Raw genomic sequence first — 576716 nt, forward strand, 5'->3', positions numbered from 1 at the left:
AAGAGACTGGATGAGGTCACTTGGGGACTGAGCCTGGTGGCCACCGGCATGCTCACAATCAGCCTATGAGGAGGAACCCGCCAAAGAAATGGAAAAGGATTTGGCCATAACAAGGGATGAAGTCCTGAAACATGCTGTACTATGGATGAACCTTGAAACATTATGCTACGTGAAAAAAGCCAGACACAAAAGGAAACATGGTATGATTTCATTTCCCTGAGATGTCCAGAATAGACAAATCCATAGAGACGGAAAGTAGATTAGTGGGTGCTAGGACTGGGGGTGGGGTGGGGGTGGGAGGCACTGCAAATGGGTAAGGGGTTTCTATTGGGGGGATGGAAATGTTCTAAAGTTGATTGTGGTGATAACTGTCCAACTCTGTGAAGATAGTAAAACCACGGAAGTGTAGGTACACTTTAAGTGGGTGAATTTTATGGTACGTGAATTATCTCTCAATAAAGATTTAAAACAAAACAAAAAAAACGAAGAAACTGGGAAGTGGACAGAAATGTAGAAAGATGTCTTTGAATGCGGCCCCGGGAAGTCCGTCCCACCGCAGTTCACCGCTGCCGACCACGCGGGGAGTCTCCGGTTCTCACCTTTACTGGCAAAGTGGAGGGACAGTCATCTGGGACTACAGCAATTGGTGAAAAGCCAATTCTTGGACGTCAATCTTGGGTGCTGGAGGTAGTTCCGACCTGGCAGCCACCAAGAGGGTGCGTTTTGGAGGGAAAAGGTTTACAAGCAGAAAGTGACAAAGGGTAACGGCGGATCAGTCCATAGACCCCAACCCAAATCTGACATCAGGAAGACCCTGGCTGGGGAGGGACGATGACTGCGGCTGACCCTGGCACGGCAAGGCACGAGCAGACAGAAGGGCTGGACGAGGGGGGCCTGGGATTTGCCTCCGAGGAAACTCAGGGAGCCAGCGGGCAGGTTTAAGACGCCGGAACGGATGAGGTGTCTGTCATTTGCGGAGGTCAGGGGAAGGGCACGGACAAGGTCGTGGAAACCTAGCCCAGCCGGGGGGTACTCGCAGGGAAAGCTCTGCGGGTAAAGCGCCGAGCGCACACCTGGCCCGCAACTGGTCCTCCCCGGAGGCTGCGCATGCTCAGGTCACCCGGGGGGCGTGCCGGAAGTGCGGCGCGGAAGCGGAGGGACCGCGCGTCTGGAGGGCGGCTGGGGCTGGGTGTCCTCTGGGGAGGAGGCAGGGTTTAATGAGGACGGTGGGAGGCTGTCCCTGAGTTGGAGGTTTGCGCTGCCAAAGTGATGTAGAAGCCACTGATGTAGGGCTCCAGCCTTTGGTGCAGTGGAGGTGTAAATAGCTGAGGATACTGGGAGAAGGCGACTTGGTGGGGCCATCCACAGGAGCAGGTATTAGTTACTCAGGTGCTGCGGAGGCATGGGTGGGCAGGTGCTGCAGACGGGATGTGAAGAGTGGGAGACAGATGGGACACTGGAGAGAAAGTGAACAGTGACCAGCTCTGTTTTGATTGGCATTTGTCTAATGGCTAATGATACTGAGTATCTTTTTATGTTATTTATTGGCCACTTGTATATCTTCTAGGGAGAAATACTTATTCAAATCCCTGGTCTGCTTTAAAATTGGGTTGTTTGTCTTTTTGTTGTTGAGTTGTAGGACTTCTTTATATATTCTGGATATTAAACCCTCATCAAATATATGGGTTCCAAATATTTTCTTCCATTTGAAGGTTGTCTTTTCATCATCTTGATAATATCCTTTGATGTACAAAAGTCTTTAACTTTGAGGAAGTGCATTTTGTCTATTTTTTTCTTTTGGGGTAAAATTTAAAAATCCATTGCCTACTACAAGAACCTGAAGATATTCTCCTATGTTTTCTTGTAACAGTTATATAGTATTTGCTTTTGTATATGTCATTGATCTACTTTGAATTAAGTTTATTTTTATATGGTGAGAGGTAGGAGTCCACATTCACTTTTGCATGTGAATTTCTAGTTGTTCCAGCACCATGTGTTGAAGAGACTATTCTTTTCCCCATTGAATGGACTTGGCTCCCTTCTGGAAAATCACCGGGCTATGTATGTGTGGATTTGTCTCTGGACTCTCAATTTTATTCCACTGGGCCATATGTCTATTCTTATGCCAGTAACACACTTCTAATTATTGTGGTCTGAAGTCAGGAAGTGTGAGTCCTCTAACTTTGTTCTATTTCTTCAAGATGTTTTGGCTGCATGGGGCCCCTTGCAATTCTGTATGAATTTAGGGATCAGCTTTTACATTTGTGCAAAAAAAAAAAAAAAAAGCCTGCTGGAATTTTTATGGGGATTGCATTGAATTTGTAGATTGCCTTAGGCAGTATTGACATACTGACATATTAATAATACGTCTTAAAATCCATGAACATGGGATATCTTTCCATTTATTTAGGTCACCTTATTATCTATTCAGAATGTTCTGTAATTTTCAGTGGTTAAATTGATTCCTAGGTATTTTATTCTTTTAGGATGCTATTGCTATTATAAATAGGATTGTTTTCTTAATCTCCTTTTTGGAATGTTCATTACTGGTGCATAGAAATCTAGCTGATCTGTGTGTGTTTACCTTGTATCCCACAACTTTGCCAAATTTGTTTATCAATTCTAGTAGCTTTCTTGTGGATTCTTTGGGATTTATTTATTTATTTGTATTATGTATGGTGGCAGTCACATTTCATTCTTATTCCATGTGATTATCCCATTATTGCAGCAACATTTGTTGAATTCTTTTCTTCTTTTTCTTTTTGGAAGTGCATGGGCCAGGAATCAAACCCAGGTCTCCCTCATGGCAGGTGAGAAATCTACCACTGAACTACCCTTGCAAACCCTCTTTGGGATTTTTTATATATAGGATCATATTATCTGCGACTAGGGATAATTTGTCTGTTTCCTTTCCAATTTGGATACCTATTTTTTTTTCTCTTTTTCTTGCATGATTGCTCTGGCTACGATATCCAGTATATTACTGAATAACAGTGGTGACAGTGAGCATCCTTGTCTTGTTCTGGATCTTAAAAGTTGGAAAGCTTTTAGTCGTTCACTGTTGAGAATATATACTGTGAGTTTTCATGAATGCCCTTTATCATATTGAGATGAGTTCCTTTCTATTCTTTGTTTTCTGAGTGTCTTTATCATGAAAGGGTGCTGGGTTTGTCACATGCCTTTTCTGCATTAATTGAGATGATTGTGTGATTTTTTTTCTTCATTCTTACTGTGGTGTATTACATTGATTGATTTTCTTATGTTGAACCAACCTTGCAATCCTGCAATAAATCCCACTTGGTCATGAAAGTGGTGTATTGGAGTCTCCAACTATTACTGAAGAACTATCTATTTCTTCCTTCATGTCTGTCAATTTTTGTGGCTCTATTATTCGGTGGATATATGTTTATAATGGTTATATCTTCTTGTTGGATTGAACCTTTTATCAATATAATATCCTCCTTTGTCTCTTGTAATCTTTTTTTTTTATTTTATTTAAAGGCAACTTTGTTTGACAGTAATGTAGCCACTCAGCTCTCTTTTGGTTATTGTTTCCATGGAATATCTTTTTTCCACCCTTTTATTTTCAGCTTCTTTGTCTCTTTGTACCTAAAGTGAGTTTCTTGTAGACAGCACATAGATGGACCCTGCCTTTTCATCCAGTCTGCCCATCTTTGCCTTTAAATGGGGGAGTCCAATCCCTTGATCTCTTGGCACTTAAAATAATTACTGAAAAGGAAGGATTTGCTTCTACTTTTTAGCTATTTGTTTTCTGTCTATCTTGTATATTTTTTGTTCTTCAATTATTCCATTACTTCCCTTTTTTTTTAAATTTAGTGTTTTTGTAGTGTACTCTTTTGATTCCCTTCATCATTCCTTTTCTCTACATTTTTTAGTTATTTTCTTAGTGGTTACCTTTGTAATTACCATTAAAATCCTAAACTAAGAACTACCTAGTTTGCTAGTACCAATCTAGTTTCAGTAGTATACGAACACTCTATTCCTGTATATTTCCAACCCCCACCCCTTCATATTGTGTTTGACTCAAATTACTTCTTAGTACATTGCATGCTTATTAACATAGATTTTAAATATTTTATTATGCATTTGCCTAAGTCATATGGGAGGGGAAAAAAAAAGCAGTTCCAAAACCAAAATACAATGTACTGGTTTGAAAGGAAGTATGCCCCCTAGAAAATCCATGTTTTAACCAATATCCCACTTCATAAAGGTAGAGTAATCCCTGTTCAATACTGTATGTTTGAAACTGTGATTGGATCGTCTCCCTGGATGATGTGATTTAGTCAAGAGTGGTTGTTAAACTGGATTAGGTGATGACATGTCTCCACCCATTTGGGTGGGTCTTGATTGGTTTACTGGAGTCCTATAAAAGAGGAAACATTTTAGAGAAAGAGATTCAGACAGAGCAGAGAATGCTGCAGCACCACGAAGCAGAGAGTCCACCAGCCAGCAACCTTTGGAGGTGAAGAAGGAAAACACCTCCTGGGGAGCTTCATGAAACAGGAAGCTGGGAGAGAAAGCTAGCAGATGATGCTGTGCTTGCCATGTGCCCTTCCAGCAGAGGGAGAAACCCTGACCGTGTTCACCATGTGCCTTCTCACTTGAGAGAGAGACCCTGAACTTCATCAGCCTTCTTGAACCAAGGTATCTTTCCCTGGATGCCTTTGATTGGACATTTCTATTGACTTGTTTTAATTGGGACATTTTCTCAGCCTTAGAACTGTAAACTAGTAACACGTTAAATTCCTCTTTTTAAAAGCCATTCTGTTTCTGGTATATTGCAGTCCGGCAGCTAGCAAACTAGAACATACAATAATACAAGATTTTGTATTTATCTACACTATTACCTTTATTAATGTTCTTTATTTATTTCTGTGACTGAGTTACTGTCATGAATCCTTGTATTTCAGCCTGAAGGACTCCCTTTAGCATTTCTTGTGGGGCAGATATTCTGGTAATGAACTCTTTAAGCTTTTATTTATCTGTAATGTCTTAATTTCATCTTCACTTTTTTTTTTTGGCATGGGCAGGCCCTGGGAATTGAACCCTGGTCTCCGGCATGGCAGGCGAGAACTCTGCCTGTTGAGCCACTGTGGCCTGCCCACACCTCCACTTTTGAAGGATACTTTTGCCAGACATAGATTTTTTTTCTGTAAGGACTTTAAATAAGTCATCCCACTGTCCTCCATGGTTTCTAATGAGAAGTACACTATTCTTCTTCTTAGAGATCCCTTGTATGTGACAAGTCTTTTCTCTCTTGCTGCTTTCAATATCCTCTGCCTTTGGATTTTGACAATTTTGCTATAATGTGTCTTGGTTTAGATCACAGTCTATTCTGCTTGGAGTTCGTTGAGGTTCCTGGATATGTATATACATGCTTTTCATCAGATGTAAGAAGTTTTCAGCCATTATTTCTTCAAATATTTTTTCTGCCCCCTTCTGTCTTGTTCTCTGGGACTGCATATGTTGGTATGCTTGATGGTGTTCCACAGGCCCCTCTGATGCTGTGCGTTTTCTTCATTATTTTTCCTTTCTGCTCCCCACACTGCCTAACTTCAATCGCCTGTGTCCAGGCTCACTGATCTTTCCTCTGACTGTTCACCTCTGCTGTTGAATCCATCTAATGAGTTCTTCATTTCAAGTACAGCTCTGCAACTCCATTAATTGGTTCTTTTTTAAATTTTTATTTCAATTTTAATTAAAAATTTTTTTTTTCTATTTTTGGCATGTGCAGACTCTGGGAATCAAACCTGGGTCTCCCACATGGCGGGTGAGAATTCTACCACTGAGCGACTCCTGCACTGCCCTCTTTTATTTTTATTATTATTATTTTTTTTACAATTTCTATCTCCTTATTTTGTTCAAAGTTTTCCTAGTTTCATTTAGCTCATTGAAGTCTTAAGACAGTTGATTTAAGGTCTTTGACTAATAGTTCCAATATCTTAGCTTCCTCAGGGATGTTTTTGGCAAATTCCTTTTTTTTCCCCTGTGAATTGACCATAATTTCCTTTTCTTTGTGTATTTAAAATTTTTTGCTGTGAACTGGAGATTCTTGTTATAGCTCTGAAAATGTCGTTTTGCCATGCCTATGTTATTATTGTCACTGTGGTGCGTTGGAGCCATCAGTTTGTGACTTTTCCAAATTATTTTTGCTCCCAAAAGGGGAATGGAAAGAGAAAAGCAGGAGAAGAAATAGGTACTGCCTCTTTAAGACTCATCTGCTGCTTTCAAATGAATTGGTTTGGAACAATGGTTTCCCTCAGAGCCTGTCTCCCACTTATCTGAAGTAGCTGAGCAAAAGCTGTGATCAGCCATCAGACCAAGCACCCCCGCACACCCCTCCCCCACTGGATTTTGGAGGACTATATTTTTATAGATTACCCTGGCTCCAGCAAGCTGCACCAGGAGCTGGAGATGCAGTACTCACTGCTGCCTGCCATGTAGTTGGGGATGGGGGATGGCAGCTACTGCACAGAGGACATAACTCACCAATATTTAACTCAGTGTAATAGGTTCAGGTGTCAATTTGTCCAGATGATGGTGGACATAAGTCATTCAGCATGTGAATTTCATCTATGGCTGATTATATCTGTAGTGGGCTAAGGAGGATGCCTTCCACAATGAATGAGTAGCTCAGAGGCAGCACAGAATCAGACGGCTGGAGACAGAGAACGGACACCCCTGAGGAAAGCCGTTTGAACCCAGAAGCCTGGAAAGAGGGCCAGCAGATGTTGCTGTGTCCCTTTCCATGTGACAGAGGAATTCAGATGAAAGCTACCTGCCTTTCCTCTGAAGAACTGTAAATTTGTAACTAAATAAATCCCCTTTATAAAAGCCAGTCCATTAGTGGTGTATTGCATTCTGGCAGCATTAGCAAACTAAAACACTCAATTTACCAGCCTCTTTCTCCATCTCTTCCACTAGACATCAGAATTCCAAAATAGTTGATTGAGACAGTTCCTGCCAGTCCCAAAGTTGTTTTGGAGGCGGGACTGATCCCTGGAACTTCCTACTCCACCATCTTCCCATCGATGTCTCACTTGCCCTTTTTGACTTTGTTACCAATTGTCTAATAATTTTTAATGTGGCTCTTGGGAAATTTTAAATTACACATGTGCTTGCATTTGTGGTTTGCATCATTTTGTTTCTGTTGAACAGCAGTGCTCTAGAAGTCAGGCTCTGGGCAAGGCATGAGGAAAGTGGGAGGAGGTATATCCCTGGTGTGCCCCAGTGTAGTGTGGGGCCATGTGGGGACAGCCACATTTTATTAAGGGGAGGTGGTGGGTCAGGGTGAGGGGAGATGTGCTGACAGGGAAGGCTTCTGTAGGAATGGGTGGCTGGAGGTGGTGGTGGGGTTTGGGGGAGAAGTGAGATTGCTGGTTTGGGAGCAGCTGTGAGAGGCTGCAGAGCAACGCAGATTTCACGAAGCAGGAGGTTACGGAGCAAATGGCAGAGGTCCTGCCCTGAGAAGTTTCCATCTCTCAACCCATCTGCATGAGAAGACCCTATGTACTTGTCTGCCATTCTAAGCTTAGGCCATGCCCCCTGTTTGGATAAGTGGTTCCATAAGTTCACTGGCAGAATGTGGAAATAGAATGTTAAAGATGCAGCTTCAGCCCAAGAATCCTTCCTTCGCACAGCAGGAGAAGGCTTCTGGCTGCTTTCCCTGTGAGGACTGGAAACTCTTTCGTCAACCAGCAGCCTCCGCTCCCCTGCCTGGTGTGGCCCGGTGCTAGGAACAGACACAGCAGCTGGAGCTGCGGCTCTGAGCACTTGCTGCTCACACCCACGCAGCCCGCTTTGCCTTCCCAGGATGGTGGCAGAACCTAACTGTCCTGCGGAGGGAGAAGGGGGCTGGGCAGGTGCCCTAGGAGAGGGTACTATGTACAGCTTCCTGTTTCTCAGCTTTTGGGAAAAATGCTGGGTTTCTGTATCCATAGCTCTGTGGTCTTTCACACTCAACCCTTGGGAGGATGCAGACTTCAGCTTACCTCTTTCTTTTTTCCCTCCATCTGATCAGACTAAAATGTCTGTGCCTTGGAGGAGCAGCTGGAGGTGCTACAAGGATACTGAGCAGGAGTCTGGAGCCTGACCTGGGCAAGTTATTCACCACCTTCTCTGTCCTCCAATTTCTCTTCTGTTGCTGAGGTGTTTGGACTTGATGGCTGAAATCATATCATCTCTTGACCCTTTTCTAACCATTAGGAACTAATGTAGCCAAAGAAATGGATGAGACAGACTGTTGCTAGAGGCAGTCAGTGTCACCCCCTGCCTTCCTGCCAGGCCTGGTATGCAAACCCCCCACGTGTGGTTCTGGTCCAACTTGCCAGCCTTATGGCCATCCTGATCCCCTCCTTGTAGTCGATGTCCTAACCCTGTATGGACACAAAGTCCTGCCAACGGCCTCCTTGATAGCTCTCATCTGCCTTCCTTTCTGTCCCCTTACTTGGCCTATTGCTGAAGCAGTAGTCAGTGACTTCCTGCTTCCCGTGAGGTAAATCTGGACCCTTTATCATGGTGTCTGCGGTAGCTCGGAGCCATGTAACCCAGAAAAGCATGTTCTTAAACTTAATCCATTCTCGGCTTGTGGACCTGTTGTAATTTGGATCTCTTTGAGATGTTAATTCAGGTAAAGTGTGGCTCAGCTCAATCAAATTGGGCTTTAATCCTGATTACTGACGTCCTTTATAAAGCAGAGTGAAGGTCAGAAAGGAAAAAAGCCACAGGAAGGAGCCAGAAGTAACCAGAACCCAGAGAATCTAGGAAAGGCCACCATGTATACTGGCCTGTGACAGAAAAGCCAGGAACCAAGGATCACCAGCGTCAGCCCCAGGATGCTACTGTCTTTGGGGAGAAAGCATCACCTTGATGACAACTTGATTTTGGATTTCTGGCCTTCAAACCATGAGCCAATGAATTCCCATTGTTTAAACCAACCTACTGCATTTTTTTTTTTTTTTTTGCCTTAGCAGCCAAGAAACTAAAAGAGTATGTTAACCCCCTGCATAACTGGACAGTCTCAGTTTTCCTCTATCTTATGGAACTTCTTGCAGTTCTCCGAACAGCCTAGGTTTTGCTCAGTTGGCTTCTTCTGCTGGACCCCCACCCCCAACCCATCCCTGCTTCCCTCTGTCCTGCCTGGGTAACTAACTGCCTTTCTGCTTTATGACACAACCTCAGTGTCTTCTCCTTTGGGAAGCTTGTCCTCTCCTGCCTACCTCCCAGTTTACCTTGGTGTCCCTCCTGAGCAATTTTTATCTTCTGCAGTTGAACATTCATGTCACCCCATGGCCAGTGTTCTGTTTGTCATCTGCAGCTGACTCAGTCCTGGGGCAGGGGCTGCCTATGATGACGCATGCCAGGGGGTCACCCAGAACCGGCACTGGGAGAAGTTCATTGAAAGACTGACTGACTGAATGCTCTCCTCTAATATCTCCCCTCAGTGTCACAAATACACAGTTACCCAAAGCGGTGCTGGAAACTAAATCTAAACAAAAGAGCCTCCCGAGGCTGGTCTTTTTAGGGGGCACAGCTGCCTCTCAGCGGGGAGATGGGCATTTCCCAATTTCAAAGTTTTTTTTAACCCCCAACCTGCAGCACTGGTTCCTAAGATCTGGCCTTGTCCCGATGCATGGTGTCTGGAATTCATTATAAAAGTGAGATTCCACCTCTGTGGGGCCAGGGAACCGGAATTTTAATAGCTCTGCAGGGGCCTGGGAATGTAACAAGTTCTCAAAGCTTTAAAGGAGGATTCTGAAGGCAGACTGGGATGCTGCTGAGCTCCTGAGGAAAGTGGTGGGAAAATTAAGGTTTTGTATGTGATCACATATTCCACGGAGGTCTGATTCCAGAAGGGTTTTCAAGGCATTTCTGATTGGCCTCTTGTGGTTTCAAGTCTGCCTGTGAGACTCAAGAGGGCTGCAGGCTGCTGCCTTAAGGGTGCGACCTCAACGAGAGGGGTGACCGGGTGGCACAGCATCTCACAATTTCCCAAGTCTGTTTTTTTTTTTCCTTTACTGCACGTACTGGAAATTGAACCCGGGTCTCCAGCATGGCTGGTCAGAATTTTACCACTGAACCACCTGTGCACCCCTTTCCAAGTTTGTTCTGAGGATTCTATCAGAGACATGTTAGGGGAGCCTAGTAGATTAAGGAATCTTTCCTTAGATGCTTCTATTGGTAATTGTGGTTATTGGAATTTGTAGCAGCTCTAGTCTGCCCCTCTTCCGTGCCAGGCACAATGCTGAATGCTTTACATCCATCCCCTCTGAGCTTTGCAGGAGTGCTCAAGGGGTAAGCTTTGACATCGCTATTCTAAGTATGAAGAAGCCGAGTTTCATGGAGGTTTAGTTAGGAATTGACATCTCCGATGCTTTCAGATGATGACAATGATTTTGGTGGGTTTGGGCGTCAGACAGAAGAACAAGCTGGAGGCTAGGGAGAGCTGGATGGCACTCCATCTAACGATTTTCCAGAACTAACTGGAAACATAACTCTTTATGGAAGAATCGTCATTTGTAAATCTTGGCAAATAGTTTTTTTTAAATGTTCCAAGCATGTGCAGGGCAAGGAAGCATGTCTGAGAGTCAGATTCGACCCATGAGGGACCTGTTTGTAACCCTGGGTTAGGAGGTATTTTACTCTTTCTGAAAGTATTGGAGAGATTGGGATGAAGGAAACAGAACTGGTGCCTGTATCTCATGGAGCCCACGGTGAATGTCAATATAGTGTCCTGCCATGCCCTTCCCTTGGGACATGGCAGGACACTTCCTAGAGGAAGCAGAAGCCTGGTGGATGGGTAGCAGGGGCAGGTGGAATTCAAGGTAAAGGGAACATCAGATACATTTGCATGGAGGCAAGGAGTTAGTGAGTTCCAGGAAATGAAAGAAATCAGGCATGGCCAGCGTGGAGAGTATGAGACGTGGCTAGTTCATGCCCAGCTTTGGCTTCCCAGGCTGTGTGGAATATTCTTGCAAAGCTAGGCTGTAACTACAGATAAGTCACCAAATCTCAGCAGCTCGACACAATACAGGTTCACGTCTCCCTGATGACAGGTCTGACATGGATTGAATAGCTCTCTACAAGATAGTGCTTCCATGCATAATACATGGACCCTGGGTGTCAGGGCAGGGAAAGAGAGGCCTGGAAGAGGCCCCCAGTATTAACTGCCCAGGCCTGGATGTGATGCTTCCACTGAGAGACCACACAGCAAGGGAGGCTGGAAAGTGGGAAGGAGCCCACGGATTGCTGAGAGCCCCGACTGTGTCTGTCCCCCTATTCACCAAGTAGGGTTTCACTCTCAGAGCAGTAGACAGCTGAGGTTTTCACATGAAGTAGTGACGAGATCAGACTTGTTTTAGAAAAATTCTTCTGGCTGTAGACAGAGTTGGCCTCCAAGGCAGGGAGCTGGAACCCCATCTGGCAGAGTATGGGAAGTGACGGGAGTGGGAGTCGAGTGTGCTACAGCTGAGGCACAGTGTATTTTTAGTTAACATGCAGTGTCCACCTTGCAGGCTCAGCCCAAAAAAGGGAACGAGGAGAAAATTAGACTCATGTAATTAAAGTAAGTGGTCAAAGTGCATTTTGTGCGTGCCATCTTTATCCGCGAAGGTGCACATCCCACACATATCGCTGTACAGCCTGAGTCCCCAGTCAGGGGCACAGTTCTCTGTGGACTTCAGGGATTTTCAGGGGTGACTTGAGAACCTCATTGCCAGGGGAGATGCTCTCCCCTCCGGGTCTGTAACCAGGACAAGAATGGTGAATCCTTGCATGAATGGGACTTCCTGCTGCATCCAAATAGCCTAACGCCCCACTTCTATCAGAAACACCCTTTGGTGCAATAGAAAGCATTCTGTGCTGAGACTGATCCCCAACCGCCTGCAGTTCTTTATAGTTTACAGTGTTTTCTAAGCCATTGCCTCATTTACGCCCCAAAATATTTTAATCAGATATGAGATATTCTATATTCAACCAAGGGACCAAAGCTTAGAGACACCGTGCCCCACAGTAGCCAGGAGCCCTAGGAATGATTTAATCTGGAACTGAAAGTACTGGTTTTGCAGCCACAGAACAAGTGTTCTTGTGTATAACATATGGATAACTGCATAAAGCTGTTTGGAAGCACCAATGAAGCGATGCAGGGAAAAAATTTGCAAAATGTGAAGCACTGTCCAAATGTTGTTATCCTCAGACTGGACATGTCATTGAAAGCGTTTGCCCCAGTTGTGCTAAAGAAATCTACATGCATGATGGTGGAAGATGAAGGGAATCTATGCCCTCTGTTGTTATGTCTTGGGACTGCACATGCATGATTTGACTTTGAACTTCACTGCCTGAAATCACATCGATTTCTTGAGAGCTGTGTCCCTCATCTCCTATGGGTAATATCCCTGCCCCTCATTTCTGGGGTTGGGCAAGGGCTGGGGGTGCAGGTGTCGTTTGCCAGAGACTTCCCCATTAGCCCCATCACCAGATTTCAAGGCGATGGCATGTCTAGGGTTTTATGGAATAAAACTAGTCACGGAATCAAGCCTGAAAGTGAAGAAGTCACCTGGGCTCTGGGGTGAACCAGGTGCTTTTGCCCATCTAGGAATGGACAGTGCAGTTCTGGTTGACTGTTGCCTTGGGGGAATGCTGCTCAGGTGGCCAAACCTTCAGATTTTTGTAGGGAAGTCCAAAATTTGGATATATCCCTGCCCCCTACCCCCATCATCAAAATTTTCAGCCTCACATTTCACAGGCCAGCTGAATTAGGGCACAAGTTGCCTCCCAGGCTTTGGGCCACAGCTCCGGACTTCGGTGTTCTTACTTACAAAGAAAAAGTGAGGGTGATGCTACTGTCCTCCACCCGGATATCAGGAGACCACATAAAATTAAATGCTCAGCCCACCATTCCAGGCCTGGCTGTAAGAATCCAGGGAAACATTACCTACTTGTTTTCTGTTGCTATTTGGAATCCTTAAGCTTTCGAGGTTGTAATCCTGGTCCATTTGGGGCCTGTAACCTTTATGATTAAAAGGAACCAACAGGTAAGGGCGGTGCAAGGGTAGTTCAGTAGGAATTCTCCGTCTGCCATGCAGGAGACCCAGTTTGATTCTTGGTCCACGCACGGCGCAAGCACAAGCAGGGCAGTCAACAAATGGTGCTGCAATAATGGGATACTCACATAGAAAAATAATGAAATGTGACTCCACCATACAGCAAACAAACAAACAAACAAAAAGGTATCACAGAATTACCCAGGTTTTTTTAAAGCGTTGGGGTCAAGGAGAATACATGAAGGGGGTTGGTATTTTTGTGCATTAGAAAGAGATATCTAGTCCTCCCCAATTTCACTAGTTCGCGGAAATGTTTTCAAAAAAAAAATTCAGCAAAAATAAATGAATTAATTTAAAGGAAAAATTTAAAATAAGCAAAAGCACAAGCGACGCTAATCATCTGGATGGCGCTGGGCGAGCGAGGATCGGGGCCACACCGGGGTCCCACCGCCCTTCCCGCCACCTCCTCGCTGAGCGCCACAGGTCGCCAGCGGATCTCCTGGGTCCCCCCTTCCCAGCGCGGACAGTGGGGAGGTGGTAAAGGCCGGAGCGCGCGGCCGCGAGGGGCACTCGGGCCGGCTCCGTCTCAGTACCTCGAGCCGCGCCGAGGGCCTGGGAGGGTCCCACCCGCCCAAACCCGAAAGCCCGGCTTCGGGGCCCGGTCCTGTCATTTCCAGCTTGGAGACCTTTATCTGCGAGACTTACTCGCGCTGTTCCCTCTTTGGGAGATCGGGGTGGCCGAGGCTGCCAGTGGCGGGTCAGGGAGGAAGGGAAGGAGGATGCGAGGCGCCCGGAACACCGCGTAACCAGAAAGGGGCTCACGACCCCTCCGCAAGGCCCTGGTCGCGCGGGTTCTAAGAAGAGAACAAAGCCCGCCCGCGCGCGCGCCGTCGCGGCCAATGGGGCGCCGGCGTCAGGCTGAGTGACGGGCAGGCGGAACCAATGGGCACGCGTTTTGTTGCGAGGTGGCGCCGGCTCCGGCATTATAAAGAGCGCCACGAGTCGGCATTGTCAGGCGGCGGTACCGCGCGGGCCGTAGTGGGGTTGTAGGTCGCCGCGTTTCGGGCACCGTCGCCGAGGAGGAGGCGGAGGAGGTGGAGGAGGAGGGAAGGAGGAGGGGAGCGGCTCCGTCGACGGACGGAAGCTAGGCCTCGCAGCGCGAGCGTGAGCTCGGCCAAGCCGGCGGCGCCTTTCCCGGCGGGTGGGGACGACCGGGCCCCGCGGCGTCATCGGCGGCGAGGTGAGCTAGCGGCCGGGGCCGGGCTGGCGGGCGGGCGGTCGGGACAGGGGGTTCGGGCCCGTCTGACGCGCTGTCCGTGCGGACAACTGCTCGTTGCAGGAGCCGCCGCGCAGCGGCCTAGGATGTCGGAAACGGGCGAGGAGCAGCCCATGGAGACCACGGGCGCCACCGAGAACGGACACGAGGCCGCCCCCGAGGGCGAATCGCCGGCCGGGGCTGGCACCGGGACCGCGGCAGGGTCTGGCGCCGGGAGCACGGCGCCCCCCACCGGGAACCAGAACGGCGCCGAGGGCGACCAGATCAACGCCAGCAAGAACGAGGAGGATGCGGGGTAGGTGCGGCGGCGGCGGGCGGACGGGGGCGCCGCCTTTGTTCCGGGGCGGCCTTTTGTTGGCGCCACGCGGCGGGGGGAGGGGCGGCCGGGCCGGGGCTGGTGGCGGCCCGGGGATCTCCCTGCCCCGGCCGCGCGGCGCTCGGGAGTTTGCAGGAGTTTGTTGGGGCGACTTTAGCTCCGCCCCGTAGCTTTTCGCGCAGAGCCGGGGGCTGGGGTGGGTGGGGGAGGAGGGGCGGGCTGCCGGCCCGGGAGAGGGAAGCTGCTCGGACCCCGGGCCGAGGCCGGCCCCGGGACTGCGTGGGCGGAGTTGGCGCGCGCCCGGGGGTGTAGGGAGGACGGCCTCCCTCTCCCTCCTTCCTCTCCTCCCGCCGAGGGCGGAGTCACCGGCTGAAAGTGGTGTCTGCTGCAGGAAGCCGCGAGTTCCTTGAGAGTGAAATCTTAGGGGGAGGGGAAGACAGGGCGAGACTGTAGCTGTTTTATAAGTGGTTTTTAGGCACGTGAATTTCTAGTTTGTGAACCCTCGGGGCTTTAGACTCCCTGGCGAGGTTGTCCTTATTTTTCCTGTTGGAAAGAGGGACCTGGAAGTGCGGTCTTTTTTTAAGCTTGGTTAATATGAAGGTGGAGTTTGAATTTGGAGGGTAGTGGAGATTTATTTGTTAAGACCCTTCTAAGGTTGAATCCTTACAGGTTTTTAAGGTTGCTTTAGATCCTGGTAGGAAGTGAAGATCTCAGTGAAAGATTTTTAGAGCGCCACCTCTTCTTAAAAGTTATAGCTTATTTGTAAGACTTGTTGCCGTTGGTCTCACTCTACCATTTCAGAAAAATGTTTGTGGGCGGCCTGAGCTGGGATACCAGCAAAAAGGACCTGAAGGACTATTTTACCAAGTTTGGAGAGGTTGTTGACTGTACGATAAAAATGGACCCCAACACTGGACGGTCAAGAGGGTTTGGGTTTATCCTTTTCAAAGATGCAGCCAGTGTGGAGAAGGTAAGTTGGGTTTTTATATCAGCTGGCTTGGAATAGGGTTTGGAGTCATGAGGTGGTGGCATATCATGTGACTAAGTGTTTTGGGAAAGGCCAGGGAGGTTAGGGACTTGGGTTCCTGTTTTTGAAGACTCGTAAGCCCCGTGTGGGAAATATGGGCTGAAGGTGGTCCAGGAAGATGATAGTTAACATTACTTGTTCTGAATACTGCTGACCATTTTACACTGAGGATTAGAAGAGCGTATGATAGTTGTTGTGAGTTAGGTTTATTTTTAGCCCCATTTTATAGAGAAAAACACTGTGGCTCAAGAAAGTTTTCTCTGAGAAGAAATCAGGCAGCTAGTGTGGGATGGGGTGAGGATTACAACCCCAGCAGCCCAGCCTCCTGGCTGTGCTCTCTGTCGTGGTTGCTCTGCCTGGACAGGAAGAAGGGTGTATAGCATTACTAAAGCATCAAGGGGGAAGACTGATTTCTAGGTGTTGTAAACCGGCAGTTATTCAGGTGTGAAGAAAATTGGGTTGGAAAGTCCAGCTGGGTTCGTGTTTGGGGGGGGGAATGCGATGTTTTATGTACCTGCTTTGGAGCCTTGTGGTTCAGAGAGAAGGGCCATGCTGAGTTGGAACCCAACCCCCTTCCATTGGAATAGGTCCTAGACCAGAAGGAGCACAGACTGGATGGCCGTGTCATTGATCCCAAAAAGGCCATGGCCATGAAGAAGGATCCAGTGAAGAAAATCTTTGTGGGGGGTCTGAATCCTGAAGCCACTGAGGAGAAGATCAGGGAGTACTTTGGCGAGTTTGGGGAGGTGAGTGTGTGGCCCTGGGAGTGGTCTGCCAGCTACCACTGGTCTTTTGCTGTTTTTGCTGGTCAGGTTTCTCCTCAACGGGTCTTCATTTTCCTTCCTGGCCTCTGTGGGCCTTATCTCCTGTGATTTTCCTCCAGCCCCTGGTGCAGGGGGAGGCAGTGGCCCTAAACTTTTCTTGTGTTTACAGATCGAGGCCATTGAGCTTCCCATGGATCCAAAGTCGAACAAAAGACGGGGCTTTGTTTTCATCACCTTTAAAGAAGAGGAACCTGTGAAGAAAGTTCTGGAGAAAAAGTTCCATACTGTCAGTGGAAGCAAGGTAAGGTGACCTTTGTGCCTGGCCTCTTAGGGACTGGGGATTTATGGGAACCCAGTGGGCTCTTTAAGATCCTGACCTCAGGGAGCCCCCAGGCTGGTAGATAGGGCTGGCCTAAACACAGGAAATGAGAGGGGTCAGAGGAAGGGTGACTTCTGAGGGATAGAGCATGCTTCTTTGTTTACTGATTGAAAGCTAGAGTGAAAGGTATTCCAGATGTAGAGTCCAAGGTATTTGAGGCGTGCAGTTCAGATTTTAGAAGACTCTCAGACTTCTGCCACTCCCTTCTGCAATCAAATCGCATTTATCCACCTTCTTCCCCTTTGGGCACTGTCTGTTCTCCTGCCCCTAAGCAAAGGTCCTTCCCAGTGATCTCCCAGGGTCATGGTCAGTTTTGCCTTGCTTGTGGGGTCCTGTGCAGTAAGAGGTGCACTGTTCTAAGCTCTGGTGGAGTTGGGTGGTTTGGACTTCAAGGATTCCTTCAGGTGGCTGTGGAGGCAGTTGGTAGTTGGGTGTGACTTGGCTGTGGCAGGGTGTGTCTGAGCAGGAGTGGCTGTAAGATAAGGTGGGACAGGTAGGGTGGGGCTCTTGGAAGTCTGCATTCTGGCTGGCAGTTTGGAAAGGCTGGGATAGGGAGTGAGCCTTCAATTTTCTGTAAGGTGAAGTCGGACCCCAGGGCTCTGGAACAGGGATCCACAGAGGCCCTTGTTTTCTGTGCGTGATGTGAAATAGGGTGAGGAGAACATTGGGGTGCACTGTCAAACTGCTGAAAGTGGGTCTTGAAATAAGTGCTGCACTCACCAACTGAATCACCTGTTACAGCAGTTGCCCAGTTTATAGGAGGATGCTTGTGCAGATGCACTGTAAGTGGTTTGTGCTGTTAATATGGAGGGGGGAGGATTTAATCAGGAGCAATTTGAAGGTTCCTCCACCCTGCTCTTCGACGGGAGATTTTTTTTTCCTCTTTGAGTAAAACGGAGTTTGATTCTTTGGGCCCTGAGGATACAGGTGCTGGCTCATCCCAACAACAACCAGTGGTTGGAGTGGGGAGGGTAAGGCCCTGGGCTTTGGTGGGTTTCTTCATTCTTTAGAAAGGAGAATTTGAGTGGGATGCTTTGTTTCTTTTCTATAAATACAAAACAACCTCCTTGTTCTCTAAGGCACCTCATCTGGAAGCGTGCTGTCTGCTTACACTGGGCCAGGATTGGCACAGTTGCTGTTCTTGTTAGTTGTGGTGCTGCTACAGGGCTGAGACGAGACAGATCCATGGTTGTTCCTGTGTTTTCTGTGGGAAAAGGCTCAAGCCTGAAAAGGCCCTAGGGCTGATCTTGGTCTGTCTTAAGTTGGCTCAAGAGCTCCTAGCCCAGATGTGGCTTCTGGATCCCCCTAATGTTTGGCCCATCTCTGCCAGATGGTTTGTTCAAGAGAAAGTGTGTGTGCACCAGCCCTGTCATGACCTTGTCCCTGGCCTGACTTACTGTCTCCCCTTGGCTTTTAGTGTGAAATAAAGGTGGCCCAGCCCAAAGAAGTCTACCAGCAGCAGCAGTATGGCTCTGGGGGTCGCGGAAACCGCAACAGAGGGAACCGAGGCAGTGGCGGTGGTGGAGGAAGTGGAGGTGAGTGGAGACTGAAAGAAGATGGGTCCTGTTTCCCTGACTGGATGGAGCCTTCTGCAGCTGTCTTGGGGGCTCACTCTGTCTGGCCTCTGGTGCTGTGTGTGCAGGGATGGGGATAGGAGTGCTCTTCTGGGTCGTGTGTGTGTGTGTGTGTGTGTGTGTGTGTGTGTGTGTGTGTGTGTGTGAGAGAGAGCACTGCTGCAGTCTGGCCTGGAAGAGTCTTGGCTTAAGCTGGATGGGGATAGGAGTGCTCTTCTGGGTCGTGTGTGTGTGTGTGTGTGAGAGAGAGAGAGAGAGAGAGAGCACTGCTGCAGACTGGCCTGGAAGAGTCTTGGCTTAAGCTGCCTGGGTCCCAGGGCAGAGAACATCGATATCCGGGGTGTGCTTGGCTCTGGCTGTCCTCTGAGTCTTGGTATACCTGTGGGTAGCGGGCAGAAGGGTAGGGGGAGGGCTGTGCCAGGTGCTTCACCTCCTTTTAACCCAGGCTTTTCTGACTCCAAAGCTTGGGCTCTGTCCTTTTTGAAGCCAAGCTGCCAGGATGGGTGGGGGTGATTCTGAGTGAGCGAGCTCTTGCTTCATTTGCCCCCAGTGAAGTCAGTGTCCCAGCTTTCCAACATGCTGCTTGGGTCACTCAGGTGTTGGGCCAGGTCCAGGGTCCCTCCACCAGCCTAGCAGTCCCTTGGCTTCTGCCTCCGAGTTGCCATAGTGAGCCCTGCCATTCAAAGGGCAGGATTTCCTCCATCCTAGCTCCTGCGTGTGCTAAATGGTCCATGGGCCCCTGTGCCCTGCTCCCCCCACAGGTCAGAGTCAGAGTTGGAATCAGGGCTACGGCAGCTACTGGAACCAGGGCTACGGCTACCAGCAGGGCTACGGGCCCGGCTATGGCGGCTACGACTACTCGCCCTATGGCTATTACGGCTACGGCCCCGGCTACGACTACAGTAAGTAGGAGAGAGGGAGGCCCCATCTACTCCCATCCAGGGGAGGCAGGACAGACAGCACAGGGACCACTGGCAGCAGGGGCTTTGGAGTCAGACAGGCCTGGGCTGGTGGCCTGGCTCTGCCACTTCAGCTCCCTGGCTTTGAGCTTGAGCTTCAAGGCCTGGTTTTTTCTGTAAAGTAGGGAAGACACTCCCTACCTTGCAGGATAGAGTAGCTGCTGAGTATGTGAGTGCCTGGTACAGGGTGAACACTCACTCAGTAGCTGCCACTGTCATTGTCCTTCTTGTCCCCAGGTCAGGGTAGTACAAATTACGGGAAGAGCCAGAGACGCGGTGGCCATCAGAATAACTACAAGCCATACTGAGGCTGCGGCAGGACGACGGGCTGACCGCACACGCTTTGTTTGGATATCGAGTGAACACAATTATGTACCAAATTTAACTTGGCAAACTTTCTATGGCCTGTCCCATGTGCATCTTATTTAAAAATTTCCCCCTGGAAATCACTCTCCTGTTTACTATTTCCAGAGCTCTAGTTGTGTTAGGCAGCGTGTGGTGTATCTGCGGCCAGAGCGGCAGTACGGGCTGATCGTACCGCGTTCCCCAGAGCGGGTGGGAGGGTCTGCTTCCAGCTGCTGCTCTGCAGCCTGGACCTGTGGACCCTGGTGGTAAAGAGTCACCTGTATCTTAGGAAACCGATGTCACCTTTTTTCACCTTTTAATTTTATATTATTTGTGTCATACATTTCCTGTAATGGAAGTGTTAATTTTACTGTACTTTTTGGTACCTTTTGGGAATCTAATGTATTGTAAGGTATTTTACACGTGTCCTGATTTTTGCCACGACCTGGATATTGAAGCTATCCAAGCTTTTGAAATAAAAATTTAAAAACCCCCAACTTGGGTGAGTGTGGGATGCGCTGCGTGAGACCTAGCCCAGAGCGGTGGGGTGCCAGGTGGTGCCCTTCCCAGCCCAACACCCTCCATCCCCCCACCCCAGCACCTTATTCAGCTGCTGAGTCCACCTTCAAAGTGGAATGTGGGAGAGGACCTGGTTGTTGCCCTCTGTGCTCCTGTGTCTTAGTCTGGGTCCATCTGCCGTCATCTAATGATATCCTGCCAGGCAAAACCACATACTTCATAACCTTGGGGTAAGACAGGTTTCCTTTAATGATTCTAAAGGATGTCCCCTTTAAAGAAAGGAATTGGCCAGTTTTGAGGCAGCTGTTGCAGGGGATGGAGATGGTGCCCGAGGACTGCCCCCTTGCACGAATATGGTCTCCAGGGCAGCAGAACACAGGTCTTGGGCCTCAGTCTTCGGCTGCTTGGGACAGTCAATGAAGAGGTGGTATGAACCTACACATAAAGGGGTAGTATTGTGGGAGCTAGCATGTACTAGTTTATTCTGGCAGAAGTATCTGCTGGCTGGGAGGAACACCCCAAGACATCCCAAGTCTGGAGTTAAGGCCCAAGTCTAAGTGTAGCTGGGAGCAAGAGGCAACGGGGGAGGGGTTCCATGTAGACAAGGCTTGCTGAGCAATGAAGGAGCCATGGATGGCTAGAAAGGTGCCTAGTTCAGAGAGGCCCTGCCCACTCACCTGGAAGGGCAAACACCTCATGGAGCAGGGCAGGGCTGGGGCTGAAGCTGGAGCGTTTCACAGCTTCTCACCACCTCTTCCATATCTGAAAAAGACCATGGCCACCTGAACCATTTTTCTCATCTGCTTTTATGGTTCAGTCGTCTTGGGTAATAATTGAGCATGTGCGCTGTGCTCTCACATTTTACCCCTCATGTGGCTGAGCACTTAGCCACAGGATTTGTAGCAATTTTGTCAAACCACTAAGCCCTCTCCTTATCTCAACTGAAGCTCCTCTGCCCCTAACCCAGTTCTGTGGCCACCTACCCTCAAACTCTGCAGATACACCCCCTTTTCACCATCAGTTGGAAAGAAAACCTGGAGGTAAAGATAGGGGAGGGGTGGGTCCTCTGTTGGGGCTGTTCTGATCTCCACCCTGACACCGGAGTTTGTCTGAGTCCCTTCACTGAGCTTACTCTACACACACCACAGCCCAGCACATAGTCACGGATTAGTAACTTTCAGTTAATTGTGTGAATGGATTCCAGAGAGACCTTTGGCTGACTTTGACCCCCAGAGGTGATTTGGAATGTGGGAGAGATTTCATTTTGGATGAGTCAGTCCTGGGTTCAAGTCCCTCAGCAGACCCCTCCCCAGGGTCAGCCAAGGGCACATACATGGCCTCAGTTCCCCATTTAGTTCTGTAGGGCTCAGCCTCAGCCCACATGGCCCTTCTTTCTTTGCCTTGTATTCCACAGACAGGCATCTATCCTGGATGCCAGGATGGGTGGTGGCTCAGCACCACCTACTAGGTCAGCTGGTGGGCTCTGCCACCCTTCTTGCTGTATGCTGGGAGATCCCAGCTCCTGGCCCCAGGTTGACTTCTGGAGATGGGCCACTCAGGCTCCAGGCTCACCAGTAAGAACGGCATCCAGCTTTGCCACCACATGTCGTGCATTGTCCATACTGAAGCACATCGGGGGCTTGAACTTCAAGACATTCTTCCCAGGGCCATCAGTGCTCAGCAAAATACAGTTCTCTTTCAGCCTGGAGGGGCAGGACACGAGCAGAAACCCTGCTGCCTCCCAGCTAAAGACCCAAATCCCTTCCCGTGGCCTTGGCCTCAGGGTCTGGATCCCAGCCACACTGCCCTCAGAGCCTTCCAGACACCAGCTTCTGCAGGACACTGCCCTTGCAGCCCCCTACCAATTTCCCATTCATTCTCATGGCTTGTGCTCTTGGCCCTCAGCTTGCTGCACCCTGGCAGAGGCTTCCCTTCTCTGCCTGGAACCCCTGCCTCAGCCAAGGCCAGAATAGGACTACATGGCTGCAGAAACTGCCTTTCTCCTGCCTGTGGCTACAATTTCTAGGTGTGGCTAGGTCTTGTTTCTCTCAGTTCCTTTTTTCCCTCTCCCCCCAGATTATCCTGCAAGTCCAGGCAGATGACTCTGCATTTTTTTTTTTAACTCATAAAAATATTTTTATGTATCTGCTCTGATTTTGACATTGATGGTGGGGCTGGGGAAGGCCATTGCTTTTTAAAAGAAGTCTTTCAAATCTTTGAGATCTCAACAAGAAAAATTTGTGGATGAGCCTATTGGTCTCCGAGAAAGGAGTTCCTATCAGAAAATTAACAACATTCTCTTTTCTCTGGCAGGACTCTGCATTTTTAACTTCCAATTCTTTTTAGGAAGATGACTTTATCTCCCCAACCTCCTTAACTTGGTCATTTGTGTCCAAGAATCATGTAATATTCAATAGTTAGACTTTTTTTTCAGTAGTTAGACTTTTAGTAAGATAGTTTTACCACCAAGAGGGGTCTAACAGGATTTACTCTGGCTTTTACAATTTTATTTATTCCTTTTATTGCTAAAGGGAATACATAAATTGTCTGCAGTGGGGGAGTATCTGCCTTTTAAATCCTCTTTCCCTTCTATTTTTTCCAGTACTGACAGCAGCCATTCTACTAAGGACAAGGTTTGGACTTTGGAGTCAGTCAGCCCTGGGTTCATATTCCTTCCCAAAGGGAGGGAAGATTGCAGGTCAGACAACTGCCCCTTGAGCCCCAGGGCAGTTGTGAGGGGAATGAAATCAGACTTGGCCTACAGTCAGGCTGTGCCCCGGGGACACTGGTGGAGAAAGGGGAGAAGGGTGGGTAGTGGAGATAAAAGGAAGCAATTACACAGGAAAACGGGAAGGATGTCTGAGGTTCCACGTGGAGTTCAAACAAAAGAACATACAAACGCAGGATTGGGGTACATGGATTCTAAGTCTTTGAGAAGCTTATTCATCCAGACAGACCTGATCCTGCCCCCCTGATGACCCACTCCTCTGGGAATGATTAGTCTGGTTTCTGCCCCTGCCCTCTTTCTCCAGAGCCACTTCTCTGGTCTGAAATGTCATTTTAAGAACTGGCTATAGTCTTGGCTCAGAGCACAGGCCACTCTGGGCTGGGAAAACCTCTGCACCTTCATGTCTTTGCTGCTAGGTGCTGGGTACAGAGCTGAACACACCCGCCTCTCTCCTGGAGCCCAGGCAAGTGGGTGCAGATGGGCCACTTGCCTCCCACCCCCCAGAGGCTTGGGTGCTGCACTCCTTCAGCTGATCATCCATAGGCCCAGGCTGCCAGAAACAGGATGGGAGAATGGAGAGGCAAGAGGGAAGCTCCTTTCTCATCAGGCTCCCACTATTTCCTACTCTGGAAGGCAACTTTTTTCAAGGAAAAAATACCTGGATACCAAGTAGTCAGCCTCTTCAGTGGCTGGAGTTCTTGTAGCCTCATCTTTAATCAGATCCACGCCAATGAAGAGCCCAACGCCCCTGGAGCACAAGGTGGCAATTCAGAAGGCTGGGCCCGAGGACCCTCAGTCCTAGCTCTCGCCCTCTGCTGGGAAGGGTGGCTTCAGTGTGGACAGAGGCAAGAAGTTTGGGGGTTTGAAATCCTGAGTTCAGTTTGAATCCTGGCCCTTCCCCTCCCTAGAAGTGCTATGTGGGGCAATTGTGCTGTAGTGCCTCAGTTTCCCCCTCTGTAAAGTAGAGATAAAAATACCCGCCAGCCCAGATTGCTGTGAGGTTAAACAGGAAACAGCTGCTTAGTAAGCGGATGGTGACCACTGCCCTCAGAGCCTCACCTGATGTCCCCAATGATGGGATGCTTGGCTTTCTGCTGCCTGAGAAGCTCCATCAGGAAGCTGCCCACGCTGGCGGCATGAGCCTGGAGCTGCTCCTTCTCCAAAACATCCAGGACGGCTAGCCCCACAGCACAGGAAACAGGGCTGCCCCCAAACTGAGCCAGGGGACAAAGGGCAGGTCAGGCCCCAGGAGAGGGCTATGCCCCAGGGAGATGAGGACAGCAGGACCACCACCCACATTCCAAGGTACGGACCATGGAACTCCTTGGAGCTTGGAGTCCTTGGTAAGAAATGGAATTCTGAGGGCTCCTCTGGGCTGCGCAGCTGCTAATGTGGCTGTAACCCAGCTCAGGTACACGCAGGCTACTGCAGCAGAGCCCAGAGGTGCAGGATGGGAGGAGAGAAGGTGAGCTGTGCGTTCCCACGGAGCTGGGTTTTGCTAAGGGAGGCCTTAGGGCTGTGGCCTCAGGCTGTTTCCTATGCTGCCTTCAAGGTGATTAATGGTGGGCCAAAGTCATACCCAGGTACAGCTACTGTGTGTGGTTGGTTCCCCAGAGCAGACTTGACCTGGCAAGTGCATTATGAAAAGTTCGGAATGAGGTCCTGATATTTTAAAATATAAAAGACTTCACCCCAAACTCTCAACTTCTGACAAAACAAAATAGGCACACCCAGCCACACTGGGCCTGGCAGCAGCAACTCCCTTCAAGCACCTGGAAGATGGTGATTGATTTCTCTCTCCTGCCTAGTCCTGAAGGCATCTCCTGCAGACCAGCTATATATGTTATAAATTACTGCCTTTAAAACTCTTTATTAAGGCATAATTTATACATTAAACTGCACATGTTGAAGGTGTAGTTCGATGAGATTTGACAAATGCATACACTGAGGAATCCACCACTACAATGAAGAGACAAAATATTTCCTTCAATCCCCGAAGTTCCTCATCCCACCCCGGCAACCATGAATCTACTTTCTGTCACTACAGTTTGCCTTTTTTTAGCTTCTCCTCTAAATGAAATCATATAGTATGTACCCCTTTCCCTTTGTGCTTGTCTTCTGATCAACATAATGCTTTTGAAATTCATCTACACTGTTGTGTGGGTCTGTAGTTCACTGCTCTTTATTGCTGCATGGTATTCCATTTTATAGACATACAGTTTGTTTATCCAATCTCTCTAATGACAGTCTTTTGGGATGGTTTGAATTTTTGGCTATTATGAATAAAATTGCTATGAACCTTCACGCACATGTTTTTGTGAAAACAAATGTTCTAATTTCTCTCGGGTACATACCTAAGAGTGGAACTGCAAGGTTATATGATAAAGTATGTTTCATTAGAAAAAACTAAATGCAGAACTTTTCAAAAGTGGTTGTATCATCTTACATTCCCACCATCAATGGATGAGAATTCCAGTTACTCCATATACTCACCAATACTGGGAATGGTCAGTCTTTTTAATTTTTGCCATCCTAATGGGTACATCCTGGTATCTTGAGACCGTCTTGAAAACTTGCAGGCAGAGCCCCATGCCTGAGACCATAGTTTCCCAGGTATGAAGCCGCTTCCTGATATGTTCAAGACAAATTACTTACGGAATGTACTCAGGGAATGAACTGAGTTTACTTACTATATACAGTAGTGAACTAGGTAAAAGGTAGGGGTGTTGGTCTACCAATAACAACTTTGGTTTAGAATCAGGACCTGCCCCAAGTGTTGAACCAGCAAGACTGATGTTTCCTTCCCCCATGATCCTCCCTCCTTCCTCCAACTCCTCAGCTTGCTGCTGTTTGTCTGGCCTTCTCTCAAGGCAGTCTTCACAGAGGAATCTACGACCCAGAAAAATTAGCTCACAGGGCAAGACATTTGAGGAATATAATTATTTTAAAAGAAAATTTACAGCATACTGAATAATGGATTTAGCAGAAGCAGATATGTAAGTAAAGGGTAATCAAGTATTAAAGGAGCTTAATATACTATAAGAAATACAGAAGATATTAAAAATTGAAATGAACACAAAAACATAAGCAGATAAATGAGATTTGAAAAATACTATAGTGGAAATAAAAGTGCATTAGATGGGGTAAACGCAGAATGGACACTGCTGAGGAATTGTGAACTTACAGACCAGAGTGAGAAAATTCCCAGAAGGAAGGAGGATGAACAAAAACATGTGAAATATAAAATAAAAGCAAAGAAATAGGGAAGACAAGCAGAATTACTAATATCTGGATAGCAGGAATCCTAGGAGTAGAAAATAAAGCGGAAAGATGCAGATATCTGAAGAAATACTGCAAACAAATTTGCTGGAATTAAAAAGATGAACTACCTCAATTGTAAGAGTTCATAATGCGCCCGAGAGAAAGAGAAATCCACAGCTGGCTACATTAAAAGAAAATTTAAATTATCAAAGACATAAAGAAAATTCTACAAGCCTACAAAGAGAGAGAAAGAGAGTGTGTCCAGATCATGCACAAAGGAACAAGAATCAGTGATTCAGGGTGATGCCAGGAAAAATGGTGGAGTGAGGCCCTTCCAAATATTATGATAATGCTAACTAAAATAGTCAAAATAAACTTTTTTAGAACTCTGGAAATTAAAGACTTGCATTAATCTGGGAGACATTTATTCAAGAAGAGCTGATGTCTACAAAAGCAGTGAACTCTGGGGTATTTTAACTCCCCCTATTCCATGTGGGAGCCCTGAAAACCTGCAATCACAGTGAATACCAATAGCCTGGCAGCCACAGGAAGGGGGTGGGGAATGGCACTGAAGCAACTTCAAAACCCCACTCCCAGAGAACTGTCATTATTTGACCTCTCTGATAGTTCCCCAGATGACCCTGCATGCAAGGCTGTCTATTTGATTTAGAAGTCACCCAGTGAGACCAGCCCTTTCCCTGTTGTGGGGGATTGTTGAATATCATGGCTGTTTGAAGAGATGGATAATAGTTGGGGCAAACAATAGGCTAACCAAAAAAAAGTTTAAAGGGAAAAGCTGAGGAATAAGACATTCATTGGGGACTTGAAAAGCTCTGCTATCTTTCTGGGAATCTAGAAGGCCATACGTATGTGTCAGGCTGGCTTGTGCCCCATACTATGTGTGAGCTCAGAAGAGATCAGAACTCTAATCTGTCTGATAGTGACCTAGGGACCTGCTGTCCTAGAACTTGCTTTGTATGTAGAATGAGGCTCACCAAGCTCTCCTACAGAAAACTCTGGGAGAGCAGTTAAGTGGCTGTCTGGGGCAAGGGATTGCTGGCTGTAGGATATACAGTGCAGTGCCTGGTGTCATGAAGAAACTGTTTCCTAGGGAAGAGGGGACAATCAAATCTGTGTAAATGGAATTCCCAGGGTAACATGCACATGCCCAAGACAAGAAACATGTGCAGAAAGGATCGAGGAGGCCCCTATGCTTTGGTCTGGGGCTATTTTCTAACTCACAGATAAGCTTTGAAGAAAACCCCTCACATAGGTCAATCTAAAAAATCTGGGGAAGGAGTTCTCTCTTTTTTTTTGTTACTTCCTGGCACTCAAGGAATGCTGTAACATAACACTAGCTGGACACCAGCTTAAGAAATAGATGCTTCAGAACCTAAATTCCAGCAACAGCACATAATTAAAATATCAAAATGTCCAGGCTTCAACAAAATATTGCAAAACATACAAAGAAACAGGAAGTGATGGCTCAAAGAGCTAAAGGAAATTAGGAAAATGAAAGATGAACACAATATCAGTAGAGAGATGGAAATTATGAAAAAGAATTAAAAAGCTGAAGACCAAGGTAAGAGAAATATTAAAAACTACCTATAGTGGTGGAGCTGGCAGCAGAATCAGAGAAGCTGAAGGTAAGATAATTTGAAATCATTCAGTCTGAGGAGTAGAAAGAAGAAAGATGAACAAAAGTGAACAGAGGCTGAGGAACCTGTTGGACACCATTAAACATACCAGTATATAATATACACTAGAAGGAAAAATCTGAGAGGACTGCATGGTAGCCATGACAAACTCTGGGATCTGTCCTATAACTTACTTGTTGAAGAGTGCTTTGAAAACTATTGCTTTTTTCTTACTTTGCTTTGTATATATGTTATATATACAATGAGGGAGGAGAAAAAACAAAAAACGCAACAAAAATAAGGGAGAGAGTAAGACATTCCAAGATAAACAAAAGCTGAGGGAGTTTGTTATCACTAGATTGGCCCTATACATGCTAAACAGAGTTCTGTAGGTTGAAAAGAAAAGCTACTAGAAAATATATCAAAGCTGCATGAAGAAATAAAGATTTCTGGTAAGGTAATGGCATGGTAAATATAAATACCAGTACTATTGTATTTTTGGTTTGTAACTCCATTTTTTTTACTCCTACAGGATCCGAAAGGCACACACATAAAATGTAGTGATAAATCAGTGGTTTTGGACTCAGTGTATGAACATGTAATTTGTGAGAAGACTACATAAAGGTTCGGGGATGGAGGGATATAGGCATACAGTTGATGTACACTATTAAAGTTAAGTTGATATCAAAGCAAATGAGATTGTTGCAGATTTCAGCTGTTAAATGTAAGCCCCATGATAACTACAAAGAAAACAATCAGAGAATATGCAAGCTCATAGAGAAATTGAAGTACCTGTTTGTGAAGGGTTGGGGATACAGGGGGAATTGGGAGTTAATAAATAATGGGTGTGCTGATTAGAAACTTTTGAAAAGCCATGTTCTTTTTCCTAATCCAGTCTTGTGGGGCTGACCTGTTGTTGGGTAGGATCTTTCTGATTAAGTTGTTTCCAAGTATGGGTGTTTAGGTGGTTTCCATGAAGATGTGTCTCTGCCCATTCAAAGTGGTCTTAATCTGCTTACTGGAGTCCTTTAAAAGGGAACCAGTTTAGAAAAAGCTCAGAGCTGACATAGAGACATTTGGAGATGCAGAAAGAAAATGCCTTCATGGAAGCTGTTTGAAACCAGAAGTCAAAGGACCAGCAGACATCAGCCACATGCCTTCCCAGCTGACAGGTGTTTTGGATGCCACTAGCATTTCTTGATTCAAGGCATTTTTATCTGGATGCCTATAGTTTGGACATTTTTATGGCCTCAGAACTATAAACTTGTAACTTAATAAATCCCTTTATAAAAGCCAACCCATTTCTGGTATATTGCATTCTGGCAGTATCAGCAAACTAAAACAAGGGGTGTAGGGTTTCTGTTTGGGTAGACAGGAAAGTTCTAGTAATGGAAGCTGGTGAGAATACCACAACATCATGAATGTGATTAATCCCACTGAATGGTGTGCATGGAAGCAGTTGAGATGGGAAAGTTTATGTTGTATATATGTTTCAACAACAACAACAAAAACCAGAGCAACTAAGGAGACAATGACAATTAAATGCAACACATAATCCTGGACAGGGTCTAACAAGGGAAGAGAGAAGGCTCAAGAGGACATTATTGGGACATACAGAAAAATTGCAATGCAGAATATAAGATATGTATCCTGCAACATTAAATTTCTTGAACTTTCTAGCTGTACTTCAAGGATTTACCTAAGTGAATATTCTTGTTCTTAGAAAATGTACATGGTAGTATTAAGTGTTCAAGGAGCATGATGTATACAACCTACACTCAAGTGTTCAGAAAATGAATTGATAAAGAGACAGATGTGTGTGTATATATATATATATACACACACACACACACACACACACACACACATATATACAGAGATCTATTTATCTACCTATATAAAGATATACTTATGGAATAATATGGTAAATGTTGCAAAATGTTAAAATTGGTGGGTATGGGTATCTGGTGGGACAGGGTTAGGCTGGAGCTCTCTGTATGGGGTTTGCATTATTTTTGCAACTGCCTTGTAAGCTTGAATGTATCTGAAATAAAATCATATGGAAAAGAAAAAAGAAAAAAGAATATTTGAAGAAATAATAGTTAAAACCTTTCCAAATTTGATTTTAAAAAAAAACAACAAAACTACGAAGCCACACATATAAGAAACTCAACAAATTCCAAGGGGAATCAACTAATGAGATCCACGCCAAGATACATCATAATCAAAATATGAAAAGCCAAAGATCAAGTCTTGAAAGTTCCAACAAATAGGTGACTCATTATGTACAATGAATCCTCAATAAGATGAATAGCTGATTTCTCATCAGAATCCATGGCGTTTAGCAGGCAGTGGGATAACATATTCAAAACAATGAAAGAAAAAGTGTTTCCTATATTCAGGAAAACTATCCTTCAAAAATAAAGGTGGGGAAATACATAAGACTTCCGGGTCAAGATGGCGGCTTAACAATGTGCACATTTTAGTTCGTCCTCCACTCCAGAACAACTACTAAATAACCAGAAACAGTACAGAACAGCTCCTGGGGCCACATCAGTGACCAGACACACAGTGTACCCCAGCCTGAACCAGCTGGACCAGCTGTGAGCCCCCACAGAACCGTGAGTTCCCAAAGCTGTGGCGGCCAGTGCCCCTCCCCCACAAGCTGCTTCCCAGAGAGGAAAGGAAAGGGGCTTTACCAGCAGCAGGGACTGAGCACAATCAAATGCCAATCGTGGAACTAATTAACAAATTCTGACTACTAAAAATAGGCCCCAAGCTTAGGTGAACCTGGTCAAAGCGGAGGTTGCTCATTTTTGCCCTGGCGCCAAGGGGGCAGGGCTGACGGAAAAGGGGGGGAAAAAAAGAAGGAAACAGAGGTTTTTGTGGCTGTGTATCTACAAAGGCTTGACTACCTTTGGATATAGCAGCAGGACTTTTCAGGCTGCAACTGCCCCAGGAACAGGCAGAAGTGAACTCTTTTGGGGGCTTGTCTGGAGCCTGTGCCTCACCCTGGGGAGGGGTGAAGCCCAACTCAGGTGGAATCCCTCCCTCAAGGAATTCAGACCCCAGGGCTTGGTAATTTGAAGCCATTAAAACCAGCCTACAACCTCTCCTCTGTCTCCACCACACCCCCAGCAGGGAGAGTGTGCCAAAGTTAAAGGTACCGCATCATCTTATGCTGGTGGGACCTGCAGGCAGACAAGCACCACATACTGGGCAGGATAAGAAAAACAGAGCCCAGAGACTTCACAGGAAAGTCTTTCAACCTGCTGGGTCTCACCCTCAGGGAAAACCGATGCAGGTGACTCTTCCCTCCTGATGGGAGGCCAGTTTGGTCTGGAAAAATCTGGCTGGGGTCTATAATATCTAAGTAGACCCTCCTAAGTGTGTGTGTGGGAAAGGCACCACACAAGCAGGGCAAGAAACAAGAAAACAAGAACTGAAAAATTCTCCTCTGTTAAACAAAACTTAAGCTAAAGGTTCAGGTAAAGCTGAACTGAATGTCAAAGAACAGATAGACAACAAATTCATCCAGCAAGAAAATCCTAGGTAAAAGAAGTGAAAGCAATCTCCAGAATAAACTAATTAAGGCAATTAAATGCCTAGGCGCCAGCAAAAAAATAACAAATCACACTAGAAAAATTGAAGATATGGTCCAGTCAAAGGAACAAACCAACAATTCAAATGACATACAGGAGCTGAAACAATTAATTCAGAATGTATGAACAGACATGGAAAACCTCATCAAAAACCAAATCAATGAATTGAGGGAGGATATAAAGAAGGCAAGGGAAGAACAAAAAGAAGAAACTGAAAGTCTGAAAAAACAAATCACAGAACTAATGGGAATGAAAGACACAGTAGAAGAGATGAAAAAAACAATGAAAACCTACAATGGTAGATTTTGAGAGACAGAACATAGGATTTCTGAACTGGAGGATGGAACATCTGAAATCTGACAAGAAACAGAAACTATAGGGAAAAAAATGGAAAAATATGAGCAGGGACTCACGGTATTGAAAGAAAATATGAAGTGCATGAATATACATGTTGTGGGTGTCCCAGAAGGAGAAAAGAAGGGAAAAAGAGGGGAAAAACTAATGGAGGAAATTATCACTGAAAATTTCCCAACTCTTATGAAAGATCCAAGAAGTGCAGCGTACCCCAAAGAGAATAAATCCAAATAGACATACTCCAAGACATTTAATAATCAGAATGTCAGAGGTCAAAGAGAGAGAATCTTGAAAGTAGCAAGAGAAAAGCAATACATCACGTACAAGGGAAGCCCAATAAGACTATGCATAGATCTCTCAGCAGAAACCATGGAGGCGAGAAGACAGTGGGATTGTATATTTGAATTATTAAAAGAGAAAAACTGCCAACCAAGAATTCTATATCCAGCAAAATTGTCCTTCAAAAATGAGGGAGAAATTAAAACACTGTCAGACAAAAAAATCACTGAGAGAATTTGTGACCAAGAGACCAGCTCTGCATGAAATACTAAAGGGAACACTAGAGACATATATGAAGACAGAAGAGAGAAGGGTGGAGAAGAGTGTAGAAAGGAAGACTAGGAGTAGGTAAAAAGAAGGAAAATTAGATATGACATATAAAATCCAGAAGGCAAAATAGTAGAAGAAAGTACTACCCATGCAGTAGTAACACTGAATGTTAATGGATTAAACTCTCCAATCAAAAGACATAGTCTGGCAGAATGGATTAAAAAACAGGACCCATCTATATGCTGTCTCTACTCAAAGGACACGAGGCCAAGGACACAAACGGACATTTACACACCAATGTTTATAGCAGCATTATTAACAATTACCAAGAGATGGAAGCAGCCAAAACATCCATCAACAGATGGTTGGCTAAATAAACTGTGACATTTACATAAGATGGAATATTATGCATCTGTAAGACAGAATAAAGTTATGAAGTATGTAACAACATGAATGGACCTTAAGGACATTATGCTGAGTGTGATTAGCCAGAAACAAAAGGACAAGTACTGCATGGTCTCACTGATATGAACTGACATTAGTGAATAAACTTGGAGTATTTCCTTGGTAACAGAGACCATCAGGAGATAGAAATAGGGTAAGATAATTGGTAATTGGAGCTGAAGGGATACAGATTGTGCAACAGGACTGAATATAAAAACTCAGAAACGGACAGCACAATATTACCTAACTGTAATACAATTATGTTAAAACACTGAATGAAGCTGCATATGAGAATGATAGAGGGAGGAGGGCTGGGGCATAAATGAAATCACAAAGAAAGATAGACGATAAAGATTGAGACGGTGTAATCTAGGAATGCCTAGAATGTATAATGATAGTGACTAAATGTACACATTTTTAAAATGTTTTTGCATGAGGAAGAACAAAAGAATGTCATTACTGCAGTGTGCTGAAAATAATGGTACTTAATATTTTAAAATTTCAACTAATGTGTGAGACTAAAGCAAAAAATGTTTATTTGGTCCAAATCTATACTTTGACTAGTGCATCTCCTAATATAATTTATGTAGATAGTTGATTGAACACCTTAAGTACATGGAACTTTGTATAGGACATGAGATTTTGTTGGTTTGTCCAGGTGATGCCCTGATGAATCCCAGAGTGATTTGATCAATGAGTGGAAAAGTATTTGCAAAGTCCCCTTCGGGGAATGGTGATAACGGGGGAAAACTCAACTTTCCCAAGTTGAATTCTTGATATTCTCACAAGCAGTGTGGACAACCAAAGCTATAGGCTGAACCCCCAGTCTTGGGGTTTGTTCATATGCAACTTAACCCCACAAAGGATAGGTCAAGCCTACTTAAAATTAAGCCTAAGAGTCACCCCCAAGAGAACCTCTTTTGTTGCTCAGATGTGGCCTCTCTCTCCAGCCAACACAGCAAACAGACTCACCACCCTCCCCCTGTCTATGCGGGACATGACTACCAGGGGTGTGGATCTTCCTGGCAGCGTGGGACAGAAATCCCAGAATGAGCTGAGATTCAGCATCAAGGGATTGAGAAAAACTCTAGGATGAGCTGAGACCCAGCATCAAGGGATTGAGAAAAACTCTAGAATGAGCTGAGACCCAGCATCAAGGGATTGAGAAAACCTTCTCAACCAAAAGGGGGAAGAGTGAAATGAGACAAAGTGTCAATGGCTGAGAGATTCCAAACAGAGTCGGGAGGTTATCCTGGAGGTTATTCTTATGCATTAAGTAGATATCACCTTGTTATCCAAGATGTAATGGAGAGGCTGGAGGGAACTGCCTGAAAATGTAGAGCTGTGTTCCAGTAGCCATGTTTCTTGAGGATGATTGAATAATGATACAGCTGTCACAATGTGACTGTGTGATTGTGAAAACTTTGTGTCTGATGCGCCTTTTATCTACCTGGTCAACAGATAAGAGGAACATATGGAATAAAAATAAATAATAGGGGGAACAAATGTTAAAACAGATTTAGTTTGAAATGCTAGTGATCAATGAAAGGGATCAGTAGAGGGTATGGCCTGTAAAATTTTTTTTTTCTGTTTGTTATATTTTTCTGTTGTCTTTTTATTTCTTTTTCTGAATTGATGCTAATGTTCTGGGAAATGATCATGATGATGAATATGCAACTATGTGATGATATTGTGAATTGCTGAGTGTATGTGTTGGGAATGTTTGCTTCTTGTAATTTTTTTTAATTAATAAAAAATTTTTAAAAAAAGACTGTAAATGCCTAGATTATTAAAGAAAGATCTCAAATCAATAATCTAAACTTCTACCTTAATAAACTACAAGATCAAGAACAAGCCAAACCCAAGGAAAGCAGAAGGAAGGAAATAATACAGATTGGAGTGGAAATAAATCAAATAGAGAATACCAAAGCAATAGGGAAGATCAATAAAGTTGATTCTTTGAAAAGATCAATAAAATTGACAAACCTTTATTAGATTGACCAAGAAAAAAAGATTTGAATGACTAAAATCAGCAGTAAAAAGGAGATATCATTCCTGACATGTTTTTAATGTAAATGAAAGCAGAGGGATTAGAAAGGAATACTATGAACAACTATATGCCAATTAATTAAGATAAGCTAGGCGAACTGGGCAAATTCCTAGAAAGACAAAATTTGCCAAACTGACTCAGGAAGAAATAGAAAACGTGAGTAGATATATAACAAAAAAGAGGTTGGAACAGTAATCAAAAAAACTTCCCATAAGGAAAAGCCTAGAGCCAGATGGCTTTACTGATAAACTCTAACAAATATTTTTAAAAAGAATTACAAAAAAATAGAAGGAAGAATGCTTCCGACCTTATTTTAGAAGGTATGTATTCCCCTGACATCTAAACCAGACAAAGACATCACAAGAAAACTACATATCCCTTATGAACACAGAGGCAAAAAATCCTCAAAAAAAAAAATATATATATATATAATTATACACACACACACAGGTAGACAAATTCGCAGCATATCAAAAGAAATATACAGCTTGATCAAACAGGGCTCACCCCAGGAATGCAAGGCTAGTTTAACATCTGAAATCAATCAATGTAATACACTATAATAATAGAATCAGGGGCAACCCCCACATGATTATATCAATAGACACGACAAAACATCTAACAATATCCAACAACTTTTCATAATAAAAAAATTTCAATATACAGGAACATCTGGGGAAGAGGCACAGCAGGAAGCTCTGGGACCCAGTCCTTGTACCAAGGCAACTAATGGACAGGTAGGAACTGTCTGAACTAACTGCTTTGAGACTCCAGAGGCCAGAAGAGCGCTGTGCAGCATCCAGGGAAGAGTGGGAGAGAGAGGCTGAAAAATTAGTCGAGACTGTAAATTGCTCTTTCCACAGTGTAGCTACTAGGACCCATCCCCCACTCTTGTGGCAGGCCATTGTGGGGTCCAGTCCCTGCCAGCTGTTGGTGACAGGAAGGGCCAGAAAATTCTTCTCCAAGAACAGGGGTAGGCATGACCAATGACAGAACATGCCTCTGGATTAGTGAATTTGGATTGCAGGGTCCTGGCTCTGAGAGCAGTTATTGTTTCAACCTGCCCTGGACAAAGGTGGCAGCAGCTATTGCTTCAACTCTCCCCAGACAGGGATGGAAGTAGTGAAGATTTAAAGACACAGCGTTTCCTCAAGGCTGCAGGGGGGAGTTCGCTGAAGGGCAAATCTGCCAGGCTGGCCAGGGGAGCTCAGGTTTGGGGAGCTGTTGGATAAGTTTTTGGTGCCCTTCCTGACCTCCTCCACAGGGCACTTTGGAAACAATCTGTGCCCCCTTCATGAATCACTAGTCCTGTTTTGTCTGGAAAAGACCAAAGTGGGAAAGTCCTCCCCTGGCTGACTCTTCTTCCAAAATTTTGGTTTTTACTGATCTTCTCTATTGTTTTGCTACTCTCTATTTCATTTATTCCCACTCCAATCTGTATTATTTCCTTCTTTCTGCTTTCCTTGGGTTTAGTTTGCTCTTAATTTTATAGTTTATTAAGATGGAAGTTTAGATTATTGATTTAAAACCTTTCTTTACTAGTCCAGGACAAGACAGAAGCTCAGTAACACAGGGAAAACCCTGGATGCTGTGTTCGCCTTGGTCAGACCTTCCTGACAGGAGAGTTGAAGCTTAAGAAAATTTCTGTCTTATCACAAGCTGGTTACAAAATGAAGAAATAGACACCCCAGTGAGTAAATCCCAGAGTTAAATGTAGAGAATGCAATAAAAGACTACAAGACCAAGAAATAGAAAATGATGGCTCATCCAAAGGAAGAGAACAAAAATACAGCAAACACCAATGAAGAAGGTGAGAATGTGAACACACTGAAATAAGTCTTTAAAAAGATGATTTAAAAACGCTTAGGAGAGGGTGCACAGGTGGTTCAGTGGTAGAATGCTTGCCTTCCATGCAGGAGACCCAGGTTCGGTTCCCAGACCATGCACCCACCACCCCACACCAAAAAAAAAGGCAAGCTTAAGGGCATGAAGGAAAGTACACAGTAAGATCTACAGGATATCATGAAAGCAATGAATGAATAATATGAGAGTCTAAGTAAAGAGATAGAAATTTTAGAAAGGAACCAAATAGAACTACTGCAGTTGAAGACCACAATAACTGAAATGAAAAATGCCCAGAGGGTTTCAAAAGCAGTTTGGAGCTGGCAGAAGAAAGAATCAGTGACGACGACGAGATACTTGAGATGACTCAGGCTGAGAAGCAGAAAAACGAAGAACTATCAGAAGTGAAAATAGCCTAAGATACCTTTGGGACAGCATCAAGCACACCAACACACACCTTATGGAAGTTCCAGAGGAGAAAAAGAGAGAAAGAGGCAGAAGGAATAGTCAAAGAAATAACGGCAGAGAACTTCCACAACTTAGCAAAAGATGTGAATATGCACATCAAGAAGCTCAAAGAACACTAAACAGAACAAACATGAAGAAAAATACACCATCATATATTGATTACACTACCAAATGCAAAAGACAAGGAGGGAGTTCTGAAAGCTGCCAGAGAAAAGTAATGTGTTATATATAAGGGAGTCCAAATTAGGCTGAGTGCCGATCTCTCACCAGAAACCATGGAGGCAAGAAGGAAAATAGCAGCCAGCCAAAATTTTATATCCAACAAGATTCTCTTTCAAAAATGAGGGAGAGAGATGGGTTTGAGCCCTGATGCCTGCCCATGTGAGGAAAAAAAAAAAGAGGGAGAGAGGGTGCATAGGTGGTTCAGTGATAGAATGCTTGTCTTCCATGTGGGAGAACCAGATTCAATTCGCGGACCATGCATCACCTCCCCACAAAAGAAAAATGAGGGAGAGATTAAGAAAGCTCAGATAAACAAACGATGATGGTGTTCATGATCACTAGACCTACCCTACAAGCAATGCTAAAAGTCAGTCATAGAATTTATATGGAAGGATAAGGCAGACCAAATAGCTAAAGCCATCTTGAAAAAGAAGAATGAAGTTGGAGGACTCATATTTCTGATCTTAAAACTTATTACAGGGTGGGCCATGTTGGCTCAGCAGGCAGAGCCTGCTGGAGACCCGGGCTCAATTCCTGGTGCCTACCCACGCAAAAAACAAAAACAAAACAAAACAAAAAGAACTTATTACAAAGCAGTAATAAAAACAGCATGGTACTGGCACAGAGACAGACATAAACCAATGGAATGGAATTGAGAGCACAGAAATCAACCCTTACATTTATTCCCAACTGATTTTTGACAAGATGGCAAAGACTACTCATTTGGGAAGAAAGTTTCTTCAATAAATGGTGCTAGGAAAATTGGATCCCCATTTGCAAAAAAAAAAAAAAAGAAAAAAGAAAAAGGATCCCTACCTCTTACCATATAGAGAAATCAACTCAAAGTGGATCAAAGACGTAATACAAGAGCGAGAATAATCAAACTGCTAGAAGAGAATTTAGGGAAGCATCTTCAGGACCTTGTGTTAGGCAATGGTTTCTTAGACTTTACACCCAAAGCACAAGCAACAACAAAAAGAGTAGGTAAATGGGACCTCATCAAAATCAAAAGCTTTTGTTTCTCAAAGGACTTTATCATGAAAGGAAAGAGATACCTATAAATTGTGGAATTGTAACCCATTGTAACTCTGAGATCTATTCTACAACTAATTGTTGAGATGTACTTTGAAATTTATCGCTTTTATGTATATAAGTTACTGGAAGAGAGGGAGGAATGTAACAGAGAAGGAGACAGGATTTAACAGATGAGTATGACTGCTGAATCATTATATTGATATTTCTATTGGTCTCCAGTGTCTTGGAGCAGCTAGAAGAAAAAATGAGGAATCGTGGCATTGTAGCCCATACCAAACTTTTAAAAATCTCTTCTATGGCTTCGTGTTGAAATGTACTTGGCAATCTATTGCTTTTTTGTATATATGTTATATTTCACACACACACACACATACACACATAAACACACACACAAACATTAAAAAAAAAAGACAACCTATGCAATGGGAGAAAATATTTGGAAACCACATATCTGATAAAGGATTACTATCCACTACATTTAAGGAAATTCTTCAACTTAACAATAAAAAACCAAACAACCCAATTAAAAAAATGGGCAAAAGATTCAAACAGACATCTCTCCAAAGATATACAAATGCCAGAAACACAAGAATATCATCAGCCCTTAGGGAAATGCAAATCAAACCATAATGAGATACCATTTCACACTCATTAGAATGGCTACTATTAAAAAAAAACAACAGAAAATAACAAGTCTTGGAGAGGATGTGGAGAAATAGGAACACTCATTCATTGTTGGTGGCAGTGTAAAATGGTGCAGTCGCCGTGGAACACAGTTTGTCATTTCCTAAAATGCTAAGTATAGAACTACCATATGACCTAACAATCCACTTTTAGGTATATACCAAAAAAAAAACTGAAAGCAGGGTCTCAAACAGGTATTTGCACACTGATGTTCATAGCAACATTATTCACAATTGCCAAAATATGGAAGCAATCCAAGGGTCAGTCAACTGATGAATGGATAAATAAAATGTGGTATATGCATACAATGGAATATTATTCAGCTGTAAAAAGAACGAAGTCCTGATACACGGACAATATGGATGAACCCGGAAGATGTCATGTTGAGTGATACAACTGAGACAGAAAAGGACAGATATTGTATGATCTCACTGATTTGAAGCAACTAGAATAAGCAAGCTCATAGAGCCAGAATCTAGAATATAGGTTACCAAGGGATAGGGTGGGGAGAGAGAATAGGAAGTTAAGGCTTAAAATATACAGGGTTTCTATTTGAAATGATGGAAATGTTTTGGTAATGGAAAATGATGATGGCAGCACAATAATGTGAACACAAGTAATAGCACTGAAATATACATCCAAAATATGTTTAAAGGGGGAAATGTTAGATTGCATATGTCGTAGGTTAAAAAAATTAAAAAAGACCCATGGAACTATACTATACAAACAATGAACCCTAAATTAAACCATGGACTTTAATTAATAGTACAATTATAAAAGTGTGCTATTATCAATTGTAACAAATGTTCCATACCAAGGCAGGGTGCTGGTGGTGGGAAGGTATATGAGAATCCTGTATTTTATGCATGATTGTTCTGTAAACCCAGCTTCTCTATTAAAGGAAAAAAATTTTTTTTCAACATACGGTTCTCAATTACTAAAAGGTTAAGTAGAAAAGAAAAGAAAAAAAAAATAGGAAAAACACTAGGAAGAATATAGAAGATTCAAACAACACAAATAACAAGTGTGACCTAACAGATACTTATAGAGTTCTGCCACCAACATTTAGAGAACAAATTTTCATCATAAAAATGGATCTAGTATCAGATCACAAGGATAGCCTCATCACATTTTCCAGAATAAGTTTCAAAAGTATCATAGAAGACACAGCCTCTGACCTCAAGGCAGTTATGTCATAATAATAATAATATTTGGAAAATTTAAAATTGAATGGTGATGCAGCAGTCCTCAAGCTTCAGAATGGCTTTATGCCCTTAAAAATTATGGAGGACCCTAAAGAGTTTTTGTTTATGTGGGCTATAGCTAGCAATATTTACTGTATAAAGAAATAAAACTGAGAAATTTATAAAACATTTATACACTCATTCATTTAGAAATAATAAAGTATGTCATTTAAAATTAACAATAAACATGTTATAAATAATATATTTTTATGATAAGTAAGTTATATTTTCAAAAAAATAATTTAGTGAGAAAGTTGGCCTGGTTTTACCATGTTGCAAATCTCCTTAATGTCTGGCTTAAGAGAAGACAGCTAGATTCTCATCTCTGCTTCAGCATTCAAGCTGCTGTGATCTTACACATCATGTAGCCTCTGGAACACTCCAGTGTACACTTGTGAGAGAATGAGAGTGAAAAAGGCAAATAAACTGTTAGAATGATTATAGAAAATAGTTAGTAAATTGCGGACCTCTGAAAGGGTTTTGTGGACTATCAGAAACCATATTTTCAGTACTTCTGCAATAATGAAATATTATCACTTAAAATTTGTATGGTACAGCAAAAGCTGTGCTTTGAGGAAACTGGTAGCTGTAAATATTTATATTAACGAAGAATAAAGTCTCTGTTATAAGAAATGAGAAAAAATAAGAGAACAGATCAAAGAAAATAGAAGGAAAAAAAAAAAGGGAGAAGACATAAACAAACACCACCATGAACGAAAAGAAGGACATAATGGTAAAGATGAAAAAGATATTTAGAAAATACAATGATAACCATACGTCAACAATTCTGAACACTTGGAGAGATGAAAGAAATAAACTCTCAGGAAATATAATTTTTCAGAACTAACCAAGAAGAAATGAATAGCTTGAAGAATCCTATATAATTTTTACAGAAATTGAATCAGCAAGTAAATACCTTTCCACAAAGAATACTCAAGACCTAAATGGTTTTACAGACAAGTTTCATGAAACTTTCAAGGAAACAGATCATCATTCTAATTTCAAGTAAAAGGAAAAGAGGAAATACTCCCCAACTCATTCCACAAGACAAGAATGACCTGGCTACCAAAACTCAAGATATTATGAGAAAAAAATTCAAATCACACTTTACTTCTGAAAACAAATGCCAAATTCATTAATGAGATATCAGCAAGTAGAACCTAACAGTGTAAAAAAATAATATTCCATGTCCAAGGTGGATGTTTTCCTAGGTATGCGAAAATTATTTAATACTATAAAATTCACAAATATACTTCACCATTTTAACAGATAAAGAGAGAAAGAAATTACCTAAATAGATACATTTTAAAAAGGATAAAGTTTAACACCTATTCATAGTAAAATCCTTAGTAAATTAGGAATAGAAGATTTCCTAACTTGTGAAAGAATATTTATTAAAAATTAACAGCAAACATCATCATTCTAAATGGAAAAATATTATAAACATTCCTATTAATTTAGGACTAAGACAAGTGTGCCCTCTGTCACCATTTCTATTCAATATGTATTGGAATTTTTCACATTGTGATAATACAACTATCATTATTTGGAGATGATGTGATTGTTTATATAGAAACAAACAAATAAAAACCCACCTACAAATTATTAGAAATAACAGAGAAGAGTTTAGCAAAGGAATTAATGTAAGACTAAAATACAAAAGTCAGTACTTCATATACCAGCAGCAAACAGACACAAAAAGAGAAGATACCATTTGTGATAGAAAGTATCATTTATCTAGGAATTAAATCTAATGATATGTAAGATCTCCACAGGAGAAATTGTAAAACATGGAGACTTATACCACATTCATGGATAGGAAGTTTTCAATATTGTAAAAAAAATCCTCTATAGATTCAATGCAATTTCCCAATCAAAATCCCAATAGGCTTTTTCATAAAATGTTTAAAGATGGGGAAAAACTGAAAACTTTCCCCCTAAGATCAGGAACAAGACAAGGAACAGATCAGGGAGAAGACAAGGATGTCCATACTGTTATTCAACATTGTGTTGGAAGTTCTAGCCAGAGCAATTAGACAAGAAAAAGAAATACAAGGCATCAAAATTGGAAGGAAGAAGTAAAACTCTCACTGAGTCTGCAGATGATATGATATGTTGAAAACCCTGAAAAATCCACAGCAAAACTATACAGCTAATAAACGAGTACAGCAAACTGGCAGGTTACAAGATCAACACTCAAAGATCTGTGGTGTTTCTATACACTAGTAATGAACGCTCTGAGGGGAAAAATCAAGAAAAATATTCCATTTACAACTGCAACCAAAAGAATAAAATATTTAGGAATAAATTTGACTTAAGAGACAAAAGACATACAAAGAAAACTACAATAAATTGTTAAAAGAAATGACAGAAGACCTAAATAAAAGAAAGGGCATACTGTGTTCATGGACTGGAAGACTAAATATAGTTAAAGATGTCAATTCTACCTAAATTGCTTTACAGATTCAATGCAATACCAATTAAAATCCCAAAAACTTACTTTTCAAAAATAGAAAAACCAATAACCAAATTTATCTGGAAGGGCAGGGTGCCCCAAATAGCTAAAAGTATCCTGAGGAAGAAAAACGAAGTTGGAGGTCTCACACTACCTGACTTTAAGGCTTATTATGAAGCTACAGTGGTCAAAACAGCATGGTACTGGCACAAAGATAGATATACTGACCAATGGAATTGAATAGAGTGTTCAGATATAGACCCTCTCATCTATGGACAATTGATCTTTGATAAGGCAGTCAAACCAACTCACCTGGGACAGAACAGTCTCTTCAATAAATGGTGCCTAGAGAACTGGATATCCATATGCAAAAGAATGAAAGAGGATCCATATCTCACACCCTACACAAAAATTAACTCAAAATGGATCAAAGACCTAAACATTAGATCTAAGACCATAAAACTGTTAGAAGAAAATGTAGGGAAATATCTTATAAATCTTATACTAGGAGGCGGTTTCCTAGACCTTACACCCAAAGCATGAGCATTGAAGAAAGAAAGAAAGAAATGGGAACTCCTCAAAATTAAACCCTTTTGTGCATCAAAGAACTTCATCAAGGAAGTAAAATACAGCCTACACAATGGGAGACAATATTTGGAAATGATACATCAGATAAAGGTCTAGTATCCAGAATATATGAAGAAATTGTTCAATTCAACAACAATAAGACAGACAAACCCAATTACAAAATGTGCAAGAGACTTGAACAGATACTTTTCAAAAGAGGAAATACAAATGGCCAAAAGGCACATGAAAAGATGCTCAATTTCCCTGGCTATTAAAGAAATGCAAATCAAAAGCACAATGAGGTATCATTCACACCCACCAGAATGGCCATTATCAATAAAACAGAAATTGACAAGTGCTAGAGAGGATGCGGAGAAAGAGGCATACTTATCCACTGTCGGTGGGAATGTCAAATGGTACGACCACTGTGATAGGCAGTTTGGCGGTTCCTCAAAAAGCTGAATATAGAATTGCCATACGACCCAGCAATACCATTGCTAGGTATCTACTCAAAGGACTTAAGGGCAAAGACACAAATGGACATTTGCACACCAATGTTTATAGCAGCATTATTTACAACTACGAAGAGATGGAAACAGCCAAAATGTCCATCAACAGATGAGTGGCAAAACAAACTGTGGTATATACATACTATGGAATATTATGCAGCTGTAAGACAGAATAAAGTTATGAGTATGTAACAACATGGATGGACCTTAAGGACATTATGCTGAGTGAGATTAGCCAGAAACAAAAGGACAAATACCGTATGGTCTCACTGATATGAACTGACATTAGTGAATAAACTTGGAAAATGTCATTGGTAACAGAGACCATCAGGAGACAGAAATAGGTAAGATATTGGGTAATTGGAGCTGAAGAGATACAGATTGTGCAACAGGATTGATAATAAAAACCCAGAAATGGACAGCAGAATATTACCTAACTGTAATACAATTATGTTAAAACACTGAATGAAGCTGAATGTGAGAATGATAGAGGGAGGAGGGCTGGGGGCACAAATGAAATCAGAAACAAAGACAGACGATAAAGACTGACGGTATAATCCAGGAATGCCTAGAGTGTATAATGATAGTGACTAAATGTACACATTTAAAAAATGTTTTTGCATGGGAAGAACAAAGGAATGTCATTATTGCAGGTGCTGAAAATAGATGGTAATTAATATTTTAAAATTTTAACTTATGTGTGAGACTAAAGCAAAAAATATTTATTTGGTACAAAATTTATATTTCGACTAGTGCAGTTCCTAATGAAACTTACGCAGACAGCTTAACTGAACACCACAAGTACATGGAACCTTGAGTAGGGCATGAGAGTTTTTGTTGGTTTGTCCAGAGTGATGCCCCGATAAATTGCAGAGCGATTTGAACAGTGAATAAAAAAGTATTTGCAAAGTCCCCTTCAGGGAATGGTAAGAAAGGGGGAAAATTCAACTTCCCCAAGTTGAGTTTTTGATATTCTCACAAGCAGTGGGGACAACCAAAGCAACAGGCTGAGCCCCCAATCTTGATGTTTGTTCATACAAAACTTAACCCCACAAAGGATAGGTCAAGCCTACTTAAAATTAGGCCTAAGAGTCACCCCCAAGAGAGCCTCTTTTGTTGCTTAGATGTGGCCTCTCTCTCCAGCCAACACAACAAGCAAACTCACCACCCTTCCCCTGTCTACGTGGGACATGACTACAAGGGGTGTGGACCTTCTTGGCAACGTGGGACAGAAATCCCAGAATGAGCTGAGATTCAGCATCAAGGGATTGAGAAAACCTTCTCGACCAAAAGGGGGAAGAGTGAAATGAGACAGTGTCAATGGCTGAGAGATTCCAGAGTCGAGAGGTTATCCTGGAGGTTACTCTTACGCATTAAGTAGATATCACCTTGTTAACCAAGATGTAATGAAGAGGCTGGAGGGAACTGCCTGAAAATGTAGAGCTGTGTTCCAGTAGCCATGTTTCTTGATTGAATAAGATATAGCTTTCACAATGTGACCATGTGATTGTGAAAACTTTGTGTCTGATGCTCCTTTTATCTACCTGGTCAACAGATGAGAGGAACATATGGAATAAAAATAAATAATAGGGGGAACAAATGTTAAATTTAGTTTGAAATGCTAGTGATAAATGAAAGCGAGGGGTAAGGGGTATGGTATGTATAATCTTTTTTTTTTCTCTGTTTTCATTTTATTTCTTTTTCTGTTGTCTTTTTATTTCTTTTTCTGAACTGATGCAAATGTTCTAAGAAATGATGAATATGCAACTATGTGATGATATTGAGGATTACTGATTATATATGTAGAACGGAATGATATGTTAATGTTTTTGTTTGTTCTTAATTTTTTAAATTAATAAATAAATTTTAAAATAAATAAATAAATAAATAAATAAATAAGGGTATGACCCCGCATGGAGAAATGCAACCAGTGAAGGTTAAGCCACTGAGGCAGGACAGAGGGATGTTTGCTAGACTAGGTTCCTGTTTTCCTGTGCATCACTATTCTTACTCATCTAAGTTCTTTCCCCTGCCTCTCTCTATACCTAGTTGTTACCTAGTAGCTGTAGTAGGCATTGTTGCAAAAAGGAAAAGAAAAAGAAAAAAAGAGTATTGTTACTAAATTAGATGGCACAGGGAATGGAAAGATCCGGGCCACTGAAAACCAAGAAGTGGTTTTCACCACCTGAGTGATGTGGCCACCAGAATACTGAGCGTGGTCTGCTTAAGACCCTGCCACATCCTCTCCGGTTCACAGCAGTGACCTCCAAACTGCTCCCCTCTCCAAGTGGTGGCATATGAAATGCAGGGATGGGAGTAGCTGAAAATGGGTAAATTCTGGTTTGTGGAGATAACTCATCAATAAAAACTGTATACTGTGGTGGAAAAAAAAAGTTAAAACACTTAATAAAAGATACAGTAACTTTTAGACCTTGGAGTAGGGAGAGATTTCTTAAACAAGACACAAAAAGCACTGTCTATAAAATAAAAGATTGATATGGTTGACTATGTTAAGAACTTTTGGACGGTACAATGGTGGCTCAGTGGCAGAATTCCTGCCTGCCATGGCAAAAAAAAAAAAAAAAATTAAGAACTTCGGTTCATCAAAAATACTTAAAAGAGGCGTTAATACAGGTTATAAATTGGATGAACCCATTCACAATAAAAACAATTGACAAAGGATTAGTATCATGAATACACAGATATTTGTGTGTGTATATACTATGTGTGTGTATACATACAAATCCACAAATCAGACAAGCATTAAGAACAATCGAAATCTGGGCAAAAGACACAAGCATTTCACAGAAGAGGAACTATATGAAAGACATACAAAAATAGATTGCTCCACATAATTTGAAATTAGGGAATGGCATTTTAAGACTACAATGAAGCACCATTTTATACCCACTTGACTGGCAAAAATAAAAAGTTGTTGAAGAGTTTCTGAACCAACAGAATCTCTCTTACGCTGCTGGGATGGGCTCGTAAACTACTTTAGAAAACTGATAACATGACCTCTTACGATGGAGGGTGAATACAAACACTATGACCCAGAAATTCCATTTAAGCATATACCTAAGAAAAACTCTGGCACCCACACAACAAAGACTTGTAAAAACTGTTTCTAGTAGCAATGTTCCTGATAGCAAAAATCAAGAAACAAAACCAAAGCACATCAACTGGAATGGATGAATAAATCATGTGCATTTACACAGTGGAATATTATAAAGCCATCAAAACAAATGCACTTCCATGACACAGAATGTGGGTGGCTACAGAACATCTGTGTTGCCTAGACTGAGCCCCATACACATCTTAATCGGCTCTTTAGCTCCAGCACTTGGAAGACAGCAGGCCTCATACTGTGTGCAACATAGACTTCCAGATGCTGACCTCAGGGAGCTTGCAGTCAGGTCAGAGAAAGTAACAAAACATTTAAAAAGCTAGCATCTATCCAAAGGCTGTCAAAAGGAACCAGTCCGATGAGAAATATAGAGAGAGAATGCAAAAGTCCCTCAGCCAAAATTCCAGCAGAAGCTGCCTACTCTCTGCTCCCCAAGGACACGCTGACTGCCTGATTCTGCAGAGCTCAGTGCTGCTCCCCTGCCCTGCAGCTGTCACTCACCGTGTTGAAGTACTCGACGCCAGTGGCTTCAAATGCCCTTGCCACAGCTTGTGTCGTTGCCACACAGGCGAGAGGGTGGCCGTTGCCAATGGGTTTGCCCATGGTGACGATGTCAGGGACAAAGCCCCCCCCTTGCAGTTGGAAAGCCCAGAAGTGCTTGCCTACTCGGCCAAAGCCAACTTGAATCTCATCTGCAACAAAGACCCCGCCAGCCCCGCGGATATGCCTGTGTAGAGGACAGAGGGCAGAGGGGGGGCTATAGTGAGAGTGGGCAAACAGGAGTAAGGAGAACTTGCTGGAGTAAGGTTGGGGGCTTCTGGCAAATAGCTGACCTTCTTGGGGCCAGTAGTCTGCAGGGTATGGGTCTCAAACTTTTGGCACGCAGGCCAGGCTGAAGCTGGAGTTTGGAGCAAAGCTTGGGAAACCCCACCACTGTTCTGCCTTCCTTGGGGCAGATACCCTCCCACCCACTCACTCTGCCACTTGCAGGAAGTATCCGGCAGGGGGGATGATCTGTCCTCCCACGCTGGGCAGGGACTCCGCGAAGAACGCTGCAATCTGTGCACAAGACAGGACGTCTGGGACGCTTCCATAGAAGTGCCAGGTGGTGGCAAAGCTCATCCTGCCAATGCTGGCTCCGGGCTGGCTCGCGGCAGGATGGGTTATGGCCATCACGGTACTTCTGCTTTGGCCTTCATATCACATCTGAGGGGTCTGTGACTCTGTTTTCTTTGAGGCCTCGAACCAACTTTCACCACCCAAAGCCCAGACCCCTTGGACTCAGCATGCCCCCAAACTAAACTCCCTGCTTTCTCCCTGGTAAATCTGTACCTTCCCTTTGTCCCCTATCCGGTAACTTGCTCCTGTTCACTCTCAACCCAGGCCCAAATTCAGCCCCCATCCTGGACCCCCTGCCTCCCTCATCAGTCCCCACAGCCCACAACTCGACCTCCGTAACGTTTCTGGAGTCCACCCCTCCCCCTCCACTAGCAGACCTGCCTGCTTCTAACCTGGACTCGCTGCAGCCCCTTCCTGGACACACTGCTTCCCGTCTGCCCTCCAATGGACCACCTGAGTGATGTGGCCACCAGAATACTGAGCGTGGCCTGCTTAAGACCCTGCCACATCCTCTCCGGTTCACAGCAGTGACCTCCAAACTGTGTTCTGCCTTGGAGGAGCTTTGGAGTCCACTGTGGAATGAGGGAAGAGTGAGGGGTCAGGGAACTGGCACCCACTCCTGCTGCCAGTGGGACTAAAACTTCTCTAGCCATGTTTAAGAGCTGGGTGACGAGCCCCTGAAATGCACAGGCCTGGGGGACCCAGGTTGGGCTTCCCAGTTCTGGCCCCTGCCAACCTTTCTGGCCTTCCAACTCGCCTTGCTTTGCCAGGTTCTATGCTCAGCTTCAGTGAAGCCTTCAGAGAAGCCTTCCCCACCCTCCCCTGGTCTCCCCTCTACCTTCTCCAGGGATAGCCCCCTTCTGGGTGGGACATACTGCTTCTGTCTCGGTTCCTCCACACCACCCACCTCTGCCCTGGACCTCCCCACCACTCACTTGGGCCGTAACAGACTTATGGCTGTCCTCTGCCCCCAGGCTAGCCCAACTCAAATCCATATTCCACAGAGCTTGAAGGGAGCTCTCCGGAGAACAGCCCCTGATCTTATTTATTACCCCTCCTTCCCACACCTTCTGATGGTCCCCACAGCCTCCATGGTGGAATGCTAGCCCCACCCCCTGCACAGCACTCTGAGCCTCTGGAGTATATGTGCCCTGCGTGCCTCTCTCGGGCTCGTCTCCTGACATGCTCAGCCTTGCCCCACACCCACGTGGTTCCTGGCCTCTGCACAAGCTGCCTTCGGTTTGGGATCCCTTCTTCCTCTGTGGCCTACCCTACCCTGTGTGGCTCAATCCTGACTCACCTGTTACTACCTAAACCCAGGGTCCCTATTCACCCTCATACCAGCCCAGCCTGGGTTAGGAACCCCTGCTCTACTACAACGCCCAAGACATAGCATGTGCCTGCCCTGCTCTCCTCGGTGCATTAAGAGAGCTCTCTCCTGAGCATTTAATGCCATCACTAGCTTCCCAGAGGGCAGGGCCTGGCTCTGACTTCTCCCTGGGTTGTCCCAGCACCTGGTGAGGGGCTGTAAAGTGAAGTCTGCTGGACCGGCAGGAGCCCGGGCAGTTACCTTCCTGCCCTTCTCCTGCACACTGCTGACGATGCGTTTCACCTCGTCGGCATAGGCCGTGGCGGGGTCGGGGTGGTCCTCCCGATAGAGGCCGCGGTACGTGTCTGGCAGTGGTGCCTGTGAGTGGGTAACAGCACCAGGTCACCCAGGCCCGGGGTGAGTCCCAACCTGTGGTCAACCTGGGCAGTGCCTACCACGTCCCTACCACGTGGACCCACTCCTTCTGGCCATCCAGGTCCCGGAACTTGTAGGGACTGATGTCAATCAGGGAGCTCAAGTGGCCATGATAAGCACTGGGGGAAGAAAAAGGGGTGGGTGTGGGCTTAGAAGATGCACAGGGAGGGCCTGCCTTTCTGATCCCTGAACCCTGGGCCGGGAGAGCACAGGACATACCACTTCCCAGCTACGCCATAATGGCTCACCACCTAGCCTCTCTCTGTTCAGTTTTCTTCCCCGTAAAATGAGGGAGGCAAGCTGTCATACATATGAAATGTGGTGACGCTCTAGGGCTGGCCTGACGTCTTGTGCAGTAGGGAGCTGCTGTCGGAACGTTTTAAATATCTCATTGCATGGAAGAAGCTATCACCTTTTCACAAAGCACTATGCTCCCCAGAAGCTGCCCTCCCAGAACAGGGTCCTGTGGGTAGGCAGCTCCTGTGGGGGTCTCTGAGGCCCTAGCCTCTTCCTGTTGTGCTCCCCCCGTTGAATAAGCCCTCACACTTCCTGGCCGAAGGCACCCAGAAACAGTCCCACCGATCCCCCATGCGTCTGCAGGCCCCAGGCTTCTGGAAGCAGCAGGGCTCTGAGATACACTTACTGGTCTATGACCACCACATCCTGGTGTCCTGTGAACTGGCGGGCCAGCCGCAGGGCCAGGTCATTGGCTTCTGACCTACGACAGAAAAGGTGGGTCCTGCCAATCCGCCTCGGGGCAGCCCCGCTCAGAGCTGCAGCTCTGCTTTCCACCCTGGATGACTGCTTCCCAGAGAGAGACTCTTCAGGATGGAGGAAGCCTGCCTGTCCACCAGCAAGACGATCATCCCATCTGTCATCCACTCACTCACTCAGGAAACAGTTATCAAATGCTCTCTGTGCTAGGCTCGATGGTAGGAGAGGGAGCTTAAAACAATCAGCACAACGGGCCCTGACCCCAATGGAACCGACATTCTGATATACCACAGAGGCCAAAAGCCAAAGAAAGACAATAACAACCAGTTTGATTGATACTACAATGGAAACAGGGTATTGAGGGAGAGCACCAGCGAGAGGCACTTCTTTAAATGCAGGGGCCTGAGAAGGTCTCTGGGAGGAAGTCCTGAGGGGTAAGTTTCCAGGCCAAGGAAGCAGCACATGCTAAGGACCCATGAAGGAAAAGACAGCGAGAGAAGACAAGGGACGCCAGAGGCAGGGCGAGAGTCAGGAGATGGAGGGGGCACATAGAGGCTGGGCTTCTGGGCCTTGGAAGGACGGTGGATTTTATTCTTAGTGCTATGAGAAGCTGCTAAAGGGTTTTAATCTGTGAAGGGTCATGACTCAGCTCCCATTTTTGGAGGAAGCCATTGGCTGTGCATGTCTAATGGAGGAGGAGAAGGGAATGCAAGTGGAAGTGGGGGGATCTGGGAGAAGGACGGTGGCTGTCCAGGGAGAAGGGTGGTGGCCATGGAAATGGAGAGAGGTGGATGGATCTGGGGACAGGCTAGGCAGAGCCTGACATGGGACTGGGAGGGGTGGGGATGGGGTTTGGCCTTGAGCAACCAGTAAATAGCGGTGCTGTTTATAAGGCAAGACAGGGTGAGGTGCGTGGAGATGGTCTTCTTAGTAAGGTCTTGGGAAGGCACCCGGGAGTGTCAGGGGGACAGCCAGTGCCATGTTCCCACACCAAGTATTGGTGGAAGATAGTCAGACATGAGGCACGGGAGATATTTGTCAGATGTGCGGTGGGCAGTTAGAAACTGGAGTCTGGAGCACAGGGGAGACATCTGGGCTCGAGACATACATCTGGGAGTCATTGGCCTATAGAGGATATTTAAAACCATGGGAATGGATGGGATCACGTAAGGAGAGGGTTCACGGGGAAAATGGCCCAGGACCTACCCTGCAGGCTAGGGGAGGAGGGATTGGCTGAGGAGATAGTGAAGGAGCAGCCAGAGAAGCTGGTGGAACACCAGAAGAGCACTGGACTCTGGAAGCCAGAGAAAGAATTTCCAGAGAAAGAGGTTAACTCTGCTAAATGTTGCTGAGAGACAGGGTGAGACAAGGGCAGCAAAGAGGCCACTGGATGCAACGTGGAAGTTTCTGGAATCTACCCAAGAGTAATTTTGGTGTGGAAGCCAGTGAGGATATTCCTTCCTCCCCTGCTGAGGAAGCACTGGGCCCAGCTCCAGTGCTGTTTGTGGTCCCAGAGAACCGGACCAGGAGTCTGACACCTTGGATTCCACTTCTGGTTCAATGGACAATCCCGAACAAGTGAGTTTCTTTCCTCATCTGTAAAATGAAGACTGGAGTACTTCTGGGAGTAATTCCCACCTCCCAGAAACCACTGGCAGGGAGGGAGAGGGGGATATTAATAGAGGTACTATGGAAATGGCAATGATTATGGTAATAATCATTAGTATAATCCAAACACTATTACCTAAGATTTGTGGAGATGCTCTCTCTCAGGGGTGCTATACTGAACCTGCGTCACGTTACCTGCTAGTTCCATCTTCACTGTCACTCCTGAGTCCAAGCCACCATCAGCTGGCTACTGAACTGGCTCCTAACGGTGTCTGCTTTTGTTCTCCCTACCCCTGATTATATCACTTCCCTGATGGCTTCCCCATGCTTTTTTAGAATAAAACAGATTGCTCATTCGGCAATAGGGCTATAGGTGACCGGGTCCTGACTCCATCTCCAGCAAAAGCCTGAGCCCTCTTTCCTCCCTCACTGGCCTTCTTTCCTTTCCTATAATGTGCTAGCATGCTGTGCCCCTTCCTGCCACAGGGCCTTTGCACAGACTGTTCCCCAAATTGACCAACCGGAAAGAACACTTTGGATGGGTGGTCAGCATCCTTCCTTTCCTTCCTCACCTAGTTCTCTCCTGATCATTCTTCAGCTCTCAGCTTTATGCCACTCATTCAGGAAAGACTTCTCTGAACAGCTCAAGTTCCCCCCACCACTTTATGTCTCACTATGTCCTATGCTTTTCCTCTAGGCTATGAGTCCTGTTTGTAATTCTGCATTTCTTTGAAGAAATCACTAGATATTTCTGCTACTTACTGAGCAAGCTGAAGGCAGGGATTTTGGCTTTATCCCTCAGCCCTGGGCCTGTATAATTATGAGGTGGAAATATAAATACATGATCTCACTCAACCCCAACAACCATACTGCAAGGGAGGGAGTGGCCTCCCTGATGAAGAGACCAGGAGACTGGAGCCGACACAGTAAATCGCCGGGATCTACCACTGGGATGTGCAGGAGCTGCAGCCATCTCACTCTCCGGGGGCTGGCCGCCATCCACTTACCCAGAATTCAGGAAATAAAACACACAGAGTGTCTCTGGCAGGGTCCTGGACAGCCTCTGTGCATAATCCACAAGGTGGTCGTGCAGGTATCGGCTGTTGGTGTTGAGTACCTGGTTCTGTTCGTGCGCCGCCTGCACCACGAGAGGGTGGCAGTGCCCAACTGGAAGAGGCCCACTTCCGTCACCCAGCCGGGTCCTGACCAGCCCCAGCGCACCTCCCCCAGCCCAATCCATAACACGGACACGGACACGAAGAACCACAGTTAGTGAGCAAGAGGTGAAGTGGAAAGGGGCAGAGGGGTGGTGCTGAAGATGGTAGGGGCAAGAGAGAGATAGATACAGGTTTTGGAGAGGGAGACCTAAAAAGGAGTCCCTGAGATTCTGCCAGAAAACATCTGGCAGAAAACTCATCTTCCCGAGGCCCCCTGGTAGACAAGGGCAGGCATGGGAGTGGCAATGGGTGGCGGGGTGGTGGGGAAGGGGGTCTGTTAGTGGGCTTGACCTTTCCAGTCGCTGGGGGTTGGAGGTGATCTTGATTGCCAGAGGCCAAGGATAACAGTTACAATGAACATGTACTGGGAGGTAGGATGGGCCAGGCACATTCAAAGCAAGATATGTGAATTATCTCATCTCACTTCATCCTCCAAAACACAGGAGGCTTAGAGAGCTATTATTTTCATGTCTGTTTTGCAGATGAGCAAACCAAGATGATGAAATTAAGGAATGTGCCCAAATCACAAAGCTAGTAAGTGAAGAACAGGGATTTGAACCCAGATAGTCCCAGTCTCAAGCCTCTGCTGTTAACCAATATGCCTGCTAAGTCAAGGGTCCTCTTACTTCAGTTAGCTACGGTGCTTCCATCCGGATCACTGAATTCCTATTTTGTTTTCCTTGCCCAGCATCTGAGCCGGTCACTGGGGCTGAAGCCCTGCTACGACCCCCTGCACTTGGACAGGGTCCTGCAGAGCACCTGGGGCTGGGCCATCTCTTGCAACCCAAGCTGGACTGGACCCCCAGACCTAAATCTCTGACTCCTGCCTGGGTCAGCATGGCTACTACTCAGAAACGTCTAGAGCTATGCCATAAAGACTACACCTTTTTTGGACAAGGATGCTGGCCCAGCTCTACTCAGGACACTCCCGAGCAAGGTTCAAAGTCTTAGCCTGCACCCAGTCCCCCACCCCAGCCTGTGGGCCCATACCAACCGTGAGCCACATTGTTGATGCAGTCGAGGTACTCAGCCCCCTGCTCATCGTACATGTACTGTCCCTGGCCCCGGACAATCTTAACAGGATCCTCAGGAAAAAAGAGTCTGCAGGAAGAGCTGTGGGGACAGGCAAAGGGTGGTCAACCAGGTCTGAAGACCAGAAGGGAAAAGTCTACTTATCACAGGCCCCCCCATCCCTTCCACCTTTCCGGAAAGGAGAAGAGCTTGCAGACCTATGTGGTGCTTCTCTACCTCTGGCCTCCTTACTCTACAGGTGGCTGGACAAAGTTCCCGAGAAAAGGATGGAGCAAAAAATTGCTAACAATTAAATAGTTTCTTCAGTCAATTTCAAGGCAAAGTGGTCACCGTCATTTCTGCACGTGCTCCAGACTCACGGGGCCTTCTGTGAGCTTCTGCTTCCTTCCTAAGATGGGGATGGGGGCAGGTACCCACATTACGTGGCCAGCTCTCAGCCCTCAACTTGCCCTGCCAGCCAGGGGCCCGGCAGCCCTGCAACGTGCCAAACCCTTGCTCTACCCGGAGGCTACTCTAAGGCCACTCCCCACCGCCACCTTTCGGCCCCTCCCTGGGTCACTGTCAAGCCGGGCCGAGGCCCTGCAGACCAGCTCTCAGGAGGTTTGGGGGGGAATCCTCCAGGGTGCCAGGGCAAAGGCCTTCTTCCGGGGGCAAAGGCTTCCCAGCGAGGATGCCAAGAGCCCGGGCAGAGTCAGCGGGTGGGGATGGTCCGGAGAGGACACTGAGGGGGCCCGCGTCAGAGGTCGCTCGACCCGGACGCGTGGGGAGCCGGCTTAAAGCCAGCCGAAAGCAGCCGGGGTGAGGCAGGGCGGGGCGGGGAAGCCCAGCGCCTCGGGCCATACGCGCGCGCCCCCGAGTGCGCCGTGCGCGCGCGCCTCTTGTGCGCCGTGCGCGCGCACCTCTTGTGCGCCGTGCGCGCGCGCCTCTTGTGCGCCGTGCGTGCGCGCCTCTTGTGCGCCGTGCGTGCGCGCCTCTTGTGCGCGCCGCCCGCGCCGCCCGCGCCGCCCGCCGCGTACCCGATGAACCGCCGCCTCAAGCCCAGCGTGTCCGCCTTTGCGCGCCCGTCGGCGGCCATGGCGGGGCGGCTGCGAGGGCGGGGAGCGGCAGTCCGCGCAGAGACGCGGCCGAAGAGAGGTCTCGCCGCGCGGCCGCCGTCCCAAGGCCCCGCCCGCCCTAGCACCGCCCCCCGCCGCTCCCGACGGAGGCCGTCGGCGCCTTGGGCCCCGCCCCCGAAGCCGCGGGCCGCGCTGACTTGGTTCGTTCATGCGGCGAGCGGGCCTGGCGCCCCCGCCCCCGAGGCGGTCCTTGGTTTCCGTCGCGCGGGACCCGAGCTTTCGCCCGCCTTGCCGACGGCTGCTCCGGCCTGGCTCCCTGGGCCGCGCCCCGGGTTGCCCGCCAGCCCCGCCGGCCGGCCTCGTCCGCGGCCTCGGGCCCAGCGTCTCAGTCGGCAGACCCCGGCCCCCGGGCTGCCGCGCACGGCGAGGGGAGCGGCTGCCTCCTTCGAGGAGGATATGACATGCCTAGAGAGTCCCCCCTTTGGGCAGGAGGAGAGTTGAGCGGACGACTGAAGGCTCCCTGACTCGGATAATGCGTGCGAGCAGACCGAGACCAGGCAAGGCGAAGGGTTGTGCCCCTAGGCGCGCGCCGAGCCTGCGGCAGAGGCTGGGCGCAGCTCGGGCCTCCTTGACTCCCAGCCCGGTAAGTCGGGGGAGGCCGCGAAGGGGCGAGGAAGCTAGGAGAGCAGAGCTGGACCTTCGCCCGGGGTGGGCCGCTGAGACTTCTGCGCTGATGAACCCTAGGAGGGGAGACCCTGCCTGCCTGCGCTTCCTGTTCTGCGCCTCTCCGTGGTTCCCAGCCCGCGGCTTTGCTCCCTCATCGCTCCTCTTCCCCCACCAGAAGCTTGTAAAATGCTTACGATGTTGACTAAGGAACGTTTTGAGTTTCTTACTGTTAAATGTAAAGCAGAATCGAACTCTTTACATGATTCTTGAAAAAAAAATTACTCCCAAATTAACAGAGAGTTTGTTTGTGGCTTGTACTTCTTTTGAGGGGCACCCTCTCCTGTGTGTGTGTGTGTGTGTGTGTGTGTGTGTGTGTGTGTGTGTGAAGTGTGAGTGGGACCCGGGTCACTGGTTTTCTTGCAGTATCTCCTCCTCTTTGGTGAAGAGACCCATCAGCACTCCATGCCTTCCAGGTCCAGCTTTGAATGTAGTGTGTGTGTCTGAGAGCCCTCTTTGGGAGTCCTCTGTTTCAGTTTATGGCACAAACTGCAGCCACAGCTGAGGCCCAGGGCAGCTCAGAGAAGGCAGGCTGGCTCAGGGGCTTTTCCTGCCCCAGGGTAGAGGGTGAGAAGGCTGCGGTTGGGTTGGCCCACATCTCACATGTCCAGGGTCAGGAGGAGGCCACAGTAGACCCGGCCATTTCCGGGGCCAAGATCAGGAAGCAGCATTCACGAAAAACTTACCTGGTCTTGGTCCCAAATTCTGGAGCGGTAACCCTCACACCTTTGGAATTTGCACAGATAGGAGTGCCTTTTGTTTGTCATGCTCGGACCACACCTGATAGTTCATATGCAAAGGAGATGGCAGGGTGGGGCCAGCCACACCTGTGGTTTTAGGTGGGGGTGGGGACCTGGCCACAATGGAAAGACCAGGTGATTAGGGGGGTGGGGCTTTGAGCCTCATCCTCTCAGCCCCGCTCCCTAATCTCTGGAGTCAGAATTGAATTGAGTGTGTTACCACACTGTTGGTGGTTGGTGCCAGAACTGGTGAAAGTTTTTGATACTGATAGAACCAGGGTATCTCCCCTTCTCCCTGCTCAGGAAAGCCAAATCCTACCTGCCCCTGGCCCTATGCTCAGCCTGCCTTGCTCCATTATCTTATGCCCAGCCTTTGAGACAGCATTGGATGTCAAGAGGGCAGGGGAAGGGAAGAAGTGACTGAACCAAGATTTGAGCCCAGGGGCAGCGTTGGCATTCTCGGTGAGTTGATTTGTCATTGGAGAGGACTGTGCCATGCGTTTCAGATGTTTGCTAACCCTGGCCTTGCCTGCCAAATGCCAGTAGTGACCCCCGCATCGTGTGACAACCAGAAGCATCCCGTGAGGTTCCTGGAGTATCCTAAGGATCTGGGGGAAGGAGATCTGGGTGAGCCTACCCCTCCCGGGCTTCAGCTTCATGTGCAAAAATGGGATAGTGATCTTTGTGCTTAGTTCAGCTTCCCTGGCTCTCAGGAGGGCTGGATAAATGTGCTTCCCTCTCTTCCTTTGTGTCAGGGAGGCCCAGGGCCCCTCAGCCACTAAGGTTCAGCTCTGAGGCAGGGTGCTCTCCAGTGTCTCCATTGGGACCTTGAGCAAGTCACTCATGCTTCTATAGTCTTGCTGCTTCCAGGGGCCTGGGGGTCTCCAAACTGTCTGAGACCTTACTAGGCTCTAAACTCTGAATTAGTTTGCAGGCCTGGGGATACAAAGTATGAGGCCAGCAGGTTGCGGCAGTGGGCCAAGGAGGGGCCCACCCGGTCCCAAGATGTGGGAAAGGGACCCCCTTGGGGGTGTGGGGAAGGAGGAGCAACTTGTTTCCACCCACCTGATGGCCTGCCTGCCCACCCAGCATTGTGAGTTTGCCTAGCAGACTCCATGCCCTGCCAAGCAATTTTGGAAAGACAAGTCAGTGGGCGTTTTGAAGATCAGTCCTAAGCCTCCTACCACTTACTGGCTGTGCAGCCCCTCAGAGAGAGGCCCTCTCTGAGCCTCAGTTTTCCTAAATGTAAAGTGGAACTAGTGACACCTACCACACTGGCCTCCGTCATGGGGCTGGTGAGGGATTCCATGAGGTAACCTGGGAGAGGGAGATTTGCAAACTGTAAAGTGCAGTGAACAGGTGCGGGTCCTGCCAGAGCCCAAAGAAGGCTTTGATGTCCATGATGTGCATTAGCCATCACAGCCTGTGATGGTTTGATACTGTATGCGCCCCGGAAAATCATGTTCTTAAGGCTAATCTACTCCTGTGGGCCTGGACCTGTCTCATTAGGACCTTTTGAATAATTTACTTCAGTCAAGGTGTGGCACAGGGTGGGTCTTAAATCTCCTTCAGAAATGGAATGAATACAGAGAAAAAGAAAGAGAAAGCCACGGAAGCAAGAAGGTGAAAGCAGCAAAACTCGGAAGAAATGGGCGAGACCAGCAGACGCCGCCATGTGGCTGAGGAACCCCAGGCCTTGCCTTAATGATGACTTGGACACTTTTCTCAGCCTCAAGACTGTAATCTCATAAACTGATAAATTCCCATTGTTAACAAGCCAAACGTATTTTATGGTATCAGCTTTGAGCAGCTTAGCAAACTCAAACAGCCCTGCTGTGTGTCCTCTTTTCTTTCATTTTATTGCCCTCCCTGATGACAGAGAGCACTGACCCAGCAGCACAGCCTGCCACTTACTGCCAGCTCCTTAGGGAGACAGTCTTCTTTTATTTAGTGAGGAGGCCATATAGCTGGGGTCTGGGAAGGGGATGGCCCATACCATGACCCTCTTTGGCCCGAGTCCTTGGAGAGCGAAGGCCCGAGACCCTGTCACTGCAGACCACTCCTTGGCCACATCACCCTGAATGTCCTTGATTTTGCCATCTGTGAATTGGGCACATTTGCTGGGTCCATTTCTCAGGGTTGTCAGAATGACCAGCTGGGACGAGAGAGAGGAGGCAGTGTTCTGGAGTGGGGCGGCGGGGGGTGAGAGGAAGCTCACAATCACGGGCGCTCCCGTGGGGGCCTGACCTGGCCTGGTTCCTGGCACATTCTACCCCTGTGATCCTCCCTAAACTGCAATCTAACTGGCAAAGATCACCATCCCAACTTAAAGGTGAGGAGGCCAAATGAATCTTCTAAGACAGCTGCTGCAAGACACACCATCCCACATTTTCTCCTTTAAAAAATGAGGTGGACACAGTTGCCACCAAGAGGTGAGGTCTGTGTCCCTCCCCTTGGGTCTGCCTGAACTTCTGACTCTGGCAGGTAGTGGCTTTTGAGGTTTGGCCATAAAAGGTGATATAACTTCCTTCTGGTCCACGTGGAGCCTTCCCCCTTGGAATCAAGTCACCATTCTGTGAGCAAGCCCAGGCTGCCTGGAGAGGCCTTGGGTAGGTGATCTGGCCAGCTGAGGTCTCAGCTGGCAGCCAGCACTGCTGGACGTGGGAGACAGGAGGTCTCAAGTCAACCCCAGCCCTAGCCATCTGCCTGCTGTCAGCTGGGAGGGCTTGAGTGTGAACCTCAGTGGAGCCCATGCAGTCCCAGAATGAGAAAGGCAGAATTGAAATGACTGTGGTTTTCAGGCAACAAGTTTTGGGAGTGATTTGTTATGCGGCAGTTCACTGATGACTGGAGCAGATGAGCACGTGAGCCTGGTGATGTGACGTGACTGGCCAGGAAGCTCAGCTGGTATGTGGCTGAGCCAGGGCCAGAGTCTGTCTCTTTCTAACTCCAACCCCCCATATTTGCCCTGATCCTGAACTATCTTCTGAGTTCAGGAGTGGCCTCAGACTCAGGGAGGTTCCCCCTTACCAGTGGTGCCGCAGGGGCTGTTGCATGGACAGGCACACACAGACACACATTTGTGGTTTATTACACACAGCGATATCCATTTACACAGAAAGGGGAGGCGAGGAGCAGGGGTGGAGCTGGTGGCTGGGAACCCTTGTGAGAGTGGGTAAGCCCCTCATCAGAGCAGGGCCTGGTCCCACTGCAGACACCCTGTTCAGGCCTCCTGGGAACAGCCCGGAGTTTGCTTTGTAACAACTCACTGGCAACACCCTTTTCAGCAGGGTGACCACAGTTCTCTGGGCTGGAGACTTGGGGCCAGTGAGACCCAGAGTGCCGAGCCAGACCATCTCCTCAGGCTGGCAAAGCTCCATCATGTCCGTGTTCTGGATGGTGAGGAGACAAAGGCAGGGACCAGGAACTTGCTGTCCTCTGCACATGGGGACCCCTGGGCTCCCTGCAGCTGGGCCCATATCTCGGTGCTCGCAGCACATGGCCACTCCTGACCGGAGGACACATCGTTACAACAGGCCAATCTCAGGCCTGGTCACCTGGTGGGAGCAGCCTCTGCTTGGGGCTGTTTTCCACAGCTACCAGTAGTAGGTTGTAAGCGCCAGGTGGAAGTCCTGTCCTGCCTTGGCAAACCCAGGGCACCCCAAGGGGTGCAACTGGTTGGAGCTGAATCCATAGGCTGGAGAAACCAGAACCAGATGCAGCTGCTGTCCAAACCCAGGTTCTCTTGGACAGGGTGGGCCCTGGGGCTCTGGAGCTTCCAGCTCTCGCAGTGCAGTGGGGCAGCGGTGACTGCTCATCAGGTGACTGGAGTGTCAACCCCAGCGTCTTCCCAGCCTCACCTGAACCAGGCACGGTCCACCATCACCTCGTCTCCTTTCCAGGAAAGCCACATCCCACGGGTGCCCGTCAAGGACACAAACGCCCCCGGGGTGGCCGTCCACATTCCTGCCAGCTCTGCATGCTGATCCCACTGTGGCTGGGCTGGATGCTCTCAAACGTTAAAAGGCCACAGGGAGCCGCGTTCCATGAGAACAGATATTCAATATATTACTGTTTTGTTTTTACGAAAGTTAAAAACGTCCACATGGATCTGTACAGGTTGTGTGCTGGGTGCTGGGGATCACTGGAAAGGGACAGAAAGACTGGAGCTGAGCAGGGGGACATTTAGGGCCCTGGGGTCCTCCCCCCCACACTCCACCTGGCTGCCCATTTCCCTGTGAGCAGCTGTGGCCCCCAACCTCCCGCACCCTGGGCCCCAGAGTGCCACTCCCTTTTTGGTGGTGCATTCTGGACAAAGTCCACGGAAGCACTGTCGGCTCTGCACAGCCAGGCAGCCCGGACTCAGCCCTGCATGACCAACAGGGTGGGTCAAGTGCAAACTCCCAGCATCAGAGCCCTGAACCTCAGCCCATGAAACAGACAGTGGAAGCCAGGCTGACGCCGGGAAACCCAGAACTCTGCGTGTTGGTGCCCAGCCCCCAGGCATCCATCCACCTGTCCGCCCCCCCTTCCATCTGCCCCGGAGACTCCGCCCTGTGAGGTACCTTATGCCAGCAGCCTGGCACTGGCAGCCCGTCGGGGCCCTGAAAAGGAAGAAAGCTTCAGGGACTGGGGGCCAGGGTCCGCCCAGTTCTACACCCAGCACATGCCTCCCCCAGGTTGGTGGGAGGTGCGGCCCCAGGTTGCTGCTGGAGGAGGTCTGATCCCATTCACCAGCTCCCAGGAACCCTACGGCCCTCACGGCCTGTGCCCAGGGCGTTCCCTTCCCACAGCGCTTTCCTGGTCTTTTCTCTTTCAAGACACTATCCAGTGATCAGAGGCAGGAGGACACCTTGGAGCATCGGGCATCACTCTGGACATTCTCTGGCCGGGAGGAGGGCCTGGGCCCTCCCCCTGGGACCCAGGAGCTTACGTCTCGAGGACGATCCAGGTGGTGAGACCCCCGTCCAGCCTGTCCTGAACCTGGGATCTGTGTGGGGACAGAGCGGGCTCAGGCCGTCAGGGCAATCGAACACATGTCCTCTGACAGCCTGGTGGGTGGGTGTTGAAGTGACAAGGGACCAGGACTGACTCATCGGCCTAGGGTCCCTGGGAGATCTAGAGTGGGAAATATTTCACTCCATTGCAAAGTATGCATCACGGGCCTTCAACACACAGTCCTGTGCGTGAAGCCGGGGACACAGGCTGACACCAAAGGGGGGGTGGGCAGGGGAAGGCAGAAGGAAAGGGAGGCAGAGAAGCAAGGCAGGGTGGGGGCAAAGGAGTGGTACAGGCAGCCCAGCCAGCACAGCACACAGCAGTCCAGATACAGTACCGCAGGGCAGGGCCCGCTGCCCCGCGAGCCCGCCGCCCCTCGCTGGCCTCGGCATTTCGGATTCTCCTGTTTCAAAGACAAAGGCTTCCTGACTCAGAAGGAAGTCTAGGCCCCGGGCCTGGGATGGTGAGGCCAGGCTTTTTGTGTGTGCGTTTTGTTTTTAGACCCCTTCCTCCTCGAATCCCATGGGACGCAGGGATTGCCCCACCCACTGTACAGATGGAGAGACCAAGGAACAGAGGTCAGAGGTCAAAGCCCCTTTGGGATTCTCCCGCACACCCACAGGCGAAGGCCGGCCGGACCCACCCTCTCCCTGCCCCTCTAGTTGGGGTGGCTGGGTACGAGTATTTGGTCAGTTTTACTGTGGAAACTCAGCTGTTTTGTTTGTCCCCTATTTTCTGTGCTCCACTAGAAGAGTCTGAGCTGTCAACCCTCTCTGCTTTCTGGAACAGGGGCCTGATTTTGGTTGTTTCAGATGCTGTGTCTGGAGTGGGGGTTGGGGGGCCATGCAGACCTATTATGGAAGAATGAAAAGGGGAAAATTTTGTGGAGGAGGAGGAGGGAAGGTGATTCTGTAGAGGGAAGAAGGAGGCATCCCAAACCCCAGACTGGATGAAGATTGTTCTGGAAGGAAAGGAAAGACCTGAGAGGGGTGGTACCGCCCCACTTTGGGGGCGGATGAGGAAACTGAGGTTCAGCCCAGCCTTATTTCAAGCCCAGTGGGAGTCAGTCCCAGATTGGGGCCCCAGGCACCAGGGCATTGGGGACCGAGCATCCCCTGAACTTCCCCCGTCACTGCCGGGGCCGCCTTCCCAGGTCTGAGCCCCCTCCCAGGGAGCCCCTGGTTTCCCTGAAAACTCCATGGAAGGTGATCTCTACACCAGGTCGAGCCCTTCTCCACCCTCAGCCCAAGGTGGGTCCCCACTCATGCCAGTCTGCCCTGGGTTTGGGACCCTGATAAGCAGATCGAACCCTGGACTGGCCTCTGCCTCTATGAAGGGGGGTTGGGTACCCCCCAAACCAAGCCCATGGGGTGCGAGGTGGTCAAGAGCAGAGTGAGCAGAAGCCACCGTGACGGCAGCTGTAGCAGAAATGGCTCCAGCAGTGTGGGCGTCCGATCCAGGGCCAACATGAACTTGAGGCCAAGAATGACCTTGGCCTGACCTTGGCTGCAGGTGGCAGTGGCCTGGCTGGGCTCCCTGCCCTGTTCGAACACCTACCACAGGACACGGCTGGTCCAGGCCCGGCGGTCCCGGTTCACCCTTCTGGCCCTTCACTCCTTTCCGGCCAGGGATCCCGCGCTCCCCCTGCACAGAAAGGGAGGTGGAGGGACGGCTACGGCAGCCAGGCTCAGGACCCCCCGCCCTGCTGCCCTCCATGCCAGCTCTGTCCGCCCCGTCTTCTCTGCCTGCTTGTTCTCACCACCCACTTCCTTTCTGCCTATCCTCTCTTTTCTCCCCCTGCCCACATCTCCTCTTTTGCCTGCCGCCCCCCACCCCCATTTTCTTGCACTTTCTCTCCACCTGCCCCCACCTTCTCTCCACGTTCACTCCGGTCGCCCTTCTCTCCTCGGGGTCCGGGGAAACCCTGACAAAGGATTAAAGGTTAAGCCCACAAATGAGGTTTAATCTCCTGTTCACCTCGGCTCCTGGCTCATCCATCCTTCCCCCCCACGCCACCCACAGTCAGGGTATGAGCTGGCCCAGCCTCAGTTGTCAGGTGGCTCATGTAGTGTGAACAAGGATGACTTGGATTGGTGGGGGGGCTCGCATGCAGGACACCTGTGCTGCTCCCTCCAAAGAAGAATATTGTAAGTGTCTCTGGGCAGAAGCCCCTTGGGTCAATGTGTGGGCAATGGGCTTTCTCTCAAGTCACAGCCAGCTGCAGCAGACGCTGCCCAGGCCTGGCTGGGAACTGAGACCCTGGAAACCCATGGAAGTTTGTCACTGTCCTGGGTAGACTGAGAAATGGTGACCTTTGTTCACCTACTCTTGACCCCCCCCACCCCCCCCCACAGCCACCACTCATCCATCTAACCCAGGTTACTAAGCATCCACTAGGAATTGGATGCTGGACCCTGGCCTCCCTGCTCTTGCAGTCACGTAGGGCAGGCACTAAGGGACAGATGATGACAATCAATGCTCAGTGACAGAGGAACTAATTGGAGGATCCCAGTGAAGATGGGGCTGCTCTGTGCAGGTGTAGGGGTCAGGGGAAGCTTCTGAGTGGAATTCCCATTTCAGCTGGCCCTGGTGGGGAGGGGAGGGCACCAGGAGGTTTCCAGATGGAGCAGTGGGCATGGCCGTGAGATGCCACCCTGACCTCCAGGCCTCCCAGGAGGCAGCAGGGGGTCTCTTTAGCTCCATCCCAACTGTCTCCCCAGCTCTAAGCCTGAATTGACTTCACCATCGTCTTCTTCCCTGCCCCTTCTCACTGCGCCTCTTCCTTGTCCACAATTCTGCAGGTCTCAGGTGGCTACCAGAGTCCTTGCAGCCCTGCTCTGGGCCACCATCTCCCTCACAAAGGCAGCCTGATCTTCCTGAAACCTTCCTCCCTTCTTCCAATCCACTGCTTCACCCAGCTCCAGGCCCAAGCACGTGACTGGGACTGGCCAACCTGGGCACTGCATTCCCACACCCAAGTGACTGGTTCAGGGTTGACTGAACTGGGGCCAATGACAATCAATGAGACTTCTTCCAGAGCCGTAGGGACTGAGACAAATATCCTTCTTCTGGGTTTGGACCTGGGAGGCTTGACCTCACTACCAGGCAGGGATTGGGAATGGTGCCCACACAGGGGAGGTAGAGGCAAGTGAGGCGGGCTGGGTTCTGGTGATGTGGTTGAACCCTGGATCCATGTGCTGTACCCCTGGACCTTTCAGTTACAGAGCAGTTTAAACCACTTTACATTGTAATTTCTATCACTTACACCAAAAAGAGACTTGATCTAATCAACCTCAGGCTAATACCTCCCCTCCTCTCCTTCCCACAACATTGCCCTAGTTGAGGCCTCATCATCTTTCATTAGGTTACTGCAACAGCCCCCTCACTGCTCTCTCTACCTCGCTGCTCCAATTCATCATGCATCCTTCTGTCTGCCTGTCCATCCATCCAACCATCCATCATCCATCTGTTCATCCATCTATCCATCCATCCATCCATCCATCCAACCATCCATCTGTTGATCCATCTATCTATTCATCTATCCATCAATCATCCATCTGTTGATCCATCCATCCATCCATCCATCCCTCCATCCCTCCATGTATAAAGCACTATTCTGGACTATGCACTGGACCTGGCCCTGGTAACACACAGGGGAAATTGGTTAAGTATAGCCCCAGCCCTGGGGAAGGGAGTCACAACTGAGTCAGCCAAATCAGGTTCCTGTCTGGACAGCACAGGGGAGGAAGATACACACAGTGGGGGAACCCAAGACAGTAAACAATGAAATACTTACATCTAGTCCTGGCTCCCCTGGCCTGCCCTGAAGAAAGACAAAGAGGGGATTGGAGAGGGTTGGGGAGTGAGGTGCTGGGAGCACTTCTCTTGGCAAGTTCAGCACTGTGGTTTGGCTGGCAGACATGGGGGAGGTGGCAGGTATGGATAAAGGCCAGGGGAGATGTGGGTGGAGCCTCAGCTGTGGGGTGCAGGGACTGAGACCCCAGGGCTGAGTGATAACCACGGACTGATATGATGCAGGGGCAGGAACGGGTTCCAAGGAGGGCAGTTACCTTTTCTCCTTTGGTTCCTGGCAGCCCAATAAGGCCCGGTGGGCCGGCTGGCCCCTAGATGAAGAAGGACGGGGTGGGGAGTGGGGTGTCAAGAGGCACGAAGGTTACAGGAATCAGTCACTTTAAGGACAAAGGCTTATGACACTCACAGGTGGGCCACTGGGGCCTCTCTCGCCCAAGGCACCCTTCTCTCCCTTTGCTCCATCCAAGCCCTGGAAGTGAAGGGGAAATCGGTCAGGGGAAAGGGTTGGACGGGTGGCAGGACAGGGGAGCTGGGGGCCTGTGTGGGAGTGGGAGGAGCGGCCTCTAGGCTCTGACAGACCTGGCTCACTCCGTGTGGCAAATAAGCAGGCAGAGCTGTGGGGCAGGAAGGACTTTAACACACGGGGGCTCCCCAGTTCTTGGGGAAGGCAGAGTGGCCATGCCCGGTCTACAGCAGGAGAAAGGGAGGCTCAGGGAGGGCAGGGATGAGGCAGTCACTTGGCCAAGAAGTGGCAGAGCTGGGTATCCCACAAGGATCCGAGCTCCTCCTTGGGCCCTGTCCCTAGAAAGCAACTGCCTCTTCTCTGCATGATCTGGGAAAAGCCTTGGGACAAGTAATAACCATAAGCAGCACATCCAGTTGGGCCAAAGGCAGGCCCCACTCAGGTCTGGGATTTCATGATTCTGAGTCTCCCACACGTGGCCTGGGAGCTGGGGAAGCAGGAATGTGTCCTCCCCAGCAGCGGGGGGGGCGGGGGGGGGGGTCCCCTCTCCTTCTGTTCTTGTTTCCCTGGGGCAGAATGGCACTTATGATCTTAATTTAAGAGCTGAGGACCCGACACTATATAATGCACACCAAACCTGAAGCTTTGTGTTCAGGTCATGAGCAGTTGAGAAGGAGTATTTGTGGATGGGGTTGGGGGGGAGGGGAGGGCCAGGCACAGGGAAAGATGGAGGATGGGGCAAGTGAGAGGAGGAGAGGGAGAGAGGGAAAGAGGGAGTCCACAGCAGGGGGTGGGAGTGCCAGTTCCCATGACAGCGGCGAAGTCATATTCTAGACAATTCAGCAGGTTTGATTCCTGGGGAAGATGCAGGCGGGGCTCGGGGGTCCTTGATGTGGGAACTCCCTGTGGCCTATTAGCAAGGCTTCCTGGGATCGCTCCAGGCTGAGCAGGTGGAGGGCTTTCCACCCGCTCCACGGCACTCACCTTGGGGCCCTGGATTCCCTGCAGACCCTGGAGGAGGACGGGAGGGCAGATCAGAAGGGTCTTTCCAGTTGGGTATAGATCCCAGCTCCAGGTCAGGGCCCTCTGGTAGCTGCCACACCACAGCTTTTGCCCCTTCCCACCCCATGGCCCTGACCCCCAGGGGTCCCCTTGCCCATTTCGTGCCCTCCTTGCCTAGACGAGCTCCCGCCCTTTGGTCATAGCTCCAGCCCCGGGCCCATCACCTCCTTTGTCTCCTAGCTGCTTCAAAGCCAAACAGTCCTTACCATGGGCCCTGGGGGGCCAGGGGGGCCAGGGGGCCCTGGTTCCACTATGATCTGGGCCTAGGAAGGGGTTAGAGACAGCTTGGTCACCCACTGCCCGGCCATCCCTCACCCACTCACACATTTAAATTGTCAGGCATTGGAGGGTCACTCCCTGGGCACCAGTCCCTAGTGGGTGGCGTGAGGCTTCCTCCTGCCCTCCCAGGCTGGCCTGGGGGTTCTCAGAAGAGCATCAGATGGAGAACTCGGTTCCAGTGCTCCCTCGCGTCCCGCTCCCCTGGGTGTGGTCAGGTCAGGGGGCTCCTCTGTCCCAAGGTTCAGGTCCCAGCCAGCCCAGGCTGGGTCAGAGAAACCCTGACCTCCGCACCCTTCCTTACCAGGCGGTCCTGCAGGCTGTCAGACGCTGACTCTCCCTTCTCCCCCTTGGGGCCGTCGATGCCCTGCAGGTTGGGATGTCCCGTGAGCTCTTTTATGCATCACCCAAATCACCACTCCCAGTGCTTGGCTACCACCACTTTCCTCCCCATTAAGCTTCCGGGCAGCAGTGTTCAGCTTGGCTTATTTTTCGTACATGATACACATATAGAAGTACTTTATGTGTAATTCTAGAACTATTTCATTGGATACAATATTCTAGACAGAATTAATCACTTCTTTCTTGAACTAAACATGTATCTTTTATAGCAATCATTATTCTATTTTAATTATCTTATTATACATTTGACACTCCTTCTAGAATGTTCTTCATGGGTGCTAAGACTTGTCTTGGTTGATTTTTTTTTTTTAATTTAATTTTTTATTAATTTTTTTTAAAATACCAAAAAAAAAAAACCCAAACAAATGCAAACATTCTAACTTTTGATCATTCTGTTTTACATATATAATCAGTAATTCACAGTATCATCACATAGTTGCATGTTCATCATCATGATCATTTCTTGGAACATTTTCAGCTTAGCTTTCGTGGCTTGAAAAAGTTTTCCCTCAAATCAGCATGGCATGCCCTGGGTGCCGAACCCGGTAGAGAGTCAGAGAGTACATGGACAGCTTTAATCCGGTTTCCTGGGGGCCGGGGAGCAGCCAGGGCTTCAGGAAGCCAAGATCTAGGGTCGAGACCCAGAGTCACCCTCTCGCAGAATGAGCCTGGGCAAGTCAAGTCTCGGCCCTGAGCCATGTTCAGTTGTCATGAAGAGAGGGGCACCCAGTAGCTGCTTAAAACCTGGCCACTCTTCCAGCCCAGCCACAATCAAAGCGATGAGAAAAATGATCACGACGATGACTGCAGATATTTATTGCGTGCCAGCCGCCCTTCTAGACCTTGTCCATGCCTTCACTTGAGGGACAGCAAACTGTCACACCCATTTTAGAGATAGGAAAACTGAGGCCTGAGGAGCTTAGTTCATTTGTCCAGCCTTCCACAGTCAATAAGAGGGGGAGCTGCATGCATGCACACACAGGCAGCTTAGGTCTGGGCTTGCAGTCTGACTATCTCGCCCCCGGGGCCTTATGTCATCTTTATGGCAGAGGAGGCAATGACAGCCTTGCTCTAGGTGCCCAGCAATTCCCAAAAGAGTTGGCCCAGTGGTCCTGGCTGTGCTGGATGCAGGAGATGGCAGGGCCTGCCTCTGGGGGGTAAGTGGTGGGGTGGGGTAAGCCTGGCATCCCCTGACCTAGTTCCCCACAGCCTCCAGCTCATCTGAGCTCCAGTTAGGGGGCCCTGCCTAGCTACATACCGGGGGGCCAGACAAGCCCATCTCGCCTGCTTCCCCTTTGGGTCCAGCTGGCCCTGGCTCGCCTTGGTCTCCTTTCGATCCTTTGGGACCCTGAAAGTCACAAGAACAAGGGATTTGTGGGTTCAGCGGGGTGCTCTCCTCCCAGAGCTTAGTCCCCACCAGGCCAGGTCAGACCCACCTCCTCCTGTGCGTCCCTGCCTCTGGGTCAGGCAGCTGGGAGCTGCACCCCGGTGAGCCATGCCCCGGGGGTGGGGGGATGTGCCCTGGCCCCTCCTCACTGCATGTAGGGTGGGGCAGGGAAGAGAGGGGGAGCTGGGGTGGGGTTTAGGGGGCCTGGGGCAGCCACCGGCAGGGGCGGGCTATATCCAGGGGCCTCAGTGTCAACCCTGCTCTCACATGCAGGAGCCCCCGCCCCCCACGTACCACCAGCCACCATTTACCTTGCACCCCTTGCCTTCCTTCCCTCAGCCAATGACTGACTACCCAAGATGTGCCCTGTGCTGGGGCCCCAGCAGTAAAAACCCCATGCTCAAGAATGTCATCCTACAGCCAGGGATGCTCCCATGTCAGGCAGGACCACGCACAATTATAAACTGAGCAGTACTTGTTGGATATCTGTTAAAATGGGCCAGGTATGCTCAAAGGGTTTCGCACACAGAGGCAGATTGAATCTCCGCGGCAGCCCTAACACCCTCCTCTTCGTCTTGGGGAGGGGGGGACCCCAGGCTCCTCCTAGGAGCAGGGTCACCAGGGTCTGCACATGTGCCAGCCTGGCTCAGGTCCCTGCTGGGGGCCCCCAGTCTCACAAAGATGGTTTATACAAACACACACAGGGCTCGACCCCAGGCACCACCAGCATCCCCGGGGGACGCGAAGGGCCCAGCCAGAGACCTGCTCTCCATCGATTCCAGGGGCGCCGGGCAATCCGAGCTCTCCCTGGAGGGGAACAGAGGGGAGGAGTGATGACCGCTGCAGGGCCCCAGGAAAGGGTTTGCGGTCTGAGGGATGGGGCTGCGTCCCTGGGGGCAGAAGCTGTGAGCGGACCTGCACTGGTGCCCCCTCCACGTCCTCAGCCACCTGCTGGGCAGAGGCAGGTGCCGTCTACAGGCTGGCATGCTACAGAGGTGGAGACTGAGGCTCGGGGTTCAATAGCTGCTCAAGGCCACACAGCCTAGGCCAGACCCTGCCTGCAAAGTCTTGGGCTCCTTAGTCCCAAGAAAGGGGTACAGAAAACGACTAATGGGAAGCGGAAGCAAAAAATGATGGCCCTGTTATGACATCACGAGGGTTCAATTTCTGGTTTCTAAATGTGGGAACGAGGCTCGCCAGGGAGGCGCTAGGGCCCAGGACGAAGGCCCTTGGCTTGGTTAGGAACGAGCAGGGGCCTCCTTTCTCTGAGACCCCCCCAGAAGCCAAGGTAGGACAGCAGGAGAGAGAGAGAAGCAGAGGGTGACACAGTAGTGAGGAGAGGGGAGGCGGGGCCACAGAGCTGCATCTGCACTGACCTTGGCTCCAGGGATCCCTGGTGGCCCTGGGGGTCCCTGTGTGAAAAAGTCAAGCCAGTGAGGGTGTCGGCCGGGGTCTCCTCCCCCATCACTGTCCACCCCCTCATCCCCCACCCTGGGGGCCAATCCCCAGTCCAGCTGGGCCAGGCCACACTGCACCTCCACCTCGTCTGGCCCCATGGAGGTAGCACTAGCCCTTGGCTGCCCATGCAGGACCCAGAGCACATCTGCCCTCCAGCTAGTTTGCCCTGAATGTAGATTTCTTCACAACACTCTCCTCCTCAAGATCCAACAATGGGTCCCTACTGCCTCTCAAAGCAAGCTAAAATATGCTTTGAGGCCAGCCAAAAATTTCATCCCCCAATCTGCTGTCTCTGCTCCATTGTGAACTCTCTGTCCACTCCTGCTCCACTTCCTGCTGTCTGTTGGCCCCTGGGGAGCTCCACCGTCTCTCCGGTAGGGGATGGTGTCCTCGGTGTCTCTAGGACTGACTCCTCTCCCAAGCTCCTGTCCTGATCCTGGTTTCCTGCAGGCCTGCTCTGCACTCCTATTGCTTATCAACACCAAGAGGGCCCAGCATCCCCCAAACTCACACACCCCTCCTAGCCTGACAGCCACTGCACCTCTCCCTTCCACCTCCTCTCACCAAGCTGTCCCCTTGCTGGCATTTCCACTGAGATATACCCAGCTTCACAATGTTTTCCCCATCCCCTCAGCCCTCTTCCGAGCCCAGGCCTGGCTCCTTCCTCCAAGGGGCCTCCTGTTCCAGCTCCCCTCCATGTCCACTTTTGTTCACCTTCTACACCAGTCCCTAGGTAGGGCCCCCAATATGATTTTTTTTTAAACTTTTTGTTTTGAAATAATTTTATACTTATACGACAGTTGCAAAAATAATATAAAACCCATGCAGAGAGCTCCAACATACTCCCCCTGGCCGATACCCAGATTTTTCAACATTTTGACACCTTTGTTGTATCATTCTATCCATCCATCCATCCATCCATCCATCCATCCATCCATCCATCTACCCATTCATCCATCCATCCATCCATCCATCCATCCATCTACCCATTCATCCATCCATCCATCCATCCATCCATCCATCCATCCATCCATCCATCCACCCACCCACCCATCCATCCATCCACCTACCCACCCATCCATCCATCCATCCATCCATCTACTTATTTCCTAAACATTTGAGTAGGTTGTATATCTCATGCTCCTTAAACACTTAGTACTTCCATGTACATTTCTTAAGAAGAAGGTTATTCACTTATGTAATCACCTGAAGTGCAGTTATCAATTCAAGAAGTTTAACACTGATACCAAGTTTACAGTCTACATTCCAATTTTCATCTGTTCCAATAATGTCCTCCAGCATGTTTCTTTTTAATTTAGAGAAGTTAAATTAAAATCACGTAAAAAAAAATAGAGTTCCCATACACCCCCCCCTCCATTACTAACACCTTGCATCAGTGCAGTACTTTCATGACAATTGAAGAAAGAATATTATTATAATTGTACCATAGGGTTCTCTTTAGGGTTTACAGTTTGTGTTGCACAGTCCTATGTTTTTTAAAAAATTTTTATTCTAGTAACCTATACACAACCTAAATTTCCCCTTTTAACCACATTCAAAATATAACTCAGTGCTGTTAATTAACCATCCAGGATATTTTTTTAATGTCACCCCTCTGCCCCAAGAGCCAACTAGGGCTGTCACTGCCCATCCAATCGAGTCATCGTCCCAGCCTGGCAGCTGTAACCTGCCTCCCTGAAATCCAGGAGCTTTTCCCTCATGGCTACCAGTTGGCCTGGGACATGTCATGCTCTGTCATGAACTTGGGGCCATGTCACACCATGCAGGCTGGGCATGGACTGTCATTACCATCAACCTGTAATTCCCTGAAGCCTGCAGGAGAGAACTGGAATTGAAGCTTAAGTGGGATCATAGGCAAATGCCCTGGCTGCTCTCTGATAATCACTCCTCCCTGATTCCAGCTCCGGCCTGGGCCTCACCACTGAGGATGGGTCCTAAGGTGGCCAATTGCTGGCAGCCCTCACAGTTCACACCTCTCTGGAGGCTCCTGGACAGGCCTTGCCACACTCATCCATACTCCAGTGGTCAAGAGGAGACCCAGCCTCCTGGGAGGGACACCAGGGGGTGCTCTTCTCTTACCCCAAGGGGCCAGCTTCTGCTGTGGCCTTGGGGAGCTCAGGGCCACAGGAGCTGCTGGTTCACAGCAGCCCTTTTAGCATCATGTGGTCTCAACACAGCCTCAAATCCTGCTGCCAGGTCAGGCAACTAGTGAAGGTGGGGACCTTGTACTAACCTGCCTCTTGTAAAGGAGGGCTCATTGGTACACAAAGTAGACGGTCATTTCCTAAGGAAACGAGCAACAAGGGGCATATTCCAGTCTTGCCAGGGACACTACCTTGAAGGCATCCAAGATCCGGCCACCGTAATCAATCACCAGGGTGTCTCCTTGCTCACCCTTGAGGCCCGCTGGACCCTGTGGCAGGGAGAAAAGCAAGAGTGTCAAGGAGGGGCTAGCTTGGCATGGGGAAGCAGGAGGAGGTCACAGAGGAGGGCAAACAGGAGAGCGTCACCCATCCCCAGGCCTGAGTGCCGGTCGCCAGTGTGTGCTGGCTTGCAGGGGTCACCCGGCCCAGTTGGCCTCACCCGCTTGTGTGCACGCATGGTACTTGCCCTCAGGCTTCCTAAACTGCACCCAGGGACAAGGCAGGGGCACATGGGAAGGGGTGGGTGGGCAGGGTGCCAGGAAGTCCCCTCCAGGTGAGAATTCAATCCCACCGGGACCTGATCCTTGACCTTTCAGGAAATCCTGATTTTTCACGCAAAGCTCTGCGGAGCCTCAAACGTGGGCAAAAACGAAACCCGAAGCCCGCTAAACCTCTGCGTGGGCCTGCTAGAAGACATTTCTAGGCCGGATCTGGCTCTCAGGCCTCTGTTTCACAAGCTTGGGAAGAGGCTGGCACATGCCAAGCACTAATGTCCGCGTTCATTCCTGGTCACAGACGTAGCCCCACAGGCACACGCCCGTGCCCAAGTCCACACCCAGCCACCGTCAGGCCTGGGGCTGCCCACACTTGTCCAGGCTCACTGGGGCATGCAGCCCAGGAAAACGTGTTCTTAACCTTAACCCATCCCTGTGGGTGTGACCCCAGTGTAAGTGGGACCTTTGGATGAGGTCACTTCAGTTACCGTGTGGCCCAGCCCATCAGGATGGGGCTTAATCCCATGACCAGAGCCCTTAAAAACAGAAGCAGAGACAAAGAGAGGAAGTCACAGAAGCGTGAAGCTGAAGGTCATCAGAATCCAGAAGAGAAGGGAGAGGCCAGGAGAGGCTACCACGTGCACTGCTGTGGGACAGAGGAGCCCAGGAGCAAAGCTCCCCTGCAGCCAGCCCCAGAATGCCACAGTCTTTGGAGAGAAAGTATTGCCTTCATGATACCTTGAGCTGGACTTTCTCCAGGCCTTAAAACTGTAGAGCCATTAAATCCCGTAGGCTTTTTTTTTTTGGTTTCCAAATATATATATATTTTATTTATTAAACATAACAACATACGAACTCAAACATGCTTACCATATGATCGTTCCATTCTTGATATATAATCAATAACTCACAATTTCATCACATAGTTGCATATTCATCATCATGATCATTTCATAGAACATTTGCATCAATTCAGAAAAAGAAATAAAAGAAAAAAAATTCATACATACCATACCCCCTACCCTTTCATTGATCACTAGCATTTCAATCTACTAAATTTATTTTAACATTTGTTCCCTCATTTATTTATTTATTTTTAATCTACATGTTTTACTTGTCTGTCCATAAGGTAGATAAAAGGAGCATCAGACACAAGGTTTTCACAATCACACAGTCGCATTGTGAAAGCTGTATCATTATACAATCATCTTCACGATACATGGCTACTGGAACACAGCTCTACATTTTCAGGCACTTCCCTACAGCCTCTCTGTTATACCTTAACTAAAAAGGTGTTATCTATTTAATGTGTAAGAATAACCTCCAGGATAACCTCTCGATTCCAGAATCTTCCAGCCTAAATCCCGTAATTTAAGCCAGCCCATTATATGGGATTTGCTTGAGGAGCCAAGGAAATGGAAACACCCACACACTGATGTCTGCACATACCCACGGCCCCATGCTCATGCCCACTCAGCCGTCCACCCATGGATGCCCACACATTTATCTGCTCACTCCCACTCATGTCCACTCCCACTCATGCCCACTCCCAGCCCTTCCTTTCCGAGCCTCACTTTAGCACTAAGGCTGCTCTTTGATGGGAAGAAAGGAAGGGGCCGTGGGCCTTTTGGACAGGCCTGGGGGCGGCGGAGAGACCCAGCCTGAGCCTCCTTTGCCAGCTGCCCACGTGGTCCCTGCCGCCCGATGGGGCTGCGTAGTTTCCATGGATCTCCCACTCTCTTATGAAATCTGGTCCCCCAGCTGCCTCTGCACGGGCTGAGGAGGGAACCCAGCCTCTCAGCACTAGAAGGGGATGCAAATTGCTCGAGGTGCCTGAGCAGGGGCCAGGATCTCAGATGTCGCCCTAAAGGTTATGTTAACCCTAAAGGTTAGACACGACCCAGGACCAGCACCACGATGGCACCCGGGTGGCTGTCAGAGAGAGCGAGGCGGCTGTGCGCCGAGCGACAGGGACGTCACTTCCAAATGGGGCTGTGAGAGGGGCACACCTGCCGCCCCTGGCGTGGGCCGTCTAGGACAAACCAAGGATCCATGCTTGAATGTGCAAAGAGAAGAGTCCAGAAGGGCCTCTGCTCCCCCCAGGGAGGGAGGGAGGAAGGGGAGAAGTGGAGGGCTCTCTTATTTTCACACGTCCGTATTTGCACATTTCACAGAAAGCACATATTATGAAATGAAATGAAAAATAAAACAAATCACTAATGAATTGTTAAAGAACAACAAAAAAAGCTACTCCCAGTTCCAGAAGCTCCCACGGCTGTAGGTAGGCTCCCCCTACTCCCCTCCTCTGAGGGAACAGGGGCTTCGGAAGCTATGGGGCCCCCTGGGGAGGGGGTGCTGCTTACCCGGGGTCCCGGGGCTCCATTCACACCTCGGAGGCCGGGCTCCCCCTGTGGAGACAAATGGTTATGGGCAGGTGTGCAGGCTCCGTCCTCCTCCTTCCTAAGGGTCTTTACATGTCAGTAACGCCCAAGAGATGGGACTCCTGGAGCTCCGGAGTTGAGTTGGAGGAACGGTCCCAGGAAGCCTCTCCTGGCCCCCTGTTATATGGAGGTAGGAACCCCGAGGCCCTTCCCAGGTTCCTGGGGAGCCGGCAGCCAATCCGGGGCCCACTGGAGGGCTTCCCCTCTGCAGAGGCGCTGCCACCCAACTCCACGCCCACCCCTGATGGTGAATCCAAGGAGCCCCCTGGGGCCCTCCCGGGGCTCCCCACTTCTCAGGGTCTAATGGGTGTGTGCAGGGCCCGCAGGCGCCGAGGGGTGGCCTCTTACATCACCTTTGGCCCGGGGACACCGTCCACGCCGCTCTCTCCTTGAGGTCCTTCACTCCCCGGCTCGCCCTGCAACAGGGAGACATGCTCAGAGGGGGACTCAGGAGTGGGCCAACGGGGAACGGGTCTGAGCCCACCCAGGGTGGGAGGGGGGCACCCTTGGGGACTCGGTCACCGGTTTGGGTGTAAGCAGATAGCTGGGGCAGCTTATTTCAGAGGGAGGCTGGCCAGGATGTGGTGACCACTGCAAGGGGTGGGGGTGGGGTGAAGTGCAAGGATGACACCCCAGTTCCTGACTTGGGGAAGGGGAGAGAGTGGGGCCACCTCGGGTGGGACCGGAAGGACCTCAGGGCGGGAGGGGAGGTAAGTGGCCGGGCTGTGGGTGAGGGGATCCCGGGCCTTCCTGCTGCTTCTCTCTGGGCCCCCAGCACTCAAAAGGGGTGTAACCAGGTGGATGGGAGCCCTGGGAGGTGAGAGGCAGGGGGTCTGCTGGGGGGAGGGCATGTGCCTACCTTGGGCCCTGGGGGTCCAGGGGGCCCTGGCTGGCCCGGCATCCCGCCATCCCCCTGAGGAGAGAACTGCTGAGGCCACGGCCCCCAGACCTGGGACACAGCCCCTTTCTGGGATCACCCCAGGCCTCCCCCACGTGGTTTTCAGGAAAGTTCAATGTGAGAAGCAGGGGGTGGGGTGGGGTGGGCGAGTGGGAAATTCCTTCCTGAACAAAGTTTATTCTCTTGATGGTGACTGTTCTCCTCAAAAACCTTCTGTGGCTCCCCAGTGCCCAAGGTCCTTGAGCTGGTGTTCAGAGCCTTTGCGATCTGGGCCCCAGGAGCTCGCTGACTTTACGTTCTGTCTCACCCTCTCACACGCCAGAATCCTCCGGTACCTGGCTGCTCACTGCTCTGCCAATGGCCTGGAGCAATGGCGGGGTAGTGTGGGGAGGGGAATGGTTACACCCTTGCATGAGCTGCTTCTGTGTTTGTGCTGTCCACCCTATCCATAAAAGGCTCAGCCGAAATGCCTCCTATTTTGCGGAGCTTTCCTAGACCTTCTGACGGTGGGTTGGTGGACCCCCTTCTCTGGACTCTCCAGCACCCTAGCCCACTCCTACACCAGCATTGATGACACTGGGTGGGGAGAGGAATCAGCTCCCTTCTCTCCTGAATGCATGGTTGGGGGGGTGGGGTGGGGAACAGTCTGGTCTATCTCTGTCCTCTGCTCCCACAAACCCAGGGCAAGCCTTAGCAGATGTGATGGTTAAAATGTGTCATCTTGGCTTGGTCAAGGCCTGATTGTTATCATGAGGCTATTTCTAGGATTTAAATTATTAGTCAGTTGATTGCATCTATAGCTGACTGCATCTACAATCAACAAAGGGGACTGCCTTCAACAATGAGAGAAATCTCATCTATGATTTCAGTCTCATCCATGATTTCAGCAGTTAGAAAGGAGAATTTCTACTTCTATTTTATGAGCCAGTTCCCATAATAAGTCTCATAATATTTGTATGTATATAGGTATGTATATCATAATATATATTGCCCTGTCAGTGCAATTTCCCTGGAGAACCCTGACTAATACCATGGGTGAATGAGAGAGTGAATCCATTCATTTGGTTAGCAAATATATTGTGAGCATCTCCTGTGGGCAAGACAGAAGAGATCCCTGCTCAGATGGAGCTGATATTTGGGTCAGAAGAGGCCAAAAGAAAATAAACATTCAAATACATTTCAAGCACACTGTTAGGAAGGAGAGTAAGCATTGGGAAGAGAAAGTAAGGGGAGAGAACGAGAGAAAGGGACTGGGTGAAGAGGATTTGTTTCAGGAGGTGGCCGGGAAGGTCTCCCTGGGGAGGGGGGCAGTTTGGTTAAGACCAGACTGAGGAGGGGGCTGCAGGCCATGGGCCTCCCTGGAGGTCCTGTAAACAGATTGCTGGGTCCCCCCTCGAGTCCTGATTCGGTGGGTCTGGGGTACGGGTGGAGAATCTGCATTTCTAGCAAGTTCCCACGTGTGCTGGTTTGAAAGGATAGTGTGCCCTAGGAAAAGCCATGCCTTAATCTGGAGACAATCCATCTCTTTTAAACCCTATTCAGCACCGTATGTTAGAAGCTGGATTAGAGTATCTCTACAGAGATGTGACTCGTCCAATTGTGGGTATTAAGTTTTGATTAGAGGGAGATGTGACTCCACCCATTCCACGTGGGTCTTGATTAGTTTACTGGCATCCTTCAAATGAGGAAACATTTTGGAGAGAGTCCCTTTTTTGAGAATGACAAGAGAGCCACGAGGCCGAGAGCCCATGCAGCCAGAGACCTTTGGAGATGAAGAAGGGAAGAAGGAAAACGTCTCCAGGGGAGCTTCATGAAACAAGAAGCCCGGAGAGAAAGCTAGCAGACATTGCTATGTTTGCCATATGCCTGGAAAGGAGATAAACCTTGAACTTCATTGGCCTTCCTCGAGTGAAGGTAACCTCTTGTTACCTTGTGCCTTCATTTGGACATTTTATAGACTTGCTTTAATTGGGACATTTTCACGGCTTTAGAACTGTCAACAAGCAACTTAGAAAATTCCTATCTTTAAAAAGCTGTTCTGTTTCTGCTCTACCACATTCTGGCAGCTAGCAAACTAGAGCACCAGGTGAAGCTGATGCCGCTGGAAGGGGTGGGGGCCCCCACTTTAAGAACCACTGTCTCAGGTCCTGACGTGGGAACAGATTGGATTTGTTTGAGGAGGGGAACGAATGAATGAATGAGTGAATAAATGAATGCGTTCCCAGCCTCCCCAGAACAGGGCCGCCACCCACAGGGGGCGCCCTTTGCACATCTGGGAAGAGAACAGACCCTTCCCCATGGTGCAGCCCCTCCTCAGCCCCTCCCCAGACCCCACCTATCCTCCCCACCACTTCCTGCCACCCCAACCGAGAAGCTTCTCCCCAGGGACCCCTCACCTTCTTCCCTGGAATGCCGAGGTCACCCTGCGGGGAGCACGGGGAGAGGTTAGAGTCGCTGGGGCAGGGCCTGACCTCGCCTTCCCCTGGCAGAAGTGGCATCAAGTCTCCATGCCCCGCGTTGGCCCAGAGACCCCGGAGCCCCTCAGAGATGGGCTGTGGGGCTGGTGGTCTTGGATGCCGCTCCTGAACTGGTCACACCCAAGTGGAATGACCCTGGACAAGTCATTTCTCCTCTTGCAGTGTTGGAGGTTCATGGTGAGGATTACAGAAGTAAAGCATAAAAGGCCCGTGGCTCACGGGAGGCGCTAGCTACGTGGAGCTGTCTCTCTCCTGCTATTCAGTCCAGGGGCTCTGCTTCCCAACCCAACAGGTGTTGCTCAACGGGGGGCCAGGAGACAGCTGGAGGGGCTTTCTGAGGGACCTGTTTCGTGATGCCGGCCCCACAGCCCTGTGGGCAGATAAGGCAGGAAAGATTTATCACGTCCCCACTTAACAGATGGGCAAACTGGGGCCCAGAGAGACAAAGCAGCTGGCTCAGCGTCCCAGGTAATGATGGAGCTGAGCCTGGAACTGGGTCTCCTCATTCCGCTGCCTCAGCCTTAATGGGTGTTGACGAGGGAGCCCCTCGCCCTCTGCAAGGAGAAAGGGAGTGATGGCCACTGACCTTGGGCCCCGCAGGTCCCTTCGGGCCCTGGAACAAGAGAAGAGAAGGGGTTAAGCGTCATCCTCGGGGCTTCTCTGGGACCTGTGTTCTTTATCAGTCTCATCTTATGGAAGGGGAAACTGAGTCACAGAGGGGAAGGGAGTGGGCAGGAGACTGGGCTTGACTCCGTGAGTCTGGAATGGCTTCCACGTTAGCGCTCCAGCAGTGGGATCAGGACGGAAAGTGGGGCTACCTGGGTTCTGCTGGGGCTGGCTCCCCCTGACCCCCGCTTGCTGCTCACGGGGGATTGGGGAACACAGGTGCGCACACACACACACACACACACACACACATCAGCACGTGTGTGCTCGTGCCCTCACAGTCCTGCCCGCACAGGTCCCCGAAACGTGCTGGGTACTGACCATTGCACCATCTTGCCCGGGCTCTCCTTTGGGACCCTGAGGAGGCAGAAAAGGTTAGCAGTGAGGGCCACAGGGACTTCACACTCCACTGACCCTGGGCTGGGGCTCTAAGTGCATCACCTCATTTCATCCTTGCCCCAAACCCTGAAAAGCGGGCATTGATTATCCCCACTTCACAGATGAGAAAGTTGAGGCTCAAGCGACATGGTGGTGCCCCAAGTGACGTGGGATGGATGTGCCGGCAGAGTGGGTGCTCTGAGGGGGCCCCTTGGCGGCAGTTTGGTGGAGGTGCCGGCTCCAAGGGGAGTCCTGGGCTAAGAAAAGGGGTTGGGTTAGTCTGTGCTATGGGGTTTGGGTTAGGGATACGGGAGGCAAACCAGTGCGAACTGGTAAGTATTTGAGCAGGAATGAGATGGGGGAAGAGAGAGAGAGAGAGACAGAGAGACAGAGAGACACAGGAACAGGGGTTGGTGAAGATCAGTGGAAATGCCCGGGTATGGGTCTCAGGGACAGGACTGGGCCTGAGATTGCCAGGAAGGTTGAGGATAGAGTCTGTGCAGGGTTACGGTGCTGGGATTAGAGCTGGGTTTGGGATCAGGGTCGGAGTCTAACACTCTGCATGTGGAGTTGGGATCAGGATTTGAGACTGAGTTTGGGGCTAAGGGCTCAGCTGGGGTTACAGTTAGGGTCCGGGTGGGGGCTGGGGTTAGGGACCTGGTTAGTGGGAGATTTAAGGTTTGACTGGGGAACAGTCTGGGGTGTGGTTTGGTCTGGGTCAGAGGTAGGATCTGAGTTGGGATTAGGGGCGGGTCCGGACTGAGGTAGCGCTGGGGTTAGAGCCGGTTCCAGGGCAGGGTCTGGGCTTTTGGTAGGTGCAGGACCAGGTCACACCCTCTCTTACCACTGGGCCTTGTGACCCCCTAGGGCCATCTTTCCCAGTGTCACCAGGAGGGCCCCGGGCTCCAGGGGGCCCAGGCGGCCCTGGAGGTCCAGCGGATCCATCTTGGCCTTGGTCTCCCTGAAAGACAGTGAGGCTGGCGTGACTCTGAGGGCAAGGGAACGGGGCTCCAGCCTTCAGGGAGAGGCTTTTCCAGCTGGGCAGCCCCTATGCCTTTTCCTTCCCCAGCCTTTGGGGCAGGTTAAAGGGAAGAACTTCAGCACTGGGTCTCTTACTAACGCTCAGCAAGCCCATCAAAGGGCAGGTGCTTGTACCTTTCCCTCTCCAAGGAATGGCCCGATTCTCCAGCTCTCTTGTGCCTGGAGCTGCAGACACGGAATTCAGGTGAGCGATGACACCAACTGGATGCGGGAAGTCTCACGTGCCCAGCCAGCCCCCTTCTTTCCGGAAAGGTGACTGTCCTCTTCCCGAAAGATCTTCCTGACTACTCACCTCCCACCTCATCAAAAGTGCTGGTGGGGGTCACTCTTGGACATTTATCCAAGAGGATGAGAACTTACATTGGCAGGAAAGCCTGTACACATGGATGTCACAGCAGCTTCATTACTGATGGCCAACACGCGGAAACCACCCGCACGTCCTTCCGGGGGTGGACGGTGACCCAACTCTGGTTCATTCAGACCATGGGATACTAACCAAACAAACTACCGAGACACGCAACTACTTGGATGGATCTCAAGAGAATTATTAGGCTGGGTGAGAAAAAGGCAATGACAAAGGTCAAATACCATATGAGCCCATCTACCTAACGTTCTTGAAACCACAAAATTATAGTGATGGGGAATGGATTAGGGGTTGCCAGGGGCTAGGGTTGAGGGCAGGGAGGGAGGTGCCTGGGACTCTAAAAAGGGAAATGGGGGACCCTTGGGCTGGAACCGTTCTCTGTCTTGACTGGGGTGGTGAGTACACGAATCCACACGTGATAAGATTGTATGGAACTAAATACACACACACCCACATATACACAAATGAATGTGTGTGAAACGGGAAATCCGAATAAAGGTTGATGGATCGTATCAATGTCAGTTTGTTGTGAGACTATCACAGCCATGCAAGATGTTACCATTGGGAAAAGGGAACATGGGGTATTATTTCTTTCAATTGCATGTGAGTCTGCAACTGCTTCAAAATGCAAAATAAAACGAAAGCCTGGAGGTCCACACAGGTCCTGTCTCATGCAGCAGCAAAGCTCTTCTCCTCCCATCCAGGGTTAGTACTGGGTCAAACCTCAGACAGCCAGAGCCCTCACCTGCCATGAGGGGAGTCCAGTGTGGCTGACCCCTCACTGCTGCCCGGCAGTGCCCTCCCAGGGGTGGCACAGGCTACACAACGGGCACCTCCAGGGCACAGAACCAGCAGCCCCCCTTTTTGGAACTAATACAGGAAGTAGCCTTTTGTGGACTTGCACCCGCTGTGCACACTCAGCACTGAGAGAGCAAGAACTCCCGGGGGTATCTCATCAACCCTCGTGATGACCTGCTGGGGCGCTGGTATTGTCCCATTTTACAGCTGGGGTAGTGGGGTTCAGACAGGGTTGGCCTTTAAGGCACAGGGCCACTTTAAGACCATTTTTTCCCCTTATTCCTGCACCCCATGATGTGAAAGAGCTCACCTCTCTAGCGAACTGCACTTAAGAAATAGTTCTTTTTTTTTGTATGCTGTATGGCAGGGGTCACATTTCATTCTTTTTCCATGTGAGTATCCCGTTATTGCAGCACTGTTTGTTGAATTTTGGGGGGGTGGGGTGGGGTGGGGAGTGCATGGGCTGGGAATTGAACCCAGGCCCCCTGCACGGCAGGCAAGAATTCTACCACTGAACTACCCTTGCACACCTCCAAATAATTAATTCCTGCTTTCAGAATCTCAAAAAATGAACTGAAGTTCTAAAGAGCCACTGTCAGAATCGGATCAGTTTGAAATGGCCAGGGTCCTGATCAACAGACTCTAATAACTCTAAGCCAAAGTAAAAGAAAATGGACAGTTTGGTCAAGCCATGCAGCCTTGGGTGGTGGCAGGAGATAATTCTTATTTCACTTTATGCAGTATCAGGAATAATTTGAAGACATGCCCCTCACCCTTCCCTTCACACCCTTCCTTTCCAAGTAACCAGGGACCCCCAGTTTGGGAACCACTGACCCGGGCTCTACTTATTAAGGCAGAAAATGGGTTTGGACACTTGAGCAGGTCTTGGAGAGGTTCTTGGGTTCTTCCCCCGAGTTACTTGGAAAATGAGGCAGGACATCCCGTCTCCTCTTCCCTGGGGATCGGATGGCTGAAGCATAACCCTGAACACGTGCGGGTGAGTTGAGGGGCAGGGAGCACGGCAAACCAGCAGGCGTGGACACACCACTAGGCCAGTATACCTTGAGGATGCGGAGATTGTACAAGTAACGGTCTCTACTCATAAATCCCGGACTGAGCCGCGGGAAAACCATCTATTCAGACAAACAGTTTGTCAGAAGGCAGGAGGGTGAGCTGGAAAACCACAAGGCTATGTCTGGAGGCAAAGCCGCTTAACCCAGCTGAGACAGAGATGAAGTTTGCTGGTTGTGTGCAGCTGACTCTATTCTCCAAAGACGGCCAAGACGTTGGCTTCAAACCCATCCCATCCCATGGAGATCTGGCCACATGCCATCAAGAGCTGGGGTCTGCCCTCCTCCCCCTTCAACTCTGGGTGGGTCCCTGAACTGATTTCTGTAAAAGGACACAGTAGAAATGGTGCTGCTCCACTCTGGCTGTCACTGTTACGTGGCCTGGCGGCTCCTGCTCCGTTCTCTTGGAAGGATGCTCTGGAGATGCCTTCTCTAGGACCAAGGCACTGAGCTGGGCGACGCCCAAGCTGCCTGGAGAACCACATGGGGGCGCTCCCGAGCTGAGCACTCAGCCAGCAGCCACATCACCTGCCTGCCAGGTAAGGGTGCCATCCTTCTTAAGTCTAGCAGGTCTCCAGTCCCGGCTGCGTCCACCTGCAACCCCCTGAGAGACCCCCGTTGCCCCAGCTGACCATGAGACATCACTAGACTTCTGGGAAAAGGAGAGTGGCTTCACAGATAACTAGAATTGTTGGGGGTATCAGTGAAGTGGGTGAGGGGCTTCGGAGGGGATGTCTTCCTCCATGAATCATGGGCTGGAAAATGCTAGTCCATTGAGGGGCGGGCACCCCCCTTTTGGAAGCTCAGCTTCCATATGTCCACCAGGAAGCGAGCCAAAGGATTTTTCTTTTAGCCACGAAACTCAACAAGGCCTCCCTCTCTTTGACTTCAGGTAAAATCTCACCAGCTTTATGGGGCTCTGTCCCCTGCCCTTTTGAGCCAAAGCCCAGAACAAAACAACTCTGTCTTTGGGGACTCAGACTTCCCTTTCCTGCTCCGGGCTCATGCTCATAAAAACCCTGTGAAGTGGGCTCCCATATCGTCCTCATTTCACGAAACACAGCTCCCTAGAGAGCGGAAGGTCTGCCTGGGCTCTGGCTGTGAATTATGACATTACAGAGTGGGACAGGCACCCAGCCCAGCCCGACCACCAACCCGAAGCCCGTGCCCTCTGCACTGTAGCCCCCCTTTTCCTTTTCATTCCCCGAGACACCCTCCTCAGGGCTCTGACTGCTCCAGGCCAGGACCACCCAGAGACATCCAAGCAGCTCACTCAACATTCCACTTCCATTCCTGCCTCCAACCTTCACAGATACTCGCCCCGGGGGCCTAGCCCATGGGTTACAGTTTCCATCTACAACCTTCTGCCTTTTTGCAGCTGGTTTCCACCTCTCAACTTCAGCGGCCAGTTGGACCTCCCAAGTTCCCCTGTCTGGGCTGACGTGGAAATGGCCAGGACCCCATTTCTAAGGTCACTGAAGCAACCCTCTGCCGAAACCTGCTTTGTTGGGGCTCACTCTCATCTGGGGTTCTCCATTCCCCCTGGGATGAGGGGACCCCAGGTTCAACCTGAGTAACTGTTATATTCCTGGGTTGAAGGTAAAGGGCTCCCCAATGCCCAGTGAGCCACTGAGGGGCAGTGGGTGGGCTGACAGGAGACCCTAATCTACAGTTCCCAGGCTGGGCGCTCACTTAGGTGATTGCAACGAATCTTTGCAACAATTATTTGGAGTAGGGGCTGCCACCCCTATTTGCAGTTGGAGAAACTGAGTCTCAGAGGGGAAGGTGACTTGTCCAAGGTTGCTTGGCTGGTGAGCAGTAGAGCTGAGCATTGGGCTGAGGTCTGCGGACCCCAGTGCTTTCTTTTTTCCTAGGGTGCCAGCTGTCCTTAGGTCAGGGACCTACGTCAGGACCACTGTCCACTCATCCGTGGTGGTTAAGTGTGACTGGGATGTCCACCCAGAGATTTCTCATCTGCAGAGGGGACAGCAGCCTCGGCCAGACTGAGATGTCTGGCATTACCACACAGTGACATTTAGCTGAAAACCCACAGTGGGAAAGAACTTGGGTGGGGGCAGGAGGCTGCTCAGTCACCTCTTTCTGCAACAAGATACAGGCAAGCTGGGATCCAGAAGAAATACTAGATATGCTTATTGTAATATAAAAGACAAACTGTGTAGGGTGGGTGAGGGGGTCGCACTCAGTTCTTACCCGAGGGCCAAAGTCTCCTGGTACACCCTGGGAACATAAAAACAGGGAAATATATCACTGCTACTATTATGATTTTGTAACATGAACTGAGCACTGATTCTGTGCTCAGGGTTTCTCACACAGTCTCACATCATTCTAAAAAAAGGGCAGGTAGGCTCTAGATCTATTTTTATCTTCATTTTAGAATGTCGAAATTGGAGCTCAGAGAGGTTCAGTAACCTGTCCAAGGTCACACAGCTAGCAGGTCCAGGATTTGAAACCAGGTGTCCCATTAACTATTGCCAGCCCTTTGAGGCCCCAGATGTCATGGAGCAGAGATGAGCTGCTCCCACTGGGTCCTTTCTGAATGCCTGAGCCATGGAAGAGTGAGAGAGAATAATAATTAATGGATGTTTTAAGTCACGAAGTTTGGGGCCAGTGAGTGTGCTATGCAGCAACAGATACCAAGACACAGGTTCTTTCTGGTATTAAAGGCCACATCTTATTCATCTCTGTGACTCAGGGGCATTAGCCAGGACAAGTAGGAAGGTAATCATTACATCTCCTAATTGCACAGGTGTTTCATAATCTGCAAAGAACATCCAGGCCACTGTCTTATGGTAATCTTCCCCATGGCTCTGTGAGGTTGGTTTTAATTGACAGATGGGGAAACTGAGGCGACCTGTCCAAGGCCACCCAGTTTGTTGGTGGCAGAGCCGGGATGCAAACCTGAGGTCTGAACACCGAATCCTGTGCTTTGCTCACTGCTCCTCAACCCAGAAGGTGCACTGGAACCCTCTCCGGCTCCTGCCCAATTGGGTCATGTCAGGCTCTCCCAGTACCCCCATGTCTTGATTAATTCCTTTGGAAGCTCGTCATTCTGGGCAGACTGTGCCTGTTGGATTTTGTTATACTCTGGTGCCAGGGGAACTCAGATTCAGTACTCTGGGCCCTTTATATTATCAAATGTAAACCTTATAATCATTTTCACAAGGAGTGATCACACTTTACCCATCCTAAGATGGGGAAACTGAGGCCCTGGGGAAGGGGATGTGAGTTGTCCAAGGTCACATTCAGAAGTGGGATTTGAAGGCAAGTTTCCAGCATCCTTCATCAGCCTGCTGCATCTGAACAGACTCCAGCCTCACTTACCTTTTCCCCTTTAGGGCCTGGAAGTCCCTGGAGAATGAAGGTGGAGAAAGAACAGGCATGAGTGGGGAGAACTTCCAGCTTCCCTGAGGCTTGGAGGTCAGAAGGGCCCATGATGCTGAGCAAAGCTGTGGGCAGCTGAGTGGAGAATAAAAAAACTACACCCAAGCCTGCCAGCCCTTCGCAGGAGCAGCTCTTGCTGCCCCAGGGAAGTCCCAACCTCAGCCCCTCCTTCCCTCTATGAAGGGCAGCAGTGCCTTGGAGACTGGGCATGTGTATGCGAGCATGGGGGTGGCTGCCAGGAGATGTGTCTCCTTGAATCCTGCTAAGATACTTGGGCTTCTAGGGAAGAAGGTCAGGCCACAGGGCATTGACTGAAGGGCTCAGAGAGCCCAGGATGGAGGCCAGGCTTAGTCAGTGGCTGCTTGCTGGCCTCCATTCCTTCCTAAACCATCCCCTCGCTCTTCGGCCAGTGACTGACCCACTTGTTCTTTCATCCGCCCATATAATCCAGTCCTTTCCCTCTCTCCTTGAGTAATTCACCTATCACCAGCCAATTCTTCATTTGTCAATTCACTCATTCCTTCTTTCCCTTATCTGCTCAATCACCATGTACTTAGCACCCACTAACTCTCCCACTTCTGTACATCCGATTGTCTTTATAATGATTAACACACTATCTCATCCAACCCACTGTCTCTCCACCCACCCATCACCCACCCACCTACATTCAGCTATTGATTTAATTATGCTCTTTCTCCCTGGGTGTCTTCTTCATTCTGCTGAGGATGCTTGTGGCTCACAGGCCCCTAGCCCAGGTGTTGCAAAATGTACCAACGGACACTCCAACTGGGGACAGCCGGGCAGGGCTCACCTGATTTGAGGGCCAACCATGTGCCAGCCAGACATCTAGTGCGCCTTGTGCTCCAAAAAGGCCACAGCAGCCCTGTGAGGATGGTGCTGAGACCCCCACTTCACAGATGTGAAACCTCAGGCTCAGAGAGGTTAAGAGGCAGACCCAAAGACACACAGCCACGGGTGGAGGAGGCTGCTCCCCGTTCCCAGGGCCCCCTTGGTCAGTCCCAACACCAGAGTGGCTACCCCTCCTGGACCTCCTGGGACCACCCTGGGATCACTTACAGGTTTGCCATCCAGACCCAGCGGCCCCTGGAAGGTAAGAGAGAGCAAAGGTTACACACGGGAAGAGAATAACATTTTCTCTGCATTTTATGATCCAGAAGCATTTTTGTTAGAGAGAAAAGAAGACTGAGTGGGAATCTCCCAATTCTTCTCTAAAGACCACCCCCTCATCTTGACCCTGGGGTTTGGGTGGGGCTGACCCACCTACGGCCCCAGGCGTGGGCCTGAGACTGCATTCCCTTGGCCAGCTGGGGTGGCCGATTCAGGGATGAGAGTGGGTCCCAGGCTAAGCCATGCCTGGGACTCCTGACATTCTCCTGATGGGGTGAGCGTGGAGCTCACAGGGCCAAGGTGGGGAACCAACAGATAGGGAAGACAGAGCTGACAGAGAGAACTGAGAGACAAAGCAAATAGCCTAAATCGGTAACCACCCCTGCATCCTCCAGTGTGTGAGGTAACCCCGCCCTCTTTTTCCCCATCAGTCAGCTCGAATTGAGTTTTGAGTTTCTCATCCTTGCAACTGCAAGAGTTGGGAGGACACAGGCACTTGCAGTTTCCTGCCCTGCTTGCAGCCTTCGCAGGCTTAGGCTTTGAGAAGCCAAATCACAGGAGGGCAGGTCCTGAGAGCCTGGGCATTCTCTGCGGCTTCTGTGGTGTCTGCAGACTGCCGGTGACCACTGCACAGCAGCCCCCGCTGGGCACACCTGCCCAGCCAGCACAGCCTTGCTGAGCTCTGCCTCTGCCTGGTGGTCCCTGCCAACCCCTCTGCCCTTCCTCCCTGCCATCCTCCCCTCACCCTCCATGTACACGTTCCCTTGACGCCAGTGAACGTCCCATGTAGCTCTACATTTATGAGCATTGGCACACCCTGCCCGCCTTGGCACACCCTGCCCACTGGCTTGGTCCACCTTCACGCCTTTGGGCAGCTTCAGTTCGGCTGCCTCCTCTTCCATGCAGCCCTCAAGGATTCCTCAGTTCTCAGAGCCAGCCCATTCGTCCCTGTGCCCAGCACGAGTATTCTTAATTCTCGCATGTAACACCACGTATTGTAACTTGAGGTCTTCCCCAGTGGACTCAGGAAGAAGGTCCAAACCTCTGGGGTTCCAGCACTTGGAGGAGCATTGTGCCAGGTCACAGCAAGGAAATAGAGCAAGAAAGATGAAATATGTGCAAATACATGGAATACAGAGTGAAAAGGTAGGAACGGATAAGGGGGTCTGAAGATTTAGAGCAGGGAGGGAGCATGTCCAGCTTTGGGGGATGAAATGGGGACTGTTAAAGACAAGAGAGCCAGCCTGAGAAATAACAGTGGAGGATCTGGACATAAAAAGTGGGTGTGGGGTGGGCCATGGTGGCTCAGCAGGCAGAGTTCTTGCCTGCCATGTCAAGAGACCGGGGTTCGGGTGCCTGCTATGCAGGTGGGGGGGGGAATGGGCGTGTGGGTGGGTGGGCCCTGAGGGCAGAGGGAACCCTCAGGCCTCAGCATCTCACACGGAGCCGCCTGTGGTCTCTCTCCCACACTGTTCACACGGGTTTGTCCCCAACCTTCCCTGAGGCTCCGCTGGCCGAGCATCGGCCTCTGCTGTCCCGTGGCTCCTGCGCTCTCTCCTTCTTTCCCACCTTCATGTAGCAGGCAGGCCGCCCCCTCTTTCCATTTAGCTGTGCTCTGTGGAAAATCCCGCAACTCCCTCCCCCAGTCTTCAGGAGCTAGTGAAAATGCACATAGGCAAGATAAGCTATTCCTGGGGTGGGGGCCCCTCAACAGTCTATAGGCCCTGGGCCATTCTCAAATCCGCCAATTGTTTATCTTGTCTTTAACATATTGTAGTCTATAAAAGCTAAGGTTGCCTTTTGTTTGGGGCTCAGACTTTCGAGGTGACTTGGCTGGGCCCCATGCTCACGAGCTGATAAATCACTTGCTTCCCGAAACTGCGGTCCCTTAGTCTCAGCCTGTTCTAATTTCGCGGAGCGTTCCTGGAGGCCTGCGGCCTCAATCCTGGTTTTTGCGCTACATTCATGCCTTAGCTTGGGCTGTTCCCTCTGCTTGAAATGCCCTTCCCTGCCTTTCACACCTGGGGAAACTCAACTCATCCTTGGAGACAGTCGCCTGGCCCCGGAAGCCTTTCTGGTCCCAGGCGGGGCTGGTCTCTCCTTGCAGGCTCTGGACACAGGCTGGGAGCCGGTGACTCCGGTTCAACTGGCTCGGCCTCCAGGCTGCCGGGAGCGGAGATTTCCCCCAGATGCTCTTGAGAGGCCACTGTGCACGGTGGGGTAGGGGAGGGGGTGGGACGCGGCCAGGGCCTCTCTGCAGGAAACCGGGCAATTCTTGAAAATTGGTCTTTAAGTGCTTCCTGCCAGCAGCCCCGAGGTCCAGGTGGGCCAGCCGAGGGTTTAACGGAGGGGTGGGACAATGGCCTGGGGGCAGCCGGGATAGCCCAGGAGAGGAAGAGTGGAGCCATTCCACAGTATGGGGGTGGGGGGTGCCTAGGTCCTGGGACATTGTGGTCAGGGCCTCAACCCTGCTAGGTGGTGCATCATCTGAGGGTTGCCAGGAGCTGGCTGGCCCCCTCTGTCCTGACCTCTGGCTCCACGTACCATGTGTCCTCCCTTGGCAGTGCTCCCCTACCTCTCTCAGGCCCTACTGGACCTCCTCAGGGCCAGTCCACACCACGCCTTCCTGGGGCCCCTTACCCAGTCTCTCCCCTCTCAGCTGCCATGACCCGGTAGCCTGGTCTCGTCCCTCAGTCTTTAATCACCACAACGACCCTTAAGGTAGATGTAATCATTCCCATTTTACAGAGGAGAAGACTAAGGTCCAAGAAGGGGGAGACGCTGCTAACAGGCTGGGGGTGCTGGAGCCTGGGCTGTGCTTCGGTTCTATGTATCCTTTGTACAAAATCGCTCTGCAGTGGCCTCGGCCCAGCTTCCTAGTCCACTCTCATCCTCTTTAGTCTGTCCCCCCCGGCCCACCTCGCCTGCTCCCCAGGCCCCAGCCGCCAACGCCCTCGTCCGCAGAAGCAGCCATCCAGACGGTACTGTGCCCGGTCCCTGCCAACTGTGCATCCGAGGCCCGGCTCAACTGAGCCAAAATGCAGTGCCAACTGCATCCCGTCCACAAATCTGCATGGATTAACTAAGCTCCATGATGCAAGCCAAGCTCACAAAGAGATGAAAGCATGGCTTAGAACTAAATAAAGAGCTTTCCTCTGGATGAGCCAGGTGGAAGCACACAAGTAGGCCCTGCAGCTAAATGACCCACAGCAGCTGGGAAGGAGAACTGGCTGCAGGATGTGGACGGCTTACCCAGGTCAAAGGTGACTGCATTAAAGCTGGGGCATAGACAAGGGCTGCGCCTGAGCAAGACTGCGTCTGCCCCTGGGATCACAGAAGGGAGGGCCTCCAGGGCAGGCCCATGAGGACTTGTTGTTTTGGACTTAACCAGGCCCTACTGTCGCCCTGGAAGGCAGACCCCAAGGCCCCATTGTGCAGATGAAAAAGCCGAGCCAATGTGATTGTCTGAGGACTCTCCGTGCAGTGCTCCCCCACCTGCAGCACAGGGGAGCAGGTGTGGCAGATGGCTTTCTCTGGGGCCTGGGGTGGAATCCCCCCAGACTTTGCTTTTCTTCTGTGATTCCTGGTATCTCTGTCTCCCTCACTGAGCAGACCCTTTTTGGGGCAGGACTCTATGGGCTCCTTCTCACCCCTACTTTGTGCCAGAGTCACTTGTAGAAAGAGTGCTGGGTCAGGTGGACAAATTTGCTGTGTGACCCTGGGTGAGTCAGTCAATCTCTCTGAGCCTCAGCTTCTTCAGGGGTAAAGCAGGGTTGTCGTGGGGATTGATGAGACCCACCTTCGAGCTCAGTAAATAGTCATGTTGTTCCTCTCACCATATAAGACTAAGTTCCCCATTCCCAGAGCTGGGTCCAGCCATCGACTTTAATGTGTGTTTGCTGTATGGACAAAGGAGTCAGACTCCTCCATCCCTACCCCACTGCAAGAGATAAAAGCCCCTGTGCATTGTCATCCAACACTCTGTTTTCAGTGTGCCCCGCCTAAAATGGAAAACTCATGTACATTCATCAAAGCCCAGCTCAAATGGCCCCTCTTCAGAGAGACTCTTGAGGTTGTCTGCCACAGAGCTGGGTCCCCATTCTTCTGAAGAAAAGCCCCGTGGCTGTGCTCTAGGGGGCAGGCTCTGGATTCAGACCTAGGACCAAATCCTGGCTTAGCCAGGTGAGGCTGAGACTCTGATTTGGTTTCTTCATTTGCAGCTGGGAGATGGCCCTCCCTGGCTTGCTGATTTTGGTGTGTGTTTTGTTGCAAAGGTGCTACCTGAATGGAGTCCAAAGCATAAATGGTACAGGAGACACGGTACAAAGCAAGCCTCCTTCTCCGGCCCTAGCTCCTCTCCCAGGAAGGAGCTATGGTACTGGTTTCTGCTTGATCCTTCTAGAGCAAGTCCATGCTTAGAGAAGCATATATAGAGAGCCCTACTCCATGCTCTATTTTTAAATTTCTTCAGGGGCTGAACAATAGATGTATTTGGGTCCATCTGCCATTAGGGCATGGGAAATTCTGGTGCATAGCTCTAGCTGGCACATCATAGCTCTCCTTACTTTGGGTTCCAGGAATGGGCCCCCATCTTGCATGCAGGGATCCAGGGTGACCCCCACGCCCCACCCTGGGCCGCATACTGCCCTGGAGGACTTTCTTTTTTTTTTTATATTAAAAAAAAATTTATTGATAAAACAACATGCAAGCACATACATTCTCTCTCTCTCTCTCTTTTTTTTTTGGGTGCATGGTCCGGGAATCGAACCCAGGTTTCCCCACATGAAAGGTGGGCATTCTAACCACTAAACTACCCGTCACATACATTCTTTTTTTTTTTTTTTTCACATGGGCAGGCACTGGGAATCGAACCCGGGTCCTCTGGCATGGCAGGCAAGCGTCCTTGCCTGCTGAGCCACCGTGGCCCACCCCCCGTCACATACATTCTTAACATACAAACATCCCATACATGGTGTATGATCAGTGGCTCCCGATATCATCACATAGTTGTATATTCCTCACCGCAATCATTTGTGGAGGACTTTTCTGAAATGCGGATCTGACTGTGCTTCTCTCCTGCTTAGGGCCTCTGTCCTGCAGGACGGAGCCCAGACCTCATCTTGCACCCACAGCCCCAGCCCCAGACCCGATCGCCCTCTATCTCCGGCACAACTCTCCACTGACCACACGTCCCGCTCGGCCCCTCCCAGGGCCGGGGCTGCCTCTGCTCTGCTGTTAGGTCTCCAGGGCCGGGTCCAGGGCCCCTGCTGGGTCGATGCGAAGCGTGCAGAGCCCCTGGCACCCAGCTTTCCTACAAGTTTCTCTCCAGGAGGAAATCCAGGATCTTTTCTTGGCTTTGACCCTGGAGGGGGAAACAGTGCAATCAGCTGTCTTTAAAAGTGTTCTGACTGCCAGGCCTTGGCTGTCCCTTCCCGATGGTGAAGTGGAGCCTCCTGTCTCCTGGGCCGGACACTGCCTTCTGCCAACCCCGAGATTGTCCCTGGTGGGGCAAATCATAACTGGCAGAAAAACCAATGTTCCCGTGAAAGCCTCTACTTATCTTCAGGATCACAGAGCTCTTGGCTTTCGGGACTCAGCGTTTCAAACAAGTGAATGAGGTTTGTAGCTTCCAAACAACGGCCGAGGGTCTCTTCCAATTTCCCCCGGGAAACCGGAGCCCAGAGCCGCGTGTGGTTGGTTGCATCTGATGCCGGACAGATTCTCACAGCAAGCACCGAACTTCCACAATAAATATTTACACGGGGCAGGTGCCAGGGGGCCTGGCCCTCGGACAGAGCAGAGCCCAAGCTGTGGCCTTCTCACCTGTGGCATGGAGGCGACATTGGACTCACCTTTAATGGCAGCTGTGCAAGAAAGTGGTTCCCAGACCCACCGGATCCTCTGGATAAATGGCTGACACTCAGGGAGGACAGATGAGAGCGGGTGCTGGGTAGTCACTGGAAGGGGCTGAGGGGATCCCCAGAGGAGGGTGGAGTAGAGGAGAGAAGCAGCCTGGCTTCGCAGCCAGCCAGCCAGGCCTTCCCACCTGGGGGGCACGATTTGCCTGCCCACAGGTACCTCTGTACCACGTTTCCCAAATTAGGGTCCCGTGGAGCCCTGTTCTGCAGTGGGGAGGAGAGGGAGGGGCGGAAGGCGTACTCTGGTCAAGGAAGTTGGAGAAACCCTGAGTTAACACCTTTGTTATGCTTTATGGCTCTCCAGGAGGGCAGTGGATCCCAGGCTCCTTTGGCCCCACATCCCAGGGCCTGGAGAATTTTGAGCAAAGAAACTGAAGTGTGAGGCTAAGTGGAAAAATCTACTATAGACGAGGCATGTCCATGGGCTGGAAGGAGGACTGAGCCTGGCGCTTGAGAGAAGAAACATCTCAGGGAAAGCCCGGGAGCTGGTCAGGCTGGGTATCTGGGTTGAGAAGCTGGTTCACAGCAGAGTGGGGTCTAGAGGAGAAGCTGGTGAGCTGGGAGGAAAGGGCTCCAGGCAGGGCAGAGGTGAGCCCTTGAGGGTAGTGGAGGGAGGTCTCTCCTTTAAAGGCAGCTCTTCTCTGCCTTGGACAGTGGGGTACCACGCATCAGCTGCCCCCCTGCTCTTCCCCCTGAAACTCCCAGCAAGGTGAGCACGAAGGAAAGTGGCTCACAGCAGGCCTTCTCATAGAGCACAGAGGGGAGGCCAGGGCTCAGGCCTTGGCCGTGCTGCGTTCAGTCCCATCCTTGAGCCTCAGCGTCCTCATCCACAGAATGGAGAGAACAATCTGCCCCTCCCAGGATGATCCGAGGGTCAGACCCACAGCCCCATCTTTGCAGGAGGCTCAATACCCACCATCTCCCTTCCTTGCCTGATCAAAGCTGAGGAATTCTCCAGAGGTTTTCAATGCCTTCTGCTCTCTAGGAAAACCCAACAGCTGCGTACAAGCCTTGGTTCTGCTTTAAATCTCTTTTTCCCTGTGGAGATCAGCTAAACTCTGGGGTGTCTCCAGAAATGCGAGAAGGAAACAAAGCCCTTGACTGCACATGAGAAGCAGAGAGGGTGGGCGATTGCCTGGGGACCCTGGACAAGGAGAATTCCTAGCTCTGCCTCTTGGACCTGCATGCTGGTTCAGTCCCTTGCCTAGGTCAGGGACCTAGGGGTCCCAGAGCAGCATTTTCCTCACCCATAAGTTGGAGACCACGCTGTCTTCCTCTCAAATGACCAGTTCAAGATGGATCTTGGGGACCAGTCCCTTTGTCCCCTTCTCTCCCAGACAAATCCAAGACACGAGACTCTACAGGCAAGCAGACACAGTGGTGGAATTGAGGTCTCCTCTCCTTTTGTGTGGCCTCAGAGTGGCCAGAGTGAACCACTGCTGACACCTCTTACCTTCGTGAGTTTGCTTGCTCCCTCAATCACCCCTTGGAGTATTTCCTAAGCAGGATTCCATCCTAAGACATGTGTGATATGATGATTAAGTTTACATGTCAGCTTGGCTGGGTTATAGCATCCAGTTGTTTGGTCAAGCCAGCGCTGGTCTGATTATTGCTGGGAGGGTATTTCATAGATGGATTCAAATCATTAGCCAGTTGATTTGCATCTACAGCTGACTGCATCTATAATCAACAAAGGAGATTGTCCTCAGTAATGAGGGATGTCTCCTCATCAGATCAGTTGGAGGCCTTAAAGCGAGAACTGAGGAATTCAGCTGCCAGAAAGAAGAATGTCTCTACTTCAACTAGCCAGGGTCTCTTGGGGAATTCAATGTCACCGTCTTCGAGGTTCCCAATTTGCAGCCTGCCCTACAGAATTCTGACCTGCCAATCGCCCTGGTCATGTGAGCTAACTCCTATAGTAAATATCTTAATACTTACATATCTTCTGGAGAACCCTGACAAATCCATGTGGTGCCAAAAGTGGGGGAGGTTTCTTGGTGAAATCAGTTTGAGGTGTGGGATATGCAGGATCCATCTTTGGAGATTCTCGATGTTTGTCAGCAAACATCTGTCTTTCTCTGCAGCAAAAAGCTATGCTGACCCATTTTCTTTATGCCAGGAAAGCATTCTTTGGGTCTGGTGGCTTCGTTCCTTCCTGTCAGCTCTGGGGCTGCCCCTCCACTAACTGGGGCCCCCTAACCAGCTCAAGCACCTGCTGAACCAAGCTAAATCAATAAACGGGGCTGTGCTTTGTTGCAGATGGAGTCAACGCTCAAGCCTGCAGGAGACGGGAGACTGCCTTGGTTTCTGGTTGTAATTCATGCTGACAGCTCCCGTTGGGGTATGAGCTCTTAGAATGCAAGGAGCCTGGGCTGCTGGGTGGAGGGCAGGACTATCAGGCCAGGTCTTTATTCCACAGATGTTGATGATTCATCAAATTACAAGGCTGGTGGGGTCAAATATCCTACCCTGGGAAGTGTGCATTCTCTCATGAAGGCTCCTCGAGCTCTCGTCACAGCCCTAATGAGAGCTGTGTAGCGGGTGACTGGGTGGGCAGGCAGCCCCTTCCCCGGGTCGGGTCAGCACCATCTGGTTCTGATTTCTCAGTTCTGGGCCATCAGCACACACGTGGGCCAGGAGAGGGTCCCTAACCCCAAACTCCTGACTCCAGGACCAGGCAACTCAGGTCTTAGTGCATCCCAGCTGTAGCTCATGTCCCTGTGGTGGCACCGAGTTCCTCCTGGTTCCCTCTTCCCTGGATAGGGGCACTTTGCAGAGTGGGCTCTGCAGTCCCCAATTGCACCCCAACTCATGAGTTGAGGGGTGTTAGTTGGGTGCGGTCTGAAAAGCCTGCCTCTGTCTTGCATCTTGGCTTTGGCAGGCTACCCATGTTGCTGCTCTTTGTCTATAAAATGAGGGCCCTGGCTCCGGAGCCAGGTTTTGTCTGGTCCTTGCCGAGTTAAGCAAGCAAACAAACAAAACCTGAATTAGGTTCAGCATTAAAAAATTCCGGAATGGCAGATTTTTCTTGAAATATTGGATGATCTTGGATTGCTAGGCTCACCCTTCCTGCTGGACAGTGGCTGGGGGTGGGGTGGGGTGGGGTGTCCACAGCTCTTCAGCTGGGTAAAGCCCCCAGGAGCTCCAGGCTCTGCCCCCTCCCATCTGTCCCACACCTGGCCGAAGTGACCTGTCAGGTCGACAAGGGCATCTGAGTATTTAACCCTTGGCCTGGACAATCTTCCGGTCCTTTCCGGCTCTACTCTTCTGTGCGGCTGAGAAACCAGATGGCTTCTATTTTGGGGTGAGGGTCTGCTGGGCGAATAGCCTTGTGCGCTGGAAGCAATTATACGTGTGTCCACATTGCACATCACGGCTAGAATGAAGTGGTGTTTATGGGTGATGTCTTTGAACCTATCCCCAAATACTTGCTTAAATGACCCATTCAACCATCACTGATATTTGGTGGAGAGAAGGACAGTCACCCTGTTGAGTGTCAGCAGGAATTGTTGCCAGCAGGAGTGGAGTGGAAAAGGAGGCCTTTGACTTCCACTGGGTGTGGGAGGGTAGAAGGTGGGATTGGGGAGACACTTCTGGGCTGGTGCTGTCAGCTCCAGGCACGTGGGGCTGGTCTGGCGGGAGGCGCTGGAAGCAGGAGGCAGGCCTGGCTTCAACCATCAGCTCCTTTTAGTGCTGGCCTCAGCTGGAGTGGGGAACAAGCAGAACGGAGCAGCAGGGGACCAGAGGGGTGCCAGCCATGGGGTGACTTGAGCTACATGAGGCAGACAGTTTAGCGGAGGCAGGGTGCTTGGCACACAATCCCTGGGGGCATGAGGGAGACACTGGCAGGAATCACTGAGGCTTCAGGGCTTGGCCCCACCCTGTCCACCATCAGAGTCCCCGAGGGTTCCAGGCTCAAATCCAGGCCAAGTACTCCACACGCCACCCCTCCCCCTTCTTCCCCCTTCTCTGTCTGTCGGGGCTACTTCCTCTCCAGACTCACTCATAGGTGCTTTTCCAGCTGTCCTGAGAGCTGCTCCCTGGGCAGTGGCATGGACTGTCCTTGGTTTCTATGGACAACAGATGCTGGACAACTTCACCCACAGACACTGAGCTGGTAGAAAGTCTTAAGAATCTAAACATTTCAGGTATACTGTGAGCTTTCAGCTTCTCTTGCAATACTGGAAGCTGCAGTAATGGCAGCCCCCTAGGTGGGGGCACACTCCCAGCTCCCCCGTCCCCACCCCTTAGATGGGGTGCATGCTCCCAGTTTACCCCAGTGCCTGCCATCCCCTATGCTCTCCTCACCTAGCAGCCTTGCACACTTCCTCACCCAGCTGGCCCCCGTAGCATCAATAAGTACGAGCCCCTGCAATTCTCGCGCTGAACCATCTCTCCAAACTGCATCCCCTTTTCCAGGCCCCTCACACGGCACCTGCCCAGGACTTGGCCTCTGTGCCTTTACCAGCCTCCCCCCAGGCCCCTCACTGCTCTGTCTTTCCTCCACAGGGAAGGAGCCAGGAGAACTACAACCTGCCCATCTTGTAGAAGTTGGAGGGAGTTGTGTCCCTTCCCTGCGGCTCGCTTTCCTCACCTGCAGAGTGGGTGGGGTGTGGATGGAATGGCTTCATGGACCCTGAGCTTGACATCAGGGGAGGGTGGGTTGAGAGTAACTCTAGGGCATTGGGTGTGAATGAATCCAGGAAATGTGGTGGAGCTGAAGTGACGCATGCCCTCGGCTTCAGGTCTGGCCATCACAGGTCCCTTCCAGGCAGGGACCACCATCGCCCCCACCTTTTATAGATGATGGGACAGGAGCTCAGAGAAGCCAGGTATGCTCCAATTGGCCCGGGATGTGAGTCTGCACCTGTGCTGGAATCCAGTGCTCTTCCCACCTCACGGTCCCACCTCTTGCTTCAGAAGCACTTAGCACCCTGTTGCCCCCACCTCCCAAAAGCCTCTTTCTAGACTTAAAAGCCACCTTCTCTGAGAATTCCTGCCACCCTGCAGGTTCTCGATTACTGACTTTCTCATGTCTTCCCGCCTCCTGTCCTCTGCAGGGTGACCATCTCCAGGGCTCTGCTGCCCCTCACGGGCCTGGCTCTGAGGGACGTCTGTGGGTCTTTGAAGGGTCCCTGCTCCAGGCCCTCCAAACTGTGCCTGCCGCACCCCGTGCCACTGCATCTGAATCTGAAAAGTCCAAAAGGGAGGGTCCCATCCAAGGAACAACCTGAATTGACCCATCCAGGCCAACCCCTGCCCAGAAGCCCTACCCGGCAGGGGGAGGCACAGCCTGGCTTGCACACTTCAGTGAGGGGAGCTCATGGCTTCCTGGGCAGCCTGGCGGCTTTGCAAAGGTTTTGTTCCAACCCTGCACTATCCAGGATAGATGACACCGTACGTTTCCTCCACCTTCTGGCTGCTGGCTCAGATGTGTCCATTGCCCTGGCATGGCCTGCCAGGAGGGAGGGTGGGGTGCTCCCACCCCCAGGCTCCAGCTCAGAGGAGTGGTCCAGGCTAGGCTGGCTGAGGCCGTGGAGCTCTCTGTGTACTGTTCCCTCAGGGGGACAGGGGATGCGAGCGTTCCTGGAATGAGCTCAGGAGCCTCAGCCCTGGATCCCAGAGCAGACAGCAAGTAGCCAACTCGCTGCACAAGGCTCTGTGTTCTCTTCCCACCCAGCCTCTCCGGACTTCCTTCCCCTCTTCCTGCACGGTTGCTTGCCTGGTCTTCTTCAGGGGCACCATGCTCGCTCCTGCCTCGGGGCTCACTGTCTCTTCCATCTGGACGCCCCCCCTGCAGCTCCCCACTTGTCCACGTCTCCATCCTACCGCAGCCTGCACTCCCCCGGGATGGCGCTCTTGGCCCTGCACCAGGCCAGGTGCCTCTGACAGCAGCTCATTCCCGTGCCTTTAAATCTTCTCTCTCCCTCTGCAGCCACAGGCTCCAAGAGGGTAGGGACCCCTGGATGTTTTCTTCCCTATTGTATCCCAGACACCAAAGTGCCTTGTGTAAGTGCAAACACAGTCTTTGTTGAATGAACAAACCTTCCGATGAGCGGTTCTGTGTGAACAGCCCATTTCCTGCTGGGGAGCACTAGAGGGCGCTCCTGACCTGCGGAGATGGCCCTTGGCTGTCCCTAACGGAGGAAGCGGCTGAGGTGCCGAGGGGTTAGGGACATGCCTGATGGGGTCCAGTCCTGGATTTCCGGAGACGCTGGGTGAGCCAGCTTCATGCCCCAAGTCACTGCCTGCTTTGTCCTAGATTTCATTGACTGGGGAGACCCGGGTTTGGCTAACTGAGCTTGGGCGGGTCAGCGAATGTTTTTCAATGCAAAGGGTGTGCGGAGGTTGTGGGCAGTTGTTTTGCTTCTTGGGGTACTGGGAAGAGATTCCAGCCAGTCCAGAGAGCCCAGCTCTGCAGAGATACTCTCATGACACAGGCGAAGGACAAGAGAGAGCTACTGGCTGCGAAGCCCCCAGCTACTGCTGCTGCCCCAGAAGCAGAGGCGTGCTAAGTGCTCCCAGGGCTAGACTTGCAGAGGAGATGCCTCGGGGCTGGCACCCTGGGACTGGGTTCTTTCCCAGCGCCATAAGCCAGGGGAAGCTACAGCTGGTGCACAAGGCATTTGGAAGCCCAGGGTGGGGATGCTGGGGACACAAGGGCTGCACCAAGGCAGGGGGCCCAACTCAGGGAGAAACCACTGGGCACTGAGTATCCTCCTCCCGCAGACCCAGCCACCCCCCTGGAAGTTCCAATATGGGGCCGTTACAGCAGGGCTTGGAAATCTGCTTTCCTGCCCGGGCCCTGCTCCATCTGCAACCCGGGAAGCCGCAGGCAGTGTTGCAGGGGTCAGAGGAAAACGAGACAGGGAATCTTAAAGTCGAAAAACAGATGAATTTGGGGTATTACAGATGAATCATTTAACTAATTGCATTTTTACAATCAAAGCTGTTTTTGAACTATGAGAGCGCAAAGCACATGAGTCTGTGGTGCTCTGGGGACCTTTTTTGTTGTTATTGTTCGTTTGATTGATTCCACACAGGCCAATCGAGTTCTTCCTTTCCAAATTGGTCCCAGGCTGAGACCTGTCTCCGATGCCATGTCTCAGCCTGAAGTTCAGGAGGGTCCCCAGGACCCAGGCTGTCGAAGCTCCCATGACTGATTCTGGAGGAAACCTGCAGCGTGTTCCTTCTGCGGACGCCTGTGTGGGCTTAGCCGGATGGACTGCTGGGTTCTCCAGTCCAAGGGTGTTGGTTGTGGTCCCTTCCCCGTCACGCTCGCCTTCAGCTGCTGCCAAGCCCACACTTCTCCAGTCTGTCCTCTTTCACTCCGGCCTCACTGGGGCATACAGCCTTCATCTGCGAATCACTGCCACCACCTGCTACCTGGTCCTCTGCCCCAGGTCTCCGCGTGTAGCCAGCGATGCCTTTTCCACAGGCAAATCTGCCCACCTCACCCAGGGCTTCCCGTGGGCTCCGAGTTCTACTGCTGGGTGGGTATGGAGGTCCCTTGTCTTAATACCATGTTCCTGTCCTTCTCTTGCTCAGCCCTCGGATTCTCTATCCCGGGTGACAGTGCACCCAGGCAGTGCTGGGTGGGCATGGAGGCCCCTTGTCTTAATACCATGCTCCTGTCCTTCTCTTGCTCAGCCCTCGGATTCTCTATCCGGGCGACAGTGCACCCAGGCAGTGCCACCCTCCACGCCAAAGTCACGGGGCTCTGTCTATCCCCGCTTGACTTCTTCGCCCCTCCAGGCACACCTCAAAGGCCCCCTTTTCCCTGAACCCCCATCCCTTTGCCTCAGGCAGTGTTATCACTTCTCCCTCAGGTGACCTGAAGCCTCGGAGATGAAAGGAGATTTCAATGCCCAGTGGCAAGTTCGTTTTTCTTCCTAATTCCTAACAATGGTGATGACAAAGATATATGAGGAAAAAGAGAGGAGATGGGACAGAGAAATGCAGTGTTTTGTATTCCTTAAACTTTTTGGTGGTAGTTTTTTTTTTTTAACTGATTTTTAAAAAATCAATGAAAAAACTTTTAAAACATAACAAACACAAACATTCTTACTATATGATGATTCTATTCTACATATATAATCAGTAATTCACAATATCCTCACTTAGTTGCATATTCATCATCATGATCCTTTCTTAGAACATTTGTATCAATTCAGAAAAAGAAATAAAAAGAAAACAGAAAAAAATTCATATATACCATACCCCTTACCCCTCCCTTTCATTGATCATTAGCATTTCAATGTACTAAATTTATTTTAACATTTGTTCCCCCTATTATTTATTTTAAATCCATTATGTTTTTAAATACCAAAAAACACCAAACAAATGCAAACATTCTTAACTTTTGATCATTCCATTCTACATACATAATCAGTAATTCACAATATCCTCACTTAGTTGCATATTCATCATCATGATCATTTCTTAGAACATCTGTATCAATTTAGAAAAAGAAATAAAAATAAAACAGGAAAAAAATTCATACTACCATACTGCTTACCCCTCCCTTTCATTGACCACTAGCATTTCAATCTACTAAATTTATTTTAGCATTTGTTCCCCCTATTATTTACTTTTAATCTGTTATATTTTACTCATCTGTCAAAAAGGTAGATAAAAAGAGCATCAGACACAAGGTTTTCACAATCACACGGTCACACTGTGAAAGCTTTATCATTATACGATCATCTTCAAGAAACATGGCTACTGGAACACAGCTCTACATTTTCAGGCAGTGTGGTGGTTGTTTTTTGAAAAGCAGGAAAGGGGCTTAAGAATTTGATGATAGAATTCAATACATGGTCAGAGAGTTACTGGATAAAAACAGGGATGAAGAGGAGAAATCAAAAGTTCATCTTAAAATATGTTTCTCTGAGTGGGGAGAGAAGGATCCCCCAACCCCTCTGTCCCAAAGCATAGGGAGTCCTTGAGCTCCTGCCTGGCTGCCACAACCAGCTTACTGATAGACCTGGACAGGCTGGTGTAATGGAGTGGGAGTCCCGCAGCCTAAGTTCTACTGCAGAATATAGATAGACCCGGACTGGCTGGTGTAATGGAGTGGGAGCCCCGCAGCCTAAGTTCTACTGCAGATTACAGACAGACCCGGACAGGCTGGTGTAATGGAGTGGGAGCCCTGCAGCCTAAATTCTACTCCAGATTACAGACAGACCTGGACTGGCTGGTGTAATGGAGTGGGAGCCCCACAGCCTAGGTTCTTCCCCAGGGTTTGTCACGTGGGCCACATGTCTCAGAGAAATCCTGTCACTCTCTGAACTTAATTTCCTCACCTGTCAAGTAGTGCTGGGACCACTGACCTCCTAGGGTGAGATACCCTGTGGGAGCACGCACTCAGAAAGGGCTCAATATATGCATTTACTTTTCCAGCACACTGGAAGAGCTTGGGGACTCTCAGGCCCTTGGCAGGGAGTCAAGTGGTGTGTATAAACACAGCAGGCAGAGTGATCCTTTAAAAAGACAGCCAGTCCGTTACCAGGTTTCAATGGCCTCCTGCTACAGTCAGCCTCTCCCTGTAGCCTACAATCCTCAATTTGATGCAGCCCTTGGAGACGTCTCTGGCATCACCTTCCACCATTTCTCCACCTCTTGCTCTCTCGCGCCACCACCCTGGCCTTGGGTGTCCACTGAACACAGCAAGCCAGTTCCAGTTTCGTTCTTTTGCACTTGCTTTCTCTTCTGCCAACAATACTTTCTCCCCAGGATCTCTGCATTCTTTCATCATTTAAGTCTCAACGCGGATGTCCTCTTCCTCAAGAACCTTCTGATTATTTAATCCAAATGATACCTCTCCATCCACCCAGCCATCACTTTCAATCACATCACCTTGCTTTATTTTCTTTCTAACCCATTTCACTATCTGAGGCTACCTTGTTGGTTTACTGTTTCTCTCTCCACATAGAGGAAGAGGCCTCATCTCTCTTGTTCAGTGCTGGCCCAAAGACCCAGGAAAGCATCGAGGACAGAGTGAAGGACCAATGGGTACACTGCAGAGGGGCATGCTCGCCCACCCCAGGGCCTCTGCACCCTGGCACTCCCTGGATTTTGTCATCTCCCTGTGCCTCTGGTCTCACATACAGCATGATGCTCTCCTCGTATTTTTCAATGCACAGAAATCCTATGCCTTTGAAGATGTCACTCAAAACACAACCTTCAAGACATGTTTAAATTACATTCTGAAGGTATCATATAAACCCCAACATCATTAAAATGCAACATTAAGAATCAAGAAAGTCAAAATACCACAGAAGAGGAAAAGCGAGGATTTTGATGCTTTGAAGAGAAGGTAATGAGAAATTCCAACGTCTTCTGGACAAAATTCACACTGTAGGTAAGATTGAGCCCTGCATGAGAGATGAGCCATTTTGTCTTAGACAGAAGCTACAGTTGGGAGAGGGGTAAAAGGAGGTGGGATAACTTTAACTCTAACTCTAACCCGAAACCTCCAGAAAGGCTACACTGAGCCCCAATGGCAAATTGGCTGTATAGTTTCCCCTCCTCACAACCCCCAAAGACCAGGATAAGAGCAGATCCATTTTTTGTGCCACCCTAGTCCCCAGCACAGGGCATGACACCCCATCCAGATCTGTTGGAAAGAGCCAAGCCCCCTATTTATGAGTCAGCAAAACCACTTTATCTACATAAATGCTGATTACTACACAAAAAATGCAAAAGCGCAGTGCCCAGGGCTCCCTGGCAGATCTCACCTTTGACCCATAATATGTTGCGCTTCAGAATTTCCCCTGTGCTGCTGATCCCATGATATCTGCTGTCCTTAGAAAAACTGACTGCTCTCCAATGTTGGCAATGTCTTTAAAATTTTTACCTGCAATTCTAGGCCCTACCACCAGGTGGCAGTCGGTGTTACACAACCTTTATCAAAACTTCAGTTAATTTTTAGAACTATACTTCTAATTAAAGCACACCCCAAATTAAAACAAGACACACACACACACGTACACATATATATTTTTAACTTTTCATATTGGCAGTGATTTAAAAGTATGATAATATCCACAGCTGGCCAGGCTTTGGGGAAACCCAGCATTCATACGCTGTTGGTGGGAATGTAAATTTAGTACCACCTCCTCAGGGCAATCTGGCAATATACATCAAAAGCCTCCAACATGTGCAAATCCTTTGGTCCAGTAATTTGACTGCTAGACATTTATTCTAAGGAGATAATCATGGAAATAAGCCTAAATTTATTCCCGGGATATCGACCATAATGGTGAAAAATTATAAATAATATAATTTGGAGACTGTTAAATAAATTGGACATATGACCAAACAGTGTGTAGCCATCAACAATTACATTCTATAAGAATTTCTAATGATGTGGGAAAACCTCAGGGTATATTAAGTGGAAACAAAAAGTAGCTTAAAAAAAATGTAGAAGTGACATGTTTATGGCGCAATAAAATAAAAAAAAAGCCTTCCTGAGGCTGATTCTGAACTTTACTAAGCTGCCGAAAAGAACCTTTTTCTAAAACTGACCGTTCGCGACGCCTTTTTCCTCTCCAAATACTCCAAAGGTATGTCGAGTAGAACTTAGAATTATTATTATTTTTGAGCCTGTCTTTTTTGGGATGAGGCTTCTGGCAATGGAGAGAAAAAGTGACATTTACTGAGTGACTGCTGCACAATGCCCTTGAACGTGAATTTCTCAGCGCGTGATCTTTAACCCTCCAACGTGGGAGCTGTGATTATGCACAGGTTCTGAGAGGGGCAGGAGCTTCTCCAACCCCCCACAGCTGAGCCAGGGTTTGGACCTGGGATGGACAACTGGAAGCTCACCGCAGTGTCTTCCGCATTAGACGCCTCTTAGCGTGAGCGCCGAGGCAGCGGCCCTGACTTCTGGGATCACTGTACGGAGCTGTTTGTAAAATAAATTCCGGATGTAAGCCGGGAGGAGCTCACTTGTATGCCACAGGCCAAGAGAGCTGAAGGTCAGCTCCAAACACACGGACCCCCGGGCCCGACAGAAGCTCTTCCCGCATCACGGGAAGCCAAGCACGGTCGCTCCCACCGCGTGCGTCTCCCGCCAGGGACAGCCGCGCGGCAGGAACAGGACAGGGGTGCCTGGAGGCTCACAGCAGGGCCAGCAGCTGTGCTCCAAGAGCTGGCCACACGCGCCGCCCCCCCAAACCCGGCCACAGGCCGGTCCAGCCAGGGAAGACGCCCCGATCTTGCTGGAAACGAGGTCTGCAGGCATGTCCCGGCCGGATGCCTCAGAACAAGGGGCTGAGTTGTTGCTGGGGAAATCGCGGGTTGTGAAATCAGTTTCCTGGAGATGTTGAAAGGGTCTGCTCTCCTCCAGAAGCTCCTGCTGACAAGGCTTTCGAGCCCAGTGGACGCTTGGATTTCATGCATACTCAGCCCTCGGAGTCTCCATCCCAGTACTTAAGAGCTGGTTCTCTGGACCAGGCTTGGAGTGAAACATCTCACACACGTGGCCTCACATTTAATTCCTCGATACCCCGGGACAGCGGCCACCACCCAAACCACAGCTCTCTGAGGAGGGCGCCAAGTGGCTTGCCCAAGCATTCCCCGCTAGTAGGTGTCACAAATGGGATTCAAAGCCCCACACATGATCCAGCTCCTGCCTCCACCCATCTAGCCAGCTGGCCGGGTCCTCACCCGGGGCCAGGGAAGACCGTCACAGGTGGGGGCAGAGGCTGGAGAGAAGGTCACTGTGGGAGGTAGACCCCTCCTGGGGGCTGGTCTGGAGCAGCCGGGGGCAAGACCCTTGTTCCCCAGCCCGGGGAAAAATGATTTCTACCATCAGCCCAGGTCCTCTTTGATGCTTGTGGCCAGAGGGAAAGGACTCCAGGTCAGTTGTTTCCTGGAGGAAACAATGATGGGGGAAGAGGGGAAGAAACTTCCTTCCCCAGCCACCTCCCCCTGGCCTTCAGTCATGCAGATAAAAGCCACACTGGAGTGTAAAAGTGAACTGGAACATCCCAGGAGCTGTTCTGCCAGAAAGTTTCCAGCCCTCCCCAGCTGGTGAGACAAATCGTCCTTCCCAATATGTCACTGAAAATAGCCCAGTGACAGCCTGTAGTTCTGCAAGGCCATTGAGACAGAAAGGCTCTCCCTGCCACATCCAGAACGTGCATCCTGGAGAAGTTCCTGGGAACGGAGTGGGGCCCGTTTGCAGGTGGGATGAAGATACACCGTGGCTGGATTTCAGTCTTATCTCAAGCCTTTCTCTCACTGTGTGGCAGTGGCCTCCATCTACAGAGACCCGCTGCCTGCTACCTGGGGAGCTGCCTCGATTCCCTGAAGACCCCAAACTCTCCTCTGGGCTGGCATGGGGAAGCTCTGGGAATGAGGTAATTTCCACCGAGTCCTGGAGGGCCAGTTTGTCATGCATTTTGTGCTTTGCCTGTAGCGGTCACCCTCTCAGTCTCATTCAATCCCAACTGCAACCCCACAAGGAAGACACTCCTCATCCCGTTTTACACTGCAGTGGACTGAGGCTCAGAGAGGGCAAGCGACTCACCCAAGGTCACCCAGAAGAGGCAGCAGAGTTGGAATCCCAGCCTGGGTCTCCCTGATGCTCGGGGCTGGGTTTCTCTCCAGACCCTCCAGGGAGAGCAGGTCCTGCCAGGCCTGGAGACCACCCTCCTCTATCACGAGCCCACCTCGATTCTGGACAGACCTGGTCACTGGAGAGGCCTCTTGGTACACCCACACCCCCCTCCCAGCATCTTCCCAATGAAGTCACAGAACAAATCTTTCCCCGAATATGGTGGTCCGGCCACGCCCCCATTCCACCTGGTGACCCACTCCCATCCCCCACCACTTCTGATGTCTCGGGACCTCTAGATGTTGCTCAAGTCACACTTTGTTGCTCATCAGGCGCTGGGAACATCTTTTTTCTGAGTATAAGTTGACTTTTGGGTTTATTTGTGAAAGATGTAAGAAGCGATGACTTCCCCCAAATGCCAAACTGGGACCAACCTGTCTCCCCTTCCTGGTGAGCTGGAGCGGTGGGTGGCATGGAGAATCCCTGCCCACCGGGAAGAGGTTGGAGGGAGGTCACTTTGCACCGGGGGCTGGGCCCTCTGCTCGGGCTGAGCTGCAGGGCAGGAGGAAGCCGAGTCTGGTGGATTCAGAACACCCACGAGACACCTTTTTTGCAGCCTCTCTGCTTTGCCCCCAGGGTGGCAGGCACTGTGGACAGCTCCCGCCCAGTGGGGGCCCTGCAGGCACGCACAGCCCGAGCTCCTCCCTCTGCAGAGTGGCCACCAGTTCCCCTGCTCTCCATGGGGAGAGCATTTCTACTTGGAGGAAGAGAGTTGCAGAGACAGAGTGAAGTGAAGGCTCAGGGAAAAAATAGGGGCTTGAGAGAAGGAGGCAAAGAGAACAAAAAATAAAGGGCCAATTACCGGGTAGCCATCTCGTCCTGATTGCCCCTGTGGTAATTAATACATCATTAATAATCCGACTTGCAGCAGAAAATCAAATGGCAACACTTAAAATTCAGATCAAATGCCCAGGTCACTGACCTCCCCCCCCGACCCCCCACCCCAGCCACTGTGTAGGCTGCTGAGCCGTAGCTCACTCCTGGCAGCAAGGACACGAGGGTTCCTATGGGTCAGGTGGAGTGATTGCCCTTTCCTGGCCTCCCAGGCCCGGCTGCAGGGGCTGTATTAGAGCCCCGAGGACAAACAGCCACATGTGTTCTACCCATATCAGGCGTATGGTGATAAGCACCTGGGAACATGGGGGCTCTGGAGGGAGCGTCATACCCACCACGACCCCATACCAGGAACGGAAAAGGCATGGAACGGAAAAGGCTGCTAAAACCAAAGTCTGCTCAGGGGAATACGCAGAGCAGAAACTCATTTCCTTACAGTGTCGCTGGACCTGGGTGAGCCGTGATCAGGGACCACGTCTATTTTCCCCCCACCCCATGCTACCTCCGCTCCCCTCTGGGAGCCTGCAGGTCGCAGCTTGAGCTTTCTGCATTCGTTTAATACATTTACCATTTTAGCAGCCAAATAAAAAACAACAACAACAACAACACATTATGCACTTCAGCGAGTTCACACAAGCTAGCTTCCATGTGACGGCCAGGAATAACTCAACAGTGAAAAACTGCTGGTGGCCGGTGAATCCACACATTTTTGTTGGCTCCTTTTTTTTTTGCCTGGAATCAGAGCCCCATGCACCCAGAAGCCCAAATTCCGAAAGGTGCCCAGTGAGAAATGTATCCCGTTAAGTGGAAGTCAGAAATGAAATTGCTCATTGGGAAAGAATTCCTTTGCAAGGTTCGTTTTGGTTCCAGCCGACCGTCAACGTGCTTCTTGAATTGATTCGTCAGGATATATCGGGCTCCGAAAGCTTGCCAAAACGCATCCAAGTCAGACGCATCCCATGCCTTGGAAACTGAATGTGATTTTGAGGGTTGCTGACAATTCCCTGCATTCGATGGGGCCTCGGGGGGCCAGCCAAGGGAAGTTCAGGGGAGCAAGCTTGCTCCCCACCCCCCATCCCCTTCTCAGAGGAGTCTTGGTTCTGTAGCCTTCTAAACACCCTCCCTGGCTGGCTGTGCTTGCAAGGATTGAGGTGTTCAATTCACGGAGTACAAAATCCTTTGGCAACACAGAAAAATGGACCCTAACACGGAGTGATCAAGCCCAACTTATTCCTGGAATCACTGCCCTATGCAGAGCCCTTCTGACAATGCAAGTGAGACAAATGCTTGAAAATACAAATACTGTGGCACAGCATTTAAATGACATGGGCCACAGTGGCTCAGCAGGTAGAGTTCTCACCTGCCATGCCAGAGGACCTGGGTTTGATTCCCGGTGCCTGCCCATGTCAAAAAAAAAAAAAAAAAAAGGACATGGGCAAGTTGCTTGGATTTCTATGTGCCAAGTTGAGCCAAAGATTTGGTGAAAGGCAGCCAGCTTTGAGCCAGCTCTCAGGGAAGGAAAATCAGGTTGCAGAAAGCTTTAGGGGGGAGCACAATAAGGGCACAGAAATCTGAGCTTACGTTCACTTATAGCTTTACCAAGCCATGGCAATGCCATGATATTTCAACATGGAAGGTGACTTCAGACTGGAGGCAGGGCTAAAGCTTTCTTTAAAACATAATCTTGGAGTGAAACTATTCTGTGTGATCCTGTAATGGCAGATGCATGATATTTTGCCTTTGTCAAAACCCACAGAACTGTATGACACAGACACTGAGCGTAAACTATGGGCTTCCGTTAATAAAAAGTACCAATATTGATTCATCAATTTTAACAAACCTATCACATCAATGCAAGATGTTAATAATAGGGGAAAATGTGTTGGGGGAGGTGTCGGGGAGGGGAGTATATAGGATCCCTCTATACTTTCTGCAAACCATAAACAGCACGCCCCCCTGCTCCAAAGAAAAAAAAAACCTATTAATTAAAACCAACCAACCAAACAAACTATGACCCCTAGCTGGGACTAATTTTTTTTTTTTAAGGACACACCTCTCTAACCAAAATTATTTTCATGGAAGAGATACAGAGAGAGAACAAAATGTCTTATCTTTCAGGAGCGGAGAATAGAATCCAGGACACTTACTGGAGGACCTGCAAGACACAAGCAGAGAAGCTGCAGTCAGAACCCAAGGAGAGAGGGTCTCTCACCCAGGCCGGCCCCTCCTTCAGCCCAAGGGTCCGATGCCCTCATGTCGTTTGCCTCAGCCTTGCAAATAACTGTTGGCCCCGAAGCCAACTGGCATAATGCAAGGAGCCACTGTGGCCCTCGGAGGGGTCAGGATGGGTCTGAGGACAGACCCCACGTTTATTGGTTCATTCACTCATTTGACGAGGTGGCTGAGCCCTGCTTGATGGTTGCCCGTGTTGAGTTCCGGCAACCTTGGTGGGACTCAGACCTTGTTCCTGCAAGAAGCAAAAGTTCTGCTGTTGGGGGCGGTGGTGTGAGGGTAGTTCAGTGGTAGAATTCTCAGCTGCCGTTGGGGAGACCCAGGTTTGGTTCCTGGCCCATGCACAACCCCCCGCCCCCAAGGGTTGGTTCCTTTTCTTGCTGGGGAGGAGACTGTGAATGGGCCGAGGATGTGTGTGGATGAAGCAGGCATGTGTGGGAGACCACAGCCCAGCCCTGGGGTTAGGTGCGGCTGAGCCTGGGTGTGTACTTGGGTATCAAAGGGGACAAGTCTGGAGGCACAAGTGGATACTGGAGCAAGGGCTGGTGCAGGAGCAGCCGCACTGCTGGCAGTGCCTTCTGTCTCAAAGTACCTTCTTTCCTTGGCTTCTGTTTTAATTTGTTAAATGCTATTGGAATGCAATATACCAGAAATGGGTTGGCTTTTTACAAAAGGAATTTATTAAGTTACAAGTTTACAGTCCTAAGGGCATAAAAATGTCAAAATGAAGGCATCAGGAGAAAGATACCTTGACTCAAAAAAAAGGGCTGATAACATTTAGGGTTTTCCTCTCAGCTGGGAAGGCACATCCTCTCGTTTCAAAAGGCTTCTCTGGGGGCATTTTCCTTCTGCATCTCCAAAAGTTGTCCGCATCAGCTCTGAAGCTTCTTCCAAAATGATTCCCTCTTAAAGGGCTCCAGTAAACAACCCCACCTTGAATGGGTAGAGACACATCTCCATGGAAACCATCCGATCAAAAGGTCCCACCCACAGTTGGTTGGGTCACATCTCCATGGAAACAACTTGATAAAAAAGATACCACCAGACAATATTGAATCAGGATTAAAGGGCACGGATTTTCTGGGGTACACACAGCTTCAAACTGGCACAGCTTCCAACTGTCATGTACCTCCCACCACCCTGGAGGGTTGGACTCTTTAGCTGACCCCATCTCCTCTACTCAGCCTTGAATGTTAAAGTCCCTCAAGGCTCAAGTCTTGCCATCTGTCTCTTCAAATCTCTTCTCTTCCCATTCCGTCTCTTCTCTCCCTTCCCGCCCAGGCTCATGACCGCAAGATTCAGTGAGTCCTAAATGTATATCTGCAGCCTCAACCATGCATCTGAGTTCCAGAACGAATTCCTCTTGAATAATTCAAAGATTCAGAAATGAATGTCAAAAACCACACTCCTGGTCTGCTCATAGACTTGTTTATCTTCCTGGTTGAGCCTGGCCTCAGGAAATGACCTCACCTCCCACCCACCTATGTGAACTGGAAACTGGTTGTTCCTCTGGAATCCATCCACTCATTTCTCACCCCAATACTACAACCCTAATCCATTTTACCTCGTTGTTGATGACTGCAATAACTTCCTAACTGGACTCCCTCTTCATTCATTCCTTAGGTATTAATTGAGTGCATGCTCTCTGCCAGATATGGTTCTAGCACTTAGGCTGCATCAGCAAAAATAGAAAAGGACACACAGATTGCAGGGGGGGCCAAGATGGTGGCTTAGCAATGTGCATGTTTTAGTTTGTCCTCCAGAACAACTACTAAATAACCAGAAACGGTACAGAACAGCTCCCGGAGCCACATCAGTGACTGGACACACAGTGTACCCCAGTCTGGACCAGCTGAACTGACTGCGAGCCACCCCAGAACCGTGAGTTCCCCAAGGCATGGCAGCTGGCGCCCCTCCCTCACAGGCAGCTTCCCAGAGGGAAAGGAAAGAGACTATAAACCTGGTCAAGGTGGAGATCGCTCATTGGGCTAATGGAAAAAGAGGAAAGGGGGAGGAAATGGAGGTTTTAGTGGCTGTGTTTCTGTGGAGACCTGGCTGCCTCTGGATTCAGTGGCCGGACTTCTCGGGCTACAACTGCCCCAGGCATAGGCAGAAACAGGCTGCTTTCAGGGCTGTCTCCCGCCTGTGCTTTCCCCAGGGGAGGGGTGAAGCCCAACTCAGGTGGAATCCCTCCCTAAGGAATTCAGACCCCAGGGCTTGGCAATTTGAAGCCATTAAAACCAGCCTACAATCTCTCCTCTGTCTCCACCATGCCCCCAGCAGGGAGAGTCTTCCAAAGTTAAAGGAACCACAACATCTTTTGCTGGTGGGACGTGCAGGCAGACAAGCACCACATACTGGGCAGGATAAGAAAAACAGAGCCCAGAGACTTCACAGGAAAGTCTTTTAACCTGCTGGGTCTCACTCTCAGGGAAAACTGAGGCAGGTGACTCCTTCCCCCTGATAGGAGGCCAGTTTAGTCTGGGAAAATCTGGCTGGAGTTCATAATACCTGCGTAGACCCTCCTAAGGGTGGGGAGGGAAAAGGCATCATACAAGCAGGGCAAGATACAAGAAAACAAGAACTGAAAAATTCTCCTCTGTTAAACAAAACCTAAGCTAGAGGTCCAGAAAAAGCTGAACTGACAATCAAAGAACACATAGACAACAAATTCACGTAGCAAAAAAACCCTAGGTAAGAGAAGTGAAAGCAATCTCCAGAATAAACTAATTAAGGTAATTAAATGTCTAGACACCAGCAAAAAATAACAAATCACACCAGGAAAATTGAAGATATGGCCCAGTCAAAGGAATAAACCAACAATTCAAATGACATATAGGAGCTGAAACAATTAATTCAGAATATATGAATAAACATGGAAAACCTCATCAAAAACCAAATCAATGAATTGAGGGAGGATATGAAGAAGGCAAGGAAAGAACAAAAAGAAGAAATGGAAAGTCTGAAAAAACAAATCACAGAACTTATGGGAATGAAAGGTATAGTAGAAGAGATGAAAAAAACAATGGAAACCTACAATGGTAGATTTCAAGAGACAGAGGTTAGGATTAGTGAACTGGAGGATGGAACATCTGAAATCTGACAAGAAACAGAAACTATGGGGAAAAAAATGGAAAAATATGAGCAGGGACTCAGGGAATTGAATGATAATATGAAGTGTAAAAATATACGTGTTGTGGGTGTCCCGGAAGGAGAAGAGAAGGGAAAAAGAGGAGAAAAACTAATGGAAGAAATTATCACTGAAAATTTCCCAACTCTTATGAAAGACTTAAAATTACAGATCTAAGAACTGCAGCATACCCCAAAGAGAATAGACCCAAATAGGCGTTCTCCAAGACACTTACTAGTCAGAATGTCAGAGGTCAAAGAGAAAGAGAAGATCTTGAAAGCAGCAAGAGAAAAGGAATCCATCACATACAAGGGAAACCCAATAAGACTATGTGTAGATTTCTCAGCAGAAACCATGGAGGCAAGAAGACAGTGGGATGATATATTTAAATTACTAAAAGAGAAACACTGCCAACCAAGAATTCTATACCCAGCAAAATTGTCCTTCAAAAATGAGGGAAAAATTAAAACATTTTAAGACAAAAAATCACTGAGAGAATTTGTGACCAAGAAACCAGCTCTGCAAGAAATACTAAAGGGAGCACTAGAGACAGATACAAAAAGACCAAAGAGAGAGGTGTGGAGAAGAGTGTAGAAAGAAGGAAAATTAGATACGACATATAAAATACAAAAGGCAAAATGGTAGAAGAAAGTACTACCCATACAGTAATATCACTAAATGTTAATGAATTGAACTCCCCAATCAAAAGACATAGACTTGCAGAATGGATTAAAAAACAGGATCCTTCTATATGCTGTCTACAGGAAACACATCTTAGACCCAAAGATAAACATAGGTTGAAAGTGAAAGGTTGGGAAAAGATATTTCATGCAAATAACAACCAGAAAAGAGCAGGAGTAGCTATACTAATATCCAACAAATTAGACTTCAAATGTAAAACAGTTAAAAGAGACAAAGAAGGATACTATGTACTAATAAAAGGAACAATTCAACATGAAGACATAACATCAGAAATATTTATGCACTGAACCAGAATGCCCCAAAACATGTGAGGCAAACACTGCAAACACTGAAGAGGGAAATACACACATCTACCATAATAGTTGGAGACTTCAATTCCCCACTCTCATCAATGGACAGAACATCTAAACAGAGGATCAATAAAGAAACAGAATTTGAATATTATAATAGATGAGCTAGACTTAACAGACATTTATAGGACATTACACCCCACAACAGCAGGATACACCTTTTTCTCAAGTGCTCATGGATCATTCTCAAAGATAGACCATATGCTGGGTCACAAAGCAAGTCTCAACAAATTTAAAAAGTTTGAAATCATACAAAACACTTTCTCAGATCATAAAGGAATGAAGTTGGAAATCAATAATAGGCAGAGCACCAGAAAATTCACAAATATGTGGAGGCTCAACAACACACTCTTAAAAATAGAAAAGATCCCTTTCCTTTTGGAGCTTACCCTATAGTGAGGGAGAAAGAGGAGATTTATTAAGCATAATCAATAAAGATATTACCTAAAAGGTGATGATTGCATGGAACAAAAGAGGCAGTGGATCCAGAGAAGGGGGAGCTGGAAGTGCTGAAGAGTAGTAGGTTGATGTGTTCAGTCGGGTACTCAGGGGAGGCTTCCTGAGATGACATTGGAGAGACGGCATGAAGAAGGTGTAGGGTTTGGCCAAGCAGATTTCTTTCTTTCTTTTTTTTTTTTTTTTTAAATATTTTTATTGACAAAACAACATACAAACACAAACATTTTTTTCCTTTTCTTTTCTTCTTTTTTTTTAACCTTTTTTTAAAAAATTGACAATTAAAAAACAACACACAAACAGGAGCGGTCTTAACATACAAACATTCCATACTTGGCGTACAATCAATGACTCACAATATCATCACATAGTTGCATAATCATCACCATGATCATTTCTTAGAACATTTGCACCACTCCAGAGAAAGAAATAAAAAGAAAAAAGAAAAATTCGTGTATCCCATAACCCTTACCCCTCCCTCTCATTGACTACATGTCCATCTACCCAATGTATTTTAACCTTTGTCTCCCTATTTTTTTTCTATACCCTTTACCACTCCCATTCTTTGATCACTAGTATTTCAATCTACTCAATTTATTTTAACATTTGTTCCCCCTATTATTTGTTTATTTTTTATCCATATTTTTTACTCATCTATCATACCATAGACAAAAGGAGCATCAGACACAAGGTTTTCACAATCACACAGTCACATTATACAATCATCTTCAAGAAACAAGGCTACCAGAACACAGCTCTACAGTTTCAGGCACTTCCGTCCAGCCTCTCTAATACACCTTAAACTAAAAAGGGGATATCTATATAATGTGTAAGAACAACCTCCAGGATGACCTCTCAACTCTGTTTGAAATCTCTGAGCCAGTGACACTTACTTTATTTTGTCTCATTTCTCACTTCCGTCTTTCACTGGAGAAGGTTTTCTCAATCCCTTGATGCTGAGTCTCAGCTAATTCTAGGATTTCTGTCCCACATTGCCAGGAAGGTCCACACCCCTGGGAGACATGTCCCACGTAGAGAGGGGGAGGGCGGTGAATTTGGGCCAAGCAGATTTCTGGGAAATATCCATACCAGGCTGAGAACTCCTGAGCTAAGGTGCCTGTTGTGTTTAAGGAACAGCAGGGCAGCCGATGAGGTCTGAGTAGGTTCAAAGTTTGGCGCAGTGGGAGGTAGGATTCAAGAGGCCGTGGAACAAAGGGGGCAGATGAGGCCTATTGGCCTTTTCCAGGACCTTGTTTTTCTCTGAGATGGGAGCCCTTGTAGAGTTTTATTTATTCTTTCCTTTAAACTTTTTTTATTTTGAAGTATTTTCCAACTTATGGGACAGTTGTGAAATAATACAAACCCAGGCAGAGAACTCCAACAGACCCCTATTCCCTCTAGATAGATACCCAGGGCCATCAATTTCAACATTTCCTTGAAAGAGTTCTGAGCAGAGAATGGACCTATGTGGATTCTGTTTTAAAAGGATCTCCCGGGTGAATGACCTTACCTCAGGTCCAGCTATGTGAACTGGACAATGAGATTCCCCTTTGGCAGTTGGGGGGTGGTGGTGAGAGGGTGGATCAGGGGCTACTGCAGGGGAGAGATGAAGGTAGAGGTGATGAGAAGTGGTGGATTCTGGATCTATCTCCTGGGAGAGCCAAGAGAGCTTCCCGACAGACCGAATGTAGAGCACGAGAAAGATGAGTCCAAGGAAAATGCCACGACTGTGGCTTGAGCAACTGAGAAGCTGGAGGTGCCATCAGTGGTGATGGACAGTCTGCGGGGGTGGAGGCATGTTCGGCCAGGGTGCTTGGGGGCCATGCCAGTATTTACAGGCTGGAGGAGAAGTCCTGGAAACGGAGCGGAGCAGGTGCATCAAGGAGGAAATGAAGACTGAGCAACAAACCATGGGTCTTGGCAATGCAAAGAACAGAGAGGTGGAGGGATGGTGGTGAAAGTGTCCAGGGAGGGTTTAAGGGGAAGGGAAGAGAACTAGGGGCAGTGAGAGTTTCAGGGGGTTCTGCTACAAGGTGGCACAAAGAAATACACCTTTGGGGGAGGGGGACCTCGACACAGGATCTAGGGAAGGGGCTTAACTTTTTTTTTATAATCCCCAAGTATTTTATTTTTCACACCTCTTATGCCAGAATTCATAGGGAATAGGCTCCAGAAGCTCGGGCTCCTTCCCATTGGTTCTCACAGGGTGTGCCTCTCTGTGTGGAGCAGGCTGGCACTTCAGCTGAACCTGGGTATCTCTTTCTTTGGTTTCCTTTTTTTTTTTCTGATCATTTTCCTTTACACACTTCAGGAAGCTGTCTAGGCTCTGAGAATGCTTAAGATGCTCAATAAGCACATTAATTCTCTTACCAAGAATCTTGCCCTTCACCTGTTTGTTTACAATGCCAACAGCGTGCTGGGTAACACTGTAGATCCTTCCCGTTTTGCCATGGTGACATTTCTCTTTGAACAGCACCCATTCCCTTGATGTCTACACTATCACCTTTACTGTAGACTCACATGTATATGGTCAGGGGAACAACTCCATGTTTTCTGAAAGGACTGGAAAATACATAGCGGGAGCCTCTCCTTTTTACCTTTGTGTTCCTCATTTTGGCGAATTACTGCAAGATGGCCTGGGGCTTTCCTTTTTTAAGTGAGAGTAAGAGCGGCATGAAGGGAAGCATCCAGCAGAGAGGGAAAGATTCAAGATGGCGGAGGAGGCGTGAGGGGCTGGCCCTGGGGCATGGACGAGGATTGGCAATAGGGGGAGCCTGGACAGCTGCCCAGTGAGGAGAGGCAGGTTCTCTGCAGCACTGCTAGGTGTGTGGGGTGTGGAGGGGGGTTGTTTGTGGTGGTCTGATTGCTCCAACTCTTTCAGTGATGGTGGTGGAGGAGGTGTTGGGACCTGAACAGGGAGGAGAAAGGGTGAAGTGGGAGCATGAGAGGCTGAATAGCAGGGGCCACTGGCCCGACCGCTAGGGGCCACTCGGGGCCCCCTGGGGCTTATGGTCTTGGAGTTAAAATGAGACGGGTCAGCATGGGTGTGTGGTTTTTTGCAGCCACATCAGCTGCTGGGGTGCTGGAGTGGAGGGCTGGGTTTCACTAGGGTTGGACTTCTGCTGAGTGAGAATGAGGCATGAGAGGGGGCCCAGGGGTGTCAGGCAGATGACTGTCAGAGGAACTGAGGGGAGCCAGGGGCGAGGGGCAGCAAAGGGGTGGCAGGGTCCATGGATTTGAAGAGCTGGTAGGATGAAAGGATTGTGGGGATTGGGGAACTGAGATAATAAGTTGCAATGTGTGAACTGAAACGTCACAAAAGTTGTGTTTTTTGGTATCAGGTAAGACTACTGGATGAATATGAGGCCATGAACCAAGGGGCCAGGGTGTGTGAAGGGGCTTCGCTGTGGATATCAAAATCCATCAAGCTTGATCCAGAAGCGGTGGTGGAGAGGTGGCTGGTGACCCCGGAGCTGTAGCTGAATAGAAATGGGGTTGCTATTCCTGGGATCAGAGATGGCCTGACCTCTCTCCACTGGAGTTTACATAGTGGGGGCGAGAGTGATGTTTTTAGAATGCAAATCTGATGAGGATACCCCCACTTCCACCCAGAAATCAAAGCCTCACTTTCTCATTTGTTATTAGGACACAGGCAGAATCCCAAAGATGGCTTTCTTCCCTCCTCTGTCAGGCTGCCTCCCGATCTGAGCAGTGGGGACAGATGTGTTACTCAGCAGAGGTGATGGGAAAACTGAGAGCTTATCTGGAAAAAAAAAAAAAAGGCTTGGCTCCATGCCTCAGCGTACACCAGGACAAATTCTGAAAGGATCAAATATTTACACGTTGAAAAGAAAATCTTTAAAAATCTTGCAGGAAAATGTGGGAAAGTTCCTTTATAATCTCGGAGAATAGAAAGCTTTTCTAGCACCAGTTCATAATCCAGAGGCCATAAAAGAAAAGCCTGATCCAACCCCAAAAACATCTGGAAGGCAAAAAACACTTAGGCAAAGTAAAAAGCCAAGCTGGAAAAAATACTTCTAACCCATGTCACAAAGTTTAGATACCTTGACATAAAAATGCTTCTATGAATTGATTCTAAAAATATCAACAGCCTAATAGAAAAATGGTCAAGAGCTATGAATGGAGAGTTCCTAGAAAATAAAATGTAAACAGTTTGCAAACGTATGAAATAAAAGCTAATCTTCATTCACAATAAGAGAAAACAAGATTAAATCTGCAATCATATCAGATTGGAAAAATCTGATGGAGGAAAATGAGGACAGTCACTTAACACAGTGGTAGAGGGAAGACAAACTGGTACATCCTCTATAGAGGGTGATTTATTTGCCAGTTGACACAGAAATTATCCTCCTAGAAATTAATTTATTCTGCAGCTTCGCTAATATATACATTTGATGCTTGCTATTCCTGGATCCATATTTGATAATTTGCCTACGTGGTAGATTGGAGCATGTACCTCGACAAAAGACATGTCCTTAATCTTAACCCAAGTCCCTGTGGGTGTGAATAGGACCCTTTGAAGATGCGTTATTAGTTAAGATGTGGACTCATTCATGAGGAAGATCGTCTAAGATCCTATTTAGTTGCGGTCCAATTAGGGCAGGCCTTAATCTGTATTATTGGACTGCAGAAGAAAACAGAAGCAAAAAGTCAGAGAAAGCCACAGGAGATGAAGGACATCAGATGGGAGGCAAGTCAAGGGACCCCAAGGATGGTGGTACAGACTTTGGGGAGAAAGCTAGGCCTTGAAACACCTTGATTTTAGACTTTTAGCCTTCAAAACCACGAGACAATAAATGCTCATTGTTTAAGTGAACTCACTGTGTGGTTTTGCATAGCAGCCTGGGAAACTAAGACATCCTACTGGCTGAAATTTATTTGTAACCCCCAAATCAACACTCATGGTGCTTTTGTGGTCATTTGTGGACATGCACAGAGCAGTGAAAAATTTGAGTTGCCTGGTGTACCTATTCCCAGCTGAGGCTGAGCACAGCATACTCTGTCTTCCTGTTTCAGCCCTCATACTCTAAAGAAGAGTCCAATTTAGTGCTTTTTTTCCCCCTTCATTTTTGTGCTTTTGTCGGTGATTTTGCTATGTAAAATGGCCTCCAAGCGTAGTGCTGAAGTACTGTCTAGTATTTCTGAGCACAAGAAGGCTGTGAGGTGCCATATGGAGAAAATAAATGTGTTAGGTAAGCTTCATTCAGGCATGAGTTACAGTGCTGTTGGCCATGATTTCAATGCTAGTGAATCAACAATATATTAAATAAGGTGTCTTCCAACAGAAACACTAAAAAAATAAGGTTATGCACTGATCTGTTGATAAAAATGTGAACAGAGGTTCATGGGAACCTAACCTTGTCTTTCCCTAGGAGCAATGGTTTGGTATTTGCTAATTCAGTGTTTATGGTGACTTTATAGAACATAACTACCAGCAAATATGAGAATCAACTGTATATAAACAGACAGGTGTATGAGAATATTCATTGCAGAACTGCTTGAGATAGCCAAACATTAGAAACCACACAAATGGGACTCATTGAATAAATGATGGTAGCTCTCTGAATGGAATACTATACAGTTGAGAAAAAGACTGTGGAAGTTGTACGTACACTGATACAGGATGATTCCCAAGGCGTATTGTTAAGTTGAAGAAAAGGCACAGAAGAAAAGGTATACCTAATACTTAGCAGTGTGTACTAAAAAAAGTGCGTCTGTACGCTTCTCTTTGTATAAACATGGGCCATCTCCTGATGTGGACAGAAGGAAGTGCTCACCAGGGGTCATCTCTGAGGAGGGGAACCGAGTGGCTGGAGGGCAGGAGTGGCAAGGATTTCTGTCATGGACTCTCTAATATCACTGGAGACACGTGTGTATATTTCCAATTTAGGAAAACAAATACACTTGAATTTTAAAATGGTTGGAGGAACCTGGATCTTTGTTGGTTCTCCTCCCAGCCTCTGTTCTTTCTTCACACTCACCTCCAGGCTCCCTTCAAGAATGCTTAGACTGGGCTTCACGTTCTGAGCTGCTGGAGCAGGTGAAAGGGGGGTCGAAGAGAAACTGATTTGGTTCTCACTGAGCACTCTTCTCGTGCTGGGAACTCTACTCTCTGTTTTTCCAGAGAATCTCCTCGAATGCTGCTGCAACTTTACAAGGTGTATTTTATAGAGGAGGGCGCTGAGGCTCAGAGAAGTTGACACGCCCAGGGTCGTGGCTCCTGCTGACCTGGACAGAACCCACGCGGTTTGACCTCGAGCCTGGCGGAGAGCCTAGCAGGGGACGGTACTGAGCATCCCCCGAGGTCCCCATGAGGTGGTGACCTGCCTCAGCCGGCCACTGTTAGAAGGGACTGAAGCCTTTAGCACCATCCTTGGTCCCCGGGGGCTGGGGGTGGGTGAGGGAGTGGTGACCAGGGTGATTGAGCCTCGTCCTGTCACTGGGTGGGAAAGGCCACACCTGGCTCATCTCAAGACTCCAAGATGTTGCAAGGTCACTTCGGGAAGACCCTGCTAGAAAAAAAAAAGACTCCAAGATGCACCCAAACCAACTCCTTCCCTTTGTAACCAGACTGCTATTAATCCCCACCGGCAGCACTGCCCCAGCCTCCTAACCAGACTCCTTCTTCCAAGCTCTCCACCCCAACAGCCAAGAGACTTGTAAAAATGCCCACCTTGTTCCCCAGACTTCCCATTTGCACTTGGAATGAAATCCAGATTCACAGCACAGCTTTCCAGCACCACTACTACTCATCTCTCACCAACCTTCCATACCTCCTTGTTCCTGGATCCCCATCTCCCCTCAGTTCCCCAAAGGTGCCCACTTTCTTTGGCCATAGACATTCATTTATCTGCTTCCTGTGCAGCCCTGGTGGGCCTCAGCTGAAATGTCACCACCTTGGACAAGCCTTCCAAAAACATGAAGTCCTAAGATGCCGCCTCTCCCTTCGACCCAGCTGTGCTTCCCTAATGTAGCTCCCTGATCATTTCCTTCTGAGCACTTATCGAAATCTGTCGTTATTAGATTCATTTGTTTGCATGTCATTTATTGTCTCTTGGCCCCACCACTAAGTTGGCCCCTGGAGAATAGGGACCACAGCTGTCTGCTTCCTGGCATGTCCCCGCTGCCTGGAATGGCGGCTGGCTGGCATGAAGTGCTGCAGCAGTATCTGCTGAGTGGTAGAGGTGTGAGTAGGACAGGAGTGCCAAGCTGTTGGGCAGGCCATGGCCTCTCCCAAGCCCTCCCACCTGACTCCCTTGTTCTCCACAGCTTCTGGAGATGGAACCAACAGCCTGCAGCAAGTGGGGCCTCCAAGCACGATGCGAGGGGGTGGAGTGCCTGGTTCAAGCTATCCAGGGGTCCCTGTTTAGAAAATGCAGCTGGCCGCCTGGCATTCAGCTGACCACGTGGTGGTCTCTCTATAGGTTCAGCCTCTCGCGCACGGCTTTCAAACATGTGCTTCAGGCATCGGCTGGCTCAGTTTACTGATGCAAGAGTGTGGAAGCAGTTAAATAAAAAGAAAAAAAAGGGAAATAAATAAAATGGATCCAAGGGAATAGATGGTTCAGTGATTCTCTGGCCTCATTAACTGAACTGATATGGCCTGACAGATTTTCCCAAACCTGGAGCCATGCCCACTCACCCTTCGAGGTTAGGAGAGGGAGCACGGGTGGACAAGCTGCTTATTTAGTGTGGACAGGTAAGCAGACAGGAAGTAGTAGGTCTGAAGCTCATGATGCCCACCTTGAGCTCTTAAACCCCCTGGGACCAATCACTTCTGTGGTGTTTCCTACAGGGTGTGTTTTGGCTTCCCTGAAAAGGAAACTGGGAGGAATACATTTCCAAATGCTGGCAGGTGGCTGGCAGCTTCCAGCCTTCGCAGCAGGTCTGCTCCATGCACCAGGAGGTGAGGGCTAGCCCCGGTGGCCTGAGGCCATTGGGGGCCTTGACCCTGCCCACAGTTGCCTTTCTCTGTTCCTCCTGAACTCCTGATTCCTCCCTACGTGCTCTGCCCACAGGCCTTGGTCTGGCTGAGCCCTCTGCCTCTCCGCATTCAGGCTGCACACTATCTACCCTTGGAAACCCAAACCCAGCCCCCTCACGAGGACTACTATCACACATGTTCTTCTACGGCATTTCCCCAAAAGAGCAGAGGGGGCCAAAGGCTTTTACACCCAGCTTGCAGGTAGATGAAATGAGGCTTGGAGGTTGGAAAATCCAGAGTCAATCATGAGTTAGTGAGCCAAGCAGTTGGATCTGCTGTAACTTTGCAATGCGGTAAAAGAGGTGTAGAGGCCTTAGAACCCTGGTCTACACCTGACATGAGGAATAACCATCCCTGTCTCTTGGGACTGCCGTGAGAATTAAATGAACTATCATGTACAAGGTGCTCAGGACATCGTTACGTCATTCTCTCTTTCTCTAACACATACATCTTAGATCTTAGGGAGAAGAGGAAACAGAGCTGGTTATTTTCCTTTGCTTGGCTTCTTTTTGCAGAACAAACCCTAAATGCAAGACAGGTTTGGGCCTCTTCCTTGTGCCAGGATTGTCAGAACTAAGGCTATTTCCCTGGAATCCAGGGTCAAGGGGGCTAGCCTGGGACTGGAGGTCGGCTCTGAGCAATTACTTTGCTTTGGCACTGCAGGTCAGGCAGTGGTGCTGAAGCCTTGGTGGAAGGCATAGGGAACACTGAATTGAAAAAAAAGAAAAAAAAAAAGCTAACAGCTTTAGTGAGATACAATTCGCATGCCATAACATTCACCCTCTGAAAAGTGTATAACTCAGTGTCTTTTTAAGTATATATACCGAGCTGGGCAACCATCCCTGCTATTTAATTTTATTTCTCCTTCATCTTGAAAGAGAGTTCAGCTGGATAGAAGATTCTTAGTTGATGTTTTTTTCTTTTAATACTTTGAATATGTCGTCCCACCACACTCCAGTCTACATTGTTTCTGATGGGAAGTCGGCTGCTGCTTTCATTGGGGTCCCCATGTGTGTGGTAAATCACTTTTCTCTGGCTGCTTTCAAGACTTTCTCTTTGTCTTTGACTTTTAGCATTTTTACAATGCTATGGTTGGGTATGACTTTCCATTTTTCCTACTTGGAGTTCACTAAGCTTCTTGGATATGTAGATGGTTTTCAGCAAATTTGGGGAGTATTCAGCCATGATTTCTTCAAGTATTTTTTTCTGCTCCTTTCTCTTTTTCCTTTTCTGTTGGTACTCATATTATGTGTATGCGGATGCACTTACTAGTATCGCAAATTTCTCTGAGGTTTAGTTCATTTTTCCTTGTTCTATTTTCCCCCCTTTTTTTGGATTGCATGATCTTGATTGATTATTCTGCAAATCTGCTGATTCTTTCTTCTGCCTTTTCAAACCTACTCTTGAGCCCCTCTAAAAAATTTTTATTTTGTTACTGTACTTTCCATGTCCAGAGTTTCAATTTGGTTCTTTTTTCATAGTTTCTATCTTTTTATTGATATTCTTTACTCACTGAGACAGTCTTTATAACTTGCTTCTTGAAGCACGGTTTCCTTTAGTACTTTGGAAATATTTACACAGCTCCTTTGAAGTCTTTGTTAATTCTGATATCGGGTCCCTCTCACAGGCAGTTTCCACTGAGTGCTTTTATTTTCTTGTGTATGGGTAAGATGTTTTTGTTTCTTTGCATGTTTCATAATTTGTTGTTGAAACGAGAACATTGAAAATAATACACTGTACCAACTCCGGATGCTGAATCCCCGTCCCACTCTCTGGAGCAAGTCTTTGCTGCTGTTGGATGTGTGCTTTACGATTTGGCGGGGCATCCTTCCTCAGAAGTTCAATGGCCTTAGGGTGACAGAAGGGTTGAGACTCTTTCCTGGTTAAGCTGCGTGCCTCATTTGGAATTTAACTCCACCATTTAGGTTTCCTTCATTACTGCCTGACTGCTCTATTGTTTCCGACAGGGCTCAGCAGTCCGATGCAATTAAATTCAGCAGGGGTAGCTTTTGAGGCTCCTCTTTGAGGTTTGTTCAGATCCCCGGGAGGGCTCTTCTTAGCTGTCTCTGATGAACTAGCTGGCCCGGGGTTTAGTTTATTGCTCTTAATTAGGAGGCACTATTGTTTTCAGGAGTGCCCTTAGGTTTAGACTTCCCCACTCTCTGGCCGCAAACAAATGAGTTCCTTCGGGAGTTCTGGAGCTCTCTTTTCTTACGAAATGCATCGTCCCTTGGACAAACACTCTGAACCACTATTTTGGGCTCTGGGTGGGATGGCGGGGGTGGGGTGGGGGGGCAAGTGCAAGGAGGACCTCAGTATTATAAGCCCACCATGCCTAAGGGGGGGCCTCAGTTCTATCGGTGGGGCTGGGTGGGGGAAGGGCACCCCTGAACTCTCAGCTGCCCTTATCAGGAATCTAGCTTCTTCAGCTAGGAGTTGGGGACGGCCTGAGGAGTGCTGGTGGCGCCCCCTGCCCCCAATCTGTTGAGATACACTAACCCTTGATTGGGAGCTGAAGGGGGAGGGGACCCTGTTTTCTTGGATCTGCACACTTCCAGCAAGTTGAGCTGGAATAGAGGGAGGGAGGAAGTGGGTTGTGGCTTACATGCCACACACGGTCACTGTTCCTATCAAGTTTTACTAGATTTTCTTGAATAAATATTTCTTTATTTGCTGTATGCCCTTAGGACAATTTCCAGAGATTTAAAATGCTTGTGGTTTTTGTCTTGTTTTTTTTAAATAGGTTTCAACAGCTTTGCTTGTTTTGCTGGGAAGTGAGTCCACGGAGCTGCTCACATTACCATCTTGAAAATGGAACCACTACTAATTTTTTTTTACTTTAAAAATTATTGTAGTAAAATATATATAACATACAACTTGCATTTGAACCAATTTTTTTTGGTATGCCATTCAGTGTGCCATTACTTTAAAAAATCATATGGACTATATGTATAAATTTCCCACTTTACTTTCATGTGCAAAATTCAATAAAGTTAATTACATTCACAATTTGTGCTATCATCTCTCATCCATTATTAAAACTTTCTCATCACCCCAAACAGAAACTCTGAACCCACGAAGCAGTAACTTGTCGTCCTCCCACTTCCTGGCCTCTAGTAACCTGTAACCTACTTTCTTGTTCCAGGCATTTCACATAAGTGAAATCATATAAAAGGTGTCCATTTGTTTCTGGCTTATTTCACACAACCTGGCGTCTTGTCTTCACACTTCGTCCTACTTGTATGTTTCTCATAGTTGCTCCTTATCAAGATAAGGAAGCTAGCTCCCTTCTATTCTTAATTTGTTGAGCTTTATTTTTCAATCATGAAACGCTGTGAGATTTTGTTGAATGATTTTTCTGCATTTACTGAGGTGATCATGTGGCTTTTGCCCTCTATTCAATAATATATTTATGTTAGTCAGGGTTCTCTAGAGAAAAAAGAACCAAAAGGAAATATTTGCAAATATGAGATTTATAAATGTGTCTCACTCAACCGTGGGGATGCAAGAGTCTGAAATCCACAGGGCAGGCTGTGAAGCCAGAGACACTTCATCAGGAGAGGTTTGCTGACTGAAGAAACAGCTAAAAATTCTCTCTTCCCCCTTAAAAGTCTCCAACTGATTGAATCCAATCCAATGGATCAGATTATTAGCCATTGATTGTATACCATGTATGGAATGTATGTATGTGAAGATGTCTCAATAAAAACACTTAAAAAAAAAAGCCACAATGCCTGGGGCATAATAAATCACAGGACTTGGGAGGTATTCGTGAAATATGCATAACCTTTCTCATCATTCTATCCCAGGGTCTTTCCATGGTTTTAACATTTTTCCCAAGGTCACAAGATTGGGATTTTACATCTAATACGCTCTGATAATAATCTTTGCTCTGTACCTGTTTCTTTCTGTATTAGCCCTGTGTACCAATTGTGCTCTATGACCTCAAAACTCCCTGTTCAAAGATTAATGCTGGGTTAGGCATTTCTTTGTTCCCATGGGAACGAAGGGAGAAATAAGTCATATCAGGTAAGGGCGGCAAGGTTTCAACAAATGAAATTATTCATCCTACACAGCAGTCATTGTAATTGGTGTGAAATTGTATCTTATCATGGTTTTGATTTGCATTTCCCTGATGGCTAATGATGTTGAGCATCTTTTCATGGGCTCTTTGGCCATTCATTTATCTTCTTTGGAGAGATGTCTATTAAAGTCTTTTCCCATTTTTAAATGTCAATTTTTGTCTTTTTGTGGTTAAGTTGAAGGATTTCTTTATAGATTCTGGATATTAAAACCTTATCAGATATGTGGTTTCCAAATATTTTCTCCATTTGTGTAGGTTGTCATTTTACTTTCATGATGCAGTCCTTTGAGGACCAAAAGTGTTTAACTTGCATGAGGTCCCATTTATTGATTTTTTTCTTTTGTTGCTTGTGCTTTGGGTGTGAAGTCTAAGAAACCATTGCCTAACATAACATCCTGAAGATGTTTCCCTGTTTTCTGGAGTTTGATAGTTTTCTAGGGGTTTGATAGTTCTGGCTCTTACATTTATGTCTTCAATCCATTTACACTGGTTTTTGTGTAAGGTATGAGGTAGGTGTCTTCCTTTTTTTTTGCAGACGGAGATCCAGTTTTCCCAGCATCATTTCTTGAAGAGACTATTCTTTTTCCTCAGTTGCGTAGTGTTTGCCTCCTTGTCAAAAATCAATGGGTTGTTAATGTGAGTGTTGATTTCTGAACTCTCAATTCAATTCCATTGATCTATATATCTGTCCCTGTACCAGTAGCCTGCTTTATTTATTTATTTATTTATTTATTTATTTATTTATTTATTTATTTCATGGGCAGGCACGGGGAATCGAACCCAGGTCTCTGGCATGGCATTGAGCCACTGTTGCACTGCCCCCTGCTGTTTTGATTACTGGGGTTTTCTTATTTTTAAGATCAGAAACTGAATCCTTCAACTTCTTTCATTGTTTCCAAGGTGGCTTTGCTTTTCAGAGTCCCATAACCTTCCATATAAATATGATGGTCGACTTTTACATTTCTGAAAAGAAGACTGTTGGGATTTTGATTGGGATTGGTTGAATCTATAAATTGCTTTAGATAGGATTGATAACTTAATAATATTTAGTCTTTCAATCCATGAACATGGAATATCCTCCCAATTAGTTAGATCATTTAAACTTCTTTTAGCAATGTTCTGTAGTTTCTTTTGTGTATAAATCCTTTGTATTCTTCATTAGATTTATTCTCAGATATTTGATTCTTTTAGTGGCTATTGGGAATGGAATTTTTTTCTCGATTTCTTCTTCTGATTGTTCGTTGTTCATGTAACACTGCTGATTTTTGGGTGTTGATCTTGTACCCCACCAATTTACTGCATTCATTTATTAGCTCTAGGAGCTTTGTTGTGTATTTTTCAGGATTTTCTGTCTATCGATCATGTCATCTGCCCATAGGGAAAGTTTTGCTTCTTTCTTTCTAGTCTGGACACCTTTTTTTCTTTTTCTTGCCTAATTGCTCTGTCTGGAACTTCTAGTACAATCTTGACTAACAATGGTGACAGTGGGCTTCCTTCTTTTTTCTTGATCTTTGAAGGAAAACTTTCAGTCTTTCACCATTGAGTTGGATGTTAGCTGTGGTATTTTCATATATTTTCTTCATCATGTTGAGGAAATTTCCTTGTATTTCTAGTGTTCTAAGTGTTTTTCTCTTGTTTGTTTTAAAATATTTTTATAGAGACATCTTTACACACATACAGCCCATACATGGTCTATAATCAATGGTTCACAATATCATCACATAGTTGTGTATTCATCACCATGATCATTTTTTACAACATATCACTCCAGAAAAAGAAATAAAAAGAAAAAATGAAAAGCTCATACATGCTGTACACCTTACCCATCCCTCCCATTGACCCCCAATATTTCAATCTACCCAATTTTTTACCCTCTAACACCCCCATTATTTATTTATTTTTTATCCTTATATTTCAACTCATCTGTCCATACCCTGGATAAAAGGAACATCAGCCATAAGATTTTCACAATCACATGCTCACATTGTGTAAGCTTTATCATTATACAATCATCTTCAAGAATCAAGGCTACTGGAACACAAGTCAGCAGTTTCAGGTTCTTCCCTCTAGCCTCTCTAATAGCAGAAACTAAAAAGGAATAGCTACATAATACATAAGAATAACTTTCAGGATACGGCCAGACTCTGTTTCAAATCTTTCAGCTGCTGAAACTATTTTGGTCTCATTTCTCTCTTTCCCCCTTTGGTCAAGAAGACTTTTTCAATCCCGTGATGCTCAACCCAGGAGTCCTGTCCCATGCTGCCAGGGAGATTTACACCCCTGGGAATCATGTCTCACATGGGGAGGGGGGAGAGCAGTGAGTTCATCCGCTGAGTTGGCTTAGAGAGAGGCCACATCTGAGCAACAAAAGAGGTTCTCTGGGGGTGACTCTTAGGCATAATTATAAGTAGGCTTAGCTTCTCCTTTGTAGGAATAAGTTTCATAGTGGTGAGCCCCAAGATTGAGGGCTCAGCCTATTGAATTGGTTGTCCTCGCTGCTTGTGAGAATATCAGAATTCCCCAGATGGGGAAGTTGAATATTTCCTATATTCTCCCCAGTCCCCCAAGGGACTTTGTAAATACTTTTTTATTCTCTGCCCAAACTACTCTGGGGTATATCAGGGCATCACACTAACCTGTAGAAACCAACGAGATCTCACACCCTCGTCAAGATTCCACATAATTACAGTGTTCAAATAAACTGACCATACAAGTTAAATTAGATAATGCGCTACCCAAAATATAAATTTTGCACCAAATAAACATCCCTTCCTTCAGTCTCACATAGAAGTTGAAGTTTTAAAATATGGACCATATCATCCTTTACCCTGTATTCTGATTTACCTGCATAAATAAGCTTCATTCATATCTCTAGTTGAAGTCTGATCACTTTTTCAACTTTTTAAACTTCCTGTATGGGGTACTGCTGACTTTCATAGCTTCAGAGCTCTAACTCAGAGTTTCAGGTGTCTTATACATACCTGACGTTTCTGGGAGACCAAGTTATACACAAATATCTCAGTATCTCAGAATTTAGAAATAACAGTTACAACTCCTGAATATATGTGACTGCTGTAAGACTTTACAATCCAGAACCCTTTACAATAGGCCCCAATCTGATGACCCATGCTCTCAACTTCAATTCTCCGAATTGGTATATTATAGCTAGTCCATATGAGTGAGGCATGATAATAGTTGTCTCTTTATTTCTATTTCATTCAACACACTGTCCTTAAGTCTCATTTACCTAGTTGTATACCTCACAACTTCATCCCTTCTTGCAGCTGCTCAGTAGTCCAATAACTTATTGTTTTGTTTTGTTTTTTTTGCATGGGTAGGCTCCAGGAATTGAACCTGGGTCTCCTGCATGACAGGTGAGAATTCTGCCACTGAGCCACTATTGCCCACCCAACTTACTTCTTTTTTATTCAACATAACAACATACAAGCATAAACATTCTTACCATATGATCATTCCATTCTTGTTATATAATCAATAACTTACAATATCATCACATAGTTTTATATTCATCATCATGATCATTTCCCAACTTAGTTTCAATGATAAAAAAAGTTTCCTTCACTGTAGCTCTATTCCCTACCCCTTTCTCTGTATTATTACTGACATTCAAATGATATTTTTATACATTATAAGCCCATTAACACAGTTTTATCATTACGCAGTTGTTTTTTTTTAAATAAAAATGATGAAAAGAGTCACAAACAAAAACACTTTTATATTGTCTTTCATATTTACCTGTGTCGTTCCCTCCACTGGTGCTCTTTATTTCTTTGTGTGGATTTAAGTTACTTTTTTTTTTCTCCTTTTGCTTTTAAGAACATTTTCATGATTTGATTGTATAATGAAACACTGAAATAGCTGCACAAATCAGTATCTGGGCAGTGAGGCAGCTGCTTTCAATTCTTTGGGTTATTAGAGCAACTTGTCAGTTTATTAAAAAACAACAACATTCTGCATTATAGTCCTTAGGTCTATCCAAGGCACACAATAGGACGGCACAAATGTCTTCCATCAGATGCATCTAGTCTAGTGTCCAAACACCATTCACAGCACTTCTATGGCAGCAGCGCCCTGCACCCATCCCCACTGCAGACCTGCTCACTTGTGTGTGATATTTGAAGTGTCTGAAGGAGGGTGAATTATATTAAGAAGAAGAGGAAGGAGGAAATAGTAGGAGTGTCTGGCTGAGAGGAGGTCAGCCAGAGTTGGTCAGGGGAAGCGTGAACATGTCATTGGTGCAAACCCAATCACTGTTGATGTTCTTTCACAGGAACATCTGATGGGACTCCACGATGGGTGTCTTCACTGGCCTTGAACTGTCTCAACAACCATGCGATGATGTAGCTATTCTGGCACGGTTTGATCAAAATGATGTGCTAGATTTTCTGGAATTGAAACTTCTCCAAAATGACAGCTTTCCTCCTGGAACTTCTGTCCTTCACAAATAAGGCATGATGTGTCAATGGAAATTGAGCCTAGCTGGGTTCTGTGGGTTATCAAATAGCTGGTAGTAATGTCGAATGAAGCTGGACCCAATCTGCTCCCAAACTGGCTTGTCTTCCATTCTGAAGCATCACTTGGCCCCACTGGGATCATCATGATGGCTTCTTCTACATCTTTTCCAAAAAGATCTCTAACTCACTATCTACCACTTCACCTCAACAGTCCACAAGTTGATCAGGACCAGACTCCATGAGGAGCAGAAAATACTTCAGTGACCTCTGTCCCACTAAGCATTAGCCATCACTGACTTAGATCTCTAGTAGATACTGGAACTGGATTGAACCAAGTTTTGCAGACTCCAGAGTCAGGCCCTTGGTGACAACTTGGTCATAACAGAGAGACTGCCATATGCCTGTCCCTTTCATTTCTGAAGGACAGTTTTGCTTTACATAGAATTCTTGGTTGACATTATTTTCTTTCATCACTTTGAATATGTCTTATCACTATCTTCTGGTCCTAACGACTTCTGATAAGAAATCAGTTGTTAATCTTACTGAGGATATCTTTTATATAGATAAATATATATAGCTATGAGAAGTTTTTCTTGCGGCTTTTAAGATTCTCCCTTTATTTTTGTCTTTTGGCAGTGTTCCTATGATGACTCTAGGTATTAATCTCTTCGAGTTCATTCTGTTTGGAGTTTATTGAGTTTTTTGGATGTGTAGATTAATGTTTTTCATCAAATTGGGGAAATTACTGGCCATTATTTCTTCAAATATTCTTTTTTACCCTTTTTTCTCTCTCGTCTCCTTCTGGTACATTTATTTATGATGCCCCACATGTCTCTGAAGCTCTGTTCATTTTTAATTCATTCTTTTTTCTTTCTGCTCCTCAGATTGGATAGCTTCAATTGACCTATCTTCAAGATCGCTGTTTCTTTCTTCCACCAGCCTAAATCTGCTGTTGAGTCCTGTGCTGGTTTGGTAGGATTTATGAACCTTAGAAAAGCCATGTTTTTAATCCAATCTCGTGGGAACAACCATTTCTTCTAATCCCTATCCAGTATAGGTTGGAGACTTGATTACATTATCTCCAGGGATGTGACTCACCCAATTGTGAGTATTAACCTTGGATTAGATGGAGACGTGACTCCACCCAATCCAGGTTGGTCTTGATTACTTAACCGGAATCCTTTAAAAGAGGAAATATCTTGGAGAACGATGAGAGAGCCAGAGCCACAAGAATCACAGAGCCCACACAGTCAGAGACCTGTGGAAATGAAGAAGGAAAATGTCCGTGGGGGAGCCTCATGAAACAAGAAGCCTGGAGGTAAAGCTAGCAGATGTCACCATGTTCACCCATGTAACTTTCCAGTTGAGAGAGAAACCCTGAACCTCATCAGCCTTTCTTGAGTGAAGGTAACCTCTTGTTAGTGCCTTAATTTGGATATTTTTAATAGACTTGCTTTAATTGGGGCAGTTCATGGCCTCAAAACTGTAAACTTGCAAATCAATAAATTCCCCCTTTTAAAAGCCACATTGCATTCCAGTAGCCAGCAAACTAGAACAAGTCCTTCTAGTGAAAATTTCATTTAAGTTATTATATTTTTCAGCTCCAGAATTTCTGCTTGTTGCTTTTTGTACTTTCTATCTCTTTTCTGATATTCTCGAGTTGGTGGAACTTCATTCTCATGCTTTCTTTAGTTCTTTAGCCATTGTTTCCTTTAGTTCTTTGAACATATTTATAAAATCTGATTTAAAATCTTTGCCTAATAAGTCTATCATCTGGGCTTCTTCAGGGACAGTTTCCACTGGCCATATTTTCCTGCACCTTTGCATGTCTCACTTCTTTTGTTGTTGTTGAAATCTAGGCATTTTAAATAATAAAATGTGGCAATACTGAAAATAAGATTTCCCTCTATCTTCCCAGGATTTGTTGTCATTGTTGCTGCTTGTTGTTGCTCAGTGGCTTTCCTCGATGCTTCTTCTAAATATGTATTCTTTGTCATTTAGTATGACCACTGGAGTTTCTGCTTGGTTAGCTTAGTGGTCCCTAAGACAGAGATTTTCTTTAATGCTACAATCCAATAAGTCTTTGACAAAGGGCTCTTTGTGTGTGTTGGTGCCAACTTCAGTGCTCTGGTAATTTACAGCTCTGTCTCAGCCTTCATTTCCTGCTTGAGCCAAGCCCCAAGGTCAGCCAGAGGTGAAAGATTGGAGTCCATTTGGAAATTCCTGGGCATGTGCACAGCCCTGAACATGTGTGTGCCTTAGAGATCCCCAGGTACATGTTGGAGTTTTTCAAAGCTTCTTTATACATCTCATTACTTAGATTTTTCTTTAAGTTTTTGAGTCAGCTTCTTGCTTTCTTCAACTTGTATTGCTACCTTGGTCAGCTGTAGTGTTAAACAGTTGCTGCTGATTGTTTTTGACAAAAGCCCTGGGGATAAGCGCTTTTCCCACTAAGTGAGTGCTGTACTAGATCAGATAAAGGCACACCCTGTGAATGGGACTTTACGAGGGAGCAGTAACACAGGTTGAGTAGGGATAATTCTCTGGGGATGGGCATTTGGGGAGCTCTAAACCTGTTTTGACACCTCCAGTGGCTGCTAGTCTGCTGTTTTCAGTTCATGTAGTTGTAAGGCTGCTAATTTTCAAGGCTACCATGGAGCTGGGAGAGGGCAAGCTAAAATATTGCAAAGTTCACTGTTTCTTTTCTTGTGTTTTGTTTTTACCAAGATTCACCATTTTCCTTGAATAAATGCTCTTCAGTTTGCTTCAAGCCTTTTGTTAATTTCCAGAGTTCTGAAAAAGTCAAATTTTCCCAATATTCTCATTGTTTTTATGGCAGAGCAGATTTTCTGAGGCTCTTACACCATTCCAGAAGTACTTTTTCCCTCAATTTTAAAACTATTTTCTTAAAGCTGGTGGTGGTGGGGGGGCAGGGTGCGGGGTTAAGAAGAAACTACTAGCACTTAAACTGTGTCTTTAAGACTAGGAGCTGCAGAGATCTGGTTAGGGTGTCTCAATTTGTCTCTGTAGATTTAGCACAGGCTTTACAACCAGCATTTGATTGCTTGCTCCTCCAGCCTCTTAACCCTCCCTTTGTGCTTCATTTGCCCATCTTGCCCCTTTCTCTCTCCTTCATCCATTTCCTCCCATCCTCCCTCTCAACAAGCATTTATGGAGCATCTCCTGGATGTCCCAGACCCAGCCCCAGCCTCTGCCCTGAGGGGCTCATGCTCTGTTGGAGGAGAAGGATAAGTCTGCAGATAACTACCAGGCGTGGGAGGCACTGGGACAAACGAAGGTATCCAGGGCTGTGGGAGCCAGAAGAGAGGATTTGGGAGAAGGAGCACCTAGGAGAAGAAAGGATATTGCCCAATACACCTAGGAAGAGGACTTCACAGTTCAGGAGCAGTACTGAGCTCCCCCGACCCAGCCACAAGCCATCCCCAGCTGAGACATGGGCCAGAGTAGATGAGAAATACATTCTATTACAGATAGAGATGCAGACACAGAGCAGGGCCATGACAGCATTTTTCCAAGCAAAGCTTCCCACTGGAGCTTTGAAAGGACCCAGCCCCTGAGGCAGGCAGGGTCAGCCAGATCTGCAGGTCTGGAGTGGCAGCATCACAGCCAGATACTATCCCATCAGGCAAAAAGAGCCTTTCTCCCTGGGCTCAGCTGGGGCACAGGAAAAGGCCTGGTTTGCACAAGGGAAGGAAGGAAAGCGAGGATGTGCACGTGTGGGAGGCTATCTAGAAACAAACAGCGAACCCAGCCAAAGCCAACCGGGGAGAGACGTCTGCTCTGTGCTGCCCACACCACTCTTTGACAGGCGGAACAATCAGGACCCTGCGTGGGAAAGGGAGTGACGGGAAGAGGTGCTGATTCTCCCCTCGGAGCCTCCATTTCCTTCTCTGCAAAATGGGGCTAACAACACATTCTTATGCAGCAGCATCTTGTGAGGATCTTATGAGATGAGGGATGGCAAGGAGCCCATCGCGGTTCTAGGGGCCCAGTAAATCCTTGTTTCCTTTGACCTTTAGATTACTGTAAGCTGGAGTCATAATTTTAATGGGTTTTGAGTAAACGGAATAATTTCATACACTTTTCTAAAAAAAGTTACCATGTAGTCCTCATCTCCTTCCAAAAGGGACATCAGGAGCTTCCAATAAAAGGCAATAAAACTCTTCATGAGGGTGGAAAGCAAACACTAAGTGATGAAGTGTGCATCTGGCGGATGCAAAATCCAGGCTAAAGGAAGCTATGGGAATTGGACACAAAACAGCTGTCGGATTCTGGAAGTCAAAGCAAAGAGTGAAGTATGAGAATTTGCTACCAACGAACTCTAAGGAGTTTGTTTGGAGGGCCTCATATGAGGAACTAGATATTGCAAGCACACAGATGAGCAAAGAAGTAAGAAGCCCATGTCTGGCTTTTTCCACCTTCTGGGGAGAAGGGTCAGAGTCTCAGAGAGAACTAGCCCAGCTTCTGCTGGGCACAGAGGCCTGGGGTCCTCGTGGTGGTGAGAACATCTGGCATCATCATCATCCTCTCCTCGTGAAGCTGCCTAGGGACCAAACGTTCATTCATTCATTAACTGTTTCATGCATTTATTCCACAAACATTCTCGAGCAAGGGCTCTGTCTCAAACTGTGTGCTGGGAGCTGGACACTCGGGGGTGATAGCACCAGATGGAGAGCTTTGAGAAGGCTTTTTCAGGGAGATACTTGAGCCACACTTGAAGGAAGTGTGGCTGAGAGAGCAGCCTCCTTGGCAGGAGTGTAGGTGCCTGTGGTAGTTAGATTCATTTGTCAACTTGGCTAGGTGAGGGCACCTAGTTCTGTTGCTGTGGACGTGAGCCAATGGTACGTGAATCTCATCTGTTGTTCATTACATCTGCAGTTGGCTAGGAGGCGTTTCTGCTGCAATGAATGATGTTTGATTTAATTGGCTGGTGCTTAAACTGGAGAGCACAAGATAGCACAGCCCAAGCAGCTTGGCATACCTCATGTCAGCACTCGCAGCTCAGCCCAGGCCTTTGGAGATGCAGAAAGGAATCACCCTGGGGAAAGTTGTTGGAACCCAGAGGTCTGGAGAGAAGGCCAGCAGAGATCACCCTGAGCCTTCCCACGTAAGAAAGAACCTCAGATGAAAGTTAGCTGCCTTTCCTCTGAAGAACTAATGAAATAAATCCCCTGTTATTAAAAGCCAGTCCGTCTCTGGTGTGTGCATCCCGGCAGCTAGCCAACCAGAACAGGGCCTCTTCATCATGCAGATACGGGAAGGGGTGGTGGGTGCAGGTGAGTCTGCAGGTTGGAAGGAGAACAAACCAAGTATGGGCAGGAAGGGCAGACACAAAGAAGAGCCATTATGTTGTGCTGAGGGACCCAGGGGTGGGTGGGGTCATTCTTAGTTCCCACTGAGGGGAGGCGTTTTGCAGTGGGAGACTAGGGGTAGAAATTTCCAAGACTAATGATAAGATGTAGGGAGTGGTTGAGGGCAGAGAGAGGACAGTCACTGAATTATGGATGTCAAGGAACCACGAAAGGGCTGGTGCTGGAGGCTAGTGCCTCTGAGAACAATGGCTGGAATGGGGGGGGGGAGAGAGGAAGGCCTTGAGCCCAGGCTCCCAGGTTGGTGGTGGGTTTCTAGGCCTATGCTTAGAGAATAAGAAGACCTGAGACTCACCGGGGTCGCCTCTTCTTCCAGCCTTGCCTCGCCGTCCAGGGGGCCCTAGACAGAAAAACAAAGAGGATGGATTCATTGAGAAGCAAAGCCCTGGACTGGCAGTGTTTACCTGGCTCTCCCATCTACCTGCCCCCTGCACTGGGCAGGTCTGCTGCCACCCCTGCACCAGTCACCCAGGCCCTCCCCTCATGCTGCCTTCCCCATCCCTCCCTCCCTCGTTCAGTTTTTCAATGATCTGCTCATTTATTCATTCCCAAGGACACCCACCACCATTCTTATAGCAACCCTTACCCAATCAAAAGCTCTTTTTAAAAAATTATATTATAATTTTATTATATTATAATTTTTAATTGAGAGATAATTCATATATCATAAAAACACCCCTTTAAAGTGCCCAATTTACTCATTTTTAGTGTATTCATAAGGCTATGCAACCAGTACCACTTTCTAATTCCAGAACATTTCATCACCCCCAAAAGAAACCCCATCAGTAGTCACTTCCCATTTCCCCTCACCCCAACCCCTGGCAACCACTCATTTGCTTTCTGTCTCTGGTTTTGCCTATTGCTGGACATTGCATATGAATGGAATCGTATGATCTGTGGCCTTTTGAGACTCCCTCCTTTCACCTAGCATCATGCTTGTGAGGTTTATCTGGGTTCTAACATGTCATAGAACTACCTTTTTCCTGATCAAAAGGTTTTGCTGGAAACTCTTGAGGCAGACGGGTTTGCAGCTGAGAAACTTCAGACTTAGGAGAAAGTAAGGTGAAAAGGACTGAGGGTGGGAATTACATTATAAAAGGCCGGCCCAATACTCATCACTATGTAAATTTGCTTAATTTGGATCCTTTAAAATTAAACGACTAAGACAAATACACCAAATAAAGACAATATCCTGGTGTTTCATACTCGACTTACATTTCGTATTTACAGGCACTATCCTTTCCAACCACCACACTTCTTCGGTCACTAGAACCTTTGGTACCTCTCTTCCTGGTACTTTGTCCATGTCTGGGCTCCAGAAGGCCCCAGAGACTCTGTCTTGATCACAAGGGAGAGGACAGGTCTTGCCAAAGGATGCAGAGTTTATTCCTGATGAAACTGTTTTGTACCAGCAGGAGAGTCTGTGGGTGAGGATTGGGGGCTTGGGGTTGGGGAGGGGTCCGTTTGTTCTGCCTCCATGGGACCCTCTTAGCTCTGGGTTGGGGACTGTGTCTGGCATCTGTGAGGCCCGAGCAGGAGAGCAAAAGATATGACTGATAGGGGAAGCTGTTCACCTTGGGCAAGTGACTCAGCCTCTCTGAGCCTTCGGTTCTCAATCCATGAGGATCAAAGTTTGGAGATGCTGGTGATTCTACATGCCTTGCAGGATTGTTAGACTAGCTGGCAGCAGTTTGCGGGCGTAAAAGGGGGTGCCCATTTGGAACACCAAGAAATAACTGGCCAGAGGAGGCTCCAGGCTGTGAGAAGCTGGGGCTTTGATGAAAACAGGTTCTTATAAGCAGGTAAATCCTGGGGTGCAGCAGCTTCCCATCTGTAACCAAAGGCAGATTAGAACCAAAAGCGAGCCGCTGTCTGAGACTCCCGATTACCTCGTGATCTTGAGGCCACAGTGCAAGGCCAACGTGGAGGATTTCCCCTTCCCTAATCACTGTCTGTCTGCAGATCTAGAGATCAAGTGCACACACTTGATCCGGGTGGTCCGGAAGTGGGGATTTCTTAAAGAAACCCTGAGGCTGCAGACCTGGCATGGGGTGGCCAGGGCTCCAGCTTGCTCCTGGATGTCCCCGGATACTTGTGGCCACCAACTGCCCATTCAGAAACTCCAAAGACGATCACGGGTTTCTCAGGTACTGTTCGAGGCTGGATGGAATATAGCCATTTCTAACTCACAAAAATCCGATCACTGGAGAACTCATACCACTGGCCAGTGACAAAGGTGGTGATGGCTCTGAAACCTGACAGCCTCCCTCTGAGGCCTGAGCATGAGATCTGGCTTCCAAATCCATGGTCTCCCCCCACCCCCAAGCCCTCCTGGTAAATCCTTCACCTGTGAAGCCCCCCTCCCCAGCCACACTTCCCTCAATGCTGACCCCCCGCAGCCCTGGAGCCACCCTCCCTTCCCTCCCCATAGCCAGATGATACAGGGACAGCTTGCCCGGGACCACCCCTCCCCTTGCTTTAACTGACCCCAGCTGCTCCCCATGGGGCTCCCCCACTTCCACCACCCAGCCCGTTTCCACTCCTCCCTCCTGCCACCCCCAGTGGGCAGGGGCTTTTGTGCAGTTTATCTAACTGGATCTGTGCAACAGTTCTATAATGTAGTTCCATCCCTCTCCACTCTCTTCTCCCTATAGACTGGGGAAACTGAGACCCAGAGAAGTAAAAAAAAAAAAAAATGCTCCCAGAGTTCTCAGCTCTCAGCTTCCAGGAGTCAGAGCTACAGTATGAACAGGTCATTCTGGGAATGCCGTGGGTCTTGGCCAAGGACCAGCGAGGCGCCTGGAGCTGTGCAGTCAGAGGGGGCAGCAGCGCCCCCAAGGTCACACAGCAAGGAAACGGCAGAACTGGGATTCGAACCCAAGTCTGTGTGAGACTAGGACCCACACTCGGAACTTCTCTGCTCCTGTAACCAAAGGCAGATGCTTTTTACCCCAGGATATGTCTACTGCAGACCTGGTCCTCCCTCAGGGCAATGCAAGGCCTCTTTATCTCACCCTCTTCCTGGAGCTCGGGGAATGGCGTGGGGGAGGAGCGGCTCCAAATCCTCGGAACCCTCAGCTTGGAGCGTCCGTAGAGGGGTGAGCCTTGGGCAGGAAAGGCAGGGAGGTCCCTGGATTTGAGCCCCCCAGATGAGGTCATTAAAGCATCACACCAGATCATTTTATGTTATGAGTTTCAGGCCACCCTCCCCGACAGGCCCCCAGTACCCAGGAGAAGTGGAGAAGCCCAGGCAGGTGCAGCAGGATGATGCCACCCTGGGAAAGGCTCCAAGCTGGGCCGTGGGGATTTGGTGTCTGGGGGGCGGGGGACTGGGGGCGGGGCAGGGCGCCACTTCCTGGGCTCAGCCAGTGCTGCAGGCAGTGTCGGCCTCAGTAATTGAATTTGCAGCCTCTTTTCAGTAAATTCAGTTCATTCCAGAGCCGTTCTGTCCAGGCAGAACTGCCCAGCGGTCTGTGGGGAGCCAGGAGCGGCTGGGTCTCACTCAGCTGCTGGCTGGAGGGTCCTGAAAGTTTGGGAAACCAATCCCACTGGTTGCTGGTTCGTTTATATATATATATATATATATATGTTTTGATATTTTTACTGAGAAATCCTCACACACATACAGTCCATCCATGATGTGCAATCAATGGCTCACAATATCATCACGTAGTTGTATGTTCATCACCATGATCATTTTTAAAGCATTTGCATCACTCCAGAAAAAGAAATAAAAAGAAAAAACTCATACATACCATACCTCTCCCTCTCATTGAGCACTGGTATTTCAACCTATCCCATTTTTTACCCTTTACCCAGCCCCTACTGCTGGGGTTTTAAGGCAAGCATTTGTTTGAGACCAGGGTTGCTCATTCAGGCCAGCTGACGGGCTTCTACTGTCCCCACGCCCACACCCGGGCACAGGTGCAAGAGGTGTGCCTTGGTGAGCAAACAGGCAGGGTTCCTCTTGGGGGTGGGGTGAGGGTGGGGGGTGTTCAGGCGGCGGGGCCTGAACCTCACATTCACGAAAGGTCTACCTGTTATGGTTGTAAACGGCAGCCGACTGAAAAACCAGAGGAACTGAGTCCGAGTTTAAAAAGTTCATCGTCCCGGGGCGAGGTTCCCGGGGCCAGGTGCTCAGGGTGCGGCTGGGGAAGTTGCATCCCCGTAGGGGCAGTGGGGCTAGCTATAGGCTAGCTAGTGGGGGTGCCGACGATGCCCACGGGGCCTCCTGTGGTAGGTTAGGAGTTTCACCCGCTTTGGGGCCAGGGGCACAGCTACGGGCCGTGTGCAGTGGGCACAGCTACGGGCCGTGTGCAGTGGGCATAACTATGGGCCGTGTGCAGTGGGCACAGCTACGGGCCATGTGCAGTGGGAATAGCTATAGGCCGTGTGCAGTGGGCACAGCTACGGGCCGTGTGCAGTGGGCATAGCTATGGGCCGTGTGCAGTGGGCACAGCTACGGGCCGTGTGCAGTGGGCACAGCTACGGGCCGTGTGCAGTGGGCACAGCTACGGGCCGTGTGCAGTGGGGTCCTTTGTTTGTCAGGCCAGTTCCTGACTGGCTGAGTGTGGACAGCTGTGTGCCCCGATGTGCACTAGTTTTAGTTCGGGTGGGGGCCTTCCAGCCAGAGGCTACCCGGCAGGCCTTACACTACCTGTCGGCACGGATGCTCCCACCAAAACCAGTTATGGTACATGACTTCCTAACAGAGTCTAATAATTATGGCAGTTGCGGATCTAAAATTAACTCACTTATGCCTCACATCAAACCTGCGTGAATACAAATTCTCCATATCCATCCCAAACACAAAAAACAAAACAAAATTCTAAAAAAAAAAAAGTTCGTTGAAAAGACAAAAAAACCAAGACTACGAGGAAGGTTACTGTTATCCCCACTTTACAGTTGGGCAAACCGAGGCACAAGGAGCCGCTCTCTTTGCGGTCATATGACTAGTACAGGTGGATAGAGCCACGTGGTCTAGCTCCTGAGCTGCAGCTTCAAAACACTGCCCGAAACCCTGCCTCCCACAAAGGAAAAGTCTTATGAAAAGGTTAAGTGGTTAAAATGGTCCACAATTTTTATAACCATGTCTTGACTTTCTTTCGAATACATTGGGGACCACTCAAAATGGAAATGGCTCAGGGATCTTTCTTGAAGCCCCGTGAATTAAATACCTAAGGCCACCCACTGCCTGACACCAGCTCTATCATGGATGAACCTAGACAACATGAGGCTGAGTGAAATAAGCCAGGCACAAAAAAGACAAAATTTGTGTGATTCCACTTATACGAAAAATCTAGACTAGACAAACTCTTAGAGACAAAGAAAGTAGATTAGAGGTTGCCAGGAGCCTGGGGTGGGGGGCTGGGGGAGTGTTAGGAAGAACGGGGAGTTGAAGCTGATGGGGCGGAGGTCTTTTGGCGGTGGGCATGGATTTTGGAAGCAGAGTTTCTGTTTGAGGTGATGGAAAAGTTTTGGCCATAGAGAGTGGTGAGAGGAGGCAGCACACGATGAACGTAAATAATGCCACTGAGTTGTAGGCTTAAGGAAGTGTTAAAATGGCAAATTTTATGTTATGTAAACATTACGATAATACAATTTTTTTTTTTTTTTTTTTGCATGGGCAGGCACTGGGAATCGAACCCGGGTCTCTGATGACATGGCAGGCAAGAACTCTGCCTGCCGAGCCACCATGGCCCACCCTCGACAATATAATTTAAAAGAAAAGCAAATGCAGTAGTTAAACTAAAGCGTCCCCCCTGCCCCGTGCTGGCTGGCAGCAGGGGGTGGAGGCGGTGGGGAGGGTCTGGAATGGCTGCAGCCCCTTTTGATGTGCCCTTCTCATGGCCCCATCCTAAATGCCTGCAGTCTATGGCTGGTGCTCCCCCTTGTCAAGCCAGGAGTGGCTTTAATAAAGCGTTTAAAATGGTAATAAGGAGTCCAGATCCATTATCCTCCCCAGTGACACACCAGCTTTGTTCTAACTCAACCACATGGCGTTTTTTGGGGACCCAAGAACCATTTACCCCAGGATCTTGGCATGGGGGTGGGGTGGGCAGTGTCCATTGAGCCTGGGGATGGGGAGGTGAGTTGGTGCTCACGGACATGTGCTGGGCACTTTTGTTATCTCTTTTAATTCTCCTGGAAACTCTCATGTTGCTGAGTGAGTGAGGTTAAGGGTCCATGTGGGGGAGCCCAAGGAGACAGGACCTCAGCCTTTTGGGCAGATGCACCACTTTTTTTGCAAGCCCCAGCCCTTCTGTGTCTCATGGTGGAGATATGAAAGGAGAGGGGGCCCTTGAGGTCCTTTTGAGTGACAGATGCAAGGCATTCACTCCAATGGGGGAGAAGGATATTCTTGGGCTCTCAAAGGGTGGGGGCAAAGAGTTACATTACCTGAATAGCCAAAGGAACTTGCAGTCAGGGTAGGAAAGGCCCTGGGTGCGAGGAAATGGTCCTGATGCTGAGAGCAGGACAGGTGGTAGGTGTGCTTGTGGTTAGATCATGCATCATTCTGCTCTTGGGGGGGTGGGGGCAGGGGTCTTGGGGTTTGGGTTGGTGGCCTATGAGTTTGGGGTTCGTTCAGACCCAGATTTTTGTCGGCACAAATGAGCTTCTCCCCAGAGCCCATATCTCCTGGGATCCTGTTTCCTGCCGGCAGACAGGCTCCGGAAAAGCACATAAACCAGCACACCCCAAAGATGCCAAATTCCTAAACTCTCCATTCACCCCAAAGCCTTAATCACTGACACATGGTCCCGTGGAGTTCTCCAGACTCAGCTAAGGCCAGGACTCATTGCTTTCAGAGAATGCAACTTTTTTTTTTCTTTTTGAACTTAAAAGGCCGTTCATGTGAACTTTGATTTTCCTGAGAAAGCCTCCTCACCTGCATGCTAAAAAGCCCTGCCCTGTGCACCAGATCACTCCGAAGCTTCTAGAAAAGGGCAAGCGAGGCTGGGCGGCTGGAGGTCTTTGGTAGCGGGCATGGATTTTGGAAGTCACACGCAGGAAAATGCTGGCTACTCGGCAGGGAACAGGCATTCCAGTTGGCCAGCCCTAGTGCTGGCCCTGGACCTGGGATTCCCAGCTCTTGGGACAGACAGACAGAAGCTCTCCAGGGTGAAGGGTGAATCATCCCCAAGGAGGGTCTCACTAGATGCTCTAACCTCCACATCTCAGGGAGCATGGGGAGCTTAAGTGGGTACTTGTGACCCACCTAAGGGATTTCCTGGGGCTTTCAATCCTGCAACTGGGACAGCCCCAGGCATAATGGGATACTGAATCACCAAGGGGCAGCCTGGGACGCAGGAGGTTCTCTGCTCCAGCACGTTACCCTGAATAGCCAAAGGACCTTGTAGTCAGGGTAGGGAGGGTGCTGGGTGCAAGGAAATGGTCCTGATGCTGAGAGCAGGACAGGGGGCACGTGGCTTGACTTCTTGTCACTTCCTCAGAGAAGACTTCCCTGACCACGGGATCTTTTTTCAAAAATACTTTTATTGATAAATCTTAATATACAAACACTCCATACCTGGTGTACAATCAGTGGCTCACAATATCATCACATAGTTGTATGTATTCAGCACCATGATCATTTTTTAGAAATTTGCATCACTCCAGAAAAAGAAATAAAAAGAAAAAACTCATATATGCCATACCTCTTTACCTCTCCCTCTCATTGACCACTAGTATTTTGATCTACCCAATATATTTTAACCTTTGCCCCCCAATTATTTGTTTATTTTTTTTATCTATATTTTTAACTCATCTGTCCATACCGTAGATACGGAGCATGAGATAAAGGTTTTCACAATCACACAGTCACACCGTAAAAGCTATATCATTATACAATCATCTTCAACAATCAAGGCTACTGGAACACAGTTCAACAGCTTTGGGTACTTCCCTCCAGCCACTCCAAAACACCATAAACTAAAAAGGGATATCTATATAGTGCATAAGAATAACCTCCAGGATAACTCTCAACTCAATTTGAATTCTCTCAGCTACTGAAACTTTATTTTGTCTCATTTCTCTCTTCTCCCTTTTAGCCAACAAAGCTTTCTCAATCCTTTGATGCTGGGTCTCAGCTCATCCTAGGATTTCTGTCCCATGTTACTAGGGAGATTTACACCCCTGGGAGTCATGTCCCACATAGGGGGTGGGGAGGGCAGTGAATTCACTTGCTGCATTGGCTTAGAGAGAGCGGCCACACCTGAGCAACAAAAGAGGTTCTCTGGAGGCGACTCTTAGGCTTAATTTGAAGTAGGTTTAGCCTATCCTTTGCAGGAATAAGTTTCATAGGGGTGAACCCCAAGATTGAGGGCTCAGCCTATTGATCTGGTTGTCTCCACCACCTGTGAGAATATCAGGAATTTTCCAAATGGGGAAGTTGGATATTTCCTCCTTTCTCCCTAGTCCCACAAGGGTACTTTGCAAATACTTATTTACTCACTGCCCAAATTGCTCTGGGGCATCACACTAACCTGGACAAACCAATAAGGTCTCAGGCTATTCAAGATTCCCTGTACTTATGGTGTTCAACTAAACTGACCATACAAGTTAAATCAGGAAATGAACTACCTAAAATATAAATTTTGCGCCAAATAAACATCTTTCCCTTTTGACCATCGGATCTTAAAATTCCTTGCCCTCAGGAACTCAAGGTCACATTTTCCTGTTTTATTTTATTCTAGGAACTCATCTCTATCAAAATTAAACTCATTTTTTTTTTCACTTGCTCTTTGTTGTTTACAGCTTGTCTCTCCTCCCTGAGAGTGGAACTCCCATCACTGCTTCTCATGGCAGTACCCCCACAATAGGACTTGGTGCACAGCTGGTGCTAAACAGAGGTTCAGAGCACATGTGAACTCTGTCCTGAGTGTGATGGGGCCCCGAGGCTCTGGGACCCCAAGGGCAGGCCAGTAACCAGGTCTGTGCACCAGTGGTCTGCCTCAAAAAGATGGAAGCAGATATCAAAGAGGCTCCAGCCTCCCTTCCCTGGGCTTTCCTGTTTTGTTTGTGATAACAAACACATTACCTGATAAGTTTCTATCATTACAATTACAGTTATAACTGATAAAACTACATAATCATATAATTAATAACTACATGTTGTCGTTAGTACTTACTAAAACTATAAATGTCATTATGGTTTCCATGATTATAACAAGAAAATATTACTCCATAATAAGAAACATTTTCTAAATGGGGGTGAGTGGAGTGGGGGGGTCTCTGCTCCGCCGAAGGGACATAAAGGGATACCTAGGGCCCAGTGGGGTGGGGTCTGCCACCTGACCTGGGCTCCTGCAGTGGGGGCAGCTCGCCTCGGGCCACCTGGGAGCAGACTCCAGGCCTGGCCGTGACCATGGCCCTAGTGCCCTGGTCCAGGGAAGAGCAGAGCCCCCTGCAGATCTGGCTCCCCTTGAGTGGCCCTTCTGTGACCCTTTAATTGTATTTCCTGTAGATGTCCAGAAAACGAGTGGTAATCGTGCTGACTCATGGGAAGAACAAGTTTTCTGTCCGCCAGCACCAGTCATTGGCAGAATGATGCCTCTTAACAAACATTCTCCATCCCAGCGCCAGATGCTATGAGGACAGCAGGTCATGGGCTCCCATTTTTATTTCTAGCAGGAAAAAAGCTCTCCCTGTCCCTGGAGACCCATTTTATTGCTGGTCCCCATTTGGAGGGACACTGGCCCACCACTCCCTCCCTCTCAGTATTTCTGGGATGATGAGTCTCACCCCGCCAGGTCATTCTTTCCGAGCAGCTGTGGAAGCCCATAAATGTGCAAAGGATTCCTTTTTAATTGCCCCCTTGTGAACAAGGGAGACAGAATCCACAGTGTCCTAAAGCGTGGCACCTGAAGACGAAAGATGCCCAATACGTGCAGGAAATTCCACTGTTATTAACACTGGCCCTGAGCAAGCCACTTCCGCTCTCCAAGCTTCCGTTTCTTCCCTGCGTTTCGAATGGAGATACCGGCCGCGTTTGGGTTGGTGGAGGTGGGAATGGAATTTTAACAGTCTCTTCCACAAATGGTGCAGGGGGAAAACTGGATACCTACATGCAAAAGAATGAAAGGGAACCCCGACCTCACATCATACCCCAAAATGAGCTCAAAATGGATCAATGCTCGCAATAGAGAGCTAAAACGATAAGACTCTTAGAAGCATACAAAGGGCAACAAATATCTGCAGGACTTGATAGTAGGCCAGAGATTTTCTTGACTTTACCCTGAAAGCATGAGCAACAAAAGAAAAAAAAAAGATCAACTGGACTTCACTGAAATCAAAATGGGGAACTTTAATTCCTAACCCCAGGGTTTGTCCCTCATTCATTTGTTCCTGCAGGTCCAGAGGTGGGCCAGGCACGGGTCCTGCCCGCGGACTCCCTGCAGATGTGGCCAGCAACACCCACTGACACTAAGCATGATGCAGAGAGAAGGGTGAGGATGGGCTGGGCCCCCAGTGGGACCACGAAGATGTCAGGTGGGTTTCTGGGTGCAGGTGCTTGAAAATAGTCTCCTCAAGCCCCTGCTCGAATATCCAGCCCTCTCCAGAGGTGTCTGCAATGCGGGGAGGCTGGGTAGGGTCGGGGACAGCTCCTTAGCTGGATGGGGTGTGGTGCTCCTTAGTGGGGGATGGGCCCTGGGACCTGCAGTCTGGGGCAGCTGGAAGGTCTGGGTGCAGGCAGGCCAGCTGCATGGGGCACCAGGATCCCTAGACTTAGCCAGTTCTCCCCAGGCCCTGAGGTTCCAAAGGGCAGGGCACTGCTAGGCTGTATTGGAGGCTTGGAACTTGGCAAACCGTGAATGCTCAGGGGAAATTCCTGTGGTCTGGATTTGTAGCCTACTGGGCGTACTTCACTTCCCACCAGGAACCCCATGGGGGTGGCACGAGCTCTGAGCCCCAGGCTGCCATGCCCCCTGCTCCAGCTGCTGTGGCTGACATTGGGCCCCTCCCCCATCCATGCAGATGGCACAGTCTGGTCCCAGATGCCCAGTGTCCCCAGACACAAGCAGCACCTTTTCTCCCCCTTCCGAGGTGCCGTGCCACTCTGGAGCAGGGTTAGTGGCTGCAGGAGAGCTGGGAAGCCGGGGGCCCACCGCCGAGAGGCAGCTCCCTTATGGGCACCACTACAGGCCAGGCTTCTGCAGCAGGGGGAAGTCACCCCAACTCTAGCCATTGCCAGAGGGTCCTGAAACTGCTCTGCTTGGAACAGGGTGCTGGAATGCTGCAGGAAGCAGGGAAGGTGGCACCCACAGCAGACCCACTAGTGCACCGGGGCCTTTAGACGTGTGCTTGTTTCACCGGGCTTCGACCCTGCTTCCTAGATGACGTGAAAGAGCCTCAGAGAAAGGCAGCGGCCGGCACAAAGTCACACAGCTGGAGGGTGGCAGAGCCGTGGTCCAAACCCAACTCTGTCCAGTGCCAAAGCACTTTGCCTTTTTCTTTCAGAGCAATAAGTGGGGACTGCCTGGGGCCGGGTCCTGTCTGCTCAGGGGCCAACGGCTGGTCAGGGACCCCTGGTATCCCCAGACCCCAGCAGCTCCTTTCCCTTGCTAGGGCTTGTGCAGCTCTGGGTGGGGCCTGGGGCCCTGTGGGGACACAAGGGCTAGAATGAGTCTGCATAGACTGGGGGGTGGGGACTTGGCCCCACGCCTGATGGCAGACTCCGTGGGGCTAGCTGGCCTGACCCAAGGATGTGCATTTTAACAAGGAGACATGCTTGGAAAACCTCTACTTTAAGGGCTCTCTCTCTCTGCCCCCCCCCCCAAATACTATTTTCTTTCATACAAAGTATTTCAAGCCTCAAGAACTTTTTACTGTGCCAGGCTTCCGGGATGGGAAGCTGGAGCCAAGTCATGAGTTTACAAAACACAGGTTCTGGGTTCATAAACCACCAGCAATTACTTCTACTTCTATTATCACCACCACCGACCACTCATACTACCAGCAGCTCTAACTCTACCACCACCGCTACTGTCCCTCTCCTACTATCACTGCGACGATGACAGCGATGACAGCGACTGCTACTGCTGCTATTACTTCTGCTACTCTTACTACTATTATTACTGCTGCTAGTACTGGTACTACTAAATGCAGTTCGACTACTGCTACTATTACTACTAATTTCTACTACCTGCTGCAATTACTACTGCTATTACTACTACTACTGTTATTACTAGTATTACTACTTCTGCTATGGCTACTACTACTTGCTAGGTCGGGGGAACGGGGAAGAGCACTGCAGCTTGAGCTGCCGAGGCTGTGTCGGCGCTCCCAACATGTCTTCCGGAACTAATGAACTGCCCCTTCCAGACGTCACCTGGCCTCCATCCTCAAAAGCTGCCCGCGCCGGGACTCACCACTCTCCATCTTGGGTGCTGTGATCTCTGCCTGGGAGTGCAGAAATAAACCCGCCCACTTTAAATTTCCTGGTCTACCTTCCTTCTTTCTCACCATTTCGCCTCCTAAACCTTTCATACCAATGTTACTTATTCTACCACTATGGTTACTGCTGCTATTACTACAACTATTACTCTTACGACTTTTGCTACTGCTATTGTTACTGCTACTAGTACTACTTCTATTACTGCTGCTGCTGTTACTACTACTGCTGCTATTATTACTGCATTATACACATACCAAGCATTTCTGTGTGCCAGACGCTGTTCTGAACACTGCCATGTGGATAACACTTAATTTTCACAACCCCAGGAGGGTGATGCTTCTACCATCTCATTTCATTTTTTTAAATGTTTTTAAAAAAATTGTTAAATGTAGCATATATACAAAAAAGCAAGAAATGTCTAAGTACATTTTAACAAGTACTTATAGTACAGATTTTAAACTTTGGTAAGGGTTGCAGTTTCATGATTTTTCATTTTTTCTTCTAGCTGCTCCAAGACACTGGAGACCAACAGAAATATCAATAAAATGATTCAGCAGTCAGACTCACTTGTTAAATCCCATCTCTGATATACTCCTACTTCTCTTTAAATAACATATATACATAAAAGCAATAACTTTCCAAGTACATCACCTCAGCCACCATCTCATTTTATAGGGGAGCAAGAGACTCAGAGAGGGCAGGTCACTTGCTCGAGGTCACACAACTACGGTGCGGCAAAGGCAGGATTCAACCCGAGGCGGTCCAGCGCCAGAGTTCATGCTTGCATCCCCCCAACCCTGACCCCCACTGTTCTGCCTGGGGGATTAGACAAGATGGGAAGGAGCTTCTGGCTGATTTTAGGTGGAAATTGGCTGGATGGCCTTAATACAAGTCCAAATCCTGGCACTCGCGCCAATCCTTCTGCACTAACCACCCCCCTCCCAAAATGTCTCCATCTGAGTTCCCAATTTTTGTGAATAGCTCTGTTATCTGCCCAGTGTCCCAGGCTGGGATTGTGGTGGTGGCTCCATCCCACCCCTAACTCCCACCCACACACTTCCAAATATGCATGGTAACACAGCTGTCATTGTACGTCATTGACAATGTGCCCCGAAGTCACTTGCTCAAAGCCACCTGGCCAGTGAGAGACAGAACCAGAGTCTGCCCTTCTCTGAACCCATTGGGTCTGCTGCCTCCATCTCTCTGAGGGTTGATGGCCATAGCTTCTCCTTGGCCTTCCTGTTTCCTCTTGTGCCTTCTTCCTCTCATTCTCTATTCCGTAGTCAGGGCGTTCCTCTACACTGCAGATCTGACCATGCCACTCCCCTTTAAAGCCAGTCACAGACTCGCCCCACCCTTCAGACACAGGTTAAGTGCATTCCTTGGTCAAGCCCCTTCACAGCTGGCCTAAGCTTCCTTTTCAGGCTTGCTCTGCCTACCCTCTACTGTCCCTTATGCACACCTAGCCCACCTTTTGGCAGAACCCCTGGTCCAGAACATACCATGCCTATTGAGCTGTTTTACTTATGTGTCCAACATCCTTTCTCTGATTTCTTGCCAGGAAAACTCCTACTCATGCTTCAAAACCCAGCTAAGACATGCACCCTCCTTTGGGAAGCCCTTATGGCTGCCCACTCTTTGGCTACGTTATAGTACTTAGTGCACAGGGATGCAGCTGTCTGCCCATCTGTGTCTCTGCTAGACCATGCACCCCAAAGAGCAGAGATGATGTCAGATTTGCCCACAGAGGCCCAGGCAGAATCCAACTAAACATGTCTAAGGTGGTGGAAGGCCACCAATGGCCATCCAGAGACTATGGATTCCAGTGTGTCCATCAAGCAGCTTGTTTCTGGATCTGATATTTTCTGGGCTTTGGGAAAGGAAAAGATGTGTTTTTTCCACCTTTTATTGCTTAGCACCTGTGCTTGCCTCCCTCTGCCTACTGGAGTGGAAATATGCCAGTTAATGAACTAAGAGCAAACTCCTGTGGTCTTTTTAGCTCATACCACTCGGGGTGACTCCAACCCCAGTAACCATGCTTAACCACTCCCTGGGGAGAGCCCTGCACCCCCAGATAATTAGCTGCATGTGCGGGGGAGACAGGCCTGTTTTTTTTCCTAAGGATTTATGGGAAGGGTGAATAGAATCCCTGACCTTCGTTACAGGAAAGGCCTCTTTCTGGAACACTTGCTGACTGTTCCATCAACAGTAAAGCACATGTGCTCGCTATAAGCCTGGCTTGACATTGTCATACTGGCATATGTTTCTTGTCTCATGTGCATTTTAGCACCCGCTCTGGGGAATGCATACAATTCTGAAGGCCCCTACGCACAGCTCTGAATGAAGCACTTAAAGCAGACTCTTTATGAAAGCCATCACTGCTCTTTCCAAACAGTCTTGGAAGTGGATTCAAAGTTTATTTAGATTTTTTTTTTTTTAATGTAGGGAAAGAAAGTACTTGTGGATTCTTTATCTGAAGCCCAGCTCACTGGGACGTTGGGAACTCCTTCACCCATAGATACTGAAAGCCTTTGAAGAGGCTGTGAATGTGTGAACACTGGCTTGTCCTTCTACTCAGGCATCTCTCCAGATCCTCCTCTCTTTATTTATTAATCTGTTTCTCTCTCCATTCCACCTTTTCTTTCTTTTCCTTCTACTCATGCACTCTTGCCTCATCACTATTTATCTGCCCATTTATCCTGCTTTAGAAAAGTTACTTAATAAATATTTTTGGGTGAATGAATGAATGAATGAATTCAATGAGTGACTAGCATGATTTAAGTCATTCAATCAAGTGCCATCTGCATATTCATTCATCCATTCATTATGTTGTTCCTCAGTCTCTGTTCATTCATCCTTTTGGCCATCCATTTCTCCATCTATCCTCTACTTACCCATCCACTCTCCACCTATCCACCCTCTGTCTATATATTCATCTACTCTCCATCCTTCCTTCATCCAATCTTCCATGTGTTCAACCAGTCATCCATTCTCCATCTATCCTCCTTCCATCCCAAATAGATGCACTAATAACCCACTCTGTGCCAGGATCTGTACCAGGCACTGAAAATACCTAAATGAATGAATCCCAGGTTTTGGGGGATACAAAATGCCAGTATGCCATACATATGCCAATATGAGAACGTCAAGCCAGGCTGGAGTAGCTCCTAAGGTGCTGGGAGATAACACACAGCAGTCAGTTATACAAGAGTGCAGGAAACGATATTAGAAAGAGATGGACAAGCATTGTGGGGGGCCTGGGGAAATCGGGACTGATTCCTGGCAAAGGTTCAGGGGAAGGAAGGAGAGACAGAGCCATTCATAGATTCCTCCTTGTCTCCCAGGACTCAACGGGAGCTACTTTGAACAGAATGGACTCAATGCCAAGAACTGAAAATTCTGACTGTGCCCTGGGGAGACACACTTTCTATTAGGAAAAAAAACCTTCTGGACTGGGTAGGATCAGATATATCACTCTTTGCGAGAAGCTACCATGGGCCGAGGCATTCCCTCACAAATATTTGTTCTTTTAATCCTTATAGCAATCCTGTGAAGTCTGTATTCTCCTCTCTATTCTGCAGAGGAGGAAGCTGAGCTCAGAAAAGTGGTCAGACAGGCAGCGGCAGAGCCCACATATCCAAGTTTGGGCACTGGAGATGAGTTCATCTGGTCTGGTGTGAAGCTCCACTCTCTGCTGGGAGTCTTCAGGACACCACCAGCCTCTGGCCTGCCTGCTCCCCCTTGGAAGGCTTTTCCTGGGTCCTCGGGACCTGGGCCCAATTGCTTGGGGTTAGGGTTCTCCCTACACCCCTAAAGATTCCAGAGCTAATTGAACACTGCTGGCAGACAAGAGGCTGCTTTCCATTTGTGAGAAGCTGAGTGCAGCATTGACCCCACTGGGTTTTAGCACCTCATGTCTCATGGCCCTGGGATGAGGGGCGAGAAGGAGGACATTGCAAAAAAAGCGGGACCACACATGCCAAATCCCAGGCTCTGGTCTGATCCCTGGGCTCAGGATCCTGCAGAGAGATGGACCATGGGTCCAGCCAAGAATCCTGGGGAGCTGGCCTTACCAGTCGTGCCCTCGCCAAGGACCTTCTGTGGGGTCGGGCAGCCCATCTGTCCCCTCTGGCCTCAGGTTTCTCCTCTGTCTCAGGAAGGGTCTGGGGCCTCCTCATGGGCCTCCCTTCCTTTAGGCTCTGCTCCTCCTCTCCAACCTCTCTCCTGATCCCCATCCAAAGGACCTTTCTAAAATCTGGCCAGGTCATCACTCTCCCACTTAAAAGAACAAAACCAAAGCTCCATGGCCACCTCCTTAGCACAGAAGCAGGACAGCAAAGACCCAGATTTGAAGCCTGGCGTTCTTACATATTATCTATGTGAACATAGGTAATGCAACCACTCTGGGCCTCGGTTTCCCCATCTGTAAGATGGGTATATGCATACCTCTCTCACTGAGCAGTTGTTGTTGTTGGAATTATGGCTGAATATAAAGCAAGGTTCCCCCCAAAACAATGCCTCAGGAAGAAAGGAGACGACATCTTATCTTCAAATTCTTATAAAAGTCTTTCATATTATGTGATGTATGCCCAACTAATGTATTTAAAAAAGCAAAACAAAACATAAAAACAACAAAGTACTGTTTGGTGAAGACACAAACTAAATCAGCCCCAATCAAGCTCTGGTAACTCAAGGGATCTGTTTAAAAGCCAAAGGACCCTGGTGGTTACGGATGGGAAATTGAATATATACATTTATTTCGACTACTTCCAGAACACTGGGGTCCAAGGACAAAGATGACAGGAGAATAAATGCCAGAGACAATATTTTGAAAGTGTATGTAAGCAAACGAGGGATAACTCTGTATGTAGAACTAGAGCAGCTCAAACTTGAAGCTATTGGTGGAGAAACCCAGGAGCAACCCAATGTGCAATGCAGAACACCCAAAGAGCTCAGGGAATTGGTTGCACCCATTACCTAATAGGTGAGAATCTAAACTAGGGGTTTCAAACTATGGCCCATGGCCCAAATCTGGCCCACTACTGACTTTTGTAAATAAAGTGTTATTGGAACACAGCCATGCTCATTTGTTTCTGCGTCATTGACAGCTGCTGTGGTGCTACAATGGCAAACTTGTTGCAATAAAATGGTATAGTAGTTGTGATAAAAATGTTATGGCTGGGTTCCTGTTTTGGTGCTTCCTGATTGCGGCCGCGGCAAATAAAGACTTCTGACTTTTCATGATGTTTGGTGGTTATGAGACTGTAGAAGCATATGAAGATAACCTTTACCGTGAAGAGTCATCTAGTGAACTGAGTGTTGATAGTGAGGTGGAATTTCAACTCTACAGCCAAGTTCATTATGCCCAAGATCTTGGTAATGCCATCAGGGATGAAGAATATGAAGAAAAGAACTCTGAAAATTCCAAATCACTGAGTAGTAAACCAAATCAGAAGAGTCTAATTGTCCTTTCAGATAGTGAGGTCATCCAGCTATCTGATGGATCAGAGGTCATCACTTGATCTGATGAAGATAGTATTTATAGATGTAAAAGAAAGAATATTAGAGTCCAAGCACAAGAGAAGACCCGAGGTCCTCCTGCTTCTCTTTGTTCTGAGTTGGCTGATAAGAAATGTAAGAGGGGCATTGAGAAACCTAAAGCTAAAGAGAAATCAGCTGTGCTCCGGGAGGTCATGATTTTAGAGGTCAGTTCAAGTGAAGAGGAAGAGAGCACCATTTCAGAAAGTGATAATGTGGAAAGCTGGATGCTTCTGGGATGTGAAGTAGATGATAAAGATGATGATATCCTTCTCAACCTTGTCGGATGTGAAAACTCAGTTAATGAAGGAGAAGATGGTCTAAATTGGTTCATCAGTGACAAAGATGTTGAGGCCCAGATAGGTAATAATAGATCATCTGGAAGATGGACCCGCCGGTACTATTCAGCCAACAAAAACGTTACCTGTAGAAATTGTGATAAATGTGGCCATTTGTCAAAAAATTGCCCCTTCCCACAAAAAGTCCGTCCCTGCTGCCTCTGCTCCAAGAGAGGACACCTCCAGTATGCCTGCCCAGCCCGCTTCTGCTTAGACTGTTCTTTGCCTGTGTCGTCTACTCACAGATGTCTTCAAAGACCTTCCTGGAGAAAACGATGTGATCGATGTGATATGATAGACCACTATGCTGATGCTTGCCCAGAAATCTGGAGGCAGTATCACCTAACTACCAAACCTGGGCCACCCAAAAAACCGAAGACCCCTTCCGGACAATCAGCTTTAGTGTATTGCTACAACTGCGCACAAAAAGGCCATTATGGGCATGAATGCACAGACAGACGAATGTTTAACCAGACATTTCCAACATCTCCATTCATCTACTACTATGATGACAAATATGAAATTCGGGAGAGAGAACAGAGAATAAAACGAAAAATAAAAGAACTTCAGAAAAATGGGAATTTTCCAAGGCAGTTCAAGAAACCTCTTATGGAAACATGAGATAAGAGACCCCACCATGAAATGAGAAAGAACTATCCCTCATGGAAGAACAACAGGTGGCCTCAAAAAAAGAAAGAAACTCAAAAAGAAACAATGAACAGGAACAGTAGAGATCGTGAAAAGCACAGGAAGGCTGATAGGTATCATGAGGTGGATGAGGACTTCCCTAGAGGCCCCAAAGTCTACTCTTCTACTAGCAGTAAAACCCAGAAGGCTCACAAGTCCTCTCACCACTCATCACACTGCCACAAGCCAAGAGAAAAAACATTTCCCAAAGAGAGCAAGTGGGTCAAACATAAGAAAAAGGAAAGGCACTTGGAAGATGATGACAATGATAATTTATTTTTTATTAAGCAGAGGAAAAAAAAATCTAAGCTGTGAAACAGCATCTGATTTAGCTTTCCAGTGTTCATTTGGTCTTCATATCTATAACATTCTGGCAATATTTTTAAATCATCTATAATTAAATAAAATGAATTTTTTTCTTTTGTTTTTATTTTTGAAGTCTCAGCTATATTTGGAGTTGCTGAACAAAGAACACGGAGATCTCAGTTCTCGGTGTCCAACAGGTTATTAGGTAAGAAAACAGAAAGATAAACTTGAATTTCCCCTGTTCTAGTGTATCATTTTTACTCACAGTCCTCATAATAGAAAGGATTAATTTTTTCAAGAAAACTTTTAAAAAAGCTTTTTGTAATTTCTCTGCAATGGGAGTATGAAGATTAAATTCTTGCAGGAAGAGAAATTTACACTAAAATGAAAAATTCATCAATCCTTTTTAAGAAGTATTACTTTTTATCTTAACATGGAAAGGATAGTAACTATAAATCTAAATCCAGCTTTTCTTGTTTCCAAAACTGGTGTCAGACTCTTCCTTGAATCAGAGCATCAAAAACTGTCAGGTGAAGGTGATGTCACTGAAGGCCTGAGGCAGCAGGGAATTAAGCTGTAATAAAATACAAATAAGGAGTCCATCCAATAGAAATGTTGCAAGACAAAGTTCCTGAAACAGGTATAAAAGAGTTGTCAAACATTTTAATGTAATCCCAGTTTACAATCCAATTACAATCCAATGTAATGTTTACCATTTTACAGTCACACTTCAAGAAGATATTATTCATAAATCTAGAAATGAATATTTCCCACCTTAAAAAAAATGTTTGTTTTCATGGTTTTTTAATTCCCACAAAGCAATACAGAAATTTTTGTACTTATGAACCTTTTGTACTTATCAGAATCTGATATTAGAATAATAAAAATAAAATTTCTGAAATAAAAAAAAAACCGTTATGGCTCACAGAGGGTCGAATATTTACTATCTGGCTTTTTACAGAAGAAATTTACTGACCTCTGGTCTAGACAATTGTCCTTCCCCAAGCTGGGCATAAGCCTGAAGTACAACATATGCTTTAGAGAGAGGAAAATAGAGGGTTTCTAGGCTGCACAGCATCAGAGGCAGCTGAGGGAGGGACACCACTAAGAGAAAGTTTACGTATGGGATGTGGAAGTCTCTAGATGTATCCTTCCCCAATGTGGCAGACAACTGGGCCTTTGCTTCCAGGAGGGAGATGGGAAGGCTCTTTTCCAGGAAATCAGATAAGCCCAAGAGAAAAGACCCAACCAGATCACGCTCCTGTGAATGCAGAGTTGAGAAACCCATTCATGCATGCGTTTTAGGCTTCCACTCTGAAAAATGAGCAACAGTGCTGGACATTTGAGGAAGTCTCTAACGTGAAAGATAGAGGGCAAAACAGACAGGCAGAAGGAACTTGGAGGAGGCAAACCTTTTCAAAAAGAGAAAACTTTAAAGAAAAACTCACAATAAAATTCTCATAGATAAGATGTCACATCCATGAAACAAGATCAGGGTGTTATTAAAAAGGAATATGCAGAGGACATTTCCACAAAATCTCTTGAAAGTTAAAAACATGATAACAAAGATTAAAATGTTATCTGAAATTGTGTTGCCAGATAAGAAAGTAGGGCTGCAAGACAAACAGATGCAGAAAATAGGAAATAGAAATAAGACGGAAAAGATAAGAAAATCAGTCCAGGAAGTCAGAATCAGTCCAGGAAACCCCCCACAAGTAACAGAAGTTTCAGAAAACAAGAACAGGAAAAGCTTGGAGGGGAAATCATTAAAGAAACAGTGCAAAAAGATTTCCCAGAACTAAAAAGAGTGAGTTTCTAAATTTAAAGGATTGTTTGAGAGTCTAGCTTCATGAAAGAAAACTGACCCTGCAAAGCACATCATCTTGCAATTTTAGAACAGTGGGGGCAAAGAGAGGCTCCCCAAAACTTTCAGAGAGAATAGAGCAGGTTTCATACAAAGGACTGAGAAAAAAAAGAAAGGTGTTTGGATTTCTCAATAGGTAATACACAAAATTGAAAATGCAAGAAGTCACATGATAGTCATGTTATTTAGAGGAAAGTGATTTTTTACCAACAGAACACCCACTATTTTTCAGGTGCTGTGCCAGAGACTGGGGAGATAATGGGACTAAGAGAGGCTGTGCCCCTTACTGTCACGGAGATTCCAGAGTGGTGGAAGAGGCAGGCATTGACTCAATGATGTGCCACAATTCAAAGTGCTGAGTGCTACAAAAGAAAAGTGCTACAGGGGGAGCTTTTATAGCACAGGAAAGCTGAACAGGACTGGGTCTGGAAGATTAGGGCTTCCCTGAGACACTTATGCTTGCAATGAGGCCAAGCAGATGGCAGGTACTGATCAGGTGAAAGAGAGAAGCGCTGTTCCAGGTGGAAGGAATAATAGCAGGTGCAAAGGCTCTGTGGCAAGAGGTGGCAGGGACCCAAACTGGGGCATGCACTGGGATCACCTGAAGAGATGCTCAAACAGATCCCTGGGCCTTACCCCCAGAGCTTCTGATTCAGCTTGAATTTGGGGGAGGGCTTGAGAATTTTGCAATTGTAACGGTTCCCACATGACAGTGATGTGGTTGGTCCCTGGACTTGGAGAAGCCCTGCATTGCCTGCTTGCAAAGTCCAAGCCTAAGGAATTGGTTTTGGATCCTTTAGGCTGGAGATTCTCAAACATCAGAATCATCTGTGAGCTTGTTAAATATGCAAATTCCCAGGCCACCCCCAGGGATGCTGAGTCGCTGGACTGGGCTGGGCCTGACAGTGTGACTAGGAGGCTCTGGTTCCAGAGGGTGCTTGAGGGTTAGGAACCGGGGACCACAGCTGGTGGCTCTTGCGGTCCTGCAGGGGGGAGATGATAGGGATCATCACCAAAGGTAGGAAAGGCAGACTGGACTGGGTGGGGGGACTGAAGGTGGCTTGAGGAGTGATGCAAACAGAAGCGTGGGTAGGAACATGGCCAGCTCGGCAGGCTCTGTCCTCCAAGCTCCACTATCCCACAAGGACTATCAGGTCGGGCTGCTCAAAGCCCCTTTGTTAGGCATAAAATCTTCCTCCAGGTGGCCAATGTCAGGTTTCAAGTGTCAGCTGGATTTTCTGCTCACAGGCACCCCCCTACCCCCACCCCACACCCCCCTGAAACCTGCCAGAAAGTTTACTGCCAAATTGAGTTCCAAATGTTGTGAAATGAATTTATTCCCGGGAGAAAACTCCTGTCTCCGATTTCTCGTGTGGATGCCTTAGCCAAGATGAAATCTGCTGCATCTGGCTTTAGAATTTACCACAGTCAGTTTCCACTACTGAGACCGACTGGATGAAGCCTCGATCCCAGCTGAGTCTTGCTCAGATGAGCCACCAGCTGCCAGTGCCAGAGTCTCCAAGCACCTGCCAGCCACTGTGGAGTCAGTCCACATTCACCCTAAGGGCTCTCAGGCCTCCCCGCCCCCCACGAGGAGAGACCCACTGTTTCTTGGCCAGAACAGAGGCCAACAAAAGTCCAAAAAGGATCCACAGTCATCAGGCTTTTCATGATATTGTGCTAAACTCACCCCCTCTGCATCCTCCCTGGGCCATCTCGGTCCATCCGGGTTTGGATGGAGGATGAAGGATTCAAATGACAGCCCTTGGACAGTTCTTCAACAACATCCACTAGTAAAAAGTTCCAGAAAGCTGTCCCTGTGCAGCTTTCTCCAACTAGACAGTCCGGGAGGTCGTGTGTTCAGAATGGATACTTGGGGTGCTTGCACTGGCCCTAGTGAGGCCAGGGGAATCTTGCCTTCCTGCCTGCTTTGAAAAGCGACTTAGGAAGTACCAACTAGACTTCTGTAGCTCTGACCTCCTTCAGTTTATTCAGTCCTTTAATCCTCACAATCACCCTGTTCAGTAATTAGTAGCTCCATAAATCAGAGCACATCCTTATCTGGCTTAAAACCCACCAGTGGCTCCCGCTACACTTAGGGAAATTGCAGCATCCTCTCCTAGGCCTGTAAGACCCTGTGTGATCTATCCCTTGGCTATGTCTCTAAGCTTATTTCAAATCCTCCCTCCTCTCCCCTGTTAAACCACATGGGCCTTCCTTCTTCTCTCCTCCAATGCTCTACCCACTCTTTTAGTTTTCTAGGCTGCTTAAGCACCTACTATGCAAAGGGTGGGCTTAAACAATGGGAATTTAATGGCTCGTGGTTTTGAGGTCCAGAAAAAATCCAAATCAAGGCGTCTTCAAGGAGACACCTTCTTCTGGGACTGGCTGCCGGTGATCCTTGCTCCTGGACTCCTCTGTCCCATGACAATGCTCATGGCAACTTCTCCTGGCCTCCCCTTCTCCTCCAGGTCCTGTTGAACTTCAGCTTCTTGCTTCCCATGGTTTGCTCTCTGTCTGTCTGAATTTCACGCCACTCACATTGGATTACAGGAATAAGATCAAGACCATCCTGAACACGGTGGGCCACACCTTAACTGAACGAACCTCATCAAGAAGTCCTACTTAACACTGGGTTCACCCAGAGGGCAGGTTAAGTTTAAGAACATGTTTTTCTAGTGTACGTAGCTCCAAGCCATCACAAGCCTCCCACGAGGAGATGGGCTCCCTGCCTGGAAAGCCCTACCACCTCTCCTGGCTGGCTCCTTCTCATCATTTAGATCTCTGCTCAAATGTCAGCTCCTGAGATAGGTGCTCGCTCTGACAGTGCTACCCAAACAGGCTCCTTGGTACCTTTATCATATCGTTTGTAATTTGCCCATTGCACGCCTTCTTCTTGCTGCAATGTAACCTTCTCCACAGGAGGATAAGATCTTCACTATCTTATTTCCTAGCATCTGGCACATAGTAGGAGCTCATAAGTACTGGCTTACTAAATGAAATGAGAAGACTGAGACCCATAGAGGGAAAGCGACTTGCCCAAAGGCACTGCTCCAGAGGCTGTGTTACTGCCTGTCCCTCCCCATTTCCCAGCTGGGGTACTGGCCTCTTGTGTACCTGTCCTGGGCAGCTGCGGGTAACTCAGAGCGGTGGTCATTTACTCAGAGGAATACCTCCTGCTCAAAGGAAGCCTCTAGAAGGTCAAACAGCTGCTTCTGGGTTTATTTTAAAGAGCTGGCTGCAGAACCTGCAAACCGGGCAATGATGGGCAGTGGCTGAGAGCAGCCAGGCAGGCCCGAGGGGAATCCCAGCTCTGCCATTTGCTAGCCCTGCGGCCCTGGCAGGTCACTTAATCTCACGGAGCTTGGTTTCCTGGTCTGTAAACTGGGGCAGTAATGGCACTTCCCTTCTTGAGTTGTAGCGAGGCTTAAGTGAGATCAGACGTACCAAGCACTCAGTCTATTAGTAACATTAAAGCAAAAATTAAAGTGGCACCTGCTTCAAGGCTTACCATAGAGTTATAGTGATCCAAACAGTGCAATACAGGCGAAAGAGTACACACATGCATCACTGGAACTGACTAGAGAGCCCAGAAATAGATCCACACAAATACAGCTAAATACAACTGGTTTTTGGCAAAGGAGCAAAAGCAATTTGATGGGCAAAGACCTGTATTTTCAACAAACTGAACTGGAACAATTGGACATGCACATGCAAACACCTCAATCTAAACACCGGTCTCATACCTTTCACAAAAATCAGTGCAAAATGGATCATGGACCTAAAGGTAAAACACAATACTATATAACAGAGGAGAATATCGAGGTGGCCTTGGGCTTGATGAAGGCTTCTTAGATACAACCTCAAAAGCACTTATCCATGAAAAGAAAGAACTGATAATTTGAACATCATTAAAATGGAAAACTTCTGCTCTGCAAAAGAAACTGTCAGTGTGGGAAAAGCCCCAGATTGGGAGAAAATACGTTAAAACACATATTTGACAAAAGTCCTGTATCCAAAAAACACAAAGGACTTTTAAAGCTCAACAATCAGAAAACAATCTAATTGAAAATGGGCAAAAGATTTGAACAGACATTTCACCAAAGATTACAGGTGCAAATAGCATAGGAAAAGATCCTTAATCTCACATGTCATTAGGGAACTGAAAATTAAAACAATTAACAGATACCCCGTATGCTCTTATTAGAAGGGCTGAAATCCAATACGCAGACAGCACTGAATGCTGCTGAGAATATGGAGCAACAGGTGGGAATGCAAAGTGGTACAGCCGCTTTGGAAGACAGCAGTTTCCTACAAAGCTAAACATAAGCTAATGATATGATCCAGCAACCATACTCCTAAGTGTTTACCCAAGTAAGCTGAAAACTTATATCCATTCAAAAACCTGTACACAAGTGTTTACAGCAGCTTTATTCATAATTGCCAAAAAACTAGAAGCAAAAAAACAAACAAAAAAACTATAGCTCAGATGCAGCTTCATTCAGTGTTTTAACATAATTACATTACAATTAGGTAGTATTGTGCTGTCCATTTTTGAGTTTTTTTTGTTTTTTGTTTTTTGTTTTGTTTTATATATATATATATATATTATTTTTTCTCTCTATTATCATTTTATTTCTTTTTCTGTTGTCTTGCTATTTCTTTTTCTAAATCGATGCAAATGTACTAAGAAATGATGATTATACATCTATGAGATGATATTAAGAATTACTGATTGTATATGTAGAATGGAATGATTTCTAAATGTTGTGTTAGTTAATTTCTTTTTTTAAATTAATAATAAAAAAAAAAACTAGAAGCAAGATGTCCTTCAATAGGCGAATGGGTAAACAAACTGTGGAACATTTATACAACATATTATTCGGCCATAAAAATAAATGAGCTATCAAACCGCAAAAAGACATGGAGGAAACTTAAATGCATACTGTTAAGTGAAAGAAGCCAGTCTGTTTCCAACTATGGTGGCTTGGAGTTATGTACTCCCCGAAAAACATGTTCTTAGTCTTGATCCATTCCTATGGGTGGAACCCACTGTCAACAGGACCTTTTGATGAGGTTAGTCCAGTTAAGATGTGGCTCAACTGAATCAAGACGGGTCTTACTCCTGTTACTGGGGCCCTTTATAAGCAGAATGAAATTTAGGCAGAGGAAGGGAAAGCCATGGGATGAAGCCAGAAGCCAACAGAAACTAGAGAAGCTAGGAGAGAAGCCATGTGACAGAGACACCAAGGACGAGGACGGCGGGCAGCCAGCCCTAGAACAGTGCCCACAGCCTTCGGGACAGAGCCTCCCATTGATGATGTCTCAATTTGGGACTTCTTAGCCTTAGAACCAGGAGCCAAGACACTCCTACTGTTTAAGCCAACCCATTGCATGGTATTTGTTTTAGCAACCAGGAAACGGAAACACTGACGATAATGCCATTCTAGACACCACGGAAACTATAGAGGCTGGAAAAAGATCAGTCGTTGGGAGGGGTTCTGGGGGAAAGGCGAAGGGTGAATAGGTGGAGCAAGGGGCATTTTTAGTGCAGTGAAACGATTCTGTACGATATCATAACGGTGGAATACATGACATTATGCGTGTGTCAAATCCCATAGAACTGTATAACCCAGAGAGGGAACCCTAACCTAAACCATGGGCATGAACGAATAATAATGTATCAATATTGTTTCCCCAATTGTGACAAATGTAACACAATCATGCAAGATGTTAATAATCAGAGAAATTGTGTAAGTCTGGGGCGGAGGGCAGAATAAGAGTTTGTGGGAACTCTTTGTACTTTCTGGCCAATTTTCCCATAAATCTAAACTGTTCTTAAAAAAAAAAGTCCATTATAAATAAAGAAAAGGAAAGAAAGTGGCCCCTCTGCCTGTCAGGGGCCATCTTTCTGCTTTAGGATTCTGGATGTGCAGAGCCTGAGTTCTGCCTTGATCAGCTCCTGCGCGGGGCACAGAGCTTGGCAATGGTCCCCAGAGAATAAGTGGCCCTTCAGGGCAGGGCAGAGCGCCCCTCCTTGGCCAGGAGCTCAGGAGGAGGAGAGGGTGGGGCTCTGAACAGAGTCAGCCACATCCTGGAGGGTGGGGCGGGTACCAGCGCCCCAGGCACAGGAGTTTGAACACATGCAATTGACTTCTCGATTTCAGAGCTGGGACATCTGCACCATTTTTCATTTTCTAATCCCAGCTGTTATCAGCTGCTGGGAAATAGCCGAGCCCAGCCTCCAAACACAGAGCCTTCCTGTAAATTCCACAAAGAGAACAAAGAGTTCTAAAATAGGGACCCAGCTGCCTAGAGGGGCAGCCCAGGAGGAAGGCATGCAGCCAATGGGCAAAGACGGTTGGTGAGAAGGGTGGGCATGGATGCCACAAGAGCCCAGCTGATGAGCTGGCCTGCCAGGGACCACTCCAGGCTCGGCGACTGTCTGGGGGTGGGCATGGCTTCTCTTTGAGTGTGCTTTTTCCTCTTTGGGGACTCCTGGTGGTACAAAGTTTCTGGTCCAAGACCAGATGCAAAGGTGGGTTCTTGGCAAGGAACTCTGGAGTGCACAATGGCCATTGGTGGCTGGCCCAAACTTTTTTACCACCCTCTTCACATTTGGATGGTTTCCCATAGCTTAAATCCTCCTTTCCCAAGACAATATCCAAATTTCCCTGCTTTTCTGGCTACTAGGATGTAGAAGTGATTAATATTTCATCTGCCAGACATAGCTGAGGGGGAGATTCTGATTTGGAGGTGTTTGTGGGGACAGAGGCAGGGCTCAGGACATCCATTTTGCTGGTAGAAGCAGGGTGATCTTGGAGTAGGCAGCCGCGTGGGAGCTTCCTGCTGGGGAAGGGGTGCTCTCCTTCCCCAGGTGGGGTACAGAGAGCTATTCCTGGACGCTCTTGTCCTCCGAGAGCGCCTTATCCCGTAGCAAATTCTTTTATTCTTAAACTAATGGGGTGGATTCTGTTGCTTCCAACCATGAATCCAGACTAAGTCCCTGTGCCAAGGCCTATGGGGATAAGCAGGTAACATGGATGAATGAACGAAACTCAGCAAAAATTCACAAAGTGGCCCACATGGTCTACGTCTGATTTTCGATAGAGATGTGGTTCAAAGAAGTCTTTCTTTACTAGGAGAAAGATCGATGCAAGGCCCGTGGTAAATTGTGCCTGATATTCCATTTCAGGGTCAGAGAGACATTAAGGAGTAGTGGGGACTGCAGCCAGAGGACACTATGTAGTTACAAGGAACTGTTTCCAGAGCTTTCAATTTTTCAAGAGAAGTCAGAAATCAGAATTTATGAAATGTCCCATATCTTAAAGGCCTCACATCTGAAAGCCTGGGTTTGGCCTGCAGGTGCCTCTGTGAGGCAAGTTCCAGTTCTTTACTGTGGCATTTAAAGCCCTTTGCATGGCTCCAGCCTCCTTTCCTTCTCCTTCTCCTTTTCTTCCTCCCCACCCCCAATGCATGCCACACACCCCTTTCTCCCTCCGCCTTTTCCAGGCTGCTTTGCTGCCCAGGCCACACCCCTTCATTTCTGCATTCTCCTACCTAGAAGGACTTTCTTGCATTTTCTGCTTGGTAAAAGGCCTCTGTGTGCTTTAAGATTGGCTAAGCCATCAGGTCCTTTGTGAAATGCATTTCGTTTCTCCTGGAGCCGAGGCCTTCAGTTTTGGGAAGCCCACAGCCCCCCCCACCCCATATGTCCCTCCAAATGGTGCTTTTCACTGTGTGTTGCGGCCATCGGAACCTCTGTGTCCCCAGCCCAGGGCAGGCAGATGTCCATCCTGATGCAAAGGTACTGGGGAGGCAGGGGGTGAGTTTAGGGAATTCAACCCAGGGAAGGCAGACCTGCCGCTGGTTTTTGCAGCCTCAGAGAACAGGGATCCCCGAGAACATGGGTGGAGGCCTCTGTGACGTCACACAGCCCTAGGGCAGTGTGACTTCACAGACTAAGGAGCAAGATACCTTGGCCAGCTCTCTTTCCAGGGCTTGGTTTCCCCTTCCTCTTATCCACTGTAGTCCGTCCCAGTGCCTGGGGGACAGTTTGCTTGGAGGCTCAGGAGTTGGCTTGTCCCTTCCTTGTCCTGCAGATTTGCCTCCCTCCTGTTCTCTCTAGGGGGGCTGCGATCTGTTTCAGTTCCTCCCAACTCTAATTTGGGTTGCCCCATTTATTAAGCTCCTCCTAAGGTGACAGAGCCTGGGTGTGTCCCGCGTTGCTGGCACGTATCTGAACGGAGGCCAGGCCCCCAGGCCCATTCTGCCCTCTTTGCAAAAGAGAGACTCTGTCTGCAGGGCAGTAAGGGAGCCGGGCCACCTCTCCCAGCCTCCTGCTCCCCAGTTGAAATGGGCTCATGAGACCATGTCCCCGTGAGGATTTCAAAGAGGCCCATGACTCACTGACCACCCCTTGAACCTATCAAAGCTTCCCACCAGGGGGTGGCATGGCTAAGTAGCACCCGATCTTCCCAAGCTGTCTTTTTTGTTTGTTTGTTTACATGAAGGACATCGCAAGGTAGAGACATTTCCTGGAAAATCACTTCATTGTGCCTTGTCATTTACCTCCTATCCACACTTAAAAACAGTAACAATAAAACCTTAATAGATGGTGCTAACAAGCATTGTTTGCAGTCTGCGTGCGTTCACTTGGGTTGTCTTGCATTGTTTTATGAGTTAGAAGGCGGGGATATTATTATGAAATTTTCCAGAAATTTTCTCCAGAAGTCAAAAGAGTGCTTTTCTTGAGTTCACATGTCCAGTAACAGATGGAGCTGGGACTCAAACCCAGGGCAGCGGACCTCAAAGCTTGCACCCTCTCCACACTACAGACTCGGGATGGGCTGGGCAAGTCCTTACATTGCCTTTGAGGCAAGAAGGGTTTCCTCAGTATTGGAAAGGGCAGGTGGCCCCCAAGGACAGCCCTGGCGCATGGGAGTCAAGTCACAAGGCGCAAGCTGGGAAGGTGAGGATTTTTACTTCCTGGGGGCTACCTGTTGTGCAGCAGCCCAGAGGGGCTGTTTTTTATTTTTTTTCAATTGTGAAAAAAACATATATACAAAACAGCAACCAACTTCAAAGTATACAGGAACAATTACTTATAGAACAGATTTCAGTGTTTGGTATGGGTTACAGTTCCACAATTTTTGGTTTTTCTTTCTAGTTGCTCCAAGACACTGGAGACTAAAAGAAATACCAATATAATGGTTCAGCAGTTTTAATCATTTGTCAAATCCTATCTTCTGTTATAACTCCTTCTCCTTTGGTCTTTCCCCCATCCTTTAGGAGTATTTGGGCTATGCCTATTTTAACTTTTTCATGTTGGAAAGGGCTGTCGATAATATGGGGTAGGGAGATGGTGCTAGCTGATGTTGTGGAGAGGCTGGGCCTTCTGGGTTGCAGGATTTATCTGGCCTAAGAACCAACTGGAGGTTGTAGGTTTCTGGAAAGTAATCATAGTACATGTGAGGTAGTTCTTAAGAGTGACTCCAGTGTTACTGCTGTATTTCCTTACTAAAAAAGCCTTATGAATTTGTGTACTCTCAAGAATGTGTAAAAACATGCTTTCTGATAGAGGTAGTAAAACAAAATGTCTGCTGCGTCTATCTGTTCCCATGGTAACTCCCACCCTGCAAGATAGCCTATATAATCTGGAGACAGAGGATATTTGGGGCTCAGACTTTGGACAGAAGTCCTCTGAGTCTGCCAGCAATAAAAGCTTGCTCACTTCTCAGGGGCTCTGCTGCTTTCTTGTGTGGTGTTCAGAGTTTTCCCTACTACACATGGAGCCTTCGTAGAATCTCAGATAAAGCCCTCGGTGTTCTTTAGGGTTGGCAGGAATGGTTTTGGTTGGGTTTTGGTAAACCATGGTATACTAGTTTGCTGGCTGCTGGAATGGACTGGCTTTTAATAAAAGGGGATTTATTTTGTTAGTTCTTCAGAGGACAGGCAGCTAACTTTCCACTGAGGTTCTTTCTTATGTGGAAGGTACAGGATGGTCTCTGCTGGTCTTCTCTCCAGGCCCCTAGGTTCCAACAACTTTCCCCAGAGTGACTTCTTTCTGCATCTCCAAAGGCCTGGGCTGAGCTGCAAGTGCTAAGATGAGGAATGCCGAGCTGCTTAGATTGTGCTACATTGCGGTCTCTCATTTAAGCACCAGCCAACTAAGTTAAATGTCCCTCATTGCAGTAGGCACGCCTCCTATCCTACTGTAGATGTAAATCAGCAACAGATGAGGTTCACGTACCATTGGCTCATGTCCGCAGCAACAAAACTAGGTATGCTCACCTGGCCAAGTTGACAACTGAATCTAACTACCACACATGGTAAACAGCAATATCTAGCTGAAGTTTGCATAAGAGTAGCCTCCAGAATAGCATCTCAACTCTATTTGAAATCTCTCAGTCACTGATACTTTATTTGTTATAATTCTTTTCCCCTGTTTGGTCAGGAAGACATTGTTGATCCCATGGTGCCAGGGCCAGGCTCAATCCTGAGAGTCATATCCCATGTTCCCAGGGAGCCAGAGGGATTTTTGGAGGCAAAAATTTTCCTAATTTAAAGAAAGGTGGAATTTCACAGGAATGCCATGTCTTCAATGTTCTTTCCACTCATATCTAAGCAATTCCCTTTCCAGCGGGTTGCTGGGTGGTAGGAGCACAAGGAGCCTGTGGAGTTGGAGAGCATCAGGTCAGGTCTGGGCTTCCAGCCTCTGAGGGGGTCCCAGGTCCAGTGTGTCCCTACCACCTCCTTGCCTTGGAAGAGTAGCATCTTGGTTTCCTGGCTGCTAAAACAAATACCATGCAATGGGTTGGCGGTTGGCTTAAACCATGGGAATTTACTGACCTACAGTTGAGGCTCGGAGAAGTCCCAAACTGAAGCATCAGCAAGGCGATGTTTTTCTCCCCAAAGACAGTGGCATTCTGGGGCTGGCTGCCAGTGGTCTTAGGTCCTCGGGTTTTCTGATACATGGCAATGCATCTGCCAGCGTCTTCTCCTTTCCTTCCGGGTCCTGTTGGCTTCAGCTTTAGGCTTGCTGCCTGTGGCTTCTCTCTCTGTCTGAATGTCATTCTGCCTACAAAGGGCTCCAGTAGTCTGGATTAAAACCTGATTCAGCTGGGCCACAACTTAATGGATATCACATCCGAAGAGATCTTAGACCAAGAACATGTCCAGGTCGGGGGTCATTTGCCTAGCCCGATCCCGGTCTAGGATGTGGGGAACGTGGCCCCCTCACCTGTAAAATGGAGAACATCCATCTCATGGGCTGATTAATTGTGATCTTCCATGAGAAAAGTACCTGGCTGCATAGAGCAGGGGCTCAGAGAATGCAGGTTTCCTTTCTCCCTCTCTTTCACCCTCTTCCCTCCCTGCACAGAAATGACTGGCAGAGATCCCTGGGAATCTACTTTCAGGCATACCCAGGGCTGTTTTCTGTCCAGCACATTGGCAATCCCATCCTAGCAATGGCCAGACACTGCCCCTGGGGCCCATCTGCCATGGGATTCAGTGGTAGAATGCTCGCCTTCCATGCGGGAGACCCGGGTTCAATTCCCAGACCATGCACCCAAAAAATAAAAAGAAAAAAAAAAAGGTACTTGTGGTAGTTAGGTTCAGGTGTCAACTTGGCAAGGTGAAGGTGCTTAGTTTTATTGCTGTGGACATGAGTCAACAGCATGTGAACCTCATCTGTTGCTGATTATATCTGCAGTCGGCTAGAAGGTGTGCTTGCTGCAATGAATGATGTTTGATTTAATCGGCTGGTGCTTAAATGAAAGAGCTCAACATAGCACAACCCAAGCAGCTCAGCATACCTCATCTCAGCACTTGCAGCTCAGCCCAGGCTGTGGAGATGCAAAAAGGAATCACCCCGGTGAAAGTTGTTGGAACCCAGAGGCCTGGAGAGAAGGCCAGCAGAGATCACCCTGTGCCTTTCCAGGTAAGAAAGAACCTCAGATAAAAGTTAGCTGACTTTCCTCTGAAGAACTAATGAAATAAATCCCCTTTTCCCCTTTTATTAAAAGCCAATCCATCTGTGGTGTTGGCAGTGAGCAAACTAGAACAGCACTCATCTGCTGTAGGAGCCCTTCCTGCCTTGAAGAGACAGTAGGTACAAGCCAAGCCTCATTGGCCTCAACATCCTCCATCATGGAAGTGTGGAAAACCGTGGCTGAGCCTCGTTTGATCCCTGCCCTATGGCACCTAGCAGTAGTTACATTAGATCAGTTGTGTCTCACACCAATGGAATCACCAATTCCATCACCAGAGAAGATGCCAGCAGGGTCTGGGAACCATCAACCTACCTACCATGGCCCCAGGAAGCTGGATCCAGTTTCTACAGAGTTCGGGAACAGGAGCTGGACAACCTCACTGGACCCGTATCCTAGGCATGCTGAGTCACCGGCCCCTCCCTCAACCACCACAGTCTCCAACCCAGCCTTGGCCCCGCATGCCTGCCTTTTCTCCAGGCCGATGCCTGTGACATGGACACTACCGCCAGGGGCATGGAAAGGAGAAGCAGTGTTTGTTCCAGTTGTAAATGACCACAACACTAAGTGACCCCAGGAATGTTCCTCTCTCCTTGGAGCATTTGTAGACATAGGGCTCGGATGTGGGAACAAGCAGCCCAGTGGGGTAGTTCAGCCTGGGTGGCTCTAGTCTGACCCAAAGCTCCCTCTCCTCCCTGGAATCCTGCACTCTGGTTCCCAACCCAGCCTGCCTCCATCTGGCTTGGAGGCATCTTCCCACATGCAAGTCCCTTGGTTAAAACCCGTTGGAGATCCCTGCCTGCTTCCTGACTGCAGGATAGTATCCAAAATTTTTAGACTCAAAGTCCTGTAAGGTCTGAGCCCAGACCCTCTTTTTTAGCCTCCTTTCAGGCCTTTGTCCCTTACATACTTAAAATAGTCTCAGAACATGGTACTTTTTGCCTTTGTCCATATAGCTGCCTTTTCTAGGAATGCCCTTCTAGTCTGGTAAACTCTTAGTTATCCTTCAGAACCCTAGTCTAAGGTGCCCAGTTTGTCTAAGCTATCCTTGACTGTTCAGGCAGAGCTAACTATCCTTCCACTGGGCTCCTGGCAAACCTAGTTATGGGCCTTTGGAGCTGGGACTAGATGTCATCATCTATTCTCCCATCAAAGAGGACCCTGTCTGTAGCACAGCTGGCTGCCTCCTGTCCTGTCCAGGCTCACTGGGGCCACTTCTGATCCTGGTGGAAGGAATAGGCCCAGGCTCCCTGACACATGGCCAGGTCTTCCCTGCCTGCCTCTGCTAGGACAGAAGTGGACTGAGATCTCCCTGGTGCTAAACAAATCACACAGCCCTAACTTCAGGGCCCAGGCCCACCTTCAATGAGAATGAAAAGCTTTTGCCCAGCCCTGGAATCCCAGCCTCTATCACACCTGGGGTCAACTCAGCTGCAGCATCTCACTGACGCAGACACCCTGGGTGACCTCTTTGAAGGCAGGCTCCAGGCTGCCAGGGCCGTCTGGGAACTCGGCCTGTCAAGCCCCACATCTGGCATTTGATAGGTGGGAGCCCAAACCTCAGGCAGGGGAGAGAAGGACCAGGAGCACACTCACGTCACACTGGTGGCAGATGGAGAACCAGCATCCGGGCCTCAGTGGTCTCTGCCACAGCTCAGCCACCGCCCCGGAGGGTGTTAGCCCCAAGCCCAGGCAATGCCACCTTTCCACGAAGACTTTCCTGAAGCCTCCAACCAGATGGGTGCTCATCGTCACAGGGTCCCCCAGCTTCACAGCCATACCTCTCTTTCACCCTCAGGACTGGCACAGACTCTCTGTTTCAGGTGAGAGCAAAAGTACCAAGCAGGTAATAGGAGTGAGTTACACAGGAATAAGCTCTCCCTCCCCTCTTTGCTTGCACATAGGCCCACAGAAATTGTCTTCCTTTCCTTAAAGACAACATGTGCTCTCATTTGTGATAAAGACATGGATGCAGGACATATTTCACTTTCCTCTTACAACTAAGAAAAACAATAGCATGAGTGCAGAAGTTAACGGCAACTGACACTCAGCCCTAGATTTAGGGTGCACTGGGAAGCGTGGGGACCGTGAAGAGTCCATGCCCCAGTAAAGGAAGTGTGTGCCAGCCACCTCCAGCCCACTGGCGCCACATGGAAGGGGGCCACGGTGTTGGCAGATCATCTGATTTTTCAAGAGAGGCCAGAAATCCAGAGTTTTCTGTGAAATGTCCTAATTTTTAAAGTTGCAAAAAAAATAAAAATAAAAATAATAAATAACCAGCATGCTGTGTAGGCCAATGCCAAATGTGTGGTGTGAATGATACGGCATCTCTGAGCTGAATTTGGTCTGGGGGCAGCAGGCGGGTGGTCTCCCTTGGCCCTTGGAGCATTTCACAGAGTCGTATTCACAGCCGCCCAGCCTGGCCACTCTGCGTCTCTACTGGCTACCCCTGTAACAGACCACGAAACCGGATGCTTCCACGGAAGCCCTGACACCTAACATGCCAGACCACGACCCGCGCTTCTCCAGGGAAATGTCCTGGGGTTTAGCTCATGACTCATGACTCTCGGGTCCTAGACTGGCCTCGACTGAGGATGTGGTAGGGGCAAGAGGGTGGACTAAGGGAGATCGTAGAATATTTTTGGAAGACGTATGTGATAAACCCGTTTTTTCCCCACTCCCAAAGGGATAGCAGTCTATGGGGAGGGGGCACCACCTCATGTATTAGGAGAGGGGCTTGACAGTGGACATCACTGAATCTAAGACATCACAGGCATCTTAAGGTACACCCCAATATCAGAGATGTTAAAATGCAAAGAAACCTGCCTCTTGGAAATGATAAAATATGGTATATATGTATATACATACATGCTCTGTGCTTGGGGAGAGGGGACCACCCAGGCCTGGGGTCTGCCTGAGAAAGTTCTAGAGGCTCATGGAAATAGACGATGGGCTGGCTCTGGGAAGCCACCCTTTCCTTTCCACTGCTGGGCAAGGATTGGTGGAACTTGGGGTTTCAGATGTGGAACTGCAGTAGGAATGCCAGCTGGGGTCATTGTGGAAGGGGCCAGCCCCAAAGCTGGGCTTCAGAGGGAGGCACCCCGGTAGTAAGGGCTGGGAGATTCAGGAGTCGCCAGGGGTGGGGGCCGAGGGGAGTCAAGAGTGGCCGGAATAGGGCGAGTCTTGTCTGCAACTCTGGAGCAGCAGCTGGTGGGGCCCAGAGAGTCCCTTGAGAACCCACTGAAAAGGCAGCTGTGAGGCGAGTGTGCCCAGAAGGCAACCCAAAGCACTGGGCCCAGGAGGAACTCTCCTTTCCTGCTCCCTCTCCCCCTCTCCCCTGCGTTCAGAGCCAGGGCAGAGCTGGCAGATGTGAAAGGGAAGACACGAGGGACAAGCCGACAGCTCCTTCTAGGTAAAGCCAGAAACTGGTGCCCACGAGATGGTGGAAGGCAAGACCTTTGAATGAAAACGATGCGTTCATAATTAGTTTGCAGTAGATGACATTAATTCCCCACAGAAACCAGGTTTTGTGATTTAAAGCGGTGGAAGGGCTTTGTGTTTCCTCTTGGTGATGAGGAATTTTACGGGGCATCGCTGAGTTTTCACCCAGTGCCATGAGAAGAACTTCCCCCAGTCAAGGATAAGGAACAGAGAAAGACGAAAATAGACACTTTCTGCTTAGATCGCCTGATACATGGGTATACATGGGCACACACTGGTTATTCCTTTCCCAAAATCTGAGCAAGGGGAAACGGCTTGGTCCTTGCATTGGCTCTGGGAACCCTCATGCTAGAATCTGCTAATCCTTCCACGATAGGTTGATCCTCTGGGATTCTTTGCACAGGCATGGTAGATTAACTGTAGCTCAAATATAAGGAGCAAATGGCATTTTCTCTCTTTTTAAAATTAATTAAAAAAATATATATAACAACAAACAAGCGCAAACATTCTTAACCGATGATCATTCCGTTCTACATATATAATCAGTAATTCACAATATCATCACATAGAGCAAATGGCATTTTGCCGTAACTTTGGACATTATCCACAAAGAGGTATATATCTGTTTCATTATCTTCCCTAGAGGGGGCAAGAGTGATCAAAAAGGGGTTTTAGCCTGGTCTGTTGTCAGCACGCACAGACAATCCAAGGCGAGGGGTAGGGTGGGGAGTCTCCCATAAGCCCAGAGAACTCGGAACTACCATTTGAACGCTGCAGATAATTTGCAAAACTATTGCAAGATGCCATTTGCTTACTATATTTGCAAAGAATTCCAAATGATCTACAGTATGAAAAGAACTCAGCTCTAATAATCTGCTCAGAGGCTCGGTTTGGGGCATGGTTCTCAGCTTTGTCTTGCCCTGTGTGGGCTGGCAGTCTAACTGGAGGAAAAGGGAATCCTCTGTGGCATTAGCAGAGTGTGCCATGTGCCCAAGAGAGGACAGAGTTTTGGGGCTCAGAGGGGGGTGAGGTGAAGTTGGGACCTGATACAGGCTGCCACATACAGTTCAATAACATCTGAAACAACACAGCTATTCCTTAAAGCGTCAGACAAAGTTACTCTATGACCCAGCAATTCCATGCTTAGATACTCCAACATCTACTTATACTTGACTGTTTTTAGAGCATTATTCACAAGAGCCCAAGGGTGGAAATAATCTAAATGTCCTTTGGGGGTGACTGGATCACCAAATAAGGTCTACCCACATGATGGAATATTATTCAGCTTTAAAAGGGACAGAGTTCTGCTCCATACTACCACAGGAACGAATCATGAAAATATGCTACATGAAAGAAACCAAACCCCAAAGGTCACATATTGTATATTTCCATTTATATGAAGCATCCAGAATAGGTAAATCCAGAGACAGAAAGCAGATTGGAGTTTGCTAGGGGCTGGGGAGGGGGGAGTGAATGCAATGGGGTACCGGGTTTTCTTTTGGGGGTGGTGAAAAGGCTTGCTAGCTAAGGGTGGTGTTTACGCTCCACTGCAAATGTACTCTAAATGCCACTTAATCGCATACTCTAAAACGGTTAATTTTGTGTTATGTAAATTTCACCTAAAATCCAGCTCATAAATCACGTTGTTGCTGGCAGAGCAGCCTTTGTTTCATCTCTGACTTAATGGAGCTTTTAAAAATAGACAAAAAGTAATACGGAGGAAAACTGGCTATCGTAAAAAGAAAGAAGAGGGCAAAAAAGGCAAAAACTAAAAAAAAAAAAAAAAGTACAGCTTTCGTGCAGCTGGCTCTCCCAGCTCTCTGCTTTATAGAGGCAAGGCTTTCTCTTATAAAGAATAAAAATATTTTTCTGGCCAAGGCAGAAAACAGGAGTCAGGCAGCTCTTTTCCTTCTGGGCCCCACCATGGGAATTCAATTTCCCAGCAAGAGGGAGGACCCCCCCGCCCCCCGGGGAAGGAAATGAGGCCATGGGCAGCCTCCAGGGAGTAGCTTGTGGGAGGGACAAGTCATGCCAGGGTCGGGGTGCTAACCCCTCCTCGGAGCTGTCTGTGTGCAGGAGGGAATGGGTGTGTCTCTGGGGTGAAGCCCCTCCGCCGCCCGTGCTCAGTCCTGAGGCTGGAGCGAAGCAATGAGTGGGAAAGTGGGGACAGAGGGATAAGTTTCCGCCATCGGTGGGTGAAAGCGTGGTCCCAGCAGGCAGGAGAGGCGACTCCTGCTGGAAACTGCCCATTCTCTGCACCAACGTGTCTCCTCCACTCTCTTTGCAGGCTCTCACGGCCAAGTCCAGCCATGGCCTCACCCCGATTTTAGTATTACTTCCATCAAATGGAGTGAATTCGAATGCACGAAACCCTTATGTAAACCGGGGCAGGCTGCCCGGCTTTCTGGAGCTCCGGAGCCCGGGGAGAGGCAGAGCCAGGAGTGAGCAGTGGGGTCAGGGGGCCACGTCCTTCCTGCTTCCTGTGTGTCCCCACTCTGGGCGCTCGGAGGGCGCTCCGGCTCCCCACCTGGCACCCCAGGACTGGAGGCTCTGGAGAACCCCTTCTTCTGGGCACAGTCATTGTCTGCCTTGTGTTTTTGGTGATGAACATGGGTTCACAGTTCACGGAGGAGTCAAATAATGATGATGCAGATGGTAAAGATGTATCATTGTTAATGCATAATATAATTAATATCAAATATTATCTTTATCATTTTCATCGTTACAGTACCTGACATTTATTATGCAGTTATGTGGGCCAGGCCGGAGCTAAGTGCCTCACCCGGCTGCAGGCTCTAGGATGCTCCTAGGAAGCAGGGGACACTCTTCCACCCCACCATTGCGACCGAGGCTAGTGCGGGGAGTGGGGAAAGTACTCAGGGTCACCCGCCCAGGCAGAAAGAGCTCCCGTCCAGGTAGTCTGGCTTCAGAGCCTACATCTTCTGCTCTGACTTTTTAAAAAGAAATATTTTTATTGACCAAACAACATATAAACACACACATTCTTAACATCCAAACATTCCATACTTGGTGTCCAATCAGCGGCTCACAGTATCATCACACGGTTGTGTATTCACCACCATGATCATTTTTTAGAGCATTTGCATCACTCCAGAAGAAGAAATAAAAAGGAAAAAGAAAAAACTCATACATCCCATACCCCTTACCCCTCCCTCTCATTGACCACTAGTATTTTCATCTACCCATCTGTCCAAACCCTAGATAAAAGGAACATCAGACACAGGTTCTCACAATCACAGTCACATTGCAAACATTATATCTTCATACGATCGTCTTCGAGAAATAAGGCTACGGGAACACAGCTCTACAGTGTCAGGTACTTCCCTTTCTGCTCTGACTTTTTACACCCAGGGTCAGGTGCTCCTGAAGCTTCTCTGAGCCCCTCTGGAAGGCAGCAGAGAGAGGGTACAGAGGGCACAGATCCCCTCAGAGCTCCATCACACTTCCTCTCTGAGCCTCCCCTTCTATGGAGTCCTGCAGTGAGATGACAAAGGCCCATCAAGGATTCAGAATGTTGCCTGAGCCACAGAAGTTGCCCCCACCCCCACCCCAAGTCATTGCAGGAGCCAGGGTGGAGCAGTGGCTTAGGTTCAGAATTAGCATGCCAGGCAAAAACCATGTAAGGCTGAAAACCATCCAGGGAAGTCCTTGAGGGAGGTGCCACACAGGAAGTGACTCCATTGGCAGGTGGCTCCTCCCAGAGCTGGGCTGCTCCAGGGGCTGCTGGTGGAAACCATATGTCTGAACCCACGTATGCTCTCACGAGGGGGCTGCCGGGAATGGAGTCCAATTGAGGACATGTAGTTCCAGGGTGCCTGCGTGTAGAGGGGACCAGAGGGTGGCCGTGGCCGTGTGACAGGGGACTCTGTCTCTTTCTCCCTCTCGCTGAGTGTGAATTTGCCTCAGTGATCTATATACATCTGATGCAACTGTATGATCTTTTGCGGGGGATGGGCTGTTGTAGCAGGGAGTCCATAGACCTGAGGTGGATGGCGGGTCTCTCAACAAAGTGTCTTATGACTTGGAAACAGGACCTCAGAGGGTGCAGGAGTCTAAGGGTAATGAATCAGCAGCTCCCAATTTTGGCAGGAATTCCTTCCTCACCTCCGGAGGAGTGCTCATTCATCCTGCACTTGGGTACCTCCTCTGATAGGCAGCTCACTACTTTCAAAGTGATCAATTCCATCTTTGGACAACTGTATTAAAAAACTCCTCTTTAAGCCAAACCAAAGCCTGCTCCTTGAAGACCCACAGGCTGTATGGGATCATTCAGAACAAATCAAACCGCTCCTCAAAAAGGTTCCTAAGAGATGGACAAGCAACAGCATCACTCCCAGTTTCTAGAAGCATCTCTGTGGGATGTGTGTGCCTCAATTCTTTGCATTCCTGAAAGCTTCCCCTAGCCCCATTCCATCTAACAAGTTCCCTCCCTCTACACCGTGCTTCCCAGAATTGAGTCCATTAAGGTGAGCCTCGGAGCAGAGCAGGCTAATCACCTCCCTTGTTCAAGGCAACATACTCCTGTTAATACAGCCTCAGATCCTGCACAGGCATATAGGCAGCCAATGCCAAGATGGGTTTTTCTCCCCAAAGCTTCCTCGCTGGCCTTAGCTTGTCTCCAGGTAAAGTGTGTACGCTTGGAGAGCGTGACTTATTGTAGTCCTGCTGGTCTGGTGTGGTGTGTTTGGGGGGACACGCTGGACGTGGGAGTGAGTCCCTTGGTAGTCTCCTGGTGGAGGTGTCATCACACCCACTCACAATCAACAATACCCATTTGAGGGGAAAACAAGAAAAAAAATGATCTAAAACCAAGGATATTGTCACTTAGGCGCTGGAGTAAATATGAGATGGGGATGTGAATCTGCTGGTGCTTTGGTTCTCACAGGCCTCGGGTGGGGTGAGAGCCTCCAGCCCGTGTCAGCTTCTGGAGGTCACTGGTAGCACCTCCTGGTGTTCCAGGGCTCCCACATGCTGGTCCACAGCTGCTATTCCCAGCACTGGTGAAAACACTGGCTCTGTGTGGCCAACAGAAAGATGGCATGTTCCTGCCCTTTATGGATGACCTGAAAGATTTCTAGGAGTAATTTGGACCATGTGAAATTTTTGCTTTATGCAATCACATTTTTGGGAGGGGCAGGTACATGAGCTGGGAATTGCATAATTATTTTTGAATAAAAATCCCACTTCAAATGGGACTCTATGGTGATTATTTAGTATCTGCCTTCCCTCTTAGACCATGAGCTCTTGGAGGGCAGGGGTCATGTCTCTTTTGTTTATGCATTGTGCTGGTTTGAAAGTATTATGCACCCAGAAAAGCCATGCCTTAATCCTGATCCAATCTTGTGGGTGCAGCCTTTCTTTTAATCCTGATTCAGCATCATAGGGTGGAAAATCTGATCAAGGCAAAAATAGCCTGGGTGCTAAGCAAGGACTCATGAAACAGAACCTGAAGAGAGGGAATCTCTGGCCCCTGCAGATGCTTAAGCTAAGTGATGAAATGCAGAGTTTTGTCCCGGAGCAGCTAATGAGGGCTCATGGATGCTTAGAGAGGAAGCCACTGGCCTCAGTAGCTGGAAGCAACAGAACCAGGAACAACGACCAGGGGAGGCCAGCGGCGTGCCTTCCCAGATCACCCTTTGTTCTACTTTGCTAGCTTCTGGAATGCAACATACCAGAGATGGACTGACTTTTAATAAAAGGGGAGTTATTTAGTTAAAAACATACAGTTCTTCAGAGGAAAGGCAGCTAACTTTCATCTGAAGTTCTTTCTTACGTGGGAAGGCACAGGATGGTCTCTGCAGGCCTTCTCTCCAGGCCTCTGGCTTCCAACAACTTTCCCCGGGTGATTCCTTTCTGCATCTCCAAAGGACTGGGCTGAACTGATGAGGTTCACGTACCATTGGCTCATGTCCACAGCAACAGAACTAGGCACCTTCACCTGGCCAAGTTGACACCTGAACTAACTACCACACCCTTCCTCGAGCCAAGGTATCTTTCTTTGGATGTCTTAGTTAGGTCATATTTATGGCCTTAGACCTGTAAACTTGTAACTTATTAAATTCCCTTTTTAAAAGCTGTTCCATTTCTGGTATATTGCTTTCTGGCAGCTTAACAAACTAATACACCCATGCATTCTCAGTGCACAGTACAGCCACTGGGGCATCGCAGGGGGAGGGATTGATGGGCAGGGAGATGGATGATGGCGGGCTGGGTGGACGAATAGTGGGTGGGTAGAGGGATGGGTGGGTGGATGGGTGGGTTGGGGGATGGACAGATGGGTGGGTGGGTAGAGAGGGTGGTTACATGGCAGGATGGGTAGCTGAGGGGTGGATGAATGGATGAATGGAAGGTGGGGGGCGGGATGGAATTCTGGCATTACCTACCATGGCCGTTTGACCTTGGGCATACCTGCCTTTGGCTGTAAAATGGGGATTCCCTCCTTGCAGCTTGAGGCAAGGAGGGTCTGCCTGAGAGCCAGGACAACCTCACGACTTGTAATAAGCATCTAAAGGGCATGTGTCCGAACAGTTTTTATTGGAGTCTCCAAAGCAGAAGTGATCAAAGGGTAGTAAAAGCGGGTTTGCTTTGCAATTAACTTTCACCCCTGCTTTGGCCTCTGGGGCAGTCAATAGCCCGACTTCAGCTGCAATCCAGACTTTAAGGCCACAGCAGGGCTTCTCCTCCTCGGCTGCCACATCCCCCTAGGCCAGGGCTTCTCAAATTTCATGTGCATTTGAATCAACTGCGGAGCTCCTTCATATACAGGGTCTGGTTCAGAGCCTGGGGTGTGGCCTGACATTTTTGCAGATGAAGCTGATGCCCTGGTCCACAGCCACACACGGGAGACTCTAGGCTGCTTTGCTGAGGGCAAGCAGGACACCGCAACCAGGAAAACAAGGATTTAAGGGGTGATTTTGATTACTGAATCATTATATAGCTATTTTTGCTTTCTGGGATATTGGCATAGACAGGGAAATACCTGAAATCCCGAAACTGTAATTCAGCTGCCCTGATATCTGAAACGATTGTAAGAGCCCTTATCTCCTGCCTTTCCGACTGTCAGGGCTGTTAGTCCTTTTATCTGGTCAGCTTCTTGCAGGGCAGAGGCCCTGATGCTAATGTAGAATGCGAAGTCAGCCATTAACTCATTTCAGCTCAGGACATTTGTAAATCCTATCAGCTAGACTCTGCTCTTGAAAGGTAACTTCCTTTTAGCTTGTACCTTTGGTATTGAAGGGATAGCTCTGCCTCTCCTCCTTTCAGCTTATGCTCTCCTGTTAAAATGGTAATGATAACACTATCTCCTTTCCTGCTTTGAATTTGCTATTCGATAATGATCTCACCTCTCCTTGCTAAAACCCTTAAAAATCTTGAACCCCTTAAACTTGGGAGACAGATTTTGGGCCGCTAAGCCATCTGCTCAGCTACTACATGCCTAGTCATCAATGCTTTCTCTCTTTGAAACCCGGGTGTCTCAGGAATTGGTTATTGAGCGTGTCTGACTACAGAATTCATGGTCTTTGCCCGGTAACGACACTGGCAGGGGCTGTTCCTTGGCCTTCCCAGGTAAAAGGCGCCAGTCCAGTCACTGGAAAGAAGGTAGAAAGGGCAATGGCACAGCTTTCCTCCAGTTCCTAACCGCACCGTCATGGTTCCTTTCGCAACATTAGAAACTGTGAGATGAAGCAGCCATAGCTGATGAGCAGGGTTGGGGAGGTCAAAAGGGTTGTTTGGACTCAAAGCTGGACTCCACGCTGGGCCTTGCCGAGGAGAATGGTCAACCATGGCTGCCGAACCAAAGGCAGTTCCTGGATCATTGCTTCCTTCCCAAACAAACCCCAACCATCCTGCACCAAGACCTCCTGGCCACCCCCCCTCCATGCTCCTGCTCAGAACGGGTGCCACAGAACACTTAAAAGAGCCCACACTGTCCTGTCTCATTCTCTCTGGGTGCCATTTTCAAAATCTACCAGTAAACACAAGCAGCTGACAAGAAGAGGAGGCAAAGGTTCTTCCATGTAAGGCTTAGCCCTGGGAGAGGCCGGCTGGGACTGGGGGAGGTGGAGGAGCGAGCCCCACACCGTGAGACTGGACCCAGGGTCCCAGGAGTGGCTTATCTGCAGGATCACAGGCAGGTCCCTTTTGGTCTGAGCCCCTGTGAGGCTGTCCGCACACCTCTGGGAGCCAGGATGGGTGAAGACAAGCAGAAAACAGAGTCAGGATGAGAAAAATGTAGAAGGTGAAGGATTCAGGAGAACACGCTCGGTGGCTACAGAGTCAACAGAATGGGCTGTAACCTGGACAGAGGGCAGTCCTTATCCTGCACCTGCTGGGACGCCAGGTGAGGGATGCTGCTCCAAGTGCAAAAGCCCCTCGGTCCTGGGCCAGGTAGGAATCACAGCAACATCCAGAAGCTCTCAGCACAAGTGCTAAGGAAAGGAATGGGACAACTGAGGAAAGAAAGGCTTCCCCTGGTTGGATTCTTGCTGGTTAGAGAACTCAGCTGATGAGGTCAGGGGGACAGACATGCAAGCCCCATCACTGCCCCTAGCCAGCTGAGACCCTGGACAGGTGACCTCACCTCCCCGTGCAATAGAATCCTCACCTGCAAAGTCAGACCTACTGTGAAGGGCCGATGTGAACGTTAAAGAGAAAGTCCACACATCAGGGTCAGCACGGGGCAGAAGTCGCAGCCAGGCTTTCGGTAATATCTATTTACTTAAAAGTGAGGGGATGGCTTGTGGTATGCCAATAATTCTAAATCCCTTTTTTCCACAAGCCTTGCCCCCCCTTGTTTTTTCTATTAATATGCATTTCAAGCAAATAAGAAATCAGTCTTCATTAGTATTTAATATATAGACTGCATGTAGGAGAAAATGATAAAAATGGAGGGGAAATGATAGCAATAGATTTCCAGATTTAAGACCTCCGATTGAAAAGGTCCATAGAATACCAAAGAGAGTGAAGTCAAAACCCACACTTAAACAGAATATAGTGAAATTGAAGACTCTCAGAGAGAGAGAGAAGTCTCCAAGTTTTCAGAGAGAGCAGACAATATCACAGAGAAGCAAGAATCAGATTAACATCAGACTTTTCAACAGCAACACTGATGGCAGGAAGCCGATGGTACAATATTTTCGAGCACCGCACTGAGTATTGCAGGGAAGTATCTTTGAACCTTAATTATTACATCCAGCCTACTGTCATCCAAGTGTGAGGCATGGCCAAGATCTTTTGAAACATGGAAGGTCCCAGAAAGTCCACCATGCAGAGACCCATGTGGGAAACACGCCTGAAGGAAGATCTCCAATGAAAGGAGAAACAAACTCAGGAGACATCACAAGTTAATGTGTAAATCAAAGGGTGATGGAATATTGAAGGGAACACTGTGGCTGCCCCCTTCTAGCTCCCCCATCCTTCCTCTCCCAAATTAGCTAAGCCTAAACAAAAGAGATAGAGGAAGTCTGTCTGTGATGTGACGGGAGTTGGGTGGAACGGAGATCAAAGGACATGAGGATGAAGCTCTTGTCCTGATAGAGGGGCATATGGACAGCAATTTTATTTATAAAAAGAAAGGATCCAAAAAGAAGAACAGACAAAGTAGGGGACAAGTTGAAAGCAAAAACTTGTCAGTGAAAAGGGTTAGGGTGGATAAAAAACAAAATCTAGCCGTATACAATTAGTAAGAAATATACCTAAATCATCAATCAATATGATTGGAAAGAGGGTGTGGATGGGGTATATATGGAAATTTTTGAAGCTGAAAGTGGGTGCAAAGGAGGTCATTATACTATTGGGTTTACTTTTGCAAGTGTCTAAAAATTTCCACTACAAAATCCTTTAAACAAAAGCCTATTTTTGATCAAGCTGTTGTAAGAAATTGCTAATTTTTACATTGTGCCCATCACTTGAACTTCCAAAAGGAAAATGGCTAAAGAGAAAGGAGCAGGTAGAAACCTGTTTATTCAGTTGTGATAGAATTCTACCCATCGTCTCTGGAAATATCCCAAATTTTTTTTTTTTAGGAAGATCATTGTAAACTGTCAGGGATGAAAGGAAAATCATATATTTAAACTGATCTTTTGAAATTAAACATAAGTATATATAGTCATCCCTTCCATAGCATGACTTTCCCTGTTGCGGTTTTGGTATATGGTGGGTTGGCGTAAGAAATCAAATGGGAGTTTTGTGGAAGCTGCAGATGACACACAGAAGGCCAACGGACAACACAAAAAAAGTTTGAAAACTCAGAAATTCATAAAATATATGCATCAATAACTCAAATTTTACAATAAGTTACTGTAAACACCCCATAAAAGAAGCAGAAAAAATTCAGACTTCTCTAGTACAAAAAATCTTCCACGGATTTTCCAGATCACCCCTCACCCCCGTGATGTGGAAGGGATAACTGTATATATATTTGAATATCATACTTAGATGCACATTTCCATGTGTGTGTGCTCACATGGCTCCCCCAAATCTTAATCTTGAAGGCTATAAATAAGAATGTGCATAATGGAAGCTTCGAGATGGTAAAAAAATCACACAAGGGCCCTTTTCATTATTTTTCTTTCCTCCGACAAAGATCGTGTGTCCCAAGCTGCATTTATGTAGTAATAGCTAACTTGTTTTCCCATCATTATTAATCAAAGTCATCTGCAGAGGCGGGTTGGAGCTGCTGATGGCTGGAGATAGGCAGCAGACCCACACTGGGCTGAGAGAATTCAGCTGAAAGCAAAGAAACCCATTTGAGGTGGTCTGGGAGGCAGATTCCTTGGAAATGTGGGCTTTGCATCAAGAGCTTTTCTTTCTTTTTTTTTTTTCGGGGGGGCGGTGGTGGTGCATGGTCTGGGAATCGAACCTGGGTCTCCTGCATGGAGCTCCCTGCTTCAAGAGCTTTTGAAATAGCAAAAATTGATGGTGGATCTCATTATGACCTCTAGGTAATAAGGGTGACCCCAAGGTGCAAGGCGGGGGGGGGGGGGGCGGCAGGGTGTGCCCCAGGACAGCTGGCTCCTCAGACCAGCCAGCTCCATGCTCACCAATTCCCTCTCTGCCTCAACGTACGCTGAAGTCATCCTAGAGCTGAACCGCCCAAAGAACTTTCTGTGTCGATGGAAACGTTCTCCGCACTGCCCAATATGGAAGCGAAACACTACTTCTGAACACCTGAAGTGTGCCTAGTGCGACTGAAGGATTGACATTTAAGTTTAAATTTAATTTTAAATTACCAGGGTGAACCTTGAAAACATGATTTTATGTGAAAGAAGCCAATCACGACAGGCCACATATTGTTATGACTTCATTGAGAAGAAATGTCCAAACGGGGAAATCCATACAGACAGAAGGTAGATTTGTGCCTGGAGCTGGAAGAGGTGGAAATGGGGCAGGGGGAGACTACTAACGGGTAAGGGGCCTCTTTATGGGGTGCGGGAAATGTGCCGGAATTAGACAGCGGCGATGGTTGCATGATGCAGAGAATATTTTTAAACTGACCGAATTGCACATTTAAAAATGGCAAATTTTATGTTATGTGAATTATGTCAATTAAAAATAATACCGAAAAACCTCAATAGCCCCAAGGGCCGCACAGTTCTAGAAGCTTTTGAACAGGGGTCCAGGCCTTTGGTAATTCCTTCCTCCCAGACCCAGCCGTGCCCCTCAGGGGATTTCCTTGTCCTTGGCATCTGTCCCCACCATGCCTGGAGCTCCCACCGGGCTCCAGCCATACAGACCCGCACCCAGTGTTGCCTCTGGGCCTCCCTCCACGCTGCCCCTCCCACCAGATCTGCCTCACCTCAGAGCCAGGTGCAGGGACATCTGCTCTGCAGCCCTTAGCTCTACCTCCAGGAGCCATCACTTCCCAAGCTCTTTTAATTAATTTGCTCAGAACATCCCAACCTTCCTTTTCACTTTCCCTCATGTGAATGGCATTTCCCCTTTGGCTTTATCTTGGAAGGGAAAGCCTCAGGCAGGAAGCCACCCAAACTGGCCTGGCTGGTCAAGGCCCCCATCTGTCCCACACCTCCCCCATACCCTGCTCTATCCCCCCCAAGGTCCTGGTCTTGCTGCATTCTGATGCCCTGTCCCCTGTTTCCATGTCGGTTTGTCTGGGATCTCAGGGTTCTGCTGGGGCTGGGCCAGACCGGAAGCAACATGAGCCTGCTGAACGGACAAACGGACAACAGTGATGATATCTTCGCAGGGTGGCTTCACCCGTTCATTACTGGGCTCTTGGGCTGAGCTCCCTGCCTGGGTGCCCTGGCAATGGAAAGAGGGAGGGTCGCAGGGGTCCCTGGCCAGGACCAGCCCCTGGGGCGGGGGTGAGGTTTCTGGTGGCTCTTGCTTTCCTAAGCCCGATTTAAGGAGGGGCTTCCAGGAGGTCCTTGCTCGCCATCTGCTCCAAAACCCACACTTTCCGATGAGAAGACAGCCCTTCCCATCCAAGACCTCCAGCCTTGCCCTCCACGCCACCCGGAGGGAGGCCTGGGGCAGTGACACCCCCCCACCCCCGGCCAACCTGGTGGGAAGCGAGGTGCAGCCCATGGCTTGCAGCTCTTCCCGCTGCAGAGGGTCAGCCTCCCAGGTGGCCCCCAGATCCTACCCCCATCCTAGGAGGGGCATGAGGACGTGCACAAAGCTGCCGCAGAGATGCTTTTCCAAACACACAGAGGGCGGCATTGTTTCCCGGCATCTCGATGGACACATTCTGGAAGGGATTCTTGGAGCAGAGACGAGGCCTTCCCCAATTCTCAGCACAGCAAGAACCAAGGTGATTGATGCGGAGAAAAACAGTTTCCACCAGCCCCCTCATCTGGTTTGTATTAAGAGATTTCCATGCTTGGCTTTTTTTTTCCCCCCAAGGTGAAAACCGAAAACCACTGGGACAGAGTGGGGGGATGTGGGGGGACAGGCAGCCGGGCAGGGGCAAGGGTGTGTGTTTGGGGTCTGAAAGATGTGATCGAGGTGGGAGGTGAAGAGCCCTTGGTTCTTTAGGGCCAGTGGGAGATAGAGGCAGTGGGAGAAGACGGCCGGTCCCTACCAGTCCTCCCTCCGCTAGGGTAACCTCCACGCCCTCACTCTTAGGCCTGCCCTGCCACGTCCTCTCTCCTTCCCGCCTTAGCTTTCTCCCCAGCACTGTCGCCCGCCTGATGGAACTGGATACTTGACTTTGTTTGTCCTGGCTTCCTGCTGGAGCGTGGGGCCCTAGGAGGACCCGGCTCAATATCTGATTGTTGGTTCAGGAATGAAGGACTGACCAGGCCCTACTCTTGCTTTCCTCACCCCCTATCTGGGCATCTCTCACCAGGGTGGGGTGTCTGTGTGACTTCAGCTCTGCTAGGGGATGAGGGGGGCAGGGGCAGGCCCCTGCAGCAGCCCCTGCTGGAGGAGAACCTCTGACTTCTCTCTGGAATCTTCTCCCACTCCCAGGCCTAGAGAGGGTGGGCAAGAGTTGGGAAGAGATCCACCATGCCAGTGATCCCCTCTAGGCTCCCACAGGATCTCAGCAACCCTTGAAACCCAGGCAGGCTCCCACAGAGACTTGGCACCCCAATAAGGTCTGTGCAGGCTTCCAGAGTCCGAATCATGCCTCTCTGGCCTCCAAGATCCTTTTCAGGCTCTCTGACCCACCTCTCCAGGCATCCTTCAATCAAATTATAAAGATGAACTGACCATGCCCTAGACTCAGGGACGGTCTCATGCTGTTCTCCCAGCCTAGAATGACTTTGATCACTTCCCCACTTAGCCAGCTTCTACTTACAACTCAGGACTGAGTGCCCAAGTCACCTCCTCCAGGAAGTCTTCCTGTCCTGTTCATATGTTCTTCCTTGCCCAGTAGAGCCGGCCCTGCCTGGCTTTAAAGCCTGTGTCTTTTCTTCCATCACAGCCGTTTGTACTTGGGCATCCTGAAGTTCATCTGGTGATAGATCCTTTTGGGTCCTCAGCTCCCATGATAGTGGCTGGTATGCAGGTGCTCCCTGAGGGTCTGCTGGGAGGATGCATGAATATAGGGAGTACAGTGCCCAAGCACCCCCCACATGGGGCCCGAGCCAGAGCAGGAAAGAAACATAGAGCTGGATGAAGGGAGAGGGGTGGATGTCCAGGCACCATGTCAGGACTCATCGAAGTAGGAAAGGCCAGACACAGGCTGCTCCTAGCTGCCCCAAGGACACGGTTGAGGGCAGCAGGTAGAGCTGCAGCAGATAATTATAACCTGGGCTTTCAAGAGTCACAGAGAAAGTGTGGGTACACTGCAATGACAGCGTTGAAGGTGGAGTGATTAATTCTGCCTGGGGGTCAACTGTTTAAAGAACAGTCCTGCTTCAGACTCTGAGCAGCCCAGGCCAAATAGCCTGGACTCTAGCTGGTCCCTTCAAGCCTGCTCCTAGAAGCTCCCAACCCACTGCTCCCCACCACCGATGGCAGCTCAATTCTTGTCCAAGGGCATCTGTCCAGGGCTCAGGCTTTTCCCTCCAGTGCTCAAGATTCTCCACCATGGTCACTGGCGCAGCTGTGTTGATCTCCCACTTCTAACAAAGTGGGGTGCAGGAGGGCACAGCTACAGCTAAATAGTAACACTCATTCTCTGCTGTTTGCAAAATGAAATGGTGCAGCTGCTGTAGAAGATGTTTTGGCGGTTCCTCAGAAAGCTAAGTAGAGAACTTCCACATGACTCAGCAATCCCACTACCAAGACATACTGCAAAGAACTGAAAGCAGGGATTCAAACACTGCTGTTCCAAACTGAAGTTCATAGCAGCCTTATTCACAACAGTCACAATATGGAACTAATGCAGTATCCATCAACCAATGAATGGTTAAATAAAATGTCATATATACATACAATGGAATATAATATTCAGCCTAAAAAGGAATGAAGCCATTGGCTCAGCTGTGTTGACCTCCCACTTTTAACAAAGTGGGGTGCAGGAGGGCACAGCTACAGCTGTTCCCTGAGCTGGGAGGACTTTCCGACCAGTGGGGCAATCTCCTGGGGCACGAGGAGATTCTGCAGGCTCTGGGAGGACGAGAGCCCAAAGGCTACTCAGTCAAGAAAGCTGGGCTCCCAGATTCCTACCTGACACCATGGCATGAGACTGATCTCCAGTGTTATGGGTTGAATCACATCCCCTATGAAGATGTGGTTGAATCTTAACCCTTGGCTCTGTGGGTGTGAACCCATTTGCCACTAGGATCTTCGAAGATGTGATTAGTTAAGGTGAGGCCAAACCGAATCTATGTGGGCCTTAAAACAATAAGCAGAGGGAACTGGACACAGCGAGGAAGAGAGAAATGGGGAGACAGGTGGCCATGAGTCGGAGGCTGGGATGGAATTATGGATGGTCGGCAAATTGCCACAATACTGTGACAGCGTTCAGAGAAAGCCCGATCCTGCCGATACCTTGAATTTGGACTTCTGTCCTCCAAAACCATGAGACAATAGATTCCTGTTGCTTAAGCCAGCTGGTCAGTGCTATCTGTTATAGTGGCCCTGGGCAACTGAGATGTCCAGCCACATGGACAATCAGTAACCTTCCTTGAAGAACATGAATGCTTATTAATGAGCAAGGAGACAACTGCATAGCTCGCTCGGGTGGCCAACACTAGCAGGATTCTTTCTCTAGATAAGAAGCTAGGGGGAGAGAAATAAAGCAAGAAAAGGATTGGAGGAGGACAGGTTCTTGGCTCTTGTGCCAACAGTTAAGCAGCCGGGTTGAGACAAGGAGGCAGGAACTACATTTTCTTCCATCCTGTACACAACACCTTTAAATGAGCGATAAGTGGGTATGTTCACAGCGTCTTAGGTCAGTCAGCATTTCCTGGGCACCTATATGTGTTGGCCCTGGGTGAGGTGCCAAGGACACAGCCTGACAGCTCTCTGTCCAGGGAGCTTACAGCTCAGTGGAAAGAGCCAAGATCATGGGCGATGGTGGGGCCCAGGAGGAAGTGGCTGGGTACCCAGGGCCTGACTTGGCCTTGGAGGTCCACAAGTGATAGGTTGGGATCTGAAGGCCTTGCAAATGTTGGAGGGGGGAGAAGGTGTGCTGGTGGAGGGGATGGGCTTGAGCCTAAAGGCAGAGGAGGGTAGAGCTTATGGGAAGATCTGGAAGAAAGGAGGGTCTCTGGATGTGGGGGAGGCACGAAGCTAGCAGTACAAGGAGGAGCCAGATTTGGGGGGCCCTGGAGGCCATGTTGGGGACTTTGAACTACTTTATCCTGAGCCTATATGCTGTTGGACCAGTGCTGATGCTCAGCCTTTGGGCTGTATCCTGTGTCCTGAAGCTAGACTTCCCATTCACGCTTTTCTGTTCAATTTTCAGGAACTCTATGAGGTGGGCATTGTGCCCATCCTGCAAAGAAGCAAACAGATTTTGAAAGATTCAGTGATTTGATCAAGTGCATGGAGCTAGAGGCAGAGCTGTGAAAACACCTGAGTGTGATGTGCATTTTCTCTCTTAAAAGAAGAGAGAGATGACAGTACCACTCTTTAAATCAGCAGGATGGAAATGCTAATAAACACACTGGAAACCTAAAATTTACTTCAGCTAATGTGGCAAGAAATGCTGCTAAAGAGGGTGAGATGGGGGAGTAGGGAGAGCTGGAGACAACACCTCACTGGCCTCAGTTATGTAGAATGAGTGCTCTTAAAATTTTTAGAAAGGGTAATGCTTCCTTATAGAGAAGGGTTTCAATTAATAGGTAAGACATGGAAGCATAGATCATCTCAAAGTCCTCTCTCATATATAATGAGTTTAGTCTCTTAAATTTTTCATCCAGAAAGAGATGAGTCCTGCATCACAGTAAAAGGGAGAAGGGTAACTGATTTCTTGTGACCCAAAGACAACTTCTGCTAAAACTGTTTATAACATTTTATTTTGAAATAATTTCAAACTTTGAAAGGAGGTTCAAATATAATATAAAGCCCATATAAAGAACTCCAACATATTCCTACCCAGATTTAACATTTTGTTCACATTTGCTGTATCATTTCCACCCATCATCTGTCTGTCCATCTGTCCTTTCCTTTTCTCCTTCCTTCCTTCCTTTTCTCCTTCCTTCCTTCCTTCCAGTCAGCCAGCCAGCCATCTGTCCATCCATCTATTCATTTATTTTTCTAAACATTTGAGAGTGGGTTGTATACATCCTGCTCTATGAACACTGAATACTTCAATGTACATTTCCTGACAACAAAGATATTCACTTATGTCACCTCCTTAAGTACAGTTTCTGCTAAAATGTTTTAAAGGCATGTTATGTTCTTAAAATGTCCCTCTGAAAGTGGCTGGTTTGATACTCACCAGTGGTCAGGATGAAATAAGCATAATAACTGTTCCAGACTGCTGAGGGTGAGATATCTACCCCTAACCTTCATGCAGAATTAGATCCAGCAGATTTGCTTATCCATCCACCTTTTCCTTTGAGAGGAAAATCAAGGAAGACGTTTTTCATTTGGAAAAAAGGGGGCAAGGCTATGAGGGAAAGGTACTCTCATACACCACTGATAGCAGTGAATAGAGGATAGAGGATAGCCTGATTGGAAAGTAATTTGGCAATAAATTTCAAGATTTAAGATGCTTATATCCTTTGATCTAGCAATTTCCATGCTTAGGAATTTCTCCTCGGAATTTGTCCTGTCACATGTGCATAAAAATATGCTGTGCAAGAGGATTTAGTTTAGATCACATTTAATAGAAAAAGACTGAAAACAACCCAAATGTCCAATAATTGAAGATTGGTTAAGTAAATTATGACATCCTCATGAAATGAAATTCTATGCAACCTTTAAAAAGAATGAAGCAAAATAAAGCCATAAAAGTACTAAAAGGAACCATCCATTCCTTTTATAATCTCTGATTTGAGAAGGTCCTTCTATAAATGACATAAAACATAAAGCCATAAAATGAAAGACTGATAAATGTGACTACATTAAAATTTTTTGTATGAACCCCAAAACCCACAACAAAACCAAACCCAATAAAAAAAAAATACACCCACCAACAAAAAGCAATCCAAAGAAAAATGTCACACTGTGAGAAAACATTTCCAACTCAGATAAGTTCCTTAAAGGCTCTCTACAAGTCAATGGGAAAAAGTGGTACAGAAGAATGGACCAAGGATATGACCGGGCAGTTCTCTGAAAAGGGAAATACAGGTTTTCCTGAAACATGAAAAACTGCTCAACCTGCCATAAGAGAACTGCAAATTAAAAGTCCCCCATAATACTGTTTCTTGCCTTTTAGACCAGTAATGAAATGGTTAGTTACACTGGCTTAGCCAGGATGTGGTGAAGCATGTTCTCTCCTGTATGGTCCAGGAGAGGGTACATGGGTACAATCTCCACAGACGGTAATTGGCACATCTCATCCCAAATGCTCTGACATAGCAATTCCACTTCTAAAAACTTATCCCTTAGGTGTACTCACACAGAGGTCACTTAGTGCAGCCATGCAAAAGAATGAGGAAGCTCTGTCTGAGAGACAAAAGCCTCTCAGATACTCTATTAAGTAGAAACAAAGGGCAGAACAGAGTGTGTTATGTTTCCACTGAGTTTTAAAAAGGGGGGAGAAAAATAATATGTTTTGCATGTATTTGCTTGCATGTGACAAAAAACTCATAAAAGGCTACAATGCTCCCCGATACTTATTGTGTGCTAAGTACTTGGCACCCAGTGCCTCATTTAATCTTCAAGAGATTCCCCCCAAGCCTCAAACAGAGCTCTAAATGTTCTGAACAGTCTGTACATACAAATAGAAATCAAGGTTTCCAATGAAAATTCCACTTCATGAGGATGAGATTAGAGAGGAACTCTGAGAGTAGTAAGGGACTCAGGGCATCTCAGGCAGAGGAGGATCTTCATGGACAACTAGTGCAACCTTCTACCTACTGTGGAAGTTTGTCCATCCATTCATGTACCCATCTATCCATCCATTCACCCACTCACCCATCTGTCCATCCATTCATCCATCCATCCACATACATGCCCGTTCACCCATCCAACTTATCTGTCCCCTCATCCATCCTTCCATCCAACCATTCCTCTGTCCATTCGTACATACATCCATCTGTCTACCCATTCATCCATCTATCCATCCACTCATCCATCCAACCATCCATCATCCATCCATCCATCCCTTCATCCATCTGTCTACTCATTAATCCATCACTCATCTTTCCATCCATCTGTCCGTTCATCTGTCTGTCTATCCAGCCATTCTTCTATCCATCTACTCATTCATCCACCCACTTATCCATTCATCCATCCCTCTACTCACCCGCCTGTTCATCCATCCATACATCCACCCATCCATCCATCCGTGATTCAGACTTGGCCCCATTCATGAAGACCTTACGGTCTAGGGAGAGCCCCAATTTGGCATTCTTGCCATAATGGCCTTTCTGCCTATTCTTGGTTACTTCTTATGCTGGGGGACTCATCACATGCCTAGGAATCTCATTCTATCCCCATGGAACACTTGAGCACTCAACTTCTTTATTTTATCGGTGAGGGAACTGAAGCCCAGGGAGGAGCAAGACACAGCTGAGCTCACACTGCGAGCCAAGGCACAGACCTGGATATCAGACTCAGGGCTGCTCCTTGTAGCACAGAGCTCTTTGCAGTGTGTCAAGTTGCCTATTGGTGCTGCTTCAGATGCTAAAAAAGTTTAAGATCTAAGTTTAGATTGGTATCCAAAACTTCTATTTGACATCTGAAATGCACAGAATGGAATAAAATAGTGATGGCTGATCTTGTAAGTCAAATGTCAGATAACACCAATTTCTCTTTTGGTCTTACTTTTTCCCTAAGATTGCTTTTTCCCGGGAAGGCAGAACTGTAACAGACCATGAGCTTAGTGTATAATGATCACCTCATTCATCTTGCGATACTGGCTTCCAGTACAGGGCCTGTACACAGAGTGGCTTTGGAGCAGGAGAAAGTCCTTGGGCCTCAAGTCTCAGGAGACTTGGATCTGGTCCTGACTGCATCCCTGGTGATCTATCCCCTCAGACTCTCTGAGCCTCTGTTCCCAAACCAGGACACTCATACCCATCTATCCAGATAATTTGAGAAACTGGTCCAAGAGGTTTAAGATACATTCTAGATCGCACTATCACTGTTATGTCCTAGTATAGCTTCCTTTCTAGATCATAAGTTCCACCAGAAAAGCAGGATAGTCAGTCAGTCCAGAACTTTGAGCACCAGGCTTTGCAGCACAGTAGACATTAAACAAATATGCTGACCAAATGCGTCAAACACATCCAAAGTCTGACCACGTTTCAAATAAACTTTTGCAATTGTTTCTCTCTCATGCACGCACACGCACGGACACACATGCATGCACAGACAGATGCATACATAGAGCCTGGTACTAGTAAGTACCCAACAAAAGTCAGGCTGGATTTTTAAAAAGGTCCATTGAATTAAATAAATTATTGTCTGAATTCTGCTAAAGATAGAACTCCCTTACCACCATGCTGAACTGTTTCCCAGATCCCTCTGTTCTTTCAGTCCCTAATTGCATTAAGCAGTGGTTTCCCTCCCTGGTGACCTCAAGGTTCCCAGCAGGAAGTGACTCTGAGGCCTGCCTGCCCAGCGACCTGTTCTCTGAAGTTCCCTCCAACTGTGACCTTTCCTTTCGAGGGGCCTCCCGGCTGCGGCCCCTGCCCAGGGGAGAAAGCCTCTTCTGTGCTGGTATAAAAGCTCCACTTTTTTTTTTTCATTTTATTTTTTTAAGTACCAAAAAACACCAAACAAACGCAAACATTTCTATTTTGATCATTCCGTTCTACATATATAATCAGTAATTCACAATATCATCACATAGTTGCATATTCATCGTCATGATCATTTCTTAGAATATTTGCATCTATTCAGAAAAAGAAATAAAACAAAAACAGAAGAAAAATTTGTACATACCATATCTCTTACCCTTCTCTTTCATTGATCACTAGCATTTCAAACTAAATTTATTTTAACATTTGTTCCCCCTATTATTTATTTTTATTCCATGTGTTCTACTCTTCTGTTGACAAGGTAGATAAAAGGAGCATCAGACACAAGGTTTTCACAATCACAGTCACACTGTGAAAGCTGTATCATTATACAATTATCTTCAAGAAACATGGCTACTGGAACACAGCTCCACATTTTCAGGCAGTTCCTTCCAGCCTCTGCATTACATCCTGGATAACAAGTCAGGCTGGATTTTTAAAAAGGTCCATTGAATTAAATAAATTATTGTCTGAATTCTGCTAAAGATAGAACTCCCTTACCACCATGCTGAACTGTTTCCCAGATCCCTCTGTTCTTTCAGTCCCTAACTGCATTAAGCAGTGGTTGGATAACAAGGTGATATCTACTTAATGCATAAGAATAACCTCCAGGATAACCTCTCGACTCTGCTTGGAATCTCTCAGCCATTGACACTTTGTCTCATTCCACTCTTCCCCCTTTTGGTCGAGAAGGTTTTCTCAATCCCTTGATGCTGAGTCTCAGCTCATTCTACAGTTTTTCTCAATTCCTTGATGCTGAGTCTCAGCTCATTCAGGATTTCTGTCCCACATTGCCAGGAAGGTCCACACCCCTGGGAGTCATGTCCCACGTACACAGGGGGAGGGTGGTGAGTTTGAAAAGCTCCACCACTTCTGAGCTCTGAATGGGCAGGGGCAGGTCTCTGCCCTCAGGAGCTGAGCAGCTTGGCCATAGGATGGTGGCCCGGCAGCCTCATCTCCAAGGGCACTTCAGATGGAATGAGGTTAGGCAGGGTCAGAGCAGAGGGAGATGCGGGGTCTTTCTGGGAATAACACACACACTGGGGAATTGTGAACCTCTGAGCTTTTAACGGTCTGCTTGGGTAACTCGTTAGTGAGCTCTTTAAAAGAAAACAGAGCTTGGAATTTGTTCTGAGTGATACCACAAGGAGCCTTTGACTCCAGGCTACAAGTCATGCTCAAGTTGGCCAGCCCCCCCCAATTTTAAAACTCCATCTCCTCAAATATAAGGGAATTCACTTATCAGATGAAATGTCCAGTTCTTACTTTGCTTAAAGTCATGCCAAACATAAAATATGTGTATAGAAACGTGAAACACTCATGTCCGATTGAAATATATGTGTATAAATGTGTGCACATAAATGCGTGTATAAAGATACACACATATATAATACAGTCACAGATACGATATATAAAAAATACCAAATTTAGAACAGAATATAACCAGATTTTTTTTTAAGTAAAAAATAAAGGGGGAAAAATGATCCACGATTTCATTATCTTTATCTGACTATTGTTAAAATTCAGTGCGCTTTTTTTTTTTTTTTTGCCAGGTCAGATGTCTTATCTGCCTGATTAAAAAAAGACTTCTAATTCAGTGTGGAAGGGTCAAGGGTGATGGAGAGAGGTGGAGCCCGCCCAGGGCTGTAGGATGGCTCTCACGTGCACAAGACTTGGGTTTCACAGAGGGTCAGCCCCGGCTTTGACTCCAGCTCTGCACCAAAGACAGTGTGACCTCTGGCAGGCCATTTAAACTTCATGAGCCTCCATTTCCACCACCTCCCTTCCCGACTATTGCCAGGATGAAATAAGAATGAAGGGCCTGGCATGGCTCCTTTCAGAGTGTCGGACCCTCATCGTCTTACATTTTCCTTGTTTGGTTTGATAGAAACATTCCTTGGCAGGGGCACAAGGTTTTGTGCTTACATCAGCTAAAACCTGTTTATGTCTCTCTCTTGCTCTACCCTGGCTTTGTAGATCTAAAAAACCATCATTTACTGAGGCAGAGCTGTGATGCACGGGTCTTGTGCATAGAGCCCAAGCTGGGAGAGGTCCCAAGTGGTTCTCTAAAGAGAAAAGGGGATGGATGGGACATCAGAGTTCCAGAGAACTGGGGAGAAGTCAGAGCAGGGCTGTGATGATTCCCAGAAGCCAAGCCTTGGATGGAGGGAAGGTAAAGAAGGAGAGGAAGGGAGCAGGAGAGAAGGAGAAAGGGACTCAGGCTGCAAAGTGGGGCCTCGGGAAGCAGGGGTGGGGTTGAGGAGAGGGTGAGCCTATGGAAGCAGAAAAGCGTCTCCTGAAGCCAGGGCCTCATGCGAGACACGCAGCCACCCCACGTCACAGGACTTTGGAGACAGCTCCAATCCCACAGCTCTGCTCTGCGGTCCCATAAACCACCCAAATGTCCCGGGGCACAAGCCCTCTGACATGCAAACCACATTTCCCAGAGACAGCCTCTCCTGCCCATAAATGGCCCCAAATTCTTTGTCAGGCCATGCACATGGATTTTTGGTTGGGAAAATGTAGTCACTAGGCATTTCACGGAAGGCAGAATAAGAATAGAAACTGCTAAATTATTTTCAAGGAACCATAAGGTTCTTTTTCTGAATGCAAAATCTTTTCCCAATGGGGATGCGTGGATTTTGAATGGTGCTAGCTATGAAGGGGTGATGGACATAGCCAGGGGGAAGCTGTCATGTATACCACACACTCCAGGGGAAGCTAGCTGGGCCCCATGTGGGCAGGAGACTTAGGGATGGAGGTGGAGGAGTGGGCCAGGTGCAGGAGCCAACACAGGCCGCTGTTTGGGTGGAGGCCATACATTGCCAAATAAAGAGCAAGAACCTGGGTAGGAAGCAGATCTGGATTCAAATCCCTCACATGGTGCCCTGGCTGTGTAAGCATCTTTAGGTAAGCATCTCTCCGAGCCTCAGTTTCCCAACTCGTGAAATGGGCAGTAGAGAGGATCAAAGGAGAAACATATTAGATACTCACATGGAATGCCTGGCTTCTGGAGGTGATCAGGAGTGGACAGTCCCTGTCCTACCGAGGCCAGGCAATATCACCTGCTGCTGGGTTTCGGCAGCAAAATCCTTCAGGGACCCAGTGTCTCTCAAAGAGGCATGGCTAGTCCAGGCCCCAGGGCTGGAATGTGGCCAGTTATGCAAATATGACGGGAGTGAAAATATTATGCACTCGGGGGCTTAAAAATGAACAAGTTCTGGGATCTTCATTAAGTCCACGGGATAGCTATGACAATGTTTAACTTTGCCCAACCCCTGTGTTTCTGGAAAGCAGCATAGTTTAAGAAATCCCCGCCGCTCTTTGTGTTCTTGACGAAGGCTTGCTGCAAAAACCCAGCCTTCCCCATAGGACTTAGACAAGTCTCATGGCTGCCCCTTGGCGTACCTGTGGCAAGGCTGGACTCAGACGCTCCAAATTCCCACTCTTTGTCTCGTAAATATTAAGCTGAACTGTTTGCCCCCATTGGTCAAGTGAAACCAAACGCTTGTTAACCAAACTTTGGTTCAGCTTCTCTTCTTCCGCCAGACCCTTGAACTTGAAGTGGACTGTTCAGAAAACAGGCTGCTTCAGCATAAAATATTCTCAAATCTATCATCTGATCATGTCACCCTTTCATCCCATTTTCCTATGCTCGGTTCTTTCTTTTCTAGAAAAGAAAATCCCCTTTTGCCTAGAAACTAGCAGACCTTAAGGTCAAAGTGTTCCCTCTAATGCAATAGCCCCTTTGCCCCTTAAAATAATTCTTTTGAATAAAGTCTTTTCTGAACAGCTCCAGACTTTTTTTATTTGACAATTAAGAATGATTGAAGAGTCAGCAAAAAGGACTGGCCTGAACTTCTCTTAAGGATGTACTACAGTTCGTCTTTGCTACACCCACACAAAAGCTTTCCAGAGCTATTATCAGAATCTTTTCCTGCACCATTTTTGTTAACTTTTTTCTTTAAATTAGCTTTTCTTACTTAAATAAATATATTTGAAAACTGAACTTATACTACTACCACAAAAGGAAAACAAACCTTCCATGCAATAAAGTTTGCTAATGTAAAAACAATACACAATGAAAGCCAAATGATGTAATGAAACTCTAGCTAAAGTTCCTGCCTGAAAGTTGTCAGCCTAAAATCTGTTCTTTTTGTAACACTTTAACAAGGGTTAAAGACACACTAGGACCAGATCTAGATGATCTCTTGAACCAACTGGAAGGACTGAAAGAGATTTTTTAAAGATTGTTTCGTGTGGAGTCAATGTGCTTGAACATCAAATGTGCGTTATTCTGTCCCCCTGTGTGGGAAACTCTGCCCTGCTGTAAACAGTAGGTACACATGGTCTGAAGAGGACCACATGTACTGGTTTAAAAGGAATATGTCCCCTAGAAAAGCCATGTTTTAATCTAAATCCCATTTCATTAAGGTAGAATAATCCCTATTCAATATTGTAAGTTTGAAACTGTAATCAGATCATCTCCCTGGATGATGTGATTTAGTCAGGCTTGGTTGTTAAACTGGATTAGGTGACGACATGTCTCCACCCATTTGGATGGGTCTTGATTGGTTTACTGGAGTCCTATAAAAGAGGAAACATTTTGGAGAAGTGGAGATTCAGAGAGAGCAGGGCAGAACGACATAGCCACGAGAAACAGAGTCCACCAGCCAGCACCTTTGGAAATGAAGGAAAATGCTTCCTGGGGAGCTTCATGAAACAGGAAGCCAGGAGAGGAAGCCAGCAGATGATGCCATGTGCTCTTCCAGCTGAGAGAGAAACCACGACCGTGTTCACTATGTGCCTTCTCGAATGAGAGAGAAACCCTGAATTTCATCAACATTCTTGAACCAAGGTATCTTTCCTTGGATGCCTTAGATTGGACATTTCTATAGACTTGTTTTAATTAGGACATTTTCTAGGCCTTGGAACTGTAAACTAGCAACTTATTAAATTCCCCTTTTTTGAAAGCCATTCCCTTTCTGTATGTTGCATTCTGGCAGCTAGCAAACTAGAACACCACATAAGTCGATATTCTTGGGGCCTTCCTCATACCTTCTCACCACTTCTCAATGGCCTCCATCTCCTTCACTGGCTCTTCTTCCAACCCTTTTGTCCCTCAGTTCAAACCTCAGTGCACTGTCCGAATCTCCCCTGCTGCCTGCCCATGGAGTTCACCTCGTTAACTGGGACCTCTAAGCTGAGCATCCCTGTTCCCCTACATCTGCAATGCCGAACATCCCCAACTCCACTCCTGACGTCTCACTCCATGCTGGAACATCATCCCCTTCGTGAGCCAAAGACAGAAGATTTGTGGCTCCTGGTAGGCTTTCACCTGTGTGCTTCTGCCCCGTGCACTCTAGCTATTACTGTGCCCTTCTACAGTCAAGGAAAGGGAAATCCAGAGAGATTAGCTGACTGCCCTGGGTCAGTGTTCAGATAGGCTCCCCATCCTGACTTTCCTGCCCCTCCTCCAGGAATCTCTCCACCTATCCCTTCTGAAATGCATTCTGCAGAAACAAAACAAAAATTGCACACTGAAATAACACAGGGACCCATAGGCATTGACTAGTTCCTAGGGGACCAGGATATAGTGAGTGTGTGATAAAGGAGTGTTCATATTTACACACAGGTTTTCCTCCTTCTCCCCTGCAATGCCAGGCTGTTATTACAGGCAGCAGGAGACTTCCTAAGTCCAAGTTCTAGTTGCAGTCAGTGGTGGGAAGCAGCATGTTGGGGCTCTCCTTTCTCCATCTGACAGCTAGCTTACTCAGGCCAAGTCTTCAGAGTGGTCCCTCCATTCCCTGCCTGGAAGCAGTTAGATGGAGATTCCATTTCCTTCCACCCAGAGCCTGAAGGAATGCAGGGACCCTGGGTTTGGAACCAAATGGATGTGGGTTTGAATCATAACTTCACCATGGACCCAGAGACAGCTTATAGGGCCAGGGAAGGGGGGAAAACAGGAGCCTCTAAGATGATGTTTGCTGTCTGCACAGTGGGAGGGATGTGTCCTACTGAGCCCTGAGTTAGTTCTGCTTTTGAATGGGTTCTCACCTCTGGGGCCATGTGATGGTTTGAAGCTGAATGTACCCCAGAAAAGACCAAAAAAAATATTTTAATCCATTCTTTTGAGTGCAGCCCTATTGTCTCATTCAAGATGGGTCTTAACCCTCCAACTGGAGTCCTTTATAAGAGGATGAAACACAGAAAAAAGCCAGAGAAGCTGGGAGACAAGGACATACAGAGAAGCTGAGAGAGGAAGCCACTGAAGCCAGAAGTGGATGAACCAAAACCCAGGAGAGAAGGACCATCAGACACCACCATGTGCCATATGACAGAGATGAGGATCACTGGTATGGTTGGTCTGTGGAAGAAGGTATTGTCCTGTTGATGCCTTAATCTGGACATTTTTTATGGCCTCAGAAACTTGTAAGTTAATAAATCCTCAATGTAAAAGCCAACTCATTTCTGTTATACTGCATTTCGGCAGCCTTAGCAAACCAAAACAGGCTTAGACCCCAAAACCACAGTAAGCTACCTGTTTAACCTCACCTGGGGGACATCTGTAGTCTACTGAGTATCCATGTGCTCGACTTTTCCCATCAGCACCTCAGTTTTCCTTTGGAGAACCATCCCTCCCCACTTTGTTTGCACTGATAAGTCTGAACACCTCGTACAACCCTAGCTGAAGGCATGTGACTTTGGCTCATCAGCACAGCCCATTCTTCTGGCCCTGGTGCTTGGTGCAGAGATGGACATGTCACCAAACAGCCTCAATCAGGTGACTTCTGTTGAAACTCTTGGGAAAGAGAGGCTCTCTTCTGTTGAGCTAAAAACCAGCAGAAGAAAAAAGAGGAAAGCAGACTCAAGCCCAAGGAAGAGACAGGCTCCCAGGCTCTGGATGAGCCTCTTGATCCATTCTCTGGACATTACATGCGTCCATTATCACCCACCTTTTTGTTTTTCTTCTATGTTGCTTAAGCCAGATGAAGTTGAGTTTGCTGCCACATACAAGAGAAGCATCCTAAAAAGTGGCCAACCCCATGACTCTGCCCATGAGCCTGCTGGGATCCTCCTCACCTGTGGGGAAGCCCATCCCTGGTGCAAAGTATGGACCCTTTGTGTTCCAGATAAACAGGACCCAGGCTCCCATGTTCTCGGGACCACATTCCTTCTACCATGCGCTGAGCATGGCCATGGGAGCTGGGACTCGGGCTGCTTATTTTCCCAACTCTCATAAATAGAGCCAGGGCCTGTTAAGTAATGGGAGACCATCCAGTCAGGCCAATAAACAGACGCACAAGCAGATAAATCAATCAGGAAACAAACCCTGGGTTCTTAACTGCCTAGTAGGGACAGTAACAATGCCTTTACAATTTCTCTTTGGGGGTGGGATTTATGATAGAGTTTTTTTTTTTTTTTAAATAAGCACAATTGTTTTCTTGGGATCTCATCCAAGAACATTAGATACATAACTGGGATCCAGGTCTCAGCTGCAAACAGGAAACCCATTAGGGCAGAGGGTGGAGAGGCGGGGACTATTCTTTGATGCAGAGTGTGGAGGTATCCTGGGTGGGGGGTGTGCACACTCAGAAATTGTGAAAGCCTCAGGCTGCACCATCCCTGAATATGACTCTTGGCCTGGTCGAGGTTTAGCTTCCCAACTGGCCTCCTTCTTCCTGCACAGCCTCCACTGATGCTAGTAGTCCTTCCTGAATAGAGATGTGATCCTCCTGTGTGTGGTATTACAGGGGGTCAGATGTAAGCCACTCTGGCCGGTACCAAAGGCCATTGGCTCTGGCACAGACCACCTCATTGCTTCCTACCTCTGCACATGCCCCACCAACCCTACAACCTCCTCCCAGATGCATGATGCCCCTCCCCCCTTCCTCAATATCTATGGGTCCTGCCTGTTTTTTTTCCGGAAGGCCCTTGTGGTTTGTTAGTTTCTCAGCTATGACAAATACTACATACAACAGGTTGGCATAAACAGCTGGAATTTTTCAGCTCAGAGTTTTGAGGCTAGAAGAAATCCCAAAATCGAGGCATCAGCAAGGTGATGCTTTCTCCCCAAAGTCTGTAAGATTCTGGTGTTGGCTGCTGGCGATCCTTGGGTCCTTTGGCTTGTATCTCTGCCTCCTGTCATTACATGGTGATGTCTTCTCCTTTCTCTTCCGGGTTCCCTTGACTTCCTGTTTCATGGCTTCTCCCTGTGGCCTTTTCTCTATAAAGCCTCTGGTAATCCTAATAAGACCGACCCCACCCTCATTCAGTTGGGTCATATCTCAACTGAAAATAACATCTTCAAGAGGTCCTGTTTACAGTGGGTTCCCACCCACAGGGGCATGAATTGAGATTAAGAACATGTGCTTGTTGGGATATAGAATTCAACCTACCACACTGCGTCCCCTCTCCTCTGCCTGGAGACCCAGGCCTCATTCTCCAAGCCCAGCTCTGATGTCATCATTCCCCCACCTGGAGATGTTCCCTGACCCAAGCTGGGGGGTTCTATAGGCGAGGCTCTTATGGTTTCCCATGACTCCTGCTTGGCACTTGGCACTGCCAATGTACTCCCTCCCGCCAGGAACTCATCAAGGGCAGAGCTGGGTGGCCTTGAGCTGGGCAAGCAGATGGCTGAGCAGATTGGCAAAGCAGGTACATGTATGATCAAAGTCACCAAACACTTTGGGTTTAGACACACTGCAGTGGTTTCCAAATCCTGCTCAACCTCTCACTGGGATGGGTCACTCCTTACCTAGGATCTCCAAACCTCATTTTCCCATGAATACCCCCTGTGTTCCCCAAGCTCAGCCCAGATGCTGTCCCCTCAGTGATGGTCAGTCAGCTATGGCTGGGTGTCCACAGCAGCACATCCATCCGTCCATCAGAGCAGGTACCACATCTGTTAAAGATCTGCCTCTTACCCGTCCATGAGTCCCTAAGGGTCCCTCAGGAGCTCTTGGCTGGTTGAAGAGTCTTTTCTGTCCAGCCCAGCTCTATGTTCCAGGATGGAGGTGAGAGCCTGTCTGTGCCTGGGGTTTCCTCTGCACCTTTAGGATGGGTATCACCTCTCCATCCTCGGGGTACTGGGTCTTGAGACCCGACCTTCACTGAGCATCCTCTGCTCATTTCAGCAGCACCTCGTTGCTGAAATCAACCTCCCCAAAGAACTTCCTCTGTTCCCTCTCTAACCTTACAACCACCTCCTGGGTGGCTTTATCTTTTCATGTAGGCTTCTCCTCCCGGCTACCTCTGGCTCCACACTCCATCTGACCCTTCCTGCTGACCTTCTATCCTACCTCAAGGAGAATGCTTGCAGGTTACCCCTTTTTCAAAACCCTATCATTTGAACCAGAACAAGTTTCAAAGGCCTCTCTATCTGACCCCAACCCACTTTCCAGTTTCATCTCAAACTGAAATAGAACCTGCTCTGACCCCATACCACCACTATTCCAAGCTACTCAAGCTGTACTGGAAACACATTCCCACCTCCTTGTTGTCTTGTGCTTGTCAAAATCCGATTTATCAGATGTCCTCTTTTCCTCGAAGACTTTTCTATCTTCTTTACCTGGTGAGCAAGGGTCTTGCCTTCCTCCACAGCCCTAAGTAGCCCTGTTTCTGCCCCGTGGTTGGTTTGTCAACCTTCCCAGCTATGCCAGCTGGGTTGAGCTTTCTTCCCCTCTGTGTTCCAGGCACCTCGTGCAAGGGATTTGGTGAGTGTTTGCTGAAATTGCATTTTACACGGTATGTCTCTAAGACTTCTGGGATTGGGATCTGGTCTGACTGTTGAGCTGTCCATTGCTATCAGATAAAATGCAGTTGTTGTCAGGCCAAAGTTTTTCCTATGACACACCAAGCCAATATGAAGGCACTGCTGGGGTACAAATGAGCACTCTCTCGATCTGCTTGAGAACAAGTCATTTTATGATGTGCAAATGTGGGGGGTGCTGCACTAGAGGGCTTCTATAATGAAACTGACAGAAGCTTCAAGATTGACAAGGTCACCCCTCTCTGTGGGCCCAACCCCGTTTCTCCTCTGTAGTAAGGAAGGAGCCCCAGCTGCCTTATCAGGAAGCTCCCATAAAAGGTGAAACGACCCTATTTGTTTTCTGACACTGTGCACACTTGGAAATTGAATATACTGCACATTTGCTGGAGATCTGGGGATCTTGTCTTCTGGGCTACAGCCTCTGGTCCACAGAGATCCCCTTCTGCTGAATAAGCCAGGAGCGTCAATGGGGGCTGGGAAGTATATATGGAGTAAACTCTGCATGGGTTTTGTATTAGTTTTTGCAACTCACTTAAAATTTGAAATCATTTCAAAATAAAATTTTTATTAAGAGTAAAAGTTATTTATGGCCATTGTTCTAGTTTGCTAGCTGCTGGAATGCAATATACATAGAAATGGAATGGCTTTTAAAAAGGAGAATTTAATAAGTTGTAAGGTTTACAGTTCTAAGGCTGAGAAAACGTCCCAAGTAAAGCAAGTCTATAGAATGTCCAAGCTAAGGCATCCAGGGAAAGATACCTTGATTCAAGAAGGCTGATGAAGTTCAAGGTTTCTCTCTCATCTGGAAAAGCACATGGCAAACACGGTCAGGGTTTTTCACTCATCTGAAAAGACATGTGGCAAACACGGCATCATCTGCTAGCTTTCTCTCCAGGCTTCCTGTTTCATGAAGCTCCCCAGGAGGCGTTTTCCTTCTTCATCTCCAGAAGTCGCTGGCCGGTGGACTCTGCTTCTCATGGCTATGTCGTTCTGCAGCATTCTGTCATCCTTCTCTACTCTCTCCGAATCTCTCCCTTTCCCCAAAATGTTTGCTCTTTTATAGGACTCCAGTAAAGTAATCAAGACCCACCTGGAATGGGTGGAGACATGCCTCCACCTAATCAGGTTTAATAGCCACACTGATGGAGTCACATCTCCATGGAGATAAGTTAATTAGAGTTTCCAACATACAGTACTGCATAGGGATTAGAAGAAATGGCTGCCTTTAGGAAATGAGATTAGGATTAAAACATGACTTTTCTAGGGGACATAAATCCTTTCAAACCAGCACAGCCATCTTCTTGACCAAGGCGAGATGAAAATAGCAGGTTGGGTCTGTCATGCCATTCTGTCCCTAGGAGCCAGGGGGGTTGGTTTAGCCTGTTCACTACAGTTGAGGAAAGCTTTGGTCAGGGGAGCACACCAGGCAAGTGTGAGAAATGGGTTCAGTGAGCATGTATCTCATCTTGTCCGGGGCAGGAGGGGTGAGCAGTAATTCGGGGGAACTAGCCCCCGATCTCTAGAGAGATGACATATCCTACCATCTCACCCTCCTCCCCTTGTGCAGACTCCTTGCTCTAGCCTCCAGGTAACAAAGGCTGGATGTGGCACAGACCAAAAGGGAAGTTTCATCTTAATTTCTTCTGTTCAGCAAGAATTTCAGACAAATTACAAAAAACACATGGACCTCAACAGGGTCAAATGAAAAGGTAGTGTGAAAACAAAGGCAGAAATGAACGAGCATGCCAAGAGCAAGATAAATATTTCAAACGTAAGACATGAGGTTTTGGACCTTTCTAGATGTAGACCCCAAACTTTCTGAGTCAAGACAATAATGGAGCCCAGTCATTTAAACCAGTCAAAGCATAACAGAGGATGAAAACCAAGCAGTACCTCAGAAAAAGTACAGGCAGTCCCAGAACTGAAGCCAGAACAAAATCTATGCCAAGCGTCCCCACAAAAGGCTTCCATAAACAGCATTTCCTTAATGAACATGACATCCCTGGTGCATGGTCCTTGTGAGAAGGGCATGAGAAGACTCCCATGCGGCATAGGGGGACTCTGACAAAGGAAAACGCTAGTGAGAATGCACCGAGTCAAGCTGCTGACCTGCAGACCCTACGCAATGCATTTTTATCCCAGTGTTTAAAATGCCAAAGGATTGGTCAGAACGTGGAGAAACTGCAACCTTGTATGCTGGTGGTGACATGTAAAATGGGGCAAATGGAAAATGGTTTGGTGGTTTCTCAAAGTTAAGCATAGAATTATTATGTGACCTGCTAATTCCCCTCCTCGGTATATATTCGAAAGAACTGAAGGCAGGGACTTGAACTGATACTTATATACCAGGGTTCCAAAGCATTATTCCTAGTGGCCAAAAGGTGGAAGCAGCCCAAGTGTCTGTCAACAGATGATGGAATAAACAAAATGTGGCATACCCATACAATGAGATATCAGCCATGAAAAGGAATGAAGTTCTGGGTCAGGCTACCACATGGGTGAAGCTTGAAGATATCCTGTTCTACGAAATAAGCCAGACACAAAAGGACACATATTGTATGACTCCACTTATACAAAATACCTAGAATACGCAAATTCATAGAGACAAACGGTAGATTAGAGGTCACCAGGGGCCGGCAGGCGGGGGTGGGGGGTGAGGGAGGGGATTAATGCATGATGGGTACAGACTTTCTGTGCCGGTAATAGATGGTAGAACAACAGTGTAAATGCGGTTAATGCCACTGGATCATGCACTTAAAAAAACCAGCTAAAATGGCAAACTTTATTTTCTACAGATGTTACCACAATTCTAAAAAAAAGCCAAAGGAAACACTGCAGAATTGTGCAAGAGGCCAAACCTGAAACTCACCTGTCACGTATTTGTGACTTATCCTAATAGTATTTGCACTTATCCTAAATAGGTTCCAGAACCATCACCGGGCAGCACCCCAAAAACGAAGGCAGGTGCCGCCACCCCCTATTTACAGGTCAAGAGGGGCAAAGCTGTATGCTCACGCCTACACCACCAATCCATTTACTGTCACATCTTTATAGTGAGAGATGCCACCAAGAAGCGGGATAGATCATCGCGACGGGAGGACAGCTGAGAGAGGAAACAGCCGGGGGAGGGGGCCTCTCATGGCCTGAGAGACACTCCCATTAGATGGGCTCCAAGGGCTTTGCTCTGAGACTCCCTTCCTCAAAATCCCCAGCTCTGGGCGGTGCAATGGTGCCTCAGGGGCAGAATTCTCGCCTGTCACGCTGGAGACCCTGGTTCGAGTCCTGGAGTGTGCCCATGCCAAATACAAACAAAGAAACCCCCCAAAACCCACAACTCCTCTGGCTGAGCCAGCTGCCCTTAAGCTCGGTCCACGACACTGGGCAGCCAAGATTGGGGTGCCTCCCTTTGAGGCACTGCTGCTAGATCCTAGGACTGAAAGATTTCTGCTGCCCACATGCCCTGAGCCCAGGAGGGGTCCCTGTGACTGGGTCTTACATGGTCTGTTCCTGCCCTGAGAGCGGAACCCCTGATTCCTCTGGGCTCCTCAGATGTGGATTTCCTACCAACATGGAAACACCTTTCTCTCTTCTCACCACCTCCTGGACATGCAGCTGAGCCTCTATTGTCCCCTCGAATGCCCCTACCCCCTTACAAGTCTCACTGTAACTATGAAAGTGAGTGTTCCCAAGCATTGTCACAGCTATTACCAAGCAGAGGTAAATCCTTCAGCTTTAGCTTAAACTCAAAAACAATACCTCTGAGAGTCTAGTGAATTGATTACAGAGGGATCTTAGAAAACAAATATCAAACCCTGATCAACTCTACGATAGGAAATCCAGTATAGTTTTTAGACTGGCACTTTTGCAATGTCCACTGCGGGCCAGAGGTTACCCACAGACTTGTCTGTCTGAAAAGTGTTTTTAATGATGTGAATTGGTCGCCCAGGGCTAAAATTAGGTGGTTTTACAGGAGGCTCCAGATTTCTGGCTTCTCTTTAAGAAATGACGGACTTCAGCAGATGGGGGGCTGTCCATGCGCAGGGCTTTTGCAGGAACTGGGCTCCACCCCTCTGAAGTGGGGACTCTCCTAGTGAGCTTAGGGTGGCAGGGCCAGGCCCTAGGGGACAGCGTCCACCGAGAGGGAGGACCCCAGAGAGAAGGGCTTCTAAACACTCCAGGTTCCGAAGCCAGCCCCGCGCTCCAGCCCCTCCTTGGCCGGTCGTGCTGTTGTAATTTACTGACTTGGCAAGAGAACCGTTTCCTCTGTTGTTCTCTGTTTCTCATTAAGGCTTATAGGCAAAGGGCTTAGTTGCTGATTCTGGTGCAGGAGCTAGTCATGGCCTTATTAAACCGAAATCTGCAGCCAAGAGGAAATGAAGAAGGAAGGCCAAACGATGCCAAAAGAGGGGGAAATGGTCTTAAAAAAAAAAAAAGGAAGGACAAGCAATGCCAAAAGGGGAGAAAACGGGGCTATAAGGCCAGAGTGGCATGTGTGGGAGTGAAACATAAAGGGGGAGGGGGAAGCATGCCTCCCTCCCCCTACCCCCCGGGGCAGAGAAGCAGGGCCAGGCCACAGCGATACAACTTCAGAATTCCTAGGAGAAATGGATGAATCCTGTGGGAGCTAGAAATCAACCTCCCATAATGGAAAAATAAAATGAATGAATGAATGAATGAATGAATGACAGAAAGAGAGGCTTAAAAAAAAATCCCAGCAACAAAAACCAACCAGTTTTTGATGGTGTGGTGTAGACCCTGAAGATGAGGGTTTGACTGCGCTCTGAGCCTGCAGTGGGTTTGGCATCTCCCCTGGAATTGTTATGATTTTCTAGAAGAAAATGGGGGCAACGCTAATAAAACACGGTTGCCGTGGTGACCAGATGACCCTACAGGGGAAAACCCTTTCCGCATCATAGTCTGAAGAGGCCAGTCTGGACAAGCCTATTTGCTGGCATAAATCTTCAAGTTTCTCTCACCCTTTCTTCTACCCTTTGTATTCTGGTGGGGTTGTCTCCCACGGGCCGGGTGAGCTGTAAAATCATCGCAGGGGGTGTTGGGGATTGAATCTTCCCCAAAAGGCCTGTGCAGATTCCATCCCCTGTTCCTGTGGGTGTGAGCCCACCTGTAAACAGGCCCTTTGAAGAGGTTACTAGTGAAGGTGTGCCCAACTAATAATGAGGGTGGACCTTAATGCAACGTAGCTGAGGTCCTCATAAGCAAAGGAAATTGGGAGACCAGAGAAAGCCACCGGGAGCAGCTAGAAACTGGAAGTCAACAGAACCAGGAGGAGAAAGGAAACGGTATCACCGTGTGCACTGCCGTGTGACAGAAAAGCCAAAGATGAAGACACACCCTCCGCTGGTTACAGAACAGTCTTTCGGGAGAAAGCATCGCCTTGTTGACATCTTGGGTTTGGGCTTCTCTTTGCCTCAAAATCGTGAGCCAATAAATTTAAGCCAATCCACTGAACAGTGTTTGTTCTAGGAGCTGGGAAACTAAAGCAGCAGGTGACACTGTCTTCCTATAAACTGAGCAGGACCCTCTCTGGAGGAGAGAGACAGCAGGGCTTGGGGGCTGGTCCACTGCTTAGGTAGGTGCCAACCCATCCCCTTACTCCTTGGGGTAGGAGATTAGGTGGAGCTGCCAGCATTAGATAGCTCCTCTCTGTAGTGTCTCTGTTGTTATGGGTTGAATTGTCTTCCCCAAAAGATAGGTTCAAGTCTGAACCCCTGAACCCGTGACTGTGATCTTAAATGCTAAAAGGGTCTTTGAAGATGTGATTAGCTATGATGAGAGTGTTAAGGTGGAGTAGGGTGGGCTCTAATGCCACGCGACTGGCGTTCTGATAAGAAGCAGAAAATTTGGACGTTGAGACAGACAGACAAGGGAACAAGACCGCGTGGTGATGGAGAAGGTCAGAGTGACAAGCCCAGCAACATCCAGCATTGCTGGCAAACCAGCAGAAGCTGGGGGAGGGCAAGGAAGATGCAATACACACAAGTTTCATAGGGAGTGTGGCCCTAATGACACCTTAATTTTGGACTTCTGGACCCCAAAATGGTGAGACAACAGATTTCTGTTAAGTCCCCCAGTTTGTGATACTTTAAGGCAGCCCTAGAAAACTGAGACATCTGTCAATTGCTTGTGGGTGAGTTCTGTAAGTTAATGGATGTCTGCCTCCTCCACAGGCCAAAAGACCTTCCAATAACTTGTTTCCTGGTTTTTAATCAAGTGGACCCCCAAGGGTATAATTTCCAGCACAATCTGGCTTCTCCCAAAACTGAAATATCTGATCTAAAAATATTCTGCTGATGTAGATAAATGGCAAGTGATTCAAAGGAAGATGTGGCATTGGTATGGCTGGTTTTCGTTATGGGAAGCTGAACCAGCTCCTGTTCTTTCCAGCCTGTGCAATGCCCTTCCACCCTACCGCTCTCCACTCGACAAACTCCTACTCATCCTTCCACGTCCCATTCAACTGTCACCCCTTTCTTCTCTGATACGTCATAGTCACCACTGACCTTTTTGTCCACCTCTGCTCATGATACAGACCCCATCATGTTCTCCTGTGGATAGCGGCTTACGTGTGTGTCTCCCCACATCTCTGTAAGAATTTTAAGCATGACTAAAATCATGGATGCAACTCTGCTACCTCTGACCTCTCTATGCCTTGGTTTCCTCCTATAAAATGGGGGTGATAGTATTTGTCTGCTTTGTTCATTTCATGCACCCCAATGTTGTATTTGTAAGTACTTGCTTTAGCTTTCTAGGCTGCTCCAGCAAATACTATAAAATGGCTCAGATTAAATAATGGGAATTTGTAACTTGCAGTTTCGAGGCCAAGAAAATGTCCAATCAAGGCATCATCAAGGCAAGGTTTTTTCCCAAAAACTGGCTGCCAGTGATCCTCGGCTCCTCTGCCACATGGCAAGGCACACAGCGGCGACGGCTGGTTTCTCCCTTCTCTTCCAAATATTTTGTTTCAACTTCATGCTTCTGTGGCTTCTTCTCTCTGTCTTGCTTTCGTTTTGAAAGGACTCCAGTGAAAGGATTAAGACCCATCCTGATGAGGCTGGGCCACACCTTAACTGAAGTAACCTCATCCAAAGGTCCCGCTTACGTTGGGGTCACACCCACAGGAACTGAGAAACTTTAAGAACGTGCTTTTCTGGGATTCCTACACACCACAGCGCCCCATAAAATTTGTTGAGGAACAACTCTGCAAAGTAGGTGTCCTTATTCCCACTTCTCAGATGAGGAAACAAAAGCTCAAAGGGGGGCATTTACCTGCCCCAGGTCTCGCGGCTGGTAATGAGAGTTGGAAGGGAAACCCAAGCTTGCCAGGTCCCAGTGCATCCCTGACCCTGGGGCTCCGAAAAGCCAGGCACTGAAGGCCGGCTTTAAATACAACCCCTCTAATTCTTAAGCAATCCTGCAAGGCAGGCATTTTATTTCCATTTCATGGAAGAAGAAACCGAAGCCCAGAAAGGCTAAGGGAATCCCCCAAGGGAGTAGATGGCAGAGCTGAATGCTTATTGGTAGAGAGGGGTGACAAGCCTTCTAGATGCGAGAGACCCCTCCTCTCGCTGGCCAGTGTATGAGCTGTGTCCTGTTTACTTCTGTGAGATAAGCACTGTTGGATGAAAAGAGTACTCCGGAAGCCAAATCAGGACTTCAGCGGGATCAGGAGTGGGAGGAAAGCATCGACACAGACCATCATGACATCATCAAAGCAAACACTGGCCACTTTTATCTCTGGCTTGTGCTCCATTTGGCACAGCAAGAGCTGCAGTAATTTGATTATCTAATTGAGCCCCTCTGACCCGGCCACCCGTTCGAGGATGTCTCAAGGACAAATGTGACCGCCCGGCAGCCTGTCTTACGGGGTCTGACAGGAAGCTGGCTGCATGAGATCGATGGTGGCACAGACTGTGTTCACAGGGAAACATCTGAGTCAGCGTCAGGCTGTCAAGCAGAGCTATTATGAACGTAATTCGAACACATACTCTCCCGTAATGGGCTGATGTTTTGCATCTGTCAGACACGAAGCTGCCTCCCCCGAGATGGAATGCCTTTCTTTCCTGGCTCCCTGTGCCAACGGGAGCCCCTTTGTCATTACATCTGCTGGAGGAGAGCGATGGATTGCAGTGTGTTCAGAAGTGAAACGCGGTTTCCTCCCATTTCCAAGCCCTGTCTTAGGGTGGGTGCCCGGCGGCCAGAGAAGGAGACCCAAAGCCATCGGCTGGCAGTCCCGGTACTGCTTTAACCAAGTTTGCTTGCATTAAGTCACAGTGAAGCAAGCCAGAAATCTGTCATAGTAGACTCCTTCTTTTTCTTCCCCCTCTCCCACCAGCCATCTGCTCTGATGATTCTACTGACTAACTCGTCTGGGTGCCTTTCCCCAATCAGGTGGCCTCACCTTTGCCCTGTGCCACGCCACCAGCCTCCTGACTTCCAATGCCTCCAGCGCTCATTTCCATCCTGACGGTGGGGTGGGGTAAGTCACTGAGACTTTTCAAAGGGGGAAGACCCAGAATCATAATTATAGCTCATCCGGGGGATGTGGAGAGAGTTGGAGGGCAGAGAGGAAACAATTCATGGCGGGGGTTCCCTAAGCAGAGCAGAGCAGAGGAAGAGAGGGTCACCCTGAGGAAGCTGCACGTGCAAAGGGAGAGGTGAGGAGATGGTTTTAGGGGACAGTAGGAAGTTCTGTGAACATGCAGGAGTCTGGGAGCACATGACACAGGTCAGAGAAGATGCTGGAGAGGCAGGCAGGGGTCAGACAGGAAAGAACTCTACCCGAGTCACAAGTCTGAACCTGTTCAAAGGGTTAGCACACTCCATGGGACCTATCCATTGGAAAATGCACATGTGCCCAAGCCCCTCGTCTGCTCCACTTCAAGCACCCTCAAAAAGCCGCAAAACATCACGGTCAGACCTGTGCTTTGGAAGGTTGTGGAAGATGGATTGACTGGAAAAAGAGTCGAGAAGGGAGGGGGTAGGGAAAACATAATTTGGCCGTAATGCAAACCTTTTTGGTAAATCCAGCAAGATCAAAATGGGAAAAACATTGCAAAAGTGAGGGTTAGACCCATGTGCATTGCTGGTGGGAATGTAAAGTGGTGCAGCCGCGGTAGGAAAGGGTTTGGCAGTTCCTCAAAAAATTAAACACTGAATTACCATATGAGTCGGCAACTCTACTCCAAGGTATATATACCCAGCAGAATTGAAAGCAGGAACTCAAACAGATACGTGTGCAGTAATGTTCACAGCAGCATTATGCACAATTCCCCAAAGATGGAAGCAACCCAAGCGTCTATCAACAGATGAGTGGATAAATGAAATATGGTACTGTGAGTGAAGGGAGAAACAGAAATCCCCCTAAAGTGGGGCGGCTTGGAGGGGGAGCTTCCAAATATATACACCTCAGAGCAGCTTCAAGTGCCAGAAAGGTTTTGGAGCTCTGGGGCACAGCTACTCTTCTCGGTCCCTGCTCCCCACCCCCTGAACCTCCTGCGCCCCTCCACTCACCAAATCTCAAGGGTAGGGAGGATGCCAGTGGATGTAGGGAAACTGAGGCCCAGGAAGGGGGCCCCAGTGCCTCCCTGTTTACCCAACAGTTCTGAACGTGTGAGAGGTCTTCCGACATAGACCTAAAACCTTTCCACTTATTCTGAATCCAAAGAGCTCTAAGCACCGAGAGTTTATCTTAAATTCTGGCAAGCTCATCGAGTGGCAAACCTGATCTAACCCGATGGGAGGCTATTACTGGACCTTATTTATCCCATGTAAAGGTCATACTTATACATTTCACTGCAAAAATAATAGTGTGCTTGGTTACAGCAGCAGCCTGCACATGTATGCACCATATCAGTTTTCTAAAATGGGACAATTTTGAATTATGCACACCTCAAGGGTTTGGATAATGGATTGTGGACCTTTATTAGGAAGCTCTCATTAAATTATCATCCATCTATGCGGCAATTAAAAACAAACACAGAGACCACGGGTGGTTCAGTGGCGGAAGGCTTGCCTTCCATGCGGGAGACCCGGGTATGATTCCCGGACCATGCACCACCCCAAAAAAACAAAAACAAACACAGTGAGAGCTCCGAGACAGAGTATTAAGACAAAAAAAAGTGTTCATTTAACTGTGCAACAAACATTTGTAAGTATCTAGTGAGTCTGACGAGCTTCAGGCTCGTCAGACTCACTATTCTAGGCACTGGAATTAGAAAAGGGAAAAAACTGAAAAATTTTACAAAACATTTTTTTTGCGCAATTATGTGGGTCCCCCCCCCAAAAAAAAACTATATGTTTAAAGGAACAAAGACCTGATACATGCTACAACACAGATGAACCCTGACAACATCACGTTGAGTGAAATAAGCCAGACCCAAATGGATAAATATTGCATGATCTCACCCACATGAAATATCTGGAATATGTAAATTCATGGAGACAGAAAGCAGAATACAGGTTACCAGGGGCCGAGGTGAGGGTGGGGCATGGGGAGACAAGGCTTAATTGGTAGAGAACTTCTGTTTGGGGTGATGGGAAAAGTTTTGGTCGTGGGTGATGATGATGATGGTGCTGCAACACTGTGAATGAAGTTAACACCCCTGGACTGGACATTTAGAAGTGGTTAAAATGACTGATGTTAGGTGGTAGATGTTACCAGAATAGAACGATGCAACACAAAGCGTAAGCCGCAAAGTAGACGATGGACTATAGTTCATAGTATAATTATAATAATATTGTTTCATCAATATTGTGTTTTAGGTGCCACACTAAAGCAAAATGTTAATAAAAGGGAAAACTGCATGCATCGGGCATGGGGGGCGATATATGGGAACTCTGTACTTTCTGCATGATTTTTCTATAAATATACAACTCCTCTTAAGGAAAATTAAAAACCTCTTTATGTGCATTGTGCACATACGGGTATGTAAATGTACAGAAAAAAACTCCTGGGTGGATGCACACTACTCTGTTTAATAGCAGCACAAGTGGGAGAGGATCTCTTAGGGATAAAGATACACGGTTTGATATTATTTATAATTTTTATAATAAGCAAGATTCATATATTACTTCATTAACACAGATAAAAGGGGGAAAAGAAACCACCCATCTAGTCCCACCCGTTCATTTTACTGATGAAGAAACTGAAGTCCAAGGAGGCCCCATAGCCTCAGGTTGGATATGGAACCCAGTGCCACAGAGGCTGGCGCAGGGCTTGCTCCTGAATCCAAACTGCCTCTCACATGACTCCACTAGAGGCATGTGGAGAGGGAAAGTCTGGGGTCGAATGTGAGTCTGAATCCCAACCCTGAGTGTTGAGGGAAATTTGCCTCCCCTCTCTGGAGCTGTGAGTATTCAGTAATTCAAGTGATGTGAAGAGGCTTTGGAAACCATGATAAGCTACATGCCCCCACCAAGATCTGGCGGCTGTAACATTTTATACTTCTGCCAAAGCCAGGCACCTTCTACCCTTTTGACCACTGGGGAACCACTCTGTTTGCTATTTGTAGATGCCAAGGAAAGGAAGCATTCTGAGTGTGTTCCTCATGGGAAAAAAGCGTTGCCACCCATAGGATCAGATCATAAGTTTTAAGTTTTGATTTTGCCATTGCAGTTGATTTTATCCATTATTATTTTTAAGGCAATGGAGTAAGCTTTAAAAATCGAAATGTTTTCAGCCTTTCGAAAACGGGGAACGAATGGATGAAGAGTAACATTTGAGCTGGATCTTAAAGGAAGTTCTGGGGGAAGGAGGCAGGTGCAGGCAGAGGGAACAGCCTGGGGCAAGTCTGGGGATTGATGGGGTAGCTGCTGGAGGGAAAGACTGGAAGCTTTGAAAGCAGAGGGGTGGTCTCCCCCTGTTGCTGAATGTCATGCAATGGGAGGCAATAAAAGTGCAGGGGAGAAGGTGTCTTTATAGAAAGCCCCTTCTAGACAAGCTGGGCCTGGAAATGGGATCAGGAAAAAGGGGGGGGGAAGAGTCAGGGAGAAAGACGGCATGGCGGGGTGGGGTAGTGTTAGAACACAGAGAGGTCACCTTGAAGTTCAGATTTCCCACTGTCAAAATCAGAGGCTCTGAGAAGGTGGAAGCAACCCAAATGTTCATGGACAGATGAATGGATGGATGAAATGCGGTATATCCATTCGATGGAATAGTATTCAGCCACAAAAAATCACTGACATTCTGATGCATGCTACTACACGGGTGAACCTTGACGATGTCATGTTGAGTGAAATAAGCCAGGCACAACAGGGTGGATGTTGTATGATCTCACTTTCATGAAATAAGCAGAACTTGAAAATTCAGAGTCAGAAGCTAAAATAGAGGTTACCAGGGGCTGAGGCTGGGGAGGGTGGGGGAAGGGATAATTACTGCTTCAGGGGTACAGAGTTTCCTTTTGGGGTGATAAAGCTTTGGTAATGGATGGTGGTGATGGTAGCACAACGTTATAAATGTAATTAGTGCCGCTTGATTGCATGCGTAAAAATGGTTACTATGGCAATTTTCATTTAAAAGCAATGCAATAAAAACAATTGATATTAATTAATATATGAAATAAATGTGCATTAAAAATGAAAATGAAAAACATGGTTAAAATTTTTTTAAAAACAGAAAAGAAAAACCAGAGCATCTGGCCTCCCTGGGCAAGCAGTCCCACATGGCAACAGCAGCTGGTGGGGACACTGATCTGTCCCCTCCCAGCCCCCTCTGAGTTGGTGACGTCTGCCTCCAAGAGATAATTAGGAAGTGGCTTTCACAGGCCCTTTTTGACTAGAGAGGGAAAAACCGGTCACCAGCTGAGGAGGTTCACAGTGCTGGCAACCAGCTCGCTTCAGGATTCGGAGAAGTGGGGGAGCTGCATGAGCCAAGGTGGGGGCTCCATCAGTTGCCTCAGTCCCTACCTTCCACCAGGGAGAGGTGGGAAGGGGCCCAGAGCAGGCTGCCCCCACGATGTGCCCCCCAAATCCATTCAGTGAAGTCCTGTCTTCCTTGGAGATTAGGATCTAAAGGGGGTTTGTGAAGGCGGTGCCTGGGTTTAAAATGACCCCCTGCAAAACCTCTGTAGTTGCCCACAGGGTGGACTTGGGTCTTGTGTGAAGAGGAGAAGCGTGGCTGTGGGCTTAAGAGAGGAAACCGAAGGCTCTTCCCTGTGCAGGGACACCACGGCAGGGCTGGGGGGCCTTGACACAAGCTGGCCACCCCAGCAGAGATGCCTGCAGCTGGCATCCTATCCTGCAGACGAACTCCTCTCTGCTTTTACCTTAGCTTCTGTGACCTGACCATTTATTAGTGGATTTGTTTTAATGAGGACCCAATGATACAAAAGCAGCAGACCATGATTCCACTGTAATTCTCTCTCTCTGAATCTGGCCCCTAAAAACCAAAGGATGCTCTGGCCTGGGTTTCTTTGATTAAATTGACATGTTCCCTTTCCCATGGGAAATCCAGGGGTTTCCCTGAGTGGCACAGTCTTTACCCTGAGTTTTTCTGATCAACCCAGAACATTTCAACCCAGAGGTGCTTAGTTCAGTGTACCAGTTCCTTGCACAGCACTCTGAACTTCCTGGAGGAAAACACGGAGGGAGCTTCCTGGCACTCTGAGCTCTTTCCGCATTTATTCTTCACAAAATCCCTGTGGAGTGGGGGTGGCAGTGGAGTTTCTAAGCCGAGAGGCTTGAAGCTCAGAGAGGTTGGGTCATCTACCCCAGGACACACAGCTGGTGGGGGCAGAAGCCCAATTGCAGCTGTTTGGCGCCAGCATGCACAGTGCCCCCTCCCATCAGAAGCACCTGCCTTGCCTGCGGGGAAGATGTGGTTGTCACATGGGAATGAAAAGCTGCAGGGATGGTCCGCTGCCAGGTTCTTTGGTTTCTGAATGAAAGGCTTTGAGAATCAAATGCAGGCCTAGAGTTTATGTCAAAGCAATAGAAAGAGAACAAAGTCGGGTACCTGACCCCTCCCCTCCTCTTGATGTGTCGGGGGAGCAGAGGATGGCAATCATTAATGGAGACGGGGGTGGGGAGGATGTGACCCTGCAGGACGTGGGAGCTGCGGGGCACAGGATGGACTCGAGTGGGCAAAAAGGATACTCCACTGGTGGCCAGAGGCAAGGGGAACTGGGGGGGGGGTCACAACCCCCACCCCCACCCCACCCCTCGCTCAGCTCAGAAACTTAGTAGGCCTCAGTGGGACTCTAGGAGCAGCTTGTGCTCCTGGGTCTTTTTTGCTGAGTCTTTGGAATGGTGTTCTCTGCACCTGCGACGTATCTTTCTATTCTTAAGCTCCCTGCACCCCCAGGAAGTGGCCAATGGGGGCTTTGACAGCCCCTGTCCTCAGGGGCATATGGCTTGGGAAAGTAAGCCCCAGACCCAGGACTTAAGGACTGAAAATGGAGAAGCACAGCCGCGGAAGGGCTTGTACCACTGGGACAAAATCCCCCTTCCCACACCTCTGAGGCCTCTTAGGCCAAAGGACCCCAGGAGTGGGGAGAGTCGTTAAGCTGAATGTCAGCTGTGATTTAAGGCCACCTGGCTCCTGGGTTGGCCAGGAAATAAAGTGGCTCCAGCTGGCAACCCTGGGCCTGCAACCCGGAGGTGGGCAGAGAGGAGGGAGGGGCAGAAGGCTAGGTACTTGCCAGTGCAGACCTGAGTGGGAGAGAGTTCCCAGCCAGAATCCTGGCCTGGTTCAGCCTCTGACTTGGGTCCTGATTGGGACAGGAGCCTGGGGTGGGTGGTGGGTGGGGAGTGTCTCTGGAATCAGTATAGTCTGCCTCTGCTACACTGGTTCTCAAACTGCAGCATGTTTAAGGATCACCTGGCAGACCCCCTAGCTCCTTGACTCTCTCCCCCAGGTTCTGAGTCCTTGGGCTGGGGGGAGCCTGAGAATCTGCATTTCTAACAGGCTCCCAGGTGATGTTGCTGACCTGGGGGCCACACTTGGAGAAGCACTGCTCTAAGTCAAGGGCTCTACTTTGGTGGAATCCAGCTCCTCTCACATGCACGGGTCCCACCTTGGCCCCTGCCCCACCTGATGGAAACGGTACAGGCAAGGGGCCAGCAGTGACCCCGTCTGCACCAGGAGCCCCAGGACAGCCCCTGCCTCAGCCAGGCTTGTTCTCCAGCAAGGACCTGGCTGTCTCCCTTCTCTGTCTCTGGGGAAAGTTTGGCTCAGGCCTCCGTGTCTCTGATCTGCAGGCCGAGGGCTCCACACGGGCTGCTGAGGACCTCATCCTTTGGGGACTCTGTTGGCCCTCAAAGAACGTTCCATTGTTTCTTGGGAAGGTGGGCTGAGGGTTGAAGAGGGCCCCGCTCAGCTGCCCCTTGATCTTCTCAGGAAACCTGGGGGCCAGAACATCACCTTTGCATGGAAGCCTGACCGGGGTGAGGGTGGTATGCCACAGCTGTGGGGACTCTCTCCGGAAGCTTCTCCAGTAGGGTCTTCAACACCCTGGGCTCCCCTGTCGGGTCAGGATGAGGTATGGTGGGGCCTCTTCCTCCAGGCTCAGGGCCACAGCTGGCAGCTTGGTAGAAACCCATGGATAAAAGGCCTGGATGGTATTTGGCGTTAGGACCAATATTATTTCAGTACAGACAGAACTGAGATGTAGGTTCCACCCGCCAGCTGTGTGGCCTTGGGCCACTTTAACTTCTTGGTGCCTTGGTTTTCCCATCTGTACAATGGGAAGCATTATAGGACCTACCTCATAGGGCTCCCTGGAGATGAAATGAGCTAAACCATTCAGTGCAAATCCACATGAGGTCAATCCATCCAGGGCTCAAAAAGCACGAAATAAACGGTATCATAATTAAAAAAATAAGCCAAGATGACATCCGCATGAATAAGTCCTTAAGCGAGTTAGCCTGGGGTGTCCCCTGGACAAAGTTTTTTATTTTTAATTAGGGGTGGTGGTGGTGGAGGTTGTCCATCCTTGAACGGCCTGTGAGAATCCCTGGGAAAACCAAGACAATGGCGTCAAGCACTCATCCATCTGTGAGGGTTTCCTGTGTTTCCTCTGGCCGCGATAAAAGCAAATGTTAAGAAAAATATATAAAAGAAAAAAAAAAGGGCAGAAAAAGAGACAATGAATGGACGGAAGGTTAAAAGAAGATTAAATGGAAAACGATTGATGGGGCAATTCAAGGACGGTCCTCCATCCTGTTAGCAGAGAGTCCGGTCCCACAGGGAGCAGGGTGCCTGTGCAATCCTTGGCTGCACGAGGAGCCACGCAGCGTCCCCGGCAAGCTTCTCTGTCCTCACCTCTACAAAGGGGACAATCAGAATATGCAGCTGCCCGGTGACGAGACCCAGAGAGACAGCGTCAGGGGAAGGCATATATATATTTTTTTTGGAAAGAAAAGTTGCTAACAACGAGCAGAGCAGCGTCATCCCCAGGCACGGCACACTTAGCATGGGGAAAACATGTACCATCATCAGTGCCTCCACCTGCATTGACCCGCTTTCCCATAAAACGCTCTTTGCGAGGTGTTGGCGAATCGGTCCTGACGTGAGACGACACCTCAGGAAATCCAGGAGATGTTCCTCCGAGTGGTCAGCAAGGCCACAGCATTTTCAAGGCTGGTTTCCCAATGCGGCATGCCTCTGAGCTACACGCATTATGGATAAAACATGGCTGGCTCTGCGTGTGGAGTCTCCCTGGGCGTTGGGGGTGCGGGTGGGGGTAGGGGTGGGGGTGGGCCGATCGGCCTGCAGCCCCCACTTCCCTGGGCCCTGCGCAGGCCCAGCTGCCTCCACCTCCCTCCCCTCTGCTGAGCTGAGTCTACCCATCAACCCCTGCAGTCAAGGTTTATAGCTCCCCACCTTGCAGATGGGAACGTGAAGGCTTAGAGGTGGAAGGCAGAGCTGGGGTTTGGGCTCAGGTGTGTCCATTTCAGAGCTTGGGAGCTTCTGGGGGCTGGGAACCATAGCTAAGGGGCTTTTGTGGCTCTGGGTTGCAGAGTGGATGTTCAGGGAGTACAGTGGGAGATACTCTTGTGCCAGTCTGACTGTGGAAAGGGGGAACATTCCAGAGCCTGGGCTTGGAGGCTCCCAGGTGAGGGACATCTGTGCCTTGTCCTCACAAGCAATCCCCCAACAGACAACCAGTTAAAAACCTGTTAGGAGGAAGAAACTGGATGGAGGCTTACATTCTTGGGGTGTATCCAGCCTTCCCTGCCCACCTAAGGGGCTTCTGACACAAGCATGATTTCGGTGGCAGACCCACTGGAGCTTGGACTTAGGCTGCTGCAGTCAAGGTACCAAATATAGGAAGTGTGGGAGCTTCCTAGAGACTGTCACACCAGCAGGGTCCTGCCTCAGTTTCCCCACCACTTATTCCTCCCAACCCAGCCCCAGGTTCTCGGGCATCCAGGAGTCTTGCCCCCAGCTCCTCCCCATGGGTGGACGGACACACGGAACCTGGAATGTCCCGCTCTTCCTGCCATTCTTGAGAACAGGGCAGGCCACCCCAGCAAAGCACACATGATGAAATTATCTTCATGTCCTGCCTCTGAAACATTTCACAAATGGGTGATTTGCAATCTATTGACTCTAACCAAATAACCTGCCACAACCTGTTGGTTTGAGGTTGACTCACACCTAGGTGTGTGGAGTGAACTGACTTAGGAAACACTAAACCCAATGTGGCCACTCCCCAGTCCCCAGAGCCCAGATCTAAGCTCACCCCCACCCACGTTCAAAGGCATCTCATTATAAAACCAGGACTGTGGGGGGGATCGGAAAATGCCCGCACTGGCTGCCAGGATTTTCAAGAGAAGCATTCAATCCATTTGAGCCTGGAGTGCACATAATATTTTATCCATTTTCTCTACATTCATAATAAACATGACATTTCTTGGGAAGTGAAAATTCCCGTGTCCTGAGTATCTAGTATCAAAGCAGACAGAAGGGAGATGCATGGAATTCACAAGTTCACAGCTGCATTAATTAGCAGCTGGGAAATGAAAGCTTGCATCGCAGGTTATAATACAGCACTCGCGTCCAACCAGAGTTGTGTGTGTATGTGTATGTTTTCAGTATTACTACTGAAAATTTCCTAATCTAGGAAATTTTAGGAATAAGACCCACCCACAATCCCACTGACCGAGCACCAGTATTTCCATGTTTGGACATTTGCTCCAGCCTATTGATATGCAGACATGCAAACAGATATGTATGTGGAAGGATGATGTTGGATCAAGCAGGGTGGCAGTTTCCCTCCCTGAACTTTCTGTCCCCATGGGGTCACGAGACCTGAGGTGCCCATGCTTCGGGGGGCAGGGCAGAGGTCTCTTTGGCACTGTGGCTGACCCTTATCTCCTCCCCCTGCCCAGACAAGAGAAGAATCTGGGAGGAAACCGTAGGTTCCAAGAGCAGAAGGGACCCCTGGGTTGAGAGAGCCCCCAGACTCAATATGGCTGTGTGTGGGACAGACTTCTTTTGTCATATGTTAATGGCTCTATACTCTGCCACTAAATCGACGCCCTGTGATTGACTCAGTGATCCCCCTTATCATCAGACATTTGACTTGCTTCTGTTATTTGGCTATTAAATGAGTGCAATTGATGTCCACACTCCATCCCAACCAGTCTGGGGTGATGTGCTGTGGGGACCAGAGACTTTCCATGTGCCGCCTGTGCACACACAGGGCTTTCCCTTCTCTGACACTGGCTCCTTAACAATTAATTTCCAGGACTGGTGGAACAGGAGTGTGAACGTTTCTGCCCTTGCTGTGTGTTGAGCTGGTCTCCTAGCAGTGATACTGAGAAGTGATACTGGCTGCCCCTTGCTGCTGCCTCCCACCCGCCAAGCCCTGGAACACACACCTCTTCTCTGGACCTCCTCTTGCCTCCAACCGCTGTCTGTACTTGGACCACAGCTCCGGCTCTCATCTCTGCTTGATGTCTTCTACTTCCTGACCCCCATTAGCACTTCAACTTTTCCTCTCACTGTGGTGGCTGCTCTGTACCCTGGAAACTGACATCACTCCAGTGCCTTTTTTTCTTTTATTATACCCATCTGCGTGCTGACAGCTGAGTGACCCTGTCTGAGTACCTTCAGTGGCTCCCCAAATTCAGCGTCCTGGAGAAAAGTCACACTCTTTAGCCTGGGTCCCCAACCCTGGGCTCTGGTTCCCCATCTCTCCACCTCCTCTCCTTCTACATGTCCTTCAAATTTCAAATTCTGGTCAAACCACACTACTCACAGCTCCCTAAGACACTGGGATCTCATGAACTCCATGCACCTGTGCACGCTGGTCCCTCCACCTGGAGCACACCTACACATTTCTATGTCTTTTGTTAAAGCCCAACACAAGCATCCCCTGCTCTGTCTCCTGCCCTAACCTCTCCAGGCAAGGTCCCTGTCCTTTGCATCTCATTTCCTGAAGACACAGTTCAGCCACATTGCTTTTCACAGTGGACTGCATTTTGAGTTTGCTTATCAGCCTCTCCTCCTAGACTGGGGAACTCATAGAGACCTGTGTCTTTTATCCCCAGCAGTAACATAAAGCTCAGCTTAAAGAAAATGATGAATGAATGCATGGATGAACGAGTGAGTGAATCAGGGTTCTCCCCACCGCCACTGAAGACCTGTTCCAGCTCTGTGGCATCCCAGGTGACTGTCCCATTCCTTTCTCTTCCAGCTTTCACACCCAGAAGAAGATGATTCCCGTGGCCCTTAGTGGCCTTAAAGAGAACCAAAGGCTAGGGAATGATGGGCTGTACGTAGTAGCTATAATGCCTGCAAAACCTTCTTCCGGGACTTTCCAGCTAAGGACAGTGTTGACAGGAATGGCCCTATGAAGAATCAAAGCAATAAACAGAAGCAGAATGATGCAGAAAGCTACCTCCTCCTCGGCCCTCTATGATGGTAAGTTCAAGAGTCAACTTGGCTGGGTGACGGTGTCCAGCTGTTTAGGCTTACCTGGTTGTTATTTTGTAGATGGATTTACATGATCAATCACTTGATTGCATCTACTGTTGACTGCATCTACAATAACCATAGGAAACTGCCCTTAGCAATGAAGGGTAGTTTCCTTATCCAGTCCATTAGAGGTCTTAAAGCAAAACTGAAGATTTAAGAAATCAGGAAAAATAACTTCTGCCTCTACTTCAGCTAGCTAGCTTCCTCTGGGGAATTCAACTGTAACTTCATCAGAATTTCCAGTTTGTAGCCTGCCCTAATGGAACTCAGACTTGCTAAACCTCATGGTTGTATGAGCCAATTCTTATAATCTCTGTCTTTCTCCCTCGTTCTCTCTCTCTCTATATATATATACACACAAAGACACATATATGTACTGTGCTGGTTTGAAAAGATGCACGTACCCTAGAAAAGCCATGTTTTAATCCTGATCCCATTTTGTAAAGGCAGCTGTTTCTTCTAATCCCTATTCAGTACTGTATGTTTGAAACTGTAATTAGATCACTTCCCTGGAGATGTGACTAAGTGAAGAGTGGTTATTAAACTGGATTAGGTGGAGACGTGTCTCCACCCACTTTGGTGGGTTTTAATTAGTTTACTGGAATCCTATAAAAGAGGAAACATTTTGGAGAAAGGGAGATTCTGAGAGAGCAGAACGACATAGCCACAAGAATCAGAGAGTCCACCAGCCAGTGACCTTTGGAGATGAAGAAGGAAAACACCTGCCGGGGAGCTTCATGAAACAGGAAGCCAGGAGAGAAAGCTAGCAGATGATGCCGTGTTCACCATGTGCCCTTCCAGCTGAGAGAGAAACTGTGATTGTGCTCACCATGCACCATCTCACTTGAGAGAGAAACCCTGAACTTCATTGGCCTTCTTGAATTAAGTATGTTTCCCTGGATGCCATAGATTGGACATTTCTATAGACTTGCTTTACTTGGGACATTTTCTTGGCCTTAGAACTGTACACTAGCAACTTATTAAATTCCCCTTTTAAAAAGCCATTCTGTTTCTGGTATGTTGCATTCCAGCAGCTAGCAAACTAGAAAATGGACATATACATACATATATATATATATATATATGCATATACATATACATAATATGCATATATATATAGAGAGAGTTCTGTTTCTCTGGAGAATGCTAATACACCCTCCCAGAGTAAAATACCTTAACTCTGTATATTTCATCGAATTCATTCCCTTCATGACTTTAATCTTTCTGTTAGGTTCACCTGCAAGAGTCCTTAACTTATAGTTGGATCTAAAGTTCCCTCTCTTGGGAGTCTCATGTGCTCTCTGGCCTGAAATATATTTCATAGACATTTATTCAGAGACTCCTGAAGTATAAACTTCCCTCTTGATGAGAAGACAGATCCATTTAAAATACAAGAAATATTTTTAGTGTTAGTTCTGATAATCCCACAGGAGATTCAGTTCTCCACTCTGCTTAAGGATTTAGGGGCTGGGATGGTATGGGGATATACTGGATTTAATCTAACGTTTTCCCTCTGCTCAAAAGGGAAGAAAGACAAGACGGGCCCTCTTGGAAGCAGGTGTCCAGATGTTCCTGGAGTCTTCATGGGAACAGCTCATGAGTTTGATTTGTGCTTACTGAATATCAACACATTCTGAGTGAGAAACCCTCCATCTGCTGGGGCTGTGGTTGCTGATGGCTGAAAAGGAAGGAGGTCTCTGAGCTGTAGCATCCGCAGAGCCCGCAGGTGGCTACTGCTTTCTTGCTTCTCTCTCACTCTCCATGATTGGCTCCTTCATCTTCTGGAGATTTTACTGGGCCCTTCCCAGACATCAGGTAGCTGTCCAGATGGACTCTCTGACTTAGTCAATGAGTATTCACTAGGGGTCCCTCCACCTTCAGCACATCCCAGCCATCCCATCCCCTATCCCACCTCTGATCCTGTTACTGTCTTGCTCTGAAACCTGCTGTGGCTCCCTATTGCCTGAGCCATGCTTTCCTTGGAGCACAATGGCTACAGGATGGTTTAAAGGAAGCCCTGAGTAATCAGAGTCAAAAGAGACACTCACTGCAGGACTTCTCAGGGCCCTTAATAGGAGAATACACCTTACAACTCTCTAAGGTGGGGGATGGAAAGAACTGTACATGAGGTTTCCCCAACTTCTCTGGGTAGACCTTTATTCCAGGAGCATCTCATGAGTCAAGGACAACTAGGACACTGGTTTGCAAATCACTACATAAAGACTAAAATTCACATTTCTCACCAAGGCAGTTGAAACTTCCATAATTCAGCCTCAACTTATTTTCCAAGCCCCATCTTTATACTCCCCACACCATATGCTCCACGCTGCTTTATGAAGTTTCTGCTGTCTGGAGACCCTCTCTTCCAGAAAAGTCTCATGCTTCCTTCAAACACAGTTCCCTGGTCACATCCTCCAGGAAGCCTTCCTCCACTCCTCTTCTGAACAGGGATTTTTGCTACACTCTCCCCAATCTGCGACAGTTACACAAAAAGTCAGAGCATCTGGCGACATGTGCATTTAGTGAAAGTGTTTTTCTGGTTTGCATTTAAAAGGTAAACCGTTTGGAAAATTCAGACCTCCCTCAGATGGCCAGACATTCACATAAGGTCTGCAGGAGAGAACTGCAGATTCTCATCTCTCCTCACCTGCTCACCCAGGGCCTAAGCCCTGAGGGGACCCACTGGCAACTGCTGAAGTTAGTTCTCTCTCTTTTTTGCTCCACACCACTCTGCCTGGGTTTCTTTTTTTTCCTGCCAAGTGTGTAGCTGGATTTGCATCATTTCAATTTTTGTGTGTGTGTGTGGCGGGGGGCGCGAGGTGCATGCATGGTGCAGGAACTGAACCCAGGTCTCCCACATGGCAGGTGAGCACGGTACCACTGAACCACCCGTGCATACCTGAATTTGCATCATTTAATATTATTCCCTCATGTAGGTGTGTCTGTTTCTTCTTTTGTTGGTGGGTCCCTCTGGAGGTTTTTATCATCATTTTATGACAGGTAAGTGGCGACCACATCATATGGCTTCTTCTCACGGCTTTGGGGAGACCCGAGGGGGTGTGAGAACACAGAGCTGGCAGGACCCTGAGTGTGAGGACAGGCACCCACAGCTGTGTGTGGAGACAGCCACGACCAGCCCTCTTAAACCTTGCTGAAGGGCTGTCGAGGTACCCTGGCCAGAAGCAGGCACCGGTAAAGTATGTTCTCCATCAGTGCTAGGATCAAAGGTTTCCAGGCAAACAGGAGACGTGCAACCAATGTGAGCAGAGGCTGCAATCCTGCCAACCCTGCAGTGCTCACAGGAAGATTTCCTGGATGCATATTGCATCTGCTGAGACTTGGAGAACTTGGTTGTGAGAGCTCAGTTCTCCCTCTTATTACAACAAGAGGGCACGAAGGCTGGGCTCTGATTCAGAGTACCTGGTTTCATCCCCACCGACGATCACACCCCAACTCTTGCCCTGTGACAAGGGTGACTGCATAATTTATCACCCAAACCAAGACATTTTTATGAGAGAAAGGGGTCAAACAGGCATAGATGGGGACTGTCCCAGTAAAGTGGAACACCAATTCAAGGAGGGCAGTGAGGAGTAGGGAGGCATGCTATTTTGCAGCAGGCCACCTGTTTGTCTGGGCTTTGGGCACAGTGCACTGTTCCCAGGCCAGACACATTTTTGTCCAAGGCACAAAGGCATCTTCCTTTAGGAAGAGTTGACACCATCAATTCTAACCAGCTGTCTTCCCAAGGTCCCCTGGCCCAGACCCTTACCCCACCCCCATTCCAAAGGGCCCAGGACACTGTAGGGCTGAGACAGCTCCCCAGAGAGCCCTGCAAGGTCTCCTCATGCTATGGGCACTCCATGTCACCAGCCAGCTGAGCCTCGGTGGCTGCTGCCGTGCATACCAGAAGGTTGTTAAAACTTGTCCAACCAGGGTGCAAGACAATTCAATGGGGAAAGAAAACTTTTCACCAAATGGCTTTGGGAAAACTGGACAGCCACTTGTAAGAGAATGAAGTTTGACCCTACTTCATACCATATACAAAGAATAACTCAAAAAATGACTCAAAGGCCTAAAGTTAAAACTATAAAACTCAGAAGAAAACACAGGGGTGAATACACATGACCTCGTATTAGGCAATGGTTTCTTAGATATGATGCCAAAATAAGCAAGAAAAGAAAAGATTGGTATGATGGACTTCAGGAGAATTAAAACAAAAACAAAACCAAAAAACCTTTGTGCTTCAAAGGACACAATCCAAAGAAGTGAAAAGATAATCCACAGAATGGAAGAAAATATTTTCAAATCTGATAAAGGTCTAGTACCCAGAATATGTACGAAATTCATACAGCTCAGTAATAAAGAGATGAATAACCCAATTTAAAAATGAGCAAAGAACTTGAATAGACAGTTCTCCAAAGAAAATATACAAATGGTCAATTAGCATATGAAAAGCTGCTTAAAATCATTAGTCATCAGGGAAATGTGAATCAAAATCACAATGAGGGTGGTGTGATGGTGGCTCAGCGGCAGAACTCTTGCCTGCCATGCCAGAGACCCAGGTTAGATTTCTGGAGCCTGTCCATGCAAAAAAAAAAAAAAAAAAAAAATCACAATGAGATACCACTTCACACCACTAGAATGGCTATATATAGAGAGATAGATAAATAAAATCTATTGCTTCTATTGTATCTATAAATCTCTCTCTCTATATATAGATGTATAAAATATATATATATAATAGATGTTAAAAAGTGTTAGCCAGGATGTGGAGAAATTAAAACTCTCATTCTTTCCTGGTGGGATTGTAAAATGGTTCACCACTTTGGAAAACAGTCTGGCAGTTTCTAAAATAGTTGATTATCACGTGACCCAGAAATTCACTCCTAAAGAATGTACCTGTGATAGTTTTGAGCTAGGCACCCAAGGAAACCATGTTCTTAAACTTAATCGATTCCTGTACATGTGGCTCCATTGTAAGTAGGACTTTTGATGAGGTTACTTCAATTAGGTGTGGCCCACCTCAATCGGGATGAATCTTAATTCTATTACTAATCCTTTATAAGCAGGATGAAATTCAGACAAATGAGAGAACAAGCACAGAGGGAGCAGTCAGAAGCTCAGTGGACCCTGAAAGACACGGGAGAGGCCAGGAGAGGCCGCCATATGCATTGCATGTGACTGAGGAGCCCAGGACTAAGGATGACCGGCAGCCAGCCCCTGAATGCTCGTCTTTGAGAAGAAAGCATTGACTTGATGACACTTTGATTCGGATTTCTCCTGGCCTAAAAACTGGAAGCCAATAAATTTCCATTGGTTAAGCCAGTACATTGCATGGTATTGTTTTAGCAATGGGAAACTAAAACAGTACCCCACAGAAGTGAAAGCATTGTTCACATAAAAATTTGCACGCAAGTGTTCATAGCAGCATATTCAGAGCAGCCCAAAAGGTGGAAACAACTCAAATGTCCATTAACTAATGAATGAATAAACAAAGTATAGCATATCCATACAATGGCATAATATTCAGCCGTAGAAAGGAATGAAATACTGATACATGCTACAATACGGATGAACCTTGAAAACATGATGCTAAGTGAAAGAAACCAGCAACAAAGGATCATATGTTGTATGATTTCACTTATATGAAATGTGCAGAATAGCAAATTTACAGAAGGCAGATCAGTGGCTGTCTATGGTTGAAGAGGCATGGGGTAGGGGGGCGATCAGATGATGACAGCTAAAGAGCATGGGGTTTCTTTTCGGGATAATGAAAATGTCCTAAAGTTGGTTGTTGTGATGGATGTGCAATTCCGTGAAAAAGGAACAAAAATGGATAAGTCGTATGGTATGTGAATCATATCTTAATGATGCTGCTACAAAATAAAATTAAAATGGTATATGTGAATTATATCCCAGTAAGGCTCCTACGAAAAAATAAAATTAAAAACATCATCTGAACAGCTGAGTCACGATTCATGTGGCATCACAATCTGTCCCTTAGGAGTCTCATAGCATACTCATCTGGTATCTTTCCAAAAACACAAGCACCACATTTCCACCGTTCTCCAAAAATGGTAAGGAAATGGCATCTAAGGAACATACCTTCTAAAAGATAGGCCCGCACACTAATCCATATCCTCAGCAGAAACTCTAGTGAATCATCATAGCCAGCAGGCAGAGCAATTTCTATTATAGGCAGAAGCATGGGTGAACAGAAACTACAAGTTCTTTGCGTTCTTACTACGATATGAGGCCACAGGATGTCAGGCCATGAGTCAGAGCAGCATTACGGATGCTTAGCTAGTAGGAGGATTTCTAAAAATGAGTAAGGTCCGGGATACAGTTCTAGATCTCAATGCACCCTAAACCTCACCTGTTGCTGGAACCAGATCAGTTGTCTGATAAGAGGATGACTGCCAAGACGTGGCACTGGGTGGGTCTGAGGAACTACTACCCCCAGGGAGAGGTGGCTGGTCCCACAGAGATCTGCCATCTGCATGGGAGTTGGAGGCTGAGAGCTGGCTCATGTGGCTTCTCTTTTATTTCAGGAAGGTCAGTCTGAACCTTAACAATCTGTCTAAAGTTTTCTGCCCTTTATGAACAAGTTTTAGGAAAAGCATTGCATCAGGAGAGCTTCTGTCTCAAAGTATGAACATAATATTGATTTGGAAAATTGAAGCCCCCCCTGGCCCAATGTGGCATGGCCATGGCATGTTTCAAATCTAGGCATGCAAACTCAGAAGTTAAGACAGCAGTGAGTTGCAATAAATGAGGCTTGAAGTCAGTTGCCTGGAGCACTGGTCAAAAAACATGCCAGCTGAGGATTAGCTGTAACAAATGGAACTGGACCACATGGGGGTAAACCCAGGGCCCTGCAATCGCAGCACCTCTCTCCCAGATACACATGCAATGAAGCACGGGCTCTGCTCTCTCTCAGACTTGCTGTGTGCTGGGCTCAGCCACTCTGCCCTCTAACCTGCTGCCACTCTCTGCCTCAGGCCACCAGAACACAAACCAGGACCTCCATGAGATGGCCCTTCATTAACACTAGGAAGGCTGTGATAGACACCCACACACACCAGAAAACAACAAGTGTTGACAAGGCTGTGGAGAGGTAGGAACCCCTGTGCATTGCTGGTGGGAAAGTAAAATGGTAGAACAGTTTGGCAGTTCCTCAAAACATGAAACATAGAACTACCATAGGAGCAGGCAATTTTACTCCTAGGTGTATATCCCAGAGACAGGGGTTCAAACAGACTTGCTTATAGCTGACAGATGAATGGACAAACAAAATGTAGATATATGCATACAATGGAATCTTAAGCAGCCAGAACAAGAAATGACTTACTGATACATGCTACAACATGGATGTACCTAGTAAATTTTATGCTAAATGAGCTAAACCAGACACAAAAGGCCACATATTGTAGGATTCCATTTATATAAAATGTCCAGACAGGCAAATCTATAGAGACAGAGAGTAGATCGGACGTAACCAGGGACCAGGTAGAGGGGGCAAAGGGGAGTTATGGCTTCACGGTAATTGAGTTTTTGTTTTGGGCGATGCAAAAGAATTGGTGATGGCTACCGAACATTGTGGGTGCAATTAATGCCACTGAACTAGACACATAAAAGTGGTTAAAATGGCAAACTTTGTTATACAAATGTTACCACAATAAAATTCAAATGGAAAAAAACAAGCGGCTCCCAGGCTATAACATGGCTACATGCCAGCCGGCTTGGTTTTGCACCCCGTCTTAGTGAAGCCCCCCCACAAAATAGCCACATTCTTACCTGAAGGTTGACGTCCAGTAGAAGTCGACACATTAGAAGAGGATTAAGACCCAACAACGACGGATTAAGATTAAGACCCAGCGAAGTATCCATGCAAAAAAAAGGAAGGGGGAAAAAAAGATGCAAAGTAAGTGTGTATCAGCGATGTCTGAGCATGATAGCAACACTTCAGGAATCTGAGAACAACACTGCCATGGTGACAATCCCTTGTACTGCACCGAATATTTTCATGTGTTTTACCGGGCATTATTTCATTTGGTGCTGCAATACACCAAGGGAGGCATCTGCATTTTGCAGAAAGACATCAGAGGCTCAGAGACTAAGGGCCCACAAACAGTATGTGATGGAAAAGCAGCACAAACTCAGGTCGTCCAGCTCCAAACCCTGCATTTTTGTCAAGTCAATGGATTCATCAAATGTGCATAAAACATTTGGGTCAACAGATGTCCCTGATACCAATCAGCAGGTGTGGGACTAGCACAGATGCGTGGGGAGAGGAGTTGATAAAAGATGCTCTTTCTCTTTTCAACTCTAGTTTGCAGGGGGATGGAGGAGTGAGGAAGATGCACCACTCTGCTTGCCACGGTTAGTCAGGAAGGAAGGACAGGCTGTAACCCCTATGTCCCGGGTCAGCAAGTGCTTGCGCGTGGAGCTGGGGAGCACACACCAGCAATACTTGGAGTGAAAGACGTGCAAGGTCAAGAGGAAGAGGAAGCTTCAGAGGTGGAGGTAGGAGGGCTGGACCTGACTGAGGAGAAGCAGACTGGGATGGTGTTATAGGGTGGATCATGTGCCCCCCAAAGGCATGTCAAGTCATAAGCTCTGGTCCTACAGATGTTTCCTTATTTGGAAATAGGGTCTTTGGAGATGGGATTAGTTGAGGACAAAGTACTGTAGGGTGGACCCTTAATCCAACTGACTGGTGTCCTTATCAGAAGAAATCTGAACACGGAGGCAGGCAGACAAGAGAAGAGGGCCATGTGTGATGGAGGCAGGGATTGGAGTGATGCAACTACAAGTCAAGGAACACCAAGCATTGCTGGTAAACCCCAGCTAGAGGAGGCCAAGAAGGGGTCACCCTGACAGGTTTCAGAAGGAGCGGAACCTGCTGACATTTAGTTTTTGACTTGTAGCCTCCAGAACTGTGACACCATAGATTCCCGTTGTGTGAAGCCATCCAGTTCATGGTATTTTGTTACGGTGGCCACGGGACACCAAGACAGACAGAAGGAGGACAACAGAGGCTTTGACAGGCAGAGTGAATGGTAATTATCTGCTCGAGTCCACATGTCCTGTGAGGCTTGGAGCTTTGCAAGAGCAAGATCTGTGCAGGTTTCAGCCATACCTGGACCCGGCAGGTGAGGGTGCCAACCCCCGCCCCCCAGGAGCACTAGAGGCAGGTTTCCACCATCCTCCCAAAGGTCTCCAAGTAGTAAATCTACATTTATAAGAAATTAAGTCATTTCAAAAGCCATGGCATTCTGGCCTAAACATGATGTCCAGGGCTCTTCAAAGAACCCTGTGACCTGAAGGTCCACATTTCTGGAGAAAAAAGAAATAAACTTTAACTAGCATTTCTTGTTTCACGCTCCCCAGTTTCTGTACCCTTTTGCTTTTTAGTTAGAGAAGTTGTGGGTTTACAGAACAATCACGCATGAAATGAAAGACCCCCATATACCATTCCCATTATGAACACTTTGCATAGGTGCAGAACATTTGTTACAATTGATGAAAGTGCGTTTTTATACTATTAACTACAGTTCATGGCTTACCTTAGGGCTCATAGTTTGTGTTGTACAGTCCTATGGATTTTTAAAAAGTTTTTATTCTAATAATATACAAGCAACCTAAAATTTCTCCTTTTAACCACATTGAAATATATAATTCAGTGCTGTTAATTACACTCACAGTGTTGCCTGCACCCACCTTGACAGGGAGACGGAACTGTTGGTAGCCTAACCCTGCATGCTACAAATGGGGAAACTGAGGTCTGGAGAGATGAAATGACTCCCTGTGGTGACAGGTTAGTCAGTAACAGGCCTGGAATTACAAAGCTCCGGGTCTCACATGAAGGCTGAGGAGGATTAATTAAGTTGAAGCCATGTTAAGCTGCATTCTGTTCTCAAGGCCGGAAATCCAGGCTGTGGCAATCTTCCATGAAGGTTTCTTCACTTGCCAGCCAGGGTACTGGACTCCTGCCCATATCTGCCTGGCATGGACCTCAAAGGAATGGGACAGCTGAGCATCTGGGGCTTCCCTGGTGTCCACTGAATGACCAACTGTGGGCCCAAAGGCCACCTGTTGCACAGGGAGAGGCTCTGGGACATGGCCTGCCCTGGAGCTCCTGGTCAGCTGTACCACTAGGCCCTGTGCCAGGCTGTACCCACAGTATCAGCAAGGGATGTGCAAGCTTCAGCAATAGTATGACCAGGATTGAGGGACCATGGGGCGGCCCATGCCTGGAGCCCAGCAGGTCTGAGTTCAAGCTCCATTTCCAGAACATGAACCTTGGCAAGGTCAACTAATATCTCTAGTGGTAACAGAAGTGAATATCCTTGTTCTTAGGAAATGTGCATGGTAGTATTGAGTGTTCAAGGAGCATGACATATGCAAACCATATTCAAATGTTCAAGAAATGGACTGATAGAGATAGGTAGATAGATGGACAGATGAAAGATGGATTGATGGAGGGATAGATAGATGATTGATGGGTGGATAGATAGATGATTGATAGATGACAAATGGAGTAGTTGATGGATGGACGGAGAGATGATAGATGGATTGAAGGAAGGATTGATGATTGATAGATGGATAGATGGATTGACAGATGACAAATGAGTAGTTGATGGATGGACAGACAGATGATAGGTTGATGAATGAATAGATGATAGATGATTGATGGATAGATAGAATGATACAGAAAATGTTGCAAAATATTAAAATTGGTGGATCTCGGTATCTGGGGTGGGGAGTATGTTGGAGTTCTCTGTGTGGGGTTTGTATTATTTTTGAAATTATCCTACCAGCTTAAAATGATTTCAAAATAAATAAAGCTAAAAAATGAATATCTTTTAGCCTCAGTCCCCTCAGATGTACAATGGAGCTGACAATACTGACATTTCAGGGCCTGTGTGAAATATTACATAAGGTGACACTCATGAAAGTGCCTGGAAGGAATGTGATGCTCCACCCAGGCCACGTCCCTTCCTCCACTAGCTGCTTTGTGCATTGGGGCCAAGTTTTCCCTTTTTGGTCTGTTAAGGAAGTTGTGGTGCAAGAACTGTGTGCTGAGCTGGGGTCAGAGAGGCATTGGGAGTTGGGCGCACACTAACTCCCAGAGGGAGGAAGGTCTTTGGGGCCAAGTGTAGCCCTCGGACCAAATGTGAGTCTGAACACAGTTGGTCCCAGAGATGCAGCTGGGCTGGGGCGTGAACACCATGGGGCTTAGTGTCAGAAAGCCTGGGTCCAAGTCCCAGCTCCGCTCTTTACCAGCTGCGGGACCTCAGACAAGTAGGTTCCTGTCTTAGTTCTCTGGGCTGCTCACACAAAAGCCAATGCAATGGGTGGGCTCAAACAATGGGAATTTACTCGCTCACGAGTTCGAGGCTAAAAGGAAATCCAAATCAAGGTGTCATCAAGGCGACACTTTCTTCCCAAAGACTGGCATTCTGGGACTGGCTGCTGGCAATCCTCAGTCCTGGGCTCTTCTGACAACATGGCGATGCACATAGCGCCTCTCGTTTCTCCTCCTGCTCAGTTGAATTTCAGCTTCTGGCTTTCGTTCTCTCTGAATTTCATTCCACTTAGAAAGGGCTCCAGTAACAGGATTAACATCATCCTGAATGAGGTGGGCCGCACCTTAACTGAAGTAACCTTATCAAAAGGTCCTATTTACAATGGGTGCACACCCACAGGAAAGGATTAGATTTAACTTAGACACATAAGTTAAACTAATCTTTAAAATTTTTGGTTTCAGCTTTCAAGATTTGGTCCCGATGAATCCTTTGGTGGCTATTTCCTATCAAACTAAAAGGCCTTTTTTTGCGGATGTATTGTTCTTACATAAAAGGGATCTCATGAGCACATCTTTTTTGCAAATCTCTCTTCCTAAGTTTTTTTTTTTTTAAACATTTTTATTTAATTATTTATTTATTTTAGAGAGTTTGTAGGTTTACATCAATATCATGAAGAAAAGACAGAGGTCCCATATACCTGCCTACACACATGTAGTTTTCCTTATTAACACAATGCATCAGTGTGGCACCTTTATTAAAACTGATGAAAACAATTATCATAATTATATTTTATCTAGAGTGCATAGTTAATGTTAGAATTCACTGTTTGTGTTGTATAGTCCTATGGGTTTTCTAAAAAAATTTTTTTTACATACCAAAAAATTCAATAAATAGTACCAGCATTTATAATTACCTATATGGTTAGCTTTTCTGGAGGTATTTATTTCTTTATGCATTTCAATCTACTGTCTCTTATTTTCAGTCTGAAATTCAGGATTGCTTGCAAGGTAGTGTAGTGGTGGCAGATGCCCTCAGCTTTCATTTATCTGAAAATGTCATTTTTGAAATGATGATCATTTTTTTCTTTTTTTAAAAGTCTTTTTCTTTTTTTTTTTGTGAAAAGTAAAACATATTTACAAAAAAGCAATACATTTCAAAGCACATCCAACAATTTTAGTTGTAGGGCAGATTTCAGAGTTTGGTATGGGTTACAATTGCACAATTTTAGGTGTTTACTTTTAGCTGTTCTAAAATACAGGAAACTAAAACAGATATCAATATAATGATTCAGCAATCACACTCATCTGTTAAACCCTACTTTTTGTATAACTCCACCATCACCTTTGATCTTTCTCCCACCTTTTAGGGGTATTTGAGCTATGGCTATTCTAAGTTTTTCATGTTGGAAGTGGCTGCTGATAATATGGAATGGGGGATGGAAATAGTTGATATTCTAGAGAGTCTGGTTCCTCTGCATTTCGCTTATCTAGTCCAGGGACCCATCTGGAGGCTGTAGGTTTCTGGAAAGTTATGGAACCTTTGTAGAATCTTATATAATGCCCTAGGTATTCTTTAGGATTGGCAGGACTGGTTTTGGTTGGGGTTTGGCAAGTTATGGTAGGTAGCAATGTCTAACTAAAGCTTGTGTAAGAGTGACCTCCAGAGTAGCCTCTTGACTCTACTTGAACGCTCTTGGTCACTGATACTTTATTTGTTATACTTCATTTCCCCCTTGTTGATCCCATAGTGCCAGGGCCAGGCTCATACCTGGGAGTCATCTCCCACATCACCAGGGAGACTTTCATCCCTGGATGTCGAAATTATGGTCATTTTTGAAACCAGTATCACCAAGTATAAAATTCCTGGTGGGAAACTGCTTTCTTTCAGCACTTTAAAATATTTTGTTCTACCGCTTTCTTGCCTATGTGCTTTTTTATGAGTAATTTGCACTGAATCTTGTTGGGACTGACTTACAGAAAAACATGTTGCTTTTTCTTGCCACTTTCAGAACTCTTTTTGTCCTTGGCTTATGATGGTTTGGCTACTATGTGTCTGGTTGTAGTTCTCTTCAAATTTATCCTGTTTAGGATTTGCTGGGTTTCTTCATTGTGCATATTCATATTTTTCATTAAATTTGGGAATTTTCTGCCATCATTTCCTTGGATATTCCTTCTGCCCCTTTCTTCTCCTTTGGGGTGTCCATAATGCACATAATAGTATATTTGATGGTGTCCCACAGGCCTCTTAGGCTCTGTTCATTGTTTCTCATTCTTTTTTCTTCCTGCTCCTCAGCCTGAATCATTTCAAAGCCTTGTCTTCAAGTTCACTGGTTCTTTCCTCTTCCAGCTCCAGTCTGCTGTTGAAACATTCTAGGGAATTTTTCATTTTAGTTATTATGGACTTCAACTCCAGTATTTTTGTTTGGTTCCTTTTTTTTTCTTTGTATTCTATATGGCTGTTCGGTTCCTTTTGAAATTTCTATTTCTTGGTTGAAATTCTCATATTCTTCATTCATTGTTTCCATGATATCCTTTAGTTCTTTGTGTTTTACTATATCTCTCAAGCAGATTGAGTGAGGATCATTTTTCAAAATTGTTGTCTCATATGTCCAAAGTCTGGTCTTCTTCATTGATAGCTTCTGGATTTTTACCTTTTGTGGTTGGCCATCATTTCCTGTTTCTTTGTTTGCCCTGTAATCTTCTGTTGTACATTATACATTATAACAATTTAGTGTGTTAGATTTAGTCTCTGAGCTATCCTTTCCTTAAGTTTGTGTCCAACTAGTGATATGATAGAGATTTCCTTGAGTGCCAGGAGCTAATAAAAACAAATAAACAAAAGTAAACACGCCCGTGCGCGTGCGCACACACACACACAAAACACCTTTTATAGTCTTCAAATTGTCTCTGCATTGGTTGGCCCTTTTCTTCAGAATTTATTCTTTCTGTCAAGTCTGATGGTTTGACTACTATGTGTCTGGTTGTAGTTCTCTTCAAATTTATCCTGTTTAGGATTTGCTGAGTTTCTATGTTGTAATGCAGTGTAGAATCTTCTGTGTCTTTTTTGAGTCTGTGTCTTGTCCTGGGCTTGTGGCTTTAAGAATTCCTCCCTTTACAGGAATTCAGATGCTACCTTAATAGACTCCACCTCTGCTCCCCTCCCACTGTAGGTTACTGTATTGTATTATTTAAAGCAGGTAATCCTTTGCCTCAGGCTACTTTGACCTAATTGTTTCTTATAGCAATTAGGTCAAAGTACTTTAGCAATCTGCAAGGTACTTTTGCAGGGCAAGTTCTGGGAGGTCTAGGCAGAAATTGCCTGGCTCAGTCTTTCAGTTGCTATCTGATAGATCAGCACCAGCATACAGGTGCTATCAATATGCAGTGTGAACAGAAGGGTTTCTTTGCTCCTTCAGGAAAAGGGCTAAAAATCTGCAACTGGAGCACAGGCAGGCCCCATGCTGGCAAGCTGGGGAGGGAATGGGAGAGGGTCCAACAAGGTCACCATGAGCTTCTCCTACTGTTTTTTTTTTTTTTTTTTTTAAAGGAAAGACAGAGAGAAGGAAGGAAGGAAGGAAGAAAGGGAAACATCTTTAAACATTTTCTGGTTTTATTGTATTCTGTTTCTCCGTTTTTGTTACATGGGCTGGGGCCGGGAATCGAACCGAGGTCCTCCGGCATAGCAGGCAAGCACTTTGCCCGCTGAGCCACCGCGGCCCGCCCCTCCTACTGTTTTTTAAAGCCCCACTTTCTTTTTTTATTTTTTAAGTGGTATGATATATATATATTTAATTTTTTAAATTAATTTAAAAATTGAAAAAAATGACAACAAAGAAACACAAACATTCTTAGCATATGATCATTCTGTTCTACATATATAATCAGTAGTTCAAAATATCATCACATAGTTGCATATTCATTATCATGATCATTTGTTAGAACATTTGCATCAATTCAGAAAAAGAAATAAAAAGACAACAGAAAAAAATTCATACATACGATATCCCTTACCCCTCCCTTTCTTTTTTTAAATTTATTTATTTTTTATTTATGATACATAACCACATACAAACACAAACATTCTCATCATATGATCACTCCATTCTTGTTATATAATTAATAATTCACACTAGCATCACATAGTTGTATATTCATCATCATGATCATTTCCTAGAACATCTGCATCAATTCAGAAAAAGCAATAAAAAGAAGACAGAGAAAAATTCATACATACCATACCCTTTACCCCTCCCCTTCACCAATCACCAGCATTTCAATCTACTAAATTTATTTTAACATTTGTTCCCCTTATTATTTATTTTTAATCCAAATGTTTTACTTTTCCATCGATAAGGTAGACTAAAGAAGCATCAGACACAAGGCTCTCACAACCACACAGTCACACTGCGACAGCCATATCATCATACAATTATCTTCAAGAAACATAAGCCCTCCTTTCTTGATTCAACATTTGTCCAGTTACTGCAACCCTGTAACTGTTTTTCTGGAGTTCTGAGGAAGATGGCTCTGCCAATTTTTGCTAGTTGTTCAGATTCTGTGGGGGAACAGCACCCCGGAGCATCACTCACTGCCATCTTGGTCAACCGGACCCTAATCTCTCATTAGACCACAAGTTCTCAAGAGCAGGAAAGAATATTTCATCTTTGTATCCCTGGCAACCAGACAGCCCAGTACAAAGTAGAATCTCTGCCACGGTCTGTTAAACAGATGAATGAAGAAACAACTGCAGTTTTGTATCACTCAGAGGAATTTTTGCTTAGGGGGTCCCAAGGCAGAGCAGGGTGGGCTCTTGGTCCTGTGGATTTCAACGGCACTGGGGTTGATGGAGAGCTTGATGGTGCAATCCCACACAGGCAGGAAGTGAGCGGAACACCCAGGCATGGGTTGGGTGGAAGGGGCCTTCTCACATTTCCTGCACATGGATGTTGGCATCTAAATAAGACTCTGTCAAATAGCTACTCACGAGGAAAACAATGAAAAGAAAATGCTGAAGTGGAGTGTGGTGTTTCTAAGCAGGGAGTATGGCTTCTGCCACCAGGTGTCACGTTCACGCACTGTGGAACGGCAGCCGTGAACATCCAACACAGAGGAAAGAGGGCCGGGAGTTAAAGAGAGAGCCGGGGACTGGAAGGGAGAGGGAGGAAAAGATAAAGATAGAAAGATAGACAGAGACAGCATTCATTGGATATTGGTGATTGGACCCAGCTGTGCCTGAAGCTGGCCTAGTTCAGGTCTCTCAAGTTTTGTGACCCAACACATTCCTTTTTTTGAAGCTGCTCTCACTTATAACTGAAATGGTATCTTTAAGCTGTCACCCCAAACCTGGGAAGGAACAGACTGAACATACTGTCCAGGAGGGACAAGACCCCAGTCCCTGTGCTGGGTGAGGGAGAAATGCCCAGAAACATGTGCCATTTTTTTTTTCTAGTTTTAAAATACCCCTGATTGAAGGAGCGGAGATGGAGCAACAAAACAAGCAGGCAAAAACTAAAGCCAAATATGGGTTTTAAACCAGAGCATCAGAGGTAGGCAGATGTGCAGGGCACATACTGTACAACCACACATCCTAAAAGATTATTGGAGCAGGTGTTAAAGCATCCAAAGATTTCAGAGTTCACCTCTAAGGAAAAACTTACGGATGGAATTTTTATCTCAATTACAACTACAGTGGCCACCCTGTTTTCCTCTTCTTTCGCCCACCTGCCACACAGCCTTCCACTCCTTGCCCATTCCTAGGGCTCCTGGGGACATGTTGGGTAAATGGAGTTGATAAATATTTGTTGGGTAAATAGATGAAGCAGCAAGAAAAGTTAGAGCTCAGTTGGAATGCCTCTCTTTAAAAAAAAACATTAAAAAATTCATTCTTTTTGGTGTAGAGTTCTCTGTATTTTGACAAATGAATAGCCAAGTAAATACCACCAGAATCAAGATGCAAAACTGTTCCATCCTCCCTAGATATTCCATTGTCTTATCCCATTGTAGTCAAATCCTAACCCTCATCCTTAATTCCCGGCAATCACTGATCTGTACTCTGCCCCGATAGTTTTGCTCTTTACAGAATGTCATAAAAATGGAAGCAACAGGGTGTAATGTGATTTTTCTGTCTTGAGTCTGACTTCTTTCTTTTAGCATTGGGCATTTGAGGTTCACCCACGTTGTTGCGTGTATTGATTGCTGTTCCTTTTCATGGCTGAGTGGTATTTCTTTGCATGGTTATGCCACAATTTGTTTATCCATTCTCTAATTGAAGGGCATTTGGGTTATTTGCAGTTTCCAGTGATCATGAATAAAGCTGCGATAAACATTCACAGATAGGCTTTTTTTTTTTTTTTTTTTTTTTGGCATGGGCAGGAGCTGGGAATTGAACCCGGGTCCCCAGAATGGCCGGCAAGAATTCTGCCACTGAGCCACCATCACACTGCCCCTATAGATATGCATTTTATGTGAACATAAGCTTTCATTCTCCTTGGGTAACCAGCTATGTGTGCTTGTATGATAAGTGTATATTTGACTTTATAAAAAACTTTTCCAAAGTGGCGGTAGCATTTTGCATTCCCACCAACAACACCTGAGAGTTTAGTCACTCTGCATACTTGTGATACTCAGTATTATCAGTAGCCTCTGTCTTTTTTAAGCCCCCAAAGTATCCACTAATTGCCAGATGTAAATAATATAACATAGAGGTAAGAAGTGAATGAGGAAATGAACACAATTTAATGAGCTCTTACACTAGTTAGATACACATCAAACTATGGCTGGGTACTGCAAGACATGGTGCCTACAGTTTTTCATGTATCATCTCATTTAATTCATTCATTATTCCCAATTTACTGATGAGGATACTTAGACACAGAGAGGAGAAATAACCTGCTCAAAGTCACTCAGCTAGTAAATGACCGAGCCAGACTCGAGCCCAGCACTCTGGATGTACCAAATCTTGTTCCCCAACCTCACATACAAGCAGGTGCTCAGTACAGGTTATGTTCCCGTCCTCCCTTTGGAGAGTTTCAATTGCAATATCTCAATTGTTGCAAAACCCTTGGAGGTAGGACTATCCTTTCCACTTTATAGGTGACATTCACTTAGGGAGATGCAGAGAGGCCCTGGAGCTTGGTTCCATGTGCCTTTCCAGATCAAATCCCTTCCATCATGTTGAAGATCTCATGATGTGCATGGAGCTGCAATTTTAAAATAAAAGGGCCAAGCATAGTTAGGTCTGCACACCAGAAACACAGGCAGAGACCCTTCAGGTGTCTGAAGACTTAGTGCCCTAAATGGTCCTTAAAATCCCTGTCCAGGATACCTCGTAAATGTCCAACCATTGCTTGAAAGTCATTCCCCTGTGCTCAAACTGTGCACAACATCTGCAAAGTTTTCCAAGAAAGACAATGGGAAGCGAAGGGGATGGGGTGGGGGTGGGTGGGGGGAAACAGTTTTGTGAAATAACCCACAGATCTGAAGGTACTGCCAAGCCTTTTGGGGCAACCTAAAAAGGGGCAGACGTGGGGTGGGTGGGGGGCTGCCACCAAGGACTTGTCCAACTGCTCTGCTCTTTTCTAAAGGAAAGTTCAAAGAGTCTCTTCTTGCCCTGGGGGCGATTCTTGGGAACAGAAAGGCAGAGAAGATGGAGACTCAGATTGGGGTATCATGTGCCCTTTGCCTCTCCTTGGTCCCCCACCCACCCTGCTTCTATTCCCATGGTGAATAGTCAGAGCCAGAAGATACAGCAGCTATTGTGTGTCTACGGTGTGCTAGGTGCTGCTGGACTCCAACTTGGGTGTTCTCTTCCCAGAATGGAGTGTCCTGCTGGTTGTTGGTATATAGTAATGCAGTCAGTCATAGCAATTGTCTATGCCTGGGAAACGATGCTGAATAAGCCACAGCTCTGCTCCACTCCAAGGTCAGCTCCGTTCATTCACTCATTCATGTCATTTAGCAGTTGTATCATTTTGCCCAGCTATTATGACAGATAATACACAGCAGGCTGGTTTAACAACAGAGATTTATTGTCTCATGGTTTCAGATCTTAGAAGTCCAAAATCAAGATGTCTGCAAGGCTCATACGCTTTCTCTTGGGGTCAGCTGCATTCTAGTGCTGGCTTGCCATCATCCTCAGAGTCCCTCGGCTTGTATCTCTGCCTCTTGTCATGCAGCGCTCTCTCTTCTTGTGTCTACTCTTCCAGTTTTCACTGACTTCCAGCTTCTGGCTCCTTTCATGTTCCTCTGACTTCTGGCTTCTGTTTTTCTCTCTTTACAAGGGTCTACAGTTGTATGGATTAAGACCCATCCTTATTCAGTTGGGTCACCCCTTAACTAAAAATAACACCTTCAAAGTGGTTCGTTTATAATGGGTTCCCACCCCCCCAAAATGAGGATTAAGAATATTCCTTTGAAGGACACATGATTCAATCTACTGTAGCAACAAAGGACCAATGAAGGGGCATGGATCCGGAGGCAATGTGGTCAGCGAGTCAAGGCAGGTGCCAGGTTTGCAGTGGCACTAGGAGGGGGAATCAACTCTGCTTCATGGAAGAAAAGACTTCTGAGCTGTGTCTGGAAAGAGGAGGAGTGTGCCAGGAAGAAAAGGGGTAAGGGCATTCCAGGTAGAAAGGACAACATATACAAAGGCACTGAGATGTGACATGACATGAGACACTTTGGGGAGATACTTCTAGCCTTAGGCTAGAAGTTCAGGGTGAGGGTTAGAGCCTGGGCCAGCTCTTTATGGACTCCTGCAACCTTTACACCACCTCACACAACAGGTGCTCCATCAACCTAGGCTTCTGGGCAGTGGCCAATGGTCCTTCAAGGACACAAAGACGCTGATAATCAGATGCCTCATCTCCTCCATCCCTGGAGGCTCAGACCCCACACAGTATTGAAGATGGGGAGGGCATGGGAGTTTACTCAGAGTCCTGGGTCCGTACCCCTTGGGCATTGAGAGGGGGCACCAGCTATGACTCTTGCTCTTCCTTTTTCTCTTTTTCTCTCTCTCTCCCACTTAGGGAAACATCTCAGGACACTGGTATCAGAGCAAAGTCACCATACTGATGACCTTGATTGTGCTTTAATTTATAAAAGAAAAGGAAATCATTCGTATGCCCTGGTTCTTTTTACTATTACTGATAATGCATCACCAGTGATGCCCCTTGTACTGGTGTGTTTCTGTATAGTAGTCTTGCCCAGTTCTTAAACTCCTGAACATTCTTTTTCTTTGTTTTAATTTTTATTAATAAAATCAATCAGCATACAACAAGAACATTTTTAATGTATGAACATTCCATACTTGTTGTGCATTCAGTGGTTCCCAATATCATCACCTAGTCATATATTCATCACCATGATCATTTTTAGGACATTTACATCACTCCAGAAAAAGAAATAAAAAGAAAAAAGAAAAAACCTCATACATACCATACCCCTTACCCCTCCCTCTCATTGATCACTAGTATTTCCCTCTACCCAATTTATTTTAACATTTGTTCCCCCTATTGTTTATTTATTTTTAATACATATTTTTTACTCATCTGTCCATACCATAGATAAAAGAAGCATCAGACACAGGGTTTTCACAATCACACAGTTACATTGTGAAACATGTGTCATTACACAATCATCTTCAAGAAACATGGCTACTGGAACACAGCTCTACATTTTCAGGCACTTCCCTCCAGCGTCTCTAATACACCTTAAACTGAAAAGGGTTATCTATATAATGCGTAAGAATAACCTCTAGGATAACCTCTCAACTCTATTTGAAATCTCTCAGCCACTGACACTTAATTTTGTCTCATTCTCTCTTCCCCCTTTCAGTCAAGGTTTTCTCAATCCCTTGACGCTGAGCATTCTTTTTAACCTCCCTTCTGTGCTTGTTTGAAACTGTTGTGTACCCCAGAGAAGCCATGCTCTTTAATTCCGATTCAATATTTTTGGGTGGGACTTTTTGTTTAGGTGTTTTTCATGGAGCTGTGTCCCCATCCATTCAAGGTGGGTCTTCATCTACTTACTGCAGTCCTTTAAGAGGGAACTATTTTTGGAAAAAGCTTCAGAGCCAACAGAGAGATTGACGTTTGAAGATGCAGAAAGAAAACATCCCCAGGGAAGCTGTTTGAAACCAGAAGTCAAAGAACCAGCAGATGCCAACCACATGCCTTCCCAATTGACAGAGGTGTCCCATCAGCCTTTCTTGAGTCGAGGTGTCATTCCTGGCATGCCTTAATTTCGACATTTTTATGGTCCTAGAACTGTAAATTTGTAACTTAGTAAAGCCCCCTTTTAAAAGTCGTTCCATTTCTGGTATACTGCATTCCAGCAGCATTTAGCAGACCAAAACACCTTCCCTTCTACCATATGCACTGCAGGTCACAAACCTTAGCAGCCCAAGGGCCATGTGGGCTTGTCTGCTGGCCGAGTGTCTGGCTTTGCGTGTGCTCTGGGAAATGATGCTGAACAAGCCACAGCCCTGCTCCACTCCAAGGCCAGCTCCAACCTGCTGTTTGATTTTGTGAGCCAATAAATTTCTTTTTTTGCTTAAGTTAATTTAAGCTGTTACATGTTCTGAGACTTTTGACTCATATGACTCTATTCTTGTTTAGATTATGCTCCAAACATACTGTGATTCAATTTTTGCATTTCCTTTCTGACTCACCTATTATTTAGGAGAGTGGCAAGGTTTTGTTATTAATGCCTGGTTTTATTATATTGTGATAATAGGGAGATTAGAAATAGGTAGATCCTCTCTCCTGAATTATTAAAAAAATGTATCTCACACCAAAATCCAACACAATATCACACCTAATATTGTAACACTAAATGAGCACCCTCCCATTAAAGTCAGAAACAAGAAGAGGACACACCAAGACTATCATTTACCTAACAGTTTTCTGGAAATACTAGCTGAGGCCAAGAGAGAGAAATGAATGTTAATTTTGGAAAGAAGGGTGCAAAATACAACTATTTCAGATGAGAGGGATGATACTTCAAATCCAAGGGAAGGAACAAGAAACCTTTTAGAAATAATGAGAGGATACTGTAAAATGAATGGCTATAAATTTAATACACAAAAATTAATGGCATTCTCATATACAAATAATTAATAGTTGGTTAGAAAGTATCAAGGAACCATGTCCCATTTATAATAGCTACAAGAAAAGGATAAAACACCTCAGAGTAAACTCAACAAGAGCTCAAAGGAAAATGATTCTACCGAAAGATATTGAGAAGACAAACCCCTTGAAAGTCATCCCTGTTCTTGGAGAGGGGGTTACTCAATCTCCATAAATAAAGTCGATGAGACCTCAAAAGGCATACCTATACTCTTTACTTTGAATTTAAAATAATAGCAGGGTTCATCTGGAGAAAATTTCATAACCTAGCTTTGACAATTCTGAAGAAGAGGATAGAGTGAAGATGAGTCCAACCAGGAATTCCCAAAGCATGTTATAAAGCTACATTAATCAAAACAGTTTGGCAGGAAATATGGAGAAGACACAGTTTTCCCTATTCTTCCCACTAATTACAGCTGAAACCTCTATAAACACACGTGCACATGTGTATATATATGTACGTGTGTATGCATATGTATGCATGTATGTATATGGGCATATGTATACATATAAAAACAAGATTCTGAAAGGTGGAGAAAAGAAGCCAGACCAGTTAGGAAACTTGAGACCCTAGGAACGATGGTACATTGATTCCTTTGGTTCTTTTTATCTCATATATCCTGAACTGGATACTAGAGAAGTTGGCAACTCAAATGGATGCAAAAAGTGGATACAAATAAAAAAAAAATCCTCTCTCTGGAACCAAAGTGCAAAGTAAAGTGTAGCCTAGAAAGTCAGAAAACTTTAGACGATAACTGCTGTACTTTAGGCATATCACATGCAAAACAATGGAGGCTGCCCACTCCTACCTCCACTGGTGCGATGGTGTTTTGCAACTGCATGCATCCAGAAAATCATGTTGTAAAAGCTAACCTAGGGCCACAGTGGCTCAGCAGGCAGAGTTCTCGCCTGCCATGCCGGTGACCTGGGTTCATTTCCCAGTGCCTGCTCATGCAAAAAAAAAAAAAAAGCTGATCTATTCCTGTCAGTGTGAATCTATTGTTAAGCAGGACCTTTTGACTTCAGAGTGAATCTTACTCCTTTTGCTGGAGTCCTTTATAGACGAGATAGAGATGGAGACAGAGAGATAGAGACAGAGAGCGACCATGGAAGTAAGAAGCTGAAAGCAACAAAACCCGGAAGAGAAGGGAGAGACCAGCAGATGCTGCCACGTGCCTTGTCCTGTGGCAGAGGAGCACAGGATTGCTGGCAGTGAGTCTTTGGGAAGAAAGCAATGTCTTGACGATGATGCCATGATTTGGACTTTTTTCTCGGCCTCAAAACTGTAAGCTAATAAATTCCCACTGTTACGCCAATTCATTTCATGGTATCTGCTTTCAGCAGCCTAAGCAACTAAGACAACTAACAAAGGCAGAGCGGAGAGCCTAAAATGTTCCCTTTTGTCAGGCTGTAAGGAGAAGCCACCCTTCCACCTTCAAATGGGGTGGTGTCAGAGCAGGCCAAATGGGACAGCTGGTTATGCCCCTTCCAGCTGGTACTGTGGCCACCCCTCCACAGTGTCAGTGGAGGTCAATGGGTGCAGTCACGAGGTACCTTTTCTTGCCCCCCTCCCGAGTCAGGGTAGTATCAAAGGCAGTCCAGTGGGAGGCAGTAATGAGAAGCCCCTCTCCACCTTGGGTGTCGATGGCGGCTGAGTTGGGAAGTTCTAATTCTACCCACACCTGGAAGTAATGAGGCGGTGCCCCTACTCCACCCATTAGCTGGGAAGCCAGCTAAAACACAGGATTTAAATAAGATCCAAAGTCTTATAATACTCAAAATGTCCAGGATTTCAATGAAAATCACTCGAAGGAAAATCATGCGCCTGAATGAGAAAAGACGATCAACAGGTGTCACCACTGATATCACACAGATGTCAGAATGATTAGACAAGGATTTTTAAATGGCCATCATAAAAATGTTTCAACAAGCAATTTTAAATACACTTGAAACAAATGATAATACAGAAAGCCTCAAACAAAACAAAACAAACAAACAAAAAAACCAGAATGCCTCAGCAAAGTAGTAGAAGATGTCAAGAAAAAACCAAGTGGGCCACGGTGGCTCAGCAGGCACGAATGCTTCCCTGCCATGCCAGAGGAGCCAGGTTTGATTCCCGGTGCCTGCCCATGTAAAAAAAAAAACAGCCCCTGGAGACTATAAATAAAATGCAAATTAAAATATTAGAAACAAAAAACAAAAAACCAAGTGGGAATTTTAAAATTGGAGAACACAGTAACTGAAATGAAAAACTGGTAATGGGTTCAACAGCAGGAGGGAGAAGACAAAGGAAAGAATCAGTGAACTTGAAAGTAGATCAATAGAAATTAATCTGAACCACAGAGAGAAAATGGACTAGTGAAAAAATGGACAGAGCTCAGGGATCTGTGGGAAATAACAAAAGATCTAACATTCATGTCATGAGAGATCCAGAAGTAGATGATGCAGAAAGTGACGCTGAAAAAAGCATTTGAACATATAATGGTTGAAATTTTCCAAATGTGGCAAAAGGCCTAAATAAACCTACAGATTCAAAAGGTTGAGCAAACCCCAAACAGGATAAACCCAAAGAAATCCATACTAAGAAACATCATACTCAAACTCCTGAAAACTAAAGACAGAAAAAAGTCTTGAAAGCAGCAAGAGAAAAATGATACCTTATCTAGAGAAGAAAAATATTTCAAATGACAGTGGTTTTTCCATTAGAAACTGTGGTGGCCTGAGGGAAGTGGCACATTTTTCAAGGGATGAAAGAAAATCAGAATTCTATATCCAGATGATACTCTTCAGAAAAAAGGGAAAAACGAGGACATTCTTGGATGAAGGGAAGCTAAGAGAATTTGTTTTTAACATATATACCCTAAAAGATTGTCTAAAGGGAGTTCTCTAAACAGAAAGAAAACGATAAAAGGAATCTTGGAATGTCAAGAAGGAAAAAAGATCACGGTAAAGAAAAATATAAGTACATAGAATGTGTTTTCCTTCTTTTGAGTTTTCTAAATTATGTGTGATAACTGAAACAAAAATTATAACGCTATCTGATATGGTTCTCAATGTATGCAGAGGAAATATTTATAAATGGGAGAGAGTAAAGGGATGTAAAAAGGGGTAAGATTTTGACCCTTCACTTGAACTTTTCCAGATGATCTGGAAAAAAGTTTGGTATTTTCTTTAAAAAAAAAAATATATATATATATATACACTTACCATATGGCTCAGCAACTGAACTCCTGGGCATTTAGCTCAGAGACATGAAATTTTATGTTCACCCAAAAACCTGTATGCCGATGTTCATAGTAGCTTGATTTGTAATAGCTCAACATTGGAAACAACTAAAATGTCCTACAATGAGTGAGCAGTTAAACAAACTATTGTACGTCCAAAGAATACTTTTCAGCAATACAAATGAATGAACTATTGATACATGCAACCTTGGTTGGTTCTCAAGGATGTTACGCTAAATGAAAAAAAGTCAACTTCAAAAGGTCACATGCAGTATGATTTTATTCACATAATATTCTTAAATGAAATTACAGATACAGAAAACAGATTGCTGGTTGTCACGGTTTAGGGATGGGGAAAGAGGGGTGATGTGATGATAGAAGAGCTCTGTTATTTTGATTGTGGCATGGTTACACGAATCTACACTTGTGATTAAATGGCATGGAGTGACACACACTGCACCAATGCAAATTTCCTGGGCTTGGTACTATGCAATAGTTACATAAGATGTAACTTTTGAGGGAAACTGGGTGAAAGTACATAGGACTTCTTCATACTATGTTTGCAACCTTCTGTGAATCTGTAATTATTTAAACATAAAAACTAAAAGGAAAAAAAAATCAGCATCTTGGCAATAGAGAAAAAATTGACAGAACAATGGCAAAGTATATAGGATTCAGAAACGGACCAAATACAGTTAATTTGTTATCATAAAATGGCATTTCAATTGCTGATAAAATGATTATCCAGTAAAGTTTGTCTGGACAACTGGCTTATCGTCTGGAAAGCCATATAATTGGACAGTTATCTCACTCAGTATATTAAAAGGAATTCCAGAAAACCATCATAATCTTGAATTTAGTGAGAGAATCTTTTTAACTATGACAGAAAAAGGCATGGGCACTGTTCTAGTTTGCTAGCTGTCAGAATGCAATATACCAGAAATGGAATGGCTTTTAAAAAGGGGAATTTAATAAGTTGCTAGTTTACAGTTCTAAGGCCGAGAAAATGTCCCAACTAGAACAAGTCTATAGAAATGTGCAATCTAAGGCATCCAGGGAAAGATACCTTGGTTCAAGAAGGCTGATGACATCCAACATTTCTCTCTCAGCTAGAAGGGCACATGGCAAACATGGCGGCATCTGCTGGCTTTCTTGTGGCTCTACAAAAGGACTCTCTCCAAAATGTTTCCTCTTTTAAAGGATTCCAGTAAGCAACGCCACCTTCAATGGGTGGAGACACACCTCCATGGAAATCATCCAGTCAAAAGTTACCACCCACAATGGTTTCTTCTAATCCCTATTCAGTACTGTGTATTGGAAACTTTAATTAGCTTATCTCCATGGAGATCTGACTCCATCAACCATGGGTCTCCACCCATTCCAGGTGGGTCTTCACTGGTTTTACTGGAGTCCTTTAAAAGAAGCACTTTGGAAAAAGCTAGAGAACAACAAGAGAGAAAGCCACGAGATTCTGAGAGAGCAGAACACTCAGAGAATTCACCAGCCAGTGATTTTTTGAGATGAAGAAGGAAAATGCCCCCTGGGGAGCTGGAGAGGAAGCTAGCAGATGACAACGTACCTTTCCAGATGAGAGAGAAACCCTGAACTCCATCAGCCCTCTTGAATCAAGGTATCTTTTTCTGGATGCCTTAGATTGGACATTTCTATAGACTTGCTTTAATTGGGACATTTTCTTGGCCTTAGAACTGTAAACTTGCAACTCATTAAATTCCCCTTTTAAAAAGCCATTCCATTTCTGGTATACTGCGTTCTGGCAGCTAGCAAACTAGAATAAGGTTTAATAATCAGAATCTATAAAGAGCTCCTACGAAAAGAAACTCAATTTAAAAAATGGGCAAGGGACTTGAATAAATGTTCCAAAAAGCACATGAAAAGGAGCTCAACACATTAGTTATTAGGGAAATGCAAATCAAAACCATAATGTGATACCATTTCATACCCACTAGGATGATTATTATCAAAAAAGCGGAAAATGACTGTTGACAAGGATGTGGAAAATAGGAACCTTGTACATGGTCGGTGGGAAAGTAAACAGTACAGCCACTATGGAAAACAGTTTCCATTCCCTTTGAAAGCTAAACACAGAATTACTACATGACCCAGCAATTCCACTCCCAGACATAAACCCGTAATAATTGAAAGCCAGGACTCAAACAGAGAATTGTACACCCGCGTTCACATCAGCATAACTGACAATATCCAAAAGGTAAAAATCACCCAAGTGTCCATCAATAGATAACAGGTGTTCTAGTTTGCTAGCTGCTGGAATGCAATAAACCAGAAACGGAATGGCTTTTAACAAGGGGAATTTAATAAGTTGCAAGTTTACAGTTCTAAGGCCGAGAAAATGTCCCAATTAAAACAAGTCTATAGAAATGTCCAATCAAAGGCATCCAGGCAAAGATACCTTGGTTCAAGAAGGCCGATGAAGTTCAGGCTCTCTCTCTCAAGTGAGATGGCACATGGCGAACACAGTCAGGGCTTCTCTCTGGGCTGGAAGGGCACATGGCGAATACAGTGTCATCTGCTAGCTTTCTCTCCTGGCTTCCTGTTTCATGAAGCTCCCCGGGAGGCGTTTTCCTTCTTCATCCCCAAAGGTCACTGGCTCGTGGACTCTCTGCTTCGTGGTGCTGCAGCATTCTCTGCTCTCTCTGAATCTCTCTGAATCTCTCATTCTCCTTTTATAGGACTTCAGAAACTAATCAAGACCCACTCAAATGGGTGGAGACATGCCATCCCCTAATCCAGTTTAACAACCATTCTTAACTAAATCACATCAACCAGGGAGATGATCTCATTACAGTTTCAAATATACGGTATTGAATAAAGATTATTCTACCTTTTAGAAATGGGATTTATATCAAAACATGGCTTTTCTTAGGGGGCATACTTCCTTTCAAACCAGCACAACAGGCAAACAAAATGTGGCAGATACATACAGCAATACCGTACAGCCATAAAAAGGCATGAGATATTGCTACTTGCTACAACTGCACTGAGGAACTTCAGAAACATTAGTCTGAGTGAAAGAAACCAGACACAAAGGGACAAATATTCTGACTCCATTTATATGAAATCTTGAGAACAGGCGAATTCATAGACAGAAAGTAAATTAGAGATTGCCTGGAGCTGGGAGAGGGGGAAATGGGGAGTGAGTTCTTAAAGGATACAGAATCTCTGTTTAGAATGATAAAGTTTAGGTAATCAATGGCGACGACAGTAGTACAACACTGTGAATATAACTCATGCCACTGAATTGTACAGCTAAAAATGGTTAAAATAGAAAATTTGATATAGATCTAAAATATATATATGAAATATTGTAAAATATTTTATATTTTATATATCTATGATTAAATATCTTTTAAAATTATAAATTTATCAATGATGTCAATATAAAAATAAAATAAAGTAAAATTACTAGAGTAAATTTGTTTTTATTTTTTTTTTACTAGAGTAAATTTTAATGAATTTATTTGCAGTGTTAGGTTGGAGAAACTTTTCTAAGCCAATACAAAACCCTGATTTCCTGAAAGAAAGATGGAAATATTTGAAAAAATACATATATAATATATATCTAAACCAACTTGTACATAGCAAAAACTATCATAAACGATGTCACATGACTAATATCAAATTGGGAAAACCATTTTCACCATTTATGATGGAAGGTTAATTTCTGTATTAAAAAGACTCCTATGAAACAGTATGAAAAATACAAATAACCCATTACAAAATATGGCAGCCATATGAATAAGCAGGTCACACACACACAAAAAGAAATACATGAAAAAATATTCAATCTCAACCTAATTAAAGCCATTAGAATCCAAGCAAGATACTATCTTTGCTTACATCACTGGTAGAAAATTTAAAGTTTTAATAATACTCAATGCTGCTGAAGATGTGTAGAAAAAGGCACTTGCACATAATATTGGAAGGGTAAGTCGGCACAATCATTTTATGAGCAAGTTGGCAATAGCTATAAAAAATTTAAAGGTAATTCCATCAGAAGAATTTTTCCTTGTAAATATACTCATAAATGTATACATAATTATAGCACTGTTTAGAACAGGGGAAACCAGAAACTATTAAAATATCCATCAAATAAGGGATTAGTTAGATAACTTACAGTACAAGCTGAACAATAACTACTATTTAGTCACTTAAAAGAATGAAAAAGATCTGTAGAGACAATAAGATCTCTAAGATATATTATTCTGGAATAAAGCTAAATGGTGTGATCTCATTTGTGTCAGTTTATTTAAGCATGGAGAAACTTTTTTTTTTCCTGGAAGAATATACAATGATCTGTTATCTGTGGTTACTTTTAAGAAAAAGAACTAGAGGTAGGGGAAGAGAAAGGAAACATTATTTCATATTGTTTTGTACGGTTTAATTATTAATTTTTACCATTAAATACAAAGAAATCTATTAACCTAATTTTCAAAGCCAAGAACAAATATAAGGTGCCCCCTCAAACAAAATGATTCTATAAATCTATAAAATGATTCTTTAGCTTTCTCTGCCCCTTCCTTCATTTTCTAGACTTGATTAGCTTAATTTAGGATTACAGAGGTCATATTTATCATACAGGTGTTTTTTTTATTTTACACAAAAGTGCACATATCATAAATACATATCTCAACATTATACAGTTTTTAGCATTCTACCTTTTTATCAAAAATAATTTTGGGTCTTGTATTCAATGCAGTAATTATAATTTTCAATTACTTATAATGTCTCAATATATTTCACTGGTTTGGGTGCCCACACAGATTCTCCCTCTCTAGATCCTGCCTTTTATTTCCATCTTCTTTCAGTGGTATCTGTTCTAGAGCAGCTGTCTCACAAAGTAATAAAGTACCTGAGACATTGAATACTTGAAAATGCTGTTTGTCTGTCTTTACCCAAGGATGGTAACATGGCTTACACACTGGAATTATTGAGTAATCAATAATTATACTTATTATTGTACAAATAATTATAATTATTATTGTACAAAAATTATTGTACTCAAGTTCTGTAGGTACAGTCTCAGTGTCTTTTGATGCTTAGAACTGTGGAGAAGGGAGTGGCATTTTGCTTTTTGATGCTTTGCAGGTGTTGGTGGTGTAACCCTAAGGACAGCTTTTTTTCTCTTTTCTTGAATTCCTGAAGGCTATTTTTGTTTGTCTACCCTTTAAATTAAATGCTTTGCCACATGAAGTCATTTGCCTTGAATCTGAGTCCCTCCAATACATAGAATCAAGAAAACTTTTTCTATACCATATATTCAATTATCATTTCTGCTCCTACTGCTCTGGGTTCTTTCTTTTATTCATTATTGGACGTTTTTAAAGGAGCTTCTTAAGTGCCAGACATTGAGAATGCAATAAAGACAGACACGGTCTCTGATCTCACTGAATTTTAGTCTGGTGGGAAAGGCAAACAGCAGGTCAAGTAATAGTAAAGTGTGATAACAGTTACAGAAGGGACGTGCCGGATGCCTCGAGAGCACACGGAGGGGTATCTTGTAGTCTGGGGTAATGGGGAAAATGGTTTCCTGGAGGAGATGAACGAGACCTGAGGATTACATTATTCCACGTGGGAATGGGGAAGGGGACGAGGTGGGCAGGGATTCCAGGCAGAGAAGACAGCATAGATCAAGGGGTCGAGAACACCTGGAGTTTAGAAGGAGTGTAGTACTGTTGTATAAGCCCCATGCTGTTGTCATGTTATTTTTTTAACGGGTGAGTGGGTATGTGCGTCAGTCTTCTCTTGGTTCCTGGCATCTCCTTAGATCCCACCCCAATCCACCTGAGTCCATAATGGTTTCTCTATGTCTGTCCCGAGTCTGCAGTTCAGGCCGATGTACCCAGCCTCCAGCTGGGGTGTGGGCACCAGGAGAGCATCAGCACATGCTGGGCCTGGGTCTCGTGGGAAGACCCCCAGCTGCCTGAAAGGGGGGGCCTTGGGCTTCTGCTGTCACATTGGCCGACACATGCTGTCCTCTGCTGATCTCATGGTTGGGAGACCACCCTGCCCGGTGCAGGTCAGCATCAGGGGAATTCACGTACTCCCATAATGTGGTAGATTGGATTATGTGCCCCAACACAGACATATTCATAATCGTAATCTGTGTCCCTGTGGGTGGGTGTCAATCCACTATAAACAAGGCCTTTGATGAAGCTACTTCAGTTAAGGTGTGACCCACCTCAATCGGGATGGGTCTTATCCTCTTTCCAGAGTCCTCTATAAGAGAATGAAATTCAGACAGAGAAAGCAAGCCAGGGAAGCAAGAAGCTGAGATGAATGAAATCTGGAAGAGACCAGCAGACACTGCATATACTTTGCCATGTGACAGAGGAGCCAAGGATCACTGGCATCACCTGGATGAGGCCTTGATTTGGACGTTTTCCCAGCTTCGACCTGCGACTGAATAAATTCCCGTTGTTGACCTTGACCCACTTCATGGTACTTGCTCTGAGCAGTGCAGAAAACAAAGACACCTTTCCATACCCTGATTTTGGACTTCTTCTAGCCTCAAAACCACGCACCGAGAAATGCTTGCTGTTTAAGCCCACCCGCAACGTGGTCTCTGTCATGGCAGCCTGGAAAACCGAGACACAGCAGCAACAATGCTATTCAACGAGCATCTACCATGTGCTAGATGATTCTCGTCCACTGAAATGTGTTTCAGTGGGCAAGCACTCTGCCTTATGTCACCACCATCGCCACCCAGCACAGGGCTGGGGGAGGGCCCTGACTCTGGCATTAACTAAGAATATATTATAAAAAAGATTCTAAAAACAACCTCCCCACACTCCCACTACTCCCTCACCGAAATGCAAGTAAACGTCTGTGCAGACAAAGGGAACCAGGAAAGCAGAGTTCCCAGGTCTGCCTCTCAGAGCCTTCAACCCAGCCAAGTCTCTCTGTGCTTGAAGGCAAAGTGTGATCACCAAGCCCGCTAACTTGTGCATACAAAGCAGCTGCTGCTGACCCACCTCTCTGCTTGCAAGAAAAGGTGAGGGCAGATGGTGGAACTGTCTGTGCCTCAATTTCTTGGCGAGGAACCTGGAACATATGAACTCTGGTTCCCTCTCCTTGGGTGAGTTGGCCTGCTTTGATTCAGTATCTGACCCTCCCAGGGAGGGGATGAAACCTAACCCGTGATGAAACCTAACATCTTCTGGGTACAATTCCATGCTCATTTCCCTGATGAGGGGTCCTCCTCAAGCCATTTATGTGGGGATGAGCCTGCCTTGCCAGGTGAGTAATGCGGCTTTGTGACATGGTGTGGGGAGGCTGCAGACAGCCCATCAGGGTGAGTAAACATTGGGCTCCAAATTGAATCGTAATCTTGATGAACGACAATGCCCCTATAGCCTCTTCAGGGAGGAGCAGCCTTCTCCTGACTCTCAGGTTACAGGTTTTATACATCTCTTGGTTCTCCCAGGGACAGCCCCACTGCAGCACCCCCGGACCCCCCAGCTCTTAGTTTTTACAGCATAGACTTGCTCTGGATCTCTCTTTGAGGAACATTTTTGTATGTGGTAGTTAGATTCAGTTGTCAACTTGGCCAGGTGAAGGCACCTAGTTCTGTTGCTGTGGACATGAGCCAATGGAACGTGACCCTCATATGTTGCTAATTACATCTGCAGTCGGCTAGGAGGCGTGCCTGCTGCAATGAATGATGTTTGATTTAATTGGCTGGATGATTAAATGAGAGACCTCAACGTAGCACAGCCCAAGCAGCTCAGCATTCCTCATCTCAGTACTCGTAGCTCAGCCCAGTCCTTTGGAGATGCAGAAAGGAATCACCCTGGGGAAAGTTGTTGGAACCCAGAGGCCTGGGGAGAAGGCCAGCAGAGATTGCTTTATGCCTTCCCACATAAGAAAGAACCTCAGATGAAAGTTAGCTGCCTTTCCTCTGAAGAACTAACAAAATAAATCCCCTTTTATTAAAAGCCAATCCATCCCTGGTGTGTTGCATTCCGGCAACTAGCAAACTAGAAGAGTGTGCTCTGTGGCGGGCTCTGTAGCCAGGAAGATAGGACATATGTCCTTTACAGATAGACTATGCTTCCAGTGATTCCCTGCTCACATGCCAGCTGTGTTGACACGCATCTAGGAGGGCCAGGGGATGGAAACCTGGAGGGCAGCTCTGTTCTGACCCAGTTCTCTGTCTCCATAAGGGGATCGCGTGGACCCTCAGTGAGGTCACAGTCAACAGGCACCGCCCCATGACACACGTGTGCCACAACCTGCCGGGCACAGGGACGCTGCAGAGAGAAGCCACAGTTTTTGCCCACCAAGAGCTCCTGGCCTATGGAGACAGAGGGGCACACAACTGAACTGTGCACTCCCCGAGGGCACGGCTGAGAGACGTTGGGGCCAGGCTGCAGAGGACAGCGTTGGAGACCCAGAGCTGAGGAAGGACAGAGTGGGGAGTGAGCAGAGCCAGAAGGGACTTTGAGTGGAGGTGATGTCAGGGCTGGGTGGGACCAGAGGGAGCTTCCTGGGGAGCTGACGACTGGGCAGTGTCTTGAAGCATGGATGGAAGGGCAGCAGGCCGAGCAGAATACACCAAAGTTCCTCAGCCATGAGCCAGGGACAGAGCTCCAGAGGCATTTGCCAGGTCATGAGATGCTTAAACACCAGATGCCCTGATGCCACTCCCCTTGCTTGGTCAAGGCCTTCTCATTCATTCATTCACTCATGAACATCCTTGTTCTGGAGATGCTTACAATCTAAGAGCTGGGCAAATAAACAGACCCCCAGGGCGGCTGCTTTGCTCAGGATGTACCCTGGGTGCTGAGGAGCTGGGCAGCAGAGGGCAGGGGCAGGCTGGCAAACTGCCCCTGCCCTGCACCTGCCTCCTCCTTTGTGCCTCGATCAGATGGCCCTTTAGGGAGATGCTTTCAGGGAGGCAGGGCTGGTGGTGTGGCTGGGGGACGGGAGAGGGTGGATTTGGAAGACTGGGGCCCAGGAAGATGCTGTCGCCTGAACCAGGATGATGTAGAATTGGGTAGAGAGAGGTGGATGGGTTCAACATGTATTTAGGAGGTGGGTATGATTACGGTTAATTCTACTTCTTAAGCATGTATATGAGCTTCGTGAGCATTTTCTCACTTAATCTTCACAACCAGTGGTCGTTCTATTCCCATTTTGCAGATGAGAAAACTGAGGCTCAGAGGGACTAATTAATGCATCCAAGATTACACAGCTGAGCAGGTGACTGATGGAATCTGGATGGGACTTGCTGAGGATAGCTGCCGTAACTAGTTTAAGCCCTTGGAGGGATGGGCAGGGGCTAATGACTGAGATGGAACACAGGTCCCGGAGGGTGAGGTGAGACATCTGCAGATTTGGTTGGAGAGGAGCCTGCCGATTCACAGGATGAATTAACGGCCCCTTGGCAAGGCCCATCACAACCTGACCCTGTCTGGCCTCATCTCACCCCCACCCCATCCAATCAGAATGGGGGTTCCCAGAGATTAAGGAACCTCATATAGTTCAGCACCAGCTTAGGACCTGCTGACAAACGGTACTCACTGAGTGAATCACGACTTCACAGAATCATTCTTAACACCATCAGCAGTGTTTGGTCTCGACATGAGGCTTGTGTTCACTAGAATGCCGGGCAAGGCAGAACCACACCTTCGTGAAGGATGGCTCCTCTGTTCACACACACATGTGCACACGCACCCGACGCACACACACACAACCAAACATGCATACACAGATGCGCCTATACAAGATAAGAATGCAAGCAAACACACACACGTCATACACACACGCACACACATACTCAAACAGACATACAGACATACAGCTATACAAGAATGCAAACAGATACACATATAACACACACACACACAAACAAAATATATGGACACACACACACCACACATGCACACCCAAACACCTACACACATATATACACATTCACCTATATAAGAATGTTGATTCACATACACCATTTACACATGGACACATGACATACATGTATATGCATACCACATGCACACACCTAAACACCCAAACACACATGCAGCAATACAACAGAAGTATAACAACAGATGCACATGCACCATACACACACGCACACACATGGCATATATGTGCACACACACAAATGCACACACACAAATCCAAAGACACATACACACCTGTACCTATACAAGATAAGGATGCAAAGAGACACACACCACGCACACATGCATACATGACATATATATGTGCATACACACAATATCCAAACACCCATGCAGCAATACAACACAATCTGTGTGACTATACACACTTGCACACATACACACGCACACATGTGGACACCTACACACACGTCTAACTTCAAAGGCTTGATCACATCATTGTCTTCACACTGATATCAGGGAACTCTTTACCTTCCTTGCTATGTGTACCTTTCAGTAATATTGTCAATATTTTCACAGGTAAAGAATCTGACCTCTCTCCAGTAGCAGAACCATGCATCCAAGCACTGCCCGATGAGGGAGATCAGGCAGGCAGCGTTCTGGATTCTCTATCTGGGAGAAAACCGCAGCACTGACTCCCCATTCTGTCCCTACATTCCCCCAGCGTGATATCATTATACAGCATAAAACCACAGGGTCTCCATCAGAGGGAAATTCAACTCTTGAAGATAAAGGGCCACTTGAAAGAACGCTCAGGAGCACCAGCATCTGATTAGATGGTGAACGTTAGTTTTTACAGGGAGTCAGGTCCCTGCCCCCTTCGCCCAGTCCAAGGGGACTGTGTTCATGAGCAGGACAGACGTGGCCTGTCTCCACCATGAGGATAAAGATCACAAATACCCGCAGGAACGAGGACATTCTGAACCTGGGCTGCAGCGACAAACGTCTGACTTGGGCCCTGAAAAAAAGGCATTCTCCACGTCAAGTTCAATTAACAAACCTTTATTCAAGGCCTGGTATTTATCCAACTTCCTGTTTCAGTCCCGGGCTTCTCTGGCAAGGCTTTCCCCTAATCTCCGAATTAGCCCTGAGGAAGCAGCCTTCGACTACCAGGGGTGAGGCTGCAGGAAGGCAGTCCCCAGTGTCTGGAGGGTTTGGACACCCCTGTGCTCAAATGGGTTCAAATTCTAGCTCTGCCACTTAGTAGCTGTGTGACCTTGGAAAAGTTAATTAACCTCTCTGTTCTGGCTTCATTCTTTAGAAAGTGCAGATTATGACCATTGAGTGTGATAGGATAAATATGAGACTTATGTGCACCTAGTAAGCATTGGCTCTTAGTATTTTTACTGATGTTATGGTTACTATCAAGTTAACTTGGCCCTCTCACCTGGGCTCCAGTCTCAGTTTTTCTTTACCTTTATTTAACCCTCAGTTTACTCCATGGAGAGAGCCTTGCCCTAAATCCCAGGCTTCCCGGCCGGATCCTGTCCCTCTTGCCATTCCAATGAGAAACTGGAACCAGTCCCTGTGTGCCCAACTCAGCTAAGTCTTAATTGTCTGAATACCTGCTGTTAGCTCTTGAGCTCGACTTGCCCTTGGCTGCCCTTCCTGGCTTGCTGCCCTCAAAGTTGCCTACCTCTGCCCCCACTCAAGTTCACTGGGGTCTGGGTACGAGGCAGCCAACCCCACCCCTGATGATGACCCTGCTGCTGAGTCTAAGCTCACAGCATGCCCTAACGCTCTGGGGGTAGCAGGATGGCGATAAGAAGGTCAGAGAGACATTCTGAAAACAAGCCTCTGGAGGCGGCCTTGCCCTAAATCTTTGGTCAGGGCTGGTAAATTGTGTGGCCTGGGTTTCAGGAGGGCCACAGGGATCTAGGTATTGTGCAAGAATTAGGACGGGGTAGCTGCAGAGGTATCGTGTCCCTGCCTGCCTCATTCATTTCTTGGTACTTCTGATGGTGTCTGAGCCCTGGGAGATGCTCCCGAAACATTTGTAGAAGGATTGAAGCAAGCACAGCTGCCTCTACACTGCCTGCTTCCTGCCCTCTTCCATACAGACCTCGGCACCAGGAGTTAAAGGTGAGTGACACTGGCCCCATGTCTGCCTTGGCTGTGGCCACACCTCAGGTCACCTCCCCAGGCCAAGGGAAGGACAGCAGAGCAGAGGCACGTCTCTGAGACTTCATGCCAGGGCCGAAGGCATTGACAAGGACGCCAAATAGCTGTGGACATTTATTCTGTGCGAGGCACTGGGCTATGCTCTACTAACTAACCCAAATGATCTTTTTCATCAGTGCAATGACATTCAAGGTAGTCGTTATTATTATCCCACTTTGTAGCTGGGGAAGGAAAACATGGGGAGACTGACTGACATACTGCAGTGACAGGTTGCAGGTGGCGGGGCTGGACTTGAACCCAGGTGGGGGGGCTGGACTTGTACCCAGGTGGAGGGGCTGGACTTGTACCCAGGTGGGGGGGCTGGACTTGTACCCAGGTGGAGGGGCTGGACTTGTACCCACGTGGGGGGGCTGGATTTGTACCCAGGTGGGGGGGCTGGACTTGTACCCGCGTGGGGGGGCTAGACTTAACCCAGATGGCTGGGCTGGACTTGTACCCAGGTGGGGGGGCTGGACTTGTACCCAGGTGGGGGGGCTGGACTTGTACCCAGGTGGGGGGGCTGGATTTGTACCCACGTGGGGGGGCTGGATTTGTACCCACGTGGGGGGGCTGGATTTGTACCCAGGTTGGGGGGCTGGACTTGAACCCAGACAGTAGGGCTAGACTTAACCCAGATGGCGGGGCTGGACTTGTACCCAGGTGGGGGAGCTGGATTTGTACCCAGGTGAGGGGGCTTGTACCCAGGTGGAGGGGCTGGACTTGTACCCAGGTGGGGGGGCTGGACTTGTACCTGCGTGGGGGGGGCTGGATTTGTACCCAGGTGGGGGGGCTGGACTTGTACCCAGGTGGGGGGGCTGGATTTGTACCCACGTGGGGGGGCTGGATTTGTACCCAGGTGAGGGGGCTTGTACCCAGGTGGAGGGGCTGGACTTGTACCCAGGTGGGGGGGGGGCTGGACTTGTACCCAGGTGAGGGGACTGGACTTGTACCCACGTGGGGGGGCTGGATTTGTACCCAGGTGGGGGGGGCTGGACTTGTACCCAGGTGAGGGGACTGGACTTGTACCCAGGCAGTGGGCCTTGGACTTTGCACCCCTGACCATGGGGTGCGGCCGCTTCTGTACACTGGCTCAATCCCCAGTGTTGGGGGTGGGGTGGGGTCCAGCCTTTTCTCCCCGCCCTCTTTTCAGTCTCAGGGAAGGGCTGGCCAAAGAACTCAGTTGTCGGAAATGCCCAGTTTGTATGCAGTCCCATCCCTCACCAGCGGCATATTCTTAGGGCAAACCAAGTCACCTTTCCTTAGTTCCCTTCTCTATAAAACAAGGATAGTAAAAGCAGTGGATGGGGTGGTTTTGCAGATGAAGTGAGAGAACAAATTTAAAATGCTCACTGCAGGGCTCACTACCAGATGGGTCTCCAGTAAAGGCTCCTTCTCTCATACCTTTTGGCTGCAGCCATGCAGGAAAAACAAGGGGGAGGGTGAGTGGTGGGCTTTGGGCCTTTAAAAAGCAAAGAATCCTCCAAATAATGGGAGAAACAGCACGAAAATCAGATGCTTGGTGGTGGTCAACATGCCCACCTGGGGGCCTTTGTTTGTTTTCAGTTTATTTAGAGAACCCGAAATGGAGTTCCATTCCCAGGGAAAACCCTCTTGGAAGCAGAAATAAAAACAGAACATCCCTCCTCTCCCTCAAGGGTCGACAGACTCCCAACCCAAGGGAGCTACAGAAGCCCCAAGCAAGGAGAGGATATGTTACTTGTTCTTTGTTTACTGGGAATCTTAAAACACTTATCTGCTCTCTTGTTTCCATCTTCTCTTAATAAATAGATTAAGCTGGGTGAGGGTGAGGTGGGGGAGTCAGGAAAGAGGGTTCTGTAACCATCTTTGGTAATTTATGTTAAACATTCTGGTAGTAGAACTCAAATCATCTTTTTTTATTAATAAAACAGTCGTGGTCTTATTTTCAGAGCTATAGGTTGCCCTAGTAAGAAAAATGGAGAACAGATGTTTGGAGAGTCAGCTGGGGTACTGCTGAAAGGACACTGGGCTCAGAGCTGGAAGGACCTGGGTTTCAAACCAGAACCCGCCCTGATAAGCTGTGTGACCTTGCTGAAATCACTCAGCCTCTCTGAACTCCATTTTCTTCATCTGTAAAATGGGACTAATGATACCTGGGTTGGGGGAACTGAGTTTGATGAGGGGTTAAGGTCTTAGTCTAAGAAAAATTACCCTCCTTTGAAAAAAATGTCAAACATTTTTCACAACATCCCACCCTGCCAGCAGAATCAAAGATGCTCACTCGATTAATGGAATAGAGAAGAGGCAAATCCGGGCAGAGAAGGCAGTGGAGAGAGCATGGACGGCACACGGAGCTGCCCAGGTGCTTGTCCGAACTCTAACAGCTACCTGCTGGGTGACCCTGGCCAGGCCCCTCGCGCTCTCCAGACCTCAGTCTCTCCTGCTGTAAAATGAGGAACTGGGCTTGAACTCAGAGCTTCCCAGGCTCCCCAGTAACAAGGCTACATAAAATGTTAGCTTATCCACGCACCACAGATGAACCCCCAAGACAACAGGCTGAGTGAGATAAGCCAGACACAAAAGGACAAATATTGTAGGACTCCATGCATTCGAAATATACAGAATAAGCAAATTCGTAGAGACAGAAAGTAGATTAGAGATTTACCAGGGACTGGGGCACTGGGGTGTGTGTGTGTGTGTGTGTGTGTGTGTGTGTGTGTGTGGTGGTGCTGGGGAGTTAATGCATAATGGGTGCAGAGTTTCTATTTGGGGTGATGGAAAAGTTTTGGTAAAGATGGTAGTATTTGTAGCACTTCATAGCGAATGTAATGAAATCCACTGAATTGCATACTTGAAAGTGGTTGAAATGGGAAAGTTTAGGTTGTGTATAGATCGCCAGAATAAAAATGAAAGGAAAACCCATTGCAATGTAAGGTTGTCTCTGGAAGCTCTGTGCTTTATGCATGATTTTTCCATAAACCTCCAACTTCTCTAATAAAAATTAATTAAATAAATAAAGATAATAAAAAAAAAATGTTTGGTCGGAGACACCCAGATATTATGAGTCCCCAAGAGAAGAACACACGACCACCTACAGGGCAGTTTGGCCAAAACAAATTCAATCTGCTTTTGATAGAGCCTCCATCCAACTACCATTTTATGGAGAACACTGAGGATAAGGGACATGTTAAACCACACCACAGGGTGCAAGCTGTAAAATCCTGATTGTTAGAAAGCCTGCAGCTCCAATGACCCAGTTCTTTTCCAAGAGGTAATTGCAAAGGAAAATAGAGAGGGGGGAATAATCATCAGATCGAAAGACACAGGACGTGCCACCCAAGCACAATGTGTAGACCCTGCCTGGACCCTGCTGCAAACAACGAAAAGAACATTAATGAGATAATTAGAAATTTAATTATTGGATGGTGTCAGGAGTTAATTGCTGTTGATTCTTTTGGTACACTAATGGTATTGTGCTTATTGTTTTTTTTTTAAGAAGGCTTTATCTTTTAGAAATAATCAGATACATAGGAGTGAAATGATAAAGAGGAAAACCCATAGAACTGTACAATACAAAGTGTGACCCCTGATGTGAACTATGAACTGTAATGTAACAGGAATATAATTATAATAATATTGATTCATCAGTTATAGCAAGGGTACTGCCCTAATGCAAAATGCTAAGAATAGCTAAGACTGTGTGGTGATGGGCTATATAGGGACTCTACTTTTTTTCTTAATTTTTTTATTGTATAATACAACATATATATACATATACAAAGCAAAGAAAGAAAAAAAGCAATAGTTTTCAAAGCACTTTTCAAGAAGTTACAGGACAAATCCCAGAGTGGGAACTCTACTTTCTGCATGATTTTTCTGTAAGCCTACAACTGCTCAAATGGTAATAATACTACTAATAATAAAACAGTGGGAATTAAAAGAAATAAAGTTTTGATAATGGATGGTGGTGATGGTAGCACTGAACTGTGCATGTAATTAAATCCAACTGAATCTTACACTTAAAAATAGTTCAAGTGGCAAGCTTTGTGTTATATATATGTTACTACACATAGAAAACAAGTGAGCTCATTCCCGTTTCCTTGTCTCCAAACATGGTGTTGAAGAGCCCACGGTGTTTAAATACCATGGGAGCCCCTTGTGTCCTGTGGGTGGGCAGCCCCTGGCTCGGAGCCTAGGACGCTGTCTGAAGACTTACTTGGCACCTCCAGGTTCAAAGGGTTCCTCCCACATTCTCCGAGGACCTTGACAAACTTTCCCCAGCAGCTTCATTTGCCCCCAAAGCCACTCCAACCTGCTTTACTGTTTTAAATCAGCCAAAAAGTCAGACTGGACAGGAACAGAGTTCCAGAGTGATTAAGGGCAAAACCCATGTCAGAGATGATGCTTGGCCTTGGGGACTGACGGATAGAGAACTGGTGGCCAGATGGCTGGTCTCTTGAGCAGCTCAGACCGAGGCAGGCCGTTCCTAAGCCTGGTCCATTCGCAGGCACGTCTGAGAGTCACATCCAGCTGTAGGCCAGCACCTGTCAGCCGCACGCTTCAGCTTTCGACAACACCTGCCAATTCTTCTGTCTTCCACTGGCTCACCTGCCCATCATCCCCCGGATGTTTGCTGAAGATGCTGGGACTACTGAAGTTCTGCTTTTCCATGGAGTTCTGCTTTTCCATGGAGTTCTGGAAGTGGGTGGGTGTGTGTGTGTTACCTAAAGACCCCAAAATTGTCCCTTGTCCCTTTAGCAACGTTGTCGGAATAACTTACGAGAGAAGGACTTAGCCAAGTGCATCATTATAGTTGTATGAAATAGCACTTGTTGTGCTCAGCATTAAATTATGATCTATCCATATCAATCAGTATAGAACTACGGTCACAGACATCCACATGCAAAGTCCCTGCACGTTTTCTCTCTTCCTTGGGTCCCCCACTGCAGCATGGTAGAACTGTAGGTGCATTCGTGGTCTGCCCTTGAGGAAATAGGCTCAGCAAAGGCTGCTGCAGGGTCTGGGAACAGGGCAGGGTCTTGGGGTGCTGGCTGGGTCCGGGGCTCTCCCCCAAGGCTGCATCTTGTGATACAGCTCTTTACCATCAGAATATTTAGTGTCTTCCAGAGAGAGATGCCTGAGTGTGCAGAGCTTGGGGAGAGGTTTGCAGCTGGGGGCTCCCTTGCCCTCCGGATGTATCTGAAAAATCCGGGAGGACCAAGAGGTAGATAAAGTCCCTTTTACAGACAAGGAAACTGAGGTTTGGCAGGGTTGGGTGACTTTCTTAAGTTCACATAACAATTAAATACTAGAACCCAAGACCTTCCTGCCTGTCTCGGGTTCTTTCTGCCTGCACCCATTAGAGGAATCAGGAGCTAAATCAAGCAGCCTCACTGCAGGCAAGCATGCATTCATTCATGCATCATTCATTCACTCATTCACACTGCCTTTCCCCCCCTGGGTCAGGTGCCAAAGTGACCTGAAAACCCTCGTGGGACAAAGCTACAGGCAATGAAAATGCTGGTTAACATAGCTTCACTGCATGGGCAGATTGTCCCGTGAATTTAAAACCTGGCCTGCCTGCCCAGGATGCTAGGGCAGCTGTCTGCTCTGGGGAAGGAGATGCTGATCAGGGCCGCTTTGATCCATCCTGCCATGTCCTCTGCTTCTCTGCTGCCCAGTGGGGGGCAGCGGGGGGAGACGGTTTAAGGCGAGCACCTCTGCTGGAGACAGAACATGTAATGATCGCCCCCGGAGCTGAACAAAGAGGAAGCCGTGCTGAGCCCAGGACGAGACAGACCAACAGCAACTCTCAGAGCCAAAATATACGGGCAGCTGCAGTCACGCGGTGGTCTGCAGGCCAGGGCGAAGGGGCCTAGGCTTTCTTCCTAAAATAAAAATTGCTCCACTGAACCTCATCATCATGATGATGACTCAGATCTGACACATGCCAGCTGGCCACCCCCCCACCACCACCCCGGGGCCCCAATTCATTTATTCTCAAGCTTCAGAACCTCATCCCTAAAATGCAGATAACATCTCCTTCTCCCCCCCAGGCTCTCCCAAACCAGCTCCAAGATTCAATGAAATCGCACACAGTGGGGGTTCAGACAATGGATTAGTGTACCCCTTCCATCCTGGGGAACCCGAGAGAGTCCCAGCTCTCACCTCCTTTTTCTTTTTTTAACATACTTTTATTGAGATCTATTCATATACCATGTAATCACCCAAAGTGTGCAATCAGTGGTTCACAGAATTATCACATAGTTGTACATTCATCCTTACAATAGGTTTTTGAGCATTTTCATTACTCAAAAAAAAAAAGAATAAGAAGAAAATTAAAAAAGAACACCCAGAGCATCCCATACCCCTTACCCCTGCTATTATTTTTTTGTCTTTATTTTCTTATTCATCTGCCCAATAACTGGATAAAGGGAGTGTCAGTTACATGGTTTTTCTCAATCACACAGTTACACCGTCTTACCTCCTCCTTAACAAGACAGTATGTCAGGGTAGGAAGCAGCCGAAGTGATCCTATCTCCACTTTCTAATTATAGGCCTCAGGACAAGTTATTCTTTCTGATCTTCGTTGTCAACTGTCACATGAATGCCTGGCAGGATTACTTTGGAAACCAGGACAAAAAAAAAAGGGAAGTGGCGGCGAATGTCTAGTCCCCCCCAGTGCCTCAGTTTCTTTGTCTGTAAAAGGGGATATTAATATCTATACTATGGGACTGTTTGGAGATTGAAAAGCAAATAAGGTAACTGTTGTGGAAAAGGCCAGCACACGTCCGACATACAGTTGGTGCTCAATTAATGTAGACTTTGGATCTGCCAGCTGCCTGGGAGGGAGGGGGCTGGGAAGAAACGCACCGAATTACAGGGGCCCCGTCGCAGCTTCAAAGAAAATCAGAGTGCACTGTCAGCATCTGCCTCCAATTTGCAGTATAATTTGTTATCTGGTCTCAGCTTTTATTTGGAAAAGCGCTTTGATAGAAGCCAATTGGGAAAGCATGCCAGATTCCTGTCCTAAAAATACAGCAGGGCAGGCTCTTCTGCTACAGCCTGCCCACAGGTAACGGTGGGGGGTGTGGGGGTGGGGCAGAGAGCTAAACCCTCCGCACACTTCACCTTCCTTGGAACACACATCCTGGAAGACCCTCCCCACACCCCGGGCAAGGCCCAGATCACAGCTCAGAGCAGAAACTCCCTTAGCTGGCCCTGTTCCTTGCCACAGTGTGGTGGTGCAACCAAAGGGGTCCCCATTCCTGGGCCTCTCTGCAAAGCCCACTGCAAGACTCTCAGCAAGCGTGATAAGGACTGGCAACCGCAACCCGACAAGTCCATCACTTTTTTTTTTTTTTTTTTTTTGCATGGGCAGGCACCGGAAATCGAACCCGGCTCTCTGGCTCAGCAGGCAAGAACTGTGCCACTGAGCCACCGGTGCCCGCTCCCCGACAAGCCCATCATTTCCATAAGCAAAGATCTACATGAACATGACTGATCATTTGAAATCCAGGGAGAACTCCCCACCCTCCGTCCTACCCACCCAACGGAACTCTCGGTAATTCTGTGAAAGTCCCTTTGAGTCTATGATCCGGCACGAATGAACTCTCTCAGTTTTGATCTGAGCTCACGTCTTTTTCTGTCCTTCTTTGCCCACCTTGCCACTGGGTGATGCAGGTTTTCCATATGATGCAGGTTTCCCATGCTGCATCCTCATCTTCATAAATCCCATTTCCAACTAGCCATGCCTGGGCTGCAGCGATCACTTGCACATCCTGATGAGTGGACACAGACCCTGCGTCCTTCTGCTTTCACGCTTAGTGGTGACCACAGGGCGCAGGTCTTGCTCTTTCTGAGACACATGACTTTTAGGTAAACTCTCTGGACGGGCTGAGTGACTACCAGCCTTCCTACCTGCACACCAGCAGAATCAGCCATTTAAACACGGATAGTTCCTCCCCACCCCAGTGAAAAAACCTCTTCACACCCACTAGACCGGCTATTATTTAAAAAACAAAAAACAAAAACAAGTGCTAAAGAGGATGCAGAAAAATGGGAACCCTCACGCGCTGTTGGTGGGAGTGGAAAGTGGCGCAACTATCGTGGAAAAGTTTGACTGTTCTTCAAAAAGTTAAACATAGAATTACTGAATGACCTGGAAATCCCGCTTCTAGGTCTACACCCCCGAGGAACTGAAAGCAGGATCTCAGACATTTGTACACCAATGTTCACAGCAGCATTGTTCACAGTCAAAAAATGGAAGCAACCCAAGTTCCCATCAACAGAGGAATGGATAAACAAAACGTGGTCTATTCGTATGAGGGAATGTTATTCAGCCGTGAAAAGGAATGAAGTTCTAAAACATATGACAAGACAGATGAAACCGGAAGGCTTCATGTTGGGTGAATAAGCCAGATGCAAAAGGACAGATATCATATGATCTCACACGGAAAATAATTAGAATCACCAAATTCATAGAGACAGAAAGTAGAATACAGGTTACTAGGGGCTGGGGCATAAGTTTGGGAAGTGGTGAGATATTGCTTCATGGATACAGAGTTCCTGTTTGTTGTGATGGAAAAGTTTTGGTAATGGGTAGTGGTAACTGTAGCACACATTGTAAAGATAAGTATATGCACTAGAAGTGGTTAAAATGGGAAATTTTATGTCATATATATATATCTCACCACAATAAAATAATAATAAAATATGACTGATGAGGAGATGAGGTGGAAAGGCAGTTGGGAGTTCCACCGGTACCTGAGCTCTGTGATTCCCCTGCAGAAAATCCTATGAAAGCCTTTCCTATGCAAGCTCAAGAGACTTATTCAATAAAATGCACAACAAAGCAAAAAAAATTACAGACCGTTCTTGGGACTGACAGGTCGAGAACAAGAACTTAGTTTCCTTCCTGAGCCACAGGCTGTATGAAGTGTTGGTGCAAGCAGTGGTCATGGGGAGATTTCTCAACATCAGCCCCGTCTGGGCTGTGCTGGGGCGGACAACTGAGGGCAGAGACACGAGTACGAGCCAACCCAGAAGCGAGGACCTGAGGACCCGGCCAAGTCCTGTGTCCTTCCCTAGATCCCCAGCCAAGGCATCTGATGGCTTTGTTCTCTTTCACTGCAGCCCCTGGGTCACTCCTGCATGGGGCAGGAAGGAAACCAACACCCTGAGATGCTCAGAGGGAGGCTGCTCACCTGGCCTGGGCTGCTGGGCAACTAGGAGCACAGAGAGGAAGCACCCAGGAACCCTCGGGCAGCCTGAGCCCGAGTCCAACTCCATCTTCTATCTCCCAGTTCTGTGGAGGCTGGGGACTGAATCACATCCCCCCACAAAGGACATGTCCAAGTCTTCACCCCAGGCCTGTGGGTGTGAACCCCAAGTCTTCACCCCAGGCCTGCGGGTGTGAACCCCTTTGTAGACAGCACTGTTGAAGATGCAGCTATTAGTTGAGCTGTGGCCAAACTGAGTGATGGTGGGTCTTCACTCATGACGGCTGACTTCCTTCCAAAGTAGTAGGAAGTCCAAAGGAAGCCGGACGGTTGACTTCCTTCCAAAGTAGTAGGAAGTCCAAAGGAACAGTGGTCTGAATTTTTTAATCTATGTCTAACTTTCTCCATGATCCAAGACCAGTTATAAGATGAGTCTCTCTATAAAAATAAAGTCTTAAATATGGCAGGAATTATTCTAAGGGAAATATCCAGGGTCAAACTGTATTATTTATATGTTTCTATAGTGTATGTCTGTTTATGTTATACAATCTGCTACCACTTCACATTTCCTATACTAGTGTGATAAATCATCAGAGAACCTGTTTTGGGTATAAAATTTTGATACAAATTATTTAGCGAGTCTCTTGATAATAACCCAGAATATGTGCACATTGTTGAACTCAAAAAGTAAAACTCAAATTTACTTTTAGTATCACTCTAGTGGTTGAAGGAGAAAACTCAAACCTCAGGTTTGTTTTCCCAGGACAGATAGTAGTGGCAATGAATTATATTTTTCTTTTATTATTTTTTTTGTGAGCGAGTTATGTTTTTAGTTTGATATTATTTTTGCTATATTTATTCATTTAATTCTAAGGCAGAATACTCAAAGAAGGACAAGAACAAAAGCCAGGGAAATTGAGAAGAGAGTTTTAGCAAACATCTAGGTAAGGTTATATACTGAAATTAAGCATAAAACTTAATTGTGAAATTGCTAGGAGCAGATTTCCTTGGACATTTTAAAAAGTCCTGGAAATGAGCTATTTTACTGTCCTACTTTTTTTTTGTTAGAAAAATTGCAGGTTTACAGAAAAATCATGCAGAAAATGAGCTCCCATATATTCACCTCCCCTGCACAACACGTAATATTCCTTATTATGAATACTTGGTAGATGGAAAACATTATCATAATTAAACTATTAATATCGTACATAGTTTATATGAGGGTTCACAGTTTGTGTTGTACAGCCTGATGACTTTTTTTAAACTTTTTTATTGTATAGTATAGCATATATACAAAGCAAAGAAAGAACGAAGCAACAGTTTTCAAAGCACTCTTCAACAAGCAGTTACAGGACAGAGCCCAGAGTTAGTCATGGGCTACCATACAGTCCTCTCAGATTTTTCCTTCTAGCTGCTCCAGAATATAGGAGGCTAGAAGGAATAAACATTTTTTATAATCACAATCAACTTTCTTTTTTTTTGTGAAAAATAGTATATATACAAAAAAGCAATAAATTTCAAAGCACAGCACCACAATTAGTTGTGGAACTTATTTCAGAGTTTGACATGGGTTACAGTTCCACAATTCCAGGTTTTTACTTCTAGCTGCTCTAAGATATTGGAGACTAAAAGAGATATCAATTTAATGATTCAGCATTCATATTCATTTGTTAAACACTATCTTCTCTGTATAACTCCATCACCTTTGATCTTTTCATTCCTTTCTTTAGGGGTGTTTGGACAATGGCTATTCTAAATTTTTCATGTTGGGAAGGATCTGTCATTAATATAGGGTAAGGAGATGGAGCTATCTGATGTTCTGGAGAGTCTTAAAAGGTCCAATCTTGAGGTTGTAGGTTTATGGAAAGTTACTCTAGTGTATGGAACCCTTGTGGAATCTTATATATTGCCCTAGGTGTTCTTTAGGATTGGCTGGAATCGTCTTGTTTGGGGGTTGGCAGGTTATGTAAGGTAGCAAGGTCTAACTGAAGCTTAAGAGCAGCCTCCAGAGTAGCCTCTTGGCTCTATTTGAATTCTCTCTCTGCCACTGATACTTTACAAGTTATACTTCTTTCCCCCCTTTTACTCAGGATGGAATTGTTGATCTCATGGTGCCAGGTCTGGATTCATCCCTGGGAGTCATCTCCCATGTCACCAGGGAGACTTTCATCCCTGGATGTCATGTCCCACGTAGTGGGGAAGGCAATGATTTCACTTGCAGAGTTGGGCTTAGAGAGAGTGAGTCACACCTGAGCAACAACAGAGGTCCTCTAGAAGTAACTCTTAGGCATGCCTATAGGTAGCCTAAGCTTCTCTGCCTACATAAGCTTCACAAGAGTAAGCCTCATGATTGAGGGTATGGCCTATTGATTTGGGTGTCCCTAAAGCTTAACCACAGTCCCTGATGGTAAGGTTTACTAGTTCCATATTTTTCCTCTCATTCCTGAACGGACTTTGCCAATACTTTCTGATTATCCACTTAATACACTCTAGGATGTATCCAAGCATTACATTAAGCTATACAGGATTAAAGGACTCTTATTCTGGGCTCCCTGCGTTTCAGTTGTTCAAATGAGCTCTACAGCTAAGTTGAATGCATTATGTTTTAATTAAAAAAAATTCAATAAAACCTGAAGCATATTTTTCCATTAAAAAATAAATAAAATATAAAAGAGGAAGCTTGGAGATAGTAGACAAGGAGGCTTTGGAGTTACAGATTGCCAAGAAACCACCATCAGAATGCTAGACTTCAGAGAAAGCCTGATCTGCTGCTGACACTTGATTTTGGACTTCTTGCCCCCTAAACCCTGAGATGATAAATTCCTGTTGTTCAAGCCAACTGGCTTGCGTATTTGTCACAGCAGCCTGGATACGCTCCTGGTGAGGCCACAAGGTCTCTTGCCTAGATATTGCAAAGCCTCTCTACCAGCCCATTTTCCACACAGATGCCCGGAGGGACCATCTGAGCGCTCGGCCCTGACTGGGTCCCTCCCTCTCTGCTGCACCCTCCATGGCTCCCCATGGCCCACCACGTGACATCCAAGAGTCTTGCTTCCCCTGAGAGGGCTCGCAGTATGGCTCTGCTTCCTCTCTGCTGCATTTGGCCTGGCTTTACCCCCTCCACCCTCTTTGCCACTCCTCAGGCACAGCTGGAGCTCTGCTACCCCTCGGCTGTGATGTTTCCTCTTCCAGGAGTGCCCTTCCAAGCAATCTGTTCAGGCTGGTTCTGGAGTCAGGGGCTTTCACACGTGGTCCCTGTCAGCTCCTGTAGGCGCGATCAGTCAGGGACCAGGCCAACCAGCCAGGGACTCCCTCCCCTCAGGTCTGCCCGGAAACACGCCTCATGCATTAGTTTGCCACAAAGCTGATTTTTAAGAGCATTAAATACTTAAGGGTGGAATTGCCACTTGGAGACCTTAAGCCTGAACGTATGGCACTTAATCCAGAGGGTGATACATTGTCTTGATTGTACATTCATTTCCGGACTCTTGAGAGCTGGTGCCTTACTGTTCCTCCTGCTGGAAATAAGTGATTACACAATACAAGGAATTTCTTCTCTGCAAGCAATTAACAAAGGTGCATAGGTGACCTCACTAGGGCCCCTACCCGCTGGAATTCTGCCACTCGTGGCCAAAAATTCCAGAAACGGATTCCAATTACCCCAGGATGTGAATGGCACTGGTTGCACAATTCTATCCTCAGGGCTCATGATTCTCTGGAAAGAACCGAATGGGACCCTGGAAGAAAAGGGGATTGTTTTGCTTTCTTAAGAAGTGAGCTTTATAGATTCCCATGGGCCTGCCAATCTCCTGGCTTCTCCACCTTTGTGGGAAAGGTTTAAAGATGAGTAATCAAAGCTCAGAGACGTTAAGTCACTTGTCCAAAGTCACACAGCTGGTCATCAGCAAGACCAGGTTGACAAGACTTGCAGAGCCTGTGCTCTTTCCCGCTGCAGCCTCCCTTGCATCTTCCCAGTCTGGTACTCCCCAGCACTGACTCCCTCTTTGGGACAGATGTGCAACCAGGACAGTCTGCCCCTGACAGCACAGTGATATAGGCAATATGCCTGCAGTCGGACCCAGACACTGGGGTGTTGCCACTTGGCAGCCATTTGGCTGTAGCAGGAACTCTCACATCTCTGAGCTTGGTTTCCTCATCTCAGGAATGTCCTGGCACCTTACTCACCTCTCCATTTTATAGCCGAAAAAACCGAGGCCTGGGGTGGTGGGATGGCACAAATAATCTTCTCAGGTCCACACAGTTGGAACTCAGCAGAAGTGGGATTCAAACCCCAGTTGGATTTCAAAGCTTAGACCCCCAGCTGAGGGGCAGCCTGCCCACTCCGGGGGGCTACATCTGTCTCAGGAGCCCACGGTACGACCTCGCCCATGGCAGAGCCCGCGCTGACCCCAGATGCCGGCCAAGCCCAGCCTTTCCCGGGAGCCCCTGCCACATGATGGGGGGAGGGAAGGCAGGGCACCAGGCCAGAGCAGCTCGCTAGACTGAACCAACACCGGATACAGACGGCTGCTTGCCCAGTGGGGTAAGCAATAATCTTTTCATCTATTCCCGGCTCCTGGAGATTTGCTTCTCTCTGGGGAAATTACTTCGGGGTCACAGCAAAATTTCTGTGACAGCTAATAAAGTAAACTATCTGTTTCTAGAACCAGATTCTGAAGCTCTGGGAAGGAGAAGGGCAGAAGTGTGTGTGTTGGGGAGGGGAGGTGGAAATGTGTGGTATATGTATTTTTTCTCCTCTCTTTTACTCACCAGATGAAGTGGGAGGAGGTGAACCCAGGGAGGGCAGGAGCTCCTGGCTAAATCACTCCCTCGACCTAAATTTGCTCTGACTTGGCCATTTGCAAACTTGGGGTCTGGGGAATTTCTCTGCTGGGGTCTGATGCATCTTCAACCATACAAACTGTGGGGTGTTTCAGGAACCCCGACTCCGATCCTCAATCCAGCAAAGTTCAGCAGACCCTGCTCTGAGCCGGGGGCTGAGTTGAGAGCTGAGCCCATAGAAGGCTGTAGTGCAGCAGTTCAAATGTGGGCTTATGGCAGCTGGCATGTTGGGGTTCCAGTCCTGACTCGGTCTCCCCATCGGTAAAACTGGATAATAGCAGGACTCATCTCACCAGCCTCCTTGGCAGCTCCAGAATTTCTGAGCAGGAAGAGCTCAGAAGGAGCAATTTGGCTTTAGGAGAGTAAGGTGGGGAAGTGTCTTTTGAAGCTGCAGTTGCACATAGCAGAGCGCCATTTTTTAAGATTGTGTGATTTGGAGGCGTCACAGAGAAGGCGCCCCCACCATTCACAACTTCCTGGCCTGTCACCGAGGAATGAATCGGAGCGTGTACGAGAACTACCTGGCCCAGTGCCTGCTGCACGGTTAGCATGCAATATGCTGACCATCGTTGATTTATTATTGCTTGTGTAATACAGTTATCCCTTCCATTTTGTGACCTTCCCCATTGTGGTTTTGATATATTGCGGGTCAGCATAAGAAATTAAATGGGAATTTTCTGGGAATTTTGCAGAAGCTGCAGATGACATGTGAAGGCCAGCAGATGACACAGAAGTTTAGAAGCTCAGAAATGCATAAAATAGATGTATAGTATTGTACAATATCAACATATTTTATCTTTTAATACCCTAAAAAGATGCGATTTCTTTTTTCATTTTCATATTTATTTTGTATCTTTAAAATTTCTTTTTCATACAGTATAGTTACTTAACATTGACCTACATGTTAGCCTACGACCAAATATTTAACCCAAATTTTACAATAAGGTACTGTAAACAGCCATAAAGAAAAAGAGAAAAACTCAGACTTCTTCTCTGGTATGAAGAGAGGGCCAAAAAGTTTCATGTGGATTTTCCAGATCACAGGGGCACTGTACCCCTAACCCCTGCGATGTGGAAGGGGTAACTAATAGGATATAATCTTGGCCCTTAAGTTTACAGAAGGATGGGGCGGCAGCCATATAACACGTGCTCATAAACAGCATTGTCCTGTGCCTTGTGTTATGGAGGATTGTGTAGTTGTCAACTTGGCCAAGTGAAGGCACCTAGTTCTGTTGCTGTGGACATGAGCCAATGGTACGTGAATTTCATCTGTTGCTCATTATATCTGCAGTCAGCAAAGAGGTGTGCCTGCTGTAATGAATGATGTTTGATTTAATTGGCTGATGCTGAAATGAGAGAGCTCAACGTAGCACAGCCCAAGCAGCTCAGCATACCTCATCTCAGCACTTGCAGCTCAGCCCAGGCCTTTGGAGACGCAGAAAGAAATCACCCTGGGGAAAGTTGTTGGAACCCAGGGGCCTGGAGAGAAGGCCAGCAGAGATCACTCTGAGCCTTCCCACATAAGAAAGAACCTCAGATGAAAGTTAGCTGCCTTTCCTCTGAAGAACTAATAAAACAAATCCCCTTTTCTTAAAAGCCAATCCGTCTCTGGTGTGTTGCATTCCGGCAGCTAGCAAACTAAAACAAGGGCATAAAGATCAGGTAATTCTGCCCAGGCACTTAGGGCAACCTTCACGTAGGCAGTGACATTTCACCTGAGCCAACCAGGAGGACCCTGGGCTCACCAGGCTGAGGGGGCAGGGAAGGGTTTGCCCCACAGCAATCAGCATGAATGAACAGGGGGTGAAGGTTGGAGGAATGCCCAGTAGAGCTTTGGGGAGTGAGCATCAGCAGAAGACCAGGCTGGAAGAGGTGGGTGGGGATGAGGCAGCCAACGGCATCTGGACACCAGCCTAGGAGGGGGGTTTTTAAGACCCAGACTCTGATGCATGGTGCTTAGCTTTGCTGATGGGGTGGAGAGTGAGAGGCAGTGGGCAGGGAGATCAGGTAGGTGGCTGCCCCATTGCAGGTGAGGTCTAGGGTTTTTTGGTTTTTTTTTTTTTTCATTTTCAAAATGCATTTATTTCCTCCTAAGAAGTCTAGGGTTTTGCTAGCAATTTGGAGAGGACAGAGGACAATGGGGAGAAGCCGAAACATGCAGGACCACAGAAGATGGCAGGGGAGTTCTGGTGACGGAGATCTAAGTAAGGGTGGCTGGACGGACAGGAGGAGCCGGTTTGGAAGGGCAGTGTAGGGGCTGATGCTGTGTTTAAGAGAGAGAATGCACAGAATCCTGTTTATAATAAAAACCACCTGGAATACCTTGTTCATTTTCTCAAAATGTGCCATAATCAAGCAGTCATTAAGGCTGACAGAGAACAAAGACAACAGAAAGGTGGGTGAGCTGCTGCTTCTCTCATGGGTGCATTGCACAGACTCTGCTGACCCAGCTGAGTGAGCGCCCCTTGCTGACTCAAGAGGTAGGAACCCAAAAGTAAACTCTGTTCCTTCTGCAGCTTGTCTGTCTACAAAGGCTCACGTCTATTGGGTACGCATGGTGCAAAGAAATTGGGCCAGGCTCTGGGCACGCTCCAACTGCTTTAATCCTTGTAAGAACCCTGATGGATGTTAACTTCATTTTTCAAAAGAAGATACTGAGGGTCAGAGAGGTTACACCTGTCAGGTGAAGTTGCTTAGAGTAAGTGGCAGAGCCAGGATCTTCCTGGTCACACAATTGACAGCACCTTCAGAGCCTCATATCCTTGCAACTTCCTTGTTTCCTGGCCTTCTCCCTCACTGAGGCTCCAGTGGTAGAACTGGAGAATGCACCCAGGACCGTCTGTTTCCAAGTCCAAGGCTCTTACTACCCTGTACTCAACTCAATGGAATATAACCGTGATCTTTTATATAACTCCCAGCAGGTGCCAAATTAAAGTTCTGGCTCCTTGATGGAACAAGTCCCCCAAGGGAGCATCCTGAGGCCTGGGCAGAGGTTGCAGGCAAAGAACTGAGTCCAGAGTCCCAGGAGCAGGATGGGTATCACCAAGATCTCTCATTTCTCTTGTACCCTCAGGTCCAGCACAGAGCCTCACACTCAATAGTTCCTACTGGATGAATGGAGGCTTGCGGGGAGGAGTCGAGATGGGGGCAGGACTCACCTGTCTCTGCCTCAATTTCCCTAGTGGGACTGTAGCTGAGCCCCGGCTGCTGCCTGCCCAGCCATATCTATGACTTATTTTTCCCCGAGGGTGATTCCAGCCCTTGAACCTAGGGTCCAGGTTGAGCTCTGAGTTCTGAGGGCCCCCCCAGGGCAGCCACTCCACCACCTGGATCCCCACAACTACAGCCCCTCTGAGGCTTGACTCCCTGGTTCTGATCAGGCAGGGGCCAGCCCTGCATCTCCATCAGCCCCAAAGCCAGCTCCTTACCCATGTTCATCAGGCAAGAAGCAGGGCCAACCCTGAGCATGGTTTTTTTGGGGTGGGGTGGGGTGGGGGAGGGGAGCACCGAGAGAATGAACTCAGGGCCCCAACCCGCAAGGGGCTTGGGCTCTTTCTCACACCATGGTGGCATGGTGGGCTGTTGAGTGCCCTGGGTTGTTTGTGCCTTGGTCGCATCATCTAAATGGAAGTCCCTGAGCACCGTAATGAATAGACCTGCTTAGGCTTCCAGAAATCTCAGCCAGATTTGTCTTTCCTGGATAGGGATAGGGACAGGGGCCAAATATGAGCAGGGGCAGTGCTTCTGACCTGGAGCTGAAACACACCCTCCCCTGCCCCCATCCTGCCCCCTTCCCCTCCCCCCACCCTCCCCCTTCCTCCCCCGCCCCCATCCTCCCCCTCCCCTCCCTCTCCCTCCCCGTCCCCATCCTCCCCCTTCCCCTCCCCCCCAACCCTGCTTGTGCTTTGATTCGAACCAAAGAATTAAGGTATTAAGTGCAAAGAATTCAGACATGTCTACAGCATGTAATAATCCAGTGCACTTTGTACAATAGTCCAACTTAAAATAAAGCATGACCCTGGCTTCCTCCTCAAGTTACTGCTTTATGAGTTAAAAGATCCTTGGGTTTCACGGGAAGGGACGCACAAATGCCAAACACCTGGAGGAAGAAAGGAAGGAGACACCATTTTGTTGAATTTACTATCTGAAAATATTTGGGTAAGAAACAGGATGCACAAAGGAGCTCTCCAGGACAATCTGGGGTCCTGGCAAAATAAACTGTTTTACACCTACGGGTACGCAGTTTGTTATCTGTATCTGGTCCGCATTTGCGTATATATACGCCACCTGGACTGCAGAGCAGGCCTTGGACAACTAATATGCTGGTGTCTGACCCACAAATATCTTTAAATTCCTTCTGAATCTGTATTTGTAAATATTTTATGGACACCAGATGGACTCATAGAACATATGTACTGTAATCTGTTTTTTTTTTAAAACTTTTTGTATAGCATACATAAAAAGCAAAGAAATAAAAAAGCAATAGTCTTCAAAGCACTCTTCCACAAGTGGTTACAGGACAGATCCCAGAGTTTGTCATGGGCTACCCCACGATCCCCTCATATTTTCTCTAGCTCCTCCAGAATATAGGAGGCTAGAAGGCTTAACTACTTGTTTATCATCACAACCTACTTTTCTCCTTCTTTTTTCTTGTGAACAATAACATATATACAAAAAAGTTATAAATTTCCAAGCACAGCACCACAATTAGTTGTACAACATATTTCAGACTTTGACATGGGTTACAATTTCACAATTTTAGGTTTTTACTTCTAGCTGCTCTAATATACTGGAGACTAAAAGATATCAATTTAATGATTCAGCATTCATATTCATTTGTTAAGTCCTATCTTCAATGTATAATTCCACACCATCACCTTTGATCTTTCCATACCTCTCTTTAGGATTGCTTGGGCTATGGGCATTCTAAATTTTTGATATTGGAAGGGTCTGTCACTAATATGGGGTAGGGAAATGGAACCATCTGATGTTCTGGAGAGGCTGGGCTAGGTTTCAGGAGTTATCTGGACCAGGGACCCTTCTGGAAGTTGTAGGTTTCTGAAAAGTTACTCTAGTGCCTGGAACCCTTCTGGAATCTTATAAACTGCCCTAGGCGGTCTTTAGGATTGATCCTGGTTGGGGAATCTCATTCACATCGTTGCATGCCTCATGACATTGCTCTTTCCTGTAGCAGCACAACCTTCGTTCATAAGTATACACAATTGTTCAGCAATCTACTTCTCCGTCAGTGCATCCTTCAGCCACCTGCATTCATCAGGCATCCTGTAGAGGGCCTGGAGTCCACAGCCCATCAACATTCTCAATTTTAGATAATTTCATTGTTCCCAAGAGACAGAAAACCAATAAACATACCTTCACCAAATAGGAAATCTAAACCTCATCTTGACTCTTGTCCCTCATCCCCTTATTTACCTCTGCTGCTGCTGTGGTACTGCTGATGGTTTCCTTTTGAATATAGCTCATAGCATGCAATAGCAGTTTTCTCCCTGTATCCTGGACTTAAACACTCTTTATACAAGACTCATATCTTTGAAGTAATTCTTACAAGAACTCATTCATATTTCTAGTGTGAGTCAGTGGGACACGTAGGTCTATACAACCCCTTTCAATCTTGTTCATCTTCAATATGGTAATATTACTTATAGACCCACTAGAGAATCACCTTCGCTGCTGTCTATTTCCTTACATTGGAATTCAAGCTCATTAGCTAACAGTTCACCCATCTCTAGCTTCTCTGTATCTCTAAATCCCCTATATTCTGCATTATAAGCCTCTGATTATACCTTTATGCTGGTCATAAAAGTGGAACCATATAGTATCTATCCTTTTATGTCTGGCTAATTTTGCTCAGCATTATGTCCTCAAGGCTCATGCCTCTTGTCATGTGCTTCAGGACGTCATTTTGTGTTACTGCTGCATAATATTCCATCATATGTATATACCACATTTTGCTGATCCACTCGTCTGTCAATGGGCATTAGGTTTGTTTCCATCTTTTGGCGATTGTGAATAATGCTGCTGTGAACATGGGTGTTTGTCTCTTATGATGTCGTTACATTTAAAGTCTATCTTGCCCAATATTAATACAGCTACTCGTGCTTTCTTTTGGTTACAATTTGCATGGAAAATCTTTTTCCATCCTTTCACTTTCAATCTATTTGTATCCTTGTGTCTAAGATGAGTCTCTTGTAAGCAGCATATAGCTGGATTGTGTTTCTTAATCTATTCTGCCAAGCTTTGTCCTTTAATTGGTAAGTTTAGTCCATTAACATTCAAAGTTATTACTGAAAACACGTTTCTTGATTCCACTATCTTATCTTTTCTATTTTATTTGCCAGATCTATATATTCTTTTCCCTCTTTCTCTTTGTATTCTTTAAATCACCCTTAGTGGTACTCTTCAATTCTGTGCCCTCCTCCATACCTCCTTCTCCTGTCTTTTTTTTCCAGCTGTCAGAACTCCTTTTAGTATTTTTTGTAGGGCCGGTCTGTTGTTGACAAATTCTTTCAGGACTTCTTTGTCTGTGAAACCTTTAATCTCTCCCTCAATTTTGAAGGACAATTTGGCTGGGTACAGAATTCTTGGCTGGAAGTCTTTCTCTTTTGGGATCTTGAATACTTCATACCTCTGCCTTTTAGCCTCCAGGGTGCTAGATGAATAGTCTAAACTCAGTTTTCTTTGATTTCCTTGTATGTGGTAGATTGTTTTTCTCTTGCTACTTTCAAGATTCCTGCTTCTCTTCAACATTTGACAGACTGATTAGTATGTGCCTTGGAAAAGCCATATTTGGATTTATTCTGTTTGGAGTTCTTTGGGCTTCTTTGGCTTGTATATTTATGTCCTTTATGAGGGTTGGGAAGTTTTACTCCATTATATCTTCAACTACTCTTCCTAGCCCTCTACTCCTCTCTTCTCCTTCTGGGACACCAATAATTCTTGTATTTGTGCACTTTGTTTTGACTATCATTTCCCTGAGTTCCCATTCAATTTTTTCCATATTTTTTTGCCATTTGCTGTTTCGAGTCCTCCAAGTCAATTATCCTGCCCTCTATATCACTTATTCTTTCTCCTGTCTCTTCAAATCTGGTGTTGAGTGCCTCTGGTACGTTTTTTAGTTGGTCAACAGTCTTTAATCGCAGTGATTTCCATTATTTTTCTATTTATTCTTTCAAATTCCTTCGTACTCTTCTAATCTCTTCTTGATCTCCTTTATGTCATTCGCTATCCCACTTATTTTATTAAGTAGGGTTGTATGAACATCTTTGATTAGTTGTTCCAACGCCTGTGTCTCCTCAGGTGTTTTAATTTGGTCATTAGGCAGGGCTCTATCTGTCTGCATTGTGATACGCTCAGTGATCTGCTGTCTTCGTCGCAGGTAGATGTCTTGATTGATTTACTTTGGGAGCTGATTTCTTTCAGTAGTCTAAGGCCTTGTGTTTTCAGGATGGTTGTACAGCAGGGAACAGGGTATGGGGTGGGGCACTCAGCACGATGATTTGTTTCAGGGCAGGAATCGGTGCAGGTTGGGGATGTTATGCTGATGCTTGTGAACGTGGGCACCCAGTGGCCAGGGAGAATATAGCTGTGTGGGTGCACCGGTCTGGGGGACATAACTCTGGTGTGCGCTGGCCTAAGGCAGGGGACCCTTTGTTCACATGTGTAGAGCTGCGGCATCAGGTCAGCCTTATGCCTTCGCGGATTGGGGGCAGATGGGACCCAGCTGTGCAGGTCGGCACTTTCTCAGAGCCGAGAAGTGAGGCTGAGGACCGTGCGCACGCAGGGTTCTAGGACTGTCCTAGTCCCATGTTCCCATCCGTGCACTCCCGCGGCCTCCACACCTCCACGCCAGGCTCCAGCTCTCTGTCTTTCAGTTCTTTGGCCTCCAAACCTGGGCTGCCACGTGTGGCGCACGCAGAAGGCTCTCCCAGGTCAGCTGCACTCCCGAATTGCCGCCTTTCGCCCTCCTGTTCCTTCTCTAACTTCTCCGTGAAGCAGGACTGATCTCGAGCCACTCTAGCTGGCTCTGTTCTTGGAAGTCCTGGTTTTGTTATAGTGCATACATGTACTATAAAGTGCTTAGGAGAAACAATCTGTGCATTTGAAGGAAAATAAAACAGATTTCTCGACGTATTTCTGAAATGGCAAGAGAATGAAGAATGCTCTAGGGACGTGATAGCTTTCGAAGTACCTGCTTGGAATAGTCTCTTGGGTCTGAACAAAGGGGCTTCCAGCAACTTCCAGTGAGCAAATGGGCTGCACATTGTAATCACCCGAGGAGATTTACAACATTCTCCTAGTTGGGTCTTAGCCTTTCTTAATTAAACCAAAGCCTCTGGGTGGGATATACTGGCATCAATGGTTTTTAAACTTTCCACATATTTCCAAGTGTGAAACAGGTTTAGAACTTGCTTTAGAGCAGGTTTTCCGCCCACAGGGGCATCAGTCGTCTGGAGAGCTTTAAAACACTCCTTGCAGACCCAGGTTTGTTACTCGGTGCCTGCCCATGCCAAAAAAATATTAAAAAAAACAAAAGATAGAATTCTCCTGGTCCAGGTTGCAGCCCTGATGGATGGCACCAGGGACCCAGACAGCGGTGTATTTTCAAGGTGACTCAAACCCTGAGCATCCAGGGTTGAAAATCACTTCTCTCAAAGGACTCGGGAGCAATCCTAGGGCATGTGACTGCTGAGCTGGCTGTCCTGGATGTTATACCATGAGCCAAATTCTGCACCAGCATCATCTTGGTCCGTATGTAAGTTTTGCTTTCACACCACCTCCACCTTCTCTCTCTCTGCTGCTTACTAACTGTGTCAGCAAAAGTTAACCAATCGCTCCATGGCTCCTGCTCCCTGAACTCCCTTGCCACAGTCAATCGCATTTCTGGATTCTCAGCAAGTCCTCACTTCCAACCATGGCCATAGCTTTAGACCAGACCCTTGCTTTCTCCATCCTGCCTCTGCCTCTCCTTTTGTCCTTCCCAGCTCAACCGCTGCCATCCTGCTGGTAGAGGAATTGTCCTAAAAAGCAAATCTCACGGTATCTTCGCTCTGCTCTAAAACTTCTCTGGCAGATGTGGAGATATTGGAATTCTCACACACTGCAGGTAGAAATGTTAATATGCTACAGCCACTTTGCAAACCAGTCTGGCAGTTTTTTACTAAGTTAAACATACATTTACCATATAACACGGTCTTCTGGATATACAATTGAGCAATAACATAGAACAAGTTGTGTTGCCCAGTCAATCCCCCCAGCCTAGTCCTTGCTTTCTCCTCTTCTCCTTGGACACGAGTCCCAAAATTGTGACGGAAGAGCCTGACCTCAGCCTCTCTCTTCATCGTACAAAAGCCTGGTTAAGAGAGGTCAGGAGAGCAGGACAGTCACAAAAGTATAACATGAGCTTCTATTGGTTGGTAATTTCACGAAGAAAATTGCCTTTGACTTCTTTGTATAAACAGGTTTGCAAATTAGGATGGGAACATTTTTTAAAGATCACCGTCCACTCCACATAAAGTGCTTGTCATTTAAATTCCTTGGACCTTCTTTTGAGAAACTTTTATCCTGAAGCATGTCAAAAGCGGTTTCTCTAAGCAAATCCTTCGTGAGTCTAAAATGATAGGTTTGAGAGTCTCCCTTGCCCGGGGTTTGTCAGCGTCCACAGCTGGGGGTACATGAGCTCACTTTTGGCTGACTCAGGGAATCACAGGGCTCCCCAGGAACTTTACAGATCATCTGGTCCTGTGCTAATTAAACCTTTCTTTTCTCTTTTAAAGCAGGAGGAGAAGCTTCTCTATAAATGGAAGGCTTCCTGCCGAGGTCTACTCTATAAAGGAGTCAGAGGAGAAGAGCTCAAGCGGATGGCATTTAGGAACCAAAGTCTTGACCTCCTGCCTTCCTCCCACCACCTCATCTCCCTGGGACCCTCTGGGATCCTAGAATTCAGTGGAACACAGTTTGAGAAACCCTGGTCTGTTCTGCCCCTCCCATCCCTGTTTTGTGCAATGAGGTGACTAAGCCACCTCAAAGTGGCCTCCCTGCCCCCCCCCCCCCTCCCCAGACCAGTGATGTTTTCAGCATCCTTAGGCTTCCTCCGTTTCCTTTCAGTTGCCAGGAATTTAAGGGCTTGGAAAGATTCGAAGCAGCTTTTCTGTACTTGTGTGGTCCCAGGGGAGTTTGGTCTGTCCCACAGGATTCGTCAGGCCCAGGTGGTCTCTGTCCCCAGTTGGAGGGAGTTCATTGGCACGTCCTCACCCCAACCCACCTATGGCATTTCCCTGAAATTCATTCACGTTCCAGAAGCAGTGCCCATGTGAAAATGCTTACCATGTGCCATTTTGGTTTCAGACAGCAAGCAAACCCCATGTTGAAAGTGAGCTGAAATTTGAGAGCCTTGAGTATGCTACCTAATCGGATCCAAAACCACCACCCCAGCTTTGGAAGGGAACTCAAGACCAGACACATTGCAGCTGAATATCTCATGACCAACTGACCACTTTGCCTTTTTGATTTTTTTTTGGTGTGCAGTTCTATGAGTTTTTATACCTGCATAGATTTTTGTAACTTGTAGGATATAGGACAATTCTGACACCACCCTCCCCCAAATCCCCTATGCAATTCTTTTGTGATCAGACTATCCCTTCCCCCCACCTTCTGGCAGCCTGTTCCCCATCAATATAAGTTTTGCCTTTTCCAGAAAGTCATATAAATGAAATCATATAGTGTGAAACCTCATGAGACTGGTTTCTTTCACTTATTTGAGATGGCTCCAAGTTGTTGTGGGTACTAAGAGTTTGTTCCTTTTATTAAAGTATTTTTCAAAATTGTGGTTATATATATATGTATAGAGAGAGAACATAAAATTTGTTATTTAAAGTGTGCAATTCAGTGGGTTTAATTAACATTCACCACCAACCATTACCAAAACTTTTATATTACCCCAAAGAGAAATCCATTAAACAATAACTTCCCATTTCCCCTGCCACCCCCAGCTCCTGGTAAACTCTAATCTGCTTTCTGCTTCTACGAATTTGCCTGTTCAAGGTATTTCATGTAAGTGAAATATTTGCTCTTTTGTGTCTGGCTTATTTCATTCAGCATGACATTTACTAGGTTCATCCATGTTATGGCATATATCAGAACTTCACTCCTTTTTATGGCTGAATAATATTCCACTGCATGCATAAACCACACTTTATCTGTTCATCAGTTGATGGGTGCTTGGGTTGTTTTCACCTTTTGGCTATGAACAATGGTGAACACGTATCTGTTTGAGTTCCTGTTCAATTCTTCTGGGTATATATCTAGGAATGGAATTGCCAGGTCAGTTGGTAATTCTTGGTTTATCTTTCTGAGGAAACACCACACTGTTTGCTATGAACAATGTATGTGTGTCCAATTTCTCCACATCCTTGCCGACACTTAATTTCTGTTTTTTAAATGATAACCATTTTAGTGGGTGTGAATGGAGCTCGCTCCTTTTTATTGCTGAATATTGTTCCACTCTCAGGATGTACAAGTTTGTTTATCTGTTTATCCATTGAGGGTATTTAGTTGATTTCAGCTTTTGGTGGTTATGAATAATGCTGTGTAAACTTTCACGCACGTAGTTTTGTGTGAACATATGTTTTCATTTCTCTGGGATAAATGCCCAGGCATGGCCTGCTGGGTCATATGTTTCTTAGAAACTGCGAACTATTTTCAAGAGTAGCTGTATTATTTTGCATTCTTACCAGCAATGCATGTGCGTTTTAGCTGCTTGACATTCAGATGTAAGTGGTATCTCATTATGTTTTTAATTTGCACTTTTAAAATAACTAATGATAGTGAACATCCTTCTAAAAATTTTAATGCAATTTTATTGCTATATATTATATATTCACATACCATGTAAGCATCCAAAGTGTACCATCAATGGTTCACAATATGATCATATAGCTGCTCATTTATCATCACATGTGAAAAATAATATATGTACAAAAAAGCAATAAATTTCAAAGCACACCACAACAATTAGTTGTAGAACAGATTTCAGAGTTTGGCATGGATCACAATTCCACAATTCTAGGTTTTTACTTCTAGCTGCTCCAAGACACTGGAGACTAAAAGAAATATCAATATAATGATTCAGCAATCACACTCATTTGTTAAACCTACCTTCTCGCAAAACTCCACCATCACCTTTGATCTTTCTCCCACACTTTAAGGATATGTGGGCCATGTCCATTCTAATTTTTTCATATTGGAAGGGGCTGTCAGTAATGTGGGATAGGGGGATGGAAATAGTTGGTATTCTGGAAGGGCTGGCCCCTCTGTATTTCAGGGTCCAGTGACCCGCCAGAAGGTTATAGGGCTCTGGAAAGTAACCCTAGTGCATGGAACCTTTGTAAAATCTCATATGACACCCTAGGTGTTCTTCAGGATTGGTCGGAATGGTTTTGGTTGGGGTTTAGCAAGCTTTAATAGGTAGCAATGTCTAACTGAAGCTTGCTTAAGAATGACCTCCAGTGTAGCCTCTCAACTCTATTTGAACTGTTGCAGCCACTGAGACCTTATTTGTTACACTTCTTTTCCCCATTTTGGTCAGGATGACCTTGTCAATTGCAGGATTTCAGGGCCTGACTATTCCTGGGAGGCATCTCTATGCCGCCAGGAAGACTTTCACTCTGGATGTCATGTCCCACGTAGAGGGGAGAGCAATGATTTCACTTGCAGCTTTGGGCTTAGAGCGAGTGAGGCCACATCTGAGCAATAAAAGAGGTCCTCTAGAAGTAACATTTAGACCTACCTATACGTAGGCTAAGCTTCCCCACTACATACATAAACTTCACAAAAGCAAGCCTCAAGATAGAGGGCTTGGACTACTGATTTGGGTGTCCCTAATGTTTGGCACAGTATCTGGGGTTTCCTGGTGGTACAGTTAATAGTTCCATATTTTTTCTCCCATCCCTCAAGTGACTTTGCCAATACTTTTTGATTATCTGCTTAATATACTCTGGGATATATCCAGGCATTACATTACGCTGTACAAGATCAAAGGCCCTTATTCTTATTCTGAGCTCCCTGTATTTGGGTTGTTTAAATGATCTAGCCAGACAGGTTGAGTTAGATTATGTGCTACAGAAAATTTAGATTCTGGATAAAACAAACCTTTCTTCCTTTGGTCTCATAGTGCAGGTAAAGTTCTAAAATACAGACAATGTCTTCTGTATACTGAATTACCTTAACCCCTGACCTGATCGGTTTCATTCTTATCTCTAAATTACAGGTTATACATATATAAAACAGCCTCTTAAAATCCAGAAATAACAATTACCACTCTGGACTTCATGTGAGCGCTATAAGAGTTTACTATCTAAGGCTCTGTTTTTTCATAAGTATTTTCTAAATGAGACCATACAATATTTGCTCTTTAGTTTCTGGCTTATTTTTGCCACACCAAGTGTCCCACAGATTCATTTATAACATTGCATACCTCACAACTGTGTTCCCTTTTGTAGCTGCACAATATTTGATCATAAGTATACACCATTGTTCGCTGTCTACTTCTCAGTCAGTGCATCCTTCAGCCAGCATCACGTATAATGCTCAAAGTCAATTGTCCATCAATACTCTCAATTTTAGATAATTTCATTGCATTACTGAGCATCTTTTAACGGGCTTATTCGATATCCATATATCTTCTCTAGTTAAGTGACTTTTGCCTTGTTTTTTGTGGGCTGTCTGTTTCCTTGCTGAATACTGATAGTTCTTTATATATTCTGGATGCAAATCACACTGTTGGATTTGCTATTTGCAGATACTATTTCCCAGTTTGTGGCTTGTCTTTTCATATTATTTAGGATGTTCTTTGCAGAACAAGTTTTAAATCTTGGTTTAAGTCCAACTTATCAAGGTTTTTTTTTTTTTTAATGATTTTTAAAATGGTTGTCACAGCTAAGAATTCTCCTATGGTTTCTTCTAGAGCTTGATTATTTTATAATTTACATTTGTGACTCTGAGCCATTCTGAGTTAATCTTTGATTATGGTGTGAGGTTTAGGCTGAGGTTAAGCTTTTTTCTTCCCGTGGAAGTCCAGTTGTCCCAGCATCACTTCTTGTGATCACTGTCCTTTTTCCACTGAATAGCCTTTACCCCTTTGTCACAAATCAGTTGGCTGTATTTGCATGGGTCTATTCCTGGGCTTTCCATTCTATTTCATTGATCTGTATGACTGTCCTTCCACAAACACTACCCTGTCTTGATCGGTATTTACTGTGTGACTCCTTCACCTTTTCAAAACAGGAAAATAATTTAGAAAAATCATGACCCCCAGTGCTGTAACAGAAACTATGAAACTGACATGTTTTTATACATTGCTAATGGCAGTACAAACTGGTTATTAAGCATCTCACTGCTGATTTTGCAATATCAGGATTTATAAAATTAAATTCTTTAGACCTTCTAAATCTATCCCCAAGGAATAATTCAAAACACTGAAAAAAATTATGCTCACTGCAATGCCCTATGTACAGGTGAAAAATTACAATCAATGGTTCACAAAATCATCACATAGTTGTGTCTTCATCACCATAATCATTGCTTAGAACATTTGCATCTCTCCAAAAAAAGAAATAAAAAGAAAAAACTCATACATTCTATGCCGCTTACCTCTTCCTCTCATTGCCCACTATTATTTCCATCAACCCAATTTATTTTACCCCTTATTCCCCCCATTATTGAGTTTTTACCCATATTTTTGTACTCTTCTGTCCATACCCTGGATAAAAGGAGCATCAGACACAGGTTTTCACAATCACACAGTCACATTGTACAAGTTACAGAAAATGCTCTTTAAATTAAGAAATGACCCAACTGAATGAGGGTGGATCTGAATCTAGATGACTGAAGGCCTTATAAATGGCCAGAGGCAAGAAAGTAAGGGAAACCCAGAAGAGAAAGGAGAGGATAATGGGGTTGATGGGACCCCCAAGGATTGCCTGAAGCCAGTCCCAGAATGCTAAGGTCCTTGGGGAGAGGCAAGTCTTGTGCTAGCTACATCGCGGAGTTATCCTAGTAACAAAACCTTGAGCCAGTAATTTCCATTGTTTGAGCTCAAACCAGTTTGGGGTATTTGTGATCACAGCTCTTAACTAAGGCAAAGTAAACTGGGGATCCTCCTAGTAAACTGTGCTGGGAGTTAGGAGGTGTCCTATATACCAAATTATTTTGGAGAACATACTATTTTTTAAAATCAAAGTTAATTCTGAATACACACAGCATTAACAATTGCAGGTCTCCACTTTATTAAAACTCAACACTGTCAGAACTCAATTTTCCACTTCTAAACTGACTTTGCTTTCAAAAAGCTTTTGTTTTTCTTAAAAGGGAGGAAAAGAGGAAAAATGCTAAATCTCTTTAACAGTTTATATTTTAAGAATGGATATTTTCAAGACACAAACCCCTAAAGGAGACATAACATCACTTCACCCCTAATTTCTTGTTAATCAATAAAATTAGTACCTATTTTTCCTTCCCTATCTGAATTATATCACAGAATACTCTAATTTATATGCTTACCCAGAAATAAGAAGCAATGGAAGAATACAGTAACATAGTGACGTAAAAACTAATGTAACATTCAATATCTCGGGATTTCCGGGAAGATGGCCGACTAGAGTAGCCTGGTTAGCCCTGCTCCACGGAAAAGTTAGAGAAGGGACAGGAGGGTGACTGAGGTGGCAATTTGGGAGAGCGGCTGACCTGGGAGAGCCTTCTGTACCACATGCGGGCAGCCCTGGTTGCAGAGGCCGAGGAACTGAGAGGCAGAAAGCTGGAGCCTGGCGCGGAGGCGCGGAACCCGTGGGAGTGCATGGACGGGAGCTGGGGACTAGGAAGTAAGCCAGGCCACATTCCTTGGGCATGCTGCCCTCACCAGCGCAAACCCATGACTGGAGAATCACCCCACACCCCAAGCACCTGAACCCCCTCACCTAATCCCATTCCCCGTGCCCCAGGCGCCCCCACCCCACGAGCCCCCGGTGCACATACCTGCCCCCCACCCCCACTCCAAGTGCAGCTCAACCCACCTCTCCTGCACCCCTCCCAAGCTCTACCTCCCCCTTCCTGTTCCCTGTAGGCTGTTGCCAGTGGATAAAGGCTGTGGTCACTAACCTCCGTACCTAGGCTACCCCCATCCCCTGTCCATAGTGCCGCACAGCCTCACCCTATACCCTTTAATTTCTGTGCATCGGTTTATGGAACTCCTAGGCTCGTGCATGCTCACATGTCCTCAATCACATCATTTAGCTCTGGGAACCACACTTTAGAGCAGTTTTAGAACCGCACATGCACACAGCCCTCAGTCTCACTTCCCAGCTCTGAGAAAGTGCCGCCTTATGCAGCCAGGTCACATCTGCCCCAATCCATGAAGGCCTAATGCCAACCTGCTGCCACAGCTCTACACATGTGCACAAAGAGCCCCGTGGCTTCGACCAGTGCACCCCAGGGTTATGCCCCACAGACTGGTTCATTCACACAGCTACATCCTCCCTGGCCACTGGGTGCCCACATTCACAAGCATCAGCGTAACATCCCCAACCTGTGCTGATACCTGCCCTGAAACAAATCACTGCACTGAGTGCCCCACCCTGCTCCCTGCTGTATAACCATCCCGCAAACACAAGGCCTTAGACTACTAAAAAAATCAACTCCCAAAGTAAATCAATCAAGACATCTACCTGCGAGAAAGACAGGAGAAGATCACTAAGCATATCACAATGCAGAGAGATAGAGCCCGGCCTAATGACCAAATTACAACACCTGAGGAGACACAGACATTGGAATAACTAACCAAAGATGTTCCTACAACTCTACTTAATAAAATAAGTGGGATAGCTAATGACATAAAGGAGATTAAGAAGACAGTAGAAGAGCACAAAGAGGAATTTGAAAGAAAAATAGAAAAATAGCAGAAATCACAGAGATTAAAGACTCTGTTGACCAAATAAAAAACATACTAGAGGGACACAACACCAGATTTAAAGGGACAAAAGGAAGAATAAGTGATACAGAGGACAGGATAACTGACTTCGAAGACCCAAAACAGCAAATGGCAATAAAGATGGAAAAAATTGAACTGGATCTCAGGGAAATGGCAGACAAAACAAAATGCACAAATACAAGAATTATTGGTGTCCCAGAAGGAGAGGAGAGGAGTAAAGGGCTAGGAAGAGTAGTTGAAGATATAATGGGGGAAAACTTCCCAACCCTCATAAGGGACATAAATATACAAGCCAAAGAAGCCCGACGAACTCCAAACAGAATAAATCCAAATAGGCCTTTCCCAAGACACATACTCTCAAATGCTGAAGAGAAGCAGAAAATTCTGAAAGTGCAAGAGGAAAACAATCTACTACATACAAGGAAAACCAAAAAAGACTAAGTTCAGATTACTCAACTAGCACCCTGGAGGCGAAAAGGCAGTGATATGATATATTCAAGATCCAGAAAGAGAAAAACTTCCAGCCAAGAATTCTGTACCCAGTCAAATTGTCCTTCAAAACTGAGGGAGAGGTTAAAGTTTCACAGACAACGAAGTCCTGAAAGAATTTGTCAACAAGAGACTAGCCCTACAAGAAATACTAAAAGGAGTTCTGCCAGCTGGAAAAAAAAAAAGACAGGAGAGGGAGGTATGGAGGGGGGCACAGAATTGAAGAGTACCACTAAGGGTAATTTAAACAACACAAAGAGAAAGAGGGAAAAGAATATAAAGATCTAACAAATAAAATAAAAAAATAAGATGGTGGAATTAAGAAATGCCTTTTCAGTAATAACTTTGAATGTTAACAGACTAAATTTACTAATTAAAAGATACAGATTAGCAGAATAGATTAAGAAACATAATCCAGCTATATGCTGCTTACAAGAGACTCATTTTAGACACAAGGATACAAATAGATTCAAAGTGAAAGGATGGAAAAAGATTTTCCATGCAAATTGTAACCAAAAGAAAGCACAAGTAGCTGTACTAATGTTGGACAAAATAGATTTTAAATGTATAGACATCATAAGAGACAAAGAAGGACACTATATACTAATTAAAGGGTCAATTCACCAAGAAGATATAACAATCATAAATGTTTATGCACCCAATCAAGGAGCTCCAAAGCACATGAGACAAGAAAAATGGAAGGGAGCAATAGTTGTTTCAACAATAATAGTAGGAGACTTCAATGCACCACTCTCTTCTACAGATAGAACAACCAGACAGAAGATCAATAAGGAAATAGAGAAGTTAAATAACTTGATAAATGAATTAGACATAACAGACACATATAGGGCACTACACCCCAAAGCGCAAGGATACACTTTCTTCTCTAGTGCTCATGGAACATTCTCCAGGACAGATCATATGCTGAGCACAAAACAGGTCTTTATAAATTTAAAAACATTGAAATTATCCAAAGCAGCTTCTCTGATCATGATGGGATGAAGCTGTATCTCAATAACCATCAAAGAATGAGAACATTCACAACTATATGGAGATTAAATAACACACTCTTAAACAACCAGTGGGTCAAAGAAGAAATTGCTAGAGAAATCAGTAGCTATCTGGAGATGAATGAAAATGAGAATACAACTTATCAGAATTTATGGGATGTAGCAAAGTCTGTGCCAAGAGGGAAATTTGTTGCCCTAAATGCCTATATTAAAAAACAAGAAAGAGCAAAAATCGAGGACTTAAGAGCCCACCTGGAAGAACTTGAAAAAGAATAGCTAACTAACACCAAAGCAAGCAGAAGAAGAGACATAACAAAGATTAAAGCAGAGATAGATGAATGGGAGAACAAATGAACAACAGAATCAATAAACCCAAAAGTTGGTTCTTTGAGAAAATCAACAAAATTGATGGACCACTAGCAAGATTGACAAAGAAAAAAAAGAGAGGATGCAAATAAACAAAATCAGAAATGAGAAGAGATGCATTACCACAGACCCGAAGAAATAAAAGAAAACATAAGAGGATACTGTGAACAACTATACGCCAACAAACTAGATAACTTAGATGAAATGGACAGATTCCTGGAGACATACAAACAAGTTACACTGACTCAGGAAGAAATAGAAGATCTCAGCAAACCAATCACAAAGAGATTCAATCAGTCATCAAAAATCTTCCTACAAAGAAAATCCCAGAGCCAGATAGCTTCACAGGAGAATTTTATTAAACATTCAAAAATGAACTAACACCAATCCTACTCAAACTTTTCCAAAAAATGGGGGAAAAAGGAACTCGACCTAACTCATTTTATGAAGCTAATTTCAATTTAATACCCAAACCGGGTAATGATGCTATAAGAAAGGAAAAACTACAGGCCAATCCCCCTAATGTACATAGATGTAAAAATTCTCCACAAAATATTAGCAAATTGAATCCAACAACACATTAACACCATGACCAAGTGGGGTTTATACCAGGAATGCAAGGATGGTTCAACACAGGAAAATCAATTAATGTAATACAGCACATGATCATCTTGACTGATGCTGAAAAAGCATTTGACAAAATTCAGCATCCTTTCCTAATAAAAACACTCCAAAAGATAGGACTCAGAGGTAACTACTTCAATACGATAAAGGGAATATATAAACAATTGATATTCAGCATCATACTTAATGGAGAGAGACTGAAAGCTTTCCCCCTAAGATCAGGTACAAGACAAGGATGCCCACTGTCACCACTATTATTCAACATTGTGCTAGAAGTTCTAGCTAGAGCAATCAGGAAGGACAAAGAAATAAAAGGCATCCAAACTGGAAAGGAAGAAGTAAAACTCTCATTATTTGCAGATGATATGATACTATACTTGGAAGATCCCGAGAAATCTACAGCAAAGTTACTTAAGCTAACAAACAAATTCAGCAAGTTGGTGGGATATAAAATTAATGTGCAAAAACCCGTAACATTTCTATACACAAGCAATGACCTAGCTGAAGAGTCACTTAAGGAAAAATTTCCATTCAAAATAGCAACTAAAAGAATCAAGTACTTAGGAATGAATTTAACTAAGGACGTAAAGGGCTTGTACACAGAAAACTATATAACATTGCTAAAAGAAATCAAAGGAGATCTAAATAGGTGGAAAGACATTCCCTGCTCATGGATAGGAAGGCTAAATATAGTTAAAATGTCAATTCTCCCCAAATTGATCTACAGATTCAATACAGTACCAATCAAAATACCAACAACCTACTTTGAAGATTTGGAAAAGCTAATTACCAAATTCATCTGGAAGGGAAAGAGACCCCGAATAGCTAAAAGCATCCTATAAAAGAAGAATGAAGTGGAAGGATTAACAATCCCTGACTTTAAAACCTATTATAAAGCCACAGTGGTCAAAACAGCATGGTACTAGGCAGGCCATGGTGGCTCAGTGGCAGAATTCTTGCCTGCCATGCCAGAGACCTGCGTTCAATTCCTGGTGCCTGCCCATGTTAACAAAAAAACAAACAAAAAACCAGCATGGTACTGGCACAAACATAGAAGCATTGACCAATGGAATAGAATTGAGGATGCAGAAAAAGACCACCAAATCTACGGTCAGCTGATTTTTGACAAGGCCCTTAAATTCTCTGAACTCAGACAAAATAGCCTTTTAAAAATAGGAGAGGGGCCACGGTGGCTCAGCAGGTAAGAGTGCTTGCCTGCCATGCCCAAGGACCCGGGTTCGATTCCTGGTGCCTGCCCATGTTAAAAAAAAAAACAAAACGGGATAAAAATATGAGAGGATCATATGGTAGCCTATGACAAACTCAGGGATCTGTCCTGTTCCTAATTGTTGAAGAGTGCTCTGAAAACTATTGCTTTTTTATTTATTTGCTTTGGACATATGTTATACAACACAATAAAAAAAAGTTAAAAAAAAAATCAATAGCTTTCCTCAATCCTGATGGGTCCCTGGACCAGATAAGTCCAGAAACCTAGAAGGCTCAGCCTCTCCAGCACATCTCCCTACCCCATATTATTGATGGCCCCTTCCGATATGAAAAGGTTAGAATGGCCTTAGCCCAAATACCCATAAAGAGTGGGATAGAAAGATCAAAGGTGATGGTGGAGTTATACAGAGAAAATAGGACTTAACAAATGAATATGAATGTTGAATTATTAAATTGATATCTTTTAGTCTCCAGTATCTTAGAGCAGCTAGAAGTAAAAACCTAAAATTGTGGAATTGTAACCCATGCCAAACTCCGAAATATGTTTTACAACTAATTGTGGTGCTGTGCTTTGAAATTTATTGATTTTTTGTATATACGTTATTTTTCACAAAAAAGAAAAAAGTTGATTGTGATGATAAAGAAATATTTACACCTTCTAGCTTTCTATATTCTGGGGCAGCTAAGGAAAAATCTGAGATGATGGCATGGTAGCCCATGACAAACTCTGGGATCTGTCTTATAATGACTTGTTGAAGAGTGCTTTGAAAATGATTGCTTTTTCTTTCTTTGCTTTGTGTGTATATATATATATATGTATGTATATATATATATATATATAATATTATATGATAAAAAGTTAAAAAAACAAACAAACAGCATTTGCCATTTACTCAAAGAGTCAGGGGTCCAAAGAAATGGCATAATGTTTGAACTTAGTGTTAGAAAATTCTTCGTAGGAATTAAGAGATTTTGTTACAATATAAATAAAAGGAACCATCTCCAAGCAAAAAAATCCACAAAAAACAAAAAACAAAATCAATAGCTTTCTTCTCTATAAAACAATAACCAGTTAGAAGATATAATGGAAGAAAAGATTCATTTTCTATTTTAAAATTTTAAATCTAAGTTACCCAGAAGAAGACATGAACAAATAGAGAAACATACAATGTTCTTAGAAAGGAAAATTCAACATCATAAAGATGTCAACTCCTTCAAGATATTTCTTAGAATTACACAAAGTTATTTTAAAGTTCATATGGAAAGCTAAGCATGCAAGACTAGTCAGAGAAATTCTAAAAAAGTACGTTAAGTATATTAAGGCAAGAAAAGCCCCATCAGATAGCAAAATCCATGATAAAGTCTCAGTAATTAAAAGTGTGGCATTGAAACCTGAGTAGACAGATCAATGGAACAGAATAAAATCCAGAAACAGACAAAACTATCTCCAAATACTTAATTTATGAGAAAGGTGACATCTTAAACTAATTGGGAAAACTGGAATGTTCAATAAACATTTAGAACAGTTGGGTAGCCACCTGAAAAAAAATAAGCTGGATTCTCAACTCATACTTTATTCAGGACATACATAGATATCTATAGGATATATATATATATATTCCAAATAGATCAAAGATTTAAGGATAACAACCATCAGACCATAATATAATAAGAAGAAACAAGGAAAAATTATTTTAGAAACTAGGAGTGATGAAGATTTTTCTAATCCAGTAGCCATAAGAGAAAAGACTATTAGACTATATAAAAATTAAACTTGCCTGCATAACTAAAAACTATCAAAAGTAAAATCCAAAGATTAATGATGCATTGGGAAGAAATATACGCAACTAATTTCATAAAGAGCTTAGTTCCCTAATATACAAAGAACACTTACAGATCACTAAGGAAAAGTTCAACAACCTAACAGAAACAAGAGCTACAATCAGACAAAACTTAGTGAAAAGAAAAAAAATGCTTAACCATACTCATAAGAAAGGTAGTGCAAAATAAATCTTCCCTGAGATCCTATTTTTGACCCACACGAATGGCCCAGATGCAATACCTATTACACTCAGGGGAGTGTGTATTGAATCATCATCCTAGAAAGGTAAAACCTTGATGAGGCAATTTGTCACTATCCGTCAAAATTAGTAAAGTGTGTATGTTTTGACTCACTGTTTTCACTTGGAATTGATCAGCTGGATGAACTTAAATGAAATGATAAACAAAAATTTAGTTCATGAAACTGTTCATAGCAGATAGAGAGTGGACATGACCTAAATATCCTTGAGTTGGAAACTGGTTAAAGAAATCTGGGTACATCACATAAAGGAATACTATGCAGCTATAAAAATGAATGAGGAAGGTCTTTTTATAATAAATAGGGAGAGATCTCCACTTACATTGTTGAGTGAAAGAAACAAAGCACTGAACACTGTATGTTGCATGTTGTGCTGCAAAAAAAAGTACGAAAAAGAAATGTATATATATTTTTATGCTATATATACATTCATATCCTGGTGTATGTATAAAAATCTCTGGAGGAATCTAAAGTAAAACGAAAGCATTGGTGTTCTGTGGGGAAGGTAACTGGGCAGTTAGAATACAGAGGGGAGGGAATCTATTCATAGTGTATCTTACATACTTGAACATTTTTGAACCCTGTGAATAAATTACCTATTAAAATATTTTTCCACCATTAGACAAAAAAAAAAAAACCCACAAAAAACATTGGGGCATCTTTTCTTTTTGCTTCAATGAACCATTCATTTTCTAGGCAGTTCTTGTGTGTGCGGTGCTGCTGTAGCCGGCAATGTCGATTCGGAATTTTATCCAGCTCACCCTCTTAATTGCAGTAGTTATTCCCAAACACCCAAGCTTCGGTGGAAACTTCTCTTCATTACAAAATCTCAAGTTCCATAGACTCAGAGAAGTAGGAGGGTTCTTAAGATAGGTCCGTGGTGTACTTATTTAGGGGTCAATTCATTTGCTCATTCAATCAAACAACACATAATAATGAAGATGAAGATAAAGATGATGGAGATGGAGATGGATGCTAGCCCCATTCTACAGATGATGAAACTGAGGTACAGCAAGTAAAACAAGTTGCCTGGGTCACAGACTGTTCTGTAGGAGTGGCAGGGCAGGGATTGAAACTGAGGCAGTATGACTCTAAGGCTTCTTTTTCCTCCTTGTCATTCTATACTGACTTGCAATGCTTCCTCTATACTATGCTTGTGATGGACTAGAGATACAAAAATAAAGGAAAAAATAGTCCTTAATCGTAATAGATTTCCCATCTAGGAGAAGGGGTATAGATACACGTGGCCAGATAATTACAAAATGTGATAAAGCTGTTTCCTAGAAAGCGTTCAAATAATACATTTTCAGAATAAAAACGTGCTTATCTTTGTCTTTGAAAACCTCTTTCTTTCTTCCTACAGTGCAACATGATAATTATTGTCACACATAAATACAATATTTGAGTGATTAAGTAATGGCCCTGAAAAACTGATCACAAGATAAAGTTGAAAGCACTTTTTTTGTTGTTTGTATTTTAAAACCACACAGCCCACCCATCCCTAGTCCTACCTCAAGTGCCAGGCTAATAAATCCAGGCAATGTTTGAGAATTGCTGACATGAAATAAAAAAGCTCATTATGGTACTTCATTTGAACCAGTTTCTAAATTTATAAGCCTATAAAAAAATAACAGATAAAAAAAGCGAACAAATGGGCATTTTCTTTATAGTTATCAAATGTACTAATAAACCCAGGCCCGTGGACCTGCATGCTGTCAGCTGAAACACATGTGTGACCGAGAACAGCTCCCCAAGCAATGACAAGTGGGCAGGGGGTACCTGGCTTAGCAGTCTTTGGGGAGAGCATTTAATGTCTGTGGACCTCCATTTCCTTCTCTATGAAATGAGGATAATAATGTCCTTTTTTGCAGAATTGTGAGGCTCAGAGTAGGATATTCTCTTCCTTCTTTCCAAATCAAGTGATCACCATAGGCCCCTGGAGATAAAATACATTCTCATTCCTATGAAGGAGAGAAGATTTAACAGAATGGGTGAAAAACATCACCCCAAATTTCATGCTGTTTTACAGAAATGTTCCCCATCCTTTACTGTGATGGTCAATTTCATACGTAAATGTGATTCAGTTATGATGTCCAGTGGTTTGGTCAAGCAAGCCCTGGCCTGATTGCTCCTGTAAGGGTATTTTCATAGATGGATTTGCATCTACAGTCAGTTGATTAAATTTATGGATTGCATCTACATCACCCTCAGCAACGAGGGAAGTCTTCTCATCCAATCAGTTGGAGGTCTTAAAGCAGAACTGAGGATTTCAGAAGTCGAAAAGAAGAGTTCCTACTTCCACTTACACCAGCCAGCTTCTCCTCACCGTCACTGAAGTTTCCACGTAGCAGTCTGCCCTACAGAATTCAGACTTGTCAACCCCCATGACAAGTAGCATGAGCCAATTCTATAGTAAATCTCTTAATATTTACATATATTTGTGTGTGTGTGTGTGTATATATCTTGTTGATCCTATTTCTCTACAGAACACTAACAAATGTGCTGAGCAATTCTTAACTCAGTTCTTCAATGTTAGGGTGGCAAAGGAAACCCAGGGCCCACGCTAGACCTTTTTGGTCCCCTGAGCTGTCTGTTTGGGGAGAAGAGATGCTCACACAAAGTGAGGATGGGAGGAACCAGGTCACATCACGGACCGTGCATGGGAGAGCCAGCTCTGGCTTTGGCCAGACATAAACAGGGTGTGAAACTAGCTGTTATAATAACAATAATAATACCTCGCCACCTAGGTAAACCCCTGCAGGTCCATGTACACAGGACATGAAAGCATTTCTTCTCAAATCACAGAATCACAGACCATCGGAGACAGTTCGTCCTATCTCCATGAAAAGCACCCCCCCCAATTAATTGATCACATGGGGTCTCAGGAGTCACCAGGGTTATGTCTACTTCAGTCTCCATTTCCAAGCATGACATCACGCCCCCTCCTTTCCATCTCTTTTGTTTTGTGTTTCCTCCAGGCCATTCCAACAAAACCTCACCGCGCTGTTGAGAGCCCAGCATCTTTCTCTGAACAACTGCAGCCAGCCTTCTTTCTGGCTTGTCTCCCTGCCCTGCCTGCCCCACCCCTCCTCCATGCTCCACCCCAGCTGTCAGATCCAAGGGATCCACCCAAAACAAAAATCTCAGCACATCACTCCCTGTGTGAAACTCGTCCTTGACCCAGCAGCCCCTTCCAGAAGGAAAAGGTCCAAACTCTGGCAGGAGCTAGTTACTGGCTTAAAGAAATTCCAATTGATAAAGCACTGGGAAAGTAAAACTTGACACAATAATTCTTATGTGTATTTAGAAGAAAAAATGGAAAAGAATAGCGAAGACTTATTTTTTTTTTAAAAGTAACAAGAAAGTGACTTGAGTTGTTAAAGAGTATTATGTAACCACAAGGATCAAAACAATGCACACCGGTACAGATTTTGAAAAAAAAAAAAACCCTAGCCTACCAAATAATTTAGTGTATAATGCATCAGAAAAACAGATTATTCAGTAAATGGTATTGGGATAACTGGTTATATGAATGGCTCTCAAATCAGAGTCTCTCTTTACAGCCTATGCCATAACTAATTACAGATTAAAGTGAGCTAAATGTAAAAATAAATAAAGTCTTATATAAACTAGAAGGAAATATAGGTAAACCTTAAACCGATATCAGGTGGGAATGGACATTTTAAGCATAAAAGCAATGAAAGAGGTGCACAGGCGGTTCAATGGTAGAATGCTTGCCTTCCATGCAGGAGACCTGGGTTCGATTCCTGGACCACGCACCCACTACCCCCCAAAAAGCAATGAAAGAAATCAATCAACAAATTTGATCAGTTTAAAATTTTCACATTTTAAGAAATCATAAAATTTGAAGGGCAAAAGAAAAAGTAAGAAAAGCATTCGCAACTACTATAACAAAGGATTGTTGTCCTTGACATATTAAATATGACTTGCAAATCAATAAGAAAATCACCCAAAACTCCTGACTCCCCACCACCGCAGAAAATTCAAAATAGAAGGACTATAACTTCTAATAAACATATGGCTGATAAAAAAATACACACAATGATAAAATATCAAGGTATCCTTTTGTGAGTCTAGTGAAACAGAACCGTTAATTATTATTAATGATAATGAATAAGGGGATAAGAATCCAGGTACTTTCATACACAGCCAGTTAACAGAAAGGAATTTGGCAATATGTACATGAGGCTTAAAAATATCTACCACCTTTGACTATCTCATTTCATTCCTAAAATTCTAATCTAAATAATTTATCAGAAATAAAAGTAAAGATAACTCAGGGATGAGCCTGACCCTGGCTTTGTAGGATTCAGAATGCCTTCTTGACCAAGAAGGGGAAAAGAAACGGAATAAAATAAAGTTTCAGTGGCTAAGAGATTTCAAATAGAGTCCAGAGGTCATTCTGGTCATGAAAGCTTCAGCCAGATATTGCAAACAAGGTGCAAAATCTCCAACCAACAGTATTCCTGAAAACCTTAAAGAATACCCTGGGCTCCATCTAAGTCTCTGCAAATGGCTTACCTAGTAAGGATTTTTTGTCCCCTTTCCAGGACGAAGAAGTTGGAATGGTCATTGCCTAGATATTCCTGAAGATTGAGAGAATGATCAAATGAGAGGGAGGAGGTATAAAAGAGAAATTAGGATCTAACAAACGATTATGACGACTGACTCACTGCACAGATATTTCTTTTTAGTTTTAGTGTATTAGAATAGCTAGAAGGGAATGCTGGAAATTGTGGAGCTGTGATCAGTAGCCCTGACCTGTGATAATGAATGTATAACTATACAGCAAAAATAAAATTAAAAAAAATTGGTTGCCCATGTTTATTTGGATCCCTTTCTAGATGCTTCATTCTGTTCCATTGATCTATATATCTACCTCTGACAATACTACACTGTCTTAGTTAGCTTACCTTTATTGTAAGTTTTTAAATTGGGTAGAACACAATACCAGGGGGATCAATGGGGGGGGGGGGGTAGATAAGGGGTATGGGGTGTTTGGGGTTTTCTTCATTTTATTTCTTTTTCTGGAGCAGTGCAAATGTTCTAAGATTGATGATGGTGATGAATGCACAACCACGTGATGATACTATGAACCACTGATTGTATACTCTGAATGGTTTGTATGGCATGAATAGTTCTCAATAACATGACATTTGGAAAAAAAAAGTCAAAGACCAGGACACAAGAAAAATTATATGCAAACTTAAGGTCCAAAGTAGAGGGAACTCTTTATTAAATATGAAGCATTATGCTCCCATTAAAAAAGTTTTCCTTAAGGACAAAAAAGAAATGTTAAAAAAAGTCTAAACTGTGTTTTCTAATCATATTGTTAAAGAAAATACTGATATTGTTCTTCGGAGACTGTTGTAAGGTGTATCATGGGCTGAAGCAAGTGAATCAGGCTGATGTGGTAAAAAAGCATAATTTTCAGTACTGGGGGAAAAACGACTGTGTTAAGTAAAAATCTTGTTGTCCTGAATTTAAATTGAAAACAGCTGGATGCACTCAGGAATGCATTTTATCTTAAAAACAAATAAATGAACATTTTTCTAGTTCTGTCCACTGAAAAGACCTAGGAAAAAATCATCACCAACCCAATACACCAATGGGTACCCATACCACCCAGATTACAGTCTTTATATAATTACTACTTTAAAGAATATACGATCATTCTGGACCATCTCATCACAACAGAAGCAAACAAACCATCAAAAACCACTGAAGTCATGGCAAAAGGATTCACAAGCCAACTTGAAGAAGCTCCCACTGGCCAAGATGGGACTCATTAAGCATGAAGAAGAAAAATAACTGCAATGGATCAAAACAATCAAGTATGTTTAAATGTATGAGTTCCTAATGATATTAAAAATAGAACTCAGTGGTCACCTTTGGAGGATACCAGGGTACAAACTCATAGTTTTTGAAAATTGGAAAGAAAGGGAAAGAAATAAAACTTCTATCCTGCTGTTTCTTAAGTGTACCATACCCCAGTGGAACTGAACAGTTGATGAAGGAAAGTTTCTCTTCATAAAAGTATTCCAACTACTAAATAAAGAAGGAGTAAGAGAATTTGAGGATAGAATTTTGCAAACCCTTCATAAAATAATGGATCTAAGTCAATGAACTTTAACAGCTGCTAACATCACAGAAAGAAGCACATTCAGTGTGTTTTCTCCTGGTTGGGGGAACACACCACCACTTACCCCCCAACCCCCAAATCAAACCTGAATCTCATCAAGCCTTTAGATCTGCCCTCCCATTTACAGGAAAGACAGAGGGGAGAGGGACATATTAAATGACACCACAGGAATGCAATCATCAAAATCCCAACTGTGGGAAACTCTGCAGGACAAATGACCAGGTTTCTTCAACAAATAAATTGCAAGGGAAATGAAAGAGGAGGCAGAATTTATAGATTAAAAGAGACTTAACAGACATATCAACCCATCAAAAGGCATAAGGTTTATTTTTGGATCCTGACTCAACCTGTTACAAAATTATGAAGCAATTGGGGAAATTTGAACACACACTGGATATTTAAGTGATTTGTTCATTTTTAGGCATCATAATTGGTATTTTAGTCATGCTTTCTAAAAAGTCTCTAACTTTCAAAGATTCAAAGGAAACAACCTGTAAAAAATGACATGATGTAATATTTGTAATCTGCTTCAAAATAAATGTGATACGGAATGGGTGGGAGTCTCGATGAAACAAGATTGATCATGGTTTGGTAATTGTGAAACCAGGTGACAGGAATACAGCATTCATGCTCTTCTCTTTACTTTTGTAAAATGTTTGAAATTTTCCATAATACAAGGTCTAAAAAATATTAACAATGAGTTTTTCCAGACACTTTAACAACATGAAGAAATGTTCACAATATAGCAGTGAGGATAAAATCTACAAAACTTAATAGAGAGTGTTACCTCGATCTTGTTATTCACACAACAACAATTTTGAGGCAAAAATAGAAAAGAAAATTCAAATGAACATGTTAACATTCTCTCTTAGTGATGACGAGTGGTTTGTATTTTTTCTCTCTATTTTCTAACGTGAGTAGGCCTTACTTCATAATTACAAAAATGTATTTTTAAAAGCATTTTACTTGGGATTTGTCAAGTTATGTTCATGATGTGTTTAGTTCTGCCTTAGTTGATTCCCTGCAGTCTTTCTGAACTGTCCATGAACCCAGAGACTTTCAACATGCAGAGAATCCCCAGATTTGATAAAATAAACAATACACGGCTAGCTCTAATGCAGAAGCACCTTTCTCAAGCCAAGAAGGCTTCACAGAGCCTACCATTCTTTACCTCAAGGGAAAAATCACCAAACAGAAAAAAATTCTTTGCAAAAATATGCACATCAGTCACCCCACCACCCTCCCCAGTAGGGAAAGCTGGACACAGCCCCGAGCCTGTTAGGGGTCACCCAGCCCAAGACAAGCCTGGGGTGGGTGCCAATGCACACAACACCTGTGAAGAAAATTTTGTCAAGCAAACCAAAATAATCCTAATGACCAAACTAGAAAACACACCCGGCTGTGGCTAAAAAGAAAGGATGTTCCTTGGGTGTGGCCATTCTCCTCCCAAATGAATAAAACAGCTTTAAGATTCCAACTGTTTAGAAAGCCCAGCTCCCAAATTGCTTTACCACCCAGTTGACTTACAGCTACCCCGTACCCACATGCCTTGTGTTTTCAACAAAAACCGAACATACCCATAGAATCCCTGCCCACTTCTTTTCTTGCCAAATACCTGCTCCCATGAGATGCACGGACATCATTTTGTCCTTTACATTTTACAAAAGGTCTTAGCAACATAACGCTCCCAAGGACATGTGATAAGAGTCGCGGTTTTATACTTTCTTACGGTTTGCAGTTCTACTAATTGCTTGAAAGAAGTTACAATGGAAAATTTTAGGTTATATCTATGCTACCACAGTAAGAATTAAAAACTAAAACAATAGGACTGCACAACCCAAAGAGTGAGCCCTCATGTAAACTATCGACCTTAGTTAATAATATAATTTTAATAATATTGGTTCATCAGTTGGGAACACATGTCCTACACATTTGCTAAGTGTTAATAATGGGGAAAATTATGTGTGTGTGTGTGGAGGGAGACTATGGGAACTCTGTACTTTTTGCATGATTTTTCTGTAAACCACAACTGCTCTAAAAAATAAACTAATTAAAAAAAATTTAAAGATAGTCCACCAACCTCACCCCCATTTTAGGATATTCTAGCTTTGGGGGCCTTGGAGGGGGCATCTGAGTTTATGCCAGCATTTCTTTTTTTTTTTTTTTTGACTTAGGAAAATAAATAGGAAAAGTTTCCATGGGAAAGTCTGGATGCTATCGCCTTTATAAGAGCCATTCTCTAACCAAGGCTGGTGAAAGGTGACGTGGGCTGGAAGGTTTGGCAGCAGGTCCAGGTGCCTTTCCAGTGACTGTGAAGGGATGGGAGTTGGCTGCTGCCCGGGAGCTGAATTCCTGGGTCACTTCCCCTGACTTTATGGTAGGCAGGCAGGACTCGCCAGAGCTGCAAGCGCTACGCCTGGGGTTCTGGTCAGAATCAAGACCACCTCCAGGTCCCCTTCTCCTGACAGTAAATAGCCATGTCCTGTCCCGTTTCAACCACAAGAGGCAGTAGCGGCAAAGCCAGACCCATCACCTGCAGCTGAGAAGGGGAACTGGGTAGGGCAGGGCTGGGGGACCTGTTCTTCAATTTCCCAAGTGGGGTTCAAGTTCAAGCAAATGCTGGACCAGGTTAGCCGCTAGGCAAAGTCTGCTTCAGAACTGCCCCAGGGGAAGGCTACAGGGCCCCCATGATGAATAAGATAGAGTGCTCCGAAAAACTTGGATAATCATGGGGATACTTTCAGGTATTTGAAATAATTTCTCTAATTTGGAGAGACCGTGGCAGCCAACGTACAACAGTTCCTACAAGAGGGTCTCATCCAGAAGCCCCCTTCTAGCTGTGTGGCCTTGGGCAATTTGCCTACCCTCTCTGGGCCTCAGTTTCCTTATCTGCAACATGAGGCAGATGTTTACTCCCCAGGGAGCTTGTGAGAGGGTGAAGGAGTCTTGGTGTGTACACAGCGTATGTTCTTGATAAATATTAAGGATATTCGTTTTGCTTTTTTTCCTATTCAAAATAATAGGAAATTGTTACAATAATACAAAATGATTAGAAAAAGCATATAGCGAATTCTAGGCAAGTTTTTGACAGAACCTAATGAAAATGTTAAGGAAAGATATGGATAAATTGAGGTATTTAAAGAGCTACCTCCAAACTTCTTGTCCCCGCCATCAGATACGATCTTGCATGTCTGGTTTTGAATCAGTGAGTTTACTCAGTATTGTTATTACTGGAACCTAGCACAGCTCCTGGCATAGTAGGAGCTTTTTAAATATTTTGGAAAGCAATAATTGTGACAAACGCAGCTGCATACTTGACAATTGTGCTGTGTTCTGCCCAACATCTCCATATATTGTAACTCTCGTTTTATTACTGCCATTTCACAGATGTCATTGAGTCTCCAAGAGGTTAAGTCAGAGTTTTTCCCCAGCAATCAGGCCCAATCCCCAGCACAGCTTTTAAACAAAAGCAGCTGAGGCATTTACCCCAGCCAGTAATGAAAATTCAACATTCTTCTGTCATTGATATAACTTATAGGGAGCTTTTCAAATTGACTCCCTTTTATCTTCGCATTTGAGGCTAAGATAAACCTGCATGCGTTTAACTTATTTCAGTCATTTTAAGGAATAAAGAACAAAAGAGAAGAATCTGTATTAAATCAGCCACAACAAGAGGAAACATTTTTAACAAAATATTATGGTAACAGCTTCAGGTTTCTATAAATCATCCCATTGAGCTCTGAAATCCCTAAATTACTATTGTTGTGCTATTCAGCACTCTCTACCCATAAAAGCCGGTGAAAATGCAAAATTGGGCCAAATACAAAGTTGGAAAAGTTTTTAACTTAATTTCAGTTGCATTACTGAAACAACAACTTCCCCCCCATCAGAACTTTGCAGGATTTAACTAATTTAACTACAAATTACAAGTCAGAGCCTTTCAACAATTAAATGCCTGTGTAGAAAGGACATTTTCCCAATCAAATTTCCCGAATTTTTCATTAACAACTGCCCCCACAGTTCCCTCCTCAGAACTAAAGCCAAAATGGAAATTGGTGTGAAAATCAGAGGACATTCCCAAAGAGCAGACGACTGCAGAGAAAAAAAAGACTTAGGAAGGCCACATTTGCTATTTATTTGGAGTAATGAGCAGAACAGAACCAGCTTAAGGCTGGCACTATTTGCCTTACCCTAAAAGCGCAGAGGGGGCTGGTTAGGTGCAATTTCATGCCTCACTGCACAGCTAAATAAAGGAAATAAAAAATTTTTTTAAGGATAACTGAACTTTAGCAACACTGGTGGACTATTTTTTTTTTGCTCTGGGGATCCCAGTTATTTTGCGAGTCACTCACCTTTCAGATGTAACAAAGGTTACCACAGTAAGCTAGTGAAATAAAGTGTAAGTAGAATAAAGATTTCTTTTTCACTTCACCGGAGAACGACCAAACATTTCTGAAGTGTAAGTGTTTGTGAAAACTCTGCTTTTAATTAGATGCGTGGGAATGAGTTTATTTTCTCAGAAAACCCAAGATGTAGGTGGATTTGGTTTTCTTTCCCGGAGCCGACGCTATGAGGTCAAGTAAAAGGAAAAGGAGCAGGAGCAAAAAGGGAGAAAATCAGGGGCGTGGGGAGTGGGGTGGAGGGAAGGAATGGGGATTGACTGTTTAACTGGTACAGAGTTTCCATTTGGGATGACAAAAATGTCTTGGTAATGAATGATGGCACAATATCGTGAATGTACTTTACACAGCTGGATTATATACTTGAGAGTGGTTAAAATCGGAAGTTTTAGGAGGTACATATGTTGCTAGAACAACAATTAAAAAAACACAGAAACCAACCACGCGACCGTACAACACAAACAGTGAGCCCTACTGTAAATCATGGACTATAGCTATTTGTACCATTTTAATAATATTCTCTTATCAATGGTACCAAGATACTACACTGACGCAAATGTGAGAAACTAGGGCAGGTGTGCAGGTGCTCTGCATTTGTGCATGATCTTTCTGTAAATCTACAACTTCTCTAATACAAAATAACAATCGAACTGTACGGTACAAACAGTGAACCCTAATATAAACTATAGACTTTAGTTAATAATATAATCATAATAATATTGGTTCAAATGAAACAAATGTACCACACAAATGCAAAATGAGAAAAGGAAAAACTGTGGGTGTGAGGGGTAGTATAGGAATTCTGTACTTCCTGTATGACTTTTCTATAATCTAACTGCTCTAAAAAATTTTTAAATAAAATCTTAATGATCAGATCAGAGCTAGACAAAATGAAAATACATACATATGTACATATATATATACATATGTAAATCAAAATGTCATTGAACTGTACACTTAAAAATGGTCAATTTTATGTTATATATGCCACCACAATGTTAAAAAAATGGCCAGGGAACGGGGCAGGAAAAGAAGTGGGAGTAATAATGATAAACATAAATTGAGCACCTACTGCATGCCAGGCATGATTCCCAGTGCTTTAGAAACATCAATTTAGACATGATCTGTAGAAGGGGGTATTTATTGTTGGTGCCCCCATTTCACAGATGAGGCAATTGAGGTAGGAGATGCTGATTAACCCACAGAAGGTCATGCGGCAACTAAGAGGGGGGTGTGGGGTGGGCGTGCCGACAAATGACTTCCCCACGGATGCTTTCCAAATGCGGCCCGGCTATCCCCAGCTCCTTCCATCGTGTAAACACAGGGGGGTCTGGGTGGGAACAGACGTTTCGTTTATAAACAAGGAAGAGCTCAAATGTCTGGCCCTCTCTCTGCAGCTGTGGACACTGTGCAGGTACGAGCCCTTTGGCCTGCCCAGCCGACACGGTGTAAATACCGGGAGGCAGCATCTACGGGGACCATCCTGGGGGGAGAGGGCACCCAGGGAGGGGGCAAGCCTCTTGTTGCACAGGGTTCCAATGACTGGGTGGCCCCCAGCCTGTGGACATCCGTTAGCAAATGATGTGCATGTGCCCCTTTAAGACACATTCAGAGTCTTCCCCTGGTGTAACATGCATGAGTACAAAAAGCGCGGGGTTATTTGTGAGGCACGGTTCCCCCTGGATTAGGTGAAGGCTGTCCCTCAGCCCCGACTGTGGAAATGAAATGCAGGCACGGCAACCTGTGTTGCTAGAGCTTCCCATTTGTGAAAGAACATGGAAAGCAGGATTTTTAAGAAATAGCTCCTAGTTTGCTGTACTATAAAACAATGCATTGATTTTATTCCCACTCATTTTTTGCAAATTGCTTTAAAAAAATTTCAGTAAAACAGATACAACATAAAATTTGCCATTTTAAAGGGCACACTTTGGTAGTGTTTATGACATTCACAATGTTGAGCTACCACCCCCATATCCATTGCTAAATTTCTCATTCTCTCAGACAGAAACTGCGTACCCATTAAGCAATAACATCCTGCTTCTCCCTCTCCCTGGTAACCTCTAGTCCCCTTTCTGTCTCCATGAATTTGCCTATTCTGGGCATTTCACAGAAATGGAATCATGCAATATTTGTCCTTTTGTGTCTGACTTCTTTCATTTGGCATAATATTTTCAAGGTTCATCCACGTTGTCATGTGTATCGGAACTTCATTCCTTTTTACAGCTCAATACTGTCCCAGTATGTGTACAGACAACATTTTGTTCAACCTTTCATCTGCTGATGGACGCTTGGGCTGTTTCTGCCTCTGAGCTGTTAGGAATATTGGCATACGAGTGTCTGTTCAGGTCCCTATTTTCAATTCTTTAGGGTGTATACCTAAGGAGGGGAATTGCTGGGTCATAAGGTAATTCTATAACTAACTTTTCCAGGATCCATCTGACCGTTTCCCTCTCCTGATTTTTTAACTGTTAATAATTCAGATGCTTTAAAACATAGTACAAGGCTAACGAAACTGGCTAGGGAGCAGGGTTTGGCTACAGACTCCCAGCGTGACTTTGGCCTTGCAAGAACTCCATGAAGCTCAGAGAGGGTGAATTTCCCAAGGTCACACAGCAGTACCTGTGCTTGAAAAGAAGTCTTCACCTCTAAGCTCAGTCTCCTTTCAAAATGCCACTGCTGCATTTGTATGAAAATGCTGCATCAACTACAAGGTGTGAGACATGTTTAACGCTTGATTGTTAACATGAGAGAAGAGGTGGGATTGAGTAGAGCCCTACAAAGAACTGATTAGATTTGAATAGCCTACCAAAGCCCAGCCAGGTGGGAGACATGAGTCTTATTAAGTGCTCCTGACCTCCTGGTGGCAAAAGCAAACAATACTTCCACCCTCCTGACCTTGTGCCATGTGTACATTAACTCGTGGAAATAAAAAGCTGGCCTTCTGGTTGTTAATCAGGTTCCTGACAGGTGACGATGGGCTGCAGAGGCTGAAGTCTGGTGGAGGCCCCTTGGCCTCAGGTCGCTCTAGTAGGGGTTCAGAGATGCTGCCTGAGCGCTGGGATTTACCAGCCTGGGAACCCCAGGCTCTCATTAACCTTCAGAGTTAGGGTCCAAAGGTCAGAAATTCTCTGGCTTGACCCAACTCTCTAGAAGCAGAGGCTCCGTGCCGGCCCCGTGCCCCTCCAGTGGCAGCAAGGGGTTAAATGGTGCATCTGTTTCCTCTCTCAGGAGGTCAGGAATCCAAGTATGGGTTTAAAAGCATTCTTCACACAGCAGCAGATAACCCCACTGCCTTGTGCCCCTGGGACACGACTGCTGCAGGACAGCTGTGATAAAGCCCAGCCCGAACACACGGCCCAGCCCAGGGACACAGCCCAGCCTGGACACACGGCCCAGCCCTAGGACATGGCCCGGTCTGAGCACACAGCCCAGCCTGAGCACACGGCCCAGCCTGAATACACCGCCCAGCCCTAGCACATGGCTAGCCTGAGCACATGGCCCAGCCTGGGGACATGGTCCATCCTGAGTGCGCGGCCCAGCCTGAATGTACCTCCCAGCCTGAGCATACAGCCCAGTCTGAATACACGGCCCAGCCTGAATACACGGCCCAGCCTGAGCACATGGCCAGCCTAAATACACAGCCCAGCCTGAATACACCGCCCAGCCCTAGCACATGGCTAGCGTGAGCACATGGCCCAGCCTGGATCACGCATGAACACCACCCAGCCTGAACACACAACCCAGACTGAGGACACAAGGCCCAGCTTGGGGACCCAGCCCAGCCTGAGGACACACAGAGAAAGGCACTTTCAGAGCCTGCAGGAGAGAGCCTGGGTTTTCTGGCTCCTTTAGCTGGGGTACCAGGAGACCTCCACATCATCTTTCCACATCACTCAACAAATACACATTGTGAGCACCTTGGTGTTGGGTCCCAGCAGAGCCATCACATTCTAGCGGGATAGTGTGGGCGGATAACACTAAGAGTAATAAGTGAGTAGGTTATTGGTACATTAGCAGGCGGTGAGCCCTGTTTTAATTTGCCAGGGCTGCGAATAGCAAATGCTACAGGCTGGGTGGCTTGAACAGCAGGAATCTACTGTCTGTCTCACAGTTCTGGGAGCTAGGAGTCCAAAATCAGGGTATTGGCTGGGCTGGGCTCCCTTTGGAAGTCTGTTGCATTTTGGTGGTGGTTTGGCAAGGAAAACTCCATCTCTGTGTCTGTCACAGGGCTGCCTGTCTTTCCATCTGTCCCCTACTGATTGTGCCCCAATTCCCTTTCCCTGTAAGGGCTCCAGTCGTCTTGGACTGAGGCCCACCCTGACTCAGTGCGGCACCCCCTGAACTGATAATGTTTGCAAATGGGGTTCACATCCATAGGACCAAAGGTTAGGACTTGGCCATGCTCTCGAGGGGGACGTGGTTCCACTGCAGAACAAGTGGTCTAGGGGGTGTGGCCTGCCAGGGGCAGGGAGAGTTGCAGCACCAACTGTTAAGCAGTGACCAACCCTGGGGCATCAGTGACCAGCCAGCCTGTTGCCTGTCCCGGCCTCACGTTTGAGGCCAGACCCTTTGCAAAAGGCCATTCAAAAGCCAACCACCAAGTGAGGGGTAAGGGGTATGGTAGGTATAATCTTTTTTTTTCTTTTCTGTTTTCATTTTATTTCTTTTTCTATTGTTTTTTTATTTCTTTTTCTGAATGGATGCAAATGTTCTAAGAAATGATGAATATGCAACTAAGTGATGATATTGTGAATTATTGATTATTTATGTTAATGTTTTACTTCATTTGTTAAATTTTTTTAATTAATAATAAAAAAAAAAGCCAACCACCTCAGAAACTTTGGGAAAGCTTATTATGTCGTAAAAATGAGCCCACCTCAAACTCAACGCGTCTGCACCTACCCATTCCCCCAGCTTCCCTCATGTCCCTCCTCTTTCCTGAATGCCTTAGTAAACAATGTCTTAGGAAGCAATGACTCTCATCCGCCCCCCAAGCTGTAAAACCTCAGAGACCTCTTAACTCCATTCTCAAAGTCACCCATCATGACCAACTGCCCCACAGGGCCTCCCTTTAAATGCCTCTGCCACCTCCTCCCTCCACCTCGCCTCCATTTCCTCTCCTTTAAAATGGGTACAATAATAGGGTTTATGAGGTTGTTGGGAGGATTAGACGTGCCAGTGTACCTGAAGTACTTAGAATGGTGCCTGCTACCATTAAAAGCAATAGGAGTTTGTAGCTTATTTTGTTAAAGCTGAGATTTTTTTTTAACCTGAAGCTGTCACAGCACAAAGAGCTGACCTTTGTCCGTGTGATCATTCTGAGGCTTCCCAAGCTGAAAGGTCCCAGTGCAGCTGCACAAACCGGAGACAGGCCTGGGCACCCCCTTCCTCAGTGTCTTCCAGGAGCCAACACACGAGCAGGAGGCAGCAGCACCTGCATCCTCAGCCCCAGTCGCCTAGACCCCTCCTTCTCGGTGTCACCAGCCCATGGGCCAAGCACATTGCTATCTCTGGGTCCTTGCTGCTGGGGGTGAAGGCCCTGCGCTCTGCTTTCCCTTAGTCACACTGGGAAATATCTGAGCCACTGTCACGGCCCATCTGGTGCCGAGTGCATGTCCGAATGGGATCCAGAACATTTCCCGCCCAGCTGAGAGGGACTGTCACAGCAGCTCCATCGTCAGCAGGTCAGGGAGGTCAAGTGCAGCCATGCCTTCAGGCTAATGGTGACAGAAAGTCTCGTGGGGCAGCAGAATGGGTACGGGAATTAGGACATACTTGTTTGCACCCGTATTCCAGCTGTGTGACCATGCGGCAAGCTATAGCCTCAGTTTCCCAGGCTATAAAATGGGTTAATAGTCTCTATGTTGGGGATTAATTTTGAAGAGTAAATGAAATCATGGATATAAAGCAAAGATATAAAATGTAAAATGCCATATCAACAGAATGACTGTTATCATAAGTTTAAGTCATAGAAACTCAGAAAGGTGAGTGGAGACATGTGCACTAGATTAAGTCTGCTTTAGAGGCTGAGATTAAAATGCCACCTCACTTTTATAAGAAAGCTCAGCATTCCTTTCTTGGACGTGCATCTTCAGAGACCCGAACAGAATCTTCCGTTGCCTGGACCAGTGAGGTCTTTGAGAAAGAGAAAGGTCTGGGACTGCTGACCTCACTTTGTAGAAATGCATGGGCCCTGGTTCCTTGGCTTCTTGCTCTTTAAGAGAGATCCTTCTGACCTCTCTCAATCAGTAACCTTTCGATGACAGACACTCCTGATGACAGCTCTGCACTGGCTCTGAGTTGGGGCTGGGGACACCAAGCGGACACTGCCTTGCTCTCTGCCTTTGGGAAACGTACTCTTTAGACGGATGAAGTGGCGATTTCCACACAGTGTGACATCTGCCGTGAACATGGGCTGCCAGCTATGCAGTCTAGTCTGGGGACCAGGGTATCTCAGAGAAGAGGTAATATTTTGCATTAGAGCTTGATGGATGGCTAAGAACTCTCTAATTCAGTATTTCCCACATTTGCACTTGAGTGTGGCCAAACCCGCATCCCACCACACAATCCTTTCATGATTTCTGCCACATTCTTCTACTGTTGCTGATTTAATATTTTGCTTTAACTTGATTCATATTTTTTTACTTAAAGTTATTTTAAAGTAAACTCTATATACTGTGGTAAGTAGAAAACCTGTTCCGCTTGCCAAGAATAGAAAGAAATTCTAAAAATAAATACAAAGAAAAGGAAGTTATTAAATTATAATCAGGGTGCACGGGTGGTTCAATGGTAGAATGCTCGCCTTCCATGCAGGAGACCGGGGTTTGATTCCCAGACCATGCATCCTCCCCAAAAAAGAGTGCTTTAAATTATAATCAGATACTGCGGCTAGCTGTAGGCTCAGAGGCTGAGGGCTGCTCCTTCTTTTAAAAAAAGGGAAATTAGGGGGTGCAAGGGTAGTTCAGTGGCAGAATTCTAACCTGCCTGCATGGAAGACCCAGTATTGATTCCTGGACCATGCACTTCCCCCACTCCCAAAATTCAACAAATGGTGCTGCAATAACTGGATACTCATACGGAAAAAGAATGAAATGTGACCCCCAACATACAGCATACAAAAGAAAAAAAAAAGGGAAATTAGCGAGGGTTAGAAAGGCATTAAGTACACACTAGCACCAATCTGAGACTTTCTCTTTGATGTCATTTCTTAGAATGTGCATGGGTGTCATTAAATGCCCCATCTGGGCAGGATATAACAACCTCTCCTGCTGGTACATACCCTCACTTTGAGAGAAGTTGTTGTAACCACAAGAGGTGTAACCGGAGGTTCCCGAGGCCAGAAAAAGAGCAAAGGCTACGAGTGTGGCCGATAGTTTGTGGAAGGAGTGAAATGCTGAGTGTGTGTGGCGGAAACCACCAGAGAAGATGGTGGTGACAACGACATCAACAGCTAACACTGACCTGGGGCTTCCAGGGTGCCAGGTGCTGTTAGCATCATCTCATTTCAACCTCACCAGACCCTCAAGAGGGAGCAACAAAGCCATAAAGGGATGTTCTTATCTGATTGGTTTAAGACCTTATAGACCTTGACCTGAAGTTTCAAAAATCCTCGGTGACATTGCTCTACTCTGTGAAATCCTCTTAACACGGGGCCCATGCCTTACACACACGTTGGACCTCACTCTCAGCACCTGCTAAGGAGGTTGAATTGGATCCCTCCCCCAAATATGCTGAAGTTCTAACCCCTGGTGCCTCAAAATGTTGACCTTCATTGGAAACAGGATATTGCAGATGGAATCTGCAATGACGAGGTTATACTGGAGTGGGGCGGGCTCTTAACCCAATATTATGGGGTCCTTATAAGATGGTGAGAACAGAAATAGACACAGAGCAGAGATGCAGACAGAGAAAAGGACCACATGAAGATGGAGGCAGAGACTGAGTTATGCTATAAACCAAGGGACGCCAACAACTGCCAGCGACCACCAAAAGCAAGGGGAGAGGCACGGAACAGATTCTTCCCTGGAGCCTTCAGAGGGAGCATGGCCCTGCCAACACAGCACCCTTACAACCCAGACATTGGACTGTCTCCTCTGCCGTTGAGGCTTAAAGGACCTCCAAGGTCACGGAGCCTTGTGTGCATGAGGACACATTTCCCTTCGATTGTGTGCGTGAGGACACGACCAGACACTTATAAAATTATAAATGCCCTTTCTAAGCATTATTAGAAAGGACCTTGTTACCTCTGGGACATGGTATAATGAACAGGTTTCCTGCATTCATCACTTTTCAATGTCTCCCTGGTCTTAGTTTAAGTCAGCCTTGGCTAAGGATATTCATATCCTTACCCTGAGATACGTTTGTATACATCCTGCCACATTCTTAATACACCCCACAAAGACTAAAACCAAAATTTTCAAGATGCATCAGTTCCAGGAATAGGAATTAGGTGACAAGCAGGATATGGGGGAATCTGCAACTAGGACCTTGGAGAAAGACCCCAGCCTGGCATCCTTGGGTGAACCAAATGCAAGACAGGCAGATGTGACCAGTACTTGTCACATCTTATGTTTCACAGTACTTGTGAAACATAAGAAATAAATCTTGCATCTGCCAACATTTCTGGCAAAGCCCAAGGAGATCCCACCATCTACCCATCTTCTTCAGATAGCCCCTGTCCTGACAACATAGCAGTCAAGCTGACCATTTCCTGGTCCAACTGGTCCCAGCTGATGAGAATCAGAAGCAGTCATGGGGAGGAGATGGGTCAGTCCTAAAAATCTTGGAAAGACCAAGCAGGGACGGCCCACAGAAACATCCCAGCCAACTAACCCGCCATGCAGAAGCCAACGGGAGCCTTCAGCCACTTTAACATCTTACTCATCACCTCTCGCTAGCCTTTCTCATGGCACTTATCATAATACAGTTCATTAGCTTAAACATGTTTCCACTCCCATTTGTCTAACAGTGGAAGTGGTCACTCCAAGTGGCTAAGACAGTTCTTTTAAAACTTTATATTTCAATAGATCAGAGGTTACCAGGAGTAGGGACAATGGAGGAATGGGAGAATGGAACGTTACTGCTCAATGGGTGCAGGCTTCTGTTTGGCATGATGTTGCGAACTGAATTGTGTCCTCCATAAAGACACGTTCATGTCCTAACCCCGAGTCCTGTGCAGGAGAACCCATTTGTAAACAGGACTTTTGAAGATGTTATTAAGTTAAGGTGACCAAACTGCATGAAGGGGAGCCTTAACACAGTACAGATGGAGTCCTTATAAGCAAAGGAAACTGGATCTAGGAGTAGAAACCAGAAGTGCAAGCTGGAGAAGGAGGATTATATCACCATGTGGTGGAGGCAGAGATCAAAACCACTTGGCCTGCTGACCTCTTGATTTTGGACAACCAGCCTCCACATGTAGAGTCAATAACTTCCTGTTGTTTAAGCCAAGCAGTCGGAGGTATTTGTCACAGCAGCTCTGGCAAACTAAGACTGTGATAAATGGTGGTGATGGTTCTGCAACACTTTGAATACATTTAATGCCATGGAATTGTACCCTTGCAAAAGGCTAAAATGGCAAATTTTATGTTCTATAAATGTTACCTCAATAAAATAAAACATAAAAGCTTTCAAAAAAATTTTCAAATTCCAAGAATTTCATCCCTCCCATAGCCGGTGGCTGAGAGGCACAACTCTGACAAACACAGAATTGCTGCCACGGCAACCTCATAAATGAATAGAAAATCCTGGCTGAGACATCTGGTCTGGCTAGCCCTCTGTAAGACCCCTCCATAGGACTGTAGCTTGCCTTGGGCTGGTGATCTAAGATTTACAGCTCCCACTAAGTCAGCTACCATTGAGGTTCTGGGTCCTCTCCTGGCTTCATCCTCCCTGCCTGGGCTGGTTTGAAGCTGCATGTACCCCATAAAAACATGTTCCTAAACTTAATCCATTCCTGTGGGTAGGGACCCATTGTAAGTAGAACCTTGTGATAAGACTACTTCAGGTGTGACCCATCTCATTCAGGACAGATCTTAATTCTATCACTGGAGTCTTTTATAAATGGAATGAAATTCAGACACAAGAGAGAGAAAGCCACAGAGGGAGCACCCAAAAGCTGAACATCAAGGGGACCCAGAAAAGAAGGGAGAGACCACAAGACACAGCCACGTGCCTTTCTAAAGCTGACAGACTGTTATATGCCAGAAATGGATTATCTTTTACAAAGAGGATTTATTAAGTTACAAGTTACAATTCTAAGGTCATGAAAATGTCCAAAATAAGGCATCAATATAAGAGGATGTCTTTTGGGAGAAAAGTACTGCCAGTATCTGGAACACCTCTGTCTGCTGGGAAAGCAAGTGGCAGGCATCAACTGATCCTTGCCTGTTATTATTTCCGGTTTCTGATCCCAGCGGCTTTCACTCGGAACATCTGTAGGTCCTCACTTAGCTTCTCCGGGGCAAACTCTGGATTTCATCTCTTAGCTTAACATCTCTAAACATCTGTGTCTTGGTTTCACTTCTCTGCTTTTGGCGTTGGTTCTGCGTGCTTTCTCTTCTGTGAGCTCTTTCAAGGACTCCAGTAAACTAATTAAGACCCACCTTGAATGGGCAAGGTGATATTTCCATCTAATCAAAAAGTCACGCACCACAATGATGGGTGACATCTTCATGGAAACTAATAAAAAATCCCATCCTATAATAAACCTGCACCCACAAGTTGTGATTAGGAATAAAAGAACATGACTTTTCTGGGTACATAACAGTTTCAAACCAGCACACCATGACAAGCTAAGGAAAAGGATAGCAACCAGCCCCAGAGTACCATAGTCTTCAGGTAAAAAGCATCACCTGATGACACCTTGATTTGGGCATTTTGCTGTTCTCAAAACTGTGAGCCATAAGGTTTCCATTGTTTAAACCAACCCATTGCATGGTATTTGCTGGAGTAGCTAAGGGAAACTAAAACACTGCCTCTACATACTTCCTTAGCCTGGAACTAGCACCTGAGTCCTGGCTGGAGGTGAGACGTGGGGCCAGCACCATGGGTGAACATGGCACCCATCAGCAGCTCCAATTAGTACCGTCTTCCTTGCTTGGAAGACCACCTAGAAGAATCAGGGGAAGTAGGCCTGAATGAGGAAATAGCAAATGCCCAGCACACCGGGGCCCTAGTCCAAGAACTTCTGATCCAGTTGTTCTTGGTTGGGGCCTGATGTCTTAGTGTGCCAGGGCTGCTACAACAAATACCACACACTGATTAGTTTTAATTAAATAACAGGAACTTATTGACTCAGTTTTGGAGGCTCAGACAAAAAACATGTTCTTAAATTTAATCCATTCAATGGTATGAATCCATTGTAAGTAGGACATTTTGATGAGGTTACTTCAGTTCAGGTGTGGCCCAAATCTACCAGGATGGGTCTTGATGCTATTACTGGGGTCCTTTAAAAGCACATGAAATTCAGACAGAGAAAGAGAAAGCCACTGGAAATAAGAAGCTGAAGGAACCCGGAAGAGCAGAGAGAAGGCAAGAGAGGCCACCATGCAAACTCACTGCCCTCCCCCTCTCTAATGTGGGACATGACTCCCAGGGGTGTGGACCTTCCTGGCAACATGGGACAGAAATCCTAGAATGAGCTGGGACTCAGCATCAAGGAATTGAGAAAATCTTCTCGACCAAAGAGGGAAGAGAGAAATGAGACAAAATAAAGTGTCAGTGGCTGAGAGATTCCAAACAGAGTTGAGAGGTTATCCTGGAGGTTATTCTTACGCATTATATAGATATCACATTTTTAGTGAAGGTATAATGGAGAGCCTGGAGGGAAGTGCCTGAAAATGTAGAGCTGGTTCCAGTAGCCATGTTTCTTGATGATGATTGTATAATGATATAGCTTTCATAGTGTGACTGTGTGATTGTGAAAACCTTGTGTCTGAGGCTCCTTTTATCTACCTTATGGACAGATGAGTAAAACATATGGATTAAAAATAAATAACTAGTAGGGGGAACAAATGTTAAAATAAATTTAGTATATTGAAATGCTAGTGATCAATGAAAGGGAGGGGTAAGGGGTATGGTATGTATGAATTTTTTTCTTTTTATTTCTTTTTCTGAATTGATGCAAATGTTCTAAGAAATGATCATGATGATGAATATACAACTATGTGATGATATTGTGAGTTATTGATTGTATATCAAGAATGGAATGATCATATGGTAAGAATGTTCGTGTTTGTATGTTATGTTTAAAAAATAATTAAAAAAAAGAAAAGAGAGGCCACCATGAACACTGCCATGTGACAGAGGAGGAAAGGACCAAAGACTGCTGGCAGCCAGCCCCAGGATGCCAATCTTTGGGGAGAAATCATCACCTTGATGATGCCTTGATTTGGACTTTCTCTTAGCCTCAAAACCGTGAGCTAAAAAATGTCCATTGTTTAAGCCCATCCATTGCATGGTATTCGCTTGAGCAGGCAAGGAAACTAAAACAACGCTACAAGTCCAAGATCAAGATGTCAGCAAGGCCATGCTTTCTCCAAAGTCTGTAAGGTTCTGGGGATGGGAATCCTCCGACCCAAGGCCATCTCTCTCTCTAAGTCCTTTCTTCTGGTTTCTACTGATTGGCTGTGCCCGAGTCTCCTCTGCTTATAAAGACTTCGGTCATATGGATCCTGATTCAATTTGGCCTCATCTAAATAAGATCCTTAAAGACCCTATTCACAAATAAATCCACCTCTTAACTAATAACTTCTTCAAAGGTCCTATTTACAAACGGGTTCACCCCAACAGGACTAGCTTTAGGACTTGAGCATGATTCAATGCCCAATATCTGCGAATATTTTTAATATTTACCAGACATTTCTGATGCCCAGTCAGAGAAGGAAAAACAGCTTCCGGCTGCCCCCCGACCCCCGCGCCCCATGGCTTCTCTCTTCACCTGACATTTACTCTTCTTATAAAGGTCTCCAGTAACACAGATTAAAGCCCAGCTGATTTAGTTGGGTCGTACTATAACTGGAAGAACATCTTGCAGAGATATTATTTACAATAGGTCCAGACTCACCAGATTGCAAACCAAGACCACAAACACGCCCAAGCTGGGGTGCACAGTTCCATCCGCCACAGCCAGGGTTCAATCTTAGCTCCTGGAGACCACCCACAATCCTTGCCACGTGGGCCCCTCCGAAGGCCCTCTCATACTGCAAATCTCTTCGATTTCTTCTACCTGTGAACTCTACTCCCAGATGTAAAGGGCTCACATGATTAGCTCAGACCCACTTAGATACTCTTCATTTGATTAACTCATGTAGTTAGTAACTACTAAATGTTAGTAACCTTAACTACATTTGCAAAATCCCTTTTGCCATATAACCATTATGTAGTATCCCATCATAGCCACAAGCTCTGTTCACACTCAAAGGAAGAGAATGATATGAAACACATATACCAGGGTTTAGGAATCTTGAGGACTATCTTAGTTTCCAAGATAAATTCCAAGACCAATATGACACAGTAGTATGTTGGCTTAAACAATGGAATTTATTGGCTCACAGTTTCAGAGGCTAGAAGGCTTGTTTTCTCCTGGGATCGGTAACATTCTGGCCAGATGGCAATCCTGGATGCTTTGGCTTTCCAGTGGCTTCCTCTTATTGTATCTAATTTTTCTTCTGTTTATAAAGGCCTCCAGGAATCCAGATTAAGACCTACCCTCATTTAGCTGAGCCACACCTTACCTAAAAATAACATCTTCAAAAGGTCCTATGTACAATGGGTTCACACCCATAGGCATGCAGATTAAGGACAGGTGTTTGTTGGGCTACAAAATTCAATCACAGGGGCGGTCTTAGAATTCTGCCCACCAGCCCTGTCTTCTAATTGCATTGCTACAACCGCAAACATTCCTTTGTTTGTGCACGGTGCCTGTCAGCACTTTGCAGAGGGCCAGTGGAGCCCCTTACCCTTTGTCACTGATTGAGTATGAATAAGGGCCCATGGCACAGGGCCTTCATATATGAAATTTCATTTTATCTTTCCTTCAGTGATGGCATGATTTACTTTTCTATCATATAATAGCTGAGGAAACTAAAGCTCAAGCTGCTCATAATACTTCTCTAAGGTCCCACAGATAAAGTGGCAGAAGCCAGAATCTGAACCCGGGTGTCAGAGAGTCTGGATGCTGGCTCTAGCTCTATGACTTTCTGCCTGTGTCACTAAACAGCTCTGCACTTTGCTTCGTCTGCCCAGACAGCAGGGAACAATACACTATCTGTGCCTCCTCCCCCATCAGGCTATTGTTTGGATTCTATAAGTAGTAATGACGAGAATAACATCTTTTAAACAGCAAAGAGCCCTAAAAGGTTGAAAGACTGTAATTGTTGACATTACTTTGAAGCACTTTCATTTCCAATTACTGGAAGAAACTGTTTCTAAGCAATCCAAGGATTCAGAAAACAACCAAATCATTAAGTCACAAAGCTCTGGGAAGGAGAAACAGCGATTGGGGTTTGAGGAAAAGGCATGAACCCGTGCTAGGAGGGAGGCAGAGCGGCCAGGCAAACCAAAGACGCGCGTGGGCATGGAGTCTTCCAGTGTCCCCCTATTTATTCCGGGTACTGAGTCACCGAATGAACCCAACAATCCAACTCGCCTGAAAACAAACGGCTTGTTTAAATGAAGAGCAGATGGCTTAAGTAGAGCTGTCCCCAGAAGAGTGGCTTTCAGACCTCCCTATTAGGCGCCAGTGGACAGACTGGCCCTCAAGGGAGGGGTGACTAGTCCCTGTGCTATTGCCTAATCGGGAAGCAAAGACCTTGAAGGACATCTGAAGATGCATCTCTGAAGCACTGAACAGCTTGACCCCTTTTCAAGTGGAAACATGTCTGTTTACAACAGCCGACCCATCCCTCCTCACTTCCCTGTCTTCTCGAAGGAACATAAAATAAGGAGAAGAAAAACATTTTGAAATAGAGTGGACACTGGTTTCATGCGATGGTTGGGGGACATTAATTCTAACGGAAACAGTTTGCCACTCTGATGCCGGTGGCAGCTGTGTGAGATAGGAAAGCCAGAAAGAACCCCTTGCATAGATGAGGGAACTGAGGTCTCAGAATGAAAGTTGTGAGAAAGCAGGTGCCGGCCATCAGAGGCCCCTATTTCGGACTCATAAGGGGCTCAGGGCCTGGACCATTAGGTGCACAGATGTGGGGGATGGAGGAGAGCAAGAAGCTTCCGTCATGGGGGGAAGGAGGGAGAGAAGAGGCCGGGGCTGGGGGTCTGGCAGGGCCCAGCCCAGTTGGGCCAGACGGCGCCTGCGGGTACCATGGCGGGCACCACTGGACCCCACTGGGGTGGCTGGAGATGAAAGCTTCCTGAGCCCCCTGGAGGAGATTTACTGGTGAGATGGGGAGATAGAATGTGTGGGAGGAACTAACGGGTTGCTCAAGATGCCTGGGGGAGGGGGTGTGGAGGTCAGGAGAATTCGGGGAGGGTCTGGGACACAATGGAACCCGACCAGGATTATCCCGGGCAAACAGGAACAACTGTCCCCCTGGGCTACGGGTCTGACTGCTGCAGAAGAAACTGGGCTCCAGACTCAGAAACAATAGCTGGTTTTTTTTACATAACCTCCTTGGTATTTACTTTTTCTTCTAATGCTGGGGATTTTCCTAGCTCAGGCCCCTTTGCCTTGGAAGTTTCTCTTTCCTTCCAAGACCCTAAACACCAGCCTCACCGCCCACAGCCCGGGAAACATCTGCAGTGGGTTCCCTTAGAAAATATCTCGTCCAGGGGCCCTGGACCAGATAAATCCTGAATCGCAGAGGGACCAGGCTCTCCAGAACATCCACTGGTTCCGTCCCCCATCTCATGTTATCCACAGCCCCTTCCAACATGAGAAAGCTAGAATGGGCATAGCCCAAATACTCCTTCTTTGTATATACATATATGTTGTATTTTACAACAGCAACAAAAAGGTAAACAAACAAACCCAAAACATTATAGAGAATTAATGAAAATAAAGAAAGAAACAAACAAAAGAAATAAACTTTAGGCAGCTACAGTAATATTAGATAAAATCAATTCCCGGAAAAAAAAAAAAAAAGACTGGGAGAAAGATCAAAGGTAATAGTGGAGTTATGCAGAGAAAGTAGAGTTTAACAAACGAGTATGAGTGCTGAATCATTACATTGATATTTCTTTTAGTCTCCAGCATCTTACAGCAGCCAGAAGTAAAAACCTAAAATTATGGAATTGTAACCCATAGCAAACTCTGAAATCTGTTCTACAACTAATTGTTGTACGTGCTTTGAAATTTATTTTTTTTGTATATATGTTATTTTTTTAAAAAGAGAAAAAAGTCTATTGTGATGATAAATATATATATATATATATATATCCCTTTTAGCCTCCAGTGTTCTGGATCAGGTAGAAGGAAAAATCTGAGATGATGGTTTGGTAGCCCATGACAAACTCTGGGGTCTGTCCTGTAACTACTTGTTGAAGAGTGCTTTGAAAAATTGTCACTTTTTTCTTTCTTTGCTTTGCATATATGTTATATTATAAATAAAAGAAGAAGAAAAAGATCCTATGTGGTTGGCAAACACTTCTTATGCCAACTTATCCTGTGTCCAGTGCAAAGCGCCTGGAGTAGTCAAATTAATATGTTTAATTAAGATTAGAGGAAAATACCTGAGGCCCATTTTATCTTTGAAACCAGGCATACTCAGTTGAAAGAGAGGCAGGAAAGAAGCTGATGTGGCCCTCTGAAGGTATGGGTTTCTTCAGTTTATCCCCCATGATGACTTAGAGGAGACATTATCGAAAAGCTTCACCCAGGAAATGAGGGCTCAGAAATCCCAGGGTCCCCAAATGCAAATCAGCATAGCCTGCCAGAATTTCTGACTTGGATAATTTATCAATCAGGGATCTCCAGAGAAACAGAACCACCAGGATATAATGTCTCTATGTAAATTTTCCTATACATATACATACATATAAAGAGATTTATTTTAAGGAGTCAATGTACACAATTGTTGGGACAGGCAAATCCAAAATCCATAGACAGTCTGGAGGACTGGAAACTCAGGCAGAGGTGACACTGTAGGGTCAAGGCAGAATTTCTTCTTCTACAGTAAACCTCATTTCTTCCCTGTAAGGCCTTCAAATTATTGGATGAGGCCCACTCAGATTATTGAGGATGATCTCTTTTACTTAAAATCAACTGATTGTAGATGCTAATCACATCAACAAAATACCTTCACGGCAACTGGGTAACTACAGCCTAGCCTAGTTGACACGTAAAAGCAACTGCTGCAGGTGCCATACTGGGCGTCAAAACCCTACTGGTATTTCACACCCACTGGAATGGCTACTATTTAAAAAAGGAAAATTTTAAATGTTGGAGAAGATGTGGAGAAACATTCACTCATTGTTGGTGGGAATGTAAAATGGTGCAGCCACTGTGGAAGCACTTCTTTAGAAAGCTAACTATAGACCTACTATATTACCTGGCAATCCCACTACTAGGTATGTACCCAAAAGAATTGAAAGCAGGGACTTGAACAGATATTTACACACCAATGTTCACAGAGACATTATTTACAACTGCCAAAAGATAAAGCAAACCAGGTGTCTATCAATCAGTAAATGGATAAGTAAAATATGGTGTATACATGCAATGGAATATTATTCAGCTGTAAAAAGGAATGAAGTCCTAATACATGCAAGAACATGGATGGACCTAAAGACATCATGTTGAGTGAAAGAAACCAGGCACAAAGGGACAAATATTGTATGAGCTCACTGCTATGAAATAATTAGAATAAGCAAATTCACAAAGTCAAAAACTAGACTATAACTTACCAGGGTAGAGAATATGTAATTAATGCTTCAATTGTACAGAGTTTCTATTTGGGGTGATGGCAAGGTGTTGGTGGTAGATGATGGTGATGGTAGCACAACATTGTAAACATAATCAAGAGCACTGAATTATATATCTGTACGTGGTTAAAAGGGGGGAAATTTCAGGTTTATATCTTTTACTACAAATAAATTTTTAAAAAAATCCATGGAATGGCACTGCAGAAAAAGCAAACCCTAAATTAAACCATGGATTACAGTTAAGGATACAAGTGAAAAAATGTGCTTTCAGCAATTGTTAACAAACGTACCACACCAAGGCAAGGTTGTTAATAATGGGGTGGTACAATGGGAATCCTGTAATTTATGCATGACTGTTCTCTAAACCTACAACTTCCCTAATTAAAAAAAAAATGAACCTGGCTTTTCTGATGTAGGCCTGAAAATAGAATCACAGTAAAGGTTAGAACTAATGGGGAAAAAAATTCATTGTTTTCCTAGGATTCACTCTCTAAAAACTTGCATGTCCTCATGATCTCCTTTACTTAAGTCAATTGATTGTAGTTGACTTTGCCAGGCTATGTCTGCCCTGGAGCATAGCTAAGAGTCAGGACACCAGTCTCAGTGGCTTGTTATCTTCCTATTTATGACAATCATCACCCCAATAATGATTATGGTCATGATGTGGTAGGTGACAAAGCTGAGGTTTTCTGAATACCCAACACCACTTCCAGGCACTTTATGTATACAATTTAATTTACCCCTTTTCCATGAAGCAGGTACTTTATCAGCTGAAGAAATGAAGGCACAGAGAGGTTAAGCTGCCTGCCCAAGGTTGCACAGCTATTGGGTATAAAGCCAGGCCATCTTGTTCCAGCACGTGTGTTCCCAGCCATAGCTGATGCACAATCCCCCTGAGCTGGGGGCTCCACTCTCCTCCTGGCTGCTCTGCTGGGCAGCCTCACTTATCAGCTGTATCAGGGAGTGCCATGGCTCACAGTGGCAGGGGAGGGAGAGGCCACTCTCCCTAAAGAGGTGTTTACAACTTTATGAAACTCCAGAAAGAATTCTGACCCCTTCAGGCCAGAGGACATGGGGCCAGTTCCCAAGTAGTAGTCCAAGAGAGTATAGATAATGCCACACTGAGATGATATATTTTGGAGATATATGGAGAAATTTGTTTTTGGGCTGAAATGTATTATTAAGGAATCCATTTTAGGTATGTAATGGCATTGTGGTTATGTTAAAAAAGCTTAATCCTTTAGATGTGCACACAAATACTCACAAGTGAAAGGACGAGGGTGTCCAGGGTTTGTGCTAAAATACTCCAGAAAATAAAACAAAGCAAAAAAAGTGTAAGCTATAGATGAAACCAGATTGGCAAACTGCTAACTGTTGAAGCTGGGGCATGGGTTCATGGGGGGGATAATAAGATTATTCTCCAAACCAAACTCAACTTAATGAGGCCCCCTTCAGCCACCCCAGGTGTGTTAGTTTGAAATTGTTATGTGCCCCAGAAAAGTCATATTCTTTTAATGCAATCTTGTGGGGATAGACTTATTGTTGGGTGGAAACTCTTGATGAGTTTGTTTCCATGGAGATGCAACCCTGCCAATTCAAGGTGGGTCTTAATCCATCTACTGGAGTCCTTCAAGAAGGAGAGATGTTGGAGACAACACAGATGTTCAGAGACAGAAAACACCCCAAGAGATGTCAAGAAATGAAATCCTGAGTTTGCCTTGGAGAAGCTGAGAGAGGATCCACAGATGCTTAGAAAGAGAAATGCCCTGGAGACACAATGTGAAGACCTGAAGGACACAGAGAGAGCCACTGAAATTAGAAGCTGAAAGCAACGAGCCAGGGGCAAGGAGAAGCAGATGCCAGCCACATAGCTTCCCAGCTGACAGAGGTGTCCCAGACGCTGGCAGCTTTTCTTCTGAGTCCAGGTATCATCTTGTTGAGGTCCTAATCTGGATATTTTCATAGCCGAAGAACTGTAAATCTGTAACATAATAAATTCCCTTTGTAAAAGCCATTCCACTTCTGGTATATGGCGTTCGGCAGCTTCAGCAAACAGAACATCAGGTTCGACGTCCAGCTTCCGTCCAGGTCCAGGACCTGCTGTCTTGGGCTCACTGCATTGTCAGGTGCCTACTCTGTTTCCCTGGAGGCTGAGAGAGTGTTCCCAGTCACTGGACACCACCTGGTGCATTGCCTGACTCTAGGTTTCCTGACCCATGCAGCCATACCACCACAATGCAATGGAAAAGAACCAGGCCAGGGGGCAGTCTCCTCTTAGAACCAACTAAAAATGACCACAAAGATATTTTTCATTCTCCTGCCTTGACAGACATATCTTTGCATAGTTTCATGGACAGTTAACAGCAGTGTCTGTTTTCCGAGTCCAAACTCCAAAGGAAATTTTGGAGAAAATCTCAAGATAAATAAAGTCAAATTGTTACAGATGATATCCAGCTATCTTTTCAACAAGGCTGAGAAATATTTGCTTTCCATAGGTCTAAGTAGGCATAATGGCAGGAAGCCATCATGGGATTTGATATCAAGGATATCCATAAACATTTTTAATGTCAAAAAAAAACATGAATAGGACAAATAAACAAACAGGTCACTGATGACTACTGTGGGGTGAGGTTAAGTCTTGTAAAGGATCAGTTTTGAGCTATGCAGACCCCTAAATAGAATTAAACATTTGCATGTCATTTCCTATAATTCTCCTCCAAAACAGGTCTCTTTGGAACTGTCACAGAGAAAATTAAACAGGAATTTGTTAGGGAAGGCACCAGAAGCCACATGAAGCAGAGGGATTAAAAAGTCTCCAAGAGTGGGGTGCAAGGGTATTTAAGTGGTAGAATTCTTGTCTGCCATGCGGGAGAGCCGGGTTCAATTTCTGTTCTGTGCACTTCCTCCCCAAAGACAAACAAACAGACAAACAAAAAATTCAACAAAAGGTGCTGCGGTAACTGCATACTCACTTGGAAAAATAATGAAATGTGACCACGCCATACAACATATCAAAAAAAAAAAATCTCCAAAGGGTAGGAAACTTGGTACTGGACAGGTATCCCCAGTGAGATGCCACTGGAATTCAACTTTAAGGATAAAAAGGTCTCATAGAAATAAACTCTCTCTCAATATCCACTACTTCTTGATTCTCTTTGCTCCAATCTTTGGACAGCTACAACTTGGAAGTGGGAAGACTTATGAGAAAAAATAAGTGACAAATACATAGAAAGTATGAGGCCTAGGTTTTTAAAGTTATTTTATCAGAAGAGTCTAGCCTCTATTCCTATGTAGAAGCTCCCTCCCTTGCCCTGGGTCTCCAATGTTTGTTTTATTTTTTATTTATTTTTATTATTATTATTTTTTGTATAGACGAGCACAGGAATTGAACCCGGGTCTCTGGCATGGCAGGCAAGAACTGTGCCTGCTGAGCCACCATGGCCTGCCCTTGTCTGTTTTATTTTATTTTGATTTTAATTTGGTTTTCTTTATCTTTCCAATATAAGGTTGAGTTTGATTTGGTTGTCTTGGTTTGCCAGGCTGCTATGACAAATACCATACCATGGGTTGGCTTAAACTATGGGAATTAATTGTCTCATCATTTTGGAAGTAGAAGGCTTGTTTCCTCCCAGAGTCGGTAGCATTCTGGTGCTAACTGGGGTTCCCTGGCTTTCCCATCACATGGCAATGACCTCCACTTTATGAGGTCTCCAGTACTTTCAATTAAAACCACCCCCCTCCAATTGGGCCACAACTGAATTATAAATAACATCTTCAAAAGGTCCTATTTACAATGGGACATGGGACATGGCTTAAGATGAAGAATATTAATGTCTAAATTGGGGTACATAACTCAACCTACCACAGTTCCAATTCTAAACTCACCACCTTTACTCCACTAAGTGGAATGGAGGATTGTGCAACAGAGCTTGATTTTAAAAGAAAACTTTGCTACTGTAATTAGTAACTGCACTAAAGGAAAAGGAACACACATTAGGTGTGCTGGTTTGAAAGGATGTATGTACTCTAGAAAAGTCATGTTTTAATCCTAACCCCATTTTGTAAAGACAGTCGTTTCGTCTAATCTCTATTCAGCACTGTATGTTGGAAACTTTAATTAGAATATCTCCATGGAGGTGTGACTCAATCAAGCGTGGGTATTAAACTTGATTAGGTGGAGATGTGTCTCCACCCATTCTATGCGGGTCTTGATTAGTTTACCAGAATTCTATAAAAGAGGAAGCTTTTGGAGAAAGCTAGATAGAAAGATACCCATGAGAAGCAGAGAGTCCACCAGCCAGGGACTTTTGGGGATGAAGAAGGAAAATGCTTCCCAGGAGCTTCGTAAAGCAGGAAGCCTGGAGAGGAAACTAGCAGACACCATGTTCCCCATGTGCCTTTCCAGCTCAGAGGAACCCTGAACTTCATTGCCCTTGAATCAAGGTATCTTTCCCTGGATGCCTTAGATTGGACATTTTCATTGCCTTAGAACTGTAAACTAGCAACTTATTAAATTCTCCTTTTAAAAAACCATTCTGTTTCTGGAATATTGCATCCCAGCAGCTAGCAAACTAGAACACTAAATCATCATAATTGGCTTTCTTCTATTCAAGCTCACATTTTCCTGGGAACCCAGCTTTTCAAAAGGAGTTTGTTTTCACTCTTATTCTTTGGGAAGATGATTCTTGTGATATTTAAAGCAAAGCAAAATAGCCACAGAAAGGTAGGAGTGGGTGGAATTTAGTTCATCTCCATAAGCAGCTAGTAAATAGCCAGGAACAGAAAAGAACAACTGCTGGGGCCACATCAGTGACTGGACACGGTGTACACAGGTCTTGACCAGGTAGAGCAGCTGAGACCCCACACAGAACTGTAAGTCCCCCAAACCATGGAGGCCAGTGCTCCTCACCCACAGGCATGGCGGGCTGGTTACCCCATGGAAAAGGAATCAGATTTTGCTAGCAGCAAGAGATTAGCTCAACCAAGCTCTAATTGTAGAATTAATGAACAAATTCTGACTACTGAAAACAGGGCCCCAGGATAGATAAACCTGGCATATGCACTAAGGGAACTAAGAATTTTTGTCCTGAAAGAGAGGGGCTGGGGCTGATGGGAAAAAACCAAGTGAACAGAGGCTTTTTGAGTTGGACAACAAAAAAATACTGGAAAAGAGCTGGACCTCAAGAAAAGGGGGCACATAGAACCTGGAGATACATACAGCTACGTATCAACTCAAGCTCTTGATTGGCAGACCAGATGAGCAGGGGTTCAGCTCCGAAAAGGCTTTTTTTCACTTCTTAACAGCTCATTAGATAGAATTGGAAGCACTCACAGGCTCCAGCGCTGCCCCAGGTAAGGGTGGAACCAAGCATGTCTGAGAGAAAAAGTAACTAGGCAGGTGAAAGGGGTTAATTCCCTAAAGGGGTATCTTCACCAAGAAAAGGGGGACAGAGCCCAGCTCAAATGGAGGACCTCCTTCAGGGAATTCAGGCCCCAAGGGCAAAACAGAAGCAATCAAAGCTCAATTACTGCCACACCTCTGTCTCAACCATGACCCTGGAAGGGGGCATCTGCTGAAATTAAAGTCACAGCATCACTTTACACTGGTGGGAAGCAACAGGCAGATCAGCACCACATGCTGGGCAGGAGAGGAAAAGCACAGAGTCCAGAGGCTTCATAGGAAAGTCTGACAACCTGCTGGGTCTCACCCTCAGGAAAAACTGATGTTGGCAACTCTTTCCTCCTGAGACATGGGTTGTCTGATCTGGGAAAATCTGACAGGGGCCTATGATATCCGAGGATACCCTCCTCAAGAAGAAAAAGGCTCCATATAGGCATAGAGGTCCTGAATAAGTTGAACTGAAAGTCAAAGAACAGATAGAAAAAAAAAACCAATCCAGCAAGAAAACTCTAGGTAAAAAAGTGAAAACAATCTCCAGAATAAATTAAGGAAATCAAATGCCTAGATGCCTAGGTGCCAGCAAAAAATAATGCGTCATACTAGGAAAATGAATATAAGGCCCAGTAAAAGGAAAAGAATCAACACTTCAAATGAGATACAGGAGTTGAAACAACTAATTCAGGATGTTTGAACAGACATGCAAAATCTCATCAAATATCAAATCAATGAGTTGAAGGAGGATATAAAGAAGACATTGGGTGAACACAAAGAACTTGAAAGTTTGAAAAAAATAAATAGAATTTATGGGAATGAAAAGCACAATAGAAGAGATTAAAAAAAAACAATGGAAACTTACAACAACAGTTTAGTGAACAAGACTAGACATCTGAAATCCAACACACAGAAGAAAATGTAGGGAAAAATGGAAAAATATGAGCAGGGTCTCAGGGAATTGAATGACAACACGAAACACATGAACATATATGTTGTGGGTATCCCAGAAGGAGAAGAGAAGGGAAAAGGAGCTGAAAGACTAATGAAGGAAATAATCACTGAAAATTTCCCTTCTCTTACGAAAGAAATAAAATTATAGATCCAAGAAGTGCAGCATACCCCAAACAGAATAGAACCAAAAGACATATTCCAAGACACCTAACTAATCAGATTGTCAAATGTCAAAGACAAAGAGAGAATTTTAAAAGCAGCAAGAGAAAAGCAATCCATCACATACAAGGGAACCTTCATAAGACTATGTGTAGTCTTTCTAATCTCCATTAGAAACCATGGAGGTGAGAAGACAGTGGTATGATATATTTAAGATTGTGAAAGGGAAAAGCTGCCAACCAAGAATTCTATACCCAGCAAAACTGTCTTTAAAACATAAGGGGAGATTAAAAATATTTTCAGACAAATAATCACTAAGAGAATTTGTGACTAAGATAATGACTCTACCAGAAATACTAAAGGAAGCACTACAGGCAGACAGGAAAAAGCAGAAGAGAGACATCTGGAGAACAGTGTAGAAATGAAGACTATCAGTAAAGGTAACAAGAGAAAAAAAATTAGATATGATATATAAAACCCAAAAGACAAACTGGTAGAAGAAAACTGCCTTTACAGTAATAATATTAAATGTCAATGGGTTAAACTCCCCAATCAAAAGACACAGACTGGCAGAATGGATTGAAAAACAGGATCCATCTATATGCTGTTTACAGGAGACTCACTTTAGACCTAAGGGCAAAAGGTTGAAAGTGAAAGGTTGGGAAAAGATATTTCATTTAAATAACAACCAGAAAAGAGCAGGGGTAGCTATTACAAATTAGACTTCAAATGTAAAGCAATTAAAAAAGACAAAGAAGGACACTATGTATTAATTAAAGGAACAATTCCACAAGAAGACATAATAAATATAAATATGTATGCACCAAGCCAGAATGCTCCAAATACATGAGGCAAACACTGACAGCACTGAAGAGAAAAGTAGAATCTCTACCATTATAGTTGGGAGACTTTAAGTTCCCATTCTCATAAATGGATAGAACATTTAGACAGAAGATGAATAAGGAAACAGAAAATTTGAATATTATGATAAATGAATTAGACTTAACAGACATTTATAGAACATTACACCCCACAACAGCAGGCTACACATTTTTTTCAAGTGCTCATGGATAATTTTCAAGGCTAGACCATGTGCTGGGTTACAAAGCAAGTCTCAATACATTTAAAAAGGTTAAAATTATACAAAACACTTTCTTGGATCATGCAGGAATAAAGTTGGAAAACAATAATGGCAGAAGGCTGAAAATTCACAAACATATAGAGGCTAAACTACACACTCTTAAACAACTAGTGGTTCAAGGAGGAAAATCAGTAAATATCTCAAGGCAAATGAAAATGAAAACACAACATATAAAAATTTATGAGATGCAGCAAAAGCAATGCTGAGATGGAACTTATTGCCTTAAGTGCCTATATTAAAAAACAATAAAGAGCAAAAATTGAGGAATTAACTGTTCATTCGGAAGAATTAGAGAAAGAATAGCAAACTAACTCCAAATGAAACAAAAGAAAAGAAATCATGAAGATCAGAGCAGAAATAAATGAAATCAAGAAACAACCAGAGAGATAGGATGCAAATAAATAAAATCAGAAATGAAGAAGGGATCCAACCACTGACCTTGCAGAAATAAAGGAAGTAATGGTAGGTTACTATAAGCAACTATATATAACAAACAAGACAATGTAGATGAAATGGACAACTTCCTAGAAAGGCATGAACAACCAACATTGACTTAAGAAGAAATAGATGACCTCAATAAACCAATCACAAGCAAAGAGATTGAATCAGTCTTCAAGAAGCTCCCAGAAAGAAAAAGCCCAGGACCAGATGGCTTCACATGTGAATTCTATTAAGCATTCAGGAAAGAATTAGTAGCAATCCTGCTTAAATGCTTCAAAAAATTTCAAGAGGAGGGAAAGCTACCAAACTCATTCTATGAAGCCAACATCACCCTAATGCCAAAGCCAGACAAAGATATTATAAGAAAAGAAAATTACAGACCAATCTCCCTAATGAACATAGATGCAAAAATCCTCAATAAAATACTTGCCAATCAAATCCAGTAGTACATTAAAAGAATTATACAGCATGACCAAGTGGGGTTTATTCCAGGTATGCAAAGTTGATTCAACAGAAGAAAAACAATTAATGTAATACACCATATCAATCAGTCAAGGTGGAAAAATCACATGATCATCTTGATTGATGCACAAAAGGTATTGACAAAATACAACATCCTTTATTGATGAAAACACTTCAAGATAAGAATAGAAGGGAACTTCCACATGATAAAGGGAATAATTGAAAAACCCACAGGTAACATCATCCTCAATGGGGAAAGACTGAAAGTTTTCCCCCTAAGAACAGGAACAAGACAATGATGCCCACTGTCACCATTATTATTCAACATTGTGCTGAAAGTTCTAGCCAGAGCAATTAGACAAGGAAGAGAAAGAGAAATAAAAGGCATACAATTGGAAAGGAAAGTTTCACTGTTTGCAGAAGTCATGATACTATATGTCAAAAATCCTGAAAAATCTCAGCAAAGCTATAGAGCTAATAAATGAGTACAGCAAAGTGGCAGGATATAAGATCAATACACCAAAATCAGTACTGTTTCTATGCACTACTGATGAGTAATTTGAGGAGGAAATAATAAAAAAAATTTTCATTTACAAGCAACTGAAAGAATAAAATATTTAGGAATAAATTTAACTAAGGATACAAAGGATTTCTTTGCTAAAACAAATCATGGAAGACCTAAATAAATAGAAGAGTATACCGTGTTCATGGATTGGAAGACTAAATAGAGTTAAGATGTCAATTCTATCCAAATTAATTTATAGATTCAATGCAATACCAATTAAAACCCCAACAACTTACTGCGCAGAAATAGAAAAACTAATAACCAAATTTATTTGGAAGGGCAGAGTGCCCCAAATAGCTAAAAATATCTTGAGAAAAAAAAATGAAGTGGGAGATCTTATACTACCGACTTTAAAGCATATTATGATGCTACAGTGGTCAAAACAGCATGGCACTGGCATAAACAAGTATACTGACCAATGGAATTAAACTGAGTGCTTAGAAATAGACCCTTTCATCTATGGACAATTGATTTTTGGTAAGGTGGTCAAACCAACCCACCTGGGACAGAGCAGCTTCCTCAATAAAAAAAAAAAGTTTGGAGAAGTGGATTTCCACATGTAAAAGAATGAAAGAGGATCCATATCTCATACCTTATACAAAAATTAACTAAAAACAAATAAAAGACTTAAACATTAGAGTTAAGACTATAAAACTTTGAGAAGAAAATGTAGGGAAATATCTTATAAATCTTGTAATAGGAGGTGGTTTCCTAGACCTTACACCCAAAGCACAAACACTGAAGAAAGAAATAGGTAAATGGGATTTCTCCAAAATTAAACACTCTCGTGCATCAAAGGACTTTGTCAGGAAAGTAAAAAGGTACCTTACACACAGGGAGACAATACTTAGAAACCACATATCAGATAAGGGTTTAGTATCCAGAATACATAAAGAGATTCTTTAAGTCAATAACAAAAAGGCAAAGAAACCATTTAAAAAATGGGCAAAAGACATGAACAGACACTTTTCAGAAGAGGAAATACAATGGCTAAAAGGCACATGAAAAGATATTCAATTCCCCTGGCTATTGGGGAAATGCAAATCAAAACTATAATGAGATATCATCTCACACCCACCAGAATGACCATTATCAATAAAACAGAAAATGACAAGTGCTGGAGAGAATGTGAAGAAAGAGGCACATTTATCCACTGTTGGTGGGAATGAAAAATGGTACAACCACTGTGGAAGGCAGTTTGGTGGCTTCTCAGGAAGCTAAGTATAGAATTGCCATATGATCCGGCATTCCTATTACTAGGTATTTATTCAGAGGAACTTAAGGTAAGGAATAAACAGACACTTGCACACTGATGTTTGTAACAACATTGTGTATGACTGCCAAGAGATGGAAATAGTTCAAATATCCACCAGTGGACGAGTGGCTAAACAAGCTGTGGTATAGATATATACAGTGGAATACCCAACATTGCAATGGGTTGAATGTCAACATTGCAAAGGGTTGAAATTGCAAGCTAGGGTTAATAGTCATCAGTAACAGTGTAATATGCTTCCACTGAATGTAAAAAAGGTATTATGCCAAAACTAAATGTCAACAAACCGGGAGCTTGGAGGAAGCATACAGATTCTGTACAGAAGGAAAGGAAATGTCTTCATATAGATTATGGTGGCGAAGGCACGTCTATTTACTTAGGTTGGATTGTATGATGCACGAATAAAATTGTTTAAAAAAAAAAACAACAACAAGCAGTTTGTTGAAAGAACAAGGATAGGGTGTCCTCAGAGGTTGGCTCCAGAGTCTGCTCTGTGAATTCTTTCCTGAATAACCCACGTGAAGTTAGTTGCTCCCTCAACCATGACCCCTTGTGCAAGAAACTATAAGCAATTACCAGATGGCATTATGGCCACAAATGCACCTGGCAGGTGGAAGTACATGGTGAGGCAGTGAAGACGTTGCCAGATTAGAAGGATTACCCCCAAGGCTGTGGCAATCTGACCTTCTGAAAAATTGCTGAACAATATAAAAATGTACCCCTAACATTCCAACAATTTGATATTTGTCAGCTTATGCATTTACTTCCTCCTTCACGTCAATGATATGAAATTGGTTTAAATTTTGTTCAACAAGAAATGTCAGGATCAGCAAGGTAAGTAGAGATATAAATTTTTACATTAAATCTGCCAGCAATCCTGAGTAGGCAGGTGGAATTGCATCTTCCAACTATTCATTGCACTGAGCAGTGGTGGTGGTGAGAACTTTATAGAAAAAAAGAATCCCAGCAGCAAGGAATATAAGTAGATATTCCAAGACCTTTGAAAGGTGGTGAAAACTTCTGCCCCCAAATCATGATGGCCTGCATATTAGGATTTTCCGGAGAACCAGAGCCAACAGTAGATATGTAGATATAAATATTAAGAGATTTTTAAAAAGAATTGGTTCACACAACTATGAGATTAGCATTAATTCTATAGGGCAGGCTGCACGTTAGAAATTTCCAATGAACATGAAGTTGAATTCCCCAGGAGAAGCCACAAGTTAGAAATTCCAATAAAGATGATATTGAATTTCATCTTTATTCAAGATGAATAAAGGAGAAGCTGGCTAGATGAAGTGGAGATAGAAATTCTTCTTTCTGACTTCTGAAAATCTCAATTCTGGCTGTCATATCGCCAAGTGATTGGACGAGGAAACTGCCCCATTACTGAGGGTATTTTGTGCCGATTGTAGGTCCAGTCAGCCACAGACGCAGTCAACTGACTATAAATCAAACCCAGCTATGAAATGTCTTCACAGTAACAGTCAGGCCAGAGCTTGCCTGACTCACTGGACACCATCACCTAGCCAAGTTGACACATGAACTTGACCATCACACTGTGTACTTTAGTTTCCTGAGTGCTAAAACAAACACCACACAATGGGTTGCCTTACACCATGGGAATTTATTGGCTCATGGTTTTGAGGCTAGAGAACTACAAAATCAAATTGTTTGGAAGATGTGAAAATGTTCAACAAGATTCAGAAAGCTGCAAAATTAGGGCAGCTATCATCAGGCAATACACACAGATTTCCAAGGTCCTTGCCCCGAGGAGTAGTTAAGATGAGGGTTTTGGAGGGAGGTTTAGCATTCATGTGGAAAAAAAAATTCTGTGCCACAAGCAAGACCCAGTGCAAAAAATGGCCACAGTGAGCCACAATGTGATCTCCTTGGGATGAAGGTCCAGAGAGAAGTCAGAGAAATCCACTGTGCATTATCAAGTTTTGGAAAGGAAAACATGGAAATGATATTGGCTATTAATTAGGGAAAGGCTGGATGGGGGGCGGTTTAGAAGCTAAACAAGAGAAAGAAGCTTGGGGGCTTAAATCAAATGGATAATTGGCAAAGTCAAAAGAAGTTGTCATTCAGGGAGAGACAGATCATTTAGTCAAAATGGAGCTAAATCCAGGCTGCAGGGATGACATCCATGGAGGATGGGGTGAGGGGAAAGCTAGAAGCTATATAACCAAAGAAAACCCAAAGGGGTTGGGCTGGTTTGAAAGGATGTATGTCCCCTAGAAAAGCCATGTTTTAATCTAAATCCCATTTCATAAAGGCAGAATAATCTCTATTCAATACTGTATGTTTGAAACTGTAATCAGATCATCTCCCTGGATGATGTGATTTAGTCAAGAGTGGTTGTTAAACTGGATTAGGTGATGACATGTCTCCACCCATTTGGATGGGTCTTGATAAGTTTCTGAAGTCCTATAAAAGAGGTAACATTTTGGAGAATGAAGGAGATTCTGAGAGAGCAGAGAAGAATGACATAGCCACGATAAACAGAGAGCCCACAAGCCAGCGACCTTTGGAGATGAAGAAGGAAAATGCCTCCCAGGAAGCTTCACGAAACAGGAAGCCAGGAGAGAAAGCTAGCAGATGACACCGTGTTCTCCATGTGCCCTTCCAGTGGAGAGAGAAACTGTGACTGTGTTCACCATGTGCCTTCTCACTTGAGAGAGAAACTCTGAACTTCATCAGCCTTCCTGAATCAAGGTATCTTTCCCTGGATGCCTTAGATTGGATATTTCTATGGACCTGTGTTAACTGGGACATTTTTTTAGCCTTAGAACTGTAAACTAGCAACTGATTAAATTCCCCTTTTTAAAAGCCATTCTGTTTCTGGTATATTGCATTCTGGCAGCTAGCGAACTAGAACAGGGGTTTTCAAATATGCTAAGAGGCTCCTTAGGTAAATAAAGGGCCATGTATAAAGTGAGTAGGACCAGTGGGAAGGTGTATTTAAAAATGTAAAAGAGATTCACAGAAACACGATGCTCACCTCTCCACTAACAGTCACACTTATGGCATGGGACTTGGAAATTACACTCTGCACCTGGTTTTTCAGTTCAAATCCATTTTATGCCAGTGAACCAGGGGCTTAAGTTCTAGAATCAACCTACACATAACATGACCCCATCCCACATGAGCGTCATAGAATCTAGATGCTCCTCAGTGAGGGTTCCTTCCCTCCACACGGTCGCCAACATACAGTTAGTCTTCTCTGTTAAATCAGAATGGAGCCACAGTGCCAGACTCAGTGGTCTTTCTAGAATGTTTTAAAAATGTTGCTTCAGTAACATATGGTAACGCAATATTTCCCATTGGAACCCTGTTGAAGCATATCGTTCAGTGATATTAATTACATTCACATTGACAGTGCTGGGCTACCATCACCACCATCCATGACCAAAGCTTTTTCATCACTCCAAATGGAAATTCTGTCTCTACTGAGCAATAACTCCCCACTGCCCACACCCCAACCCTCAGTTCTAGCCCCTGGTAAGCTCAAATCCACTTTCTGTTTCTATGAATGTTCTTCCTCTAGATATTTCATATAAGTAAAATAATACAGTATTTGTCCTTTTGCGTCTAGCGTCGTTCACTTAGAATGTTTTCAAGGCTTGTCCATGTTAAAGCATGGCTCTTAACTTCATACCATACAATGGAATGGTGTTTTAATTTCTTAGGCTGCCTAAATACCATGAAATGGTTTGGCTTGAACGATGGGAATTTATTTGCTTACAGTTTCCAGACCGAGAAAATGCCCAAATCAAGGCAGATAAGGAACGCTTTCTTCCCGAAGGCTGGCTGCTGTCAATCCTTGGCTCCCCTTCCACACGGCAAGGTGCATGGAAGAATCTGCGGGTCTCCTCCTTTTCTTCCAGGTTTCGCTGCTTTCAGCTTATTGCTTCTGTGGCACGCTCTTTCTGTACTCCAGTAAGAGGAATAAGATCCTTCCTGAATGAGGTGGGTCACACCTTACTTAAGCAGCCTCATCAAAGAGTCCTGCTTACAATGGGTTCACACCCACCGGAATGGATTGGGTTTAAGAATGTGTTTTTCTGGAGTACCTACAGCTTCAGACCACCTCATACAGATACACCGCATTTTGTTTGTCCATTCATCTGTTGATGGACATTTGGATTGCGTCCACCTGTGGCTACTGTGAATAATGCTGCTAAGAACATTGGTGTGAAAGCATCTGTCTGAATCTCTATTTTCTATTCTTTTAGTTCTGTACATAGAAGTGGGATTGCCAAGTCCTATTTATGTTTAGCATTGTGAGGGGCTGCCAAGTGCTCTGCACAGGGGCGGCCCCATTTTACATGCCTACCATCAACGCACTCTGGAAATTTTAAAAGATGTTGGGGCCAACTGTAAACCTTCCCCAGGGCAGCCAGGCACCTATAAAAGCTTGAAGGTCCCCAACATGATTCTTGCCCTGGCAGTGACTCCAGAGAGTCCTGGGACCCACATGCCATGAGCTTCACACCCCTCCTGGGAAAACTAGAAGGATTAATAACTGACTGTGAAGGAAAACATGCTTCCATTCAGCCAGTCAGCATTTCCTCCTAACTTTTTCATGATGACGTCATAGCCTAATTTCAATCAAACTCGAAACAGAGAATAAACAGGCTAAGATACAAAGAAAACCCTGGAAGGAGGTTATGCGGCCTGGAAGACATGGCCCATGTTTAAAATCACCTCTGTTCAAGTTCACAGACTTTGAGATATTATGTCACCTCCATGCCCCATCAGCTCCATGCAGAAATAGACATTCCTAGTTGTGAGGCCTTGGGTAGATTATTTAATCTCCTTGAAACTGTAAAACAAGGGTATGTAAGGAAATTAGGCTATTGTGAGAATGACGTGGAATAATGCATGAGAGAACACAGCAGGGGCCTTGTCACACACTAAGCCTTTGAGTTAGCTAACAGTCTCACTCCTAATTGAGAGGGGGCAAAAACCTGAGAATAAACCGCCGCTTCCTGGTCCTCTCGATTTATAGGAAAAGTCAGAACTGAATGAAGGGCGGACAACAAAATCCCTAGCAAAGTCTAGTGATATATAGTTCTGCCCAGAAACAGCCCTCTCGTCAGTCTCCTACGGATATAGGGTTGTTGATTGCATCCTCTTCAACACGTACACAGACCAGAACATAATCCCTGACCCCAGATCCCAAATCTCCAAGTTCAGGTACCAGACTGCCTTTCACTTTCCTGTACATGATGTTTTCTAGAGCTCCTTCCAGGCAGATTACAGTACTCTTTTCTCCTCCCTCATCTTCACCCCTGCCAGTTGCAAGTTATTTTCAACATTTGCTCTAAAAATGCAGTGTCAGATCTAGCATCGAAGTTGTGAACTGATTTGACTTTCTTATCCCCGAACTCTGATTGCACGGTAGGTTGCTGCTTAATTAGACACAACTGTGCAAAGGGTCCGTAACTCTTATTGGATGTAAACTACATGGGATACCCATGAAGGGCATTGGGATTAAAATAACCCTTTCGACAATTCAGCCAAGAAAGGAATGAAGTACCAATGTATGTGAAAAATGGATGAGCCTTGAAAACATTATGCTAAATACAGGATGCCAGACACAAAAGGTCCCACATCATGTGATTCCATTTATGTGAAATATCCAAAATAGGTCAATCCATAGAGACAGAAGGCAGATAAATGGTTGCCAAGAGGCTGGGGAGGAGGGAATGAGGAGTGACTACTTAATGGGTACAGGGTTTCCTTTTTGGAGTGATAAAAATGTTCTGGAACTAATAGCGGTGATGGTTGCACAACATCACGAATGTACCAAATGCCACTGAATTGTCCACTTTAAAACAGTAAAACTGGTATGTTTCCATTCGAGATGATGGAAAAGTATTGGTAATGGATGGTGGTGATGCTGATACAACATTCCGAACATAATAAACAGCCCTGAATTATATATTTGAATGTGGTAAAAGGAGGAAATTTTAGCTTGCACATATGTTACTCGAATAAAACATTTTTGAAAAAAAATCCATGAAACTGCACAAGACAAACAGTGAAACTTAATTTAAACCATGGGTTACAGTTAACAGTACAGTTATTAAATTGTGCTTTCCTTAATTGTAGCAAATGTTCCACACCAATGCACGATATTACGATGGTTATTCTATCTGGTTATTCTATCCTGGTCTCAGCCCTGCTTATACTTATTATGTAATGGTAACAACTCCATCCTGCCCTTTTTTGGGGGGCGGGGTGGGTTGTTGTTTATTTATTTATTTTTCTTAAATTTATTTATTAATTAAAAAAATTAAGAACAAAAATATTAACATATAATTCCGTTCTACATATATATTCAGTAATTCTCAATATCATCACATAGTTGCGTATTCATCATTTCTTAGAACATTTGCATCAATTCAGAAAAAAGAAATAAAAAGACAACAGAAAAAGAAATAAAACAATAACAGAAAAAAAAGATTATACATACCATACCCCTTACCCCTCACTTTCATTTATCACTAGCATTTCAACCTAAATTTATTTTAACATTTGTTCCCCCTATTATTTATTTTTATTCCATATTTCTACTCGTTTCTTGGCAAGGTAGATAAAAGGAGCATCAGACACAAGGTGTTCTCATCTGACCTTTTTTAATTCCATAAAAACCCTGAACTCCTTAGACTCAGAGAGACAAATTTTGGGGCTGACAGACCATCTGCTCTTTGTTTCACATGCAACATTGAACTCTTTCTCTCTTTGAAACCTTGGTGTGGTAGATTGGCTGTTATACACATCGGGCAGAGAATACGGCCACTTTTGATACGTATCAATTTGGCGACCCAGATGGGCCATAGATTCCTAAAAAACAAGAAGTCCAACTGTCTGAAGTTCTGGACCCCCGGCTGGACAGGTAAATGTGTTAAGCCTTTGTGGCCACTAGACTCTTTTAGTCTAGAGGCTCGGACACTGATTTTTCTCTATTCTCGCACTTTAAAAAGCTTCAAGGAGAGAAACAATTTCCGGTTCTAAGTCCAGACATTTGACAGTGAAAGGGTCATCAAGGCAAAAGTGAATGGGGAGCTGTGCAATGGTGGCTCAGTGGCAGAATTCTCACCTGCCATGCCAGAGACGTGGGTTCGATTCCCAGTGCCTGCCCATGTTAAAAAAAAAAAGTGGATCTGGAAGTCAGTTGGGCAGTTCAAGTGCCCTGGCGCTGGGCTAGATGCCCTGGGCTTTGCTTCCAGAAAGACCCCCCACCCCGGCTCTGACCCCTACATGCTTCTGTTTTCTGGGTACAGAGTTCAGGGTCCTGACCTGAGTTTGTCTGTTGAGTATACTCCTGCAAAACAAGTAATTTGGTAACAATATGAGAAAACAATTAATTGACGTTCTCGTTGATACAGGAGCCATGTACTTCTAAAAACCTAATGGGATTTCCAACCAATCAGTTACCATAACAGGAGCATCTGGTAAAAGAGCAAATAAAACATTTTTTCCAGTTGCTAGACTGACTAATTGGGACCAAAAATTTAAAGCGTAGTTTCCTTTATGCACTGGAATGCCCAGTTCCCTTGCTGGGAAGAGACCAATTAACCAAGTTGAATGTCCAGATAACCTTTTTTCCAGATGGTTAACCACAGAAATGCCTCCAGGACAAGTTTGTGCATTGCAAGCTCTCTGCTGTTTGCTGAAGGAGATAGCAGACCACACTATCCCAACAGAAATCTTGAACTCTGTACACCAGAGGCATGGGCTGATGCAAAGCCCAGACATGCAAACACAGTAAGGCAGGTCCAAATGAAACTTCAAAAGCCAGGTGCTGTACGTCATGTTAAACAATATCAACCTAAACTAGAATCCAGAGAAGGAATTGCTCCATTAATAAAGACAATTTTGAAATATCAATTAATACAACCCCGTGACTCTCCATGAAACACTCCAATACTGCTGGTACAAAGGCCAGGCACCCTAAATGAATACTCGTTCATACAAGTCTCTCGGCTATTCATCAAATTGCAGAAGAGATCCATCCTGTAGTTTCAAATCTGTATACTTTACTTATTACATTATCTGGAGATTTTTGTTGGTTTACCATCTTATATTTGAAAGATGCCTTTTACTGCATACCCCTTGATCCAGAATCTTAACAATTTCTTTGCTTTTGAATGGGGAGACCTCATTACTAACATAAAACAATGCTGTTGGACTGCTCTTCCATGAGGATTTTAAAATGCTTCCACAATATTTGAAGAAACTAAAGCTAGAGGTTTAAGGGAATTACTGCTGCCAGAAGGAGTGTTATTACAGTATGGAGATGATATCTTGGTCACAAGTCATACCAGAAAAAAACATCAGATAAGAACAGTATTCAAACTCTGATTTTCTTAGCAGACCAAGGTTACAAGTTTTCAAAGAGAAAAGCCCAAATTTCTCAAGAATCAGTAAAATATTTAGGTTTTGAATTATCCAAAGGATAGAGAAATCTATTGCCAGACCGGAGAGAAGCCTTAGCCCAAGCAGCAGAGCCACTTGCAAGAAGGCAGCTTTGATGAATCTTAGGAAAGGCAGGATTCTGTAGAAGGTGGATACCTAATTTTAGACTCATAGAAAAACTCTTATATAGGAGAGCCTTGAAAGGATCTGAGCAAGAACTTCTAACTTGGACTACTGAATGTAAAAATGCCTTCCAGAAAATAAAAAGAAAACTCTTAGCCCCAGTCCTAGGCCTCCCAGACCCAAGAAAACACTTGGACCTTTTCAAACGTTGGAGACAAGGGATTGCATTAGGAGTGAAAACTCAAAAATTAGCAAATGTCAGATGACCTGTGGCCTATTTTTCTAAACAGTTGGACAATACCTCCCAAGGATGGCCAGCATGCCCAAGGGCTGTAGTGGCCACCTGTGACATACTCAAAGAAGAAGAAAAACTCACTATATGTCAACCTACAACTGTGTATATGCCACACTGCCATTGTTAGAATACAAAGGCGGATACTGGCTCACCAATATCAAGCTAAATAGCAAAATCAAGGTGAATATCAAGCTATTCTACTCGATAATTCTAACATCACTGAATATTTCTTCTAGTTTAAACCCAGCTACCTTACATCCAGGTGGGAAAGGGGAACCTGTGCTTGCCTGTTCACAAACAATTGATGAAGTCTATTCCAGCTGTCCCAATTTAATCACCCAACTTCTAGAACATCCAGACATGTATACTGATGGAAGCAGCTTCATGGATCGAAGACTTCAAAAGGCTGGTTTATGCAGCGGTAACTCTACGAACAGTACTCGAGAGTGGGGCCTTCTCATCAGGCATGTCCACACAATGGGCAGAACTTATTGCACTCATGAGAGCTTTACATCTGGGGAAGGACAGTGAATAAACATATATACAGATTCTAAGTATGCGTTTCATATAGTTCATGCTCACAGAGCCATCTGGAAAGAAAGAGAACTCAACATCTGGTAAAAAGAGAAATTAAACGTGCAGACGTAATCTTAGACTTATTAGAAGCAGTGATGTTGCCTAAACAAGTTGCCATGATGCACTGCTACAGTCCTCAGAAAGGAGAAACGGACCCTATAAAAGGCAACTGCATGGCAGATCGAGAAGCAAGAGCAGCACACAAACTGAAACCTCCATTCTCATCAACGGTCCTTTATCTGACACTAGATATAAAACTAAAAAATTTTCTCCTCAGTATTCAGCCCATATTTGTTGAGAGCAAAAGAATGGGGCTTTGACTTAAAAGAAACAGATGTTACTTCTCAAACATTCCATACGAAAGAACAGAGGGAGGATGGATTTATAATAATGAGGGAATAATTCTTATTCCTGAACATTTAAAAGTAAGAATTCTTATTTATTTACATCAAAGCACTCATGGTATCTCATGGAAGAGATACCATGTACTAATGGCTGAAAAAATGAATTATAGGACCCAAGATGCAGAAAATAACACAAAACTGCCTAACTTGCACTACAAACACCCCCAAACCCAAGCCTCTGCCCTGTAAAAGGAGTGTAAGCCAGAGGCACACCACCAGCTGACGACTGGCAAACAGGCTTTACTGTCATGCCAAAAGTATGTGGAAATTACAAATATCTTCTTGTTTTTGTAGATACAGTCACAGGATGGGTAGAAGATTTTCCATGCAGTACAGAATGAGCCTCAGAAGTAACTAAGGTTACTTCCTTCCTCTGAAGGAAATAATCCCACAGTTTGAACTCCCAATTTCAACACAAAATGATAATCAGGGATAGTTTACATAAAAAATTTCATAGGAACTGTCAGGAGTACTGAACATGCATTGAAAATTACACGCATCTTAGAGACCACAATCTACCAGGAAAATGGAGAAGATGAATCATATCCCGAAAAAAGAGTAACTAAACTCTGTCAGGTGACTAACATTTCATGGAACAAGATACTCCTGTTACTGAGAAATGAAGATTTAAGGGATAAATTAAGAATTAAGGGGTAATTATGGTTGCTGAATTCATTATGTTCTTTTCTTTCTATATCATCAAAAAAGTTAATACCTGAAATTACTAAAACTGAACTAGTCTCACACTTGTTTACACTTACTATTGTAATGGCTATTCTAGCCTAGTCTCGGCCCTGTGAATACTTACAGACGTAATGAAAACAATTCCATCTCCCCTTGTCTGAAGCCATAAAAACCTGAACCCCCTAAGCTCGGTGTTTTAGTTTGCTAAGGCTGCCAGAATGCAATACATCAGAGATGACTGGCTCTTATAAAAGGGACTTTTAAAAATTTACTAATTTGGGAAGACACACAGCACCACCTGCTGGCCCTCTCTCCTGGCCTCTGGGTTCAAATGGGTTTCCCCAGGGTGGTTTCTTTCTGATCTCCAAATGTCTGGGTCTGAGCCGGCTCTGAGCTCTGAGCTGAGTTGTGCTGGTCATGCAGCATGCCTTCTCCCCCTTCTGACCTCCTTTTACGCCTCCAGCTAATTAAATTAAACATCACTCATTGCAGAAGACACTCCCCTTAAGCCAATGCAGATGTCATCAGCCATAGAATTCACATGGTGATGATTTAGGTCCCCAGCAACAAAACAGCTGGCCACCATCACCTGGCCAAGTTGACAACTGAACCTAACTACCACACCTGAGGAGAAATTTTGGTGGGGGCAGCTAGGTCATCAGATCTCCTGCTTTGTGCCTAGCGATAAAGTCTTTCTCTCTTTAAAACCCTGATGTCTAAGAAATTGGTCATTTTAGCCATTTGGCAGAGAATTCACTGCCTCTGTCCAGTATCACACCCAGTGGCTTTGACGAGGTAAAAGTAGCACCCAGAGCAAGGTTCCTTTGAGCCCATCTGAAATGGTGTATGGGAGAACATTCCTAAAACAAGGTAGCATGTACACCTAGATCGAACAAGTCCAAGAATTAGAAACTAAGAGATGTGTTCAGTCACGAAGGGCCACCATTAGAGGCAATTTACCACTACACCTCAAATTGATTCTGTTTTCCTACAGATGATCCCTTACAACAATTTAAGCTTGGTGACTGAGTTCTTTGAAAAGCTAAAATGGAAAAATCAAAATCTAACAGATCAGTTGGAACCAAAACAGGAAGGTCCCTATGACGTTTTATTAAAAGCTCACTCCCCTGTCAAACCGATGGGACTGGGTTCTGGTTTGCTGGCTGCTGGAATGCAGTGTACCAGGAATGGAATGGCTTTTAAAAAGGGGAATATAATAGTTGCTTGTTTACAGTTCTAAGACTGAGAAAATGTTCCAAATAAAGCAAGTCTATAAAAATGTCCAAATTAAGGCACCAACAAGAGGTTACCTTCACACAAGAAAGAATGATGAAGTTCAGGGTTTCTCTCTCAACTGGAAAGGCACATGGGGAATGTAGCAACATCTTTTAGCTTTAGCTTCCTCTCTGGGCCGCTTGCTTCACGAAGCTCCCTGGGGGCTTTTCCTTCTAAAGGTTGCTGGCATGTCCAACACAACTCAGCTCAGAGCTCAGAGCCGGCTCAGACCCAGACATTTGGAGATCAGAAAGAAACCACCCTGGGGAAAACCATTTGAACCCAGAGGCCAGGAGAGAGGGCCAGAAGATGGCACTGTGTATCTTCCCAAATTAGTAAATTTTTTTTTTTTTTGCAGCTTCATTCAATGTTTTAACATAATTACATTACAGTTAGGTAGTATTGTGCTGTCCATTTCTGAGTTTTTATATCCAGTCCTGTTGCACAGTCTGTATCCCTTCAGCTCCAATCACCCCTTCTCTTTTTTTTTTTTTAATTAACGGAAAAAAAGAAATTAACCCAACATTTAGAAATCATACCATTCTATATATGCAATCAGTAATTCTTAACATCATCACATAGATGCATGATCATCGTTTCTTAGTACATTTGCATCGGTTTAGAAGAACTAGCAATATAACCAAAAAAGATATAAATGTTAATATAGAGAAAAAAAATAAAAGTAATAATAGTAAGAACAAAACAAAACAAAACAAAACAGAACAAAACAAAAACCTATAGCTCGGATGCAGCTTCATTCAGTGTTTTAACATGATTACTTTACAATTAGGTATTATTGTGCTGTCCATTTTTGAGTTTTTGTATCTAGTCCTATTGCATAGTCTGTATCCCATCAGCTCCAATTACCCATTATCTTACCCTGTTTCTAACTCCTGCTGAACTCTGTTACCAATGACATATTCCAAGTTTATTCTCGAGTGTCGATTCACATCATTGGGACCATACAGTATTTGTCTTTTAGTTTTTGGCTAGACTCACTCAGCATAATGTTCTCTAGGTCCATCCATGTTATTACATGCTTCATAAGTTTATCCTGTCTTAAAGCTGCATAATATTCCATCATATGTATACACCACAGTTTGTTTAGCCACTCATCTGTTGATGGACATTTTGGCTGTTTCCATCTCTTTGCAATTGTAAATAACGCTGCTATAAACATTGGTGTGCAAATGTCCGTTTGAGTTTTTGCCCTTAATTCCTTTGAGTAGATTCCCAGCAATGGTATTGCTGGGTCGTATGGCAATTCTGTATTCAGCTTTTTGAGGAACCGCCAAACTACCTTCCACAATGGTTGCACCATTTGACATTCCCACCAACAGTGGATAAGTGTGCCTCTTTCACTGCATCCTCTCCAGCACTTGTCATTTTCTGTTTTGTTGATAATGGCCATTATCTCATTGTGGTTTTGATTTGCATTTCTCTAATGGCCAGGGACATTGAGCATCTCTTCATGTGCATTTTGGCCATTTGTATTTCCTCTTCTGATAGGTGTCTGTTCAAGTCTTTTTCCCATTTTGTAATTGGGTTGGCTGTCTTTTTGTTGTTGAGTTGAACAATCCCTTTATAAATTCTGGATACTAGACCTTTATCTGATATGTCATTTCCAAATATTGTCTCCCATTGTGTAGGCTGTCTTTCTACTTTCTTGATGAAGTTCTTTGATGCACAAAAGTGTTTAATTTTGAGGAGCTCCCATTTATTTATTTCCTTCTTCAGTGTTCTTCCTTTAGGTTTAAAGTCCATAAAACCTCCTCCAGTAGTAAGATCCATAAGATATCTCCCAACATTTTCCTCTAACTGTTTTATGGTCTTCGACCTAATGTTTAGATCTTTGATCCATTTTGAGTTAACTTTTGTATACGGTGTGAGAGATGAGTCTTCTTTCATTCTTTTGCATATGGATATCCAGTTCTCTAGGCACCATTTATTGAAGAGACTGTTCTGTCCCAGGTGAGTTGGCTTGACTGCCTTATCAAAGATCAAATGTCCATAGATGAGAGGGTCTATATTTGAGCACTCTATTCGATTCCATTGGTCGATATATCTATCTTTATGCCAATACCATGCTGTTTTGACCACTGTGGCTTCATAATATGCCTTAAAGTCAGGCAGCGCGAGACCTCCAGCTTCATTTTTTTTCCTCAAGATGTTTTTAGCAATTTGGGGCAACCTGCCCTTCCAGATAAATTTGCTTATTGGTTTTTCTATTTCTGAAAATAAGTTGTTGGGATTTTGATTGGTATTGCATTGAATCTGTAAATCAATTTAGGTAGGATGGACATCTTAACTATATTTAGTCTTCCAATCCATGAACACAGTATGCCCTTCCATCTATTTAGGTCTTCTGTGATTTCTTTTAACAGTTTTTTGTAGTTTTCTTTATATAGATTTTTTGTCTCTTTAGTTAAATTTATTCCTAGGTATTTTATTCTTTTAGTTGCAATTGTAAATGGGATTTGTTTCTTGATTTCCCCCCTCAGCTTGTTCATTACTAGTGTATAGAAATGCTACAGATTCCAAATTAGTAAATTTTTTAAAGTCCCTTTTATAAAAGCCAATCCATCTCTGATGTATTGCATTCTGGCAGCCTTAGCAAACTAAAACACCGAGCTTAGGGGGTTCAAGGTTTTTATGGTTTCAGACAAGGGGAGATGGAATTGTTTTCATTACGTTAGTAAGTATTGTGGTTCTCTCGTCATTCTCAAACTTTCTCCAAAATGCTTCCTCTTATAAAGGATTCCAGTAAACGAATCAAGACCCACGTGGAATGGGTGGAGTCACGTCTCCATGGAGATGATCTAATCAAGTGTCCAACCTACATTATTGAATAGGGATTAATAGAAGTGGTTGCCTCCATATGACTGATTAGGATTAAAACATGGTTTTTCTAGGGTACGTAATCCTTTCATACTGGCACAGACTGAAACCAGGGGTACACCATGGTAAAGTAAAAATAGCACTCTAACTAGTTTGTCTCTCCTAGACTCCTTCACAGGACAAATATTGAAAAACAAACTACTGAGAACCCTGAAGAAGAAGAGGAAACTGACACAGTTCTGGCAGGCAGATATCAATGCAAACTCCTAGACGATTTAAAACACATCTTCAGGAAAACAGGTGAGAAACGATAACTATTAAAGTATTCTTTGTTTTGCCTAATACCTTTCATATCTTTACTGAAAAACTTAGGAAGGAAAACCCAATTTGTGGCAAAACATTTGTGCACATGTATGTTTGCGATAGATTCACTGCTCTCTTATATAAATATATAATTGATCTCCCATATGCAGCTTCCCTTTTCCATGAAGATATTTATCTTAAACACAAAATTCAGTGAAAGCAATTTTTTGTGTTAACCATAATTTCCTTCATAGCTCTAAATTGTAATTGTATACTATTGTTTTTAAATCAAGGATTATGTATCTGTTTATGATTCTCGGCTGTTCAAGCAAATACCATGTGATGAGCATACACAGTGGGCATTTATTTGCTCACAATTTTGAGGCTAAGAGAAAGGCCAAATCAAGTCATCAACAAGCTGCTGTTCCTGAAGATTGAAATACTGGGTTGGTTGCCTGCAATCCATGGTCCTTGGATTTTTCTGTCACATGGCAATGCGCACAGTGGCCTCTCCTAATCTGAATTCTCTTCTAGGTTCCCTTGAATTTCAGCTTCTTTCTTCCCATTGCTTTCTCTCCCTCTGTCTGAATTTCATTCCACTTACAAAGGACTCCAGTAACAGAATCAAAACCCACCTTGATTGAGGTGGGCTATACCTCAACTGAAGTAACCTCATTAAAAGGCCCTACTTACAAAGGGTTCACATCACAGAATGGATCAACTTCAAGGACGTGGTTTTTCAGTGGTACATACAGCTCCGAACCACATAATATCTTAACTGCATTTGGGACATTTTTTCAATGCGAAATCATCCTGATTATCTTATTAAACAGATTCTTTTACAGTTCAACCATCATTCTGATTCACTATACCACCTCTACTTTTATGTTCTTATTTGCTGTTTACCATTTTGTCAATAATTTTAGTTAGAGCGTCATTCTTCAGTTACTTTTTGATATTTTTCATATTTAATAAGGTATGAGATGAATTTAAATTTAAAACTTCACCTTTGAATTTAGTACCATTGACTTATCATTTTCAAAGAGGGAATATGAACAAAAAAAAAAAAGAGAGAGATGATCATTTGATGCCATCCAGGTATGCTGAAGAATTTAGCATGTTTCAATTTATTCTTAATTTTTTCTACCCATAATCACCCCTTGGTTCTGGGCAAACTGAGACGATTGTTCACCCAACTTACAGATATATTAATAAAGACAATAAGGGCAGAATGATTCTGGAGGGTTATTAGTATTTTATGCTATAATCTTTGAAATTGATCCCCAAATAATAGAAAATCTGCATAATTTCTAGCAAAAGTTATATTTGGACTTGCTCAATACCTATTCCAAAGATTTTTCTCTCATGTCAATGATTGTAGTGACCAAAAAACAAAAATATCCATTTTTAACTTCTCATACAGCTGAAGGTGGCCATATGACTCAGCTGTGAGCACGATTTGGTGCTGCAGGCTGCTGGTAATGCTTCTTTTCGTTTTTCTTTCTAGCAAGGACTCAGGCTGGAGCTTGGAGGTGCAGCAGCAATTGAAAAATGATGGTGGCATGAGAAAGTGGAGTCACTTGTTCTCCAGGATAGCTGTGTCTCCTTTCAGTACTGAATTGCCTATCCCATACTTTTGTTTCTTGTGATAAATTAACCACTATAATATGACTTCTGTTAGGTAAAGCCAAGAGCAATCCAAAATGATAATAGCTTGAGACTGTGAGAATGTTCAAATCAAGGCATCATCAAGACGATGCTTTTTTCGTGAAGATGGGCTGCTAGCAATCCTGGTCTCCTATGCCACATAGAAAGGTACATAGTGGCATCTGCAGGTCTCTTCCTTCTCTTATGTTGCTTTTAGCTCCTTGCTTCTGTGGCTTTCTCCTTGAGTATTTATTTTTATCTGAGTTCCGTTAAGTATAAACAAAATTTCATAAACGTGTGTGTTGCCTAAAGAGCAAAATACCTCCACTTATAACCAAACAGATTACTTTACAAAATTATTAGACTCCTCCCGACATGCATTTGTGGCATATCCTTGTTTTGTATCTCTGCTATGGTATAGCCCAAGGAACTGACATATCATCAAACACTATATATATATATTTTAATAATAGGCATACTCTTATGCAGTTTCTTTGGATCAATCAGATTATTGGGTATGTGGCCAATTACCTAACTACGTCTGGGGTTCTGGGGCATCCTTGTAGATAACATCCCATCAGGGAGCTGACTGGATGGAATTAAGAAAATGAATAAAAAAGATGTATGAAGAAAAAGGGATTCTAGATACCATAAACATAACTAATGCATATCCAAAGAAATGGCCAATTAATTTAGGAACCCCAGGACATCAAATTTCTTTTTCTTCAAGTATAACAGTAGAGAGAGCCATTCAACATGCAAAACATTTAGACGGTAAGGCTAACCATTCAACTATTAGAGAACAAGAGGGGCATTTACAACTTTGGGATGGCATGGTATGGCTAACATGTGGGTATGATAGAGTAAGCCAGAAATCTCCACTCTTTTAAGAATAACCAAACCATACCCAACAACACAATTCCTTCAATACAAGGAAAATTGGATGGCTGCCTCCACAGCAATGTCTCCAAACCATAATATTACAGGAAAGTGAGTGGTTTGGGACACACTGGGTTGATAGATGTGATGTTTGCTGAGTAGCTCTGAATGGAACTCAGTGGTTATGTGACACCAATTCAAGGCTTGGTGGTTGCCCCCAGGTTGGATAGGCAGACGCACTGTAGGATTGCCCTGGACTCAAGGAAGTATTCACAAAACTTTAGCATCAAGGGCAAATCAGTGATTATTAAAAATCTCAATGGGGCCAATCAATATTTCATTGGTATGATCACCTAGTTTTTGCTATCTTTCTGCTTTCATTAGATGATGTCTTACTTAGGATAGAAGCACTGAACAATTTTACACAACCAGCTTTAAATGATATCCCTAACAGTACATCTCTTTTAAATACTGAAATAACTTTAACGCATAAAGCAGTACTACAAAACCAAATGGCTCCAGATGTCTTGACAGCTTCGCAACAAGGGACATGTGCTATAATAAAAACTGAATGCTGTACCTATATACCTGATGAATTGGATAATGTAATTAAAGCGTTAGAACATATGAAAAGTCAAATTAATGCAATAGACCCCGGTTCCACCTCCTTTCGCATACTTGATTTACTTAAACGGCTTCCCATAGGAATAGGATCTTGATTTCGTTCAATTTACAAGCAGGACTAATGATAGTACAACTAGTGATTACAAGCATACTTATCTTCAAAACTTGTTTCTGTTTTTAATCCTAGCCTGGCCACAACAGAATTATAGAAAAAAACATTAATACTCCAATCAAAGCCTGAAGTTAAGGAATGTGTACAACTACAATCTAAAAAGTGTCAATCCTCCAACTCCTGGGCTTGGTGCCCCTTTTCAGCAGGAAAAAGTCAGAGTGGTCATCACCCAGATATCCCTCAAGATTGGGGAATGAACAAAAACAAAATCAAGAAATTAAGAATTAACAAATGATTATGATAAACGAATCATTATATAGATATTTTTCTTTGTATATTGTAGAATAGGCAGAAGTTGATAGCTGAAATTACTGAAACGCAACTAGTCTTACCCTGTATACTTACTGTGCTGATCTGAAACTATTATATACTCCAGAAAAGCCCTGTTATTTTAATTCTAATCGAGTCTTGTGGGGCAGATCCATTGTTTAGGATGGGATCTTTTGATTATGTTGTTTCCATGGAGACACGACTCACCCAACTGTAGGCATGATTGTTTGATTAGATTATGTCCATGGAGTTGTGACTTTGCCCACTCAAGGTGGGTCTAATTAATTTACTGGTATACTATAAATAAAGGTAATTAATTACCCTTGTAAGAGCTCACAAACAGAGAAAGACTTCAGAACCAACAGAGAAACTAGAGAAATGAAGCCAGGACACAGACCTTTGGAGATGGGGACAGAAATAGTCTGGGTGCCAAGCAAGGACTCACAGAAATAGCCAGAACCTGAACAGAAGAAATCTCCAGCCCTGGGAGGTGCTAAGCTAAGAGATGAAACCCAGAGTTTTGCCCAGGAACAGCTCAGTGAGACCCACAGATGTTTAAAGAGGAAGTCACTGGAATCAGAAGCTGGAAACAATGGAACCAGGAAAAAGGACCAGCAGATGCCACCCACCTGCCTTCCCATGTAACAGAATCAGCCTTTCTAGAGTCAAGGTATCTTTCTCTGGATGCCTTAGTTTGGACATTTTTAAGACCTTAGAACTGTAAAATTGTAACTCAATAAATCCTCTTTATAAAAGCCCATCCATTTCTGGTATATTGCATTCCAGCAGCTTTAGAAAACCAAAACCCTTTATATCATAATGGTTATCCCAGCCTAGTCTCAGCCCTGCTTATACTTACTATTGTAATGGTAACAACTCCATCCCCCCTTGTGTGAATCCATAAAATCCCTGAACTAGAGGAGCCAGATTTTGGGGGCCAATAGGCCATCTGCTCTCCTGCTTTGCATGTGGCATTAAATGCTTTCTCTCTTTGAAACCCTGCTATCATAGGTTGCTTGTTATGTGCACTGGGTAAAGAACCCACTATTTAAAAAAAAATTTTTTTTTGCATGGGCAGGCACTGGGAATCAAACCTTGGTCTCTGGCATGGCAGGCAAGAACTCTGCGTGCTGAGCCACCATGGCCCACCCAAGAACTCACTGATTTTGATCAATATCAATTATTTGTACCTTTTTTGCTATTAGAAAAAAACTGCAATCATAAGTGTAGCACTGTCCTGAGTACTGTGAGTTGTTCTAGTGAATTGCTGAACCTGGCAGGGTCATGAGAACCCCTGAATTTATAGCCAATTGGTCAGAACTGAGGACGATCCTGGGAGTTCCTGAAACCTGTGGCTGGTGCCTGAAGCAAGATCAGAGTTGAGGAGGACTGCATCCTTAATCTCTGATTCTGTCTGCATTAACCCCAATAGTTAGTGTCAGAAGTGCATTCAATGCTATCCCAACCGAGGGAACTCCGAGACTGTTAAGGGAGCCATGGGCAAATAGGAATTCTTACCTCAGGTGCAGCCATGGGTCTCTGTCCACCTGGATAGTCCAGCCTCATTCATAGCGTCTCAAGGCCAGCCAGCCACCCTTCCCACATGCGGGCTCACACGCCGGCATCAAAGCACCTCTACGGCAGGCGCTTCCAGAGACCAGTCCATGTCCCACGGTCCTGGTGGCCTCACAGTCTGAGGGCGCCAGAGAGAAGAGCTCAAGGAAAGCACTTTCTCTGTGGGTCCATCTGGACCTGGGAAATGCCGAGGCAGCCACAGTGGAAGGGTCACAGGTCCTGTCAAGGCGGAGCTGCCCACCTCCTGGGGGACCATCTTACGCAGCCTTATAGACTGAGCCCCACTGGTATTTGGCAGGATCTTCTCCCAGGGAAACCAAACCCCAGCAGTTCAGGCCAAAGCATACAAGCACGTCAGTCCACACATCACTTGTAATATAAAACCTATTTCTTTCACAAATTCCAGAACAGTCTTCTATTAGGTATGAACTGCTAGCGCGAATGTAAATGCCACCAATTAAGAAAAGTGCAATATAAGCCCCTCTTTCCTGCATGTGGAAACACGAGGGTTTCTTTTGGTTATCTGCACCGTTTCCAATTCAACCATTAGAGAAACCACAACAGGGCCACGTGAAAGGTACATAGGAGTGTGGAGTGAGTCTAGTTTTGCAATACCCCAGGGCTTCTCCAATTATATCACGATGGGGTTGTGAAAATATCAAAACAGTCTTCAATAAAATTTGCTTTTATTCACCTAAAAGGGCAGAGTTGGCATTTTTTTTTACCATGGTAACATTTATATGACATAACACTTCCCATTTTAAACATTTTTAAGTATACAATTCAGTGGTGTTAACTGCATTCACAGTGTGCTACCATCACTGCCATCCATTACCAAAATTTTCTCATCACCCCAAACAGAAACTCTGCGCCCACTAAGTTACAGTGCCCCATTCCTCATCCACCCTGGTCTCTGGTAATCTACTTTCTGTCTCTATGACTTTGTTTATTCTAGATATTTCATATAAGCGAACTCAAACCATTTTTGTACTTTTGTGTCTGACTTCTTTCACTTAGCCTAATGTTTTGGGGGTTGATTCACATTATAGTATGTATCCATAGTTGAATCATTTGTATGGCTGAGGAATATTCCATTGCATGGATAGAGTAAATCTAATATTTACCCTCTCATCTGTTTTTTTCCTACTTTTTGGCTATCATGAACAATGGTGCTATGAATTTGGTGTGCAGATATCTGTTTGAGTCCCTGTTTTTATTTCTTTGAAATACACACCCAAGCGTGGAGGTGCCAGGTCATATGCTAATTTTAGACACATTCCGTGTTATTCAGTGAACATTTATGTACAAGGCCATGCCAAGCCTTGTACATCCCTTCATTGGAGAGGTGAGGAGGTAAGAAGAGGGCTGGCTCAATAGCAGCAGGTCGTATGGCAGGAAAGGAACATGCCAGGATAGTGGGTCACCACTCCAAAGGAAGCATGTGTTTCAGATCAGTGCAGCCAAGTCGAGGCTAACTCTGCATCAGGGATGCTGGGTGGGGGGCCCAGGCACTGCACATCTCACATGGTGACTTGTTTCCCAGTGTCACGCTAAACAAACAGAGCTCCTCACTGGTGCATTCCAAACACATTCAAATGGCTACCCTTTCCACCTTCTCCAACATTCAAAATTCCTCCTGTTAAGTCATTGCAGTTCCCACCTGAGCCAGGCTTTGGGAGACACCTCCCTGACCCCACCCTGACTTGATCTGTCATCAAAATGGACCATGAGGAAGAAAGAAATGTTCCTCCTGCTCAGAAGAGACACATGCTCATTTGTCTCTGGGTCCCAGTAAATCAGGAGCCATGTGTGGGTGGTATCAGCTTGCAGGCAGGAATAGAAAGCCTTAAAAACCAGTAATGGTGTGCCATTATCAAGGCTGGGTCCCTGCAAAGTGGGGCCACCAGAGACACTTCTTGTGCCTGGCCCTGCCAGCTCCAATTTGAGGTTTTCCCCAGGACCTCAGCAATCATTCTCTTAGGTGGGCACTTATTGGCCACCAACCTGTCCCTTGCCTGAGGCTGTGTTCCTTGGGCTACCAGACCCAGGTTCCATCCATCATCAGCAGGGTTCCCAGTGTTGCTGAGATGTCTGAAGAACCCACTGCATAGCCCAGGATAGGACTGGGGAGGCCACAGCAAACTGCAAATCAGAGAAGCTGAATTTTGGATTAAGTGGTTTAAATATACTGCTTGTAGTGAGAACCACAAATGAGCTGTGTGAGTAGAGGGAGGATGGTCTGACATGAACTTGGTCCAGTCATGAACCTCAGGAAGGGAAGATGCCTAGGCATAAGGCATGAGTTCAGGTAAGTGGGGGTGTGCTGGAATGAATAAATGAATGAATGAATTTTTAAAATCTAGTAGTCTGAATCCTCTGGAAGGAGGCTACATGCTACTCTGAGATAGAGAAGAAGGCTGGGAGATTGATGATGAGTTGGAATCAAGGGACCACTGCCCAGAGGAAAGGCTGGAAAGGAATTCAGAATCATCAGATTATGAGGGAGACTCAACCCATGTAGTGTATGGTGGGTGGTGAAGAGACATGAACCAGGCGTCTAGCTCTCAAATCCATGTTCTTAAGAAATGCATTTCACTCCTTTGCTCAACGGGAATACTCAATAACTATGAATCAATGGATGCACAGGGCAGGAGTCAGATCTCACTGAATGACCTTGTCAAATTTATCTTAGTTCTGTATTTACAAAATGGGTATGAAAATACCCCCTTTCATCTGTTATGAATACACGTATATTAGAATACTCTAACTATATTGGAAACTGTCTTTCTATACCCAGCTTCTTAGTTCTTACTCTGAAGTAGAATGAATCCCCAGAACAATTCACTCCACCTTTGGTCCACAATGAAGGCAAAAGGAGGTGAGCAGAGAGTCCCAGTTCAGAAGTCTGGACACAGCTGCCCTCAAGAGAAAGGAACAGACACAAAAATACCTTCCTCTACTACAGGAAGTTGTGCTCACTTACTCATGCTGGGGGTATGAAGCTTCAGAAATTGCAGCCAAATCAATTTGCATAACTATTTCAAATTATTCCTTCCCTTCAGATATTTTAAGAACATAAGGGAAACGAATATAAATGTAAAATGTTTATGAACTTTAGCTTATTTACTTATAACTTGCCTCTTTCCATAAAAGAGACAGAGGTAGAAATGCTATAAGTATATGAACATATATACACATACAAACTAAAAATCATGACTATGAGAAAAGAGAAGGAAGCTAGTCATCATGATTAAAATTGCCGATATGATTCTGTATCTGTTTTAACCAGATTGGCAGCTTGGGCAAAAAGGGAAATAAGATGTATTACAAAACTCTTGCCCTAAGGCAAAGGAAAAAGCTAATCCCTCTGTGAAGGCAAAACTTTTCCTAAAAGAAATTTCTCATGCAGACTTCGTACACAGAGAACATAGTAACTAATGGTTTTATGAAATAGCTGAGCCTGCAACCTGATTTCCAAAGGCTTCTCTGAGTGGATCCTTGTCCCACTGGAACACCTTTCTGAGCTCCTATGATCACATTTTGATTCCCCTCCCCCCCCCGAAGAGTTAAAATCTCATCTCAGAACTCTGCTTCTGGCATTATGGCTGTCAAGGTGCTCTGGACAGGAATAAACTCTTTGAGACAGTGCTGCTGTCAAAAAAAGTAAACGTTTCTTCAAAGATCCTACCTTCTATATACCAAACAAACCCATGAGTGACATGCAGCTTGAGCAATGAGGAGCTAGGAGAGGCCAAGTTGTCCTAAAGAGAATGATAATAAAAGCATTGCTATTTGGACAAAGAGCCTTGGGTCAATAGCAAAAGAAACTTTGGGCTGAATTTCTGTACTGAGTCAAGATTTTTAAAAGTGGTTGAAATGCTTCCAGGGCAGTGACTCCGTACATTTGCCAACTGAAGGAGAAGCATATCTAATTTGGAGGAAAACTTCCCTAATTTAGACTCAGGATTCTTATCGAGCATGATCAAGCTATGGGCTCATAATCAAAGGTGAGCATGTGAATGAGAGTCAACCCAAACAATTAATAGCAAATATATCCCCTCTCTCTCATACTGGAATTTTCAGAAATAAAATTAAAGAACAGCTATGTACAAATTGTTTACAGAAAAAAAATGACAAGATCATAAAGATTAGAAAACTAGAAACAACTATAAAAGACGTGCAAAAAGTTTAGGGAAAAATGTACTTTTATATATGAAAAGTTTAATGGTGGAAATAAAACAATAGTAAGTTAAACAGCAGATCAGATAAAGATGAAGTGAGATTTAATGAACTGGAATCCAAAGATATTACTGAAATGCAATGGAGTGCAACTAGATATGCAAAAGATGAAAGAGATATTAAGAAATATGAACAGAATGAGTCACAAATAAAAAAATAGAAGATGGTGAAGCAACATTTAAAAAGATACACCTATGAATTTTCTAGAACCAATGGGGAAAAAAGTGAATCCATGACTCTAGGAAGCAAAATGTATGCCAAATATGATAAATAAAAAGAAATCCATACCTAGGTACATCAAAACTACATGACACCAAAGACAAAGAGATCTTAAAAGTATCCAGAGGAAAAAAAAAAGACAGCTCAGCTTCACTTTAAAGGAATGGCAATTAGAATGACAGCAGACTTAATACAAACATTGGAAGCCAAAAATATTTTATTTTCATATTGAAAATAGTATTTTCATATTGCTGAGAAATAATAAACAACTGATGGCCGAAAATTGTATGTCCAGTAAAACTGCCAAGCTGTACACTTAAGACCTGTGCATTGTACTATTGGTTAACTTTACCTCATAAAAAATGAGGAAGACACTGGTAGTGTGTGCATACTCCAGAGCAGGAAAGAGAAATGAATGAAAGATGATGTGGTAGTGAGATTCAATTGTCAAATTGGCCAGCTGAAGGCACCTAGTTCTGTTGCTGTGGACTTGAGCCAACAGTACATGAACCTCATCTGTTGCTAATTACATCTGCAGTCAGCTAGGAGGTGTGCCTGCTGCAATGAATGACCTTTGACTTAATTGGCTGGTGCTTAAATGAGAAAGCGCAAGGTAGCACAGCCTAAGCAGCTCAGCATTCCTCATCTCAGCACTTGCGGCTCAGCACAGGCCTTTGGATGTGCAAAAAGGAATCACCCGGGGAAAGTTGTTGGAACCCAGAGGCCTGGAGAGAAGGCCAGCAGAGATCACCCTGTGCCTTCCCACGTAAGAAAGAGCCTCAGTTGAAAGTTAGCTGCCTTTCCTCTGAAGAACTAACAAAATAAATCCCCTTTTATTAAAAGCCAATCCATCTCTGGTGTGTTGCATCCTGGCAGCTAACAAACTAGAACAGATGATAAACAAGAACTGAAGCTAAACAAAGCAAAAGAAAAGGTGATAATTAGAAAAGAAAAAAAAAGCCTAGAAATAGGGAGATAAGATTTAAAAGATTTTAAAAACCTTTTTATTGTAAAATATAATAAGAATGAAAAAAGTAATGATTTTCAAAGCACACTTCAACAAGCAGTTACAGAACAGATCCCAAGGTTTGTCATGGGCTGCCATTCCATCATCTTAGATTTTTCCTTCTAGGGGTTCCAAAACACTGGAGGCTAGAAGGAACATTAAAATAGTGATTCAGCAGCCATATTTGCTTGTTAAATCTCATTTTCTTTTAAAACTTCTTGCAATCTAGGGTTCTTTGGGCAATGCCCATTCTGACTTTTTCACGTTGAGAAAGGGTTAAAAGATTTTTTTTGAAAAAAAAGATCAAAGAAATAAGTTCAAATATATCAACAATTACTACATTTGCAGGGGGACTAAAATCACTAGTTAAAAGAAAGAGATTGAGAGACGGGATAATAAAAAATCCAACAGTATACTATTTATAGGAGATATGCCCAAAGCATAAGGACTTGGAAATATTAAAAGCAAAAAACAGGAAAAAATATACTTGACGAATATCAGCAAATGACAACACTACCACCACCATCACATACACAAAACAGCTATCAATACTCTCAGGAAAAATGTATCCATGAAACAGGGACAAGGTATTATTTTTAAAAATCAGAAAATAACAAAAGATCTTTTGGGGCACACTGGTGGTTCAGTGGTAGAATGCTCCATGTGGGAGACCCAGGTTCAATTCCTGGACCATGTATCCCTCCCCCACTACAAACAAAAAAAAAAGGATAGTTTTGCATGGAAAGGGGAAAAAGAATAATTTTACAATGGAGGAACCTGACACATTAGTTCAGTCAGGTGATCAAGGTCAATATCAACTGTGGTAAGTCAAGCGAATAGTAAGTTCCCTTGACATGATGTGATGAGAATGCACTTCACATCAGTGGCCTGCTTTCCCCAAATTCAGAACACAGTCTAACCATGACAAAAAATATCAGACAAATCCAAATTGAGGGAAATTCTGCAAAAAAAACACAAAACGTGACCAGTACTCCTTGAAACTGTCAAGGTCATTAAAAATAGGTAAGTTTGAGAAATTGTTGCAACCAAGAGCTGCCTAAGGAGATATGATCACCAAATATAACATGTTATCCTAGAACAGAAAAGAAAGCTATTAGGTAAAAATAAAGGAAATGTGAATAAAATATGGACTTTAGCTAATGCTATAATTAGAATCAATATTGCTTCATTAATTGTAACAAATGTACCATACTAATGTAAGATGTTAATAATAGGATAAAGTGGTGTAGAGTATATAGGATAGAGTGAATGTAGATTATAAGATACTGTGCTAAGTTCTCAACGTTTCTGTAAATCAAAATACATTCTAAAATTTACTAGTTTATTTTAAAAACAGCTCCTTGAAATTAAAAGCACGAGGGAAGAATAAAAAACTCAATAAAAGGGTTACAAGGTAGAATTAAGGTTAAAAAAAAGTAGAGAAAAAAGTACAAAAAGATGGAAAATGGGACAGCAAAGATAAGAAAATGAGAGGACAGTCCAACATCCAAATGATAGGAGGTTCACATAGAACAAGATAATAAATCATCTTCAAAATAATTCATGAAAATTTTCCAGAACTGTAGGTCTTAAGTTTCCAACCTGAAAGGATTCACTGAGTACCCAGCATTTTCAGGTGTAAGAGATGTCAAAAATTTTACTTTCCATACATCATTTCTGAGAAAGGTACTGAAGGATATATTCCACCAAAATGAGGGAGCAGACTAATAAAGAAAAAAAAACCCACGATCCCCAAAATAGGAGATATAACAAAGGAAAGAACATAAGAGGCCCTCCAAGTTAAAGATGAAACATCTCAGGATAATGACAATTACCAGGTATAAAGGAAAACCAGTCCAGATTTGAACAGCATTGATAAAGAGTCTGGTGCACTAAGGTGTCTTATCAACATTCTCTCTACTACTGTATAATTATTTAACCTAGTGAAACTATTGGAAGATATGCACCATGAAAACAAAGAAATAAACAAAGAAAAGAACCAAATGAGCAGGATAAAAAGAGATGTCATGGAATGTCAGGTGTTCCACTAGCCTGAAAAGGATAAAATGGAAACTGATAAATCACCTGATGTGACTGACCTTAAGGAAAACTGTACTGAAAGGTTTGGCTGTGGCAAGAATTAGTAAATGGTACACACATACAGACAAGTAAATATAAAGTCCAAGAAAATATTAACTCCAAGAAAATGGAAAAGAAACAGAATTCCATTCTCAACTATGAATAATATTTGTATAGATTTAATAATATAATGCAACATTAATTTAAGTAAAAAATCGTACTCATAAGTACATGAAAAGATGCTCACTATCATGTGACATTAGGGAAATGCAAAGTAAAATCACAATGATTTTTAACACATCTGTTAGGGGAGTGGCTAAACTTAAAAAGGCTCACTACATCAAGCGTTGACAAGGATGTGGTACAGATACAACTTCCATACCCTGCTGGTAGAAAAGAGTTTGGCAGTTTCTTAAAAAATGTTAATCGTTTATACTATTGTATGATCTAATAATTCCACTCCAAGGTACTCATACCCAAGAGAAGTTTACGTCCATGTAAAGACTTCTAGACAAATGTTCACAGCAGCTTTATGTTAATAGTTCCAAAATGGAAACAATGCAAATGTCCACCAACAGGTAACCAGACAGACAAACCGTGTTATAGATTACAGTGGAATAGTACTCAGCAATAAAAAATAATTGAACATTGATACATACTACAACATGGATACATCTCATAATTAGCTTGCTGAGTGAAAGAAACCAAGCAAAAATAGTGCATGCTGTATGACTAAATTTATATACATTCCAGGAAATGTACAGTAAGAGAAAGCCAATCAGTGGTAGCCTGGGGACGAAGGGAAGATAAGGAGGCACAGGATGGACGGATTATAAAGGGACACAGGGTCACTTCTGCGGTGATGGATCTGTTCATTTTTTTATTGTGGTGATGGTTTCATAAGTGTTTACATACATATGTCAAAATTTATCAAATTGTACACTTTAAATATGTTCACTAAATTGTATATAAATTACACTTGAATAAAGCTGTTTTAAACTATGAAATCGGACCCCTACCTCATAACATACACTAAAATCAATTCCAGGTGAACTAAGGTCTTCACTGTGACATGCAAAAACGTTAAAATATTTAAAAGAAACTACAGGAGAATATCTCCCTAAATGCAGAGCAGAGAATGATTTCTTAGACAAGAAACAGAAAGAAAGGAAAATACTGATAAGTCTACATTAAAATCAAAAGTTTGTCAAAATATCATAAAGAAAATTAAAAAAAAAAAAAGCAGGCCAGGGTCTGGGGAAATTTTCAACTGGTGTGAGGCTACTCCCTAAATTAGCATTCAGAAAATACAAGGAACTCTTACAAATCAGTAGGGGAAGATGGAGCAGACTTAGTTTCCCCCATCCCTTCGACAAAGCACAAGTGAAAACCCTGAATGTCATACATAAAACAAACACAGGCAGGCTCTCGGGGCGGGGGGAACTGGGCGGACCAGGTAGGTGGGGAGCTCCCTGGGTTTTTCTTTGGCCTCATATTCCCAGACGGGGCGCTGAAGAAGCCCGCAACCCGAAAAGGCGAAATGGGTGCAGACAAAACAAGCCTTCCTCAGCAGCCTGCCCTCCCCAGGCAAAGCACCAGGAAGGCGGCTCCCCGGCAGGACAGACCACCTTTAAGACCGTCACAACTATGCTCAGGCGCCACCGAAAAACACGGTGACCCTCAGCATCATCCGGCCACCCACCAAAGGCTGAGCAGAGAACCCGGACTTCTACCCTCAGGAGGCTGGGATGAGGCACCCCAATACTCCTGGCTGCGGTGGTGCCATAAAAAGGCAGGCAGGGAGCCGGGATACCACCTCCACCTGCCAGTCTCCTGGGGCCCACGTGGGGAGCCGAACGCCCATCCCCGCGCCTGCGCAGCAGGAACAAGGAGCCCCGCCCCTGCGCGTGCACCCCAGCAGGCCGAGCCTGGCACCTGGATTTCTACCTCCACCTGGCAGGGACGAGGTGGCGCCTTCCTATTGGCTGCTGGGGCGGTGTCACAGATAGCGTGCTGAGACAGAGAAGGTTTAAACAAGGAAACGAGAAAAAGACAATCTGATGGGAAAACTGATCAAAATACATGACGAGAAAAGAAGAGAATAAAACAAACTACTGCATCAGGCTGTTTTCAGGCTCAAATGATGTGTGTGCTTGAAAGAGTCTCTCAAACACACCAGGCGATAAAGAAGAGGTGGCATTACTGTGATGGTGCTTATGACTATTTTGCAGGAAAAGAAACACATATGCTCAAAAAATATGAAAGGATGCTCCATGTCATCACGAATCAGAGAAAGGCTAATTAAAGCCATAAGGAAGCAACAATTTACACTGGTTTGCCAAAAAATAAGAATTTCATCAATATCAAACATTGAAGAGGATGTAGAACAAGAACGCTTCTTCATCGCCAGTGGGGGTATGAAGCAGTACACCCACGATGGCAAACAATTCGGAATTATCTTTTTTTTTTAATTGTTTTAATTTATTTTATTTTTTTTTACGGAATTATCTTGAAAAGTTGAACATTCACAGAACTTTATGATTCAGCAGTGCCACTCACAGAATAAACCCTAAAGAAATTCTCATATGTGCACCAGGAGGCATGTATGGAAATGTTCCTAGGAGCACTGTTCACAGTAACAAAAAACTGGAAATACCCAAATATCCACCAGCATGCTAATATACAAATAAATTGTGGTCTACCTACACAGTGGGTCCAGGACCAAACATGTATGAATTACACCAACATGCAACAACCATGGGTGAGTGTTAAAAACATAATGCTGAATCACAGAAGAGCACCTCCAGAAGTATTTGACAAATTCTGGAAAAAATCAGGGTGGGGCTGAGGAGAGACGGATACTTGAAAAATGTCAAGGTCATGGCAGACAAAGAAAATCTGTGGAAATGTTCCAGATTAAGCGATGCTAAAGAGACATGACTAGATCCTGTATGGGTGACAAAGTTTACAAAGATCATTATTAGGTCAATTAACTGACCTCAACAACTGTGATGTGTGAGGGTGCAAGGCTAGCTCAGTGTTAGGATTCTGGCCTGCCATGCAGGAGACCTGAGTTTGATTCCTGGTCTATGCACTTCCCAAAACACAAACAAAACAAACAAAAATTTAACAAATGGTACTGCAACAACAGGATGCTTAACATGGAAAAATAACGAAAAGTAACCCCACTATACAGCATAAAAAAAAAACTGTGATGTGCTATGCAAGAGAATATTCCTATTAAGAAACACACCCCAAAGTATTTAGAGGAAGGAGGTGACATACAGTAATGCACAGCCTCAAATGGTTCCCCCCAAATTATGTATGTATGAGTGTGTGTGAAAGTGCATATATATATGTGTGGGAGGGAGGATGAGAGAGAGAGGGGGGAGTGGAAAGGTGAGAAAATGAGATCAAATGACCAAGAGGATGGGATAAAACGTTAACACATGAATTTGAGTAATGGCTATATGGATGTCCTTTGTACTGTTTTTATTTTTGCAACTTTTCTGTACATTTGAAATTATTTAAATACATGTTTAAAAGAAGAGGGGAAGGGGAAGTGAAAAATAAAATTCAAGATAATGATTACCTGAGGTGGGGCAGACAGAAGGGTAATATAAATCAGGAGGGAAGAGATGAAAACTTTCATTTTTGTTCTGATTCTTAATCTGGCAAATAAGTTTTCAGGTGTCCATGATATTGTTATGCCTTATAACTCAGACAACGTCTTTTGTATGTTACCAAGTGTTGTATTTAAAAAGATTTAAAAATTGCATCCCTGCAGCTCTGAATATATATACTCAATTCCTATCATTGTTTTACTTGAAGCAAATATCTGGTTTGCTATGTATTCCTTTCAAGTTCCCGTACTTCTCCCTGCCCGCTCCCCCCTTTATATGTTTTTGTGTTTGGGGCAGGACAAGTAGAGGTGTAAGAGAAACTGCTAAGTTGGACAGACAGTTAGTTCACTGCATTGAGTTTCAAAATGACAATTTTTAAAAATGTATCTTTCCTTGGTGAAAGGTCAACTGTGGATCTGCCTGCCATAGGCAAATGGGATAGGTATCTTAGTTTCCTGGCTACTGTGACAACAACCACAAGTAGTGGCTTGAAGTTATGCTCCCCAGAAAGACATGTTTTTAAACTCAATCCATTCCTGTGGGTGTGAACCCAAGGTAAATACGACTTTTCAATGAGGTTAGTCCAGTTAAGGTGGGCCCAACTCAATCAGGATGGGTTGTAATCCTATTACTGGAGTCCTTTATAAGCAGAATGAAATTCAGATGCAGGGAGAGAAAGAAGCCAGACGTCAACAAAGCCAAGGAGCCAGCACAGGCCACCATGGGCACAGCCACGTGACAAAAGACAAAGTCCAAGGATAAATGACAGTCAGCCCCCGAACACCACCATCTTCTGGGAGAAAGCATCGCCTTGATGATGCCTTGATTTTGGACTTCTTCTAGCCTCAAAAGTGTGAGCCAATAAATTCCCATTGTTTAAACAAACCCACTGCGTGATATTTGTTTTAGCATCCAGCAAACTGAAACAGCACACAATGGGTTGGCTTAAACAACGGGAATTGATTGGCTCACAGTCTCAGAGCCTGGAAGGCTTGCTTCCTTAGGGTCAGTAGTGTTCTCAGACTGGCTGGCAATCCTTGGGGTCCCTTGGCTTCCCCATCACATGGCAGTGTCCTGTCCTTTCTCTTCCAGGTTCCCATAGGTTTCCAGCTTCCTGTCCCCTCTGTGGCTTTTTCTCTGTAAGGCCTCCAGTAATATTATTAAAACTGATTCTGACTCAGTTGGCCACATCTTAACTAAAAATAACATCTTCAAAAGGTCTTATTATAATGGGTTCATACCCATAAGAATAGGATTAAGATTAAAAGAACATGTCTTTTTTTTTTTTTAAATACATGGGCAGGCACCAGGAATCGAACCCGGGTCCTCTGGTATGGCAGGCAAGCGTTCTTGCCTGCTGAGCCACTGTGGCCCAGAACATGTCTTTTTTTTTCCCCCCTGGGGTATATAACTCATCTACATAGATGGGGTAGACCAGAAGTTCTGACCTGACTGCGACTATACTGCCACTGCAGGGCAGGCCCTGGAAATAGGTGGCATGTGGAATCTGGGGAGGATGGGGTTAGGCAGTGGGTGGTGCCAGTGAGGTTCACTCATGGAGAAAGACTGCATGTCAGATGGACAGCAAGTTGCGAGGTCCAGGGCTCTGGGCACAGGCAGTATGCTAGGATCTCAGTGGGTGATGCTGACCACCAATGTTGGGGGCAGCAGACTGGCAGTGGGTGTGGAGAACAGAGAAGGTACAGCGCTGGTCCTACAGCAAAGATTGGGGCAAAGATAAGAATGTCTACTGGGGCCCATTGAGTGAAGTTAATGCATCTGTCAGAGTGATGGACCCTAGTGTGTACTGTGTGTCCACTTCAGTATGTGCTGAGTTGGTGGTGGATCTGGGGTCCACAAAAGGGGTGGCCCACTACACTCCTCCAGCCAACTGTGGCCAAGCAGGGAAAGCTCTGTGTTGTCAAATCTACTGACTTTTCAAGAGACACAAGTTTTACATGCTGTATCTACTGGTTCTCAAATGTTGGTTCAAGACATTTGAAAACAATAGGCAGGCCTGACAAATATGTGATGGCCACCATTTGGTGACCTCCTTACAAGGTGTTCTGGATTGAATTATGTCCCCCACAAACAAATGTTCAAGTCCTAATCCACTGTGATGGTTAATTTCATGTGTCCACTTGACCACATAATGCTGTCCAGTTGTTTGTTCAAGCATGCTCTAGCCTGATTGTTACTGTAAGGGTATTTTGTAGATGGATTTAAATTATTAGTCAGTTGATTGCATCTTTGGCTGACTGCATTTACAATCAACAAAGGAGATTGCCCTCAGCAATGAGGGGAGTTTCCTCATCCAGTCAGTTGGAGGCCTAAAAGCCAGAACTGAGGATTTTCAGTAGTCAAAAAGAATTTCTATCTCTACCTCAGCCAGCCTACTTCTCCTGGGGAATTCAATTTCAACTTCATTGAGTTTCCAACTTGTAGCCTGCCCTATAGAATTTAGATGTGCCAATTTCCCCACGGTCATGCAAATTCATTCCTATAATAAATTTGTTAATATTAGTATATTTATCCAGAGACCTGTGAGTATTGTTTCTCTGGAGGGCTCTGATTAACACCCCCCTGGGTCCTGCAGTATGTGGACTCACCTGTAAACAGGACCTTCAAAGATTCTGTTAAGAAGAGGACAAACTGAATTGGGGTTCTTAATCCAATATGATGGGAGTCCTCATAAGCAAAGGAAATTTGGACATAGAAGAGTGAGAAAGAGACAGAGAGATAGACAGTCAAGAGACAGAGGCAGAGATAGAGTTATGGATTCACAGCAAGCTACCACCAGAGCATTATAGATTTTGAAGAAAGCATGACATGCTGACCCCATGATTTTGAACCTTTAGCCTCCAAAACTTGGAGAAAGCATGACATGCTGACCCCGTGATTTTGAACCTCTAGCCTCCAAAATTGGAATAATGAATTCCTGTTGTGTAAGCCAATGAAGGTCTCTGGTATTTGTTATAGCAGTTCTGGGAAACTAAGACAAAGGATGATCAGCAGATGATCAAAGCAGTAATAGGGCCTGGGAGGATTGCATTCGGTTTTAGGCTGGGGTTCAGACTCAGTAATGGGGTGTTCAATCATGGAATTCAGAGAGATAGAAGGCTGGGAGCTGCCTCCAGGTCGAGCCTGTCACAGGGCTCAGACCTCTCCCAAGCCCCATGGAGGAAACAAAATACAGGATCAGTAAGCCTGGCAGGCTGTGATCTTATGCTGCGTCTCAGAGACACCACAGCCCACCGTAAAGGTGGACCCTCCAGGCTGGGGCTACCAGGACCTTAAGACTCTGAGCTGCTTCTCAGGACACACCTACCAGAGTATTGCACCCAGAAGCACATCAGAGGCCACATCTGCTGAAGGCCTCAAGAAGTTGGATTGCACAAATAAACAAACAAAAAAAATCTAAAGCCAGCCCATGCCTGCTTTGTAACCAGGATTAAATTATCATGCCACTTTCCAGGACTGAATCCTGAAGCCTGGCAGTCAGGGCTCAGCCTGGGAGGTATCTTCCAGGACTTGGCAAGGGTGGTTTTTCAAGTTTGACAGAATGACTGACAGTTCTTTGAGGCTGCCGGCTTCCTGGGTGCCCTATGTCTTGCACACATGGGCAGCAGCTGGGGTCTGCACTGGATTTGCCCAGGGCACCTCAGGGCAAATCCTCCAAATGGACTTTGGGGGTTGCACCATGGAAATCGTCTTGTCGCCTGTTTCCACCATCCATCCAACGAACATCCACTCAGAGCCTACTGTGTGCAAAGATGAATCCCAGGGCCAGGGGAAAATGGAGCCTCAGTGGGAAGTAAGGAAGAAGGTCCGACTCAAGCGTGAGGCCCAGTATGGGTCAGCAGAGGCTCCTCATGACAGTAACACAATTACTGATGGAATAAAAGCAGTAATGTTTATTCCAGGAAATCTGTTTCTAGTTCTCATTAAAGTTGACAAGATTTTACTTAATTTCCAAGATTTGATATTTGCCCCTCTCCCCTTAGAAAGAAAATACTGGTTCCCGAAGTCATTAATACAATTACTTACTGTTTGACATGTATATATGTATATACAATTGTTTTGAAACAACAATACCGATTTTGTTACCAACAATAAGACTACTGAATGCAGTTTTACTTGTGGTTCTTTTTCTCTTTTTGTCCCACTTAAAATGCATAAATGGCTGTTTCAAAGTCACTCAAGACAATTCGCTGTGAGGTTGTGCTATCCATTATATGTGGGACCATTTGTTTCTGCTTGTTTTCAATGTTAAGAAGCTGTTTCTATTCTTCTTGGTTTAACTTTGTTTCTTAGTTATGTAAAAACTTTTATATAGTTCCAGAGCCATCTTATAAAAGACGGTGAACTCAGAGAGGCTGCTATGACTCCTGTGGTTTATTCTTTCATTAGTTCTTTTACAATGAAAATGCTACCTTAAATAAAAGGTAATATGCCATACGTATATACACACATTCCTATTTCCCAACCCTTTTCCAAATAAAAGGTAGCATACTATACAGATGGTTCTGTTGCTGGCCTTTTTCAGTTAACAATATATTCTGACAATACTTTCATAGTGATATAAAGAGACCTTTCTGATTCCCTCTTACAGCAACACACTTTACCACTGTGTGGCTGTACCAGGTTTGTTCAGCAAACCCCCCTTGAATGAATACTTGTGTCTTCAATCTCTTCCTTTACAAATAGTGCTGCAAAAACAGAAAATATATATATATTATAATACATATATATAAAAGGTCATATATATATATATATATGACCTTGCTCATGTATCATTTTATTGTTTTGAGAAGACTCCAGTTGGAGTATACATTCTCTCATCAGGAAACCTTTGGATGGTCACTTAAAGCTCCAGAGCTCAGGCTTCTTGTCTGTAAACCAGGGATAACAACATGGTTTTATCGTGTTCTAGTTCACGTTTCACAGTGAGCTTGTGTTTAAAAATACCTCACCCAGCGGTTGACACATTGTAGGCAGTCAAGAAATATTACGGTTTTTGCCCTTTTATTTTTCTTTTTGCATGGGCAGGCAGTGGGAATCAAACCTGGGTCTCGGCATGGCAGGCAAGAATTCTGCTACAGAGCCACCGTCGCGCTGCCCTTCATTTTGTTTTAATTGCTCATACCTGAATACTTTAAAAGTTCACCCTTTGGAAGGAGAGAGGTATGTGAAGTTTTCGTTGCCTTATGATGTTAAGAGCAGTGACAGGAATAAGTGCCGGCTGAGGTCACAGAAGGGCTCATCTGCTTTGTCTGGGGATCGGAGAAGCTGGAGGTCATGCCTCTGTGGGGGACGTGATTCAGTCCATAACAGAGGCTCTCAACCAGAGAACATCATCTATGGTAAACAGTGAGAGTCAATCCTGGAACCTGTGTAGGGACAATCAGCAAAGAGGCTCTCTTATTTCGCCCGGGGATGCTAATCTCATTGGATAAAAGCTGCCAGAGGCCACCAAGTGGCAAAGCTAAGAGATGGAGATGGACAGATTCCCAACATTCTCCCTTGGACACAGGGGATTTTCATTTGGGTGAGTGGAAAAAAAAATCCCTTTTCGAGTTAAGCCAGTTTGAATTGGATGTTTCATTTCTATCAGAGTGATGGAGATAAGACAGAGGGGTTCTGAGGTCTGAAACTTAGTATTTTAGTCTGCCAAAGCTGCCACAATGCAACACGCCAGAGATGGACTAGCTTTTAATAAAAGGGGATTTATTTAGTTAAAAACTTATAAAGGTTTTCTCTTACACGGGAAGGCACAAGGTGATGTCTGCTGACCTTCTCCCCCTGCTTCTGAGTTCCAACAGCTTTCCCCGGGATGGTGATTCCTTTTTGTATCTCCAAATGTCTGGGTTGAGCTGTGAGTGCTGAGATGAGGTTGGGCTGTGCTGCACTGAGCTCTCTCTTTTAAGCCTCCAGCAATTAAACTAAACATCACTCACTGCATGCAGAAGCAATCCCCTTAGCTGACTGCAGATATAATCAGCCATACATGAATTTCACATGCTAATGATTCAAGTCCACAGTCACAGAATTAGGCACACCACCTGCCAAGTGGACACCAGAACCTAACTACCAAGCTTAGTTTCCAAGGGCAAGGAAGGGAAAGGCATTTCAACAGACGGTAGAGCATGGGGGAAGGGTCTGAGCATCCTTCAGATCCTCATATATATATATATATATATACAGCAGTTCCACCTCTTTTATACCTTTAATTAAAGTAGGGCCTGTGGTGCTGAGCCAAAACCCAGCATCTCACCTGGATGGCTGGGCTCTGGATCCTGGGGAAGGGCAGGGAGCTGTGACCTGGAAAAATCATCAGCCAAGGGACACCAGTATCACACAGGAATGTGTGGAGCCCTTGGTGGTGGTGATAGAGATTCACATCCCAGCTGAGGCTGGGAACCGTTCCCCACAAGCTCTGGAAGCCCACAGCACCTGCTAGCACAGCTCAGGCCCCTCACAGTCTGCCAGATGCCCTCATGCACATTCTCTCTGCAGCCAAGTGCAGCCATAACCAGCACCTGCATTTTACCCTGAGGCTTCCATGGTCCTAACCCTCTGGTTTTCAAAGCCTCCTATGCTCTAGAAGTCTCTCTTTTCATGTTCCCATATTGTGTGTGTGTGTGTTTTATTATTTTTTTTGCTCAATGCCACTTTTCCACAGCAAATCTGCAAATGAGGCTTTGCTAGGTGCCTGACTGAAAGAAACCATATAATGGCTTGTGGTGAGCTGCATAAAAGGGACCAGGCTTGTGCCATTCAGACTTAGAGGTGATGGTGGGCAGGGGGTGGAGGGGCTTGAGAAACTGGTATTTGCTACTTTGCTAATTATAGAATCACAGGAGGTACAGAGGTCTCTTGATCCTTCACCCAGTTTTCCTCATTGGTTATATTTTACATAACTATAGTATGATATCAGAACTAGGAATTTTGACATTGGTACAATGTATGTATATACTTCAATGTCACTTTATCTCATGTGTAGTTCGTGTAACCACCACTGCATCCAAAGTACACAACTACTTTATCACTACAGATCTTCCTTCTATCACCCCTTTGCAATTATACCACCTCCCTCCCCTCCACCATCACGAACCCCTAGCAACTGCCAATGTTTTCCATCTTTATCATTTTGTCATTTTGAATATGTTATATACATGGAATCATACAGCATGTGACTTTTGGGGATCAGCTTTTTTTTTCACTTAGCATAATGCCCTTGAGACCCAATCAACTTGTTTTGTGTATCTATAGTTCATTCCTTTTCATTGCTGAGTGGGATTCCATCATATGGATGTACCACAGTTGGCTTAACCATTTAACCTGTAGTAGGGTATTCTTAATGATTTCTGTTTTGGGCTATTACAAATAAAGTTGCTAGGAACAATCCTGCACATTTTTGTGCAGACATGAGTTCCCACTACTCAGGAAAAATGTCCAGAAGTGCCTTTACTGAGTGATAAAGCAAGTGCATGTTTAGTTTTTTTAAAAAAACTGCCAAACCATTTTCCAAAGTGGCAGTACCATTTTACACTCCCACCAGCAATATATGACAGCTCCAGCTTCTCCGCATCCTTGCCAACACTTGGTTTTGTTATTGTATTTATTTTAGCTATTCTAATAGGTGAGTGATGACATCTTATCATAATTTGCCTTTCCTTAATGGCTAATGATCAACAACTTTTCACAAGCTTATCTGCCATCAACCTCTCTTCTTCAGTGAAATGTTTCTTCATATATTTTGCCCATTTTCTAACTGTATTGTTCAATTTGTTTTTAACTATTAAGTTTTGAGAGCTTTTAAAAAATGTATTCTAGATATGAATCCTTTATCACACATGTGGTTTGCAAACATTTTCTCTCAGTCTGTGGTTTGCCTTCTCACTGTCTTAACAGGGTTTTGCCAAGAACTCAAGTTGCTTTGGGCTTCAGAAGCCTAATTTCTGCCTGCAAAATTAAAACCAATGGACGATGTATGGCCCACAGTGGCTTAGCAGGCAGCGTTCTCACCTGCCATGCCAGAGGCCCAGGTTCAATTCCCAGTGCTTGCCCATGCCAAAAAAAAAAAAAAACCAACGGAAGATAGTTTGGTGGTTCCCCAGAAAACTAAGGTTAGAACTACCATATGATCTAGAAATCCCACTATTAGGTATATTTCCCGAAAGAATTGAAAGCAGGAACTCAAACAGCTATTTACACACTGATGTTCACAGTGGAATTATTCACAACAGCCAAAGGTATAAGCAACCCAGTGCCCATTAACTGATCAAAGGATGAACAAAATGTGGTGCATACATACAATGGAGGGTTATGCAGTTGTTAAAAAGAATGACATCCTGATAGATACAACAACATGGATGAATTTTAAAGATATTATGTTGAGTGAAATAAGCCAAACACAAAATGACAACTATGATATGAGCTCACTAATTTGAAATAATTAGAATAAGCAAACTCAGAGAGTCAGAAACTAAAACACAAAATCTAGAACAAAGGTTTCCAGGGGATGGGATGTGGATAGGAAATGAGAAATTAAGACTTAAAATGTAAGGGGTAGTTATTTCGAATGATGGAAATGTTTTGGTAATGGATGTGGTGATGGTGGCATAACTTTGTGAACGTAATTATCAGAACTGAAATATGTATCTGAATGTGATTAAAAGGAGGAATTGTTAGATTGTATCCATAGTAAAAGGATAAAATTTTTTTTTTAATTTCATTGAACTATGTTATACAGTAAACCTGAAGTTAAATCATGGACTATAGTTAACAGTATAATTATAAAATTATGCATTATCAAAGGTAACAGATGTTCCACACCAAAGCAAGGTGCTAATTACAGCATAATATATGGGAATCCTGCAATTTATGCATGATTGTTCTGTAAAACCGCAACTTCTCTAATAAAAAAAAACTCTAAAAAAAAAAAAAAACACCAAACAAATGATCTTATAAGGATGTATCTTGGTTTGCTAGGGCTGCCATAACAAAGTACCACAGGAATTTTTTTGTCTCAAAGTTTTGGGGACAGGAATTTATTGTCTCAACATTTTGGAAGCTAGAAGTTAAAATCAAGGGATGGGCAGGTCACGCTTTCTCCAAAGTCTATAGGGTTCCAATGGGCGCTTGCAGACAATCCACAACTCAATCACAGGGCCACAGGCCTCATCCTGTTCCCTACTTCTGTGTCCAAATGTGTGTCTGGTCCATCCCGTCTGGGGGTGGCCTGAGAGACTTGCTGTCCCAAAGCTTGCCCCGTGTGTAGAAAGCAGCTCACAGAGCTCTCCTATAAATGCTGTGGGAGAGAAGTCAAGTGTCTGTTTGTGGCACGGGACTGCTGGCTGTAGGACATGCAGTGCAGTGCCAGGGACTGCGAGAAAACTGTTGACTAGGACAGAGGGGACATTCCTATCTATGCAAATAGGGAAATTCCTAGGACCACCCACGCAAGCCAAGACAGAGACAAGTACAGAAAGGATCAAGGAAGCCCCTTTGATTTGGCCTGGAAGCATTCTCCAAATTCATTGTATGCATAAGCCCTAAAGGAGAGCACTCACCCAGCCCATTCTGCAAACTCTGGGAAAGATACTTTTTCCATCTTGTTCTTTTTTGTAGTTGTTAGCTCCTGACATTAGAGGAAAGGTCTGCCACTGCACTGGCTGGGTATAAGCTAAAGAAGTAGATGCCTCAGAGTCTAAATTCCAGTGATAAGACATTAAAATATCAAAATGTCAGGGTTTCAACAAAAGATTAGAAAATATGCAAATAAACTGAAAGTGATGGCCCAGGCAAAGGAGAAGTTTCATCAATGAGGAAGATCAGACCTGGGACACAGACTTAACCAAAAAAAGGTCCAAAATATGCTCAAAGAGCTAAAGAAAAACATGGTCAAAGAACTAAAGGAAATCAGGTAAATGATAGATGAACACAAGAAGATCAATAGAGGAGAGATAGAAATTATGAAAGGAATCCAACAGAACAGAACACAGAAAGAAAAATGAAAAATTCCCTAGAGGGATTCAACAGAAAATTGGAGCTGGCAGATAGAAGAATCCGTGAACTTGAAGATAAGATAATTGAAGTCATTTGGTCTGAGGAGCAGAAAGAAGAATAAAGAAAAGTGAACAGAGCCCATGGAACCTGTGGGATACATCAAGCCGGCACTGTTTCGGTTTGCTAAAGCTGCTAAAATGTAATATACCAGAAATGGGCTGGCTTTTTTTTCAAAGGGGATTTATTAAGCTACAAATTTATAGTTCTAAGGCCATGAAAATATCCCAATTAAGGCATCAACAGGATGATACCTGGACTCTGAAGAAAGGCTACGAGCATCTGGGATACCTCTGTCCGTTGGGAAGGCACGTGGCTGGCATCTGCTCATTCTTGTTCCTGGTTCTGTTGCTTTCAGCTTCTGATTCCAGCGGACTTCTCTCTGTGTCCTGTGGGTCCTCTCTTAGCTTTTTCATCTCTTAGCTTCCCTTGGCTCTGTCTAGGTTCTGGCTTTTTCAGTTTTTCTGGGTCCTTGCTTAGGATGACCCAGAATCTCCTGGGTCATTTCTGTCTCCAAGCATCTGTGCTTTCTCCAAAAATTCTCTCTCTTAAAAGACTCCAATAAGTGGATTAAGACCCATCTTGAATGGGCAGGGTCTCATCCCCATGGAAACAACCTATCAAAAGTTCCCACCTTACATGTGAAATCTTATTGGTTTGTCCTGGTTAGTGTGATGCCTTGATATATGCCAGAGTGATTTGGGCAGTGAATAAAGAAGTATTTGCAAAGTCCCCTTAGGGAACTGGGGAGAAAAAAAGAAATATTCAACATTTCCATTTGGAGAATTTCTGATAGTCTCATAAACAGTGGGAACAACCAAATCAATAGGCTGAGCCCCTGATCTTGTGGTTCACCCCTATGAAACTTATTCCTGCAAAGGATAGGATAAGCCTACTTAAATTATGCCTAAGAGTCACCCCCAGAGAACCTCTTTTGTTGCTCAGATGTGGCCTCTCTCTGTCTAAGCCAATTCGGCGGGTGAACTCACTGCCCTCACCCTCTTTGAGGGACATGACCCCTGGGGTGTAAATCTCCCTGGCAACGTGGGACAGAACTCCTGGAATGAGCCAGAACCTGGCATCATGGGATTGAGAAAGCCTTCTTAACCAAAAGAGGGAAGAGAGAAATGAGAAAAAGGAAAGTGTCAGTGGCTGAGAGATTTCAAACAGAGTTGAGAGGTTATCCCGGAGATTATTCTTATGTATTATATAGGTGGCCCTTTTTAGTTTATGGCATATTGGAGTGGCTGGAGGGAAGTACCCGAAAACTGTTGAACTGTGCTCCAGTAGCCATGATTCTTAAAGATGATTGTATAATGATATAACTTTTACAGTGTGACTGTGAATGTGAAAACCTTTTGTCTGATGCTCCTTTTATCCAGGGTATGGACAGATGAGTAAAAAAATATGGATAAAAATAAATAAATAATAGAGGGGATAAGGGGTTAAAATAAATTTGGTAGGTAGATTGAAATACTAGTGGTCAATGAGAGGGAGGGGTAAGGGGTATGGTATGTATGAGTTTTCTTTTTCTTTTTATTTCTTTTTCTATAGTGATGCAAATGTTTTTAAAATGATCGTGGCAATGAATATAAAACCATGTGATGATATTGTGAGCCACTGATTGTATACCATGTATGGACTGTATATGTGTGAAGATTCATCAATAAAAATGTTTTTAAAAAATAAAAAAAGTCCCTATTCTACAACAGGTCTGCCCCACAAGACTGGATTAAAATAATATGGCTTTTCTGGGGTACATAACAATTTCAAACCACCACACACACTGTGGGAGTCCCAAAAGGAGAAGAAAGAAAGAAAGGGGCAGAGAGAATACCAACAGAAATAATGGCTGAAAACGTCCCCTATTTAGTGAAAGACATGAATATATACATTCAAAACTCTCAATAAACTCCAAACAGGATAACCCCCCCAAAATCCACAATGTGCCATATTATAATCAAACTGTTACATGCCAAAGATAGAATTCTGAAAACCACAAAAGAGAAGCGACATGTCACATATAAAGGAACCTCGATAAAATTAGAAACCACGGAGGCAAGAAGGCAGGGAAAAATACATCTAATGTGCTGCAAGCAAAAAACTGCGAACTCAGAATTCTGTATCAGTCTTTCAAAAATAAGAGCGGAATTAAGACACTCCCAGATAAACAAAGCTAAGAAAGTCTGTCACCATTAAAGTAGTCCTATCAGAAATATTAAAGAGAGTTCTAAAGGTTGAAAGGAAAGAACACTAAATATTGGCTGAAGCCTTGTGAAGAAATAATGATCTCCAGCAAAGAATGCAACATGAATAAATACAAATACCAGTCCTACTTATTTTTTATTTATAACTCCATTTTTTAATTCCTACAGGATCTAAAAGGCAAATGCATTAAATATAATGATAAAGCAATGGCTCTGGACTCATCATATACAAATATTTAATTTGTAACAGGAACTACATAAAGGTGGGTGGTGGAGGAGTATGAGAAAGTATCGCATGGTACTGAAGTTGAGTTGGTATCAAAGCAAACAAGACTGTTATAGATTTAGAGTGTTAAATTTAAGCCCCACAGTAACCACAAAGAAAATATCAGAGAGCATGCAAACTCTTAAAGGCAAGAACATGTTACCAGGGACCGTGGGGAGTTAATGCTAAATGAGGTCAGGTTTCTGTTTGGGGTGAAGGGAAAGTGAAAGCAATGGAACGCGGTGAGGGTACTGCAATACTAAATGGTATGTTTTGGAGGGATTGGGATGGGAAGATTTATGTTGCATATATGATTCCACAGTTAAAATTTTTAAAGAAGAGAGAAATGAAAGATACAATGAATGCAACATTTGATACTGGATGGATCTAAGAATGGAAGAGAAAAGGCTCACAAAGACATTATTGGGACATAAGAAAATATCTTGAACTTGATAACTGCACTTAGATGATTGCATAAGTAAATATCCTTGTCTGCAGGAAATGTTCATGGAAGTAATAGGTGTTCGAGGAGTATGATGTGTGCCACCTGCTCTGAAATGGTCAGAAAGCAGATGATTGCTAAATGGATAAATAGATGACAGAATGCCACAGCAAAGGTGGAAAAATATTAAAATTGGTAGGTCTGGGTATATGGGGGTAGAGTGGGAGATATATTGTGGTTTCTGTATTTCTGCAACTGTCCTAGAATTTTGACGATTTTAAAATAAAAAGGTAAAAAAAAAGAAATGCAGAATCTCAGGCACCACACCTGACCTACTAAATCAGGAACTTCATTTTAACAAGACCCATGGCTGATTAAAGTCTGAGAAGCACTGCTCTAGACAACCTCTACGATGCTTAATTTCATGTGTCAGCTTGGCTAGATTATGGTTTCCCGTTGTTTGGCAAAGGAAGCTCTGGCCTGATTGTTACTGTGAAGGTGTTTCATAGATGGATTTAAATTATTAGTCAGTTGATTTGCATCTACCACTGACTGCATCTACAATTAACAAAGGAGATGGCCCTCAGCAAGGAGGGCTCTCCCCTAATAAGCCAGATGTCTTAAAAGTCAGAATTTAGGATTTCAATAGTCAGAAATAAGAATTTCTCTCCTTCCTTCAGCCAATCCACTTCTCCTAGGAAATTCAATGTCACCGTCATCAGAGATTCCAGCTTGTGGCCTGCCCGATAGTATTTGGATTTGCCAATTTCCACAGTTGCATGAGCCAATTCCTATAACAAATCTCTAATATTTACATATATATCTCCTGTTGCTTCTGTTTCTCTGGAGAAACCTGATTAATGCAACTCTCAAGATCGGCTCTGGCTTCCAGCTTCCAGCTCTGATTTCCAGAACTTCCAGCTCTGACCTCACCTATATTTGGGTTTTCTTATCTCTGCACCACTGTGGAAATGCCCTGACCTTTCCTCTGGCCACACAAGCACTAACCAATTTTTAAGGTACATGTCAATCCCATCCCCATAAGGCTTCCTCTGACCACCCCTGAAGTGATCCTTTGAACTCCTTAATGCCCATTATCTGGATGATTAATTAGATGATTAATCATTTTCTGTCTAGTGACAGCTTGTCTGTTTTTTCTTGGGCCACTATTTAAACCATATTTATTATTTAAATGCACTAGTATTATTTAAATTTTTACATCTTTTACATCACGGAGACTTTGAATGTGGATGACTTCTGCAAAGATCTTGAGGGAAAGAGTCCATGACTTTCTTGCTTGTAGGAGATACTCAAATACTTCATCATTTACCCTGAAAAAGTGTTCTAAGCCCAGCTTCTTTAAGTCTCTATGATTAATAAAGGAAAGGACTATGTTTAGCAGTCTTAAAAAAAAAAAGCATAAGTAAATCTATAATTTCTCTTCCCTGAAAGATAAAAAAGAAAACATTTTCTTTTGAATGAGTTTATGCAAACTAGAAGGATTGTGCTGAAATGGAGAGACTCAAACACTACAATGTATATTGACACAGCTCTTCAAAAACACACTGGCAATACATAGTATGGACCAAAATGATTGTTTCAAAAACCCACTTCCAGGGCGGGCGACGGTGGCTCGGTGGCAGAGTTCTTGCCTGCCGTGCTGGAGACCCAGGTTCAATTACCGATGACTGCCCGTGCCAAAAAAACCGAAAAACAAAAAACCCCCACTCCCCTGGAACTTTATCTTACTTAAACAAAGGCAAAAGTTCATTCATATGAAGACTCACATACATCAAGGCAAAAGCCTGGATATAATCTAAAGGCCAAATAAGGAATTGCAGTACAACCGTTCGATGGACTACAGTGCAGCCATTGAAAATAATTAGGAAGGCTGAATTCAAACACAGGAAAATGCTTATTCACTATTAGATAAGAAAAGCAGAATGCAAAACAGTACATACATGCTATGACTATAACTAGTATGAAAAAACAAAAGAAATGAAAAAGGAAGGAACAACTAGAAATTATATCTTAAGGTGGTAGGATTGAGTTTAATTTCCTATTCTGGAATGTTTTTCAAATTTTTCATTTTCCAAACTTTTCATTAAATTTTAAAAAACACTATTTCAAAAAAAAAGACATCAAAAGTAGATTTGGAAGTGGGTGCAAGGGTAGTTTAGTGGTAGAATTCTAACCTGACATGCAGGAGATCCTGGTTCGATTCCAGGCCTGTGCACTTCCAGCCCCCCCCTCCCCAAAAAAGCTAAAAAAAAAAAAGGTAGATTTGGAGCTCACCCTGGGGCAATTTACTCAGTACCACATCATGTCACCTACAGGGGGCCCCAGTTCACTTCCCTCTCCTATGGTGGCAGGAAAAGTACGTCCCAGGGACCAGGTGTAACTCTGGAGGGATGTCCTGGAGCCAGGACTCACCTGCACTGATCTGCTGGGTTCCCTGATCTGCTATGAGCAGCAGACAGCTGCCAACACCCCCACCAAACCTGACATAACTCTCAGCCAGCTCCTAAAACTCTCACCTGGAACCATTCATCCATCTATAAAATGGAGACATCGATGCTTTCCTCTCAGGGAGAAATGAAATGGGGTGATAAATTTTGAAAATTCCTGCAACATTCTAATAATGAGCATACTTTAGTCACAGATATCACTTATCACCTATCAGTTTGCCAAAAGCATTTTAAAAATTGATACCACCTATTGCTGGAAGGGTAAGGACATTCTAGTACATTCCTTGTGGGACTATATATTAACAAAATCCTTTTTGGAGGGCAATTTGAAAATATATGTGGCAAAAGCTTTAAAAATTGTATATCACTTGACCCAGCAATGCCACATTTGGGAATTTGTCATTAGGAAATTATATTAGCAGATACACAGTGCTATTAATGTAGAAGTACTTATAAGCAGAAAATTGGAAGCAGCTAAGTACCCAACAGTAGGGCCCTGGCTAAATAATTTTGGCACATACTTTGGAATCCTATGCGGTATTAATGATATTTTAGAAGTATAACTGATCACAAAAAAAATATGATCATGGAATATTGGATATTTTTTGAGCAATAATATTTATTGTGTGATCCTGTTTTGTGAGAGGAATCTATCAATACATACAGGTAAAGAGATACATATACCCTATATGTGCTGCCCAGTTTGCGAAAGAGAAAATCATTTATGGATTTTCCTTGTACTGAGATTTCTGGATACCCACCCCCAAGGAAGGTGCAAATCGTTGAGTTAGCAAGGTCCCTGTCCAGCAGGAGAAAAAGATGAGGGAGGAAGAAAACAGCGAAAAGGCCTCCAGTGGCCCTGCCTACGGGGTGGGGCGGGAGTCACTGCCACATGGCATCACAGCCCAGGAGTCTGCTTGAGGTTGGAGAGGAGCGTGCAGGCTGAGCAGAAGGGTCCGCTACCCTCCATGCACTGGAAGAGATGCCCTCACGCCATCCCTAAAATAGAGCTCCCCACAGGCTGTGGAGCTCCCTCCCATCTGGACCTCTGAATACTCACTGTGACCAAGTTCTGATCAGACTCCTACTGACTCTGTTCTGTCACAATCACATGCCTTTTCTCACTCGGTCCTCTCATTTTGTAGATAAAAGTACCCAGGGTCACACAGCTGGGAAGAGGCAGAGCTGGGATTTGAACCTGAGAAGTCAGTCCTCACTCTGCCACTATACCTTGCTATCCTTTGCCAATCACAGCAACCTGTATAGGTAGGTATCCAGTCTGAGGCGCTCAACTTGCAGATGAAGAAACTGCAGGCTGCAGGGGTTAAGTTACTTGCCTAAGGCCCCACAACTGGAAAGTGACAGAGCCAGATTGCATATCCACGTCAGTTATTTTTTATTGTCCTTTTTCAATACAAATCAAAATATCTCATTTTACCCATTTTCAAATATACAATTCAGTGGCATTAATTGCATTCCCCATGTGCTACCATCACTGTCATCCATTAGCAAAACCTTTTCATCCCCCCAAAGAGAAATTCTTCACTTGTTAAGCAATAACTCCCCATCTCTTCTTCCCCGCCAGCCTCTGGTAAACTTTAATGGACTTTCTGTCTCTAAGCATTTGTTTTTTCTCGGTATTTCATACAGTATCTGTCCTTTTATATCTGGCTTACTTCATTTGAAAGAATGTCTTCAAGGTTCATCCATATTGTAGCAGGGATCAGAATTTTATTCCTTTTTACAGTTGAATAATATTCCATTGTATGGAGTTACCAGTTCAATTTATTCATTCACCTGTTGATGGACACTTGGGTTTTTCCCACCTTTTGGCTATTGTGCATAAAGCTGCTTCTGTGAACATCAGTGTACAAGTATCTCTTGAGTCCCAATTTTCAATTCTTTGGGGTATAAACCTAGAAGTCGGATTGATGGGTCATATGGAAACCTGGGCAGTTTCAATTCACAGCGTTGATTCTATGCTGAATGAGGAATATGAGCCCTGGATACAAGCACACAGCGATAAAGGTGCAGAGACAGGATGAGCAGGTATGTCTGGAGGGCAGGCAGTATCCCAAGAGGCCCCAAGGAGGAGTGGGGGCTGGCAAGGCTTAATGCTGAGGGAGCTGGGAGGCACTGAAAGTTCTATGAAGAGGGAAATTCAAAGATGGTTTCATTTGAAAAACTGCCGCAGTGACGGTACATGGCTCGGATTAAGGAGGTGAGGGCCGGCATGACGCAGACGCTACAGCCCATGGTTTTCGTCTAGGATCCTGGGGTCCCTCTTCAATACATTCATTAGTTCATACGAAGATTCACGGATTCCAAATTCATGCCCACACTCAACGCCACATTCTGTGTCAGGCTCTGGGACCCCAACAATGAATCGACCTGGGACTCACAGCCCAGGAGGGAAGTTGACACAGACTCCAGGCTGCCCCCAACAATGTACAAAGGAAACACTGGAAATTCCTGTGCCAGCAAAGAAAATCTATATTTGCAACTCACATATATGGAAAGCAAATTACCACATTTCAGGGACTGGTCACATTTTCCCAATTCCTCTAAAGGGACAAGTTACTCTCCCCAATAACTGCAGAACACTGGCAGGCAATTCAAGTTATGCCTCAGCATTTTAGAGTTTGGCTTAACAGGAACAAAGTAGAATTAAAGGGACCAAACCCCGTTTGTGTTTTCTGCACAGGTTCTAACTTTTAAAGCATATTTCTCCCCCACAGTCCAAGGAAAATGAAATCATTCTCTTTGATGCAAAACTCTTCCCTGCAAAAGAAACTTGCTGCCTGTTCTAAGGGACGCCCAAGAGTCATGTGCTATGCACACGACCATGGGGGCAGCTGCGGTGCAGCTGGGAGCAAGGGTGCTGCGCCAGGCTCCGTCCCTGAAAAGACAGGGGTCTTTCCACTTTGCTCTGAGCCGCCTCCTCCTTCCAGCCTCCAGGCCCCCGAGGCTCCCTCTGCAGCCTGACCACCTTGGGAGTGGGGAGTGGGCGCGGAGGAAGCCCGGTAAAAGTATGTGGTGCGCTCTCCTTGGACTGGACGGGGTCTGCTCTGCAAGCCGCACAGGTGAGAAATCGGTGCCGCGGTTTCTGGGGTGGAGGCACCCACCAGCCAAAGGTGGGGATGGGGAGGGGAAGGCGGAGTCCGCGGTTCTCCCAGGACGCGGGAGGCTGCCCTGCAAGCTCAGCCTCCTAGGAACCCACCTGCCGATTCTCGGGCGCCTGGCGCGCCCCCTCTTCCACCGAGGAAACGCAAGGCGTCAGGGGCAACGTTCTCGACCCCCTGGACCTCCGTTCCCCCACCCCCACCCCCGACCTCCGCGTCCACGCGGGCTTCGATGCACCTCTCCTGCCTCTTTAGGGACCGCGATACAGCATCCGCCTCCTTACCCCTCCTGGAGGCAGGGCGCTCAGGTATGTTGAGGTTTCTCCCATGCAGCACACCCTCCCGGCACCCCATGTCGTCTTGCAGCTGCGCCACCCGCCTCAGTCCCGGGCCCCATCTGCTCTCGGCAGCCAGGCTTCCTCACCTCCACACCTCCCACCCACGCCGCCACCCACTCTGACCTCTCCTAGCCGAATCCAACGGACGTATTCTTTAGTGCTCGGTGTCGCCCCACTTGAGGGACTCCTGAGCCTTTCTTGACACCTGTGGCCTGCATCACACTTGCACAGCCTGGGCTCTTGCCCCGCCACCCCAACGTGTCTGTCCCTCCTTAGCAGGTTCCTTCTCCTCTTCTGCCTTTCCCTTAAAGGGGGCTCCTCAGCTGTCTACTAGATCCGCGCTCCCAACACACTCACCTTGCGAGACCTCGTCCCCTCCTCTGACTTCCGTTACTGCCCGAGTGTGGCTGCTCCCCCTGTGCTGCAGAACCCCCTCCCCCCCCCTGCCGGCAGCATCCTGGGGCCCCCACCTTGATGAACCCCGCCTTTTTGACTGATGATGCTCTTTTCCAACCAGCTACCCTTACAGCCACCAAACCAGCGATAGAGACGCTTCCCTGGCTCCTTGCCTCCCTCCCTTTCCTATCTAATCAAGCCCACACCCCAGGCAATTCTATCCCTAAACACCCACAGAAGAATCCTCTCCCTTCCCCCTGCCCCACACACTCCTCCGGCCCCCTGCCACGCCCTCACCCCCTCCTCAAACCCACCCCACCCAGCGAAAATGCAAACGTGCTCTATGAGCTCCCTCAAAACTTTAAAACTCTCCCCTGGATCTTCCTGGCTTTTAGGATAAATTCAAATCGGACCAAGGTGAACGTGGACTACACGATCTAAGGGCTGTTTAACGCTCTTCCCAGTGTCCTTCCTTTTTTTTTTTTTAAAGGAGTTTTATTAAGAAAACAGATGCCATACGACCCATCTAAAGTGTACAATCAGTATCTTCTCGTGTATTCCCAGAGTTGTGCAAGCATCACCACAATCTGTTCTAGAACATTCTCACCCTCAGGAGGGTTCATTGTGTTAGACAGTCCCATGTTTCATCCTCTGGTTTTCCTTCTCGTGACACACATGACCCTGAACTTTCCCTTTCAGTCTCAATCAGACCCATGCATCATCGGTTAGTTACACACTCACCGTAACGTGCTCTCATCACTTCCATTCACCTCCAATCAGAACCAAAAGCATTAAAAGCACCATCACTCTTCCCCCAGCACGCCCTCTGGGCACACGCACCCGCACACAACCTGCACACACCTACTCACTTTTCTTTGCATGCTGCAGGCTCTCTTCCTTTTCCTAGACTGTTTTCTCTGGCCATAAGATCTTCAGCTGTCCTCTTCCCCACACCTGACCATCCTTTTCACCTGGGGGTCACACTTTCCTTTGGAAGCACCTTGACTCCCCAGGCTTGGACTGGGGGCCCTCCTGCTCTCCATCACCCCACCCCCACAACAAGACTGCAGGGACTGTGCCCACCTTGTTGGTGATGGTCATCTTGCACGTTCTCTTTGTCCTGAGGCTGAGCTATTAGCAATTGAATAAAAGCTGAAACATCCTTGGCTGTGGGCCTGGGAAGTGGCTGCTGCTGTGGACACCTGCACCTCTGGGCAGGAGTTCAAATCCCCATTTCTGTGGGTGTGACGCCATTCGTAAATAAGACCCTTTGAAGATGTCATTTTCATTTAATGTGTGGTCAACTGAATCCGGGTGGGTCTTAATCCCCTAATACTGCAGGCCTTATAATAAAGGGAAGAATCCCAAAGTCAGAGAAAGCCACCAGGAGCGGTCAGAAGCCAGAAGTCAGCAGAAACGCAAAAGCAGGCAAGAGAGAGACAAGGCCGTGTGGCAGGAGGCAGAGGTGCTGGGAACCCCAAGGATGACGGCAAGCCAGCGCCAGGATGCTACTGGCTTTGGGGAGAAGCACAGCCTTGCCAATGCCTCTGCAGTGCACCTCTAGGCTCTGAAACTGTGAACCAATAAATGCCATTTACCCCGTTGTGTGGCAGTTGTCATAGCAGCCTGGCAAACTAAGACACTGCCTAAGGAAAGCATGACTGTGATGTGGGGGAGCCCTGAAGCCCAGACCCAGCTGGGATAGAGGACTCCAGAGGGTGGGTGGAGGGCTGCGGCAACCCTAACCCCCAATTCGTCCATCCACCCCACCCCACCCAGCCAAGAAACAGCCAGAAGCATCCAGCAAGTCATAGATTCTGAGGACATATAAGCCCGTTAACAGCTGGGCATCTTATTCCAACATTGTATCGAAATATCTGGAAGGGCGCCTACAACCAGCTGCTTAATAAAGACTGGTTGTATGGATGGACAAATGGATAAAGAGAAACCTGCACCCCTACCTGGAGGGAGAGGGGGAGGAAAACTGCCAACAGCCCAGCACCAAAGACGAGCAGGAGGAGCTGGAACACCCCTGAGAGGATCCTAATACACAGCAGACAAAGGCCCCCATCCCCACCGTGAATGGTGCACCAGGCAGCGTGCAGGAAGGATACCAAGAAGATGTTCCTCTGAGCTAACAAGAGTCTGTTACATCCAACACCCCAGCCCAATGGCAAGGCCCTCATCCTCTCACTTCTCTCTCAGAGACAGCCGCACCTTTTTTTCTGAGCAGCATGTTGCAGCCTGTTAACCTGTCCCACCTCTCCATATCATCTGCATCCCCATCCTCTCATTTTGCAGAGGAAACTGCGAGCTCAGGGGCAATGTGACAGCACAAAGCGGGACAGTTGCCCGCTCACTTTTGCAGACCGTGAAGCCAGCAGCTGCTGCAAACACAGCTCGAGTAAGGACTGCAGACTCAGTGGCCTCCCGGGACCGAGTGTATTACATACGTGCACTCAGAAGTCCAGACAGGAAGACAGTGGGAACTGGCTGCAAAGGCCCTGTAGAAGGCTGCACGGGCTGGCAGGCATTGCCTTGTGGGAAAACTCTGGGCTGCCAGATTTTCCGATTTTTTTTTTCCAAAAGAAGCCAGAAATCAGGATTTATCAAATTCTGCTGGTTAGGTCCAGCCCAAAGGTGTCAGCTTGCAAACCCCGGTCTCCTGCCGCTGCAGAAGGACATTTCCTTGCAGGTCATCAGTGCTGCTTACCACTATATTTTCCAGAGCCGAACGCAGAGCTTAGTGTCAGTAACTTGTTAGTTCCGTTTCATCCCATTCAACTGTCCCAATGATATGACAAAACGAAGACTTTACAGAATTAAAAATTTAATACTAAAAAACCCAACATTTAAGAATGAGGAGCCATTCTTTTAGTCTGCCTCAGAAAGGAAAGCGCTACATGGCTTCATGCTGTAAAAACATTGCAAACTTTCAGAGTTAACTGGATGAAGGTGTCTTCTGCTCTGTGAGACCTGAAATCTGTTTTTGGTTTGCGAAATGAAATTTGGAAACAGGACCTGGATGTTTTGCTTTCTGTATGTAATTTGGAGGCAGGAAAGAGGAAAATAGAAAAACTAAGTGGGCAAGTCCCTGCCTTTGGAAAACAACCAACCATGGAATAAGTTTGTTCCCTCTCCAATTAAGATACATATTTAGCCCACAGAATTCCAGTTCACATGCATTATACCAGGAACAACAGTTGGTCTCCATAGTCTCTCAGTCTCTCCTGGACTTGGGGAAGACCTTGCCATTGTGCCCCATGCAGTTGGGGGAGGTCATGTAAAAGCTGAATAACCCTAATCCCAGCTGTCCAGCCAGGAACACCGCTGTGACTCCCCCACGACCCTGATGTGTCCAGAGGCCCACATGTACACCAGCCAGGAGTCAACACGGATGGATACAGGACAAGAAACCTTTTGAGAAAGCATGTACCTACCCAGGGTAGGCGATGGCCTTGCATTTGAGGACCATGGGGCAGTGTTGGGGGGCAGGGGACAGCCTGTTACCCTTCGACACTCTTCCAACATAGCCAGCGTCAAAGTCATAGATCAAGTAACCTGTGCAGAGAGAGTGGTGGCTCGGGATGGGAGTTGGCTAATGGGGACTGTGGATTCGATTGATTCTGCTGCAAGACGTCCTTCCTCTGATCTTAAAGTGTCTCTCCAGAGTTGATAATAATAAGGTCGACCTCGAGCCCTTGGACACCAAGGCTGGCTTTTCAAGGCACAATTTTTTAAACTTTTTTTTTTAATTGTGGTAATGCAAGATTTCCATTTTAAACAGTTTCAAATGTACAATTCGGTGGTGTTAATTACACTCACAAAATTGTGCTACCATCACCACCATCTGTTACAAAACTTTTTCATCACCTTGAACAGTAACTCTGCACCCACCAAGCAATTGCATCCCTTTCCTCTCACCCATTAGCCCTTGGTAACCTGTAATCTACTTGCTGTCTCTATATATTTGATTATTCTAGATTTTTCATAAAAGCAAGATCTTGCCATATCTGTCTTTTTGTATCTGACTTATTCCACTCAGTAGGATGGTTTCAAGGTTCATCTATGTTGTAGCATGGATCAGAACTTCATTTCTTTTTATGGCTATATAGTATTCCACTGGATGGACAGAAATTTTTTTTTAATCAATCTATCTGCTGATGAACAGGCATGTTGCTTCTTCCTTTTGGCTATTGTGAATAATGCTGCTATGAACAACACTATAGAAACATCTCTCTGTGCCCTTGCTTTGAATTCTTTTGAATATATACCTAGAAGTGGGATTGCTGGGTCATATAGTCACAGAGAAACAGAGAAAGTTTCAGTAATGAGCTTTGTAGCCCCTGCCATATGTCATATATCCCTAGCACAGCCTCCCCTCTATGCCCAGAACTGAATTTGAAAGGACTTGATGATATAGACAAGTTTCTGAGTAATTTGTCTGGTCTGGAGCTAGAGATGTGTCACTGGAAATGAGCCAGGACAGAGCAGCTCCAAAGCTCTGTTCCTGTTTAGCCAAGGGCAGAAATTTTCATCCTTTATGTCCGTGGAAGCACTAAGAAGTGCCTATATATTTTCTTTTATTCACTGCCATGCTTTATCAGTGCTTGTAATTATTTCCATTACCAAAACCATAGCACATGTAACATATGAACCAGCATATCCAGGAAAATTAAGAGACCTTGAATGATGAACAATGGGAAGAGAACTCTTCTCGATGTGGTCGACACGCTTTCTAGATTCTGACATCCCTGTTCTTCCAAGAACCATTGCTGAGACTGAGCCACAGCACAACAGGGTGCTGTTTCTGAAGGATAGATAGGTTCTGGTGCATGGATTCTGAACACAGTTGTCATTCACTGTGATAGCAATTTCCTAACCTCTCCTGACAATGGCAGTTTATTTACATCATCAAGAAGGACCTCAAAAACACAAAGACCTATGGAAATGAGTGTCAGTGGGGAAACTGGAGCTGTGTCTGTGGTTAGGATCCTTGAGGAAAACAACTGCTTTCTGTAGGACCATACATCAGTCACAACTTTTATCTTCAAGGCTCAAAAACCTGGCTCAAATTAGCTTAAATAACAAAGGAAATATATTGTCCCTCTTAACTGAAAAAAATCCAGGGGATTCCGGTATGGCTGGACCCAGGTGCTCAAGGATCTCGTCAAGACTCTTTCCTTCCCCGTTTCTTCTATTTTCTCTGCTTTGGCTTCATTCTTGGAGGGAATGTAGCCCCCAGCACCTTCTACCGCATCTAATCAGTTCAGCAGCCCCAAGAAAGAGACCCTTCTCTGTTCCAAAAGTTCTAGGGAAGTCCTGGAGGCGGCCTCTTTTGGGGCCATGTATTTATCACTAGGGCTGGGCAGAGGGACCAGTCTATCCCCAAGCTACATGCCTGGAATGGGGAAGAGGAGTTACACAAAGGAACACCAACGTATTGCCACCAAGAGGATGGGGGACAGATGCAATACAATGCATTCCAAACACAGGCAAAGGTTCTGTTCATGGTGGACTTGGCCACCCCCGGGCCCTACCATCCTCCCCCATATGAGGACACCTATAATTATTACTCCACAGACCTGCCCCAACTTCCATACCAGCCAGACCTGAGGCCGCAGATGGCCAGCTCTTGCCCTGCTGTTGATGTTGAGACCCTCTTGATACCATGAACAAGGTTCTCTGTTCACATAGAATTCCCTGTCAAAGGCTCCTAATACCGGCCGTGCAGCTCAACAAATGACTCATTCATACATTCACTCATTCATTTGACGGCAATGAGCCAAGCACTGTGCTGAACTCCATTCACATATACACTATCTATTTAATCTTTATAACTCTTGAAGGTAAGTGTACTTTTCCCCTTCTGAGAGATGTAGGAACTAAGGCCACAAGAAGTTAATCACATGCCTAAACTAGCCCACTTAGAAGGGACAAACCATAACAGTGGTGCAAGCCCTATGACCCCCTAAGGCTTTGCCTAATAAAATGAGTGGAAAATGGAAAAAGTCAGTGTGTCCAAGGCTCATAGGGAAAGTAATCTGTCTAAAGATTAATTAACATAGAAAAATGAAGATCAGGTAAAATGTACTGGTGGGCATGGTACTTCCTAGCAGCAGAGGCCCTGGAGAGGTGTCCCCAGCTCTTTACACAACATCAGCTGCCTCATACATCCAGGGGGTTGAGTTCTGTCCACAAAGACCTCACAGGATATTTCGAGGTGGGGGGAGGGGGGATGCAAATGCATAAACAGTTGAAGAAGATCACAGACTCAAACAGATACTTGAACACTCATGCTCGCAGTAGCATTATTCACAAGAGTCAAAAGGTATCTGTCATGGTCAAGTTCATGTGTTAACTTGGCCAGGTGGTGGTACCTGTTTATCTGGTTGGGCAAGTGTTGCCTTGTCTGTTGCTATGAGGACATTTCATAGAATTAAATCATGATCATGTCAGCTGCATCCATAGCTGATTCCATTTGTAATCAGCCAAGTGGAGTGTGTTCTGCAATGAGTGGCGCTTAATCTAATCCCTGGAAACCTTTTAAGGAGGATTCAGAAGAAACAGGCTCTCTTCTCTTCCTGCTTCAGCTGGCGAGCCTCTCCTGTGGAGTTCGTCCAGACCCTCCATCGGAATTGTTGGCTTCACAGCCTGCCCTGTGGATTTTGTACTCTATGTTCCCACAGTTACGTGAGACACTTTTATAAATTTTATATTTACAAATATTTCCTGTCGATTTCTGTTTCTCTAGAGAACCCCAACTAATATAGCTTGGTACTAGGAGTGACTCTTGAGAAACAGAATCTTAAAAATGGGTTTTTATGATTGGGTTTCTACTCTGACTGGACTCAAAGGCACCAAAGACTCTGATTCCCATAATCGGAATGGCACTGCCAATCCATGGAGTGAGTTGTCAAAACAGATAGTCAAAATATCACCAATGCTTAGCTTGTAGGAAGCCAGGCTCTGAGGTATAATGCTTTTGACACCTTTATAGAGTTTTGTTAATTATACTGCATACATTAATGACTGAAAGGGATGGGCTTAAGGCTTCAAACGAGAAGCTTAAGTGTCATCTGATACACGTAAACTTTTCTATGAGTGTCCTGAAGTAAAATCTTATTTCCTGTAGCCATAGACTTGAGATCTCCGAAAATCAGACTCAGAATATTATCGTTAGAGTAGCAACTATACAATGTAAACTGAAATCTCAATCTTGCATGGTGTCTGCCGTTAAAGTGAGGACATTGATGGGAAGGAGAGGGGCCCTGAAAAATGGGATGGTGACATATGAATTGATAATGATGCTAGTGGCAAGGTTGAAACCCTAGGTCATGCTGAGCCTTTTCTAGATAACCCTATAATAGTCTGCCCTGAGGGCATAGATGCCCCACCTCCAGCCTGCCTTGAGGAGTTGGCCACCCAACCTCCACCTGAAGGCATTAGCCCTAGAGTGATTAATCCTGTTTCACCAGATGAAACTGCAAATGAATGCCCTGAAGCAAATGGCGTGGAAGATACTTCTAATTCTTTTCATGACCCACCCCCACCACCCCTCATTTCTTCCAGTCCTAAAACTAGACTAAAGTCCTAACAGATCCCTAAAGGTGAGGTACAAAGTATCACACATGAGGAGGTATGTTATACTCCAAAACAACTGTGTGAGTTTTCCAATTTATACAGACAGAAATCAGAGGAATATGTGTGGTAATGGATTTTAAGGGTGTGGGGTAATGAGGGGAGGAATATAAGGCTGAATCAGGCTGAATTTACTGATATGGGCCCACTAAGCAGAGATTCTGCATTCAATGTTATAACTCAAGGGGTTAAAAAAGGCCTAAACAGTTTGTTTGGATGGTTGGCTGAAACATGATCAAAAGGTAGCCGACATTACCTGAGGTTGAAATGCCAGAACTGCCCTGGTATAATGTAGAAGAGGGGCTCCAGAGGCTTAGAGAGATTGGAATATTAGAGTACATTTATCATGCAAATCCTGCTCTTACACGCCAGGAATGTCCGGAGGATGCACCTTTTACCAGAACAGTGAGAAATAAATTTGTGAGACTAGCACCATCATCCCTCAAGAGCTCTGTGGTTGCACTTCTCTGTAGGTCAGATATTACTGTAGGAACTGCTGTCACTGAGCTGGAATCCTTAAACACAATGGGGATGACAGGATCCCGAGTTGGCAGAAGCCAGGTGGCAGCACTTAATCACCAAAGACAGGGTAGATGCGGCTATTATAATAGACAACAAACTCAAAGGAGGCATCAAAATTATATGACACGCAGAGATTTGTGGCATTGGCTAGTAAATCATGGGGTGCCTAGAAATACAATAGAAGGGAAGTCTACTAAATTCTTGTTGGAGCTGTATAAACAAAAGAGTTCTAGGTCAAGGGAACAGAAGTCTAACCTGAATTACAAAAACACAGAGTCACAGCCCCTTAATCAATTTCCAGACTTGAGACAGTTTACAGACTCAGAGCCCCTTGAATGAAGGGGAGGCCAGGTCCCTTTTGGGGAGAACCCTGTTACACTGCCACAAATCTATACAGTTAATCTTCCTCCAAGCCTTCCTCAAGGAGACTGACGACCTTTTACAGGGTAACTGTGCATTGGGGAAAAGGAAATGATCAGATATTTGGGGGATTACTAGACACTGGTTCAGAAGTGACATTAATTCCAGGGGACCCAACACGTCACTCTGGACCACCAGTCAGAGTGGGGGCTTATGGAGGCCAGGTGATCAATGGAGTTTTAGCTCAGGTCCATCTCACAGTGGGTCCAGTGGGCCCCCGGACCCATCCTGTATTTATTTCCCCAGTTCCGGAATGTATAATTGGCATAGACATACTGAGCAACTGGCAGAATCCCCACGTTGGCTCTCTAATTCGTGCAGTGAGGGCTACTATGGTGGGAAAAGCCAAGTGGAAGCCACTAGAACTGCCCCTACCTAGGAAAATAGTAAATCAGAAGCAATACCAGATTCCTGGAGGGATTGCAGAGATTACTTCCACTCTTAAGAACTTGAAGGATGCAAGGGTGGTGATTCCCACCACATCCCCATTCAACTCTCCTATTTGGCCTGTGCAGAAAACAGATGGGTCTTGGAGGATGACAGTGGATTATCATAAACTCAACCAGGTGGTATCTCCAATTGCAGCTGCTGTTTCAGATGTAGTCTCATTTCTTGAGCAAATCAATACATCCCCTGGTACCTGGTATGCAGCTATTGATCTGCCAAATGTTTTTTTTCTCAATAGCTGTTAGTAAGGACCACCAGAAACAGTTTGCTTTCAGCAGCAAGATCAGCAATATACTTTCACTGTTCTACCTCAGGGGTACATCAACTCTCCAACCCTATGTCATAATCTTGTTAGCAGAGACCTTGATCGTTTCTCCCTCCCACAAGACATCACACTGGTCCATTATATTGATGATATCATGTTGACTGGACCTAGTGAGCAAGAAGTAGCAACTACTCTAGACTTATTGGTAAGGCATTTGCATGTCAGAGGATGAGAGATAAACCCAAGAAAAATACAGGGGCCTTCCACCTCAGTGAAATTTCTAGGTGTTCAGTGGTGTGGGGCATGTCAAGATATCCCTTCAAAGCTGAAGGATAAGTTGCTGCATCTGGCCCCTCCTACAATCAAAAAGAGGCACAATACCTAGTTGGTCTCTTTGGATTTGGGCAACAACTACTCCTCATTTGGATGTGCTACTCTGGCCCATGTATGGAGTGACCAGAAAAGCTGCTAATTTTGAGTGGGGACTTGAACAAGAGGAGGCTCTGTGACAGGTCCAGGCTGCTGTACAAGCTGCTCTGCCACTTGGGCCGTATGATCCAGCAGATCCAATGGTGCTGGAAGTGTCAGTGGCAAATAGAGATGCTGTCTGGAGCCTTTGGCAGGCCCCTATAGGAGAATCACAATACAGACCCTAAGGATTTTGGAGCAAAGTCTTACCATCTGCTGCAGATAGCTCCTCTCCTTTTGAGAAACAGCTTTTGGCCTGCTACTGAGCCTTAGTAGAGACTGAACACTTAACCATGGGCCACCAAGTTATCATGAGGCCTGAGTTGCTATCATGAGCTGGTGTTGTCTGACCCACCAAGCCATAAAGTTGGGCATGCGCAGCAGCAGTGCATCATAAAATGGAAATGGTATATACGAGACAGGGCCAGGGCAGGTCCTGAAGGCACAACAAGTAAGTTACATGTGGAAGTGGCCCAAATGCCCATGGTCTCCACTCCTGCCACATTACCTTCTCTTTTCCAAACCAGAGCTATGGCCTCTTGGGGCGTTCCTTACTGTGAATTGACTGAGGAAGAGAAAACTTGGGTTTGGTTTATAGATTGTTTGGCATGATATGCAGGTACCACCCAAAAGTGGACAGCTGCAGCATTACAACCCCTTTCTGGGATGTACCTGAAGTACAGTGGTGAGGGGAAATCCTCCCACTGGGCAGAACTTCGAGCAGTGCACCTGGTTGTTCATTTTGCTTGGAAGGAGAACTGGCCAGAGGTGCGTTTGTATACTGACTCATGGGCTGTTGCTAATGATTTGGCTGGATGGTCAGGGACTTGGAAGGAGCATGACTGGAAAATTGGTGACAAAGAGGTCTGGATAAGAAGTATGTGGATAGACCTTTCTGAGTGGGCTAAAAACATGAACATAGTTGTGTCCCATGTGAATGCACACCAGAGGGTGACTTCAGCAGAAGAAGGTTTTAATAATCAAGTGGATAAGATGACCTGTTCTATGGGTACCAGTCAGCCTCTTTCCCCAGCAACTCCTGTAACTGCCCAATGGGCTCATGAACAAAGTGGTCACGGTGATAGGGATGGAGGTTATGCACGGGCTCAGCAATACGGACTTCCACTCACCAAGGCTGACCTGGCTACAGCCACTGCTGAGTGCCCAATCTGCCAGCAGCAAAGACCCACACTAAGCCCCTGATATGGCACCATGCCCCGAGGTGACCAACTGGGTACATGGTGGCAGGTTGATTCCTTGGACCACTCCCCTCATGGACGGGGAAGTGATTTGTTCTAACTAGAATAGACACATACTCTGGATATGGGTTTGCTTCCCCTGCATGCAATACTTCTCCCAAAACTACCATCCTTATCCATCAGCATGGTATTCCACACAGCATTGCTTCTGATCAAGGAACACACTTCACAGCAAATGAATTCCACATGCTCATGGAATTCTCTGGTCTTACCATATTCCCCATCATCCAGAAGCAGCTGGATTGATAGAAGAATGGAATGGCCTTTTGAAAACTCAATTACGGTGCCAACTAGGTGGCAATACCTTCAAGGGCTGGGGTAATGTTCTCCAGGAAGCTGTGTATACTCTGAATCAGCATCCACTGTATGGGGCTATTTCTCCCATAGCCAGGATCCATGGGTTCAGGAACCAAGGGGTGGAAATGGGAGTGGCACCACTCACTATTACCCCTAGTGATCCACTAGGAAAATTATTGCTTCCTGTCCCTGTGACCCTGAGCTCTGCTGGTCTACAGGTTTTAGTTCCAAAAGGGGGAGTGCTACCACCAGGAGAAACAACAATGATTCCATTGAACTGGAATCTAAGATTGCCACCTGGTCACTTTGGGCTACTCATGTCCATGGATCAACAAGCTAAGAAGGGAATTACATTACTGGCTGGGGGATTGACCCTGACTATCAGGGGGAAATAGGACTGCAACTACACAATGGAGGTAAAGAAGAGTTTTTCTGGAATATAGGAGATCCCCTAGGGTGTCTTTTAGTGCTACTATGCCCTGTGATTAGAATCAATGGAAAACTGCAACAACCCAATCCAACCAGGACTACTAATGGCTCTGAAACTTCAGGAATGAAGGTTTGGGTCACCTCACCAGGCAAAGAACCACAGCCAGCTGAAGTGCTTGCTGAGGGTAAAGGGAACATGGAATGGGTAGTGGAAGAAGGTAGTGATAAATATGAACTACCACCACGTGATCAGTTACAGAAATGAGGACTGTAATGCTGTTTTGTTCATATTATACTATTTAGGTTTTAAGATATCAAGTTTAAGAATGAATATTACCCAAGGACTTGCACCCTGTTCTGGAGAGATTTAATGTGCTTCCAGTTATATGCAGGACAGTTGAGTATTGTTAGGTGAGGGAAAAAATGTGTCTTTTATTGTTTTCTATTTAGAAATTAGGTATGGTTTAAGGTATAGCTATACCTTGGCAGGTATAGCTGCCAAGTTGACAAGGGGTGGACTGTCATGGTTAGGTTCATGTGTCAACTTGGCCAGGTGATGGTACCTGTTTGTCTGGTTGCCCTGTCTGTTGCTATGGCAAGTGTTGCCCTGTCTGTTGCTATGAGGACATTTCATAGAATTAAATCATGATCATGTTGGCTGCATCCATAGCTGATTCCATTTGTAATCAGCCAAGTGGAGAGTGTTCTGCAATGAGTGATGCTTAATCTAATCCCTGGAAGCCTTTTAAGGAGGATTCAGAAGAGACAGTCTCTCTTCTCTTCCTGCTTCGGCTGGCGAGCCTCTCCTATGGAGTTCATCCAGACCCTCCATTGGAGTCGTCAGCTTCACAGTCTGCCCTGCGGATTTTGGCCTCTATGTTCCCATAATTACATGAGACACTTTTATAAGTTTTATATTCACAATTATTTCCTGTTGATTCTGTTTCTCTAGAGAACCCTAACTAATAGAGTGTCCATCAACAGAAGAATGGATAAACCAAATATGGTCTATCCATACAATGGAATATTTTTTAGCCATAAAAAGGAATTTAGTTCTGATACATACAACAGAGTAGATGAACCTCAAAAACAATATGCTAAGTGAAAGAAAAAAAGGAAAAGTGTTGTATGATTTCACTATATGAAATATATAGAATAAGCAAATTCATAGAAACACAAATTTCATTATATGTTATAAGGGGCCAGGTAGGGTTAGGGGGCAGAAAGGAACAGGGAATTGTTGCTTAAATGGTGCAGAGTTTCTGTTTGGGGTACTGAAATAGTTTTGGTCATGGGCAGTGGTGACGGTTGTACAACATGGTGAATGTAATTCATGCTACTGAAGTACACTTAAAAATGGTTAAAATGGCAAATTTAGGTCATATATATATGTTAACCACAATAAAATTTTAAAAGAAAAAGCTGAAGATGGTGTATTAGTCAGGGTTCTCTAGAGAAACAGAACCAAAAGAAGAGACCCGTAAATATGAGATTTAAAAAGGTGTCTCACACGACTGTGGGAATAGAAGAGTCCAAAATCCACAGGGCAAGCTGTGAAGCTAGTGGCTCCAATGAAGGGTCTGGATGAACTCCGCAGGAGAGGCTCACTGGCTGAAGAAGCAGTGAAAGAGTTTCTCTTTTCCCTTAAAAGCCTTCAACGGATTGGATTATTTCATTGTGGGAGACATGCCTTCATTGATCGCAGATGTAATCAGCCACAGATGCAATCAACTGACTGATGATTTAATATGCCAGCCTTCTGGTTTATCAACCAGTCATGAAATATCCTTGCAGTAACGGTCAGGCCAGTGCTTGCCTGACTAGCAACTGGGCATGATTACCAAGCCAAGCTGACACCAGAACCCAACCATCCCAGATGGTAACAGCCTGAGGTAATATATACAAAAGCACTGCATAGGAAGGCCAAAGATGAGTGTCCTAGGAGTTCTGGGGAAGAGGAAATCAGAGGGCTGGAGATGGCTTCCTGGAAGAGGTGAGGTTTGGGAGGGCCTGGAGGAGAAGAGACAGAAGGTGGAGTCTGTGCTGGGGAATGAGGAAAGGCACGTAGGTAGGAGTAGGCACTGGAGTCAACAAGGAAGGGTTTCATTGTCGCAGCACCCCCCTCTTCTCTTGATAACATCTCCCCATATTACTCCTCTTTGCTTGGCCCACGGGGGTTTAGGTGGGGTTGGCCTGGCCAAGAAAAGCCCACATCCTCTCAGCTTCAGTAACAGGTTCGGGGGACATGTGGCCATGGCGTGACCAGAGAAATCCTCTACGGGACTGCATGGGAAACACTTGGGAAGAAGCATCTTCCCACCAGCGTTGCCCAGCTTGTAGGATGTGGCTGGCAAGGGTGACCACTGCCCACGCATGGAGAGGGCCTGCTGAGAATGCAGTGGACACAAAGGGATTCAGAGCTGATTAACCCATCAGGCAAACCCATCAGGAGGACATCAACTGCTCCTGAAACCAGCACTCCCCAGATCCTAATAAATTTCCTTTGATGCTTAAGCTGGTTTGAATTATTCCATCAGATGCAACAAAAGGATCTCGATGCAGGCTGGAGCATTTGGGGGGACAGTTAGAGGACAGCTAGGGAGTCTGCAATGGAGGATTTTCCATTTCTGAGCTTGGGGATCAACAATAGAGAAGGGTCAGGTGAGTAACAAATGCTGTGAGCCTCTAAAATGTGGGGGTTCCAGTCCTTCAGCCGTATGCCCCTGCAGCCAGGACATGAGGTTCAATAAATAGCAGCTGGGCTGGGGTGAAGATCCAGTTAAACTGTTTCTTGGACTTGTATTTATCATATTAGAGGCTGAGTGAAATAATGCCTCTTCTTATTTATCCTCAAACTATTGTATACAAGAAACATGGGCTCCTTTGTTCCTGGTACCCTGGGACTTGGTGGTAGGTCAGAGACTGTCCAGGCCATCTAGGGTCAGAAGGGCGAGGGGGAAACTGTGTCCAGAAGCTAAGCCATAACTTGCAGGCCATGTGGTATTAGGAGGGGGTCAAAAGCCAAGTCAAAAGTGGGTGAGGGTCGGTCACCAGAAGGGCAGTCTAAAAGAGTGTGGGCAAGTAGGGCCTGGGGAGAGCAGCGAGAGGAAGCCTAGAGAAATCGCAACGTCAGCAAGGAGGGCCAGGGACAGCTCAGAGGATAAGGTCAGCGCAAAGAGGGTGTGGATCTGGGGCTGGGTTGAGCTGAGTCGTGTTACCCTGAGTGCTTTTCCCTTTTGTGCTGGGGATAAGGGAGCAGGAGGAATCTCTTTTAGGGGAGAACCTGAGCCAGACAGCTGTCTAAATGTTTTTACAAACACCAATCCTTCCCGGCCTCCTTATTTCCAGTATGAAGAGCTTTGGCCTCTTCCATCTGCCCGTCCTGAGATAAGCATGCGACCCCGTCATCTCCCTTCCCTGGGCCTCTGCCAGCTCCAACTGGTCTCTCAGGCAGAGACTGCTGAATCCTGGAATCCTGCTCAGGTTCTATTGCCAGGAGTCGGATGGCCCTGGTGTTTGTGTGTCACGAGCCTTCACAGGGCACATCACCATGGACAAACTGTCCTCATGACTCAGCAACCAATCGGGGTTGGGGTAGAATGCCTGGCCTCTGGAAAGAGCTGGGGACAACATGGGCCCTCAGCAGAGAACAACTGCTGCAGCTGCTTAGGTTATCAGGCCTGGTCCCCTCTGGCACCCGGCTGCTTTCTGGCTAAAAGCTGTCACTCCAGTCCTTGACACTGCTTTCTGAGCAACCTGGACACTGCAGGGCTCCTTTGCAGCTCTTTGCTGAAAACCCTTGGAACCCGGTAACTAGTTATGAGAGAGCCAAGCAGCAGCTTGGCTCTTTCCCCAGATAAACTGCCTAAAATGGAAAATGCCAAAGTGACACGTTTCCAGCTTTCCATGGACATTAAATAGCTCCCCACATTCACTCACACACACACACACACACACACAACCATGGCTTAAGTGGAAATGAATCAGAAACACCTGGGCACTTTTCTTAACCAACAATTGAATTTTAAATTCAAGAAGAAAAGCCTAAAAGCACATTTGGAGTGTGGGTGGATGCAACAGGTTTTGGCTGAGACGTCTGATACCTCCGAATGCATTACCCGATCCCCTCTGGTATTCCCTTCTTTCGCTGCCACTCACACCGGGCACCTTAATTCCCACCTCTGGGGCTTTGCCATGCCATCCTCCCACCCACTTCTCTACCTCTCAGCTTGCTTGCTTCTAGGAGTAGCAGCCCATGTCTCTTACTTCTGATGAGTTCTGGCTTAAATCTTAGCCCTTTTTAAAAATCTTCCTCAACTAAGCCCACTAACGATTATTTATTAATTCCTTCGCTTATTGAAAAGACCCTCCCTATGAAAGACTGGGCCACTCTCCCTTTTTCTGGTAATGATGTCTGGTTTCCTCCTCCACATCCCCCACATCGGATGGAAGTGACCCAACCTTTGACTAGCAACAAGGTTGAACTTAGTTCCATGACTTGGTCTTCCAACCCCCGCTCACAGCAATTGGTTCCAAGACGAGCAAGTGACTTGCATTAACCAACCTGGGGTTTGTCCTGAACCTACTGGAAAAGAGGTGCTCTCTGTCCATTGGAATCTCTGAGCTTGGAATGGTAAACAGCCATCTTGACACCACTTAGGGAGGCATTAGTTATCTATTGCTGTGTAACAAAACGACCCAAGACTTAGGGGTATAGCATATCAGTTTATGATTTCTCATGAGTCTATGGATTAACTGGGTCAGCTGAGCAGTTCTTTTGCTCTACATGATTCCAAGAGAACAAGTTCCAGTGTGCCTGCAGCTTAGTAAGTAAGTGCTTATATCACACTTGCTAATGTCCGACTGGCTGAAACAAATTGCACAGCCAAGGTCAGAGTCAGTGTGGGAGAGGATTATATGTGGCATGAATCTCAAGAGGCGTGGTTCAGCCATCTCATACACAGGGCCTGCCTGAGAGTGAAGCTGTGTACATCTTCCCAAGTTTGTTGTCAGGTAGCCATTCTCAAAATTGACCCAGTGCTGTTTATGTTTAAGACTGAGCCAAGTTCCACCATAACTGTCAGGCCAGGGCTTTCCAAAGAAGCCCATGACTTTGGAAAATTTTTTCCACAATGGCTTATCTACAGTCCTTGCCCTGAGAAGACTGTCTTCTAGAATTGTGAAAGTAAGCATGAAAGGCAGTGTTTTGGTTTGCTAAAGCTGCCAGAATGCATTATACCAGAAAAGGGTTGGCCTTTTTTTTTTTACAACAGAATTACACACTTCCATCTGACTGACATGGAGGGATTGAGGAGGAGATGGAGGAAATTTTGTTTTTGCTCTTCTATATGCATAAGCAGATGCTCTTTCCAAAAAGTATAAAACCTCATTTTATCAGAATACTTCAGGAAACCATATTATATATAATCCAAGCAATACACTATTTCTGGAGAAGGAAAATCATCATGGGCAATAAAAGATTAAACCAGAGAAAGGGCCAAGGTTATAAGCAGTTCTGAGGTGAGTCTATCAGCAGAAATAGTGTAAATGCTCTTGATTGTCTGCTATGGAAACATGCTAAAGAAGATTGGTACTTGGTCCATGTTTTCTCATTTTTAAAACACGTGTTTCTTTGGAAAAATGGCAACAGTGGCTGGTGGTGAAGCTTAGACACCCAGTTTGTTGGCCTGGGTGAGAACAATTTTGAGAACTGGCATGAAAGGAAAAGTCTCACTGAAGTTGCTGGTGCTATGTGGGTATGGATGTTTAATCCTTCTAGGTAGTTTTGTGTTTTAATGCTCCTTGTAATGGTGTGTAAACCATTGATGATTGCTGGTGATTGTGTCTGTTCTCTAAGTTTATCATACAGAAACTCCAAACGTTTGCTGACATCATCTGACTTCCTCTTGGTTTGAGGACCTGTGGCTGAAGAGAGGCAGTGTTGGAGAAGGTCCTCGGATGTGGTCTTCAGAATGAGGTGCTCATCTGGGATAGGTTTCTTGGTAATCTTCTCTGTCAGCAAACATTGCACATGCTGGATGGAGTACCTTGGAATGGCTTTTACAATAGGGATGTATTAACTTACAATTTACAGCTCTTAGGCCATGAAAATGTCCAACTCAAGGCATCAACAGGATGATACCTGGACTCTGCAGACAGGTTGCTGGCATCCAAGAAGGCACATGGCTGGTGTCTGCCCATTCTTCTCTCCTGGGTTTTGCTGCTTTCAGCTTCTGAGTCTAGTGGCTTCCTCTCTCAGCTTCAGTGGTCCTCTCTTAGCTTCTCCAGGGCTTTTCTCTGTGAGCTTCCCTTAATTGCATCTCTTTGTGTTTCATCTCTTATAAAAGACTCCAGTAAGGGGATTAAGGCCCACCTTGCATTCCTTGCTAGCTGCAGGAACGCAATATACCAGAAACGGAACAGCTTGAATGAGGTGGGTCACATCTCAATTGAAACAACCTAATAAAAAAATGCCACCTACAATAGGTCTGCACCCACAGGAATGGATTAAAAGATCATGGTCTTTTCTGGGGGTACATAACAGCTTCAAGCTACCGCAGACAGAAATACTGAACTAAAAACCTACAGAGGCGTGGTGGCTTTACAGCACATCCACAAATTCTTTGACCTGCCTCCCATCAAAAGGTGGGGCTTGCTGCCTCTCCCCTTGAATGTGAGCTGGCCTTTGTGATTCACTTCTAACCAAGAGAACATGTGCAGAAGCAATGCTGCAGGACTTCCCAGCTGGCTAGAAAAGGCGATACAGCTTCCTCCTGGCTCTCTCTTAGGACCCTCACCGTTAGAATCCAGAGACAGGTGGTGAGGAAGCCAAGCAGCCACCTGGAGAGATCGCAGCTCCCGCAGAGGTCCAGCCGACATCCCAGCATCAACTGCCAGATGTGCGAGGGAAGGAGCCTTTGGAAGGCTCCAGCCCCAGACTTCCAGCCTCCCAACTGACGCCAAGTAGGACAGAGCCCAGCTGTGACCACTGAGCCCTCCCTGAATGGCAGACTCACGAGTAAAATAAACATTTTCAGCTTTGTACCTCGGGGGGTAACTCACAACCCAGTGATATACAACTGGAACAAGATGCAAGGGACATTTAGAGATTATGGAATTCAACTGCCCAGCTGACAGATAAGAAAAAGTCCAGACAATGGAAGTAACTGAACCCAGAGTGACCCAAGCAGGGCATGGACCCTGATCTGTTGATTCCAGGTTGAGTGCTCTCTGCTTCACCTGCCTGGGGTTGACCCTACTCCTGTTCAAATCCCTCTTCTCCCTTACCTGTTTCCCTTACCTGTCTTCCTCACCTATCCCCCTCACCTATCTCCTTTACCTGTCTCCCTTACCTGTCTTGCTTACCTGTTTCCCTTTCCTTCTTGCCTTACCTGCCTCCCTCACCTTTCTGCAAAGGATGGAGTAATGGAGTGATCAGAAAAGCATTGCTTCCTGATAACATCCCTGAGCAACCGCCCCAGCCCTGGACTTCCCATCTCCATAATTATCATCATGCAAGAAAAATAAATCCCCAGTTGTTTAAGCCAGTTAGTCAGGTGTTCTGCTATCTGCAGCCAAATGCATGCCTGATACACTGGCTTTCAGACTGCACTGAATTTAAAGTTCCTTCTGCAGCCTTTCAAACTCTTTTGGTTACTGTTGCCAAAAATCAGGCAACCAAGCTGTAATTACCAGGAGCCAAATTCAGAGAGCTTTCCTACTGCCACACCTGCTCTCTTAACAGCAAGTACGTTCTCACTCAGCCTCAGCCTTCTAAGCTGCCTCAGGCCCCGTTCAGTAGGTGGGATGCTCCCTGTGGATAGTGAAGGATTAAAGGTACTGGTTAAAAGAATTGACAACAGATTGTAAAGCAGATACTTGCTGTGCCGGTTTGAAAGGACTTATGGACCCTAGAAAAGCCATATTTTAATCAAAATCCCATTTCGTAAAGGCAGAATAATCCCTATTCAATACTGTATGTTTGAATCTGCAATTAGATCATGTCCCTGGAGATGTAACCCAATCAAGAGTGGTTGTTAAACTGGATTAGGGAAGATGTGTCTCTACCCATTTGGGTGGGTCCTGATTAGTTTACTGGAGTCCTATAAAAGAGGAAACATTTTAGAGAATGAGAGAGATTCAGAGAGAGCAGAGAATGACATAGCCATGAGAAGCAGAATCTACCAGCCAGTGAACTTTGGAAATGAAGAAGGAAAACGCCTCTTGGGGAGCTTCATGAAACAGAAAGCCAGGAGAGAAAGCTAGCAGATGACGCTGTGTTCGCCATGTGCCCTTGCAGCTGAGAGAGAAACCGTGACTATGTTCGCCATGTGCCTTCTCACTTGAAAGAGAAACGCTGAACGTCATCAGCTTTCTTGAACCAAGGTATCTTTCTCTAGATGCCTTTGATTGGACATTTCTATAGACTTGTTTTAATTGGGACATTTTCTCCACGTTGGAACTGTAAACTAGTAACTTATTAAATTCGCGTTTGTAAAAGCTGCTCCGTTTCTGGTATATTGCATTCCCGCAGCTAGCAAACTAGAACACTTGCATACCAATGATTACAAGAGCACCACTCACAATTGCCAAAAGGTAGATACAACCCAAATGTCCGTCAACAGATCAGTGTATAAAAATGAAAAATATCTTTACTATGAACTTACTTGAAAGGAAACAAATCACTTGGGGCACCTTCATGGATGCCTGGAGTTGCCCGTATGCCCAGATTTTCTCCCACCCTGGAGTGGAGTCCAGTATCAGCAAACAATCTCCCTCCTTCCTTCAAATTGCTCCCCCTCCTGGAGGCTTCAGCCCCAAATAACAGAGGAGCTCCTAGCAGGTGGAGCTTGCCTGTCTCCTGTGGGAGCACAGTGTCCAGTATTGGGCATTTTTTATCACGTCCACATATAAATCTGACACCACCTGTTCTAGTTTGCTAGCTGCTGGAATGCGATATACCAGAAATAGAATGACTTTTTAAAAGGGGAATTTAATAAGTTGCTAGTTTATAGTTCCAAGGCCGAGAAAATGTCCCAATTAAAACAAGTCTATAGAAATGTCCAATCTAAGGCATCCAGGGAAAGATTCCTTGGTTCAAGAAGGCTGATGACCTTCAGGGTTTCTCTCTCAAGTGAGAAGGCACATGGTGAGCACAGTCAAAGCTTCTCTCTTGGCTGGAAGGGCACATGGCGAACATGGCATCATCTGCTAGCTTTCTCTTCTGGCTTCCTGTTTCATGAAGCTCCCTGGGAGGCGTTTTCCTTCTTCATCTCCAAAGGTCACTGGCTGGTGGACTCTGCTTCGTGGTGCTGCCGCGTTCTCTGCTCCTCTGAATCTACCACTTTCTCCAAAATGTTTCCTCTTTTACACGATTCCAGTAAACTAATCATGACCCACCCTCCACTTAATCCAGTTTAACAACCACTCTTGACTAAATCATATCTCCAGAGAGATGATCTAATTACAGTTTCAAACATACGGTACTGAAGAGGGATTAGAAGAAATGGTGCCTTTACAAAATGGGATTAGGATTAAAATGTGGCTTTTCTAGGGTACATACATCATTTCACATCAGCACACCACACCATGACTGATGGATGCGGTAGCTCTCAGAACCTCCTCGGCCAGGCCAGGTCCGAAGTGGGGCAGAGATTTCTACCAACAATCAATGCAGGGAGCCTCATCATCAGATGGAGCCATTTTTCTTAGGATCTGGGCACATTCCAACATGCAAAATAATCCAGGAAGCAGCTGTCCCAAATTCTCAAATTCCTAAACGCAGCATAAAGGAGAGAGCACTGAACTCAGAGTCATCAATTATTGGGCAAGTCAGAAGAAGCCCATACTGAGCATAACTGGGTCCAGGTGACAGTCTACCTGTTTACTTATTTAATCTGCATAAAACTCTCCTGGGTCAGTTCCCATCTCATGTCTAAGTAAATCAGGTTATTTTACCTGATTTATATCAGGTACCTCATATAAAAAAAAAGAGGTTATTATACATAACACTGCTTAAAGTCCACAGCCTCCTTATGACTTCAGAACCCATGCCCAAGCCCTTGAACCTGTCTGTGTCTTGGCTTCCTAATCCACACAATGAGGCTGCCAAGCCTTAGCCACACATAGATCCCTTCTGGCACTAACACTGTGGGTCTGGGCACTAGCCACAAGCTGACTGCATTCTTGTAAGCACCAAATAAGACAAAGTATATTAAGGCTCTCTGTGCACTGTCACACACTAAACACCTACCAGGTATTACCCTATTATGTGCAGAACCTCAGCGTCCAGAGAAAAAGCCCAGAGCCCAGCTGACGGCACATGGTGGGAGCCCAGAGCATTGCACATTGTTCCAGTCTGCAAGCTGCCAGAATGCAACACACTAGAGCCGGAAAGGGGATTAATTTCATTAGTTCTTCAGCGAAAAGGCAGCTAACATTCATTTAAGGTTCTTTGTTACGTGGGAAGACTCAGGGTAATCTCTGCTGGCCTTCTCTCCAGGCCTCTGGGTTCCAACAACTTTCCCCAGGGTGATTCCTTTCTGCATCTCCAAAGGCCTGGGCTGAGCTGCGAGTGCTGAGATGAGGTATGCTGAGCTGCTTGGGCTGTGCTACGTTGAGCGCTCTCATTTAAGCACCAGCCAATTAAGTCGAACATTATTCATTGCAGCAGGCACACCTCCTAGCCAACTGCAGATGTAATCAGCCACAGATGAGGTTCACGTAGCATTGGCTCATGTCTACAGCAACAGAACTAGGTGCCTTCACCTGGCCAAGTTGACAACTGAATCTAACGACCACACACATCTAGGCACAGGGTGAAGTTCTCAGAGATATCCAGGGAAAGAGAACCAGGGATGGGGAACTGACCCACCACCCTGCATTCTGTCTGAATGGGGCCAAAGGCATGGCAGGCAGTGCACAGAGCCAAGAAAGGGGGTCCCAAGTGTCCACCTGTGTCAGAGCTCCTAGCCTCAGCCTGGAGGGGTCTCTGATGGGACATCCCACCATGGACCCCTAGGTCAGTTACTCCTGCTCTGGTGATGGGGATGCCTGAGGGGACCCAGTTAGTAGATAAAACTGTCACTCCTTGGCACTGCCTGATCTGACCCTCAGCTTCCCAGGAGACTTCACGGTGAGAGGGTGTCAACCAGCTAGGGAGTTTTTGCTCCTCCAGGGAAAGTGGAGGTAACTGCAGTAATTGACCTGCGGCCTGATATGTCAGAGGCCAATCCTGCAATCTGGGACCACACATCGGGATAAGGGGCCTTTCCCTGGAAGAGAAGTTCACTGCCGCTCCAAAGGACACACGCTCTGCTGGGGGTGCTTGGGACTTGCAGCTTTTCTTGTCTGCCTGCTTCACAGAGGAAAACCATTCGAATGGGGCAATGATATTCTGCCAGCCCAGGGCGAAGCTGTACCAGGCATGGAAAGCCCCCAAGTGGGGCTTATAAGGCCACTTATACCACAACCACATCACCCAGAAACTCCAGCATAATTTCTTTATACGCTTACAAAAAAACCACATTGCCTGAATCTAACGCCTAAGTTCCAGGTCACGTCTAAAGAGCAAGCCAGCTACACTGCCCACAGGTTGTATAATAAAGACCAGTCATGGCAGGGCTTCTTTTTGGGGTGATGGAAAGTTTGGATAATGGATGATAGTAAATGTAATTAATCCCACTGAATTGCATGTTTGAAAGTAGCTAAATTGGGAAATTTCATGTTGTATATATATATTACCAGTTTTTTTTTAAGAAAGACTAAAGGTACAATGAAAATTAAATGCAATACATGACCCTGGACTGTATCTAATAATGGAGAAGAAAACGTCCCAAAGAACATTATTTGGACAATTTTAAAAACTGGATTATGGACTGTAAGCTTTATATCAATGCTGAAGTTACTGAGCTTGACAGTATTTATAGTATTTACAAAAGTGAATATCCTTGTTCTTAGGAAATGGAAATATTAAGTGTTCAAGGAGCATGATGTATACAACCAACTTCAAATGTTTAGAGGAGCTATATGTAGAGAATGAGATAGAGAGACAGATACAGATAGCTATAGACAGAATGAGTTAACAAATGTACAAAATGTAAAATATGGATATCTGGGCAGGAGGTAAATTGGAGTTCTCTGTTTTTTTTTTATTATTTTTTGCAACTTTCTCATAAATTTGAAATGCTTGCAAAAATAAATAAAGAAAAGAAAGACCAGCCATTGGATGTGCAGTGGCAGGCCACTCTGTGATGGTGACCAGAGTGTGGGCGAGTGTGGTCCAGTGCGAACACAAGTGTGGGTGAGCATGGGTGAGTGCGAACACAAGCGCGGACGAGTGTGAGTGAGTGTGGGCAAATGTGGACGAGTGTAAACGTGAGTATGGATGAGTGCGGGTGAGTGTGGATGAGTGTGGACAAGTGTAAACGCAAGTATGGATGAGTGCAGGTGAGTGTGGATGAGTGTGGACGAGTGTAAACGCGAGTATGGATGAGTGCGGGTGAGTGTGGATGAGTGTGGGTGAGTGTGGACGAGTGTGGACGAGTGTGGACAAGTGTGGCCAGGCACTCTCAGGTTGCGAGGCCTGCCCGGGCCTTCAGTGCCTGACTCAGACGTAAACTTCGGCACCCAAGGCGCAGACCTGTCCCCGCAAGGCCTCCCTGCCCCAGCCCGGATCCAGCTCACTCCTCAAGGGGGCAGGTGGCCCCGCAGAGGCTCCGGGAGGCGCTGGGCTGCCAGGGGGCGCTTCCTCGCGAGGCGGGGCTCGTGCTGCCCCCCGAGCCCTCCTGCCCGGGCCCTGCGTGGCCTCTGCGCTGCTTTAGGGGTTCCCACAGGGCTGCGCCCCCCGGAGCCGCCATCGGGGCTGATCCTACACAACCCGCAGGCACCCGCTACCATGCTGTTTACATTTTTTGCTCCCACATCTTTCTCCTGCTTACATTACACAGGAGCACGTATGGCACGGACATCAATCAAACGTTCGGCACCTTCTGGGCTGCGGGAACGTGGGAGAACGGGGGGAGGGCGCTCCACCTGCAGGGGGCTTAGGGGGCTGGGGAGAGACCCGGCGGCACACCCAGGAAGCCAGGGAGCCCCCGGACCACCCCTCTGGGGGTGTGGGGGGGCATCGGGGTTCTCCAGAGGCACCCCCAGCTGCTCTTGCCGGCTTGGGGGCCATGGGGGTCCTGCGCAGGAATCCCCCAAGCTCAGAGTTCAGGTCCGTCTCTCTCAACTGGGGAAACCGAAGCTCAGCGGGGCTGGGGGAAGGGCAGGGGGCACTCCCTGAGTCCCCAACAGATCTGGTGATCAGGAGAGCAAGCTGACAGGCAGACGCCCGATCCCGGAGCTGAGGGAGGGCGAGGGGCAGCTGCAGAAGGATGTGCGGCAGGGGGCACATGGATCCGGCTCCAGCTCGGGGACGCTACGGGCCTGGGCAAGTCCCCGTCCCGCTGTGGTTCCGTTTCTGTTTAGGGGACCCCAAGGCCTGCTGAGAGGGTGCCCTGCGTCCGGGTGGCAGCATTTGAGCCATTGTTATTGCAGTGCAGTACTTTCCTCGTTGGAGCAGAGGGATTGAAGGAAAGCAGCGCCTCCTCTTTCCATAAACGAGTCCCAAAGCACTTGTTCACTTTTTCCAGTGTGGTCTCTCGGCCCACCCATTCCACTTCTGGGAATGATTCCTACAGACACACCCGTGAACAACGAAGTGCCCAGAGCAGTGCTTCTCCAACCTGGCTGTGGAGAAGAACCATTTGTTTTTGTGCTTTTAATTTCCAATTTGTCAGGGATCCTTAAGATGATGAACTAGGAAAATGAAATAAAAAAAAAAAGACCAAAAAATAAAAGTACCAGCCTGTCCCAGTTTGAAAATATTCTGTACTCCAGAAAAGCCACGTTTTAATCCTGATCCCCTCTTGTGGGAAACAGCCATTTCCTTTAATCCTGATTCAGTACTGTAGGTTGGAAACATTTGATTAGATTATATCCATGGAGATGTACTGTGCCCAACTGTGGGTGTGGTCTTTTGATTAGATGGAGATGTGACTCCACCCATTCTAGGTGGGTCTTGATTAGATTGCTAGTCTTTACAAGGGGAAACATTTTGGAGAAATGGCAGAAGCCTCAGAGCCTACAGAGAGAGAGAGCTGATAGAAACTTCAGAGCAGAGCTGACACAGAGGCCGAAATTTGGAGAACAGACACACAGGTATTTGGAGATGCTGGGAGCCCAATAGACATCCACATGAGCTATTAAACAGTTCAGAACTGGAGTGAGCCAAGGGAAGCCAAGAGATGAAGGCCAGCTCAGAGGAGCAAGGGAAAGAACCCCCACAAGGACAGAGGCTGAAAGCAACAGAGTCCAAGGAGCTAGGGACCAGCAAGGGACCAGGGTGCCTTCCCATCTAAACTGAGGTGTTCCAGATGCATCAGTCTTTCGTGAATTAAGGTAACTTTCCCTGGATGCTTTAGTTTGGACATTTGCATAGGCTAAGAACTGTAAACTTGTAAATTATTAAATTCCCCTTTTTAAAAACGTTTCAGTTCTGGTATATTGTATTCCGGCAGCTTTCAAACTAGAACAGAGCCCAATATTTTTATTACTGTTTTTAGATTCTGCAGACATAAAGTTTCCAGTTAAATTGCTGGAAAAGTTTCTGAGCACTCTAGATTTCTACTTGAATCTTATTTATAGACCTGAATGGAGTTCAAGAGCCAGCACACTTTCACGAGCCACATTTTGAGTCGAGCACCTAGATCATTAGCAAAAATGAAAGCAACTAAATGACTGTCAATTAGGAATTGGTTAAATACACTTTGGAGCCATATTATGGTTTAGCAATGAAAAATAATGAAGCATATAAGCCAGCATTTCTAGTCCTAGGAGTAAACTCAAGAGAAATGAAAATATATGTTTAAACAAAACTTTGGGGATGTAAAATGGTGCAGCTGCTGTGGAAAGCAGTTTGGTGGTCCCTCAGGAAGCTATGTATAGAATTGCCATATGATCCAGCAATCCTGCTACTAGGTATATCTCAGAACTGAAAGCAGGAACACAAACAGACATTACACACCAATAGTCATAGCAGCATTATTCACAATTGCCAAAAGATGGAACCAGCCCAAGGGTCCATCAACTGATGAATGGATAATGAAAATGTGATACATACATATGATGGAATATTTAGCTATAAGAAAGAATGAAGTCCTGATGCATGTGAAAATATGGATGAACCTTGAGGACATTATGTTAAGTAAAATAAGTCAGACACAAAATTACAAATATTGTATGATCTCATTTATATGTGCTAATTATAATGAGCAAATTAATTAAATTAACATCTAGAATTTAGGTTACCAGGAGATAGAATGAGGGTAGAGAATGGGGAACTGATGTTTAATTTGTGCAGAATTTTTAATAAGGTTGATTGTAAATGTTTGGAAATGGATAGAGGTGATGGTAGCATATTATTACGAGTGTAATTAACAGCACTGATTCATGGTTGAAATAAGTTTGGTTTATTTGGTTGAAAGGGGAGGTTTAGGGTGGTGTGTCATTAGAAGGAGAGCTAGAGGATAAAACATGGGACTGTATAACACAACTGTAAAACAACAATGAGATATCACCTCACACCTATAAGAATGGTAGCTGTGAAACAGGAAACTATAAATGTTGGAGAGGATGCAGAGAAATTGGAACACTTATCCACTGTTGGTGGGAAGGTAAAATGGTTCAGCCACTGTGGAAGTCAGTTTGGCGATTCCTCAGAAAACTAAATATTGAGTTGCCCTATGATCCGGCAATACCAGTACTTGGTATATACCCAGAAGAGTTGAGAGCAGTGACAGGAACAGACATTTGCACATCAGTGTTCACAGTGGCAGTATTCACAATTGCTGAGAGATGGGAACAATCCAGGTGGCTATCAACAGACAAGTGGATAAATAAAATGTAGTATATACATACGATGGAATATTATGAAGCATTTAGACAAAATGATGTCCCGAAACATGGCAATGTAGATGAATCTTGAGGACATAATGCTGAGTGAAATAAGTCAAGCACAAAAGGACAGATACTGTATGATTCTGTTGTTGTGACTCTGGTAAAGCCTCCAGTGTTTTGGAGCAGCTAGAAGGAAAAATCTGAGCTAAGGGAATGGTAGCCCATGACAAACTCTGGGACCTGCCCTGTAGCTGCTTGTTGAAGTGTGCTTTGAAAATTGTTGCTTTTTTCTCTTTTTCCTTGTGTATATATATACACTTATGTTATGTTCTACAAGAAAAAAAGGTAAAAAAAAAACTATAGGCAACTATTAGTAATATTAGATAAAATAAATTCCTGAAATAAAAAATTTGAAAATATTTAGTGACATAGCTCACTACTATAGCAAAATTGACATTTGTGATAACTTTTTTACTTGACAAAATTTTGAGAATGCACAGTTTTGATAGTTAATTAAATAGTATTTAAGATAATGTATAATATTTAGAATTTAAGAAATTCTGATATCTGTAGCTATAGACTTTTTTCCTTCCTTGCTTTAATTTTAAATTGGTTATGAAACATATTGTACAAATTTATGATGATTACTTAGATTTTTTTTTAAATATGCCTATGGATAAATATGGATAAGCTAGCTAAGATACCCATTTTTAAGTCGTAAAGATTTTCATGTTAATTGTAAAAATATTTGTATCTTAGCATTTTCCCTTAGAAATCAGGAAAATGTTTAGTAACACAGGTTACTGCTATAGCAATGCAGATATTTGTAAGAACTTTCTACTTGATATTTTGAAAACATTTACAATTTTGACAGCTGATCAAATGGTATTTAAGTTAGTGTTTAATATTTAGAATTTAAGAACTTTGCTATCTGAATTTGTAGATTTTTTCCTTATTGCCTTAATTTTAAATTGGTTTATGAAACTTACTGCACAAACATAGGTTTTACGATGATTATACGGCTACTTTATTTAAATATGCTTATGGTTAAGCTATGTGTTCATTTTTTGTGGTTCTAAGTGTATTGTTTGTTTTCTTAAATAAAGATATTAAAAATAAAAAAAGAAAGTTCTCACATGAACTAGGACAAATGTATATAACTATTACAACGTGTCAGTAATAAGGTGGTGTATGGGAAAAATACAACTCATGCAAACCATAGTTACCAGTAATATTGTAATATTTTTTCATCAATTGCAACAAATGTACTATAACAATGCTAAGTATCAATAATAGGGGGCTATGGGAATGTTGCATTTTTCCCTTAAAAGCAATGAAAATTGTCTCAAATTGATTGTGGTGATGAATGCACAATTCTGTAATTATACCAAAAGCCACTGATTTCACTGGATGGATTGTATGATGTGTGAATAAGCTGTTTTAAAAAAGTAAAATAAAAATAAAAGCTATTGTTAGCCAAAACAAAACAAAAAGTACAAAAACTTGTACATGAATGTTCACAGCAGCATTATTCACAATAACCAAAAAATGAAATCAAACAAATCTCCATCAACTGATGAAAAGATAAATGAAGTGTGGTCTATCCATATAATGGAATATTATTCAGTCATAAAGAAGGATGAAGTTGTGATACATGCAACAACGTGGAGAACCTCGAAAATTATGCTAAGTGAAAGAAGCCAGTCTGGATATATGATATGTCCAGAGTGGGCCTATCTATAGAGACATAAAGTACATTATGGTTGTCATGGGTTCAGAGAAGATGAGGGATGTGGGAATAACTTCTAATGGATAGAAGGTTGTCTATTGGGGGTGATGAAAATGCTCTAAAAATGATCATGGTGATGGCTGCACAACCCTGTGCATAAACTAAAAGAAATAATCAAATTGCACACTTTAAATAGACGAGGTATATCCCAATAAAGATATTATTAAAAAATAATGGAGGGCAGGCCACGGTGGCTTAGTGGTGGAGTTCTCACCTGCCATGCCGGAGACCCGGGTTCAATTCTCGGTGCCTGCTGATGCAAAAAACAAAACGAAACAAAATAATGGAGTCCTACAGCTATTAAAGAAATCAAATCAATTATTTAAAACCTAAAGGAAATTCTAGGCCTGGATGTCTTCACCAGTAAATTCTTCCAAACATTTAAGAAAGGTGCAACACTTAAATCTTACACAAATTCTCCCAGAGAAAAGAACTATAGACAAGATTTCCCAACTTGTTTTATGAAACAGTCATAATCTTGATAGCAAGGGCAGACAACAGAAGAAAGGAAAAGTACAGATCATCTTTCTATAAAGACAGAAGCAAAACCCTAAACAAAATGTTAGCAAATTGAATCCAGCAACATATTACAATAATACATCCCAGCCAAGTGGGATTTATTCCAGGAATGAAACAGTGGTTATCCTTCTAAAATAAATCAACATAATTCACTGCTTTGACAGAAAAAAAAAAAAGGGAGGAAAATTATATGCTAAACTCATAAAGACAGAAAAATCATCTTATGAACTTTATCATCCAATCGGAACTTTTAAAAACCTTCTCAGCAGACTAAAAAAAGAAGGGAACTTCTTTCATGTGACAAATATCTTCAAAAACCCTAAGGCAAAGGTCATGCTTAATAGTAAAATATTGAACTGTTTCCTGAGTTCAATAATGAAACCAGGATCCTGTAATAATGAATTCTATTCAATATCACACATGGGGTCTTTGCCAAAGCAACAAGTCAAGAAAAAAAAAAGCATAAAGAATTGGAAAGGAAGAAATAAAACTCGTGTTATTTACAGAAGAAATGATAGAAAATACAGAAAATCTAAAAGACTAATCAGATAAACAATTAGAATTAATCAGTGACTGTGGCAAGATTACAATGACAAGATGAAAAAGCATTAGTAACAAACAAATTGAAAAGCAAATTTGAAGTCCTGTCTTTCAAAATAGCATCAAAGTAATCAAATTCCTAGGAATTAATTGAACAAGAGATGCACAACATCTCTATACTCAAAACTGTAAAGCATAATTAAGTCAAATTAATGAAGGCTCCAAATACGTGGAGTGATACATTGTGTTCATCAACTGGAGGCCTCGATATTTTAAAGACACCATTTCTCCCTATGATGGCTAAGTTCATGTGTCAACTTGGCCAGGTTATGGTATCCAGTTGTTAAGTTAAGCCAGCTCTGGCCTGACTGTCACTGTGGGGTACTTCATAGACGGATTTGCATCTACTCAGCTGATTGCATCTACATTCATTCAACAAAGGCGATTGCCCTCAGCAATGTCTCCAATCAGCTAGAAGTCTTAAAAGCCAGAACTATCATTTCAGCAGTGACAAAGAAGAATTTCTGCCTCTACTCCAGCCAATTTCTCCTAGGGAATTCAGCTTCACCTCCATCAGAGTTTCTAACTTGCAGCCTACCCTATGGAGTTTATACTTGCCAATTCCCTCAGCTATGTGAGCTGATATAATATATATATATATATATATATATATATATATATATATATACCAGTTCTGGGTCTCTGAAGAGCCCAGGCTAGTGTACTCCCTAATATCATCTATTCAATTAATCCCATTCAAAATCTCAGGAGGAAAGAACACCTAGGGCATTATATAAGATTCTACAAAGGTTCCATGCACTAGGGTAACTTTCTAGAAACCTACAACCTCCAGATGCATCCCTAGACCAGATAAGTCCTGAAATGCAGCCCTTTCAGAACATCATCCCATATTATTGGCAGCCCTTTCCAACATGAAAAAGTTAGAATGGGCATAGCGCAAATAGCCCTAAAGAGTGGGAGAAAGAACAAAGGTGAGGGTGGTGTTATTCAGAGAAGGCAGGGGTTAACAAATGACTATGACTGCTGAATCATTATATTGATGTTTCTTTTAGTCTCCAGTACCTTAGAGTAAAAACCTAAAATTGTGGAATTGTAACCCATACCAAACTCTGAAATCTGTTCTACAACTAATTGTTGCAATGTGCTGTGAAATTTATTGCTTTTTTGTGTATATGTTATTTTTCACACAAAAGAAAAAAAAAGTCGATTGTGATGATAAATGCACAGCTATATGATGACACTGTGAACCACTGATTGTACACTCTGGATGATGACATGGTATGGGAATATATAATAAATATCAATAAAAATAAATAATTTTTAAAAATCTCAGGAGGACTTTGTCTTTTAAAATAAAATGGAAAACTCCGTAAAATTGATACAGAAATGCAAAGACCCAAGAATGGCCATGACAATCCTGAAGAACAAAATTCTACCTGAAAGGAGCACTTAGTATAAAGCTATAGTAATTAAAATAATGTGGTACTGGCAATGGAAGGGACAAATAAAGCAGAGAGTCCAGAAACAGAGGCCAGAAGGACTAAACCAAAATACAACAGAAAATGCTGGTGAGAATTCTCACACACTCCTGCTGGGACTCTAAACTGATACCTTGTCTTTAGTAAATGGCTTGGCATTCTTGACTAAAATTTAATATGTGCATACCTCAGGACCCAGCAATTTCACTATAAGATGTAAACACGGAAATGTATACACATGTTCACCAAAAGACATGTGCAAGACTGTTCATAGCTCCACCATTCATAATAGCTCTGAACTGGAAACTACCCAAATACCCAATAACAGCCCAATGGATAGACAAATGAACAAACCACAACCACAAGCGGCAACATGGATAAGTCTCTCCAGCACAATGTTGAGCTAAAGCCATAAAAAAGAGTGAAGATCATGTGATTTCCATTCATGTAAGGTCAAAAGCAGGCCAAACTAACTGTGATGTGAGAAAACAGGAGAGCGGTTACCCTTGGGGCGTAACAGGCGTCTCTGGCGGGGGGGGGGGGGGGGGGGGGGGGCGCCCCCAGGCCATGTGCTGTTTCTGGATCTGGAAATCATCAGATTACACTTTTCTGCAGGAAGTTCTATTTTGATAACAAGTTCAAAACAACGAGGCACCAATGTTCTGGAGCCGCTAGAAGGAAAAAATCTGAGAGGATGGTATGGTAGCCCATGACAAACTCTGGGCTCTGTCCTGTTACTACTTGTTAAAGAGTGCTTTGATAACTATTGCTTTTTTCGTTCTTGGCTTTGCATATATGTTATGTTATACAATAAAAAAACTTTTCAAAAAAAAAATCGAGGCAGATATCAGATGCACTGAGATATTGATGTTATCGTGACAAAAGCTATTAATGGTAACGGAAACATAAAATATTCTGTTGATTGTGTTTCCAAGCTTGTCCCTGTGGCCTTCAAGGACTCTGACCAAGACAAAGCACAGAAAGAGCCAAGGATCAGAAGAGGTGGAAACAAACCGGAAGTCTTGAACATTGGAAAGGGCAAGTGCTATTGGTCTAGAAGGGAGAGTGGAGGGCGGGCCACGGTGGCTCAGTGGCAGAGTTCTCGCCTGCCATGCCAGAGACCCGGGTTCGATTCCCGGTGCTTGCCCATGCAAAAAAAAAAAAAATTATAGAAGGGAGAGTGGAAAAAACCAGAAAAGTGGGGTTGGGGAGACCTGAGCTCCTAGAGAGAAAAATGAGGAGGACAGAGAGAGGAAGAGGAAGGGAGTTGGGGGCAGGGGTGGAGGTCGGCTGGGAGTACTAGGGAAGCCAATCACGCTGACTGCCTTTAATGAGCTTTATGTGGAATCTGTCTCCACATAAGAATGGCCCATGAGTCTCTGGGGGCCACTCTGGTTGGACGGACAGGGAAGGGGAACCCTTAAATTGCAAAGTCAAAAAACCAAACTGTAGGATATCTTGTTTAGTGTTACTTTATTTCTGTGGAAATAAAAATGCGTGCATTTGTCTCTGCAGAGAAAATGGGCTGGCACGCAAACTGAACTGATAAAACATTCGCATCTGCAGCATGGGATTGGATGGATGGTGAGGTGGTGGCGGTGGGGTGGTAGGGATACAGGGAAGCTAATTTTGTTTAACTTAGAGATATGTTTTTTTTGGAAGCGGTGGGTGGGCTAATTTTACGAAGCATGTTTTCCTCTTTTTTTTTTTTTTTAATTAATAGTAACTCTTTAAAAATAGAAGAGAGGGCAGCCTTCTAAGAAGAATGGAAGGAGGGGCTCCGAGGGAGGTAGGGAATCTAAAGGAAGAGGAGTGGCCTGCTCTAGTCGGGAAATAAGCCCCTCTTGCTAATTCTCTAGAGAGGTTCCGGGACCCAACCAAGTCAGCTCTAAGGGGATCTTCCCAGAAGGATTCTGAACTCAAAAGAGAGGGGCTGCTTTGGCTTTGGAGGGTCTCAGAGTCCCTGCACTCACCCAACTGTCATCTCTACCTTCTTTCACCAACACAATCCCTCAGGCATTCCCCTCCACCTACACTGTGCCTCCCCCAAACACTCCCTCCTAGGGTTTATTGCCCTCCCCCCAGTGTGTGCCCTTCCCCCTACCACCCCCCCCACCCCCGCCAGTTCCTGCTGGAGTTCCCAGTGGATCTGTGGAGGGGATGGTGGCAAGAGGACAGAATTACACCGGAACAGACTTGGGTGGGGCTGGGGTGCTGGAAGGCACAAGCTGGCCCACTAGGTAGGTAATAAATAACTTGAGTCCTGCCTCAGGGGCAGCACCTGGGGGAGGCAGTTGCTCCTGGGCAGCCACTGGTGCCTCCCCGTTGGCCTTCCCCCAGGAAGTGGGTCCCTGTCTCCTCCAACCCCCCACCCTGCCATCCCTGCAAGAGGAAATGATAAGAACCATGGCCAGACGCCACCTCTGAGCCCCGAGAGACCCACAATTCACCACGAGTCGGCGCCTGATGTCTGTGCACCCCTGGTTTTCCAGTGAGTGTGACAGGCGGTGCCACCCCGAGGCTGGCGGCACTCAGGGGTCAGGTCCCTGTCCAGTTTCTCTGTGGGTGACAAAGTTCTGGTGCATTCCCTGCCTGTAAGCCACCCCTGCTGCCTCCCCCGCACTGAGAGGCACATGGAATCTCCTCCACGCTGGCTTTTGAAGTACAATTTCCAAAAGCACTTTGAGGAGTGCAGGAGTGCGCGCTTCTAATGGGCAGGCAGGGCCACCCCGTTGTTCTTTGTTCCCTGGACTGTTTGCTCCTAATGAACCCCAATCCCCTCCTAGCCTAAGCCTCCAGCGCTTTGAACTTCCTTCTGGGGTCCACATGGGGCAACTTCAAAAAACACGACAATGGGCCACTTCAAGCCCATTAGTGTGATGGAAATCACAACCTCATTGGGAAGGCAGCTCTGCCTCGGCTAGTCCTATTTCTAAAGTCAGGGCTGGGAAAAAACTGTAAGACAGATCAGCAAGGGCAAGAAAAAGAGGAGGACCTTCGGTGGATCATTATGGAAACCCCAGGACCCCAAGGAAGAAAAGGGCTTTAAAAATCTGCCTGCTAATAATCTACAAACCAGCGAACGGAATCTCAAGTTCAAGGGGTTCCCAGGGAGCCAAGAGCTGTTCTTTCTCCATCTCCGAGCAGGAGCTTCACTGAGCGATTCTGGCCCCAAATGAACCAAGAAATGATATTCTTTTTTGCACGGAAGGAGGCAACAAAAGGAAAGCACCCCCATACTCACAAGTAGCACTCCTGCCACCCCCCACTCGTAATAACGACCTGTACTTGCTCGATCACCCCCGTGCCCCACATCTGCCTTCCAATCCTGGGGCACCACGAATCACCTTCCTTAGGAATGAGTGAATGGTCACTGGGACATGCCATCTGCGTGCCAAACATGTCCACATCCTGGTACCCATGGAGTGATATCATTTCCCCATTTTACATGCAAGGAAATTGAGAATTTAATGAACTGCATAACTTGCCCTGAGCTCAGAACCTATAGGTGGCAGGTCCATCTGCATCCAAATCCAGACCACCTTCTCCCACCCCGCACAGCCCCCCCCCCCCCCGGCACCGATCGGGAGGCACAGGCAGAAGGGAGGTGCTGTCTGTGCCAACTCCGTCTGGCCACGAACAAACAGGGTGCCTGCCCTCCCTCAAGCTCCTGGCTGTAGGTGGGCGGGCATTTAGACCAGCCTGGCCAGTGGGGACATGCTCTTCCAAGACTCTGCATCCCAAGACCGGACTGAAGTGGCTTAAAAAAAAAACAGTTAGTGCCAACACTTCCTAGAGGCCCCTTATACCCTGGTGGGACTGCCACATTCCTGCTGCCTGGATTTCCCGAACTGCCCAGCTGCCTGTCCTTCCCAAGCCTCGAAGCTCAGCGGACCCTTTGGTTCTATGAGCCCCATCACCTCTTCCCAAACTTTCCCCTTTTGTTAAAAACCTCCAGAGTACCAGATAAGTCCTGAAATGTAGAGGGGGCAGCCTCTCCAGAACACAAACTAGTTCCATCCCCCGTCCCATATTACTGACAGCCCTTTCCAACATGAAAAAGTTAGAATGGGAATAAGCCAAAATACCCCTGAAGAGTGGAATAGAAAGATCAAAGGTGACGGTGGAGTTCCACAGAGAAGATAGGGCTTTAACCAATGAGTAAGAGTGCTGAATCATCACACTGATATTTTTTCTAGTCTCCAGTGTCTTGGAGCAGCTAGAAGTAAAACCCTAAAATTGTGGAATTGTAACCCATACCAAACTCTGAAATCTGTTCTACAACATATTGTTGCAGTGTGCCTTGACATTTAGTGCTTTTTTGTATGTGTCTTATTTTTCACGAAAAAAGAAGAAAAAAAGCGAAGGAGGAATACAACAGAGAAGATGGGATTTAGAAATGAGTGTGATGCTGAATCATTATACTGATATTTCTGTTGGTCTCCAGTGTCTTGGAGCAGCTAGAAGAAAAAAATGAAATATCGTGGAACTATAACCCATACCAAACTTTTAAAATCTGTTCTATAACTACTTGCTAAAATGTACTTGGAAATTTATTGCTTTTTTTGTATATATGTTATATTTCACAATTTTGAAAAAACGTTAAAAAACAAAACACAGCCTCCTGTCCCTTCCCCAACCCCCCTCCCCCCCCCCCACCCCGATGCTCCCCAGTTGACGGTGCTGATCCTGCAAGGCTAGCTGGCTGCTTCACAGCTGCCTCTTCCATGGGCCTGGGGGTGCATCTCCAGGACCCGGCTCCTGCTACAAGCTTCCTGGAAGATGAAGTGAGAGAACAGAGGGTAAGGGAGGGCAGAGTGGGATGAAGCCAGCCCAACTGGGAGATGAAGGCAGAAAGTGAGCATTTCCATATGTCTCTGCCACAAACCGATCCCATTTGGGAAATTAAGCAAGGGCAGCTATTTCCGTCCATGCCACCCGCTTCGTCAACCCCAGGGGAAGGGCAGGCAGCCGAGGCCACCCAGTGCTGAGCATGAGGTCTCCACAGGTCCGTGAGGGCTGTAGTGGACTGGCCTGCACCAGCTCTAGGAGTCATCTGATCTTCGGAGGTAGCTGGGTAGGCCTGGCCGTGCCAGCTCTTCAACTCTGCCCGATTTAGGGACTAGAACAGAACGTGCGGGAAATGGCAGCTGCAAAGGGTAGAGGGGGCTTTTCTGACCTGTGGGGAATACATTTCCACAGTGTTAAGGGTTGAATCATGTCTCCCAAAGAGATGAGCCCTAAGCCCCGGTCCCGTGAATGTGAGACCCCGGCTGGGAGACAGGCTCATGGGAGATGTTATTAACTAAGATGAGGCCAAACTGGCTGAGGGTGACCCCGAGCCAACGTAACGGAGAGACAGAGGGGAAATGCCACTGACAAGGAGGCAGGATGGATGTGGGGGGCAGACTGTCCCCTGCAGGCCGAGGACGAAACACGCCCTGCCAACACCTTGACTTGGACTCCCAGCCGTCAGAACTGTGAGACGATAACCTTGCTGTTTCATTTTTACTTTCACATTCTTTTTTTTTTTTTTTTAACTTTTTTCATTGTATAGTATAACATATATACAAAGCAAAGAAAGAAAAAAGCAATAGTTTTCTAAGCCCTCTTCAACAAGTAATTACAGGACAGATCCCAGAGTGTGTCATGGGGTACAATATGGTCCTCGCAGATATTTCCTTCTAGCTGCTCCAGAATATAGGAGGCTAGAAGGAATAAATATTTTTCTATCATCACAATCAACTTTTTTTTTTCCATTTCTGTGAAAAATAACATATATTCAAAAAAGCAATACATTTCCAAGCAGAGCACCACAATTAGTTGTAGTACAGATTTCAGAGTTTGGCACGGGTTGCAATTCACAATTTTAGGTTTTTATTTCTGGCTACTCTAAGATACTGGAGACTAATAGAGATATCAATTTAATGAATCAGCAATCATCTTCATTTGTTAAACCCTACCTTCTCTGTATAACTCCACCATCACCTTTGATCTTTCTATTCCACTCTTTAGGGGTATTTGGCCTATGCCTATTCTAAGTTTTTCACGTTGGAAGGGGCTGTTAATAATATGGGGTAGGGAGATGGAACTAGCTGGTGTTCTGGAGAGGCTGGGCCCTCTGGATTTCAGGACCCATCTAGTCCAGGGACCCATCTGGAGTGTCCAGGGACCTTGCTGTTTTAAGGAACCCAGCTTGGGGTCCTGTGTTACAGCAGCTCCAGGAAACAGAGACACAGGGACACAGGGCGAGAGCGGCAAGTACCCCCAAGAAAACCTGCAGGATGGATCCAATTCAACCCCAGTGCAAGTGACTTCTGATCATCAGCTTCCCAGGGCCAACTCAGAACTCAGCCCAGCCCAGTCCTGGCCAGAATTAGGCTAAGACACAGTAAGGAGGAAAAGCCAAGTTTAGAGAAGTTGTAGGTTTATAGAACAATCATGCATAAAATACATATACCCTGTTATTAACACCTTGCATTGGCGTGGTGCCTTTGTCACAATGGATGAAAGCACATTTTTATAATTATACTATTAACTACAGTCCATGACTTAACTTAGGGTTCACCATTTGTGTTGTATAGTTCCATGGATTTTTTAAACAAATGTTTATCCTGGATTCATATATACAATCTAACATTTCCCCTTTAACCACATACAGATATATAATTCAGTGCTATCAAATATTTTTACAGTGTTGTGCTACCATCACCACCATCTGTTATTAAAACTTTTCCGTCATCCCAAATAGAAACTCCGTACATCTTAAGACTTAACCCCCTAATCCCTACCAACCTGAGCTTTTTAAAGCATAAATGCGACTTCTCTATTGATAATCCACCCATGATTTCCCACAGCTTCCTTGGATAAAATCCACGCTCCTCTCTGTCCAAAAGTGCCAGGGACACTCCTCCCACATCGTCCCTTACCATGCTCTGCCCTGCTCGCTTGCTGTGCTGCAAACATGACCCTGACCTGTTCCTAGAATGCACCCCAACCTCCTGACTGCCTGAGAATGAACCCACTGCTCTTGGGGTCTTGGGACATCCTGGGACGTCGGGCTTCTTCTCATCATGCCAATCTTGGCTTAAATGCCACCTCCTTGGAGAGATCTTCCCTGATCTGCCTTTCTAGAGAAGTAGGTATCACCCTGTTCATTTCCCCATAGCTCTTACCACAATCCACAATGATTGCATTTATCTGTGGGTCTCCCTGTTTTGTTTTGTCTGTCTCCTCCCTTTCCCTCCCAGACCCTGGAATGTGAACTCTATGAGGGAACATACTTTGTCTTGTTCACCACTGTGTCCCCCGAATCTAGCATAGCAAATAATGTTTGAATGAAGAATACAAAACACATAACTACCTTCTAAGTTTGGGATTCCTGCATGATGCCATTATTAAAGAGGAGTTAACCGAAGCTCAGAGAGGTTAAGTAACTTGTCCGAGGTCACACAGCTCTAACTGGCAGATGCAGGTCTATCTTATTCCAGAAGACATGCTTTCTACTGCTCCCCTTAGGCTTCTATAGCAACTGGTATCTAAGTGAGCTGCTCAGTTTTAAAAATTTAGAGATACAATATTTATTCATACAAACATTTTTGGAGCACCTCTGAGGTACTAGGCGCTATAGAGTGGACATTAAATCAGACAGGATGCTTTCCCAGAGGCCACTCTGACAGCCCTGTGAGGGTGGCAATGCAGGTGTGTTACTTGACCAGCCCAAGCCACAAAACAGAAGTTTGTCTTTTATTTTAGGCTGAATACCTTTTATTACCCGTTTTATTTATTTCTCCAACTATGCTGGTAATATATGCTTATTGTATGCAAATTCAGAAAATGTAAAAAAGAAAAAAAATTAAGGGCACTTACAACTTAATCACCAGTATAATCACTATTCACACTGTGCTAACATTTTGCTTTAGAATCAGCATTTTCCCCATTATTGAGTGATTTTGTAAATGGCAATGGACTTTTATTTGCAATGTTTCAGCTTCTATAAATGATGCTGTAACAAATGTCATTATACTGTTGCCGTATTCTACACTGAATGTAGGAGCGGATATGCTGGGCTTGTATTTTTAAAATGTTCATTCCAATGCCAAACTGCTCTCCAGAGAAATTGAAACAATTTAAACCATATTCATCTGATGGTGAAGTGATGAGTGAAAACTCCTATCTCATTGTATGGTGTATTTGCTCAGTATTCATGAGGTGAAACATCATTTCAAGTGTCTAGAGAAGAACCTGGCACAGAGTGAGTCACCCGTGGGTATTCACTGAAAGGAAGTGTTGCCATTCGTATTTTTTTTCTACGGGGGACTCCCTATTTATATCCTCTGCTCATTCTCCTACTAGAGTATTTGGCTTTTCCCTATTCATCTACGAGAGCACTTTATATCTGCTGAATACAAACCATGAGCTTGTTGTATACGTTGAAATGGTGGTGGTGCTTTTGCTTTTGTTTTGTTATTTATCTTTACACTTTGTTTAAGGTGGAAATTTTCTTTTCTGCACAGAAAATTTTAAAATGTTAAAAAGATAAAATAAGCAAAAAAAAATAAACAAATGAAAACAAAAACAAAAACAATATTTAAGAAATCCACGTGGAATACACTTTGGCACAAAAGGTGAGGTAAGAAGTCAGATATTATAATACATTGAACTTATTTTCCAGAAAAGGCAATTCCACCATGTGTGCACCTCCTGATATTTGGGGACTTTATTAATCCCAATTATCAAAGTTATATGACACCTCGTGGGGGTGAAAAGACTTGGGTAGATTGGCCAAGCTGAGGCCAAAACTTGCCTTCCTGCAGCTTCAGAGATGCTGCACCACAACTAAACCAGAAAGTGCTTAATAAATGTTGAGTTTAAGTCAATCGGGTAACAGTTCTGGAAATATGTCTTCTAACGGCTATTTCACCCTCTCATAATCAACATAACCACCCAAAACCGATAGGAAACCTCTGATTCTGGGTCCCTTTGGAAAATTCTAAAGTAGGATCAAACACCAGTGCAGGTGGTTAATTTGGGGCTTCTTTTCCCTTGGTTTGAATTTTTCTGTGATTTCTAGTGAAATCGTTTTTTATATTAATTGCCCCTTTCTTTAAAATTCCTTCTAGATGTCTATAGCATGTCATGAATATAGTGGGCTCCCTCTGGTGGTCAGAAGAAAATCTCTACACCCCAATGGCCAGTACATAGTTAAAACTTCAAGATCTTTATATATAAGACATGGTGCATTTTATAAATAATAGATGTCAGAGTGGCTAGGTCACTCTTTAAGAAAAGACTTCTAATTATTTCTTCCGTTCACCCATATGTCTACAAATGGGTTTGAGGCCACTGTGCAAAACTGTGATTGCCATCTTCCTTTCCAAATCCCTTCTTCGTTAGGCATTTCCTGCTTCTGTCCATGGTATCTTCCTCCCCCACCCCACTCCGCTTGCAGCTCCAGGCATCTCTGAGCCCCCTCACCACCTGTGCCCATCCATCCTGCTTGTGAGTGTTGACCAACGCCTGACCCAGAACCCCTCACAGCTGTTCCTCTCCTATCAGTGTGACCTCTTCCCCAGAGATGTCATTCAGGAAATATTTATCAACCCTCCTCCATGGGTCTGGCACCATGCTAGGCTCAGGGGGCACAGCAGGGGACAAGAAAGACCATCCCTGCCTTAAGCCCCTTTTCAGTGGGCCTCTCCACTGGAATAAAATCTCTGATCCAGGCCATTCTCCATGCTATTTCTAGAATCCTTCCCTTAAGGCTGAAGTCTATTCACATACCTTCACCCAGGTGGCATGGAACAAAGCCCAAATCCCTCCAAAAACTTGACACGACTTCACCTCCCCACACGTACTTCCAACCAAACAGAGCTCCTTGCAGCTCCGCAGATCTATCCTTACACCCCTGCTCAGGATGTCAGGTCTCCACGAGATGTGTTCCTCCATCCCAGCTAGATAAGATGCCAACCAAGCTTCAAATCCCTTACCCAACCAACATCCCTCCTGTTTACTCTTAAGAACACCTAGGGCTCGAACTGAGACTCTATAAAGGTTTCATGCACTATGTTTGCTCCTGGAACCTATAATTCCGAGAGGGTTCCTAGGTCGGATAAATCCTCAAACCCAGAGAGACCAGCCTCTCCAAGATTATCAACTATCCTTTAGTGTCAACACTCCTTCTCAACACAAAAAGTTGAACAGGAATTGCTTAAAGATCCCTATAGATTGGATGAGGGATCAGAGGAGAAGGGGAAATCATAACAAAAAATAGGATTTAACAAATGAGTATGGGTGCTGAGTCACTATATTAATATTCCTTCTAGCCTCTAGTGTTTTGGAGCAGCTAGAAGGAAAAATCTAAGATGGTGGAATGGCAGCCCATGACAAACTCTGGGATCTGTTCTGTAACTCCTTGTGGAAATGTGCTTTGAAAACTATTGTTTTTTCTTTCTTTGTTTTATATGTTATATTTTACAATAAAAAACATTTAAAAAAAAAAAAACCCTGCTCGACCATCATTTTCCCGAGACAGGACCCCCTCCCACACCACCTTCCCCCATTCCTGGTCCAGAGCTTCTGAATCAGAGGTGATCTCTTCCTCTTTTTAATTTCCATAGGATTTCTTTTTTCTTATGATAGTTGCATTTCTCAATAGGTTATAGTTCTTGTATCTGTACCATTTTCTCCCAATACCCCAATGTCTGTGTCTTGGCCATTGCCTTCCACAGGATGATCATGAAAGAAGGTGGGTACAGATGAATGAATGAATGAATGAATGTCTACTAATGATGGAGTGGGGAAACTGAGATAATTCTCCAGGGAATTTGGGGTTGAAGGGGAATCAGACCCAAAATTATCTCCTTCAACTTTGTGCTGTCTGACATAATGGGTTAACTACCACACAAGGCCACCTAAATTTCCCATAAACTCAACTAAGAGTTAACCCTTGGAAAAAAAGTATCATTTTTAAGAATCCTAAAAAAGGAAACAATTCAAAAGATGGTAATATATTATAGAAAGAGAGGAAGAGAAGAAGGAAGGAAGGAAGGGAAAAAAAAGAATAAATGCGGTGAAATGATAAAAGTTGATGGATCTGGGTATCTGGGTGGGAGGTATATTGGGATTCTCTTGTATGGGCTTTCTATTCTTTTTGCAATTGCCCAGAAAGTTGGATATTATTTCAAAAGAAAAAGAAAAAAAAAGAGAGAAAGAGGTAATTTTTGCTTCAAAGCATCAGGAAAGTGGCCTCTCCCTTCATTAAGCTCTTCCCCAAGTCAACAAACAGAGTGAACAGGCTCAACAGATGTACCTTTGAATACTTCTGCTCTGCTCTGTAACATTTCCCATAAATCGCCAATGAAATGCATCAGGTCCAGTATCATGTCCGCGCTGCGTTTTATGTCTCCTTAGAGTTTCACTCCTCTACTCAAACTTCCGAACATCTGCACAGAGCAGTGAGTCTCTCACTCTGACTGATCTGCTTACTGATTTCTGGAAAGCCACCCTACACTGCAAGCGCACTGCCCATCATTAGAAACTCTGTACACAGTGTCTTTAAAGAAGAATGCAGGACACAAGAAGGTGCACAGCAGAAATGAGAAGCATTACCATTTTTCTGGCGAGTTCTTAGTAATTTCCAGGGCGAGGCGAGCCTGGTGTGGTACAGGACCCAATCGTGTGAAAAGGCAGAAGACCCAGGCTTTGCACAAGGATGCCTTCAGCGGCTGATGAGAACTCCCAGGCTAGACTATTTTTTTCCCCTCTCGGGTTCTCTCACTCCTGTTCTGTTGCCAGTATCTTCTCACCCATGGCCCAGGAGAACATGCCAGCAAAGTCTGCCAAGGCTTTGTTCTTTCTCTCCAGAATATTCCTAGCCAACCGCTAGCTCTGCAACTCTCCCTTCCCCTCTGGCAGCCCCTGGCCGACATCAGACGAAATCAAGAAAGTAAGCAACTGCACAGAGCAGGTTAGGACTGGCATAGGGGGTGCTGGATCTGAATCAGCAGTAACCACCACTAACTAGCTCTTAGAGAGCTGTGCCAGGCCCTGTTCTAAGCTCTTTGCATGCATTGACTCATTCGATCCTCACGACAATTCTGCAAAGTAGGTACTATTAGAAATCCCATTTTACAGATGAAAGAACTGAGGTCCAGGGGGTGATAAATGACAGAGAAAATGAACCAGAGGGTCTGGAGTCAGAGTCTGTGCCATGTACCACCAGACCACATCGCTTCCTAGAAAATTCAACAGAGGAATACAACTGTTCTTGTGTGCTTAAAATGGAGGCAAAACTTTTGGCAAATCCAGAATCTGTCTACACTCCTCATGTGAGGACAACCGGGATACGGCTGGACCAGAGTGAAGGGGTCCCCTATTGCTTCCATCTGCCCTGCAACATCCAGTTCTTTTCTTCTGGGAACATCACCCTAATTTTCCCTGGGGTAACCACCCTCCCCCATTCTCAGTCCCCATGGTTCTGATAAGGCCAGCCCTGCCCCATACCAGGTCCCCATCCATAAATGGTCATGTGACCCAACCCCCCCCACCAATGCCTCCCCCGCCACCCCTCCAGGGCACAGCAGCTAGTTCAGAAATAAGGGTGGGGTGGGGATATATGGGGGGAAGCTCCAAGCCAGCCAAATCAGGGTTGAGTCTGGGATTTTTCTTTAGCTTTGGTAAAATACACATAACATAAATGTACCATTTTAACCATTTTATAAAAGTGGAAATATTATTATTTATTATAGGTAATAATATGTAAATGAATAAATCTCAGTTTCAAACCTCTGGATCCCATCTCTGCTGTTGTCTTAGCAGCCAAGTCAGCAATTTAAGTGCTAGGATCTGCTGCTGTTGTTTTAATTTTGAAAAATTTTTCTCTCAATAGTCCCCTTATTTCAGCCATTTTAATGGGTACAAATTAGTGGCAGTTGGTACATTCATGATGCTGTGCAACCATCACACCATATGTGATTCTAGAATACTTTCATTCCTCCAAAAGAAAACCTGCTACCCATTAAGCGGTCCCCTCTCTCCTCCCCACTCCTGGGGCTTTTGGAGTATAACGCTTTCTACCTGCTGGGGTTGCTGAGAAGGTGGGACACACCCCTGGCAAGTTGGGGACCACCTTCCTAGCCCAGGGCGAGATGTGTCTACAAATGCGTCTGCAAATGATGCAGAAGAGAGTCAGGCGATCCAGAAGGACCCCTGTGTCCAGCCACACATGAAGCCATGCTGTTCTAGTTTGCCAGCTGCCGGAATGCAATATACCAGAAATGGAATGGCTTTTAAAAGGCAATTTAATAAGTTGGTAGTCTACAGTTCTAAGACTGAGAAAATTTCCCAATTAAAGCAAGTCTATAGAAATGTCCAATCAAAGGCATCCAGGGAAAGATACCTTGGTTCATGAAGGCCGATGACGTTCAGGGTTTCTGTCTCAAGTGAGAAGGCACATGGTGAACACAGTCAGGGCTTCTCTCTCAGCTGGAAGGGCACATGGTGAACACAGAGTCATCTGCTAGCTTTCTCTCCTGGCTTCCGGTTTCATGAAGCTCCCCGGGAGGCGTTTTCCTTCTTCATTGCCAAATGTTGCTGGCTGGTGAACTCTCTGCTTCGTGGTGCTGCAGCATTCTCTGCTCTCTCCAAATCTCTTTCATTTTCCAAAATGTTTCCTCTTTTACAGGACTCCAAACACTAATCAAGACCCTCCCAAATGGGTGTCACCTAATCCAGCTTAACAACCACTCTTGACTAAATCACGTCATCCAGGGAGATGATCTGATTACAGTTTCAAACATACAGTATTGCATAGGGAATGGGATTTTGATTAAAACATGGCTTTTCTAGGGGACATACATCCTTTCAAACCAGCACACACATCTATGTGTGACTTTTTCAGTTAGGTAAGCAAATAAATGTCCTAATTTGTTTTATTAATTTAGGATGAGTTTCTGACGATGCCCAGACCTAAAAGAGTCCATTAATGCAAGGACTTTTTACGCCAGAGTGCAATGTCCCCCTAAGGACCACAGGGCAGCTCTACAAGATTCAGGCCTCTCTGGGGCTGCGAGATGCCAGACCACACCCGACCTTTGGGGCGTGCCTGGGTCCCGAGTGTCCGCGAGTGCAGTGGAAGCCAGGGCCGTCCCTGGCCAATTGCTCACAGACCTTCCTGTACTATTCTGGGGTTGCTGCTCCAAGAGGTGACCTCGTCTCTGCTCTTTCACAGGCTTCAGGAGAAAGTGCGAGGAAGTCAGAGAAAACGGCGAGTGGGCACGCTGCACTAGGCACTTCACTGCAGGATGGAGCACAACCCAAATACCCTTCAGAGGGGACTGGCCAGCCACGTCCCAGGGCATCCCAATCATGGGACAGGATTCCATCATTTAACCGAAATGAGGCAGACCTGCTGTCTGATGTACCTACTGATACTATCTCAAAGTGAAATTGGGAAGCAGGAAAAAGCAACTCAGGGAAAGCCATGTAGAATATACCATTTGCATAAAGGAAGGATTGGGGAGGTGCATGGGTTCAGTGGTAGAGTTCTTGACTGCCATGCAGGGGACCTGGGTTGGATTCCCGGCCCATGAACATTTAAAAAAAAAAAAAAAATCTGAACCCAAATGGTGCTGCAATAACGGGATGCTCACATGGAAAAACAATGAAATGTGACCCTGGTCATACAGCATTAAAAAAGAAGAAAGGAGGGGGGTACTGCTTGCAGATAGATTCTTAAGTTCCCTCTAAACGGGGCCATACGCCATCACAGCCACCGGCCACAAGGGGCAACCTAAATTAAAATTTATTAAAATTTGCAAACTCAGTTCCCTCGGTTGCACAAGCCACATTCCAACAAAGCGACACACAGCTAGTCGTGGCTGCTGTGCTGGCCACAGCACAGATATTCCCTTCACCAAGGGAAGTTCGACTGGTCAGTGGAGCTCTGGAAGGACACACGGCAAGGTGACAAAACGGCCTCTACAAAGGAGTGCCAGAGAACTTGGGGAGGTGAATGGGAGAGGGGATCATTTCTTTGTGGTATTCGAGTTTTTTTTAATCATTTGGATATATTGTTTCCTCTTCAAAAATAAACATTCTTCAATTGCAAAGACATTATTAAACGTTGAGAGACATAAGTAAGAAAGTAGGAAAAGGGTGTTTGGATTTGCCAGGATATAGGTAAATCTGTGCTTAAGCCTGGGTGTTAACTGCCAAAGGAAGGCAGGAGTCTCTTGGGCAGGAGAATAAGAAAGAGCCACGAAGGGAAGGACTCCAGGGAAACAGCCCCGTACATCTGATTCATGCTTGGCACAGCATGAATTTTTAAAATTTTTTAGGTGCCTGGTCCGGGAATCGAACCCGGGTCTCCCGAATGGAAGGCGGGCATTCTAACCACTGAACTACCCATGTACCCTCAGGTCCCCCACATTTTTTATCTTCCCATCAACCTTAAAAAGGCATCAGAGTTATTATTATCCCCACTTCTACCTACTTCCTAGGAGTGATGCAACAAATGACCACCAACTGGGGGATGTGTAAAACTCAGAAATTTATTTTCTCACAATTCTGGAGGCCAGAAGCCCCAAAGTCAGGTGTCGGCAGGGTTGCTTCTTTCTGGAAGCTTTGAGGCAGAATCTGTTACCTCTCTCCCAGCTTCCAGGAGCTGCCGGTTGCAACCCTTGGTGTCCCTTGGTTTGCCAATGCATCACCCAGTCTCTTCCTCTGTCTTTACATGGTCTTTCTCTGTGCGTGTTTTTGTGTCTCATATATTTCTCTCCTTTCCCGTAAAAGAACGCCAGTCATTGGATTTAGGACCCACCCTAAACCCAGCATGGTCTCATCTGGAGATCCTTAAGTACATCTGTGAAGACTCTACTTCCAAATAAAGTCACGTTCCCGGGAGTCAGGCATATCCTTTGGTGGGAGGCACAATTTAATCCACTATACACCAAGTTATAGATGAGGGGTGCAAAATGCGAGGGCCCTTCATTTGTCCAACGTCTCAGGGTTAGTTGGGGGCGTAGCCCTGTATGTCCTCCTACTACCAAGTTGGGCAAGAGGAAAAGCTTCATCTTTCAGCGAAAAGCTCGCCGCCATTCAGCCTCCTTATCCCCTGCTTCACAATGGACAGCTCACGCAGAAGGATGCTCCCTTCTCCGGCCTCCCTTATCTGGCTGCTGCATCCTGGGATCTGACAAAAGATTACACTGTCTCTGGGGACCGTGGGAAGGAGCCATGCCATTAGGATCTGTGGGTATCTCGGAGTATCTCCCATCAGACGGGGATCCCAAGCTATGGAGTCTGCCACTCCAGACTACAGATGTCTGTGGGACAGAGCTGAGCCGGGGAGAAAGGGAGCTAGTGAAGGCTTCTGGTGCTGGAGAAAAAGGCCTCTGTCCTCTTTAGGATATGGGAATCCTACTAGGGCTTGCAGTGATGAAAGGTTGTGTTTGAAAGGCTCAGGCGAGGAACTGGGACATGACACACTGTTGGTGGGAACGTGAGTTGGTGCCGCCACTGTGGAAGATAGCTTGGCGGTTCCTTGGAGAGTTAAACATAGAATTACCATCTGATCCAGCAACTACCCTCCTAGGTAAATACCCAGATGGACCGAAAGCAGGGATTTCAGTACATACTTGTACACCAGTGTTCACAGTAACATTATTCACAATAGACAAAAAAAAGTACAAACAACTCAAGTGTCCATCAACCGACGTATGGATCACCAGAATGTGATCTGTCCATACAACGGAACATCATTCAATGGTACAAAGGAATGAAGTTCCGACTCATGCTAGAACATGAAAGAATTTGAAAACATTATGCTCAGTGAAAAAAGTCAAACACAAAAGGACAGATAGTATGATTTACTTATCCACTTCTAGAATAAGTAAATTCCTAGAGATAGGGAGCTGATTAGAGCTCACCAGGGAGCATTCTTCTGTATGGGCTGTCCATTGTGAAGCAGGGGGGATAAGGAGGCTCAAGTTAGGGTGATGGAAAAGTTTTGGTAATAAGTGGAGACTAGCGATAGCACAACCGAGAAATCAGGATTTCAGGGATAGTTTTGATTCTGAATCATTATAGATATTCCTTTTTGCTTCTTGGTATACTGGAGTAGACAGAGGGAAATTCCTGATATCTCTAAATTGTAATCCAGCTGCCTTGATACCTGATAAGGATCATATAGCCCTTATCTTCTGCCTCTATGATTGTAAAAACCTGTGACTAACTTTCATTTGTACCCAGTTACCCAGTTTTTCAACTTTCTTGTGATTACTAAGGACAGTTCCTAACGTTTATTAATGAAGGATTTGGGGTCAGCCCAGAACTAAATCCAAAGCAAATCTGATAACTGAGACTGGGTCTAACCAAAGTGGACCCACCGGACACGTGCAGTGGTTTAGACTTTATCCTGTAAGTCAGCTATGCCTCATTCCACCATCTTCTTACATACATTCTCTAAGCATGTCATCAATCTGCATACACTCAATAATTAGATCACATCTAATTACATCATCTGGGGCCACTGTACTCATTATCCTAAACCTGGCCCATCCTTTAACAAAAGGATCAAAGTTACTGTAGTTCAGGGAGATAGATTTTTGGGCCGTATGCCGGTTTAAAAGGAAGTATGCCCCCTAGAAAAGCCACGTTTTAATCAAAATCCCATTTCATAAAAGTAGAATAATCCCTACTCAATACTGTATGTTTGAAACTGTGATCAGATCATCTCCTTGGATGATGTGATTTAGTCAAGAGTGGTTGTTAAACTGGATTAGGTGATGACATGTCTCCACCCATTGGGTGGGTCTTGACTGGTTTATTGGAGTCCTATAAAAGAGGAAACATTTTGGAGAATGGGAGATTCGCAGAGAATCAGAGAGAGCAGAGAAGAACGACATAGCCACGAGAAGCAGAGTCCACCAACCAGCGACCTTTGGAGATGAAGAAGGAAAATGCCTCCCGGAGAGCGTCATGAAACAGGAAGGCAGGAGAAGAAGTTAGCAAACTAGAACAGGCCGTAGGCCATCTGCTCTCCTACTACATGTCTAGTAATCAACTCTTTGTCTCTTTGAAACCCCAGTGTCTCAGGAATTGGTTATTGAGTGTGTGGGGCAAAAGAATCCACGAACTTTGTCCAATAACAATGGCAAAACACTGTGAAATTAACACCAATGAATAATATACTTAAAAATGGGTAAAATAGGAATTTTGCTATATATACACATTACCACAATAAAAACGTTTTAAAAGGTGTGTATGTGGGGGAGCCCTCAAGGGAGCACATGGCCTCAAGGTGACCAGAGAGGAAGAGCAGGCGTGGACTTGGGTACACACAGGGGCCTGGGAGAGGCCACCTTGCTGACCCCCAAGGCCTCACTGACCACACCTGCCAGATGGCTTAAATCTCAGCCACGAACCCCACTGGCAATGACAAAACACACTGCTGCTGGCAGGGCCTCCCCAAAAGGCAGGGGTGGTCATCACAGCCTCCTCGCAGTGTGACCAGAGATGCGACCTTGGAGGCTCTCTTGGGGATTCAGTCCCTGCCATGGCAGGACGGAGGGCTGCCCCTGGGTCCTGGGCCAGGGTACCACATGGGGCTCTGACATATTCTCTCTCCCATGGCTCGAAATCTCTCACAGAGGCAGCCAATACCGTTATCACTGATCGATAAGACACGTCCGGCTTGTGAGTTGCAGACCCAGGATTTGGATCCATGTTGGATTTATTTAAGAGTACCTTGCTACCTTCTGCCTCTCTCCATCTAGCATGTGTATTTGTGACTGTTCTAGTTTGCTAGCTGCCAGAATGCAATATACCAGAAACGGAATGGCTTTTAAAAAGGCAAATTTAATAAGTTGCTAATTTACAGTTCTAAGGCCAAGAAAATGTCCCAATTAAAGCAAGTCTATAGAAATGTCCAATCAAAGGCATCCAGGGAAAGATACCTTGGTTCAAGAAGGCTGATGAAGTTCAGGGTTTCTCTCTCAAGTAAGAAAGCACATGGTGAACACAGTCAGGGTTTCTCTCTTGGCTGGAAGGGCACATACAGGACACAGCGTCATTCGCTAGCTTTTTCACCTGGCTTTCATGAAAGTCCCTGAGAGGCGTTTCCTTCTTCATCTCCAAAGGCCGCTGACTGATGAACTCTGCTTCTTGTGGCTATGTCGTTCTGCTCTGCTCTCTCTGAATCTCTCATTCTCCAAACTGTTTCCTCTTTTATAGGATTCCAGTAAACTAATCAAGACTCACCCAAATGGAACTGGAACATCTAATCCAGTTTAACAACCACTCTTGATTGAGTCACATCTCTGGGGAGATGATCTAATTACAGATTCAAACATACAGTACTGAATAGGGATTAGAAGAAATGGCTGCCTTTACAAAATGGGACTAGGATTAAAACATGGCTTTTCTAGGGGACATACCTCCTTCCAAACCAGCACAGTGACTTTCAGACTTAGCAACCCACAGCAAGAAAAACCCACATGGCCATCAAGATCACACAAGCAAACATAAACAAAAATGTCACTCCAACACTTTTTATTCCAGTCTATACTACTTAGAAAATTTTAAATTCTAACTGCAATCCACTGAGCTGTTTTCATATGCCCCAGTTAGGTCAGGACCTACAGTTTGAAAAATATCTACCCACCTCCCCTACCTGCATTTATCCCCATGCAACACTCAGAAAGAAAAGGGACAGAGGAAAGAGGAATGCTTCCCATCTTACACATTTTGCAGATCACCCAAATATTCAGCTGCAGATGTGAATCTTTTCCCCCGTGGTAACAACAGCTCCTGGACTCCAGACCTGTTTATGATTCTTGTCATTACTTCCTCCTATGAACACCTCAGAGGGCCCAGTTAAGGTCAGCTCACACTCCCTGGCTGGACCATAAAACCCTCTCCCCCTGGGCCTGTATGGGGATCATCCAGTTTGAAAATTCTTAATGCTTAAGAACGGGCCTTAGCTTTGTCTGTGTGCCATCTCTGACTGCGCACTGCCCATCTCAAGGCCAGAGGCCTGGGTCCTGGGTGGTTTGGGACCCCTGCGGATCCAGCCTATCCCAAATTCACACATTTGCTGATCCAGCATGTATTTACCATCTGCTGCATTGAGGATTCCACAGGTAAACCTGGGCCCTGGCCCTCCAGAAGCCCATAATTTCTGGCAATGCAGTAAGAACAGGCAAACAAGGACAAGAACAGGAGTATCCTCAAACTACCCCAGCAGCAAAGGAGAGGGAACCCATGGGGATAAGCTGGCTGTGGGGAGAAGCTGGATCCTTAGCGCATGAGTGGGAGTTTGTCTGTCTGTCTCCGCTATCAGGCAGGAATTCAGAATATTCACAGCCACACACCTCATGGGAACAAAACTCCTGAAAACAGCCAAAATGTCCATCAATGGGCAAGTGGATGACAAAATGGGGTAAAGTCATATGATGGAAATATTACATTGTGGTCACAATGAGTGACAAGCAATAATACAGATGACTCTTAATAATATATCACAAAAAGGAGGAAAACCAGTCCCTCCCCCAATTTTTTATTTGATTCCCAGACCATGCACCCCTCCCTAAAATTTTTTTTTACAACTAAAATTCACGATTTTTAGGATTGGAGGCACATGAGATAACATTATATAAAAAGGAAAGCAGGCAAATAACAGTTTCAACCTGGGCGGGAAGGCAGCGATGGGGTGGGATGTTGACTTTTGTTATGGACAAGGGGTCCCTGGGTGCTAAGGACAGTATTATAAATGCATAAAATGAAGCAAAATGCAGAAATGGCCTTGAATAGGCAAATGATGAGAGAGTGTTATCAATCGTGGAGTGTAATGAATCCATTCCTATGTATCCGAAGACTAAAAAAGAGGAAGTTCCTTATATTTGGCAAATGTACAAAAGGAGGCAGAGAATGATAGACAGTGGTTACCTCTGCGCATGTGGGGGGCAGGGGATACAGGTGAGTGTGGAAGTCACTCTGCTGCTTGTTATATTAATTTCTGGACTATCCTACATGTTTGGAATGTTATATAATTTTTAGATGCTGAGTTAAATTAATTGTAAAACAACAACAACAACAAAACAAGTCCAGTGCGGAGAAAGTCTCTTTCCTGAGACTAGCACATGATGCAAACTGCTGATCCAAGGATGCAAGGAGCTCTTGGCAACCCCATATCCCAGCCTCCTCAAACTCTCTTGGAAGAGAGGCAGGACTGAGAGAAGGGGCACCAAAGCCACATCCTGTCATGTCGGCGCGGGCAGGTGTGCCTGATTCATAGCCCAGCCCCAGGCCTGGCCCAGGTCTCAGAGGAAATGCCTTCAGAATGAATTCTCTCTGATGCACAGCACATGGACCACACCTTTGCGAAAATCCCAGAGTATCTTCCGATTTTGAGATGTGAATTATCAGCATGTTCAGTTTCTGGGGCAGCTGAAGTGCATAGGGACATACCAGACAACTTGGCTACCGCATCCCCGGAGCCCATCACCAAGTCAACTTGTCCGACATTTGGGAAGTCTGAGAAATAATACATTTTACCGCTCGCTGACGGAGAAGACAATTCTAATGCCAGAAATACCCAGGCTGAACTACATACACACCTAAATTCTCAGTCACAGTCCAGACAAAATTCCCATTTGGGCAAAGGAAACAGTCTTCCACTATGGAAAAGTCACTTTGATATGAATCTGGATTTGAGCCATATGGATTAAAAATGAACAAATTCTGGTTTTATGCAGAGCTGTCCTGGTCTACACCAGCAAAACCAAAGAGAGATGAGATTATTTGAATAATCCAGACTATGTTTCCTGCACCCTTCCTGTACTTCCTCCCAAACAGGTGAAAACATAAACAAAAAGCATATTCACCGGACAATTTATCACCCCTCCCCGAGTCTGAAACAGAGGCAGATTCACAATTTGAATACAGTTAAGCATCTCCCATGGCCTCATATCCCCCATTTCTCTATCTTTAAAATGGGACTGGCACAACTTCTCTACAAATTTAAGCCTTTAGTATTATTAACCATCTCTAGCAATTTGGGGGTTTTGTTTTGGTTTGAGTCCTCCACAAATACCACCATCTTCATCAAACCAAGTCCTTTTCATCGTGGTGGAATCTTTGCCTTAGTGGACCTGCCAGAGAAGACATAGATGAAAGGGCCCAGGGGGTCCATAAGACACAACTGCCTGAGTCACCAAAGTGAAGCATATCTTCATGACATCCTCAGCAGTGTTTGCTGCCCACAGCAGTTCTGAGCAAACAGCAGAGAGAAGCGCCAGGGCCCACCAAGGCAGGAAGGACCTACCAGGTAAGGAGGGAGGGTTCACATACCTGGTGGGCAGACGCACTCAGATGGAGCTTCTCGAATGGTCCGAGGCTTGACTAGTCCGTCCAAATTCTGAACCCGGAAGAAAGGGGAAAGAAAAAAAATGATGCTGAGTATCAGAACAGAGAGGAGTAGAAGTGTTCAAAATCAGCCAAAACATAGTAATAGAAAACCTGAAGTGATGGTTTGTTTTAGTCTGCCAAAGCTGCCAGCATGCAACACACCAGAGATGGACTGACTTTTAATAAGGAGATTTATTTAGTTAAAGATGTATGGTTCTTCAGAGGAAAGGCAGCTAACTTTCATCTGAGGTTCTCTCTTACACGGGAAGGCACACAGTAACGTCTGCTGGCCTTCTCTCCTGGCTTCTGGGTTCCAGTGGCTTTCCCCCAGGCAATTTCTTTCTGCATCTCCAAACATCTGGGCTGAGCTGACAAGCTCTCTTCTGACCACTCTCTTTTAAGACTCCAGCCAATTACATTAAGCCTCACTCATTTGGAAGACACTCCCCTTAGCCAACTGCATATATAATCAGTCATAGATGAATTTCACATACTGATCATTTAAGGCAACAGAAACAGAACAACGCAGTATCATTACCTGGCCAAGTTGACACCTGAACCTAACTACCACAGTGGTTGATGAATGGAATAAAGAAATTGCATAAAATCTGTTGTAAGACAGATGGAGGTATTTTCTTTATTAAATTATTCCTATAAGAAAACGTATATTTGTAAAAATGATTTACTTGTCAAGCAATTGCACAATCAGAGCTGAATTGTAAGCTATGCTTGTAATACCTAGTTATTTTGGAAGCTTTGTACAATGAACTTGGGATAGATGACCAATAAAAGCGATGAAACAAACAAAAAATAATAATTACTGAGACTTCTGTACCCAGCCAAGATAGAGCAGCAGAACTAAGAAAAAAAAGCAGCCAAAGCTGACTTAACTGGAAAGCTGTGCAGGGGTAGTGTTCTGTGGGAGAACATTTCATAAAAGCTCCTTACATTCAACAAACAACCGTAGAATGCGAGGAGAAGCACACATGAAAACTGAACAGTTATCGGCCAGTCCCGGTGAAAGGGGAGGCAGGCGGCGGGTGTCTGCGTCGCTACCACATTTGCAAATATAACACCAAGAGTTAAAAACAGCGTCCTGTATATCAAGGAGAGCCTGAGTTACTGGGTCGTGGAGTCAACACGCAAAAGGAGGAAAGAGCAGATGGCGGGCTGGGGAGAACAAATTGAGGGGGCCCTTGAGCAGCTTTCTGGGCTCATCTGCACCCAGGAAGCCCCATGACCCCCCAGCTGCCGCCCCTCTGACCCGATGGCCCAGCCTAGCCTTCCCTGATGACAACATTTTTCTTTCTTCTTTCGACTAGGGATCCTCAGCCTAGAGAATTTGGATCAGTACAACTCAATGAGAATCTCTACACATGCCCAGCCCCATGAGACGTTTGAGTGAAGGGAAAAGAATTATCATAGAAATAGAGTCAAAAGGCATAGCTATGGAGGTGGTGCGACGGTGGCTCAGTGGTAGAATTCTCGCCTGCCATGCCAGAGCCCCAGGTTTGATTTCCGGTGCCTGCCCATGCGGGAGGGAAAAAGAAGTCATAGCTATGGGATGATGCAACCTCCCAGGTAAAGCTCTGGCCCGAGCTTGGCCGGTGACTGGACCCTCAAGGCAACCTGTGAGGTTGGAAATGCGGTTCCTGCCTTGTGGATGAGAGGTGTGACCCAGGCTAGGGTTGAAAAAGAAGTAATTAGTCCCAAATTGCAAAACTACGTTCAGGGGAATGAAGTGATAGACCCCAAATCTCACAACTAGCTGGGGGTGAATTCTGATAAGGAAATACAAAATTAACCTTTCTCTAGAAGCAATCCCCACCCCAATCCCCGCCCTCCCCCCCAAAAAAATGAAAGGAAAGCACAAATGTGGTAACTTAAGTGAACAGTGCAATGCTATTCAGAATGGGTAGTTCAGGTCCAAATATAAACATGTAACATTTTTGGCACTGCCTTACAGGAGGTGAGATGAGCATCCCCTGGTCTTGAGTTCTTGCCCCTCAAGCCTGGAATTTTCACAGCAGGCAGGACCCCTGGCCAAGCTCTCTCTGTCTCCAGCTGAAACACTTAACCGTGGTTAACTCCTGCAGTCTGCAAAGCACCCCCAAAGTTCCAAAGCCATTGCCATCTTCTAGCCTCTCCCTCATTTTACTTTGGGCAGCAGAGGCACAGGGAGAGTGACCTGATACTAAAAGCACGAAGAAGTTAAGGTTGGCGGGGAGGTGCGGGCTGGGCACTGTCTGCCTTCTCCCCGACCCCTTCTCCCAAAAGGCCTCTCAAATGGCACTTCTACACCAATACTTAAGGTAACATGAGCAAGTGCTGGTTATTAATACCCGTGAAAGCAGTGCCACCACAGGCCAGAAGGTGCTCCAGGGTGGTGACTTCAGGTGCACCGATCCCTCCATCCTCGCCTCACCTTGGGGACCCCGCCAGGCTCTGGGCTGTCCCTACTGAAGTCGGAGCCTGGTTGGGTCTCAGGACACCAGACCTTCCTTGCATTCCTGGCTCTCCGCCTACCTGCCACCCACTTGTGCCCCCACCCTGAGATGCTCTGAACTGGAGCCTCCCAAGGGGCCAGGTCAGCCTGCCTAGGATAATTCCCTGCTGCCCTGCTGGCCCCACGCTGGCATGTAGCAGACCCGGTGAGCAGCCTGAGCCGGTCCTCTCACCCTGCAGCCTCCAAGGGGCCCCCCACTTCCCCCCACCCCGGCCATGATTGCCACAACCTCCCACCAGCTGGGGTGGGACCAGCTCCACTAAAGGCAGCTCCAGGTGACCCCCCCCCTCATCCCTCAACCAGGGGCAGAGTTCAGAGCCCAGGAAGCAGCCAAGGCTGGACTTTCAGAGGTTCCCTCGATGGGGAGATGCTGCAGAAGTTACCTGCAGATCCGGGCTTAAGCAGGACCCCAGAACTCACATTCCATGCTGCCCATTGTATTTGCAGATTTCAAAATTTACTTGGTAAAAAGACTCCGGCCTTCTGGTTTAAACCAATTTGTTCAGGAAGCTCTTCATTGTTGTCTTTTTGTTTACCAATGCTGGATAGAAGAGAAAGGGCTGGCCACAAGACTGATATTTGTTGTTGGTTTTTTTTTTTTTAACAAAAGCTGAAAACAATTACCTTCAAACAACTGCTATCACATCTGGGCCACTCTTCTAAAAATGGGGGCTTTATCAAATACTGATAGGAAACACAATTGCTCTTGATAAGCTCCTCTTAAAGTAAAAAACTAAATAGGAAACAACTGATTGAGGATGGGGGAATCTACTGCTAATGATAGTAGGTAGAATCACAAATTACTGGGACCCAATTTTTGTTGTCATTTACCCAACTCTTTATGCAATTGTTTTTCCAGATTAGATGGTGAATCTGTCAAGTTTTTATCTTCTATTCCTCTAGCCTCACCCCCAGACTCCTAACTTACTTCGAGTTTGAAATGTCCCTACCATGAATATAAAGTGAAATATTTGCATTCGAAACCCAATCCCACAATCTTTATTTCCACGCCTATTCTTTTTTTTTTAATTCTAAGAAAGTATTCTTTTGTGTCCAGGTTTATAAAAATGATTTAAAACTTCGACTTCTTAAATGCAATTATCCAGCCCCACCCCAGCATCTGCAAACAATATGGTGTTGGTTTTGCATATGCAAACAAGTCCTGACTTCAAAAGTAAATAAAAGAAGAGTTTCTGAGAAAAGACCAGAGCCTTTGGGGGCGTTCCTTCCAGAGAAGAGAATGAGGAGAATGAGAACTTCAAGTTTGGGGTGGGGTGGAGTGGGGGAGGGTGGCAGCATGGAGTGAAAACTAAAAAAGGAAAATGGTGGTTTTCAAAAAAATTTCATATGGTCAGATGATAAATGTCTTAGTGATCTGTTGGAGCTCTAGGCATTAGTCTTGAACACTTCACCAGATGTCCAATTACATCCTCAAACAGCTTCATTTCGATGAAATATAGATTGACATATAAAACAGGCATGTGATGATTTATTTGCAGAACTGCTGGGCTGAAAAAAAAAGCCATAGAGCCATTTCTCTCCTTTTGACTGAAAATTTCTACAACAGGGAATATCTCCTAAGGAAATAAATCAACAGAAGCAAAAAAGGATATGCAAAGCAACAGGGATACTTTGGTGAAGGATGGTGAATCCGTGCTGGGACTGGCGTATTGTCATGAAATATCACGAAGACAATGTAGCAACAAGGGAAAATGTTTACAGTACAAGAAATAAAATGTCGACATCGATGTAAAAAAATCAGGCAAAAACTTCCAAAACATGAAACCAGTCAGTTGTGTTGGGATTATGGTGATCTACTTTGTCAAAGAAAAAAATTGCTCAAGGCAATGTGAAACAGGCAAGGACGACTTTCTTCAAAGCTATATACAATACAGAAGAGAGAGACCAGAAGGCTTGTGTACGTGTGTGTATGTGAGTGAGAGACAGAAAGGTTATTGTGATAAAGAGAGAGAGAGATACCAAAAAGCTTTGGCCACCACAAACAGGAAGAGAGAGAAGATTCAACCTCCCTGAAGCAAAGGATGGAAGAGTTTTTTCAGGACCTGGATGAGCAAATGGAAACATATCACAGGGGGAGATCAAACAACGGGGTGTGTCCATTGCATGACGTTATCTCCTGAGTTGACTCAAGAAACTAGGTGGAACATATCCTATCTGTTTTGTAAGGGCCAAGATGACAGAGATCGGGGCCCAGGGCCAAGGAGAAGCTGTCTGAAGTCTACCGAAGCTAAGGAAAAGCTGAGGCCCTCTGGGACTGTAGCACAGTGAGTGGTGGATTTCTTAACCTGCGCTGTTTTCCAGGATCACAGGTAAAATTCAACTTCTTGAAGAGTCAAGATGATATCCTGAAAACTCCCTGATGAGTGCGATTTTTGGATGACAGACTAATGGTTCTTTCTCTTCAGGGAAACCAAATGCAAGGATCAATTCCTGTTAATACACACACACCACAAGCACCAGGGGAAAGGCTTGGAAAAATCAAACCCTCCCTTCCTCTGTTCCCTTCTCTCTCTCCCTCCCTCTCATCTCTTCAGCAACCCAACAGAGAAGCATTTTCCTAGTTTCTTTATAAATCCTTCTTCATACCCCATGACAGTGATGGTGATGAAGATGATAACTCTAGTAGCAACAAGCACAACCAGAATCAAGATTTTGGTATCTAAATACCATCCTCCAATAAAAGGAACTAAGGCTGTGTGGAGAAATGGCTGCTTCTAGGGCCAGGACAGAGAAAATATGAGATAAGCCTGGCATATCCTATCATGCCAGAAAGTAAGGAGGTGCTTTTAAAAAAAAACAATGACTGGATACATCAAAAGACAAATGTACAAGAGTCAACTCAGAAGAGCTCCCAAGGGCCACAGGTGAAACAACATAAGCAAAAATAAATAATATAGCATTGAGTTATCATCCAAAGAATAAATTAAGTATGCCTGAGTCCAGACTCACATATATAAATGATTGAATAAATCATTTAAGGGGTAAGGGACAAATCTTCCTTACAGAAAAATTCTGAGTAGGATATGTTATTCTTCTCCTTCAGTGTGGGCTGGACCTAGTGATTCCCCTTCCTAAGAACAGAGCACGGGTAGGATGGAGTAACTTCACAACAGAGAAAATGTGGAAAACGCTACCTGTACCAAATGATCAAGGCCAGCTTCCCCTGTGATAAGCCATGCTGACATCACATACCCCTTGATATGATTCCATGAAAATGACACTCTGCCTCAGTGGTATTCATCCCAAACACTCATAACCCAACCTAATTATGAGAAACATCAGACTAATCCAAGCCGAGGGACATTTGACAAAATTCCTGATCAATACTTAGTACTGTCCAGATAATGAAAGACAAATTGTGACAGAGAAACTGTCACAGACCAGAGGAGTCTAAGGAGACATATACAGCAAAGGGGAGCATAAGATGCTATGACTTTGGACAATAGTTTGGTAGTGTCTCGAAAAGTTAAACACATATCTCAGCTACTCCACTCTGAGGTATTTACTCAAGAGAAATGAAACCATATGCCCATATCTGTATGGACTTGTACCCAAATGTTCACTGCAGCTTTATCTATAATAGCCCCAAACTGGAGACAACCCAGTTGTCCATTAACACGTGAATGGATAAAAAGAATTATGGGATAGCCATACAATAGAATACTACTCAGCAATGAAGAAGAATGAACTACGGATATACCCAAAAATATTAAGGAATTACTCAATAATTATGCTGCATGAAGAAGCCAGACGGAAAAGAATATACATACTGTGGGATTCCATTCTTATGAAAATCCCAGAAAACGAAAACTAATCAATAGTGACTGAAAGCAAATAATGTTGCCTGATTGGAAAGTTGAGGTGAAGGGGGAGGAAAGAAAAAGAAGGAATATCAAGAGTCAGGAAGAAAATTTGGGGGAGTGATGTCCATTATCCTGATTGTGGAGATGTGTTTCACACGTGCACGCATATGTCAAAACTTATCAGACTACACATTGTAAATATGTGGACTATACCACATATACCTAGAGTTTAAAACAAAACAAAAAAACCCAGGTCACCACTTCCACACTTGGCCAAGATCTCATTTCACCACCCCGAGCTTCAGATTTAACCTCGGTCCCAGGTCAAAACCTCATGGCATAAGACAAAATGTGTGAGCCTCCAGCCCAGCCGAGGTATATTTGGCAAGAGCTTCGAGGAATGTGGGTTTAATTGGCGATTCTCATTGGCACACTGTGTGACTTCTTTCCAAACCGCGTCAGCACACATATTTCCCTACCAATCCCTGCTCAGTCCTGAAATACATGAGCGTGTTTTGAAAAGGTTTGATCTACACACAAAACGCAACTCTTGGGTAATCCTTAAATTATGTTCCCCTGCGTCATTTCTCAAAGGCCTATGTCCCCTTCAGCCAGAACCTACCTGCTAAGGTTCGCCACCCTGGGCTGACAGAAATCCTGTCCACCGCCTCGTGGGGGCAATGAACAGCTTCCATCAGGCTCTGATGCACTGACAAGAGCCTTCAGACCACCATGGCTGATTGCTGTGCCCACAATATGGGCCCCATTCCTTGTCCGTAAGGCCCAGCTACCCATGTCACGCAAGCACTTTTTAGTCGGCTCCTGCTCTCGCTCTGTCCACAGTCAATGTCGGGAGGCTTCTGAAAGGGTTGAATTGTGTTCCCCCAAAAGATATGCTGAAGTCCTGACCTCTGGCCCCATGAATGTAACGCTATCTGGAAACAGGGTCATTGTAGATCGAATTAGCTCATTGGGGCTTAATTGGGCAAAGGTGGGCCCTAATCCAATACAACTGGTGTGCTTACAAGCAGGGGAGAAGAGAAAGACACACAGAGAGAAGAAGACCACACAAAGTTGGAGGCAGGGATTAGAGTGATGCATCCGCAAGCCAAGGGATGCCAATGATGGCCAGCAGCCCTCAGAAGCCAGGAAAAGGCAAAGAAGATTCATCCCCTACAGGTTCAGACAGAGCAGGGCCCTGCCAACAACTGATTTCAGACCTCCAGTCTCTATAGCTGTGGGGCAAACTGTTGTCTGGAGCCATTCAGTTTGTGGTACTTGGTTACTGCAGCCCTAGGGGGCTGAGACAGGGTTCCCGAAGGCGTTGAACCTGAGTGGATGGCTTCATCCAATCATGCTTGTGTACACGCACACATATGCAAATACCCAGGTACACACTCACACACACATAAGCACTCGTGCCTACGCATGCACATGTGTGCACAATGTGCATGTGCATGTGTACATACTCATACACATGCAAACACCCACGTACACATTTGTACATGCGTGCATGCACACTCATGCACACTCTCACATCCCTTTAGTCCTCACATGGCACACATTCACTGCACGCTCTAGTTTCACGGCTGTGGTCTCTGGTCCTTCATTTGATCTCCTACAATACAGGTCTAAGGAAAAACTGTCGTAGATGTTAACAGTTCCTGTACCACACAAAAAGACACTTGAATAAATGGACACACCCTGTTTATTTTTATGTAATGATCCTCTCTCCTGCAGGCCCAAAGTCAAGCAGATTTTATTTTAATTGTCTTTTTAAACACATCAGAATGCATTCTAATTACCTTATGATTTGCTTTGCAACTCAACGGTGGAAATGAGTTCAGTTTTAGAAGTTGATATCCATTGAAAAGCACTTTTTTTCCTTCAGATTTTGTGGCTACAGCAGGAAAATAAAGATTTCCTCATGTACCAGTGTGAATGCAAACAGATGGATGTCAAGCCTCAAATTCACCAGGTCCATTTGGGGGTATTTGTGCCATGATGCATGATCATAAAAACAGACGATTTTATTTAACTAACGCAAACTAATTAGGTGTTTGGGTACCCTTTCACAATGATAAATCCATATCATCATTTTAATGATCTTAATAATTTGATTTTTATTTGGTCATAAATCTGAAATTTCCTAATTAAATGAAAAGCCACATTCTGCATAAATGAGAGACTGAAAAAAATAGGATTATGAAGTTAATTCAGTCTTTGCTTTTCTTCAACAGCCAAGACGTATTTCTCTGCTTGTTGACTTGGAGACTGGGCATGAGTTAGTACCTTTTCCACTTCTGTTTGACCTGAGCAGAATGGCAGAACACCAGGATTAAAAGCATCTTAAGGTCAGCCGTAAAACCTCGGAACCTCCTCTCCACTCAACCAACAGACGCAGACATTCCTTCTAAATTCAATCAAAGAAAACATTCGAGTAGGAACAACCATTTTCAGGGCGAGTATTCAGAGTGGAGCACTTTGTACACACATCAATTGATTTCATCTTCATGGAAACCTAACAAGGTAAGTATCCCAATCCCCATTTAACAGACGGACAAATCGAGGGTTGCAAAAACAGTCATTTACCCAAAGTTACACAACTTCGGAAATGCCAGAGCTGGGAGATGAACTTCGATCTGCTTCAAGCTAAAGTCTTCTCCACCACCCCACCCTGCTCGTCCTCCACTTTCTGAGGGCCTCCACACTTGCAAAAAAAAAGCTCCTACTGTTCCAAGTTAAATCATCCAAAAGGCAAACACACAAAAGATTCGCTAATCTGCCATGAGGCTGGAAAGGGCACTGGGCTAGAAGGCAGGCTACCAGGGGCCAGGTGTGTGCTGCCACCTGGGGTCACGCTGCCCTCCGCAGGAGGGGAAGGCCCACCTCGTGTTGCCTAAGAAACATGAGGACGTGTGTGCCAACTCTTCAGCCTCGTGCAAGCACATGGGAGGCACTCAACTGCTTTTCCCTGTAGGCGCTGGGAGTCAGCAGAGTCCCTTTCTTTAAAACTACATCTGCAAACTTATTTTTTTCTCCCAAAGGTTCGTGCTTACTCCTGAAATATGTTTCCGGACATGATGAAGAGATGTTTTCTGAGTGCCTGTGTCAACAATTAAAGATTAATACTCACCCTACACATGGAGAAAATCGAAAGGGGAAGGAGCTCGAGGTCGTGTGTGGCCCAGGGAGAACTTTCCGAAGTTACATTCATTCATTTAATGAGAAGCTACAACCATGGACCTCCCTCGCACTGCTAAATGCTGCTGGAGAAAGGTTTCTGCCTCAAACCAACAAATGAAGCTAATTCTGAGATTAAATCTTTAGAGGTTTTCCATAGCTTATTTTTAAGGCTTTCTTTAACATTCTTTATGTTTTGTTTTGTTTCTTGCTTTCAACAAGAACTGAAAAAAAATCCAATTGAAATAAAAAAATTCAATTAAAAGGTGTTTTTTTATCTTCTTTGTCCGTCACAAAGCATGAAGCACATCTTCACAACATTGCAAAAGTCTCAGATCTGCACAAGAGAAATGGGTGTCACAGACAAACTTGGATATTTGAAAATCAAAATAACAAGCAAAGCCCTGAAGACATTCTAGCTTCTACATCCTAAAGAAGAAAAAGTAAAAAAATGTACCCACAGAACTACTGACTGTACTGTTTTCTGGGCTAACAAAATGCGCAGATCCTCTTGACGGAATGCTATGCGCCATTAAACATGATTATAAAGACTGTGTATAGCACATGGAAAAACCTCTTTGATAGAAGGTTTAAATGCATAAAAGCAAGCTTAAGTGGTGTGCACCTAAGGTTAAAATTAGGCAATCCCACTGTTATTGGAAAGAAGTATGCAAGTACAAAAGCTTTGTGAATTTAATATCAAATTTATTTCTAATTATGTGCAGTCTGGATAAAATAAAAAGGATAGGTGATAGAGCGTTAAATGGAAAGGATTTCGTTATAGTCATTATTAACTACAAGCCCTGAAGGAATTACAGAAAGTAATAGAGAACTGGGGGAAGCATATTTTTGTTATAGTATTGTTAACTATAAGCTTTGAATAAATGTACAGAGTTGTAAAAAAAAGAAAAATTAGGCAATCCCACTTCTAGGTATATGCCCCAAAGAATTGAAAGCAGGGAGCCAAACAGATATTTGCACACTGATGTTCAAAGAAACATTAGCCAAAAAAAAGGCAAAAGGTGGAAGCAACCCAAGCATTTATCAACAGAAGAACGGATTAAAAAAAAAAGTGGTATATATACACGATGGAATATTATTCAGCCATAAAAAGGAATGAAGTTCTGATAACATGCTACAACATGGATGAACCTTGAAGATATCATGCTGAGTGAAATAAACCAGAGACAAAAGGTCAAATATTGTATGTTTCAAATACCTATAATGCAAATTCCTAGAGACAGAAGGCAGATTATAGAGTACCAAAGGATGCTAAGGGAACTGGGGTGGAAAGTTATTGCTTAATGGGAGCAGAGTTTCTGTTTGGAGTGATGAAAAAGTTTTGGTAATGGATGATGGCACGAAACCGCAAACGTCACTGTTATCACTTAACTGTATACATACAAGTTGCTAAAATGGAAAATTCCGTGGGCTTTAATTATCACCACAATAAAGAATTATTTAAAAATCAGGCTAGCACAAAGTGGTCCAGGGACAAGGATTGGAAGGGGATTCGGCAAAAAGTAACAGAGCCCTTGTTTTAGGGTGGTGAGATGATCAGTAACTTTAATCATGATAAATCAACCTACATTTTGATTATTAAAAAAAAAAATGAAAAAAGGAACAGGAAGGATGACAAAGTTGGTATACTATTTCCCAATATTGGGTAAAATCCCAGCTCAAGGAGGGAGCCGTGTGTCAGCAGTCCCAGGAGCTGGGGGGCTGATGAGCTTGTCAAGGAACAGAAGAAAGCACTCCATCTCCAACCAAGCTCATCAGTGCCTCGCGGAGTGACTGAGAATTATTTAGATAAAAGGAGAAGAGCGTGGAAAGCTGCGGCGAAGGGGAGGGCTTTTCTGTGGGTGCAGGATCATAAACACAGCTCTGCCGGACCCAGAAAGGCTAAAGGCAGCAGGACGCCGAGCTCAGAGCCTGTCATCGGCTGCACAAACTGTCATGCCAGGCCACCGTCCGCACCCTGTCAAACCTGGACAGAGTTCTCGGTCCCACCTCCCTTCTAGAAAACTGAGGGCTGCCGGGTGGGAGCCTCCTGACTCTGCCCAGAGCGTTTCCTCAGCGTTCTCCTCTTTCAAACTCGGCCCCCACCTCCCATACCACCAGGACACACTCACCAGCAACCTCCTGGTTACATGCACCTCACTGATCCAGGCCACCCCTCCACCCATCCCGGCCCCCGGGCTCCCCAAACAGGCCAGAGGGAAGAGGGGCACCTCCTTCCCTATGAGGACACTTCTTGGAAGCTGATGAAAGTAGACCCAGGAAAGTGGGTCCCGGGAGCAGGTGGCCCTGACCTGGGACCTGTCCACATGGCCCAGGCTGAGTCCTGAACTCATACAAAGGCCGAGCTGAGATGCCTGTTTGTTCTTTCAGCTCCTCTCTTCCAAGCCATCCTGAAGCCCACGAGCAAGCCTAGGCCTGGCCCTGTGTGTCTGGAGTAGGTCATTTTCTTTGTCAGGTGATGTTTTATTTCTCCCTCTGTAAAAGAAGGACTTCTCTCCAGTCATCTGATGAGGTGTGGTGGAAGATTTTTACGACTTTAAGTTATTCTGTATTATGAATGCATTATCAATAGAGAGAAATATAGGTTTTGATATCTCCAGGCAAATCCAAAGGTTTCAATACACATATTCTAATCACCTATCAAGTAAGTACCTACGAGCCTGTCCCACTGGGTCAAAAATCTTTTAGCTGGATTTCAAGCCATCACCTGGCTCCAGCTTGTTGCCCTAGCTTCTTTCTCACTAGTTGTTAGATGATTAGTTACTAATTTATCAGACCCCATGTCCTCTCCCGCTTCTTCTAATGACAATACCCCAAACTGTCCTTTAGGGAACCATCCCCCCCATTTCTATCCACTGAACTCCAATATGCCTGCATGTTAACACGTGTGGGTACATGTACACATGTGGGTAAACACTACACATACAGGCACACATTTTCAGGCACCCACTTGCAGGCACACACACACACACACACATCCAGGCACAAATTAGACACAGGCACACATACACACACACGGGCACACACCGAGCCTGGCCGATCAGAGAAGCCCACCTGCCCCACTGGTCTTAGTGATTGGCTCAGACTATCCATATTGGTCCATCAATGTAAATGAAGGGGCTTCTTCTGGGACTACTGGGAAAGAGATGCTCCAACTACGAGAAAGTGGACATGGAGCCACTGGCAGCTAACTTGCCACATTGCAGGAAGAGTCAGGCTACCCCTGAGGAACATGGAGCTAGTACGAAGAAATGCAAAGCCAAGGCACTTCTACCTGTGCCTGATCAGACATTCTTTTGGACTTCTAGGTTACTCAAGCCAAAAAATCTCCTTTTTAACTCAAACCAATCTGGGCTGGGGGTCCTGTGGCATTGCTGTTTGTGGCTGGTGGACATGAGAAATCTTCTAAGTGTTGCTAGGAAAGTTCCATCCCACGATTTAGGTAAAAGAGAAAGCTTCTCAGAAGGTGGGTCTTCTTCCTGGCCCCCTCCTTCTACCTTGGCTGCTCTTGTGTGAAGACATACAGTTGGAGCTGCAGAGCAATTTTGTAACCATGAGGAAAGGCCATGAAACTGGCGGAGACAACGACCTAGCACCCAGTTGTGCCTAGTCACTGAATGAATCCAGGATCTGCAGACTTCCAGGATTCTCTTGCTATGCAAGATAATTCAGTGAATGTATTACCACAATCAGAAATTCTGTTACCTGCTGTCAAAAACCACACTTACCGCTCAATCTTTCCTGTACATTATCTTATCTGTTCCTCACTACACCACCATTTTTATAGAAGAATAAGCTGAGGCTTAGGAAGTTGAAGAGGTAAAATGACATAGGTAGTAAATGATAGAGTCTTGACTCAAATTCTCCTGTTTTGATGAACAACCCTGTATCCCATATCCTTCTCTGCCTACTGGTATAACTTCATTCAGACTCTACAGATTCCCCCACTTCAAAAGCTCTGCCTCAGATCTTCAAAGCCAATGTGTAACAATTCCAGACCGTGCCTATGAAAGGAATGCCCTGATGCTGGCTCATTCTAAACATGCTGCGATTATTATAGAGCTTTCCCAAATTGTCACCAAAAAGAAAAAAAGAGAAAATAAGAGTGGAGAAAGTGAGTATGCCAGGAAGTAATTGGAAATAATTTTTTCTTTTGGGTCGGGAGCCAGGAAATGTCAAGGAAACAAATGTAGCTATGATTTATACCCCATCTCCAGTTGTACCATAGGATTCAAAAATAGGCATTTTTATCAAAATGTACACAGTACAAAAGATGACAAGGGACCAACTGCCACAGACACCGAAAAAATTTCCAGTTGATTCTGGATTTTACTTTAACTTAACCAATATATTCAGCTGATGGTAGGGAAGAAAAGCACTTGATTTTACCCTGAGTCTCTGGGCTTTTCTTGTTTTCAAACTCATTGGTCTGGACAATGGAAGGCCAGCAGCCAACAACAAATCCATTGTAAGCTGGAAATGGCCTCCTCTGAATACAACTAAATATTTCTTTAATCCTTGCATTAATTTTTTTACTATGTGCTCTAAATTTAAGCTTTTGTAACAGTGTAACTACAGGTGCAACTACAAGGAAGGGCAAGCACTTTAGGGTAAAACATTTAAGCAACCACTTTAGGGTAAAACATCAGACACTTGCTTTACATTTATATTTTTGGATCCTATTGAAGTTCCTATTGTTAAATGACTCCTTCTCTGAAATCTTATTTTTATAACCTGAAAATCATTTCTTTCATTTTGTCCCCTAGGAATCTCATGAATAATGACTCTTTTTATATATATATAGTTTCTTCAACTGCGCACATAAGCCAGTCTCACTCAGCGAAAATTAAAGCACAGCTCTTTTTCCAAGGGAACAAAAACAGTGAGTCCCCTGTAAACAGTGGCTTTTGTTGACTTTTTAATTTTTTTCTGACATTAAAGTTGTGTGTGGTTGGGCAAGAATTTCTTTTCTTTAATTTGGACATGGCTTCTGCCATGTACTCTGAAAAACAAGCTTACTGATAAAGGACGTGCTACAGGCACTCATGGCTACACAACCATGTCAGTGCTGGCTTAAAAAAAAAAAAAGCTTCACTGAGAACAAAATCAGAACTGAAAAACATCTTTCGAGGACAAATATGCTTTTCATTTAAAAGACGCTCGGGGCGGGCCATGGTGGCTCAGCAGGCAGAGTTGTAGCCTGCCGTGCCAGAGACCCAGGTTCAATTCCCGGCGCCTGCCCGTGCAAAAAAAAAAAGACACTTGGTTCAATATTTATTTGTCCTTTGGAGTAAATGGTTCAAAAAAGTATACATCCATTTAAATTCAATTACCGGTTTCCCATGATGTGTCTCCCAGAGCTCCCTCGTCACAGACAAGGATTCTCATGTCACCCGCCAGGCTGTGTACATTTCCCGTCGCCTACACTTGCCGGAAGAATAGATAGTAGTAGCAAGAACCAACTAACACTCTGGGAAAGAGATGGGTTCCCATAAGGGGACACCCAGATATTCAGAAGCTCAACCCTCAACTACATTCTGACAGCGCCAACTCTGACTCCATTTGGGGGGGTGGGGAAGGGGGAGCTGGCCAGCATGTAGTCTAAGCAGAACAGGATTCCAAGCTAACGCACCCTGCTGAATGATGCAGCAATTTCTCAAGTGGAAATCTCAGGAGTCTAACCTTTGTCTTTCTAATCAAGAGCCAAAAAAAAAAAAAGAAAAAAAATCCTTTGTCCAATTGTCCAGTAACTCATTGTTGAAGAACTATCGTTCATCCAAGTACATCACAGTGTTGCAGGAGGACACCCCGTGAAGAAGCAACTGCAAAGTCTCTCCCAGTTAAATCCACTGCAGCTCAGGACCCATGTCTCAACACTTCCCAGCAGCGGCTGCTTTCCCGCAACCCCTCCCTATTAGAATTGGCACAGTTGTAAGTTCCTTGTTGAAGGTTTTACCAGGATTTCTTATTTACTCCATCAGGAGCTTGCAGTTTATTTATTTATTTATTTTTACCAAGAAGGGCCTCCGATTAAAAAGAATGGCCACTATTATAGAACTAACAGGTAGCAACTTTACCGGCCCTCCATAAATCAATTCAACACCCTGGTTCGTAGGGACTTGCCAAAAGATAATGGGCGGCAATTACGAAACTAGCACCAGGAGTGGCGCTAGGGAAAGATTCCTGAATTCTGCAGGAACTCCAAGGGAAACAAAGGAAACCATTTCACGAAGGAGCAACTCTTCCAGAACCAACTAGAAAAGATGCAATGCTGGCTTAAGTTAAAGTGACTAAGAATAATCAGAAAAAGGAGATATGGTATGGAGTCTTCCTCGCCCATCTGCCTTAGGATTCCAAATGAACTCGACAATGGACACACAGTTTCATAAATTAATAAAGCCTGGCAGTTCGGCACAATTAAAGGAATTCACGTAACAGGCCTGCCCTCCCCCCTCCTCTGCCTTGAAACCCTACCTCTTTTCATACTACAATGGGGGATGTCCCCTTGAATAGCCAGCTGGAGATCTTGAGGAGCCTTCTCCAGAAGGAGGAGACCCTTGGAAGGAGGAGAAGAATCTAGGAATTGAGGCAAGCCTCTCCAGAGGTTCTCTGGTCAGCGGGAAACCAGCCTGCAGCTAGCCTGCCCTAGTTTTAGGGGAAGGGGGAATGCTGCACAAAAGATGCAGGTTTGATGAGTGAGGGTTTTGAGAGCCCAAATGCAAGGTTCTGCTTCGAAGACACACAAGAGCAACCTGAACCCTTAGAGGTGCCACAGAGTCTCACCTCTGCTGTGGAAATCAGGTTCCGGTATCGCCATGCAGTAGCTAAAAATCGGAATATCGGTTTTCTGTTCCCGACTGCTTTTCCTTCCCCTCATCCTATCATCTGACATGGGCAAGCCCCTGAACTGGGTTTCTCTGACTTTTTAGGGTAGGTTCTCCCGCAGGCTTTCATGGGGAATGGGATGTGGACTGGGCAGGCTGGACTAACCATAGACTCTTCCTGGGGCCGGGGCACACGGGTCTCTTGTGGTTTCTCTGCATAGCGGTCACTGCCCTGCTAGGGCCCCGCACTTCTCCAAGTAAACCCGGAACGACACTACCCGCAGGGGTTTCTTCATTATTCCGGGACTGGTAAGGCCGGCGCTACCGCAGGCGGGTAGCGGCCGGTCCCAGCGCACGCACCCGTGGACACGCGACACCACGACTGTCACTTCAAAGTCCGTGATCCTTCTATTCTCTCCCCGTGCTCGTCCCTAAAAGGCCCTTTTCGCTCTGGAAAGGGGACCCTGAGGCAGAGCGGAGACACGCGGCCCCCCACCTCTTGCCGGGACGCTGCTAGAGAGAGATGAGCGGCGGGTGCGAGAAAGGAAGATCGGGGGTTGTCACCTCCTGTCTCTGCCCCCCGCATCAGGTCACTCGGATGGACCGGCCGCAAAGGACCTGTCCTCAGGGGGTTGGCCACGCTGCCCCTCGGTCCCGGGCACGTACCCCCCCCCCCGAGTCCACACCCGCTCCCAGCGCGCCCGCGCCCCCGCGCCCCGAGCCCCCCTCACCTCGCGCAGCAGGCGCTCCAGGTGCGGCTCGGCCCAGGCGGCCAGGGTGCCGGGCGGCCCCCCGCGCCGCAGCAGTTCCCGCTCCTCCTCGAGCGCCGCCACCCGGCCCTGCAGCGCGGCAGCCTGGGCGCCCAGCAGCAGGCAGGCGGCCGCCGAGCCCACGGAGAGCAGCAGGCACAGCACGCTCACCGTTCGGGCCCCGGGCGCCGTCACGGGGCAACCCACGCAGCCGCCGCCGCCCGCCGGGCCGCTCTGCCGCCGGTCGCCGCCGCGCTCGCCGGGGCTCATGGCGCGCTTGGTGGCGTGGGGGGTCCCCGCGGGGGCGCTGCAGAGCTGGGCCACGGAGCGGGCGTAAGAGCCCCAGGCACGAGGGCGGGCGGGCGCCGGGCTTGGCCTCCGGGCAGCGGTGGAACGCGGCGCACGCCCCCTTCTCTGCAGCCAGCTCCTCCACAGCGGCCACTTTGGGCAGTTTCCTCTATGCAAATAGACCCGGCCAGAAAAGGAGCCGGGACCCACCCAGGGGAGGGGCGGCCCGTCCGGCCCTGCGCGGCGAGGGGGGCGGGGGCGGGAAGGGAGCTGCCTGACTCCTCGGGGGCGCCCGCCCGCCGGCCGTTGCCTGGGGGAGCCCACGCGAAGTGCGCACCTCCCCCCTCACCTGCCGAGGTCGTGGGGCTGCACCCACTCCCGCGCGCGCACCTCTGCGACACCCCAGCCCGAGTCTTCACTGAGGCGGGCAAAAGGTGCAAGGTGCGCCCGGCGACCCAGCGCACCTTCTGCCGCCCAATTCCTCGGGTGCATCCATGTATTGGGAGCACCCCCCCCCCCCAAGGTTGTTTATTATTAGCGTTTCTGATACTTCACAGAAGTTCAGCACTTCCAGCCCCGTGGTCAAGTCGAGCGGATCTGTCCTTAGACGGTGGCTTAGCGCCGCTTGGTGGCGGAAAGCCACATCTGAGCGCTCCCTGCTATAGACTGAGCAAAACCAAAAGATGCCTTGTTATTACCATCTTAATTCTCTCACCATTTATTATGTATCAGGCGTGGTGGCGCTGGAAGCAGAAAAATAAGACATTGTTGCCGGCCTAAGGAGGGTTTTCATTAAACAAACAACAACAGCAGAACGGAGACTATAACTAAAGGAAGAGATGGGTGAAAGGACTCGGACTTTTGTTGAGCTGATCGCTGAATTCTGTAAGGGAAGCGCAACTTGGCCAAAAATAATGACCCCAGTATACCCACATTTAACCTATACTGCTATTTTGCTGCAAATTTATCTCACAGGCCTTAAGGCGGGAAAGTTCCTAGGGCACAGCCGGGCATGGAGCTCGTTTGCCACTGACTCCCAAATTCCTGTCGCGCGTCTTCATATCCCAAAATGGTTCGCAAGTGACTTTTCCACCAACCGTTGTAATGACTGAATAAAAACAACAAACCACTAGCCCAGATCTCTGTAATTTGGGTAATCCCACATCTTTTTCTTTTATTTTTTTTGCCAAAATCTTTTAACATCCATCTTCCCACTCACTATTTTCAATTAATTTCTATACTTGTCTCCTGTGGATAGATGATTATTTATCGATTAAAACTGTTGAGGACCTTCTTAGTCCCACTATTTGGATGGAGAAAATTGCCTCTGAAATTGGAATAAAACAGAACTTGGTTGGCATCTCACCTCTGCAATTCCATATTTCCTAGCATAAATTGAAGTTAGGGCTAGGTATTTTTTTCAGAAGTAGGTCTTGTCCTGTGCTAAAATATAGTCTATACCCAATAAATGGTCTCAAAAGTACACGCTAGGGATGCACGGATATTTCAGTGGTAGAATGTTTACCTGCCATGTGGGAGACCTTGGTTAGATTCCTGGCCCCATGCACACACACACACACACACAAGTACCTGCCTGGCAAACTTCATTCTTCCCTCTCTGAAAAGAGGCCGGTACAGTATCACAAGTAAGCATTTAATTCTTACTGCAAACAGGTAAATAGCCCATCACTTATCTATACTACTGCTACTGCATGTATTTTTGACCAAGTTCCAGAAGCTTCCATATGTTGAGCAAGCCAAGGTCTGGCCTTGTCTACTGCCTTACCAGCAGGAATATCCTGCTTAGACCTTTGACAGCAAGCTCTCCTTTTTCCTTCAAGTCATTACTCAAATGCTGTTGCTTCCAAAAAGCTTTCCTAGATTGCCCAATCTAAGGTGGGCAGCCCCTCCGTCCCCTGCGAAGTGAGCGATGAGAGCAACCATCACAGACCGAAGTCGCCCTTTTATGAACTCTACCCCTTTCGTCTCATTCACCACTGTTTTCTAGAAGAACAGTAGCTGGCACATACTTGGTACTCAGTAAAATTTTAAGTCAATCAAGGAAAAGTGAAAATATGTTTACTGACTACAACTTATTTTAAAAAGCAGAAAGGAAAACTTTATATATTACTTCTCAGCTGGGGTCCTGCTATAACAAATACCACACACCAGTTGTCTTCAACAATAGTTTTAAAGGCTAGAAGTCCGACACCAAGGGGCGGGCAAGGCCATCTTTCAGGAGATGGTGCATGCATTAAATCATGTAGATACTGTATGCTCAATAGGAAGGATGCATGGGTTCAGGAACCAAGGGACGGAAGCATGCATGGCCCCACTTACCAGCACTCCCCATGACCCACTAGGGAATGCTGTATTTGCTGCCCCACAACTGTGGGCTCTGTGGGTTTGGAGGTCCTATTCTGAAAGGGAGTAAATTTTTGCCAAGGGGGCACAGCAATGATCCCATTGATCGATAAGCTCTGGTTGGTGTCTAAGACACTTTGAACTCTGTGTCCAGGCACTAGCAATCAAGGAGAGGAGTTGCCATTTTGGCAGAAGCAATTGGCCCTAATCAGTAGGAGGAGGTCGAGCTGCCTTTATACCGTGTGGCCAGGGACTAATATGCCAGGCATCATGTGATACCTCTTTTCCCTGTTTGGACTGTGAACAGAAATGTCAAGACCCCTGGCCTGATGATGGACAAGGGCTGAGACTCTTCAGGATAAAAGGGGTGTATGTTAATCGGGGTTTTCTAAAGAAACAGAACCAACAGGAGCTATCTGTAAATATAAGATTTATAAAGATGTCCCATGCAACCGTGGGAATGCAAGAGTCCAAAATCAGCAGGGCAGGCTATGAAGCTGGCAGCCCTAGAAAGGGTCTCGATAACACTCCACAGAAGAGGCTCACTGGCTGAAGAAGCAGTGAAAATTCTCTCTTCTTCCCTAAGGGTCTTCAACTGATCAGATCAAATCCAACTGATCGATATCTCATTTGTAGGACACATGCCCTTAGTTGATTGTCATCAGCCACAGCTACAATCAGCTGACTGATGATCTAAAAACAAGTTTTCCAGTTTATCAACCAGCCATTAAATATTCTTGCAGTAATGGTTAGGCCACTAACATCACAGTCCACCCCTTGTCAACTTGGCAGTTGAAACATGCTTAATTTCTAACTAGAACACAGTAACTGCCATAGGTTTCACCTAACAATACTCAACTGTCCTGCGTGCAACCAGAAATATACTACATGTCCCCATAACAGGGTGCAAGTCCTTAGGTAACTTTCACTTTTAAACTTGATATTCTGTAACTTAAATACTCTAAGAAGAACAATCCAAATTATGTCATATGATAAGTAGAAAACAAGGTATTTGCTTTATGTATAAATACAAACATACTCATAACAAAACAGGGAGGATTAAATATTCATACCAGTCCCTGCAAACCCATATCCATAGTATGTGTCTATTCCAGTTACAACAAATTTCTGCTCTGTCCATGATAGAAGTGGTCCAATGTAATCAACCTGCCATTAGGTAGCAAGCTGGTCACCTCAGGAAATTGTGCCATATCAGAAACTGAGTGTGGATCTCTGCTGCTGGCAGATTGGGCACTCAGTAGTGGCCATAGCAGGTTGGCTTGGTGAATATAAGTCCATATTGTTGAGTCCATGCATAACCTCTATCCCTACTACCATGCCCAGTTTGTTTATGAGCCCATTGGGCAATGGCAGGAGTGGCTGGGGAAAGAAAATGACTTGTATCCACAGGACAGGTAATCTTTTCCACTTGATTATTAAAGCCTTCCTCTGCTGAAGTTACCCTCTGGTGTGTATTCACATGGGACACAAATATCCTCATGTTTTTTGCCCACTCAGAAAAGTCTATCTACATACTTCTTCCCCAGACTTCTTTGTCACCAATTTTCCAGTCATGCTCCTTCCAAGTCCCTGACCATCCAGCCAAACCATTAGCAACAGTCCATGAGTCAGTATACAAATGCACCTCTGGCCAGTTCTTCCAAGCAAAACGAACAACCCGGTGCACTGCTCAAAGTTCTGCCCACTGGGAGGGCTTCCCCTCACCACTGTCCTTCAGGAACATCCCAGAAAAGGGCCGTAGTGCTGCAGCTGTCCACTTCCAGGTGGTACCTGCCTATCATGCAGAACCATCTGTAAACCAGGCCCGAGATTTCTCTTCCTCATCAACTGACTATAAAGAAACACTAAGAGGCCATAGCTCTGGTCTGGGAAAGAGAAGGTAATGTGGCAGAAGTGGGGGTCATGGGCAGTTGGGCCACTTCCTCAAGTAACTTACTTGTGCCTTCAAGACCTGCTCAAGCCCTATCTGTTATTTACCATTTCCATTTTATGATGGAGTGCTGCTGTGCACGCCCAATTTTATGTCTTGGTAGGTCAGAGAACACCCAGCTTGTGAAAGGCAACTCAGGTCTCATGGTAACTTGGTGGCCCATGGTTAAGCGTTCAGTCTCTACTAAGGCCCAGTAGCAGGTCAAAAGCTGTTTCTCTAAAGGAGAGTAGTTATCCACAGCAGATGGTAAGGCTTTACTCTGAAATCCTAGGGACCTGCCAAAGGCTCCAGACAGCATCTCTGTTTGCCACTGACACTTCAGCACCATTAGATCTGCTGAGTCATGTGGTCCAAGTAGCACAGCACCTTGCACAGCAGCCTGGACTTCTCACAGAGCCTCCTCTTGTTCTGGTCCCCACTCAAAGCTAGAAGCTTTTCTGGTCACTCAGTAAATCGGCTGGAGTCACACACCCAAATGAAGAATATGTTGTCTCCAAAATCCAAAGAGGCCAACTAGGCATTGTGCTTGTTTTTTTGGTTGAAGGAGGGACCAAATAAACAGCTTAACCTTCACCTTAGAAGGGATATCTTGACATGTCCCAGACCACTGGACACCTAGAAATTTCACTGAAGTGGAGGGCCCCTGTATTTTTGTTGGATTTATCTTCCATTCCCTGACACACAAGTACCTTACCAATAAATCTGGAGTAGTTGTTACTTCTTGCTCACTAGGTCCAGTCAGGATGACACCATCAATATAATGGATCAGGGTGATGTCTTGTGGGAGAGAGAAATGATCAAGTTCCCTGCAGACAAGAGTATGACATAGGACTGGAGAGTTGATATACTCCTGAGGCAGGAAAGTGAAGGTATATTGCTGACCTTGCTCTGAATGCAGACTGTTTCTCATGGTCCTTACTGGCAGCTATTGAGAAAAAAGCGTTTGTCAGATCAATAGCTGCAAACCAGGTCCCAGGGCAAGTGTTGATTTGCTCAAGCAATGATACCATATCTGGACCAGCAGTCGGAAATGGAGTCATTTCTGGTTAAGTTTACAATAGTCCACTGTCACCCATCAAGACCCATCTGTTTTCTGCATGGACCAAATAGGAGAGTTGAAGGGGAATGTGGTGGGAATCACCACCCCTGCATCCTTCAAGACCTTAAAAGTGGCAGTAATCTCTGCAATTCCTCCAGGAATCCAGTATTGCTTCTGATTCAATATTTTGCTAGTTAGGGATAGTTTCAGTGGCTTCCATTTGGTCTTTCCTGCCATAATAGCCCTCATTCCATGAGTCAGAAAATGATTGTGGGGATTCTGCCAATCGCTCCATATGTTGATTTCAATTACACATTCTGGAACTGGGGAAATAATGACAGAATATGTCCAGGGACCCACAGGACTCACTCTGATATGGACTGAGCTAAAACTCCATCAATAACCTGGCTTCCATAAGACCCTACTCTGGCTGGTGGACCAGAGTGATGTTTTGGGTTTCCTGGAATTAGTGTCACTTCTGAGCCAGTATCCAATAATCCTGAACTATCTGATCATTTCCTTTTCCCCAGCGTACAGTCATCCTGGTAAAAGGCCATGGGTCTCCTTAATGAAGACTGGGAGGAAGGTTAACAGTGTAAAGTTGTGGTATTGTAATAGGGTCCTTTCCCAATGGTACCTGGACCTCCCCTCATTCAAGGGGCTCTGTGTCTATAATTGTCTCAAGTCTGGGAATTGATTAAGGGGCTGTGACTCTCTGTTTTTGTAATTCAAGTTAGACTTCTGTTCACTTGACCTACAATTCTCCTGCTTATACAGCTCAAACAAGAATTTAGTAGACTGCCTATCTATTTTACTTCTAGGTACCCTATCATCTACTAGCCAATGCCACAAGTCCCTGTGAGTCAGATTATTTTGCCTGCTGCATCAAGTCTGCTGTCCATTATGGTGGCCACATCCACCTTGTCTATGGTGATTAACTGTTGCCATCTGGCTTCTGCCAACTTGGATTCCCATCACCCTCATTGTATTTAAGGATTCCAGCTCAGTGACAGCAATTTCCACAATAATATTTGACCTACAGAGAAGAGCAACTTCAGAGCTCTTCAAGGATGATGGAGTTAGTCTCACAAATTTATTTCCCAAAGTTCTAGTGAAAGATGTGTCCTCTGGACATTCCTGGGATGTGTGACCAGATCTCCCATGATAAATTCACTCTAACATTCCAAGCTCGCTAAGCCTCGGGATCCCCTCATCTACATTATACCAGGGCAGTTATGGCATTTTACCTCAGGTAATGTCAGCTACCTATTGATCCATGTTTCAGCCAACCATCCAAACAAACTGTTAATGCCTTTTCTAGCCCCTCAAGCTAAAACATTGAGTGCAGAATCTTTACTTAGTGGGCCCATATCATAAATTCAACTTGACCCAACTTTATATTCCTTCCACCATTATCCCACACCCTTAATATCCATTCCCACACATACTCCCCTGATGTCTATCTTTATAGATTGGAAAATTCATGCAGTTCTTTTGGAGTATAGTGTACTGCCTCATGGGTGACACTTTGTTCCTCACCTTTTGGGGCCTGCTGGGATTTTGGTCTAGTTATAGGTCTTAAAGTGGTGGTAGGGGTAGGTCATGAAAATAATTACAAGTGCCTTTCAAGCCAATTACCTCAGGGCATTCCATTGCAGTTTTATTTGGAGAAACAGAATTGCCCCAGACAGAGAAGTAAGGGCTGTTTTCCCAGGGAGGTGGTTACAGGTTTCGCAGGCACTGAAGGGTTAATCTCTTTAGGTAGAGGTTGGATGGCAGACACTTCAGGGTGGACTGGAGGTCGGCATTTCTTCAAGACAGGCTGGGTATCCGGAAGCTCTTTCCTCAGGGCAGGCTGGGCATTGGGTGGAGCTGTTTCCTCAGGGAAGGCTCTAGGCGGGGTGGCTGTTTCATCAGGAAAGATCATTATAGGACTATTTAGCAAAGGCTCAGCAGATCCCAAGGTTTTCATGTCCGCATTGCCATCATTATCAAGCCATATGTCCCCATCCCAAGTTTCAGGATCCCATTATTTTCCAGTCAAAGCCCTTACTTTAACAGCAGACACCCTGCAATGTTGATATTTTAGTTTACATTGTAAATCTGCTACTTGCACAATGAGGTTCTGTGTCTGATTTTCAGAAATCTCGAGTCTGCAACCATAGGAAATAAGATTTTCTTTCAGGGTACACATGGAAACTTTTACATCTTTTATATGGCACTTAAATTGCAAATTTGAAGCCTTCAGCTCATCCCTTTCTGTTATAACTATATCCAACGTATCTAACAACAACCAACCAACATCATTATACCTCTTAATTCCACAAAACTCCATTAAGGTGTCAAAAACACTCATCCAGAGCCTTGCCTTGTATAAGCATGCAATTGGCAGAATCAGATGGTGATATTTTGCATATCTCTATTGCCAACTCATTCCATGGACTGTCAGTGCCATCTTGATTATTGGAAACATTTATTAGTTTATTGCCTTTGAGTCTAATCAGAGTAGAAAACCAATTGTAAAAACACATTTTTAAAAACTTTTTTATAGTATAGTATAACATATAACATATACTATACTTTTATATAGTATAGTATAACATATAACAAAGCAAAGAAATAAAAAAGCGATAGTTTTCAAAGCACTCTTCAAAAAGTGCTACAGGACAGCTCCCAGAGTTTGTCATGGGCTGCCATACAATCGTCTCAGATTTTTCCTTCTGGCTGCTCCAGAATATAGGAGGCTAGAGGGCTTAAATACTTTTTTATCATCACAATCAACTTTGTTTTCCTTCTCTTCTTGTGAACAATAACTTATATACAAAAAAGCTGTGAATTTCAAAGCACAGCACCACAATTACTTGTAGAACATATTTCAGATTTTGACATGGATTACAATTTCACAATTTTAGGTTTTTATTTCTAGCTGCTCTAAAATTCTGGAGACTAAAAGAGATATAAATTTAATGATTCAGCATTCATATTCATTTGTTAAGTCCTATCTTTTATGCATAGTTTCACCATTACCTTTGATCTTTCCATACCTCTCTTTGGGGTTATTTAGGCTATGGCAATTCTAAATTTTTGACATTGGAAGGGTCTGTCACTAATGTGGGGTAGAGAGATGGAACTATCTGATGTTCTGGCTGGGCTAGGTTTCAGGACTTATCTGGACCAGGGACCCATCAGGAGGTTGTAGGTTAGGAAAGTTACTCTAGTACCTGGAACCCTTATGGAAAAAAACACATTTTTAAGATTCTGTTTCTTGAGTACCACTCCTGGTACCAAGCTGTATTAGACAGGGTTCTCTAGAGAAACAGAACCAGCAGGAGATAACTGTAAATCTGATATTTATAAAACTATCTCATGCAACTGTGGGAATGTAAGAATCCAAATCCATAGAGCAGGCTGTGACACTGACAACTCTGATGAAGGGTCTTGACAAACTCCACAGGAGAAGCAGTGAAAATTCTTCTTCCATAAAATTCTTCAACTGATTGGTTCAGATCCAACTGATTGGATTATCTCATTTGCATGAGACAGTCCTTAGTCGATCGTAGATGTAATTAGCCACAGCCACAATCAACTGACTGATGATTTAATAAACCATGGCTGGTTTATCAGCTAGCCATGAAATATCCTGGCAGCGACAGTTAGGACAGTGCTTGCCTGGTGAGACACCTGGGCATTGTCACCTGATCAAGTTGACCAGAACCTAACCATCACAAGGTATTATAAAATATCTTATTTGAGAAGGGGGGATTGGGAAAGTTTGAGTTGAATATACATTTCCACAATTTAAAAGAAAAGAGCAACTGGGGTACAAGGGAAGTTCAGTGGTAGAATTCTCACCTGCCATAGTGGAGACCCAGGTTCCAGTCCTGGCCCATGCACTTCCCCCAAAATAAACAAACAAACAAACAAAAAGAAAAAAAACAAAAAAACAAAGGATGGGCATGGTGGCTCACATTCTAGCAGCTAGCAAACTAAAACACCATTTCCCAGGGATCACTGCCCTTCATTGCTTGATGTCAGTGTCTTGAAATCTGTTGTTTCATATATTTCATCTGCTTTTCTAGTTGTCTCAGAGAGGAGAGTAAATCTGGCTCCTGTCAGTGCCTGGAAACTTTGTGGAAAAAAACACATTTTTAAGATTCTGTTTCTTGAGTACCACTCCTGGTACCAAGCTGTATTAGACAGGGTTCTCTAGAGAAACAGAACCAACAGGAGATAACTGTAAATCTGATATTTATAAAACTATCTCATGCAACCGCAGGAATGCAAGAATCCAAATCCACAGGGCAGGTTCGATTCCTGTGCCTACCCATGCAAAAGCAAAAAACAAAAACGAAAAACCAAACAACAACAAGAAAAATTCAACAAATTGGTGCTGCAATAAGGAAATTTTTCCAGGTGAGGAAACTCACCTGGAAAAAGAATGAAATGTTACCCCTGCCATACAGCATACAAAGGAAAAAAAAAAGAAAAGAGCAACTGAAGAGAGAGTGACAATTAAATGCAATATATGATCATGGGCCAGATCTAATACTAGAGGAGAAAAGGCTCAAAAATACATTATTGGAATATATGAAAAAATTTGAATATGGTCTGTATGCTTTATATCAATGTTAAATTTCTTGAACTTATAATTTCCTTTAAGTTGGTTACATAAGTGAATATACTTGTTCTTAGGAAATGTACATGGAAATATGCATTCATGGAGCATGATACATACAACCTACTCTCATATGTTTAGAAAATAAATATAGATGGATGGATGGGTGGGTAGATAGATGGATAGATAAAATGATATGACAAATGTGGCTAAATGTTTAAAATGGTGAATCTTGGGTATCTGGGGAGGGTATGCTGGAATTCCTTGCACGGATTTTGTATTATTTTTATTACAAACATCCTATAAGTTTGAAATTACTTAAAAGTATAAAGTTTAAAGAAAAAAATGGGAGGCATGGAATATTTGGCTCAGGTATGGTTGAGAGCCACTGCAGTAGATCATAAAAAGTAATGCTGACAATGATAAGGTTCAAATATGTTCAAGAAGCTCTGTTCAATAAGGCAGGGATCCTTAACATATTTTAGGAAAAAATCCAGCAAAAGACTTCAATTAAGCTAAAAGGCTTAAAGGGATAAGCCTCAATTACATGGTGCCTGGATTCTAGTCCTGGTTCACAGGATAATTTGAAGCACGTGACTTGCCTTTTCACATCCTCAGTTTCTAGTTTGTAAAATGGACATATGGATAGGAGCCAGATTTACTCTCCTCTCTGAGACAACTAGAAAAGCAGATGAAATATATGAGACAACAGATTTCAAGACATTGGACATCAAGCAATGAAGGGCAGTGATCCCTGGGAAATGGTGTTTTAGTTTGCTAGCTGCTAGAATGTGATATACCAGAACTGGAGCGGCTTTTTAAAAAGCGGAATTTAATACGTTAAAAGTGTACAGTTCTAAGCTTGTAAAAATATCTAAACCAAGGCATCCAAGGTAAGATAAGCTTAATTTAAGGAAGGCTGGTGGGTGGGTCTGAAACACTTCTATCATGGCTGGCATCTGCTGGTCCCTTGCTCCTGGGCTCCGTTGCTTTCAGCCTCTGTTCTCGTGGGAGTTCCTCACTTTGCTTCTCTGGGGCTGGCTTTCATTTCTTGGCTTCCCTTGGCTCTCTCCAGGCTCTGGCCTGCTTAACATCTCATGGTGCTGTCTGCTGGGCTCCAAGCATCTCCAAACATCCATGTCTCTGTTCTCGGAAGCAACTATTCTCCAAACATCTACATCTGCTCTCTCTGTTGGCTCTGAGCCTTCTGTCATTTCTTACTCTCTCCAAAATGTTTCCTCTTCTAAAGGATTCCAGTAACTAATCAAGACCAACCTGGAATGGGTGGCATCACATCTCCATCTAATCAAAAGATCACACCCACAATTGGGTGTACCACATCTCCATGGAGATAATCTAATCAAAATTTCTACTTACAGTGTTGGATCACGCAGGATTGAAAGAAATGGCTGCTTCCACAAGATTGGACCAGGATTAAAACATGGCTTTTCTGGGGTACATAATACTTTCAAAGTGGCACAGATGGAAAGCAAATGAAGTAATCCCAAGGATTGCTCCAACTTTCTAGACCGCAGTGAAGGGAGGAGGTAACCCAGATAGAACTGGACAGCTGCCCCGAGGTAAAGAGATGGAACTGTGGGTCCAGAGAGGCCATGGCAGGTAGAGTTTGAAGGGTAAAGGAACAGGAAGAAGAGAGCTGTACAGAGAGAGATAGAGATCTTCAGAGGGGACCCCACGAGTCTTTACTGAGTGATGATCAGCACATAGGAGTGAGGAAACTACTACACCTGGGAAAAGAACCAGCAAAAAGAATGACTCTAAACATTAGAGGAGGCAATGCCCACAGCTCACACAAGGACAAAAATAGTTCTTGTTCCCAAAAAACTGATAATTGAAAAATTAATAATTCACAGGACATCAGGTAGAGCAATTGTACCAGTTTGAAAGGATTTATGTACCCTAGAAAAGCCAAGTTTTAATCCTAATCAATCTTGTGGGAGCAACAGTTTTTCTAATCCCTATTCAGCACCATAGCCTGGAAACTTGATTAGGTTATCTACACAGAGCTGTGACTCAATCAATTGTGAGTATTAAATTTGATTAGATAGAGATGTGTCTCCACCCATTGACATGAGTCTTGATTAGTTTACTGGGATTCTATAAAAGAGGAGACATTTTTTGGAGAGAATGCCTTTTGAACAAGAAAGCCACAGCCGAGCTAAGTAGAGCCACGAGGCCGAGAGAACTACAGAGTCCACCAGCCAGCGACCTTTGGAGAAGAAGGAGAATGCTCCTGGGGTAGTTCATGAAGCAAGAGGCCTGGAGAGGAAGCTAGCAGATGATGCTTTGTTTGCCATGTGCTTTTCCAGATGAGAGAGAAACCCTGACCATGTTCACCATGTGCCTTTCCACTTGAGAGAGAAACCCTGAACTTCTTGAATCAAGGTATCTTTTCCTGGATGCCTTAGATTGGACATTTCTATAGACTTGCTTTAATTGGGACATTTTCATGGCCGTAGAACTGTAAACTTATAACTTATTAAACTCCCCTTTTTAACAAGCCATTCCATTTCTGGTATATTGCATTCTGGCAGCTAGCAAACTAGGACAGTACTCAAAAAGGTTTTCCTTCAGTAAGAGGACAAAGAATGGTTGGGACAAATGGAAAATACAGAGCAATATGGTAGATATAAACCCAATCATATCAATAATCATATTAAATATAAATGATCTAAGTATATGCTAATTAAAAAGCAAAGATTGCTAGATTGGGCAAAAAAGGAAGACCTGACTATATACTGCTTACAAGAAACACTTTACAGGCAATATGCCAAAGCTAAATGCCAATAAGCAGGGGTATGGGGTGGGGGTATGTGATTATTTGAGGAAGAAATGGAAATGTCCTCATATAGATTGTGGTGGTGAAGGCATGGCTATGTGATTATACTGGGAACCACTGATTTTTTTCCTTAGGTTGGATTGTATGATGTGTGAATAAAACTCTTTAAAAATGAACAGAGAGCTACAAGTGCTGGAGAAAATGTGGAAAGAGAGCTGTACCTATTCACTGTTGGTAGGAAAGTAGAGAGGTGCAGCTCCCCTGGAGGGCAGTGTGGTATTTCCACAGGAGGCTAGGGGTGGGGTTGCCCTATGATCCTGCAATATACACCGATAGGTGTATACTTGGAGGAACTGAGAGCAGGGACATGAATGAATATTTGCATACTGGTGTTTATGGTAGGAGTTTTTGACTTGCAAGGGATGGAGATAACCTAAGTGTACATTAACTGAAGAATGGAAGGGGGAACTTTGGTATATACATACAATGGACTAACCAGTGGCTGTAATAAGGAATGAAGTTGTGAGGAATGCAACTAGGTTTATGAACCTTGAGAACAGTATGTTGAATGAAATAAGCCAGAAATGAAGATACATATTATTACAACTCACCAATATGGAGTAACTAAAATGTGCAAACTCTGAGAAGTGAATTTGTGAACATAGGTTTTCAGAGGAAGACTTATTGCAAAAATTCTTAGATTGTAAGCTCTTAGAACAGTCACATCTATTCTGGAGTTGTAACTATTTTTTATACATTCTGAGAGGCTGGGCTCTTTGGGTATAACCTGGTCTTTCCCTGGAACTTTGAATCTTTGCATGACACCTGAGACTCAGAGCTAAAATTCTGCAGCTACAAAAGCCAGCATTACTCATATAGCAACTGTTAAAAACACTGAAAATGTGGTCATGCTTCAATTAAAGATATGAAGGGACCTTAGTCCAGATAAAACTATGGTAAAGCAGACTAGAGGTAAAGGATGATATTGACTATATTTTAAAATTTCAACTTCTGCATGAGATCAAAGGAAGAGATGTTTATTTGGTGCAAAATTTATATTTTTGATAGCACATAATCTAGTCTAACTTGTATGATGAGTTTATTTGAACACTATAATTACAAGGAACCTTGAATAGGGAGTGAGATCTTGTTCCCATACATCCCAGGGTAATCCGGGCAGAAGATTAAAAAGTATTGGCAAAGTCCTCTTGAGGGACTGGGGAAAAATGTGGAAATATTAAACTTCCCCACCTGGGGAAGACCCGATATTCTCGCAATCACTGGGGACAGTCAATCTGATGGACCCAGCCCTCGATCTTGGGGCTTGCCCTTGTGAAATTTATTTCTGCAAAGGAGAAGCTAAGCCTACTTATGATTATGCCTAACAGTCACTCTCAGGGAACCTCTTTGGTTGCTCTAATGTGGCCTGTCTCTTTAAGCCAACTCTGCAGGTGAATTCACTGCCATCCCCACTATGTGGGACATGACTTCCAGGTCTAAATCTCCCTGGAAATGTGGGACAGGACCTCTGGAGATCAGCCTGGCCCTGGTATCATGGAAGTGAGAAAGACTTCATGACCAAAAGTGGGAAGAGAAATTAAACAAAATTAAGTTTCAGGAGCTGTGAGATTTCAAATAGAGTTGAGAGGTCATTATGGAGGTTATTTTATGCAGTGTATAGATATCCTCTTTCAGTTTTTGGTGGACTGGAGTGGCTAGAGGAGAATACTTGAAACAGTTGAACTGTAATCCAATCGTTTTGATTCTTTTTTTAAAAAAACTTTTTTATTGTATAATATACTTACATACAAAACAAAGAAAGAAAAAAGCAATAGTCTTCAAAGCACTCTTCAACAAGTAGTTACAGGACAGATCCCAGAGTTTGTCATGGGGTACAATACCATTATCTCAGGATTTTCCTTTCTGCTGCTTGCTCCAGAACCTTGGAGGCTAGAAGGAATATACATTTTTTACCATCATTTTTTTCTTTTTTGTGAAAAATAACATATATATATATAAAGCAATAAAATTTAAAGTACAGCACAATAATTAGTTGTAGAACAGATTTCAGAGTTTGGATGAGTTACAATTCTACAGTTTTAGGTTTTTACTCCTAGCTGCTCTAAGATACTGAAAACTAAAGGAAATATCAATATAATTATTCAATAACATACTCATTTGTTAAACCCTACCTTCTCTGTGTAACTCCATCATCATCTTTGCTCTTCCTCCCAGTCTTTGGGGGTATTTTGGGCTATGCCGATTCTACCTTTTTCATGTTGGAAGGGGTTTCAATAATAAGGGGTCAGGAGATGGAATTAGTTGGTGTTCTGGAAAGATTAGCCCCTCTTGGTTTCAGGACTCCTCTGGTCCAAGGACCCATCTGGAGGTTGTAGGTTTCTGGAAAGTTACCCTAGTGCATGGAACATTTGTAGAATCTTATATATTGCCCTAGGTGTTCTTTAGGATTGGCTGGGATGGTTTTGGTTGGGGGTTGGCAAGTTATAGTAGGTAGTAATGTCTAAATGAAGTTTTTATAAAAGCAACATCCAGAGTAGCCTCTTGACTCTATTTGAACTCTCAGTCACTGACATCTTATTTGTTACATTGCTTTTTCTCCCTTTTAGTCAGGATGGCATTGTTGATCCCAAGGTGCCAGGGCCTGACTCATCCCTGGGAGTCATCTTCCCATGTCGCCAGGAAGACTTTCACCCCTTGATGTCATGACCCACGTAGGGGGGAGGGCAATGATTTCATTTGCAGAGTTGGGCTTGGAGAGAGTGAGGCCACATCTGAGCAACAAAAGAGGTCCTCCCAAAGTGACTCTTAGGCATGCCTATAGGTAAGCTAAGCATCTCTGCTACATACATAAGCTTCACAAGAGAAAGGGTCAAGATCAAGGTATTGGCCTGTTGATTTGGGTGTACCTAATATCCGACTTGGGAATGGGGGTTTCCCCAGTGATAAAGCTTAATAGTTCCATATTTTTTCTCCCATCCCTCAAGGAATTTTGCCAACACTTTTTCATTATCTACTTAATATATTCTGGGATATATCCCAGCATTACACTAAGCTATACAGGATTAAAGGCCCTCACTTTTATTCTGGGCTCCCTGTGTTTCTATTTTATAAATGAGCTATCTAGACAGGTTGAGTTAGATTATACGCTACAGAAAACTTAGGTTCTGGACAAAATAAAGCTTCCTTTCTTTCAATCGCCTTGATTCTTGAAGATGATTGAATAACTATAGAGGTGTGACCATGTGATTGTGAAAACCTTGTGACTGAGATTCCCTTTATCTAGTGTATGGATAGATGAGCAAGAAAAAAACAGATAAAAAAGTATAACAGGGGTGGGGGGTATGGGATGTCCTGCGTGTTCTATTTCACTTTTATTTGTACATTTATTTTGTTTTCTTTTAATAATGAAAATGTTCAAAAATCGATTATGATGATGAATGGACAGCTATATGATGATACTGTGAACCACTGATTGTATAGTTTGGATACTTATATGGTATGTGAACATATATCTAAAAAAATTGCATTAAAAAAGAAACATTTTTCTTATAGACACAAAAGATTAACAGCATGCAAATGGAAAAAGATACACTGTGCTGTGCCAGTCTGAAAATACTATGTACCTCAGAAAAGCCATATTTTAATCCTGATCCTATTTTGCGGGGGCAGCCATTTCTTTTAACCCTGATTAAATTGATTATCTCCACAGAGATGTGGTATGCCCAATTGTGGGTGTGACCTCTTGATTAGAGGAGATGTGACCCCATCCACTCCTGGTGGATCTTGATTAGTTTACTGAAGTCTTTTAAAAGAGGAAACATTTTGGAGAGAGCAGAACTGGAATAGACGCCAATACTTGAAGAACAGATGCACAGATGTTTGGAGGTGCCTGGAGTTCAGCAGACATCACCATGAGATGTTAAGCAAGCCAGAGCTGGAGAGAACTAAGAGAAGCCACGAGACAAAAGCCAGCCCCAGGAAAGCAAAGTGAGGAACCCCCACAAGACAGAGGCTGAACGCAATGGAGCCCAGGAGCAAGGCATCCAGTAGATGTCTCAGCTGACAGAGATGTTTCAGACCCACCAGCCTTTCTTAAGTGAAAGTAACCTCTTGGTGCATTAGTTTGGACACTTTCACTTCTTTAGAACTGTAAACTTGTAACTTATTAAATTTCCCTTCTAAAAACCATTCCATTTCTGATATATTGCATTCTTGCAGTTTACAAACTAAATCAGATTTTGGTATCAGAGAAGTGGGGTGCTGCTGTGGTTTGCAAATACCAAAAATATTGGAACAACTTTTTAAGTGGATAGGGGAAAGACTCTGGAAGAGTTACGAGGGGCTTGATAGAGAAGGCCCAGAATGCTTTGAAGAGACTGTTGGTAAAAATGTGGATTCTAAAGATACCTCTGATAAGGCCTTAGACAGAAATGATGCATGTGTATTGCAAACTGGAAGGAAGGCAATCCTTGTTTTAAAATGGCAAAGAATCTAGCAAAATTGACTAGTGGTTTTAGTTGGAGGCAGATTTAAAAAGCCACAAACTCGGATATTTGGCAGAAGAGATCTCCAAATTAAATGTGGAAAGTGTGGCCTGGTTTCTCCCTTACAGTGCATAGTGAAATGTGATAGGAAAGAGATAAGCTGAGAACTGAAATCTCAGGTACAAAGAAGACAGAAATTGATGGTCTGGAAAATTCTGGGCTTCCAGAACAGGAGACTCCAGAGAATAGTGTTCCATGTAAACCAAACATGGAACCAATCAGCCATTTCAGAAAAAGCCAGAATTGGAGATGCAGTTATCTAGGAAGAAAAGTCTGGTTATAATCCCAGCATACTGCACAGAGAACCAACAAAAGTGGTGTGGGATCTTCATAAACAGAACAACTGCCAGTCTGTACTAAAAGGGACAGAAAAGGGACAAATTTAAGATTAACTTCAGAGGCAGAACCATGGAAGCTAAGGTCTGAAGCCAGGAAATCTTGGGCCAGGAGACCCACCCAAAGGCAGAGGGTGGGTCTTGCACCTTGATGTTCTGGAAGAATTGTGCCCCAGGCCTCAGAGGGTGAAGCACATTCCTTCGGGATTGGGGAGAGACTGGTTGCCACCCCACTGATCTAAAGGGGTTGAGCATGTGCTCCAGAGATGGCAGAGAACCCATGTTTGGAGAGGGTGGGGCCTAGAAAAAGGTGGTCTCCCCAGTGTCCCCCAAGGTTGCAATTCTCACCATAGCATTTGGAGTGAGCAGGGCCTAAGCCCTTGGAAAGGGTGGAACTGCCACTTTCTAAAGCCCCAAGGATAAATAACTCTCAGACTTTGAAATCCAATGGAATTTGTCCTGCAGGTTTTTCGAACTGTTTGGGTCTGCTGTCGCATTTACCTTTTGATTTCTCCCCAATGGCAATGGAAACATGTATCCCATGTCTGTCCCTCCTTTGTATATTGGAGGCAGATAACTTGTTCTGAGTTTCATAGGCCCAGAGTCAAAGGAAAGTTTTTGCCTTAGGACAGACCATGCCTGTAACAGACTTTGAAGAGACTCTGTACTGCTTTTGACTTTGAATTGCATTTGTGTTGTTACTGAAATGCTTTAAGGCTTTTGTGATATTGTGATGGAGTGAATGTATTTTGTATGTGGAAAAAACAGGTCTTTTTTGGGGTCCAGAGGGTGGGATGTGCTAACATTAAAACAGAAAGACATTTCCCATTGTCCTCATTTTATATGGTACCTATAGGACCCGAAAGCAAAAAAGTAGGAACATAATTTTTAGCCTGTAGAATACTGTAAAAATCAAGAATGGTGAAAATATAATTGCTACCATTCACTACCATTTAATGTAAGTTAATTACATTAAAATTTCACACAACATTTAGGGAGACTGTTATTAGTATTCCAATTCATAGATAGTGAAACTAAAGGGAATATGTGACTTGTCCACATACACAAGTAATACTAGGATATGAACTCAATCTGACCCTGAAGGCAAGCATGTTTTCACAAACCATGTTGTTTTCCTATGTGCAATTGTAGTGAGAACATACAATAATGTAAATTCATAATTTACAAATTATAAAGTAAAAGTAAATAACAAGACTTTAAAATACAACTCCCATCAATAATACACTCTAAGTATCACATAAGCATGATCTTATCATTCATTCTCAAAATTGTACCTGCCCAAGCTATCAGCCTATGGGGTACAAAGGTGGAGATAAATGCCTTTAGTGTAAATCCAGCAGCTTTTAAAAGCAATGGACCTTTTAATTAAGTGAAAAAGAAATTTTCATTTATTTTTCTAATAGGAAACATTTTAAGTCAGCTAGAGGGCAAGTCCCCCAAATTTACAACTGATCTTCATCTCATTACACACCAATTCTGCTATTAATATCTGAAAGATCCAGAACCCCTGGGACAATAGCCTCAAAGGAGGGATGATCAGGGTGGTTTCAAGTAGCACAATTAAATCTGCCTCAGTATTTCAATTAGACATTGTTTCTCCCAGAATTGCAGCCTTAAAACCAGGAGAGAAGTGAATGTAAGAAAATGTAACTGAATGGCAGACATTGGTGTTTGGTAAACATTAAACAAATTTCTTTGAAAATTCTACTTCCCCTTCCAGTTTCAGTAAAATGCCACAATAAAAACTCTACTGTTGGGTACATGGGTGGTTCAATGGTAGAATGCTTGTCTTCAGTATGGACGAACATGCACCTAAAACAAAAAACAAAAAACCCTCCAATGTTAGGTCATCAAGAAATAGAATTCTTGATAGTTTAGCAACCTCTGGTGACATAAAGAGAAACGACTAACATTATTTGGGAAAAAAAAAAAAGTTAATAAAGGAATATAGTTATCTGGGTTAAAGCATTTACAGAAAAAATAGTAACTGCTATTAATGGGACTAATGCCAAGTAAATCTGCTAAATATTTTAATTACTGTACAACATAAATAGTACCACTACATAAAAGATTGTGAGACTGAAGCTCAACCAAGTAACTTACTCCCTATCTTAGCTTCCTAGGCTGCTTAAGCAAATAGAAGAAATGGTTTGGTTTAAAAATGGGAATTTATTAGCTGACAGCTTTGAGGCTGGGAAAATGTCCAAATCCAGTCATCAAGGCAATGCTTTCTCCCTAAGACTGTAGTGTTCTGGAGCTGGCTGCCAGTAACTCTTGGTCCTTAGGTTGTCATGTGGCAAGAGCACATAACAATGTCTCCTGGCGTCTCTCTTCTCTTCTGGGTTCCACTGATTTCAGCTTCTGGCTGTTCCATCTGCAGCTTTCTCTCATGTCTGAATGCATTCCATTTATAAAGGACTCCAGTAATAGGATTATGACCTATCCTGATTGAGTCAGGATTGACGTAACCTCATCGAAAGGTCCTACTTACAATGGGTTCACATCCACAGGAATGGATTAGATTTAAGAACATGCTTTTCTAGGGTACATACAGTTCAAACGTTATCTCTCCAAAACAGAGAAGACCTGGCAACAGAGTTGGAGCCATGTTGGTAAGAAGTCTGGGCTCAAATTTAACACACTGAACTGCCACCCCAAGGAATTAGCTGAGAGGTAAGAAATGAAGTGCAAGAAGAGCTAACAGCTTCTTTATATCAGTTTCAACCTACAGGCTTGATAAAACATAGGTTCTGATTTTTAGGCAATTACATTAACAGGTGCGGTGTACTTCCTGGATCCCTTACTTCATTAAAAGTTGCAACATAGTGTTTCTTAAAAATTCCAATTCCTCTGTATTTATAAGGGATTCTATTTTTAAAAACTTTCAATTTACAGGAAAAATGGGGACCATAAAAATGGACAGCACCATGAAGAAATCTTGAATATAAGAAATTCTATGATCTAGTTTCATTAGCAATGAAAGGTGTTTTTTTGTTTGTTAAAAAAACAAAACAAAAACATGCAGCGATTTAAAGACCTGACATCTTAATAATGTGGACCTGACTGGGTCCTGATTCAAATAACTTACTATAAAATGACTTTTGGAAACCATGAAAATTTAAATATGGACTGAACAGCAGATGTTACAAAATTGTTAGCTGTCATAATGGCATTATGATTATGTTAAAAAAGAAAAGCTCTTATCTGTTAAGAAATACAAACAGAAATATAACCAGCAAAATGATATGGCATCTGGTATTTGTATTAAAATACAACAGGAAAATAAGCTGGGGAATAGATAAAGCAAAATTTGCAAAACGTTTTCAATTTTTAAGGTGGGCTAATATATATATATATGGAGCTTTACTTTTCTATTGGACTTTCCTAATGTTTTACAAGTTAAGTTAAAAGTTAAGAATATAGAATCTGCCATCATGTTAGAGAAATTTCCTCCTCTTATTCTTTTTATAAGTATATGATGGGGGCAACATTTCATTGTTTTTCCATATGACTATCCCATTATTGCAGCACCATTTGTTGATTTTTTTTTTTTTTGGGTGGGGGGAGTTCATAAATCTAGGTCTCCCACATGGCAGGTGAAAATTCTACCACTGAACTATCCTTGCACCTCATCTCCTGTAATTATATTCTTAAAAGGTTGAATAGGGGTTGTAAAACTGATTTAACCTGACATTTGAACTTAAAATTCCTTCTACCTAAGAAAATAATGAAGCAAAACAAAATCAATCAGCCACCCAAATAAAACTTTAGACTGTAAGATCTTTAAAGACTTAGCTGTAGACACTACTTAAACCTCTTTAGAATAGTGATCAAATGATATAACTCTTAAGAATTATCTTGTCTCTACCTATGTATTTGCTAATATGCAATCTCCTACTAAGCCTACAACTGTTGGCTATTACTGATTCATAATGAATTCTTCTGACCATAACATCTGAAAATGTAGCACGTTAATCAGAACTGTATGTTTAACTTTAAAATAAATATTTTATTGCACCCAATTTTGTGGGAATCAGAATTTCCAAACTGCAAAGGAGTTAAAAACCCAGGCTGCCTACCATGCAAAAGTTTTTCTCATTCCAGGACGTCAAGATAAGCCTTAAGTATTATCTGCTTACCTACTCAAAACAGAATGACACATTTCCAAATGGCCATACTATTTTAATCATTTTGATGGCTGCAGCTATATATCAACCACTGTATTAAAAAAAAAAGTGAATAAATGAAATTCAAGTAAAAACTTCCTATTAACCATTCTTGTTCTACTAACAAGAATGGCAGATATCTTAATCTACAGCAACACTGCCAGGCTCAGGAAGCTTTTTCTACACCAAAGGCTTTCAACCCTTAAAAACCATTACCTTATATGTCAGTGTTCTGGAGGTATATTCAGTATATGTGAATATACAAAAGAGGTCTAGACATCAAGTCTATGGTAAAATTTGTTTCAGCTTTTCTAAATTACTGGACAACTTTAGGATTACAGCCTGCCTATTTAGCAAATGCTGACCCTGTATAATTATAGGAGGCTCAGCCTGGTTTCACTATTTGTCATCCAAGAAAATCCATCCATTTTATGCTTAAAATACACAAACAGAAAAACTCAACTTTTGGAGTAATGCACTTATGAAACAGAGATACTTTTAACAACAACAAAAAATGTGTATCTGAGTAATTATATATGTTACAATGAACAAAATTCCCACCTGGAAGACTGAACCTCAATCAAGTTGTTTTTACCAAATTGAGTAACATTTACCATGTAGTATTTATGTGAAAACAGTTATAGTAAACAAAATAAAACCATACCAAAGCTAGAGGCAAAGCTTATTAGCCAGCCAACTAAGTTTTAGAAATTTCTGCAGAGCTCCCCTCCTAGAACTGCTTTCCAATTAAATTCTTCTTTTTTTTCTAAGAACCTTACTTCTCAAAGGCTAGAGGTGCAAGGACTTCGCATTAAAACCAAAATAGAACTCCTATATTTATGTTTGTGACTCACCAAATAGCCCTTAATAGAAATGATTCTCCAAGCTGACTTTCCAGTTTAATCTCAATCTTAAATGAAGTGCATATGTAGTTTTATTAAAACCACAATGGACAAATTTTGCCTTTCCACTATGTTATTTATCACTATTAATATCGCTCATGAGACAGAATATTTAACCAATTAAATAATTCCCAACAGTAAACATTTTTTAATTTTTTTTTTCAGGATCTCCCTACCTAGAGTTTAACTTACTTGTACAACAATTACAGGAAAAACTGTTAGTTAAAAAAAAATTATGAATTTGACATATATAAAAATAGCCATTTAATAACAGCTAAGGAGTCTGCCCAGTCCTGCCTTCCACTCTCATCATGTCTTGTCACGAATGCCAATGTGCCCTAAGTCTCCACACCAGCTGTACTCCGTCTGAGTCCACCCAGCTGCTGGTGCAGGCCACTGGCAACCTAGCCAGGTACAACGCAGTATATGTATGTGGCCCGGGATCAACTCATGGCCTTAGTCACCTCCATCACGGTGTGCGTACTCTGGAGCCTGCACAGCACTGGCAAAACTGACAGCTGCAGAACTGTTCCTATTGTCCAACAACTACCAACCTCTACTGGAACCACTCTACCTTTAGTGGGGCAGTGCTAGGCAGTGCTGTGCAGCCTCAACCTGCCTGGACTGGCTCCACCTAGGCTCTCCCTCTCCCCCAGTGACTGCCCAGCCCCTTGAGAGAAACAGAGACCAAATAAATAAATAAAAAAGAAAAAAGGGATAAAGGAGTCAAGATTTTCCTTTTACTCAAAAAAACCACTTCAGAAAGTCAACTGCCATGTACAAAAACAAGATCAATCACATTTATCACTTGACACAAAGGATATTCCAAAGGTCTTTAAAAATGGTAATTAATCTCAAAAAGGAAAATTAATTTTAACTTTTATATTTCATTTTCAAGACCATACTTGCTTAACAAGATAATTACGCTATTGATACAAAGCATACAGTATTTACACCTAACTGTACAAAATAATTTAAGTGTTTATAAAAATATTAGAATGTTTAGTTGACTGACACAGTCTTAAGTAATCTCTTCTAGAGAAGTATATAGTAAGACCACTGATTTTCATTTCATTTCTTTTTTAATAAGTCAAAGAAAGGATGCTGCAATGCTTCATCCAAGGTAATTCTTTTAGTTGGATCATATTCTAACATTCTTCGAACAAGGTCAAACAGTTTCTCATGTTCCTCATCATGACAAAGCATAAATTCCTGAATGAGGAGGGAAAAAAATATTTCAGAAAGAAATTAAAAACAGCAAACACTTGTTTTTTTCAACTGTTAATCTTTTTTTTCTTTTACCTTTAATGGTTTACAGCGTCGCCTAACGTATCTACCAGCAGAACTATGTTCATCCCAATCCAGCTGGTTATGGTGAAAATATTTACGTTTCCTACAGGAAAAAGAAGCTTGCATTAGTAAAATAACAAAAGATGCACGTCTCTCAGCTGTCTTCCTGGGGGATACAGAGTAGGGTGGAAATAGATGGAAGAGAATATTCTTCTCTCTATATACACATGCATATACAAATGTATACAATTTCAAAAACTCTCAACAATTATATATAGGATACCTTATAATATATACTTAATCTTGCAATCTTTGAGGTTTTAGTGTTCCAACTAAATGTTCCTAAATAGTATGCATGGAACAATGCCAGCTTCAAAACAGAGATTTCTGGATCCACTTCTACAAATCCTGATTTCACTAATCTGCAGTAAGGCTGGGAAATCTTCAAATTTCTTCCCCTAGGTGACTTCTGTGGTACAATTGTGTTTAGAAATCACTATATTAATATATCTTACCAAAAGGCACACGGCTGGTTAGCAATAATAGTATGAAATTCACACTTAGATGATAAGACTCCAAAGAAGCTCTTTCTACTACTCTACGTACTATTTTTACATCAATTTATGAAAACACTTATGCAAAGGTTAATTTGAGTACGAAAACTGTCATTTTGTTTACTAGAGAACAAGATACTGTATTAATTTTTACAACTGTTAACTTTCAAAAAAAAGGTAAATACCATTATAAGTTATCATTAGTTAAAATTAATTTTAACTTTTATATATCATTCATTATCAAGACCATACTTGCTGATACAGATTCTATAATCTCTAGTCCTTGGCATAAGCACTATAACAAATACAGGTTTTCTACAGATTTAATATAGGCCACTGTACATGCATACCTTGTTTTCTGAATCATGTGTGTTGGTATGGGTCCTAATATTCGTTCCATCATTGCCAGGTGCTCTTTACTATCATGAGTCTAAAAAATGTAGAAAAGAGAAATTTAGCATCCCCATTTCCCTAAATGCACATTTAAAAGAAAACACAAGAAAATCGTTCTGACATAAAAGGACTGGACTATACACAATTTACCCTGTATCATACTTCAAAGATGGAACAATGCTGAATGAGCTGTGTTGTCTGGTGCAGACTCAGTAAAATTAAAGTCTTTTTGAGATGAATCAGTAAAGTTCTGTATAGCAATTAAAGCATATAACTCGTTTAGCAGGAAACTGACAGTTTTTTTTCTTTATCTTGTACTGTTTACCTGAGGAAATGACTAGGGAAGATTACCAGGAAAAAAAAAATGTCTCCTCCAAATTTAATCAGGTGCTTAACCAAAATTATTCTCTATTTACACAACATTCTCTCAGTACCAAAATCTCACATTTATTCATTAATGTAATAGTCACTTATGAATATTTACTAATCCTAGGCAATAAAAATAGAGTCCCATTGTCACAACAAGCCTCAAAAGTAGAGATGGGAAAACATGAATTTCAAAGAGGTTAAAATACTAGCTCATGGGCAGGTGATGGTGGTGCAGTGGCAGAGTTCTTGCCTGTCATGCCGGAGACCCAGGTTCGATTCCTAGTGCCTGCCCATGCAAAAAAAAAAAAAAACAAACTAGCTCAAGGCAAATACCTCATTAATGAGGATTATGAACCCAAGTCAAAGCTTAATCTATGTGGTAACAGAGCTACGGCTAAAGTAGAATAGAGAAAAAAGTTAAACTCACAGCTGAAATTACATGCTTCTTAGGGTAGGGATCAACAAACGTCTATAAAGGGCAAGACAGTAATTATTTTAGGATTGCCTGACCACAAATGATCTGTCGCATACTCTTTTCTCTTTTTTTAAAACAGGTTATCAAGCTGGAGTTGGCCAGAGGCCAGTTCGCTGACCCTTGTTTTATAGAGCAGAGGCTATGTCTAATGCTTTTCGAAATCTATCAACTATTTGTACTGCTATTAGCACACTGCCTTAAAAATATTAAGTCCTTAATCACTTCATGATAAAAATAAAATGCACATTTTGCAACAGCTCCCTAGGTGAATCTAAATTCATTAATAGCTTCATCTCTACCCTTCACTGTCATACTTCAAATTAATCTCCACAAGTGATCTGATACATAAATTCTCCAGTGCCAGGACTGCCGTCTCACACTCACAAAAAACAAAAACCCTGATCATATTACAACCCTACTTAAAAGTTCTTCAACAGATGCCATCACCTATAATTTTCTACACTTTTAGATTTCAGATATAAGCAAAATGAGGGGTTGAGGGGGAGAACAAAACAGATTTTTGCCAAAATAAGGACTTCTATTTAAAAACTGTCATCTATCAACAACCATTACCATCATTTTATAAAATGGATATTTAATATCAAAAAAGTAGGAATATTTAATCTCTAAATATTGGCCAAAATGTCAAACCTACAATGTTGTTCTCATGTTGGATCAGTTTACATTTGGAAACACTGAGTTCTTGGATAAAACAAGTTATCTTTCTGTGGAACGCAAGTCCTTTATGGATCAGTCCTGGCTGGATTCTTCACTTGAATGATGTACTCATCATTCTCTCATTTACACATGACACTTCAACACTATTTATTCTTCCCTGACTAGTATATGTCCCTTTATTCCTCTACATATTTAGGAATACTTTTTTTCCTCTTCCAGCCATGGCCACCACACTCTCCATTTTTCAGATGAACTTGTACTTTTCCTTCTAGTGTTGGCTTAATTAAAATCACTACCTCCTCAGTGAAGGCTTCCCTAAGGAAATTTAACTTTAAGCTTTCCTGGGTTTCCACTATAATTTATACTTTGTTCCATTTTAGCAAATACCACATTATACTGTAATAGTCTTCCCACATCTGTCTTTTGCAGGTCTTTTTATCTTTATAAACTTAGCACTCAGAAATGTGCTTAGAGCATCACAGGTGCTTAAAACTGAAAAAACAACTTCTTGTTCCTGAATTCTTTTATAAAATGTAATTACATGATTTGTTCATGGCCACACTGATGACTGACCTAATCAGAACTGAATTAAAACTGGTCACATTAGTACTATGTTACACAGGAGTTGTATAATACTGAAACAGTATTTACTGTATCTGGATTGGAGTCTTAGACGACGACGACGACGATTTCACATGTAAGATTTAACCCTAAGAATACTGACAGCAGGGCAACTCCCGATACAGAGGCCAAAAGTTTAACATGCTTTTAACATTCAAAATTATGAATTAGTAAATAAAATGCACTAGATACAGACCTGAAAGACTGTGAAACCAAGGTAATATTCAATAAGAATGCATCCTATGCTCCAAACATCACAAGGCTGAGACCAACCTAAAGCTATTTAAAAACAAAAACATTCTATTATGTAACAATTTGTAATCACTGATACACTAAATTTTTCCTGGTAGAGCATTTTTCTTTACAGAACCCAGTTAAGAGAACGTTAATTCAGGGTTCACATTTTTAGTTTTATACTGAATGCTCTCATAGTGACATGAAAATGTATTAGGGGACAGTTATGTAAAATAAAAGGGACACACAAACATTTTCTAAATATAAGTACCGTTTGTAGAAATCTTCCAAAGTTTCTGAACTATTCATGCAATGCTTGAAATGGTTATACCCAGTTCATGGTGGCTTCAGGAATTTTTTTTTCTTTGCATATTATTGGTGCAAATATAGGTTTATAATTATTGTCAGAATATAATTACTATACTTTATTGATCATCACTAGCCTGATGCCTGAGTTTACTGTTTCCATTAAAAGAAATACTGTAATTCTACATAAATTACGTAAGACTTATACTAGAAATTATATGCAGTTTTGCCTACAAGCAGAAATCACAAAGCCATTTGTGATGACTAATCTCACGTGTCAACTTGATTAGGTTATGGTGTTTACTTGTTTGGGCAAGCAAGTACTAGCCTGATCATTACTATGATGGTATTTCATGGATTTAAATCATCAATCAGCTGACTGCATCTACAATCAACACAGGAGATTGCCCTAAGAAATGAAATAAGTCTTTTTTTTTCATGGGTAGGCACCAGGAATCAAACCTGGGTCTCTGGCATAGCAGGTGAGAACTCTGCTTGCTGAGCCACCAGGGCCCACCCTGAAATAAGTCTTTCATCCAATCAGCTGAAGGCCTTAAAGAGAGAAGTGATGATTTCAGCAGTCAGCAAGAATCTCTCTCTACTTCAGCCAGCCAGCTCCTCCTGGGGAATTTACCAATTCATCTCATAATATTTACACACCACACATTGTGCAAAGGTTAGAACTTGGATCACAGGTAAAAAATTCCTTCTCCAACCATTCTTTCCATCTCCCACTCTAGTTTTTCCCCAGGTAACTTGTAACTTTCTGCAGGACACCATTCTAAATGATTCCATTCTCTAAATCAGCACTCATACTGCACTCATTCTCTCTGGAATTCCGCCTCATTCATTTTCATCATTCACTCCCAACCTTAACATCCAAAACATGAGATCAATGTAAAAATTCAAAAATGGATAGCACAATACTAACTAACTGCAATATAATAATGTTAGAACACTGAATGAAGCTGAATGTGAGAATGTTAGAGGGAGGAGGCCTGGGGGCACAAATGAAATCAGAAGGAAAGATAGATGATAAAGACTGAGATGGTGTAATCTAGGAATGCCTAGAGTGTATGAGAATGAATAAATGTACAAATTTAAAAATGTTTTTGCATGAGGAAGAACAAAGGAAAGTCAATAATACAGAGTGTTGAAAATAGATGGTAATTAATATTTTAAAACTTTAACTTGTATGAAACTAAAGCAAAAAATATTTATTTGGTACAAAATTAAAACAAACAAACAAGCAAACAAACAAAAAAACCCATGAGATCAACTGCCCTCTTCAATTGCAGCACCGGAGTACATCTTTCCTCCATTATAATCTGGCCTTAATCCTCAGGAACACTAGGGATCCCACAGCATCCCAATCTCCTGATTCCTTTGTCTGAATGCAAATGACTCCCACATTTTACCCAATCTAAAAGATGCTCCAGTTTCATGTACCACTATCATTATCAAAGAAAAAAACACCAATTATTTCGTCCTGATTTCAGAGATGTTAAAATGTGTATGTGTGTGTGTGTGTGTGTGTAGTGTGGGGAGGTGGGGATCTGCATCTTTAAACTGACAAAACCCAGTCATTTTATCTTCTTTCATGCTCTGAAAATACCTCTCTGTCCACAATCTCCTCTCACATTTCTTTATTTTGTCCTTATTGCAAATTGCTTATTTTGCTCTGATTACAGCTGAAGTTTGTAGCCTTCAATCCTCAACCATGACTATCCTTTCTATACTACCACAATACAGCAGCTCCTTTCTGACATTACTACTAAGCAGGTATCTTTCATTTCAAAGAAGCCTTAAAATTGCGGGACAAAAAGAGTAGCCACTAGTCAAATGAGACTCTAAATTTAAAATTAATTGGCTAATGGCTACTGGATTGGACAGTGCAGACAAAAAACATTTCACTACTGGATTGGACAGTGCAAACAAAAAACATTTCCATCATCAGAGAAAGTTCTATTGGCCAGAGCTGCAGAACACTGTCGATTTTCTTACTCTGTCAGTCCTCTACTCTAGGTAAGCACCATTAGTTCTGCTGTCACATTTCTATTCTGAGCTATCAAGTCCTGGTAGAGAAAAAAGAAAAAAAAAGATAAAAAGTGGACATGACTGCACAAAAATATTTTACTATTTAACTTCTCATTAAATAGAATGAGAGAGAATGGACCTTTATCCTTTTAGCTAAGTAGTGCTTTTACTCCATCTAGATCTCTCAAGAGCACCTGCTCTGAACTTTTCCCACTGTTCCTCCAATCCCATCTCTGGCTTCCTTGCTCTATTAATATGACCTAGTCTCTAACTTTTTAATTTTGAGGCCTAAGATACTCCCATACTGAGTTTTCCCTTATTTCAAAACTCTGCACCTTATTTTCTTTTTCAGTCTTTCTTACGCCAAGGGTTATCAAAGAAGCTCTCCTCTTAGATCAACCCCTCTTTCCTCCTTGACTTCCATCCACCCTCTATCTAGATGTCTGCCAACCAAACCCTTGGTCATCTCTTCTAGCACCATATTTTTTGGAAGATACAGAAAATAGGTACCTATATCACTTCAAAATCACATTGCTGTGATGTACTTTACCAATAAAGCCTATTCTCTTACAGTTACCTAAGACTGACTCATTCAAAAATCACCACCACCTGAAATATTTTTCACTATGCCATCACATTTTGCCCTCCCAGGAAAAATATTTTATTTACTGCAAATGTCCCGATTTCATGAAAATAGAAAACATTTTCTGTATCCCCTCCCCACAATAAAAGCTGTACAATTACAGTATCAAGGAGTTTGGTATCTACTGACCTAAAATGACCTCTGGAGCTCTGTAATGTCTTGTAGATACCAAAGTGCTATGATGCTCATCATCGTATGTTGCACTTCCAAAGTCAACAACTTTGATATCTGTGTTTTTCAAGGTGCGTTCATCCCGTTTCTAGAATGGACACAGGTGAGTGAACAGGAAAATCAATATAATCATATTTTACCACAGTATCCAAAAGAGCTGCACATGATTTAAGTTTTTGTTTCTCACCATAACCCCATGAGAAAAGTAGGATCAGCCTTTCTATGTTATATGCCAGGATAAAGAGCCTCAGAAGTGAAATTCCTCATCCAAGGATCACCAAGATAAATTAATTTTAATGAAAAAAAACCACCAAATTTAAGACAAGTCTTTAACTTACCATTTTTGAATTATATTTGACTATATAGTCAGACTTCACAAATAAAATATTTTCAGGCTTCAGATCTGTATGGGTTAATTTGTTATGATGCAAAACTACAAGAGAACAAAAAACAGTATTAGTTTTATTTACAAATTAAATTCGTACTGGGGGAGGGGAATTAGGGGCATGGATATGAGTTAAGAATGGTTTCAGCATTATCTAGAATATGTGCTCTTTTTGGTGACAATGAGCTTATATGTTACCTGTGCAAAAAAAAATTATAATTCTCTGGTGTTTAATGATTTATCCAGTATACTTACAATTTATTGACTGGCAGATTTGGTATGCCATTTGCCTGATGTGGTCGATTTGAAATGGCAGAAAGCTGTTTTCTTTAATGAAATCATAGGTACTAAGTCCCAGCAGTTCAAACACAATACAAACATGACCATGATGATCAAACCATTCTAGCATCTGGACACATCGGCTGAAATACATCAAAACAAATGTAATTAAGTACACAAAATTCTAATTATTTCACGGAATATAACGGCTCATAGTTCAAGTATACTTACAAGACACTATTGGGATCAGTACTATTTAGATGCTCCAAAACTTGGATTTCTGAACGAGCTGCTTCACGGTATCGACCAACATTTTTTACGATTTTCACTGCTACATGTATACCATCCCTTAAAAACAAAATTGAGATGAAAATAGTAAATGTACAAACATGGCTTGAAACCATGTATACTGCAAAGTATAATCTTATTCATTACTATGCTTTTTTTCTAAATTAATCTTTCAGGGCATATTATACCAGATTCCATATAACAACTTCATGAAGCATTTTGACAAAATATACTTCATATGGAGAAATGATTCCCTTAATACTAATGTACCTTAATGTTTGTTTACAGAATTTTAACTTTACCTAGATTTTACACAACAAATGTAAAGTCAAAATAGGATAAAAACGCAAACCAAGGATAGAGTATGCTAATGCTGAGTATTCGTTCATTTACCAAGCTTGATGCTACCCTGTGCCAGATACTGCAAAGGTGCGGGGTGATGAAAACAAAGGAGGCTTGTCACCACAGACCTCACTAATGATAAAGAGTGAACAAATGATCATAACATTAGAAGTACTTGGCACAAGACACTAAGGAGTACAGAAGATAAATCTAACCACTAGGATATTTTGGGGAGTTCAGAGCTCTACAGAGAAGAGGAAATACAGAATAGTGTTCTGAAAGACAGGTATTGTTGTCAAATTTGTGAGCGATATAGAACATCCAGGCAAAGGAAACATCATCTTTAAGTGATGGAGGAAGAAAATGCATATCAAATTCATTAATACAAACAAGATAGGAATAGCAAAATTGTAGGGCAGTGGTCTTTAGATTGGGGCATCTGTAAGAATACTTCTCACAACTATAGAACGGTGAATAATTTTGAGGGACTCTTCCAGACCTTCAACTTCCTTTTGTCCTCTTTCTAAACCTGCTCTGCCGAGGATGAGCTGGCATTAAAGCCTACTTTTTCACTAGGGCCCTTTCACTTTAAAAAAGAAAACTTTACCCACCCTTTAACACCATTATAAGATGTATGCCAGACTGTATAAAAATCTTTGTGCAAACAAATGTATTCTAATGGCTGAATAGCAAACCTTTTCCCAAGTCTGGTGGTTTACAATTCACTGCTTTTAAGAAGGCCCCAATGAAGTTGTGGGCTGATAAAAGCAAAAAAAATTTTTTTGGATAATAATCTCCATAGAATTTTTGATATATATCTCAAGACTCTTTAAAAGAGCTGCTATAACTTTTCAAAAAAACTGTTATAAAACTGCTGTGATGAAACTCATTCTAGTTCCAATCTATTGAATGATATGACCAATTTTTTAAGTGTTTACAACTATAAAAATGAAAACAGAAGATTTAACGTTAAACACTAAGAGATATTCATCTATGGATATATATGCTCATTTTAAAAAAGACCTAACATCCCAATTAAAGATATATATTTCCAATGAAATTTTACTTTTCAGGTCTTATATTAGTAAGTATTAAAATTCAAAGATTTCTATTCTGATCAACTGAATACTGGTAATCTGAACACCTCAAATACCGAGGAACTTGGAATATTAGGAATATTTAAAAGGACATTAATGGGAAAACTAATAAAATCTAAGATCTGTAGCTTAAGGTGGCAAAATTTGAAAATATAATAGAGAGAGAGAATGATAAAGCAATGATAAATGTACAATATACAGAGAACGTAAAATGTTCACATGGGAATCTGAGTGAAGGGTATAGGAATTATTTTTAACTATTTTAGCAATGTTTCGATTAGTCTGTGTGCTGGTTTTAAACTATTATATATGCCAGAGAAGCCATGTTTTAATCGGGATCCAATCTTGTGGCACCAGACCTATTACTTAGGGTAGGAAACTTTTGATTAGATTATTTCCACAGAGATGTGGCGTGCCCATTTATGGCTGTGTTTTTTTGACAGATGGAGATATGGCTCCACCCATTCAAGGTGGACCCTGATTAGTTTACTTGAGTCCTTTAAAAGGGGAAACATTTTGGAGAAAGTTCAGAGTCAACAGGAGACCAGATGTTTGGAGATGCAGAAAGAAAACACTTCCAGGGAAGCTGTTTGAAACCAGAAGCCAAAGACCCCAGCGCAGTACAGCCACCTGCCTTCCCAGCTGACGGGTGTTCTAGACCATACACCTTTCCTGAACCAAGGTATCTTTGCCTTTCTTGAATCAAGGTATCTTTCTCTCTGGATGTCTTATTTGGACATTTTTAAAGCCTTAGAACTGTTAACTTGTAACATCATAAATTCCCTTTGTAAAAGTCATTCTATTTCTAGTATATTACTTTCCAACAGCTTTAACAAACCAATACAGTCTGAAATCATTTCAAGTCAAATTTTTAAAGATTTCAAGTTATATTCATGTTTCTGTGGTAGTTAAATAAAAAAATACAATTTATTTATAAAATATTATATTCTTATAGTAAGAGATGACATTCTTAGGATGATATTCCTGATGGAAAGTGGAATGGAAATAAGTTCAATGATTAAACATTTACAAATATTCAAGAAGAGTTTGTTCATGGGTGATGGTGGTTATTTAGATTTCCTCAAATACATTTAAACAGGGATGACAGTTTAATTTAAATATTATTATTTATAATAAGCTGGAAATTGTATCTATCTCAATGATTTTAGTTTATGGTGAAAAATTTTAGATGTCAATTTAGAAATGGGTAGTTTCACTGAATTCTTTTTAAGACGTTTATTTACAAAGAAGTTTATAAACAACAGCTATAGATGTTCTAGAAGAAAATGCAAAATGAAGGAGAGATGGTTAAATCACAAAGGGCTTATATGTTTCAGGAAAGAACCTGGACTTTTCTCTAGAGGCTTTAAGTAATACAATTTCTTTTAAAGAAGCTAACCCTAACTTGCAAATATTATCCTTTTAATAAAAGTTTTTGAACTACTAAGATTAGACATGCACATTGTCCCTGAGACCCAAAAATAAGAGTAAAACCACTATGAGCAAGGAACTGTTGGGTGGGGATGGAGGGACAGTGGCAACTTCTGAACTGGGAGGGAGGTTGGATACCTAGGTTCAGGGCCTGGACTGCTATCGGTTCCCTCTCTTGGGACCAATGCACCATCTCTTCAGTGGGGGTAGTTTGGAATGTACTCCAACATTCTCTGGTTCCAGCATCCAAAGGGAATCCAAGGGCCTAGGTTCTGGGAAAGCAATAACTCAACATGTCTTTACTTGAATACCTGCTTTAATTTCAATGAACTCCATCTGATTTAAATTTGTCAGCATTCTTGTTCAAAATTCACACTTATGGTATTTAAATAAATTCTCTTGAATATTTATACCTTCCAGAAAAACAGAGCTACTATTTAAAATATTTCATCTAAAATATCAGTGTTCAAAAAAGAAAAAAACCCACAAAACTTACATGTCATGATCAATGCACTCTACAACTTTGCCAAAAGCACCTTCACCCAAAGTATCCACTATTTCATCTAAAGTGAAGGGAAAAAAGGAGGTGTAAGGCATACATGCGTATAAATCAGCAAGTTATTCAAACAATGAATGCTTAAATGTGGAATATTTCCAAATGATCTCTACATGAAAGCATAACTAAGATTTCATCACTCAAATTATTTTATTTTCAGCTGCTACAAAAACAATTAGACAGAGCTATCTTTCTTGCTCTAATCTCAAATTCCACTGATTATTTTGGAACTTTTGAGTAGAAATATTTAAATTCTACAGAAAAGAAGAAATACAAAAGAACAAACCAACCCACAAGAAAACAAAACAAAAAAAGCAATGAAGAGTTCTTTAGCCCCCCGCTGACAATCTATTCTTAAAAAGATTATTCTGTCTGTAAAGTTTAAAAAGTGTTGAAAAATATTCTATACATCTTGCTCTTAGAACGTCTCCACTTTGACAGATCAGGTGACCCTCCTCATCATCCTCTATACTCCTGGATCTTTTCCTTCGGTGGCTCTTCTGGAACGGCAAGTGGGCAGCACCAAGATCGTCCAGCCAATCAATATATCAGAGTGAATTCAGGGCAGAATACGCAATTCATTCAGCGGGGAGATATTCAGGCATTCAGATAAGCACCAGGCCACGAACAGTTGGCAGGAGCAATTTCAAATTCAGTCCCCAGAAATTCACAGGGCACAGTTTATGTTACAGAAGAGAAACATGGCAAGGAACAGATTTTCAGATAAGATACTTAAAGTGGCAATAGAAAAAAACAATACAATTGTCTCTTAAAGATACTGATTTAATTGAAGTCTGAAATTTAAAGAATGCTATGTCATGATTTACTAATCTCGTTATAAATAGCATTTGCTGTGAGTTGAGATGTCTAGTTTGCCAGAATTTTTTTTTAATATCATGATTAGTTGAAATTGTTCTTAATATTTTTACATATACATGATTAAAATAAAATGGGAAAACAGACTAATTTTAATGTTGCACTTAAGTTCTACAGAAAGACACTTGGGGAGGAACACAATTCAAGTTTACTGATGAAACAGGTGAAGATGTCTGAGTAGGAAAAAAGGCAGGCTTTTTGGATAATACATTTTCCATTCAGCACCCATTTTCAGAACTTCAGCTGTTAGTTGTAGCCAATGATGCTACGGAACTGTGCTACAAATAGGTTAAAACATTTAAGTTTCATCAGTGCAATCCTCCATAATTGTTTCCAAGTATCAGGAAAGGGATTTCTTTTAAAGTAAAACAATATTTACGATGACAGAAAACATGGGTGCTTCATACTTTCATAAGATCTTATTACAAAACAAAAGTAAAGTATCTTTTATTATTAAAATTATCAAACTCCTGACCTGGTCTCATGAGAAAATGAGTACATATGAGCAAATGAGGGTTAGCTAATACAGCTATGAGAATTTGGAAGTTTCCTTACAACTTATAAATAAACACAACTATAATATATCCAAATAGCATAATATATATAAAGAAACTTTTCCAAAATATCCAAATAGCATTGTATATATAAAGAAACTTTTCCAAATTTATCAGCTCATGAATTTCTATACACAAGTAAGAATCCACCCAAAATAAAAACAAAATCAATCCTACCGAACATGACTGGTTACTTGAACAGTGTCTATTATGCTTCCTTTTAGGGCTGCTTCTCCTGCTTCGGCCTGAAGATTTACTGCAGTGGATTCGATAACTGTTTTCAATGTCTCTTTGATAATGTCTAGGAACATATCCTTCGCAATAGTCATTGCTGTATTCATCAATATATCTCCGGTCCCGATAATCTCTCTCATTTAAGGACCTTGCTTCTAAATAATGACTGTAAACACATGAAAGGATATCCAATTATTCTTTTCATTCCAGAATAATGTGGTTCAAACAAAACATTTTCTCTAGAATTCCTGGTTTTAAACAACTAACTCAATAAAATGAGAAAAATTTCAAACTGATGATCATATTAGAATTTATACTTTCTTCATAAAACTAAGAAATAATTTTACTTTAACCAATAAGCAAATAAGTACATATTTCTCTATTATACAGATTGCTATCAAGCATTTTCACACCAAGGAAGAAAACTGATTTGAGTCAAATCATTCATTCATCTGTCATGTTTGGTGTTTACTTGGTCAAGTATTCCTTTACCTTCTGGAGAAAGTTAAAACAAAAAATTCCAAAACTGCTCTTCTGGAATCCCTCACTGTTATGATACATACATTTGTAACTAAGCTTGCTCACAAAGTCATGCACAATCAGAGGCAAGCAAAACAGGATTCCTTTCCCTTTTGATGTAAGTGTATTTTAGATATTCCTGGCACACAAAGTTCTTTCATGAAAAGTGTATCAGAGCTGGAATGAACCTAAAATGCATTCCTGCTCTTTTACTTTACAGATGACTAAATTAAGTCCCTAGAGGGAAAGTGATTTGCCACGGTTGCAAAGCACATTAGAAACAAAAATTGAGATGTTTTGTACTCTTAAATTATTCGCAAGCCAATTTTATGAAACACATCACCTATCCTATCTCCTGCCCCCTTTGCATTTCTTGCCTGAGAGACAGCACAGCTTTTAAGGACTGCCTCATGTGCCAAGGACATCTAATTTATACATCCCCACTCAAATGAGAAAGGATTCTTGTAATTGCTTGCTAAGAATATGATCCCACCATCCTATTTCCCTTTGTATTTATAGTTTTCTGTCATTCCTGCTTGAGAAATACTAAGAAGGCTACATGAAAGAGAACATCACCTAGTGCCATACTGCTTGAGTTCTGAATGGATGAAAGCTATGGATCCTCTCCTCCCAAGAAATGCCAAGTGCATAAACAAAACTTGGCAAAGACTTTCAGAGGGGTCATGGACTCTAGGAAGTCAATGAATCCCAGTTAAGCAGTCTGATCTGATGGAAAGAAAAGGACAAAGATTCAATTGGCCCAATTTCCCATCCCCCTCTCTACCTGGGATGAGTGTCCTCTTCAACAGAGTACGAAGCTTCAAGAGGGATGCACATGGAGCACTGAGGGAGAGAGGGGACACCTGCCCAGTCAGACAAACCAGCTAAAATAATTGACAAGCAATGGAGTGATAGATGTTGACTAGATTGCCCTCACCAACCCCTTTCCTTTCCCCAGCATAGGCTGTCATTTTGTTCCCTCCAGGGGCCCGATCTATGGAGAAATAAAGGAAAGAAACATCAATAAAACTGCTATCCAACAAGGGTAGGCATCAAATTTGGCAGGGAGATGCAGGAACCCCCTTTCTTTCCCTAGCGTCAGCTTTAACTTCTATCCATTGGAGAGACCACTCAGAGTAATGAGAGGAAGACTGCAGGTCTAGGTCTGGGATGTCATTCAGCACCTGGTATGGAGCTGTCAGGGGGAGAGCTGAAAAACAGCCAGCTAGAAATCACCAGATGCTTAAGAGCCTCCTATATAATTCTGTCAGGCATCCTCCCTAGAATAATCCAAAATTTTTCTATCAGAAAAAAACTAATCTTAAATAATATTCTTAGAATATTAACTGAAATTAGAGCTGCTGAAAATCCTTAATCTATTGAATAACAAAATATAGGGTGAAGGATAAACTAAAAAGATAAGGAGCTCTTTATAACAACCAACTTTTAGAGATTATATAAACAAAGACTATCAAATTATAAAGGCTATGGACAGGGTGGGCAGAAAAACAGATTGACTTTATTTTAAAAAATATTCACTGAATGCCCAGTGAATATTTCAAAAAACCAAGACTGATGAGGGCATGAGCATTTGTTTGTATTTCCATACGGGTCCTGTGGGAGTTAAAAAAAAATTATATAAGGCAAAGTTCTTGACAACAAATAATGAACAATCTGAGACTACTCAAAAATAAAACAAAACCTAACAATGCAGGAAATGCTGAAAGGTCACAAGAGGGCATAAAGTCACAGAAGGCAAAGAACTCAATCTGCTTAAAGTAGTCAGGCAAGACTTCGTGAGAAAGATGGGGACAGTGTTACACTGTAAAGGGAAGTCAGGACTTGGACAAAATGGAAAGTAAAAGAAACTCCAAGGGGGGCAGAATAGCATAATCACCATCATACATTTATATAGCTCTTTTTGTCATGAACACGTAGAGATGGGTTTGTTTATGTATTACTGAGGAGACACTGAGTAGACAATTTCAGCAAGAGTAGTAGTTTTCACATAGAGGAATACAGACAAGTAAATAAATGGGACAGATCATCAAAGGCCCTGCATGCCAGTTAAAACAGTACTTCTTCAAAAGGGGATCTGTTTATCAACCACATCAGAACTGGCATTTCTTATTAAAAATAAAGTACTCTGGGCCTCAAAGTCAGACTTAGTAAATCTAAATCTGTTAATCTGCATTTTAAACATACCTCCAAGGTGAGTATTATTCACACTAAAGTTTTAGAATCACTGAGTTAAGACTTTATCCCAAAGACATTTAAGGTTTTTGACCACAAAATATAAATGTGGTATTTATGTCAGTCTTCCTAAGACAGTGTGTAGAATGACTGAGAAAGCCTGCAGGAATTCACAGGCTAATGCCAAAAAGACAAATCAGAAAGACACTTTGCAATAAAAATGACTAAAGCATTAAAACAGTAAACAATAAAGACCTCTTTTAAATCCATAAGTAATATACAAACACTTCAATGGAAAAATTGACTAAGAACTGAAAAAATGTCCAAGTAATCAAAAGATACATGGAAATGGACAAATGCACTATGAATTTAAAATTTTAAATTAAAACAAAATACCATTTCAGCCCTTTCAAAATAGTCATGCCTGCTGAAGGAGCATGTTGTGGGAATATAAGTTGACACAAATTTTTTCTTGGAAAAACTGTGAATACGCAGCAAGCCTTACAAGATTTTACAACCCTTAAGTTGGAAAACAGACCCCTTTCTGGAGTCTATTTTCAGGAAATAAGAGGCAAAGCTATGCATACAAACATATTTTTAAGAATAATTTGAAATAATTTTTCAACCAAATAATGGGGGACTTAGCCTCCTACACCAAGCCTATCTTATAATTTTCTGCATTTTTCTCCTACGTTTATGATTAAAAAAATAAAAACAACATTCCGTGATGAAGAATGATTTAGTCTGCATTGATTACAAGTTCACCGTTCTGCAGAACAATTCTGTTTAGCATGGAGAAAGAAAAAAAATTACATACTGTTTTTAAAAGTAACCCCAGCTGGCTAATTTAGAAAGCAATCTGGCAAACAGTCCCAATGGAACATCTGCACAAAACAAGGAGAAAACATAGAACCAACAAAACAATGAGAAAGGGAAATGAACTAAAGACAGAGTGAGAGAAATTCTACCCACCTAGCTTTTAATCATTTAAGAATGTGAAAATTTCCTTAATTCTGTTTTAACTATATTACCTCCAAATTTTACACCTGTAAGAATGCAATATAACAGAACACATGCTATTGGTAATTTTTATTAAGCCCCTTTCCTAAATTACTAGCTACTATCTGCAGAGGAATGATGGTCCTCACAATGAAGCAAGCTACTAAAATTCCCAAGTGAACACACACATTGCCCTTATTTGTAAGTATAACCTATACAACATAATATAAATGACTAATCCCCAATGCAATTTAGCATACCCATATAGTGCATTACTGTTCTTCTTATCTTGAGTAACTCCTCCACATCCCCGGATCATATCTCATTTGTGAAACACTAAATAAGCATCCCAACATACATATATCTCTCCCCTACACACCAGTTAAGGGCAGTTACTGGGTGTTGTTTCCTCATTATTTACTTTATGTGTGCTTATCTCTCCAGCTATGCCATGGTAGCCAAATTATAGGAGAATTTTTTGCTAACTTCCCATTGCACCCTATACAAAGCTGGGACTCGGTATGTTTCATATTCACTTGATCAACTGTCCCACCACTGCCAAACAGACATGGCATATGAACGTAAAACTCTGCGTCATTCACAGCTGCAGCATCAGCACCTCTAGCGTCTAGTCCATAACACGCACTTGGTATCTTTTGAAAAAATATTTGTTGACTGAATTACAAAAACTATTGATAGAGAAAAGCAATATACACAAATGACAAACCATTAAAACTATCAGCGCTAAAATGTTACTAGTTCAAGAGTAATTTACCAGTCAGATTCTTTAAACTGATGATGTGGTTTACAATGCCTATTTTCTTGTGTACTACTGTGAGACCTCCTCTTCCGTTTGTGATTTCCACTGTAGCTTTCATGTCCCCAGCTTTCTCTGTTATCCCAATCAGGACAGTGAGTTCGTTTGGAATGCCGCATCTGTTAACAAATGAAGAGTTGTGGAGGTCAGAGTGCAAAAATTATATGTAAGAAATACAATGTTAGACATTAATGACAGTTACATAGACACCCAGTAACCATGATCATACAGGCTCTAAATTTTTTTAAGTAATGTTTCCCAAGGCATGGGGAATCATATCATTGGTTTGTCATATGATTCTTATACGGCTCTATTTTCTTTCAATCCCTCTGAATATATCCAGAACAAACTCAGTTTAGCGTTTTGCATTCAACCAACACATGCTAATTGGAATTATAAAAATAAGAAAGAAAGGCCAGGGCTTAGGTTTAGGGCCTTTAGTAGTTAACAGTACATAACTGGAAATACATTAACTTTCTTCAGCTTTAATTTCCTTTTAATTGTTACTTTCCATTTATGGCAAGTGATTACTGATTTCCTAGTTAAGTTACTGCTGTGATTGCTTCTGCTTCTCAAATACTCTAGAGTTCTTTTCTCTAAATCTCAGAATAACTCCAAGCTTTGAAAAAAACACAGTAAATAGAAAACAGCATTCAAAAAACAAACTGAAGGAAATAAGATCTCATGAATTCATTTTTTGTATCCAGAAAACTTATTTTCAGATCATTCTTAAAGTTAAATGATATTCATTATAGATCTGGAGTGACGCTGAAAAAGAAATCAACCTATGAGGCTGTACTACGAAGTAAGGTCACAAGGAAATCAGGACAATGCTGGTGACAAGTTCCTGTGTCTCCATCCACAACCCTCACTGCATTGGCTCATTTCAGGTTCGGTATCCGCTTGATGAATGTCATCCCTATTTGTCTCTCCCTATCTTAATTCACTTTTAAAACAATTAAGTTTTAACAGTGATGTCTAAACCATTTGCTAAATAGTTAGGGTAAGTTTAACAGGTAAAAAGGGAAGAATTTCACAACTCTGCGAAGAGCTGAAAAAGGCAAAATGGAACAATTTAGTTAACTTCATTCAACTTGCCCAAACGTCTTAATAACAAACAAATGCAAGAAATAACTGAAATGATTTCAAGTGGAATAAAAATGTCTTTGAGATGCACTCCAATCAAAATGGCATAATGAAATGTGCTTCAGGGGTCTTTCCCCTTCAGAAGCTTTGAACAGCTAGCAGAACTGGCAGAAACATCTTCCTCAAATCTTCCTCAAAGCTCCAGAAAACAGTTACTAAGGACTACAGTAATAGGTTAAGCACTGAATCAATTAAAACAAAACAAAACAAAACCCCTTGAGTGATAGAATCTCAAGGCATTTTGGCTGGCCTCTCCCACACCCCTTCCCTGAACTGACCCATGTTCCCAGTGTGAATCCTTGATTCTGGTTCTAGAAGGAGTTTGTACATCTGGCACAATCTTTCTGGTGGCAGCCTCAGGGACTTGCCATCCCAGAACATGTCTGCATGGAGGCAGTTCACAGAACTCTCTTACCAAACACTGTGGAGAGCAGTCAAGTTGTGCTGGCTGGGGCAAGGGATTGCTGGCTGTGGCTCTACTGGGAAAACAGTAACCCAGTAACCAAAAGAGCTGGGATAGCATATAAATATGAGATAAAACAGATTAAGTAAAAAAGTTACTAAGGACAAAGATGGCCATTGTATATTGATAAAAAGGTCAATTCAACAAGAAGACACAACAATTATAAATGTATATGCACCTAACAGGAGAACTCCAAAACACATGAAGCAAATACAGACAGATCTGAAGGAAGAAATAGTCTTTATTAATAGTAGGAGACTGCAAAACAATACTTTCATTAAGGATAGAACATTTAACAGAAAATCAACAAGGAAATAAAAAACTGGAAAGAATATTCTAAACCAACTAGCTCGAACAGACATACAGACAATTTACCCAACAGCAACATTTTTCTTGAGCACACACGGATCATTCTCCAGAATAGGCCACATCTGAGGTGACAAGTCTCAATAAATTAATATTGATAACGGTGCAATAGTGGGGGTGGTGCAATGGTGGCTGAGTGGCAGAATACTCCCCTGCCATGCCAGAGACCCGGGTATGATTCCCAGAGCCTACTCATGCAAAAATAAAAATTTACATTGAAATCACACAATGTATCTTTTCTGACCACAATGGAATGAAGGCAGGAAATGATAACATATAGGGAAATGGAACATTCACAAATATGTGGAAATTAAACAATGTACTTGTAAACAACTGATGTGTTAAAGAGGAAATCACAAGGAAAATGAGGAAGTAACTTGAGGTGAATGAAAATGAAAATACAAAATATCAAAACTAATGGGCTGCAGCAAAGGCAGTGTTGAGGGAAATTTATAGCTCTAAATACATTAAAAAGGAAGAAAGATTTCAAGCCAAAGACCTAACCTCAAAAACAGAAAACTATATCTAAAGTAAGAAGAAGAAAGGATATAAAGATGAGACAAATGGAATAGAAAATAAAGAAACAGATAACCAACAAATCCACAAGATATAAAGGTCTTGTACATAGAAAACTACAAAACATTGCTAAAAGAAATCAAAGACCATCTAAATAAATGGAAGGGCATTCTGTGTTCCTGGATTGGAAGACTAAATATTGTTAAGGTGTAAACTGTACACAAAACTATTTATAGATTCAACACAATCCCAATCAAAATTCCAAGAGCCTTCTTTGAAGAAATGGAAAAGGCAATCATTAAATTCGTCTGGAAAGGTAAGGGGTCCCCAAACAGTCACAAAGATCCTGAAGAATGAAGTTGGATAACTCACATTTTCCAATCTTAAAACTTATTACAAAGTTATGTAACATGATACTGACACATGGTTAAATATAGACCAATGGAAACAAACTGAAAGCTCAGAAATCTACCCTCACATTTATGGCCAAATGATTTTTGGCAGGGGGCAAAGAACACTCAATTGGGAAAGAATGGTCTACTCCACAAATGGTGCTGGGAAACCTGGATCTCCATATGCAAAAGAATGAAGGAGGACCCGTCCCTAAATATATCAAAACTTAAATATAAGTGCCAGAACTAGCAAACTCCTAGAAGAAAATGGAGGGAAGCATCTTCAGGATCTCGTGTTAGGCACTGGTTTCTTAGACTTTATACCCAAAGTACAAGCAACAAGAGAAAAACAGACAAATGGAACCTCATCAGTGTTAAAAATTTCTGCACATCAACGGATTTTATCATCAAAGTAAAAGACAACTTAAATAATGGGAGAAAATTTTTGGAAACCATATATCTGATAAGAGCTTAATATCCAGATTATATAAAGAAATCCTCCAACTTAACAAAAAAACAACCCAATTAAAAAATGGGCAAAGACTTGAAGACATTTCTCTAAAGAAGATACACAAATGGCCAAACAGCACATGAAAAGATGCTCAACACCATTAGCCATCAAGGGAAATCAAAACCACAATGAGATACCATTTCACATCCATTAGAATGGCTAGTATTAAAAAATGGAAAATTGGAGAAACTGAAACACTTGTTCACTGTTGGTGGGAAAGTAAATGGTGTCACCACTATGGAAGACAGGTTGGCAGTTCCTCAGAAAGTACAGAATCACTGTAAGACCCAGCAATCCCATTTCTAGGTACCTACCCCAAAGGAATTGAAAGCAGGGACTTGGGAAGATATTTGCACACCATATCTAGCACTGGGTATGATACCCATAGCAGCAACATCACAACTGCCAAAAGACAGAAGGAACCCAACTGTTCATCAACAGATGAACGGATAAACAAAATACACACAATGAAATAATATCCAGTTGTAAAAAGGCACGGAGTTCTGATACATGTGCCAAAGTGGATGAACCTTGAGGACATCATAATTGAGTGAAATAAGCCAGACACAAAACAACAAATACTGTATAAACTCACCAATATCAAATAATTAGAAGAAAACTAATAAAGTCAGAATCGAGAATATACATTACCAGGGGATGGAACTAGGGCAAAGAATAGGGCTGAAAATGTACAAAGCATCCATTTGGGGCGATGGAAAAGTTTTGGCAATGGATGGTGATGATGGTAGCATAACATTGTGAACCTAATTAACAGCATTGAATTAATTATACATTTGAATGTGGTTAAAAGGGGAAATATTAGGTGGTATATATGGCACTAGAGCAAAAATTAAATAAAAACTATGGACTTGCAAACACAAACAGTAAACCCTAAATTAGAACATGGACTATAGTTAACAGTACAGTTACTAAAATTTGCTTTCATCAATTGTAACAAATGTACCACACCAATACAAGGTATGAATAACAGAGTAAGTAGTATATGGGAATCCTGTATTTTATGCATTACTGTTCTGTAAACTCACATCTTCTCTAACAACAACAACAAAAACAGAAGGAACGAACCTCCCTGTCTTTCAACCTTTCACCAGCTTGAGCTAAATAAATTCCAGCACCTGAACTCTCAGCCGTGCAGCTCCTCCGACGCCCGGGCCCCATTCCGGGCCTCCCCACCTCGGGGCACCTGGCCAGGACCTCTGGTGCACTCACAGTCGTGGGCAAACGCCCGGCGGCACCACAAGGAAGGGAGGAATCGACGTGAGGACACACCCACACCAGGGACTGCTCCACAGGGGCGTCCACGCTGCCGGGGCGTCCCCCCCGCCCCCGCCCCGTCCCCCCGCCCCCGCCCCCCGACACGTCCCCCCCCGCCCCCGGCACGTCCTCGCTCTCGCCGGCAGGCGGCGGCCCCGGCTCATCCCTCAGAGCCATCCCCGGACGAGCCATCCCGGCGCCTCGGGAGGGGCGGTGCGAGCTGCCGGGGCTCTCAGCGGAGGGTCCCCGACAAAGACGCGGGCTTTTCACTTCAGAACTTTAACCCGACCCCACCTGAGCAACTCGAGGCTTTTAAGGTCCGCTCCCCCACCCCGGTTTAGCAGCAACTCTAGGAGGAACTCAGCAGCCGCCGAGGCCCTGAACACGTCGTTGCTTCGACACCTGGCTTCGAGACCTGCCAAGCACACCGCACCCGGAACCTCACCTCCGCAAAAGCAAAAGGCCCTGCGGCCGAGAAATCTCGCCAAACCGCCGTCTTCTTCCAACCGCTGCGACAAACACACCACAAAATGGCGGCAGAGCTCTCGCTCTACAACCCCCAGGCGGCCTCTAGCGCCCCCTACGCCGCACGAACGCGCCTGCGTAACAGCCTCGCGCGCTCCCGACGCTCCCCTAGGAGGCGGGGCTCTCGTGACGTCACTTCGCCCGTCGGCGGCGCGCACGAAGCGGCTCCCGGCTCGCCTGCCTGGACGCCGGCCTGGCTCCTGGTCTATGTTTTCGTTCTCAGAGGGCTTGCATGAAGCCGGGAGGAAACGTTTGTGCCCTGCCCAAAGCGCGGGGCGTGTGTCGCTCCTTAAACTGGAGTCATCCTGAAGTGCGTGGCCCTTGGCGCCATCGGACCTTGGCTACCCGCCCTCCGCCCGCCCCAGGACCTCCACTGCAGACCGAGCCAACGTGCTTGGGGTGAGCGCCAAAGCCCACCCTGGGCCAGCTCCCGGGCTGGCACTGGGGTTCGTCCAGGGGACGAGATACCCTGAGTCCCTGCCCGCTTGAAGCTTCCAGTCTAAAAATCAATTCGGGTCAATAAAGAGGCGGTCTCAGAAAACAACTTCTCGGGGTTGCTTATGCTTTTAATGCATCTAGTCTTCCTTAGAAAGACGAACAGTAATCAGGGAGGTTTCAGATATTCAGACTTCGTACCTGCTTCTTCTGATTATGGTTCCTGCCTCTCAGGAAGAGTTGAACAGCTGGAAGTCTCCCTAATGAAGTTCCCCCCGTTATTTGGCGCTGAGGGTTGATTTTGTTCAACCAAGGCAGAGTTCAACCAAGTCTGCGAGTCTACTACTGAACCCCAAAGGTCTTGCTTACCTCAAATAGGATATTTGGCAGTTGTGGTACTCTAAGTGGAGGGAAAGCCAAAGGTCGATCCCTGAGGAAAGGAAAGGAAGCCCGAGACGAAATAATCAGGGAAGGAAGAGAAAGCCAGGGAGGAGTGGTTTCAGTGAGGAAAAGGCTGGCACTGACAAATGCTGGAAGGGGTCAGGTACTGTTACTACTGAAAAGTGTCCAGGGGTTTCTGTATTCTGATAAGGATTTGCTGGAGGAAATGAGAAGGCAGGAATTAAATTTGGTACGGCAGGCTTGGACTTTTGTAGGCATTTGTCCTTAAAACAGGTGGATATCTGGACTCTCGGGCCTGGTTAGAGTTTTGATCTAACATTGTAGAAACTTGTGCACTCTACTTTGGGTAAAGTGTATTCTCATGGATTGTACCCTACCTTCAAGAAGGTATCTGAAAAGAGAGTTGGAAGTGAACATTCTTTATACTTCAGAATGAAACTGAGGCAATATTCTCCTCACCTGGAATACCCATCATCTCTGCATCTACAAATTTCAATCTTACCTATCCTTCATGGTCCAGTGCCTTAAAGATGCTTTCCCTGACCACGTTAATCATCTCCCATCTTCCAGCTTTTAACTACTCCAATTAGAGTCGAGGACCTCAGATAGCGGGCGAAGGCATATCCCGGTATGCCAACCAATTGTGCCCAAAGAGTGAAATTTATTAGTCCTACAACTGATTTTACACAATAACACATGTATACATACATTCAGAGATATCTGTCAGATGGAATATTGACCTGAGTGGATTGGGTGATCTTGCAAGGTGTCATGGTTGGGGACAGGTGTCAACTTGGCCAAGTTGTGGTACCTGTTCATCTGATTGGGCAAGCGCTGGCCTGTCTGTTGTAATGAGGACATTTCATAGGATTAGGTCATGATCATGTCAGCTACATCCACAGCTGATTCCGTTTGTAATCAGCCAAAGGGGAGTGTCTTCTGCAATTAGTGATGCTAAATCCAATCATGGGAAGCCTTTTAAGGAGGACTCAGAGGAGACAGGTTCCATTCCTGCTTTGGCTGGTGAGCCTCTCCTGTGGAGGTCATCCAGGCCATCCATTGGAGTCATCAGCTTCGCAGCCTGCCCTGTGGATTTTGGACTCTGCATTCCTACGGTCACGTGAGACACTTTCATAAATTTTATATTTGCAAGTGTTCCCCGTTGATTCTGTTTCTCTAGAGAACCCTAAATAATACACAAGGTAAAGTGGGGTTCAACTTGCTGAATGTAAAGTTTTAAGTTCAGGTTGGCACCTGGGAAAAGTTCCCTGTTGGCTGGAGGATGAGATCATTCACTCAGGAGGTAATAATAGAGTGTGGTCAGGACAGTACACAATTCTGCTCAACAGTAGCGCAAGGTTAAAAGCCAGCCATGTGGTCAAGTGGAGAGGCCAACTGCAGAGGCTTTTACAGACATTACAAGATACTATTACCCAATAGTGGAGTATGCTTTGTAATTAATGCTCTCTTGTTTTAAAGTTGTGTTGAGCATTTTAAGGGTGCCACCAAATGGTCTACTTATTAAAGTGTACAGTGATCAGAGGTCAAGAACCATCATTTGTCTATGGCATGTAATACAGCACTGTGATGCTCCTAATTGCTTTCTTTGGTTTCAAGTTGAGGGAAAGGCTTGTTTTATATCATCTCTGGCATCTCTTCTCAGTGCCCAGGGCCCGCTAAATACTTCTATGTTGTCGACATAAGCTTTAGGCCATTTTGCTCATTTAGTTTAAGTTCCAAACTAAGTCAAAGTTACACCAGTTAGCTTAACATTTTTACTTGGCAGCTTCAACCTTCTCTTTTAAATCAATTACCTGGTAAATTAACACCTTTAGTCAGAAGACAATGAAAAGTCTAAATTTTGAGACTCTTCCAACAACATTGGAAAAACTGCCTAATCCAGTAGTTTGACCTCTGACACACAAAAAAAGTATGTCCAAGAAAATCTTAAATTTAACCATGGGTTAAAAACACTGTTTCAAGAGAAATCTTAGCTTTGAAGAGCAGCCAGAGGAATATTCTTTTCATGTATTCTAGCACATATATTCTACGTACTTAACTTTGGTCACAGAAAACACTCATCTATGAAAGCAGAGTTCCAGAGTCAAAGCCTAAATTGTGTAAATTAAGTTTCACAAAAGTTTATCATCTTTATAGAGAAACCTTTACAAAGGTGATTTTAATGCCTATAAGTTAACCATTACTGCTAATTACTAATCTGTATTCGGTTATACATTATTTGTTTTTAAGCTATCAATACTCAAATACAACATGCCAACCACGTAATAGACATGAGCTCATTTGATAACCTAAATGACCTATTAAGGCAATCATTCGTTATTCGCTCTAGATCACAGCTAGAGCGAAAGGTGTGGCAACCAGGATTTAAGTCCAGGCTTGCCCCCCAAGTGGGCCTTGTTAATGTGGTCCTTTAACTCACTCTTACCGAAATGCTTCAGTTGATATGACGAAGTACATAGCATCTTACCTTACGTGGTCATTAATAGCAGCTTACTTTTACTTGGTCATTAGGGAAAAAAGAGCCGGGTACATCTTTCAGCAAGACTAAAAGAGTTTGCTTTAAATAACCTCTTTTCAAGGCTGTATATCACTGAAGGCTCCTTGTGATGAAACAATGGGTCAGTTTATTCCCAGCATCTCAAGGTCATTAAAAGTCACAGTGGGGTGGGCCACAGTGGCTCAGCAGCAGAGTTCTTGCCTGCCACACCAGAGACCCAGGTTCGATTCCTGGTTCCTGCCCATGCCAAAAAAAAAAAAAGTCACAGTGTGCCTTATTCACTGTTGAACAGAGAATCACGGGTCTTTTTAGCATCCCAAACTGCCCAAAACAGATAACATCCCAGGTTTCTCAGGTTTTTACTGATACTCTTGGTGAGGAGATGCACAGGGCACACTATTAAGCAGAATTCAGTTCTACCAAACAGTGCCAGAAGCGTTCTCTGATCTAGAATACACTTTGCAGTGTGTGTGAGGTGGGGAGTGGAGAGGAGAGAGAAGCCATTTAATTCAGAGGTTCTGTAAGGAATATGGTTGGCTGGTCTTTCCAATCTCATTTCCACATCTGCTACAGGTAAACTGAGATGACATTCAGGACGCCTTATGTATTGGTTCTGGAAACTTTTCAACACCTAAGCAATTTGCCAAAACCCCTAAGCTTTAATTTCATGCCCAAAAGCCTATGAGAAAGGAAGGTAAGTGATAAGCAGAGTCAGTAATGGATTCTTAGATTCTTGCTTGTATAGATTAGCCATATTGTTTCTCCCCATCAGTGTAAAAAATCAGGAGTTGAACTGAGATAGTTTTCTCAGCTTTAGTGGTCAGCTTAACATAGTTCCCTGGGTCTCAGGACAGTCACTAAAATGGTGTTTTGATTTACTAAGGTCTAGCACCTATTACTCTATAGGTCACTGTGTGCCCCCACACTGATATGATTAAAATTACTATTTAAAATTTTTTCCCAGCTGTGTTTTCGCTAATGAATCTACTTGAAGTTTTTTCAGTGTTTCTAAATTTGTATTATAAATTATCTTGATCGGCTATGTTAATATTGTGGAATCAGACTGAAGACTGAAGACTTGAATATGACTGTCTTGGATAGACCTATGTGAAGATCTTCATTATGGCTAAAGGAAGCAATTTATTATCTAGGTTAGTAAGTTAGAGGTCCTCAGCCCCCACTGTCAGTATTCCTAATTATCAACCGTCCAGGAAAACCATTGAAGGGAAAGTGTGTTACCTAAATCCTAAAATTTGTAGGGACATTGTAGAATCCTACATTAAAGTATATAAATATGTAAAATATATTTGTTGCCAAGTCTTCTGACGTTACCCTTAAAAACAAAACAAAACACCTAAATATTAAGTTCCTATTTCACGTAACCATGGGAAATAAAGCATCCTTCATAGTATCCTGCTGATTTCTGGTGCGGGTATAATTTCTTACACGCCTTTCTCTTCTTAGATATCAACCACCCACGTTCCTTAGTCTCATCCTCATATTTCCCTCAAGAGGTTTATCCCTTTTTCTGTTCATCCTTTCTTCCTTCCATTTGTTCATAAATATTTATTGGGTGCCTACTTTTGCCATGCATTGTCCTAGGTTCTGGGAATACAAAAGTAGGGAAGACAGATAAAGTATCTAGACCTAGGGCACTTGGGTCCAGTGGGGGGGGGGAAGGGAGAAAAAACAATAAGGAAATATTTATTTTTCAGTATATGACTTTTTATATGTGCTACAGAGGAAACAAACTAGAAAGGAGAGGATACTTTAGATAGGATGGTTGGAGAATGGTCTTTGGCAGATGTGATATTTTAGTTGAAGGATAAGGGAAGAGGAGAAGCTGACCATGTGCAGAAGGGGGCAAAATCCCACCATAAGTCTCACTTAGCTCCATAAGGAAAGTATGTATGAAGATGTAGGAGGACGCTCTGAAGTCTTGTGACAGCAATGAAAAAAAGAAAAAAGGAAACAATATAGATATCCATCACTGGGGAATGGATATATAAAATGTATATATGCCTAAAATGAGATAATAAAATACCACACATCAGTTAAAAGCAATGAACTTGATTTATAGATAGTAATATGAATGTATCTAAAACATATTTGAAGCTGAGTGAGTAAACAAAATGTGTTTTATAACAATATCATTTATGGAGATTTTTAAAAAATCTTACATTTTTCAAGAATATATATATATTTATATATAAAAGGAAAGATTGGAAGGACTTAAATTAAAAGCACTAGAAATGGGCATAGTAGACCATCAAAGCTATCATTCAGTTTCCTTGTAGCTTTGCTACCTGTGCTAGTCAGAGTTCTCTGGAGAAAAGAACCAACAGGAGAGATCTGTAAATATCAGATTTATAAAGTTGTCTAGATGTTACCATCGGAATGGTAGAGTCCAAAATCTGTAGGGCACGCTGCAAGGCTGGTGGCTCCAACGAAGGGTCTGAACGAACTCTGCAGGAGAGGCTCGCTGGCTGAAGAAGCAATGAGTCTCTCTTCTTCCTTAAAAACCTCCAATTTATTGGATTATCTCATTGTGGGAGGCACGCCATTGTTGATCTTAGATGTAATCAGCCACAGATGCAATCGACTGACTGATTTAATCAGCCAGCTATTGGGTTTAGCAACCAGCCATGAAATATCCTTGCAGCAATGGTCAAGCCAGTGCTTGTTTGACCAGACAACTGGTCATTATTATTTGGCTAAGTTGATACTAGAACCTAACCATCACACTACCCCCACAATGAAATCCTGGGTCTGATTTTAATGTGATCTGCCCCATGGCTAAAGGTGATAAGGGTCTCCAAATGCAAGGGAGGACTTCCGACACTATAGTGTCTTTCAAGTTGATAGTAGGCTGCCCTGAGTTTGTCATTTTCCTTTTTCAAGGCTTTTAAAACAGCTAAAGGTAGACAACTCCATAATTCATATAATTACTATTTCTCCCATACTTTTCAAGTTCTTTTCGTTACTGCATAACCCAATGTTTCACCTCCACCTGAACCTCATCCCAATTCCTCACCAGTGTGAGTTTTCCCTGGATCCAGGAGCTATAGTCTTTCTTCTATTTCGCCACTTGTCTCCCTTTGAAGTAGGGCTAATGAGCATCTTTACCTTATTCCTGTTTGTACAAGGAGTGCTTCTAAAACTTTAGCTAATTTTCAGGTTGTAACTTATATTGGGGAAATACTTTCACACCAATAAATACATATCTCCATAAATTGTTACACATAAAGGTATGAAGTACCATGCTACAACATAGATGAATTTTGAAAATATGCTAAATAAATGAAAATTCAGACACGAAAGCCACATATTGTATGACTCAATTTATATGAAATGTCCAGAACAGGCAAATCCATAGGGACAGAAAGTAGCTTAGTGGTTGCCAGGGCTTGGAGAGAAGAGGGAATGGGAAGTGATTGCCAATGAGTATGGCATTTCTTTTGAGGGTGATGAAAATATTCTGGCATTAGAGAGTGGTGATGGTTAGACAGCCTTGTAAATATATGAAAAATAACTGAATTATACACTTTTAAATGGTGAATTTTGGTATGTAAATTATATCTCAAAAAATAAAAAGAATATTACATCAAACACCATATGCTGTTTACCTAGACTAATTATAACATTTTGCTGTATTTGCTTTATCTTTTCATATATTCTTTTTTGCTGAAGCATTTGAATTGGTTGCAGAGAACATGATCCTTTGCCCCTAAATATTAAATACTAAGCTCAAGGACATTCTCGTACATGACCACTATATGACTATACCACATATGAAATCAATGTATATTCCATATTTTCATTTCTCCAAATGCCCCAGAAATGTATCTTACAGCTTGGTTCCTCTCCTTTCTTTTTCATACCGACGGCAGCAACTTGCTTTTTTCACTTAGCAGTATAGTTTGAAGGTTTTTTGATTCATATCAGAACTTAAAGAGCATTCTTGTTACATGATAACATATGGACATTCCAGTATGACTGCACCATTATTTATTTAACCAATCTCCTATTGGTAGTCATTTAGTTTGTGTTTGATCTTTCACTATTATCTGCAATGAAAAACTTGATGTACACCATTCATTCACGTGCGAAAGTTTGTAAGATAAATTCCTAGGAGTGGAATTGCTAAGTAATGCATGTATCTATTTTGAAGCCTACTGCCGGGTTATGCTCTGTAGAGTATTTACCATTATATCAAGTCATAGGTTGTGTTATAGTTCACAGTATTTGCTGCCTCCTCTCCCACCATCTTCCTGCACCTGGGGAGAATTGTACTTCCCCTGACATTGACCTCAGGCTTGGCAATTCACTATCTCTTGTCATAAAATTGTGTTACTTCTGGGAAGTAGCTTTAAGAGCCAATGTTTGGTTCCTTATATGTCTTTTCCCTCTGTTTCATCAGAGTGAAGATGACATGGAGCAGACCCATACCTGACCTATAATAGCCATATAATTGAGCAAGGAACAAACATTTGCTGTCAAAACCACTGAGATTTTTTAAAGACTTTTGTTACTATAGCAACACAACATCTAGCCTAGCTGATTGACATACATCCCCACAATATGGTGAACTGGTTTTTAATTAAACATTTCAAATATAGAAAATCAGGGACGTATATAACAAATACTCATGGGTCTACAACCTGGCTTAAGATAGAATTAGTAATCAGGGAAATTAAAATTAAAATCACATTGTGATCCTTTTCTCTGGGGTCTGCACATTAAAACCCACCAGAAGACTAACATTAAGAAGCAGGTGTTATCAAGTGTGGGTGGGCATTTGGATGAACAGAACCCCTCATACGTTGCTAGTGGGTGTGTCAAACGCTGCATTAGGAAACTGCCTGACAGCATCTAGTGAGAAATTGTGTATATGCATACCCTATGCCCCAGCCATCACACTTCTGAATTTATATCTGATAGAAATACATCTGCATGTTCACCAAAAGACAAGGACACTAGTGTTCATAGTAGTTCTGTTTGTGACAGCCCTGGGGTGGTTTGTAGCTGTATGCACCCCTGAAAAACGGATTGTGTTCTTAAACATAATCCAGTCCTGTGATTGTGAAGCCATGTAAGTGGGACCTTTTGATGAGGTCATTTCGGTTAAGGTGTGGCCAGCCCAATCAGGATGGATCTTCATCCTGTTACTGGAGTCCTCACTAGTGGAATGAAATTCAGACAGAGTGGAAGAAAGCCACAGGAAGCAAGAAGCTGAACATCAACAGAACCCCGAAGAGAAAGGAGAGACCAGGAAACACCGCGTATGCCCTGCCACGTGTCATGTTGAGGACCAAGTATCGCCAGCAGCCAGCCCCAGAATGCCACACCACAGTCTTTGGGGAGAAAGCATCACCTTGATGGCAACTTGATTTAGACATTTCCCCAGCCTCAAAAGCAAGAGTGAATAAATTCCCATTGTTTATGTACAAATTTAAAAAATGTTTTTGCATGAGAAGGAACAAAGGAATGTCATTACTGCAGGTTGCTGAAAATAGATGGAAATTAATATTTTAAAATTTCAACTTATGTGTGAGACTAAAGCAAAAAATATTTTTTTTGGTCCAAAATTTATATTTTGACTAGTGCATTTCCTAATATAACTTATGTAGACAGCTTAATTGAACACCATAGTACGTGGAACCTTGAGTAGGACATGAGATCTTGTGGGCTTGTTCAGAGTGATGCCCTGATAAATCCCAGAGTGATCTGAACAGTGAATAAAAAAGTATTTGCAAAGTCCCCTTTGGGGAATGGTGAGAATGGGGGCACGTTCAACTTCCCTAAGTTGAATTCTTGCTATTCTCACAAGCAGTGTGGACAACCAAAGCAATCCCAGGAATATATTTCAGCTCAAACACAAAGTTTATTTCCTACTAATGTTATTCTCAAAAAGGCGTTTCTGCTTGGTAGGCATCATTCCTCAAAGCTGTTGACTCAGAGACCTAGGCCCCTTCCTCCTTTCTCATAATGGGACTTCCCAGGTGTGGTGGCTTGAATCCCCATAAAAACACATTCTTAAACTTAATCCATTCCTGTGGGTATGGGATGGGGTGTGAATTTATTGTAAGTAGGACCTTTTGATCAGGTTACTTTCAGTTATGGTATGGCCCAATTCAATCAGGATGGGTCTTAATCCTATTATTGGAGTCTTTTATAAGCAAAATGAAATTCATAGAGAAAAATAGAAAGGCACAGAAGGAATAGCCAGAGCTGAATATCAGTGGAAACTGGAAGAGATGGGAGGGATCGGGAGATGCCACCCTCTACCTTACCATGTGACAAGCTAAGGACTAAGGATTGCAGATTGCCAGCCCCAGAACACCAGTCTCTGGGGAGAAAGCATCATGTTGATGATGCCTAGATTTGGACTTTTCCTAGCCTCAAAACTGAGCAAATAAATTCCCATTGTTTAAACCAAACCATTACATGGTATTTCTTGAACAGCCCAGGAAATTAAAACACCAGGTCATTGAATCTTTCTGACTTGGCCAACAACAGAAGAAAGAGAACCAAAAATGTCATAGGGGAGAGTTTTACGGCCATGACTACAAGAGACACACATTACTTCTGATGACCTTCCATTGGCTATATTTTGCCTTTATGGTCACACTCAGTTGCAAAAAGCTGTGAGATATTGTTTGGCTGTGTGTCAGAGAAAACTACTTGAGTGAACAGGTGGGTGGCCGGTGTCTACCCCAGCGGGAATGTGATGATTAGGTACCCCATTTTAGACTAGGAATTCAGTTAAAAATAGTCTTGGAGAGGAAAGGGGAATGCCAACAGCTCCAGCTCTTGTTAAATATGAGAGGCTCTGCCATAAAAGTAGTGAACTTGGACACACGTATAGAGGAAAAGGCAATTGCTAATTTAGAGAACAGTGAGAAAGATCCGTGACTTAGTGCTGGGTGGCGGGGCCGCATGAGGTCACTCTTGGATGAAAATGAAAGATTTATTCATCCAGACACAAAGTTTCACTAAAAGGAAATGAGGCAATATAGTGCTTTTGAAACTATTAATAAAGGCTGCTTTTTTTTTTCTCCTTGTATTGTCTTCCTTCCAATTAATCTTCATCTATTTCTTATTCCTGTGTCCTTTCCTTCATTCATTTGGCGACTCCGTCTATAGTCTTGCCTTAATCAGTTTTTTTCTGTGTCTGAGTTGCATATTTTAGGTCACAGAATACGTGAATGACTCTGGTATAGCAAAAGTTGTGGGAGGACACGTAATGAACAAGGCAAAATTCTTGAACCCATAGTGTATGAGAAAGAAGTGTGTTGACAGCCTAGAAAAATAGAATGATAAGATATGGACCTAAAATAACATTTAATTTTGCTTAATGGAATAGGAGACAAGATCAAGAATAGAAAACTATTTTAAAAGGAACCAAGTGGAAACATGTCAAACTGAAAAATACTACCAGTGAAATTCAGAATTCAGTGTATTGAACTTTAGTTTAGCACAGCTGAAGATACAAATAGAATGAACAATACTCTCACAAAAAGTATCCCAAGGAAAGCATGAAGAAACAAATGAAGGAGGGGTTCCCAAGTTCATGGTAACTTACAGTGGCTCAGTGAATTTTTCTTGGTGCTTCTAGGCCAAAAGAAATAGCTAATAGGGCAATTGATGAAAGAGTTACGTCCAAACAACCTATTAAGTATCTGTAATCTAACAATTTAGTAATTGTTTAAAAAATTCAAATAAATAGGAAAAATATTTTTATTTCATTCTTACATAGCCATGGTAACTTAGTAAGAGAATGTATATACCTACTGGGAAGTACACAGTTTCTCAAACATTAGACAACAGTAGGTACCACCATCCTTATTTCCTGATCCACATTGATTATCAAACATCTTGCTTTTTTTTTTAAAAAAAAATGCATCTTTCTTTTTATCATAGCCACTAAATTCACTTAGAAATAAATATGATAGCAATAAAAGGAATGTAGCACTTATCAAATGATGAAATTGTGAATTACTTCATGCTAGTAGTTTTGTAGTGTCCCATGGATGTTCCTGTATTTCCCTCAAAAATTTAAAATACACAGTGCCCCTGTGATTTTGTGTGGCAAGGTTTGATAAAAATAAATATAAATAGAGAAGAGACATATGGAATACAGTGAAAAGGGACAAACATTTGTAACCATAGTATAAGAAGGAGAAATAGAGATGACAGAAAAATCAATATTTTAAGAGGAAATGACTGAGAATTATCCAAAATGAATAAATATTTTAAGCCAGCAGATTCAAGGGGTTAAGCAAGATAAATAAAAGGAAAACCACATCGTAGAAATATTTGGAAAACCAAAATCAAAACTGAGAAAAATTACAGACCAATATCCCTTATAGATACAGATGCAAAAATCTTCCACAAAATACTAGCAAACTGAATTCAGCTGCACATCAAAAGAATTATGCACCATGATCAAGTGGGATTAATCCCAGGAATGTTAGGCTGGTTCCACATAAGAAAAGCAGTCATTGTAGTGTACCATATTAATAGAATTAAAGAAAAAAACCAAGTGATCATCTCAATTGATGGAGATAAGTCATTTGAGAAAATCTAGCACCACTTCTTATTTAAAACATTAAGAAAATAAGAATAGAAGAGAATTTTTTGAGCATGATAAGGAGCATATATAAAAAGCTCACAGCTCACATCATACTCAATGCTGAAAGACTGAAAACTTTCCCCCTAAGATCAGGATACAAGGATACCTGCTATCACCACTGTTATTCAACATTGTACTGAAAGTGCTATTAAGAGCAATTGGTCAAAGAGGGTGCAAGGGTAGTTCAATGGTAGATTCTCGCCTACCATGTGGGAGACCCAGGTTCAATTCCTGGTCTATGCACTTCCAAAAAACAAACAAACCAGCAAAACAAACAAACAAAAAATTTCTACAAATGGTACTGCAATAATGGGATACTCATACGGAAAAATAATGAAATGTGACCCCATCACACAGCATACAAAATAAAATAAAATAAGAACAATTGGTAAAGAAAATGAAATAAAGGGCATCAAATAGTAAAGAAATTAGTAAAACTATATGTATTTGCAGATGACATGACCATATGATATATAGAAAATCCAGAAAAAGCTACAAGAAGGCTACTAGAGCTAACAAATAAATTCAGCAAAGGGCTGGAGTATCAAATCCATACACAAAAATCAGTAGTGTTTCTATATACCTGTGATAAACAATACAAAAAGGAAGTCAGAAACAATTCAATTACCATAGCAATTAAAAGAATAAAATATCTAGGAATAAATTTAAACAAGGATGTAAAAGATTTGTACACAAAATTTTACAAAACATATCTGAAAGAAATTAAAGAAAGCCTAAGTAAATGGAAGCATATTCATGTCGTTGTACTGGGAGACTATTAAGATGCCAATTCTAACCAAAGCAATTTACAATTTCAATGCAATCCCAATAAAAATTCCAACTGTCTCCTTTGCAGAATTGGAAAAGCAAAACATCAAATTCATACGGAAGGATAAAGGGCCTGAATAGCCAAAACCATCTTGACAGAGAAGAACAAAATTGGAGTACTCACACTTCCCGATTTTAAAATTTATTACACAGCTACAGTAATCACAACAGTGTGGTTTTGGCATAAGGACAGACATACAGACCAATGGAATTGAATTGCGAATTCAGAAGTAAACCCTCACATTTATGGCCAATTGATTTTTTCTTATTAGAGAATTCGTGGGTTGTCAGATTTTCTGACAAGGGTTCCAAGTTCATTCAATGGGGGGAAGAACGCTTTCTTCAACAAATTGTGCTGGGGAAACTGGATATCCACATACTAAAGACTGAAAGTGGAGTGCTACCGCATACCAGACACAAAAATTAGCTCAAAATGGAACAAATCCCAAAAATAAGACCTAAAACGATACAATTTCAGGAGAAAACAGAGGAGAACATCTTGAGGATTGTTAGGAAATGGATCCTTAGAGTTTATATCAAAAGCATGAACAGCAAAAGAAAAAAATAGGTAAAGTGAACTTCATCAAAATTAAAAACTTTGGTGCACCAAAGGACATTATTGAGAAAGTAGAAAGATACCCCACAGAGTGGGAGAAAATATTTGGCTATCATATATCTGATAAAGGTTTAGAATTCAGAATATATGAAAAACTCCTATGACTCAATGACAAAAACACAAATAACCCAATTTAAAAATGGGCAAAGGACTTGAATAGACATTTCTTTGGAGAAGATATACAAATGGCCAATAAACATATGAATAGATGCTCAACATCATTAGCCATTAGGGAAATGCAATTAAAAACCACAATGAGATACCACTTTACACCCACTAGAATGGCTACTATTAAAAAAAAGAACAACAGAAAATAATTGTTGGCAAGAATGTACAGAAATAAGGACCCTTGTGCATTGTTGGTGGGAGTGCAAATGGTACAGCTGCTGTTGAAAACAATTTGGCATTTCCTCAGTAAATTAACTATAGAATTATAGTCATGACCTGGCAATCCCAAAGATTGAAAGCAATGACTTGAACAGATACTTGTTCATGGATCTGCATTGCAGCAATATTCACTACTTTCAAAAGGTGGAAGCGACATAAGTGCCCATCAATGGACAGATAAACAAATTGTGGTATACGCATACAATGCAATATTATTCAGCTATAAAAAGGAATGAAATTTTGATACATGATACAACATGGATGAACCTTCATGTTCATCATGAAGCATCATGTTGTGTGAGATAAACCAGATACAAAAGGACAAATATTGTTATGAACTTGCTTATATGAAATAATCAGAATATGAAAATTCATGGAATCAGAATTTAGATTACAGGTTACCAGGAGTAGGAGTAGTGATCGGGAATGGGGAGTTAATTGCTTAATTGGTACAGAGTTTCTGTTTGGAATGATGGAAAAGTTTTGAAAATGAATGCTGCTGATGGTAGCACATTATGAATGTAATTAGTCCAACAGATTTTTATACTCAAAAGTAGTTAAATGGGGGGTGGGCCATGGTGGCTCAGCAGGCAAGAATGCTTGCCTGCCATGCCAGAGGATCTGGGTTCAATTCCTGGTGCTTGCCCATGTTAAAAAAAAAAAAAAAAAAAAGCTAAAAAGTAGTTAAATGGGGAATTTTATGGCATTTATGTTACCACAATAAATTTTTAAAATCCATAGAACTGTAAAGCACAAAGAGTGAACTCTAATGTAAACTATGGACTTTAATAATATAACTATAATAATTTTAATTAATCAATAGTAATAAACTTTCCATACTAACACAAAATGTTAATAGGAAAAACTGTTGACTTGGAGTAATAGAAACTCTACTTTCTGCATGAATATTCTGTAAACTGCAACTGATCTAAAGAAAAAAATACCTAAAAAAAATTGTTTACTGAGGCCTAGTGACCACTTATGGCTTAAAGGAAAAAAAAAACAAAAACAAAACCCACGTAGGTATATAAAGTAATTTTTAAACTACAGAAGAAACATAATAATCAAAACCTAAATATACAAATGCATATTTCATTCATTAGTTCTATACTCTTTATTATTTCCTAAAGATTCTACCTCAGAGTTATATTTTGGGTTTAATCATAGTAACCATAAATTAGATATATATAGCTTTTACATAAGTTTCAGGTAGACTTGCTACCTATCATAACCTGTCAAACACCAACCAGGACCATTCCAGCCAACCCTAAAGAACACCTAGGGCAATATACAAGATTCCACAATGGTTCCACGCACCACAGCAACTTTCCAGAAACCTACAACCTCCAGATGGGGCCCTGGTACAGATAAGTCCTGAAACCTAGAGGCCTCAGCCTCTCCAGAACATCAGCTAGTTCCATCTCCCTACCTCAAATTATTGACAGATTCTTCCAACATTAATTTTTCCAATTTTAAATGGCCATAGCCCAAACACCCTAAAGAGAGGGATAGAAAGATCAAAGGTGGTGATGGAGTTATACAGAGAAGGTATCCTTAGCCTTCTCATCCTTTATTTTGGAAGACAAGTCTTCTCACTATTCAGGAAAAATCTGTTACAAATGATTTATTCTTTTACCTTCTATAAATAAGGTGCTAAAATAGTCCTATTACATAGGAAGTATTTGGGAAATACTACAGTGTTTAAAACAAATTTCCATCCTGTTGCTGATTAAATTTATATAGATAAAATAATATTCATACATTTAGGATTTTTTATATAATCTCTAAACACCTGACAATGTTCTCACTATCGATGTTATATCCTGACACTAATCTTTATGATGGTCAGAGACAGTATAGTGTTGCTAATCATAGTTTTAATTATTCTTAAAATGCGACAGATTATAGAAACAACCAAATTATTAGTTGTACTACTTTGCTCTAATAGTTTTCTAAGAGTAAATGTGGTCATCTCTAAGTCAAAGCTTCTTCTATAACAAAGAAAGACTTTAAAAGAAAGGCAGGACAAATAATTATCTTTTTATATTATATTTTATGTGTTAATTGACATAAGTCTGGTCAATGTGTAAAATTGAAACAGAACAAGTCAGTGTGACTGGCTCAGTGGCAGAATTCTCGCCTGCCATGCCAGAGACCTGGGCTCATTTCCCAGTGCCTGCCCACGTGTAAAAAAAAAAAAAAAATTGAAACAGAATGAAAGCTCTGCTATGGTTTGTTAATATAAAACAACTGTAGAAACAACATTAGAAATAATGTTTTATTTCTAAAAATACCTTTAAATACTTATAAAAATTAAAGCTCAAATGATAAGCTTTGATTTTTATCTTTAAATTCTAAAATGCTTTAGTCTTTTTATAACCTAGTAGTTCCCTAAAACTTTAAGTGTCTATGTGACACCTGAAATTCAGGTTTCGTTCTCTAGCTCTGAAAGTCAGCATGGATCCATACAGCAACTGTTAAAAGCTGCAACTGAAAAAGATCAAACTCTGATTAAAGATGTGATGAAATTGATCTGGTTAAAACTAAGGTAAATCAATATACAGAATAAAGAATAATATTGTCTATATTTTAAAGCTTTAACTTTTGAGTGAGATAAAGAGAAAAATGTTTCTTCTGTCAAAATTTGTTTTCTGTAGCACATTAAATTAATCTAGTGTCTAGTCAATTAATTTAAACCAACTAATCCATCTTTATTTGATATAGAACCTGGAATAAGGAATAAAATATCAATATTCCATACAAATAAATGTTATGCAATAATAATTTCAGAATATTATGGGCAAAAATAAAAAAGTTTGCAAAGTCTCTTGAGGGATTGGGAAAAATAGAATCATTAAACTTCCCCACCTGGGGAATTGCTGACATTTTTTTCTTAAGCAAGAAGGGCTCCCAATTTAATAAGCTAAGACCTCAATTTTGAGGCTTGCTCTCATGAAACATTTCTATAATAACAAATTGAAGCTACTTATAATTAGTGTCTAGGAGCCATCTCCAGAAAATCTCTTGCTCAGTTGTGGTCTCTAAGCCAAACTCTGAGCTTCGCCCCAATGTGGGACATGATCTCCAAGTATATAAGCCTGGCCCTGGCATCACGGGACATAACTGGCCCTGGCACTGTGAGACATAAGTTCCAAGGATGAGCCTGGCCCTGGCATCATGGGTGAACTGACCTAAAAGGGGAAAAAGAAATAGAGTTTCAATAGCTAAGAGATTTCAAATCGAGTTGAGGGGTCATTCTGGAGGTTACTCTTAAGCACGTTTCAGCCATATATTACAAACTGCCACTATATAGCCAACCGCAATCAACAATGTTCTTGGAAACCTTAAAAACTATCCTGTGCTCTATAAATTTTACTTAAGTTTATTTTTCAGGGACTTAAAGTCTCCAGATTGTTCCAGTGCCAGAAAAGCTCTGAAACCCAGAGATGCCAGACTCACCAAGAAAAACAACCAGTTTCATCAGTTTGCCCCTTTTCAGCTTTGAAGCAGTCAAAGAGTCATTGTCCAAACATCCCCCCTCATTTTTCGGCCCTATCTCTTAAAACTCTTAACCGGCTTTATTCACAGAACTGTCCAAACAATAACAAATCAGGCTGTCAGTGACACTTTACCCCTCCGGCAGGTGCATCAGTACCAGCCACTGCCCTGTAATAAAATGCAGGGACAGTTCTAGCACCCCGCCTACACCCTGCCTGGCCTGACCCAACAGTCCCTCCCTAGCCATTTTTTTCTTTTTTTAATGTATTTAATCAAAGGTTGGAACATTAGGTAAGATCCCTTCCCCCATGATGTGACTAGCTTCTAAGGGATATTCCCACAGCAGTTCCCTAACTGATCCTACACCCACCCCCAGGCAGTTGCAGCTGCCTCCAGCCTGCATGAGTGCAGTGGTGTTTAACTTTTCACACACCCTCAGACCCTCAGATATAAAGATCCTCTAATTGTTCTCCCCTGTGGGTTGAAGTCAGACTTCAGAACCCCACCTTGCCCTGAATAAATTCCTTCACCTGTACTCAGTCTGTCTCTGAGCCTTCTTTAAATCTAATAATATCATATAAAGTGTACTAGTGGTTCACGTATCATTATAAAGCTGTGCAATCATCATTACAATGACTTTTGAACATTTTCATTGCTAAAAAAACAAAAATAAAAGTAAAAAAGAACACCGCAAGCATCCCATAACCCCCATACCCCTGTTGTTTATTTCTTTTTCTGTCTTTTGTTTTCCTTACTTATTGGTTCACACACTGGATGAAGGGAGTGTCAATCACAAGGTTTCCACACTCACATGTTCACACTTAAAAGCTCTGTAGTTATTCAATCATCTTCAAGAATTAAGGATTTTGGATTACATTCAACACTTTTTCCCTCTAGCTACACCAATATACCAAACTATTTCCCTCTAGCTACACCAATATACCAAAAAGTGAAAAGGGATATGTGTATACCATATAAGAATAACATCCAGAAAGACCTCTTTATTCTATTTGAAATCTCTCAGCCACTGAAACTTTATTTTGTTCCATTTCTCTAGCTCTGTTTCAGGTGTCACACAAATACCCAAAATTCCAGGGAATGATCGGGTTACTCCCAAAGAATTCAGCATCTTGGAATTTAGAAATAACAGTTACAAGTCTGGAATAGATGAGATTGCTGTGAGAGCTTACAATCTAGGACCCTTTATGTTAGTCTTTCACCTGATAACCTTTACTCTTAAATTCAATTCTCAGAGTTTTCTCATTATAGTTATTCCATATTACTGAGGCATTATAATATTTGCCTTTTCTTTTCTGGCTTATTTGACTCAATTTACTGTCCTCAGGTTCATTCACCTAGTTACGTGCTTCCCAACTTCATTCCTTCTTGCAGCTGCTGAGTAGTCAATTGTACGCATACACCACCGTTTCCCCTTCCATTCCTCAGTCTATGTACCCTTAGGTCAACTCCATCCATTGCAACTCATGAACACTGCCACCGTAAACACCAGTATGCAATGGTCTATTCATGTCCCCACTCTCAGTTCCTCCAAGTATACACCTATCTACAGGGTTGCTGGATCATATGGCAGCCCCATCCCTAGCCTCAGGTGGAGCCACGACACTGCCCTCCAGAGGGGCTGCGTCTCTCTACTTCCCTACCAACAGTGAATAGATACAGCTCTCTCTCCACATTTTCTCCAGTACTTGTAACTCTCTGTTCATTTTTAAGCATTTTTATTCACATATCGTACAATCCAACCTAAGTAAAATAATCAGTGGTTCCCGGTATAATCACATAGCCATGACTTCACCACCATAATCTACATGGAAATATTTCCATTTCTTCTGCAAAGTATCCCATACCCTTCCCCACATCCCCTGCTTATTGACATTTAGCTTTGGCTTGTTATAGCCTTTGCTGCATTCAATGGAAGCATTTTGCAGTGTTACTGTTAATTGCAGACCCTAGTAAGCATTGATTGTATTTTCCCCATATACCATGCCATTTGCAACACTTTGCAGTATTGCCATTCATTCTCCCTCATGCAAATGCATCCTTACATTTGTACGTTTAATCACCATTATTGTTCACTCTAGGCATGGCTAAGGTATACCTTCACAGTCTTTATCCTCTAATTTTATTCTGGTGTCATACATGCCCCCAGCCCTCCTCCCTCAACCGTACTCACACACATACTTACAATACGGTATTACCATTATATAGTACTGTGCTATCCATTTCTGGGTCTTTACAATTGGTCATGTTGAACATAATGTACTCTTTCAGCATCAAATTCCCAGTCTCTGCGCTCTTCCTATCTCCTGATAATCCAGTGGTCCTGGATGACTGCTGTGGTGTCCAATATTGTGGACCATCCCAGCAGTCTTAACTGCACATCATGCGGCTGTGTTCCCATACCCACTCAAACTTCAAGGCTACCTCTCACCTTAGCTTCCCCTATGAGGGCCAGCAGGTCAATTTTGGAGGCGCAGCATGCTGAGGAGGACCCCTTGTAGGTGAAGAGCCACCAATGGGGCTTTGGAGGTGGACTAAATGGCCACATTTGTCAACAGTTCTCCAAGCAGAGAGCATGTGGAGATACCTCAAGAAGGAACAACGGCAGTGAGGGCTTCTGATGTCAAAAAGAACTTCCCTAAACAATCAAGGGGAACTAATTGGGACCACCCATGCTAGACAGAAGGCTGAATTAATTTTCTCTCTGTAATAGACTATGTGACATCATATTGGCCATAGAGAGAGGCAGTTAACCTGGAGAAAGCTATACCTGTGAGTACACATCCAGAGTGTGTCTTTGAGTTGAATTAAACATATCATCTGCATTCTGGATTTGCATATTATTTGGGACAGTTTTGTGAGGATTAGGACTTTCTTGCATTTCTTGTTCTCGTGATGTCTAGAGTGCACAATCTCCCAGGTATTCAATAAATGACTTGTTGTGGTACAGCTGTCAAAGGATTGGACAGATTTCCGTAGAGTCCTCCAGGCTTGATTTAATCTAAATAGATAAACTTGAGCATGACTCAATCAAAAGGATGACTCTAAATAGCCCCGGGCCCCGCCTGGGGCTCGAGACTGATGGCAACAGAGAAGAAGGAGGGTATAAAGCTCTTTTCTTTCTTGACCTCCAGAGTCAGCCTAGTTTGCTCTGCTTCAGAAGGTCACAACTGAGTTTGCCATCACAGAGAAAGAGAAGGAGAATGGAAAAGCCACAGAAGGAAACCAAGAAAGAGGAGAATCCTGAGAATAAGATTGAATTTAAAACATATCTGGGTTGCAATGTTTATGGCACCCTATTCCAGAGCAAAGCAAAGGGACAGAATGAGCTGTTCTGGCTGGGCCACATGGCCTGTGAGGTGGACTTTCCATGAACATTTATGAAGACCTTAGAAGTTTTGTGGCCTCCATGACCAAGACACCTCTGTACAGGGAAGGGGAGAGATATCTGGAATGGAAGCATGCTTGGGAACAAGACAGAGGCAGCAACCAAGAGTGGCACCTAGAGAAAGATGCTAGTTTGAGAAGCCCAAAATAGATGATGAGCCCATGGATGTCAGCAAACAACCTGGGTTTGCCAAGGAGTTGATCAAGTCCACCTGTGAGAAGTTTGCTGGGTCTGCTGGCTGGAAAGGCACAGAATTAAGTCAGAGGAAAAGAAGTAGCTGGGGAATATCTTTGGCATGTCCAACAGTTATGCAGAGTGCTACAAATAGCATTGAGAAGGTGGATTATAACAAAATGGACATGAGTAACAAGAAGGGCCCCTTAGGTTGCTGGAGCTTTGATATCAAGGAGGAATACAACAAGTGTAAGGCCGACAAGGAGGTTTTGCCCAAGGCTGCATTCCATTATGGCATCAAGAGGCATGCAGAAAGGAAATCCAGGCTCTCCAAAGCAACCATGAACAGACAGAACTTGATTGCCAGGGGAAGGGAGGGGGAGAGTCATGCAATCATCCCAAAGAGAAGGGAACACAAACCTGGTGGAGCAGAAGTCAAAAGACCAAGTTACTAATCTCCGGTTCTGGCTCTAAGAAGAATCTCCACAAGGTTGTGCTCCCCACTGTTTTCCTTTTCCAATTCCCAGAAATGTTGTGAGGTGGGTTTTGTGAGTTCTTTATTTGATCTTTTTTTTGGGGGGGGGGGTACATGGCCCGGGAATCAAACCCAGGTCTCCCATATGGAACGTGAGTATTCTACCACTGAACCACCCATGCACCCTCTTTGTACGTTTTTTAATTTGGTGAAGGTATATAACATTTTGTTGAATAATCATTTAGTTCCATTAAAATTGATCAACCTGCCAATAAAACAGTGGCCATGAGGGACTTTGTGCCCAGCTTTGTTCAGAGTGGACATGGCCCAGGGCTGGGATAGATCACAGGTAAAGGTGGAGAGAGAGTGTGCAGTGTCTTGTAAGCTCTCAATGTGCCTTTCTCCATCTCTCTCAGGTGCTTGCTGTGAAGATGCAGCTGACATCCGAGTTCTAGAGTGCCAGCTCCAGTCCTCTCCCATCCATTTTCCCATTGAAGAGGGACTGTGGTTTACCCCAAGTGTGATCTAATGGGGAATCCTCTTGTCCAAGGATGGGAAAACTGGACTTTGACCCCTCCATGAACATCTCCTTTACTGCATTGTGCCTTTCTTCTAGCAGACCCCACCCCTCAATAGCCCTGGTTAACCTCCTCTGAGTTTGATCATGAACTTACCACCGAGTTGATTCCAGTTCCATTGGAGAGGCTAGGGACTGTCTCCCTTTACCAAATGATGCAATGAAATAAAACATGAAATGGAATGAGACAATTCTCCTCTCCTTCTTCCTGGTGACCTGGTAGAATGGGATCCATAGTTACAAAGCCCAAGGGGTAGAGATGGAGCTCAGCTTCCTAGTTGACTTAGGAGCTGCCATCTTCTCTCCCATCACTTGGCTCTATGTAGGATACCTTTCCATAGGGGTGGCTTATAAAGAAACCACTGGTGGGACTCCTGCCTCCTGCCTTTCCTGTTGCTGGCTGTGTGACCAGAGTCCTTTCATGCCTCCAGTTTTTGCTTTTAAGTTTGCAGTTGATGCTTCTTACATCAGTACTTAGTTTCTGATTGATAATATAAAGACATGGCATGTAAGATAAACTATTTTATTAATATATATTACATGTGATATATTTATAAATTAATATAATAATATAGAATTTTATTTATATAAATGGGTGATACACTATATATATATATATGGTGTCTCTTACACTGCTTTCTCCTATTTCCAGGCACAAGTTCATCAAAATGAATTTACTTATAATTGGAGTAGATCCTACTTTCAGAAGTCTTTCTCTTGAACAACTTTTATTGTCATTACACACACACTCACAAGTTGTTTTCATTTTTCTCACAGTGACTAAAATTGGTACAACACTGAGGATTGCAGGCCTGTGTCAAATTTTGCTTTCCAATAGAAAATAGATGCTTTTTGGGAACTCAATTGACTGCTGGGTCTCTAGAGAGCCCCATTAACATGCTCCTGGGAGAGAATGAAAATGCATCAGTGGAGCTCTGTGATCTGGGATCCTCTGTGTGCATGTTAAATCTCAGCCAGATGGATTATGCTTGGACTATTGGCATTTGCATTCCGCCCAAAGTTCACTCACCCACATGTATGTGCACAGGCTCACCTGGGCAGGACTTGATTGCTGGCCCATCATTCCCCCAGGACCTTCTCATGGGGGTGATATCGGAACAGATACCCTCCATTAAACTTCTCTACAAGCAGCGTTGCCCATGAGGATGCTACTGCTGTTGTCCATTAGAAGAAGTCTTACTGCCTGGAATATTTTAATCCCAGATGGAAGAAAAGCGGGCTAACTTCACAAGCACACAGAGCTGGGATTTCAGCCCTTTCTAATTGACTGAATGTTCTGAAGTTAGAAAAGTAATTCAGGAGTTGTGGTTGTGTCTTTGTATGAGATGCAACAAACATTTATTTCATAATTGGAAATGTGAAGTTCAGCATCCTCTAAAATCACTGCCCTGGTTGATAAAAATCACAACCTCTACCAGTTAAACAATTAAACCCTAATGTAAGGGCTTCTATGAAGGGATTTGGCAAAGGAAATACAAGTGCCAATTCCCTATGTTACCCAAACAGGACGTGTCGTTTATGGGCCTATCAGAAGCCGTCGAGTGCTAAGACTAGACCTCCGACAGGGCAGTCTGACAAGGACAGAACCTCCACCGCTCTGGGCACCTGGAAATGGCAGAACCTCCACCGCTCTGGGCACCTGGAAATGGCAGAACCTCCACCGCTCTGGGCACCTGGAAATGGCAGAACCTCCACCGCTCTGGGCACCTGGAAATGGCAGAACCTCCACCGCTCTGGGCACCTGGAAATGGCAGAACCTCCACCGCTCTGGGCACCTGGAAATGGCAGAACCTCCACCACTCTGGGCACCTGGAAATGCGCTGAACCTCCACCGCTCTGGGCACCTGGAAATGACAGAACCCCCACCACTCTGGGCACCTGGAAATGGCAGAGCCTCCACCGCTCTGGGCACCTGGAAATGGCAGAGCCTCCACCGCTCTGGGCACCTGGAAATGGCAGAGCCTCCACCGCTCTGGGCACCTGGAAATGGCAGAACCTCCACCGCTCTGGGCACCTGGAAATGGCAGAACCTCCGCCGCTCTGGGCACCTGGAAATGGCAGAACCTCCACCGCTCTGGGCACCTGGAAATGGCAGAACCCCCACCGCTCTGGGCACCTGGAAATGGCAGAACCTCCACCACTCTGGGCACCTGGAAATGCGCTGAACCTCCACCGCTCTGGGCACCTGGAAATGACAGAACCCCCACCACTCTGGGCACCTGGAAATGGCAGAGCCTCCACCGCTCTGGGCACCTGGAAATGGCAGAACCTCCACCGCTCTGGGCACCTGGAAATGGGCTGAGGCCCTAGTGTGGAAGGAGGCCACAGGAAAGAATTCATCACTGTCCTCCTCTATCCCTTGAGCTGCTTGGAGTGGGGGAACCCCAACAATTTCACAGTTTCAGAGAAGTGTCTTTTGTGTTGTTCTCTGTCTATGACCTGCTATGCTCTGGGCCCTGGAAATTATACTGTATTCCCTGAAGGTCCCTCTGAGCAGAGAAAGTCTCGCAGGTTTATGGGACATGGTACCTGGGGTGGCACAGAGCCTGGTAGAGTGCTGGAGCCTGAGTCTAAGATCCGGGCATGAGACCGTGCTGTGGGAGCCTCGAGTTCTCCTTTGGAGTTGGTCAATATCATTGCCCTGCTGGGGTAAGGATGGCCTTGAGAGAACTGGCACCCAGGGCCAGTGGAGCAAAGAAAGGGGCATGGAGGAATTCCAAGGTCCTTTACACACCCATAGGACTTCTGGGTCTGCTTCTTTGCTGCCTGAGACTTTACTGAGAGAGCTGCTGACTGGATGACACCAACTATGTGTCGGGGTGTTTTGGTTATTTTTCTTGCCTGGGGCTGCAATGCTAGCCCTGGCCACCAGGAGGCAGAGCGTCTCTACCAGCTGAGCCCATGTGCTTCGTGGGGCTACAGGAGCAAGAGAGGAGTGAACCTGGATGTCCCCCCTGCCTCAGACTTGCACGTCCTGTTATTAGCATCATCCCCACAAGCTGAACTGATCAGTGGTGTTTATGGGGTCTGTATGATCATCTTTTATTGTTTCGGCATCTGTGCCCCTGTGCAAGGTGCTGGGTTGGCTCTGGGTCTGGCACTCAAAATGAACCCAGTGGCCCCTGCCCCCAGGAGTTCACAGTCTGGAGGGGAGATGGGTAAAAGCACGAAAACAAACGATTGTGAAGGAAAATAAGTGCCGTAGTGAAAATAAAGCATCCATCACTTTTGCTGTATTGTGTTGTTCACAAGCAAGTCATTTGCTCCCTTTTACACCCGAGAGAGGTGTGCACCCCAGGAGGCAGGGGTCCTTGGAAGGCATTTGGAGGCTGCCCACCACATGGATTACTAATGTTGAGGTGACATTTGACATTATCTAATTTAACCTGTATGGTCAGCTTATTAGAACACTATAATTACATGGAAACTTGGATAGGGAGTGAGATTTTGTGGGTTTCTATAGGTTAGTGTGATGCCTAATATATCCCAGAGTAATTTGGGCAGAAAACAAACAAGTATTTGCAAAGTTCCCTTAAGGAATTGGGGGAAAAGTTGGAAATATTAAACTTCTCTACTTGGGGAATTCCAGATATTCTCACAATCTTTGGGGAATGCCAATTTGATGGGCTAGGCCCTCGATCTTGGGGTTTGCTCTTATGAAACTTATTACTGCAAAGGAGAAGCTAAGCCTACTTGTATTTATGCCCAAGAGTCACCCCCAGAGAACCTCTTTTGTTGCTCAGATGTGGCCTTTCTCACTAAAGCCAACTCACTGTGAGACATGACTGCCAGGGATGTAAATTTCCCTGGCAATGTGTGACATGATGCCCAGGGATGAGCCAGAGCCCAGCATTGTGGGATTGAAAAACCCTTCTTGACCAAAAAGGGGAAGAGAAATTAAACAAAATACAGTGTCTGTGGCTGAGAGATTTCAAATAGAGTAGAGAGGCCATTCTGGAGGCTATATTTATGCATTATATAGATATCAATTTTAGTTGTTAGTGGATTAGAATAGCTAGAAGGAAATACCTGAAACTGTTAAACTGTATTCCAGTAGTCTTGATTCTTGAAGATGATTGGATAACTATATGGCTTTTACTGTGTGACCGCGTGATTGTGAAAACCTTGTGGCTGACACTCCTTTTATCCAGTTTATATACAGAATGTATAGAGAATATATATATAAAGACAATACAAAGACTAATAAATAAATATAAAGACAATAAATAAATAAATAAAGAATAGGGGGATAAAGTGCATAGGATGTTTTGGATGTTCTTTTTAATTTTAGTTTTTATTTTAATTCTTATATGCATTATTTTGTGGTAATGAAAATGTTCAGAGATTGACTGTGGTGATGAATGCACAATTATATGATGATACTGTGATTGTAAACTTTGTATGATTATGTGGTATGTGGATATATCTCAATAAAGCTTTATTTTTGGAAAATGAGGTGGCATTTGGATCTAGTTCTAAAGGTAATGGGAAGCCATTGAAGGCTTTTATATCACAGAGTAATGGTATCTGGTTTTCACTGAATTTCAAGTCCTTCATGGTGTAGACTGGGAAATAAAGCCAAGAAGAGAGGGGAGTTTCCAAAGGTCACACAATTCAGCCCTGTTTGAACTGTATTTCTTGCTGCTTCACAGTCCGTCTTGTAATTCCTCCATTGAAGTTCATGCATTGGTAATATGGGACAGCCCATGAGTTGTATATGTATTTTCTCATATCCGCCTGGTGATGTCCCTAGGAAATATACTAGAATGATCTCCTTGTGCAGGAAAGACACCATGGCTTGTCCAAGGTCACAGAATTGGCAGAAAAAAGAACAAGGCATGAACCCAGCTCTGCCTCCTGAAATTAGTTCCTGACGACCCCAGGTCTTTCAGAGTTAACATGTAGGATGTGTTGGCAAAATTGTGCACAGTTAGGAAGAGGACGAGGGAGAAGCGAGTGAGCAGTCAGCAGCCCAGTGGGGTGATCGGGGTGTATTATCCAGGTAAGAGAACAAGGATAGAGGCCCTAAGTGATGGCACCTCCTTGAGGATAGAGCCCAAAGAACTTGGAACCCCCATAACCAGGCACCCTCATTCCAGAGACAGCCTTCTCACAGCTCACTATGTCAGAGAGGCTACACAGAACCAGGTGTTCTCTAACTTTCTACCTATTTGCTGAGGCTCAGGCCTTAGGAAACCTATTTGCTGAGGCTCAGGCCTTAGGAAATCAAGCTAGAGTCCTTTTCGATGTCTCAGGCATTGGCTCTCTCCTCGTCCTCAAAAGCTCAGGTCATTTATGAAGAAGAACCCAAAGGTAACCCAGGGAACACAGGACAGAGGACTCCAGACCAGGCCATCCACTGTGGTCCTGCCTGGACAGCCTCAGCATCTCCCAGTACCGGTGAGTGAGCAGAGGAGGACCAGGAGTGTGGACAGGCCCTGGGCAGGTGGTGGGGGATGGAAGCCTGGGGGGCTTGTCCTGTTCCCTCCCAGTTCATGGCTGTCAGGGCAGGATGGGGAGATATGGGTCCTGGGAGTGGGGCCAATCTGCCCACAGGATGATCCGGACATCCTGTGATGTCCGGAGCTGTCACCCCCTTTCTTCCTGTGAGGGTCTGTGCAGTCAGAATTCTGGGCTTCATATGGAAGTAGAATTTCATGTGGACTTATCCCCCCGTGGTGATGGACAGGTAGGGCTCTGAGATATCCATCCTCTCCTGGTGCCAGGCCCTGTCATTGTAGAACTGCACCTGGGAGACCAGCGAGGAGTTGGACAACCAGGTCATGGACACCACCTCCCTGGTCAGGGTGCAGGTGCACCACGCTGTCCACAAAGGCTGGATCCAGCTGGAGGTGAGCGTGGGAGCAGAGCCTGCTCCACAGCCAGGTCCCCAGACCCCACCCTGGAGGCTCCCCTAGGCTCCCTCCCAGGACTTTCCTGGAGTGGCCTACAGTCTCCTTCCCAGAGGAATCCAGGACTCCACCCCACTCCCTTCCCACCTGCAATCCCCAGTGGGGTCAGCTACAAAGTCACATTTCCCCTATTTGCAGGAGTATTAGATGCTGGGGTCCTATGAGAAAGTCAGCCTGCGTGCTTCAGGGCTGTAGGGCCATGTCCTTTCTTTATGTGCCCAACTGAGGCAGAGCCAGAGGGTGAGGAGGACCAGGATGGGGGCCTGAGAGCCTCTGCAGATGGACATGGGGGAACACAGAGGGAGGAACCAATAGAGGCTGGTGTTGGACCAGGAGCAAAAAGGAACCTCAGTCTTCTCTTCGGGGGGCGGTCCTCTGACTATGAAGGTTTCCTGGGGTGGGTTCTTGGGCTTGGGCTTCTCAAGGGCAGTGGAGTATTTTCTGACTTTGGAAAGACAGACGTAAAGGCACTCAAGTTGGTAAATATTCTGCCTCTTGCAGCTCCAGCTTCAGCACCATCTCCAGCTGTATCTCCAGCTCTAGCACCAGAGCGTACAACACTAGAAAATCTAGAGCTGCCTCCAACTCCTGCTCTTGTGGAGCAGAGCCACTTGTATTGGCAGCTCTAGAGCCACCTGAAATAAAGCCAGCTCAATCTCCAGCTGTGGATTTGGAGCCAGGTCCAGAGCCGGAGGATGTGACAACACTGGGGCCAGAGACAGAGCTGGAAGCAATACCAGCCCTGGCTCCAGCATCACCTTCCCAGGTAGAGCCAGTTCAGGCATCACATTCAGCTCCTGCTCTGGACTCCAGACAGAGTCAGACCAAGAAATGGAGCTCCCCCCCCCCACCCTCCTTTTTTCCTGATTGCTGCTTTTTTCTTTGTATTTTACTTTTTATACAGTTTGGTTTACTTTTCCTTTTGTATTACCCTTAAATTAAATTTATTTTATCAGTTTTTGAGGTGTGCATATTGGTGTCTTTAGGTACCTTACAATGCTTCTCACTTATCCTTTCTAGCTTCTGCCAGAACATTTCTTCATCCCATACAGGACATCTACACCCATTTACAGCCCCACTTCATTCCCCTCTTTCAGACCCAGGACACATTAATATTCTTCTGTCTCCTTTTCTTACTGTGGCCAGGCTCGGACCTGAACACATGCACGTCTTAGCTCCTGGCTCAAAATAGGGCAGAGTTGGGAAGACTTTATCCTCATTTTACCACCAGGGACACCACAGCTCAGGGAGGTTCAGGGACTTGCCCAAAATTTCACAACTGGATACGAGGGGATAAGGACAGGAACCCCTGGTCAGGGTTCCCAGCAGGGCCACATGTCTGCAGCCTAGTCCATTCTCACATGGACCAGCACCCAACCCCACCCCACCTTATCCAGTTTTGGGCAGAGTTTATCCAGTAGGTGATTGTGGTCTTGGGGACAATCCAGATGGAACGTGAATCAGTTTGCAAAAGCTGCTAGAATGCAATATGCCAGAAACGGGTTGGCTTTTACAATGGGGATTTATTAACTAGCAAATTACAGATCTCAGGCCATGAAAATGTCCATCTCAAGGCATCAATAGGATGATACCTGGACTCTGAAGACAGGCTGCTGACATCCAGAACACCATGGGAAGGCTCCTGGCCACCTGTTGGTTCTCCACTCTCAGTTTTGTTCCTTTGAACTTCTTGATTCAGTGGCTTCTTCTCTGAGCATCTGTGGGTGCTCTTTTAGCTTCTCTGGGGCTTTTCACTAAGCTCACTGGACTTTCCTGGGTATCCTTTATCCTCTTATAAAGGACATCAGTAAGGGATTAAGACTCACCTTAAATGGTCATATCCCAATCGATATAACCTAATTGAAGGCCCCCTCAATAGGTCTACACCCACAGGAATGGATCAAAAGAACATGGACTTTCCTGGGTGGGATAACAGGTCCAAACTGCCACAGACAGTAATGGAGGGGCTGGTAAAGGGCTTCCCTATGGTGCCCTGGATGTGGTCCACATGATCCCCCCCTTATCTAGCAGGGAAGGAGGGCATCCAGGAGGAGGAGTCAGAGGAACAGGTTGCTGTAAGTCTTGGTACTCCTGATGGTGAGAGAGGAGACCAGCCACTTTGGCTAGGCCCTCAATGGGGAGCACCAGTCCTACAGAAGGACCTGGGAGGGAGGCCATGAGTGTTTGATGGAAGCTTCTGGGTAATTCCATAAGGCTCACAAAGAAACTGGAATTTGTAAACCTGGAGACAGGAAAGCCAGGGGCTATATTTATGGTTTCTACAAGTTTAATTGTATTTATACCTAATTTTCACAAAACATTTTTGAGGCATCTTCCTCTTCTAATTCAGAACAAAGATTTTTTTCTCTCCAAGAAAACGTGCATTCTGTATTCCATTGGAGAAGGTGTGTGTGCTCTGAATTATTTGCCTTTTGCCTTGCTGACAGGAAGCTCAGAACTAAACGTTTTCCTTTCTTGCTACATTGTTTCATCCAAGGTTTTGAGGTATATTTGAATCTTCCTATGCTTTAATTATTCCTAACTTATTTAATGTTAATTGACTGTTATCATATGGAGTCTTTTTAAATGGGATCATGAAGACCTGAAGAGTCATTAAACAGACTCATCATGCAGGGCTCTCTTCATCTGCGCAGCATGAGGGTCATTAAACAGAGATTGTCTTTCAGTGTTCTCTACATCTGCACAGCATCAGGGATGGAAGATAAATTTAACAACTTTCCAGTGTGTAGGACTGGAGGATATGGTAGCGAGCCCAGGGCTGGGTGGGACGGGGGTCCTGGAAGAGTTTTGTAAGCAAAGATGAGTTTCATCAGGCCTAGGCAAATTGGATTAGGAAGGAACCCATGAGAGCTGCGCTAGGTTTACCCAAGCATCCCAGAGTCTCGTTAGCTGCCATGAAGCCATAACAGGATAGTAAAATTACCAGTTTGGTCTCCGGGGACCAAACTGCCACCAGGTCCTCCCTTGGTGGTGACCCTTGAGCTAAGGTGAGGAGGGGGTTGGTAAATTAGCAGAGGAGCTTTCCATGGGAAAGTGAAATAAAAGCCTCTGGAGAATTCAATGGAGGGGAATGGACTGGTCCAGACAATGGGGTCAGTCCCAAATGCTTTAGCCAATCCATTGGGAGTGAGAAGAAGCCATCAAAATTTCCTGAAAAATGTTTAAATCCAATTCCTCCTTTGGTCAGGCAATAGACAGTCACTCCTGGGTTGGAAGGGAGCCTGGATGGACAGGAGGGTGCCCATCAGAGCTGGACATTGGCAGTGTTTGGGAACAGTGATGAAGATGATCCAAATCAGGGTGAGTGTCCACAGACAGAGAGACATGGCTGAGTGGGGGGGAGGGGTGTTCCGCAGAAGATGGAGCATAGAAATGGGGTTGAGGTGGTATACCTTGTGGAGCCCTGAGGGGCAAGAGGCCAGAGCACGCAAAAGTGTGCCCATCTGGAAGTGCACTGGGCCTTTTTGCCTGAGATATGGGTATGGATTTAGGCCAATAAGGAATAGAGGACTTATCCAGCAGACCTGGAGGGGCCCAGTTAGCAGGAGAAGGACACAGACTCGAGAGGATCCTATGGCTTTACTGTCCAGGAGCCAAGTCTCCTGAGTTCCCAGGTAAAAAGGACATGGGGTGGGGATAGAAGGCAGGGAAGTGATACGTGCCGCATTTCAAGAATCTCAGTGAGGCTTTAGGATATTTATTTCCTGCTGTCTGACCACAAGGTAGATTTACCAGCTGACTCATTTACACACCAGGATTTGACCAGCAGAAAGTCTGCTGAGGCATTCTTTCTATTTTTGAAGTAATTAATTTATAGCATATCAAGTTTAAAAGTGAAAATTACACGAAGACTTTCATCCCTTCTGGGGAAAAATTTTCCAATTTGTCCAGTTCCAGTTTCACAGAACAGTTGATTTACATCAGGTGAAAGTCAAACTGTTATTGTTTATAATTACAGGTTGAGTATTGTGATGGTTGGGTTCAGGTATCAGCATGGCCAGGTGATGATGCCCAGTTGTCTGGTCAGCCAAGTACTGGCCAAACCATTACTAAAAGGATATTTCATGGATGGTTAGTAAACCGGAAGGCTGATTTGTTAAATCCTCAGTCATTTGATTGTAGCCATGGCTGATTACATCTCCGATCAAGTAAGGATGTGTCTTCCTCAAGGAGGGAATCCAATCAGTTGGTGTTTTAGTTTGCTAATGCTGCCAGAATGCAATAAACCAGAAATGAATTGCCCTTTACAAAGTCCAACCCATTTTACAGTTACAAGTTTACAATTCTAAGGCATACAAACATTCAAACTAAGGCATCCAGAGAAAGATACCTTGACTCCAGAGAAAGGCTGAATAGCATCTGGGTTTTCTCTGTCATCTGGGAAGGCACATGGCTGGTGTCTCCTGGTTCTTGTTCTTGGTTCCATTGTTTTGTGCTTCTGAATCCAGCGGCTTCCTCTCTAAGCTCTGAGGCCCTCACTGAGCAGCTCCTGGGCAAAACTCAGAGTTTCATCTCTTAGCTTAGCTTAGCATTTCCTGGGTTCAGGAGATTTCTTCTCTTCAAGTTCTGGATTTTCTTTGAGTCCCTACTTAGCACCCAGATTTTTTTCTGTCTCAATCTCCAACCGTCTGTGTTGGCACTCTAAGCATCTTCAAATATCTGTGTCTATATGGGCTCTCCAAATGATAAATATGTAAATGTTTTGCCTATTTAAGACCCATCTTAAATGGAGGGCTCACGCCTCCATGGAAATAATCTAATCAAAAGGTCACACCCACAATTGGGTGTGTCACATCTCCACAGAAACAAACTTACCAAAGGTTCCACCCTAAACAATAGGTCTTCCCCCAGAAGATTAGATTACAATTTAAAGAACTTGGCTTTTCTGGTATACATACAGTTTCAAACCAGTACAGTTGGATTTAATGCAATCAGTTGAAGACTTTTAACAGAGAAGACAGAATTTTCACTTTTTCAGCCAGCCAGCCTATCCTGTGGAGTTTGTCAAGGGCCTTCATTGGACTGCGAGGCTTGCAGCCTGCCCTATGGATTTTGGAATCTTGCATCCCCACAATTGCGTGAAATATTTTATAAATCTCATATATGCAGATATCTCCTGTTGGTTCTGTTTCTCTAGAGAACCCCAAACAAATGACACAGCGTGGATCCAGGAGCGGATCTTGAGAAACAGAATCACAAAACTTTTTTTATTATTATTTTTCTCTTCTTACTAGATTCAAAGGCACTAATGACTCTATTTCCAATAATCAAGATGGCACTGACAGTCGATAGCATGACTTGGCAAAATATCACCATTTGATTCTCTTAATCATTTTTGTTTAATACAAGTCTCTGGGTGAGAATGTTTTTGACACCTTAACAGAGTTTTGTAGAGTTAAGAGGTATAATGATGTTGACTGGTTGTTCTTAGACACCATAGAAACAGTTACAAGAGAAAGGGATGAGATGAAGACTGCAAATTTGCAAGTTAAACACAGTATGAAAGATGTAAACTTTCTATGTGTGCCCTGAAAGGAAACCTTATTTCCTGTGGTCACAGACTCAGGTGTTGACTTTTCCCTTAAGTGTTGTGGATGTTTGCCTCATGTATTTTGGAAAAGTCTGGCTTGTGGCTTGATGCATAAATATTTATGATTGTTATGTCTTCTTGTGGATTATTCTTTTATCAATACATAGTGTTCTTCTTTGTCTCTTTTAATTGTTTCACATTTGAAGTCAAATTTGTCAGATATTAGTATAGCTACTCCTGCTCTTTTCTGGTTGTGGTTTGTGTAAAATATCTTTTCCCAACCTTTCATTTTCAGCCTATTTTTGTCCTTGGGTGTAAAGTGAGTCTCCTGTAGACACCATAGATATAGGTACAGTTTATTAACCCATTCTGCGAGTCAATGTTTTTTGATTGGGGAGCTGAACCCATTAACATTTAGTAGTATTACTGTAAAGGCAGTACTTTCTTCAATCATTTTATCTTTTGGATTTTATTTGTCATATCTATTTTTTTTTTCTTTTTACCTTTACTGATAGTCTTCATTTTTACACTTGTCTCCTGGCCTCTCCCTCTTGCCTTTTCCTATCTGCCTATAGTGTTCCCTTTATTTAGTATTTTAAAATATTTTTATTATATACAATGAACAAACATACAAACATTCTTGACATACAAACATCCCATACATGGTTACAATCAATGGCTCACAATATCATCACATAGTTTTTTATTTATCACCATGATCTTTTTTTTTTAACATTTGCATCTCTCCAGCAAAATAAAGAAAAAGCTCATACGTGCCATATCCCTTACCACTTCCTTTCATTGACCACAAGTATTTCAATCTACTTAATTTATTTTAACCTTTGTTTCCCTACTATCTGTTTATTTCTTATCCATATTTTTTACTCTTCTGTCCATACCATAGATGAAAGAGCATCAGACACAAGGTTTTCACAATCACTCAGTCCCATTGCAAAAGCTGTATCATTATACAATCATCTTCAAGAAAGATGTCTAGTGGAACACAGCTCTACAGTTTCAGGTACTTCCTTCTAGCCACTTTAATACACCATCAACTAAAAAGGGGATATCTATGTAATGCATAAGAATAAATTCTCCAAGTTCACTCATTAATGTTAGTTTATATCAGTGAGACCATACAGTATTTGTCCTTTTGTTTCTGGCTAATTTTACTCAGCATAATGTGTTCAAGGTCCATCCATGTTGTTACATGCTTCATGACTTTATTTGGTCTTACAACTGCGTGATAGTCCATTGTATGTGTGTACAACACCTTATTTAGCCACTCATCTGTTGATACTTTTTTTAGTTTCTTTATTTTTGAATATTTTTATTGATACACTACATACAATGCAAACACTCTTAACACACAAATATTCAATACATGGTGTACAGTCAGTGGCTCACAATATTATCACATAGCAGTGTATTTATCACTATGATCATTTTTTAGAACATTTGCATCACTCCAGAAAAAGAAATAAAAAGAAAAAAGAAAAACCTCATACATACTCTACCCCTTACCCCTTCCTCTCATTGACCACTAGTATCTCCATCTGCCCAATATACTTTTAACCTTTGGTCCCCTGTTTTTTTCCTATACCCCTTACCACTCCCTTTCATTGATCACTAGTATATCAATCTACTCAATTTATTTTAACATTTGTTCCCCCTATTGTTTATTTATTTTTAATCCATATTTTTTACTCATCTGTCCATACTGTAGATAAAAAGAGCAAAAGATATAAGGTTTTCACAATCACATAGTCACATGCAAAAGCTATATCATTATATATTCATCTTCAAGAAATATGGTTACTGGAACACAGTTCTACAGTTTCAGGCATTTCCCTCTAGCCTCTCTAGTATACCTTAAACTAAAAAGGGGATATCTATATAATGCATAAGAATAACCTTCAGGATAACCTCTCGACTCTTTGAAATCTCTCAGCCACTGACACTTTATTTTGTCTTATTTCTCTCTTCCCCACTTTCGCCGAGAAGATTTTTTCAATCCCTTGATGCTGAGTCTCAGCTCATTCTAGGATTTCTGCCCCACGTTGCCAGGAAAGTTTACACCCCTGGGAGTCATGTCCCACATAGAAAGGGGGAGGGCAGTGAGTTTGCTTGCCGGGTTGGTTGAGAGAGAGAGATAGTCCACATCTGAGCAACATGAGAAGTTTTCTGGGAGGTGATTCTTAGGCCTAATTTTAATTAGGCTTAACCTATCCTTTGCAGAGCCCCAAGAGTGAGGGCTCAGCCTATTGATTTGGTCGTCCCCACTGCTTGTGGTATTAGAAATTCTTCAAATGGGGAAGTTGAATTTTCCCCCTTTCTTGCCATTCCCCCAAGGGGACTTGGCAAATACTTCTTTATTTACTGTTCAAATCACTCTGGGATTTTTCAGGGCATTCCACAGGACAAACTTACAAAATCTCATGCCCTATTCAAGGTTCCATGTAGTTATGGTGTTCAATTAGCCTGTCCATATAAGTTATATTAGGAAATGCACTAGTCAAAATATAAATTTTGTACCAAATAAATATTTTTTTGCTTTAGTATCACACAGAAGTTGAAGTTTTTAAACTATGAATGACCATCTATTTTCAACACCCTGCAATATTGACATTCCTTTGTTCTTCCTCATGCAAAACCATTTTTTAATTTGTACATTTAATTACTATCATTGTATACTCTAGGCATTCCTAGATTATACCATCTCAGTCTTTATTGTCTGTCTTTCCTTCTGGATTCATATGTGCCCCCAGCCCTCCTCCCTCTTTCATTCTCATATTCAGTATCACTCAGTGTACTTACATTATTGTGCTCCAATCAGGTAGTGTTGTGCTATCCATTTCTGAATTTTTAAAATCAGTCCTGTTGCATGATCTGTATCCCTTCAGCTCCAATTACCTAATATCTACCCATCTTTATCTGTCTCCTGATGACCACTGTTCTTAACTGAAATTCACTCAGTAATGTTAATTTCTGTCAGTGAGACCATACAGTATTTGCGCTTTTGTTTCTGGCTAATCTCACTCAGCATAATGTCCTCAAGGTCCGTCCATGTTGTTACGTACTTCATAACTTTATTCTGTCTTACAGCTGCATAATATTCCATTGTATGTATATCCCACAGCTTGTTTAGCAACTCATCTATTGATGGACATTTGGGCTGTTTCCATCTCTTGGCAATTGTAAATAATGCTGCAATAAACATTGGTGTACAAATGTTCATTTCTGTCCTTGCCCTCGTGTCCTCTGAATGGATACCTAGCAATGGTATTGCCAGATCATATGGCAATTCTATACTTAGCTTCTTGAAGAACCACCAAACTGCCTTCAAGAGCAATTGTACCATTTTACATTTCCACCAACAGTGGATTAGTGTGCCTCTTTCTCCACATCCTCTCCTGTACTTGTCATTTTCTGTTTTATTGATAATGGCCATTCTGGTGGGTATGAGATGATATCTCATTGTAGTTTTGATTTGCATTTCCATAATAACCAGGGAAGTTGAGCATATTTTCATATACCTTTTAGCCATTTGTATTTCCTCTTCTGAGAAGTGTCTGTTCATGTCTTTTGCTCATTTTGTAATTGGGTTGTTTGTCTTTTTGTTGTTGAGCTGAACAATCTCTTTATATATTCTGGATACTAGACCCTTATCTGATATGTCATTTCCAAATATTGTCTCCCATTGTGTAGGCTGTCTTTTTACTTTCTTGACAAAGTTCTTTGATGCACAAAAGTGTTTAAGTTTGAGGAGTTCCCATTTACTGATTTTTTCCTTCAATTCTCGTGCTGTGGGTGTAAGATCAAGGAAACCGCCTCCTATTAAAAGTTTTATAAGATATTTCACTACATTTTCTTCTAAAAGTTTTATAGTCTTAGCTCTAATGTTTAGGTCTTAGATCCATTTTGAGTTAAATTTTGTGTAGGGTGTGAGATATGAACCTTCTTTCATTCTTTTGCAGGTGAATATCCAGTTCTCTAGGCACCATTTATTGAAGAGACTGTTCTGTTCCAGATGAGTTGGCTTGACAGCCTTATCACAGATCAATTGTCCATAGGTGAGAGGGTCTATATTTGAACACTCTATTCCATTCCATTGGTCAGTATGTCTATCTTTATGCCAATACCAATCTGTTTTTGACCTCTGTAGCTTCATAAACTACTTCAAAGTCAAGTACTGTGAGACCTCCAACTTCGCTTTTCTTTCTCAGGATAGTTTTGGCTATTCGAGGTACCCTGCCCTTCCAGATAAATTTGGTATTGGCTTTTCCATTTCTGTAAAGTAAGTTTGCAGGATTTTAATTGGTATTGCATTGAATCTATAAATCAAGTTAGGTAGACTTGACATCTTAACTATATTTAGTCTTCCAATCCATGAACAGTGTGCCCTTCCATCTATTTAGGTCTTCTGTGATTTCTTTTAGCAGTTTCTTGTAGTTTTCTTTATGTAGTTCTTTTTTTCCTTGTTAAATTTATTCCTCAATATTTTATTCTTTTGATTGCAATTGTGAATGGATTTTTTCCCTTGATTTCCCCCTCAGATTGCTCATTACTGGTGTGTAGAAACACTACAGATTTTGAGTGTTGATTTTGTAACCTGCCACTTTGCTGTACTCATTTATTAGCTCTAGTGATTTTGCTGTGGATTTTTTTCAGGGTTTTTGATGTACAGTATCATATCATCTACAAAAAGTGAGAGTTTTACTTCTTCCTTTAAAATTTTGATGCCTTGTATTTCTTTTCTTATTTAATTACTCTGGCTAGAACTTCCAACACAATGTTGAATAACAATGGTGACAATGGACATCCTTGTCATCTTCCTGAACTCAGGGGAAAAGCTTTCAGTCTTTCCCCATTGATGATGTTGTTAACTGTGGGTTTTTCATATATACCCTTTATCATGTTGAGGAAGTTCTCATCTATTCCTATCCTTTGAAGTGTTTTCATCAAGAAAGGATGTTGAATTTTGTCAAATGCATTTTCTGCATCAATAGAGATGATCAGCTGGCTTTTCTGCTTTGATTTGTTGATATGGTGTATTACATTAATTGATTTTCTTATGTTGAACCATCCTTGCATACATGGAATAAATTCCACTTAGTCATGGTGCATATTTCTTTTAATGTGCTGCTGGATTTGATTTGCAAGAATTTTGTTGAGGATTTTTGCATCTATATTCATTAGAGAGATTGTTCTATGGTTTTCTTTTCTTGTAGTATCTTTGTCTGGCTTTGGTATGAGGTAGACGTTGGCTTCACATAATGAGTTAGGTAGACTTCCCTCCTCTTCAATTTTTTGACGAGTTTGAGCAGGATTGCTACTAATTCTTTCTTTAATGCTGTTAGAATTCACCCATCTGGTCCTGGGCTTCTTTTTTTGTGGGAAGATTTTTGTGACTGATTAGATTTCTTTACTTGCAATTGATTTATTGAGATCTTCTATTTCTTTTCGAGTCAGTATAGTTAATTCGTTTGTTTCTAGGAATTTGTCCATTTCACTTAAGTTGTCTAGTTTGTTGGCATATAGTTGTTCATAATATTTTGTTATGATTTTTAAAATTTCTTCATGATCTGTTGTAATGACCACCGTCTCATTTCTGGTTTTGTTTATTTGTGTACTCTCTCTTCTTTTCTTTGTTTATCTAGCTAGGGGACCATCAATTTTATTAATTTTCTCAAAGAGCCAACTTTTAGTTTTGTTGATTCTATTGCTTTATTGTTCTCTAGTTCATTTGTTTCTGTTTTAGTCTTTATTATATATCTTCTTTTATTTGCTTTAGGGATAGTCTGCTGTTCTTCCTCTAAATTTTCCAGATGAGCAGTTAATTCCTCAAGTTTTGCTCATTCTTGTTTTTTGATATAGGCATTTAGGGCAATAAATTTCCCTCTCAGCATTCCCTTTGCCGCATCTGATAAGTTTTGATATGCTGTATTCTCATTATCATTCATCTCCAGGTATTTACCTATTTCTCTAGCAATTTCTTCCTTGACCTATTGATTATTTAAGAGTGTTGTTTAATCTCCATATATTTGTGGAAGCTCTGGTATTTTGGTGATTATTAACTTCCAACTTTATATCCATTGTGATTGGAGAAAGTGTTTTGGATAATTTCAATCTTATTAACTTCAGAGAGACTCTTTGTGTCCCAGTATATGACGTATCCTGGAGAATGTTTCATGTGTGCTAGAGAAGGAATGTATATCCTAGTGTTTGGGGATGTAATGACCTATATATGTCTATTAGATCTAATTCATTTATCCTATTGTTTAGGTTCTCTATTCCTTGTTGATCCTCTGTGTGGTTGTTCTATTTATAGTGGAGAGTGGTGCATTGAAGTCTCCCACTTTGACTGTTGATATGTCTATAGTTCCCTTCAGTGTTTCCGTATTTGCCTCATATACTTTGGAGCTCCTTGATTGGGAGCATAGATATTTATGATTGTTATTTCTTCCTGGTGAATTGTCCCTTTTATTAATATGTAGCGTCTTTCTTTGTCTCTATGACATTTTTACATTTAAAGTATATATTGTCTGATATTAGTATAGCTGCTCCTGCTTTCTTTTGGTTATAGCTTGCATAGAAGATCTTTTTCCATCCGTTCACTTTCAGTCTAACTGTGTTCTTGAGTCTAAGATGCATCTCTTGTAAACAGCATATAGACGGATTATGTTTTTTGATGCATTCTATCAGTCTGTATCTTTTAATTGGTGAGTTTAGTCCATTAACATTCAAATTAATTACTGTCAAATGCTTCTTGACTCTGCCATCTTGTCCTTTAGTTTTTATTTGTCAGATCTGTATACTATTTTCCTTCAAATTACCTTTACTCATATTCTCCAGTTCTGTGCCCTCCTCCAGGCCTCCCTCTCCTGTCTTTTTTTTATCAGCTGATATTTCTTTTAGGACTGGCCTCTTGTTGACTAGTTCTTTCATTCTTCCTTTATCTTTGAAGATTTTAATCTCCCCCTCAATTTTGAAGGATGACTAGGCTGGATAAAGAATTCTTGGTAGAAAGCCTTTCTCATTCAGGATCTTAAAAATACTATGCCACTGCCTTCTTGCTTCCATGGTGTCTGTTGAGTAGTCTGACACTGGTCTTATGTGTTTTCCCTTGTATGTAGCAGATTGCTTTTCTCGTGCTGCTTTGAGGACTTTCTGTTTCTCTTCAACACCGGACAGTCTGATTAGTATGTGTCTTGGAGTAAACCTGTCTGGACTGACTCTATTTGAGTTTGCTGGGCCTCTTTGATTTGCATATCCATGTCGTTTATAAGGGTTGGAAAGTTTTCTCTGATTATATCTTCAACTAACTTTCCCAACCCTTGACCCTTCCCTTCTTATGGGGCACCAATGATTCTTACATTTATGCATCTCTTGTTGTCCATCATTTCCCTAAGATCCAGTTCCATTTTTCCATTTTTCTTGCCATTTGCTGTTTTGTGTGCTGTAGTTCTATTGTTCTATCTTCTAGCTCACCTATTCTTTCTACTTCTTCAAATCTGCTATTGTATGTCTCTAGTATAATTTTAATTTGGTCTGCTGTATCTTTCACTTCCATGAAATCTGCCATTTTTCTATTTAACCTCCTCAATTCTTCTTTATTCTCTTCTAATTTCTTCCTGATATCCTTCATTTCTTTATAAATATCCTTGGGTAGTTGTTGCATATCCTGTGTACCCTCTGGAATTTTTATTTGGTTGTTTGGCTGGGCCATTTCTGCTTGGATCTTCATGTGCTTTGTGATTTTCTATTGTGTTTCGAGTATTGGATTATCTTGATATTGTTCTTTTGCAAGTTGGTTTCCTTCACGCTTCTAAAATTTTGTATTTACTTGGTTTTTGTTGAATGTTTCCTTTTGTACTTTTTTGTTGGTTATTCTCTGCCAAATTAAGTTCTGGATCTCATGTAGGGAGTACAATTCACGTAGTGGTCTATTATAAGGTAGGCCAGGGTGCACAGGGACTCCAGTGGCAGAATGGCTGCTCATCATGCAGGAGACCCAGGTCTGGTTTATACACCAAGAAAAAAAAACAGAGTAAAATAATAGTGTAATAAAAATATGAAACGCAAAAACAAGAACCACAACAAAATGCACCTCAACAGTGATAAGCCCCAGAATCAAAAGGAGATACGCAGAATATACTGGGAGGGAAGTCAGGCTGGTGCCCACCAAAGGAAGAGAAAATTTATGAGAAAAATAATAATAGTAACAATAAAAATAAATGAAATGGAATAATAAAAATAATATGCCTGAAATGAAAAACAGAAAATAAAGAATAAAAGTGAAATAACATAAAGTGTTTATTAAAATCTTCAAAAAAATGAAAAGAACAATTATATCACTAATAAAAATGTATACAGAGAATTTGTTTTAAAAGGGGGGAAAAGGAAAACATATTAAGGGTAAAATAAAAATAAAGAACTATGCAGAAAGGGAATTAGCTTGCCTGCACTTACTCCTTCTTCCCAGCAGGTGGCAACCATGAGGTTCCCCCTCCCTCAAGCTCACCCGTCCCTTGCTGGTGCAGCCTACCTACACTTAACACATCTGACCAGCAGATGGCATGCTCGAATCCCTCCTGCCTCAGCCCCGAACCTCCTCCAGAAGCTACTCGAGGTCAGTGTGCTTGGCAGGGGGTCTGCTCTGCCAGGGGCAGCCAGCCGGCACGTCTATTCCAGGGGACAGGGGATCTGACGAGTGCATAGGGGATCAGCTTATCAGCTGATCTGCAGTGCTGAAGGGCCTGCCAGACATGAGACTACGGGCTATTCCTGCACGCAACTTGGTGATCACTCCCCTCGCTGTGGGTCCTGGCCCAGCGGTGGATGATCAGCCCACCTCTGGGCTCCCCACAGGCACTGTCCACTGCAACCATGTGGGGAGGTTTCCCCAGCTGGCAGCTATGTAGGCTGGAGGTGAGGAGGGTCAGTTCCCTACCATCCCACCTCCCCAGTGCACTGTAGCACGCCTGGTGGGAATCCTGGTCAACCCACCCACTCCCTCTCCCCGATCCATCCACCAATCCTTCTCTTCCCCGAAGCTGCCTAAAGACCCTCCTAGATTCCTCACATCCTGGGACCTGCAGTTCTGGGCATTTCCTCCCTGTCTCCTCTCTTGTTTCATGGAGCAGGAATGAGCTCACTGCACTCTACTCCATCTTCCCGGAAGTCTCCCCCTCATTTTTGAAGGACCGTTTTGCTGGTATAGAATTCTTGCCTGGCAGTTCTTCTCTTTCAGAATCTTAAATATACCACTGCTTTCTTGCCTCCATGGTTTCAGCTGAGAAAGCCACACATAGTCTTATTGAGCTTCCCTTATATGTGATGGATTGCTTTTCTCTTGCTACTTTCAAAATTTTCTCTTTTTCTTTGACATTTGACTTTTCTGATTAGTAAGTTTCTTGGAGTAGGTGTATTTGAATCTTTTCTGTTTGGGGTATGCTGTATTACTTGGATCTGTAATTTTGTCTTTCATAAGAGATGGGAAATTTTCAGTGATTATTTCCTCCATTGGTTTGTCAGCTCCTTTTTCCTTCTCTTCTCCTTCTCAGGCACCCATAACACATATATTTGTGTACTTCATGTTATCATTCAATTCCCTGAGTCCCAGCTCATACTTTTTCATTCTTTTCCCTATTTTTAATTTTGTGTGTAGGATTTCACATGTTCTGTCCACTAGTTCACTTATCTCTTCTCCCGCCTCTTTGTATTTATTATAAGCCTCCATTGTTTTTTCATCTTTTTTCTGGTGCCTTACGATCTCTTAAGTTTTGCAATTCATTTTTTCAAACTTTTGAATTCTTTATCTTCACCCAATATCCTCTTTATAACCTTCATTTCTTTTGCCATACATTCCCTCAACTCATTGATTTGGTTTTGGTGAGACACTGAATGTCTGCTTGAACATCCTGGATTAGTTATTTAAACTCCTGTATTACATTTTAAATATTGATTTGTCCCTTTGACTGGGCCATATCTTCAATTTTCCTTGCATGATTTGTTATTTTTTGCTGGTATCTAGGCATTTGATTTCCTTAACTGGTTTATGCTGGAGGTCATTTTCACTCTTTTACATAGGGTTTTCTTGTTGAATAGCTTTTTTCTTTACCTATTCTTTGGCATTCAGTTTAACTTATTCTAGACCTCTAGCATAGGTTCTATTTAACTAATTAGAATTTTTCTACTCTTGTCTTTCTGCTTCTTACCCTGCCTATGTGGAGTCCTTTTTTTTTTTTTTGAGCATGGTCTGTTCAGATATTATTTGCCCCAATCAGACTTTCCCAGACTGGACAGGCCCACGTCTCCAGAGGAGAGAGTAGCCAGCATCAGTTTTCCTTGAGGGTGAGACCCAGCAGATGGTCAGAATATCCCATGAAGCCTCTAGATTCTGTGCTTTTCCTATCCTGCCCAGCATATGGTGCTTCACTGCCCACAGCTTCACACCCACATAAATTGATGCAATGCCTTTAATTTCAGCAGCCTCTCCTTGCCACTGGTGTGGTTGAGACATTTAAGTTGCTTCTGTTTTTGAGCCCCTGGGGTCTGAATTCCCTCAAGGAGGGCCACCACTTGAGATGAGCTCTACCCCCTTTTCTTTGGCAAGATACACCCTTTAGGGAATTAACCACATTCACCTCCCTAGTTACTTTGTTCTCAGACATGCCTTAATTCCACCCTTGCCTGGGGCATTGCTGGAGCCTGAGAGTGACAGTCCTATTTAATGATCTAATGAGCTAGTAAGAATGTAAAAATGAAAAGGCCTTTTCAGAGCTGGATTCCAGCTCCCTGTGGATGCCAATCAAAAGCTGGAGTTGGTGTGTGGGTCAGTGTGTCTCCAGGTTCTATGCCCTCCATTTTCTTGAGGTCCAGCCCTTTTCCAGTATTTTGCATTGTCCACCTCAAAACGCCTCTGTTGCTTCTTTTCCCATCAGCCCTGCCCCTTCTCTGCAAGAGCAAAAATTCCTGGTTCTTTCAGTGCTTACTCCACACTTATCTGTGCTCGGGGACTATTTTGAGTCGTCAGAATTTGTTCATTAATTCTGCAATTGGAGCTTGGTTGAGCCTAATTTCTTACTACTAGTGAAGTCTTTTTGCTTCCCCATGAGGAATCCAGTCTGCTGTGCCCCTGGGGGAGTGGTGCTGGCCTCTGTGGCTTGGGAGACTTATAATTCTGGGCAGGATCTCAGCCATTCCACACATTCCAGACTGTTGTATGATGTGTGTCCAGTCACTGATGTCCCCCCAACAGCTGTTGCGTACAGTTCCTGGTTACTATTTACCAGCTGCTCTGGAGGACAAATTAAATGCCACACCTCACTACACTGTCACCTTGCCCCACCCATGCATAGTGGCAGGCTTCAGATCTCTGAAAACCAGACCTGGATTCTCGTTGCATATGAGTAGCAGATTTACAATGTAAACTAAATTCTCAACCTTACAGGTGTCTGCTGTTAAATTAAAGACTCTGAATGAAAAAATAATGGGATCCTGAAGCTTAGTATTGGGACATGTGGGTTGACAGTGATGGCAGAGGGGACATGGAAGCCCTAAATTCTGCTGAGTCTTTACTAGATAGACCTGTAACTGTCTGTCTTGAGGAAACAGCCACCAAGTCTCCAGCCTTCACTGAGGAGACAGCTACCCAATCTCCTATGTGCCCTGAGGAAAAAGCTTCCAGATATCCAACCAACCTTGAAGAAGCAGCTTGCTGGCCTCCAGTAGACACTGAGGAGTTGGCCATGCAAATTTTGACTAAAAATATTTAAGCTTCAGTGCCTGCTAAACCTGTAACCACCTTCCCTGGGGAAACAGACCTCACTCCTCTGTCTGGAGTGATTAATTCTGTTTCTGCAAATAAAACTGCAGTTGGCTTCCTTGAGGTAATTGGCCTCCTACTCCTGCCCTTGTATGGACTCTGGAGGCAGAGCCACCTGCATTGCCAGTCTAGAGCCACCTGAAATAATACCAGCTCTGTCCCCAGCTGTGGATTTGGTACCAGGTGCAGAGCTGGAGTATTTGATAACACTGGGGCCAGATACAGAGCTGGAAGCAATGCCTACCCTGGCTCCAGCATCACCTTCCCAGGTAGAGCCAGTCCAGGCAACATAGCCAGCTTTTACTTCCGGCTTCCAGATGGAGTCTGACCAAGAAATGGAGCCTTTTTTTCCCTTCTCTTGTGAGGGCATCTTTTTCTTCCTTGTTTCTCCTTTTTTCTTTGTATTTTACTTTTTATATGGCTTGGTTTATTTTTCCTTTAAATTACTCTTAAATTAGATTGTACAATGGTTCCATTCACTAGGGTAACTTTCCAGAAACCGACAACCTCCAGATGGGTCCCTGGACCAGATAAGTCCTGAAACCTGAAAGGCCCAGCCTCTCCAGAACACCAGCTAGTTCCATCTCCCTACCCCATATTATTGACATCCCCTTACAACATGAAAAAGTTTGAATGGACATAGCCCAAATACCTCTAAAAAGAGGTATAGAAAGATCAAAGGTGATGGTGGAGTTATACAGAGAAGGTAGGGTTTATGTACAAATATGGTCACTGAATCATTAAATAGATATTTCTTTTAGTCTCCAGTATTAGAGCAGCTAGAAATAAAAACCTAAAATTGTGACATTGCAACCCATAGCAAACTATGAAATATGTTTTACAACTAAATGTGGTACTGTGCTTTGAAATTTATTGCTTTTATGTATTGATATTATTTTTCACAAAATTGGAGAGGCCTAGGATGGTTCCTAGGTCTGATGAGTCCTGAAACCCAGAGGGACCAGCCTCTCCAGAACATCAACTAGTTCCATCCCTCTATCCCATATTATCAGCAGCCCTTCCAACATGAAAAAATTAGAATGGGTAGAGCTCAAATACCCCAAAAGAGTAGGACAAAGAGGAATTATAACAGAGAAGATAGGACTTAACAAATGAGTATGACTGCTGAAATATCATCTTGGTATTTCTTTTAGCTTCTAGAGTCTTGGAGAAATTAGAAGGAAAAACTTGAAATTGTAGAACTGTAACCCATACCAAACTCTGAAATCTGTTCTACAACTACTTGTTACAATGCACTTTGAAGTTATTGCTTTATATATATATTTCATAATAAAACTATTTTGTTTTTTTTTTAAAGTCACAAATGATTTTTTTTTTTAAAAAGAGAGAAACCAAGGCTAGAGAGTCTCTGCTAGGCTCGCTGGGAAGTATGCCATCCACCCAAGTATCAGTCACTGCTGGGTCTGGGCACAAGTACATCTGCCTGGTATTTGAGTCCCCCAACCTGGGTTTAGTGACACCTCCCAGGGGAGTCGAACTTGGTAGAGAAAGACACAGTTGTGTAGATGGGAACCAAGCTCCATAAACAGGTCTGACCCTTCCCATGCTCCCCTCCAGGTTGCAGATGGAAGCAGCAGACCAGGCACACCAGGACTCAGCTTCCTCTCTCTTGGCTGATTGGGGAAGGGTTGGGCTGGGGTTGCAGGTTAGAGACCTACCCTTCCACCCCAACCATAGGACACCGGCAACAACTCCCTGTTATCATATTACATGGAGCAACTTAGAAATCAGAACTGAACGTGAAGCTGCTTTGCTCCATCCAAGCTCAGACCTGATGACCCAGAAGTCACAGTCATCTCTTCCTACAGTTTCTTCTGAAACTCAGGTGTGCAGACCTGGTCTAGGAGGACCAACTACACCAACTGCCATGGGGCCTCACAAGGGAGACCCAAGGCCAGAGTTGTCCTGGGTGCTGGAGACAAAGCTGTGGCATCTGGGAGGTTGGGGATGTCGAGCTCCTGTTCAGCTCACTGCTCAGGCCCCAATTCACCTCCATCAGCCTCATCACTTGGTTAAAAATTTGCTGTAAGTTCTCTCCCTACATTTCTTTTTCTCTCTGTTCCAATCAGTTCTCTTTGATTTCTCCTGACACCCTGTCATAAAATGTAATTTTTCACTGAAAATAAAGCGCTTCCAAGTCACTTTCATGGAGCATCAGAAACCACCATTGGCTCCCCAGGTCACCCCTATGCTGACCCTAAGAAAACTGTCCTCAAGCCAGGCTCACCCAATATAACCCTATACCTTCGTTCAACTACTATTTCCCTGTAATCTATGAACCCAGTGAAAATATTAGCTGAGGATATTCACAGATTAACTTTTGCATTGAAAAGGTTGTTTTCAGTATAAATAAGTATATACTTTTATACTGAAAGCATTCTTTTACAGTGAAATATAGAAACAATTTCCCTTAATGTTGATGATTCCCCCTAAGTTTTGTAAGGTGAACACAGGCATGTCCACATATATCTCTAAAAAGATAAGCAGTCCTCCATGCATGAACAAAAATGTTTGCAGAACACCAATCTGCTAATAATTTTAGCCTGCTATCTGCTTGAGTGGAAAAAAAAAACTTCAGTTTAAGATTGAGAGCAATTAAAGAGTCAATGACAGTTAAATCACTTACTCGATCCTGGTTGGGATCTAATAATGAAGGAGAAAAGGCTTGAAAGGACATTTTGGAGATATATGGAAAATTGACTGCCAGCTCTACATCAATGCTAAATATCTTGAACGTGATAACTGTTCTTAAGGTGGTTATATAAGTGAATATTCTTGTTCTCAGGAAATGTACATGGAAAAATTACGTGTTCAAGGAGCATGATGCATACAACTTATTCGCAATAGTTCAGAAAATAGACAAACAGATGACAGATGGAAGGAATGATACAGCAGATGTGGCCAAAGTTAGCGTTGGTGGATCTGGGTATCTGGGGTAGGGGTAGTTGGAGTTCCCTGCATAGGTTTTGTATTATTTTAAAAACTGTCTGTATAGGCTTGAAATTGTTTTAAAATAAAAAATATATAAAGAAGAAAAAAGAGAAGCAGCCATAAACCCATTTGAAAATTCCTTCCATTTAAATCCACACACGGCTCCTTGGTAAATCTCAGGAAGGCCACACCTACAGTCATGGCCCCAGGTCATAGACCTTTTTTTAAAAAGCCTTCACTATTTTCTCAGGGGGAATAATGGTTCCCTGACCATCAGATGCACCTAAACCAAGCCTCTTCATCCTCATTGTGCATAAGAAGCACTTGGGGCCTTCAGAGCCACTGATGCTGCTTCTTGACAGCTTGATGATTCCATCAGAGTCTTCAGGGAAAGGACTGTTGTCATGAATATAATCCTCTCTTGGTACTTCTAATCTGCAACCTGGGTCTGACTCACACTTCCTAAAATCCCTGCCTCCGTGAAGGACGATGTGGCATTTAAGGACCTGCCCTCAGGTAGGGGTCAGTGAAAAACTCACCACTTTACTCTGAGGCCCCAGATCTCTACCCAGCCTGCAGATTAGAACCACCACTTTGGAGCTTTTCACAAACACAAAGTCCAGAGAATTATCCCAAGATATTTAGATCTGAGCCATCAGGATTTGCCTTTAAAAGAAGCCTTCTGCCTGATTCCATTAAAGAGTGGGGACTGAGAAATTCTTCTGCCATTAATTCACTGTGGACAAGACGGATGTTATTCCTGAAATGACAGCTTGATGGAAAAGTTATATTTGACCAAGGAGTGATAATGAACTAGATTCAATGTTAAATGAGTTCAAGGAAAAAAATATAATGGAGGCAGTATGAGGAGTGGTCATTTTCTGAGAAGACTTTCTATGCCAAGGGGTGACCAGCTAAGCCCAGAATAATGAATGGTGTTTGTAGGTGTGGGGAGAGCAAAGTCCCTGAGATGAAATTGTACTCAGAGTGTTCAGGAAATGAGAGATTGGTGTGGCTGGAGCATGGATATCAGGAAGAAAATTCGCTTGATCTGAGCTGACCAGTAGACACACAATGATGATTCTCTGCTCAGTAAAATCCTGTGAGAGTTTTGGTCAGCACATCCATGACACTGTAGACAGGGCTGCCCAGAAGAATGCTGTGTCTGTGGTCCCTGGAAGTGGCCATTAAACCTGAACCATTTTAATTCCAATGTAAAAAAAAAAAAATAAAGCCCATTAACTGCACATATATTGAGACGCTAAAGTGTCAAGACTTTTTCCTTGAGCAAGAAGCTGTCAGTCACTTCTTTTATCCAATGTATGGACAGACGAGAAAGACAAAAAAAAATAGTATAAAATAAATAAATAATAGGGGAGGGGTATGGGATGTCTTAGGTATTCTTTCTCACTTTTATTTTTACTTTTATTCTTATTTTTATTTTTGTTTGCAGGAATGAATATGTTCAAAAAATCTATTGAGATGACAAATGCACAGTTATATGATGATACTGTGAAGCCACTTGCTGTATAATTTGGATTATTGTATGGTTATGTGAATATATAATATAGCTCAACAACCTTGCATTAAAAAAAAGAAAACTGAGGTAGTGTTCTCGTTTGCTAGCAGCCCGGATGGAACACAGCAGAGACGTATTAGCTTTTAATAAAAGGGGATTTATTTCATTAGTTCGTCAGAGGAAAGGCAGCTAACTTTCAGCTGAGGCTCTTTCTTATGAGGGAAGGCACAGGGTGATCTCTGCTGTCCTTCTCTCCAGGCCTCTGGGTTCCAACAACTTTCCCAAGGGTGATTCCTTTCTGCATCTCCAAAGGCCTGGGCTGAGCTGCAAGTGCTGAGATGAGGTATGCTGAGTTGCTTGGGCTGTGCTACATTGAGCTCTCTCATTTAATTGGTGCCAGCCAATTAAATCAAACATCATTCACTACAGCAGGCACGCCTCTTGGCCCACTGCAGATGTAATCAGCAACAGATGAGGTTCACACGCCATTGTCTCATGTCCACAGTGATAGATTTAGGCACCTTCACCTGGCCAAGTTGACAACTGAATCTAACTACCACAGGGAGCAAAAGAATTGGGGAATTGTTTCACATTTCTCCTTTGGAAACAGTCTGGATGAAATTGCCATCCACAGGAGAGAAGCCCTGAAAAGGAGCTCACTTGGGGGATGAAAATGGGCTTGGAGACTCTGAGCTGGGGGTTCCTACCACATATGGAGGAGAAAGTCACCTGAAACTTCAATCTGCCTGTGCCCAAAGAAAGGGCTCTCATCCAGAGATGAAGGTTGGGTGTTTCCTAGCATTCAGGAAGGAGGCAGGTTACATGGTCAGATTTTTGCATTTGGTGGCCCATAGTGGATCAGTATGGGCAGGCTTTGGACAGGTGTGAAGTGAGGAACAGAGCCAGCTAGGGGCTTTCCTGGTCAAATGGGCATAAGAAAATGGAGGCATGAAACCTGTCTGTGAAAATGGAGAAAAGGTGATTTGGGGTGATATTGAAAGAATTAAAGATTATCCCTGGGTCAATGCATGTTGAGTTTGAGGCCATTTAAGTAAGCGACACTGCAAAACCCCCGCCCCTGTCTACTCAGCTTCTACTATGATTAAGGTCATAAATCTTAAGGATTATGTAGAGTAGGGTAGATATTTCCCAAGGCTTGAGAATTATTTTAGTAGTGACTAGGATAATACCATGGACTACATCTAAGTTTCTTATGACAACAAAACAATCAGTCCCCAACATTCTTGGCTATGTTCCCCTTTGGGCACTCAATCCCACCCTTCTCTTTCTTCCATCAGCTAGTTGTCCCTCTTGATTCCACTCATGTTCTCCCGTCTGAGTCCCTCCTTGGGCATAAACAAATTTCAAGTCTGCCCTCGATTAAGGGTAAATCTCTGTCCTCCCTCACTCCTCTACTCCCTAAACTCTTCTTTCAACCTCAGCCTTTCAGAGGAGCTTCCACACTCATCACAACCTTCCATGATCTCCTCCCAACCAGCTGAAGCCTCTTCTTATCTAACCCCTCATTCAAACCACTCTCCACAAATCAAAAACTCCTCAGATGCTGAAAGCAAGGAATCACTTATTTCTTTACCCTAACTCAGGATAATGAGTTTGGAAGAAGAGGATGATTTAGCTGTTGGAACCCAACAACTTCTCACTTAGCATTTGGGAATGAGGGGCCCAGATACCCTAGAATCACTGCCCAGAGTTGACCTCCAGCTCACCTTCTCCCAATCATTCAATCAAACTCTTGTCTAGGCACTGCGGTGAGGGGATTTTCCAGATGCATGAAAGTCCTAAATCAGTTTATCTTCAGCCATTCAAAAGGAGGCTACGTGTGGTGGGTCTGATCCAATCACACCAAAGCCCCTTTATAAACCATAGGAGGCTCAGAGACTCCATGCAGCAGAGAGAAGAGGAATTATTTCCATACTTGGGGCCTCCATTCTTACCTGAATCCCCACAGCACAGAAATAAGGGCCTGCTCTGCGCACCCTGGATTAGGCCCTAAGGCTGAAGAGAAAGAGGTCTCCAGAGAAAATTCAGGGATAAAAATGGAGGTAAATTGGAGAGGGAGGGATTAATCCCAGTGTGTTTATGGAATGATGGCTGGATTCTTTTTTCTTTCATTTCAAAAGCATGTCTACAGCTCCTAAAACGGGTGCTGTGCACTCATCTTTGTATAAATAACTTCATTTTAATTCTCTGCAAACCTGACTCATTTTAGAGAGAAGGAAACTGAGGCATACTATGGTTAATTATGTTGATGGGGACCCAGAGTTGTAGTTTTCAAAGCTGGGAATAAAAAAAAATGTTCCTCTGGCCCTTGAGAACACCTTCCAGCATTCCATGCTTCCTCTGATATAGTTCACACTACCTTCTTTCAAAAGTTCCTTATTTTAACAAAACTGTGTGCCTACTTTCATTTTTTTCTTCCTTTCATTGCATTTTGCAACTTTAGATGTTCCACCTAGGTCCTTTGTATATATATATATTCTGATGGTGTCCTTTTGCTCATGTAAGTCTACATGTTTGACAGAGGAGCTCATTTATACAAGCTGTTTTAAAGCTCTTCTCTACTCATTGTGTCATCTGTGTCATTTCTGGGCCTATTGATAGGTTTCTGTCTGATTTATGAATTGTGTTTCTCTGCTTCGTTGTATGCCTGGTAATTTTAGAGAGGGGCCAGGACTGGGAATGTTACCTTAGTTGGGTGCTGAGTATGTTGTCTCTTTAAATAAGTTGATCTTCCGTGATACAGGTACATCAATCCTTTTAAGAATGATTTTTAAACTTCGTTAGGTGAGACCAGAACAGGCTTGAGCCTGGGGCTAATTTTGGTCCAACTGCCGAGGTTGTTCCCTCCTCAGGGCCCTGTTCTAAGCCCCTTGAATTAGGGGTCTTTACTCTGTGACTGCTGGTACATGAATTTCTCCCAGCCTGGAATGAGCACCAGGGACCCTCTAGCTGGCTCCTTCCTAGTGGTTCTTTCCAAGAAGAACCTGTGCTCAGACAGAGGACCTCCTGCCCATCTCCTCCCCAGTACTTTCTGCTGTGTTATCCAGAGGCCTTCCCTTCCCTGACTTCTTGAATCCGTCTCCTCAACTCAGGGCCAGAGCCTGGCTCAGCCTAGATTCCCTCTCCTAGTCTCTGGCCTGGAAACTCTCTGCAGGCTCCAGCCTGGGGCACTTGTAGGGCCTACTTCATTAGTGGCCTTGTCTCAGATTCACTGGTTTGTACTGCCTGCTGCCCAGTGTCTGAAATCCTTTGGTTCCTGTCATTCTTGCACCTTTTGTTTCTTCTTTTGTTTGTTTAATGCAAGAGGATGGATAGGGAAAGGAAAATGCTTTGCTTTGACTTTGAAGCAATTCCTTGGTTAATAAATAGATCATGTCCAAGATTCTCTGTTTCAGAGTATCCCATTTTTTGACATCTGGTCTTAAGAGTTGAGAATCCCTAATTGAGTCCTGGGCTATGATTGGATTCTCTTTGATTCCTTCCACAGCAAATCATTGAGAGGTGACTCCCTTTTTAAATATTCTCCTTGCATTTATTTTATATTAGGAACCAACGCTTTAGCCTAAAATAACTAGAAACCCCCAGGAGGTAAAGGAGCAAGACACTCAGGGACCAAAGAAGCCCTCGGGTAGTTTTCTCTGTGTAATTTTTCTACTTTCTCGTGCTTCATTCATCTTTGAGCTCAGCGTGCTCATCCCAGACAGGGGCAGTTTTGGGAGCAGCAGGGCCTGTGAGCTAGTGTTCCTGGGAGCTCCCTGCCCTGTCCACAGAGCTCTAGGTGATTTGAAGGTAGAGCCCCACATCAGCAGAGCCTTCACAGGCTGCAAATGTAGAATCACACCCTGTTCAATATTCTCTGAAGTATATTTTATGGAAATTGAACCACCTCCAGATCACAGTTGCTTCCTGACATCTCCCATTGAATGAATGGCTTGCGCATTGGGTGTCAGGTAAATGCCAAATCCATGGACTTCTCATTTAAGGGCTTATCTTCTCATCCAAACTGGGAGAAATTCATGTCCAGTGCCCTGTCGGTAGGGAGAGAGAGCCTTTCATAAACACTCAGATGTGCTTATGAGTTATGCCAAAGTGTACCCATGCCCTTCTTTCTCTTCCAGGCCAGCTAAATTCTCCTTGGAGTGTTCAGGAAATCCGGAGTTTCATTCAGGAATGGGAATTCTTTGAAGGTGTCATGAATCCCAAACAGAGGAAAAAGAAACACATGCTGTCAAGATCAATATCCCAGGGGCTCAGCAAGAGAAGTATAAAGAAGAGCTGGCAAGAATGTCTCCACATGTCGATAAGTTTGACAGATTCATATTGGACTGTACAGGAAGCCAACCAGAAGTCAAGAACCGAACCCTTGCCTTGCCCTTTTGGAGAGGCCCTTCATAGAATAATGGGCCATAGCTGGGAGGACATAGTCGCCTCAGGTTTGTCTCTACCATGTTCATCTGCATGGTCCTTTAGTGATGATTTTAGGAAACCCAGCCCCTTGAAGTGTCCTATGAGCAGGTCAGAGAATTTTGAGACTGGCCCCTGCCCACCACACAAGCACAAAAGACCTGCCACTCTGAGGATTGTACCATGCCTCCCTGTGCTCAAAACAGTGGCTCTGAGGGATTTTGTCCTTAGACTTGCTCAGAATGGACATGGCCACAGGGCCAGGCTAAATCATAGGCAAAGAAACAGGGAAAGGGTGATGTATCCTCATGAGCTCTCAATGTGTTTTTCTCACTCAAGTGGTCCCCATATAGACATGGCCAATCTTCCACCTTGCGGGTTCCAACTCCAAGCCTGCACCATCCTCAGGCCCCATGAAGAGCTGATGTTGAACTCCACACCTATGAGCTACATGGAGAACCCTCAGGTGCCAGGTTGGGCACCTTGGACCCCAAACCTGCCATGGTTACCTCCATTCCTGCATCCTGCCGTTGTCCTGGAGGATAGCATCCTCCAGCAGCAGTGGTTGGCCTCCTCTGAATCTGATACAGATCCTGGTTTTAACAGCAACTTGAACCTGTGTCCCAATATTGTTTGAGAGTTGAACAGAATATCGCAGATCTGTTCATTCAGTCAGGCTCCCTTCCCTTCACCCAATGTAATGAAAATAAAATTTGAAGTTGAACGAGACAACCCTTGTCTCCTTAAATCCATAGGCTAAGACTTTGATGGAAACTGGAATTTATAAAAGGGGCCAAGGGTCAGGGAGGGTATTCAGCTTCCCTGGGGCACTTGTAACCTGTCATCCTCACCCCATCATTCTTCCTTCATTGCACTTTGACTCTCCTGGTGCAGTTTGTAGATTCAGAGATGAAGAGGTTTGAATCCTGCCTTGAGCATTTCCTAGCTGTACGGTCAGAGTCCTTCCATTTACTTCCAGGAACTTCATGTCGGCGTTGGTTTCTCCTTCTCTCCCAAATATTTTGAGTAAAACTATGACCTATTTAGGAACATAAAATAATGTGCCATTTTGTTTTTTTCCAAGCAAATCTATATCCCTTTCTAGATCTCCTATCGTCTATGCATCCAATGTTCCAGAGGTTGAAAATTGCACGAAGAAGAGGAATTGTTTTTCTATAATGTTAAATTTGTATATTAGGGATTTGGAAATAATTTAAAATCTGAACTCAAAGTTTTTGAAATAAAGGAATTAATATTTTAATTACAAATAAAATTAAATATATACAATTAAAATTTATACATATCTAATTTTTTAACTTTTTAATTGTATTGTATAACATATATACAAAGCAAAGAAATAAAAGAGCAACAGTTTTCAAAGTACTCTTCAACAAGTGGTTACAGAATGGATCCCAGAGTTTGGTAAGTGCTAACATGCAATCCTCTCACATTTTCCTAGCTGCTCCAGAATATAGGAGGTTAGAAGCCTTAAACATTCTTTTGTCATCACAATCAACTTTTTTCTTTACTTTTTGTGAAAAATAACGTGTATACAAAAAGGCAATAAGTTTCAAAGTGCAGCACCACAATTAGTTGTAGGACATATTTCAGAGTTTGGCATGGGTTACAACTTCACAATTTTAGGTTTTTCTAGCTGCTGTAAGATACTGGAGACTAAAAGAGATATCGATTTAATGATTCAGCAATCATATTCATTTGTTAAATCCTATCTTCTCTGTACAACTCCATCATCCCTTTGATAATTCCTTTATCAATGTAGTAGAGAAGACATTACATCCTTGTGCTTTTGGGGTGCAATGACCTATACATGTCTGTTAGGTCTAATTCATTTATTAAGCTATTGAACTTCTCTATTTCCTTGTTGATATTCTGTCTAGTTGTTCTATCTATAGAGGAGAATGGTGTATTGACGTCTCCTACTATTATTGTTGAAACATCTATCATTCCCGTGAGTTTTGCCAATGTCTGTCTAATGTACAGTGGAGCTTTTGATTGGGCTCATAAATATTTATGATTGTTATATCTTCTTGGTGAATTGATCCTTTAATTAGTATATAGCATCCTTCTTTGTCTTTTATGATGTCTTTCATTTAAGGTCTATTTTGTCCGATATTAGTTTAGCTACTCCTGCTTTCTTGTGGTTACAACTTGCATGGAAAATCTTTTTCCATACTTTCACTTTCAATCTATTTGTGTCCTTGTGTCCAGGGTGAGTCTCTTGTAAGCAGTACAGAGCTGGATTATGTTTCTTAATCTATTCTGCCAATTTGTATCTTTTAATTGGTAAATTTAGTCTGTTAATATTCAAAGTTATTACTGGGAAGGCATTTCTTGATTCCACCATCTTATCTTCTTTATTTCGTTTGTCAGATCTATATATTCTTTTCCTCTTTCTCTTTGTATTCTTTAAATTACCCTTAGTGGTGCTCTTCAATTCTGTGCCCTCCTCTAGACCTCCCTCTCCTGTCTTTTTTTTTCAACCAGTAGAACTCCTTTTAGTTTTTCTTGTAGGGCTGGTCTCTTGTTGACAAGATCTTTCAGGACTTCTTTGCCCATGGAAACTTCATTCTCTCCCTCAGTTTTGAAGGACAATTTGGCCAGGCAAGGAATTCTTGGCTGGAAGTCTTTTTCTTTCAGAATCTTGAAAGAAAGATCCTGCCTTCTCCCCTCCAGGGTGCTAGTTGAGTAGTCTGGATTCAGTCTTATTTGATTTCTTTTGTATGTGGTAGATTGTTTTTCTCATGCCACTTTCAGAATTTTCTGCTTCTCTTCAATATTTGACGGACTGATTAGTATGTGCCTTGGGGAAGGCCTATTCGGATTTATTCTGTTTGGAATTCTTTGGGATTCTTTGACTTGTATATTTATGTCCTTTATGAGGGTTGGGAACTTTTCCACCATTATATCTTCAACTACTTTTCCCACCCCTTTACTCCTCTCTTCTCCTTCTGGGACACCAATGATTGTTACATTTGTGCATTTTGTTTTGTCTATCATTTCCCTGAGTTCACATTGAATTTTTTCCATCTTTTTTTTTTTTGCCATTTGTTGTTTTGAGTCTTTGAAGTCAATTATCCTGTCCTCTATATCCTTTATTCTTTCTTCTGTCTCTTCAAATCTGGTGTTGTGTGCCTCTAGTATGTTTTTTATTTGGTAACAGTCTTTAATCTCTGTGATTTCCGCTATTTTTCTATTTATTCTTAGAAATTCCTCCTTGTGCTCTTCTACTGTGTTTTTTTTATCTCTTTTATTTCATTTTCTATCCCACTTATTTTATTAAGTAGAGTTGTATGAACATCTTTGATTAGTTGTTCCAATGTCTGTATCTCCTCTAGTGTTTTAATTTGGTCATTAGGCAAGGTCCTATCTGTCTGCATTGTGATAAGCTTAGTGATCTTCTGTCTTCATTCCATGAAAATACTTTGATTGATTTTCTTTGGGAGTTGATTTCTTTCAGTAGTCTAAGGCTTTGTGTTTGTGGGATGTTTGTACAGCAGAGAGCAGTGCACAGGGTGGAGCACTCAGTATGGTGATTTGTTTCAGGGTAAGTATAGGCACAGGTTGGGGATTTTATGCTGATGCTTGTGAATGTGGGCATCCAGCAGCCAGGGAGGATGTAGCTGTGTGGGTGCATTGGTCTGGGGCACAAAATCTTGGTGTGCGCTGGTCTAAGGCATGAGACTCTTTGCGCGCATGTGTAGAGCTGTGGCAGCAGGTCAGCATTAGACCTTCATGGATTAGGGGATAGATGTGACCTGGCTGCACCATCTCAGAGCTGTGAGGCTGAGGGCTGTGTACATGTGTGGTTCTAGAACTGCTGTAAAGTGTGTGCCCCAGAGCTGAATGATGTGATTGGGGGCTTGTGTGCATGGGTGGGCCCTTGAGTGCCAGAAAGGGATCCACTGAGCTCAGGGGGGACATGGTGATGCTGTGCAACATTATGGGAGGAGGATGGGGGTAGCCTAGATATGGAGGCTAGTGTCTGCAACCTTTATACACTGGCAGCAGTCTGCAGGGAACAGGGAGGGGGAGGTAGTGCTCAGGAAGGGTACAGGAGAGGTGGGTTGGGCTGCACTTGTGGTGGGGGTATGGGGCAGGTACGTGCACTGGGGGCTGGTGGGATGGGAGTGCAGGGAGTGTGGGAAATGGGAGTGGGTGATTGGGTTCAGTTGCTTGGGGTGTGGAGTGAGTCACTGGTCTTGGGGCTGTGCTGATGAGGGTAGCGTGCCCAAGGAATGCAGCTTGGCTGACTTCCTAGTCCTGTGTGCCTGTCCGTGCACTCCTGCTTGCTCTGTGGCTCCATGCCCCACACCAGCCTCTAGCTTACTGCCTCTCACCTCCTTGGCCTCTGCAACCAGGGCTGCCACATGTGGTGCAGAAGGCTCTCCCAGGTCAGCTGCACTCCTGAATTGCCACCTCAGTCACCCTCCTGTCCGTTCTCTAACTTTTCCATGGAGCAGGGCTAATCTCAAGCTACTCTAGTTGCCCATCTTCCCGGAAGTCCCTTCCTCTTCATTCTTTTGATGAGTTTGAGCAGGATTGGTACCAATTCTTTCTTGCATGCTTGGTAGAATTCATATGTGAAGGCATCTGGTTCTGGAATTTTCTTTTTTGGGAGGTTTTTGATGACTGATTCAAACTCTTTACTTGTTATTGGTTTGCTGAGGTCTTCTACTGCTTCTCAAGTCAATGTTGTTTGTTTATGCTTTTCTAGGAAGTTGACCATTTGGTCTAAGTTGTGTAGTTTGTTAGCATATAGTTGCTCATGGTGTCTTCTCTTTATTTCCTTTATTTTTGTGGGGTCAATATTTATGGAACTCCCCAATTTCTGATTTTATTTATTTACATCCTTTCTCTTTTTAACTTTGTCAGCTTGGCTAAGGGTCCATTAAATTTTTTTTAGTCCTAACTTATGTTTTTTACCCCTTTTTTTGTGAAAAATGACATAAATGCAAAAAAGCAATAAATTTCAAAGCACATTGCAACAATTAGTTGTAGAATAGTTTTCAGAGTTTAGGGTCCACTGATTTTATTGATTTTTCTCAAAGAATCAACTTCTAGTTTTGTTGATTCTCTCTATTGTTTTCATGTTCTGAGTTACATTTATTTCTGCTCTAATCATTGTTAGTTCTTTCTTTCTGTTTGCTTTGTGATTAGTTTACTACCACTCTAGCTTGCTGACCACTCTAGGTGAGTAGTTAAGTTTTCTATTTTCACTCTTTCTTCTTTTTTAATATTGGCATTTAAGGCAATAAACTTTCCACTCAGCATTGCCATTGCTGCATCCCATAAGTTTTTAAATGCAATTTTATTATGATATATTCACACAACATATAATTCATCCAAGGTATACAGTCAATGGCTAATAGAGACAGGGTCTGCTGAGAGTTAAAGGCATAGAACCATTTTACACTGGTGGGTTGCAGTGCACTGACAACCTCTAACTGTTACGCAGAACAAGAAAAGCAGAGAATTAAGAGGTTTCACAAGAAAAACTGGTATCCCATAAGCTTTGATATTCATTTACCTTGAGATACTTACTGATTTCTCTTTTATTTTCTTCCTTAACCCACTGGAGTGTGTGTTTAGACTCCACATATTTGTGAATTTTCCAGCCCTCTGCCTGTTATTGATTTCCAAGTTCATTCCATTATGATCTGAGAATGAGTTCTGTATTATTTCAGTCTTTTAAAATTTATTCAGACCTGTTTTGTTTCAACATGTGATCTACCCTGGAGAATGATGGCCAATACCCATGAGTTGGCTATTGTCTGACAAATCAAACCATCAATTTGGGCATGCACAGCCAGACTCCATCATAAAATGGAAGTGGCATATACTAGATAGGGCCAGAGTAGGTCCTGAAGTCACAAGCAAGTTACATGAGGAAGTGGCCCAAATGCCCATGGTCTGCACTCCTGACAATTTACCTTCTCTTTCCCAGACCAGAGCTATGGCCTCTTGGAGAGTTCTTTTCAGTGAATTGACTGAGGAAGAGAAAACTTGGGCCTGGTTTACAGGTAGTTCTGCATGATAGGCTGGTACCACCCAAATTGGACAGCTTCAGCACTACAACCCTTTTCCAGGATGTCTCAGAAGGACAGGGGTGAGGGAAATCCTCCCAGTGGTCAGAATTTTGAGCAGTGCACCTGGAGGTCACTGGCTGGTGGACTCCGTGTTTCTCTCAGCCTCGTGGCTCTCCTTGGCCCTGCTGTGGCTTTCTTGTGGCTCTGTTGTTCTGAAGCTTTCTCCAAAATATTGCCTCCTTTATAGGATTCTGGTAAACTAATAAAGATGTAGAATGAGTAGAGAGACATCTCCATCTAATGGAGTTTAATGCCCACAATTGATTGAGTCACAACTCTGTGGGGGATAACCTAATCTAAGTTTCCAATCTATAGTACTGAACAGGGTACCAAACTCATGGGTATTGCCCATCTTATACATGAGGAAAGTGAAGGTTACATCACAGCTATTTGGCCACTACTGTATCCCAACCTCCACTGACCCTTTCTAGTCTTTGAAGAAGCTTCACTGATGGAAATAGTGGTTGAGTTGACTTTCTCTGAATTTCAGTGAGCAGGACTTCCATGGAAGGTGAGGGGCAGTAAACCACTTCCTCGACCTTTGTGAGCAAGTGGCAGGGGGATGTGCCTTCTCTTAAATGTAGATTTGCACCCGGACCCTCCATCCCAGTAACTTTCTACTCAAACTGGGCAACCACAGGGAATCCCAGGGCCTGTGCTTGTGACCCCTCCTGAAACAAGCAATCAGCTCAGACCCCAGCCTAATCTGCCCATATTTCACTCCAAAATGAGCATACTCCTTCAGGGAAGGAGAGCTGGTGGTGATAAGCAGGAGGCCTCAGGAAAGCATTGATAAGAAGTTCAGGTTTTGTGGTCTTGATTAAATACCAGTGTCATCCTACCCATGCCCCTCCCTTGGACTCACATGCACCCACCCCCAGCCGTCGTCATCCTCTGACTCTGCCTCATTTTGATCTGCATGCCCATGCTGGGCAATGACAATGGCGAAATGGGACTCCAGTTCCAAACTGTGCATGTTGACTTGCATGTAAACCACTCGCACTATAAGGCAGGAATGGTTCCAGCTGAACTGAAGTCCTATTAGAATCAGTCCTGCCAGATGCCAAGGATGGAGGAAATGGCATTTAGGGTAGGAAAGTTGGAAGCTGAGTCATGGGCCGGGCCTTTTCTCCCACATTGCCCAGTGATGACAGACTTATAGAGGCTGATCTCCTGTGCCTGCCTCTGCCCATTCAGATGTTTGTCTATCTATATGGTCTGTCTCAGTGAGCCCTGGATGTTGGGTAGCTGGGCTAATAGTAGGTACATATGACTCTCCATTTCAGAGCTGAACATTTTGACTGTGTATAGGACGCTTTCTCTAAGAAGCTCTCTCTAGGTCTGCAGTCTTCCCTCTGTTACTAAGGAGACCAAACCCCATCCACAGTTCCTTTGACTCCTAAGCTCCTATGGGGAACACCCCAGGACAGGGTTCTTCACGGTCCCTCCCAGCATAGCTCCCCACATTACCCTACTGGTCTGTGAAGATAGGGATGCTTTTTTACCCCCAAACCACCTATTTTTTAAGTTGGGCCTGGAGGTTGCCCAGGATGTCACAGTATGCAGGGACATATCCATATCTAGAGAAGGCCATGAGGAGTTATACTAAATGTACTGTGTAACTTCCTTGTTTCTGATGTCTTTTCTCACTGTTTGATGCTCAGAGTAGAGTGGAAGCCTGTGAGGCAGGGAATTTTGTCACATTTGTTCACAGTATTATGCTCGGTACTTGCACATGGTAGATGTTCAGTATATATTTACTGGCTGATTAACTCTAACCAGAACTTTCCCTCTTGTCTGAGTGTGCCTGGGCCTTCTGCCAGCCCACTCCTTTGTGGTTCTTTCCCTGGCTCTGGATATTTCCTTATGCACACAGACTGGTCAGTACTCAGCAAAAGATATGAGGGATCTCAGTTGAATTCTCCCTTCTCGTAGGTTGTATTCACTGACACTGAGAATCTTCATGGTCTTTCCATGGTGTTCTGTCCTTGACCTCTATGAAGACTGGACACTTTATTTGTACGTCCATTCCATTTTTCTGTGTCAAGATCTTTTCTGCACAGGGAAAGCAGCTGGATAACAGAGACCCTCATACATTGGAATCACCTGGAAGGGTTTGAAAACTACAGTGTTAGCAATCCATCCTTCAGGGAGTATGGGTTCATTGGTCTGAGGTAGGACCCAGGCATCTTTCTGGGAAACATTCCTTCAAACCTGCTATCAGAAAGGAGGTGTTGAAGACCATGACCTCAGTTCTATGATGAAGGCTTTTCAACAAGCCTCACCTTAAATCAGGATCCTCAGTGGTCCTTTCCTCTCTCATAACATTCAGCAAAGTAGGGGCTTTATGAACTGTACCTAACAATCTGGTTATTCAGGAATTTCCAGTAAACTGATTAGGAATACAAAGTAGCAGCATTCTGATTGGGTAAGAATGGAGATGTCCCAAGCACTCTACTTTGAATGGGTACAGGGGGTTTGCATGGGCATTCAGGATTGAGAAGTTCTGATTTAAGAGGAGACAGCTCCCCATCTGCCCTCTGATTTCTGAGAAGCTGATGGAAACTCTTGGGTAGTCTTGGTCTGGGAAGATGCTCACTCATGTGGAGGACTTGAACATGACCCAGGAGCCCCTTCTTATTAATCATAAGGTAATCTTGTGAGTGGAATGTGGGAATCAAGGGAAGTATATTTCTCCAAGGAAAGGGCTCCATGCCTTATCAGGGTCATGAGCCAAGCCTTGTGTGCTGAGAGAAAATTTACCAATTGAAATGAGATTGTTTCAATACCAACATGAAATATTTGAGTTCAAGGTAAGCTGAAAAGAATAAGAAAGAGAATTGTGAACATAATTTATATTAAATTGATATTAATTTAACAAAAAGAGGTCAGAGGAGAAGAAATCCAATGTGTCTGTGATGCAAGGGTAGTTTCTGTTATACTGTGGGTGTGAATTAGGTGCATTTTATTGGAAGAAAATAGGGCATCACATCAGTCTTAAGTGAATAAGAAATATAATATTTTACAGAGACCAGCATTAGCACAGAGAGAGATGGCATATGTGAAAGAATTTATGGCATGCTTAATCAAACTGAGGTTTGTGTAGTATATGGTGGGCATAAGAATGGGGAATAGACGACCAAGTGGTCATTGAAACATAGTCAGACAGTGATGAGAATAATGCTGCCATCTCACCCTGCTGGTTATAGAGCATCAATAGTTCATTGTCTGTGATAATTCCTTGATTTGGTCTTTCACTTAACTCCCAAATCATAAGCTCATAAATTCCCTTTTACAGCCGAACCATTGCATGTTACATGAATGAAGTTCATGGAAGTAAATGGAAGGACTCTGACCATACAGTTAGGAAATGCTCAAGGTGGGATTCAAACCTCTTCATCTCTGAATCTACAAGCTGCTCCAGGAGAGTCAAAGTGCAATGAAGGAAGAATGATGGGGTGAGGATGACAGGTTACAAGTGCCCCAGGGAAGCTGAATACCCTCCCTGCCCCTTGGCCCCTTCTATAAATTCCAGTTTCCATCAAAGCCCTAGCCTACAGATTTAAGGAGACAAGGGTAGTCTCGTTGACCTTCAAATTTTATTGTCACTAAATTATATTTGTTGAAGGGAAGGGATCCTGAATGAATGAATGGATCTACAATATTCTGTTCATCTCTCAAACAAAATTGGGAAAAAGATTCACGTTGTTGTTCCACTCAGAATCTGTATCAGATTCAGAGGAAGCCGACCACTGCTGCTGGGGGATGCTATCCTCCAGGACAATGGCAGGATATGGGAATGGAGGGAACCATGGTGGGTTCGGGGTCCAGTGTGCCCAACCTGGCATCTGAGGGTTCTCCACGTAGATCATAGGTGTGGAGTTCCACATCAGTTCTTCTTGGGGCCTGAGGATGGTGCAGGCTTGGAGCTGGAACCCGGAAGATGGAAGATCGGCCATGTCCTCATGGGGACCACCTGAGTGAGAAAAACACATTGAGAGCTCATGAAGATACACCACCCTTACCCTGCATCTTTGCCTGTGATTTAGCCTGGACCTGGGGCCATGTCCATACTGAGCAAGTCTAAGAACAAAGTCCCTGAAAGCCACAGTTTTGGGCACATGGTGGCATGGGCAATCCTCAGAGTGGCAGCTCTTTTATTCTTGTGTGGTGGACAGGGCCAGATCAAAATTTCTGACCTGCTCAGAGGACACTTCAAAGGGATGGGCTTCCTAAAGTTAATCACTAAAGGACCCTGAAGATGAACGTAGTAGAAACAAACCTGAGGTGATTGTGTCCTCCCAGCTATGGGTTATTATTCTATGCAGGGCCTCTCCAAATGGGCAAGGCAAGGGTTTGGGTCTTGGATTCCAGTTGGCTTCCTGTACAGTCCAATATAAATCTGTCAAACTTATCAACATGTCAAAACATTCTCTCCAGCTCTTCCTTATACCTCTCTTGCTGAGCTCCTGGGAGATTGATCTTGACAGCATGTGTTTCTTTTTCCTCTGTTTGGGTTTCATCACACCTTCAAAGAATCCCCATTCATTAATGAAACTCCAAATTTCCTCAACACTCCAAGGAGAATTTAGCTGGCCTAGAAGAGAAAAAGGGGTATGGGTGCACTTTGGCATAACTCACAATTACATCTGAGTGTTTATGAAAGTCTCTCTCTCTACTGACAGGGCACTGGACATGACTTTTCCCAGTTTGGATGAGAAGATAAACCTTTACACGAGAAGTCCATGGATTTGGCATTTACCTGACACCCAATGCCCAAGCCATTCAGTCAATGGGAGATGTCAGGAAGCAACCATGATCCAGAGGTGGTTCAATTTCCATGAAATATGTTTCAGAGAATATTGACTGGGCTGTGATTCTACAGTTGCAGCCTGTGAAGGCTCTACTGATGTGGGGCCTACCTTCAGATCACCTAGGGCTCTGAGGACAGGACAGGGACCTCCCAAGAACACTGGCCCCCAGGCCCTGCTGTTCCCAAAACTGCCCCTGTTTGGGATGAGCACACTGAGCTCAAAGATGAAGGAGGCATGAGAAAGTATAAAAATTACACAGAGAAAACTACCTGTGGGCTTCTTTTGTTTCTGAGTGTCTTCCTTCTTTACTTCCTTGGAGTTTCTAGTTGTTTCAGGCTGAAGGTTTGGTTCCTAATATAAAATAAACAGAAGAAGAATATTTAAATAGGGAATCATCTCTCATTTTCTGTGGAAGGAATCAAAGAGAATCTAATCAAAGGCCAAGACTCATTTAGGGATTATCACTCTTGATGACCAGATCTCAAAAAATGGGATACTCTGAATCAGAGGATCTCAGACACGATCTATTAACCAAGTAATTGCTACAAAATCAAAGCAGCTCCTCCAGAGCAACTACTAGGTGAACAGAAACAGTGCAGAACAGCTCCCGGGGCCACGGCAGGGAATGGACACACAGCGTACCCCAGTCTGGACTGGCTAGTCTGACTGTGAGACTCGGCTGCGGTGAGATCCCCGAGCGGCACGCGATTTCCCGAGCAGTGGCAGCTGTGGCGGCCGGAGCTCCTCCCTCCCTCCTTCCCGGGCCGGCTGAGAGTCTTGGAGAGGCAAGTTTCCCAAGCCGCGGCGGCCGGCGCCCCACTTTTGCGGGCGGCTTCCTGGACCGGCTACGAGTCTCGGATCAGAGGGCTACCCAAGCCGCGGTGGCCCTTCCCCGCGGGCGGCTTCCTTGTCTGGTGGCGAATTCCCCAGGCAGCAGCGGCCGGTGACCGATGCCCCTCCCCCGTGGGCGACTTCCTGGTCCGGTGGCGAATTCCCCAGGCCCGTTGCGGCCGGCGACCAGCCGCAGGGTCCCCTCAAGCCACGGCGGCTGACGCCCCCACCACGCGCGGCCCCCCGAACCAACTGAGAGAATTGGATTGGAAATCCCCAGGCCGCGGAGATCGGTGACCAGGGGAATCCCTTCCAAACATGTGAGACAAACGTGTGCCACGAGCGCCACCTACTGGGCAGGATAAGAAAAACAGAACCCAGAGATTTCACAGAAAAATCTTACAACTTTGTTGGGTCCGACACCCAGGGAAATCTGACTAAATGCCCAGAAGCCAGCAGCAGAAGATAACGGTTCATGCTCAGAAGATTGAGAATATGGCCCAGTCAAAGGAACAAACCAATAGTTCAAATGAGATACAAGAGCTGAGACAACTGTTGCTGAATATACGAACAGAAATGGAAAACTTCTTCAAAAATGAATTCGATAAATTGAGGGAGGACATGAAGAAGACATGGGCTGAACAAAAAGAAGAAATAGAAAAACTGAAAAAACAAATCACAGAACTTATGGAAGTGAAGGATAAAGTAGAAAAGATGGAAAAAACAATGGATACCTACAATGATAGATTTAAAGAGACAGAAGATAGAATTAGTGATTTGGAGGATGGAACATCTGAATTCCAAAAAGAAACAGAAACTATAGGGAAAAGAATGGAAAAATTTGAACAGGGTATCAGGGAACTCAAGGACAATATGAACCGCACAAATATACGTGTTGTGGGTGTCCCAGAAGGAGAAGAGAAGGGAAAAGGAGGAGAAAAACTAATGGAAGAAATTATCACTGAAAATTTCCCAACTCTTATGAAAGACCTAAAATTACAGATCCAAGAAGTGCAGCGCACCCCAAAGAGAATAGACCCAAATAGGCGTTCTCCAAGACACTTACTAGTTAGAATGACAGAGGTCAAAGAGAAAGAGAGGATCTTGAAAGCAGCAAGAGAAAAACAATCCATCAAATACAAGGGAAATCCAATAAGACTATGTGTAGATTTCTCAACAGAAACCATGGAAGCTAGAAGACAGTGGGATGATATATTTAAATTACTAAAAGAGAAAAACTGCCAACTAAGATTCCTATATCAGCAAAATTATCCTTCAAAAATGAGGGAGAAATTAAAACATTCTCAGACAAAAAGTCACTGAGAGAATTTGTGACCAAGAGACCAGCTCTGCAAGAAATACTAAAGGGAGCACTAGAGTCAGATACGAAAAGACAGAAGAGAGAAGTATGGAGAAGAGTGTAGAAAGAAGGAAAATCAGATATGATATATACAATACAAAAGGCAAAATGTTAGAGGAAAATATTATCCAAACAGTAATAACACTAAATGTTAATGGACTGAATTCCACAATCAAAAGACATAGGTTGGCAGAATGGATTAAAAAACAGGATCCTTCTATATGCTGTCTACAGGAAACACATCTTAGACCCAAAGATAAACGTAGGTTGAAATTGAAAGGTTGGGAAAAGATACTTCATGCAAATAACAACCAGAAAAGAGCAGAAGTGGCTATACTAATATCCAACAAATTAGACTTCAAATGTAAAACAGTTAAAAGAGACAAAGAAGGACACTATATACTAATAAAAGGAACAATTAAACAAGAAGACATAACAATCATAAATATTTATGCACCGAACCAGAATGCCCCAAAATACATGAGGAATACACTGCAAACACTGAAAAGGGAAATAGACACATATACCATAATAGTTGGAGACTTCAATTCACCACTCTCATCAATGGACAGAACATCTAGACAGAGGATCAATAAAGAAATAGAGAATCTGAATATTACTATAAATGAGCTAGACTTAACAGACATTTATAGGACATGACATCCCACAACAGCAGGATACACCTTTTTCTCAAGTGCTCATGGATCATTCTCAAAGATAGACCATATGCTGGGTCACAAAGCAAGTCTTAACAAATTTAAAAAGATTGAAATCATACACAGCACTTTCTCGGATCATAAAGGAATGAAGTTGGAAATCAATAATAGGCAGAATGCTAGAAAATTCACAAATATGTGGAGGCTCAACAACACACTCTTAAACAATGAGTGGGTCAAAGAAGAAATTGCTAGAGAAATTAGCAAATACCTCGAGGCGAATGAAAATGAAAACACAACATATCAAAACTTATGGGATGCAGCAAGGCAGTGCTAAGAGGGAAATTTATTGCCCTAAATGCCTATATCAGAAAAGAAGAAAAGGCAAAAATGCAGGAATTAACTGTCCACTTGGAAGAACTGGAGAAAGAACAGCAAACTAATCCCAAAGCAAGCAAAAGGAAAGAAATAACAAAGATCAGAGCAGAAATAAATGAAATTGAAAACATGAAAACAATAGAGAAAATCAATAAGAGTAGAAGTTGGTTCTATGAGAAAATCAATAAGATTGATGGGCCCTTATCAAGATTGACAAAAAAAAGAAGAGAAAAGGACGCAAATAAATAAGATCAGAAATGGAAGAGGAGACATAACTACTGACCTCACAGAAATAAAGGAGGTAATAACAGGATACTATGAACAACTTTACGCTAATAAATACAACAATTTAGATGAAATGGACGGGTTCCTGGAAAGACATGAACAACCAACTTTGACTCAAGAAGAAATAGATGACCTCAACAAACCAATCACAAGTAAAGAAATTGAATTAGTCATTCAAAAACTTCCTAAACAGAAAAGCCCAGGACCAGACGGCTTCACATGTGAATTCTATCAAACATTCCAGAAAGAATTAGTACCAACTCTCCTCAAACTCTTCAAAAAAATCAAAGCGGAGGAAAAACTACCTAATTCATTCTACGAAGCCAACATCACCCTCATACCAAAACCAGGCAAAGATATTACAAAAAAAGAAAACTACAGGCCAATCTCCCTAATGAATATAGATGCAAACATCCTCAATAAAATTCTAGCAAATCGTATCCAACAACACATTAAAAGAATTATACATCATGACCAAGTAGGATTCATCCCAGGTATGCAAGGATGGTTCAACATAAGAAAATCAATTAATGTAATACACCATATCAACAAATCAAAGCAGAAAAATCACATGATCATCTCAATTGATGCAGAGAAGTCATTCGACAAGATTCAACATCCTTTCCTGTTGAAAACACTTCAAAAAATAGGACTACAAGGGAACTTCCTTAAAATGATAGAGGGAATATATGAAAAACCCACAGCTAATATCATCCTCAATGGGGAAAAATTGAAAACTTTCCCCCTAAGATCAGGAACAAGACAAGGATGTCCACTATCACCACTATTATTCAACATTGTGTTGGAGGTTCTAGCCAGAGCAATTAGACAAGAAAAAGAAATACAAGGCATCAAAATTGGAAAGGAAGAAGTAAAACTATCACTGTTTGCAGACGATATGATACTATACGTCGAAAACCCGGAAAAATCCACAACAAAACTACTAGAGCTAATAAATGAGTACAGCAAAGTAGCAGGTTACAAGATCAACATTCAAAAATCTGTAGCATTTCTATACACTAGCAATCAACAAGCAGAGGGGGAAATCAAGAAACGAATCCCATTTACAATTGCAACTAAAAGAATAAAATACCTAGGAATAAATTTAACTAAAGAGACAAAAAACCTATATGAAGAAAACTACAAAAAACTGCTAAAAGAAATCACAGAAGACCTAAATAGATGGAAGGGCATACCGTGTTCATGGATTGGAAGACTAAATTTAGTTAAGATTTCAATCCTACCTAAATTGATTTACAGATTCAATGCAATACCAATCAAAATCCCAACAACTTATTTTTCAGAAATAGAAAAACCAATAAGCAAATTTATCTGGAAGGGCAGGGTGCCCCGAATTGCTAAAAACATCTTGAGGAAAAAAAAACGAAGCTGGAGGTCTAGCGATGCCGGACTTTAAGGCATATCATGAAGCCACAGTGGTCAAAACAGCCTGGTATTGGCATAAAGATAGATATATCGACCAATGGAATCGAATAGAGTGCTCAGATATTGACCCTCTCATCTATGGACATTTGATCTTTGATAAGGCAGTCAAGCCAACTCACCTGGGACAGAACAGTCTCTTCAATAAATGG

The 576716-nt window shown here is 44.4% G+C and overlaps 4 protein-coding genes, 2 long non-coding RNA genes, 1 other non-coding gene and 2 pseudogenes across 21 annotated transcripts; 3 read left to right on the forward strand and 6 right to left on the reverse strand.

Moving 5' to 3' along the window:
• Positions 1 to 7338: 7338 nt before the first annotated feature.
• Positions 7339 to 13893, reverse strand: LOC143664632 (uncharacterized). The gene is made up of 3 exons (XR_013166562.1): positions 13767 to 13893; positions 12953 to 13027; positions 7339 to 11761 (listed from the first exon to the last, which is right to left on the reverse strand). It is a non-coding gene; the product is annotated as an uncharacterized LOC143664632 (long non-coding RNA).
• A 137-nt stretch (positions 13894 to 14030) lies between these two features.
• HNRNPAB (heterogeneous nuclear ribonucleoprotein A/B) lies at positions 14031 to 20198 on the forward strand. Of its 2 annotated transcripts, XM_077137821.1 has the most exons (8): positions 14031 to 14301; positions 14401 to 14632; positions 15455 to 15623; positions 16268 to 16426; positions 16614 to 16745; positions 18241 to 18358; positions 19159 to 19299; positions 19594 to 20198. In XM_077137821.1, the coding sequence occupies exons 2-8, from the start codon at positions 14424 to 14426 to the stop codon at positions 19662 to 19664; spliced, it is 999 nt and encodes a 332-aa protein (XP_076993936.1). In that variant the 5' UTR covers positions 14031 to 14301; positions 14401 to 14423; the 3' UTR covers positions 19665 to 20198. The 2 variants fall into 2 exon arrangements, with proteins under 2 accessions (XP_076993936.1, XP_076993937.1); XM_077137822.1 differs by lacking the exon at positions 19159 to 19299 and having other exon boundaries at positions 14033 to 14301.
• PHYKPL (5-phosphohydroxy-L-lysine phospho-lyase) lies at positions 19941 to 55585 on the reverse strand. 8 transcript variants are annotated; one of them, XM_077137813.1, is made up of 14 exons: positions 55449 to 55581; positions 54395 to 54513; positions 53191 to 53350; positions 50505 to 50579; positions 49893 to 49980; positions 49688 to 49804; positions 48510 to 48689; positions 47975 to 48057; positions 47500 to 47725; positions 24008 to 24162; positions 23607 to 23696; positions 21793 to 21923; positions 20898 to 20982; positions 19941 to 20415 (listed from the first exon to the last, which is right to left on the reverse strand). In XM_077137813.1, the coding sequence occupies exons 1-13, from the start codon at positions 55505 to 55507 to the stop codon at positions 20915 to 20917; spliced, it is 1551 nt and encodes a 516-aa protein (XP_076993928.1). In that variant the 5' UTR covers positions 55508 to 55581; the 3' UTR covers positions 19941 to 20415; positions 20898 to 20914. The 8 variants fall into 8 exon arrangements, with proteins under 8 accessions (XP_076993928.1, XP_076993935.1, XP_076993932.1 ...); XM_077137812.1 differs by having other exon boundaries at positions 19943 to 20655; XM_077137816.1 differs by lacking the exon at positions 55449 to 55581 and adding an exon at positions 54649 to 55267 and having other exon boundaries at positions 19943 to 20655.
• A 5029-nt stretch (positions 55586 to 60614) lies between these two features.
• COL23A1 (collagen type XXIII alpha 1 chain) lies at positions 60615 to 460218 on the reverse strand. The gene is made up of 28 exons (XM_077137823.1): positions 459931 to 460218; positions 442785 to 442851; positions 137627 to 137671; positions 110655 to 110662; positions 108476 to 108502; positions 88081 to 88107; positions 86944 to 86970; positions 85813 to 85839; positions 81173 to 81289; positions 80272 to 80307; positions 79871 to 79897; positions 76769 to 76822; positions 76263 to 76325; positions 75832 to 75876; positions 73166 to 73243; positions 70728 to 70763; positions 70114 to 70158; positions 69223 to 69312; positions 67867 to 67929; positions 67493 to 67549; positions 67209 to 67235; positions 66168 to 66230; positions 66019 to 66072; positions 65745 to 65771; positions 63819 to 63872; positions 63506 to 63592; positions 61516 to 61554; positions 60615 to 61094 (listed from the first exon to the last, which is right to left on the reverse strand). Exons 1-28 carry the CDS (start codon positions 460216 to 460218, stop codon positions 61092 to 61094), a joined length of 1581 nt encoding a protein of 526 aa, XP_076993938.1. The 3' UTR covers positions 60615 to 61091.
• TRNAG-GCC (transfer RNA glycine (anticodon GCC)) lies at positions 82987 to 83057 on the reverse strand. The gene has a single exon. It is a non-coding gene; the product is annotated as a tRNA-Gly (tRNA).
• Positions 131683 to 132343, reverse strand: LOC143664633 (nuclear transport factor 2 pseudogene; annotated as a pseudogene).
• LOC143664634 (zinc finger CCHC domain-containing protein 7 pseudogene) lies at positions 154916 to 156625 on the forward strand (annotated as a pseudogene).
• On the forward strand, positions 258293 to 260693 carry LOC143664636 (uncharacterized). Its single transcript, XR_013166563.1, has 3 exons — positions 258293 to 258550; positions 259243 to 259302; positions 260526 to 260693. It is a non-coding gene; the product is annotated as an uncharacterized LOC143664636 (long non-coding RNA).
• Positions 460219 to 483705: 23487 nt separating the features above from the next.
• CLK4 (CDC like kinase 4) lies at positions 483706 to 509989 on the reverse strand. Of its 7 annotated transcripts, XM_077137824.1 has the most exons (14): positions 501294 to 501407; positions 498111 to 498169; positions 497903 to 498016; positions 496751 to 496973; positions 495553 to 495643; positions 495084 to 495150; positions 491661 to 491777; positions 491406 to 491572; positions 491104 to 491198; positions 490724 to 490853; positions 487571 to 487653; positions 485189 to 485268; positions 484297 to 484387; positions 483706 to 484206 (listed from the first exon to the last, which is right to left on the reverse strand). In XM_077137824.1, the coding sequence occupies exons 2-14, from the start codon at positions 498161 to 498163 to the stop codon at positions 484066 to 484068; spliced, it is 1452 nt and encodes a 483-aa protein (XP_076993939.1). In that variant the 5' UTR covers positions 498164 to 498169; positions 501294 to 501407; the 3' UTR covers positions 483706 to 484065. The 7 variants fall into 7 exon arrangements, with proteins under 7 accessions (XP_076993939.1, XP_076993945.1, XP_076993942.1 ...); XM_077137827.1 differs by lacking the exon at positions 498111 to 498169 and having other exon boundaries at positions 483707 to 484206; positions 497903 to 498052; XM_077137828.1 differs by lacking the exon at positions 497903 to 498016 and having other exon boundaries at positions 483708 to 484206.
• Between the last annotated feature and the right edge of the window lie 66727 nt (positions 509990 to 576716).

This window comes from Tamandua tetradactyla, chromosome 20 (genome assembly GCF_023851605.1).
Source record: "Tamandua tetradactyla isolate mTamTet1 chromosome 20, mTamTet1.pri, whole genome shotgun sequence".
NCBI lineage: Eukaryota > Metazoa > Chordata > Mammalia > Pilosa > Myrmecophagidae > Tamandua > Tamandua tetradactyla.

Bases quoted from the DNA above. Each gene is read 5' to 3' on its own strand.
- HNRNPAB (XM_077137821.1), top strand. From the start codon at position 14,424: ATGTCGGAAACGGGCGAGGAGCAGCCCATGGAGACCACGGGCGCCACC. The intron at 15,624-16,267 runs GTAAGTTGGGTT...CCATTGGAATAG, and splicing joins ATGCAGCCAGTGTGGAGAAG to GTCCTAGACCAGAAGGAGCA. The intron at 16,427-16,613 runs GTGAGTGTGTGG...TTGTGTTTACAG, and splicing joins ACTTTGGCGAGTTTGGGGAG to ATCGAGGCCATTGAGCTTCC.
- PHYKPL (XM_077137813.1), bottom strand. From the start codon at position 55,507: ATGGCCGCCGACGGGCGCGCAAAGGCGGACACGCTGGGCTTGAGGCGG. The intron at 50,580-53,190 runs GTAAGTGGATGG...TTTCTGTCGTAG, and splicing joins TTTTATTTCCTGAATTCTGG to GTCAGAAGCCAATGACCTGG. The intron at 23,697-24,007 runs GTGAGGCTCTGA...CTTGTGCTCCAG, and splicing joins CCCATCATTGGGGACATCAG to GGGCGTTGGGCTCTTCATTG.
- COL23A1 (XM_077137823.1), bottom strand. From the start codon at position 460,218: ATGAGCCCCGGCGAGCGCGGCGGCGACCGGCGGCAGAGCGGCCCGGCG. The intron at 86,971-88,080 runs GTAAGTGATCCC...TTCATTCTCCAG, and splicing joins TGGGTCTGGATGGCAAACCT to GGACTTCCAGGCCCTAAAGG. The intron at 63,593-63,818 runs GTGGGGGCAGGT...CTTTCTGTGCAG, and splicing joins GGAGTGAACGTGGAGAGAAG to GGGGAGCGCGGGATCCCTGG.
- CLK4 (XM_077137824.1), bottom strand. From the start codon at position 498,163: ATGTGCATCCCTCTTGAAGCTTCGTACTCTGTTGAAGAGGACACTCAT. The intron at 491,573-491,660 runs GTAAGTATACTT...GATGTATTTCAG, and splicing joins ACTGATCCCAATAGTGTCTT to CCGATGTGTCCAGATGCTAG. The intron at 491,199-491,405 runs GTAAGTATACTG...GTTCTCTTGTAG, and splicing joins AATCTGCCAGTCAATAAATT to TTTTGCATCATAACAAATTA.